The sequence below is a fragment of the Plutella xylostella genome, chromosome 6 (genome assembly GCF_932276165.1).
Source record: "Plutella xylostella chromosome 6, ilPluXylo3.1, whole genome shotgun sequence".
Classification (NCBI taxonomy): domain Eukaryota; kingdom Metazoa; phylum Arthropoda; class Insecta; order Lepidoptera; family Plutellidae; genus Plutella; species Plutella xylostella.
This window is the reverse complement of record NC_063986.1, coordinates 1,132,321-1,679,619: the sequence shown is the minus strand read 5'-3', so window position 1 is coordinate 1,679,619 and position 547,299 is coordinate 1,132,321. Positions and strand designations below refer to the sequence as shown.

The 547,299-nt window shown below is 37.3% G+C and overlaps 23 protein-coding genes and 3 long non-coding RNA genes across 41 annotated transcripts; 16 read left to right on the top strand and 10 right to left on the bottom strand.

The window, feature by feature from the left end:
* The first annotated feature begins 423 nt into the window (after positions 1 to 423).
* LOC105395638 lies at positions 424 to 23,178 on the top strand. The gene is made up of 11 exons (XM_048621800.1): positions 424 to 442; positions 1,152 to 1,261; positions 1,401 to 1,759; positions 1,833 to 1,840; positions 1,965 to 2,148; positions 2,422 to 2,619; positions 3,347 to 3,407; positions 4,741 to 4,876; positions 7,357 to 7,490; positions 22,071 to 22,230; positions 22,822 to 23,178. Exons 1-11 carry the CDS (start codon positions 424 to 426, stop codon positions 22,917 to 22,919), a joined length of 1,467 nt encoding a protein of 488 aa, XP_048477757.1. The 3' UTR covers positions 22,920 to 23,178.
* Positions 23,179 to 23,194: 16 nt separating this feature from the next.
* On the top strand, positions 23,195 to 26,053 carry LOC105395636. Of its 2 annotated transcripts, none has more exons than XR_007266358.1 (5): positions 23,195 to 23,739; positions 24,064 to 24,161; positions 24,379 to 24,583; positions 25,075 to 25,169; positions 25,831 to 26,053. It is a non-coding gene; the product is annotated as an uncharacterized LOC105395636 (long non-coding RNA). The 2 variants fall into 2 exon arrangements; XR_005254762.2 differs by having other exon boundaries at positions 24,379 to 24,742.
* An 820-nt stretch (positions 26,054 to 26,873) lies between these two features.
* On the top strand, positions 26,874 to 30,509 carry LOC125488601. Its single transcript, XR_007266337.1, has 3 exons — positions 26,874 to 27,031; positions 28,823 to 28,917; positions 30,408 to 30,509. It is a non-coding gene; the product is annotated as an uncharacterized LOC125488601 (long non-coding RNA).
* Positions 30,510 to 31,193: 684 nt separating this feature from the next.
* On the top strand, positions 31,194 to 40,661 carry LOC105381907. The gene is made up of 6 exons (XM_048621799.1): positions 31,194 to 31,493; positions 33,726 to 33,835; positions 36,757 to 37,106; positions 38,369 to 38,653; positions 39,107 to 39,259; positions 40,294 to 40,661. Exons 1-6 carry the CDS (start codon positions 31,489 to 31,491, stop codon positions 40,378 to 40,380), a joined length of 990 nt encoding a protein of 329 aa, XP_048477756.1. The 5' UTR covers positions 31,194 to 31,488; the 3' UTR covers positions 40,381 to 40,661.
* Positions 40,662 to 40,893: 232 nt separating this feature from the next.
* LOC105381906 (solute carrier family 46 member 3) lies at positions 40,894 to 67,070 on the bottom strand. The gene is made up of 8 exons (XM_048621575.1): positions 66,701 to 67,070; positions 56,564 to 57,474; positions 54,878 to 55,037; positions 54,038 to 54,139; positions 53,633 to 53,770; positions 53,299 to 53,382; positions 52,786 to 52,942; positions 40,894 to 41,785 (listed from the first exon to the last, which is right to left on the bottom strand). Exons 2-8 carry the CDS (start codon positions 57,461 to 57,463, stop codon positions 41,542 to 41,544), a joined length of 1,785 nt encoding a protein of 594 aa, XP_048477532.1. The 5' UTR covers positions 57,464 to 57,474; positions 66,701 to 67,070; the 3' UTR covers positions 40,894 to 41,541.
* Positions 67,071 to 72,275: 5,205 nt separating this feature from the next.
* LOC105381904 (angiotensin-converting enzyme) lies at positions 72,276 to 78,519 on the bottom strand. Of its 2 annotated transcripts, none has more exons than XM_048621881.1 (11): positions 78,083 to 78,519; positions 77,010 to 77,429; positions 76,619 to 76,780; positions 76,346 to 76,448; positions 75,915 to 76,271; positions 75,387 to 75,633; positions 75,063 to 75,196; positions 74,575 to 74,812; positions 73,960 to 74,058; positions 73,489 to 73,611; positions 72,276 to 72,793 (listed from the first exon to the last, which is right to left on the bottom strand). In XM_048621881.1, exons 1-11 carry the CDS (start codon positions 78,092 to 78,094, stop codon positions 72,415 to 72,417), a joined length of 2,274 nt encoding a protein of 757 aa, XP_048477838.1. In that variant the 5' UTR covers positions 78,095 to 78,519; the 3' UTR covers positions 72,276 to 72,414. The 2 variants fall into 2 exon arrangements, with proteins under 2 accessions (XP_048477838.1, XP_048477839.1); XM_048621882.1 differs by having other exon boundaries at positions 72,277 to 72,793; positions 75,915 to 76,250.
* A 1,203-nt stretch (positions 78,520 to 79,722) lies between these two features.
* LOC105396319 (glutathione S-transferase D7) lies at positions 79,723 to 108,106 on the bottom strand. 5 transcript variants are annotated; one of them, XM_048633655.1, is made up of 7 exons: positions 107,436 to 107,633; positions 83,189 to 83,369; positions 82,494 to 82,552; positions 81,728 to 81,869; positions 81,066 to 81,122; positions 80,575 to 80,679; positions 79,723 to 80,251 (listed from the first exon to the last, which is right to left on the bottom strand). In XM_048633655.1, exons 1-7 carry the CDS (start codon positions 107,519 to 107,521, stop codon positions 80,111 to 80,113), a joined length of 771 nt encoding a protein of 256 aa, XP_048489612.1. In that variant the 5' UTR covers positions 107,522 to 107,633; the 3' UTR covers positions 79,723 to 80,110. The 5 variants fall into 5 exon arrangements, with proteins under 5 accessions (XP_048489612.1, XP_048489611.1, XP_048489614.1 ...); XM_048633654.1 differs by lacking the exon at positions 80,575 to 80,679 and having other exon boundaries at positions 80,961 to 81,122; positions 107,436 to 107,638; XM_048633657.1 differs by lacking the exons at positions 80,575 to 80,679; positions 107,436 to 107,633 and adding an exon at positions 84,776 to 85,049 and having other exon boundaries at positions 80,961 to 81,122.
* Positions 86,368 to 89,728, bottom strand: LOC105381902. Its single transcript, XM_038119594.2, has 3 exons — positions 88,883 to 89,728; positions 88,582 to 88,677; positions 86,368 to 87,987 (listed from the first exon to the last, which is right to left on the bottom strand). The coding sequence occupies exons 1-3, from the start codon at positions 88,985 to 88,987 to the stop codon at positions 87,745 to 87,747; spliced, it is 444 nt and encodes a 147-aa protein (XP_037975522.2). The 5' UTR covers positions 88,988 to 89,728; the 3' UTR covers positions 86,368 to 87,744.
* LOC105381901 lies at positions 87,895 to 90,841 on the top strand. Of its 2 annotated transcripts, XM_038119596.2 has the most exons (5): positions 87,895 to 88,006; positions 89,867 to 89,950; positions 90,065 to 90,123; positions 90,233 to 90,323; positions 90,611 to 90,775. In XM_038119596.2, exons 2-5 carry the CDS (start codon positions 89,867 to 89,869, stop codon positions 90,707 to 90,709), a joined length of 333 nt encoding a protein of 110 aa, XP_037975524.2. In that variant the 5' UTR covers positions 87,895 to 88,006; the 3' UTR covers positions 90,710 to 90,775. The 2 variants fall into 2 exon arrangements, with proteins under 2 accessions (XP_037975524.2, XP_037975523.2); XM_038119595.2 differs by lacking the exon at positions 87,895 to 88,006 and having other exon boundaries at positions 89,769 to 89,950; positions 90,611 to 90,841.
* LOC105381900 lies at positions 92,091 to 93,386 on the bottom strand. The gene is made up of 4 exons (XM_048621535.1): positions 93,191 to 93,386; positions 92,897 to 92,967; positions 92,555 to 92,633; positions 92,091 to 92,407 (listed from the first exon to the last, which is right to left on the bottom strand). Exons 1-4 carry the CDS (start codon positions 93,272 to 93,274, stop codon positions 92,156 to 92,158), a joined length of 486 nt encoding a protein of 161 aa, XP_048477492.1. The 5' UTR covers positions 93,275 to 93,386; the 3' UTR covers positions 92,091 to 92,155.
* A 362-nt stretch (positions 108,107 to 108,468) lies between the features above and the next one.
* LOC105381942 lies at positions 108,469 to 117,567 on the top strand. Its single transcript, XM_048621798.1, has 14 exons — positions 108,469 to 108,606; positions 108,757 to 109,104; positions 109,410 to 109,838; positions 110,325 to 110,658; positions 110,777 to 112,422; positions 112,582 to 112,906; positions 112,999 to 113,075; positions 113,161 to 113,331; positions 113,506 to 113,647; positions 113,775 to 113,971; positions 114,092 to 114,211; positions 114,505 to 114,666; positions 114,828 to 114,881; positions 117,520 to 117,567. The coding sequence occupies exons 1-13, from the start codon at positions 108,517 to 108,519 to the stop codon at positions 114,876 to 114,878; spliced, it is 4,092 nt and encodes a 1,363-aa protein (XP_048477755.1). The 5' UTR covers positions 108,469 to 108,516; the 3' UTR covers positions 114,879 to 114,881; positions 117,520 to 117,567.
* LOC105381896 (chymotrypsin-2) lies at positions 114,895 to 116,763 on the bottom strand. The gene is made up of 5 exons (XM_011551700.3): positions 116,608 to 116,763; positions 116,369 to 116,522; positions 115,884 to 116,130; positions 115,617 to 115,763; positions 114,895 to 115,240 (listed from the first exon to the last, which is right to left on the bottom strand). The coding sequence occupies exons 1-5, from the start codon at positions 116,657 to 116,659 to the stop codon at positions 115,091 to 115,093; spliced, it is 750 nt and encodes a 249-aa protein (XP_011550002.3). The 5' UTR covers positions 116,660 to 116,763; the 3' UTR covers positions 114,895 to 115,090.
* LOC105396320 (pre-mRNA-splicing factor 18) lies at positions 117,522 to 121,239 on the top strand. Its single transcript, XM_048633653.1, has 7 exons — positions 117,522 to 117,653; positions 118,114 to 118,243; positions 118,600 to 118,766; positions 118,996 to 119,076; positions 119,357 to 119,488; positions 120,491 to 120,703; positions 120,972 to 121,239. Exons 1-7 carry the CDS (start codon positions 117,591 to 117,593, stop codon positions 121,209 to 121,211), a joined length of 1,026 nt encoding a protein of 341 aa, XP_048489610.1. The 5' UTR covers positions 117,522 to 117,590; the 3' UTR covers positions 121,212 to 121,239.
* Positions 121,240 to 122,594: 1,355 nt separating this feature from the next.
* On the top strand, positions 122,595 to 125,845 carry LOC105382290 (DNA-directed RNA polymerase I subunit RPA12). Of its 2 annotated transcripts, none has more exons than XM_011552144.3 (4): positions 122,595 to 122,650; positions 122,764 to 122,890; positions 123,391 to 123,598; positions 125,754 to 125,845. In XM_011552144.3, the coding sequence occupies exons 2-4, from the start codon at positions 122,767 to 122,769 to the stop codon at positions 125,776 to 125,778; spliced, it is 357 nt and encodes a 118-aa protein (XP_011550446.3). In that variant the 5' UTR covers positions 122,595 to 122,650; positions 122,764 to 122,766; the 3' UTR covers positions 125,779 to 125,845. The 2 variants fall into 2 exon arrangements, with proteins under 2 accessions (XP_011550446.3, XP_037975496.2); XM_038119568.2 differs by having other exon boundaries at positions 122,621 to 122,650; positions 122,767 to 122,890.
* Positions 125,846 to 126,610: 765 nt separating this feature from the next.
* LOC105382310 lies at positions 126,611 to 191,199 on the top strand. Its single transcript, XM_048621768.1, has 14 exons — positions 126,611 to 127,532; positions 141,759 to 141,919; positions 154,268 to 154,343; positions 167,778 to 167,925; positions 173,008 to 173,106; positions 179,322 to 179,498; positions 180,951 to 181,073; positions 186,909 to 187,017; positions 187,516 to 187,621; positions 187,997 to 188,109; positions 188,712 to 188,964; positions 189,350 to 189,442; positions 189,980 to 190,168; positions 190,900 to 191,199. The coding sequence occupies exons 2-14, from the start codon at positions 141,870 to 141,872 to the stop codon at positions 191,119 to 191,121; spliced, it is 1,758 nt and encodes a 585-aa protein (XP_048477725.1). The 5' UTR covers positions 126,611 to 127,532; positions 141,759 to 141,869; the 3' UTR covers positions 191,122 to 191,199.
* Positions 191,200 to 195,785: 4,586 nt separating this feature from the next.
* On the bottom strand, positions 195,786 to 228,502 carry LOC105392279. The gene is made up of 4 exons (XM_038120186.2): positions 228,345 to 228,502; positions 210,675 to 210,733; positions 202,618 to 202,840; positions 195,786 to 198,386 (listed from the first exon to the last, which is right to left on the bottom strand). Exons 2-4 carry the CDS (start codon positions 210,723 to 210,725, stop codon positions 196,948 to 196,950), a joined length of 1,713 nt encoding a protein of 570 aa, XP_037976114.2. The 5' UTR covers positions 210,726 to 210,733; positions 228,345 to 228,502; the 3' UTR covers positions 195,786 to 196,947.
* A 24,861-nt stretch (positions 228,503 to 253,363) lies between these two features.
* On the top strand, positions 253,364 to 261,800 carry LOC105389244. The gene is made up of 5 exons (XM_048621932.1): positions 253,364 to 253,680; positions 255,427 to 255,535; positions 257,497 to 257,643; positions 258,915 to 259,086; positions 261,441 to 261,800. The coding sequence occupies exons 1-5, from the start codon at positions 253,561 to 253,563 to the stop codon at positions 261,592 to 261,594; spliced, it is 702 nt and encodes a 233-aa protein (XP_048477889.1). The 5' UTR covers positions 253,364 to 253,560; the 3' UTR covers positions 261,595 to 261,800.
* A 3,942-nt stretch (positions 261,801 to 265,742) lies between these two features.
* On the top strand, positions 265,743 to 271,197 carry LOC105389243 (mucin-7-like). Its single transcript, XM_038119607.2, has 3 exons — positions 265,743 to 265,878; positions 269,185 to 269,407; positions 269,699 to 271,197. The coding sequence occupies exons 1-3, from the start codon at positions 265,813 to 265,815 to the stop codon at positions 269,890 to 269,892; spliced, it is 483 nt and encodes a 160-aa protein (XP_037975535.2). The 5' UTR covers positions 265,743 to 265,812; the 3' UTR covers positions 269,893 to 271,197.
* A 3,015-nt stretch (positions 271,198 to 274,212) lies between these two features.
* On the top strand, positions 274,213 to 284,737 carry LOC105389242 (anosmin-1). Its single transcript, XM_048621901.1, has 10 exons — positions 274,213 to 274,867; positions 278,159 to 278,345; positions 278,717 to 278,915; positions 279,544 to 279,734; positions 280,478 to 280,620; positions 281,740 to 281,878; positions 281,968 to 281,969; positions 282,322 to 282,470; positions 283,571 to 283,649; positions 284,174 to 284,737. Exons 1-10 carry the CDS (start codon positions 274,703 to 274,705, stop codon positions 284,351 to 284,353), a joined length of 1,434 nt encoding a protein of 477 aa, XP_048477858.1. The 5' UTR covers positions 274,213 to 274,702; the 3' UTR covers positions 284,354 to 284,737.
* Positions 284,738 to 287,168: 2,431 nt separating this feature from the next.
* On the top strand, positions 287,169 to 297,312 carry LOC125488658 (peripheral plasma membrane protein CASK-like). The gene is made up of 6 exons (XM_048621797.1): positions 287,169 to 287,717; positions 288,228 to 288,340; positions 289,375 to 289,480; positions 290,406 to 290,483; positions 296,787 to 296,841; positions 297,130 to 297,312. Exons 1-6 carry the CDS (start codon positions 287,635 to 287,637, stop codon positions 297,310 to 297,312), a joined length of 618 nt encoding a protein of 205 aa, XP_048477754.1. The 5' UTR covers positions 287,169 to 287,634.
* A 32-nt stretch (positions 297,313 to 297,344) lies between these two features.
* On the top strand, positions 297,345 to 302,650 carry LOC105389254 (peripheral plasma membrane protein CASK-like). Its single transcript, XM_048621796.1, has 5 exons — positions 297,345 to 297,521; positions 297,931 to 297,999; positions 299,203 to 299,378; positions 299,954 to 300,076; positions 302,405 to 302,650. Exons 1-5 carry the CDS (start codon positions 297,347 to 297,349, stop codon positions 302,648 to 302,650), a joined length of 789 nt encoding a protein of 262 aa, XP_048477753.1. The 5' UTR covers positions 297,345 to 297,346.
* A 338-nt stretch (positions 302,651 to 302,988) lies between these two features.
* Positions 302,989 to 518,155, top strand: LOC105393978 (peripheral plasma membrane protein CASK). 7 transcript variants are annotated; one of them, XM_048621581.1, is made up of 15 exons: positions 326,213 to 326,300; positions 333,863 to 334,382; positions 506,582 to 506,773; positions 508,205 to 508,369; positions 508,938 to 509,006; positions 509,632 to 509,661; positions 510,600 to 510,698; positions 511,157 to 511,295; positions 512,242 to 512,244; positions 512,959 to 513,003; positions 514,477 to 514,596; positions 515,078 to 515,188; positions 516,848 to 516,955; positions 517,320 to 517,495; positions 517,858 to 518,155. In XM_048621581.1, exons 2-15 carry the CDS (start codon positions 334,173 to 334,175, stop codon positions 518,035 to 518,037), a joined length of 1,647 nt encoding a protein of 548 aa, XP_048477538.1. In that variant the 5' UTR covers positions 326,213 to 326,300; positions 333,863 to 334,172; the 3' UTR covers positions 518,038 to 518,155. The 7 variants fall into 7 exon arrangements, with proteins under 7 accessions (XP_048477536.1, XP_048477537.1, XP_048477538.1 ...); XM_048621583.1 differs by having other exon boundaries at positions 326,219 to 326,300; positions 333,915 to 334,382; XM_048621584.1 differs by having other exon boundaries at positions 326,238 to 326,300; positions 333,921 to 334,382.
* LOC119692867 lies at positions 435,780 to 440,591 on the bottom strand. The gene is made up of 4 exons (XM_048621586.1): positions 440,191 to 440,591; positions 439,182 to 439,709; positions 438,841 to 439,090; positions 435,780 to 437,139 (listed from the first exon to the last, which is right to left on the bottom strand). The coding sequence occupies exons 1-3, from the start codon at positions 440,366 to 440,368 to the stop codon at positions 438,849 to 438,851; spliced, it is 948 nt and encodes a 315-aa protein (XP_048477543.1). The 5' UTR covers positions 440,369 to 440,591; the 3' UTR covers positions 435,780 to 437,139; positions 438,841 to 438,848.
* A 9,626-nt stretch (positions 518,156 to 527,781) lies between the features above and the next one.
* LOC125488603 lies at positions 527,782 to 528,495 on the bottom strand. The gene has a single exon (XM_048621578.1). It carries the CDS (start codon positions 528,361 to 528,363, stop codon positions 527,824 to 527,826), a length of 540 nt encoding a protein of 179 aa, XP_048477535.1. The 5' UTR covers positions 528,364 to 528,495; the 3' UTR covers positions 527,782 to 527,823.
* Positions 528,496 to 529,095: 600 nt separating this feature from the next.
* LOC125488642 lies at positions 529,096 to 529,915 on the bottom strand. Its single transcript, XR_007266374.1, has 2 exons — positions 529,532 to 529,915; positions 529,096 to 529,219 (listed from the first exon to the last, which is right to left on the bottom strand). It is a non-coding gene; the product is annotated as an uncharacterized LOC125488642 (long non-coding RNA).
* A 1,673-nt stretch (positions 529,916 to 531,588) lies between these two features.
* Positions 531,589 to 540,556, top strand: LOC105393970. 2 transcript variants are annotated; one of them, XM_048621880.1, is made up of 8 exons: positions 531,589 to 531,743; positions 532,796 to 533,023; positions 533,142 to 533,243; positions 537,448 to 537,579; positions 538,092 to 538,256; positions 539,105 to 539,242; positions 539,719 to 539,797; positions 540,321 to 540,555. In XM_048621880.1, the coding sequence occupies exons 1-8, from the start codon at positions 531,741 to 531,743 to the stop codon at positions 540,353 to 540,355; spliced, it is 882 nt and encodes a 293-aa protein (XP_048477837.1). In that variant the 5' UTR covers positions 531,589 to 531,740; the 3' UTR covers positions 540,356 to 540,555. The 2 variants fall into 2 exon arrangements, with proteins under 2 accessions (XP_048477837.1, XP_048477836.1); XM_048621879.1 differs by lacking the exon at positions 531,589 to 531,743 and adding an exon at positions 532,051 to 532,205 and having other exon boundaries at positions 540,321 to 540,556.
* Positions 540,557 to 547,299: the final 6,743 nt, after the last annotated feature.

Below are 547,299 nucleotides of genomic sequence, written 5' to 3'. Positions count from 1 at the left end.
TTAGCCGTGTGTGCCGTGTTTCGCGTTTTTAATTGGTTTGTGTGTTGTGCTGTGCAGTGAATGTTTACGTGGTGAATGTTTAATTCGGTGTGCATCTTTTTCGGTGCTAAGAATGAGGATTTTAGCTGAACTGTGCACTTTGTTTGTTTATTTAAGAGGTAGGTATGTTAATTAAAAGAGTAGTATGCTAATTACAGTATTATGATTTTATATTTTTAGTTTGAAAAGAGTAAAAGTACTATATTGTAGTACAATCTTGAAGTACACATTAGAGTAGTATTTTTTTATATTATCGTCAGTAGGTACATTATATTATGTTAATGCAGTCAACCATTATAATTTATTAAAAAGATAAAATCAATTAGTACTGAGTGACGTATGTTGGTTGATAATCATTATAATTACTACTTACCCTCAAACAAGATGTTGAGCATTTCTGCCAGTATTACTTTCACTTATAAATTTAATTTAACAATAATATTATTATTATCTGGTTTTGTTTTACGAGCTAAAGTTATTTTCTCCGCATGAATAGTTCTATAAAATCATAAATCTTTATGTGCGGAGTGATAAACTGCGTGGTTTTAAAATTTATTGAACTATTTTTGATTCATCAGGGCTGGATGAAATCCTCTAGTTTGTAATGAAAAATCATAGTGATTTTAATAAAAGCAAATGTTTTTCATTTCTTTTATAATATATGGTATAAAAATATTCTGTTAACTGAAATAGCCCGTACAGCGGACAATGTATCCGAATTAAAAAAATCATAGAGTTCAGCTAGCTAGAGCTTCCCTGTGTTGTTTAAGTAGTCTGGCAGAAATTACACCTAGTAATAAGGCCACCAATTACTTAACCATAATATACCAACATTTTGTGTATTTCCTTTCTGTAATTTATGTATGTGTGTGTGTGTGTGTGTGTGTGCTGAAATTACAGGAAGGAAATGTCAGGAATTGATATAAATAATATTCATATAATCTATTCTATAGATCTATCGATAGCGGCCATTGAGGTACTTTCATACGATTTTGACAGAATGCAATTTTTATGTGTCTAAACCGTATGATAGTAACTGCCAGCTATCAATTGATAGAATATTGATACTGGCAGCTATAGTATATCTGTATCTATCTATGTTTTGGTACCAGTATCAATCTCGCTCCGCGTGGTATCGCTGTCGGTGCCGGCGCTGCGCGCGCGCGGCGAGGCGGCCTCGCTCGCCTGCGAGTACGACCTGGCCGGCGGGAGGCTGTACTCCGTCAAGTGGTACCGGGACAATGAGGAGTTTTATAGGTAAGAGAGATGAGAGGCTCTTTAAGACACTTTTGCAATAACCTTTAGCATACTAATGTGGTTTAAGAGTTTTATAGGTAAGCATAAAGCCCCGCTTGTTATAGGTTAACATAAAGGCCCGCTTAGACACTTTTGCAACATTCGATATCCACGTAGTACTAGTATCGATCTTCCTTCTCGTGGTATCATTATCGGTACCGGAATCAATCTCGCTCCACGTGGTATCACTACGGGTACCAGTATCAATCTCGCTCCGCGTGGTATCACTATGGGTACCAGTATCAATCTCGCTCCGCGTGGTATCACTATGGGTACCAGTATCGATCTCGCTCCGCGTGGTATCGCTGTCGGTGCCGGCGCTGCGGGCACGCGGCGAGGCGGCCTCGCTCGCCTGCGAGTACGACCTGGCCGGCGGCAGGCTGTACTCCGTCAAGTGGTACCGGGATAATGAGGAGTTCTATAGGTGAGTAGAAAGGCTTTTTAAGACACTTTTGCAATAACCTTTAGCATACTAATGTGGTTTAAGAGTTTTATAGATTTATAGGTAAGCATAAAGCCCCGCTTGTTATAGGTTAACATAAAGGCCCGCTTAGACACTTTTGCAACATTCGATATCCACGTAGTACTAGTATCGATCTTCCTTCTCGTGGTATCATTATGGGTACCAGTATCAATTTCACTCCGCGTGGTATCACTATGGGTACCAGTATCGATCTCGCTCCGCGTGGTATCGCTGTCGGTGCCGGCGCTGCGCGCGCGCGGCGAGGCGGCCTCGCTCGCCTGCGAGTACGACCTGGCCGGCGGGAGGCTGTACTCCGTCAAGTGGTACCGGGACAATGAGGAGTTTTATAGGTGAGTTAAAAAGGCTTTTTAAGACACTTTTGCAATAACTTTTAGCATACCAATATGATTCAAGTATATATGTCTCTCCACGTAGTATCACTCTGGTTGCGAAGAGTTTTATAGGTAAGCATAAAGCCCCGCTTAGAAAGACACTTTTGCAACACTTGGTAAAGCATCCACATGGTACCAGTATCGATCTTGCTCCGCGTAGTATCAATGTCAGTGCGAAGAGTTATATAGGTAAGGATAAAGCCTCTCAGACACATGAAACACTCGATAGAGCATCCAAGTTGTACCAGTATTGATCTTTGGTGTGGTATCACTATGGGCACTAGTATCAATCTCGCTCCGCGTGGTATCGCTGTCGGTGCCGGCGCTGCGCGCGCGCGGCGAGGCGGCCTCGCTCGCCTGCGAGTACGACCTGGCCGGCGGGAGGCTGTACTCCGTCAAGTGGTACCGGGATAATGAGGAGTTTTATAGGTGAGACGTCTTGTTTAGACACTTTTATGTTATGGTTCCAATATACGGTTCCACCGTTCCAGTATCATGCTCTCACCGTGTGGGACCACTCTCGGTGCGAAGAGTTTTATAGGTTAGCATCAAGCGCCGCTTAGACACTTATGGAACAGTCGATAGAGCATCCACGTGGTACCAGTATCGATCTCGCTCCATGTGGTATCACTCTCAGTGAGATAGGTAGGCATAAAACCCCGCTATGAAACGGTGTTCCTACGCATGGTATCACTGTCGGACCTGGGGAGGCTGCACTCAGTCAAGTATTATTAGGAGAATGAGGAGTTTTTTAGATAAGTTACCTGCTCACACGGGTCTAGTATGAGCATATTATAGGTGTCACTATAGGGAATTCCCACCGCCGCCGTTATATTAATTGAATGAATGAATATACTTTTATTGACAGAAAAGATATGTATAGTATACATAAGTTGAACAAATAAACAAAGAATTTACATTGTTACCTAAACTAGGCTCATCACCTGTGCTTTAGATAACAAGCTCTTCCTTTAAACTTTGGTAGGCACAAAGAGTATTACAAAGGTATTGCAGTGTAGTTCACCATCTGTAGTGTTTGTTGTTGATTTTCTACTTAAAAGTACGAAAGCTAATTTCATAGTCATAACTTCAAATAGATTTATAAAATAATGAGCATGAATAATTTTTGTTACATTTATCGTCATTATAATTACAGGTACATGCCGCGCTTGAGGCCGCCGCAGCACGCGCACGCACTAGATGGAGTTACTGTCGACGTGAGTTGTTTTTTATAATAACACGATTTTTAAGGAAAAAAAATCTAATAAATATGTAATAATTAATTGCCACTGTAGGCACAGTAGGTAAGAAAATGAGCTGATTTCGACTTCTACAAGTTGTAGCCTACAACGGTATTCCATTCTATTCACTGAGATAGAATAGATGCAGAATAGAGACCCAGATGCAGTTGTCAGATATGTATGTAAAAGTATAGAACAACGTGGACTCGGGTTCAATTTTTATACCCACGTAAACGTACACATCAAACTCAACGCAATCATATCAAAATAAACTGATTTACATTGTTACAGCATATTGAGCCCTGACCCCTGCCCTTGACAAAGGAAAATAATTTATTTATGATTAAAAAAACATCAAATGAAAGAATATTTCACCAAATCTCATTTTCAGATGATAAGGCAATTAGGTAGGTACTTACTAGTCGGGTCCACATTACCGTTACTTTGATTTATGTAGATATAATTAGATTGGCAATGAACGTGATATTTCCACGCAGTAATACTCACATTTACACATATATTATAATTACAATTACACTATAATAATATATTTTATATCTTTTTTATCTCAGCATACATATTTGTACCAATTAATAGATACCCTGTTCATCCAGAATTCTCCATGGTTCTGTAAAAGTGGTGCATGGTAAACAAAACTATCCTATGTTCAACATGAATGCAATAAAATATTTGATATTTGAACTATTAGTATAGTTCAAATATCAATAACACATATTTTACAACACCCTGTATGCAATTTACTTTATGAAACGATAACCTTTCACGAAGGTGTATAGTAATTAAATGTACGAACATAAAAAGCGTGTCATTAAATATTAAAATTTGTGATTCGTGTCGTGGGCATTATGTAATGCACAGTCCATTACATTAATTCATCGTAATTAACAACGATCTGTCAATTTCACCTTCATAAATGAATATTATATTAACCAAGCCATTCTGTTTGTGGAGCGAACAGGGATTTCAGTCGTGTTTAAAGCGCAAACGCACAGCTTGTGATAATCCTCTGCAAGACGTTAGCCTCCTTCAAGACTTGAGTGCTTTGATATAATCTGTTCTTACAAATAGAACAAATATGTACCCCATACCTTAAGACATCAGTCAGGGTCACTAACGACTTAATCATCCGATCGCCGATACAAAAGCTCACTTTCCCTTACAGCTTCACAAGTCGAGCACCCACCGTCTACACTAGGAAACAAATTGACTTATGGCCGCTACTGGCTATTGGGCTTCATTGTACTATACCCTTAATTCACAAAGATACAAGGCACACTTCCCCTTACAGTTGCACAAGTCCAGTGCGCGGCGCGTGCACCTCAGGGACCTGACGCTCAAGTCCCGAGGCCTGTACCGCTGCGAGGTGTCTGAGGAGGCACCGTCATTCCACTCCGCTGAGGCTGAGGCCTTCCTTGAGGTCTATTGTAAGTATACAATTACAATTATATACATACAATCCTCTTTATTTGCACCAAAACATAAAGAATACAAAAATAAAAGTTTAAATTAAAAACAGGTCAAAAAGGCGACCTTTAGCATGGTTTTAGCAATCTCTACCAGATAATATTTGGATACTACGATGTATGTAACTGATAGCTCAGTTTTCAGGCGCTCGCTTTTCGAGTCGAGTGGTAGAATTAGTTGTAAAATGGTCACTGTTCTTATTGCGCGCCACTGATTCCAAATGGTTCGTTTATAATGATAAACGAACCATTTGGAATCAGACCTACTGAAACCAAAAGAATATTAACTTTACAGTGAAAAAAGGCCGACTTTAACCCTATTTTTTGGGTCTACATGATGAGGCCAGTTTAAACTTAAAAAAATTGAGCACAATGACCACCCCAAATACTTAGGCATCACACTGGACCGTGCCCTCACCTTTAAATGGAATTGCGTAAGCCTCAAACGGAAGGTGAGCTCACGCAACAACCTACTCAGGAAGCTTACGTCAACCAAGTGGGGAGCATCACCGGATGTACTGAGGACCACAGGACTGGCACTATGCTACTCTGCAGGTGAATTCGCCTGCCCCGTGTGGGCGAGATCTGCGCATTGCAGGGAAGTGGATGTGGCCTTAAACGACACCTGCCGGACAATCACGGGATGCCTTAAGCCGACACCGGTTTGGATGCTGTACTCACTGTGCGGTATCGCCCCCCCCGATGTGCGTAGAGAGGCTGCCTGCTCTCGAGAAAAACACAGACAGGAGACCGACCCGAGGCACCCGCTCTACAACCAAGAACCAGCTCCTTACCGACTTAAAAGCCGCAAAAGCTTCCTTAGGTCTACAGTTGCCTCGCACAAGGATTCATCGAAGGAAAGGATAGACCTATGGCAGGCAAAATACCCGATGGCGAACTCCTTCATCCCCCCTAATGAGTCCCTGCCCCCCGGACACGAACTACCCTGGGCGACATGGAAGTCACTCAACCGACTCAGGACAAACGTGGGCCGATGCGGAGAAAACATGTGCAGGTGGGGTTACCGCGGCCCTGCCTCCAACATCTGCGCATGTGGTGCGTCCCCACAGACCATGGAGCACCTGATGGTGTGCCCTGGATGTCCCAACACCTGCACCCGGGAAGACCTCCTCAAGGCCAACCAGAGGGGTATCGACGTGGCGGCCCACTGGGCCGCGGAAGTGTGACAGTTGCCATCGACACGACAAGAAGAAGAAGAAGAAGAAACTTAAAAGTTTCTAAGATATCTTCTAATATCAAGCTCCCACACTTAATTAATTCACAAAATCTTATACCCTATTCTAGATTCCAGCCGCGCTGGCATTTATTGTAGAATACGACCTAATTCAAGAGCCAGTTCAAGCGAATCCCTGTCTCTTTAGTCTTTATGCTAACCAATTAAGAAGTTAAACTAACAAATTAAATGAGTTTTCTCACACTAGCTTAAAGTTACCTCTTAGTTGTACGACTAATTAAATGCAGTTTATTTATCTTTACCTTAACAGCTTACGCTCTTAGTAGCACTTGTGTCTTACTGTGTTTAATAATAATTTTATTCTGAAAGTTAATTAAGATGCGTTGCATTTATTTTAAAAATAATACTTACTTTGCTGCAGCAGTATAGCCAGAATCGAAACACAATTCGTAATTTTAAAATAGTGAACCAAATCTTCGGTGACAATTGGAAACACCTGAAAATACCTAAATAGGAAACTTAAATGTTATATTTTTCTTGTGATATGAGCAGCTTTTATTTAAGAATTGAAATACAGATTAGAAGTATTCCTAAGAATCTGCAGGTATTCATATTATTTGTGTTATTTTAATCTAGTTTTTAGATACATTTAGGCAATTACCTTTTCAAATCCCGCTCATCTGACATTCATTCCCCGGCATAATAGTTGTATAGAACTATCTTTCAGCGTTGTCTGCAACTGACTACAGAACTCATTAGCCGTTTCTATTAGAAACACAAAACGTGACTTGGGGCTCTAATTAGATGTTCTAATGAGCATTTTTCTTCGTCCGACGTTCACCTGTAGATTGGTACAATAGCTGGGATTGTAGTTATGGATATAGAAGTTAATTGTGTGGTTGCAGAAATAAATCTTGCAAGGTTATTTTTATATTTACTGCCAGTTTCAATAACTCTATCTATCGATAGCTGACAGTTACTTTCACACGATTTTGACAAATTGTAACTTTTAATGTGTCAAAATAGTATGAAAGTAAATACCAGTCATCGCCGGTAGATAGAGTTATTGAAACTGGCATTCTGGTTAAAGTATGCTTATGAGTATGGATGTAATTCATTCATTTTCAGCAAAAGTTAGTTCTACAGTTTTGGTGATTGGAAACAGAAATCATCCTCTCTCTTATCTCTCTCGTACTGAAAAACATTAACAATAACATTTAATTATTTCCATATTGCTATTTCATAGATTTCCCCCGCGAAGCCCCGAAGGTGTCGGGTCACGAGCGGCGGTACGGCAACAACGAGCCGCTCGACGTCAACTGCTCCTCGGCCGAGGCGTTCCCCGCGCCCGACCTGCAGTGGCTCGTCAATGGACAGAAGGTATTGCGATTATGCTGTTTCGCACAAATATATTTATATTCTCATTAGCTGTTCCCGCGAGATTCGCTTCGCTTTAAAACTCTTTTCCGTGGGAATTCCGGGATAAAAAGTAGCCTATGTGTTAATCCAGGGTCTCAGTTAACTCTATACCAAATTTCTTTAAAATCGGTTCAGCAGTAGCAGCAGCGGTGACGTGGAGAATTAACAAACATACATACATACACACACACATACTCACAAACTTTCACATTTATAATATTAGTAGGATATGATTGGAAGACGCTCATATATTCTCATTGATGATGAAGTTTACTCAAGTTCCTTATAGTATTCATTTGTGTAAGTGTGGAAAGTTGGTGACACTGTTACCGCCCCCACACTAGGCCAAGTCTGTTACGTGGGAAAAACATCCCGTCTAAAATTACAAAATGCCAACCAAACTAATGTTAATTGCCATCTTTAGCAACCACAGTGTTAGAGTTAACATCTAAGCATTAGTTTGCATTTACTTAAACGTGCGACCTACTTAGACTTAGCGACAATTGTACCTACATAATCATATTTCAGTGTTCAATATACCGTTCACACATTACGACGTCTTTTCATTATCATACGTCACGCGGCGGTTCGGCACTCACCCTATCAAACTATCAATTATCATTATCAACTATCAAACCCGTTGTTGTGGGCAGCAATCAACCCCAACATCGTTTTGGTCCTTCGAGCCTTCGGAACAGGCGGGATCAGTCGCGAGTGTCGTAAATCTTAGCATTTGTGCTTCGCGAGTGGTTTACCTATTGTTTTGCAAGGATTTATCATTTGGAGACCTGTGGAGTCAGGGAACCATCAAACTATCATCTTCAGCCAGCTTTATCAAGTAAGATCTTTCCTTTTTTTTGCTTGCTCTCAACTTAAAAAATGGAAGTCAAGATGGAAGACATCCTAGCTACGCAACAGCAAATCATTGATGCTATGGAAAGTCTCTATATCAACTTTAAAAAAGATCCAAAGGATCGCAAATCAAAAACTGATTATTTCAAGCGAAAATTAGATGTGCTCAATAGTTATTGGGGCGAATTTCAAAGTAATCATATTAAATTATGTGGATTTGACGACAAATCGCACGAATATTTCGTCAACAACGTCTTTGAGGCAGTACGCGTTCGTTACGAATATATCATGAATCAAATTAAGGAATCAAAATCATCATTATCAGCACCTTTTATGAAACCACCCGTCCTAAAATTGGGAACGGGAACATCACAACAGCATGAGCACGTCGAGGAGGCGTCAAGGATGCAGCAGCCGGCCTCAGCAGCACCTGGAACTAGTCGCGCGACGGATTCGGTACCTGTTGACAGCATGAAAGAGTCAGGAGCCGTACCTCGGGACACTTCAACATTGACCCCGGCACCTATAAAATTCAAAGTGAAGACTAGTTCACACGACGCCGATGACGATCCCTCGGAACAGATGCAGCCTGAGAGATGCTCTGAGAAACTTATCAAACAAAATAGCAATTTTCGAGCTTTAAACAGAACATTATCAAGTATTAATTTAGACGATTTATCAGAGAGATGGGAATTGGAAGATTGTCTTAAAACGCTGCAAATCAGGTGGCGAGCTATTGATTCTCTTCATTGGGAGTTGGATGGAGAATTGAACGGCCAGAATCTGGAGTATGAAGAAGCATTTTCTGAGTACGAGCAGTGTTACAATGAGATGAAACGAGCCATCAATAAGAAAATGTGGAGCACGCAGCATCGTGAGAAGTCTACACCAGTTCTGGACATTCCTCAATTCCATGGAAATTATCACTTATGGACCTCATTCAAAGATCTCTTCATGGAGGCCATACATAACAACTCATCGCTCTCTAATGCGCAGAAGATGCAGTTCCTGAAATCTAAAGTTAAAGGTGAGGCGGAGCGCCTTATACAACACCTCAAAGTAAGCAGCGATAACTACGGAGCGTGCTGGGAAATACTTAACAATAGATATAATAACCGGAAGCTCATCTTCTCAGCTCATATCAATATCATGTTAAATCTACCATCGATGCAAAATCAAGCTTCTATCAACCAGATCAAGCGACTTCATGACGTCACCATCGAGTGCCTGAACGCAGTCAAAAATCTAGGAATCGACACTGCCACTTGGGACCCATTACTAGTCCACATTTTGTCGCAAAAGCTAGATGCGAGTACAAATGAGGCATACATCGATTCTCTCCAAAAACCGTTTGAGTTACCCACCCTTGCGGAATTTTTATCATTTCTGGAAGGCAAATTCAGGAAAATGGAGTCAGCCTCCGGAAAAACTAAAATCGAGGAAAATATCACCCCACAAAAATCTAAAATATCATTTATCAAGCCGAAAAATTTCAACAAAAATTACCAGCAATCATTTATGTCATTAAATAAAAGTAGCGCACGTCCGGTCTACAATAAAAACAACAACTTCGCAAAAAGATGCCCGATTTGCGACACATTCGAACACGCGTTATTCTATTGCCCTCAATTCTTAGAAATGGACAATAAATCAAAATTAAACATCATCAATAAGCATGAGTTATGCAAAAATTGTCTGTATTGTCACTTTGGAAAGCCGTGTATATCAGAAAAACGCTGTCAAAAATGCAATTCAGATCATAACACCATCTTACATGACGCATTTGCGCAAGGCCATCAATATGGCCAAACAGCATCGCGACCGACATCATCGAACATCAAGTTTGAGCCAAATAGGAATAAAAATACTCACGTGTCATTACAACGTGACGTTCCACCCGAAGTACTGTTGGCCACAGCTATGCTAAAAGTAAAATCAGCGGATGGTACATATCATACATTAAGGGCACTTATAGATCAAGGATCACAAACATCATTAATCACAGAAAAGGCAGCGCAGGCATTGAGACTATCGAGAAGCAAATTCCACGGTATCATATCAGGAGTAGGTACTAAGGAAAGTACTTGTAAAGGTATCACCAAAATCTGTTGCTCATCAATGGACAACAATTATCAATTCGAGACCGAGGTTCTTATCATGAAATCTCTTATCAAAAATTTACCCAGTGTCTCATTTAATGAACCAGAATGGTCATTTTTAAATAATATCAAACTTGCTGATCCACAGTTTTATATAAGTCGGCCAGTCGATTTACTGCTCGGCGCTGATATATACTCTATCATTTTGTTGGAAGGAATATGCAAGCAACATGAGAACGTACCTATAGCCCAGCAAACATAGAGCCCGACATCGCCGAGCTCTCCACCGAGTACGTGATTGAATGTTGTGCAGTAGAGGTACCCATGTACAATATTTTAATTGTTGCATTATATAGAGGTGACCGTCAAATAGAAACTTTTTATGAATGTATTAACAAACTTATTGATAAAATTAAATTCAAGGAACAACAATGTCAAATAATTATTACAGGAGATTTTAACATAGATGCATTAATCATGTCGCAAAATACAGTAAAATTAAATCAAATTATGTCATCATGTAACTTAAAAAAGCTTATAACCGAACCGACTCGAGTGACAGCCACTTCTTCTACATGTATTGATTTAGTATTTGCAAACCAAAAGTACGAGATACAAACGCAAGTAAAAGAATTTGGAATATCAGACCATAGAGGTGTAACAATTAAATTAAAACTTCATAATACATTCAATAAAAACCAAAAACTATATACAAACCAACGAATATTTAATGAAAAAAATATACAAAAATTCAAAGCTGACTTAGAGAACATAAATTGGGACAGCATTATAGTTGACACAAAATCTACAAACAAAAATTACGATGATTTCCTCGAACAGCTACAAAATTTATTGAATAAAAATATTCCAGTTACTTTAATAAATATTAATTTAAAACCTAAGAAGACTTGGCTCACGAAAGGACTTAGGGAATCCTGTAAAAATAAAAGACTATTAAGGAGTCATATCAACAGCTGTAATAATACAATTTTAAAAGACTTTTATAAACATTACAATAAAACATTAAAAAGATGCATCATATCCTCAAAAAAAATGTATCATGCAAAAGAATTCGACGAATCAAAAAATAAAATAAAAACTATGTGGAAAATAATTAAACGAGTCACTTCATCAAAATCTCAAACCGGATTTACTGTAAATAATATGAAACTTAAAGTAAACGCTAAAGTAACTGAATCTCCAGAATTAGTGTCCAACTGTTTTAACAAATATTTTATGACTGTGGGAGAGGCCCCGAGCCCGGCGGCGGCGGCGGCGGCGGCGGGCTCGCCTGCACCCCCGCGCGCCCCCGCGCCCCCGCGCGCTGCTTCATCTTCACTACACTCCATGTTCCTACACCCAGTTACCGAAACTGAGATTCTCAAAATAATAAACAGCCTAGGTAATAAAAACACATCTGGTGATGATGAAATTCCGTCCAAACTTCTTAAAAGCTGCGCCGATATTCTGAAATACCCCCTTACACGGTTAATTAACCAATCATTTAAAGAAGGAATTTTCCCTGAAAAATTAAAAATTGCTAAGATCATACCAATACCTAAAAACAAAAGGAGAAAAGATACAGACCCGGATAAATTCAGGCCCATTGCACTTCTCTCAGTCATATCAAAAATTTATGAAAAAGCCATGACTAATAAACTTAATACCTTCCTGGAAAAAAATAATTTGCTACATAAAAATCAACACGGGTTTAGAAAACGTCATTCAACTACACTAGCTGTTTATAAATACATGCAAGAAATATATTACTACTTGAATGAAAAGAAATATGCCATAGGACTTTTGCTAGACCTATCTAAAGCATATGATAAGGTGTCACACAAAATACTACTTAGTAAATTATACGATTCAGGAGTGCGCGGAATAGCCCACGACTGGTTCCGTTCCTATCTCAAAAACCGACAACAATACGTTCAGATACAACATACAGACCTCCACGCCCAACAAATAGCTACAATAAAATCTACTACCGGCATAACCAACTGTTCAATTCCACAAGGAAGTGTCCTAGGATGCATTCTCTTTCTTGTTTACATAAATGACCTACCTAACCATATTAAAACCCATAATATACTGTTTGCTGACGATATATCAATACTACTCCAAAGTTCCACAGAAGATGACTGCAACAAACAATTAAAAGAAATTTTTCACCAAACTAAAAATTGGCTAGACTGTCACAACCTGGAAATTAACATCCTAAAAACAAAAATGATCCAATTTAGGCCATACCAAAAAGCTCCTATAGATCTGCAACTAGCTAATATAGAGAAAGTCAACACATTTAAGTTACTAGGCATACATTTAGATACTCATTTAAACTGGAAATGTCACGTACAAATAATTAAAAGCAAATTGTCCCAATTCATCTATTCTTTAGGTGTACTAAAAGTCAACACCAACATAAACACTGCTCTCACAGCATACTATGCATATGCAAATGCATGGTTAAGTTATGGCGTCATTCTATGGGGTGATAGTGTAGACGTACATGACCTATTTGTTCTACAAAAAAGATGTCTCCGGATCATAGCAAATCTCCAAAACACAACTAGCTGTAAACCATTCTTCATCAAACATAAAATACTTTCACTACCCTCATTATATATCTTCGAAATAGCCAAGTTTGTAAAGAACAATATGCAGTTATTTAAACAGGTAAACGAAGTCCATAAAATTAACACTAGGAACAAAAATCAACTGTCAGTGCCACAATCAAACATGCAAATTTTTAACAATAGCCCATATTTTAAATGCATAAAAATCTATAATAAACTTCCAACCTTCATTAAATCTGAATTAAACTATAATAAATTCATTTCCAAATTAAAAACTCTTCTAACAAAGAAATGCTATTACTCAGTAAATGAATACCTACTTGAAAACTGAAATAACTAACTATAAATACATATATCTTTATTAATTATGAACAAAATATTTCAATAATTCTGTTATAAGTACCCACAATAATAATAATAATTAAGTTCCTACCTTTATGTTAAAGATTATAATATTATAAATGTTAATATTTAATGTAGATTTTATATCTTTATTATGTAAGCAAATACCTTAAAATGTGTTACTTTGTATTACTTAGAATATCATTACCTAGATATAAGAATTAAACTTGCTATGCCCTACAGGGTACTATGTTAAGGACCATGTGTACATAATTTTAAGACCAATGTAAAACTTACATAGTTGCAATAAATATATTACTATTACTATTAAACACAGCTAGGTTGGATTTTATGCGGTCATGTTAAAACATTACAATGCAACGTAACATTATGCGATATTGACTCTTACTAAGAGTGTGACATTAAATATCATCAAGAATACTATAATTCCCACGCCAGACATCGATTCCTTTGAATTTTCACCAGCTTCGCGGGACGAGATCAAAAAGATTATTCTGTCACTGAAATCCAAAGCCGTCGGTCATGATAACATAGGGCGTATTATGGTCACAACACTTCTTGACATCCTTCTTCCTGCAATAACCCACATAGTCAACCATTCCCTTTCCACAGGACAATTTCCTAACCTTTGGCTTAAAGCTTACGTCCTTCCTCTCCCTAAAGTTCCAGCCCCCTCCGCTCCCAACGAGTATCGTCCTATTTCCATATTACCCTTCCTGTCAATAGTACTTGAATCTGTTGTACATCGCCAAATGACTGCATTTCTTACCAAAGGCCGTCTCCTCAATCGTTTCCAGTCTGGGTTCCGTTCGGGACACAGTACGACCACGGCTTTGCTTAAAGTGACAGAAGATATCAGATGTGCCATGGAGGATCGGCGGGTGACAGTTCTGGTGTTGGTCGACTTTAGTAATGCGTTTAACGCAGTCGACCACGACCTGTTACTTGCCGCACTTGAATGCCACAAGATCTCCGTACCTGCTGTTAGCTGGTTCTCCTCCTATCTTCGAGGCCGCCAGCAGGCAATTCGTAACGGGCCTTCTGTTGTATCAGACTGGGCTGACCTGACTGCTGGTGTACCTCAAGGCGGCATTCTCTCCCCCTTACTTTTTTCAACTTTTATAAATTTCGTCACATGTAACCTTCATTGCTCCTACCACTTATATGCTGATGACTTGCAGATTTACAGCCATGCTAAAATTGACGATCTAGATGCTGGCATTGCGGCGGTGAACGGTGATCTCGCTGAGATACTACGGTGGTCGCAGTATTTTGGCATTTCCGTCAACCCCAAAAAGTGCCAGTCAATAATTGTAGGAAGTTCAAGACTACTATCCTGTCTGGACTACACCACTGTTCCACCAGTTCAATTTGACGGTCGTGTGATACCATTCTCTCCAACTGTCAATGATCTTGGTCTGATCATAGATGAGCACTTAAGTTGGGAGCAACAGTTAGACAAAGTGTCCCGCAAAATCTACGCTTCCCTCCACTCTATGCTTCGCCTTAAAAACTTTCTTCCACAACACACCAAACTAGCCTTAGTAAACTCTTTGCTTCTACCTATCTTAGACTATGCGGATGTGTGTTACTTGGATCTGACCGAGGTGTTACTCAATAAGCTTGAACGCTTATTGAATACCTGTATCCGTTTCGTTTTTGGGCTACGTAAATATGATCACGTTTCTCAGTACCGTTCACAGCTAAAATGGCTCCCCATTCGTGATCGTAGGAATTTACGTATCCTATGTCTCCTTTTTTCCGTTCTCCACGAGCCAAATACTCCCCCCTACCTTAAATCCATGTTTGATTTTCTTTCTGACACTCACACTCGTCATCTCCGATCCTCCCATAACAATCTTTTAGCATTGCCCTCTTTCCATTCCGGTTTCATGTCTAACTCTTTCGCTGTCACCGCCGTTCGCCTATGGAATAATCTTCCCGAGAACATTAGAAAAGCCCCTTCTCGCCACATCTTCAAGCGACTAACCCGCGCTCACTATCTCAGCCAATTAAATAGATAGCATTTTCGTGTACCTTTCTGGATATTATATTATTATTTTGTATTTTTATATATTATATGTATACCTATTATAGTTATGTATCCTTTGTATAAATTTATATAAGTATTAGAATGTATTGTTATTATATATATTTAGATAATTATTAAGTGACGTGTTTTTAGTTCTTTCATCTTTCATGTTTTTTTTTTTTTTGGTTTTTTTTTTTTGCACATCTTTGTACCAGTTTTCCTGTACCTCCTGTAGGTTGGCTGGTAGAAAATGCTCTTAGCATTAAGCCCACCTTTTGTACATTTATTTTATATCTGTGCAATAAATAATTAAATAAATAAATAAATAAATAGATATTGACGAAATAAAAAGGTTTTGGGAAATAGAAGATATCACCGACAAATCGCAACTATCATCATCAGAAGAGCAAGTTATCAATTTTTATCAAAAAACAACCCGGAGATTAGAGGACGGCAGGTATGAAGTGAGGATACCAATGAAGGAAAACTTCGAGGACAAACTCGGGACCTCCAAAAATAAAGCTGTTGCTCAATTCCGTCAATTAGAGCGAAAATTCTGTAAAAATAAACAAATGGAATCTGATTACAAAGCATTCATTCATGAGTACCTATCGCTCGGTCACATGAAACTATCAACATATGACGGCAATATGAAACCTACCTTCTTTTTGCCGCATCATAGTGTCACACGCGAAGAATCAACAACTACTAAGACAAGAGTAGTATTTAATGGGTCAGCACCTACCTCAACAGGACATAGCCTTAATGACCTTATGGAATGCGGGCCCAATCTTCAACAAGACCTTCAAACGCTTATCATTAAATGGAGGCAATATCAAATCGCGTTCACAGCCGACATAGAAAAAATGTATAGGCAAATCTGGGTGCATGAAGAAGATCAGAACCTTCAAAAGATCATATGGAGAGATTCACCAGAGCATGTACTCCAGGAATATCAACTAAGATCTGTCACCTATGGACTCCGCTCATCACCGTTCACACTTACCTATATCAACCACATCAGAATCAGAACAAACAGAATTTGACTTTAAGCAAGCAGAAACATCAAAAACTTTAGGGTTAAGTTGGAACCCCATTCAAGACTGTTTCACATTCCAATCAAAAATTGAAATATCATCAGAAGTGGTGACAAAGAGATCATTCCTATCAGACCTTTCGAAGATCTTCGATCCAATCGGATGGCTCTCCCCACTAACTACAAAATTAAAAATTATGTTCCAGCAAGTATTCATGTCACAGATTGGATGGGACGATCAACTACCAAAAGAGTTAACCACAGAGTGGATGGTGCTTAGAGAGGACATCATAAATATCAACTATTATCAAATACAACGATGGCTTGGCACTGTTAACGGCGACGAGATTGAGTTGCACGGCTTCTGCGACGCGTCTCTGAAAGCTTATGCGTGCGTCATCTACTGTAAAATCAAGAGAGGAGACCATGTATCAATCAACCAAGTAACTGGAAAGGCAAGACTAGTTCCTGCTAGCAGCACCAAAGAAGAAAAGGTATCATTACCTAGATTAGAGCTATGTGGCTCTCTTCTACTATCAGTTGTTATGGAGAAAGTCATACAATGTCTATCAGAAGACTATAAAATATCAGTTTACGGATGGTGCGATAGTAAAATAGTGCTAGGATGGCTGCAGGGTGAGCCGGCACGTTGGAAAACTTTCGTGGCCAACAGAGTATCCAAGGTGGTGAAGACCATCCCATCAGACTCATGGAGGTATGTGGCATCAGCAGATAATCCGGCAGACTGTGCTAGCCGAGGACAATCAGCCACAGAACTCAAGAACAACGCCCTCTGGTGGTGCGGGCCGGAATGGCTTCGAGGGTTCGAAAATACAACCGCTCAAAAGGAAACATATCAAACCGTTCAAGAAATCAAAAAGATAAAACAAGTAAACGTCACGCAGCAAGACAACAATGACGTCATCAATAAGGTCATCAAGCATTTCAGCTCCCTGAAAAAAGTTGTACGTTCAATCGCATGGTTGAAGCGTTTCGTGCAATATTTATCAAACAAATATCACAAAAAACAGAAAATTTGGAAACCTTATCTGTCCATCAGCGAACTCAGAATCAGCAAAATCATAATAATCAAGCACACACAGCAGGCTGAGTATAGCAAGGAGATAGATAAATTACAATCAGGCCAGAGTATCAGCGGAAAGAACAAACTGTTGTGTCTTACGCCCTTTTTAGACGAGGAAGGTATCCTCAGGGTAGGGGGTAGATTGAAACACGCTAACATGCACCCCGATATGAAGCACCCGATCATCATACCAGAAAAGTGCACATTATCGGAACTTATCATAGATCAAACACATAAACTCACATTCCACGGTGGACCTAAAATGACTACAGGAGTAATCAGACAAAAGTACTGGATTATTGGTGGTTACCGTGTTGTGAAAAAGCAAATAAGATTGTGTGTTAAGTGCAGAAAGCACTCACCATCAAAACATCAACAACTAATGGGCGACCTACCGGAGCCAAGAATCAACACCGCTCGACCGTTTTATCATACAGGTGTCGATTACACCGGCCATCTTTATGTGAAAGCTAGTAAAGGTCGAGGCACCAAAACATCAAAAGGATATGTTGCGGTATTTGTATGTATGGTGACAAAAGCCGTGCATCTCGAATTAGTTTCGGATTTATCAACATCAGCGATGCTCGCAGCCCTAAAACGCCTATCAGCAAAAAGAGGGACTCCTGGGCACCTGTGCAGCGATTTTGGATCCTACTTTATTGGCGCTGACCGAAAACTGAAAGAAGAATACGAACAGATTAAAGAAACATTCGGTACAGAGTTCATGAGCGAGATAGCAGATATGAATATCGAATGGCATTTCCAAGGACCATCATGGCCATCAGCAGGAGGTTTGTGGGAGAGTCAGGTCAAACAACTGAAACATCACCTAAAGAGAGTTGTCGGCGATCAAAAACTGACATTTGAGGAGTACTCCACGTTACTCGCTCAGCTAGAAGCCTGTTTGAACAGTAGGCCCCTGTGCCCAATCACAGAAGACCCGAATGAGCTAGATTGTTTAACACCTTCGCACTTTTTGGCAAGCGGTCCTTCTCTAAACGTGATTGAAACGGAAGAAGATCATAGAAGTAGATGGTATCATACTCAAAAAATATTCAACGACATCTGGAGGCGATGGAGAAATGAATATCTCACGCAGTTATCCATCAAGGGTAAATGGCGTAGCCCTCAACCAAACTTCAAGGTTGGAGATATAGTTATCATAAATGACGCGAATTTGCCGGCTGGGAAGTGGCCAATGGGCCGAATCTTAGAGGTCCATCCGGGAAAGGACGGATACGTGAGGGTGGTAACTGTCAAAACGAAAAACGGCATAATAAAACGTCCTATCGTTAAATTATCAATACTGCCTGTAGAGCAAAATTATCAAACTATCAACAACCAAGGAGCAGAAAGCGATGACTCATCAAATGCTCAACGCAACTTGCCTCCCATTGAACAAAACAAAAGGCCAAAAAGAACAATCAAAAAGAAGAAACCATTCAACCTATCATTACTCGTATCAGCATTATTGTTCTTCTTCAGCCTAATATCAAACTCCGAATGTGCCTACAACTATACAACGTTTAAAAACAATCAATCAGTCTATTTTGACAAAATATCAAACGCACAATTAATAAGAGATGAGTGGCGGCTTATCGTTTATTATGACATGAACCCATACCGAGACGGCTTGTCGACAATTACAGAGTACTTATATTACATAAACAAAGTATGTACCAAGATAAGAAGTCAGTCACACTGTGAAGAGATCATGTTACAACTTCGACACGAGTTCGGAGAAATAAAGCACTACGATGGTGTACTATCAAATCAACAGACGGTGAGGCGCCGGCGCAGACGAGGCTTAGTCAACCTCGTGGGAAACGTAGCTAATACCTTATTTGGTGTACTAGACAGCCAGTTTGCAGAAAAATATGAGAAAGACATCAACCTCATCAAGCAAAATCAAAATCATTTAGCAATGTTGTGGAAAAACCAGACATCGATAGTGGAAGCAGAGTTTAACTTTATTAAAAGATCTGAGGATATTATGGATAAACATCATAAGGCGATCAACAAGAGACTGTTGAATTTAGAACAGAATCAGAATAATATTCAGAAAGACTTGAACAGCATATCATTAATCAATGACTTCACGATGTCAGCTGCTATAACCAGTAATCTAATTTCTCAAATCAAATCTATGCAAAATGACCTACTCGATACCATTACCAACATCTATCATGGGAAAATAAACTTACATCTAATAACACCTGAACAACTACAACACGAGCTCAATATCATATCATCTCATCTTACCAAGGACCTTACACTGCCTGGTGAAGACTCAAACTTAGCGAAAATTTATCATTTATTAAAAACAAGAGCAAAACTATCAAAAAACTATATCATCATTGAAATAACCATACCCTTAGTCACCAGAGACTACTACGAGATTTTAAAAATAATACCAATTCCCCATCAAATACAAAATCATAAAGTCAGCATAGTTCCAGTATCAAATTACATTGCTATCAACCTAAGAAAGGATACGATGATTCGAGTGTCTCAAAATGAATTACAGTTATGTATGGAGAGGGATCAGTCAACAATCATTTGCAACCTAAGGTCTCCAGTATATTCAATCAAAAGTGATGAAGATGTGTGTCAGAAGAAAAATGGGTCAAGTCTATATAAAACAGCTGTCCAGCTATGCGACAATGAATGGATAGAGCTGAGTCAAATAAATACGTACTTTTATTTCTGTTGCGATAAATGCCCGATTAAATTATTATGCCCAGATCAGATTACATCATTACAATTACAATCAGCTGGCATGTTTGCTGTCGGAACCGATTGTGCTATAAAAAAATCAAAAGAGTTTACATTATATTCACACAATCAGAAATCCAACAAATTAGTACTGCACTCCGAAATAGAACTACCAAAAATGGCTGCTATTAATCACATGTTTAATATAACGCTGCCATTAGAGAATATCACCACAGAATCAATATCAGACCAAGAGCACCAGCAACAATTATCAGAAGTTCAGAGACAACTGGATGACATGAAGCAGAGAGTACCTCTGGAATCAAGCAGTATGAGCAATCATGACATTCATCACTACGTGGCGGTGTACGGGATAGTCGCGACCCTGGCGATCGTCGGCGCGGCGGTGGCGTGGCGGCGAGCGTGCGGCGGCAGGCAGCGCGCCCGGGTGCCGGCGGCCCCGGCAGCCCGCCCAGCGGCCCCCCGCCCGGGCTCTCCGGTCCTGGTGGGCCACTCCAGTGTGTTGTGTAGTGACAACATTCGATTGCAAAATCTCTCTTATGAGTGCAGTGATAGTGGTCATAAAATACCAGTAGTATGTGCGCGTAAAAATAAGTACAATCGATCAATGTGATTGGACAAAATCATTTTCTAAATATCATTAGATTCTATTTACATTCTGTTAAAAAAGATTCATTCTATTAAATATTATAATTTTTGGAATAACTTCTATTTAAGAAATGTATCAATTTCAGATCATTTACTTAGTCATTACCTTATCAGTAGATCATGTATTCAATTTTATCATTTCGTTTCAATATCATTTTCTCTCTTCTCTGAGTGGGGAAGATGTTAGAGTTAACATCTAAGCATTAGTTTGCATTTACTTAAACGTGCGACCTACTTAGACTTAGCGACAATTGTACCTACATAATCATATTTCAGTGTTCAATATACCGTTCACACATTACGACGTCTTTTCATTATCATACGTCACGCGGCGGTTCGGCACTCACCCTATCAAACTATCAATTATCATTATCAACTATCAACCCCGTTGTTGTGGGCAGCAATCAACCCCAACACACAGAAAGTAAAATGTTGGGGTTTAAAAATTATGTAAGAATTTCTTAAGACTGGCGTTAATTGGAAAATTGACATTACACTCATATTACACTCATCAATAAAATTCACCGTATTAGCATTAGCATACACAAATTTAGCAAAACGCAATAAAATTAAGCACCCACCAACAGTGTTGGAAATTATTATGAAATTTCTAATTCCCCTCGTAGCAGCTTGTTCGCTGCATAAAGTTCTGAGCCTATCGGCTTTGCGGTGCAGACTACTAGTTTGGGAACCTTCCAGCTTCATTGTTGTGAAATACTATAGCTGAAGTACTTATAATATATACAGGGTGTTGCATAAGTGGTATGAAATGGGTGGATGCAGCGGGTCAATCTGAATAACTTTTGCTATACGATGTACGACACTTGGAATATACTCAAATCGTTTCTCATTTTAGCTAAGTTTACCCGCATACATCAAATGGATTTTCAAAAATATTATCTTTTTCGACTACATAAGGAAGCCGGCAATCTCCGAGTTGCTTTTCACATTAGGGAAGAATAACGTGGCCTGCTTTAGGACTGACAATAGGAAATATTCAATTAAAAAGGAAAGTTTAAATTAGTTTAAATATACAATTGGCGGATCTAAAATATCTATGAACTACATACTGATATTTTTTACATGCGCAAAAATCTCTCCCACCATTCCAGGTGACCAACCCCAGCTGGCTACTCCCCCTCGCCACCGTCCCCACCCCCGCGGGGCTGCTGGTGTCGCGGCTCGGGCTGCGCGCGCCGGCGCGGGGCCGCATGCGCCTGCGATGCGTCGCCGCCATCGGGACGCAGAAGCGAGAGCGCTCGGTTGTTATAGGTAGCTATAGTAGAGAGAGATAGAGCTATGAGTGTGACAGAGATGAGGCGTCTCATGGCAGGATGCGCCTGCGCTGCGTCGCCGCCATCGGGACGCAGAAGCGAGAGCGCTCCGTCGTTATAGGTATAGTGCCACAAACTTATCTGTTCCGGTGACAGCGAACTAAATTGATCCATATCTCATTACTTACTAATGAATTGTATATTTTAAAACATTAAATGAGTTTATTTACACCGCAAGAGCGAAATAACAATACGAGCAAACTTAAAATCTTATAGAATTAAGAAATATTAGAGATTTATTTGAGCTGTCACCGGAACAGATAAGTTTGTGGCACTATAGCTATGAAAGCCCATTGAAAGCCGCACGGTGAGCAGTCAGTGATTGTCATATAATGTGCCTGCTGCTACTGCACGGGTTTATATCGACGTAGATATACGCCACGATATCGCAAGTCACCATAAATACGATACTGAATTTGGTAAAACGTGCATTAAACGAGTTTATCTATTTCGATAACAGACCCGTGCTGCAGCCTTACCTCTAACTTTTAATAAAATATTCATAATTATTGCTATTTTCATTTTCCAGAAACGAGCAGATCTTGTTGCAACCGACCCATCAGTATTCTAGTGGTATTAGTGATAGTTTCAATATGTAGGAATTACATTATTTGTATGATATCATGATAAAATCTACGTGAATCTTACATTGGTTTAGTATATTCTACCCATTAACCTTATAATAATTTAAGAAAATAATAAAATTAATTGTTCAATAAAATGTAAAAATGTTAATAAGAATAGTTATTTAATTTTAATAAGAACGAACCTATGCTACAGAACTTGCATCCCATAACATCTTTTTGTTACATATTTTTATTATTGTTTAAAGTAAAAGTAGAATTCCATAATAAGGCTAATTCAATCTGCCCAAATTTTCTGATAACGTATTATACATTATACCTGATAATGATAAATTCAAATAAGATTCTATTGTAGTTTGTACAAACTGCATCAAAAGCTATCTTTGTTCTAAGTAGAAAGTCGTTAGATACTGCTACAGCTGCCCGAAACAAATGATTGTAGCTTCCGAGATTCCGTGTGAAATCTTATCCATATCCATGAGACAAAAGCGTAGGCAAGAAACATAAGTACTTCTCTAACGAGAAGGTCTTGTCCGCTCTAACAACACCAGCATCAAAATAATGATATTACGGAAACAGGAAGCAGTTATTATGCTGAGAAATGTTCAGAATGAGAGCGCCATTCTGATTATTCTGTAATAAAACTTCAGCTTGAGTGTGGTTATGTCATTTTCGATTATTTTACAAAGTTAAGTTCATAGTTTTACTTATTTAGATTTTGCAAAATGATTACTGTAAGTCTGTAGGTAATTATTATGTTTACCAATTCTCACAAAAAAAAATGACAATATATTATTTTACATAATATACTGAAATCAATTTTATGCATTTATGAATACTATTTTATAAAAAGTTAGAATGAGGTGAGTGCTACACACCCATTTGATTAATTTAATGTAATTTCACCTCACCACATGATAGGGATGTAGCCTTCAAACTGCTGTTTGCCTACTAGAGCCACAGTTCTACCTACAGCTTGGAATCGTTTGAAGCAAGTATTAACATAGTTCTCTTTGGAAAACATACATGTATACGCTCGTTTACACATGAAAGATTCTTTTTTGAAATCAGACCAGTGGCAGTATGGATTTATGTGTGTCAGGATAGTAGTAGGTACACAGTTGCTTCGATGCTACAACAGACATATAAATAAGATAGTTGATAACATTTTCCTGCTCGTTTTTCAGTTGTGCATGTCTAGCCGACATCCTCTCGTGTATATGTGTCATGGCAATTTTAATGGGCATCATAATCGTCCTCCTGTTAGCTGAAGGATGTCTCAAAAGTATGTATAGTACCTAGCCTAGTTACATACCATACAACTTACGGTTACCTATTCAGTACTCGAAGTCTGTAGACAAAGGTCTTGCCAGTGCATATCCTGTCGGTAATGATAAATAGTGCAAAAACTGATCAACAAAAGTGACTCAGTGTGCTCTAGACAGTTTTCCAAAAGAAAACAACAAGTATTCGTATAAATTACAACTAAAATTTTGTTTCAGTTAAGGCTCCCTCTCCAATAAACGGTTCTATCAACAACTAATGATTTGGTGACTATATTTTACTGGTACTTTTACTGCACGATGTATTAATGACGCAGGGATAAAATATACCAAATTTTAATCCAAGAAGTAAATCCGTTTCGAATGGATTACCAACTGGTTACCAATCTATAAGTAACTATTTGGGAGTTATGCGTGGGTGAAGGTAAACCTCGTTAAGTAACCTGAGTAATTATACAACCTACTACTTAATTTTCATATATCGGAACCCACCATGGTTAGATGAGTAAAGAAAAGGACAGCTGTCTCGCTAGAGTTCTGTGGCGCTTTGGGAGCGGCATATGTGCCTATTTTATACCTGAGTGTGAGTGTTCTATCGTTACGTATACCGTGCCATGAGAAGCAGAAGAAAATAGGCCACATTTAATGTAGCAGAAAAGCAAATCTCTAATAATTATAATAATCGAATGGAAAGAAAAAGTCGATACCATAGATTCGATCTCCTCTTTGGTAAAAATATGGTAAAAATAAAGTATCCAATCAATACCATGCTATTCCTTCCAAAACGTAGTGGTTCTTTTCTCTATGATTCCTTCTCCTGTGTGAATAAAAAAATGTAAATTTCTCTATGAATGTCACTTGCTTGACTGAAATAAAAAATAAAAGCAGAAGTTAAAGCTTATTATTTTATTTCAGGTCCCATCTACAATAATTTAAGCATTCTTTAGCATTAGTATTATTAATTTATTAATAAGTTGGTATTGAGTTCTTCCAATACTGCTCAAAATGAGGTAAGATCTTCGCCATAACTCAACCAGCCTTTATATGTGTAATATGATATTTTTATTGTTTTCAAACGGTTAATAGCCTACTTCGATCATAACGTTCCTTCCAAAATATGCGACTGTTTTTAAATACTAGTAGGTACCTACTAGCGATCACCCATTCCAGATGTATGACCATGGCAATAACGGCTTATTCTGGCGATCGATGCAGATTGCACAGGCATATCGGATTGCACAGGGTGTTAACGAACTCACCTGAAGGGTAACCGAATCATGCAAGTTCAGCACACATCCGTTTCCTTTGAAGAGACTGATCCTCTCGGGGGAATAATTATCTAATATTAATATTACCTACTTAGGTACTTACATAGATCATGACGTTTTGTATTATTTACATTTACAAGCAGTAGTGACTGGTGGCGTAAATGAGACCCTGAGTGCTGACCACGAACTGGCTAAGCCATATAAATAGCCTTTAGTGGCGGGATGAGGACAGCCGAGGACCGTCCTTAGGAGGAGGTCAGCTCTGGACGATTATGGGCTGATGATGATAATGACGTAAATAGCAATAGTTTTCCTCCATGTATTCAGAACTTAGTCGACTCTCCAAAATTCCCTGCGTTCCAGAATCCGACACTAGGTTAAATGAAATATATTTTCTTTTCAGTTGCCAGTTTCTATGGAGCATTATGAGTTGCCTTATATGTGTAATAATTATATTGGTTATCATTGGATTGATACTATGGGCGATAAGAAAAGCATAGTCTGGGTACTTTCTATTTATAATTAGATTAATGAATATAATGTAGGTATCTAAGTACCTAATGTTATTTACTAAAATAAATATGATAAATTTAATCTTAATTTTATAAAATCTGAATTTCATTTTATCCACGCTGCATTTTTAATATTTTTATCCTATCAACATCAAAATAACGAGCGAAGATAGCTCAATAATAAAAAAAGGTTTTATTGTCTAAGTCAGGGATAATGTTGTCGGTTTTACTGCAACACCAGCGGTCATCTAATGCGCTCCACCCACTGCTAGAGTCGAGGCGGCGACGAGGCGGCGTCGAGGCGGCGTCGCAGTGGCATCGCTTCGGCTTTAAGGCGCAGGGAATTGTCTCATTTACAATACAATGTCAAGTTCTCGCCTGCACTTCGCCCGCGCCGTGACTCCGCCTCGACTTCTGCAGTAGGCGTCAACGTAGGCTGGCAATTATAGAAAATATTATAGACACAGTTGTCGTCGCCGCCGCGACGCCGCCGCCGACGCCGCCTTGACTCTCGTGCAGTGAGCGGAGCGCCTAAGGGCACGCAGGGCATGAATGGAGTTCCTCACCACGTAATATTATTCCACACAACCTTACCATACAGAAAATAAACTACCATACCTTACAAATAGGTACTGTTGTGTAATGTGCAGCTCAGAAACCCCAACTGCTGGCAATCTTATAACTTGCGTGTCGTCGGCAAGCCTAGAGCTGGACTATTCTTTGTTCTTGCCTATGTTGTCCACTCTGCGACTGACAATGGGACAAAGGCTTACAGGAGGGGCCTTCTCGTTAGAGCAGTAAACTTATGTTCCTTGGGCGGAGCAAGGAACATATACCTACTTCTCTAGGCGGAAAGCTTTCTCTCAGATCTCGAAAATATTATTTGGAGTTTTCAGTCAGTTTTTCAGGTGTTGTCTGTGATTAGGTAGTTCACGTGTGTGTCATCTGCATTGAATTTTGGCAACATAAAATTCATTTCTGTCTCAGACCAACTACAATTTCTGTTAATTTCTAAATGGACGACGGCTGCTCATGTGGTGGTGGAACTTTTCACTCTTGTAACCAGACGGGTACGCTTTCGATAAATATGTGGTAAGTACGTAGACTCATATTATATAAAAAAATGGGTTCGATGCAATATATATCTTCTATACACACTACTCAATATTTTACATTAAAAAATTTAATTACTGTTGCCAGAACTCAGAGATCAGGGTTCGAATCCCGGCGCTAACGTGTACCAATGAGTTCTTTCAATAATTTAAGTACAATGTATACCTTCGCTCTTACGGTGAAGGAAAACAACGTAAGGAGACCTGCATATTTACATTAAGCATAAGCACTAGATATTATGTGAACCTTCCAACCCGCAGTGGACCTGTGTGGTGGGAAGTGGTCCAACCTTAGGAATGCAGTTTAGACTTTGGGGATATGCACAAAGGTTCCTATCGAAAAAGCCAAGTGCAGGTACTTACACCCCCACGTAGAATAGAATAGCATAGATCCCAGAACTCAGTTAGTCCACAAAGAATTGACTGACTGGCTTATCCAATAATTAGCGCAACCGTCTTGGACCATCCATTTTCTGTTCCCTTTCTCTGTGGGGGTGGATATCCTCTCAAATGGAATATTTGTGCGGTCAGCATTGACTTCATCACGAGCCAATAATCATCCACTGCTGGACATAGGCCTCTCCTAAGGAGCGCCACAACACTCGGTCCTCGGCCTTCCTCATCCAACCACTACCCGTCACCCGCCTAAGGTCGTCAGTCCAGCGGGCAGGAGGGCGTCCCACGCTGCGTTTGCCTGTTCGTGGTCTCCACTCGAGAACTCGTCTACCCCAACGGTTATCGGTTCTTCGGCAGATATGACCAGCCCACTGCCACTTCAGCTTGCATATTTTGACAGCTATGTCGGTAACCTTAGTCCTCTGACGGATAACCTCATTTCTGATACGATCCATCAGAGAAACCCCAAGCATAGCTCTCTCCATAGCACGCTGAGCGACTTTAAATCAGTGGACCAGTCCTACCGTCAGTGTCCACGTCTCTGCACCTTATTGCCTTTAGCCTTGACTTATTGATATTAAAAATAATTTTGGATGAGGATGGTTGACTGACTGCCATGTTGGCTACTGAGTTTCGGTGAAGCTTACTAAGCCCTTCCCACCTATGACTAAGAATATGCGAAATTAGTTCGCATATTCTGTCATACTAGTAAAATTTACCACCGACAAATCATTGACAAAAACTACATGACTCGAAGACCAATCATTTTTATTTAAATAGAGCTTTGGCGGACACCATACACTCCATGTTCTAGGACTTTAGGCGCTCCGTTCACGGCACAAGAGTCGAGGTGGCGGGGATCGCGTTTCAGCAGCGGCGATTCGGCGACAAAGGCCTCTATATTTTCTACTAGATGTTCCCCCGCGCTTCGCTTCGCCTTAAAAAGTTTTCCCGTGGAAATTCCGGGATAAAAAGTAGCCTATGTTCTTTCCCAGGGTCTATACCGTATGTATACCAAATTTCATTAAAATCAGTGCAGTAGTTTTGGCGTGAAAGAGTAACAGACAGACACAGTTACTTTCGCATTTATAATATTAGTTAGGATATTCCAGCCCACGACGACGCTTACTGTAGAAGACGAGATGGAGTCGCGGCAAATTCACGTCGCGGGTAAGGCTAAACTATATTACCTACTCTGTGGGTAAGACGAGAACTTGATATTGTAAGTGAGACATCATTCCCTGCGCCTGAAAGCCGATGCGACGCCACCGCCACGCCACCGCCACGCCACCGCCTCGACTCTAGGAAGCGCCTTAGGAAACTTTCATGATTTAATCACCTACTGTGTCTATTGATGTCATGAAATTTGTTTCAGTCAACTCATATGGAACATATTAACGTGTATTGCGTTCATGCTGATTATATTTGCAATTATACTGCTCATTCTGTGGGCGGCTGGAGTAGTTAAGGGTAAGTGCAATTCAGTAAAATTATCCGCCTTAGATGAAAGCGAATATGAGATCGAAAGATGGCATCGGGTGAGGTCCTTTCAAAGTTGGTATTCAGTGAATAGTTTCATTGTCTGCAATTGCAAAAAAAATCTTCTTTTTTTTGCTTTCGTCTCAAGCAGAATTTATAATTTTATCATCATCATCAGCCAATAATCATCCACTGCTGGACATAGGCCTCTCCCAAGGAGCGCCACAACACTCGGTCCTCGGCCTTCCTCATCCAACCACAACCCGCCACCCGCCTAAGGTCGTCAGTCCAGCGGGCAGGAGGGCGTCCCACGCTGCGTTTGCCTGTTCGTGGTCTCCACTCGAGAACTCGTCTACCCCAACGGTTATCGGTTCTTCGGCAGATATGACTAGCCCACTGCCACTTCAGCTTGCATATTTTGACAGCTATGTCGGTAACCTTAGTCCTCTGACGGATAACCTCATTTCTGATACGATATAATTTTATACACAATATTATATTATACTGAATCGTCCTACAGCATTTATATTAGGTAGTACTCTTAGTATAATGCATAAACTAATATACATCATACTAATAGAAAATATTTGCGAGCATTATACCGGTAATATGTCGGTAGCCTAATAAGTAACTAAAAAGCTACTGAAATATTTCATCAGAATTTCAAAATTCACGAAGAAAAAAAAACATTCTCCATAGTAAAAAGTATAGCATAGATCCCAGACATGACCAACAAAGTTTCTATGGAAAATGATAATTTTTTTTCGCGAATTTTAAAATTCTGATTTTAGTTTCGGGCTGAGATATACCATGCTGCACATGTAGGTTTCGACTTAGTATACCCTTTTTGCAACACTCTGTATAGGCGCGGTTTTAGAGGTGCTTGTTGGTTCTTGTACTATAATATGTACCTATCATCACGACCCATCACGTCCGCACTACTGGGGCACGGGTCTCCTTCCAGTGAAGGAAGGGTTTAGGCCTAGTCCACCACGCTGGCCTAGTGCGGGTTGGTGGACCCCAACACAAGCAAGCTTGTGCTGAGAGAGTTGTCGGGTAAGTGGGCAACCCGACTGTCAGATGTTTTCGAGCTGCGCAAAGGCGTCTGACTAGGCTTAACGACTATATACTGCCGAAGCAGCAACCGGGACCCATCCAATGGCTGACCGTCATCATCATCATCAGCCAATAATCATCCACTGCTGGACATAGGCCTCTCCCAAGGAGCGCCACAACACTCGGTCCTCGGCCTTCCTCATCCAACCACTACCCGCCACCCGCCTAAGGTCGTCAGTCCAGCGGGCAGGAGGGCGTCCCACGCTGCGTTTGCCTGTTCGTGGTCTCCACTCGAGAAGTCGGCTGGCATGGCTGACCGTGCCAGTTGTTAATTAACCTCATTGATCAGTTAAGATTACTGAAGCTAGCTCGACTACGGTCGCTTCTATGTACCTATAACTTATACATATATATTTTTGTTTCAGTTGAAAAGGTGAACAAAACCGATTCTAATTATTAGCATGTAATGTTTATGTAAAGCGTATAGTTATTTTTATTCTGTTAATTAAATAAAGGAGAATACCTATGTCTTAAAAAACACTTTTTTTTACTTTAAAACAGTTAATTTTATGCAATAATTTTCAAATCTACATTAATATGATAGGACCTGCACGAGCCACTGAGAGTTAACTTTGATTCAACTTCACCTATATTATATGTTGTCGTCCTAAGGTACCCCTAGTGGTACAGAGGGCCTTTACGAGAGTGCGCCACGCCGTCCTGTCCTCAGCAACCGCTCTGGCCTCCGTCCAGCTCAAGCCTTGCGCTCGCAGCTCGCCGTCCACTGTGCGCCGCCATGTGTGCACAGGGCGACCGCGTCTCCGCTGCTCTACTGAAGCTAATCTGACTGATAAACCCTAAATTAAGGAGTGAACGAATTTCCCAGGAAAGGTCTCCTTTAGATTCTAGCCCATCAGTCATGTAGCTCACCGACATCGATAGGCTAAAAGAGGAGTCGAAAGGAAATCACACAACACGAATTTCTAAGAAAAGATTCTATCATTTATTCTATGTAATATTATTTAGGTACCTACGATTATTTAAATTCGCATCAATACTAACAAAACCATCGCTATCTGCTAATCAGTAATCAGCTAACACTTTCCACGAAGTGTTTGAAGCCATAAAACCACACTACCCGTCATTGTTACAGCGAAATCAATAAGTTAATCTCTCTTTGTTTACCCGAACGCAGGCATTCTGCTGCACTAAACACGACTCTATCACGTTGGATTAAAGCTATCGATAGTATGGCCAATAAATATTATGGCCAAAAATATCCAAAAAATATACCCAGGAATCTCGGTATCTTATCGCGTTGTCGGAGTAGGTAGGCAGCGGTGACGAATCTTCATAGGTGCAGACAGTATATCAGTATAGCTTCGACTATTGCTTAGTACTTAGGTTGAATAATATTTCATGAATACTTTAGTCTAACCGTGTATAGCGTTCGTAACGTACGGCAAAGTGGCGTGACTTTAAATACAATAAAAATACAAAAACAAAATGTGGTGAGTTGGTTTGAACATATAAATTATATTTAAGTAACTCTTACTATAAATTAAGTGTAGAATTCCTACAGAATATGCAGGGTTTATCATCGTTCTGAAAGTATTCACGAGTCAGATTTAAGCGTCTGCTGTTGATGTTGACTGCCCTGGACGTAAGTATAAAACATATTTATAAAATAAGTTACAGGTGATACGACACTCAACCCTAGCCAGACACCTCGGCTATTCCTACCAATAAGTCTGAAATAAAGGTCTTGAAGCTGTGCGCGGTTAAGATTTATGCGTCAGAAATTTACGTCTGAAACGGTTTGACTGGTCTGCATTTAAATTCTTTCAGAAAGAAGTTTCGGGGTTCTCTAAATCAGAAGTCATTAGAGAACTCAAGTAACCGACATAGATCTTTACGCTGAAGTAGCAATGGGCCTGGCCATAGGTATATGCCGGAAAACCAATGATCGGTGAGCCAAGCGTAGCGTGGGACACCCTAGACAGGTGGTCGGTAGTGGCGGCATGAGGAAGCCTGAGGATAGAGTGTTGTGGAGTTCTTTGGGAAAGGCCTATGTCCAGCAGTGGATGATTTATGGTCTGATGATGAAGATGATAGATACTTTTTCTTTTCTTTTCTATGTCTGTTAAACTGTTTCTGTTTGTGTGCAATAAAGAGTATTTTATCTTTATCTTAGGAAACGCCACACGATGTTTCCTTTCATGCACCTCACTCCGACTACCTAGGTAGTTATAGAAATAAACAAAGGAGAGCTCAATACAAACTCTAAGTAACAGTGATTCATTAATCATTATAGTCAATACTTTTGGGTAAATCCTACTTACCGAACAATTCATTATTAAATTATCTTATCGTTTCCAAAACAAACACAATATTTTAGGCGTAGGTTTGTACTTACTGACCTGTTATCAAATGACACATACCTACCTACTTACCTATCAACTACCGACCTATAGATACGTAAGTATGTATAGGTACTTAAAAGGTAACTAAGCACAGTGTGATAACTCTGATAAGATTACTATGGCTACGATATGGAATACAATAGGAAATGACAATGGGCGTTTTGGGACCTATGTCCAATAAAGATGAGACATACATCGTTGGTTAGCTCTTTTCAAGTAAGCAAAAAACTATTATGACGACAAATCCGTATATGTTGTCCATTTTGAAATATATTCGTCGGAAGGAAGTATTTTTCTATGGCACTGCACTGTCTCTTCTGATGACAGTTAGGGCGTAATACACGTAAACACGTAAGTATTATTGAAATTGGAGAAATTACTTTCAACTGGTTTTATTTACTGAGATAATAAAGAAATATAATATTATATGAAATATGATCATTTCGTTATAAAAATTAAAAATGAATGTGAAAAACTAACAAAAACATTAAAATTACAGAAATAAAATATAAAAACTTTCAAGGTACGATTATTCTTATTGGACAGTATATCAAGACTAGCGCTTCCGTTATTCATATTCTGCAAAAAAAATACCTTTTCAACGACGTATCACTCATTTCTATTGGTGCTGGTCCCAGCTTCCATATATTGGTGCCCATCATCATTTAGACGTCAATTGAGATATTTTTAGAGTGCAATAAGTACTTAAATAACAATGTTCCACAGTTTATTCTTACAATAGAACCATCTTTAAAAATCTACATCAAAAGTTATTCAAAATGACGAGCTGAGTGACCCTTTCGGTTTTCTATACTTACCTACCACTTTAAGACCCTTTATACAAAGACGAGGTTGTTATTGGTACTTTGCCTTATTTACGTACCTGGGGGGTCATTCTATATTTATGACGGAAACCGAAGTTTTGGATCGCTGCTGCTGCGAACATTAAGACACACGGTGATTGCACTGCTCTCGTTCGTTCGCTTTTCGTCAGTATAGAGTAAACCTTGCTTATTGTGATGTTAACACACACACACACACACACACACGCACTCACGCCTTGTACTAATGTACTCCCTTGCGGGGTAGGCAGAGGTGCATTGCTGCACCCACTTTTCGCCAGAGTGTTATGTTAGTCCCAATGTAATAGGGGGCGGGTCTATTGCCATTTTACGGGCACATCCAAGACCCGAGAACAAATATCTGCCCCAGCCCGGAATCGAACCCGGGACCATCAGCTCAGTAGTCAGGGTCACTAACCACTCGGCCGTCTATTATTATGTTAACATACAGTACTAATATTATTGTCCCTTGTTTCAGTCTGGGCTGTGTGTGCAATCTGATGTGCAAGCTGATCAGCTTAGCGATATCCATCCTTTTCATCATAGCAGTAGTGTTGCTTATTCTTTGGGGTGTCGGAGTTATATTCCGTAAGTACTTACTTAAAATATATTTACTTCTTCAATGGTTTCAGCCGAGTTTCACAATAGACGTGGTAATGGTAATACGACTGACCGTGAGTCTCCATGCACGGGTCAAAAGACACTACGTATATAAACTATAAAAATACATAGACAAAGTTACCTAATCCTATTCGTAGACACGTGAGTTATAGAAGAAAGGATGTTCTTAGACAGAATTAGGTAGGCTCTATTTACTTGCGAGCGATCATGAAAACATGGCTTTAGATTTAAGTAGGTACCTACTTTACTATAAGTACCTACTGATTCTGATCTAAAGGTGGCCCTTAAATCTGGGGTCTACTTACAACATCATAATAATATCCTTACCTCGTCTGTGGTTGGAACTAACAAAACACTTAGTGGAATGAGCATGTAAGAATTCGCATTACCTGACTGTATGAAATATGTGACCTGTTTGTACCTCGACTACCTCGCAATGGGGTGAGGTAGAGTGGTTCATTATGCTAACACGAACCTCCTAGGTGCTCGTGTCAATAACCTTTAAAAGGTTATTGGCTGGTGCCTACTTTAATTAATAGCTACAGCAATAATAGTAAAATGAGTAACCGAAACTGATATTATATATTATAGCGTTAATAAGTCCTATGAAATTGCTTACAAACTCCGCTCATGAAATTTATTAAACGATTATTGCCGAACCTGATTTTTTGTTAAACCCATACGATCTCTACCTACTAACTGATCATTTATTTTATTTTACAGAAAAAGAAGGGGAATCGGGCAGCCCAAGATTTTATGAAAATAATAAGTTTCTTACTTCTTAGTTAAGTATTAGTATTAGATTAGTAAGTACCTATAGGTAGTTATAATAATTTATTTTTATATGTAAGTTTGTACCTATGAAATTTATCATAAGTAATTTATTTACTTACTTACTGTCAGTATTTTGAAGATAAATTAAGACTTAATTAAATATATTTTAAGATTAAAATTTAAATTACTTAATTTTACTGTGTTCTTTTTCTTACCTACCCACATAGTTACACAAATCAAATCCACAACTGAACTGCCACTGCTATATAATATACTTTGTTATTCGTTACATGTGGTCAGTAAAAAGTTTTACGGTTTTCTAATAATTTTGTTACCCGGGCCGATGGCCTGGCGATACAGCGATATAGTGTAGTAGGTACCTACCTGCTATTTTACCATATACACTATAGTGGCATTAATTGTGGATACCTTTTATAAATTTCTTGTAAGCATGTGACATTCATTAATTTTAATTAAGTAGGTACATCAGTGTACGGCATTGTTAGTTAAACTTACCTACCTACATATTTTGCACTTTTTGAAATATTTTCATTGAAAAATTATAAAAATTCTGAATAAAACATTTATACTTATGCAAAAATATAAATAAGTACTATACCTAGTTGGTTTTCTACAAAAACATGACAAAAATATTTAAAATATATACCTAATTTAATTTGTGATAACACTTCGCCGTAATCATTTTTGTTTAATAACTTGCTCAATCCTTCGAGGCATGGATTCCACTAAATTTCGTAAATCTCGTAGAAAAATCAAAAACCTGCTATAATATAATGGTCCGATGACATCTGCCAGGTTGCGGAGAAGCAGAGCGGCACAGGGCCGGAAGAATTGGTGTACAAATTAATGGCGTATAATAACAGTGGGCGATAGAAGGCTGATGATGATGATGATGAACTTGAACATTGTGTTTGAGGTTGGAGATGCATAAATCGATTATTATTCTCAGCTTATAAACCATGCAGCGCCTCTAGCGGTCACTTTAATGAAACAAATGACAGGTTTATTTTTATCTCCTAAGCAACAGGGTCTTCTTCTGTCAAATCGTGCGAGCTCTGTTGTTTTTGTTTGGAAATGTTTTAGCAACTGACATTACCTCGGTAAAGGAAAATAGTATTTACTGCCTTGTATTAGGGCCCAATAATAATATCCACGATACTCGATACGTTAAAGTTTTATTTTGTAGTTTCCTCTCTCATGGTTTGAGTAGGTTGAGTGAGTTGCGTGCGCCGTTATAAAATTACGTCGTGCGATGCGATTGGTTTGTGTACGTGTCGTCAGTGTTTCGTCATTTTAATACTATTTATTACTTCAAAACAATAGTTACACTAGTGCCCTGCCTAGCTAACTGTGAAGTGTTAAGAACCTTGCGAAAGTATCAGAAGCAAACAAAAGAAGTCCGTTCTGAAATCTCTCCCGCCTTCCATAAAAACAGCGAAAATGTCTGGATGTAAGTACAGTTTTCTACTTTCATTTGTTTTAGCTGATTGTTTGTAACAGGTAGGCGTTAACGTACCGGCTTTTAGGAGGATAGCCTGTATGTTAGGTAATATGTCTACATATCCTCCCAGTCAATGTACAAAAGAAACCTTAATGAAGTATTTTGTTGCTTATGTGTAGCAGATTTCTTTTCCATAACATAATAAAAGTAAAAGTGGTGTCATTATGCTTTTTAAGATTGAGAACAAGGACTATGATTCATGATCTAATGTTATTTGATGCCTTAGTGGACTTATACATTCATATTGTAACTTTTTAGGAGAACCTAGAACTCAAGTAAGAGGCCAGAAAGAAATTGTACTTATTACAATTACATTGCAATATCAATTGTTTACTTACCTTGGACTTCTTCAGACATGAGCCTTATTTATCATTATCTACTTCAAGATGTTATCAATCATCATGAAGCATACATGCATTGAATAATACCTACATGTGCAACCAGTGCAAAGTAACTGTGCATGTGACAGATTATAAACATAATATTGAAAGTAAATTCTGAAAGCAGACAAAAGTTTTATAAAAGAATAGAATAATACTGCTGATGAAATTGTTATGCAATAATAAGTAAAATCTTTCTGAATACATTTCAGACCCATACGGAGGTAACCCTCAATACCCGCCGCCTCAGAACCAGATCTACCCTCAACTGTACAACCAGCCGACCGCCCCTCCCCCCGGGCACCTCCCACCCGGCCAGCAGCCCCCTATGAACCTGTCATACCCAGCCGCCCAGCAGTACCAGCAGTACGCATACCCCGGGCAGCCCTCGATGCAGCCCGGGTTCGTGTACCAGCCTTACCCCGGCCAGCCTGGACAAGTGATGCCGCCGGGGCAGGCCATGCAGCCCGGGCAGCCGATGCAAGCGGCTCCGCAAGCGCACATGATGCCGTACTACGCTGCTCCCCCGCATCCGCAGTTTGCTGGTAAGTTTGTTACTGACTAATGATATTATGCTTAAGATTGTCTGGCAGAGATGCTTTAAGTGAGACTGCCTTTTGTACCCCTAATTAAGATATAACTTGTAGATTCTATTTTAAAAAAATTGGCGTAGGTACAACTAAAGTGTGTAAAGTGTGTTGTTATGAGTTCTATCTATCTATCTGTTATTTGTGATACAGCTTTTAGTTGTTATGATTCATTTAAAAGTAAAATTCTGCTTTGTAACATTGTAGACACTGTTGATAAGCACCTGAACACTATGAATGCAAAATAAAATTAACATAATAATAGATAGGAATATTAGGTATTGTTAGCATAAAAAAATTAACTAGCAGTACCCATAGAACAACGCGGACCCCTTACCATGCGGACTTTTACCGTTTACCATGTTTATGTCCCATTTGACGACCGAATGGCGTAGTGGTTAGTGACCCTGACTACTGAGCCGAAGGTCCCGGGTTCGATTCCCGGCTGGGGCAGATATTTGTTTAAAGACAGATATTTGTACTCGGGTCTTGGGTGTTGGTATTTATATTTAGTATCTATCTATCTATGTATTTGTGTAGATATATCAGCTGTCCGACACCCATAACACAGGTTCTGCCTAGCTTGGGGTTGGATGGCCGTGTGTGAGATGTCCCCACATATTTATTTATTTATTTATTTTATTTGACATGTCATTATGAGTTTTAATTCCAAGCAATAAGGGTTACATGAAGTGACATTTAATAATGAACAAAGGGTCTTCATTTTTCTTGCCAATGGATGTAATGTGTTATCAATGAATTCGAGAACATGGGTTGAAAATACATATGGGGGTGTATTCTCGATGAAATCACTCGTAGAATACACCCTTAAAATTTGTCGGGTTCGAAAAACAACACATTGTATAGTAAGTAGTTTTTTTGGTTCTACATTTGTACTCACCGTATCGCCGTTTTTGATTTATTTATTTATTTACGGAAAACCAACAGTTACATATAAAAAATAAATCTCCATAGTAAATATCGAAATTTCGTAAATTTATGTTTTTCTCATAAACTAGAAGAGTCCGATAATTATTCTTTTGTATGAAGAATTGTTTATGTGAGTACTTACCCTGTGTGTATATTTTAAAAGATTGTAAAAGGTTTTGAACACGCCTTGTTACTAAAGCTGAGCCTCCGTCGTCTCCAGACCATTCATACTCAATGAGCAGTACCTAATGAATTTTTGATTATTTCACCTTCTTCAACACTGTTACAGACATAATTAATAATCATATTGATTGCACACCATACTATCTTTAATATCACCTTCCTCAATACTACTAATCCCAATCCTTTCACCATTTCAGCTGGAATAGAATGGGTGCCCTCCTCACCCCGAGATGCCCCGTCTCTGTCTGACAGGGCAGTGGTAGCTGGGTATGAGGGGCACGACAACAGTCCACTCTGGGTCATCCGCGGCAAGGTGCAAGGAGACTTGCTGCCGGGCAAGCTTGCTGTGAAACATCATGCGGCATATGTTCCGTGGGATGGGAAGGAGCATGAAGTGCATAATATTGATGTGAGTATCTGAATTCTGAATCATTTATCTTGATTATGTCAAGTAGAGTCTGAGACACTAGATTATGAATTGATCTTTGATCAATTTCATCATAATTCATTTTTTTTTTTTATGTAGTGTCCCACTGCAGGGCAAAGGCCTCCCCATGTTCACTCCACACGTCTCTATTGTCGACCACCTGACGCCAATCCGGCAAAAATCTGTCCATGTCGTCCCGCCATCTCCGCCTAGGTCTACCGTATCATACCGTATCATAATTCATAATTTTCTTATTTCTGTATGATCTACAATAATTCATCAAAAAAAGACCCTCCACGAGTTACGTATCAATTTCCCTGTTTAGTCACTGGCTGACCTTGTCCTTTCATCAGTATATAAAAATACTTGTCTGCGTCTAGTGTTGGTCACCGACAAACTAACAAGACAATTGAAGATAATTTTGTAATTTTTCAGGTGCTATGTGCCCGTCCCGAGTGCATCCGCTGGGTGTCCCACGCCGGCGGCTCCGCTATCCCTCCCAACGCCATCCCGGCCGGGAACACGGCGGCTGGGGAGGCCCTGTATGTGGGCCGCGCCAAGGAACAGGGCTCGCTCACTCCAGGGAAGGTGAGGGTTTCTAGCAATTCGCTCCTATGTATTTTATAATTATGACATATGCTCTAATATGAGCGATGGCATACTTGCGTTATGTAAGGTAGTATAAGGAACGAAAGTAGAAGGTAAGGGTTTCTATGCTGCGTTCATTCTTTCTTTATCAAATATGACCGATGCCATACTTGCGTTGTTCGTGCGTTGCGCTGTATGAAATGAGCGGTGATGCTCCTTTGTTCTACATACAAACCAGGATAATCTGCGTTGAAATGACGAAGCGAGAGCGCAGTAGGTGTTTAATAATATATTGCACATGTGGCATCGTTCTGTAATAAGGAAAGCTGACGGCATTATCATGTAAAATCCACTTATCGCCAAGGAACAGGGCTTGCTCACTCCGGGGAAGGTAAAGCCCACCGTTCACTACACGCACCGCGAGTCGTACCAATCCGTGGACAAATCCGTCTTCGCCCACACACTCGATTGTGAACTTTGTTGAGCCTTGCATCCTAACTATCTGTGTGAAAGGAACTGTGTCTGTCTGTCTGTTACTCTTTCACGCAAAAACTACTGAACGGATTTGAATAAAATTTGGTATACATACGGTCTAGACCCTGGGGGTTTCCCACGGGAAAACCTTTTAAGGCGAAGCGAAGCGCACGGGAACAGCTAGTAAGGAATATAACCAACTTCTCTCGCGGAGCCGCGCCTACCAACACATTCACACACAGATTTGTTGGCGGACTTGTCTGTTAATGGGAGCCTTAAGGGTTTCTTGTGCTCCCATAGCATACGTACTAGATAAGGGTTGTGCATATTATGTACCTTTCATATTATTATGAGCGAGTGTGTGACGCGATCCATCCACAGATAAACTTATCTTCAAAGTTTCCTTATGTGAATAGAAGTTTTTATACCATTGGAAAGTACATTCCAATGTTTTCACAATGCTTCGACAGATGTTGCCTACAACACGTATTGACTAAAGTATCCTGTTAGATAATATAAGTATTAGAAATAAATAAATAAATAAATTTCTATATTTTCAGGTGCACCCCAGTCACAAGGTCCTGTACATCAGCTTCGGAGGCCAAGAAATAGGTCACAAAAAGTATGAAATACTGTGTACTGTTTAGAATACTTCTAAGGTATGTGCTTACGTTCAATTATAAAGTAATTGTTGCCAAACGCAAATGGGTAAACGTGGTATTTTGGAAACTTTTGTATTTTTTTTAAGTTTTTTAAGTAAGTATTATTATTATTATATACTGTTTTACAAAATTGTTACGAAATCTCAAAAAAAATCTCTTTAAAGAAAAATTATGTGGAACATGGAAGTATTAAGTATAATATTATAATTATAATAAGAAATATTATATTACTATGAAATGTGAAAATATAAATTTGTAAACAGATACACTACATTTTTTTGTTAACAACCACATTAGGTATTTATGTGCGGCAAATTCAAAACAAATCATAACTTCTGATACAACTAGCGTTTTCTCATAAAGTGCCTTGTGCTAAGGATGCACAAATAACAAACAAACTTTTTTAATCCTTTATTTTATATTATAAGTACTATCACATAAATACTTAATTTCATTAAAAGTAAACACATAGGTAAGGTATGTTTATTCAACATACAGTTTTATAAAAATACTTTATTAAGAATACCTAACACTAAAGTACTTATTCTTAGATTAAGTACTTAACTAATTCTAATACAAAAATGAGTTAAGACTGCCGCAAGTTCATCTTTATTTATATTATTACTTACGGTAATTTTGTATCAGTTATTATTTAAAGTTTATTTTGTTCTTACCGAAAAAAACGAGCACATTGATATTGATTTTATTTCAAATTTATCACTAATAGATTGCCACCCTGTTTAGGAATAATTATCCTCCATTCTCCATTCATACCATAACAATAAGATAAACCTATAAAAAAATTAATTTAACACACCCTTTGATACATCAATATCACAAAGTCATACTATATTTTAAAATTAAAATAATTTGAATCAATTTAAACTTGTCATTATCACAGTGTCTTACTAATTCGCCATAGTTTTGAAAATCATAAAAAAATGTGTTTTGAGATGGATATGTATTTTTACCTAAGCATTCTAGTTTACAATAATTTTACTATGATTTTTGCATTATCATTCTCATAATATTGAGCTCTGTTATTAAAAATCGTGTCGGCAGCTGAAAACTTAGAGCCTCTCTATACAATTCGAATCCATTAGCCCAAATCTAGCCTCAAAAATTAATATACCTACGCATCCTAATTCATATTTTACCAATACCATGCATAGTTTTAGCAATATCATACTCAGTCTGTCCAGAATACTCTGTGGGCATATGCGAACTAATCATATTTTCCACTTTAGTGTTTCCAACTTCCTTGTTTTCGTTCAGTTCAAAAGCTTTGTTAATTGTTCCATTCTTCTCAGGTTTGTCCAATGTTTTCTCTTGTGAGGTGTCTGTTGAATTGCCGTCGACGTTGTGTTTCTTGTTGGCTAAATATAACCATCTGAAATGGGAAATGAAGAAAATATTTAATATGCTTTGTGGCTTAGTATGGCGTATGGCGACCCTACAGTTCACTTAAATAACGACTTTAGAAAGGTTCGTTGATGGGCAGTTCTTCTTTTTAACCTACATAACTTAGTCTCCATCAGTTGTGAAGAAAAAATCATGAGTTTTTAAAATATTTATTTATTTATTTATATTTCAGCGTGCATTGTACTAAAAACACAACGGCTGTGCACGTTTACAAAAATATAAATTTATATTTTTGTATTTAAAATTACGTTACAGAGTGGTAAATCCGCGTGACAGAGGTGTATTTCATACGAATCTTGGCTGTCTCCCGCCACTTCATCCTGCGCATATTTGATAATGTTACAAAAAATATATATGACGACATAAAATATAAAAATGAATTTAAACTCCAGAAGATATTACCTATTTAGTAAAACAAAATATATATTTTTAAATGATTTCAGAAATATTTAAAAAAAATGTTAAAAATTTGTCTCTTACTACCTAATGTTTTAGTAGTTACATTCTGTCACGTAGGTTGCCATTTAAAATATTTGTTTGAGCCACTCGTCCTTATTGCCATCGATCAGAGTTTAAGGTCTTCTTTTCCCCTTGGTAAGATTTCCCCTTTGAGATCCAGACACCGCGTATCGGCCACCCGCAAAGTGTGACAGGAGGTGCGTGTGTTTATTCGGCGACAGCTTCGTCACGTAGGTAATTGTTAAAATAAAATACAATTAAATTATTATTTTGTTATTTACTCATTGGTAATAACAATTACTTTGCAATCAACATGTGAATATTACACTTTATGTTACTGTTTAAATGCTAATCGACTTTTCAACACATTTTACCCCTCTGTCACACGACAAATCTGTCACATTCTTACAAAACACTCCAACCTGAGGAAATTCATCAAAGAAAAATTGAAGAGAAACTGTACGTTTTGGTTAAAGTAAGAAGCGAAAGGAACGTCCAATACACTTGCGCTGCATTAATAAAAAGTTTCGTTTGTGAAAAAGGTAATTTCGTGCTATTGTTCTCAAGAACAGACGATGAATGTGGTAGACTGTTTAATATGGTGGAGAATGATTTATCGGATGTTTGATGATAACATTAAAGTCCTTCCAGCTTCTAAGGCAATTAAAAAAGGAAAGAGTATTTTTTTCAAGTTCTAAGAGCCACTGCTGTATTTTCGAAATATGGCTGGTTAAAACTTTAACAAATTACGTAATTTTCCATTATGTTACTTAAATTTTAGGTTGCCGAAAATATTATTTGTGCAGATAAACACTATTTTATGTAGTTGGAACAAATTTGTCCTTTAAGTTCCTGAAATACGGATATTTCACTCTCCAGAGGTTCTCAAGTGTGATTTCATTAGTTATACTAATAATAAAGATATCTCCAGTAATTTTTTTGACTAACTTGAAACCATAATGATTTATAAGTAAGTTACTAAATTATTATTTTTAAATAAAACTGTTTTATTCCAAAACACTACCGCATATTTAATAGAATAACAACTATGTCACATCGTTTACCACTCTGTAACGATTGGTGTCTCCTGGTAGTCAACTTATTTTTGGTCGTTTATATTGTCTGTTATAAATAGTGCAACTTTGGAAAAATCATATTAAATATAGTCATTGATGTTAACGTCTATGCTGTTAATTTTTGACTGTAATTAGTAGCGAAAAAATATTTATAGCAAAAACAAGCTTCATTTTAGCTGAAATTGTGACAGAGTGGTAATAACTACTTAATAAATATTTTGTTATTACTAAAAATCCATTCCTTCATATGTTTTCTAAAATGGTATTTTGTTTATTAACGTATCAAAAAAGTTTCATTTTAATCGACGAAGACTCTCTCTCTCTCTCTCTCTCAGCCTTCCGTAGTCCACTGTTGGACATAGGCCTCTCCTAACGATCGCCACCCCAAACGGTCACCCGCCATCTGCATCCAGCGGCTTCCCGCTACCTTCCGCAGATCATCAGACCAACGGGTTGGGGGGCGACCGACACGCCGTTTGCCGACACGGGGTCTCCACTCCAGAACCTTTCTACTCCAGCGGTCGTCGGCTCTGCGGGCTACGTGGCCAGCCCATTGCCACTTCAGCGTGCTAATCCTTTTGGCTATATCGGTAACTTTAGTTCTCCTGCGGATTTCTTCATTACGAATCCTATCTCGCAGGGACACGCCTAACATAGCCCTTTCCATAGCACGCTGAGCAACTCTGAGCTTGTGGATAAGCCCTTTGGTGAAGCACCACGTCTCGGCTCCGTAAGTCATCACTGGCAACACGCACTGATTGAAAACTTTTGTTTTCAGACACTGAGGTATGTTTTCAGTGAAGATGTGTCGTAATTTCCCGAACGCTGCCCATCCGAGTTGGATTCTACGAGCTACCTCTTTATCGAAGTTGGATTTACCTAATCGGATCACTTGTCCTAGGTAGGGATACTGATCAACAACTTCGATGGTGACACCTCCTACAGTTACGGGCGATGATGAAACATGTTCGTTCGACATGACCTTTGTCTTGTCCATGTTCATTTTCAGCCCAACTTGTTTAGAGGCATCATTGAGGTCTGTGAGCATTTCGCCTAACTCCTCCAGCGTTTCCGCCATAATAACTATGTCATCAGCAAATCGTAGATGCGAGATATATTCGCCATTGACGTTAATGCCCAGTCTTTTCCACTCTACAAGCTTAAAAACATCTTCCAGTGCACAGGTGAACAGTTTCGGAGAAATAACATCTCCCTGTCTCACGCCCCTTTGCAACTGGATCGGTTTTGTGCTATGTTCGTGTAATCGAACTGACATTGTGGCAGCATTGTACATACATCTCAACACCTCGATATAGCGATAGTCTATATGGCACCGCTGAAGGGATTGAAGCATCGCCCAGAGCTCAATAGAATCAAAGGCTTTCTCATAGTCCACAAACGCTAGACATAAAGGTAGATTATACTCCTCGGTCTTCTGTATAACCTGCCGAAGCGTGTGTATGTGATCTATGGTACTATAGCCTTTTCGGAACCCGGCTTGTTCGGGTGGCTGGAAGTCGTCGAGTCTTTGCTCGAGACGATTCGTAATAACTCTCGAAAACAGCTTGTACACATGGCTCAGAAGTGCAATGGGTCTATAATTCTTCAATAGGGCTTTGTTGCCTTTCTTGAAGAACAAAGTCACTACACTTCTGCTCCATGCCTCCGGGCTTGTGCCTTCGAGTATGACGGAATTAAACAGCCTCCGAAGTGCTATTAAAATCGGTCTACCGCCGGCTTTCAGAAGTTCTGTCGTTATTCCATCATCTCCCGGAGCTTTGTTGTTTTTTAGCTGTTTGAGAGCTATACTAATCTCGTCTAGACTGACGTCCGGAATATCTTCGGTATAGTGTCGGGTGAGTGGCGCTCGGCTGTCGTGAGCACCGCTGGTAATAGGGTTTTGTGTTGTGGTGTATAACTGTCCGTAGAATCTCTCAATTTCTCCCAGAATTTCGGGCACTGATGAAACGGTGTTGCCAGTGTCGGTCTTCAGTTGGGTCAACAGAGTCTGCCGAACAGATCGATCTCTAGCAAAGACTTTGGAGCCCTTGTTTTGCTCTATTGCGTCTTGAATGCGCTTGCAATTGTAGCGTCTCATATCGCAACGTCTTGCTTTGGCGATCTGTCTGTTTAGACGTCTGTATTCGACCATATCAACTGAAGACTGCAACCTCATTTCTCTCCGTTCTCTTATGAGACTCAGAGTCCCATCTGAGAGTTTTTGAGGTCCTCGGTTGGTTCGGGACGAAAAATATTTCGATCCTACCTCTCGGACAGTTTCCACAAACCTATTATTTAAATCGTCAACTGTAACGCAATTCTCTAAACATATCAGGCGGTCGCAAAGCTCAGACTGAAAGCTTTCGGGATCCTGGATTTGAGCAGGAGTAGGACGGAGCGTGGACTTCATTAGACGGGAGCGTTCTATTTTGCAGTTTATATTCAAAGTGCCTCTTACGAGTCGGTGATCGCTGCCGGTCTTAACCCTACTGATCACTGAGACATCATTGAATATGTGCTTCTTATCCGTCAATATGAAGTCGATCTCGTTTTTAGTCTTCCCATCGGGGCTAATCCACGTCCACTTCCTTTGTGGCTTCTTCTTGTAGAAGGAGTTCATCATATAGAGAGCAGCACTGTGCTCTGACTAAGATCTGTTCCGTAAAGAAAATATTAATTTAATTATTAAAATCATGAATTAGACATCAAAAAGTGAAAAAATACGTTGAGTGTTACATAATTACGCCGTGAAAATGTTATCTCAGTGATAGTGAATGGATTCTTTGAGTAAATGCGAAGTGTTCAACAGATACAAAAACAAGCTTAAATACCAAATAACTTGTACCTAAGAAGAAAATTTTTGTGAGTAACCTGCATGAATTTATTAATCGCAACATAATTCATCCCTATATTTATCTATGGTGATTGGAAAAAGAACTTAAAGACAAATCAGCTTAAAAAAATACGGTGCATTCAAATAATTTATAAACAAACATCAGCTGACCAATCAGCTGTCTTCAAAGGTCGGCTACAGTAACGCCACCTAGAGTTATAACGACCAACTAAGTCAAAGGATCATACACCATTATTGAGTGAAAAAACACTAGTGACATCTATCGGAAATCACCTGAACTGCGTTGCATGCGTTCAATACTACATAGCACAGATGTCTACAAATACCAGCAGTGGCCGCAAGATGGCATCAACAGTCACATGCCAGATATGTAAGAAACGGGTTGATTCGAAAAATACCATGCACTGCTCGGAATGTCATAATTACTATGAATTTGAGTGTTCTGGATATTCACAGAAGTTGTTTCGTTTAAAAGATGCAGATTCTAGGAAACAATGGAAATGTAAAACATGTGAAAATAAAATTATAAAGAATTCTAACGTAACAATGAGAAAGAAATTGTCTCCAGCTAATTTAACAGCAAAAATAACTCATAGTTCATCGCAATCTTCACCTAAGATCCAGTCGTGTGATCTAACGGATTTGCATCTACTTACTCCTGGCAAACTATCAGATTCACCTGAAAAGTTTCTTTCAAGAAGTATGGAACATATACCTACGGAAACTGTACCGATCCATGAAATGAAGGATACTATCGAAATGTTAAAAGCACAACTGGCTAGCTCGCAGAACGAGTTAGACACTACTTTAATGGAAAATTATGACCTGAAAACAGTAGTATCCAAATTGAATAAAGAAAATAATACTCTAAAGCTATTGTGTCAGTCCCCGCTGCCGGAAAATAACTTAAACCTTAGACATCCTATGACTACGGTTATACGTCATCAGAACACAACCTTCACGCCACCTAGACGACAAACTAACTCACTGCATGGCGAATTGGTGGTAAATTTACAACGGAACATTATAGACTTAAAACAAGAATTGAAAGAAGCCCAAGATGAGATAATGAAGCTTAAAGACAAACTTAGCGCATTTGAAAATAAACTGGAATCTTCTTGTGTTTACTCTATATCACAAGAAATCGAATGTAGAGATATTACAAATCCGACATTTTCATCAGAGTATACACAAACTATGCCGGACTCGATACCGAAAACCCCGCTGACATCTCAAATAATGATTCTCAGTAACATCAAACGGAGAGACATTGTAAGTACAGCAAAGTCTTTGTTACCTGAACACCAAATTTGCCATTACCTATATGAAGGTGGCCATATACAACAAATGATTGAGGGATTAGAGAAGAAATTAGAAGCCTTTACACAAACCGATTACTGCATATTAATGATAGGTGAACATGATTTTAAAGTGACAAAGAACTACTCTCTAATTGTAGAGAATATTCGCGAAAAAATATTGTCTGTTCAACATACAAATGTCATTATAATGCTACCAACTTTTAAGTGTTTTGGTTCTGTAACTCTGTACAATAAGCGCCTTGAGAGCTTTAATAACCTGCTCTATTTGGATAACGAAATCTATCAATATGCTTATATAATGGACAGTAACAAAAACTTGTCATACTCGCATAAGATGTTTAGTTATATTACTCATCACATAAATAATTATGCACTAAATGTAATCTTCAGAGACGTGTCAGTATTAATATCACAAATTAAAAGACAGGAACAGGATGCATCATGTGAGTTAGTAAATTCAGAAACGGAAAGATCAAACCATATGTTTTTTCGCTCTTGAGGAACAATGCACCAATGAAATAAAAAAATGTAATCTTAGAATTTTTCATCAAAATATGTGTGGTGTAACAAATAAGAAAGATGATCTAGAATTGTATTTTCAAAATTTAGGAAACAGTAAACCCCATTATTTATGCATAAGTGAACATTTTCTTAATGAATTTAACGTGTCTTTGTTTAACCTGAATAATTATACTCTGCATTCATACAATACAAGAACTCAAAAGAGAAGAGGAGGAACTTTAATACTAGGATTAAATGGACGTCAGTCTGAGGATTTGGATATATGTAAAAAAATGTACAGAGTTAATAATTTTGAAATATGTGGTGTTAGAGACGATGAAACGAATTTGAATATTTTATGTTGTTACAGAATTCCAGGAAAACAGTCATTAGGTCCGTTTCTTGAACGACTAGAACAATTATTAGAGTATTTATTTGACAAGCGTAGCATAATATGTGGAGATTTTAATATTGACGTGTTGACAGATGGAGAGGATTTACAAAACTTCCAGACATTACTTAAATGCTATAACTTCCGATATTTGTACGACTGTGTTACTTTTGTTCGGGGTAGCGCGCAATCTGGACTTGACAACATGATAACGAACCTTAGTAGCGATGATTTCAGGGAACTCTCAACAGACGACAATGGCTTATCCGATGGCCATTTTGCACTTCTTAGTGAAGCAACAGTACCCATTCATAATGTAAACCAACAAACTCATAACGAGTTTACTATGGTACATCGAAGATCTTTTACTGAAAAAAATAATGATGTGTTTAGACAAAAAACTACGGAGATGAATCAGAATGTAGAGACAGTAAATGGCTACCTTGAATTATTCTGTAAAAACTTTAATGAATCATTTGCACTAAAGCCTAAAAAAACGAACCTTAATAAACAACAAAAAATTAAATGGATATCTAAAGGAGTGAGAGTGTCAAGTTTGATGAAGAGATTTTTAAATACTGCTGATAAAAGTTCAAACCATGAGACTATCACAAAATATCGATCTGTTTACTTAAATATCTATCGGAAAGTAGTTCGCCAAGCGAAGGCCAATTCTGTTCAAAAAGAAATAAACAAGTCGGGTGGGTCATCTAAGGCAATATGGAAAATTGCAAATAAGCATAGAAATATTAGTAAAGATACCCTAAAGTCAAAAATATTACTCAAAGTAGAGAACAACTTAGTTAAAGATCCTCAGGAAATAGTGGAAGTTCTATCCAAGCAGTTTAATACACATAACACTACAAATTTGACAAATACAACGGAATCAATACATATTCTCGAGAACTCTACAAATCGAGTGGAAAGAGAGCTTCGTTGGAAATATGTGACAGAACTTGAAATTAAAACAATAGTTAATAGAATGGAACTAAAAAATTCCTGCGGTTATGACGATATACCTATTGTAGTTATTAAACGAAACATAGATATACTCGCAAAGCCCTTTAGTCAATTATTTAATATCTGTCTGACCGAAAACATATTCCCTGACCAACTTAAAATAGCTAAAATTATACCTATACACAAGAAAGGAAGCAAAAATGACCCGAAGAAATACAGACCAATATCCTTACTACCTGTCCTTTCAAAATTGTTGGAAAAACTAATAAAAGCAAGACTGTTAGAGCATCTTAAAGCTTGTAATATACTAAGTAAGAGGCAATTTGGTTACCAACAGGGAGTTGGCACTGTTGAAGCAGTAGACGCCCTCACTTGTGAAGTAGTGACTAATTTGAATAAGAGACTTAAGGTAGCAGGTGTGTTTCTGGACTTAAGCTCCGCCTTTGACTGCGTAGATCATCAAATTTTATTGCAAAAGCTCGAGCACTATGGAGTACGTAATGAACAACTGAATCTTATAAAGAGTTACCTAAGTAATAGAAAACAATATGTAGAGTTGAAAAGCATTAATTATGGTGAAGAATTAACTTTCAATTCAAACTGGGTAGATCTCAAAACCGGAGTTCCGCAAGGCTCAATTTTGGGTCCAATATTTTTTATAGTGTTTATAAATGACCTAATAAACTATATTGGATCCAAGATTCCAGATGTGACTCCAATAATATACGCAGATGACACTAACGCTATAATTTCAGCTAGTAATATTGACGAATTAAATGATAAAATAAATTTGACTCTTCAAGAATTCTCAATATGGTTTATGAATAATAATTTAATAATAAATTCTGATAAAACGAATGTAATGCTATTTCAATCGACATGTGGTAAAAATGAAGTACTAAATGTAAAATTAAATGGACAACATATTGAAACTGTGGATGAAGTCAAGTTCCTAGGCGTAAACATTGACTCTCGTTTAAATTGGAAAAAAGAGCTAGTGAGTGTGACAAATAAAATAAGCTCAGCTTGCTACGTATTGCGAAGTCTTAGAAACGAAGCGACTATATCGCAATTAAAAATGATATATCATTCACTAGTTGAATCTCGCTTGAGATATAGCATTAAACTATGGGGAAACAGCTACAAATACAATATCACAAAAGCTTTTGTTGCACAAAAAAGGGCCATAAGGATAATTTTTAGGATATCTCAACGGGAATCATGCAGAGATTTTTTCATTAAACTTGGAGTCTTGACTGTTCCTTGTCTTTATCTGCTAGTTCTACTTTGCGATATGGCTAAGCATCCTGAGACGGTAGAGACTGACGAAGAAAGACTATTTAGACTGACAACAAGAAGGAAGGACATCCCCAGCAAGGGTGGCGCAGTTCTGCCAATGTTGCAAGTTTATATGCACAGTGCTCAGTACCAGAATACGCGGTTATTTAATAAATTACCCTTACACTTGAAATCTGTCAGCAAATACAATCACTTCAAGACAAATTTAAAAAAATGGTTATTAAAGAAATGTTACTATTCTGTTAATGAATTTATAAATGATAGATCATGTGAATAATTATATTTTAATAATTTACTTTGTTTAATGATTATAATATTATTTAATTGTATTGTAAATGCATGTTAAATTAGTACCTACTTAATTATGTAAATATTCAATGCGATATATGTTGCTCAGAATAAAATAAATTGAAATATAGAGGCCCTCCTTCTCCAAGAAGTCAGCCAGCATTTGCCCACGATGGTTCCGGACTCCAAATCCATGTGACCCCACTTTCGTCTCGCCGCCTTCTTGTTTTCCGAGTTTCGCGTTAAAGTCTCCCATCACCACCGTGAAATGAGTAGTGAACTTACGCAGGGCAGACGATACGTCTTCATACGCAAGTTCGACCTCATCATCGGTGTGCTTAGATGTGGGTGCGTAAACCTGTATGACCTTCATTGAGTATCGTTTAGATATTCTCAGGATGAGGTACGCAACCCGTGTCGACACACTTCCGATTTCAACGATGTTGTTGACGAGGGACTGGTTGACGATGAACCCGACACCCCCTTGGGACAGTTGGTCGCCCTCCCGGTGGTACAGCAAGTTTCCGGACTGGAGAATTTCCGTATCCTCTCCCTCTCGTCGGACTTCGGATAACCCTATAATGTCCCATTTTAACTTGCTGATTTCCTCTTCCAGCTCCTCTATCTTCACGTCTTCCCTCAGTGTCCGTGCGTTATATGTTGCCAGGTGCAAGGGTCGGTTGGGCTGGTAGCCGACTCTCTGCCGGAGATTCTTCGCACCCCCTGCCCCGCCGTTACCGTGACCGCTACCGGAGTCCGGGATAGCGGGGCTGCCGGGGACTGGGGGCCGGGGCTTTGTTTTTTCCATCATTAGGAGGTGTATTTGCCATAATCACCGCGCTTGGCAGGCGTGTTGGTGATTCTCCTTTTTTACGGCGGGAGATCGCCGCCTCTGCTAGGAGAGGAGGTCGGGTCGATTTACCGCCGCCCGACATTCGGCGTTGTCACTCGTTAGCACCACCCAGGGGGCACGTGTAGGGTAACTAGGGTTTGTACCTACGGACGTGAGCGACAAGCCCCCCTCGACGAAGACTATTTCGTTAAAATAAAATAAAAGATTCTGTGACGAAGGTGTAATTTTCTTTGCCTTATCCACGTATTATGTTCTGAAAATCTTGAAAAAATACTTAAACTTCGCGGCCAACCACCTTTTTCGATAGAATAGAAATGTAGCTATCATAAAAATTATTAGAGTTCACCAAAAAGCTAAAGTTATTTTTTTCAAATTCGGGATAATTTTTTATCCATTATGTAGGTTAAAAAGAAGAACTGCCCTGATACAGTTGAAGTCTCAAGTCGTCTCTAGATTATCCGTAGGAATGTTTATTAAGATGCGCTGAATGTTTCGTTATACAACCTACTTATTGCTAAGTAGGTAGGTACTACATTTCATTTGTAAGGCTGTTCTCACGCTGCTACGCATCGCGTTGCCTTTGAAATAACTGAACGTTGCTTGTAAATACCGCACAGGCCAACACACATAAAACGCATCTATGTGCGTTCATGAGTTCATACAATTCACGCTACACGCAGTGTGACGTGCGGGTCAATGTGAGATCCGCCTAATAGTTATAAGCAGTAAGTTCATCATCATCAGCCAATAAATATTTTTTGATTTAATCCTTTATTGCACAAATATATAAATAAGTGTACAAAGGGTGGACTTAATGCTAAAAGCATTTTCTACCAGTCAATAATCATCGTCGTCGGTCAGAAAGATCCCCCTATCCGTCAGAAAAAAATCTATTTATACGAAAAATAACATTTGACTTTGACTTTTGGTCGTCAATCGTAAGTTCATAAGTAAACAATACTTACAAGAATATAACCACAGCGGGTACAGTCAGCCCTCCACCGAGCAGGAAGAAAGCTCCCGGGAAGGTCTTGATAGTGGCGGTATAGACCGTCGTGTACATCGGAGCGTAGACCAGAGGCATCATGGCTTCTGCCACGCCGAATAGGGAGTTCACTTTGCCTGGAAATTAAACAAATCAGTCATAGCTTTGTAAAAGCGTTTCTGAGAAATCTATAGTTTTGCAATCGTTCTGGTGGAGCTAATCGTTTTCGACGAACCGTTCTATGGGCGAATGATTTCTTCGTTAAAGCAACCATCTTCAAACAGTGCTTTCGACGGACCGTGCTATCGGAAAATAGTATTTCGAAAAACGATTCGGAGCTTCTTCTACTGGCAATAAGCACTATCTATAATGTATTTATGCCATCATCTGTCCAGGTCCACTCTGCGTCATTCGGTCGAAAAGCTGTTTTATTCAGTTTAAAGTTTGTTACTGTTATATGTTTAAACGCAATTAATGTATATATAGAACTTACCTAGTTCATCCTTGCACACCAGCTTGGAGACCATAGATCGCATTGCTATAAAAGATGTCCCGTTGAATATCTCTATCAATGGAGCTGGAAAAAGCAAATTTAAATTATATTAGGTTTCTGTATGATTTGCAATCACAAATTAGCATGTAACTGTGATGTAAGTAATTAAGTAAAACCCTGTTTAATATCTATCTTATAGCTTGAACAACCATTTTTGAACAGGTATTCGAAGGGAGGCCATCCGGTCACGAATCATTAAGATGTCCGATAATCTCCTGTCTTGGCAGTTAAATATTTTATCTAGGTTAATATAGTATCTGAATGTGTTACATACCTATGTATATGTGCCAGGTTTTCGTCGAGAATGCGTACATGAAGCCAGATAGAATCTTGCTCATACAGGAAATTACGCCGATGATTGCGTCATCGAATTTCAACAGATGACTGAAGACACCCACCGAGAATAGAGTACCTGAAAATGTAAAAGACATTTTTACAGTAGATATAATATTAATGTGTAAAATATTACAAGATAGGTAGACCTACACGGAAACAATTATTCTTATCGTGTCGCTAACCCTAGTGTTTGTCAACAAGTGTTGAAAGCTCAGGGTGAAAGGATTGGTATGTCAGATTAGCGTCAGTCGTTGAATGTCCAGGGTGCGCCGAACAGATATCAGGAATAGTTGAAACTCCTGAACTAAATTAAGATAATTATACTAATAAAAACGAAACTTACCGACTAAAGAAGTGCACATGGCGTAGGTTGAGAATACGCTGAAATCCACCTCGTTCCAGTTGAAGCGAAACCGAGTGAACAAGTACATCACCGCCATTTCACCTGAAAAAAACCAATAATTATTCAAAACATCAAAGAACGCTAGAATGCCAGAGGTCCGAAACATGCTTGTAATTTTCTAGGAAGTTATTTATGGTCAAGTAGGTAAAAAAATAGTCAACACAGTATGATCGGCAAATTGAATTCACATAACATCACAAACATTGTTTCTAAACCACTAAGGTACACGTGTAAATGATTGCTCATATACCTAGTTACTAGGTTTTCATGATAGGGTTGAAGCTTCAACCTATGGTTTCATATCATTGTCTCTGCAAGGACATCTTGTCACTCACTATCTGATGCATCTACGGGCAACAAAAGAAAATAACTACATTCAGAATTCCCATCCCATTGTTTTGGACGGGTATTGTACATAAATAATAGAGTTCACTCGTAATTGTAGATTCTAAACCTAGTTTCTGCATTCGTTGAATTGAGATGTCATGGCTGAACAATGAATATGGTAGCATCGAAGTATCATCGTCATTTCAGTGAATTTGACTAGATCCACAATAATATTAGACTAGGTGCCTCTAGTCTGAATCTGATGCTATAACAGTGACTGCATGCATACCTATATGGGCTATATTACTGCTATACGTTACAAAACTTTATCCGTTCTAAAGTGAAGCATAATACACAACCATGTACTCAACTTTCCTCATACCCCATCCATCCAAAACCTCACCGTAATCTCGAAAGTACCAGGAGGGCAAAGATCTCAACAGCTATCCTTACCATAGATCGGGCCAATCACAACGCACAGCACAATGACCAGCATGATGACTCGCAGCCGGCGGTTGTTGGGGCCGTTCTTGAACGCAACCAGGACTGTTTCCTTCACGTAGCGAGTGTCGAAGAACATCTTGAGCCATTCCCGCCAGTTTTCTGCCGGTTTCTGAACGAGGAGTTTGGTGATTAGAGTTTATGAGATGTGTTGCTGTAGGTTGGGAATGTAAGGAATGCTGAATGTGGGAAATATGGAGGGGCAAGAACAAATATATAATTATTAAATTAAGTACTGAAAAGTATAATTATAATGATTATTATTATTTATACTTTATTGCACAATTTACAATCGTAATAATGTACAATCAGGTGGACTTAATGCTAAAAGCATTTTCTGCCAGTCAACCTGCAGGAGGTACAAGGATCAAAAGTGATAATGTATTAATAATTATGTAGAGTTAACAAAACTTTTTTTATAATATTCTCTACTCGTGATTCCGAGTCTAAGGATTCCCACTAAAGATAACCCTTCTGAAGACTTGCCTAAGTATATTTTTTAGCATCAGTTACAAATTGAATCCATAATAAAATTTACTGAGTTTAAACGGTAGTAATATTATAAGGTAGGTAAGTAGGTTCTTAAATCATGGTTTAACTAGTTAATTAACAGTAAACAATTTAAGTACTTACTTACTTAATTAAAGATTCTTCATTAAGTTATTTTCCGTTACTATCGCCTGAAATTATAACGCCTATAACTGATTTTAATTTTAGCTGTTCTAACGACATTTTTATGGACTTTACAAAGGGGACTTTTACGTACTTTTTAGCCGTTGCTAGGTTGATGTACTACCTCCTTACACCCAAAAGTTACTCAGTATGTTGGTTACGTATGGGAACGTCACTGATAAAAATGAGTTTGTTTCTTTTGTACTTTTTATCACTTTTATCATAGTAAGGCACATGCAGGTGCATTGAATATTCTATTGTTGTTATTATTAACTATCGTTTATGTTGTTGAAAAATGTGGCCATCACTATCACTGAACTGTGACACTTAACTGGGTCAAGTTGATGGTTTTTCTCGGTTTATGCATCGTTTATTTTTAACTACAAATAAAGTACTAATTGATTACACCGCCGTGACAAATTACAACTAAATACTTATCAATATCTAATGGGTAACCTACCTACCACCGTCGTTAAAATAAAACATCAAACACAGTTTATATCGTAAGCAACTAATAAAATTGCCGTATTTTTTTTTGTTAAGCCTTCTAACTACATATACTTATATGTGTCCAATGATACCAACTGAAATAATAGCAACTACCTAGTTACAATAATAACATTCATAACTAATCACTGGCCATCGGCTATCACTGCTTATTATGTTTGTAAACGCATCGACACCTCTTGAGATTGAGATAAACAGACGAAGGAATAACTGATGCATAGAGAGATAACCAATAGACGAATTAGACCATGATAATTACCTAGGTACTATCGATAGGATAATAATAACACCCGCAAGGTCTATGTTATCTGCAATCGAGTTAAGACCAAGAAGGTCTGCCTATATACAATGATGTTCTAATAATTAAAAAAAACGAGACATAATATATTTAATCTTGGATTTGTTTCTCAATTGTAATGTATCATCGAGCGTAAATAAATAAATCGGAACATAACTCACCGTGCTGCCTTCAGGCCGCTTCACTTCCTTTATCCTGCAGTACCCATACACGAAACTCAATATATACAGCGAGGCACTTAACGAAAACACACCATACAGTCCAATTTTCTTCACTAGAATACCACTCAAGGCAGCGCCCACTGGCACCCCGACTGAATAAAACAGATTCACTATCCCGATCCTTAAAGTCCTTTGCTCCTCCGTCGTGACGTCAGCGATGTAGCTGAAGATTCCAGCGAACATGGTGAACCAGCCGCCTGTGAGGGCTGGGAATATTGCCTCTGTGACCGCAGCCACTTCCACAGACAGCTCGTAGAAAAAGTACGTGTTTATGATTAAACCGACACTCGTCAGGAACTCTCCTATGATTGGCAGTAGCATGCAGATCTTCCTCTGGCCGACTCTATCACTGTAGGCACCGAGGAAGATCAGGATTCCACAGGGTAGAAAAGATTGCAGCACTGTTTTCCACCCAGCAACGTGGGCCACTAGCGTCTGCACCGCTTCCTCTTCAGCCGTGTAATTCGCCGTGTCACGTCTTGTCAATGCGTCACAGATGTGGTCGGAATACCCTAGGTTGACTCTACACGCTTTCTCCAAGTAGAGATTCTGTGTCGCCAGGGCTGATAGAACGGAAGGCATCACGTAGCAAGCCAAGATAGGCTCCACGGTGATCATGTTCATCATGTATCTGACTTTCTGGAAGAACCCCAGTCCACTCCAGCCGGGGTCTTCGAGTTTCTCGTCATCTTTCTTCTCCTGTTTCTCCTGGTCTTTGTGTTTCCCATTATTATATTTATATACATTGAGTTGCTTTTCATTTAAGTCGTTAGGGCCGTGTTCAGTTTTGTTCTTCTTGTTCATTTTTTTAACTTCATCGTTTTTGGTTTCGGCCGCCATCGCTGAGCCTCCTGAAATAGAAGGAATGATTATTTGTTTGCGAATAACAGTTGGTAATTATGTTTCTCCCTCGTCATGTAGTCTGTACCTTTTGTGCCTTTGATGGGTAAATGCGTTAATGTACTGAACGCCGGACGTCGTAATCATTTCATTATTGCCATAGTACTTAGCGTAATCGCAGGCGAGTGCTAGACCGGACTCGGGTTTACCTAGGCAGCCACAATAGTCTTATCAAACACTGGGATCGTTGTTTTTAACTAAGGCACGGAGACTGAGCTATTTTTATTAAGATATCTCGGTGAGCAGTTCTCACAGTGATTCCGTTGGGTATCTAAATAATGCATTATATGTTGTGCACGTGAAGCTAGCCCGTGATAGGACACGGAAGAATCGCTGTTGTCTGGTTGTTGAATGAAGTTTTAATTTAACGGTTCGATTACCGGTACCTTCCGGCTCTGACTGGGCTTTGACAATGCCCCGGTGACCGGCAGATTGTGTGGGCTATTTGAACAAAACATAGCTGTATCTTCAATGTAACAAGTGATTTTGTAAAACGTTAACAGTACCAGCGGATCAAAATTTCGCTATCTATCCTTGTCATCAGCTATGGCCTGAGGCGCGTACTGCTCAACTTTGTGATCTTTAAATGCTCGTTAGGATTTGGCCAAGGGATAAATTATGCCTCCGCTGAAACGTTGATCATAAACACGTAAATTACCAAAAAAAACTGTATAAAACGCCGTGATAAAGCAAACTACATCTCAATAGCATCATTGCAAGATGCTTTAGACGCAAAAAAAAGTCGCAATCATGGCCGCTAGTCTCGTGGTTCCGGGTTCGAATCAAGGCTCACACTAAAAAGGAAGAACATGCAGACGCAAAGGGAACCTCACGAGTCGCATCTCGTATGCTTAATTTAAACATAAGGTCTTGGACAACTTTATAAATAACTGAAGGTTAAGGTAAAGGCTAGCGGTGCATTCGTAAACATTTTATTTGTACATTGCACTGTTTACGATAATTTTACCTCAAAATCTTATCTTATTGCATCTCGCGCTTGTAATTCCTAAAAATGTCTCCAAATACGTATAAAGTACATGCTTATCTATGCTATCCTAAGATTCCTAAGTATAGTCAGGTCATTTAAATTGGTGGTGGTGGCATGAAAAGACTCTCTACCAATACTTTATCTGGCTAATTCTTTTAATAGGTTGACAAACCATAGTCTTCTAGTGTTAAAGAGGAAGATCATTATCACTGACCGTTTCACGTTGACACTGCACGTGACTGTAGTCATCTTTGACCCCTAATTTATGTCCCAAATTTGGCAGTCAATGCTTTTCCTTTGTAGTGACACTTCGTTTATTCAGATCGTGCGAAGATAATTACGCGGGACTGCAAATGCTGGCCAAATAAGGTTGCGGTTTGTGATGGTGAACTTCAATAAGAGACATCGAAAAAGTTTCAAAGTGTATATGAATCCATACTGAAAAATAACGTCACCGAAACGAATTTTGTATGAATTGCTTTTTTTTTTTTAAATTCAAATTATGTTTAAAACAAAAGCTATTCACAAATAAAGACGAGTTGTGTTACCACCTTAGGTACTTATCTATACACACTTTATTGTATACAAAATTAGAAATAATAGGTACAAAAGGCAACCCTTGATTGGTAACCGCAGACACTCCACACCACACGGTATTTAAATGTAGAGTATTCTTCAGGTATTTGACAACATGTGGTTAAAAAGTAACTATATGTAAAATAAAGTAGGTACGTAATAATTCAGCAAAAAGTAACAATTTTATTGTTTCGTCCACGAGACTCATGAGAACTCTGTCGCGACCGGAAATGATGATGGCATTTTCACGTAATGATCACAGAAAAAAGTCACATGGAATATAAATATTATAAATACATAAGTAGTTATATGTATTCATATGTTACCTTTTTAAACTTTAATTTTTGCAATAATAAGTGTGCTTTGTTTGTGTAGGATAACTGTAAAACTATTTTGTTTTAGTGGTTTTCCATCTTCAGATGTGTTTTAAAAGCCCCTTTTTTGATTTCGTCATATCGGCATCGTACCACTATAACATAATTTGGCGGTCTATCTGCTTAGATATTCGACCGATTCTGATGAATCATAGGGCATACCCAAAACACTCTAGAACATTTTTATCAATCTAACAACATAAACCCACATGGAAGATTTCAGTTTTAAAAGGCTATCATAGGTACAATCCACAGATACTGAGTTCAAACTTATAGTACCCCTATTTGGTTTGAGGTTAAACAAAACAAACATTAAAGCGTTGATGCTAACAGGACTACAGGAATGTAACCTGCATACAATCACCATAACTGGATCTAGTTGTCTGGAAGATTTCCAATTTCCATCCGGTTTAGAAAGGAGTTCGGAATCAGTGATCAAGTGCAAATAAACTAATCAGCTAATCACTTTACTTTGACGTCTGTCTGTACTAAATTTACCTACTGATTACATAGAACCAATAATTGTCGGTCGATTTTTTTCACCATCATAGATGATAGTAGGTAGTGTTAGGTGATAGAAGTGATCGACATTTCATAGTAATAAACAAACAAACAAATGACCGATTATTATTCAATTCAAAACCGCTATGCTTTTTACCTACTAACACACAGTATTTGGCATACCTACTCGTAAATTTAATAACTAAAATAATGTTGATGATAGATAGATATATGGGACGCCATCCGGCTAGATGGGGTGACGACTTGCGAAAGGTGGCTGGTTGTGATTGGATGCGGAAAGCTAAAGATCGCATCCAGTGGCGTGCTTTGGGAGAGGCCTACGTCCAGCAGTGGACTGCTATAGGCTGATGATGATGATAACGTCATAGCGCGTAGCGAGTAACACCGACTTTAGCATTTTCACGCCTTATTGGTATTAAGTATAGCCCCTAAACAGTAAGTAAAACCTAGTTAGAATTTTCCGTTGGCATAGTAACTATCGGGTTCCTCTTACTGGTTGAGTCAGTATACAGAACTTATTGTATCATCTAACTAAGTAACTCAACCTACATAATCCTTTCACCACTTCGACAAACCAGATCTAGCATCCTAACTATATATCCTAACTAATAATAGAAATGCGAAAGTAACTGTGTCTTCAGTCTATCAGTTTCTCTTTCACGCCAAAACTACTGAACGGATTTGAATGAAATTTGGTTTAATATGGTCTAGAACCTGAGAAAGAACATAGGCTACTTTTTATCCCGGAATTCCCACGGGAAAACTTTTTAAGGCGAAGCGAAGCTCGCGGGAACAGCTAGTTACTCGTAAATCTGTCCTGTTTATAATATTAGTAAAGTAAAGTACTTATAGTACTTAATTAAATAAAAATAAATGTCCATACAGAACCCTAGCAGTCATACATATAGTTTAGGCACTAGGCACGTAGCTAACCTACAACAGAATACTGTCTGCAGTTGCAATCAAAATACCACGGTTCATGGCTTCACGCGCCGCCGCGACAGCGCTATGTGTATGTTCACTACTACGAAAAAGTCCACGAATGATCACTAGTCACTACCAATCTTTTCGAGCAGGGAGAACCTACTTAATAAATCGCTAGTTAACAGCTGTTACCTAGGTGTTCTTAAAATCTCTTAGAAATGTTTCCCGTGGCCATACTGGGAATTGCATACGGAAAACATGTACAGGGCGGGCCAGTGAAAAGTTTAAATTTTAAAAATTCACAGAAAAAAAACTATAAGAAATATTTCAAAACATATTTTTTTAATATACCTACTTAACGTCAGAAGTCGGGTTTTTTTTAAAATAATAATATTGTTCATATGACCACCGTCGCGACTTTGGCATTCTTCCAAACGAGAATGGAAATTTTGTTGCATAGAGACCTCGGTATTGCCATAGGAAGTGTTACGAGTGTTTCTGTCCCCTAAGCTATAGGAATTTGAGGTTAGAATTCGATAACGTTGTTCCAGCAAGACGAAACCACTTGTTACACGTTAATTGAGTACATGGCGGTAGTTCTAGAAATTTTACCGGAAAAGCTGATTTCACGGAGAGGCGATATCCTGGCCACCCAGGAGCTCTGACCTAACGAAATTTTATTGTTTTAACATCGATCCGTCAAAAGAACTGATTAAAAGTAACAGTTTTTATTTAATTTTAACTTGATTTTAACGTTACTTAAAATGTAGAATGTATTTATTTAAGTTACTATTAATTTATTCACATGTTATTTACATATTTTTTACTGAGATAAGGCACATCCATCTAATACTTAGTTAAAATAGTCCATGCTCTTTGTCAGCTCTTTGTACTTTTGGAAAGCAGTTTTTTTATCAAACTTAAAAGTAAATAATTTATTCACTTACAAAAAAATTTATAAGTCTACAATGTAGGTACAAGATAATTATCGTGACTAGTTATTTTGAACCTGGAAGTGTTTACAAGTTCTATATACATAAGTATTGTAGGTAGGTACCTATTAATACACAAACGAGTATGTTCGCTGTACAAACATTTGCGGTGGTGAAAGTTCAGTCGCGTAACTTTTGGCAAGGACAAACGCTAAACTAACATTAGCGCATATTACCCTTTAAGTACCTGGTCCAAAAACTGCGAACTTGTTTCCGAACATGCGAAAAATGCCCTACTACCAGTTGTATTATTGATGTATATACTATTACTAGGACAGTACATAACCTTTATTGTAATTAGCTGTTTCAAGTACTTAAGTAATCTATTATTGAGCTTTGTTGTATCATAAAGCTATATTTATCATATACTTATTGTAGCTATTATTTACATCGTATTTAACGGTCACAATCATTAGAAGAATATACCTATAGTTGGTACTTATCAGGTCCTATGACTCTGTGGTCAGAAAAGCAATTTTTGTGGAGACGAATCTAATAATTACCCCGACATTGTCATTTTGTGCAAAATTGCCTCATTACATTTAGGAGCATCCGCTACTTGGCTCGATAATGACCGTTGCTAAGAATACAAACGTAGATTAACTCCCTGATCGTATACAGTATGTTGTTTTTCGGACCCGACAAACATTAAGGGTGGATTCTACGAGTAATTTCATCGAGAAAATCCCCCATATGTGGGGGTCTACGTAACTTAAATTTAGATTTTCTTCTTCTTTAAGAAAATCATATCTCGAGATTTTTAAACGCCTTACGGACATGAAATAAAATGCTTTTATCCGCAAAAAGTCATCTCTATCCAATAGAATCCACACTTAAAGTTCGAAACCTTCGTTTACGTTGCATATCGTCAACTGTCACTGTCAAAATGTAAGGCAAATTTGTTAGTTTCAAAAGTGATATTTGTTTTTTTCCATGTTAGGTGGAATTTCACCAAACGCTAAACGTATTTAGTAGCCTGTCATACGTCTGTCAGTGCAAAATTTATTTAAAATTTGATTTAAATACTATTTTATATACGTTTAGCGTTTGGTAAAAGTGACCCTTAGTGTAGTTTCGAAAATGGTATCGAATCCTGTGATCGCACCTCTGCTAATGCTCATTCACAATAAAAACGGGATATTTTGCAACTGCACAGTGATACGATCGTGAACTCTGTCGGTCGCATCTAGGGCCGGCCTTGGCCCGCGTTGCCTAACCACATAGAGCTATAGACTCTACCTTGTCCATAAACGAACGAACGACCGCTTTCATGCAATGAGCACGTTTATTGCAAGGCGATAGAGTCGTGGTTGCGCTCCATAACTTCGTTTGGTCGATAGAGTGACCCCCTGCAATTACAGGCATGGCGATGTGCACTGACGTGACAACCATTGTTTGTTGGTTTGTTGATAAAACATGCTCCGGTTATCGTTTAGCGGAATCATGTAGGTATGAATCTGCACGGTTCTTTTAAGTAAGCGTCCACCTATCGATGTCATACGCAGCGGATTCTTTGTATAAAAATTCACACAAGTGCGTCCACTTCATCGACATATCCGACGACGCCGTTTCACTATACATTTATGAAAATCCGTTTGGTCCGATATCATAGAAAGCAGTAGCGACGTTTAGTTTCGACAGTCGCGTTAATTGTATGCTACAGCTTTGGTGCTTTTTCGGTATTATTTTATGACGATGTACTGGTAACATCGATTTAACCAATGACAGAATATGGATGGAAATGATACCTTCGTTTGCGAAACTTATAATATCTACTATTTATTGACTTATATTTATGAAACTGTTAACTGCTTACATAAAATAAAGTGAACCTTAGATTCTGGTCTCTGTTCATTCAGCATCAATAAGCCCTACACCGATCTACCTTCTAACATATTCCATTGTTAGGTACAAACAGTTCACATACATACGCTATTTATGTTACTGATTTGCAAAATGTACACGTAAATTGAGCATATTGTTTGCAAACGGATAACTAGGCACCTCATTGTGCTACATAAATATTTTGACAATGCTACGTAAACATTGTTGAGGATAACTTTTAAGCATGGTATTTTTTCCGGTATACTATAATTTTGTGTTATTTGTAATTTCTAAAGTAATTTTCCCAGTAGATAAATACTATTATATTTTTATGTAGCCTTTATTTCTGTCCTACTGATAAGCAAATTAAGACCTCTTTATAAACTTTCCGCCGTTCGCGATCATTACTTGTGGTCCCTTCGACCATTGAGCCAAAAACCTACAGAGGTCACCGGCCGTCTCCGTCTATGACTTCCGCGACGCCGAAGTCCATCACTGGGCAACCCTGCTCTATGGTGTATTTGATTTAGGAAGGTCTTCAATACAAGACCTCATTGTCTTAAACACCATAGGCCGCAAGAGCTTTAACCAAATATCGAAAAACCTCGATGGAAATTAATGGGAAAAGGTAATCAGGTAATGGCGACCAGATCCTTTTTTTGGTGACAAAATACTGATTGTGAATGTTTGCTCGTCACTCTTGTATGGCAAGATTAACGCGCCCTTAAGATAATGCCTAATTATCAGCATGTATGTCCTACCTTTGTAGTTTCAAAACCGTTATCCTTGTGCCGAATGTTTCATAGATAGACATAACATAAGCATAAGTATATGATACTCAGACTCTTGATTATATAATAATGATTGCAAGGAAGATAAATATCTATTGTGAATTATGCAGAAACAATAATAACATTGATGGTCTTCAGGATGTTTGAGAAAATGTCTACCTTTACATAAATAAACTTTGAAGTTCCGTTATAACATTAATGTTACACTAAGGGTGGCATACATAATATATGGGTACACTACAGAATTCCGAATTACTTTTTTACGAATATGAAAATAACGATTTTCATAATTACGAATTTCAGAGTTCCGAATAATTCACAATCCCGAATTTTTAGTTTCCGAATAGCGAAAATCACGAATAGTATAATAAACGAAATTTCAAACAACACATTTATTAAAATAACGAAAGTCAATTTTCCGAATATTATTATTTCGATGTTTCCAAAGTACGATTTTTTATTATATCGAATTGTTAAAATTACGAATTCCGAAGTTTTAGTATTCCGAAAATACAAATTCCGCAATGTTTCTTAGTGAATAGTCAGTGTTTATTAACAGCATAATCCGTATACAAACAAAAATAAATAAGCTATATTATATGAAACGCTCCGCTCCGCTTCGCTGCGCTCCGCTTTGTTTTTCGATATCTATGTGCACCTAACACGCTCCTCCTCGCTTTGCTCGTCGTCGCACCTATCTTTAGGTTTAGGTCCTAAGCTTTTTAAGATGAAATACCGTAAAAATCCGAGCAATTGTATTGCTTTGTTCTGTAACTTAACAACAAGTACTAAAAATAGTTTACTATTTAACAAAACTTGACAAACTTTGTTTACTCTATATTTGAAACGCTCCGCTCCGCTTCGCTGCGCTCCGCTTTGTTTTTCGATATCTATGTGCACCTAACACGCTCCTCCTCGCTTTGCTCGTCGTCGCACCTATCTTTAGGTTTAGGTTCTAAAGTTTTAAAGACGTTTATGCGTTTTTGTCAAAATCACGAATTATCATATTTCCGATCGGGATTTTAAATTTTCGTGATTATAATAAATCGGTATTTTATTTTTCGTATATTAAAGTGATCGTATTTTTTAACGTTCGTATATTTAACAATCGTAATAATAAATATTCGTGATTTTAATATTCGAAATTATAATTTTCGTGATTTTTATAATTCGGTATTTTAAAAAATCGGTATTGCAATATTTCGTAAATTACATATTCGGTGTTATCAAATTTGGAAAAAAGTTTTTCGGAATATTTGGGTGTTCCCATAATATATTTTACTGACTGTAAAATTTTTAGAAAGAAGAAAATTAAGTAATTTTAATTATAAAAGTTCCACTTACGGTGAAGGAAAACATCGTGTGGAAACCTGCAAATCTAGATTTAGCACATCTAGATGTATTAACCCACCAACCCGCAGTGGACCAGTGTGGTGGGAAATGGTACAAGCCTATGCACAAGGACATGCACAAAAGGTTCCATTCGACAGAGAATAGAATAGAATAGAATAGAATACATAACTCTACATAGATTTAAAATAAGTACAGCTGAGTACTAACTCTACATTCATAAGAACCCAGCTAAAATATTTATATTACTATTAATATTTGTGAAAATTTTATGCATAATTATTTTAATAAATTATAATTAATGTTTACCTACAACAAACCTAGAGGCACAAATTACTTACTGTAACTAGGTAGAGTTACCTTATAAAATATGCATAGTACCAAATTATAGGACCCCTAATCGTATTGTAGTCATAATTGCTAGTAATTGGGATGTTATTATTTAACTACAAACTCTAGTAATTACTTACAAGTACTTAATTATTTCTTACCACTTCATGAATACTATAATACACAATAAAACACATCAAGTACAGTTAAACAGAATTACTTAATAAATTTTATCAACTTTATAGAAAATAATAAATTTTATCAACTTAATAGAGAGTCTCAATCAATCTACCTATATAATTATGTAGGTAGGTAATATTGTTAAATATATTTTTTATATCTTGCATATTATGCAGTGGGTGTTTGTAGGAATCTATCTATGTATATACTTTCTATGTTTGCAGAAAACTAAAACAAACAGTAGTCAGTATCGCTTTCTCATTTCCATACGCACACCGAACATACATTACAATCATTAGTATTCGTAGGACGATCTCCTTTCTTACCTTTTAAATCCTTATTGATTGATCACAGCATAAGTTTCATCACTTTCACCTTCTTATTGTGTCCTCGAACTTGCTCGCCATTACCCGCTAAAATACTCTATTTAAACTTTATTGCAAACCAGTTAAAAAACTATCAACTAGTTATTTATAGGTATTTATTTTTAATTCGAACGCGTTCTATTTTTAAACCGAGATAATTTTTCAAGAACTGGCGACGGTTGACGCGGAACTTATTCTATTTATTTTTAAAAAAGCGCGCGAACTCTTTGCTGGTACTTGTAGGTACTATAGACACAGTTGATGCGCGCGCGCAACCTTCTCCGCCGATCACAGGTGGGTGATTGCAACGAGCCAAGCACTGCTGGCCACCTCAGCCATAGCAAACTGAAACTCTGACACACTATAGTGACAACACAACATTAACCTCAGAAAAAAATAATGCAAAAAATACCGGCCCTTTACTACGTACGATACGTGTAGCTATGTGCATTAGTACTTATGTATTGTAAATACATTCAACCTTCATGTTGGGTAAAAAGATAGCAATTTTTACAGGGCACTGATAAAATGTGTGCTATTGGGTCTTTAGACTATTTTTAGTGTAAAAGGTTATTGCGAAAGTTGGTCTAGAAAAGTGACCCGATTTGGTTTAACAAAAAGACATACTATAATGAGTAAATCAAAGAAAATCCATTCAGTATTTGTACAGCTTCATTATTTTTAAGTACTGCCAACTTAAACATAATAGGGTAAAACTGCCAGTTATTGGCCAACTAAGCGGATTGGCCACTTCAAAGCTGAATTATTTCATACAGATTAAACCAAAATTGACAGATGGTGTATGAATGTAATCTAGAAAAGCTACTTTTGCCTCGCAGTAAATCAATAATTTATTTAGAAAACTATAACCAATAAAAAAATATATGTTATTGCAAATCTGTGTAAAATTGCAGTTATTGGCCAAAAAAATCACTTACCGGCCATCCATAGGCTGGTTATTGGCCACAGGAAATAATTTTATAAAAAAGCTTTAAACCTCTAAAAAATAGAAATTAATGTTGTCTCCTTTAATAAAAACTTTATTAAAATCAGTTGCAGAATAATATTAACCACGGCTAAACTTCAAAAACAAAAAAAAACAATAAACTTTCTAAGAATAAAATACTAGAAATATAACATTTACAATTACATGTTTTTTGTATACATAATTATATAATTACTTAATAAACACCGTTCCTGCGTACTTTACATACAACCAATCAAGCAAAGTAAGATCTACCGACGCTGTACGTGCGTATTTTATTCATCGTCATAGAATCATCATCAGCCAATACTCATCCACTGCTGGACATAGGCCTCTCCCAAACATAACACTCGGTCCTCGTCCTCGGCCTTCTTCATCCAGCCACTACCAGCTACCCGCCTAAGATCGTCGGTCCAGCGGGCAGGAGGGCGTCCCACGTTGCTTTTGCCTGTTCGTGGTCTCTATACGAGAGCTCGTCTAACCCAACGGTTATCGGTTCTTTGGCAGAATCGGGAGATATGACTGCCATTTTATCTAAGCACATTTTGACAGCTATATGTCGTGTTGGTAACCTTAGTTCTTTGACAGATAACCCTATTTCTGATACGATCTATCAGAGCAACTCCAAGCATATAGCTCTCTCCATAGCATGTGCACTTAAAATCGGTGCACTAGTCTGCACCATACGTCATCACTGTGCAGGATGCAGTGGTTGACTAGACTTTTATCTTCAGGCTTTGAGGGATGCCTAGTATGCCTACAGGTTGGGAAGCAGCATTTAGGCCACTTAGCATCCAGCTGAGTTCCGGCAGACATTCTGCCATATTGACGATGTTGTCTGCGCAGCGGAGGTGTGACATGTGTCCGTTCCAGTCCAACGTCTTAAAGACATCTTCTAATGCATCGGTCTTCAGTTTCTGAGATATCACATCTCCCTGTATCACTCCTAGTTGCCTTTGGATAGGTCTTTTCTTGTGGTCCTGTACTTGGACAGTCAAAGTAGCAGCATTGTATAGACACCTCAACACCCCGATATAGCGACAGTCGATTTAGCATCTCTCCAAGGAGTCCAAAACTGCCCGTCTCGATGGAGACGAAGGCTTTCTCATAGTCCTCAAAGGCTAGACACAGAGGCTGATTATACTCTTCGGTCTTCTGTATAATCTGCCTTGCTGTGTAGATCTATTGTACTAAAGTCTTTTCGAAACCCAGCCTTCTCTGGGGACTGAAACTCGTCGAGCTTTTGGGTAAGACGGTTCGTCGATCGATATGCTTCAATAAAATATTGTTGAATATATGAAAACTATTTTCTATTGTCTTATGTCTTGTCTTGTCTTTTATGAATTTGAAGGCTTTATTTAAGTCATCTGAAGAATTCTGTCTTCATTTAGGTGGCATCCCGTTGCTGATGGTTTGCGCACTGTAACAAAATACATCGGTCGGATATTGGCCACTTCACCACTAAATACTGGCCACCTATGCCAGTAACTGAATTTTATTGATAAAAGTGCGTGATATTTTGCCACACGATACTACAACTTATAAATATTGTGAAAACAGTCGATTTTCATCTAAAAAGAGTACTTGCATTTTTATTTAGTTATTGGCATAGGCGGCCAGTAACAGAAAATTTGCAATATATTGATTCAATTATTGGCCACCTCCAAAAACTCACCTTCCCAAAGGAAATTGCATGAAACTATAATATATTAATAAAACTTACCATTAACACTATACAAATATGCTAAATTAATCACTTAAATTGCGTTCAATCACCAATAATGTCAATTTTGAAGAAATGTGTTTCGTTAAGAAATACGTTACTCTGAAGCGTACACGCGGAAGTCCGACCGCCAACTGTCAGAAAAAGGCGGCATAGTATGGCGCTTTTTTTCATAGTGGCAAAAAAATGTACTAAAATAAAAGTCAGTTAGATAACAAAGTTCTATTAAAAAACACAGATGGCAGGTGATGCTTCATTCCTTATTTTATGATTTTTAAGTTTATAGTGGCCAGTAACTAGCGATGGCCAATAACTGGCAGTTTTACCCTATCTGTTTAAAGACAATTGCAGTTTATTTTGACCCACTCCTCAGTCGATGAAATCATTTCAGAAGGTGCTGCATTTAAACCAGAAACGAATTCACTATCATTATCAACAATCCTTATATGAAATCAGGGGAAAATGGTTCGAAAATCTTTCTACATTCCACTTTTTGCTATTTTTGTTCTATTATCACGATCAGATGATGAAGATAATGAACTTCCTAATGCATCAATAAAATTATGATATTGTCATCCAACTGCAGTCAACTTCTTCTTAGGCCATATTCCAAGGCACACTATGAATAATGCTAATTGACTAAAATAACATTTACTATCTCCGACATTGAAATTCACTTCGCAATTTTAGAAAGGCATCGGCCATTTATAGATTTGTGTTGCAATACTGTCTGGCGTAGATCAAAACAAATGAGGTTGTATACCCGCAGTATAGTGGCAGTAGAAGTCTTGCCTTTTGCATCATTTTTGCATCCTTTTAATGTACTTACTAATAGGTCGGTAGTTGAATTTCTCTGCGTCACTATTTCGTTTATTTTCTATTTTGGTTTTGTCTGAATACGCTCACGTGCAATGAAAACGAAGTGAAAAAGTTGCACTATCCATTGACGTTCCATATTTCGCTGGAACTTTTTCGTTGCTCGTGAGTATACCTATTATACCATTTGGTTGCAAACTGCAATGTCTGTGTGGCTACATATATATTTAAATACATCTTTCTTTATTAAAAGCACCGTTAGCGTTGATTCAGCGACACTTGCCATGCATAGAAATCAGCTGTCTGATATCAATTTCTACAAACCACATTGTTTACATTATAATTTTATTTACATAAATAATATTATTATTGTCGTACAATTCATACATAATAACATAATCTTGTATTTAAAAAAATCTTTGTCTGTGTATTAAATCAATTGTATTTATTTTTAACTATTTTTGAGTTCTTTGTCAATTTTGTATCAGTTCAGTTTATATTATTAATATTTTTAATTTCCTATTCAGAATGTCAGTGACTCGAGTACCTACTAAACTTGTTTAAGTTTACCTCCCGGTATCGAGCGTGGTAACGAAGTATAACTACCAGTTTCAATAACTCTATCTACCAATAGCTGACAGTTACTTTCATACGATTTTGACAGAATGAAACTTTTTATGTGTCAAAGTCGTATGGTAGTAAGTCAGCTATCGATAGATAGAGTAGGTATTGAAACTGAGAGTAAAACGTTATAATAATATGATATCACACCAGCTGTAATCAATAATTTCTGAATTTGCCAAAAAATATTTCATAAATACTTAGGGTGGGTTGCACCATTTAACTTTAACTATTACAAACGTCAAATCCCTTGGCGAGACAGATCAATCTTCAAGAGATTTGACGTCTGTAATAGTTAAAGTTAAATGGTGCAACCCACCCTTAATAGTGTCATTAAAAGTCTTACGGACTTAGTTAAGTTACTAAAGAAACATCCTGTATAGTATACGTATCTATAACAATTTCCTTCTATTTTTGGAATGAAAATTATTACCTATTGTATGTAGGTATTCCGGTAATTTGTAGACTACGGAAGTAACATTAAGTTGTCGAGTGACATTAGTTTTATTATGTTTCCTCAGAGGAAAATTCGAGACATGATAGTTGATAGCATCGCTCGTAAGGTTATATTAATCACGTCACGAATGTAGGAAAAATTGCTAACTATTGCAACATTTGTTCATAATGTAGAGAGATTAATACTTGCTAGTTTGCAGTAATTACTCAATTATTTATCATCGGACAATTGCTTGTTTTTAAAGTCACAAAAAATGATTTCTCTTTAAATAATTCTTGTAAATATATTCTCAATAATTTTATGAGTAAACTTTTGAAATCTATCAAGCGGTTCTGGTTACCTTTTAAGTAAGCTATATTTAATCAACTATTTGCGTCTGTACCAAAAATTTGCACTTAAACGCTAAATATTTCGTAGAGGAATTGTTTATCTAAGTGAAAAATTGTATTTTCCCAATAACACTTTAAAAAATACGTTTGTACTATGTGTGAGTGGGAAAACGGTTATTATCACAATAAGTCATCCCTTGACGAATATAGTTTGTCTCTCCTGGGGTGGATGAAAGGAACCTCTTCGACTTGTACCCGGAATCCTTTTGCCACGTCAAAAAACCCATGGACGTTTCATCTGCCCGCGTATATAATATATATAGTTTTTTGATTCTTTTTTTGTACACCTTATTACCTATTTTTTCCTGTACCTCCTGCGGGTTGACTGGCAGAAAATGCTTTTAGCGTTAAGTCCATCCTTTGTACTTTTATTTGTAATATTTGTACAATAAAGAGTTAAATAATAATAATAATAATAATCGTCCAGTAGACGTACCTGCATGACGTTGACTTATATGACACTCTGTATTATATGACATAACGTCACGTATCAAATTAGTAAGGAGACATCTTAAAGTTCAATAAAACACACTTCATATCATTAATACTATACAAAACTTTAACGCTAATACGAATCTTACGAAGCAGTATCGGTACTTATTTATAATTTTATTGAATCTTCAACAATATATTGTACAACAACAAAATCCTCAACATTCACAAAAACAGCATTTCTATTAGCGTTCAAACCTTATCCTCACAGACTCGTGTTGAATCTAAGTCTTCTTTTTTATTTTGTGGCATATCATGAGTAGCGATATCAAGCGATCCATTCCTTCCGATCCCACACGCTGCAAACGTTCCCAAACACATATTGTATTTCCTAACACAATAAATTATAACTACAGATACAGTCAACACCACAATTCCTATGCCGACAACAATTGATGCTATTTTGCTGAAGTCATATTTATCCACTGGCATCTTCAAGTTTTCTTCGTTCAGGAACTTTTGTAGTGGATCGAAGTATTCAAGGATTCCTTCTGTTGACAGCTCTGTTTGTCCCGTGATAGATTTCAGAACGGATCTCCAGTTTTCACTAGCGCCCAGTGCCATGCCTTCACTGTAAATAAATTATAAAAGTATGAGATAGATAGCTTTTATCTTAGGCGATGGAGAATTTCAGAATTACTGAGGTTTATTCCCTACGATTACAATAAAATACACTATTCAGTTCTTAAGGTGTATGGCTATTGATCATAGTAGCGTTAGCATTTATGTAGATATTACTTTAATTCATTGACCTTATCGTTGTTCGTGAGATTAATATTATGTTAATTATTAGTTATTCTAATTAAATTATATAATATGACTGTGAAATCAGTTTCACACAATTACTTAAAGCAATATTTTGATCTTATCATCATCAGCCTTCTCCATATCTAGAGTTATACAGGCGGTAGGCAGGTAGTTTTAAGTACCATATTTTATCTTAGTCTCGCCTTCCTATAAAGCGACCAGCCTGATCGCAGGATTTTTACAGTAATCTCACATCCTCACTCACGATGTTGTTATTTTATGTATTGATTACATCATACTAATCATACATAATACTCTTTGTTTTGCACCATTAAAGAAAACATTACAATTCACAACTTATATATAAAATAGTACAAAATAGGCGGCCTTATTGCTTAAAGCAATCTCTACCAGACAACCTTTGGATGGAAGAGACAATTTTAACATAATTAATGGGAGTAGAGGTGCAAGGTATACTACTACGTATCATAGGTTTCAAGATGGTTTCAAGTCTGATACCTGAGTTTCCTCCCCGCTTCCCTGTCGCCACGCAAAGAGCACTCGTGCAGAGGCCCGGAGTGGTTTCTCTGCCGGCACAGTGACAGCAGGATCTGGAACTCCAGCACGTGGGACACCAAGTATCTGTGAACAGGGAAAAAATACTTTATTCTTCTCTTCAGTTCAGAGACGTGGATACTGACGGTTGGACTAGTCAATCGGTTTAAGTTAGCTCACTGAAAATATCAGGATACCAACATTACAAACAACGAAACAAACATAGCCTTTAAAATCTGGAGTGGCTGTAGAGCGAGCAGTCATATTATGAATCTACAAAAGAACCGATGGTCGTCGGGGCAGACACAAGTTCTCGAACTCTTGTAAACGAGTAAAACGAGCCTCGACATAACTTATTTCGTATTTTTATGTATCATCATCATCCTAATATACAGGCTACATTTTTACATTAAAGAATGGACATGAATATCTTACGTGATGTACTGGACGTGAGAGACGACGTGGTACTTAGAGGCAGCATCCAAGTCATTCTCATCCCGTGGGACGGGCGCTGATATGCGTGTCTCTTTCATTCTGAAATTTTAACATTACTGAATCACCCAATGCAAAAATAATAGCCCAAGGGAAAGATCATAAATGGACTCATATTTTAAACAATTTTGCAGTGTTTTTTAAAACAACTTACAAGAAAAAAAAACAGTAAAGGAATAAGTAGGTACATAAATTATTGATTGTTTAAATCATTCTATTCTATTCTATTCTCTGTGGGGGTGTTAGTACCTGCACCTAGCTCTCTCGAGTGGAACCTTTGTGCATATCCCCAAGGTCTAAACTGCCTTCCTAAGTTTGGACCATTTCCCACCACGCTGGTCCACTGCGGGTTGGTGGGTTCACATATCTAGATGTGCTAAATCTAGATATGCAGGTTTCCTCACGATGTTTTCCTTCACCGTAAGAGCGATGGTATACATTGTACTTAAGTTAAAAGAACTCATTGGTACATGTCAGCGCCGGGATTCGAACCCGCATCTCTTGCGTGAGAAGCGGGCGCTTACCCGACTGAGCTACCACCGCTCGTTTAAATCATACCTTAGCTCCCACCAATGAGCGTTCCAATCCTTCAAAGAAGAATTGCCAAACACGTCCCAACGCCATCTGTCGAGAACATACGCGAACCCCATCAGAGGCAACTTCTCCAAAGCCTGCCAGAGAAGGTGGTTCATGGTAGCTTCTGGTGAAGCGTCTGTTGTGACGAAGTTCAGCGTTTGAAGGTGTTCTGGAGTCGTCAGCTGGACTGCTACTATGTCTGATATTGCATCGTGGAACCCTGGAAATGAAAGATTCATTCGAATTTGAAATGAAAAGTGTTGAAATGAGTCCAGTATACTCTTATAATTTAAAGGAAATACCTACCTAACTGGGCTAATTAAGAGTGAATAAGAGCTTAAAGTTGTTTTTACTTGTAAAACAATATTTTTTTTGCACCTCAGACATTATAAGCCTTTGTTCCTTAGCCAATTTCCTTTTATATTCGGAACTAGTTTTGTCCAGAACAAATCACTATACCAATATCTCACCTGGAATAGGCCCATCTCGGTACAAGGGGGGCTGGTTCCGGTAATGCTTGAAGTACTGCACGTGTCCGAGCAGCCTCGCCGCGCGAGAGAGCTCCGTCACCACGTCCGACACACCACCGCCGCACCACTTAATCCTGGAATAGTGGAAACGGTACCTGTGAAGAACTAATAATAATATGGAAAATAACAGTGTTGCCGTTGCAAAGGGGTTTATTTAAGGTTTTGGTTAGGATGAATCGGGAAGCAGTGGGGTCGATGAAGTGTGAAAGCTGCAACGTAGACTCTTGTAATGATCGTTAAGATAAGAAATATTATTTAACATACTTGTAATGCACTCCATCACACATGTCATGGCTAGAAGGCAAGCAATTAGCAGTACTCGTTATCTCTTGAATGTCTTCAAACGAATCTTTAGCGCTTTCGAATCCTAGAGAGGTGTGGAACTCATCAATTGCATCAAAAAGATTTTTTGAGGTTATTGTTTCATGGTCCTGTATCTGTGGCCGAGGAAAACCGGGATATGCAACTACTTTTGGATAGATCGCTTGCCAGTCTTGTGCCCAAAGGTTACCTGCAATTTTAAAACGCGACTAATATTTCAACAATGCTACAGTTACTTGTATGTGTTTCTGCTATGTTTAAGTATGTAGGCATTCGTAATGCTGAAATTCTTGCCTTTCATAAATTTAGAGCAACATACTTAATAGCGTTTTTTATAAACATAAAATTACATAAAGCTTTATATTTGGATGTCATTTTTTAATATCTTAATTATTACGCTACGATACGTAGCTACAACTACATGTTTTGTAGTGACACATTTTTCTCTAGGGTAAAACGGTAACATCTTACCTAAAATATGAGCAGGAATATTCCTTTCTCCATTGGACATATCATTTTTATAATGCGTTGCAAGTTTGCCTCTCACATACCGATGTAGTGTATCATACAAGGGCTTTATTTCCGACCATATCCTATCAACGTTCTTAACAAAATTATCGTCTTGAAAAGCGTATTGCCACATATCTGCTGCATCTGTAAAATTTTCATAAATGGCTACGCTGTTCATTCGTGCAACATACTCTTTGAATATTGGTCTGATTTTCTTTCCAGTTACATCTCTGAAGGCTTTCCAGTAGTAAACCAGTTCATCGGTATCATCGCTTGTTTTGAATATTTTGATAACGTCTGCAAAAGAGATATACGGGTCTTAAATTAAGGTTAGTTAGATTAATCTAGATTATCGTACGCATACATATGTATTTTTTCTACAGTAAACTAACCACTCATAGAACGAGCCGAGTCTTCAAGACTGCAAGTGCTGTTGTAGGCACACACTGTCACTCTGCTCCAAATTCTCTGCATTGTTTCTATCTCTTCTCTTAGCTGAAAAATTATGAAGTGGTAAAATATTATGTTTAATAAATAAATAATATTTGTTATGTTTTCGATATTCACTTTATTATTTGAGTAGGTACCTACTTACATAATTACATTTGCTTTTGATACACAGTTTTCTTTAAAAACATTTCAAATGAATAATTATTTTTACTCACTTTACTTTGGGGCATCTGCACATTGATTGCCCTTTCTTTAATAATTCTAATTTTCCTCTGTATAGTGGGGTCATTTAAGGATAGTTCATGTGATACATATCTTTTTTTCAATGTGTTCCAATAATGTTTCTTAATTTCATCTTCTTCAGCAGCTATTTGAATCTAAAGATGTGTTAAGTATTTATTTAGTGTAGTGGTAGTAGGTTCGTAATTAATTGTTAAGGTACGGTCAGCTGCATAAGTAGCTATACTTTTGAATCTTGTCAATCTTACAAACCGCCTATCCATACATTAAAGCATTGACGGTTCCTCAGTTTGACAAGGTACAGAAGTGTATAACAACTTATGCAGCTGACCGTACATTCAAACTGAAGCAAAGTTATTGTCTTACCATTTTGTTCTTCTTTATCTCACTATTAATATTTGTAAGGTATTCCCAAAGAGCAGCTTGTGAAGTTTTACAAACTTCTAAGCTCAATTGATCCATTTCATCCATAAAGGCATTTAATGAGATATTAGCATTATCCAACGTCTTTAACTGATTCTTGAAACTGCTAACAATATCATAGTTACTGTGCGATATTATCGAATTAGGGTCAAGAACTGCCTTCATAGCATCGTCCAAAAACTTTTTCTCTCTTATTTCATCAACAACGTCTATATCTAGCTCTCGACTGCCATCATCAATGTCGGAATTGTTACCATCTCTAGTAGGTATGGATTTTTCTTCGGATAATACTTCTGACATTGCATTTGATGGGAACTGTACTCCTTGTACTATACAGATAATTATAGAGAGACATAGTATAAGCTGCAACAATAGAGTAGTACCTATTGAACAATGGAACTTCTATGCTTCTATGTTAGATTGATTATGTGTTCTGTTACAATCAAATCTCTTCTGGCCTGAATAACATAATAGTACGAGTACATAATATACCTAGGTTTAGATTATGTCCATATTTTAATATAACAGTGCCATGTATCTGGTGCTAACATGTATATAATATAATGATATTACACATGATCATGTTACGAGGGGAAACCACGTGAGTACAATTTAACAATGTAGCTCTGTTCGGATTGGAATAATGACCACATCCTTTAGCTACCAATGACCTTCTAACGCATTCAGCCACATTAACCTAACTAAAGAAGTGCAGTTTACTTTAAATGGCATTTAACAAGTGTGAACTGTTAATTTTAGAAATAGGTATCAGCACTTATATTTTTATCCTCAAATTCAGTAACTTTTAACTCATTGGCAACCAATAATTCACTTTCTTGCTAGTTCTAGTTATAGAAAGGTTGCTATACGTATTTTCAAAACAAATTAAACTCATTGTGCACGTTATCACTACTGCCGAGCCAATTGTACAAACAGTGGTCAGGAGAACAAGCTAAAAATTACTAGCATGCATCGATGCAGAAAAGTTAACAAGTCAAAAGTCATTATTTACAAACCCAAAGCAGCATCGTAAGTCACCAACAAAATCCTCAATGAAAACAATAGCACCGATTGGTAATCCCACACAGAAAACACTACATTTTTATTTATTTACACGGAAAGGCTAGCCGGCCGGTACTTCTAATCCGATTGAGCGTTCCAAGTGTGCGGCAGTGGGAGAATTCAAATATCGAATGCGAATGTTTTCAAATTCAAGACTGGCTGGTTTGTTCGTTTTATGGCGGATTTTTAAAAACTGAAACAATTGGACTTCTGCGTTGTTTTGAAAACGTGTGTTTGAGTTCAAAGCACGCAAGCGGAGTCCCCTCGCCACGACTCTACGTATTTGTGGTATAAACTAAGGAACTAGACACACTGATGTCCTCTTATGCTTTTGTTAGGATATTTTTAGTATCATCCTCCCGAGTGTTATTGTGTCTGTATTTCTTTGCCATCCATTGCCATTAAACTGCCATCGCTTTTCAAATATTCATAATTTTTGTTAAACTTTATTCGGAATACCTATAGTATTCATACTGATGTAAAGCAGCTAATCTACTAGAGGTCTAACTATAGTTTTTAGTGTGGAAGAGGTCTAACTATAGTTTGTCACGGATTTTCTCGTGCGACCGGATATCGAGTATTTGTCACAACTAGTCGCAATCATAACACTATAGGTGTTTATCAATAGGTTGGACAAGTTTACACGAAATACATTAAATATATTCACAAAAACATAATTGGTTACTATGATGTTTTTCAGTCGTATCATGATATAGCTATGTCACACACAATAATGGTATTCGTGGTTTGTTATGTTTTTTTGAATAATGGTTTTTTAATGCTTAGTTTAATACCTATAGCATATGGATGACATGCAATATAATTATGTATTTAAATACGATATCATTAGATAAGTTGTTAGGTACTGTAAGCAAACATTTTATAAATAACATTATTTATTTCTTAATTTACAATAATGAAACTCAAGTTAAAAAATAAATCATTTAATAATGCTTTCTACATCTACTAATACTGGTCTGCTATGTTGTCTTATTGAAATATCTATCACTAATACTTTGAATGGATTTAGCGGAACTACTGATGCCACATTAACCACCTGTTCAGAATGTCTGAATAAGTTATCTGTGGAATACAAGTCATACAAAGAGTGTCAACTCGCTAAAATTATTTTTTACTCCAAAACACATGGTAGAAGTAATAGCAATAGACGTAAAATTAGACAACAACCTTCCTTTCTCATATCCTTAACAAAATATTAATTATTACGGATCGTTTCACACTTGAGAACGCCAAGTTAAGCAGAACTGTAGTATAAAAGCAGCGCTGTGATTAGGTGAATTGTCGTTAAGTTTATGCTTAGATATGATGACGGTCGAATGGCGTAGTGGTTAGTGGCCCTGACTGCTATGCCGAAGGTCCCGGGTTCGATTCCCGGCTGGGGCAGATATTTGTTTAAAGACAGATATTTGTACTCGGGTCTTGGGTGTTGATATTTATAATTAATATGTATCTATCTATGTATTTGTGTAGATATATCAGCTGTCCGATACCCATAACACAGGCTCTGCCTAGCTTGGGGTCGGATGGCCGTGTGTGAGATCCCCACATATTATTATAGTATTATTATTATTATATATTTAGACGCAGGGGGTCACTACACTACTTCAATCTAACAACGAAGGAGAGTTGTCACATAATCCGTAGGGTATGCATAGAGTCATGGTTATCGCAGCCGTTTAGTTTTTCCTGTCTCTGTTGTTTTATTTAGTGCGTATAACATGACAGCTCTCTTTCGTTCGTTTCCTAAATTGTTGTTTTTTTATCTCAGGTAAGTACTAAATTGACCGGTTCTGAATGACTTATCAAGAGTCGATTGTCAGGATTGAGCAGGATTTAGTGTGTGAGATCAAAAAGACAGACTTTAAACATTTCAGTCAATGACATCGCTGCATTCCATACTCAAATTCTCCTTAACTTGTCGTTCTCAGGAATAAAACCGACAGCCACTCAAGTGTGAACCCTCAGTCCTTCTTAATAAAAGAAGCCAGCATCTGCGCGCCAGCCTGGTCGATCTCCTTGTACCCGTGTGGCTCCAGAGCCTTCTTCGTACGCTCGAACCACTTCGACACGTTGTCGTAAGCGCTGAAGTCGTAGCCGAATGCCTGAAAATGTGAGTAGGATGGTATTTGATAGTATTGGTTCAGTAATATTGGTTTTTTAGAGGATATTGCGGAAAGACAAAAAAAAACTTTTTCGAAACGAGAGTATTTGTAAAAAAATTACGTTCATCAGAGAATTTTATATTTGTAAGATGAAGAAAAGTATTTGAATTTTGACTTTGAAGTTTCACGTAAGACTTCTGGGTAAATAAAAAGTTGCCTGTGTGTTATTCAGAATAAGTGTGTTAGAGAAACGTGTAGAAAAAAAACTGCAGCATTCAAGTAAGTAGCAGGACTAGAAGAAGTAGAATGATGATGATGAATACCTCGAGGTTGCTGAACACGACCACGATGGAGATGTCGGCGACGGTGAGGTTGTCTCCGGCGGAGAAGGCGCGGCCCTCGAGCATGGTGTTGAACCAGCCCAGCGCCTCCTTCAACTTGGCTCCGTGACGTCACATTCCACGCAATACTACAGGATAGTGACGTCATGGGAGCTGACTGACCTACCCTTACCGCGGTTGAAACCCGATAAAAGAACCTCAATGGTGATTTAAAGACTGTAGCTATGGTTCCACAGATACATCTTATGTAATAAGCAACAAAAACCAATTTACTTTAAAAAAGCTCCAGAAACCAATTTAGATCTGCCAAATCGACGCTGTTATATCCTGCTTCCTAGGACGCCAGGTACAGTCGCTAAGAGTAATACCTCGAGGTTGCTGAACACGACCACGATGGAGATGTCGGCGACGGAGAGGTTGTCTCCGGCGGAGAAGGCGCGGCCCTCCAGCATGGTGTTGAACCAGCCCAGCGCCTCCTTCAACTTGGCGTCCATTTCGTCGCTGAACGGCTCGCCGTGGAGGACGGGGCTCTGAAATTAATTGAGGTATTTGTAAGTTATAGGTACTAGGGTATAACTATAGAGGAGTGTGTAAGTCGAGGACCCTCTAGGGTGTAAATGTTAAATATCTTGTGTCTCTGGACATCGCATGAAATCGCCAGATCATGTCATATCAGTAGTCTTGCAAGTTTCGCCATCTGCGAGGCACGTTTGGCGTCGCCCGTTGTCTTTGGGAACACGATTCGCTTGACAGATTAAATTAAGGCGTTTAACGGCGATAGCCAAAAATTTAACAGAGCATGTATTTTTGCTAGGATATTTTGCAAACTATAGATTAAATAGGTGTCATATACCTAAATGTAAAAAAAATATTTACATTGGATGGTGAATATTGCTCATACTTAATCTAAAGGAGTGTAAGTATTTTATCTGGTTACCTTTTTGGGGGAAGTAGGTGTATGTATTTAGATAAATAAAAGTAATTTTGGATAACTGAGGCGCACCTCACTAGCCTTATTTACTGCAGAAAAGCAACTCATACGGAATTCATGGTTTATTTTTGAAATTTGCCTTACGAGTATTCTCTGTTTAATAATTGGACCCCAATCATATTCAAATACTACATGTAAACTCACGTAAAGGTTCAAGTATCTGCTGAACAACGTCCCCAGGTCGAAGTTGAGCCGCTGGTCCACCATGGCCCTGAGCCGCGGGTTCTTGGGGTACAGAGCGTCGTCACGACCGTACGCGTTCGCCAGGTACTGGATTATTGCTCGACTGGAACAAATTGCAGGTTTATGAGTAAGTCGGCATTTTATGTGGAAGAAAGGATATGGTCATAGATGGATAAGGAAGGTTGATGACATTTTTGTGGCGTTCTTTAGTAGAGGTTTGTGTCTAGCAGTGGATGGTTATGAGCAAATGGTGATGATGGATAAACGTTAGGGTAGACGAGCTATCTAGTGAAGACTACAAAGAGAAAAACTAAGCGCCGAGCGCCCTTCAGTCTTCAGACATGTAGCCGGTAGGTATGGCTGGATGAGGAAGAAGAAAAGAGTTTTGTGGCGGTTGTCGAGGCTGATGATTAACACACACACTCACGCCTTGTACTAATGTACTCCCTTGCGTTGAAGGCAGAGGTGCATTGCTGCACCCACTTTTCGCCAGAGCGTTACGTTAGTCCCAATGTAATAGGGGGCGGGCCTATTGCCATTTTACGGGCACATCCAAGACCCGAGAATAAATATCTGTGTTTAAACAAATATCTGCCCCAGCCGGGAATCGAACCCGGGACCATCGGCTCAGTAGTCAGGGTCACTAACCACTACGCCATTTGGTCGTCTGATGATTAACATGCTTACTTATTTATTCTTATTAATGTACTGTTTCCCCTCAACTCACCTTTCCCATAGAATGAATCCGTTGTCATCGATAGTCGGTATGGTGTGCTGCGGGTTCATCTGTGAAGAAATACCAAGTCAGACATGATAATTACTTTCAACATGTAAGCATGTAAGTACATCTTTATATTAAATTCCACCCTGAACGTTGATTCTTAGTCCTTGACATTTCAGTGGAAAATACCGTTTCATGATAACTAAGTGGGTGGTTCAGCGGTGCGTCACATCATGAAATATAAACGTGGGAACGTGTGGGGGTGCCTTAACAAGACACGCCCGGCCCGTTTCTTTCTATTATAAGCTAACGACTAGTAATCACTCCCACTAGTAAAGTAGTGAGTAGGTAATTGCCTAGAACAGAAAAAAACATATTATTTAGTCTGCATATCGAATCTGATCAATAAAATTGTTCTGTAAAATTCTGTGTGAAGATAATACTGTCAAAAAGTTATCATCACATAATTATGTAAAGTGCTCTACATAACTCTAGAAACTTTAGAACTCCACACCTTACAGTCTACTTATGTTATTATGGCTTACGCCACGTTAATCTAGACAAACATCCTCTAGTCTGTAACTTTAATTCGATACACTGTCAAAGCAAGCAAGGCAGCTATAGATTGAAGTTCCACCTTCTTAGTTAAAGTCCCTTCGTGCAACTCAGCGAATATCTCAATATCAAGCAGTCAGTCTCACCTTCAAAAACTCTGGCGTCATATGCTCTCCCTCAATGATGTTTGTCAATACCATTTCCAGCTCTATGCCCATGGCTTTAGCGGCCATCATGACGGCGCGGCACGGCGGCGACGGCGGGAAGTAATACAGCTTGATGGGCTCCACCGGCATCTTGCTACTCTTCGACCTGGCTGCTGCATTGCTGGAAAGAGACGGGTAGACGTTTGGGAGGTTGACTTTAAAGTGAAGAGTTATGGTCACAGCATATATGACCGTAACATAAAAGGATTGACGATCATATGTGCGGTGACCATTAATCTTGTTACGAGTAGTATATCTGACCATTGCAGTGATAAAAAGCCTGTTGATTAGGAGGTGCAGTGAAGCATATGCTCCGGATCATTAAATTGGAGACAGAAGTCTAGTGCTATTTTATAATATTACATATATTTTGGAAACTTAAACACATGAATCATAAATACACGTCTTGTACCAAACCTTACAGGTAAAGGTACAAATAGAGACCTTCGGTCTATTATATTTTTGATATGTATTATCTGTGGGTTTATTATAAGTTATTATGTACTCGGCTTAGTATAGTACTACCTTTTTTGTTCCTTGCATCTTAGTCATACTGTGTTGGCCAACTAAATAATCAAACAAGTGCCGTTCGGTGAAAAGCGAGATGACACACAAGAACAACATTGCTCATACTGGATGTTATTAAGGTTATATGATTTTCTGAAACTAATATAATAAATACTTTGAAATAATCACGCCCCCTGACCAGCCACACTGTTATTTACTACGTAACATCTGAATAGAACGAACGAGAGTGCCTATGGGTAGGTACTTACTTGCTGTTATGAGGTTATGACGAATGAAGTTAAGACGATGATTTTGTAGGTAGGTAATGGAATTATATTTTTACGTAAAGGAAATCATCATAAACAGTCAAGTAGGTAGTTAGTTACCTTTGCCAATTTTTTATTTATTGGCTGAACCTGTAAATGTTACATCAACTTTTCTATGATTTCGAAAATCTACTCTTTACATGAGGTGTTGCTGGGATAACTAGTTAACTATCTAATAAGTTTCCAATCACTATTATGCAAATATTAGCTAAGTAAATCATTCATGTAATGAGCATAAATATGACCAGGATGTACAATAATCTTTTTCCATGCGATAGGTGAGTTCATTTTAATTAGATTAGGTCACATCTAGATTTATACGCTTGTTAACAAAATGTCTCATGTCATCAAAAGCTTAAGTTATTAAGCTGTGAGTAACCGAGGTTGCGTCATAAAGGCTGTATCTATCTTAATGATAACGAGTTCAAAGAAAATGATAATCCTAATTTGGAACCCTCCTTGTCTAGTGATAATGAATGACGAATCTTTGGCAAATGATTCAACAAAACACGAATTATGTCTGTTAGTTTAGCCGCCACCAATTCAGGTAGGTATATTTAAAAACTTACCACACAACGGACACAACAAAAACAACAGTGAACATTGACGACTTCATTTTTGAACAAAATAGGATGTAAAATAAAAACGTAATTTAGAAATCCCTCTAAAACCCCCTTTCCCCTTAGAGACTCACTGTGCTGAAACTATTTTCTCCGCAACTGATTTGTCCATACATTGCCCCAGTTTGAAAGCTTAACTTTAACACAGCTAAGCCAAAAACACACTAAACTGTTATGTAAACACTTATTTCGACAAGGTTACAAACAGACTCGCGTAGTCAACGCAACCCTTAGCTTTGTTGATAGAGAGGAACTGAAGTTCAGTATTGATATTTGCTTTTCAAAGCAGAGGACTGATCGGGGGAACGAATGAAAGTGTTATGGGGACAGTAGCCATAGAAACGGTGGTTTATAGACAGAGGAAACATCGCGATTAACTAGAAAAATACTTGTCACTGCGACTGTGGCATACCATACTGCTTATTAGCCTCCAATTATATGAATGGTATCAAATAATGTTACGGTACAGAGGCTATTTCTCTTTATTCACAATATTTTACCCTATATTATATTATTATTATAATTACTTATGTTTTATCGAAAGCTTGAGGTGACTCGTATTTGGAAATAAATCTCTTTTTTCTTGAGTAAAAGATGTTCAGAATGTGCTATATATTATAAAAAAAATTGTCGTTCATGTGAATTTTCAAAAGTCGTAGTGCAATAGTTGTTTATAATGACGAGTTACCCTCCTTTGACTTACCTATCTACTAATAAATCTAACGCTTTTGCAACATTCCGTAATTATCTATCTCGAGAGCTACTCAAGTTAGATTAAAAATATTGGTAATGTACTTATAAATTAGATTTGATGCATCGCTCAGTCATATTATTCTGATATCGAGTTTAATCTACCTACATGAGTTTGATAATGAAATAACAAATGGAAATAAATACATAACCTGCATCATAACATTTTTCTGTAGGTATGTTATATGTTAGTATACTTATATTTAAGTACCAAGTAATTTCTCGCAAGGTCAGAATAAATGTAACTAATAATTTTAGGTATACATACATGTAATAGTAAGGTGCTTAGATACATAGATGATAACTGTAGTTATCTGTCAACAAACCATGAAAGTAGACAGGCTCAATTAAATAATCGCTAACTTTGCAAAAAGTTAAAGATGTGATATATTTTTTCCCATTAACTGGTATAATTTTAATTTAGTTATTAATAAAAGTTTATTTTAAGCCCTAAATGAATTAACAGTAATTTTTAACCGACTTCGAAAAAAGGAGAAGGGTCTCAATTTGTCTGTAAGTAGATATATGTATTTTTATAAAGTTGTATCGGGGTTGGCACTTGTTTCTGTTGCAAAGTTTCATACCTAGCTTACCTACTGCCAAAAAAAAATGTGTTTTCAGGACATTCCATAGGAACCTACTTATTGATTTTACGATTGTTTTATTTTATGAGTAGATGAATTGAAGTGCAGTGATGTGATGACGCACGCAGTGGTTGGTTTCGATAAACTAGCTGGCTATTTTATGAACAATCGTTTAGGGTTCTGCACCACAAAAGATAAAAATGCAACACTTATACTCTCTGTCAGTAAATACTTTTTAACACTCTAACCCACGCGTTGACATTAATATCATATTATTATTAGTATACTATTCAAGTCTATGGTTCCTCGATATTGTAAAGAAACAAGGAATCTATAAAAATATACTTTTATTAATAACTATACTGTTTCACAAAAAACCTCTCAAAATCACATAAAAAAGTTAAACAATATACGAGATTGCTATCACAATATTTATTAGGTACAGCTCTAACCAGTTATTTTGCTTAGATTACAAGTCATCATGCACATTGCACTATGGTCATGTCATCATGATATCACTTTTGATCCAACACTTCTACGGTGGAGGCACTGCTGGCATTGTCATCATCGATGATTCCACCACCAGCTTTCAGGTTTCCGCTGTCATTGGCCGCATCTGGTATGTCAGTTTTCAAAGAGTTTATCCTTTCTCTCGACACCTCTGGTTTCGTATTCTCCGAATTAATCTCAGTCACTCTCATCTTTCTACTTTTAGAATTTCCCATTTTCACTTTTATCCTTTAAACTAGAGGTATGTTGTTTACTTTACACGGCACTTGACAACTGGTTTCGACCAACAGTTTTTTCAGTCTAAAATAGACGCGCAGTTTTAACAAAGAAATGTGTTATTGCATAAATGTATGTATGCAAAATTACAACACTTGTGAACACAAAGTAAGAGACGTACTTCGGTGCTGTATTTTTAATAAGTCACATGTAACTTTCAGCTCGCTTGAGTAGGGAATGTTTGGATCCGAGCGTAAAGATACGGAGCTGATAACAAAGTATGAATCAGTTTTATTGAAATAGCTCCATAGACTGACTGATAAGAACATAAAAAGAGAACAGAGTGAAATTGAGTTCGTAAAGTTTGTTATTAAACAAAAGATAAAAATGACAATGACACAAATTATGCGATGAATGAACTGCAATCTGTGACTTTGAATAAAAAAACAAGTTCATCTCCTATCATTATTTGTTAGCGTCTTTTGTCCACAAAAGAGAAAGAATAACTAGAATAAGAGAGAGTTATTTAAATAAGAGAAAAATACAGCTATATCGGTTGCAAAACGGAGCAAAATTCTGATAACATTTTACATAGGTACGGATAAGTAAAGGTGAATAATTTGTAAACAAGTAATTGAATGAGCGGTTTAATGTTTATGTCCGGACGTTTTATTTTATCATGAATAGGTCTCGGGCAAAGAACGGAAAACGTTTATAAAGTTCTAGACACCTAGGATGTTTATAGTGCAGAACTAGACTTTACCGTGTATCTTCGTAGATAGGTACATTCTGCTGAAAGTACTGAGAGTTAATTACCTCATGTTATAAGCAAACTCTTAACATACTATCTAGGTATTAAAAATGCATTTTAACAAAAGTTTCATACAGATTAAAAAAATTAAAACACGAGATTTTTGTAAATTAAATAATTTATTTTTGAGTTAGGTACCTACCTACGTAAACAGATCTCCGCCAAACAACTCCTACTTAATCTTATTTAACTGAGAATACTTTTCAATGGATTTTTGAACGATTCTGGAAGTGGCATTAATGTTTTCAGGTGTCATTAAGGTCTTGAATCCTTTGAGGCTCGTACACTTGGTCTGAATAGTGGTACATATTGGGGTCAGTTTACAGATAGCGAATACTGATATACTGCCGAATATGAAAGCGGCTACTTTCGATGCCACGTACATTGCCAATTCGTATGCTACGCTCAGCACGCCCTGAAATCAAATTTAACTGGTTAGTAATGAAATCTTACCCATCATCATCACACACAGTATTAACACATACGTAAAAGGAAGCTCCTATTTCTTCATGCGTTTATGAAATTATATTAGCGACTATGACAATACGCTGGTTTCTTTACAGTAGGAATAAAATTAATTATAAGTCCCCTTCACGACGTAAAACTTTAGTTTACTGTTTTTGTAGTCATCTTCGGCATGAAAACTCTGTTCCAATTTTACTTCAATTTACTCATCGGTAGAGCACGTTGTGTGTTTTTGAAGTTATTACAAGAGTTTCGCCAAATCTGTCACACATGAACACGAAACCAAGTTTTGTTTGATGCATAAATATTTATACACCAGAACACGCAATGTTTTGTGTGATCTATGCAATATACATTTTGAGTTATTGGTTGAAGTTATTAACATGATTTTTATATTTTCTCGCTTCATTGGACTAATAGTTATTAAGAACATTATCTAGAATGTAGAGCCACTGATATAAGGCTGCATATTCTCAAAACTTTGACTTGTGCCTTGCCGACTAGATCGGCTTCGACAGATTTTAAAAAAAGAAGAGCTATTTACCTCACTGATGGATATGGAGAAAGAGTCATCATCTTTGTCGTGGCCCTCTATGTATTGCACTTCGCCGTCAGATACTTCGCATGGTATTTGTGGATCCTGAAAGTTTATTTAGCACACTATTATAAAAAATATTATTGTAGATATGTTTATTAACACTTTAAGTACATCACGTGACTCCAAAGCCGAATTTCTATTGTAATGGTGACTTGGTAGAAGGTTGTTTTATTTATTTTGTAGGTAGTTATGTAGATCAAAAGTTAAGCATCTATTACAAAAGTATACCTAAGTATTTTTTATAAACCGGATCAATGGGAGCGTAGATGTTAGTATCTTCAGATACTTCTTTATTTCCGTAGCAAGTCGATATCGATATAGCGACTAATACAACAATTTGCACTCGGAACATCTGAAAGTTTAAATTATTTCTTTATTTAATCCTTTATTGCACAAATATAAAAATAAGTGTACAAAGGGTGGACTTAATGCTACAAGCATTTTCTACCAGTCAACCCACAGGAGGTGCAAGAAAATTTTATTATAAGGTGTGCAAAAAGAAAACAACACTATTTTACTACAAAATTAAATTAAGGAGTTTAAAATAAGTAAACCCGTAAATAATGTGATACTTATAGTTTTTAGGGTTCCGTATTACTTACCTTTGTTCGTATTAATAATTGATTAAGTTACTATTCTCCTACTAACTTTCACTCAACTAAATGCAATGAGGTTGAAGCAAATTAAAGTTCGTTTATATTATAAAGTAACGTGATAAATTTTATTTATAAAAAACCCCATCAACACCAAGGAAATCCAATGACGAGATCAAAGTCATTAGACTTTTTATTAGTCATAATTTCACCTTATTAATAATAATACTTACCCACCTGTTACCTAATTTTTTATTGCAATTAACCATGACGTGACCAAAAACCCCGCCTGTACTTAGTTAATATTTAGAAAATTAGTTGGTGAGTGACAAATGCGTTTTTTATAATAAACACTATTAATTAAGTGATGAGTCTAAATTAAGACAGAAACTTTGCTTAAAATAGGAAACTTCCTCAGTTATACATTAAATGAGGTATTTACTTCCTGGAGTGCTTAACTTTGGTAATACAATCTAACGAAATACAAGGCAAGGTATGTCTATCTACCTATAGGTATGTATATCTAGGTATATCTATATTCTATACTACCCACCTTATTGTGAATTTAAATAATATTTAGGCATTGGAAAACTAGACTACTAGACTAGACTAAATAGAAAAATTTATATATTTTTCAGATGTCGTCTAAACAAATTATTCTTTTGATCGTGGTCGTCAGCATCGCAGCATCCTACGCAACACATCTTCAACAGGATGCCGTTGTAAGTTCTTAAAATAATTTTTCCTTAAAATGGTCAGCTCCAGTATTTATCAACAACACTATAACATGAAGAACTGATGAATGAAATGAGATTAATTCAATTTTTCATTTTCAGAAAACCAGTCCTGAAGACTTCCCATTACTTAAGAGAGAGCCTAGACAGATAAGTGCTTCGTAAGTAAATATAAATATACTTAACGAAATTTAAAAAAAAACATTAGATGAATTTTACTGAAAAATATTTAAGTTCCTACTGAATAAAATGATAATTTTATTGTTTCAGTATTCTGGGCACCGTGTTCCACCTGGCAGCTAAATCAATCAGCTTCGTTCTATCTGCCTCCTCGTCTTGGCTTGGCACTGGGTTGAAAGTGGTAAGACAACTCTTTAAAAAAACACACTTAAAATACACTAAATAGTCCTACAATTACCTACCAACAATAGCACAAAAGTGCCGTTTCGACAAAACAAATACTTTTGTACCTTTTGTGGGACTTTTTTCAATTTGCTTAAGATCTGCTTCTGCTTGGTTCCATCTGGCCATGTAGTCCGGACGTCTAGAAATTTTTCCAGATCCTTGTAATCATCTTGATTGTATTTTTTTCTTAATGTAATAGAAGTACTTATGAACAAAGTACTTATAAAATTTTATATTTTTCAGGCGGCCATCGCTCTAGTAGCAGTCATCGTGAAAGTGAAACTCATCATAGGAGCGGCTCTCTTCTATGGAATTTTCAAAATCATAGGCACATTTCTGTGAAATTTTATTAAGACATCCTAGTTAAGTACTATTTAATGTTAATAAATTATTGTATTTATTAAAATAATAAAAATATAGAAATGAAAACCTACTTTTACTTAATTTTTGATTGGAAAACATTCGACATACATTATGTTTAATTACGTTGCGAAGCCTGATTGTAAGTAAGTAGAACATAATTATGTAAAAATCCGTAAAATACCATAACCATACATAATGGTCACAAACTAAAAAGGCACTACTTTTTGTATTTATGTACCACTGTAAATGTAACACTGATTTCGGCTAAGTGAACAGCATTATTTAACGGACATAATTTAAAAAAAGTAGGTATACGAGGAAGGCAGAGATGCATTGTTATACTATCACCTACAATGTACTACATACACCCTATAAATTACGTAAATCAAATGAACATGCCATCATTATTCAGCTAGTCAAGCTAGGTCCAGAGGTAATATCTACAATTCACATCATCAGTGTCATGCCGCGAACTAACAAACAAATTATAGACACAACCGAACAACATAGGCTTTTAGTATCTAAACTGCACTAATCTAGATAATAGTACTCTAATGAGCGGACATCACATATTTACAATTTACTTAACGTTGACATAGGTAGGAAGTAGATTGTTAAATGTAACGACAATTTCATGAAATTGCTAGCGATGGAAAATTTTCCTCTTTGGCAATTAGTGGAGCGAGCCACAAATCATTTTATTAAGTATCTATTTATAAATGTTTATATTTATTTATAGGTACCATTTTATAAATACTTTAGTATTAGTAGAAGAATTACCTTTTGCTTGTTTTAGTTTTGTAAAATGAAATGCTTTGTATTTCAATCACCCTATAGGTAATCTTTGAGTAAGATTGATCAATTAGATAGCGGACCACCTGCACAAAGTTTTGTTAGATTCAATTACTGAATTCAATTTTACTTTATAGGTCCAAACACGCATATGGGGACGTAAAACTTGTTCATATAAGAAGAGGCTTTTAACCAGGAACTTTGGACGAAATATTTGGAAAGCATGCACTTTGAGTTGAACTTTCTGTAAGAGAACAGTCATTTTGAAAATATGCACATCTAGGTGTGAACCTACTAACCTACAGTGGACCAATATGCTGGAATGGTCCATGTTTAAATGCAGTCCATTCCTTATGCGCATTGTTATGCACCAAGGTTCCATTTGACAGAGCCAGGTACAGGCATTAACACCACAGAGAATACGAGTTGGGAAATAAATACCTACATCTAACTAAAGACCTCTTGCACAGCACACTTGCCATACGCATCAGGTAAAACACAACCAAAGCCCATATTTAAGCAGTCAGGTACCTACCTAATTTAATACAGACAATGAAAAGAATTTATATTATGGCTTGAGAATTTTATTACAATAAATTACAAAAACTAACAATAGAGCTTAGCTTAAAAAACCTATTTCTTAATCGACCTCTTCCTTTCTTCCGCATATTTCTCGACGGCCTTCAAGAAGAATCTTTCTGCAGTTACCAGGCGCTCAGGGGTCACGAGAGATCTGAAGGACGCTACTGGTTCATAGACTTCGTAGTCCAGGGAGCATTTGCCGCTGAGCTTGCAGAAGCCGAGAGTCACGATGCTACCCAATATGACGATGTAGGCGTTGGATACTAGCCAGCTGATTGCGTCGACTGCGAGCGATAACGCTGACTGTGGATGGAAAAAAATGGTTTAGATAAATGCAATGAGGAAGACTGTGACAGTAATCTTCTATCTAGATATCTAAGTAGTAGAGTTTACAGAATATGTAGAGAGTCGTCCTTATTTGTTTAAATTATAATTAATTATTGAACTTACAGTTTTGTACCCGATCAATGACGACAAAGTATGTGCTAAGAGCGAAGAATGCTCTGGCTGTACAATCAAGTCTCCCAAACTGAAACAAACAACAAATTGGTAAATGTAGAGTCATCAAGTGTCGAACTTCGAATATCATGATGAAGCTTGCCAGCCTGCTGTAAGCTAATTTTAGCTGACAGATCTTTCTATGGGCATATAACAATGCGGACTCGGGTGTGTATTCGGGGGTCGGGGGTTAATCTTAGGCATGTAAAAAAGTGTATCTAAGTATCAGAGTAAGACTATGGACAGAGTATTATAGGCTAAATTAGTTGTGTATTTTAAACCTAGTAGACTTACGAATAAGAGTCATCTTCCAGGTATGAGGTAGAATAGTCATTCCCGTAGCTAAACGACGATCGGGCGAGACCCTGCAAATACGAAAATATTTAAATTTATTGATTTCCAAAAAATAATTGGAATCGAGCTGAAAAAAATCGAGAACTTACTTCATAAGGGCTTGTTATAAGATACTTGACGTTACAATAGTTAGGTACAATAAACAACAATAAAATCTACCGCTACTAGCTATAGGATAGCAAAGTAATGAAACTATGAATGTATATGAATGAAATAAAGGCATTAAATACTTACTGCAGGTGGTTGAGGTATCTTCGGCAAAGGGTCAGCGATGGCCAGTCCACACACGACAATCAGGACTAGCAGTTTACAGAACATCTACAAAAATATAATTGATTTACATTAAAATTAATTCATTCCACACGAAACACTTGAAGATAATTTCTGTCAAGATAACTAATGGTATTCTCAGTCTGCATTATCCCTTGATATTTTCATAACAAAATAAGATTAAATAACTGAACTTTACTGAAAAACTTAAAAGAAAATACTTAGGGTAACGTAACGTACCTAGGGACATTTTCGACTACCCCAACTTTGAATGAATCTATCGCAGCGTACAACTAAGATATTAATGTGAAATTTTCTTTATTCGGTAGGATATATAATCTATTATCACTAGTATTTGTGCTAAAGCTTTAGTGTGGCCAGATTTTATTAAATTAAGATAAAAGTAAAAATGCTTGTTTTGACCCAAGGTACGTTACACGTTTGTACCTTGGGACACTGTTTCCTATAGCTTTGTACTATGGAAAATGCAAACTTCTAAATAACGCCTTATATCTCTGTTCTTATTGATTTACTGCATCTCTCTTCTGTCTAGTTTCACTCTGGCACTAATCAGAACAGAGATATAAGGCTTTATTTAGATGTTTGCATTTTCCATAGTACAAAGCCATAGGAAACAGTGTCCCAAGGTACAAATTTAATCGTGTCCCAAGGTACAAAAAAGCAATATTTAACCAAAATTTAAATATCTTTATTTTTAATTTAGGAATCTTTCAGATAATTGCCATGTCATAAAATTAAATAACTGAAAAGTTATACGTGACATACATGTCTTTATTTTGAGCATGCTCAATGAGATAAAGCAACACAAAAAACTATACAAAAGCTACTTTTGACTCCAAAAAACTTCATATTGACTTCACCACACACTCGATGCTGGTATGATCACGAGACTCACTAGTTTTGCCAAGCGAGTAAAATACTATGCCTAGGGTAGAATTTTAATGTGTTTATTTAGCCGGTTTTTAAAATACAATCAATGTCCCGAGGTACAAGCGTCCCAAGGTACGTTACGTTACCCTACTTTAAAATAGATTTGATGTTTACGTTAGAAAATGAAACTTCTTTAATTGTTATACCAAACACGATAAAACAGTTAATGGTAGTACGATATTCGTAACACTGCTATTTATCATGTAAATCTGTGATACTAAAGATGTCATTACGGATTTTAACAGTGGAAAAACGTTAAGTACCTACCATCTTTAATTAGGAACGATGGTAATTAATTATTACGCATTTATTTTAATATTCTTTTTTTGTGTAGGTTCCATTTTAACGCAAAACACCTCTGTTTATGTACCTATTATAAGAATGAACTGTCTTATTGTCTGTTGAATATGGGTGTAAACTCTAAACCATGATCAATAATGACAACATCTCAAGCAATGGAGCTAAATCTCAAGATGAAGAATATAAGTAAGAGGAGGCACATTTACATATATCCAGTAGTGGACTGCTATGGTGGTGGCACTAGGTGTGATTCCTAAAATAAATATAACATCAAGGAACATAAGTCCTTCTCTAACGAGAAGAATTACATTATGTGTGTCTATGATGATACTACCGAGCGATGTATCTCCTTGTAATGCTTAGTTTTCAATTATTTCCAAATTTTCTCTAGAATTCCCACGCTTTTTTTCATTCGTTGCAAATTTTTTGAGGTTTAAATGATTCATAATATCATTAGTTTATACTAGTTACTATACTTAGTAAATTCGAACGGAAATGAATTAATAGGCCAAATGATAATGAGGTTTTTAACCTATCCCTCATTAGGGGTATACATGTGCTAATTACTACAAAATCAAGAAGAATACATAAATTGGTACTGCAACGGTAAAAGATACATTCTTCAGGTAGCATTTATAGTTGAAAGATCAACATAACCATACTGTTCCAGTTTTAAGAATTTTAAAATTACTTATATCTATTTAAGCATTTATACCTACTTATTTAAACCACGCCACGCCAGTAAGCTATTCTGAATCCTGAAGCTGAAAAGTTCGTAACTTACATTTGTACTTTCAACAACTGCCTATTTGTTTTAAAAAAAATATAATTATCAAGTCTAATTGTATTTTTAGATGATGAAGATCCTATTATTTGGAGCTGCTTTGCTGGCTGTAGCCACTGCGCAAGCTAATGAAAATATAGCTGAATTCAAAGATGGCTTCATGGTACCCGTACAGGTAACTACTGTAATTACTACAACATCTAAAGCGTAAAAAAAACCTACACACATCGTCTTAATATCTATCTAACCCTTTGTTTTATTTTTATTTTTCATTCCAATATTTCGCAAATTTCTGTTTTGTGGGGATTAAAATAAATTGAGCTCTACATGGGTTAATATCATTATTTGATTTTGTCTGATAGGAATTTCAGCTTAGACATAGAATAAAATTAATATTTTTTTATGAAAATAGGTCATATCTCATCAAACTCTACATGCCATTTCTGATCCTAACCGTGACATTTCACCTTCAGAGCGGGGCGATTCCCTTCGTCTACCAGAGCGCTCTCCGCAAGAGGTTCGCGGAGGCGGAGCACCGGTCCCTGACGCCGGCTGCGGGGCAAGAAGTCTCTAAACTCAGCCTGGGGTTCGGTGTCGTGTCCGCTGTCACTTCTGTAAGTTTCTCAAGTCTATACAAGCTCTACCATCTACATACATGCAGAGGTGGGCAGGGAGTCACTGCTGTAAGTTTTGTGATGTTACCCCCCAAATTCCAAGAGCTTTGTGACACTTTAAAATTGGTTTAAAATTGTCATTTTCGTATAAAAATAATAAAAGTTACTTTCAAAGAGAATTTTAACCTTACAATACGGTCAATAAATTTCTTGACTTGTTTGTGACAAATACAGAGATAATTTTATTCGCTGATAGCCCAGTGTATTATGTATTTCTATTATTGGGAATAATCTCTATAATTTCACCATGAATTCAGTTTTATGAAAGGGTTAGTTCACCCAAGTGGCAGAAGACAGTATCATTAATAGCTAAAACAATCTTTATTCCTTCCACAGAAAATCTACGCGATCGGGAAATACCTCACATCATTCATCATCAGCAGTCTACCTCAACTGATCCTTGGAGGAGCCATAGCTATTGGCATTTGTAAACTGACCCCTGTTTGTAGCCAGTTAGAGCACATTACGGCAGAAGACGTGAGGTCCCTGGCATCGCCTGAAAGACTTACTAGAGCAGCCAAGTTTGTAGAACAAGCTATTGAAAAGTTTACTGCTATGCAAGATGGTCTTTCCATCACTAGAGACGAAGTTAAATGAGTTGTTTGTTGGTTTTTAAGTACTTATAAGTAAATAAATCGACTGTAGCAATTAACAATGTCGTAACTGACTTTTGGCCATTTTTCAGATTATTGCACTAGAAGGTCATTATATCAATAAGGAAGGTGTTAGGAAAGTTTCAGCTCTTAATTATGAATATTTCCCGATTTTTCTTGTGGAAAAAAGTCGGATCTGTTCATGGCGACCGCTTAACACTGTCGGTAAGTATGTTGCGACACTGTTCCCGGGGCGGGCGAGCGGGGCGGCCGGTCGTATCTACCACTTCCCGCCATGTTAGCGGGATGAGCCCAAGTTGCGTGATACAATTTTATTATGTGGTCTTTAAGACCAATTAATTTATAAAAATAATGAAACTATAATGTCTTGCTCTAAATAATGGCAGACTTAGTGTATCAAGGAACGGGTAAAAATCTCAAAACAATGTATGACAGAAATTAAAGACTTGTGTACAAACATGTTCCATTAAAACGGATGCAATTAAACAAATATATATTTTTATAGCATCTCACATTAACGTGCTTGCTTAATACAATGTATTTTTTTTAACAATTAGTATTTTATTAAAATTTTCGTATGGAAGTTGTATAAACAGTACTGAACAGGTAACATTGTAGCAAACGGCACATCCAACAGTATTAACTGCGCATCATTTTAATTTTGAGTCGGATGTACCACATCCCACATTGTTACTTGCTTGCGTTTCAAGTACTACTGTTGTATATGGTATTACCGACTTTATTATTTGTTCTTCTTTCCCTTGTGATTGTTGGATATGGAAGAACCAACCTCGTTATTTGTACATAATGTTAAACTATTGAGTTGGATGTGGTACACTGTACCATTATTTTCTGTAAACGTTGTAAAATCTCGACCGGCTCTCTATAAAAGTTAGAGCCCAGCCTCACTAGAACCTCATTGACCGCGTTACCAGCAACGTGTCCAAGCTCTAAGTATTGAAATGTATGGTACCTAACTCACTTGGCGACGGTGTGGCATCGTCGCTAATACCATACATTTCCTTAGACTGCTTGGATACGTAGTTGCTGATGTGACCATGGCCTAGTAAGAAAGGCCTCTTACTGTAAATTTACTAGGGGCAGATTTTTCAAAAACAGTTAAAAGCTCTGGAATCTACAAAAATATTTTACTTTAATTTAACACTCACATCTTTCGAAATCCCATACATAATATTCCAGAGTAGGTAATTCTGTATGGTAAACTGAAAAAAATGATAATTTGCGTAGGTATGCCCCTTAGACTTTTTTAGTTGGACTGAAGGAGCACGTGGTTCATGATTTCAGGAGCATTGCTTTTACATTCTGTATGTTTATAGGTACCGATATTTTATTATTTTATTTGTTGTTTTTCGGATAACAACCGTCAGTAGATTCCTAATGGATTTGAAGATGAACTAGTGCAGTCACGTGCACTGTAAGCTGCAGGTTTCTCAGCCTCTTACTGTACAGCTGCAATATATGCTAGATCTTTAGTGATAACAATAATAAATGACATCAGCGTAGGGAACAACACTGTCATGAACATCCAAACGAGCTTTTTGAGACACTTTCTTACTCCTCATAGTCCTCATTACAGAGTTCCAGGCTCCAATAAATTTATCTGATTTCCCACTTTCACTTTCAATATCCCCCTTACATCTCTCGTTAACAGGCTACCCAAACAATACAAACTCATTCTCTTGCTGTGCTCTTTAATTCTCTATCGTGACCTTACACTCAGTCACTGTTTTATCTCTTTCAAACATCATTACTTTTGCCTTTCATTCCCTTCATTTTTAAACAACATACCGGAAAGTTACTTATTGTTGCAGCTGTTCTACCGACGATGATAGTAAGACTTAATTGTCAGCATACAGCGTGCACTTAAGAAGTAACTTTTCGATTAGCAATCCTCTTTATCATCTTTTATATCCCAAACATAACTTTCTTTAAATAGATTAAATAGCCAAGGCGAAGCACACATTAAGCAGGACTTAACACCCCTGTGGATGCTAAACCAGTCAGTGAAGGCTCTATTTATCCTAACGCAAGTCAAAGTTCCTAAAGGGATCCCAGTGGTCGCGTTAATTGGCTGTCCACTCCATAAACGGACATTGTGTCCCACAAAATCATTCCTCCTTACTATAAAAGCCTTCCCTACATCTAAGAAGGCACAGAACTCTGTTAAGCCAGTACCTATCTGTGACATTTCGTAGTGATAAGATCGTAATCCACAAATACCATTCCCTTTCTTTAAATACCATGCCCACACATCCAAGATTTTTTATTCTCTGTCTCCCTATTTACCTTTTAAATCAATATTTTTGCATACAGAATCAATGATACTTAAGAGGCTGATGCCACGGTGAATGTTGCGGACCTGGGGAGAGCCTCTGTCTTTATGCAAAGGAACTATGACCGCTCCGCTCCAGTTACCTGGCACTGTACCGCAACACCAGCACTCATTGAGGAGTTGGTAAATCTCAGTTGCAGCCTCCCGATGAGCGCCACAAGACTCGGTCCTCGGACTTCCTCCTGCAACCACTACCGGCTACCCGCCTACGGCCCAGCGGGCAGGAGGGCGTCCCACCCTGCGTCTGCCTGTTCGTGGTCCCCACTCGAGAACTCGTCTACCCTAACTGTTATCGATTCTTCGGCAGATATGACCAGCCCACTGCCACTTCAGCTTGCATATTTTGACAGCTATGTCGGTAACCTTAGTCCTCTAACGGATAACCTGATTTCTGATACGATCTAACAAAGAAACCCCAAGCATTACTCTCTGCATAGCACGCTGAGCGACTTGAAATCGGTAGACCAGTCCTACCGTCAGTGTCCAGGTCTCTGCACCATACGTCCTCACTGGCAGGACGCACTGGCTGAACACTTTTGTCTTCAGGCTCTGAGGAATGGAGAATATGTGACGAAGTTTCCCGAATTTCCCGTTCTTCGCATGCCTTAAGAAACTGCGACATTCAGTTTTGTGTCGAGAACTATAAGCAGATTATCGTTGCATTATTATAATTGATAACTAAAATTTTTCTTAGGAAATAGAAACAAAATAATGGAAAACTACAATGTTCATAGAAAAACGGATTCAGGAAAGCATCAATCCGACATCGCAAAGAATATAAAGTCCACTTAAAATAGCAGGATTTCCCACTTCCGATAAAATCTAGAGTACTAAGTTCAGTGAACATTGTTGAATCTCCCACTACCAACAAAATTTACAATACTAAGTCCAGTTAACATTGTTGGATCTAACTCTTCCGACAAAGTTAATCTGGGATTTGACGGTTAATAATGTCACATGTGCCTTTTTTCACCTTTCCTATCAAAAATACTAACTTTTTATCTTACTACCTTGTGGCACATTTAAAACTAAGTCACCATGCCGAATTTGGTTAAGATAGATAGAGTAATGTAAATTTTAGAACTATTTTAGTCATATTTAAAACTTAAAACGGCTCTACTGAAAAGTAGCGATTTTTCACTTACGACTATGTTAAATGCTGCAGTCGAAATTATTACTGTTCTGAAATTATTTTCTTTTCATTTCATCCTTTATTTTAATATTACATCTAGGTATTTAAACACCTTTTAGAGTTACTTACTTATTTTCTTAACACATTTTTAAAATGGCATCCAGCAGAAATGATTAGTTAAATATTTGTTAGAAGTAACCGTTTAACGTCGTTAACGCATCATTTAATTTTAAAAGCTAATTGTAACTAAGTCAAGCTTTTCATTCCCAATGGAAATCGTAGATTTTTCAACAGAAAACCGCATTCTATTCTTTTATGACTCGTTTTCATGATTACTTACAAAGCTAAGTGATTTCTTTACATTGTTCGATGTAACCTTTTACGTTTTTAACTATTGTAGTTGTAAACATCTACAAGGACAGAAGAAAATAAAAGTAAGTAGGTATATATGTGTGTTGAATTGTTTATATTGTACCGACTAACGACTATTTATTTAGAAAGAAAAGAAAGAAAGAAAACATTTATTTGACACAATGCACAACAAAAACAGAAAAAAGAAAGAAAAGAATACAACACAAAAATAACAACACAGGAATAATACAACATAGTACAAACAAACTAGGTTGCTGTCCAGAGCGTCAAATCGGCACCAGCTCAGCATTATGATGTGGCCACGGAGGCCACAGCGCTGGTTTTCACCTGGTGACCTCAGTCACGAACCCCTGGTAGGTAGATGTATGTGTGTATAGTAATAATGATGGGTTGTGTTGTGTGTAGGTGTGGTATGTGTGGTATGATTAGGCAGTTAGATAAATATAAAGTAGATATATGCAAGTACATAATACATAATAGTAAAAATATATATTTAACTAACTAATAAGACACAATTACCTATACGTTTATTAATAAATAATACAGCAACAATGCAAAACATAGACTAGAAAAGAGGAGTTAAATAAAAGTACGTTCGGCTCGTTTCTGCTTATATCTATATAAGCAGAAACTAGCCGATATACACCATGCCAAGTCCCTGGTGTCGCGAACACATAGGTATAGGCAAATAAAACGGCACTTTAATTAATACTGTCTTAAAACAGATATTAAAGTAAAAGAAATAGGGTTTTTGGTATTTAAAATTGGCATAGGCACTTTATTCAATAAAGGTAAAGATTAGTAGTCATTTTGGACCTTAATTCACAAGACAAGTACTAGAGTCACAACGAGTGCGACGCCGGCAGCCACCACCAACAGCAGACACACTCCAACTAACACCGGATGAGTTGCGCTGAAAGTATAACAAATTTAACGAAATAACTATTTCTTTTAAATCTTTATAATTATTTTCAGTAGCCTCTCATGACCCACCAATGTGTAAAAAGAGGAGGCTATGCTCAGACGAGAGACGTCGCAATGTTGAGCAAAGGCTTAGCAAATGTATCACATTACATCAAACTCATATTATTAGGATACGATACCTACTTATGATAAGGCAGGTTCACAAATCTCTATCATCATAAATTATTAATTTGATACATATTTTACAGCGTGCAATGAAAGTGGGTATGAATTACTATGAATATCGAAATCATAATAATAGAGGTATAGTATAGATAGACACAACCTTCTGTTTTCAGCTCACACTATCCTAGAAAGCCAATGAGATGACTATTATTAGTAAGGTAAGTAAAATCAGCTTACCACATTGTAAACACAGTAAGTAAACTCAGTTATTCTTTAGCTTTATTGTTAGAACTTATAATTGGAATGATTCACGGAGATTCATCATCAGTTGAAGTTAGTGAAAAGTCTTAGATAGAATTAAATTGTTGTGTTGTTTGAGCTTTGTTTGAGATGTTATTTATTTTAATTTTTGCAAAGTATTTGCAATTGCAAAGGAATGGCAAAGGACGGTGATGATGTATTGCATGTTGACATTTTGTAATGTCACGTAAGTATTTTAGTGATCTGTGTTCCGTACAATATAGGTTCTCATTGTTAGCAACTTCTTTCTATAAAAAAGTGTGGGAATGTAGGATTCCCTCGGTGTGGACTTGGTGTGGTCACGTCCGTTTTGGATCTATCGATTTCTCACAGAGACCTATTCTTATATTCTCTGCGGGGGTGAAAGTACCTGCCCCTGGCTTTCTCGAATGGAACCTTTGTGCATATCCCTAACGTTGAACCGTTTCCCCCCACACTGGTCTACTGTTTGGTAGGTTCGCACATCTAGATGTGCAGGTTTCCTCATGATGTTTTCCTTCATCTGAGCGATGGTATACTTATAAGTCATAACGATAACATGGAATCAATGCAATGCATGTTAATATCACGTTAAGTAAGTACCTATACGAGTAGGTATGTACTTTAAAAAATCTATCAACGAGTAAAGTTCCATTTGCAACTTTATATCACCTTTCTTTGGTTGTTATAGAATAGGATAATACTAATATGATGATAATTGTTAGTAGTTACATATCATTGTTACTACTTTGAAAAAAAAGACAAAAAAAACTTTCTAAATTAGGGTAGTTACCATACATGACGAATGCTGACGTTGGTAATCATCGTTTGCACATTGTTAGTAGTCAACCTTTTTTATGACTTTACCATCGACCATTACGTAACAGGGATACATTAATAAATTAGAGAGTGTTATTATCTAATGAAGTTTTGAATCCTATTTATTTTCATGCTTCTTGTACTAAGGCATCATTCATCTTTCTTGTGTCTTCGATATCATATCAAATATCTAGCAAATCAAAATATTATCTACCAATACTTATACAGGTCAGTATTTAACAGTTTTATCGGCAAATTATATACGTACCTATCATAACCAAATTGGCTTCATAATTATATATTATTTACCAAAGCACTCGATAATAAATATTTAGTATAAAGCTCCCATCATCTAACCGTCTGATTCAAGCAATTAAGGATCCGTCTTAGGTCCCCTGTTAGTCCCCATGTATGTTAGTGTGGCAATTCTTAAAACAAATGTATTGTGTTTGCAGATGGCTGGTCTACCTTCAGTATTTGCGGTGCTACTGCTGTCAGGTCTGGTGGCAGCCGGCCCGCCCTCCTACTTGGTTCCCGTAGAACACAGGGGCATCTCTCCGTACGCATCGTTCGGAAATGTTCAGATACAGCCTATTGAACAGTTGCCGCCGAATACTCTTTACCAGTAAGTGCATAATTGTGATAATAACTACTTTTGTGTCCTTCGTTGAACGTTTCTTGCATTCGTTAAGGATGCTAATAAACCTTTAAAAGTAGTTAAAGTGTAAATATGTAAATAAACTTACTTTTTGTCAAAATTTAGTGTGGTTTGTTTATTTCATAGCATAACTCCCATTTTGCTCTATAGTTTTACCTAATAATCTAACAGTATGTTTCCTTATTTACAGATACACAATCGTGCCAAGAGACGAAGTGGCAGTGGTGGCTGAGGAAAACACGGACCTGTCTCTGATAGCGTTGTGGGATTGTATCCCGAGCTTATCTGTAAGTACATTCTTATAGTACTTTTTTGTATACATCCATGCAAAAATGCTGTTAACACGGGTGGTGTTCATCAATCATCAATACATCAAAGCCAGTTTACAATTTTATGTGAATGTTAAAATTTGAATTGAACGACCATTTCTTCATCAATGTTATATTTACTATTATGAACTCTAAATTAATACTAATTTATTTCATTACAGACGGCTCTAACAGTAGCTGGATCAACAGCGATCGCTATAGGATCATGGGTGCTAGTCAAACTGCCAGTGATTCTCATAGGAGCAGCCCTGGTCATCGGGCTGTGTGCATTCACCCCATACTGCACTCTGACCATTACGAAGCCAGGGTTCCTCAAGGATTGCCAGAATCTGATCCCTGCTGTTCCATCTCTGGACGACATTGAAGATTTTGCGAAACACGCCTTTCATAAGTTCAATGAACTGAATGAGGTTTACAAGAAATAATTGCTAAGTTAGTACTTAGGCTAAGTTAACTTATTCTCCAATAAATTATTGATCAACATTTTAAACTATAGTATTTTTACTAACTTTTCCTATAAGTACATGTACGTACAGGGAACTTTGCAACATCCTGTAGGTAACTTACAAATACTTGTAAAACCAGACAACAATATACAAACAAAGTTGTTAGATTTAAATTATATATTTCATCTGACTAAAAAAAAATCTCTTACAAAAATCCACAAGTGATAAACTAAAACATCATCCAAAAATAGAGCGGCGTTTCCTGTTCACCTCGTTACCAACTTTCTGAATCTTCTGATACTTGTCTATGGCATTCTTCACAAAGCCCGCAGCTGTGCTAATCTTCTCTAGTTTCTCCGGAGTCATAGACATTAAGGACCTCATCTCCTCATGTATGGGCCCGACGCCGTGGAAGTGGATGGAACAGAGGTTGGTGTAGGAACAGACTCCTATAGTGAGGAGAGAGCCGAGGAAGATGACAAACATGCTGTTGATGACCCACGCTATGGTGCGACCGACGAAGCCGACGATCGCCTGGGAAAAGAAATGAAGGGTGAATACAAAGGTAATGTAATTTAAAATGGGAGATTGTTTCAGAGCAGGTAAGTAAAGAAACTAAGATAGAAGATAAATAGGCAATAGGATTACAATAATTCAGTGGAGGAAACAAATTAACAGAAATCATAGGCTAAACTCATCGGCTAAGAAAAGAACAGAGAACGCTAGTGCTATCGTGCAAGATCGTAATCGTAAATCGGGGTTTCAATATGTACACGTACAGTATAAAAAATTAAGAGTAAATAAAAGTATAATCTACCAGCAACACATAGATAGCTCGGTGCGAGAGACTTACTCTGGAGTCGGGCACCTGGCTCCACATCATGCTGAATGCTGAAGTGTCCGGCTCAAGCAAGTAGTTAGTGAGGCCATTGCCGTAGCCGTCGTAGCTGGAATAAATTACAATGTTAGAGAGGTTTGTTCTAGGCTGGCTGAGCTGAAATTAAGGGGATATATACAAAGGTTCCACTCGAGAAGGGAACTTCGCCCCCTCACAGAACAGAATAGAATAGAGGTTAGTTCATAGAATATATATGTATAGATATACCGAAAGGGAAACAATAGAGATTTTTCTCACACATATTTTGATACATGAACGTAATTATTTTTCTAAATACATACACAACTATTACAACAAGTGATAACGATAAACCAATAAAAAATATGGAGATGACTATACAGCATTCTCTCACTACGTTCATTTTTAAATAGGTCTTGCTGATCGCGTGGATTGGTATCCTGGAGTCCTTATTTATAAAATTTAATTCGTATCGAAAAATAATAATGACGGTTGCAAAATGCCGGGTTGAAGTGATTATAAGCCGATCTACGCTTCTAGAAATGCCACTATAGAAGAAGGTATATAAAGTAAGTAGGTATATTTATTTGTGAATTATTTTAACTATTTCTTAGGGGTTGCAAATGCAAAAATTAAAGTACTTACGAGTTGGCAGGGTAGCCGTTGTCGTAGCCATAACCAGGCGCGTAGGGGATGTCCGGGTACGCCACTTCCGTGGGCATAGGCCCGTATGTGTATGATGGGGCGTTGTCCTGTAAATACAAAGTATTGTTTATGATAATAACAGGGTAGGTAGGTACTCGTATCAAGGTATGGAGCGGATGTAGATAGGCCCTTGACATGTTCGGTCACATGTTTAAATGGTTACCCTACGTAGCTCGAAATATTTCACTAAAACGTAGACTAGGTACTTGAATCACCAAATTAAAAGTAAAATAGCAAAAGCTCACTTACAATCCGATTCTCCTGCTTCTGTTCAGGCTGATCCCCCAGCATCTCATGCTTGACAACTGGTCCTTCAGGCTTTACCATCTCGATCCTCGCCCGCCCCTCCCCTCTGAACACCGGGTGTGGTTCATCAGGTCTAGACTCCTTCTTGGACACCGCATGGGTCTCCACTGGTTCAGTCTTTAGGTCAGGGTTGAAGGAAGCATGTTTTTCTAGTAGAGAGTAGGAGTTGGAGATCTCGGCTGCTAACGCCGATGTGAGGGTTAGGAGGAGGAGGAAGGTTTTGATCATCTGGAAATGAATGAAAGATTATAGTATTGTAGCTAGGTGTGGTGTAGTCATCTAGGTTCTTGGTGGAAATTGAAACTGAAATAATACCATTATTAGCTAAAGATAATAATTATTTTAAAACTTACCGTGATGTCCAAAATGTCTCGCACTTATTTTTGTCCCTGACCAACTTCACCCACTGCCTTCAAAAGGAGACTGATGACCATCCCAAAGGACGTCAACTATTTATACAAATGTATTTTTAAAAACACCAGACTTGGCAATACCACTCTTATCTCAGGAGGCATTGTTTCGCGAAATAAAAGACGACCCCCTAATCCTGGGAAGAAAGTGGTGATAACGGTTTGTCAGAGCTTTGGAATGTACAAGAAGTTAATGTCTTTGTGAAAGACAAAAGATAGATGTTTTGTTTACGATACTTCCTGTGTTATTTATTGCTTTGTCGTAGATTATAATGAGTCAGCTATATAACATAACAGGTACCTACCTACTCATCCAATACTGGATACTTAGTCCTTTTTATAGTATCTCTCTCGCATAGCATAGTGTGTCATAGAACTTCTATTCCTACTACCAGAATAAGGGTTCCTAAGTTTATACCTACCATGTTCTCGTGCACTAAAATCGTCATGTCAGCAAATACTCAATGGAAATAAAAATAAAGTTTCCACCGACTGTACAGTAACATGTTACATGTAACTTGTCAGTCTCACCCATGACCCGGTTCAAACGTATCGATTCCGCCATATCGGTCAGTCGTACGGCCCTCCTCATCAATAATACAGTTGGAATCTTCAATGGCTTATTGGCAGGTACCTACTATTTATTATGAAACGATATCTTTTTAACATAAACTGGGGCAGGTACTTAGTATGTACTACTTACCAAAGGTGTCAAAGTAGATTTAGACCTAGACTAGTTATTATTCTGTGACCTCGTTACTTATTACCTTACTGAGTTAAATTTACTTATCATTTTTTTGGGGCTTAGTAACTAACTAGTTATAATAAGTAGGTCCTCAAGTTAATGTACATACTCTAAATTAACTATTTAATAATAATGCTCATAAAATATTTATAAGCTTCTCCATATGCGAAATTTGGCTAGGTAGAATGCTATTATATTACAAGATGAACATAGGTTCGCAAAATTTGGCGTAAGTACCTACTTACGCCTAATTTTGCGGACCTATTATTATAGAAGACCTATAGGATATTTATATCTATACTATACCCATCAGTGGGCGATAGATGGCTGATGATGATGATGGTGATTATTATGGATATACGTAGGTATACCCCTAGATACTCTTACCGTTTGATATACTCCCAGAACATCCTTATTTCTTCTTCTAACCGGTCAGCCATCGTCATTCCTGCAGTATCACCGTACAACTTCATAAATAACCAATATCAAATTAAAAAGGTACAGTTATGTACGGTTACTGTAAATAATTGAAACTTTTTCCCGCCAAACATAAGCTGTCACTGTCACATTTTCTTTTTAAATTACCGCGCTTTTCACGCCTTAGCCCTATGTCCACACTGGTCGAGTTGGGGCCCGCAAACTAACTAGGTTTTCATCAATACACGATTCAGGTTAGCTATGTGTTTACAGAGTTCAAGGTTAATTGTACACAGGCTTAGACATGGCTGAAGGTTTCAATTAAGTAATCCATTAATATTAGTAAGTACCTACCTAACGAGAACGTCTCTTTCTGTAGTAATACCTAGGTAAGTAAGTCAAAAATTTAAAATAGAACGATTTAGTTACTTACATCTAATTTTAATCCAACCTTATGATGGGTTGAGCCTACTTTACCAAGGTAAGTACTAGATCTAGGTTTCCAACAGTGTAATAGAACATTTTATTATGAGGTATAGGTACATACATTGTAGTACTTGCTTCAAAAAATGCATAAGTACTGGATAGGTCTCATAACATAATTTTATTAAAAGTACGTAGAACGTTTTTTACGCAACAGTGCTCTGTCATCTGTTACTTATCTGTCAATTATGTGTCAAACATACGTCATAACATTATTGATTGTACGCAAATTGTACGGTTGTAAACTATTGTAAACCTTATTAGTAAGACACAACGGATTTTTTTCCATGGTAAAATTATAGTTTGCTGCGAGTAGGTAGCTCGAGAATCGAGAAAGAAAGAAAACAAACAATCAAACAAAACAAAAGTTTGAAAAGTTTTAGAACACATCAATAGCATGGCATTCGGTGATTTACGAAAAAGTTTGACTGGAGAAACATTTAAAAACAAGTGAGAATCATAATTTTTGTTTACATCGCACATCGTTACATTGTTGGTATTTGTGATTTCGTATTCGGTACCTACATACAATGCTAATCCCGATGATAAAATCGCTAAAATATCATAAATGACAATGAAATATCTTTCTTCTGCTGTTCAGTCGCGATTCAGTGCATCCTCACGAATACATTCTTTCGAAAAAGCAGTTGAGGAACTGGTAGGTACCTAACCTATCCTTCTCTTAGTACTACGTTAGCGCCCTTAAGATTAGACCAACTAAACTAGCTTAAACCATCTTAAAGCGGGATGAATTAAAAATTTCCTGGTTAAGTACTTCTGAATAAAATATAATTTTTAACATTTTCAGGTTTACAATGCATTGGATGCAAATGCCACTTCCATTGCTATTCGTTTACACATTGAAGAGCATTCAATACAAGTTATAGACAATGGAGATGGTATCTCAAAAGAAGACATGAACCATGTTGGAAAGAGATACATGACCAGCAAAACTGTTGACTTAACAACACTGAAGGCATCACCCCAGTCTTATGGATTTCAAGGGCAGTCCTTGGCTAGTTTAGTTGAAGTATCCCGGGTTGTAAATATTACATCCAAAACTGATCAGTCTGAAGATACTTGGGAGAAGTCATTTCAAAAAGGCAAAGAAAAGGATGTATTGCCTTCTGCTACCAGACCATCAAAGGGTACCACGGTAAGTTATTAATAATTATATTTTATAACTATTGGTATGTAAAATAATCCTAAAGACTTCTTAATATTTATAAGTATTATGCTGAATCTTTAAAATACACAATGTGAATTTGGCCTAGTGTAGATGTAACACAAATCTTTGTTTCCATTAATTAACTATCAAACTTATTTGGCTAAGTAAAACATTATTTATAAATTAAATTACATATTATTTTAATCAAAACATCACATCCTGAGGGATTTTCATTTTACATTGATAATTTGATACCCTTTTGCTCTAAATATAAAATATTTTAAATATTACAGGTAAACATAAAAGGCTTCCTTTACAACCTCAAAATCCAGAAACAGGCAGTGAACTCACTGAGGGAAATACAAAATATTAAAAGTTTCCTGGAGTGCATATCTTTGGTTCACAACAATGTATCAATCAGTTTAAGAGACAACTCAAAAAATGAGATAATATTTCAAGTCAATAAATGCAGAAATATTTATCAAACCTTAGCTACTATTTTCTCATTAGAAAAGGATAAAATACTGGAGTTCAGAGTTGAAAAGAAGTGTTATGGAGTGACAGCCTATATGGGAAAAGTAGTATCTGAAGAGAATGAAAATCATTGGATCTATTTGAATGGCAGGTTTATGCCACAATGTAATTTGCACCATATTCTGGATTCCAATATAGCAAAGTTATTCAATTTGAAGAAGCAAATTAAAACTAAGAAATTATTGAAGGTTGGTATTTTAAAGTTATTATAAGGTTGGTATGTGTGTGTGAGATGTCCCCCACATATTATTATTATTATAAATTTTACTGTATCCTACAGGTACTCTAACTTCATAAAGTATAAGGTATTCTGAGTTGATGTACAAAATTAAAATAAGTTTTTCATTTTCTTGATATAACTAACTACTAACTAACCTACACTGATTGATAAGCCATATTATAGATATGGTCAGTTTCATAAGTACCTAGCTATAAACTTTTATAAATAGCTTGTCCACTACCTACTAACTAACTGTCCATGTTTGTATAAATGAAGAGGCAGTTTACAAATTTAACTATTCACAAAAATGTTTAATTTTTTTTTATTTTCATCTAAAAAATTAGGGAAAATCGGAAAATATTAGGGAAATAGAGGGCTTTTATAATAGTTATGATAGGTGTAGGTAGTTATTTATATATTATAATCAAGCTATATTTATGTTTTATATTTCCAGACAGCATATCCAGAAGACGAAGATGTTTTTAAGAAACATATTCCCTTTTATTATGTTTTCATCACATGCCCATATGATGACTATGACTTCAATACTACATCTAAACAAAACACGGTAGAGTTTAAAAATTGGAATGAAGTAACTAAACTGTTAGAAAAACTTGTCCAATTCTACAGTGGAAATATAACAACTAAAGAAAATAAAATTCAAACTGATCAAATTGGTAACAAAATGGAATCTGACACTCGAGATGAAGTAAAAAAAATAATGGATAGAATACTGAAAAGTAATTCAAGAAAACTGGGCATTTCACAGTTGCAAAATGGAGTGAAAGGTAGGTATTTCGCACCTAGCAATATTGATATGTACCTTTGATAATTGTGTGAGTCACATACTTGTATAAGTACCTATTAATAAAACTGAATAATTATTTGGATGTAAATCTTTTACAGGAAAAATAGTGAAAAGGTGTAAAAAGAAGAATAACAATTCGTCTATGAAAAAAAACATCGATACTAGTAACCAAAACCAAGAAAACTCAGATTTAATAAATACTGCCGACGAAAAAATAGATCCAGACGTGAACGCAATTTTACCAATACCAATAGCAACTTCCAGTAAACTCGTGCAAACAGAGCTTACCCCCAATCTTAAAAGACAGCAATCTAATAAGAAGGGAATAATGAACAAAAGGCGAATCGAAAAAAATATACCAAAAGAAATAGGTCTCAATACTAATATCAAACATCAAATCGCAAAACAAACACCAAAAGCTTTCACCCGACACTCTGATGTTTTGATTAGAGCCTTTCAGCATGCTAATTCTACAATGAAGAAACGTTGCAAGTTACTAAGCAAGAACATTAATAAATTGCAACCATTTAGAAAAACAAGGAAGAATGAAGTATTTAGTCAATACACTATAAAGACAAAGAACCAACATATCACTGTTAGGAAAAGAGTTGGAAAATTTGTTGTTCATAACGTCCCAGCAATGCCCCCAAAATTTGAGGAAATAACTGATGAATTTTTGAAGAAACCTGTTGACAAGAATTTAATTTCATCTAAAGATCTCTTACAGACTATTTTGCCAACCCAAAAACAATCAATGAAAAATGGTAAAGAAGTCGGTACTTACACACCGAAAACTCCGTGCCGAAATCCAGAATTCAAGAAACATAAATATGTCGAAAAAAATAAAGAGACTGCTATCGCACCAATAAAAATAATGGAAGTTAACGAACTAAGTTGCCATGGAGCACAATTAACATATGACAGTCACAGTTATACAAAACATGCCACAGTAGATTCGCATATCGGTAACTCTGTGGATGTCATGTCTGGAATTGTTAATACTCGATTTATAACAAAAACATCAAGAGAAAACTTTATAGGAGAAACTGATAAAAGTAATCTCCTCCAGACTAAATCTAAACGAAATAAATCAAAGAAGAAGCAGGCTGTTAAGTACAATACAGTCAAAGCCTCAGTTATAAATGAATTAAATCAAATGAAAAATTCCTCGTATGCAATAGAATTTTCCAATTGTGATATGGACCAAAGCCACAACCATTACACGAAACATATGGATAAATTTCTCAATTGTAGAGATGGGAGTGACATTTCAAATCTCTTACCAGACCTCTTGCAAAATGGGACTTACAGTTTAAATAGATTTTCAGTTTTTTCGGAACGAATCGAGAAAAGCTGCCGTAGGTTTGAATCTTCTGATTTTGTGGAAAATTCCTATAACGCCACATATACTATTCACCAATATGAGGAAAAACAACACCATGTGCCGGAATCGAACTATCCCCCCATAGAAAGTATCTCGCCGAATACTGAAGAAACCGAAAAAGACGCTATGAATAAAGATAACTATGAACCAAATTCCCAAAATGATGTGAACCCATTAAATATTTGTGAGACCGTACTAAGTTCTTCCTCTATGCATTACGAGGCTCCTGGTTCAATGCTTACTGAAAATGAACTTATAGATTTGTTGAATCATCAGAACACCATCAGCAACATTCAAAATGAATCAAAAAGCGTTGTCCCTAATGAAGATAATTATGTTAAGGATGGAGTAATTGGTGATGTAAGTAGCATCGTTATTAACAATACTAATGCTGATACTATTCGATATATCGTATTAAATACTGATAACGTTTTAGTATTACAGATAGAAATGCACAGTATAATAAATAATAACTATATTAATCAAATACGAATAATGTTTGCCATATTGCCATTCCAGATACTTTCATTGCCATCCGACGCAATGGCTACATGTAATGCTGTTGAAGAAACCTCTCACCATTTTAATGAATCGAAGCATACAATCAATAAATGTGCTTCTGATAAAATAACATATGAAAACGTCGATCAAATTAGAAGCCCTGATTATACAACAAAAACATGTAATGATATGGATGAACCTGGCATCATAAAAACATTTAAGATAGATGGGAACATTTTGCGTATCCATAAAGAAACTGGTATGATTCTTCAAAATGAAGTGGATGATATCCAAAACAATTTCAAAATCAATGTAATAAATAGGCCTCGATTTGTTCCTAAAGGTTTGTATTAGCGTTAAATTTAAATAAAATCTATTGTCCTACAATATACCAACATAACAATTTATTTACCTTTGAATAACGACTCTTTTCAGGTATGTCACAAATACTTGGAAATCGCCGGATAATTCCTGCAATGGATTATTATTTGGACGAAGATTACTTTCATGAAGTAAGTTAAAATACATCCGGTAATTTGTGAACCTATTAAACATTTTATAAAACATCTACTTACCAAGATAACTCCTTTCTTTCAGAATTTATACAATGAATTTAATGAAGCAGTAGAAACAAACACCGAAATATTTGAACCTAACATTGATTACGTCAATAATACCACTACCAAAGATAACGTCAAAGTAAACCAGAAGTTATCGAAGGATAATGCATCATTGAACTTTGATGCAGTCAACTTAAGAGCAGCCGAGGTATTTTTTACTTATCTCTATAACTTGAATAATAAAAGTATAAATTTACAGTCAAAGTTCACCTAATACTGCTTAGTTTGGCGTGTAGGATCAACTGCCAAAAGCCCTTAGTTAAATCAAATGGTCTAAACTTCAATCATTACCTTTAAATAAATTTCCGTGCATCCTTTTCAGTTACAAGGACAAGTAGATGACAAGTTTATCGCAGCTACAATCAAAGGCAAGACGGGTCAATCGGGAGATTTGAGGAAATACCTGGTGCTATTTGACCAACATGCTGTACATGAACGAATTAGACTGGAGAGCAATCTTGCTGGTTAGTATGATTTATATTGTAGTTGGTAAATTCAAATCTTATGCAAATGAGATCTCTAAGATCGAAATACATAATCAAATCAGGAAAAGGTACTAAACCTTGATGGAATGTATTTTTCTCTTTGCAGAATACATGTCAAACAATGAGTGGAAGAGTGTAGATCTGGATGAAATAAGTATTAAATTGAAACCCGATGAAATACATTATCTTCATAACTATAAAGATAAATTCGCCCAACTTGGATTAAAATGGAAGACAGTTGATGAAAGTGAAATAAGTATTACTGGAATACCGCAAGCTATTATTGGAAACAATACTAGACAGGTCAGTGTTACTAAATACTGTGGTGTAACAGAAATATCGTAAAATCTCCATATAACAGAAGACTTTATCTATGTAAAGCTAAACCAATAAAACTAGTTAATAAAAAATGATCGTTTTTAGGTCGATATCATAATGAAATCCGCGAAGAACCTGATTCTAGAAGAAATAGAAGCGATAAAATCACAAAAAGGATCTATTTGCTTGTATCCTAAATCAATCATGAATCTAGTGTTTAGCGAGGTAAGTACCTTCTATTCTATTCTATCATAATTATGTTTTACAAAGTCTGAATATATTTTTTTTAAATTCATATTTTGACCTTCCTGTATCTATGTCTACTTAATTCCTATGTATATTAAGAAAGAAATAGCCTCCCCAATTTACATCAGTTTTGCCTTAAATACCTACACTGCCAGTCTGGCGCATCATAGGCAATTAAAGACTGACAACAGCTGATGTGTCTGACTGAGTTAATCCTCTCTCCAAACCCTGTGTTTGTCACCGACATGCTTCCTTATTTTTTATGTTTCTAGGCCTGCAGATACGCTATAAAGTTTGGGGACAAACTCTCTCAGACAGAATGTACGAAGCTTCTGAGAGACTTGTCGGAATGTAAGACTCCTTTTCAATGCGCCCACGGCAGGCCAGTTATGGCTGTTATAACGGAGTTAAAGAATAGGAAAGCAGAATATAAGGTGAGTTTCACACCTCAAGATAAACAGAAGTTGAGTGTTGGAAGCTACGCTGTGATTGGCTGTATTGTCGTTGACTAACTAACTTTATTTGGATATTTAAAAATCAAGTTCTATATGTATACAAAGTCCTTGTTAAAATATAGTTATTTTAATTCTTTCAGATAAACTTCACTAAAGTTGCAGACTTCAAAAGAAACTTGGGAAAGTTATAAATTGTAAGTAAAAAAATATTTTGTAGTCGGTTTATTTTAAAATAAATTTCTAGCTAACAGTTAGTTTATACACATAGTTACTTACTTTACCTATGGTAAAGTAGTTATCATTGTTATCAAGGGTGTTATACATGGTGTTTAATTAATAATAAATATTTTACATACATATTCTTCCGCTTGAATTCATAGGTGTATGTAGGTGGGTAGTTTCCCTATTTAGCTGGAATGATCTTATCGTGGATCCATGGAATGTAGTGGTTTATCCTGGTGTGAACATCCGGAAATCCTACTGCACATGGGATACCCCACGATATGAGTCCAGCTAGTTGATTGTCCTTTAGAATCGGCCCTCCAGAGTCACCCTGAAATAAAATGGAAAATGTATTTTTCATGATTTTTCATTATAGCAGATTTTGATGAACCTATTTCTCAGAATAATAACCAAAAAACAGTTGCCAGCTTATATGGATTTTGGTAGAAAGTAGATTTTTTTTGTTCATATAAGACTCGTATTTTAAATAAAATTATCTTTTACTTATAAGATTTTTACAAATAAATAACCAATATAAATACGGCGGCCGGATTCATACTATCTCGCCCTATTCGTAGGTAATAGGTATGTTATTACTTTTACTGCCACTTATGTTACGGTCGCCATTTTCATTCTTACTACTGCGAGCAATACTTCTGCCTGCTTTATGATTTCTTTATTCTATCACTTAAATCTAATTTACTTACATGACAAGTGCCGCTGCCTTTTTCCTGAAACGTGCAGAACATAGTATCTGCTACTTCTTTAGTGTACCTCATAGCGTATTTACAGGTTGATTGACTAAAAACTTGCATGTTTAACATGTATAATATCGAGCTTGAGTCACCATGAGGCTGAAAGTTAATATTATAGCTACATAAAATCATATTTTAATAAAGTTTTACGTAGGCACATCTAGTATAATATTATATAGGAAATTTAAATATGAAATGTTTAGGTGTAACAATAAGTACCTCAAATGCTCCAAATCCTGTCAACATCAACGGGTCACCTTCTTGTAGCTCAAGGGGGTAAAGAGGAAGTATATCAGTAAATTTTAAATCAAACGATCCGCTGGACTTGACAATGGCGATGTCATTTAGACGTGATGTCGCATTATAGTATTCGTGTTCTATTATTGAAGATACATTGTATGCTGTCCGTGGTCCTTGCTGAAGATTATTTGTACCAACAATGAGGTAAACATATTCTGGAGATGCACTGTAAATAATATTTCATGCTATAAAATATGTTGTCTAACTACGTACAAAATTGTATGCAGAACGAACCTTAGTGGATTATCAGTAAGCTTTTAAAATAATGGTTCAAAAGACTGTTTATAAACCGTTACATCACCGAAAGGAAGGTTAAAATGACCAGATAGACAAAACGCGTCAGATTTTTTGAACACCAGAAATAATACATTAGCATTTCTCGGTCACTTTATACAATAACTTACTTATGAACACAATGAGCTACTGTTAGCACATGCTGCTCGGTAATAACTGCACCACCACAAACGTGATAGTTTGACAAATTTTGCAATGATGCTTGATATCTTCCATGAGGCTTAGCTGCTTCGTTTCCACCAACTAGTCTTGAAGTTGAAAATGCTAAAATAGATGAATATAATGTCAAGAAGAGATTCAGACTAATATAAAATAAAACGCATGTTTTCAAAAAATCTAAGAAACTTACCTAAGCTTTGTGCAAGTAATACAGAAAAAAATACACTAAAAAAATAAATCATTTTAAGGAATAACAATTGACACAATACTTTTCAGCTTAATTGCTTTGGGTTCAGTGCAATTTAATAGGTACCTACATTATCTTATTGTATTGGTATCAATATATAATTAGGTACTAAAAATGTTGATAGGCAATGTACGATAAGATAAAGAACAAGATTTCAATCATTGTAAGATTATCAAGATAATGAAATTATTTCAATAAATGTACTTAATAGAGTAGAACGAAAAAATCAGCCGGTAGTCGATAGGTCTCACCACTATCTCTAACTGCTAGTTACAATAACTTTTATCTATCGATGACTGGTAGTTACTTACATACTGTTTTGATACATTTAAAGTTACAACCTGTCAAAATCGTATGAAAGTAACTACCAGTCATCAGTAGATAGAGTTATTCACACTGGCAGTAAGTAGGTAGTGCCCAAGCGTCAGATCGATCCCCATGGGCCAACATTTTTACGTGCTTAAAGAGTTATGGAATGACTTAATTACGTGTAACTAAGTAGGTACAATGTTTGGGTTGTTTTGTTTGTGCTACATAATACTATGATGATTTATCATTTACTTATCACATTTTTTTCAGCAAAATTAGTTCAAAATGATTTAAAATCCAACAACCTCAAATATTCTCTTTAGAGTTTTTATTATTACATAGGTATTTAAAAATAATGTTTTTTGCACATATAGTTCAACTATAAAAGTCATTGAGGCAAACAAATAAATCTCTGAGGTAGTTAGTAACAATTTTTAAATGGCAACACTTTTTAGGAGGGCTGTCTGTCAAATTTACCTAATAACTCTGTGGTGTGTATTTTTGTTGATATTTTGATAAATTTGTGGTTATTTTATTTGTTTGTAGACGAGAAACACTTTAACGGAAATTAAAAATCGCCACATTATCGTATCCAAAAAAATATTGCAAATGTTATAATGGATATTCTTAAAGCAGAAATAGCAAGAAAACGGAAGCTTCTTGAAGACAAAAAGATACTCGTAAGTTCATCTGTTACATTCTGTTTTTTGTTTACATAGGTATATTAAAAACATTATGAGTTCCTCATCTCTTCATCAGCTTCCTTAGTTATCGGTTATGTTAGGTTTCCACGAAATTCCTCGGCAGGAAGACTCCTAGAGGAACTATCTAGATCACTATAATGAGAGAACATGTCACTTCATTCCACAGCTACATAATAAATAATGTGGGTTGGGTATATAATCCTAACTAATATTATAAATGCGAAAGTAACTGTGTCTGTCTGTCTGTTACTCTTTCACGCCAAAATTACTGAACGGATTTGAATGAAATTTGGTATACTTACGGTCTAGACCCTGGGAAAGAACATAGGCTACTTTTTATCCCGGTATTCCCACGGGAAAACTTTAGGGCGAAGCGAAGCGCGCGGGAACAGCTAATATACATATATAAGTTAGTAACCATTATATCTTGTTACAGGACCCAAACAAAAAGTATTTCAAGCGAGGTGAATTATTAGCCAAAGAGGAAGAAGAATACCTCGCCAAGTATGGACCTCGCAAACCAGAGCCAGAGGACTCTAAGGAAGAAGAGGAAAAAGCAGAAAAAGGTACCCATATTGTACAAATGCACACAAACAGAGCCCATAAAAATATATATCCTCTGCAGGATATGAGTATGAGCGTCCTCTATAGCCAGATTTTAACTGCCATAGTCTCCATTCTTGTCAGGCAGGTTGGAGATATTACAACAATTATAATTGCTTGGTTTCAATTATTTCTAGCAACTTATACCTTATTGCCAACCCACTATGTATTTGTGTACCTAGAGACCTACACAACAGTGAAGAGACAATGACATGAAATCAATGTTGTTTTTCTTTGTAAACATTTATTTCTATTACTATTAAAATTTCAAGTCATTTACTTCCCAAAACAATAATCATCCACTACAATACTATTCCAGTACGTCAAGAGACCAGAGACTCGGAGCAAGCGGCCATCCTGCCTCGTGCGGAGGTGGTGAAGAGGCTTCGTGAGCGGGGACACCCGATACTGTTGTATGCAGAGAGTGAGGTGCAGGCGTTCCGCAGGCTGCGCAGGATAGAGATACAGGAACCGGAGGCTAATAAAGTAAGTAGGAAGATTACTGGTTACTGAATGTTGTAGTGGTTAAACTCTATTTTTTTAGAACAGACTAGTACCAGTAGTACCAATACTTTTTTACTGCATTGCTCTCTCTCTCTTTTTTACTATATTGGTCTATCCTAACAATGACCAATCTCTCTCTGTCAATATCGAAAATGTAACATTTATTTCTCGTGAATCTCATTGACTAATTATGTTATTTTATCTATTTCAGGGCTTCAGGAATGACTTTCAAGAAGCTATGGACAAAGTGGATCAAGCATACCTGGATGAAATATTGGCATTAGGAACACAGGTTAGTCATTCACAAATAAAATATTGACACAAATTCTACCAGATTATACCAATCTTCAGAGTGAGAATATCATAAGTTTATAATAACCCTGAAAGCAGGCTCAGTATTCTCAAATCAAATTCGTAAAGAACTTTAAACCAAGTAGTGTATTTACGAAGTCTATTTAGTATCAGACTGTGTTGACACATGGCCAACTTCCACTCTGTATTTTTGGTGACATCTAGCTTTGTTTTACAATTTAATAAAGCTAGCACTAATACCACCAATTCTCCCATTCCAGAATGAAGGGGAGAAATCCAAGGAAGAAGATCTAAATGACTGGGTGACGTACGACTCCATCCTGGACATGGCCAAGACCATGGGCCAAGGGGACCGGAACCATGACATGAATGTCATATTGATACTTTTACAGGTAACATTCAAAAAGTTTATCACACAAATATACAATTTGGAGATAATCTACAAGTCGGAAGATTTTTGCATCCAAAGCCAGTCTGAGAAGACTGCGTAACTTTCTACCTACCGCTACTAAAATCTCGCTTGCACAAACTCTTTTACTTCCCATTCTCGACTACGCCGACGCCTGCTATTCAGATATCACCCAGGAGCAACTGAATAAACTTGAGCGCCTTCAAAATCTCTGCATACGGTTCATATTTGGTTTACGCACAAATATGACCACACCACATATCCGAATATCGCAATAAACTCAAGTGGCTCCCAATTCGCCTTCGCCGAAATGTTCATATTCTCTCTTTACTCTACTCTGTGCTGTTCAATCCCTCAACTCCAACGTACCTCAAAGAGCGTTTCATTTTTAAAACCCATCCCGACAACAGACCAATGAGATCCTCACAAATGCGTTTATTAGATTTCCCATCGCATACTACTGAGTTTTACAGTAACTCATTTACTGTGACAGCTATAAGACTGTGGAATGCATTACCTGTAAATATCCGTTTTGCGAAGACAGCTATAGGTTTCAAAAAACAGGTAAAAGAACATTATCTTTCCTCCATCTTGCAATAGTACCTACCTATATTATATAAATCTATATAGTTAACTTTGATTACATTATGTATGTATGTATTTAAGTATGTATTATTAAACATGAATGTTTACTACACTTTGTACACCTTCCTCATTTATTCTTTAAGTCTCTCCTCCACCCAAAGGTTGCCTGGAAGAGATCGCTTTTAGCGATAAGGCCGCCTATTGCGTTATATTGTAAATTGTTATTTCTGAAAATTCTGAGTAAGAATGAGCACCTAAAGGCACCAAAGCGTTATAAAAATGATTTCATCCATGGATCTATTCCGAATTCAGCCCATCTGTGTTACATAGCGGATTAGCGTATTAAACCGGTAGGTAAAAAAATGTACATGACATAACATTTTTTCACTCCATTCCACAGTTTCTACTAAAGATGTGGGGCCAGCAGTTGAACTCGGCCTCAGCTTCAGAGAAGACCGCAGTGAAACACAAGATGCAGCGAGCCACGTACCAACAGACCTGCGTGTATCTGAAGCCACTGACACGGAAACTGAAGAACAAGTCTTTACCAGAGGATATCACCGACAGTCTCATTGAGATTACTAATCATTTGCTGTCCAGGAACTATATTAAGGTTGGAATGTTTAATGTAAAATTTATATTTATTAAAGATCGTTTAGAATCAAATACAAGTTACTCGGTAAATTGGTAACTTGTAATATAAAACTGAGCATTGGTTGAGGTTTAGAAGAGTAGAAGGAAATGTATAAGTAGCCCCATCTATACATAGTGTCTTTCGTATTTGTATGTATATCGGAGATTACGGGACAGGTTCAAGGCCAACAGCTCCCATTAGATAATGATGATATTTACCTCTATTAATAACCCACTAACCTTCACAGGCGAGCGACGCATACCTCCAAATGGCAATCGGCAACGCGCCCTGGCCCATCGGAGTGACCATGGTGGGAATCCACGCGAGAACCGGTCGAGAGAAGATCTTCTCCAAAAACGTAGCTCACGTCATGAACGATGAGACCCAGAGAAAGTACATTCAAGCCCTGAAGAGACTGATGACGAAGTGTCAAGAGTATTTCCCGACTGACCCGTCTAGGTGCGTCGAGTATACTAAGGTTGAGTGATTGTGAATAAAGTTTAGTTTGATTTTTACTTGTGTCTTCTTTTGTTTTTCAAATGTGAGGATGATTATTACCTAAGTCGGGAAAGCGGTTGTGGTAAAGCTCAGTGCTTCTCATGACTGGGTTCAAACTCGGTCGTGACATGTAGGTCTGTAAGGATTCATTGGAATTTATGTAGTTTATGGAGGTAAGTACTAAAGGGCATCTTGAGGGTACATGGTGAGGAGCTTATATTTACAAAGAATAAAGATGTGTGATGTGAACGCACCAACTCGCAGTGGATCACCGTGGTCGGAAAGACAGATTATACTTAGGACATGAGGATATGCATACAGATCCTACCATAGTGTACCCTCCAACTCTTTGCCCACCAGGGGGCAGGTCAAGTCCATGAAAGTAACTTATTACTTCCGTGGTCTTGACTAGAGCGCACAACACAACAACCATTAAACTGGTTTTGTTAATAGTACTGTGTTTTTTTATGTTTAATAAATACAATTTATGTTTTTTTATGTATAATAATACTACCGAATGGCGTAGTGGTTAGTGACCCTGACTACTGAGCCGATGGTCCCGGGTTCGATTCCCGGCTGGGGCAGATATTTGTTTAAATACAGATATTTGTTCTCGGGTCTTGGATGTGCCCGTAAAATGGCAATAGGCTTGCCCCCTATTACATTGGGACTAACATAACACTCTGGCGAAAAGTGGGTGCAGCAATGCACCTCTGCCTACCCCGCAAGGGAGTACATTAGTACAAGGCGTGAGTGCGTGTTTTTTAAATACATTGAACTGAACCACAGAATAATAACTAGTAACTGAACTGAACTGGGTAAAAAACGTTAGAAAAGAGCTCCGTTTTGGTCCGAGTTGCAGTTGGGATTATTATTCTGAGCCTATTTGCAGATATAACATCTCAGAATAATAACAGTATCTCGCTGCGTTTGGATCTTCCATGGAAGTAATGGTTTATGGTTAGGAGTCAAAATATCAAAATATGAACTAATAATCCATCATAAACAAAGCCTACTTTCTATTTCTAAAAGACACTAGTTACCGGTTGTTGGGGCCCATTTTGATTGGGGCCCATCCAGGCTTCTCGTTAGAGAAGTACTTTATGTTCCTTGCATTGCACCCAACCCAGGGCAACCCGTAGAGGTTAAAAACTAAAGATACTTTTTGGAGCCACCCTCATCTTCTATTAAATGATGATAAAATGCCATGTTAAACACGCTTTGTAGTACTATTTTTGTGAGTGTGTAGATATACCATAAATCAATACACATTACACAGACAAAAAAAATGCCTACCTGTGTGTTTATGTTGTGCTGTCAAATTTATATTTGAGGTTATCCCAATGTTTTGCTATTGTTTCATGAGATGATATGATAATTTCACATTAAGTTTTAAATATTTTGCAGACAGTGAAGAGTTATCTGGACGTAAGTCCTAAACCTTATCATTTTTTATAAGTACCTAGCAGAGATTTATACGGAATTCCTACAGTTAATGAAAGTCTTGGTTATGTTATTTACCTTTAATGAAACTTTTTCAGAAGATGTCTGAATCTCTATTTAAGGCTGCCACAGCGTTTTGCACAAAATGTGGCTCTATATTGCCCTTGCTCCAGGAGTTTGGTTCCGTCAAGTGCTACTCTTGCAGTGCTGATTATAATGCCGATAGTAAGTTCCATTTTTAATAACCTCTGGCAATGTAGCACAGGGCGCTATTAAGACGTGACAAGAGTTTTCCATCCCGCTCGCTCTTGAGACTGCGCGAAGTGAGTGAGCGCGATGCAAAACTTTTGTCACGTCTTAAATGCACCCCGTACTAGCCCTTCTGGAAATGTCCATGCTTTTGTTTATTGCCTCAATTTGTTGTTTGTTTGTTGGGGGTCAACCATTCCACACAATTTAAACAATCAATTCAGGGTATCAGCTGTACTTGGGAAGTATCTTTACAAGTCTTTAATATACATATAAAGCCCTTTTGGCCATATTCAAAGTTAGATCAACTTTATCAATCCACTTTATTTATTGTTATATTTGTAACCAAAACAATTATATTTAAACTACCACATTTTCATGGCAGTATGTGACAGTAAAAGTGTTCAGGATACAGCTAATTAAATAGATTTTTCTTTCTCTACATAATATTTTATTATAATTTACTTTACTTCCAGATTTCAACAACATAAAGTTCAACTACACAGTGCACTTCAACACGGTGACTTCAGCAACGTTAGAGAACATTGTTGGTAACGAGCCTGACGGTCCCGTGGTCGAGAGGAAGTGTCCCAAGTGTGGCAACGACCGCATGTCCTACGCTACACTGCAGCTGAGGTCCGCTGATGAAGGGCAGACCGTCTTCTATACATGTACCAAGTGCAAGTAAGTGAATATTATGAATTATTATTAATTAATTATTTATTGCACAAATATTATAAAATAAGAGTTCAAAGGGTGGACTTAACTCTAAAGCATTTCTGCCTGTCAACCCGCAGGAGTCAATTATAGAGATATCTTTCCCACCAACAACACATTAGCAATTAATCTTATCTGTTAAAAATATGTAAGATCAGAAGCCTAACTATCCTAAATTCCTAATATGCAGTGGTGGTAAGTTAGCAATAGTAAGTAGCACAATCTGAAATGGTTTAAAAACTGTGTCAAGTGTCTTTAGTTTAAAATACCTAAATAGGTAGATATTTATAAATCAGCATGGCATAACAACACAATTATAATCATGTCTTATCTTCTTTAGTGGAATGGTTGACATGGCTTTCCTAAAATAATACATATTAGGTAGTTACTTTATTAATTGTAAATAACTTTAATTGCATAGAAGTGCCACAGTTCACCAAAACTGACCGAATCACTGCTACTGACAGCTTTCATATGAAATGCACAATGTCCTTTTGCCTGTGTTATAAATTATAAACTCTCCCACTGAAACAAATAAATAAATGATGTGCTGTGGTAATTATTATTAAAATACAGAATGGAATTCACATAAATCACTGTGATCATTAAGTTACCCAGTCCGAAGTTATATAAAAAAAGTTTTCCAAAAACTCTTTAAATCTGCCTTCTTTTACAAATTGTTGATACATTTTCTTCAAACGAACTTCAGCATTTTTTATCACCGGTACCCAGTCATCTTTGTCTTTGAGGTTTTTAGTGTAATCTTCACTGAAGTATTTGAAATAGTCTTCTTCAGCTTGAAATGTTTGATGGTGCTGTCAAATAGGTACATTAATAATATTTGTATTTTACCACAAGTTCTTTCCAAAAAACCAAATACTGATCTAAGAGTTATTTATTTATTTATTCAGAGGAAAACTTACAGCTAAACATTATACATAAGAAATTACGATTAATAAATTATTAAATTAAATTACGAGTTGCTGTACACTGCAGGTTTCCTCACGATGGTTTCCTTCACCGTAATATACATTATGATATATATTATGATAGCTATAATTGTACGGATTGTACCTACTTAATCCTTAATTACATCAATCCTTATTCCTTAATTACAAATCGGCTATTTTTAACGAACTTCCTTATTTTATACTTTCTCAAATGCGATAAATATGATGCGTAAAAAAATTAAAAAAATACTTACGCTAATCACTAATAATATTACGGTTAAAACAGCTAGCGCACACTTTTCCATATCAAATAAACAGTCAGTCTTCTCTTCGCGAATTAAATAACTAAAATGAAGATACTGGGTGTCATTGTTTTTAAACAATAACAAAACATTCGCATTTATAGTGGAAGTATAAACAAAATATCAAAATAAAAGCATTCATTTTGGGTACATTTTATTTCATTATTCCACTTAGATTGTTGTTATAATATTATTCGGCGTCCCATGTTTTTTCCCCTTCATTATTATTATTTGGCAAACCTACGGTTCACTAGCAAGTGCTAAGCCTTTACTTTATAAAGTAAATTATACATTTTAAAAAGCGCCTGAACGTACCATTACACCAAACCTATTGCTATATCTAGTTATCGAGGCACATTGACTGTCGTAATAATAATATACTACAGTCCGAAGTCTGTGTATTTTGTGAAGAAATAAATAATATCCTCATTACGGTTTCAATTGAACGAAAGTTTGGCAAGAAGAGCAAGCAAGAAATAGTGTGCAAAATAAAATCATTCATCTAAACTTTCTTACGAATAGGTATACGTACTTATACTACTACTTAAACTGATTCGTAATCCATCAGACTACTAATAAAAAACTGATTTGTAACAATTAGTGATTGAGTACTTTGGTTATTCAATTTTCCTTTGATAAATTGGGCGATAATTCTACTATTATGGTGATTTCTTGTTCGCTAACTGCCCGGCAACCATTTTTACTGTTTCTGCTTGACTAACCTATTGATTATGTATGAATTAAATCGATAGATTCATACAAGAGCACTGCACTTAATTGCTCAAATGTACAGACAGTGAAAGTTGATTCAGATTTCGTATGTATATTGCATTTTTGTGAAGAAATTGTGACATGTGATTTTATTTTCAGGTACAAGGAGACCGAAAATTCGTGAAGAGTGTTTTATTTTGTTTGTAGATTAAGTAGTTTTAAGGGGTACTGAATAAACTTTGTTATACTTATTTTTACACATGTTTTCAGAGCACTAATATAAATAGGTACCTGATATTACTTGGTACTAGGTAGAATCGGTAATAAAAGCCATTAATAAGGTCATTCAGAAGCACTTTTTTTCGTTTACGTATTATTAGGTACATATTATTTATTTCCAAAAGTATTTCAATTCCCAATAGCAAAGTTCATTAACAACCATAGATAGTAGGTAACTTTAACGATTGCATATGTAAATTCTTGCCTTCTCTATGGCATTCCTTACACATGCCTGCATATTTTAAAGTGCTGTTTAGGAATTGGGCGAAAGTGCAAAGGCCAAGTTTAAGTAGTACCCTTTTTAATGACTAGTAGTTTGACAAATTAATCATAACGTGTGAGTATGATATGTATATTTTTTATGTGCGTTTGGTAAGTATACATACATATATCGGTATTCATCATTCGGCCGATGAAAACTTTTTTTACATTGGAGACTAAGTTATGTTGAACTAGTATACCTACCTAATGTAGCCCAAAGAAAATACTACTGTAACGAGGATGAAGGAAGGTACTTTTTTTTCAAACATTTCTTTTTTAATGCATTGTTATCAAAAAAAATCTTTTTATAATAATTTATATCTAGTTTACCCACTCAAATGTAGTGCTGCCTGCTAATGTAACATTCTTGGATTCTCATTCATTTTCTCATAGCTACTATCAGAATCCAATAAGATAATAATATTATAAGTAAATAATTCACCGCCCAAACAGACCGCTAAACCAACCACTAGTCCAACACACAAAAGGTCACAAACAATCCCCTCATGTTGATCCTGAAGAAAGCTAACCGCAGCGGCGGCGGCATCCGTCACGTCATCACAGGTGTAGAGAAAACCTCCCGTTTCACATTTGGCACGCGCTACCGTCAAGATTCCAAGCATTTTTTGTCTCCGCACGAAAGAGACAACTATATTTCAACGCGGTTTTTTCTTTAGGCCAGATAGAGATGGACTTTTTTTTTCTTCGGACCGTGGCCACGGCTGTGAGACGAGATGAGGCGGTAATTAATTTGATCAGTCGGTGTACGGTGTGCCTAGTCGGTTAGAGGCGGGTCTTTACGATGGTTTTTGTATCGATATATTTGCTTGGAAACAGAACGAACAGCCGTTCTGGACAAACCTTTTAGCCGCGTCATAGCCGTAGCACTTGACTCGAAACCGTGAGAAAATAAAATCGAACAGGAAATATATGTTTAAAAGTTTCTCTCGAAACACACATTTATTTTCCGCGACTCAAAAGAGCCGTTAAACAATGTCATTGCCCTACCGATTGTTATTGTCTTTGCACAACCCTAACCGGGTTAGTTAATACCTTAAGCGGCCTACCTCACAAGGCGGTCAAGTGAATATCATCCGAATCCGTAGGAGACTGACGCCTCCCATAACCGCAGAGTTTGGTCAAATAAAACTACCGCTTGAAAGTCTCGATATCGCCGGCACCTGCCTCTAGCGGTGGGGGGAGGAGGGGGGGCGGCAGGTGCGCCGCCAGTCCGGTGCCTCCGTCCACGGCGACCCCACGCCGCTGCCGAGACCAAAACAACCCTTGCACGTGACACCAAACGGAAAACACTCGAAACGAGAACCCACCTGAAAAACTCATTCCTCTAACAGTGTAGTGTGTGTACGCAACAGTTCACGAGGACCGATCGTCTAAAGGGTAAGTATGTCGATGCAGAACGGTATTATAAATGTTGTGCGTGTATTTTTATGGGGGTTTAGGATACGTTTTTAGGTTGCTGCCCCACTTCGCTTGCTCGGTTCGCGGAGATGATTGTAAAATGTAAATTGATGTTCTTAATTCCTCGCTAGAATGCATGTGAGTTAAGACTGGTATTTATACTGAGTATTATGTTTATATCTTTACGAAACTACCGTTTAATAAATTATGGTTATGAATTCAATAAGTTTATCTGACATTAAACGGGTGCGATGCTTTTAAAGCACTTCAAACAAGTCCTAGTAGGAATCCAATAAGAAAATTGACTGAGAAAGTACTTAAGTGTTCTGCAGATCGTATCGTAAACACAGCTAGACAGTCGGACGCCTATCAAGTTTCCTACATTAGCTATGGAATTAAGTGTCTTGCATATTAATTTAGTAACATAATCCTCCAGCAATATTTCATACATATGCCGTTACATACCTAGGTAAATTCTCTTTAAAGTTTCACATTACTTTTAACTAATCGGGTATTATTTATTTTAGTATCAGCGATAGAACCTTACTAATTAAAATGTTTATTAAAACAATAAAACACTTAATTAAAAGCTCCGATAGAGATAAGACAAAGCTTACAAAATATAACAGAGCCGCTCTTTTGTTAAGTAAAAAGCTTTCATACAAAAGAGTTCAACGGGAGACCGCGCTTGAAAATGTTTTCAACTTATCATTTATTTATTCATTCACAACATGCTGTCATATTTGAAATTACAATGGGGACTTAATTCTAACTTAATTCTAAAAAATACAATTTTCAAGGGTAATTTACACATGAGATATTAATAATTAACAATAGTAAAAATAATAATAATAATAATAAAACAATAGAAGATAAGTAAATTAATTAATTCAAATTGTAATAAAATAAATTTAATTTTAAACATTATCTAAAAATTAAAATGTCGATTTAAAAAAAAAAAATAAATAATCATGTCAAATAATAATACAATAACTACAAATAAAAATAAAATAAAAATATTAGTCATTTAAAAATTCGTCTATTGTGTAGAAGCACTTTTCCAATAGATGTTTTTGTAATGTATTTTTGAATGAAGCTATTTTATCAATTTGTTTTAGGTGTGAAGGAAGTTTATTATATAAAGTGATTGCCTGGTATCTCGCACTGTGTTTTGCGACTTGCAGAGTTGGGTGCACAGTATCTATGCGTATGTCTTTCCTCCTAGTTTTATTACGCGCAGTTTTATTTTCGGGAGATTCAAATCTCGGTAGGTTCTTTGCTAGCTTGGTAAGCAAGACAAAAATATACAGACATGGAACTGTCAGTATGCCTAACCGAACGAAATGTTCCCGACACGACTCCCATGGTGGAATCCTAACCATTGTACGAATTGCTCGTTTTTGGCAAGTAAAAGCTTTCTTGGTGTTATAATCGTAACTGTGGCCCCAAAACATGATGCTATATCTTAACCGGGATTCCACCAGCGCGTAATATACCATCTTAAGATGATTTAGACTCAGCTCATCCCTCAAACTTCTGAGGGCATAACAAGCTGAGCTTATGGAACCCTCTATTGCTTGAAGTTCATGCTTCCAGTTTAGAAGTGAGTCTATATGGATACCGAGAAACTTCACTTCGTCAACAAGTTCAATTTTATCTCCGTTCAGCTCAATATCAAGTTTATCATTATTTCTTACAGTATTTCTAAACAGTATCGCACTCGTCTTATTTGGATTAAGGACTAGCTTATTTGCACTAAACCACATGTTAAACGCTGACAGAGCTTGGTTAACTGATTGGCTCAATGCATCCATCTCATCGGAATGTAAAATTGCGTTTGTGTCGTCAGCAAAGACTACCAGTTTCATATCAGGGACTTTGTTTGTTATGAAATTGATAAGGTCATTCGTGAAAGTTATAAAGAAGATGGGTCCTAATATTGATCCTTGTGGAACGCCTCTGCTGATCTTAACCGCATCGGATTTTGCTACTCGTTCAACACCATTTTCAACATATTTTATTTCGACGAATTGTGTCCTATTTTGTAGGTAGCTTTGAAATAGTGCGAGAGATCGACCTCTGACCCCATAGTACTCTAACTTTTCTAGCAGGATAGAATGATCAACCATGTCAAAGGCTGCACTTAAATCGAGGAAAAGACCTACTACTTTTTTACGATCGTTAAGATTTTTAACGACGTCATCCACTAATGAGTCAATTGCATCAGTTGTTCCAATGCCCTTCTGGTACCCAAATTGTCTACTACTAAGCACATTATTTTGAATTAGGTGTTGCACAAGCCTATTCTTTAGTAACTTCTCGAATATTTTTGATAAAGTCTATATATAATATTTATCATAAGACTTTTAGGGCCTGTTCCACAATGTCTGGTTAGTGGTTACCTGTCGGATAAAATACATACTGTCACTGTCTAAAAAATAATGACAGAGAGTGACAGCATGTATTTTATCCGACAGGTAGCCACTAACCAGACATTGTGGAACAGGCTCTTAGAATCATTTGTAAGATTTTTTATAAATTTCACACTACTATTATAGAAAGCAAAATAAAATAAGCTTACTAGATATTAGTGAAATTAGATAATTATGTATTAGGTAGGTATATTGGGATAAGTACCGAAGACAATACATAGGTAGGTAGGTTATAATATTATTTATACACCCACGGGCAATAAAAAGGTTCCACTGAGAGAATCACCAAAGTACATCTAAACGGAAAAGGCTAGCTTAATGAAGCCTTCTACAACATTGAAGTAAATTTAACGGAGCATCAGGTTATTACCAACTAAAAACGATAATATTTTGTTGCAATTTTAAATTGAATCTTGGATAAAATTGGGGTCGTTTGGTGTCGGAATTTTGTGAGTGGAACTGTTTCATTGCCCGGGAGTGTATAATCAATAAAAACGAGCCACAGTTAATGTATAAGTCCGTTTAAAATAAATTTAGAAAGTGTAATAATCACTTTGGGGCAGCTAATATTACACGTCTTGTTCACAAACTATCCTTTTAGCACCGATCTATCAAAGATCTTAGTTTTAAACATCCAGCGTTACTTTACCCTGGACGTCCCTTTTATATGACAGTGTGTCGAGGACCCAGTAATTTGGTTCCGCTCGAGGGTAGATCGATTCGTCAACGAGACATGGCAGTAGACTTGCAAATGGAGTCTTGACAGGAACAAATTATATTCATCAAGGTATCTATCATCTGTAAGGGCTCAAAAAGGATAAGGTGGTAAACATAATGCTGAGAAGGAAAACTCAACTTAAGCAACCCGATGCAAAGTGTGCAGAAATTGAACCTATGATAATTTCAGTTTCCAATAAATTTAAACTTCCAAACACATTTTACAATCTCAAAATTAATTGTTTACTTAAACTCCAATGTTCCATAGAGATACCATCAAAGCAAAGGCTAAAGTATCAATTGTTCGTCTAACAGTACAACAAAATGACACAATTATAACTACTACAATTACAAGAGCAATGTGGGTTAACCGTGCGAGTAGTAAGTGGTCTTATCTGTTGACGGTCCATGGATCTTTTCACGCTTCGTACACATCTGACACCGTAAGGAAAATATTGTTAACTTCAAATACTTGTATGCGTAGCGATAATTGGGTAGGTGCGTACTTAGTGGAATCATGTTTCTTGTTATAATTTGGGTAAGTGATTAATTGAAACGGAAGCGGTGGCGTGGGGAAAATAAGCTTTAAAAACTGAGACTATTTTATTACGAGCATTACGACTGCATAGCAAAAGTATAATAATTATAATGATATGCTTACAACTGTAATTCCTGAAGGGTTAGACAGAGGTGACTTGCATATGAGTCACTCGCTTTTCGTAGTAAGTACATTTGTACTCACGTGATCTAGCTAGCTGTATCACCGTTTTGGTATGAGTAAAATGCACTTAGAGTACATTTAGAATTAAGATGTGCAGTTTTCCTCACGATTTTTTCCTCCATCTTACTTCAGTAAGAGCAAAAAGCATAAATTTATCCATGCAATTAATTGGGTACATGTCAGTCCTTATCAGTTACGCCACCACGGCTGAACACCGCAGTGTTTCAGCACGGAGGTCCTAGGTTCGATTCCCCTCTCCTTGCTCCGGCTAAAACTAACAATAGTGATGCGATGGTGTGGCTGTAATTTATTGCACCCACACACCGACACTGCCTAGCATTCCGCCGCACACGACCCATAAATTGTACTTATCTAAATGAATTATTATTGTATCCAATGTGTTTCTTTTAAAATAAATTACTTGGAATTAAATTATGAAGCCGGGCTAATAGTGGTTCTATACAGATATAGTTGTGACTGTATTGGTAATAGGAATGAGAATTTGAATTAAAGGTTCCTATGCTCTCTGCGTAAATAAGGATCCCACGGTAACGTGTCTCTAATAATCTGACCACTGATTATCGGATCAAAAGGAAGTCACCAAATTAAATGAATCGTAACAGAAAAGGATATAATATTAGGTAAATGCCACCGTTAATTTTATAAACCACTGACGGGTGATACTTGTCATGAAAAATAGAGACTAGAATAACCTACAGAGATCATTTTTATAGGTAACTACGTATAAAAAATATATACCTATTATTTGGTTCTTCCATGGGGTGGCGTACAACGTACGCATCTCTTTGGCTGACTGTTCATACCTTTGCCTATTAGTTGACTCTTCGATAAGTGAGGTTAATTTCCGAGCAGACCCCATCGGGGTATCTGCAATCTCTAGGCGAAGTCGTGTGAGATACTACAGTTCTAAATAATTACAAACCTTGTTTGCTGCGACGCCATCCAATTAACACCACCTGAACGAATCAGTTTCATTTGTACAGGAGGGCTACTCTAGATAATCTAGATTTACACAAAACGAAAGAACGAGAGCTGTCCTGTAATCAGCACATTAAATTTACTCCAACGAGACATCGTCGTGTTTAGTCGCAATGGCACTTTGAAACTTTGGGTTTCTTAAGCTAGAGAGATCCCCCGTATGCACTTATTAGGGGGACCACGTTATTCATTTCGTAAGTGACTAGAGGACTGTAACAATTTATGAGCTTTTTGTACAAATCCTTTATTTCAGTTAAGGTAATAAGCTTGTTCATAGTTGCTACATATTAAACTCTATATAATATATATTATTGGGGCAGATATTTGTTTAAAGACAGATATTTGTACTCGGGTCTTGGGTGTTGATATTTATATTTAAGATATTTATATCTATCTATGTATTTGTGTAGATATATCAGCTGTCCGATACTCATAACACAGGTTCTGCCTAGCTTGGGGTCGGATGCCCGTGTGAGATGTCCCAATATATTATTATTATTATAAATGAATACTGTTCACGTAACGTAATCGTGTTTTGTGTGTAGGTTCTGAATAAAGTAGCAGTCTAGTGTTAATAATCTATCATCAGCTAGACTAGACATGCCCAATAACTTGGTGTCATTTATATAAATACATAAATACCAACATAAATATATAAAACTTTAACATCATAAGATCATTAGTACAAGCCCAGCCATGCAGCAGGCAATAACCAAGTCAAAGACTAAGTGACGATAACAATTTATGAAGTCTAGTTACAAAGCCACAGCGTCAGAACTTCCCTCAACCATATACGATAATCTTGCATAGTGATAATCTGAGTGCCGCCACGCGAACGCATCCGAGCATTAACTATGAGCAACGCCGGAGAAAGCCAACTAGCTATGTTCTCGTATACATTAATATATTAATTATGAATGAATCATGCCACTGGAGTGCTGTTCAGAGAAATTGGGTTGCTTACAAGGAGGTATATGTGTGTTTCAACTGGAGTTATTGATAAGAAGTTTGTCCGCGATGTGATGGACCAAAATATCTGTAAAGTTCTGGTCCTATATGTCCCAAATAACATGCAACATGGTACATTTTGTGCATCGTCACATAGGTAATATAGGTCACATGACTTATTAAGTCACATGACTCTTTAAGGTGTTATAAACTTAACGTGAATGTTTGTCTGTGTGTGGCACACGTAGCTTCGAATTGTTACGCTAATTAATTAGTTAATTTTATTTTGTTTCATAGTCTTTAAACAGGGCAACAATAATTTTTCATCAAAATGTGTTCAGCTCATTTCAAAATCATATAGTTTTTCACGTTGGTTATTTGAACAGAATGAACAGTTTAAGTGTGTTCAGCATTTGATGGCTCAGCAAGTTGTGAGTAGGTAATCTTTGCAATAATTCAGATGAGAAAAGATTGTGGCTATAGTATAGGTATAGTTTCATGAATCATAATAATGCACCAAAAGATTTTATGTGATGTAGGTACTATTGCATTATTATGTAAAGTCTGTTTTTTTATCTCATTTAATTAATTGCGGTATCGTTGTATGGGCGGGACAATCGACTGTTGATGAACCGTTCAGAATCTGACAATTTAGTATCTGAGATTAAAAAACAGACATTAGTGGCTTTTATTTTACATTCATGTTGTAGGAGTGCTACTAAAATGTGTAAATGGGGTAATGTCACGATCAAATTGAAGTATTCATTTCATATCAATCAGTGAGACTAATAAATACTAATACACATAATATTGTTAATACTATACATGGTTATACTTACAGGTATATTGCAAGTCAAAAAAAAGTAAGACTATTATTATCTTCAACAAAACACCGAAGAAAATCCATAAAAAATATTCAGTACAGTAACAATTACAGTATAGTGTTTCGTTTTCTACAGCATATAAATAAGCACCCGAGTATATATTAGAAATTATAATTCCATACCTCTCATTGTTTTTATTAAGACTGTAATAATAAGGTTTCAGACTCAATGCTACGTAGTATCTACTATTTTAGTCAGTTTATTCAACAGTTACTGTTTTATGGTCTAGATCCTATAAATTATGAAATGAAATATGGTTTATTTGACGTAGAATTTTACAATTACTTGTCAATAGTCATAATAATAATATGACTTCCACAGAGAATAGAATAGAATAGAATGGATGTTTAAGTCATTATGATTTACCATGGAAGTTATTTTACCATGTGATTTACTCATTGCCTTTATTACTTCTGGTGAAGTCTGGTCTTAAAAAGCACTAAATTAAACTTTCGTTGCTACTTCATCTACCTGGTGGTAATTTATTAAAAAGGTAAACAGCATGTATCACTAACTATAATTATAAAGAATCTAATACAGTTCTCCGCACAAAGCGAAGCGATGCGAGACTCAGAATTAAAAATATAACGGCGGAGGCGCTCCGTACTGACGCATTAATTCAGAGACGGCCCCATTAGAGTCTGCTGTTTATGAAGATGGATAGTGTAGCGGTTAGCAACACTGCTTGTGCCGAAGATACCGGGATCAAGTCCTCACTAGATTTTGGAGGTTACGATATTTTTTTGGATATTTCAAAAAATACAAATTTTAATCACAACTCCAGAACATATTTTGATTCGTCAAACTTAAAATACTCCTCTTTTGTTTTTTGTGGGTATATTAAGTTAAATCAACCGTGGAAACCAAGTATTTTCCTTTAAAAGGCTAAAGGGCAGGCATGCACCAATGGTTTTCTTCCAACAAGCCTTATACAAATTTCCGAAATAATAGCTTGAACGCGGTAGTAGCTTCTTGTAACTAACATGCATTACAAATCATAGACCTGTGGCAGCTAGCCATTCAATTTCTGACTCTATCACCTCGAAACAAAGACGCTCATGTTAAATGTTGAAGATTTCTCGTGGAGATAATAAAAACAATAGTTCAGACACACCATACATCATATTTTACTGTTTAAATGTCAATCGCAAATGTGTTAAACGTTTGGCGTTAGTGACAGTAAGAACCTTAGGCTTTTTGGCGGGGATTGAGTGATGTTACAAGTACGAGTTACTACTCGTACATCGTAGTAGTAATAAGGTATCTACGAAATAAATTCAAAATAAAAATATTAGTTTAAAAAAAACCCTGGCTCCGTATGACATAAAATATAATACCTAATGACATAAAAGAATAAATTTTGTAAATTAAAAGTTACCCAGTAAATTGTGGTATTAATATAACCTAAGTCTTATCAGTTTACTTACAACGGGCTGGGATCTCTAACTGACGCAGAATTCTATGTAGTTATCTACTTATTTGATCCAAATAATTTTCATTAACAATCTTATATCACGTGCCACTAAACGAAATCAAGCTTAACGTTTCTATCGCATGTATGATTCATGAATGAAAAACTAACCGAATGAATTACTGTAATGAATCTGTCATTAAATTAAATTACCTATAGAGTCAACCGTAAATGATTTGATATTAAATCAGACATCTGTAATGATAGCCGTATGACTTCTATTAAGAATGCCCTTGGGTGTTTAGTCGTACACGTAACCAGTACTGTTAGATACTTAATGCAAGGGTACTCTACTTGGTTCTAGTCGTTAGGGAAAGATCTTACTGAGCTGGCGTTGGGATGAGAGGAAAGAAATGTCAATTTGTTGCAATGACAAATAATAAGAAAACAACTATTAGATGGCGGTATCCACTTTCGTAATCTTTTTACCACAAAATACACAATTGTTCTTCTTAAAACATGAAAGACAATATATTCCACACCGTCCTCAGAACTATCCTTGCCACGTAAGTATCATTTGTATTGATTCACATCTTGTACACATCGAACTAATGCGTTCCGTAGCCAATAACCTTAGATTAACAATAAACGAACAAGATGGATTGTCAGTGCTAAAGAAACATTCCACTTCTACTATTGAGCTCATAATTGTGACTTTATTCATTGGCACAATGGTTGTCATTATGTAGAACTTAAAACGGTTTGACAGTAAACTGCGAGCACTTTTTTGCTTTGTTTTTGTATGTGACACAGCACATTATTCGTATACTATTAATCTAAGCCAACAGTTTGCACATAGATCTATTTTTAGAAAGAAAAAAACCCATCACCAGATCATGAGCATTAGAAGCAGTAGTTCCCACATGGTGCCCTCAGGGCGGGCAGCGCACCTGTTCCAAACCAATACTAATGTAATTATACGCGAAGCACGTTGGATATCATAATTATAGAGTAGCGTGGTAATCTGTGAACTGTTTTTGCTACTTATGTCGTAGCTGCCGGGTCGATGGTTTTGGTGACCAGAGTGGTCACTCTATGACGAAAAACATAGTATTGGAGCGTTGCTGCACGATCCACGACTCTATCTCGTTGTATTAAAAGTGCCGATTGCTCGTCCGCTCTCGTTAGTTTGATTTTCGTACCTATAAAGTAACCCTCTTGGTATCATCTTACCTACGGAGGTTTTTTTGGATAAAGGCGTATTGCTTTTAACTATAGCTAACACGCCAAGCAGACAACGCAGTAACTGTTGAGAAGCGTACAGTTGACCTAACTTAATCCGATGTATTTTTGTGAAGTTTGGCTGAATAAATTCTAAGTTTACCATAATAAAAACCTCATTCGATCAGATCATCGATTTGCGAGCTATCGTGGTCATAATACGAAACACAAATAAAATGTAAGTTTATAAAAGCCAAAGCCTGATTGATATATCACCGAACATCCCATGAAACATTAGAAATACTGAGAAAAACAATACAACCTAGTGTTTTGACTTAAAGTAAAGTAAAGTAAAACATGCTTTATTGCCAAAATAAAAATGACCTTAACTACATAACTTATTCTACATTACAACTAATAATGACTAAGTAACAGTTTACTATTTAAGTTAAAACAAGAACTTCAAAGAAATTAAATTTTTCTTTTGGAAAATGTTGTTGTCAGCAGCTCAACATTAGTCGCCACTTGGAAGGGCGACCTAATTTTATTACATTTTATTTGTAATTCACTCATAATATTTATACATAATTATACAGGATAGGATACAAAAAAGAAGCACGTTAATAATTTCTTCATCCAACTAATTAGCGGAATATTTTTGATGATGAGATTCAGTACAAACAGTAGAATACGGAGTTGCTTCGCCCGTGGCGGTATGATTAACTCTCGAAATGTTATTGATATTGTTCTTAATGGTATTTCATTAGGCGCTTTTATCTACATCTGCGGTACTGTTCGTGAGCTTGCTATTAAGATCAGGAATTTCGGGGTCTAATTATGTTTCCGAAATTATAGATATGGAAGTACCATTACCCAAAAGTGAATTAAATAAACGTTTTTTGAGACAAAACTAGGAGCGATAGTCAGGTGTTTTCTGTGGAAACAAAAAAAACCATACTCTATATTTTGCTGCTTGTCCGGGATTGTATAAAGTGGAAATTACTCGTAATTTCCAGTTGCAGCTTGCCCGGGACGGTCTTTGTTTAAAAATTATTGGATATTCGCGAAAAACAATAAACTCTGCAGAAACATTGTTAATCACGAGACTTGAAATGGGAAAATGTTTCTTTTTCGTGAATGTCCTACTTCTTCTTATCGTGTCGACGACAAACGAACAAAGTCGCTAAATAATACATGCCCAGAACTGGGCCACTGTTCCAATGTCCTACTGAAAAGTTGTTACTTATTTTACCTATTTACTAATATTTATATCACGTTTCGTAAACTTTCGTTTGATTCTATAAGACCAACCCATTAAAGTTTCTTCAATGTTTTGATAATATCTCCAAGTATAAGTAGGATCTCATATCTCTAGGCGCGGAATAACGGAATGTCTGTCCAATTATGTCCGAAGATGCGAAATTTACTCAGAAAATGGACGCCGATGCTCTAATGCGATGGCCGCGACTGATAGCTAGCTGTGGGTTTAAAAAGAAACTAATAGCTAGATAAATCACGTGCGTAACTACCTCACTAGTATTATTTGTTTTCTATCCGTTACTTATACTAAAAGTGTAGTACGGGCTTTGCAATTTACGAAAACGAGAAAAAGTTTACCTTTTCTTCTGTCATCTGCATACACTGTCAAAATTTGAATAATACTTTTCAATAAAGGCACCCCTTTGTCTGCGAGAAACGTAAACTTTTATAGTTTTCGACATAAAACCTGTACAGTATAAGTAACGGATAGGAAACAAATAATAGTATAAATGCTGTAGCCACCGATAGCTTACTCCACTTAGGCAAGACACTTACCAGGTAGGTACACTTACCACCCATAGGCATTAATGCCTCAGTGATTGGCAACTTCACTCCGCGTAGGTAAATACATTCATCATCCTACACTTTAAGTAAACAGTTAAATGAAAGGTGGCCACTGATACCTATGGACAGGCAGCTCGATACAAATTATACGACTTGGCCTCTCGGCTCTATTTAAACAGAGATGACGTTTCGTTTTCTCAACTGACTGACACGGTTTGCGAGTTGGAAGGATTTTATTCATTCGAGGAGTAGACCGGTTTTTTAATGAATTATGACGTTTTAGATAAAAGTATTTATACATTTTTGTCGACATATATAATGTATATGTATGTATATAATGTAATGTAATGTAATTTTGTGGGGTAGTATTGTACGCGTTCAATATTTAATAGGTCAATTCTATTATGAGAATGAAAAGGCGGGAATATAAACAAGATGGATGGCCAATTCCCTTACAATTATTAGTCAAACTGATGTAAATTTCCGCCATCTTCTACCAGTTGTAGAGACTTACGATACTTTAAAATTGACACTTATTGTATTGGTGACGGGTAATGTGAGTTTGAGTGTTCAGAAGCTGCGTAATTTATTAGTAGGAAGCTCTGAAGCTAAATGCACGATGGAATTATATCGGCTCGGTGGGGTCACTCTATATGACGAAAAACGAAGTTCATACAGAGCCATGACTCTATCTCGTAGTAAATATTAAACGTGCAGATTGCACGACAGCTCTCGTTGGTCCGTTTTTCGTCAGTATAGAGTAACCCCTCTGTCTCGCACATAGCTCTATTCACTTCGACTATTCACGCGCCAACATGACACGTTGTCATCAGTGGGTCACACTGGGTCACACTCACTACTCAGACTATCAAAAACAGACCCAAATCAAAATCAGAAGACTCCAGAAAAGGCGTAGACGTGTAGAAATTATTCATATTTCAAACGTTACTTATTAATATTTTAAACGTAGGTATATATATATATTATATTTTCTTATTAAAAAGCTCAAATATATAATTATGTTTTAGTATATTAGCAAGTTTTGTAACTTCTGTTCTTGTTTGTGTATAAATCAAGAATATTCTATCTATGTACGAGTACCTATAAGACTTAAGTTTAACGGAGGATTAAGTTAGTAAACCAAGTATTCTATACAAAATAACAAAAGCTCCGTTGTAATTTGAAGCCTAGCGGGTGTTACTTAGTTATGTAGTCATTTTCTTTCAAACTCCGTTTCACATAGGAGATACTTTCGACGCATGTAGCACAGTGAAGTTAAGGGAAGCAAATTTTCGTATGTTTATTTTGTACTTAATCCAATTAGGTGTATATGTAGTAGTCATAATAAACAAAATTATGTATAAACTCTGTTCCTATGCTCTTTCCCATGCTTAGAAGTAAATGCACGTGTTATGTGATATTTAAATAATATCAAATTGTTTTTAAACGGACGACTTATCAATTATTTATACAACCATTATAAAAGTAGGTACATAAATATATCACCAGACAAATTTAGTTCCTAATTGAATGTTAGAAACTATATTTAATAACTTTGGTGTACGATAATTATAGTATGATTTCTCCTTTTCTGCTTTGTAACATGATTCACTATTGTTCGCGCGCGCTCGGGGAGGCTTCACCTATTGTCTGGGGTCATTGTTTGGTCCAAACAGTAACCATGTTAATTGGATATAATTACAGCCAGATATTATCAGCCAAAAACACACGAGCTTACACTCCGTGCCCTCTTTGTAAAACAAAAAGATGATGCTACCATTATTTATTAATTATTAGAGATTACTGGTCGCGATTACCAGTCATTAGAGGAATGTTACAGCCGAAAATATTACGTTATTTTGGGGAACATGGAGGCCGACAATGAAATAAGTTTAATCAGTCTTTGATGTATCATTCAGTATTCAGTATGTTCTGGGTACGTCTAGTACGGGTTTGGTAGTTTGTCGAAAACCATAAAAATTAACATTTTCTCGCATACAAAGTAGCGCCTCTAGTGGAAACTATTATGAAACTTTTCACAAATAATATATACAGATGACAGAAGATAACCTGAACTTTTTTCGTTTTCCTAATTTGCAAAACCCGTACTAGAGGCCCTGTTAAACAAGCAATAGCTATAAAAAACATACTTAGGTAGGTACGTACTAAATTTACTTTTTGAGTGGATCATAAGAGTCGGCATATGTCTGCCGTGCCGTATCTTTAAAAATCTACAGTACCTGTTACCTGCCTACCATTTGACCTTACGTCCAATGTATAAATCATTCGTTTATCATTTCGGTCTCAGATGATCACTTTCTAAAGCCTCCACTGGGAACAGAGTAAAGTAAACAAGCGGTAATACCGATTGTCGATTATTCGAAATCGTGATCGCGGTTTTGATGTCTTTCATCGAATAATGGTCCGTTAACGAAATGAGATGACGCTGTGGAAACTTTAATAGTTCGCTCATTGTTATAAAATTAAGATCCCTAGAATAGAGTCTATAGAGGCTTTAAGGTAATCGTCGACCTATCGGTATCGGACCAAACGGATTGTCATAAATGTATTGAGAATGGGTGTCGGTAATGCTGGAGAAGTGGACGCGCTTGTGTGACAAACAATGCGTCCGTTGTGAGCACTGCTGAAAGGTGGATGCTTACCTTTATGCATCAGTTTAAATTTGTATGGAACAGGATTGTATGTTTATTGATTATGAATATCGAAATATAGAATTATTAAAATAATAAAAGTTACATAACATCATCGTCTAATAAATTCATCGATTTCTCTTCATTATACAGTGTGAACTTTCCAGTTAAAAGTATTTATGGAATATTATGTAAACGCTCTTTTAATTGGGTGTTTAGTAACCCTAACAGAGTTTTACGATATATTTTATTTATAATTTTCCAAACATTAGACAGAGCTTTAATAAGGCTTACCGCATACCAGTATTAGGTTCGGGCTAAGAATTTTTTTTTGTAAATAGTATTATGATCTAAGTTAAATACCGATTTACAACTAAAGTTCCTTATCTCTTTTCAGGTATCCTCGGCGTAGTTTCAAGAGGACTGGTTGTAGTGCAGTGCTTATTACCGGGCCGTAAGGACTATGTGCAGTGACAGGTGACGTGAACTTGTGGGTGACTGTAGCGAGATGTTGCTGTGGAGTGTAAGGAACTCCGGACGGCGGAAACAAATTGGATGGTAAGTGTTTATTTTTTAAAATGACGACAAAACGACGCTTAGTACCAAAACTCTATTTTTGATTACTTTCTGACTTAAAAACTACCGGCATTTTAGGGCTTTCCACGCTACGTTTCTACTTACGCATCTACCCCGACGGTAGACAAAAGTTTGACTATTTTCGAAACTAAAAATCAGATTTTCTTGGAACTTTGCATGCTTAAAATTAATTAAGTATGTATAGGTACCAGAATAAGATGAAAACATAATACCAATAAAAACATAATTCTATTGTGTTTTATAAGTGTTTAATACCGAGAGACAATGTTAATCTTGTACTGTGATATTTTATAATGAAAAGCTATAATTAAAGACTACACTTTACGTACATTATAAACGATGTTCTCATAAATTAAATTTCTCTAGAAAAGCCTATTCATGCATAGTGTTGTCTGACATTTGATATCTACTCGTTCTATGATATTTATTCGCCTTTATGTACATCAATAAATTATTTATTTAGTCCATGATGTGTTCGTAAGTATAGTTCGGAAATTATTGGTGTGCAAATATGGTAAATGAGGCCCTAGGATGGTCAAGTTGTTAAATAAAATACTTTCTAACAATATGATTATATCCATCCGGTTTTTATTTTTTTTACAAAGTATGATTATTTTGTAAAGTAAAAGCTCGTTTAACTTAGTTGTTAAAATTGAGATACTATTTTTTCGATTTCAATTTATTGTCCATCTGATCATGTTTCTAAACTACTATCAATATGTTAAAATTTTAATATAAAATAATAAAAAAACATCAGTGAATTGTCATAAAATTCAAGTTTTTTTTTACTTGTTAATGACGGTCCATACATTAGAGTTAAACGGGCGCACTTAACATGTAAGTTCTAGTTATTGTTTAAATGAAAATAATTAATTGAAAAGATACAATTAATTATTTATAATGCAACAGGAAATCAATACACAAATAAATATAAGAGAAAGAAGCCATGATATAGCAAATTAAATTACTACTGGAAGAGCCGTGCTAGTCCATGTAATCTTGTAAGAGAATCTTTTTGCAGATAATTTGCCATTTCCTTTACATTCATATAAGCTACTTACTTTATGATATGGTTGATTTGATTGATTTTATATGGATAGTAGGTTTATTTCCCGGTTCATTTATTTAAAAGCAAATTATCGTAGGTTTTTCATAATATCAAAGGTGTCTAAATTACGGTGACAGTTGATATATTGCATAGCTGCATAAGTAGCTGTACTCTTTTGTTCCTTGTCAAACTAGCAACATAACAAACTGTCAATGTTTTAATAGGCAGTTTGTGAGTTTAAGAAGGTACAAAAGTGTACAGCTTACTTATGCAGCTGACTGTATGTTGTTGTTGTCAAATTAGTAAATTTAAACCCTCGTAGATGTAAAAAATATTCGTGAATTGAACCTCTAAATTTCAGCAAGTTTGTCAAAGATTGGCAAAGATTAGTCTTGAAAGATATCCGAGTAGATTACATTGTATAGTGCTTGCCCTCAGTAACCTCAGCTATTATTGCTACAATCATGATTCATGACTTAACTGAAAATTTAAATAAATAAATAAATAAATATGTGGGGACATCTCACACACGGCCATCCGACCCCAAGCTAGGCAGAGCCTGTGTTATGGGTGTCGGACAGCTGATATATCTACACAAATACATAGATAGATAGATACTAAATATAAATATCAACACCCAAGACCCGAGTACAAATATCTGTCTTTAAACAAATATCTGCCCCAGCCGGGAATCGAACCCGGGACCTTTGGCTCAGTAGTCAGGGTCACTAACCACTACGCCATTCGGTCGTCTAATTTGATTTACTGTACCTAAAATATTGTTGTATCGTTTGGTTTTAAATGTCGGTTTCTCTCTAATTTTACCAACTATAAATTATGTTATAATAAAGGCTTAGCAAGAAATTCAGAAATTAATTAATTACAAAGTTAGGGTTGGTTTGCAGTTCGCCAATTAATATTTTCTATTTCGATAATCTTTTAAGTACTGAGATATTTGGCTATAACTTTTACTCATACACGTAGAAAGAGATAGGCTAGATAGGTCTGTTGCCTGAACGAAGCACAATTATCAGTGAGCTGTCTGGGTGTCAGAACATACGTCGCCGCGGGGCGCCCTATAGTTATGAACTAGGCCCTTAGATTAACAATACGCGGACAATATGGTGCGTCACATACAAAAACAAAGCATAAAACAGACTGCCTTTACTTTATTGTCAAACCGTTGTAAGTTCGACTATTGTAGCAATGAATAAAGACACAAATCTTCTAAACGAACTACCTATGTATTTCAAAATAACAGCTCAGTGTACCAACTAGGGTGTTATTTGTTGAGACGTTACGTTTGCACTGACACTCCATCTAGTTATTATTAAAATATCGTTGACTGAGCCCCTGTAGTTATGTACTGGGCCCCATAATATTCTACGGAGCATGCTAGCTTTATTAAACCCTTGTTAGTGTGGCGTGTGTGGGTGTAGTGTAGAGTGCTCTCAAGGTGTTCGGATTGAATATTGTATTGTAAGATTAAGAGTAATTGTGGAGAATTTTTTTATCTATGTAGTTATGCAATTTGAGAAAAAATATAATGCCTAACAGAGATGATGAACTCTGTAAGTTGGGAGAGCTGATTTTCATTGTTCACTCATTGTAATAAAAGTACAAAATTATCAATGAATCTGTAATATTTTTCTGACGTTTAAAACGAATCATGTTGTGGGCAATTTCAATTAAACTTGTCTATACGTAGAGTTTTTTTAACGCTAATTTCCATTTATAAATGTTATACCGACTTTATGGGAAAACCTTATGCAGAAACTATAAAATTCAGATGAAAGTCGGTATGATGGTATCATTGGCTAGTTATTTTACATATTTTATTGCGACGACTCAATTAAAGCCTATAAATATTGTGCTACCTGCGGGTCGCCTTTGACTTTAAGGGCTGTTTTACACTACACAGTGTTTTACAGTCCGGGAAATGATCGTTTTAATATTGGACCTATATCATTTTGTCTGTTACAATTATCTTAGAACTTAGATTACTTTACGTATAATACACTCACGGGCAATGAAAAAGTTCCACACACAAAATTACGACACCAAACAACCCTATTTTTTTCAAACATTTCATTTAAAATTTGAACAAAATATTACCGTTGATAGTTTTTAATATTCTGATGTTCTGTTAAATTTACTTCAATGTTGCAGAAGGCGTTATCAAGGTTACCTTTTCCGTTAGAAAAAAATTTAGTGCTTTTCTCAGTGGAACCTTTTCATTGCCCGTGAGTGTACATAAAATTATGTACTTATTAATAATTTACTTCTAGTGAACTCAATTAACGTGCAGAGTCTTTTGTGAGTCTGGCATCCATATGTACCTATTTATAACATACACTCATAACTTTAGCAAAAAGCGTTAATTACACAGAATATAATGTAATTTTTCCACTTTCCCACACTTTCGCAGCTGTCTAACAATCTGCGTACCATTCGTTCTTTAAACACTGTCTCCGGGATCCAGGTCAACGCCATGGCTCCTGCACTTCATACCACGCGAATAGAGGCTATATTTGTTTGTGGTCTGCTATAATAAGGGACTAAACTTAAATTGAACCAGCCAGTGGCTCGGGCCGCGTAAATTTGATTGATGAAACCGACCCACATACCACCAACCTGCTTAATAATTCAAGGAAGACCTGAAAAAATGCTCGAAAGAATGTTTTAATAGCTGGTTCCGTAATCAGGACAGGTATTTTAAAATTTTACTGTTTCTTGTTAGTCGTATGATTATATTTATCTCTTTGGCACACACGTTTCTTGCTAAGAGACTTGCTAAGAGTAAAATATACCATTACACTTCTTTTCAGAAAAGATTATTCCTGTGACGTTTGGAGATTTACAGTTTTAAAGATATTGAAATTCTAACGATTTTGTCAATCGATTTATTGCATGAGTCGTAACCCAATGAAATGTAATTAATAAGTACAGTCAAACTATAAAGTCCTGACATCAAAGAGTGCGATTTTGCTAAGACTTTTTATATTCATTAGTTATTTCCTTACTTTTACATACATTTTAAAAATAAAATACCGATTGATTATAGATTTTTAACGGATTTGTCCATTTATAAATATAACAGGTGGATTAAATACGATTAAATCTTAAACAATTAGTTAGGACTCTCCGTTTTCACGACTTTATAAATTGGACTGTAGACACAGAATTTTCAAATTGTATTTGTGCGTATTTTGGGACAATATGAACTTTCACAGCGATCATCTTAGCTGAAATGAACTATTATGAAATGAACAGTCATTAGACTTAAATTTTGTACAGTAAAGTCTGTTACATAGCCTTACAAAGTTTTTGTGCTGAAAACATGAGTGTTTTCTTATTAAACTGAGGGTCTCTAACTGGCGTTGCTGCGGCGGGTGTCAAAGTGCCCTCGGAACACAGATAAGCTAATGTCGTGACAGAAAAGGTTTTTACAAATATAATTCAAGCGAAATTGCGATCAATTTGGCTGGAGATGGATTTGGCTTGTAAGTTAAATGTGCGGTTTACCGCGATCCCGTGGCAGGAGATGGTTTATAAGAGATAAATAAGAGATATTTTTTTTCCCTTAAATGAATGTCAAAAGATGATTTTTTAATTTTCATAATCTTAATATTAAAATTATTATTATAAATCTTCCAAAAGCTAAACAATAAATGTCCTCAGAAACTTTCAAACTAATTAGAACCATTTCCTTATAAGTTACGACTATAACTACTAAGCAAAGGACATATCTACTCGTAAATATAAATTTTCGCAGACAGACTTGACATATTTAAACCAAATTATCTTCTGCAATGACCACTGCCACTGCGGGGAAACTTAATAGAATCGATACGCAATATTAATTTGCACTTAATGTTACACTGGTGCAGTGCAGTTACAGTCACGGCATAGCCAACACTAACTCAACATCTCCAGTGTTACTTCAAGCATTAGAACTCACAAGAGATATAAATCTCAGAAACGTACGTACGTTTTGTTTCACAAGTACAATGTAGCACTAACGGCAACTATGGTAAAAAAATACACTCGCTCGCGAGCAATGAAAACGTTCCACCTGACATTGACGTTCCTTAAGTCACTGGAACTTTTTCAGTACAGTGCGACAAACTTATCTGTTCCGGTGAGAGCGAACTAAATTGATCCATATCTCATTATTTACTAATGAATTATATATTGATATCTAGATAAGATGGGTTTACTGAAATCACAAGAGTGAATTACCACTACTGGCAAACTTAAAATCTTATAGAATGAAGAAATATTACACATTTACGTGAGCTGTCACCGGAACAGATAAGTTTGTGGCACTATACTCGTGAGTGAAATTGATACTCTGTTCCGCTGGACCAAAGATCTTAGCAAGATAAATTAGGAAGGCCGAAGATCGGAATTTATGTTAAAAATATATTTAATATTTATTATTAGGTACCTATATTGCGTCGATCAGCTAGTAAATTAATAATCTGCTTACATAATTCATAGATAAGATACTCTGTATTTGTACACTAATAAATATTTAACAATTAAAATATATTTTTTATAAACATTACGATTATTAGAAACTATAGTCTTTGACTACTGTGCCTCCGCTACACTCTCGCTCGCGACACAGACACTCGTTCTAGCAAATAATCACATACTTTCGTTTCGTAAAAAAACGCCTCTTCACCGCGTGAACACGCTCACTGGCCGGCATGTCGTGTGCGAGTACAATTGTACTCACGTTCCGTTACTACGAGTACAAACGTACTCACGAGCAATGAAAACGTTCCAGTAAGAAAAGCAACTACATTACTCCTAAACAGAAAAGGCTAGCTTAATGACACCATCTGCGATATTGAAATACATTCATCACTATGAGAGGCATTGTTACTATGAGTCACATTTCTCTGCACATGACCGTACCAACTATTGACGTAAATATTGTGTTAATTTTTTGATTAAATGTTAAAAAATTGAGCCATTTGGTGTTGGTATTTTGTAATACCCCATTTACACTCTCGCACGAGTGGCGAGGGGCGAGGCGCGAGTGTGAACAGACGCTCGTGGCTCGCCTCCTCGCTCGCCTCGCCACTCGCGGCGCTCGCGTCCGGAGCGGTTTTTGGGGCACGAGTCATACCCCATTTACACTCTCGCCTCGGCCCTCGCCTCCTCGCTCGCCTCGTCACTCGTGCGGAGGCGCGAATGTAAACACCCACTCGCGTGTGACGCGAGTGGGTGTTTACACTCTCGTGCAGAGTTCAGTTGTCTTTGAGCTAGCAACGATGGAGGACGTCGAAGTTTTAGCCGCAACAATAAAGAATTTATGTATGATCACCGATTACTTCGCCGTTTATGGACCGATTTTGAAAATTCTTTTTTTTATGTATTGGGTTGAGATCCCATGTGGTCCCATTTTTTTCAAATTTTGATTCCACCTCCAAGGGTGGGTAAAGGGTTAAAAACAGGCTATGAATTTCCATTTTGGGTACCTATTAACCGATTGTAGTTAATGAAATTTAGAAAGTACATAGGTACATACCTACCTATATTTTTAACATTAAAAAAAATATGATGGTGACCTTGAGCTGATCTGATGATGGAAACGGAAGGTAGTCAAGGGAACTCCTCAACGGTAGGTATATAGCAACTACTTCGTGTTTACTACTGACTAGTAGGACTTATAGGTATCATTTGCTTCTTAATTTTGATTGTCAATTATTGCAAATAAACTAAGTATAAATAAGTAATAAAATAAAATAATGATAAAAAAACGACTTCAAAAAACCACTAAAACGTAAGAAATAATTTAAGGTTTAGACATGGTTTAGACCTATTCTATGTGACAGTACTAATATATCTAAGCAGGTAAGTACTGCTTTTATTTCTTACGTTTTAGTGTTTTTTTATTATTATTATTTTATTGAAATATTTACTTATATGAAATTAAATGTTTCGTCTTGCGACCAATCCATTATACAACTGAGGAAAAAACACTACATTATAATTATACGACGACGAACACAACCTGCGCGGCACGATGTAGAAGCCAGAATGAAGCGGACGCGAGAGTGTAAACACCCGCTCGCGTGCGACGCGAGCTCGACGCGAGCTCCTTTGACTCGTGCCCCAAAAACCGCTCCGGACGCGAGCGCCGCGAGTGGCGAGGCGAGCGAGGAGGCGAGCCACGAGCGTCTGTTCACACTCGCGCCTCGCCCCTCGCCTTGTCGCTCGCCTCGCCACTCGTGCGAGAGTGTAAATGGGGTATCAAAGGAGCTCGCGTCGAGCTCGCGTCGCACGCGAGCGGGTGTTTACACTCTCGCTTCCGCTTCATTCTGGCTTCTACATCGTGCCGCGCAGGTTGTGTTCGTCGTCGTATAACGTAGTGTTTTTTCCTCAGTTGTATAATGGATTGGTCGCAAGACGAAACATTTAATTTCATATAAGTAAATATTTCAATAAAATAATAATAATAAAAAAAACACTAAAACGTAAGAAATAAAAGCAGTACTTACCTGCTTAGATATACAATACTGCTGTCACATAGAATAGGTCTAAACCATGTCTAAACCTTAAATTATTTCTTACGTTTTAGTGGTTTTTTGAAGTCGTTTTTATATCATTATTTTATTTTATTACTTATTTATACTTAGTTTATTTGCAATAATTGACAATCAAAATTAAGAAGCAAATGATACCTATAAGTCCTACTAGTCAGTAGTAAACACGAAGTAGTTGCTATATACCTACCTACCGTTGAGGAGTTCCCTTGACTACCTTCCGTTTCCATCATCAGATCAGCTCAAGGTCACCATCATATTTTTTTAATGTTAAAAATATAGGTAAGTACCTATGTACTTTCTAAATTTCATTAACTACAATCGGTTAATAGGTACCCAAAATGGAAATTCATAGCCTGTTTTTAACCCTTTACCCACCCTTGGAGGTGGAATCAAAATTTGAAAAAAATGGGACCACATGGGATCTCAACCCAATACATAAAAAAAAAGAATTTTCAAAATCGGTCCATAAACGGCGAAGTAATCGGTGATCATACATAAATTCTTTATTGTTGCGGCTAAAACTTCGACGTCCTCCATCGTTGCTAGCTCAAAGACAACTGAACTCTGCACGAGAGTGTAAACACCCACTCGCGTCACACGCGAGTGGGTGTTTACATTCGCGCCTCCGCACGAGTGACGAGGCGAGCGAGGAGGCGAGGGCCGAGGCGAGAGTGTAAATGGGGTATAAGTGGAACTTTTGAATTCGTCGCGAGTGTTTGTAAGTACATATTCTTATTTGTCTCAATCAGCCTACACATTTGATAATAGGATATCCGTATACCCTATATTTTACCTACCTACTTACCATACTATACCTACCATGCCTACCATAGGTACTATTCGAACATACAAGATGAAATTCTGTTGAAAAAAATTACCACATACTTACATAATTAACTGGTCAACCTGAACCAATTTCTCCAAAAAACATACCCCCATATATATTTTTAATGTCATAATACTAATATCTATAGTAGATATCTATAAATACAGATATAATTAGGTATAAAATATATATTATACAATATATATTATACAATATTCATGTGTAGTATACCGTTTGTGAATGGTATGCAACATGATGTTTATTTTAATTAAAAGTGCAACGACAGAAAACAGCTTAAAATTTACATTAAATTTACTAACCTAAAGTAAGTTTATGGTTTGTTTTTCAAGTAAATTCCCCGCAACTTTGTACCTACGACAAACTTTACTACCACCAGTGAATGTTTTCAATAACACTTTCGACCGTAACATCAAAGGATGAATGGAACAGATCTTATTACATCGTGCATTAATATGTAACTGATACGCTGCTCCACCAAGTTATGTAAATTTTACAATCAACACCTTTGGATTCGTAGTACAGTGGGGGTTATCGTGAAGTCAAAACGAAGTAACTTTTACGAAGGTAATAAGTGTCAAATTGAATACAATTTGAAACCGCAAATCGTCGTCAAAAAAAGTTCGCGATATTAAAATTAAAGAATTCGTAGGTTTCCACTTATTCAATTTAAATTGAACCAATGAAAGTACTGACTGAACCAAACATGAGTATGCAGCGAGTGTCTCATATCCTCGTCAGATAGCTGCGCTAGGTATATTCCCTCTACAATAAATTATTTAAATTTAAAACATAGCTCGATTGGTACACGCATGTTATTCTTGGTGTCTTAAAGTCGTTAAATGTGAAACCTAATGGTGTGTTGACGTGGTTGCTACATAGTCTTTCAGTACATCTAGTATTAGTTTTGATATTTTATGCTTACAGAAAAGTTTGCGTATTCTTGCATACGATTCAAGTGTAGCGGTAACTATGATGGAACAAATGACAAAAGATGTATGCAGTAGACAGAGGAAACCGCACATAATTTGTGACAATGCGTTTGATGTGACGCTAACGATACTTGATGGTGGTAAATGGTTTAATGCAAAAGAAACCTAATACCTATATTCAGTTTACGTATACAGAGTGTTGCAAAAAGCCGAATGGAGAATGCTTTTTTTTTCGCGTATTTTGAAATTTTGATTTCAGTTTTGGGCTCAGATATACCATGCTACACATGTAGGTTTCGGCTTAGTATACCCTTTTTGCAACACCCTGTAGAAGTCGCGTGTATATCACTGTTATGCAGAGACCGTAGCAGAACAAAGTTCTAAACGATTTACGATGTGATGCTTATGACATTTCCCACGGTGATTAACAGCTATCGAGAAAAAGCAATAACAATGTCATCAGTTCAACAAAAGAAACGAGCCAACATCGCAGACAATCCGCGTAAATTATTCTTCTGAGATCTTCGCAATAGGTCAATGATTGCAAATCGTAAGCGGAGGGAAAGAGTGCCAGCGTATGTGGGGCACTCAGTCATAGTTAATTCCTTTAAACAAAATAGATCACTTGATTATATACCTAGTTATTTTTTACTTTATAATATGACAATGATACATATTATTATCATATTATTATGCGAAACTGATATTGAGTTACCTAGTCCAGTTAATGCAAATATCGGGAAGGCGTTGTGACTTGAAGCTTGTGAATTACAAATTGAATCTGAGGTAATTGTCGATGCCAGTATCTTAAGTCGCGTCATTAAATACTATCGGAAATGGAAATGAAGACGGCAGCGTTGACCATAGACTCGTGAGCTAATCGTTTTCGCGCGCAACGTGAAAGCAAACAGTGGCCATCTTTCAAAATGGCGGATGACAGAAACTGGTTCACAGATTAATATTAAGTCAGACATTTTCACTTATGTAAATACGTATCTAATGCTTGTGGAATATGTACGTCCGGTTAGAAAATAATATTGTTTTCTTATTAGGCCCATTTTGGGGTCGTTGCTTCGAACAGGCTTGAAGGTCGTCAACGTAAAAGTAGTAAAGGTTCTAAGCTAGCAAGTAGCCAGAAGCTGGTATGGAAATAGAACCGTCTTCTTCATTACTTTCATTAGGCAGCCAATTAGCCTGGGTTTTATAGTCCATGAGTATCTTTACAATTATCTATAAATTTAAACAATTATCTATAAATTTAATTAGGAACGAATGATCCATACTGACCCCCACTTGGATACGACACGAGCTGGGATAGCTCATTTAAATTCCAATATTCTTATATCCTCACTGTACCTATCCCTTTTTTACTTATGTAAATTTTTTCAGACAACACCAATTACAAAATAATATAGGTAAAACATTAAAATTAGCTTCATAACGAATTGAGCGACAACAACAAGTAGAACTTTAAAACAAAATGTGCTGTCGCAGATGTGATTTCAAAATTATTGTACCTTTAATTTGTTTACGAATATTAAGTTAAACTGAACCTTTTTTATATAAATCTTCTATGCTTATATTACTTTACTCATCAACGTGTTATAATTCGCTCTATCTCCACTTTATCTTAGTGCAAAGGGGATATTTCCACTTAGAGTATGATAAGCGTGCGGAATCAGTTAATAAGTCAGTTACATTAGCTCGCCATATAAACACAGAAGGGCTAGTACAGGGCGCATTTAAGACGTGACAAAAGTTTTGCATCACCGTCACTCACATCGCTCGGCCTCAAGAGTGAGCGCGACAGAGAACTTTTATCACGTCTTATTAGTGCCCTGTGCTACAGGGCCAGATCGCTCTAGTGGTGATGTCATGTTTTCATGAATTATTTATCTGATTTAAAGTCCTGTTTTAATGCACCTACAGAGTGAGTTGAGAGACGTGAGCAGAAGTAACCCTGAGCCCTGATTCTCATAATACGAGTATGTATAGATATAAGTATTTTTGAAAGATTTAAAAATAAATAAACTTGAAAGATTGACTCAAAAATGCGTCAATGAATAATGGGATTTATGATTTTGTTCGGAAACGTATCCGAATTCTATGTACAATCATAAATATTCAGAAAATCAAAATAAACAGCACAACCCGGGTGCTGGTATAATTTATCTATATAAATATACCTACAAGTACCTACATTGTACATACAGGAAGGACGTAGAGTGTCAAAGCTTCCTTAATGTAACTACCGATGATAATAATAATCGATAGTCGGATCTGTATCGGTAATAAGGGAACCCACTGATAGATATGTTCCGCCCGCCCTAGAAATTTATTACAAAGTAAGCATCTTCCTCATTTAGCACATCTAGATATGTGAACCACCAACCCGCAGTGGACCAGCGTGGTGGGAAATAAATAAAATAATAAATACATAAAAAGACCATCAAAAGCGGGCTATTTTCAAAGTTATTCAAGTAAATGTAAATTTTTGCTGTTTTTTTTGTGAAAAAAACTAGATTAGGTGCGTGTAAATTATTTTATATAACTTTTTAGTAGTTGTGCATATTTTTATTGGATAGAGATAACTTTTTTCGGATAAAATCATTTTATTTCATGTCCGTAAGGCGTTTAAATCTCGAGATATGATTTTTAATGAAAACTAAGTATCTAAAACTTTAAAATGGCCGCTATTTCTAGAATATTGAGATTTGACCCCACATATAGGGGTGTTTTCTCGATGAAATCACTCGTAGAATACACGCTTAAAGTTTGTCGGGTTCGAAAAACAACACATTGTATACCACCTTCTATTTTTTATTTCTACAAGAATACATAAACAAACAAAATCCAATATCTTCTGTCCGTAGGAGGTAACGAAGTCGTTCATGAAATTAATCTTGAATTTTCTCTTTTCAGGTGTAAAATGGCGTCAGACATCACATCACATATGACGCGGACGTCATTTATATGGTTGCTTTTAGCTTTATTAAATGTAAGTACCTACCTTCCAATAATTAACGCTACATAAGCCATCACCCTAAACCTGCACATCTAGATTCTAAGTACCCTAAGTGCATTGTACTCGTTGAAAACGGCGATACGGCTCGCAACCTATTACAATGAGTACAAAATGTAGGTACAGCGAAAAGCGGTGATTTGCTTGCGAGTCACATATCTTTGTATGATTACCTTTTTTTAACTCATAAATTCGATATCTCTTCATCTTATTTTTGTCTCATCTGTTGGGTAAAATCTAGATAAGTCGAATTCGTTTCTCGCACCATCAATAAGTGACTGATTATTGCCGAGTCATCGTCGGAAATCATTAAACATCTGAAATGGCACTATGTACTTTACGACGTTGAAATTGCTTGTTGGGTTTTATCGGCCGAAGAATTATCTATTAATTGCACTCTTGAGATTTCATTATTAACAGCCATATGGTTAAATGTTAGTGGATTGCTAGCTAGTACTTAGTGATGGGGCTTGAACTGAATGTCAGTCAACCTAAGTATGAAGAAAGAAATAAAAAAGAGGAAGTAGGAAGGAGAAAAGTGCTGGATTTTGAAGGAACCGGATCGCAACGGTTTGTATACTGTTCCGTTCCTATACAAGGCAAGTTGGAACGGTTACTGAAATTGAAAAATAAAATAGAAATAAAGTTTTTCTGCCGTGCCCGTTCTTGACCGCCATCGACCTCCGCTTACAAAGAAAACTGTCCTAGAACAGTGTAAGTGTGTTAGGTAAGCAGAAACTAAACGCCGTCCTTGGTGAGGCCGAACAATGTAACCCAACCGGTTTGCGTGTGCCTTCCGCGGCGCAGTCGCCCGCTGCCGCCGCCAGCTCCTACATTTAGCCGGTTGTCCGATGCTCCGCTCCATTTGAGCCGCGTCCGGCTGCACACATAGCCGGCATATCGCACGCTCGAACTGGATCGAGAGAATAAAAACAGAAACGTACAGACCGTAAGTAAAACCGAAGTCTAGGCGGTACCGTTGGCACCGCTGCGCTGGCCGGAAAGAATGCGGGAAAAAGAAGAAAAAATATTTATTTGAAAATACAACGCCTGGAAAATTTTGCGCTCTATTTTCAAATTTATTTTCGAATATAATTTTCTATATTTCTACGAGACACGAATGAAAAGACGATGAAAGGGTGATTAAAGAAAGTTATCAACGTTTTAATTGGATGATAACTGAGCTAATGATATTACGATGAAGGTATTTAGATTCATCTGTTTATCTTTCTCGTTATTAAAAGCCTCTTCAGTTATTAAAGTCGTGGAAAGGTTTACGATAAACGATGCACTGCTATTTATTAAATGATATCGTTAAAAAGTGCTTGTTAAATATTTAATTGAAAGTAATGGGAGGATAAGTGTGTAATTATCTTCAAAGATAATTAGAAAAACTTACTGCGAAATGAACAAAATATTATTTTAACAGATGAATTCTTTGTATGTTATCCGTTAAACTCATCTAGGTTTAATACCTATTGATGATAAAGATTAATGTTGTAAAAGTATTTTCAAAACTAAGAAGTAGTAGTAGTAGTAGAACCTACCTATAAAAAAATTAAATTGATACTCAATTCCTTATATTATGTATACCTATTTGATAAAATATAATAATATTGTTGTAACGTTAATGAAAAACTTAAAGAATATTTTTTTTAATAAAAAGTTCGTCCTATTCGGAGCCACGGTGATATTTTATACTTGCGTTGTAACTTACAACTCCCCTTTTTTCCTTCACGGGTTAGCAACCATAGAGCACGTTCCCTGGCGTTGCGGACGGTACGTAACGGTGTGTCTGTTTAATTACTTTGCAATACATTTCAATGAGATCTGTAGTTTTATGTGCACAGGAACCGTTCGCTTACAGATGCTCGCTCACTGCCTAATGAGGTGTTCCTTTAAAGCTTTAGGCTGCTTAAGGACTATTTAACGCCTCTAAAGGTTGCTGTGTTACTTCAGTTAGTGGCTTACTATTTCATATTGTAGGTATACTTACTGCTTACTATTTCATATTGTGTATTATTACACATGTGGTGTAATCTATATAATGTTTTTGTCCTGTACATAGGTTATGAAAGGCCATTTCATATTATTCGTATAGTTAGTTGTTTTCACTTTTCACTACTTTAGTAAATAAGTAAGTTCTAGTAAAAGCTATAAGTAAATATTAAGGACATTCATCAAAACTATTTCAAGAGTAGGTAGGACCGAAGAGTACCGATCTAAGAAAACACTACATGGACGGTAGTTATGTAGGTTTTCTTACTCTCTGTAGTATTTAAATATTTGTATTGAAATGCATACAGTATTAGTGATTAATTAGCAAATATTAAACAGTTGTCTAGACGTGTTAGTGCTTCCGCGAGCTAACAGGATGTCAGCTTTCTTAGCGGACATTTTTAAGCCATTAGGTTTTAACACAAACTTTCTTACTCGAAATATTGTCAATTATTTAGATTTTATCATCACGCTAAAAGCATTCGCTAGTTGTAATAATAATAAAACGACTAAAACGTTTATTATGTAATATCATTATTTATTATGTAGGTACAGCATACGTATATTATTATTATTAACAATAAAATTCTTTTACATACATAAAATATATACCTTAGTACAATGGTGAACTTAATGCTAGCAGTTAATGTCCTCCTAGCCGAATTTCGACCACGGCGGCCAATCTCAACTGAGATCAGCCATCTACGCAGGAGTAGATTATAGTGCCCAAGTGTGTGCGCAGTACACAGGAGCACTCTCTGTTCCATCACTCTCAGAGCCCAATGGGACGGATTGACCGACACGACTGGAGAGAGCTAGGCGCAGGACCGACTGCTTTACATGCCCATCCGACAGCATGGATCGTTTCACTGTTTCGGACATCAGGTGATCAGCCTTCTATGTCCTAACCAAACTCAGAACCACAATTTAGAAACACAAATTGATGGTCCCACCCGGGAATCGAACCCGGGACCTCTGGGTCATGAAGCGAAGCTTCTACCACTAGACCACAGAGGCAGTTATCTATCAGTTAACGTTAAAGTCATGGACCATCCAGGATATGTGACCATCCACAAAATTGCTTTTTAGCTTCGAGCATCACGAGTCGGTATTATTATGATAATACGACACATTACATACAACTGTTCCTGTGATCTATTGAACTGTGGACGGGGCATTAGGCGGGCAGAATTACAAGTACCTAGTGTAGAGGGCGCCTTAATTCTACCTACTCTATGTCGTTGTTAGGGTTGCCACAAATGAAAACGCATGAGGTGTAAATTATGGCTAATGCCATTGCTTTAACGGCTTGGTCTTTGTCTATGACTGTATTAGCATACTAGATTTTACGCTCGTGAGGTGTTCCCGTGGGAATTACATAGTAAATACATACAACTTATTCCAAGATATAAAGGGCATAATTCTGTATTCCCTATTTAACTTTACTGTTGAATTATCAATAACCTTTAAAACTCAGAATATTCCGAAGACCGGTTCAGATGACGATGATTTAAAATATGACACCGTTACATCATTGACGTTTTCATTTCTACAACACGGACACTCCAAAACTTTCATCCAAATCGTCTCATAGGTGACTTGGCAGTGACTACTTTGTGCTATTCCTTCAGCCCTAAGTCTGATCACGTCTGTAAAATACCGTCCGAGAGTCCCATTCCTGCCAGTAATTTATGCCTTATTTGCAAGCCAAAGTAGTTTCTGTCCCTTCTGATTAAGAGCTAAGTGATCATGCTGATATGTATTCTAGTCCTGCCGGTAAGTATCTAGAAAGCCGTGTGAACATACTTCGACATCCCATTGGTGCATTGTCCGTGCCGCGGCGTCAGGTCAATTACGATTGGCTAATTACTTCTAATAGCCCTTCTTTAAGAGGTGAAAGAATCGCAATGCATGGCTTCCTTTGCGCCACTTCGATGGAAACGAGGTCAGTGGGCATCGCAGTAATGTGTGGTAATTGCAGGCGGCTGCGGTTTGTCTATGAATGAACAGTGGGTGTTCTGCGGCTGCTTAACAAACAGCTCTGGGAAATGAGCGTCAACAATGGCGGCGATTGCATCTACGCTAATAGCTTTTATAAACGCCGCAGGATTGAAAATTCCCTCGTGACGGTAAATGAAAGAGCACGATACGTTATTGGGCATTGAAGGGCGCATGCGTCGTGCATTTTCAATCGTTTCCTCGTATCGAAGGTTAAGGTTTACAGACAATCCGTGAAGAATCCGAATTGCATCTTACAGGCTCCCTTCTAATTTGCGGTGCATCTTCCCATGAATAAAACATAAGTGGCGCGATGCCGGGAACAATAAAAGCATCGACGCTTCCAGAGTCCGTTCACACTGGATGTGGCCTTAAAGAGTTTGTATTACAGTCAAAATTGGAATGCCGAAAGATGCAGCATTGCGTGGCCGCTGCAGAGTAGCATATCCTCTGTATCCTGTCCAGGAGGAGTCATATTCGCGTGGGGGTGTGAGGGCTCAGCGTCAGCGGTTGTTGGTTTACGCAACAAGTCGCGTGATTACGTGAGGAGCATCTGTGAAGTGTAACGGTCGGTTCGTCGGAAATTCGCCTATCTGAGGATTCCGCATTTGATGAATATGCAGATGTCGCGATGACGGCGTGGCGCGGAATGCTAACGGTCGGCTCACTTCAGCTATTGTCGGCTATCGTCGGCGCCCATACACCATCGAAAGTGATATCGTTTTAACTCATCGGGTATCCGTGATCTTGTTTCTAGCTGCCGTGTGACATACGGGACTTTATTACGCGGGTAGCTGTAGATTTGCGACGCGTTTGCTTTTTACGCGTAGAGTTCTATGAAGTTACGAGTTTTATGCTTACGGACAAAACAGCAGTACGTGAGCTATAAATAATTTTACAATCAATTTAAATGGACCACACAGAGCATGTTAAGGTGTTTAACAATGACAAGCACGGAATAAAACATACAGCGTGAAATGGTCACTTTGGCCGGATTTTATGCGCTGAAGTAAAACTTTACGATTAAGCTCCGGTTTACGAGTACACTTGTAAACATGCAGGAGGAAAAGGAAGGAAGCAGATACTGGAATGAGATATGGCATTAAAGTGACAAAAATACGCGTTACAACTGTGTCTGCTTGAAATGAGTAATATTTTATCAGTTGGGAATCACACACACACACATATCGCCTCATCCGTTGATAACATTAGTAAAATAAAAGTAACTTCTGCTTAAATTTCACGGTCTCTATAAAGCCTATAATTTCGGTCTTCGTTTTAATTTCGGGTTCTGTTTTTGCAATATTTATTATGACGCAATCTAGCACTTGATGGAATGGAATTAAAACTATAGTTTGGTATGATATAACATATTCCTACAACTGTCAAAGTAACCAAGAGTTATTCTATTATATTCTGAGAGGATGCAAAGCTTCTGTAGCACTCTCAAAGAAACGGTTATTCCAAATTTTGATGATTAAATTAATAATTATGTAAATGCAAGCATGTCTATCCGAAAGGTCAACAACCATTCACAATCCATAATATCCAGACGGCGAAAAAAGTGACTTGTCAAAGAAATAATAATTACATTTGTCTTTTAATTGAATGCAACGAATTCGCGGCACCGGCTTCCAATTAGAGCACTAGTGGTGAGAATGTGACAGCTATATTTGACAGTTGCTTGTCGACAGTGGAGCCAATAGTAATTATGTTCTCAAGCGGGACCCGATAATTATTACTTGTCCGTGCGCTTTTACAAAATAGACTTCTGCACACGTTTAATCTGTTACCACTTTGTAAGTAGAAAATGTTGGTGTTTACCTCGACGTAAACGGCTGGTTAAAGCAAAATTACCAGGTCAAAACTGTAAAATTTTATAGGAAACAAATGTCAAACACGTATATTACGCTATTTTATGTACATACTAAACGTAATTTTATGTGATGTCACATAATATTATGTAACAAATGACAGTTAAATTTCTATCTAAAAAACAAGTGACAACAATTTCCCATCCTACCGTTCGGAAACAAAACACAACCGCAACATATCGGGCATAGTACAAGGAGTAACACCGTATATGAATGGAGGCAATGAACTTGACCGCCGCAGCCGCCGCCTGTAGTAGCGAGTGGCTTGAGGCGCGTCTGCCAAAAAACTTGAAGTATGTGAGTGGCCAGTGGCTCGCGTCAAACAGTGACCACTGCGTTCAACTTACGTTGTGAGGAATAGAATACACGTTGAGGATGTGGGAGTACTGAGACTTTGTAAATTGTAGAGTCAGTTGAATGGGTCACGTTTTTGGGTTCTGTCTTTTAACGTTAATTTTAATATTTTTTTAAAAAGTTTGATTAATTAAATTTTATTATACCTTCTCTATATTATGTACAATAAAAGCAAAATGTAGATAAATAAGGGCATAGGTATATCAAGTATAAGGAAGAATAAAATTTGAAATAGAAGATTCCTACGACTTATCTCAATTTATTCATGAAAATAAGACACATACAATACCTACATTTGGTTTTAAATATTTATTATTTTTCTAAACAATTCACGATGTAAAAGTAGCATGAATCACACCTATACGAGTATTTCACATAATATGCGATCAAATCAAATGAGTCGAATACATCGATGAGTCAAAAGCGTCGTTGTTAAAAGAAAGTCAAGTTATCTGTGGGCCGGAATTCTTTCACATGAGTAATACTACGCAAATGACAGTGAAAGTGTGTGAATCTTCAATTAGGATAACATTCACAAAAATGTAGAGTGTAGAGGTGTGTATGGTAATGCTACAATGGCTATTGCAAAATAAAATACTTAAACTTATAAAAAATATTACCTACTAGTTATGTTCATGTTACTGTTAATAGGTACTTAAAGTAATCCGTAGCTATGCCTACCTATTCGTATAATAATATAAAATTATTGAAAAGGACGAATCATATACCTAATACCTTCCCGGAAGTGGGTTCATTTGTCTTCGATTCACCTTTTCACCTGATACCTACACAGATAAATGGCCAGCCACACAGTATACTAGTGAATTATTATAAGTTTGATACTAATAGAATAATTTTGCATACAAATTTCAATACCTATACCAGGAAAACCATAGTAAGTAACGTATATTCTTTCTTATATTCGTATATTTAGCATTAAGTCCACCTTTTGTACACTTACCCTAACTTATATTATAAATGCGAAAGTAACTGTGTCTGTCTGTCTGTCTGTCTGTCTGTCTGTCTGTTACGCTTTCACGCCAAAACTACTGAACGGATTTGAATGAAATTTGGTATACATATGGTCTAGACCCTGGGAAAGAACATAGGCTACTTTTTATCCCGGAATTCCCACGGGAAAACTTTTTAAGGCGAAGCGAAGCGCGCGGGAACAGCTAGTATTTCATATTTGTGCAATAAAGTATCAAATAAATAAATAAATAAATACCTATATTCTTGTAAGAAGTTAATGATAGTTATCCTGTAGTTTAATGTCAACATATCAAATTATTCGGTGGTACCAAAGTACTTATGTTCCTTGGTGGTGGCTTATTTCCATAGTTTAGTTTTAATAACTTTTAATCATTATCAGCCAACTTACGAGTAGAGCAATATATGTTTCCTAAAAATAAATTGTAACTCAAAAAGGGCAGTCCTCGTTAAGTTCCATTATACTCTCTATTGTTTGTAAGATGTAACTCACAGCTGACAATAAATTATTTCAAGATACCAGCCAATCAGGAAACGCAGTAACAAGCTGCGGGATAATAAATAAAATTACACGTTCCCAACAACATCTTATGCATCAGTATTCGTATTTTCCCTCAAATTGCCGGCTTCGTAGATACGAGTAACATCTCCAATTACGTTACTAAGTGGACGATATTATTCATCAAGCAAGCACTACATCGTCTAAGTAAACAAACAAGAACTCCATTTGAATAATATGCAGCTCTGCTGAATACAAATGCTGCTCGCGCTAGATGGGTTGAACTTGACCTTGAAGACCTGAGGAATTTAAACATTGTTATGGTAAAAAGAGTAAAATAGTTTTTGTTCTTTACTAAAATAAAATATCTAGGTCGCAAAGCCAGGGAAATTGAAATATAAATTTTTAGTTGAAGTAACGTTTCAGTTAAAGTTTATAATGATGATACTAGAAAATCACACGAGAACCGTACCAATTTCAGTGATACAGCAAAACAAGCAGTGCTGAATGTAAGTGAACCGGCATTCCTCAACATTAGTGCAAATATTATAGAGAAAACTGCTCTGAAAAAAGCGGTGAGAGTTATAGAAGTTTTCTATATCACAGATGACACTGGGGACTATTACTGCAGATTTCCTATACACTAAGAACGTCATTAGAGTAATGGGGCGCACGCGTGGCAAGTCTTCAATGACTGTTTTTTTCATTACTAACTAGCTTTGCGCTGAACTGCTTCAAATAACAGCTCACCTGTTACTTGCAATTCAACTAACGAGCGGTGATTTCTTGTGAGTACGCGAAAGAGCAAAAAACGCAGAAATTTTCGACTCGGCTCATCTGCTTAAGTGATTTTGATTATACACAAACACTTATCTCATAACGAGGTGCAACTAAAATAAGTGGAATCTCAAGTTGAGACTATATAAATGTATATCTCAAATGCACTTTTAACGAGACGTGAAAAAAGCATATACGTCTTATCTGTCACACCCACAGAGATGGCAACGGCAGTGACGGTGATGAAAAAGCTGAGACCAAATCACCTCTTGTCGGTACCATTTTTTTCATTGAAATGAAACAGTTAGTTTTTCTCCCAACACTAATGATCGGTGCGTGCGGCGCGCGACGCAGCTAATAATGGCACTTCGTTGTGGAGCGTCACGCACTACAATTTAACAATTTCTACCTACGAAGCCTTACTTTTGAAAGGCGTTGAAGAAAAAACTGATTCCTCATTAGTCACATCCCACATGTTCAGAATTTATCACATTATACGTCAATGTATTTTTCAGACGCATGGAAAAAAGAAGAGATAATATTATTATTATGATTTAATTTAGATCATAATGTTTTCAAATGTGAACATGCTCCTACGTAGGTCAAACTGATGGCTGCTTTTAAAACGTCTTATGTAGTTGCTACTGTAGTAGCTTTGTTGGAAAAGCTTCTGTTGTTAATAATATTTGTTAGTTATTTGTACGATCTGGCAACTACATAGGTCTATGTTTAGTTTTCAGCTAAAGTTACTTAATATTTTATTTTAAGTTTAAGTAGCTTCGCTTTAAAAGTTGTATACCTATTTAATTTGTCTTGTATCTTTAAATTACATTAGCATTATAATTTGTACAAAGTATTTTTCAACCTTCTCAATTTACTTTCTTATTATAAACCTTTCATGAGTGACTTTCAACGCCTTCACTTATATTCCAAATAAATTTTGTTATACATACCTACCTAATTAGGAGCGTTCATCTTTCCCCATAATTAACTTGAGATAGATCCAGGAAGATATTCCGTTCCCACCGTTTGAAACATTTAAAATTCTTTAAAGATCCCTTATTATTATGCCGCAGTGTATGGTTTGACCTACTTCCGTGAAATGAGATGGGTCGGTGTTCGAATGGTTTGTAATTTAACTATTATCTAGTCAGACCCTTTTGTTGCTTGTCGGATGTTGGATGGTATGCATCATCTTGAACAGGATTGTTATGTGCTTGTTTATAATATTGGATCTTCTTGGTATTTACTGCGTTCTTTATCCATTGTTCTGCACACCACTAGGGCATATTCCGTCACTTTTAGGCAAATGGTCTCTAGTTTTATTCTTGAATAAATAATATAGGGTATCAGCTAAAATTCTCCTCTGCCAAAATTACTTAGGTATTTCTTCGCAAACAGATTTGAACATTCCTACTTGCGTTTAAATCACCCAAAAAGTATCAATACTGCAATAAACGCACAAAATACAGATGTCCAACCAAAAAGATAAACGAAAACTGTTATCGGAACAAAACGGTCGAACACGGCGAAAGACTTTCGGATACAAAAATGTAAATTACAGGCCACCGTCCAAACTCCCGAAAGTGGCGCTGTCTCGTTTTATCTCATTGTGCGTGTGTGATGCTGTCTCGTGCTGCGAATTCTTCGCGCGCGTGGGAACGCAATGCACCTCCGTCGTTCCAGGAAAGCCACTTCGCGATTCATCAAATCATTCACCTGCATCACGGATTGGCCACGGCCGGCCATCGACAAACGCAAATCTCACCATCATAATTGCCATCTCCGTTTTGCGCATCAAGTTTCTTATTGCCCCGTAATTAAATTCAACATTATTAAGATTGAGCGTTTCATTATATGTGTTTTACAGAACTGGATTACTTGGGCAGCCATCCGTTGATGCCCGGCCATGGTTGGTCGTAAAAAATTAACAGTCTATGCTCATATTTAGTCGAAATTAAAGCGTACGAAAGTGAAAATTGGTCCAAGAAACGTAGACGGTAGATGGTTATCGAAAGAGTACTGTATAGTGTAAGCTTTTTTGATTATAGCATGTTCAAAATGTGGTTCTATCTATGGATCTTTACTCTGTGGCGGCAGCGCGTGTTCGGTGAGCCAATCATCCAATTTCTGTTTAAACGCTGAGCTCCAAAACGTTTCTGTGCCCGTTCATTATGTTTACACTATATTATTTTGCCGGAATCTGTCTTTACATTACACAAATTGTCGGCTCCGGGCACTCCGCTCCTTAACAACCTTTTAGTCGATTGGTATGACGAGGAACGTGGAACATGTAGTTTGGACGCTGTTTCGGTGCTTGTGTGCTCAGGTAAACGCGTTTTCTTCGTATGAACACCGTTTTTATTTTGTTTATGGAGGTTTTATTTTTGTACATTGCCTTTTTCTGTTCAAGATGTTTTCGTGGCTGAAACGCGGATCCTTTCAATTGTGTCTGACTTTCCGGAACATACTAAGCAGTTAAAAACATGACTGGACCTTGTTTTAAACAAATTATATGATGTAGTCAGATATATTTTATTTAAATCATTTAGTTAGCATAAAAAATCAATTGAGAAATTATATAAATTGTCAATCTGACAAAACCCACACTCTCAATCTGACTATTCGATTAAAATCGTCATGTCCTCATTCGAATGGGATCCCATAATTCAAAAGCACATAACTCTCAAGCTAAATTAAACTCCAATCAATTCATATTTCTGAGACCGGACTGGGGGTCACTCTATATGACGAAATCCTAATTCCAGAGCGCTGCTACGCGAGCCGCGACTCTATCTCATTGTGTTAAACGTACCAATTGCACGATATCTCACGTTCCTTCGTTTTTCATCAGTATAGAGTAACCCTCCGGTATACACCGGCTACTTCTAACGCAATTAGAGATTAATTGTCCAACATTTATCATTCTTCTTTGAGTACTCGCGAATGACTAATATCTCTGTGTCTCGAATGAGAGCTACAAGCTACAAAATGGAAATATTTATTGTTTAAGTTTTTTCTTTCATTAAAATGTTGTGTTTCGTGAAACATTTGTGAATGTCTTCATTCTCGGTTTCCAAGTTTATTTTTGTTAACATTAATCAAAGTCATTCGCCTTTTCTTAAACGGATGTGATGATTTATTATTACTAGTATTATACCTATCAAGTTTATTTTTAGATTTCGGCATCTCCTATTCGTCTATTCATAGAGAAAGACATGTTTTACAACTTCATCATCATCACGAGACAGTTATATCTAATCATGTTAAATTCCGCCACTTTTCGTTTCCTCATTCATTCAAATACTCCACACGTAAACTTTATTTGAAATACCTCGTTTTCTTCCCGGCCATACCCCGGAGGCGTTGTTTGTTGATTGACACCAGTCGACAAGCACACATTGTAATGGAGGTGGGATCGTGTGGACCACCCTGTATAACGCCAATCCGTGGCTACAAAGTAACGAATCACGTGGGAAAAAGAGGCGTGAATAAAGATTTGGAAGAATATATAAATTTCATAGAATGTTTTTATAATACTGTTTTGTTCATTTAGGTAAACTTTATAGCTACATACTTATATTATTACTTAAACTTTATAACATTTAAAACTTAATTACATTGTATAATACTACTAGCTGTTCCCGCGAGCTTCGCTTCGCCTTAAAAAGTTTTCCCGTGGGAATTCCGGGATAAAAAGTAGCCTATGTTCTTTCTCGGGTCTAGACCATATGTATACCAAATTTCATTCAAATCCGTTCAGTAGTTTTGGCGTGAAAGAGTAACAGACAGACAGACAGACAGACACAGTTACTTTCGCATTTATAATATTATATAAAGTTAGGATTTCTGCGACAATACATAGGACGTGTATGCCGTATGTACTAATTCTGTGCAAATGATTTATTATTCGTTGTCTTCTAAATGAATACATGTGACAAGCCATTTTAAGGCTACCTTTTCATTCATATAAACGATAGTATACTTATACTCAAAAGTACAGAACTTGGTAACTACTTACATAGTACGGTATGTACCTAAGCAAGTACCCATTTTGAGGTGTAAATGTAACAAAAACTTCAGTACCACATATTACTTGTATGGTACCACACGGGGCTAAGTAGCTGTCAATCACTTGTCCACATCGGTATTGCATTGTCCATCTGTCAGTGTAAGAAGCTTAATAATGTTATTGTAGTCCGCATCTTTTGTATGAGAGACAGTGGATACTGTCAGAGATTATGTTGCAATCGTTGGCTTGATTGTTGTCAATTGGTTTTTCTCTCAATCGATTTCTGAATCATTACATAGAACCGCCATGTGTGTCACCAGGGTGTGATCTAAACACTTTCCTTTAACTTTCTTGATGATGACAAATGAGCGCGTATCTTTAGAATGGGTGATTCGATATTCAATAAATAATAATAATATGTTATCAACCACATGTCAATACAATGCAAGGCCTTCTCTACATTAAGACAAGGTCCTTAATTTAGTACAGTTATTTTCTTGATGGTGTCAGCACAAGACATGTAAAAAACTTAATTCTGTTCATTATACAGTCAATTTGAATCAGTGTCTATTGCTTGATAATGATTCAGTATCACAAACAAACTAAGAAAACAATTTATTCCTGCTAGCCTAGTACGGTCATAAAACAGTGCCCGCACAGTGCCCGCGTGGTGGACTTGGCCTAAAAATGTTCCCTGCAAAGAAACCCGTGCCCCAGCAGTGCGGACGTGATGAGTTAGTTGTGATAAAGCTTAGCATCAGACTCAATACGCTCACGTGAAGACGTGATAAAAGTTTTCCGTCGCACTTGCTTTCGAAGTCAGGCGATGTTAAGTCTTTGTTACGTCTTTGTGCTAGACCTTCTGAGGATAGTGATATGATATAATGATCCTCTCCTTTCCCCCCCAGCAGCCAGCATACGCCGGCGAGCTCTGGCCGGTGGCGCGGCCCGACGGCATGCCCGTCATCCAGGCGCTGGAGGTCATGTGCGGCAAGGACCACATGGACGTGCACCTCACCTTCTCGCATCCGTTCGAGGGGATTGTGTCGTCTAAGGGTGAGTTGGTTTGTGTTTTGTTTTATAGAAAGAAAGAAAGAAATATTTAGAAAAAACCGGCCAAGTGCGAGTCGGGCTCGCGCACAAAGGGTTCCGTAGTTAAATCAACCTATCTCAAAAACTATAAGAGATACTTTGATCAAACCAAAAATTGTTGAAAGAGTTAATTAGCATGCATCACCTCTATTTTTTTTAGAATTTTATACCCCGTAGTTATAAAATTGAGGGGGGGGGGACATACTTTTTACGACTTTGAGAGCTGATATCTCAAAAACCGTTCACTTTAAGAAAAATGTTTTTTAGAAAACTTTATATCATTTTAAAAGACCTTTCCATTGATACCCCACACGGGTATGTACATCGAAAAAAAAAATTTCATCCCTCAGTTACATGTATGGGGGGCCCCACCCCCAATTCTTTTTTTTACTATTTAGTGTCATATTTTTGTAGCGGTTCATACAACACATATTCCCATCAAATTTCATCACTGTAGTACTTATAGTTTCCGAGTAAATCGGCTGTGACAGACGGACAGACGGACAGACGGACAGACGGACATGACGAAACTATAAGGGTTCCGTTTTTGCCATTTTGGCTACGGAACGGAAAGCGCGTTGCGAAAAAGGTATACTTAGCCGAAACCTACGTTTGCAGCATATTATCTAAGCACGAAATCAAAATGTCAAAATTCGCGAAAAAAATAATTAATTCTCCATAGTAAAAAGTCACGTCACCAACAAAGTTTCTATGGAAAGACCAAGACCAAGACATGCTGCACACGTAGGTTTCGGCTTAGTATACTTACCCTTTTACAACTAAATTATAAAGACAATTTAGTTCCATTGAAAGCTCACTGTATCCGTTTTCTTCTTATATTTCAACAAGAATACGTACCACACCTGACGATTTAAACCTGCCAATAAAATGCATTTAATAGCACCTTACAGCAAAAACTCACAGGATGTACAAAGTTAAAATTTATTGGTCAATTACATGGTATAATAACTAAATTAATTCCTTCTGTACTCTACCGACAAAGGTTAACATGATATATCTGTGTATGATTATCTTTCTCTACCCTTTTATTTACGAGTCTTATGTCATGAGTCATAAAGCTTATATTCTGTCAAGTAACATTTTTACTCATTTACTGTACCTGAAAACAAAAACGCAACTCTTACGCACATAAACTTAGAGTGCATTTTTTTTCAAAAAAAGCACAGTATTCAGACCAGCACTACTAATTGTACATTTATAATTGTGGTGTGGTTTCACTTACGTTTCACTGGCAATTATGATGGATTCTGTGTGTGAATTATTAGTGGATGTTCTAATAAATGGTCGTTGGGCAAGTGGGCCAGTAGTCAAGTGGGACGCCCTTGCCGCGGGGACCTACACGCCTGCTCGGGGCAAATTTGATAATTTAATACAATTAACAATTAATCCCGGCTGCTGCTTCGGCAGCAGTCGTTAAGCCAAGTCAGAGGCCTTCGGGCGGCTTGAAAACATCTGACAGTCGGGTTGCCCACTTACCCGACAACTCTCTCAGCACAAGCTTGCTTGTGTTGGGGTCCACCAACCCGCACTTGGCCAGCGTGGTGGACTAGGCCTAAACCCTTCCTTCATTGGAAGGAGACCCGTGCCCCAGTAGTGGGGACGTAATGGGTCGTGATGATGATGAACAATTAATATCAACATGTTTTCCTCTTTCTTCGTAACATAGTAGTTACTGTGGTTCTCCTTGGGTCCTGCTAATCCCATGACATACTGGCTGTTTCGTAAATGCTGATCTTCAATCGGATGAACCGCCATTGAAATAAGAAACAGAAAGAACTAAGGCAGTAAAAAAAACTTTATAACAGCTGCGTGTAAAAAAACGGCGCTTAAATTTGTCTCAAAGTAGGCACGTAGTGTTAACTGAGTTTTGTTTCCGCCATGGATAATCAATGATTCATGGTATTTCGTAGAGGTTGTATTCTCTTTGGCATCTACGGCTGTTGCAAACGGAACTGGCTTTCGACGGGTTTTTTTTCTTCACGGTGAATTTAGGTAAGGACCTGTTGAATGGAGGTCGCCTAACTGGCGCTGCGGGGGAAAATTAGGTTACTTTTGTAGTTTTCTCTTTTTAGACAACAATTTGGCTGTGTAATTCTATGTTCCATGTTCAAAAATAATTCAATATCTACCTATAGTAATAGTGTTAAATCTACAGACTACTATTTAAGAAACCCATATCTTTTTTACAAAATATACCTACTAAGTATCCTACAAAACATTACGAACTTACTTGCTAAAAATAAAAATCTCAAAACGACGAAAAAGCAACATTCAACAGTTCTTTACAAGCGAAAAGGCAATAAATTGAAGAGGCAATAATGTGCACTTCTTCACACTTGTTTCCAGCTGTTCAAGCCATTCCGCACTGGACCTGCCGGCTTGGGCCCGCCAATAAATCCACCTCACAAGTGCCTGCAATGTGCTGTCATCTCAGCATTATGCACAAGTGAAGCTGGAATCGCTATAAAATATCAAATTTACGACTCCTTATTACGGGCGTGTTAATTTTCTTTATTTATAAAGGGTAGAGTTACGTATTTGACAAGCGCTTCATTCTGCGTTTTATTATAAAGGTGCCAGTAAATTATTAGTATATTACTGTACATTTATATGGTTTTTATGCGGCAAAGCCAATAACTACATACATATTTTTAAATTGAATCATTTTTATAAATGAATGAAAGATTTTGATGGAAAAAATTATGCTGTTAGACACTAGTATTTACTCTAATTAAATTATTAAATATTAAAAATGGAGTCTTCTAGCTTCTTGTATAGCTACAAGTTAAAATAAAACAACAATACCGCACCGTTTTAAAAAAAAGTATTTAGTTTGATTTAACGCCAGAATTACGTGATCGTACAAAATGCGCACGCGACGGCTCAATGTCAGGGTCCAGAGCGGGCACAGAGGGGGTCACTCTCTAAGTAGACGAACGAACGAACAAGAATTTTCACGCAATCGATCGGCACGCTTAATACAAGAGAATGAGAGAGTGACCCCAGGTCCGATTTGTGCACGCGAAGCCAATTCTAGCCGTTTCCGAAACCGGCTTCTAATTCACACTTACATGTCAGCAGTTTTAAAATTAATTAGCACACGTATATAAATGCTGTATAAAGCTCTCAAGCGTTTGATGGCCATTTGATTCGTAGTCGCTGGACGTGTAGCGATCCGGCGCTAAATACGCCGCCGCTTGGGAATACACCAAATTTGGGTTCTGTCCCACGGTCTGAATACGGATGGATCTTAAGATTTGTGAGGGCACTAGGTATGTTAATTTGCTGAATTGTTTAGGTATTTGTTAACGTCTATAATATATGAACGTGTAATTAGGTATAATCTCAACTGTGGGCCCGAAAAGGTAGATGTATATAATATAATAGGTTAAGAGCCTGTTTTACGATGTCCAGATCCGTAAGCTCTATATAAACGTAAAACATAATTTCAGCGAGTCTCAGCATGACTTTTATCCCACAGATAACCTTTGTCCACATCCAGATATCATAAAATGGGCTCTAAACCTATCCCTCGCTAAAACTCATCATAAAACATAATAATTTTACCAACACATTGCTCTGATGAAGCTTGTGTGGCCGCCGCCAGTCAAATATGATAGATGATAACGATATGTATAATAAATGAAGAGTAGAAGCATCGGTAACATCATTTTAGTAATTTGTAGTTAGAAGCTATGTGCGGGTAATAGAGTTGTTATTAACTACAAATATGTATGATCCAACGGGTTCCGCTCATCTCGCATAATCTTTATTGACCAAAACTCATTTCGCATAACTCGTATGGTCTAAACTTTTTTGGCCGAACCATCACTTTGCCAAGACTTATGTGGCATAAGGCTCGTTTCGTCTAAAACTCTTTAAGCACAATCTTTAAACACCTAAGTTTCGTTTGCTCAAATTTATGTTCGTCTATACCTATGTATAATCTTGTTTCTCGTAATGTTATCTTAATAAATAATATATTAAGTACGTAGTAAATGTACAAATTGTGGTATTTTTCTCCTACATCCCGAAAATCACGATATTGTATGATCAAAAAATCGAAAGTTAACGACCAATATAATTATTACAAACCCCATGAGATCGAAACCTAAAAATAGGTGCGACGACGAGCAAAGCGAGGAGGAGCGTGTTAGGTGCACATGTTCATCAAAACCAAAGCGGAGCGCAGCGAAGCGGAGCGGAGCGTTTTCCAAACAGCGGAAACAATACAAGGCACCAGTTTGCCCTATGTAGGGAGACGCTCCGTCAAAGTTAAAGCCAAACAAATATTATTACTTTGTATAAACCTAATAAACCTATGCCATAGCATTATTAGGCTATTCAAGATTTGGCCATACCATTATTAGGCTAAACAATGTTATGCGAAATAACTTTTTACTAAACGAGATTTATGCCATACGATTTTCGGCGTAACGAGACTTTGACCAAACGTTACTATGCAATACGAGATTAGGCAAATAAATCTTATGCCAAAAAAGGTAGAACCATGATCCAACTTACTTTAGTGAGCTCTTGACCGAAGATGAATGAATCACGTTATTGGCTTATAATCTTTTGGTTATAGGTTCTAGGATATAAAGTACTTGGCGTACGGAGATTTTTTTAAAGAACACTGTTTGGAACTTTCACTTTTGATTTTAGGGCAAAAGCCAATATTTTTCTTCTTATTATCGTGTCGGTTACAAAAACAAGAGTTAACTAGAAAACCAATGAGATATGTATAGTAAACACTGTAATAAGGGTTAGACACTTGAATTTGCGAATGAAAATTAATGAATGATGACTGGAATTTAATGTCATAAGTAGGTATCTACATCTGAACAACTCTGTCAGCACAAGCTTGCTTGTGTTGGGGCCACCAACACGCACTAGGCCATCGTGGTGGACTAGGTCTAAACCCCTTCTTTCTTTAGAAAGAGACCCGAGCCTCTGCAATGAAGACGTGATAGGTGGTGATGATGATGATTATGAGTGTTAATGTAAAATGGTCTCTATTCTCAGGGCAACACGGCGACCCTCGCTGCGTGTACGTGCCGCCGTCGACGGGACAGACCTACTTCTCATTCAGGATCGCGTACGCCAAATGCGGCACCAAGCCAGGTAACTATAGACGCTAAACACACACACACACATACACACACACACACACACAAACACACACACACACATACAAATTAAGTACAATAAACTTTTACAATATTTGGTAAACTATTTGAAAAAAATCGCTATTAGTGATAAGACTGCCATTTTTATACCTCTGTGTTTGTACTATATATGTATTATAAGTTTTGTAACTTCTATTGTCGTGTGTTTACAAAAAAGAATATTCTATATATCTGTAGATATACTGGCCACACATACCTACATACCACATACACCATATCCCCAGCGCAAACAATTTGATCCTAAGACTCATAGATGGAAGATACATAGATAAATGGTAGAAAATGCTTTTAGCAGTAAGTCCACCTTTTGTACACTTATGTTATATTTGTGCAATAAAGTATAAAATAAATCAAATATTACTTTATCGATTATTATAAATTGATTTAGTATTTTATATCAGACGTCAGAGGATCTTAAAAGTTAAGAGTCCGGGGGGATAATAGCATATCTCTTTTTCTGACACACACATACATAAATGTGTATATCTCTCAGTAAGCCAATCTCTGTATGTCAATCCCTGTAAATGTCTTACATCAATTCAGCCTATAAGTATATATTCTGATAATATTTCAGTAAACATCGCTTATGCTGTATTCAAGCTGCAGTTACAATAGTGCAATATAGTTATACATTCAATTGATGTAATGGCAATTGAACTATTGTATTGCTTTATGGCAGTATTACTGAACAGCAGCGTTGAGCAATGAGCACTAATAAAATTGAATAAGTTTATACGAATGTCGAGAACTCCACTATTTTATAGGCAAGTAGGAAGATACAACCAAATCCACTATCCACAATATACCTTCGTCGGCCTTATTCTATTCTTAGGATTCTATTTGAAAATAATATTATCAATGAATGACAGTATATTGTTTTAAGTTGTAACCAATAACCATAGTTCAGCCCTAAGTTCTACACTATTTCATTAAGAATACGGTAAAAATGTAGTCATTCTATGCGTGGGTGAGTGTGTACTGAACTCTTAACTATTTTGGTCAAAGTTAACAGGATGTACAATATGTACTTTGTACATACTTCTCATAAAGTCAACCTTATGTGTCAACTCTCATAAAACCTCTTCACTTAAACAGAGCAGTTAAACTTACTTTAAAGTTAACAAAGTTTACAACTTCACAATGACCAGCAGAGTTTAGTGCCCAGTAGTCTAGAAAGTCTAGATAATATCTAGCTGACGAGTTACAAACTATAAATTTAAACTATAACAGTAGTTTAGTTTGTTTTGTTGATTGAAGGCTGTTTTCGATGAAACACTTACTACACAAAATATATCATATCTCTACATTACACACTTCGACCATTTAATATAATTAAAGATTACCCATAACCATATACACAAAAACATGATTAATTACACAATTATTTCTTGCACTTAACAAATAATATCATTATCGAATATTTTTCCCCTTTCGTGTGAAGAAACTAACACCTGCCACCTGCCTGTATATTTTCGTTCAGGAGTTAATTAAATAAGAAGTGATAATGACATAAAGTTGTGAATTCACTGTCACGTATGGGACAAGCGACAGTAAAAGTAACAGGTTACTGCAATAAAAGAAATAATCAGAGAGAAAAATTACAACATAAAAACAAGCGTTGATGTCTTGACCCTGTTTTTTTTTTTGGGAAATTTCGCAAAATGTACGGAGATGTATTGTTTTTTTAAATGATTATAAGAAATACACATACAGATTACTTTTAACTAGACATAGACAAAGGGTTTTTTTTAATATAAAATTACTTAAATTGAAAATATTTACACACGCAGTTAAATACAGGTGAAATTTTATCAATGAACGGATAAATAGGTTGGTAGTGGTACTCGTAAATATATAAAACGCCTATATATTGAGAAATGTCTTCGGTCAATCAGTAATAAATAAGTAAACAACCCGTTTTTTTTTACTTTTTACAACACTTAATTACCATTAGAAGTGATAATTTTTCATTTTAACATATACTTTTTTACAGTATAAATAGTACAATACAGATACGATGAGAAAATGTAAAGGTGTAGGTATTTATGATTTGTACAAATGTTTAACAATGGACTATAATATACCTACAAATAGTTTTTATTATCAATAAAACGTTTTATTTATGCATCTTTTAACATTGATATTGAATAGTTTTTATTTATGTTTTATATTACTTATTTACTTAATATTGATTGATGCTAAAAGGTCTATCGACGACGCCTGATAGATTTACAGGGTTCTAAAAGATTTTGAATAATTTCATTCACACATTTCTCATAAATTCAATAAAATTCCAAATGATGGATATTAATAACTTAACACTGTCAAATTACAATATTTCAGTGATTGTGCAGTATGCTACAAAGTTAATTTCGTTTATGTATTACAAGTCAAGTAGTTTTCGCTCACTGTACATCAAAGTGGCATGGTGTAGCAAAAAATGAAAAAGACGGTCCAGAATTGCTAAAATTACTTAGTTGCCGCTACGTTAAATGAGGAAGTCCTGTCTAGGTTACCTAGGTGTATAGTCGTGCTCCAAACTGAATGAAAATTGATTTCATCCGGCAAGCGTTTTTACCTTTATACCACTATATTAATAATAATATGGCGGTACAGGTCGTCCGGATTATATGACTACATAAATATTTACACGAGACAAACATAACATAATATGCCACGAACTCTAAATGACCCTAATAAAAAAAATTATAGCCTTTTCCGTTTAGGAGTAATGTGGAGATATGTCCCTGAAACTTTTTCATTTCTCGCTTGTGCATAGTACATTCAGGTTCAATAAACGATACACAAGACGGTAACGAGTGAACAGACGGCCACAAGGGAGCTACGCGTGAAGACATACGTGGAAAGTGGACACAACTATGAAGAAACGTTCTGCGTAGAACAGTTATAATTGCAAACAGACTGTACTGTACAGATCTAGTGAGAAAACCTTGTCTACGGAATACGCCACGACTTCCAACTTTCGCTCTTATCTCTGTCGCCTTAGCGTGTCAGAAAATGCTCTGTGGAAAGGTTTTTACTCTTGGCTCTGGCCTGCGGATGATAAGTGAATTTAATGCTCGTTACCCACCTTCAACAAATGCCTGGGAGATAAGTAAGAGCATTTAGATAGGCGCTTCGTAAGATACTTAGTACCAATAGAGGTTGGAGTTTGATATTATATTTTGATTGTGATTTTTAATTTGAATATATTATGCCCATTTAACATTGCACTGCGGAAAAGTAGGTGCAATATGCATCGCAAAAAAGGAGCCGGCCACTTTTAATTGTACAATAATACTAGGTTTAGATTATGTGTTTTTTGTGAAAACCAAACGGACCAAACGTCTCATTTCTTAACCCAGACTTTCATAATATCAATAGTCTCAGAACGGCGAATCCAGGGAATCCGAACAAAACGCTCATAAATAAACATGGCGGCGACAATCGCGCGATGCGCTGCCGGGTCGATAGGCCTTGCAGGGACCTGGGGGTCACTCTACAGGGTGTTGCAAAAAGGGTATACTAGGCAGAAACCTATTTATAGATTTAGTTTCGGGCTTAGATATACCATACTGCACATGTAGGTTTCTGCTTAGTATACCCTTTTTGCAACATCTGCGCGAGGCACGACTCTATCTCGTAGCATTAACCGTGCCGATGGCACGTTTTTCGTTAGTATAGAGTAACTCTCCTGGCAGTCAGCGGCGGCCGTCGGCTAATTTATGTGACAAATGAATGGACGCGGCCGCGGTGGGCAAATGGGCTGCATTCTTCGTGAGTGCCCGTTTCCGCAACGTACGAACTTACTAGCGTAGTGGAACCAGGAGTAGAGTGCATACACTTTAAAGACTTGCGAGCAATAATATTTTTTTAGTGACCTAGCACCAAATCCTCACTCCTAAACGGAAAAATAGTTTACTTAATGTCGCCGTCATTTAGTACATTTTAACAGCGTATCAGAAGTACTTACCATCTTCTTTTCTGTCTTACTTTGTTGATTTGAGTAAAAGTTCATTCATTATTATAGGTTTCATGGTATAGTCATTCTAATTCCTAACTCCGTGCATCCGTCAGTGGCCTCAGGGAAGAGAAATAAAGCTAGACTTTGTTTTATGTTGCACCGAAAGATATTTACGATTTGTCAGATATGCAAATTGCACCGTTGATGCACTATGCAATCATTTCACTGCACATTTTTCATTTTTAAATGATGACAAAGATCAAAATACGGTTTTTGTATAAGTAGGTACATAATATATTTACTGTTTTTACAAATATTTTTGCGTTCCGATGTGGAGGTTTAAGAGGCCTTTGTTTGCTCCCATTTTCCTCTATATTTATCCCAAATTATCCTTGTTCGAATAGGTAGTAGTCTATTTGAATGATGTTATCTTACAAAGAAGAAAAATATCAGACTGCAAGTCGGAAAACGCGACGATCGATTCCGTAATCCGGCGGCCGATCCGAATCGACTTTCCACAAATCATTATCGGCAATCGTCACCGCCGAGCCAACTGTACTCCTGCAATAAATTACAGCCTGCAACACTGCACTCGCACATCCACGGCCGGATAATTAGGTTAGGTTGGTTTTTCTGGTCGATTCCTAGTCTCGTCGTAACGGCCCCCGGCCTGCGCTTCCCCGAACCAGCAGCCAGCATTGTTTCTCAGAACTGCCACCGACATACTGCATACCCTCGCAGCTACAGCTCACTATCCCTCGACGTACGGACTCCTACCCCGCACAGTTTTCAAACAGTTTCCATAAAATCCACAAGCGAAAAGCCACTGTAACGACATATCGAACGCGCGCAAGCACAGCCCTCATATCCGGCGAACCAATATGGATTTTATAGGAAAAGAGATAGGATTTAGATTCGTTGCCGTCATCGATTGCTTGCACTTTATAATGCGACTCTTAAATGCAAGTAGTGTTTAGAGTAATAAGGTTTACTTTTGATTGGAGGTGAAGTGCCACCGATCCGATCCGCGTTCCTTGAACGGCTATTTTTTGCCGGAGTTCAACAATGTTGGCCTCCGCCGTGGAGATTGATAAATATATGAAGATACACTTTTCTTTTTCAACTAGGCAAACGTAGTGTGGGACGCCCTCCAGCTAGATGGGGTAACGACTTGCGAAAAGTGGCTGGTTACGATTAGATGCAAAAAGCAAAATATCGCGTCCAGTGGCGTGCTTTGGGAGAGGCCTACGTCCAGCAGTGGACGGCTATAGGCTGATGATGATGATGATGATGACACTTTTCTTTTTCAACACCGAGCATTTAAGAAACGAGATGTGGCAATAACTAATAGAAAGCCGAGGAAACTGGTGCGAATAACTCGGGAAAAGTAATAAAATACATAACACGCAACATTTAACATGTTAAACTTTCCTAAACTGCTAATTTACCACACTTAATTGACGAACAAGCATTATTGTAACTGTACGGGTACACAGTTATTATTTTTCTACGAATTTTTTGATTAATAAAAACAAGATAAGAATCGTTTTACTTGGAAAAGTAGACGGAGATCTATATTGATAAACCTACTCTACCTCGTCTACACTGGCTTAAAGACAGACATATTCGTATTAGCTATTTAACTATAACAGATATAACGATAGGTTTGCTGTTTTTAAGTTTTAAAATAACCAAACAAAATCAAAGATTAATCAGTTGCCATAACATCTTTCCCTATCCTGCCTATCTCTTACTACTTGTCTAAAGACTGTATAAGAAAAGTTATAGCTTATTTAGTTCCCTTAGAAGCCATAATACCTAATTCAGTCCAATTTTTTTTTACCTTCAACTTCACCTCATCGCACGGGTCTTCTTCCAATTAAGGAAAGGATTTAGGCCTAGTCCACTTCGCAGGCCTAGTGCAGATCGGTGGACGACATGGAGGGTTACTCTATACTGGCGAAAAACGAATGAAAGGGAGCTATCGCGCAATCGGCACGTTTAATATATGAAATATATAATACAACAATATAGGCTCGCGCAGCAGCGCTCCGAAATTTAGTTTTTCGTCATATAGAGTACTAGAGTATAACTTGCTTAGTATAAAATATATTCTTACTGTGTCAAATAAAGTTTTCTTTCTTTCTTTTTCTTTCTTAATTGAATGTTTTATCCTCAAATTCCAGACCTCCACGGGCAGTTCTACGAGAACACGGTGGTGGTCCAGTACGACAAGGACCTGCTCGAGGTGTGGGACGAAGCCAAGCGCCTGCGCTGCGAGTGGTTCAACGACTATGAGAAGACTGCGTCGAAACCGCCCATGGTCATCGCCGATTTGGATGTAGTGCAGCTTGACTTTAGAGGTGAGTGATTGGTTTTGGATGAGGAGGTTTAGTATGGTATTCTTCATCATTGGTATCAGTCCACAAATTGTCTACTGTTGTAGGTACAGTAAATAGGCTTTTCCTAAGGAGCGCCACATTTCTCTGTAGGTTGTGGCCTTCATCATTCAGCTACTACCAGCTGTCTTATGGCGTCGGTCCAGCGGGTCGAAGGGTGCCTTATGCAAGGCTTGCCTTTTTGTGGTATTAGGACCAATAGCCAAAATTTAAAGTTATTTTTTGTTTGTTTGTATTGGTTGTAACTGTTTTCGATTATATTTTAAAGTTTGTTAATCAAGTTAAATTGATTTTTACCTTAAACAGACGTTCATCTTCCATTAGCGAGACAAATTTGTACACAAATAAGCTTTTTTGCCAATTAATTGGCGATTTCACCTCCAATTAACTTAAAGAGTGGAATCATCGATTCAATGATATCATGAGATAAGTGACACGGTCAGGTTTCGTCACGATTTAATTGGTTCGTTTACTTTGTAGGTATTGGTCATCAGATTTAATTATAAAAAGACATGATATTTCATTCAAAAATATATAACTAAATCGTTTCTTAAGACAAATTTTATAATATTTTTTGTTTTATTTAGGTATATAATGTATTGCATTGTATGCAGGATATGATTATTACGTAACTCTGCCGCCACCACCTGTTTAGAAAGAAAGAAAGAAAGAAAGAAAGAAACATTTATTTGACGCACTGAACAATAAAAACAGAAACAAAAAGAACAAAAGAATACTACAAAAAATATATATGAAAAAACAGAAAATAATACAATATAAACAAACAAGGTTGCTGTCCAGAGCGTCAAAAAGGCACCAGCTCAGCGTGTGCTATGGCCAGAGAGGCCACAGCGCTGGTTTTCAGCTGGCCCTTAGTGTTGTGACCTCAGTCACGAACGCGAGGTAAATTAATTAGGATGGGTTGTGTTGTGTGTATGTGTGTATGTGTGGAATGTGTGTATATTTGAGTAAGATAGGTAGGTGTATACGTAGATATAAGTAAGTAGGTACATTAAGTAAAATATATATATATTTATAAATAATAAGACGCATAATACTAAGTTTATTAATAAACGATAAATAATACAATAGACAATTATTAAACAGACATTTACCTAAACTTAATTCCTACCCCGCAAGGGAGTACAATAGTACAAGGCGTGAGTGTGTGTGTGTGTTAATTCCTGCCCCAAAACAATAACGAAAAACCAAAGCCCAGCTACTTTACGGTCTCACTTGTAAGCCCGAAAGTGATACTACCTATTCAATTATTTACAGATAGCAAACCTATGTACCATGTGAACTTTGGTCTCACTTGTAAACCCGAAAGCTATACCTACTTACTATTCCATCATTATGTAGGTACAGATAGCAAACCTACCATATAAACTAATCTAACCTATACCTCCCCCGCAGGAGACAACGTGGACTGCTGGATGGAAATCCAGGCGGGCAAGGGGCCGTGGGCGCCGCCCGTGTCCGGGATCGTGCCACTTGGCTCCACGCTCACCCTAGTCGTCGCCATCAACGACTACCGAGGTGAGGGTACCAGGCGCACAGAGAGCGAGAGAGACTACACACAACTTGGTTCAGTCACTGTTGAAATGCTAGCGAAACTCCCGCCAAGTTTGTGTGCTGCAACTCTGCGCTTCCACCGCTAGGACTCCCTAGCGGTGGAAGCGCTATGGTCGATTGACGGGACCATTTCACTGTTCGACAGGAGAGGAAAAAATCCACGCAAAAAATATAGGTCTTGCCTTTTTCAGTAGGTATACAATTTTTCTATAAAAAATTTAAGATCCTCGCCACCGTCTATCAGTAAAAATTTTCAATAACTTGTATATTTTATCAATATGTTTAAAGATATCCGCCACATAAGCATATCACCTCTTGATTTATATGACTGCTATAAACAGTGGATTGAACTGGAGAAAATCAAACTAAGTATTAAATAATGCTTCAAATCTAATCGTGTCCAAAAGACGTAAATTTCTGTCAAAATAGCTTATCTAATTCCCACGACGGGATATCATTCCTTACCGTTATTATGTTTATGTCGTTCATTATTATAATAATTTAAATTGTAAATTATTCGCATTTTCATTGACGGTCAAAGTCAGTCCGGTATATCACCGTTAGATTATAAACATTATGAGATGCCTATAAAGTTGTTTGAGATAAAATATATCGTATCGGCAGTGATTGATCCTTCTTTAAATTGATGTTATGGGTGGTAAAATGCCTAATCCATTACGAACGACCATGTTTTTGAATGAAATAAAAGTAGTTTTTGTTCTTAAATACAATAAACTGTTAGTTCAAAGATAGGGAATTGCCCTCTGTGAATAGGTTTTATTTTTTGTTTTTAAAAGGTAATTATCACAAAGGTTCTTTATTCTGTAGCAACTACATAGTGAAATCAATCAAATGAAAATTATATACATTTCATTAAAATTTAGCTTAGATTTTGTTGCGTAATTTTAGGTAAATCTTACGTAATATTTCAACTCCTAAGAAAACAGACCACTTTTGTGGTTTTAATAAAAAAAAACACAAGACCTTTCTCAATTTACTTTGTATATTTTTCCGAACAGGAAGTAATCTAAAAGAGGTTGCGTCCAACGTGCACGTATATTTAATAGGTTAATAATAGTATGTAAACAGTCGGCCTAGCGGGTCGCAGTGGTAAAAACTGATCTCGACAAATACGTCTATCGACGTAACGGTGTCGGTCCGACGACTGGACGGCGGCCGTGAGACGCGGGTAATGTACCAGTTCATATGGTTTATGGTGAATTATGTACTGCTTAGGATGACAAAAATTAATAGCTATAAAATTCATAAAGGTTCTAAAATAGATTATACTTAAATAATTGCATATACACCCAGCAAAAAAACTTTAATTCGCCGTACGAAAGCCATGATCAGTTTTTACGATTTACAAACGGCTTATTTAATTATTATTTTTTTATTATTTTTTTTTTGCTTATTAAAAGTTGACTTAATATAAATAAATCACAATGTTGTCCTCTGATTAGACCCAGTAATCAACAATTGGACATAAGTTCTATTGACGAGTTGCATTATTATTAAGGCGAGACTGAACTTGCTTTTTGGCGCGCGTTGAATTCTTCTGTATCAAAAAAATATTGTGTGAAGTTTTACTTCAATATTGAAATAATTACGGATTACTACCTTCATTAATAGTGTATATGAGGTAATCATAGTGAAAATTAAAATTTAAATGACTTCATTACTAATTTAAATGTTGATGTAAATAAAATAAGGTAGGTATTACATACAAATTTTAGGAATACGTATGTAGGTATGTGCATTTGACTATAAATGCCTATGTGTATTATATTTTTTTGAAATAACATTCGCATAGTTTTAAGATTACGGTCTTAAGAGCTAACCATGGATAATCATATTACAGTATGGAACTAAAGATATAGTAGTAGAGTAAAGTTCCAAGCAGTGTTGTAACTTTTAATAATGAATACCTCGTAGCAAGTTGACAAGAATATGACACACGATATTCCATGCATACCATCATTCCTGTGATGTCATTTGAATATACATGTGTTTATCAGCCAAACACTGGCCAAGCGCAACCTTGTTGTACTCTGGCAAAAATGACACTTCAAACCCTATTGGTGCCGCTGGATGAGAGCCTATCTTCGGTGCAGGACCTTCTTTCTTGACTTTGAACCTCCAATTTGGATCTTGCATATCAATGGTCATCAGACCTGCGAGTCCTTAAACTGACTTGGAAATTACTAATCGGTTGGTTGCACTATGGACAACATGGCTAGATCTCCGATGTACAAACTATACCGTGAGTTGCTTGAGTGGAGCTCCACAACCAATAAACCATCTGACATCCTTCATTTAATAGATTTTAGTCACATAATTTTTCGACAATTCTATTATTTTTGAGGTGTTAGTACCTGAACTTGGCTCACTCTAATACAACCCTTGTATTAGAGGCTAAATGCGAAAAATCAGCTCGCCATGATAAATAGATAGATAAAATGAGTATTTTATAAAAATCTAATCTAATCCTAGGTCTTTTGTGGATTTTATCTGAAGCTCCACCGCTGCCTTTAGCTCACACTGCCCGGCCCCGATCCAACTCAGAATGCACTCGTGCGTCGCCGACTCACGACTCGCGTTATGAGCCATTGTAAATTAAATTATTGTAGAAATATGTGCGCAAGAGCAGGCCTAGTTTCTTTTAGACATATTTGACCGTTTTCTCTGTAGTTTAGATGTTGGGTAGCGTTGTTGTGTTTGTTTGTAGAAGCGTAGTTTTTGGCTGAGCTTTGTTTGTTTGAATTATTATTTTTAAAAAAGCCATGTTTGTGTACATGGAATTATTATGGCAGTTTTTGAACTATATACAATTTTACGGTCTTATTCATAAAAAAACCTTAAAGTAGGTTTACTGAGCTCAATAGTTACGGAACACATTAAGCCTATTTGAGGTTTCGTAAAAATCTCTATTCATAATAGTTCCGTAGACCTTCAATAACTATAGTGATGCTAATAGATTTCACAGACCAAACATTTTGACATTTACCCTATTAAGTTGCCGGTCCGACGAAACCATAAACAAAAATAGCGAAAACTTTCATTCATTTATCAATCTCTATTATCTATGTTAGCCACGGCGCGGCACTTAAAAAAGTTTACGTTGGCTTAAAGGCGCAGTTGGCCAAGCCAAAACCCACAAAAAAAATAATTAAATTTTTACGTTACCATGGCAACTTATTTTCAGCAAATATTAACTCACAACAAATGTCAAATCGTCAATAAATCAGAACAGCTGTTGACCGGCCGCCATGTTTTTGTACAAGAGGAGGTTTACGGAAGGTGTCTAGTAGGGTCCAGCCAACTTTAGCATATCAAGGTTTTACGAATCAGTTGGAGAGTTCTTTAGCGCTATTGATCGTTTATGAATAAAGTTTTTTTGACATTTGCTTATAGCAGGCCTATAGGTCTCCCGTAACTTTTTATGAATAAGACCGTTAGAGTAGACAATAAAAACCACAGTAAAGTAACGAAATAGTTTATAGATCATTCAATATCTACAAATTACAAAATGATTATGAGATTTATGATGTAAGTATGTAAAGAAAATCGGCCACAATAAAACACAAAAATGCATTAATGCATTAATACTGCAAAACAAATAGGTGCAGGTGCAATAAATCAATTTTTAAGACCCCAAATTGCTTGCACTCAAAAACTCATCGCTCTCTTTATTCAACACCCGACTTGAATGGCCGATATATTTACTACATCAATGTCACCAGGTACCGCCCAGCGCGTGTTACATTGTAAACAATATTATATTTATGTTAATGCGATATGTCTGTCTGTTTGTCGAGGCTTCTCCGTTGAAAGGTTTATGGTGAGAGTTTCAACTGTTGTGGCTTTGAGTAGCTTGTTAGTACCATCACTGCGATTTGCATAAATCTTTCATTGATAAGTCTTTCATATATCCACTTACTGGTAGTGAATAGATCTATAACTTCTTTAAAGTCATAAATCTAATGCGCTAGTGGCTGACGAACCAATCTTGATTAAAATATAATTTAAAAATTGTTATCATTATTTATCTTACTTGTATACAGCATTAGATATAACATGCTGCACACGTAGGTTTTGGCTTAGTATACCCTTTTTGCAACACCAGGTATAATGTATACTATGTAAGTATTCCCCATCACTGGCGAGTGCGTATTTATTTCATCGCTCGCTACTTTCTTTTCTCCACAACTGCAGGTGTAAACTGAATAAGTGCGGAGGACGCACTCAATGTGACCAAACACATTATCGACTTCATTGGTCACCGGGTACAAACGTATCTAGTCACTATATGTAGTCTGATTTAACGCCAATAACGTAGGGGATGTTATTGGCGTTAAATCAGACTAAAATAACAGAACGTTTGGTAGCAATGTAGCGAGTCTGAAGGCATAAGATAGAATTTCAGGACTATCAAATTCTAAAATTCCTTGATTGATAACGATTGGTTGTACCTATTTTAAGTGATAATAACCAGATCCAAGAGCAAATTTAAGTTTTGAAAAAATTAAAAGACATGTACATAGGTTATTAAAATTGCCTTCAGAATCGAATAAAACATGTAATCAAAATAACATTATTTTACATCCCATCCAATTTCCCGTTACCGTTCAAACAGAAAGCTTCGTCAATAAATTGTTCATTGGTTTACAAAAATGCAACAAATTTACGATCTCGAACTATTTGAGGCCCACGCATTCTTACAGCTAAATGGACGCGCTACAATGTTGTATGATAATGATAATAGACTTGCACAGTAAAATTGAAAATATAGTGGCTTCATTGCGACTATTTCAATTTTATTGCATGTTTCATAGATTCAATGCTTATAAAATTATTCTTTGGCGGTGCATTTCAATAGCTCTTTCGACAAATGTACGTAACTTTACACTTGGGCGTCTTGCACAACAAAGTTAATCAAAATTAAATAGTTTGTCTCTTGCTCTGACAGTATAATGTCAGAGCAAGAGGTCATAGATTTAATTTTATTTAACTTTGTTATGCAAGACGCCCTTAGAATTGAATGTTTATGAAGCTACAGTAATCTATATTATTATTTTTTAGACACAATATGAGTAGGTAGTTTTTTTGCTGGTTCAAAAAGTTTAAAGTGGTACGTTTATTAATCCAATGTTATCTTTTCAAAGTCTATGTTTAAGTTTACAATGAACGAAATTATTCACAAGATGCCGTGTTTACCTCTTAACTTGTTGGACTGGTTCCATCGTTTATTGATTTTAAACTCAGGAAATGCAAGCTAGAAGCCAGTTTTCAAACAATGCCTTGTAGTTTTAATGAAGTGTCAACAAGAATTTCCTTATAAACACTGATACTTACCCTATTCTATCCTTTTCTTCAAAATGAATAAAAACCAACCAAGTTTTTATTTTTTAGTTTAGTGGTCTTTAATTTAACGAGAACCACTGATTGTAGTTGAATGAAGTCAATAAATATACCTAACAATCTACTCCTGCGATTTGGCTTAGGCAAAATTCAGCGACCTCTTTTACATCTATCTAGTTAAATCCCTATACATCAGGCACAATAAAAAATCTATTGTGTTTCATTTACGGATTTCTCACTGGGATCGATCGAAGGCCCAAACTGAATGAATGAATGAAAAATTATCTGACTAGAGATATCTCTACATGATGTTACAAAATTGGTATAGTAACAACTTTGGTGCTCGCGACCCCCTCAGTCACCCTCTTCTGACTTTACTGTACCATTTTCTCCATCAACCTGTATTAAATATATTAACAATGTGGTGTCTGTTCGCAGGTGAGTTCGACATGCGCGTAAAGTCGTGCGCGGCGTCGGACGGCGCGGGGCACCTCATCCAGCTGTCCGACGAGTACGGCTGCGTGCTGCGGCCCAAGATGATCTCCAGGTCAGATATTACGTCTATAAACAGGTGTTGCAAAAGCGTAAGCTGAGACGGGGTAATTCAGGGGGTGTCTTGAAATTCTTTTGGCGATGACTATTCGAAAGTTGAAAGGGGGCTACTTACTCGGCTTACTATATACCACTTTTGCAACATCCTGTATCGGTACCTGTCATGAAAACTGAAACTGTTAGTAAGACACCTAGCATTTTAAATATGCAAGCTGAAATTGTAGTGGAAGAACTGATAACCAGTGTATAAACGATTCCTCGAGTGAAGAAGATGAAAATCCATGGTAATATCCATTTAAATTTTCCAATCTAGATGAATCTAGATGAGGGCCAAAGGTTGTTGGTATGAAGTAGTACCTACCGTTGCCGAAAAATAGTTTTCTTTTGCTTTCATCTAGGGCGAAAGGGCGCAGTCTTTGTTATTATTATAATGTTATGTCAAAAAATTACTCATATTACAAAGACATTAAAGCCCAATATCCGTTGGTTGCAGGTTCCTGAAGGCGAAGGCAGCGGACGAGCGTGCGACAGTTCTCACATACGCGTTCTTCCACGCGTTCAAGTTCCCCGACGCACTCAGCGTTCACATACGCTGCAAGGTACGATGCGTTTTTGTTTACTTGGAGAATAAGCTGTGGTAGGTTTGATAAGCACGATCTGCAGGATAAGCCGAATGATGATAACTCTAGGATTCATTCTGAGTAATTTACGCTTTACTAATTTTACATTGGAACGGTTATAGAAAATAATATATTTATAATTATTAGTGCAAACTGTTTGTTACAAAAGGGATAAGCCAAAAAAGGAAAATAAATTTTTCTTTCTTGGATTTTCAAAAGTTACTATTAAAAGTTGTGACCTCCAGAGTCATCAACCTTTTTTACCACCTATTATATTTCCTACAACCTCCACACAACCTCCCAATTTTTTAACAACCTGCAATATTCCCTACAACCTCCACCCAACCCCCACAGGTGGAGATCTGCCGGCACGGGTGCCTGGACCACTGCCAACTGGCGGGCGCGGCGCCGCAGGGGCTGCTCGACCGCAAGGATGACCGCGCACACCGCGACCATAACGAGATCAAGTGAGTAGAGTCGTTAAGCCTAGTCAGAGGCCTTCGGGCGGCTTGAAAACATCGGGTTGCCTACTTACCCGACAACTCTCTCAGCACAAGCTTGTTTGTGTTGGGGTCCACCAACCCGCACTAGGCCAGCGTGGTGGACTTGGCCTAAACCCTTCCATCATTGGAAGGAGACCCGTGCCCCAGCAGTGGGGACGTAATGGGTCGTGATGATTATGATGATGTTGATGAGTAGAGTCATGGTGTTTGGTGGCTGGTAGAGTAGAAGAGAATCGACCTGTTAGGGTAGCTGCATACATTGCAGCATAGCATTATTTGGCCTAGTCGAGAGGATAAATCGTATAAGATGCAGCTGAGTATTTTTTGTGGTTACTTTCGCTCGGCCTTATGGTTCTATAAATAACTAGCCATCACATCTTACATACGTGTAAGCAATACGAGTATATGTATTATACTAATCATAAGAAAAAAATGATATTTGAGATGCTGAAAAACTAATTAAAGTAACTTTCCCCCAGAATTTTCCTTTGAAACTCCCTTTCCCAAGTTACACAGTGCATTATGAAATTCTCACCTTTTAAATAACCTTTTAACCTTCCCTCCAGCGACTCATCCCTAGAAGACGACCTCCACGACCACATGGCTTCAGAATCCCAACACCTCCCGCTAGAGGAGGCGTTCGGAGACGAGGTGTCGGGCGACGCGGTCCCCGCCCCCGCGCCCCTGCCGCAGCGAGCGCCCCCTCGCGCGCCCCCTCAGTCAGCGCCCCCAGTACGCGCCCCCGCGCCTGTCAGCGAGTCCAGTGATCACATGTCGGCGGTGGAAGAGTTGGTGGAAGCACTGGCGAGGCCTTTTACTGTGAGTTGGGGTTTTGGAATTGTGGATGGGGAAATTGATGTGAGGGTTTTAGTGATGGTGGATGCACGTTATGATAGGTATTGAAGGATTTCAGAAATAGATATACCTAGCATAAAAATATGCGACACAAACAATTTTTCAGTTTTATCACCTCAAATACCTTGCCTCAATATACCTACCTAATTTAAGGTCGCAGAGTCACAAACTTGCAATGAGAATATTAGGTAACGGAAGACTTTCTCAGCAATTTTCCTTTATTTAAATATTAATTAAAATTTGCTTTAACGTTTTTTTTATACCTTCTTATCTTTTATTACCCAGTAGCATACAAACTAATACGTAAACAACCAACAACGCATTACAAAAACCTTTAACCTTTTTCCAGGATCGCCCATCGGACTTGGGAGAGCGCGAGCGCTTCCCGCACGGCCCGCGCAACCTCAACACCAACAGCAAGCCAGAGCCCTCAGGCGACCAGGTCAGTCAATTAATGAACATAATCTATCGACTGAATAAGGGCATGGGTACCTAAACTAGGCTATGTAACAATGAGGGAAATAGGTAACAATAGGTAAATAAAATAATGGCTACGATGTCACCCTTTATAACATGAAATGGTTTGTTCATACATCATACCTATAGACGGGTCTCAAGACGCACAAGACAAGATGTGGCCAAACTTGTGCATCGCGCTTGCTTACATCGCAGAGAATTGAGAGCGCGACGGTAGTCTTTTTCATTGTCAAGTCTTGTCATGTGTATCTATTGTATTCGTGCTAAGTATGCGTAATGTTATACTTAGTGATGATATAATATAATACTTAATTAGGTACTCTACTTACTCCGATGGCTCAGCGACCCGAAATGGATCTTGGCCTCCGACATTAAAGTGCGCCAATCTTCTCTATTCTGTGCCAATTCTGACCAGTTCGACACTTCCAGCTTTTTCAGGTCTTTGGCGAATTCGTCCTCCGAATATAAATACCTACTATCTAAATTATTTTTATCTCTCCAGGTGGTCCCAGCCAAGCAGCCGGGCCCGGCGGTGGCAGGCCCGCGGTCGCTGAAGCGCCGCAGCGTCCGGGACGCGCGCTCGGCCGACGTGGGCGTGTCCGGGATCTACGACGTCGTGTCTGAAGCGGACCTGCAGTTCGGGCCGACGAAGGAATCCGTGACCGTGTTCAGCGGACGGATTAGGGAGGAGGTGAGATACTTGATTTGATTTTTGAGAGAAAAAAATAGTTTGTTTCTGTGTGTGACCCTGAAGTAGTGATATGAGGATTTATTTTTGTTTGAGAGGTGATATAATAGAGAATGTTTTTGAGCCTGTTTTTGAGAGCGTCAATCAAGAGATGCGGGTTCGAATCCCGGCGCTGACATGTACCAATGAGTTCTTTTCTGAATTTAAGTACAATGTATACCATCGCTCTTACGGTGAAGGAAAACATCGTGAGGAAACCTGCATATCTAGATTTAGCACATCAATCTAGATATGTGAACCCACCAACCCGCATTGGACCAGCGTGGTGGGAAATGGTCCAAGCTTAGGAAGGCAGTTTAGACCTTGGGGATATGCACAAAGGTTCCATTCGAGAGAGCCAGGTGCAGGTACTTACACCCCCACAGAGAATAGAATAGAATAGAATAGAATAGAATAGAGCCTGTTTTTGAGAATGTGTTTATTTCATAGAAATCGGTTCACCACTTTACCGCTTCATACAATAATTCTTGTGACGCTGCTGCTGTAGTTAAAGCGACATCTTTGTTACATGTCGATTTACCCTCATGAATACATTTGAGTCTCTCATTGTTAACTAAAAGCACAGGAGTGCCTTGTCAAAACGAGCCAAGCAAAGCGCAAGAGCTCGAACGAATTAGCATAAGCTTTTCCTACCATTGCCAACATTCCACTAAACCCACCCTCCACCCCCACAGGTAGTCTACGGCGTATGCATGGGCGCGGTAAGTTTCGGCGCGCTATTCGCGTCAGCAGCCGGCGCGGCGGCCGGGGCTGCGCTAGCCGCGGCGGTCATGCTACACCGCCTGCGCTCGCGCCTCGCCGCCCCCGCGCCGCCCCCCGCCCCCGCGGCCCATTCCCTGGCCGCGTGGATGGCGCTACGGCTCCTGGGGTCGCCTCCCCATTCGAGGGATGGCTGATGTGGGAGTTGGGGAGTGTGTGTGTGGTTCTTAGCTGTCTTGAGGTGTTGAATGCGTGGATTTGAGGTTTGCTTTGGTTTATACGGCGTATAGCTGGTTTGTAAGTTAAGTTTGGGGTGGTAGTGAATGAAGGACATTAATAATTTGCTACGAACCACTCTGAGCTGTCGTATTCAGAATAGCTAGATAAAACTGATTTCTACTGCGATATCAAAGTGGTAAATATAAACAATTAGTAATTCAGTGACTTTGCATTTTTAACTTCGAATTCATTATCACTTTGAAATTGCAAAGTTGTCCAGAACTGTACTCCCAAAGCGTGAAGGTACAGAATCTCAAATCCATTTATTCAAACTTTCGAGGCAGCATTCATAGCACTTGTATAGTTTAGTTTAGTATGTCCAGTGTAAGTTTTGATAGTTTACGCAAACGAAAAAGTTTGCGTATAACTATTTCGTTTACTGAAAATCTAAACTTATACTGGACACACTAAGCTGCTTGTTTAGATATACGAATGGTCAGTCACTATACGCTGATGTAGTTAGTTAGTCATTAAATAGTTTTTTTTAAAGGTGCTTTAAGGTCTTTGAGAAAATAAAATTTGTTTCACATAGCTTTGCGCATATATTAATTATTATAATTATGTATGTACATAAATCAGTAAAAAGGAATAAGGAAAGACTTTTGTGTAAAGAAATATTAAAATATCTCTAACTTAATTTATATTGATGTTTACTGAGTCGTATAAGAAATTAAAATACATATTATTTATTATGTACCACATTCATATGAAAAAAGATATTAGAAATCATAAATGAATGTAGTTTTATTCGAATATGAATAGGATTAATTTGTATTGCAAAAGTGGAATAAGTTATACTTAATCCGAAGTGTTCTAGTACTTTTGACAATTTAGTATTCTAGTTCAGCGTACGAAAATACTATTCATATTCTAATTTTAAAAAAATTACTTACTTACACTACTTATATATTTTAAATAGTTCGATAGTATACATTTTATGGGAATTCCGTCTCAACTGAATGGTGCTAAGTCGTGCTACGGACCAAGTCCTAAAACCTGAATAAATTTTCACTTTGTGAATAAACTTTACTCGTTTTTGAATAAATTAATTGTACAGTTAGGTATCTTTTTATATTTAAAACAATAATTTATACGATTGTATCCCCTAATGCGTAGTAATAAGGATCGAGTCATGCCACTAGGTTAGCATTAGTTAATTCGATCGTTCTTAAGAATATTATCAATTTCGGCTCCTATTACCATTTTTGAATTAATTTTCATTCGAACCGTTATATGAGATATGACTTGTCTGCTAAAACAACTGTTTATCTGCTTAAATTATAAATTATTACTTGGTATTCACCTATTTTTAGCTGTTTAACGAATTTAATTCGAATATTGGTAATTTGTAGCATGGAGGCTTTCGTAGTTTTCTTTTAATTTAGTACGTAGTTATACTAGTATTTATATATTTGACTAAATATTAAATTAAGATCATTTATAGATATATGATATGATCCAAATTATTAATACCCTTACATATTATTTTGTTAAAAGTATATTTTAAGCTTATTGGTGCTACCACACTGAGTTCAGGATTCAGTAAGTAAATTAATCTTGAGGACATTTTTATTTACTATAAATTTTATGTAACGAATTGACGATCATTTAAGTGAACGAATGTGGAAGCACCGGTGGATATAGTAAATACATACATGTACTAGAAATGACCAAACATGTTATTTTTCTATGTTTGATGTTAATACGTCACTAAGCATTTCTAAAGCATTTATAATTTATTTACTAGTATATTTATTACCATGGTTAAATAATGTAAAACTCTATGTTTGCTCAAAGTTGCGTTGTTATTGAAAGGTTCATACTAGTTATGTTCGCTTTGCAATATTTAAATTTGTACCTATAGATTTATTTGTAGTAAGTAAGAGAAATGGGAGACCGAAACCAAAGTATAATTTAATTTAAATTCTTATGAAAAAAGTGGCACTATTGTATAATTTAAATTTCCTAAAAATAGCGAGTTTTTTTTTACATTAAAGATAAATTGATTATTTTCAATCTAGGTACCTATTCAAAAATAAACTTGAAATCGGTCTCCCATCCCATACATGCCACCCAAAAACATGCATTTATTAAATAGAACACTTTAATTTTATACAATCTTTACTTTTAAGTTTTATACGTGTTTTAAGTGCAATTTTAATACTTGTATTTAATTAGTTAGAGTAGATTTTTTGCCGCAAACTAGAATTCTATCCCATGTATTTAATATTGTGAGTTGGTATACAATATAAAATACATAATATAATAATATAATATAATATAATACATAATATAAAATATATCGAAGAAAATTCATTGTTACACAAAACATATCTAAATAAAGTTTGATATTGGGGATCCACAGAAAATTGTGTAATTTAGAATCCTCCAGATGGTTAAAATTAAAACTGAGAAAATACGAGTACGAGTGTTTTCGGTATATTTTATCATTATGCTTTCTCACTGTGCTCTGTCGTAACCTAAATCTAATAATGACAGATTTTGTGGATATCCTCTACTAGTCTGCACTTCTGAGGCGTGGTGACAAAGCACTACACCAACTAAAACTTAACAAAGTAACGTCTGTCAACATGTTAGATGTACTACTTAGGTACCTACCTAAGTATACCATAAAAAGGGATTGGCATTTCTTTCTTGAGAAGTTGTAAGGAACAATATATACTAACAAGTAATAAAAAAAATCCAGTGACATTCCACCTCTTAATTTTGAAACAAAAACTGTCATTATTAATTTTAAATCTATTTACCTGTATTTAATAAGGTTTTTTTGATAATCTATTTGGGGTTGGTGCTGTTGGTATAAGTTTTAATTCTTGTGTAAAGCCTTCCTGAGTAGAGAATAAGAACAGTTTATTTATATCGTTGACACATACATAGCTATTTTACAAGTCTTTCTGACGAATGAACTTTAAGTTTTCATATGCCACTGTTAATTTGTTTAATGGAATAAATTTTACGTTGAAACATCTTATTTGCTGTTTTATTACATAATGAAATTTGATAAGATTTATTTAATTTTAATGTTAATAATTCCCATTTTTTGTAGATGGTGTTGCAAAAGTGGTATAATAAGCCGAAAGGAGGTGGCTCAAGGGGTCATTCCGAACAAAATTTGTGCTACGACTTTTGAAAATTCGTGTTTTTTTGTCCATAGAAACTTTGATGGTTAGTTGACTTTTTATAGAGGAAAAAATCCACCTTCCGGTCATGTATTTTATGCCATCCCCGCAATGAATAGCAATAAAGTTCAAATTACTTAACTCTACATTTTTGTTTCACATAGCCTAGAATTGAATTTTTTTCTGGAAGAAGGTAGGTGCTCCCCAAAAAAAATTCAAGGTTATGTGCGACACATTATTTTAGAAAATTTTGTGCATGACCGTGGCCTCATCAATAATCATAGAACACCCATCCTTCCATTCTCTATTCTCTATGGGGTTGAAAGTACCTGCACCTGGCTCTCTCGAATGGCACCTTTGTGCAAATATAGGTCTAAACTACCGTCCTAAGCTTGGACCATTTCCCACCACGCTGGTCCACTTCGGGTTGTTGGGTTGACATATCTAGATGTGCTAAATCTAGATATGCAGATTTCCTCACGATGTTTTCATTGTAATTAAATTCAAAGAACTCATTGGTACATCTCTGGCGTGAGATGCGTGCGCTTACCCGACTGAGCTACCACCGCTCGCTGCCATACAACACCCATAGTGGTACATTGCGACCCGGACGACCAGCTCATAACTGGAAGCGGTCCATAGTCAGCGCGGCCCAACAGAAAGGGCAAGTCTCAGCCAGAGCCCAACTTGCTGGCCACCGACAGAGAAGGATGAAGGCGTTTGGCGTCAGCCCCAGAATTATTTGAGTAGTAGCGAGAATGAAGAAGATTTTTAACAGAGTTATCAAAGGCCTTTTAAAAGGACTCAGTACAAAAAGCTTTTATAAACGAGCTTTAGCTATAGTAGATAGTTTCTTGATAGCACATTTTCAATAATTTTGTGGAAAAAGTAAGTACTTAACTACCACCATAATGAAAACGATAGCCTAGACCGGCATACTTATAATATGCATAAGTAATTATCTATATAAAATCGTGTTTTTTTTAATGTTTTGCATGAGTTTCAACTTAAACATAGACGAGCTGAGTTTTCCTCTTTCAGCTTGAAATACCTATCTATCCTGCATTAATTTGATATGATATCTCTGAAAGGTAATTCCCTGAAGCTAAAATTCCCTTACCGAAAACTGAAACCACGTGATTTCACTAAGAAACATACCCTCGAAAATGTTTTTTTTTTCGATCCTCTATACATTGAGATTTTCCCACAGTAGGTATCTAACTTTGTATGGGAAATCGAAAAATAAAGTTTATTTCCTAAGGTACATTTCTTGGGTAAAGTTGTTCAGTTCGGGAGCATGTCATTTACACCCTGTATAATGAAAGCGAAGCCGAAGTGGAATGTTATTTTCTGATGGAAATTTTTGGATATTTATTATTTTTGTTCCATATTTCGGAATTGCACTAAAACTGTAATTTTGGAATAAACAAAACACGGAAACATTCTTTATACTCTTTTATTTTGTAAATAGTTATCAAATTGACATTTTGATCTTAAAAACATAACAGTTCATATCGGATGTGAGAATTTAAAACCTTTAAACAAAGAAGAATATTTAACTATCTGTATTCGAAGAAGAGGTAGGTACTCAGGTGATGTCACAAATAAATAAATAATTTTATAAATCATGTCTTTATGACTACAATAACGTCTTAACTAAAATAAATAAAATTAACACTAATGACAAGTTACTTTAAATAAATTATGCTAGCGGTTCACCTAAATATTGTTATACCATGTTTATATTTTCCGTTGCCCCTTGCTCAAAAAAATAACAAATATGTATAATTTATCAACCACAGTAGCTCCTTTATCATGTATGGCCTCAAATTCCTTGTCGAAAATACACTTCTTTCAATTTATTTTGTTTCGTAAATAAATAAGAAAATGCTCATTTGTACTACCAATATTATACTGTCATCAATAAATTATTTACAATCTATAAAAATCATGAATATTTAATTAAACATTTATTTTGAGAAGAGGTAACAGAAGATTAGATGTACTTAAATACTATTTTGTGTTCACACTCATTTGTTCGGAAAATTACTTTATTTAAGAACCTTAAGAAAAATAATTAAATAGCAAAAATGGCGAATGAACAGTCTGTATAAGAATAAATGAGGGGCTTCAGGAAAAACTTCATGGGAAATAAGATGATAATGTTGAATATAAAATAATTATATGCTTTTGTCAGCAATAAAATAATTCCATCATAGAATTAATATAGCTAATCTTGTTTCGATCGATATTTAATCTTTTCTAAAAGTATCTTTTAGACCATTAGTCTGTTTTCCGTTTAGCTTGAAGCAAACCTCAATAAATATATTTAAATCTATAAGAAAGTCGAGTTCATAGAACTTACTGGGTCGGAGTAAACAGCGTCGATTCATAAATTGGAGATTTTCAACTGGAGGCAAGTTTCTAAACTACAATTTAATTTTGTACAAACATACAACATTATCTTGTTACCGTCGTCAACTTTCACTCTTTCTAAATTGATCTTACTACACACAGATATTATAATAAATAAATTACTGTCCACGGTTTACACACTTCAGTCTCATGACACTAATATGTACAAAGTTGTTTCAGACATCATTGTTACGAGTAGAAGCGACTTTTGGCTATGATATGCGTAGCGGTGGGGGGCGGCGGCCGGACCACGGTCGCGACTGCCGCCGTCTTCTTCTTCAGAGAGTTTATGGGGCGAAGTTTCAGGAACAGCACAGCTGATAGCGCGCAGGAACAGAATAAAGTGGCTAGTAGAGCGCCGAGTGTAGCGGCGAATCCAGGTGTGGTCATGCAGACGAGGCCAGGGGTCGGGACCATCTTCTGTGCGGAGTTTTCTTCAGGGGCGTCCATGTTGAGGTCGCCGGCGGACACGACGCGGATGACGCGATTGACTCCCACCTCTTGTTCGGGCGCGGCGCGGCGCTGCCGGCGCACGCGGCGCTCGTCGCGGCGCACCTCCACCGACACCGGGTACGAGTCCAGCTGCGGCGGACCGTACTCCGCGTGAGGACCACCGATCACGTTCGGGCTACTGCCGTCAGAGCACTGCTCCGGGCAACGGTATCTGCAAATCTGAATCGTACACTGGAAGTGCACCTCCATCGAATCAGGGAACTTGAACGCCTGGAAGTGCGCGTATGAAAGCACGGAAGCGCTGGCGCCAAAGTTCTTTATCTTCGTGAATCGAGACATAAGTTTCGGTCGGGTAACACAGCCGCGCCTATCGACTAGTTGTATAGGGGCGCGTTGACCGTCGTGAGCGACGCAGTCCCGGACTAGCATGTCGAACTTGGCGTCGTCGTCCTTGATGGCGAGCACCATGGTCATGGTCTGTCCGATCTTGACTAGTCCAGACACCTCTGAGGCCCAGGGTCCCTTGCCGACCTGGATCTGCATCCAGCAGCCCACGTTGTCTCCGGCGAAGTCAGCTCGCACCACGTCCAGCATGTCGACGGGGAAGGGGCGGAAGGTGACCGCCTTCTCGTACTGGTCGTGCCACGTGCAGCGCAGTTTGCGCGCCTGGTCCCACACCTCCTGCACTTGCGGGTCGTACTGGATCACGATCACGTTCTCGAAGTATGTTCCAGCCGCCGCCACGTCGCCTCTGTACCGCGGGTCTCCGCTGCCGGCTGTCCCACACGCGTGGGCTCCTATCTCGAATGACGCTGACGCACGGCCGAGGTTAGGAGGCAAGTGGACGCACTGGTGGTTCGAGTAGTGGCCTTTCGAGAAAACTATACCGAAGAAAGGCTTATCGAAGCTCAGGAACACTCTCATGCCGTTCTTCTCGCACTTCACATCGAGAGAGACAATCTTGGGCATGTCCGGGGCGGGCGCGGGCCACACGTCGCCGGCGCCACTGAACACCTTGTCGCTGGCAGAGGTCTGGGCGTCAGCGGGGGGTGAGGGCGGCGGCGGGGGCGGGCCGCGGAACACCGGGCCCAGGTCGTTCTTGTGGTGCCCCACCGGCGGGCCCACGCCGAACGGCTTCGAGTGGATCGGGTGGTGGTTCGGGATCCGAGGCATACCTGAAATGAACCAAGAATACCATTTTAGCAAGCCGTTATCAATCTCTACAAAGAAAATTATTAGAATGAAAATAATAGCACGTTAATGATAAAGATTCAATAAGTGTATACTAACCTATCTATACCTTTGGGGTGTCGTGGTGTGTTTAGTAGCAGTACCTTTCCAGAATTGCCGGTCGGCTTGCTTTGCTTTGCTTTCCTTCTCTAGGCCTGCTTTGCTTTGTGAGTGGTGGTTGCTGACTGGGCTACAAACCTCCATAATCTCTTCACTAGTGGCTCCAAGTAGCTGTCGTGCACGCAGCGGCCACACCCTGGTAAACCGCGTCGACCCGCGGGCTAAACCTAGTGAAGGGGACTGTGCACACTCCGGTGGACGCAGTTATTTAGGGTGATCCCCCGATTAGTGCATGAAGACTATGTTGGTGTAGGAGGCGGGCACCGTCAGTATGATATACGTTCCGGCTGCTATGGCGATGTAGCGAAGCAACGTGATATGCTCAGGGCGCATGCTGGGATCTATTTAAGTGCATGCGGCCAATCACTGCAACCTCACCTTCCCATCAGTCGTATCGGCTCCCCGATCCACTGGTATCAGGAAGGTGAAGTCGAGAGAGGGGGTTTGCACCAGCGCAAATGCTTGCCCACTAAAAATGTTCACGCGCAGATGACTCTTGCAACACAAAGTGGATTACGAGACTAAAAGTCCTGCGGCGATCGGGTGCTGGTGGTGAGGTAAGGGCCTTGGTGGGTCAGTGCTTTAGCTGGCACTCGGCACGTAGGCGGTCAGACGAGAGTGGTCGCTCCCGAAATCGACTGAGGCGGGAGGACGGGTTCGGCAGCACGTCTGATGACAGAGCAGCCCTATTTAGGATCGCACTGCTCTCCCCAATCCGGGGAGGGGCCTAGAAAAGGTGGCCTATACATTGTCCGTCTCACCTCTGCTCAGATGTCATACCGCGGGCATCTGTCACCAACTCTTATGCGGTCGAAATAAGAAACATGGAAAACAACTAACAATCGGAGCATGGAATGTTCGGACTCTCCTGGATAATGAATCCAACCTATGTCCAGAAAGGAAAACTGCTTTAATTGCAAGAGAGCTGTCCCGGTACAACATTGATATAGCTGCAATTAGTGAAACCCATCTTAACGAAAGTGGAGAGCTGCGCGAAGAACTGGGTGGATATACCTACTACTGGATCGGAAAACCATCTGGGGAGAAGGCAGCAAGTGGAGTAGGATTTGCTATCCGGAACCAGATTGCGAAGTCTCTAGTGGAAGTACCTAAGGGAATTAATCACCGCGTGATGACACTTCGTCTTCAAATCTCATCTTCGAAGCACATGCATCTTGTTAGCGCTTACGCTCCCACTCTCAAGGCCTCAGATGAAGATAAGATTAAATTCTACCAAGATCTACGCCACGTTCTAGAAAGAGTTCCACCACAGGACAAAATAATGCTGCTAGGTGATTTTAATGCTCGTGTCGGCACGGACTATGATGCATGGGAGGGGGTCCTCGGACGGCATGGGGTTGGGAATTGCAACACCAATGGGCTTGATCTCCTGACTCTGTGTATGGAGTTTGACCTCTGTCTCACCAATACATTTTTCCGAATGCAAGACAAATATAAGACAACGTGGATGCACCCTAGATCAAAGCACTGGCACCTCATAGATTATGTCATTGTTCGTAAAAAGGACCTTAAAGATGTTCTGATCACAAGAGCAATGAGAGGCGCACAGGGCTGGACAGATCATCGCCTAATTAGGTCAAAACTTAAACTGTCATACAAACCACCTCGAAGAGCAGCTCACAAAACACCAGCAAGACTAGCATTTACAAGACTCGTTCACAGCAAAGAACTTCAACAAGCGCTTGATACTGATTTCGGTGCCAAGGTGGTCGATATAAACTGCTCGTCTGTAAATGATGGTTGGTCTTCGCTAGCATCGAACCTTCATGGTAGTGCTACAAGAGTCATCGGTAAACCTGAACGGAAACACCAAGATTGGTTCGACAACTCCGACACAGAAATCCGAAAACTCGTGGAAGATTATAGAAAATCGCTCAATAACCGATCAAATAATAACGATCGTCAAGCGGTTCACCGCCAGCTCAAGGCAAAAGTGCGTCAGCTGAAAGACAAATGGTGGACAGATAAAGCCAACGAACTGCAGCTTTTTGCTGATACAAACCAAACAGGTAAATTCTTCGAAGGCCTACAGACTGTCTTCGGTCCTAGATCAAAAAGGACAGCACCGATATTCTCGCAGGATAAGAGTTGCCGACTGACCGAACAAAAAGATATCCTAGCCCGCTGGGTGGAACACTTCAATGAGGTCTTGAACCCTATTGCGCAGACTACTGACATGTCTTATATAGATGCCCTCGAATGTCTACCAACGAGTGAAAATCTTGCTCATCCACCAACCTTTCAAGAGTTCCATCTGGCAACCAAACGTCTCAAAAACGCCAAAGCACCTGGAAATGACAGTCTACCTTCAGAAGTGTTTAAATATGGTGGCCCAAATATTAAAAACAAATTGTTTGAGCTCATAAAGAAAATCTGGGAGTCTGAAGTAGTGCCACAGGACTGGAAAGATGCCTCCATCTGTAAACTTTATAAAGGCAAGGGCGAAATATCTGACTGTGGCTCTTACAGAGGCATCTCCCTTCTCTGTACTGCTGGAAAGGTGCTAGCACATATAATTAATACCCGCCTTAGCAAACTCGCAGAAAAAATACTTCCAGAGACTCAGTGTGGCTTCCGCCCGTATAGGGGTACTGTAGACGGCATATTTGTAGTTAAACAAATACAGGAAAAAAGCCAAGAACAGAACCAACCCCTATATATGTGCTTCGTCGATTTGGAAAAAGCATTCGACCGTGTGCCGCGCAATGCTCTCTGGACCGTACTAAGGAAAGCTGGCTGTCCTGAGAAATTCATTAATATAATCAGACAGTTCCATGATAACATGAATGCCAAGGTCCAACATGAAACCGAATTCTCAGATCCTTTTCCAGTGTCTAGCGGGGTTAAACAGGGTTGTGTTATGGCGCCAACACTATTTGCAATATATTTTGCGGCTGTTATGAACGATGCACTGAAACAATGCAATGACAAAATAGAACTCACTGTTAGGACAGACAAAAGCGTGTTTGATCTCTCTCGATTCAGGGCAAAAACTAAAATTCGGAAGCTCTCTGTCATGGAAGTCCTCTATGCCGACGATGTGTGCCTGATGACAGACTGTCTAGAATCGCTTCAGAGATGCATGGATTCTCTGCACAACTCTTGTTGTAAATTTGGCTTGGTCATAAGCGTCTCAAAGACACAAGTCCTTAAACAACCACCTAGAGGTCTTGACGCCAACCGCTCGTCAGTACAACTGTGCGGAAAACCCCTAAAAGAAGTGACCAAATTTCAATACCTTGGTAGCCAAATCAGAGATGACAACAGCCTCGCGTCGGAAATACCTGGACGCATAGCTAAGGCAGCAGCCACTTTCGGCAAATTAAATAGTCGTGTTTGGAAGTCACATGACCTTAAACTGCAGACGAAACTTTTGGTGTACAAAGCGCTTATTCTTCCCATCTTACTGTACGCTGCAGAAACCTGGTGCCTCTACAAACCAGACATTAGAAAACTGGATACATTCCATATGAGATGTCTGCGCTGTATTCTGCGCATCAAGTGGCAAGACAAGATCCCGAATACCGACATTCTTCGTCGTACTAACATGCCTGGCATGGAGGCCATGTTGATGAAGAGCCAGCTCAGATGGTGTGGACACGTCAGGCGTATGGAAGACTGCAGACTACCTAAAGCCGTGCTCTACTCAGAGCTCAGTCGCGGGAAACGGAACCGTGGCGGGCAGTACCTGCGCTACAAAGACGTGCTCAAGCGTCACCTCGTTGCTTGTGGCATATCACCGGACAGTTGGGAGGAACTAGCTGAGATGAGGCCAGAGTGGCGTAACTCTGTCCACAAAGGCTTAGAGAATTTTGAAAAGTCTCGACTTCAAGACCTTGACGTGAAACGCCACTCTCGGAAGACACGCCCTAAGCCCTCCTACAACTATACATACAACAGGATGGGACAGCTCTACTGTGCTCAGTGTGACAGGGTGTTCAAGACGAAGTTCGGACTTGCCAGCCACATAAGAGCACATAACAGAGTGTAGCAAGAGTCGCTGTTGTCGGATACGACGAAGAGGACATCACTAACCTATCGGATGATGAGGCTGGTGATGCGGCGGGGTCTGCCTGCGGTTGTGCGGGGGCGGCGCGGGGGGCGGGGGCCCGTTGTACGCGTGGCTCGGGGTCTCCCGCTCCGAGGACTCCATGGCGAGCTGGTCGCTGGAGGGTTCCGCCGCCCCCCCTGCCTCGGCCCCCGCCCCGCCGCCGCCGCCGCCGCCCTCGCTCGCCGGCTGCTCACTCAGGGTTCCACTCTGGAATTAGACAAACCTCTTGTTAAAAACGCGAGCATGTCAGCAACACAGTTATGTCGATAAAGGCAATAAAAATAGCAGAATCCGATACAATACAGCTCATATCTATGTTGACACTAATTTTTCATTCTTTAGTAAAGAATTCCAGCTTTCTCTAGTCTGTTATTTTAAGTGGTTTTTTTAACACGGTGACCGGTTGGCGACACCCATGAGGTGACAGGTGCTCGCGTCAACTGGGTCACGGGTGATGCAGCTAGACGATCATCGGATTCCAATTTCCTATGGCAAATGAATGGAATGATCTCGTGAAAGTTGTTCGTGACTTCGCCTCGCGTCCAGATGTAAATCTCCGCTCCGGTTTCGGAAAGCTTTTTTCGATCGCAACCCGTTCTTAACGAACTGCCGAGGTTAATTTAAGGCTTTTATTTATACACGTTTTCGGTGCCATTAATATTGACTTTTATATGATTTAAATGACAACCCGAAGCGAGTTGGTAAATGTTTTCAATATTTTTTGCGTATTGAGTTATTTGGGTGGTCGCCGGCTGGTAAAAGCGAAAGTGGATGTGATTTTTTGCTGGAATTCCTGAAGGCATGTCGCAAGTTGTGCCGAGTGAATAGTCTGTGGGTGTTAACATCAATCTGTGAAGCCGCCATCAACCAGTCGCCAAGTCTTTATAACTCTCATTTGTTTCGCCCCGAGGTAAAAATTAGAAAGTATCCCATACAAGATTTACTTGCAGGCTTTGGGTATCAATAAAGATTTATTACGATACATAAAATCGTCGGCTTGATTTTAAGAGATAGCATCTAGCAATTATGTTACACTGTAGTTTTTTTTTTCTATATGGGCCATTGGGAATCAGGAAGATACTTTCTAGGTATAAATTACATCATAAAGGGAATTGAATAGAAAGTCTTCTTCAGGGCACGAACCTTCGAGAGATCTCACCACAAATTATAGAGCGCACTATAATTATGGGAAAAATATGAAATTGATTTTTATAAGTAACAATACAATATGAGTAATCAATAAATTGAATTCCACTACAAATGAGTACCTTCGTTGAATTCTATTTTTCGTAATTATGATCGAGAACTTCGATAAATTTTAGTAAGTATAAACCTTTTGGAAAATTGGTTATGTAAAAGCTCAAGTTTATTGTAATTGGTTATAATAATTAGTTAGAATGATACCAATAGTATCTGAAAAGAAAAAAATAAGCATTACTGTATCTTTCTGTGTGTGTTTTAACACTTTTAATAACAAACACCTAATTAATATAACTATTAGGAACCCCTGACCTCTCCAAAGTCTCCAATGAGAAGCGACTAGCTACTAAATAAGCCATAACGACGGACCGAGCTGGAATAAACAGTGAATCCGGTAAAACCTGGCGATTATTAATTTAGTTCCCGACGTTGTTCACTCGAATGCGATGGCCAATTAACCCTTTAGACGTCGGAATGCGGTGGCGCAGCTTTTCAACCTGTTTCCTTTGATAATCGCTGTTTTGCCTATTTTCTTATTCGGGACCAGCCAATCGGATGTCAAGATGCTGTCAATTGCCACCGGCTCATTAATTGGTTATTATAATATTATAATTATTAGGTAGAGTAGGTAAATAGCAAAATAAATAACATATAGTACTTATACATTGTGTATAAAAAGACATTGCGAAAGTTTCATATACATAATATTCATCAATTTTCAGTAACTTTCAATCAATGTGTTGTTATTGAAAGGGTAAAAATTTATAAAGAACCTTTTTGATCCGAAATCTCATATAAAATATTTATTACAAAAATTGTGAATGTTTACTACTGTATTTGTACACCTTCCCACCTTATTCTTTAAGTCATTCCTCCACCCAAAGGTTGCCTGGAAGAGATCGCTTTTAGCGATAAGGCCGCCTATTGCTTTAACTCCACTGTATAAATTGTTATTTGTGTTATTTTTAGTCAATAAAGTAGTATTCTATTCTATTCTCTATTCTATAAAATACTAAACACCCCTTGTAGTACTTAAAAACCAGGGTGAGTCCTCCCGTAATCGGCGGAAGGCAGTTTGTAGTTCTCGTTTGTGAAGACAGATGGCGGTGCGCGCTCGCAGTGTGTCAACACGCGGTCGTTGAACTATTTTCCCTTTCATTCAATTACTTGCAGTCTAGATACCGGGTCGACTAAGTTGTGAGCTTGTGGCGATGTTGACGACAGGATGTCAGTGCGTTTGATGGATTATTCCAGACCAAATTGATTTACTGTGGTTCATTCATTGGAATGAGATTTTGAATTAGATTTGAAACATTGATACTTACCTACCTAAATGCACAGAATGAAAAGCACCCATTTTTTTCAATTAAGAACTGTAATTTTTTATGAAATCAAGCTAAGAGCTACATAGTTGAAGGACCTACCTTTCAAATTAATGAATAGGCGTAGCCTATACACATTCTGAATGACCGACAGATACACAGCTAGTGCAGACAATCGTTTGATTTCTACAAGTACTTATAAAATATTATCATCATGTTATAAGTATAAGTAATACAATGGAGAGTCATATAAATATCATACAGATACAAATAAACATCACAAATTGATACGTTTTCTGAGAATAAAGATCGGTAAAAAGACATCAATTTTATTTTATGGCAGTTTTATTAAAATAGACAGTTAACACGTCTCCCTTATAAAGTTTCTCGTATGTAAGTAGGTAGCTGTTAACCTACAAAGAAGAAATATTCCCACCGTAAAGTATCTATCAATAAGCTATGCACATCAATAGATCTGTCATTGGTAAATAATAATTTGTCACAATTTATAGAAAATCTTTGCATGATAGATGAACGCAATCAACATAATATAAAATCTATCAATAACATATTACATTTTATATATGAACAATTTTATAGAGGCATTTCACTTTACACTGAAATGAATAGTTTATTTAGCAACCGTGGGTACTTAACTACTTATTACGATAAATTTTATGAAAGCTTTAATAATTTATGAATATGATTATGTGTCTGAACGAACGTTTGCTTTAGAAAATAATGAACAAATATTGTCTTTATTAAACTTTAAAAACTCGTATGCGTAGCTATGATTATAAAAGTTTTTTTTTTATATTAGAGTGCCGACGATGTAACTTCTTTAGCACTCGTTAATAGGGTGACGGTACTACTAGTCGGCCTGTACAATACCGAGCAGGATCCTCGATGTGTGTCGTCGGTGTAGGTCACTGTGACCGACCGGCGGGAAAGCAAGCTCTTACTCTTTCCACGGCTCCAGTCTATTGTAGTAAATTGCTGGCGACCGTCCAACGATAGCCATTTGTTTAGCCTGCAGCCCCAATTGGTATGTTTACTCTGTCATTCGTCTTTTCAATTATTGTCGTCAACTCAGTCTATAGTGGAATTAGTTGTCAATGACTTATGACTGGTTGCTATACTCGTAATTTTCTATGCATTTGCTAACTAAGTATAATATTATATGTATTATGATCTGTTTGTTGTGACAGTTTGTAAAATAAAGGGCATCAATGATAACTGGATAATTTCTTTGTACACTCAAAACTTTGCATTATGAAATAGACGCAATGCAAATGGACATTTTTTTTGAGAACGCCAATTAGAAGTGCAAAGAGCTCGTACTAAGTTGAACATTTCAGCCTGTTTAATTTGAATTGAAATGAATTTATATGTACCATCAGACCTGAACATTGGACACGACAGTAAAACGCGTTATTAGCATCAAACCCGACATCGTATCCCGCTCATCATCGGTAAAGTAAATACGGAGACGGATATCGGCCCGTCGGCGTCGTCAGCACTCGGTCAGTGGTGCCCATATTAGGGGAGGCTACCTGATGACCGTATTAGATACTATCGCGGTGTTTCCTGCATCTGGACACACCCTGTATATGGCTGCTCGTCCATTTCTAAGCTACGGGGTAAGATGTGCGCAAGGTAAATATTTGCCTATAGATATTTATTGGTGGACGTTTTTGCCGACGTTATATGGGGGATTTTTAGTTTGACAGGTTTTATGTGTTTTGTGTGTTTTGTACGCTTTAGTGAATAATATTTTTGAAATTAGGTTTTAAAAAGCTATTTTAACCCTCCAGCTGACAATATCTTGTATACGGTCCTCATTCAGTATTGACTTCAAAATTGAATTTCAACGATAGTATATTCTTAACTATATTACCAAACTTACATTGTCTCACATCCATATAAATTTCCATTACTATTATCTCTTTATATCAATATTTAATTATTTTGAATTTAAGCTTTATATTTATACAATATACTTTTCTAAGCCAACGTAGCGTAGCTTTGGTGGAACTCAAGACTCATGCACTAGATCCTAGAATGTGTGCGTTTGTTGTTTATGAGTGTAAGTTGTAGTATATGGTTTCTAGTCTAGGAAGGTCTAGTTTAGTCTAGGTGTGTGTTTTTACTGAGCCTTAATGGAGGACAAAAGATTCCTGTGTACTGGTCTTGACAAACATTTTCAGTTTCAAAATGTATTGAGTATGACACGAAATTCTTCGTAAAAAAATATATTTCTTTTTTACAATGAATCTTCTGTAATTTTAATAAATATAACCACCTCAAAACTTCGCTTAAAAGTATTTTATTCATAATTTCATATTGACTTTACAATTTTACTGAAAAATTAACTATTGGCCCGTGAAAACATGTTATGTTTATTTCAATCTCTTCAAAGCACGAAATAACTCTATCAAGTGATATTGATATCGATTCTGAAGGCAGAAATTTTAAATTTAGCGATGTCAAAACCTTAATTTCTTTGTTTAAAATTCGATTCTATGATTGTTTCCGTAAATGTCATTTTATGCTAGCAAATTTTTTAGTTTGACAGCGTTAAAATTAGAATTTCTGCCTTCAGAATCAACATCATTATGTCTTCAAACGAAGGAAAAACAGCTGTGAAATTGGAACAGCTAATGCGTACTGCTGACAGCTTACATTAAAATAAGACATGTTATTTTAATGTAATCAGTCGGAGCTACTAATTTCTTTGCGACCGGCTAGTGATGCCTTAAACGGAAAATATCGATTAAAAATCATTAACTTTCATATATCAGTTATCGATTAAAGTAGAGCGCCACTTCAATCGATGTGATGAACGTTCATTTTATTTCTAACTTACTTGAATAAAAAAAAAACTGAGTTATTAATGTGCAAGCTTCCGTGAAAGCTTAGATAGCTTTATAAAATAAAAAACCTTAAAAAAATATAAAGATGCAAACCTCTCGTAGTTTTACTAACCTTTGCATTTTTTTAACTTAAAATGCAAAGTATTACACGATCTGCTGACTGGTAGAAAATGCTTTTAGCATTAAGTTTACCTAATTGTACATCTACTCTTTGATAAACTGTGCAATAAAAGTATCAATAAATAAAAAAATCGATGCTGAAAAAGAAAACTCTTGTAGCAAACTGGAAAGTGTGTTTGCAGTTCTGTTTGTAGTCGCGAACATCACTACTTGGACATCCCTAGCGGCGACGCGTCGACATAATGTGCCATTTAGCGTCAATCTTGTAAAACCGCTCCGGTGCTTCAGCGAGGAAAGTCACGGTGATTTGCTGTTGATATTGATTTGCTGTTGATATTGATATGCTTTTTGTGCGTGATTCGATTTGTGTAGGCATATTTACTCGTATTGCGAATGCGAAAGTGAATTTTCTGACTGATGATTATATTTTCACGCGTAAAAAGATAAGCATAAGTAAGCTTAGAGGGCTTTTTAGTGCTTAGACATATAAAGCATTATAGAAAACAACTAGGACACCACTTTATGATTAGTATATATATTATGTATTTCACGTGTAGATACTGCGGGAGGCCTTGCCGCTCCCGTATCGGCTTATACATATAGTCACGAAAAATCGTGTTCCAGACACTAACTAAATCGTCTGTCATAGACGTACAAGGCCCATGATGATGATATGTATATAATGTGTATGGATAGAGATTATTTGCCTAATTGATATCAGCATAAGTACAAGTTACTGACCCGTAAAATAAGTAGCTAATGCCGAGTTGCAGAAAGGGACTTTAAGCTAATGTCGACATTCAATATATGTCTGTCTCTTTCTGTCCGTATACTGTCAAAGCAAGGCAATAATACATTTAATGCCGACATTAACTTAAAGATCCTTTCTGCAACTCAGTGAAAGACCATTTATATTTTTTTTTTAAATAAACTAAGAATCTCCGAAGATATTTTAAGAAGAAAGTGTACCGATATCCTCAAGTTAACAATGATTGCAGAAAACACTGCAGTTAGCGATAATCTTTCTAAATCACTTTAGCCTTCACCTTGTATTCTATTTGCCGATAGATACTGACTCTTACTACGAATGGAATAAATAGGGATGGAATTTCTCATGTCGTGGTTCGATGAAGCTTCGTGCACTTGTTACGGTCTGATTGAGCGAAACTCTCGCTGGTTAGTTTTGGATATCATTTGGCTTAAGGGCTTGGGTAACTAATGACTTTATTACTCTAGCCCTGAAATAGTACTCGTAAGTAAGGACTCCGTGAATGGAACCGTAAACTTGTTTGTTAAAACGAAGTTTTGTAGAGCTGTGATGCATTGATACGTTTAATATATGTGAGTTATCCCGCTAGTGCTACCTCACACACTGTTTGATAATATTTCCACTGAAAAATAAGGTAAATATTGCGTTTTCGCAACTAGTTAAGTACTTTTTCTATCTATCTATTTGCTTCATTATCATGAAAAAATTATATAAGTAATATCATCTTTGCATTACATTATGGGAGGGAATTCATTAGGGGAGGCCTATGTTCAGCAGTGGACGTCCTATGGCTGAGATGATGATGATGATGATTACATTAAATTACGCTTTTGATTTCTATGAGAGATAGGTATTTAAAAAAATATAAACACATGTTTTTAGTACGTAATTACTAAAATGACATAAATATAAAATTTCAGTGTTATGCTGACATTTCATCTCATATCACTAACAATATCCGTTACTTTACGAGTATTGATTGGATGTCAGCCATTTGAGTTTCCGATAACCATTAGTATAGATGTTGCATTTAGAAAGAGCGAACGGCATTATTCTAATGACAACCATCACAACTTTCTTTTCAGTATACAATACAGTCGATAAAGTAGGAATAAATAATATACAATACAATAATCATAACCTACCTACGTGACTATAATATGAATTGTGACAGGTGAGTTCCTATTGGTCGGCTACAGTGACTGTTTTGACCAATCACAGTGATGTTTGGACGTGATGAATTTATAATGACTTTTGTTGTTATTTGGTAGGGCCATAGGTGCATAATTATTATGTGCTATGGCCCCTTATCACAATCACTCAAAGGTAATAGCAATTGGTACACTGTCTACCGATAATCCAAGATTCAATTTAGCCTGGGGCGGATTTTCTATGCTACAGATCTATTTGGATATAGATGTTTTTAAAAGGATTTACTCAATACTCAATCATTTATTGCGTCCATAGGTTTTACAGGTGTTCAATACATTAAATTAGGCACTTTATGGACCCGGTCGGCCACCCTTAAGGGCGTTTAAGTGCCATTTTACGCTTTACAGGTGAAGCTCGACAAAAGAAAAACCTTTACTAATTAAAATGCTAAGGTAAAGCCCTAATATTTTTATTTTCACGTCATTTCGACGACGTTTTATTCGACAAGTCGGTCCAATACCTATTATTCTGTTCGCCTTTTTACTTTTAAATCCCTGTAAGTATACTTAAAACGTACACCCAACAAGTAAGTAAAGTGACCTCACCATGTGCAGTATGAGTAGCATCGCCACCGCCAGCGCGCGTCGAGGCCGCATCGCTCCAACTGTGGACAAACACATAACAACACTTAGCGCACTTGTGGTGAGGTTCCGAACACATGTTCAAAATGTAGGGGTTGGGGAGTGACTAAGATGGAATATTATTTGTGGGATTTAAAATGCAATCGTGAGAAGATAAGTGTTTCATAAATTATTTGTAAATCTACGTTATTTATACAGCTAGGCATTCAATCTTGTTCAAGGTTAGGATTATACTTAATTCATATTCTCATTTCATCTAGTTTGTTCGAATGAGCTGATTTTTATGAAGTCTCTTTAAGCTTACAAAAACCAGTTTATTTAGATATCAATACCTTTTTCATTACAATACGATAAACATTGATCATAAAATTAATTGATCTTCAATATCAAACCTTCATACAAATAAATATTTTACAACATTAAACTGGCATTTTACAGAGAGTCCCCGGATCAAGTTCCATACAATGAAAGTTCAAATATTTGTCGACTCCGTTTGTAACACTTTCGACGAAAGCTATACTCGATGCTAGTAACTTGAGAATTCTGTATTTATATTGAAAGTAAATAGTTTTATGTTATATGTTTGACATGTGTAGGTAGTTTGTGTGTTTGTCTGCGTAGTCACGTAGCTCTAAGTCAGTTTTTTTTTATTCGCTTATATTACGAAGAAATCTAGTATTCCATACTAAAGAGCGATTTGAGTAAATTAGATGCCGTGACCAACACCCTCAAACATAATAAACAAATTCGGTTTTAAAACTCTTCTTAATTTATTGCAGGCCTTTTAAAACATTTGATGCTATAAAAGTTGATCCCACGTAATAAAAACTGAAGCATATATAGGTACACGATAACATAAATAGGAGCAATTTTCGTCGTCCAATGAGAAGTCGAGTAAAAACCACTACAATACCAACACAGAGATCATTCTTAGGGCTGTCCCACACTCTTATACTCAGAATTCAACTAGTCCACATACCATTGCAACTTCTTCCAACAATTAACAATGCCATCGCAGTTTATTCTACGAATTAACATAGTAAATTGACTTTATGACTGCTATCATTCAGATCACAGTGCATTATACTTTTGCTTATTATACATACAGTCGTTAAAAGTGTACTTTATTTCTTTGTTTTCGTTTCATTGTCGACTTTATGATGATTTGCATTATTGACGCTAATGACTGTTGCTTGTGATATGAATACGGCAACACACACTAGCATAATTATTCTGTATGTGTGTGTGTCACTTGAAAAAACAAGTTCAAACATTACAATAGTAGACATAAAACAAATGAATGGTGCGTAATAATTATGATTGATGTGAGTGTGCGGGTGAGTGTCTGAAGAGCAAGTTCTAGTTTCCATAAGTCTCGTTTATTTAGCTCAGAGTCCCGCAAACTATTGTCTACGGGTAAGTTCTCTTGGTTATCGTTTAAATACCAGTGTTCGAAGAAAGTTGCATTTTTGTTAGTGTCAGTAGACGTGTTTTGGTAACTCCAGTAAACTACACACATACTTAGTTATGATGTGGTGTTTTTTTTACTGAATTGTAAATCTTTTAAAATTATTGTGTACAGTGTCCGAGGTACAGATAAAATATATGTAGCTTGACTGCCTCAGTGGTCTAGTGGTAGAAGCTTCGCTTCATGACCCAGGGGTCCCGGGTTCGATTCCCGGGTGGAACCATCAATTTGTGTTTCTAAATTGTGGTTCTCAAGTTTGGTTAGGACATAGAAGGCTGATCACCTGATGTCCGAAACAGTGAAACGATCCATGCTGTCGGATGGGCATGTAAAGCAGTCGGTCCTGCGCCTAGCTCTCTCCAGTCGTGTCGGTCAATCCGTCCCATTGGGCTATGAGAGTGATGGAACAGAGAGTGCTCCTGTGTACTGCGCACACACTTGGGCACTATAATCTACTCCTGCGTAGATGGCTGATCTCAATTGAGATTGGCCGCCGTAGTCGAAATTCGGCTAGGAGGACATTATTATTAATGTAGCTTAGTTCTTAAATTTCTAAATAAATTAATCATCATCATCATCAATCCCAAGCCACATTCCTTAATTTCAATGATGAAGACTTCCAACACAAAACTGTCAAAAAATTCAAAACCTTAAAATATAAGAATCTGTTTACAAGAATTAGGATGTGGATACTAAAGTACGGAATTTCTATGACAACCGCACAGAATGCCAATAAAAGCCGTATCGCCAATTATCAAGTTGATAGCTTTAATAACTTTATTTACGATCCAACAAGACACATACGTATACAGTGGCACACATATTAGTCGTACTGAATGCGTGTGGAATGTTGGCCTCAACTAGTCAGAAGCATCTGCATCAATTTTGTAGTCAAATGAATGAAAGGCTGTGGAGGTTGTGGGTATCCGGTTTACGAGTGGTTTCTCACTTCTGTGCAAATAAGTGTACACCGGAGGGGTTAATCATTATGTACATTTTATCCCTTTGTATATGAATTAGAGAGGGTGGTGGAAGGTATTTTTTTCCGAAAATGAGAAGGATGTATTTGTAAAAATCTTCGTGTTCTGAGTTCTGAGAAAGAAATCCAAAAGTATATAATCAAAAATAGCATGGTACATAATTAATTAATTATATATTGTGATAAATACATATGATTTGATTGTCTGTGATTATATCAGAAAATTATCCATTCTATTTTACTAACTTGTATTACACCAGCACAAGTAGTATAGTACTAAAGATAATAAGTAAACAGAAAACCTTATTAGAAACAACATTTGTTTAGAATGTTATGACAGGAAAAGAAAGCGTGTTTTATTTGTCTTTGTAAAGGTTTTTCGAGGTTTGTTTGTAGAGAAAGAATGGGATTTTATCAATAATCTCGTGTAGTCATTTGTTTGGACGCCGAAACGAATCGGACGCTTGAGTTTACTCAATTAATTTAACAGAGATAAGAGGAGGTAAGGAAAGAGTAATGTCGGTCGAAAAACCTTTACTCTTCGCCATGAGAAAGCGTTTTCAACAAACACTAGAAACACAATCGCGGCGATCTTCAACAAGCGATTCTGAATCGCCACCAAAAATAATAATAACTGTTATTTTTAATTTTATTAGCATTCAACATAAACGGCTAAGTGCTCCATCACGGCTTCAGTCGGCGAGTTAATTGGCCTCAACCATGTTGTGTATTCGCGAAAGTAAAGCTGTGGGCACAGCGGTCGTAATCAGCGAATATTTTGGGCGTTCCCGTCGGACGGGATCGCAAGTGTGTCGTGGGACCACCGGGGAAAGTGTCGGAGTGCCGGAACTCTTTGTAGTCTGTCGCATTTTTGCGGACCATTTTAAACGCAAGTATGCGGCGGCGGCTGCGAAATGAAGGGGTGTGGTGTGCCCCTCGCTTTACAGAGACATGCGATGGTAATTGCTACTATTTCTCGGTCGAAAATGATCGCGTTCATTTAGTTGGATAGATTTTTCAGGAAAAAAAACTTTATTATGCTCGTAAAAGCTCTGGAGTAGTAATCGCTATTCTAATATGTATTTACCAAAAAAAAAAAAGTGTATTAGAATTTAGTCAAACCAAAGCGGGTAACCATCGAACCCAATGTGATGGATAACCAACACCACCAGCAGTGCAAATATGTTCTTGTATGTGTGGCCATTCTCATCAACCATAACTGCTTAACATAAGCTGCTCTACAGTATGTCCTTGGTCTTCCTCATCCTATCTGAGATCTGGAGGGCATCCCACGTAGCATCGCACTTTGCCTGTTCGTATAGGTAATAAACGCTGTAAAAGGTTGGCATTCTTCAATGAAAATCAGTGCTTGCAATCTGCGCAGGCAATCTGGAAAGCATGTGAACATTCTGAGGCTCATTTCTGAACGAGAAATGAAAGTGATTAATGCGTAAACACGTCCTGATACGCCTCTTAATAAAATAATTCATGAGATTAAAGTTAAATTATAGTAATTATAAAATAAATATATTAATAAAACATTCGCGTAGACTACGGATGCGAGGATCGGGTTTGTCAGATTGCAATTAATTATATTTTTGTCAAATTCGCAAAATATTATCGCATTTTTGCCTTCTTGTTGATTTTCAAGCACATATTCTAATAAAGGCATTCAGTTAATACTTAATAATAAAGACAATATGATTAAAGTCAATGAATAAATAATTTATATTATAATTTGGAAACTACACGCATATGTCCGTTTCCGCGATTCCACCTGTGCGTTACACTTTTCACTTTCGTTGCGTTGTCGATCCGTCACGGTACTCACGGTCATCTCGTCACTGAGATATTCCGTCACTATCACTGATTTGGTTACGAACGGTCACTAAATTGCATTAAGTACAACGTCTTGATGCAGTTTATTTTGATGACTGATATATACACTTACCAGCAATGAAAAAGTTTTACTCACAAAGTACTCTGCCACTATTTCTTTTAAAATTTGTTTAAAAATGTTAACAAAATATTTACGTTTTAAGTTGGGAATATTCGGATGCATTGTTAGATATACATTCCAGACGGCGTCACTAAGCTTACTTTTTCCGTTTAGGAGTAATTTGGTGCTATGTCTCTGGAACTTTTTCATTGCTTGTGAGTGTAATTAAAGACCATTGTATTTCCGTTATAATTGATCAAGAATAAAACAAAAATGTGTTAATAACAATCTGTTTTTGTAACTTACAAATAAATAAATAAATAAATCACTAAACTATCCCTCTAAAAAAAAAAAAAAAAATGGTCCATACACATTTCAGAAATCACCATAAACCACCACCCCGACTCTCATCAAAGATGAATCGTGCGACTTTCACTGCAACGCTGGCTCGCGATGAGCCCTTTGCATAGAGGTAATTTCCTTTTCGTTCATAGCCTGGGAATGCTGCGATGCTATGCTAGAAGTTTGTAATAGAGGGGAACTAATTTAATGTTTAATATACTTCGGAAACATTCTGGGTAGGGTATCTATTATAAACGTATGGTTATACAGCTAAGTACCTATAGTGTAATACGTAAAAGGGGGATTTGAAAAACACTGGCTCTTTAACTTTGGAAAATTGAGAATATAAATACACTCGGGCTTTTACATTGCTCGTGAGTGTACGTAGTAAGTGTAGATATTATATAAAAACATAAATTATTATTAAATTGACACCTACAAACTAACACCCAAACCAGTTGTCCGAAATCCTCTAACAAGCCTTCTGCACCACTAGCTCGAGAATGTCAAAAGTAAACACAAAATGCGTCGTGACAACCGAAAGTAAAGGTTTGTTTACACTTTCACTGGACACTTAGACCGATTCTGACAAGTGTCAACTGTCAAACGTCACTTTAGGATAAGTGTGGGCCACGTATGGCCGGCGGGCAGTATTGACGTATTGACCTTCAGAGTGTTAACTTTTACTTACATGGAAGAATGTTAGAGTAATAAATGTGTAGGTGTCAAAATCTGCTGAGGAATTTGATTTGATTAGTTTGATGATTTGAGAGGGCGCTGAGTGGGAGCTTCATTTGCATATTCTAGAGGCGGTTTAATGAAGAGCTCTTCATGTACCTACAATGTACGTTTGAATACTCTACATAAGAGTATATAGACTTTTGTACACTCTCGAACAAAGTTATATACTCTTGCATTACTGGCACTACTCTTGTGTGCCATTTACAAGTAAAGTAAAATTTTGTGATATTTTTTTTTCAATTAATATTTAGGCCCTACAACATATTTAAGTAAAGATATTCGTCTAAGTTACTTTGAATTTAAAGCATTAACCTACAAGGTGCACTAACTGAGTAAATTTTACGAAAACTGGAATATTATAACGCTTTCTGCAAAGGGTAATAAAGTGTCGTGTATTTTATAAAAAATCGAAAGAACCATTCCGTAAATTCTGTTACCATTCTCAAGACAGACTTCGCCCGAAGCAAGTTTTTCAACAGATATTGCCCGCCGCTTTTGGGCATAATAAACTTTGAATGGGCTTCCTTGTCATGTGATAAATGACATCTGAATTTAACCGGTTAATAATCGAACGTTGAAAATGAATTTCAGCTAATGATGTAGTACTTTAAAGGGCAATATAATAACATTTAGTTATGCTGATTTTTAATAAATATGACCAGCAATAAATTGATACATGCGAATAAAAAATACTTATAAGAAGATTTGTTTGAGATTCATAAAGTTCATTCTTACTTACATGTAAAAATAGCATGAATGCGAAATAAGAATGATTTGAAATGAAACGTTTAGTCAGACCCTCAGCACAATTTTAATTAATCTGCAGAGGATAGGTGTGTCTAGATGTAAATGTTAGCGCTTGCTGCCAATGCCCTAGATTTTGTACACGAGTAGAGTTCAATGGCACTGCTTTTTACTTTCGTGAGGCAACGTTTGTAGCTTTTAATGATCCGCATTCATGCCCACTGTGTGATGAGGAGTAACACGTTTAGTTTTGTGAATGCTTGATTGACATTTTGTATCGTTATAGCCTTTCGGAACGTAAATAAAAATGATAATTTTAATGAGTTCCTTTTGCTTGCTTGAGATCTGTTAGCGTCGACGTCTGTTAGAGTACTTCTTCTGCTGCGAATTTTCAAGTTATTAAAAAGCACCCGTTATAACTATTTCACGAATCTAAATTCATCAATACACATCACCATGACAGGGACCACACTACCTCAGATCCGTGAGCTAGAGTGAGATGGCAGACACAATTATTCCCCGGGTACGGCATATGGGAGCGAGCCGAGATGTCTACAGTGGAATCGTAAACCTAGATATAACCTGCTGGCACACATAAACACCTCTGTATCTTTGACATCAAAGCAAGGGAAAATAACCTTTAAGCTGAAGCAAACAGGAGTGGTTGTCGAGGATAATTCCGTCGGTTTACTATCAGTCGGTCAGGTCATCTTCTCAACATTAGAAAACTGTTGACAGTTTGAATGTTTCAAGCGGTCTTTTTTTTCGAAACAAAGATATGGTTTTAATTGGATGAGTCGTGTTTCGGTGTTGGATGTGAATGTGATTAATTTGTGAGTTGAGAGATTTGATCTGGCGTTTTCTTTTGATTGCGCTTGATGAAATCGTGACTTGCAGATATGGTACTTACTATCTCAAAGTGTTTACTTAACAACTAGACTTCTCACGATCAGTACTGTATAGAACTTTTGTATCACGGTCGATTATTTATAATTTATGCGAAATATGTTTTGAAAATAATTCTAATTGCCAATAAATGTTATTTACTAAGTCAATAAAATGATAACAACCACCGGTGATTCAAACTTTAAATACATACACCTACACTGATGTAAAATCAGGTTTACTTCTCATCACTACGCGAAGCCAAATAATTTAAAAGCATTGAAATATTTAAATAACCAACCACTGGTCAGGTTAATGGAAAATTATGCATCTTTAGTTACATGTATGTACCTACAAACAGACATTCATTCTAACTGTGTGAAGTTCGTTTTCACTATCAAGTTCAAGTTTGCTTTTTACAACCGGAAATTAATCTCGGCGGAGTGAATGCCACCGATATGATAATTAGCTGCACGACCCACGTCCCACGTGGCTCCGCTGAGATGTGCAGTGAACTTGTTGCAAGCAGTGGTACAGCTGCAGTGAATGAAGCTATATTGATTTTATTTATTTATAGACACTTTATTGCATACCAAAAACAAACACAGACAAAAAAACAAATTAAGAAAATTTTGTACACAAAGGCGGGCTTATTGCCAAAAAGCAATTTCTCAATTCAATTTTAATGTCAAGAAGCTATACAATATATGATACACTATAGTTTGACATAATATAGTAATACAGTCGCGAGCGATGAAAAAGTTCCAGTGATATATGGAACGTCAATGGCAGGTGGAAATTTGTGATTGCTCGCGAGTGTAATAATTTTATGTAGGTATGTTTTCGGAGATTTCGGTGAAATCAGTTGTAATCACCAGCCCGTAATGAGTAGGAACGGCTAGATAGGTAATATTATGCATTTATAATTCTGATAGTTCATTTGATTGATCAGATTTTGTGCTTTTCGATTATTAGTATAATTTAAGTCACAAATTTACTAAAATTGCCAGTAAACTGAAAAAAAACTTACTTTACTTACTTACTTGGTATTATTGATCATGTTATCTCGCGTTTTGTACACAACAGTACTCCTTGCCGTCTCCGGCACAAACTATGTAAGAGATAGTTACAACATAGACTACTGCTTGCAATACATTTACCGTATAATACACGCCCAAAAACGAAAGTCATTCGATATAAAATCGACACCACCGAATCAATTCTGGTCAGTGTGTCGACTTTCACCCGCAGCTAATTAGCGGGGTGTTTACACCAGCTCGAGTTCACTAGGAGATGGAGCCAGATAATTATTCATAACTTAGATAGAGCGGTGGTGGCGTAATGGATAAGGCCTCGTCCTCTCAATCGAGAGGCCGGGTCTAGAAGTCTAGATTCTAGATGTGTATCATAAGTGCATTGTACTTATTCCAAAACGGCGATATGGTTCGCAACCTATCACGTGAGTAAAAATACAAATGTGCTGCGAAAAGCGGGTGGCTCGCTTGTGAGCCACCTCTGACTACCCCTTCGGGAATTACAGTCGTGAGTGCATATGTATAAATTATTAACAATATACCTAAGAATAAGATGGTGAGTCACATACTAAAACAAAGCAAAGAAAAGTCGTACGCAACGGGTGCATCGCATTCAGTTTCTTAGTAGGTATAGAAATTCACACATGCAAGTACGTCCACTTCATCGGCATTGCCGACGCTGTTTCTCCATACAATTATGAAATCCATGTGGTCCGATACGTACGATACTAATAGGTGGACGCTTACATTTAGATTTCATTTTTAACGCATTTATGGCTTATTTTTTATTTATTTTTTTAATTCTTTATTGTACAAATATTACAAATAAAAGTACAAAGGGTGGACTTGCTAAAAGCATTTTCTGCCAGTCAACCCGCAGGAGGTACAGGAAAGCTAATTGATTGAGCATAATTCAATAGAACATCGAGTAGTACACAGAAGGTAGAAAATTTGAATGACAATAGAGCATATTAAGCCAAATAGTCATTCAACTCATTCATTAGCATGACAGGACGATAAAAGTGAATGAAGTGACAGAGACGGGCGGAGTCGGGGTGAATGAGCTGTATAAATATACCCACCTACACTTTGAATAAATAAATACAATATGAACAAAATCTGTATGTCGTTATTTTAGAGTATTTTAAGTTAAAGCTTATTTATATAAAAATATTATACAGGTGTATTATTAATGAAAATAAAAAAATATTTTCCATAGAAACTTTGTTGGTCACGTGACTTTCTACTATGGAGAACGAATATTTTTTTTCGCGAATTTCCAAAACTCGTAGAACAAAAGTTGTTCAGAATGACCCTCTGAGTCGCCCCCTTTCGGCTATACCCTTTTTGCAACACCATGTATAATTCATAAGTTGTTTGATCATAGTAAGATGTTCTAAAGTTTTGTGAACTTTAAATGTAAGTTAAAACAATTATAATACTACTACTATACTACCTACTATACCACCGATAGAATAACCGTAATCAAGAAACACTAAATCATCACAGAAAAAGCGTTGCGTATACGTTTAAAAGTTTAATAAACAATATTTATTTTAAGGTCCGTTACTAAACACGTTTTACTACAACGCCCGCACCCGAGTGAAAGTGTTATTTTAGCATGTTCAAATTTACAAAAAAATTACATAGGCCCGAGTCATACAGAGTTTTTATACTTATAACTCATTGAACTAATATTCTACGCTACTAATACAGTACCACGTCATCATAAACAGCTGTCCGTAATCGTATTAACAGTGCGTATAGAATTTTATTGATTGTAAGTTTTAACTTAATTTCTGACATGATTTGTTATTTTATTATTTGACGGTAAGTACAAGTAAAATGTGGTGTACACATTTTTTAAAATTCTTTACTTGCTAAATGTTTGCAGATATCTTTTCTAACTCTTTAAATAAATTTAAAAATAATGTATTGAACAGCTTTAAAGTAATAGCACTCTTTTTAAGATATCATTCTAATTTTTGTTTATGATACTAATACTAATCACTAAATAGTGTGTAATAGTGTAATAGTCTTGTAAGCAAATGTTGTGCATACCTTTAATTAAGTTATAATGTATACAATGTTACAAGTAAAAAAGATACACTATGTACATATAAATTTATAAGTGATTTTTTTTTAACTAGTAGGTAAGCCTTAAAAAATGGTAATTGTTACGATTTTCGAGACCACCTCTAGCAATGGTGAGTAAAGCCTGCATACACACAAACACATCTTAAGTGAAAGTGCTGAGAGGCACTGAAGGCTCTAATTGACATTAACAAACGATCTTTTGTTTTACTCTTCGCACACGTAAATATTGTAAACAATAATTTTCATTAACATAAAAACCAGGTCATAGGGTTGTCACTAACAAGTAAAAACTGCTTTAGAATCCTTATCATGGTTTTACATGAATGGAATCTAACTACTCGTATAATACCCTTGACGATTCAAAGAAATTAACATGAACAAAAAAGTACCTCTATCAAAATGTACATGCCGAATCTACATCGTTACAGAGCTCTTAAATGCAAATCAAAATCACACTTCAAAACAACATGATAAGAACGGTTACTGTTCAGTGGTCACGTTATTTAAGGTTAATCAAAGAGACTTTATATGTTATTTTCTCTTTTTCTTTAACTGGTTACCGCCTCACGTTACATGTCTTATTAAGATTTCAAGTCGGCGCGCTTAAGAGTTACTTTAGTGTTAAACATGCATTTCCTTGAGTTTTGAATATTGAGTGAGCTGAGCTCTACATTCAGGAAACACGATCACAGACTCTTATCGCATTTTTGTAAATACATATTTGTTTCGCCTATTGCCAAGCGAGCTTGTGTGGACTTTGTAGCAATCAATTCTGCAGTCTAGAGACTCTCTAGAGGGTGATATAAAGCCGAAGCCTAAATATGTGTGTGTATGTGCCTGTGAATTATGCCAAAAACCTATAAATATTAAAGATACAGCAGTAACACGTATGCACATAAATCTATTAACACGAATACTATGCTCAGCCCTCCAGTTCGTCTGTTTGACCTTTGCTCCTACTTTCTCTGGCTGGCTGACTATTTTATGAATAAGATTTGCCTGTTGCCATGTCTGTGCTGCTCAGATTATCAGAATGGCTAGGTTGTGTATTTTGTTCCTTTATGTATTTACCACTAAGTATACAGATTGTTGCAAAAGTAATTGTAGCACATAGCTAACGTAACATCTTTGACATCTTTGATAAAAGCACTGGTAAAATTAAAAAAAATCCTTATAAAATTGTATAATCTTTTGTGTCTAATTTATAACTTTTAGTTCATATCAACTTTTAGTTTATATCAACATAGCATAAAGCTCTGCTTCTATTAAGTTCGTAGTATGTTTGCCTTTTGGGTTAATATCTAGAAAAGTATTTAGAATTAAGCTACATATTTAAAATTGATGTTAACCTGTTGTGTAAACCTTAAAATAAAATAATAATAAAAATAAAAAAACATCCTTGTATGACAGTGAACTCTTATTTTGTACTACGAATGTTTAAGTATCTCAGTTTATTTTGACTGCAATTTAAAATGAAACAAAAAAAATTACCCCACGTTAATTTGGTTCCCCTTATGTAGGTCAGTAAATGTTCAGCTGCTATTAACAGGCTTTACCCTAAATATGTCAGCTTTTGTGGGTTCGAACGAGCGAGTTGGCATGTTTTGTCACAGTCCTGGCGTCGGCACCTGCTTTGTCAACTGTTTTATGTTTGCTTTTACTTTTGGTCTTTTAAAAGTGACATGTGCGAATTTTCAGTATTTTTTTACCGACTTCATAAAAAGGAAGATGTTCTCAATTCGTCGGGATCTTTTTACTAAGTTAATGTAGAACTTATTGGCTGTACGCAGGTATGGGTTTTTTCATATATGATGTTGGATTTTATTTGTCATACCAACTATGAAGAAATTTCGTTGAACCTGTCAACTTTATTAATCTCACTATTTATAAAGTTACATATAAGTTGGTACATACTACATACCACGTATATACCTATTTATAAAACATTATCTTCGAGCTATTTCAACCAGTCCATTTTCTATTTCGTGGGCAGAGACATACTCATCTTAATTAAACATATTTCCCATGTTTTTACAAGCCATTCTCATCGGTCATTGAACAAAAGCGAATTAAACGAAATACTTTTACTCGTACATAGAACAAAAAAGGTTTTTATAGAATTTGCATTGTTATCTTGTAAACTAAGTTACCTCTTTACCTTACAAAAAGGTGTGTATGCAAACACCCACACAGATATACGCTGCTGCATACTTAGTTGGAACTTTCGATGAAAATTATACCGTAAAATATTATTAATCTTTATATTTATTCAGTTATAGAACAAAGATAAATAATGTAGGTACTTCAAAAATATATTGTATGTATACGTAAGTTATAAATATTATTCATATAATTGGCATAAGAGTTGAAATTGATTTTAATAGACAAAAATGCTCATAGAATGAAACCGCTTCCTCCATTACACCTTGTTCCATTTATGAAGTATCATAGCCTGTGCCAAGGTTCTATGAAGAGCTTTATTATGTGAAACAAGGTATTACTGTGGAAAGCTTTGAAGGAAGAAGTGTCACGGACATAGAAAAAAAAACAGGCAGAGGAGCATCAAACATATTATTGACACCGGAAAACCTTTCTTTTGCTCTGAGGCATAAAAAAATAGTGATATAACGCATTTGCGTACATACAGTCATACATTTAAACCAAATCAACATCGGTAGCGGACCTTAGAAGAGGATTTTGTGGAGAGATTGGATGATTACAGGCTACTGATGAAATATCGTACTTAAGATAAATCTATTTATATTAAAAAAAACAAAATATATCATTTTATTAGAAACGAATATAATTTTGTAGTACCTAACTATGCGTTTAATCATATTATAAATAAATGGCACGCAGCACTTTGTTAAAAAACCATTTTCCCATTTACCGAGCGGGGGCCACTTGCTCCACCGCGCGTTAAGTTTCACCGATTAAGTTTAACGATTAAACGGCGATTAAGCGCATGCCGCGGCTCGCTTCCTCCCCGTCATTACTGACTGATGGGCCTCGTTAGTCCGATGTGTTGATTGGTCCGTCACCAATCAAGGATTACACCGATTGGCGGTGAAAGGGTGTTAGCTTTTTATTTGGAGTTCCGTTTTCGAACGCCTTGATTTATCGTCTCACGGATAATTTTATAAAGGTCTGAATAAGTCACTAGTTATTTGCATACTTAAGTATAAAAAAATATGAAACAACTCCGTAATACTATGACTACTAAGGTTGAGTGGTAGAAAGTGCCTAGGTATACCAATAATAAGTGCATCTAAGTACGCTTCTTATTTATGTATACTTACCTAAGTACTAAGTATATACCTATATGTGTGCAATATAAAAAAACATATAAATAAAATCGAATCGTAAATTGAATGAATCACGCCTACGAAGACCACTACTAATGCGTTCATTGATAAATCGAGTCGGTCGATAGTGTTAGTACAACGCAGTACATTGATGTCACCACTCCGGTTGTTCACACTCCATTCATGCTTCACTATCAATGGACGACGATCAACATTTTTGAACAGCCGATGATTGAGTAGCAGAAGTTACAATGGCATTTCTAGGGGTGTTTTGTTTGGGTGAAAGTAGGTGTGAATGAACTATATTTTGTGTGGTGATCTTACTTGTTTATTAAGTAGAAACATAAAATATTTATTGTAATAATATTATAAGTATTAATTTTACAAACTTTAATCATTCGGGTTACTTGTTGATCATATTCCACCTTTTAGTACTTATTAGTAATTTCAACATTATTATGTAACTTTCTTTTCATCTACAACATAAAAATCGTAACGCTTGTCGACTGCGTGTTTGAACTTGAGGAAATTGGGCAATTTAACGCGTCGTTGGTCAAGGTCTTAAACTCGGGTTATACAATGTTAGTTAACTGAGAACGTTGCCCTCTGACTTCTTAGAGTGGGTAAATTAGGGTGTTACAACTTACATACATACATGTATCTGTGTGGGAGTCACGGAACTGTCAATCCACGGTTTCGTGAGTACGCCATGAACCGATTCTAAAGTGATGTTATTTATTAAATTACATTTGTCTTAATAAAAAGTTTTGCAGCTGTGTATGGTATACTGTGTGCTTCTTTCAAGTAGGCCTAGTAAACCTAGGCAGCTCTAAATTGAATTGACTGTTGACCACTATAATTATTTTAATTCATACTTATGTACTTATCTGTATGAAAATGAACAACCACTCATAAAAAAATACCATGTTTATTTAATATCTATAGACACACCTACGAGTAAGACCTATTATTACCCGTAAAATTCAGGAGGGTCACTACACGAAAACACTGTAAGAGAGCCCTAAGACTCCCCTAACCAAAACTCGATCCCGTAGTATTAAACAATATCGATAGCGTTACAGCTGTCCAAAACTTCATATTTCGTAAGGCAAGAGTGGCCCCCTAAGCTCAAGCGATTCATAACCGTCCCAAATAGGGCCCAGTGGGTTCAAGACCTTGACTGTGGCTTTCTAAATCCTCACCCAAGTGAGACATACGGACAAAGGTGTTTTCTCCCGGGTATTTCAAAACTTCGAGAGCCATCACTGACCCTGCGAGGTTTGATAGACGCTGTGTGTTTATAGAAGAATTTATGGTATCCTATTCTATTCTATTCTAATCTGAGAGCTGAAAAATCATCTGGCTACTAGAGCTAGATGATTTTTCAAAATATCCTTAATTTAATTTTCAGCTCAGCCACAATTGCTGCAATTCCGAAGGCATAAATGGAAATTTTGGCCCTTTCGTACCCATAAGTGATGCTACCTACTTTGAGTAGCAGTTTATTTATGATTTAAATACATTATATTTGAAAGTTATTTCTGTTTTGATTAACATTAAGCTGCATTCAATGTATTAGCATTAGCATGTTAATGTTCATGGAAAATAATTCAAATTTCCCAAGCGCAGGATAATTTTCTTCATGGTATTAGCAATTCACTTATCAGTACCTACTAGTAAGCATCTACTAACTAAACAGGTGTGTAGTTCGTAGATATACGTTTTAATGACTTATTTACGATCATAAATTTGAAAGCCACACATTTTACGGTAAAACGTTTCTACAAACCCTGACCGATTGGTAAATATATTAATAAATGCAAAATCATTCGGACTATTTGGCACACATTCTTTTCCACATCATCATTAGACATAACTTTTCCTTTTCGCCAACCAACGTGCCTAAGACAAGATGCAATTAATAACTAGTAGGTTATTGATCATTTGCAGCGGTTACTAACCATAAATTTAAATTATATTTAAATGAATTTGGTTTTGAACGTGATAAATTGTATTTTTCTTTCATTGCCAGGCAGCTCATATATCTCATAACTATACCTGACTCTCGTGTGTTGATGAGTAATATTTGGTGTGCCCGAAAAGAGCTGTTCAAGATGATTCACCTCGGTGACAAACCCTAGTCTAACTCTTGAGTTTAAAAAGAAGTTAAAGAAGAAATTACTAATAATTGCAATAATTGCAATAGAAGAGTTTAAGAAGAAATTATTAATAATTGCAGTGATAGAGTAACCCTCAATTTCATTGCATACTCATTAACGATTTAAATCCTAAGCGGCAAACATTACTAGTTACAAACATACCAATTAACTAAAGCCATGCTGAGTTTATAAGTAGTAGCTACTTAAATAAAATCCGGGACAAATTCGTAATAGCAGCGGAAACACATATGTTTAAGTGGCACACGACACGACGTACCCTGTTCTCTGACCATTATTAATGGTAAACGGTTCTCCCGCTGTGTTCATCACACATACTTATTTTCGTATTATATAGGCTTCATGGGTTATATGTAACAGTATTTACGTGCCTTATAATATGAAAATAATTAAAAATATATTCAATCTTCTTATCATATCTGTGAAAACACAAGAGCTATACAAGGTTTTCAGCGAGGTGAAATGCCATTCAGATTACTGTAAGTTCAGGGTGCCCTGAAGTATACATATAAGAATAGAATAGAATAGAATACTCTTTATTTTGCACCATGAATTAAATATCATCATATAAATCATGTGACGTCACTAAAAGGGTATCATTTTTTCACCCCAATACTAATACATATATTCCATTAGTAATTATATTTAATCACATTAAAACTAAGTAAGTTCCTGTCGACAGATGCTAATAAAATATACTTGGACTTAAATATTCCTGGATGTTCTCGAAGTATGATAAATAAGACCACCCTCAGGACTTTTATACACACTTTACACATCGTGAGTGTTTAGCACCTCTTCCTACAAACATCTAAAGGGATTATAAACCTCACTGTTTCTGTAATAAAGTAGGAATTTCATGTTTATGAAGGCTAGATGAAGTGTGTAACCCGGAGCCTCCCGCTGAGGCGGCGGCGACGGCGGCTGACACACATCGCGGGGGCCACTCCTCTATGGTCACTCAAACTGGTTTCTTTTCACAGCCAGCCAAGAGAAGCCAAGCTCCGAATGTTTAGCTCAAATTAGTTAACGGGTGGGTTTTGGTAATATACATATTATCATATCGGTAAAGTTTGGTTATTTTGTAAGTTATTTAACGTGTGTTCATCGCTGGATCTTGAAAATGTAATTATGATATCATCTATGACAGAGTCATGTATTGAAATTGACGTTCATCAATGAACCTACGATATTGTATCGGATTCTATCCTGTATGTTTTAAAAAATATGGTGTGTAATAGCATCTCGTTATTCTATGGTAATAGTGTGTATTTGCATGTACCTACTCCACTGTGAAGGAGAGTTATGAGAATGTACTTATTGTGACTACTTACTACGTAACTTTATACTTATTTAATAAAAATATACAGATTTGAAGCAATAGGAAGGGTGCCTTTTACAATGAATGGTTAATAGACAAATTAACTTCCTCTGTTGGAAAAATAGTCAATAAACTGTATTTAACAATTAATAATCTTAAATAAGGCAAACTCTGCTTATAACAGAATCTTATTCAGGAATCAAATATTGCACCGGACGGGAACGCGTCGGGTCACGATCCGCTCTGAATACTCTCAGACGATTCCTGTTCTTTTTATTTGATTATATTAAATTTTATCACTTAATTGTGTCTATTTCCGAGACGAAAAAAATAGACATTACTTAGAAGCTTCTAAAAGCTTCCGTGACCTACTTATGCTTTTACTACATTTGTAGTAGGCATGTAGTAAGAGCAAGATTTATGAATGAACTTTTGTACACAAGTCTAAAATAACTCAATTAACACATTACCGTCTTGTATTTAAAATGTTTCATATTTGAACTTGGATGACTAATAAATAACAGTTTAGTTTTGCAGAAGGGGTGGTTTAAACTACCCTTATCCAATCCAACCAATAGCGTAACAAAAACAACAACACTCACCAATCACAGGTTGCAACACAAAAACAAAAGACAACCGCCTCGCGTCCACGGCTACACACACACACGCACAATCCTTTCCACTGTTCTTTTTTCGAAAAAGTTTTTCAGTTTTCGAACACGTAAGTAGGCATATATACGGGCGGTGCGCGCCCGGCCGACTGCTAGCGACAAGTGATAATGCGGCAGGTGCCAGCTTCCCTCTAACAAGGTCACCCCCACTCGCATACCCTCGTTTCTCGCAGAGAAAGTTTACCTACATACATACCAAATTTCTGAACTGATTGGCCTTCGAAATTATAAGAGTGAGATGTTACGGGGGGTCCCGCTTCACGCTGAAACGATTTGGTAATGTTTTGTAATGGCGGTAGTCGGCGGTACCGAGTATCGTCGCGTGCTTTTATTGAATAGCCGCTGATGCTCCGTGCTGAGACAGTCGGCAGGTTAAATAATATGGTTAAGTAAAAGTTATTGGTTATCATCGTATGAAATTTTATCGTTTTTTGGGTAATATTTAATGTGGATGATTAAATTGTGATTGGTTTGACTTTTAACGAAATGTAGAATAGGGGTTTTTAGTGTGGGTGTTTAACCTTTTTGGAATATTGATACATATTAAACATAAATTGCTACCTGAAATTTCATATAATTTTAGTGTATCGTTTTGTTCAACAAAATTATTATCATTCATTGTTATTATATGAGAGAGTAGGTGTAAGAAAAAGTAAAATATTTTAAAATTTATCTATAATATTATATACGAACCAGGATATAAGAGACCAAAGTTTCTTAAACAAATATTTAATAAGGGAGGAGAAATCTGGCTTGGTAAATAATTAAAAAATAAATGCTTATGTCAAATCATGTTACATCGATTGGCTCCAATCGCCGTTATTAATCTGCATGTTTCGTTATCAGTAACGAAATATCTTAACGGCGAGATTAAGATATATTTTTGCTGAATGAATAAAGGTTGGTAATAAAAGTTGACATTTAATTTACTTATCATTACCCTAAAGTACAGATGGAAGATAAATAAAATGTATACAGGGAGTTACATGGAGTTACATGAAGATTGGTGAGATAAATACTTTTCATTGCACACACATATATTTAAATAATTATGAACAAAATAGGACTAGCCCAAAACTGATATTTCTGACAAATATGGTATATTTGTGTAAAAACATGTTACTAGCCATAATTTTTTTTAAATAAAATGTAGGTACCAATACTATAAAACCAATATCTTTAGCACCTTCTATCTTCCTATAATCTAAAAGTCATCAAACAAACTGAAAGTGTTAAAAATATATCTCTGTTGAACATTGATCTCGATTCCCATACAAAAGAGTTCAACGTGCTTACAGAACTTAATTATTATTATCAAGATTAGATAAATGTCGCATTCTGACACAGCTATGTTATCTAGGAAATAAATCACAAGAGATATATCTACTAATTGTAAGTGAAGAAGTAGTAATGACATATGACATTTGGGAATAGTACATCACAATGTATTGGGAACTCTACCTATAATTTGTGGAAGTAAAATAAAACTATTTACATAGATTATGTTAACATTTTCTTAGACAAGCAGATGGAACAGTGACGATAGGAATTGTCCCAAAGTTTAGTTTAGGATGTGATAGACAGATCTGATGGATAGGTTTTATTTACTGTAGTCTAGAATTTACGCTGTTTTGTCAATTAAACCACGTCCATTGTGACATGGTTGTATTTAAAGTGCTCACTTACGTAAATTTTATGAGGAATACGTATGTAAATAATGTACATCTGTGGAAAATTTACTCATTTACTACACGTGTAACAACAAAACAAAAATCACCAATCACTTAGTAACATGTACTTATTTAACAATAAAAATAACGTGATTATAAATCGTGATCATAACATACAAACTGTTATCCCGTCAGCGTCAGAACGTTGCCCCGGAACATTTATAACTTTCACCTTTTGGTTACATCATACAACAATTACCACCACGAAATTGATCGGTGTTCTAATGGCTAAGACAATCCATTTCGGAAGAATGCCGAGTAGGTAGGCAGCTCTAGATAGTTATCTGAGAGATGGGTGCATGATGAAATGAAGAGTCTTTTGAATGCTGTTGTAAAATATTGTATGCTTTGGTTTGTTTGGTAATGGTTAAAAATGAATGGTGGTGGTGGACTAGGGCTAAACCCTTCCTTCATTGGAAGGCGACCTGTGCCTCAGCAGTGGAGATGTAATGGGTCGTGATGATGAAAAAGAAATTAAACATAAAATATTTGAGTTTCTAAGGGTCTTTTTAACCGACTTCAAAAAAAGGAGGAGGTTCTCAATTCGTCGGGATCTTTTTTTTTATGTATGTTCACCGATTACTCCGCCGTTTATGGACCGATTTTGAAAATTCTTTTTTTGTTGTATTGCATTGAGCTCCCAGGTGGTCCCATTTTTTTTCAGAAGTTTAGTTCACCCCCAAGGGTGGGTAAAGGGGTAAAAACAGGGTATGAATTTCCATTTTGGGCACCTAGTAACCGATTCTAATGAAATTTAGAATGTAAATATAGTTCTTATAACAAAAAAATATGATGGTGACCTTGAGCTGATCTGATGATGGAAACGGAAGGCAGTCAGGGGAACTCCTCAACGGTATATAGCAACTACTTCGTGTTTAGGCTTGAATGATTCGTATTGATTAGTAGGACTTTTTGGTATCATTTGCACCTTACTTTTGATTGAAAATTATTGCAAATATACTAAAATATACTAATTCAAAAAACCACTAAAATGTAAGAAATAATTTAAGGTTTACACAAATTCTACTCGTATGTGACAGTACAAATATACCTAAGCAGGAACTGTTCTTTTTTGAAGTTGGTGCCATATTTCTTCAGATTACTTTGTCACCGCACCAACATCAAAAAAGAACAGTTCCTGCTTAGGTATATTTGTACTGTCACATACGAGTAGAATTTGTGTAAACCTTAAATTATTTCTTACATTTTAGTGGTTTTTTGAAGTCGGTTTTTTAATTTTTTTAATTATATATTATTAGTTTTATCGACTAACCAAAAAGATGGCTAAACTTTAAAAGGGGTTTCAAAATGAAATGCAGATAAGAGCTTTAGAGCTGCGATGTCACATACACATAGAAGTATATTGAACTTACAACAACCCTCTACTTCCTCTGAATGTTAAATATTAATATTATAATTTTAAATTGTGAAATAAAATAAGATAAGTGATTTATTAAGTTTTAAGCTTATTGTTACATCGGTGTAATTTGAACTCTAAGCCTGAGATTTGTGCCATTACACGAGTTAGATCTAGTTAATAAAATATAATTAAAAAGGCATTATAAAAAGTGTACCGATAATGCTATCAATATAGTTTTCGATCAGATTTAATGATGATCTCTCGGCTTTATAGATCGTCCATCAAGATTAATAGAGACATGGCATTAATGCCTCCTTGACGTGCCGGGAGCTGGGTGCTAAATATTATGAGTTTAGGTTATTACTAGATATATCAGTAACTTCACTTGGTGGCCAGTGTATTTCATGTGAAATTACCAACTTAAAAAAAATATACAGGGTTATTGGTAAGTAGACCTGATCCTTTCAGAAGGTGATAGAGGAGGCCATTTCCAGTCGATTGAACCCCATAATGCATTATCCTAAACTTAACCATTTCTAAGATATTTATTATTTTAGTTTTTTTTTTTAATTTTGCCAAATTTATGTTTAAAACCGATATTTAAAAAAAACTAGCCATATTTAAATATTTTATTGGCTGTTTGCATTAGTAACACCTTAATAAAGTAATTAAAATAATCAAATGTGCATTATTCGACTTAAATTAGACACCATATCTCAAAATAGATAAATATTTTTTAAAAATATTCAAAACGTAAAAATAAATAAGTTAACTTAAAAAAGAATGTCATATGACAATTTTTGGGGCACTTCAGCTTAAAAACATTGTCGCTTCGTTGTCCTTCGGGTACAACGAAGAACCGATGCCAAATTAAAACAAATAGTTATTTTCCTCAGACGGGTATTGTATCCTTCTTGGTTATAAAAGGCATACTTAATTATTGTAATAAAAATATATATTTGAATACGGATCCTAGCCTCTGATATTTCAAAAAACCAGTTAATATGCATGTCAATAATACGTTAGCCCAGGTGTTTTCACTAGCGAATTTATTTATAACGGAAGTATTAAGTGAAGAGCAATACAAAATGACTATAATATAATTAATATGTACGTAGGGTTCTACCTTTTTTGGCATAAGATTTTTTTGCCTAATCTCGTATTGCATAGTAACGTTTGGTCAAAGTCTCGTTACGCCGAAAATCGTATGGCATAAATCTCGTTTAGTAAAAAGTTATTTCGCATAACATTGTTTAGCCTAATAATGGTATGGCCAAATCTTGAATAGCCTAATAATGTTATGGCATAGTTTTTACAAAGTAATAATATTTGATTGCCTTTACTTTGACGGAGCGTCTCCCTACATAGCGCAAACTGGTGCCTTGTATTGTTTCCGCTGTTTGGAAAACGCTCCGCTCCGCTTCGCTGCGCTCCGCTTCGCTGCGCTCCGCTTTGGTTTTGATGAACATGTGCACCTAACCCGCTCCTCCTCGCTTTGCTCGTCGTCGCACCTATTTTTAGGTTTCGGTCTCATGGGGTTTGTAATAATTATATTGGTCGTTAACTTTCGATTTTTTGATCATACAATATCGTGATTTTCGGGATGTAGGAGAAAAATACCACAATTTGTACATTTACTACATACTTAATATATTATTTATTAAGATAACATTAGGAGAAACAAGATTATACATAGGTATAGACGAACATAAATTTGAGCAAACGAAACTTAGGTGTTTAAAGATTGTGCCTAAAGAGTTTTAGACGAAACGAGCCTTATGCCACATAAGTCTTGGCAAAGTGATGGTTCGGCCAAAAAAGTTTAGACCATACGAGTTATGCGAAATGAGTTTTGGTCAATAAAGATTATGCCAGATGAGCGGAACCCGTACGTAGAAGCTTGCGGTGGTCTTGTGAAACAAGTTTTGCGAGTTCGTAATTGGGCGGATCGGCCTAGTGTTGAGAGTTTGGTTCAACATACTTATATTATGACGACCGAATGGCGTAGTGGTTATATAGTGACCCTGACTACTGAGCCGAAGGTCCCGGGTTCGATTCCCGGCTGGGGCAGATATTTGTTTAAACACAGATATTTGATCTCGGGTCTTGGGTGTTGATATTTATATTTAGTATGTATATATCTATGTATTTGTGTAGATATATCAGCTGTCCGACACCCATAACACAGGTTCTGCCTAGCTTGGGGTCGGATAGCCGTGTCTGAGATGTCCCCACATATTTATTTATTTATTATGTTTTTCTATAGTAGAGTTATTATCTGCAGTAATAAATGTTCTTTTGGGGTTCCCCACAGCACCCAATCCCATATAAATACCAACAGCTTAGGAGTTGATTTTAGTGTCCTCAGTGTCAATTCTCACCACACACTAATCAAACACTTTGGACTGTTCTAAATGCCTTCATCAACTCATATCCAAAAATAAAGGAAAGAAACCATAATTAAAAAAAATAGAAAATAAGAGTTTTTAGGACTACCTAAGCATCATGGGAAATGATATGCCATCAACTGTTTATGCCTATTTGTAATTTTTTATATTATTTATTTTTAAAAACCATTGTTTAAATTTAAAAGGTCAGTAATTGATTTAAACTTACGTGATAAATTACATTTAATTATCACCCTATATACCAAATAACCTTTTAATAAGCCTTAATCATTAATTAACTAAAAATAAGGGTAATTGGAAACCAAATTAAATCCGATTGCAACCTAGAGTGGTCAAGGAAAGAATCTCTGAATAAAATAACAGTTCTTTGACCCCCATACTCTGTATAATTGCTCATTCTTTTAATTAAAAAATGTTTTATAGGACCAATAAGACGCTACTTTTTAATAATAATATACATTATTACATGTATTATCTACTTTATGGTCTATATGACGTTATGGTCTACGGTTTGTGTTATTATTATTTAATTGTAAAACCTTCGTATACAGGGGTGTACGAATGGTCACGTGAAGTCTGTCCCTTATATCGGGAAGTCATCCTTTAGTCACAAATGTAGTGCTTGCTAAAGCTAACAAGATAAAATATTGAATTTTCATAATTAAAGTACTAACACTGTCTAATTATTTTCAAAATTTTCAGATAAATTAACACTACACTCACGTCACGTGCAATGAAAAAGCTCCACCTGCCCTTGACTTTCCATATGACAGTGAAACTTTGTATATGCCCGCCCCGTAAGTGTATAAGTACATAATATATGCTCATGACTGTAACCCCCGAAGGGGTAGTCAGAGGTGACTCGTAAGGCACCCGCTTTTTGCTGTACATTTGTACTCACGTGATAGGTCACGAGCCGTATCGCCATTTTTGAATGAGTACAATGCACTGAAGTTGTCGGGTAAGTGGGCAACCCGACTGTCAGATGTTTTCAAGCTGCCCGAAGGCCTCTGACTAGGCTTATCACGGGATCGGGAAGCACGGAAGCGTCCAGAAAAGGACCACTTGAAATCGGTCACCCATCCAATGGCTGACCGTGCCAGTTCTTGCTTAACCTCAGTGATCAGTTACAATCACTGAAGCCAGCTCCACTACGGACGCTTCCTAGTGTATAAGTAAATGTGTAAAAAAAACATGTGTGACATTAGTAACCACACTGTGTGCTGAGGGAGGTTGTTTGAACCAACAAGTACGTATGTTTCCGGAGAAACTCGTGCTCTCGACTCGAATCCTCGGACTCGAGCAAATCGTGAGAAAGAATCACTTTGAACAAACATTCGATATTAGTGCCTCCTACGCTAACGAGTGTCTATTGAAACTCGGTAACATTTTTTCCAATACACTTTTTATTTACTTTAAGTTACAGTAGAGTACAAAGTTATGTACGTTGAAAAGTATCAAATTCCGTAGTTAAACTTTCATATTATGTACAAATACTTTGTAAGTTAAGGTGTTTAACATTTTTATTAAGTACTTTGTTTTCTCATTATGTATTTTGTTCATATTATTATTTCAGTGTATACTCAGACTATTTGATATGTCTGGTTAATTTCAGTGAATGAAGAGAGTTTACATTAATGTTATAGTTAGTGACTAAAAACTTTAGACTAGCTCTACTAATTATTAAGTTATCGGCTCTCCAAGTGAGTTTCTAAACAACATGCTGAAAAAGAAATTCAGTGGAAGATAATAAATACTCTCCAGCGGATTAAGGAAGGTACATCAAATCATTTGTTTAATTCATTAAAAACTTCAGTTTCTACTATGCCAGTCGTTAAAACCCCAAATATGAACACAAATAACACAGACCTCCAAATATTAATTAAAAGGAAAGGAATTTCTTCCACATCCGAAAACGGAATAAAATCTAAATTAAGAACCAATTCCTTTAACAGCTTCGCCCGTGGGTGGACCAGTGCGTCTTGTAATCCAAGTATGAGATCATAATTATACGCCGGCTGTCATCGTATCAGGTATCGATCAATTTGTAGATAGAAAGGGAAATTAACACCCGGATCTTGGGAGTAGAAGATGTTGGAATTTAATATGTTTGCACCGGCGCAGGGGGTCACTCTTGTGCTTACGAAAAAACAAAGTTTTAGAAGGGCAAGGCTTGCATGTCAAGACATGAAAAAAGTTTTGCATCGCGCTCACTTAGGTAAGTACATTACGTCGTGACTTCGAGAGCGAGTGCGGTAGAAAACTTTTGTCACGTCTTGACGTGCGAGTCTTGCCCCCCGTGCTAGGCGCTGCAGTGCTAACCAGGACACTATCACGTGGTGTCAAACTTACCGATTGCATGAATTCTTTTTGTGAAACTACGTTTAGAGTAACCCTTCTTACTTGTGAGTAGCTGCATACACTAGTGGCGATTTCTGAGCAAACGTTTTCATTTTCATTTATTTACTTATATGAATTTATAGTATGCAGGTAATACGATACTAAGCAGACAGGGTACACATGTCTGTGTCATAGATATAAATAGGGGAGAAATTACTCACACATGAAATTAACAATCATTATTTATTATTTATCAGCCTTCATCTTCTGCTTCTGCTGGACGTAGGCCTCAATACTCAATCCTCATTTATTGCATCCATAAGGTTGTTGGGGATACTTTGCTCTCGCAAAGCACGCCACTTTATGCGGTCCATAGCTTTCGGAATGCAATCAATAGGTGAAATAAAGGTAATGTTCCTCAGATTTATTAATCTAAACGGTGTGAGTTATTACTCACACCGTTTTTACACGTTCTTGATCAGCTCGATGAACCCTAATAGGATCAAATTAGGAAATATGTTTTAGAAATCAGACTAACAGATTCTTATGTTCCTAGCACTTTTTGAAAACAGAAGATATATTTTGGTAGAAGTTGGCATTAGTAACAAGAATAGAACCTTAGCTCCAATTTCTTCTTAGTCGGTTAGATCATAACCAGGGAAAGATTGATCAAATATACGTCATCTCTATATTAAATTCTTGACAGATGTGTCAAAAGTCAAGCAATAATCCCTGGTTATGCTCTAACGCAGTGCACCTCCGAGTGGACACGCGAGATGTGCGCCTACCGCCTTCTCTGCCCGATGCCGATATTACTTGCGTTAATATTTTGTTATCCGAAACACCTCGAAAAAACTTATTACGTGTTTATTGTTGCTACTTTCCCCATACAGTAGACCAAATTAATTCAGAGTTAACATTTTTTGAATTTATTTCCGATTTAGTTATCGAATTTCCCGACGATAAGGTTTTTATTGTTGGTGATTTTAATATTACATATGGTAAATGGCTACCGTCCCATCACAATTCTAATTGTTTTGTCTTAGATAATCCATCCGAGGATTCCCTAACTTACAACATTTCTGCGTTTATGTCTTTTAGTAATTTATTACAACATAACTATATGTTGAATCATAACAACAGAATGCTCGATCTAGTTTTATCTAACATATGCTGCTCGGTGGAGGGTGCGGAGGGCCTGGTGCCGGCGGACGCGCACCACCCGCCGCTGCGCGCGCGCGTGCTGGCCGCGCCTGCGCCCCCCGCGCTGCCGCCCGCCCCGCGCACCGTGCGACGGTTTCATGCTGCAGACTATGATGCTGTTAACACAGCTCTTGCTTCAGTTGACTGGGATCAGCATTTATCTGTAGACTGCATTGAGGCTGCCGTAGATAATTTTTATACTGTCGTTAATAAAATTATAGATAGATTAATTCCTAGTCGTGTCGTTCGTTATGAGATGAAATATCCTAGGTGGTATTCAAAACCGTTAATAAGCTTAATAAATAAAAAAAATAAAGTTCATAAAAAATGGAAAATATACGGCAGGCTATCCGATTATGAAAACTTCTCATCGCTGCGACGAATACAAAAAAAAATGGAAACTGATTGCTTTGACAGATTTATTTCCAACGCAGAAGATAATATAAAGATAAACTCCAAACATTTTTGGTCGTACATAAAATCGAGAAAAAGTATAAATGAAATCCCAGACACAATATACTTGGATGAAAATAATGTTGGTTCGGACGGTCAATCAATAGCAAATATTTTTAACAAATTTTTCCACTCAGTTTTTGAAAAAGAATCCACTGTTAACGATTTAGATGATTATGAAGGTAACTATAATAACACAACATTACTATGCACTGTAGCTATAAATTTTGATACAGTGGAAAAATATTTAAAAAAACTAGATACTTCTAAGGGATGTGGCCCAGATGGTCTTCATCCCCTGTTTCTAAGACGCTGTCATAAAGAACTCGCAATTCCAATCACGGTCTTATTCAGGATGTCTTTAGAGACCTGTATAGTTCCAATTAAGTGGAAACAGTCTCTTGTTACTCCCATTTACAAGGGTGGCGGTGATAAGCATAATGCTAACAACTATAGAGGTATATCTAAGCTTAATGTTATTCCAAAATTATTCGAAAAAATTATATACGACGTTATGTTTCCTTCAGTTAGACCGTACCTGATAAATTCTCAACATGGTTTCATCAATCAGAAATCAACAGAATCAAATTTGTGTGAATACATAGATATTTTATTGGATGCTATGGATAACGGATTTCAGGTGGATGCCGTGTATACCGATTATTCAAAAGCTTTTGATAAAATTCCCCATAATATATTAGTTAAAAAACTCGATTTATTTGGTATACACGGCAACCTACTGAGATGGCTAGATTCTTACTTAAGGAACAGGTCGCAAGCAGTTTCTATTAAGGGATACTTATCATCTTTTATCCCTATTTCTTCTGGTGTCCCCCAGGGCTCTCACTTGGGCCCCCTTCTCTTCAATATTTTTATCAATGATGTAACTAATATTTTAAATAATTCCGACTCTTTATTATACGCTGACGACACGAAAATATTTATGAAGGTGAGTTCTTTAGACGATTGTCATAACTTACAAGCAGATTTAAATAATTTAATACAGTATTGCAATAAAAAAAAAAAAAAATAAAGTTAAACTTAATATCGATAAGTGTTGTGTCATATCTTTCACAAGAAAAAAAAACAAAATTTTATATGACTATAATTTTCAAGATATAAGTTTAAGAAGGGTAACCGAGGTGAGGGACCTGGGAGTCCACCTCGATAGTGAATTATCGTTCCGGAGACACTACGATATAATTACAGCAAAAGCATATAAGATGCTGGGTTTTATTTTTAGACAGAGTAAAGATTTTAAAAGCCCCACCACTCTTATCTTGCTTTTTAACTCTTTTGTTAGGTCCATACTTGAATATGCATCGACGGTATGGAACCCTCAATACCAAAATCACATATACAATATTGAAAGAATACAAAATAAATTCATTAAACGTTTAAAATACAAATTTAAAAATTTCGATACCAACTCTTTTCTTTCACTTGAAACCCGCCGTGACATGAGAGACCAGATGTTTTTGCACAAAATTATCAACAACCATATTGACAGTCCATACCTACTTGGTAAAATGGCTTTGTACTGTAAAGGCAACTCCCGCCATCCAAAGACCTTTGTTATTAAAAACTGTAGTAGTAACTATACTAAAAACCGCTTCGCTATAAGAGCTTGCGAAAGTTACAATAAATCACATCATATAACTGATATATTTAGCGAAAATCTCATTAATTTTAAGAAAAAAATTATTTCTAACTTAAAAATAGCGTAGTAGTAGATTTGTCTGTAAGTAACTTATCATATAAATACATAGTACATGGGTAATATACCTAATTATATAATTATTATATAAGTACCTAATTATATTGTTGATTGTTAACTTCTTAACTTTATGCATCTTAAGCAGTTCAGTGATGTTCTGAGTATTTAGTAAAAAAATAGGTGTGAAAACTTTATTGGCTTGTGTGTAAACCTTATGTTAATTTATAATATGTAATAGTATAAGCTGTTTGTTTTCCAAATAAAGAAAATTAAATTAAATTAAACGCACTATGGCAAAATCGGCACTTAGAATTACACACAGACGACCCTATACTAGCTCACCTGCCGCGATCATAAAAAGAACATTTCTAAACAAATGTCCGTCAGGCTGGCGCGGCCATGTTGTTTTTTTCTGCGTGAATCTGGAGAGGAAGTGAAAACTCGCGCAAGTCGGTCGGCAAGGTCAGCTCGAGGATGTGTGGTGTGTGTGTATACTACGTGCGGGGGACTCATGGGCGGGATCTTCATCTTTTTCTTATCTACAACACAACAAACACCTAAAGTGTTTAAATTTTAGCATTAAATCAGGTAACTAACTGCCCATCAGAGTCAACGTGGATGTCACTCGACAGCAGGTTCCTTTTGTGTACCCAATGCTTTCGTCCACTCAACCGAATCAAGCATATTTTATAGTCCTAATTTATACAATACAAAAAGGCTGCTTTTTTACTATTTTATTGATAATTTGTTATCTTGGAAGATTTTCTGGTGAAAAAATAAAGACTTTAGACTATTGTAGACCATACATTCCGTAATTAAATAGTTCACTGCAGGACATGGAAATATGAAAGGACAAGAATCCTCCAAGACAGGAGGATTCTTGCCATAATATAAATCCTTGGCAGGCGGGCCTTGCAAATATCGGTATTACTGTCAATAATTGTCTGCTGCTAAAATATATATTATGTCTTTCCGACCTACCAACTAGGTACCACTAGGGTAGGTACTGAGGCTGTTTGTCAACCGAAGAAAGTATCCCATGCCACGCTTGCATGATACTTACGCCTGCCAGTGACAAACTCTTGTATAGCTGTAGCGTTTGTCACCAACAAGCAAAGAAGACAATGTTGAAAATACTGCACTTTAATCTATCGTACACACATTGCCAATATCGTCGCGTGCCCGGACGCGGCCCCGCGCTCCCCGGCGGGACGTCACCTCCTACATACCGACCTGTTGCCGACTTGTCACCTGTACTTTACTTTACATACCACATTCAATATATACTTAGGCACATAGGGTAGCGATTAGCTTCAGTGCACCTATCGGTAACTTGTTTTGACAACGATTTCCGGCTTCAAAATGTATTCAATAGACACTAATTTACTTCGTAAATGTTTTTTCGTGTTTTCAGGATAGAGCCCCTGTACCGATGAGTTCTAAAGCAGGGTGCACGTAAGGAGACTCTTCGTAGTACCACTCAAACCAAATTCTTTATTAAAAACAACAGAATTGGCAATGTCTTTAATTAATAAGAAAAAAATCCTCCCAGAATCATAGCAACGAAACTTTTAAAACTCGTCGGCAAAAGCTCAAATACTTATTAATTATATTCAAAGTATTTTAATATCCACAATTAGGCTTAGTCTAGATAAAACTAGGTTTATGACAGGGCGGCCGTGTTGATATTATAGGAGAAACTGCTTGTTCAATATGTTGTAAAGAGCTGAGTCGCGGCTACCTTGTAACTATCAAGCTGTGTCGAAATTAGCCCCCGCACCTCGGGCCGAGTTATGAGGTAGCTAGATAAAGGGGTACAGAATATTCGAGTAGCACTCTTTGATGAGGACCACTTACCATATATCTTATTGACAGCGTTTTGGCACACGTAAATGCCAACGATAGATTTTATTTAAAATAAAAGTCGTTTCTTACCCCACTGTAGATTCGTTACTGTTGATATTGAAAGTTTTGACGTGACTTTGAACGAGTCAATGAAAACAAGACTACGGATTTGTCCCTGGCATATTATAGCCAAGAACAATAAACAAATATACTAAAATATCATTTTTAAACAAACAAACAATGTGTATCTTTATCTTACAAAGTGGGCTAATGCAGCGTGCAGAAGTGCGGACGTTTGTATCGCAAACACTTTTAACCCTTAACTCGTAAATGTTTTAAGTGTGTCCACTCCCTAAAAGCCGGCAGTAAATTTAATGCCTATTGGCAGATGCTGAGATTTATCACCTAACCCCACTAACAACGTCCTATTAGTGACGCGATAAGATTGAGATTCGCTTGTTTTGTCACATTGCGTGTGCTGAAACCACAAATTACTTGGAACAGCTCATTACGCAGTGTCGGTGGTGCCAGCTGGCGGTTGTTGAGTGAAACTGTGAGTGACGCACAAACTAATAGATTGGTCAGTAATAGATAAAATTGTATGTTTGGTTCACGCATTTATGGTAGGATTTATGCCGCATACGATATCTGGCAGTGTATGTCTTTCTAAAAGGGTAACTCTTAAGTTTTGCACGAATTAATGATCTGCCTAAGGCTAGGGAGGGAACACGTGAGCCAATTCATATACCTTCGGTTTTTATTTTTAAAAATCACTTAAAATGGTAATCTATGTAGCCGTATTTGGTGAACCTTTCAGGCAATTTTACCGGATTTTGGTTTTAGTCATGGTAAGTATCTAAACTTGCAGTTATTTTAAAGTTTTCATAATTATACCTCCTGCATAACTGTCACAGCTATCCTTCTTTGATATCGATAATAATAAAAATACTAGATAACCCTATGACTAATGCTTCGCAAGTAATTTCAATATGAGCTTAATCCCGGCGATCAACACCGATATACAACGCTGTTTACACTCTCCAGTTATCTAAAGAACCCACTTATCACCGCCTCAACAACATCTCCGACTTAATACCAACAGAATCTGGAAACCACACCACGGTAGCAATCATAACACATCGTGACTCTTAAGCATATCGATATGAATCTTTCCGGAAAAATACCATTTTTTCCCGTCCTTGCCACAGAGCATCTGGTACGTTACGACGGCTCAAGTTATGTTGGTTGGAGTGTTAAGTAGGCTTAGACGAGGCGGCCGTCAATGAATGTCCAAGCTTAGGATCCGGTTTCCAACGATGCCGGTGTGACCAACTTTTGTTTTAGTAAGAACCTCGTAACCGATATAAAAGATGCTACTTGAGTAAAATGCTTTATACCCCTTTCTGACATCAGAGGAATTACAACTTAAACGACAGGAGCAATAGATTTCCTTGTCGCACAATGTAGATTGAAAATCTTAATGCTCGATTAAAGTACATAAAAGAATGAAAAATATTGAAGACAAAACGAAACTGTATCATAAAGTTGATAAGGTTTCGAGTTGTTTGATCGTCTGCGGAATGATATGAAGGCAGCTTTTGAAAATGACAGAAAATGTTATCCGTTTTGAGCTCTACAAGCAAGATTGCTTAGCCCTCCCGCATCGCTTTTCTTCTAGATTGTTTTGTTATTATTATTGTGATGGATTTAATGGCTAGAATTTCAGAAAGTCATTATTTCGGTTATGGTAGAATTCAAATGCTAAAGATTGAAGTACGTAGTGTACCTAAAGACTATCTAGATACATAATTAGTATTATACGTAACTCTGTAAATTCTAAATTCACCACATACGAGAACAAACACATAAGTGATAAGCAGGATGTTATGAAAATAGTAAAACTATAAGTTATAGTCATAAATAAAAAAAAAACAAAAATCCGAAGGCAAAAGTTATAGCTCTAGGTTTAATTTGTAGGTATAAACTATTTTCCACATACAGTAGAAACACCACCAGATTCTATACTGTTAGTCATCATATACTCATCCCACTTCACATTACCGGTACAAATACCGACATTATGTAAATCCTGTTACTAAAACCACACGGCAGACAGCCATTTATAAAGAAAGAGACCGCAAACAACCAAATAAGTAAACGTAATGATTAAAACAATTTCGCAAGTAACATGGCGAATATTTCTCCCCATCACTTTCATTCATCAGGCGGTAAATTCCTCGCCGGCAAAAAACAAAGCCGCAAATTAAAAAAGACCTTGGAATGTCAGTTTTAATGACCACGGATGCACTTGAGAGAGAAAAAATTCCACAAAAGTTGTCTGTGAACACTCAACCCAAATGTGTCGTATAGGCGATAACACCGCCTACGTCTGATATAACCACGGTACCTATACCATCGCAGTGGACTCTGCTGCTCAGGAAACAGTGGTTATTTTATCTTGTTTCAAACCTTGGCTTGGTAACGCTGGCTGCCGAATCTTGACTACTTTCCATCGTGTCAATACGAGCTTTCGCTATCTGTTCAATGTTTTATTTGCATTATTTGTTTGAGCATACTTATTTTTGAGGCGCACGTTGTGGGTTGTCGTGTGCGGTACTGCGGGCAGTTCATTGACGGTCTTCTTTTCATCTTTTGCGGCGGCAGATTAGACTGATGTTGCATAAACTTGATAACTGCAAGATGATAGAACAAAATTAAAATAGGTTTCATACTGTTCATACTTTAATAATTATGTACCAACTATCTCTATATCTGGGTATACCTAAGGTGCACTTGCAATAAGTATAAAAATAAAAAAACTAGTGTTATTTACGAGTGCACTTCATTGTACTACAAAATATACATGTAGTACATATGTACTTGAATCTGTAAGATCATTGATCAATCTACCAAACCAACTATCTATTTCTGTATACCTAATATTTCTATGCGACTTCAAATATTGATGTTATCAATGTTTTTATTCAAATTCATTTCTCTTCGACTCAGAAATACATAAAAATGCATAATTCATTAAGTTTAAATGTTATTGTGTCGCATTTTCTTATACTTAAAACGGCCAAAGACCTTATTCTATAAATAAAAAACGCATTTGCATAATAATGTTATGGTTATGAACTTTTGAGATAAAATTCTAGAACTAGAACGAGACGATATGAATAGGAAATATTGTGTGAATTTGGTCACTTTGTATTTAAATATTAATGTTTATGTTGCACCCTCTGTCTCGAATGCTAATAATCAACTGTATAGAATATTTATTGCTAATTTTAAATTAATGATTTTAGGATTAAGTTTAACTTTCGCAGTGATATTTATCTTACTTTGTCGTAACCTGTTATCGTGAGATTAATCGAATTGGGATCATATTACACGACTTTTTCAAGACCCGAGCTGTAAAATATTTAGAACATGGATACTTACATACCATTTATATATAACTGAATATAATTATGTATACATAAACACTCACGCGTTACGGGGATATAAGCAAGGGGTATATTTCTGCTGCATGCTGGCATGCCGTATACTAATAGAGGTCGCTTCTATACCCTTTTCAGTGACATTATAGTTTATATAACATGTAAAAACTCACAAGCAACATCTATTTTTGTTAAATAAATATTTGCTCCTTCCGGGAAACAACCCTAAGTGCCAATTTCTCCATAGTGGGTTAGAGCATAACCAGGGATTATGGCTTGACTTTTGACACATCTGTCAAGAATTTAATATGGAGATGACGTATAATTGATCAACCTTTCCCTGGTAACGATCTAACCGACTATGGAGAAATTGGAGCTAAACCTTCGGTTCGGAAACTGACCACTGCACCATCCGGTACTGACATTATTTGACATTTACTTAAATCAATGACATGGGCAGAGCTGGTGGTTGAATGGTTCGAAGAAAAAGAGAGTTGCTATGAAGCTGGGCGGATGGACGTAAGTATATGACACGTGGATGCCATGGACACTCGCTCGAAGCGGAAGGGAGCTCGAGAAATGTATGATGACAAATTTTATGTAGGGTAACGTAACGTACCTAGGGACATTTTCGACTACCCCAACTTTGAATGAAGCTATCGCAGCGTACAACTAAGATATTAATGTGAAATTTTCTTTATTCGGTAGGATATATAATCTATTATCACTAGTATTTGTGCTAAAGCTTTAGTGTGGCCAGATTTGATTAAATTAAGATAAAAGTAAAAATGCTTGTTTTGACCCAAGGTACGTTACACGTTTGTACCTTGGGACACTGTTTCCTATAGCTTTGTACTATGGAAAATGCAAACTTCTAAATAACGCCTTATATCTCTGTTCTTATTGATTTACTGCATCTCTCTTTTGTCTAGTTTCACTCTGGCACTAATAAGAACAGAGATATAAGGCGTTATTTAGATGTTTGCATTTTCCATAGTACAAAGCCATAGGAAACAGTGTCTCAAGGTACAAATTTAATCGTGTCCCAAGGTACAAAAAACCAATATTTAACCAAAATTTAAATATCTTTATTTTTAATTTAGGAATCTTTCAGATAATTGCCATGTCATAAAATTGAATAACTAAAAAGTTATAAGTGACATCCATGTCTTTATTTTGAGCATGCCTCAATGAGATAAAGCAACACAAAAAACTATACAAAAGCTAATTTTGACTCCAAAAAACTTCATATTGTCTTCACCACACACTCGATGCTGGTATGATCACGAGACTCACTAGTTTTGCCAAGCGAGTAAAATACTATGCCTAGGGTAGAATTTTAATGTGTTTATTTAGCCGGTTTTTAAAATACAATCAATGTCCCGAGGTACAAGCGTCCCAAGGTACGTTACGTTACCCTATTGCTTTTAAAAGAGATGAACCTAAGACACAGGTTTGAATAAGATTAAAATATCATGAAGTTATTTAAAAGTAGCTTTTCCTGCGACCTTCGCTTAAAAGCTTTTTTCGCAAAGATTAGTGTACAATTGTATATTTCGCTGCGGGAAAATTTCGGTTCTGGCAAACTGAGCCTATTTACGTACAAACGTTTGGGAGAAAGAAACGTCATGCAACAAATACCCACTGATAGACGAAAGCCCCCATATAAGAGAAACCAGTGGCTACCAAATTCAATATGTAACTGAAAAACAAAACCAAAACTTAATTTCAATATATATTTTTTAACAAAATCATTGGTTTCACCTTTTTATCTAAGTAAACAAAGTAGGTACATCACCAGAATCGCTCCGCTACCCGCTACCCGCCTCCAGTCCCTGGCACTCACGGAAGCCCCCAGCCCCAACACACTAACATACATACTGACCTCGACTTATTTATTTATCCGTCTTTATTTACGCATGCGTAAGGCGTATCTCACCGATTAGTAGTCGGACGAGAAGCGATCGCGACGAAATTGGGATGAATAAACTCTAGAATCGGATGCGCCGCCCTGAATAGGGAATCGATTACTAAGTAATCGGTATGGAAATGAGAGGTGCTTTTGTGGTGATGACCTTAATTAAATTAGGCTTTTGTTTGTGTAAATAAAATGAGAAATAGAGTGTTTGTATAAGTACCAGTGGCGAAAGGTACAACAAGATTGATATCGGCTTCTCTCTTTTGGATTGACTAATTCGATATTTAATTATATTATGTAGGTACTTCATTTAATTATTTCCACACGTAGTAGCTTCCTTTCCAATTAAACCATTCGCTATTGATAAGTACGTACAGTTGTTCTATAAAACTCATAGAAAAACGCGGACTCGGGTGTATCAAACTACAGAATATTACTACGAAAATTTCATCAATTGAAATATTTTGTTCCGCGGTCAATCCTGTATTGTTTATATTTTACCTTGATAGACTCTTTGATATCTTATGGCATTGTTATATATGGTGGATCATTTAAAACGTACATAAACAAAATAAAACAGCTTCAACTCCGCTTTATAAAACTTTTGGTAGATAAAAACATTAAAAGAAAGTTTAGAGATAATTATGAGGGACTATTTATGCATTGTAAAATATTACCAGTAGATAAAAAATACCATTTTGAATTAGCGAAAGAAGAGTATTGGTCAAACATGTATAAAACACAGATTGTAGGAAAGATAAAGACCAGACAAGTAAGCAGGGCGAAGTTTTTTGTACCTAAAGTTAACAATGAGTAAGGTATACGAACAAAGCAATACATAATTCCAAAAAATTTTAACCAAATGAGTGACGCTACTAAAAGTGTAATACCATTTAAGTTTATAAAAATGAAAAAGCTGCTTAAAAGTCATTTTTTAAAACAGTTGTGAACCGTTATTATTACTAAACTATAATGTTTATTTTAACTTATATTGTATTCGCACAATTTACTAAGTTTTAACTTAGATGTTAGATGTTATTTGTAGGCTTTGGTATAATGGCTAGTTATGATATATGATATTTTTTTTTCTAGAGTGTATCTTCCCCGAGAAACAGTACTGCTGTTTGGGGTATAAGGTATAACGTATGTTTTTATTGTATTATTTAATGAATAAACGTTTTTCAAAAAAAAAAAAACATGATGTTTGCTTTGCCATATCGGCCAAGTGACATTGTATTTTGACACACACCCACGCAAAACATCTCTAGTGGAAACAGTGTAAGTAACGGTATATAAAGGAATATTTATTTGCTAAATAATTAATGTAATAAATACAGAAGGACGGGTTATTTTCTAATATATTTTTGGCTTCTTGACTTAATTGATGGGGCGCGGCCTCACAATTTGAATATAAATCATTAAATTCGCGAAAGACATTCTCCACTAAACCGGTGCTACAAAATATGATTTATAGACAGATCTTAGTCGGAATCATAATAATTAAAAAATACTAGGCTATCCAACCACTTGTATTTTATATTGAAAGAGTAAAAAGAAATTCCTAGGCTTGAAATGGGCGCGATATATGGATAGATTTCCTGTTTCCACAGCTACCTAATGATGTATAACTAGAAGACATACGAGATCGACATTGTATATACTGGAAGATTACTTACAAAAGTTTACTAGGTGCTTAGCATGAAGCAGTTTTTGTATCCAATGATTGGACAAGATATACTTATAAGAGAATATATAAGAAAACCAACAATGAGGGATTCGAGTCATACCTACGACCTTAGTTTAAGCATATACTTAGTTAGTAGGTACTTCTACAAGCCAGTATAGAGGTAGAGAGCTAACGCATGAATAAATGTGAAACTGCTACATTTGTCATGCTGAAACCCGACTTTGGCGTTTATCACAAGAATGCTAAGAAAGTGTGCGAGGCCCTACGTGCGCAGGTTACGGCGGAATCGCCACAAAAACGCAACAATTGCGATTCTTAGCGCGAATTACAATTTAGATAAGCCATACTAAGTATAGGTATGACTACATTCTGAGGCGGTTTTAGGATATAGAGCTTGGAAACTGTAGAGTTGTGTGAAGATAGTTGCTAGTTCTTGTGAGTGTCAAAAGATGGCACCTCTTGTAACATTGTGTTTTTTTTTTAAACACATTTTATCATCAACGTAATTTTTAGCCAATTTCATTGTAGGGGATATTACAAGGAGCGCCTTATAAATTACTCTTCCATCAATTATTTTATTTATATGTCTTTGCCATGAGACTTATACGAATGAATTTCCCAAAATAGTTAATAGACTTCTGAAAAGTGAAGTTGTTAATATTTGTTGTTGTACGTATTTTGTTCCGGCGAAAGCGTTTACATTAATGAAACATCAGCTTTTAATTATAACCAAAATGGTGGCTGAACCGAGGCAGGTTCACCTGAAACAACTTGTATAATTTCAAAGGGAGTTTAATTAAACTTACTCAGCAGTTTGAAAGTCAACTTGATGAGTTGAGAATTGTGACAAACTAAGGTAAACTAAGTTAATTCTTATACGTTGTGGGTTGTGGATTTTCAGTTCAGCATGGGGAGTGCGAGTTTTTACATCGTTATAGTAGTAGGGAGTAAAGCGTTTTTGAAGTCCGCGCCATACAAAATTTGCGTTGATTTTCAATGTTCGATCGGTAAAGAGAATCTTACACTTGGCCCTCTGTACAGATATTCTTATTTTACATTATACTTATTTGCCTTATTTCTGTCAGCTGCATACGTGCTTCTTGTTTTATTTGCTTTATTATAGTGACCACTTTCTTGTCTAGCAATTTGTAACTCTATATCTCAATGTATGCAATACGTGCACAAACTGAAGTATCTGTGTAATACACGAAGCCAAAGAACTGATTCTGGAAGAAAATACTATTCTGTGTATAATTTGATAAAATCATTTCGTCATATAATTGAAAATAATTTTCTTCATAGGTATACCTATGTACTTACCTACATATTCATTCTGCTATTTATCGCTAGGTTTTCCCTTTCAGCATATCGCAACATCTTAAAAGGTTTTCCAGTGAAAATATTTTCAGCCACTTCATTTTTAAGTCAGTAAAGTTTCAATATTTTTTAGACCGAAGATTGCGATAGAGTTACGACTCAGAATTGGCTATTAGTTTGTAGTAGAGATAAGCCAAGATGCAGTGAAATCTTAATAAAGATAAAACGCTTTCCTTGAAAATACAGTGTAGATGTAAAATAACATAACAATAATTTTATCATGAACTTTCATATAATATTGTATGATAGGTGGGATGCATAGTGAATTTTTGTTAGTTTACTTATTATGTTTCGGTGACAATCAATAGAGGTAGAGTAGGGTTTTTCACAGTAGTAGTACTGATTTATTGGTCATAGTCGCGGTGAATAAACACATACTAACACCCAAGACCCGAGTATAAATATCTGTCTTTAAACAAATATCTGCCTCGGTCGGGAATGGAACCCGAAACCTTCGTCAGACCAGGACCACTAAGCACTACACCATTCGGTCGTCATTGTATATTTCCTGTGGTATTTTCTGCTCTGTACGCGATACTATCGAGGGTTGTTTGCAAACTGTCAACCTAGTTATATTGTTCAGCCATAATAGTTCCGAGCTTCGCTGAAGGTTCTAGTATACTTGTATAGCTTGTGTAATAAATAATACCTTCCCAACATTTTACACTGTCTGTGAGTTGGTAGTTACTTCTTTCTTAGAAGGAAGAGAGTAGAGTCAATGAAACCTTTTGTGATTTGACTGAAAAATTTACAAAACAGTTTGAATAAAATACTTAGGTACATTCACTGTTTTAAGTATCACTTAGATGCAGTGTAATAGGCCGAGGACAAATTCGAGCCATGAAAGTCTGATGGCTGATGATGATGATGATGAGATATCAACGATGAAAACGATCTTACCAAACTAGTCTTATGTTTATGACCTACCTAGTTTTTCAAATCGAACCAGAGTTACTGGGTGACCAGCATACAGTGGGCCAGTAAAAACAAGTTATAACACTTCTAACGGAATCATTCGCTCACATAAAACTGTGGACATACTTCATGCTGTTTCGGACTATCGTTTTACAAATTTATTGATTCATCGTGAAATTGATATGGCTTCAAGACTAAATTGCGAGTACCTACCTAGTTGTTAAAAAAAATTGCCAGATTTAAATGTTTAGCGTGGTTCAGTTCATGTGAATTATTTCATTATACTTTTCGTAGATTAATTTCAGTGTTTGCTAACTCTGTAAGTCCACTTTAGTATGATTACATACCGAGGTGGACTTACCCGTGTTCCTGAGGAACCCTAAAAAGAAGTAGTATATGGTTAGATTTATCTAGGTCCTAGACAGTCAGTCTAGAAGAAGTGTGTTGAATAATTTACTCCTAGTTGATTTGAATGTTTTCTATTGATGCCAATCTATTTTATTTAACTACTTATTTCATGAATAATTAACCATATTAATACTGTCTATTTCTGAATTAAATTATATTCTGGGAAACTCGTGTTAACACAGTCCTCACCCAACGAACACAAACCTAGACAGTCTCTGCTCTGACCCACAATGTATACTCATACATGACGGTCTACTATTGTCTACTGTCATACTGTCACTGAAATCAAAGTTCTGCTCAATAAATCAAAATGTAATCCGACTAATTAGCATTGACGCTGATGCTTAGTTCTCCTAGCGTCTATAAATAAACTTTTTGAAGACCACTAAAACTTTTTATAGTCTAACTTTAAAAAGATAGAGAACGTAAAGAGTTCTTATCTGAGATTCATACAAAAAATCTTATAATCTGACCAAAAGCTGTATTAAATGCTACTGTAGTAAATGATGTATGTAATTTCCATCTTCCGTTAAGTATGAAAGAAAAACAAATGAACACACTTTTACATAAAATGTTATTAGGTACTTACTTAGATTACTAATATTACGGGTACTATAATTAAATATGGATACCGTGCACGAGTTATAGAATTATAACGAAACGATAACGGTTTCATTAAATATAACACTTCTAACAAATAATAATTACTTACACCCAACTGTACATCTTATAGTTAAAACCCCATAAACAATCATTATTATAACCAAAAATAATTGCACTAAACATAGCAAAAAATGACCTCTTCACTGAAAAAAACTGATCCATCAACTTTTGCTTTTATTTGGATTAATGGCATCTAACAAGTCTTGACAAATTGTTTTGAGTATAATCCGACCAAAATTACTTTGCAGTAAATCGTCTACCCTGCCCCCCGCTAGTAAAGGCGAACTAGACCACGGAGGGGTAAAGAACTTAGGCATTGGAGTTATTTGGCTGTCGAACTTTTTAGTGTTATTAGAAAGTGCTTTTGGTCTAGTAATCAATTTCTTTGATTATCCTTAACCAATTGGATTACGGAGTCGTAGGCAGCGAATGTTTAGTTCTACTGATTGATTGTGACAGACCAATCAAGATTATGTTTTTGTGTGGAAGAAGCGCGTATTGTTTTTATTGCACTTTTATGTATGAAATGGATTTCGGAATGTGCTTTGCCTATTATAATTCATATTCCACTTTCTTTGGAAATGTTTTGGATAGCTTTTTGTTTTATTAATGGAATATAAATTCATAATTATTTTGTTTTTGAATGAATTGACGAGCAATTTAATGTGCTGTTTGTGCTTCCTGGAAACTGCTTATGGTACTTTGTTAATGAGTTCTGGGTATCAAGATCAAGTATAACACATTATTTTATTACGAGGGTTCTCAACGTCTTTTATCTAAGAAGATAATATAAACTGTAGTTTGAAAAACACACCGGTCTAGGTTTAGTAATAATTTAATTGCATCTCGTTTATACAGGGTGTAGCAAAAAGGGTATACTAAGCCGAAACCTACATGTGCAGCATGTTATATCTAAGCACGAAAATAAAATCTGAATTTCAAAATTCGCGAATAAACCTACTAGTAAGTACGATCCTCTGTGATCCATTTTAGGTACTATAGCTACAAATAGAAAATCAAACATATAAATTACGTCACTTTACTGCGGCCATAAACAAGTGTGACATGCGGCGCGCACGGAGCGGGTGAAAAGGGTAAAAATGCTTTCAAATATTTACGAGACAACCCTAGACGATATACGAGGGGGCATTTTAACTGTGATCGGCCCGAAGCAAATTCAACGTAGGTACACCACATAATACCAATTGCATTACTCAATAATTATGTCCTAGAAAGTACCTATAGTACTCCCTACGATAGCATCAGTAGGTACAATGAATTGCTGGCCGGTCAACCACTGATTTTAGTCCACCCTGTATAAGAGGCAGGTTGGTCTCAGTATCATTTATTTACCGACATGGCCTTGTTTTGTCTACCGAATTCCAAACGGCTAGAAAAGCTTCAATGTATGGAATAACAGGACAATATGAGTCAGACTACCTGATAATGGTATGCCAGTCACAACCACATTAGCTGCCGACAAAATGATAACATAATTCCCTTTTCAAATACTTTGTCAGTCCAGCCATCACGGTCTGATCACCAATACGTCGTTGAAATATTTCAAAATTAGAATCGTTTATTTTTAAATCCGATCCTTTTTATACATTTTTCGAATCGTGATCTATTTTGAAAATCGAACAGTAGTTTTTAAAGATTTTTTCTTAATTTAATTCTGCAATGGCCAGTCATTTTGTGTTATTGGGTGTTTTGGTGCTGGCTGCTGGTGCGTTGGGGAAGAACGTTGATAAGAGAAAGTGCCCTGAAGTAAGGGCTGTCCCACATTTTGACTTGTCCCAGGTATGTATTATTTACTGAAGTACATTTTATTTTGCTAGTTGAAGGAAGGTGTGAGTTACAAGATTTTTTTTACTAACAATTATAGTTGAAACCTAGGATGTAGCCTAGGTCTCCTGGAGTGGAACTTATTGTCATGCTAATTTAATACTCCTTGTACCTATGCATAAGTTTGAAAATTGATGGGCATACTTTTTATCAAAAATTCTCATTAATTTCTGCCATTTGTTAATGTTATTGCTCGTAGATCGTGACAAACATAAATTCAAATTAAAAAAAAAGTCTAATATTATATCCATTTGCATAGATTTGCATGTCTAGGATCTTCAAACCAAAGCTCTTGGAGATAGGTACGTAGAGAAAGTAAAAAATATACTTACCGTACTATATAGGTACTAATGCCAAACACAGGCAACCTTACCATCATCATCTACATAAACCTTACCATCATCATCTACTTAAACCTTACCATCATCATATACATAATAATGATGAATCGTCATAAGATATCAATCATAGACTATGTACATATTTGTCTCCTGGGTTGTTGAATTTGTAAGTCATTTACACTAATAAGACAGAGTCCCGAATCATATAGGTATACTATAGAGATACATCTTATACACAAACAGGCTTATCGCTTCTACGCAATGAAAACCTCAAATCTAGCTCTAGTGTTTATTACCGACACACTAAAAAGAGATACAGGTTATTATAGGTCCTCCCCATTTCAATCATTTCCTTGTTCGATTTGTAGAGGTACCTACTACGATTTCTATGAAATGTCGGACGATAATTTTATTTATGACGTTGTTTTTTTGTCACAAGTTTGCAAAATTACAGTTTTGAATAAAAACTATTTAAAACACAAAAGTTGCGATAGCGGGCATTACGCGTAGGTGCCGGACACTGCGGCTGATAATGATAACTCGCTACTTTGTATACAAGCTAGCATTTTAGTTTGTATTTATTTACATCCAATACAAACATTGAATTAGTTAAACATAATTACTTTATAATTACATCACGGAAAACGTGGAGCTTATTGAAAATTTAAACTGTTTGTCTGTATCGCTACAGATAGGGCCTGATATTATAAAACGAGCAATGTTGCATTCCAACACAACGCCTTGGCATTGAGATTATGTTTCTTTCAGAGGCCTTAACTCGTCACCGAATATACATATTTTTATCAATTGTAGACCAATAATTAATACCAATAACTTGCACCTCATTCCACGACATCTTTCGCGTCGTCTTCGCTTTTGTCCAAAACGGAAAACAGTGTGCAAATCACGAATACTTTCGACTCTAGACAATATTAATTCGATAGCTTAATTGGAGTTGGTATGCGTTTAATTAGTTTCTATCGTTACAGACAGAGGCGCTGATTAAGATGTCATACGCATTGCTATCGAATTAAATATCGACTATAGTCAGCAATATTCGTGATTGGCACACAGGTCTTATGTCTTACCTACACCGTGACTAAGGGTGTTTTTAACAACGTGCGGGATTTATCACGCATGCGGGATTGCCCAGCACGCGGTCATACGTATGACAGAATACGAATTACGAATATGCACGCGAGACGCGGGAAAATGGCGGCCATCCCGCGTGCGTGATGTAATCCGCATGCTGCTAAAAACAGCCAAAGTACCTACCTATCTCGCCTGGGCTGAATCGTTTCTGATGCAATTTGTACTAAGTATTTTGCCGTTGCTGAACCGTTTTTCATTGCTATTCCAGTTGCTAGGCGCGTGGTTCGTGGTGGAGTACTACGCGAGCGAGGAGGAGGCGCTCGCCTACAGCTGCATGCGCTCCGAGCTCACCGAGAACGACCACGTCGAGACTAAAGGTGTTATAAGTTTGCTATATTTGTGCTAGATAACACACAGAGAGATGTGGCTCGTTTTCAGAACCGAGAACGACTACGTGGAGAATAAGGGTGAGGTCATGAAAATAGAAAAAAAGAAGGAACGAATATCGCAAACTAAAAAGTTAGGCCATTGCTGTGGCGGCGACATGAGAGTGTGTGGTAAGTGCGAGTGTGACTTACTTTGAGTGTGAATGTGTGTGTCGGGCTCGTCGCAACAATGAAATCGACTTAATTTGGGTCACTTTTTAATTAGCGAGATCCTATGCTACTGCTATTCCAGCTGCTAGGCGCGTGGTACGCTAAGGTGCAGAGAAACCTGACCCCCCCTCAGAAACATTGTTACTATGAGAGGGGGGTCAGGTTTCTCTGCACCTAACCGTACGTGGTGGAGTACTCCGGAGCGAGGAGGAGGCGCTCGCCTACAGCTGCATGCGCGCCGAGCTCACCGAGAACGACCACGTCGAGACTAAAGGTGTTATACGTTTGTTATAGTTGTGTTAGATGACACACAGACTCATGTGGCAGGTTCTCAGAATTCTGGGTGACATGGGTGGTTGACGAAGAATGAAGTGAATGTGATGTGATGTGAGAACGACCACGTGGAGTAAGACTAAGGGTGAGGTGTTATAAGTTGTTTCTCTGTTGGGCGACAAACAGAGAGATGATAGACAGACTGATGTGGCACGTTTTCAGAAAAAGAACGACCACGTGGAGACTACGGGTGAGGTGTTATACGTTCTATTTCTCTATGCTATTGCTATTCCAGCTGCTAGGCGCGTGGTTCGTGGTGGAGTACTACGCGAGCGAAGAGGAGGCGCTCGCCTACAGCTGCATGCGCTCCGAGCTCACTGAGAACGACCACGTCGAGACTAAAGGTGTTATAAGTTTGCTATATTTGTTCTAGATGACACACAGAGAGATGTGGCTCGTTTTCAGCACCGAGAACGACCACGTGGAGACTAAAGGTGAGCTGTTATAAGTTTGTTATGTTTGTGTTACATTACACACAGACTCATGTGCCAGGTTTTCAGAATGATGATGGTTGTGGCTGGTTGATAAGGGCTGAGGTGAATGTGATCTGACGCTCCTTAGGACATGGTGGTCCATGTCCTAAGAATGTCTAATTGCATGCTGATGATCTTTTCAAGAAGTGTTCATCGAGGACGACCACATGGAGACTAAGGGTGAGGTGTTATATGTTGTGTCTATGTTGGGCAACAAACAGACAGATGGGTCAGAATAAGAGCACATAACAGAGTGTAGCAAGAGTCGCTGTTGTAGGATACGACGAAGAGGACATCAATCCTCTATGCTACTGCTATTCCAGTTGCTAGGCGCGTGGTACGGTCAGGTGCAGAGGAACCTGACCCCACTCTCATAGTAACAATGCTTCTGAGGGGGGTCAGGTTTCTCTGCCCCTTACTGTACGTGGTGGAGTACTACGCGAGCGAGGAGGAGGCGCTCGCCTACAGCTGCATGCGCCGAGCTCACCGAGAACGACCACGTCGAGACTAAAGGTGTTATACGTTGTGTCTGTGTTAGATGATACATATACTGATGTGGGAGGTTTTCAGAATGATGACTAAGGTTGCAACTGGTTGATGAAGGCTTAGGTTATATAGCGTTGTAGAACTTCTTGGTTCTTGGGATAGGCGGCAGCATAGGGCAATTATTGATTGCTGAGGATTTATATCCACGGAGTTCTATGTTCACGAGTTACTTCAGCTTCAGGTTTGTTTAAAAAATACCATAAAATTTTGAAATTATAGGTACATTTATAAATGCATCGGTTTTTAGATGCACTTAAAGATTCAGACAAACTAAGAATAGCGACCAGTTGCTTATCCTTAGACTATCCCTTGCAGGTGCCCTCACTATTTCTAATGAACCATAATAATGATCTCACAAAACAACTAACCTCATCTTTTGTCATTGTCCAGATGGCGCAGTGGAATGGACTCAAGGCGTCACAATGAACTTCACGTACCGCTTCCTGGACGACCCGCTCGGGGAGACGCTGCTGGGCAACCTCACGTGGAGGGTGGACCTCGCCGCGCCCGCGCACTGGACGCACGAGGAGAAGGACTGTGAGTGGGGGGGTGTCTTTACTGTTGGCTGATGAAGTGTAGAATAGAATGCTAAAAGAGTGAGAGTGTCAAACGGTATCTTAACTTGTCAGCTGTAGGTACCTTAACTTATCGACTATGGGGTTTTACGCTCGGTGTATTAACACAGCTAGCCTGTCAAATCAGACGTAACTTGTTAGGATCTGACAGGTGTGTGGCAAGTGAGCGATGGTGCGTAGTCGTTGATAGTACGGTAGCTTAGGCGCACCCTGGGTAGTGACTGGGAATGGATCACCCATACAAGCAACGTTAGATCGATTACCAGGAGTGAATAAGACAGAAAGAGATTATTGGAATGGACTCAAGGCCGCTTCCTGGACGACCCGCTCGGGGAGACGCTGCTGGGCAACCTCACGTGGAGGGTGGACCTCGCCGCGCCCGCGCACTGGACGCACGAGGAGAAGGACTGTGAGTGGGGGGGTGTCTTTACTGTTGGCTGATGAAGTGTAGAATAGAATGCTAAAAGAGTGAGAGTGTCAAACGGTATCTTAACTTGTCAGCTGTAGGTACCTTAACTTATCGACTATGGGGTTTTACGCTCGGTGTATTAACACAGCTAGCCTGTCAAATCAGACGTAACTTGTTAGGATCTGACAGGTGTGTGGCAAGTGAGCGATGGTGCGTAGTCGTTGATAGTACGGTAGCTTAGGCGCACCCTGGGTAGTGACTGGGAATGGATCACCCATACAAGCAACGTTAGATCGATTACCAGGAGTGAATAAGACAGAAAGAGATTATTGGAATGGAGTCAAGGCCGCTTCCTGGACGACCCGCTCGGGGAGACGCTGCTGGGCAACCTCACGTGGAGGGTGGACCTCGCCGCGCCCGCGCACTGGACGCACGAGGAGAAGGACTGTGAGTGGCGGTGTGGCTTTGTTGTTGGCTGATGAGGTGCAGAGAACAACTGTACATTAACTTTGACTATAGCTGCTTAAGTTACTGCGGGCAGCTAATCTGAATGGTAAATCGTTTGACTACAGGGAGAAATAGAAAAAAAAAACAATAATTACAGACCACGAAGATTAAAACAATCAATCGATTCGATTCGACCTAGGTATGTAAGATCTATTGCGAGTTGTGGTTGACTGAGGAATGGATGAGGTAGATGCTCAGGAACGAGTTTTGTGGTGAACTTTGATATGTATAAGCTTTGCAGCAGTGAACGACTGTTAATAATACTGCTAAAGCAAATTTTTATCAACTCTTCACTGTAAGAACATAACATCTTGCAGATGACGGCATCTACAACACCTACGTGCTCGACACAGAGTACAAGACCTGGGCTCTTCTGCTGCACTGCGCCGAGCAGAGAGAGGGAGCGCGCTATCTCAGCGCCTTCGTGCTGTCTCGCTCTACCACGCTGCCCAAGAACGTCATGGCTTACTTGAGGGATAAACTGCCCAGGTGAATATTGTACTGAATAATTTGGAAATCATGACTTCTAGACTTCCTTTGGTCTCCAAGACCTTTGTCCAGGTGGACGTGTCGGAAACAAAGGGAGGAATACATGTTATCGAACTACTGTATCAGTCCATTTTTGGACATTAGCCTGCTCCTTGTATACCTAATTATGTACACACGGCAACGTCAAATGGTTGGCAGGGCACACTAACGTAGTGTATGTGTGCACACTAACGTTGTCTATGTGTGCATAAACGCAGAAATCGGTTTTACACACCAGTAACAAACCACACACACACACACACAACAGCACAAACGAGTTTGCGCGTAGGCAAACGCCTGTATACCAGCTGTGACATAAAAATATCAACCGGTATTGTTAGTTAAATAGTTATAAAATTGAACTGAAGCAAAATTTCACTGCTTGTGTCTATACACTTCGTAGCTCATTGGTAGAATATTAGACTTATGAAACATAGGTCGTGAGTTCGAGTCCACTGATGGTTATTTTTATTTTTATTTTACTTAATTCAAAGTTTGCGTTATTTAAACGCTGTTGAGTATAAAATTAATTTATTTGAAACTGACAAATGACTATAAGCTGCATAGCTGTCTACTATTTCTCTTCGCCAAAAATATATGATTCGTTCTTCTTTTGAGAATTAAAACCATTCTACCCTCATACAATATGAATAAACGAAATTTGTTTATAGTTTTAGTGACAATTCACCTCTGCATCTGCATAGTGATTCACTTTGTGATTAATTACTCTTCGCAGTCACTATGAAAAGTCTTAACTTACTTAAACTAAACCATGTTCAAAAAGGCGGAGATAATTGTATTTATATGAACAAAATATTACAATTAGTGAAATCGCAAGACGTTTAACGGTAAGTAACATAGAATTGCAAACATTTTATTTGACTGTTACAATATTTGTATTTGTATATGCTAAGTATTTGTTTTTTTGTTTGCAGAGGAGAACTGTTCAATTATGGGTTCACCGATACGCAGATTCGGGACATGTAGACAGTAGTCGTCTATACGGATGCATCACCACGCCATCGAGAAATCGTAGCTGCACATAGCGCTGATCCGTTCTGCAGCACCCGTTCTACGGCCACAACACATAATCTATCCTCTATTCCTACAATCCGTACGGGTTCACTTGCGTGCTGCTGGGTTGCGGTGTCGGAGGCCGGCGAAGAAAATTTCTCTAACCGATCAGCATCGTCGAAACAGAGTGCGTTTTGCGACTGACTATTTTAAACTTTGATTGGTGCAACAATGTTGTGATATTTAGTGATGAAAAGTCAGACAAGGATGGACGTAAGATATTATGGCGAAAAAGTGGTGAAAATTATAGTTATTGGGGTTAGCTCAGTAATTTTTATTTTTCCATTTGTATAAGATTTTAGTTATTTTGTTAAATACTTATAATTATTTACAATTATGGGTAAGCCAATGTGTTAATGATGTTATTGTTACTGAGGTGAGAATAAGTTATCTTATTTCTAGCTAATTAACATGTTGATTCATATAACTAATGACTTGCCTATTTACTTTAGTGAAACAGCCAGTCCATCCTTGTCTGATGTTTATTATGATTTAAAACTGCAAATTGAAAATTTTCCTTATTAATATAAACTACAACTATGTTTTAAAACGAAAAACAACAAAAACGTAACATCCTTAATGTTTATGTTACGGCAAGAATAAATTTGGTAATTTTAACACTTAATAACTTGTTTCATTTACTTTCTTTGTTGCTTTTATTCGTATATACTACAATACTATTATTAACCATCTTAAAAAATAAATTAAATTTATTAAAAAAACAAAAAAGGAACATTGTAAGTTCAGTGGGATTTGAACCACCATACCGATTCATGTAAGTCTTGTATCATACCAACTGAGCCATTCAATCTATTGCAATTACTTGCAAAATTTTGCTTCATATCATAAAAACAATGAATCATTGTCACTGGCACAACTACATGCTTACAATATCCGTGTGTGGGTTGCCCAGAAGTAAATAATTACGTCAACGTCGCCGACACACACATACACTACCTGCGTTAGTGTGCCCTGCCAACCATTTAACGTTGCCGTGTGTACGTAGATCGGAACGTTGTGCCATAAAACGCTACACTTTAAGTTAGTAGACGTAAACTGGCCGAAGATCACTTTATACATCATGAGAAACTACTGCCGCTGTTACTGATTTTCTGGCTAACATAGGCCCAGATATTCTACCTCTAAACATTAGAACCCAAATTTAAAATTAAATTCAGTAGGTACCTAATCATATTCATCCAACACCACTGCCGTCCTTAAACTTTTACTTTCATTCCCAGATACGACGTAGACGTCAAATACGTGTTCCCGATCTCGCACGAAGCCTGCTCGACGAGGCCTCCGGTGTACGACTACTCGCCTCTGATGGTGGGGCTGGGAGACAAGGCGCCCAAGAAACCTTCCGTTACTTATAATGTGGCTTTCGGGCATTAGGGGTGGATGGTTGAGGGAGGTTTTGGGAAGTGTTGTCGTAACATTGCAATTGGCCATATTTGTAATAACTCGGTATTATCACTGAGTTTATTTACATCAACGTAATATGAAGGATATTGGTATAAGTAACCATAATACGTCATGGAGGTAAATCATATTGTTAAATATAATGGTTATGAAGATAAATATACGTTTTTACTAGTCAATGAATTTATTATTTTGCAATTTAATTTATTTCTTAACTTAACAATACAAATAGTGTACGTAATAATTATAATCAGTAGAGCGTCGAACACTCGACCGCAAAGGTCACACCACATACCACACACTATGTCGAGGTATAGCCACAACACAATTCGGTACATTGCTCGTAAATAGCTTCAGGCACTGCCTGGCTATGGTTACATATTCATATTGATATTCTAATCTAAGGTGAAATTCTATCAGAGAATGTCCAGAATGGATATCGACATTTATAAACTAACTTACCTAAACAATCTCTCTTGAACTGAAATTCGCAAACCCGCTGAACGACTGAATTGTGGCCTTACGGGAGACAGGAAGACTATATCTAAATGTAGAGTATTTAACTCTTGTGGTTTCTTGATGTTATATTTATTGGAATGGGGTAGATTGAATGGTGAATAGTTAAATAAATAAGAACTTATCTCGTTGGTTAAATATATACCTAACGATTTGTTATCTGAGTCATAATAACTACTAATTGATTACTTGCATTATTACATAGGTAAATACTAGTGTTGCCACGAATAGTGAATTGGCCGAATACCGAATACCGAATATTCGGGGACGCTGCCGGCCGAAGCGCCGAATATTCGGCCGCCGAATATTCGGCGCTACAACCTGTTTTTTTTGTTTCTGGAACTGCTTTGAAGAAGTCGCTACAAATTATATGAGAAATGCGAATTATTAGGAGGCAGAATGCTGTGGCAAACGAGTTCAATTTTTATTTGATAATAGTTCGCCTAGATCGGATGGATCGGATGGCCGATCCTTACAAGTGGTGGTCAGCAAACAAAACACAATACCCGAACCTTTTGAAATTTGCAAAAACTTATCTTTCTTCACCTGGAAGTAGCGTTTATAGTGAGAGGTTATTTTCTGAGGATGGTTACAATGAAAAGCGCAATCGTGGGCCACCAAAAAATGCTGAAATGCTCAATTTTATCCAGCACAACTTACTACTGATTATTTTTAAGTAGGTACTAAAACGTTGTGATTTGGAAATACACAATTTTGATTAAAATAACAAGTCATTTTTTACATGATTTACTATTCGGTATTCGGCCCGAATAGTACGCACTATTCGGCCGAATACCGAATACTGAAAAAACTGGCCGAATAGGCCGAATACCGAATAGTTGCCGAATATTCGTGGCATCTCTAGTAAATACCTAGATATAACTGTAAATGAATAATTTGCACACACCACACGCACCTCTACAGTAAAATTTGATACCTAACCTAACTTTAAAAACCTATGCCTACCAAATACTTACCTTTCCTGCTGCATTATAGGTAAATAAGTAAGTATCTAGGAAATAAGGCTGCGTTCCCAGTAGGCGCATGAAAATTGCGTAGAGTATGACTTACCGCAAATCTAGAAAATTCTGCTATTACAGGGAACACAGCCTAAGGCTGCCTATATTAGAGTAGGTATTGTTCCAACTGTATAAAATTAAATTAAGTGTGACTTTTTTATCATAAGAGTTACGAGTATAATGCAGTAAGTGCATGATTCATGAGTAACGTAAAGTAATTTGATTCGGTCTCACACATAATACACGAATGTAAAAAACGACAATGCTTTAACGGCCAATGCCTTAACATCGGCGTCCTCCAATCAATACACTGATAAGACACCTTCATAATTAACTATGCCTCAAACATATTGTCTAATAGCTAAACAATAAAAGTGTTTACACTAAATCAGTGTTTTTCAACCTGTGGGTCGCGACCCCCTGGGGGGTCGCGAAGCTTCTGTAGGGGGGTCGCCAAGGGCGAAAAAACTGGGTACTTTAGTAAAAAACAATAAAGACAATTAAAAACTATTAATTTAATAAGAAAGACTCTTTAAAAATACTTTTACTAAAAATTTTCTTATATGCGAAGGTTGAGCTTGTTTTTTATTAATTAAATTATCCTATCGTGCAAAACAGATGTTTTAGTAAAATAGACCACAGTAAGGCAGATTATACAGAAGACCGAAGAGTATGATCAGCCTCTGTATCTAGCCCTTGTGGACCATGAAAACGCCTTCAACTCCATCGAGATCGAGACCTGGGCAATTTTGGAAGCGTTGCAGGGATTTCAAATCGACTGGCGCTATATTGAGGTGTTGAGGAGTCTGTACGATGCCGCTGGACATGGCATATGTATAAATGGCGAGTACATGTCACACCTCCGCTTCGCGGACGACATCGTTATTATGGCAGAATCTCTGCTGGAACTCAGCTGGATGATGGAAGTGGCCTAAATGCTGCTTTCCAACGTGTAGGCTTGGGGTATAAACTTGGACAAGACGAAAGTCACGCTCATCAATGCTCACATCGAACCGGAGCCAGTGATCGTTGGTGAGGCAATAATCAAAGTTGTGCAAGAATATGTCTAACTCGGGCAGACTATTCGGCTAGGCAGAAGCAACTTCGACAAGGAGGCTGCAAGGCGCATCCAACTGGGTTGGGCTGCATTCGGGAAACTTCGTCAGCACATATTCTCCTTGGCCATCCCTCAGAGCCTGAAGACTAAATATTTCAACCAGTGCGTCCTGCCAGTAATGACGTATGGTGCAGAGACGTGGGCACTGACGGTAGGACTGGTCCACCGATTTAAAGTCGCTCAGCGTGCTAGACAGAGAGCTATGCTTGGGGTTTCTCTGTTAAATCGTATCAGAAATGAGGTTTTCCGTCAGTCAGAGGATTAAGATTACTGACATAGCTGTCAAAATATGCAAGCTGAAGTGCTAGTGTGCTGGTCATATCTGCCGAAGAACCGATAACCGTTGGGGTAAACGAGTTCTTGAGTAGAGACCACGAATATTTGTGCAATAAAGTATTAAATAAATAAATAAATAAATAAAAAGGCAAACGTAGCGAGGGAGGCCTTCCTGCCTGGTTCAAAGACGACGACAACAAGTATTATTTTTTTGTAAAGCCAGGTATTTTGTCTAATTATTTTCATTTCACCCTTGAAAATTTTATTCAAGATATTGAAATGCTCAAAAAAGTCAGAAAGAAAAAGTTTATTTCGATTAAGAAATTCCGAGTCGCAATGGCATTAGTCGTATGTACCTATGTACGTACATGGCCACACGTATCCGATGTTTGTAATTGTAAAATAATGTGTTTTTAAATCCGATAAATAACCTACTACTTCGAATCCTAATCATGGAGACCATAAATACATCGTATGGAATGAATATTGGGAAAACCGTAACATACACATAGTTACATATAGGTACATGATAAAAACGGAAAGGGTCAAGGGGGTCGCGAAATATTTTTTTATACCAGGGGGGTCGCATCATGAAAAAGGTTGAAAAACACTGCACTAAATGACTAAACGTTTGTTAGTTTGACATTCACACTTGACCGTGTCTAAAGCCGCGTGTACAATACCGCGTAAAATTATAACGATCGCAAACGCATTGTTCGTAATTTAAAATTAGTATTTTCACAACGTTTTGCTGAAGGCGAGTGAGGGCATAGAGTATGCGGTTGTACAGATAGAACAGTTGTTTGAAGATAATAATATGTCGATTCATTGGCTTGAAGTAGATAATATGCAAGCAGATAAATCATAATATATGACTACCAATATTCACAGAGGTTTTCAGATGTGTATCAGTGTTTTCATCTACGAGCGTCCCGGGTACAATTTCCATCCGAGGGAGATAGTCCTAAGAACACTATTAATTCACCTCGGATTTTGTGGAGATCGTGAACAGACAAAGTGGGTCACTCCCCTACCCGCTAAACGATGAGGAGGGCCGAGGATAGTGTTGTAGCCTTTTTTCCATATTTCTATGCAAGCCCTACGAAGATGTTGACAAATAATGGTTAATTATACTACAGGTAATACGTACACTGTGTCTCTTCTACAACTGCTTGCTCTTTATTCAGGAAGGCTTGCGCAAAGGCATCGTGTACATAAGTAAGGCGCGCGAGGGAGGCGCGAGTTTCTATAATCCTTACAGCGATGGCCGCGCCGCGCGTTGTGTTGTGCCTGTTCACAGTGTCAGTGCTGGCCGGGACTCATGCCAAGGTTGGTTCTATCCTACTAATATTATAAATGCAAAACTTTGTGAGTATTTGTTACTTCTTCACGTCAAAACGGCCAAACCGATGTTAATTAAATTAGGTATGGAGTTAGTTGACACCCTGCATTAATAAATAGGCTACTTTTTATCGCGGTTTTCCCTCGGGAAAATCTTATAAGGCAAAGCGAAGCTCGCGGGTCAGCTAGTATTGATTACGTCACGAAAGGATTACAGGATGGCGCAGTAGTTGTGCTGAAGGTCCCAAGTTCGATCGCCGGCCGGAGCAAATATTTGTTCTTGGGTCTTGGAAGCTAATATTTGTGTTGTGTTTTAACTCCAATCCCTCGGCTTGCAGATTAGGTAGATGGAAATTCTTCTACTCTTGGAGTAGAAGAATTTCCATCTACTGCATTCGATATGTAAGCAATGCACTGTAGGATGTCCTACAGTGCATTGCTTACATATCGAGTGCAATTCTGATATACATTTAAAAAGTGCTAATTGCGTTTATGATTTTAGTAATAAACTGTGCGTAACACACGCACGTATGTATTTCAACTCTTTTCGTGAAGAGTTCAATTTTTTTATTCCCGTTTAGCACCCTCACATAAACAATCACAATTTACATTATTGAATAACATTTCATCATTCTGTCAATCACCGTAATACTTGCTTACTTTTTTGATCAGTAGGTAATACCTTTTTACTGTTAGTTTGCTGCTTAAATTTAACACTGCATGCTTCTAATATTTTCTTTCGGCGCTATATTATTCAAACAGTTAACTAGTTACATTTACATTTTCTTCAGGCGATTATTTTCACTATAGATACATGATAGCTACGTGCAGTGCAGTAAACAAAGACTTTGGGAAAAACCATGGTAATGGTATTACGAACAGAGAAAAATGTGACATCAATAGGTATATAACATGAAAACTTCATGGTCCATATTCAGCTAAGGTTTCTCCGATAGATGAAGATAAGACACGGTGTGGTTTGGAATAATTTATCGTTAGTTTGAATAAATTTTACCTATTTCTATTAATGTTAGGTACTGTACTACACAGACTGAACAGAACAAATAATGCAATACATAGGTATGAATATAATATTAATCAATAGCACAAACAAAATAATCTCAATCAAATAATATCTATACATATGGGCGTATCAGTTACTTACATGCAACAGCTGAGATACTTAATTAAAATAAGTAATTTATTAGTATGAATGTAGGTCATCCTTTCACCATAAAACTACGAGTGTTATTAATAAACTGTATACAGGGTGATTGGTAAGTCGATGTATTCCTTTAAATGGGTAGTAGTCGAAGGCATTTCCAGTCGATTGAACCCCATAATGCATTATCCGAAAGTCAACCATTTCTGAGTTATTTAAGTTTTAAGTTTTTTAAGAATTTTGCCGAAATTTATGTTTAAAAGCAAAATATTTTAAAAACTAACGAAATATTTTAATACTTTTTTTATTGTTTTGCATTGGTGACACCTTAGTCAACTAATCATTATCATTAATTGCGCAATATTTAACTTACTTTAAACACAGTGCTTCAAAATAGATGAAACATTAAGAAAATGTTACGAAAGATGAAAACAAAAAAACTAATTTAAAAAAGAATTTTATCTGACAATTTTTCAGGCACTACAGCTTAAAAACATAATCAATTTATAAGCTTTAAAATGACATATTCCAATCTAAAATCGATTTCGGTATCACCAAGATATAGCCAAAACAACCGCATCAGGCGGACAAATCTCAGTAGGGAAACAACCAGGATTTTGTTCCAATTTTAAGGTAAAAAGTATTGTAACTGGACTTATCCGAACCGTTTACTAATTATTGTGTTCCTAATTAGTGCGGTTCCTCAAATGCACAGATCTAGGACAAGGTTGCTTCACCGAAATAATGATTGGCCGATAACACGGTTCGGAGCTCTACAAAGTCCAGTTATAAGACATTTTACCTTAAAATTTAAACTAAATCGTGTTCGTTTCCCTACTGATTCATCTATTTTGAAGCACTGTGTCTAAATTAAGTTAAATATTGCGCAATTAATGATTATGATTAGGTGTCACCAATGCAAAACAATCAAAAAAGTATCAAAAAAATATATATGTATACCTACAAAATAAGTAGTATACAGGGTTATTGGTAAGTAGACCTGATACTTTCAGGAGGTGATAGAGGAAGGCATTTCCAGTCGATTATACCCTATAATGTATTATCCGAAACTTAACTATTTCTACGATATTTAATATTTAAAGATTTTTTGAATTTTTGCCAAAATTTCATGTTTAAAACCGAAAATAAAAAAAAAACTAGCCATATTTCAATACTTTTTTTATTTGTTTAGCATTAGTAACATTTTAATAAACTAATTAAAATAATGAAATGTGCAATATTCGACTTAAATTAGAAACAATACCTTAAAATTGATTAATATTTTTTTAAAATATTCAAAACCTAAAAACAAATAAGTTAAATTAAAAAAGAATTTCATAAAACAATTTTTTGTGCACTTCAGCTTAAAAACATTGTCAACTTATAAGCTTTCAAATGAGATATTTCAATATCAAATCGATTTAGGTATCACCAAGATATGGCCAAAACAATCAGAGAAGGCGGACAAAATTCAACAGAAAAACTAACAAAATTAGCGCAATTTAAAGGTAAAAAGTGTAATGGTTTTCAGTCCTGTTCACTTTAGTATGGAAACCCCTGTTGAGCTTTCTAATGCTAAACAAACAAAAATAGTATTGAAATATGACTAGTTTTTTTTATTTTCGGTTTTAAACATGAAATTGTGGCAAAAATTCAAAAAAACTTTAAATATTAAATATCTTAGAAATGGTTAATTTTCGGATAATGCATTATAGGGTATAATCGACTGGAAATGCTTTCCTCTATCACCTCCTGAAAGGATCAGGTCTACTTGCAAATAACCCTGTATATGGTAGTATACATATATCAGCCATATACCTGATACCCATGTACTGATATACCTGACCCATGACCTATAATTTGTATACAGACTGTGCATGCAACCACTTTTAGGGCAGAATTCGACAGTCGATGTCATTTTTTTGCACATCCAAGACAGTACAGATATAAAATCAGTATGAATTTAAATGAATTCTCTATCAAACATCACGGAAAATGCACGGATACACTTACATACATAATAATACCTCTAGTATGACTGTATGATAGAATGGTTAGTTCCCGCTTTTGTAGTCGTGCCGTAGGACTTCAGTTCTAAAACTCTACCTGTTCAACCCTCCCTCAAATTCCAGCCAATGTTCGGCTCCCTAATGTGCGACCTCTTCTGCGAAGACTACGAAGACGGTCTGCCGAGCACCACGACCAGCCTCGAGGACCTCATGGACTTCATGTGGGATCCTTGCGGCAACTGTCCGACGGATAGACCGAGTAGGGTGACCACTACAGCGGCGCCACCGGCTGGGGTGCCCCCGGCTGGGTTGCCGTTCGGCAGGAACCCTTACAGCTTTGTTTTTCGTGAGTTTGTTTTTGTTTTTGGGGGGTTTTTGTTTTCTTTTTTTTAAATCTATCTTCCGCAACTGAAAAAGGGGTGCTATGAAAATACTGAAGGGAAATATTTTGTGATGAATTAAATTTAAAATCACATACTTAATATACAAACACGTACAGGAGACTACGGCAAGCAGACCAGAAACAGGTAGATGTAAACCGCAACCCTACAAGTGCCAAAATATTAACTCTATGTTTGACGATAATCATTTACATATTCCAAAACACCACAACTAAAAACCTTCCACTCCATTCCAGCGCCGTCAGCGATGGGCATGAACATCACAGTGCTGCCCCCTATCGCCCCGAACGGGGGGCAAGTGTTCCAGATCCTGCCCTGGGTGCCGGCCACCCCCGCCCCCGCGCCCGCCCCCGAGGCTACGACTGCCGCCCCCGCCGCCGCCACCACGGCTGCTGGTGCCACGGCTGCCCCTACCACCGCTGCGGCGTAGTACTGGTGACTGATAGGCCCTGGGTAGATGACGAAAAACGAAGTTTCGGAGCGCTGCTGCGCGAACCACAACTCAATCTCGTTGTATTTAACGTGCCGATTGGGACGAGAGCTCTCGTTCATTCGTTTTTCGTCAGTATAGAGTATCCCTTCTGTATTGACGTTATTGCCCGTAACATCTCGGTGAATAGTAGGTATATTCAAGGATATGTTTTGGGTATTTCACTAAGAATATGAATGAGCATGGGACCGAGGCTACTAGGATAATAGAAGTCAGTGTTTGTTCATCTTGCGATATAGTTGTAGAGTAGAGCTCTGTGAATAAAAGTGTGAAAATGATAATTGTTAAAATCTTGTTTGGGGCATTGGACGTGTTGGTGACTCTCAAACATCGTTGTCGGTTTGGCTATGGCTATTAAGTTTGTATTTTTCTTAGAGTCCTTTAAATTACTTGCCACTCCGATTGAAAGTTTACTATCGTAGGTTTATGGTTGGATGATTGTTATTTTCCTGCGTATTGATTTGCAGTTTTCCTGTCAGCCTCTTACCTCTGTTGGGTAAATATAAGTTAATTCCCACTTTTTTTAATGATAGGCAATGTTTTATTATTTTATTCCGCTTATTCTACTTTTGTTTGCTTACCATTACTAACACCCACCCTTTAGATTCAGTTTTCTCTAACCTTGGCATAATTCAACTATTCTAGATATTTATTACGATTATCTGCCAAGTAATTATTTAATGTACAGTTCATCCTTCAATTTATTTAACCAGCAGTTGCATGTGTTGTTTTACATTTATCATTATCTACAATTTGCCTCATTAGATACAGTATTATTAATTAGTTTTTGTACAATGATACAGTGTTCTTGCAGCATACTATGTGACCATGAAAGCCTGAAATTCATGAAAGGCATTTCATATATTATAACTTCTGTCGGAAAGGTAAGGTAGTAGGTACTTGCGTGTGTGAAAACCTATGTTATGCAGTAATCGTAGGTTTCTGTATGAGCTTTGACCACCACTGTATTGTACTTAGTTAGTAATCAATTAGGTAAGTACTTATACTTTTTTCTAAATTAATCATTAGGTACTTACCTAGATCAAAATCATCTATCATAGCAAAATCATATTGATTTTATTACTAATTGCACACTTGATTACATTGTCTTATTTAGTTTTATATAAAGGCACCAAACCAATTGTACATAAACAGCTTTATTTGTATAAAGTACAACAAATAGTTAAATTTTAAGTTAAAAATAATAAAGTGTTATTGTTACAAAATCGTATTGATTGCACCTACCATTTTTTCGTTTCATTCATTTGAAATACAGGATGTTGTGAATAATTTTAAAGGAACTGGGAGCGATCAATGTTCATTAGATCGTTAGCGCTTCAGTAATGAGTTTAACGGACCGAAACAGAACTTGTTGGTGGAGTAAGAAAATGGTGTAATAACAACGCAAAATGAATCATAACAATACATCATAATATTATAAGTAGTATAAATTTTGATAGCATAATAAAATTATGCTTTGAATGAGTGAGCTGAGCTTTTTCATAGTTTAAATACAAATTACAATGTTACATACAATAGGAAAAATCTGTGAAATCTATTTTTCATGTCACGTATCTTCAACCGCTAGTATGCCGTAAAATTAATTGCGCTGGGGTAACTTACATATTTATCTCTTTTGCTGACTGTACATTGTACATAGCTATAACATTACAAGACATTGTAAGTAATCTGGTGTAAGTACCCTGGGGGCCACTCCATATAACGAAAAACAAAGTTTCGCAGCTTAGCTGCGCGAGCCACGACTCTATCTCGTTGTATTAAACGCGCCGATTGAACGACAGCTCTCGTTTGTTCGATTTTCGTCAGTATAGAGTAATCCTCCGACACCTGACCTCTGTCGTCACGCTTGGTGAGACTTGGACTACTTGTATGAGCATTCTGCTGCATAGCTATATGCATTATGCATCTCTTGGCACCTGGTTTAATTATTACACCATAAGCGATAGATAGGTAACCACAAATGTGGCAATGGAAATTTAACTATGAGCCGGAATGAAGAACATTTAGAGATATATAGTTGTAAGTCTGGATAGCAAGGTTTTTATCATAGAAACCAACAATGTATTAAAACGATGAAGTAATAAGATCATATTTTTTTACATACAAGTGATATTATGCCCAGTTCCGGCCACATTTCCTAGAATTGACCAGATCGCTTTTGGACAAAAGACTTTTTTGTACGTCCTCTTTCGATTGAAGTCAAACCAGAATTAGTTGACCCCAAATATCCAACAGTAACTTGTGAGCAGTACGCCAATATCATTGGTCTTGATTACAATGTATAAAATGTTATCATATTCTATTGTTTATGAAGAAGCAATAAGTGACTAATTTGTATGACAACAGCCTAACATTGATTGCAAAAAAGTGGAAGTACTAGATGTCAGAACTTATACCTATAGATTTAATCATCATCATTGGCCACTGCATATTGACAGATGATTGTTACAGCGGCTGTGGGTTTTGAGAGCCACATTTTCTCATGTGGCTGAACAGGCCTATACGGGCCTTACACTGCTTGCCACATCGGTCACAGGCATAATTCGGGTTTGGCGATGCTTCCAGATGTTGGTTAAGCCTCTTAGTTTTTAACTTTTCCAACCATTTCCCATCGTGTTTTGATTTGCCCTGATGCAGCAGTTGTCTCCATACTGGTCTGTTCAGTGCCAGGGACTCCCAGTTATAATCTTATACCTACACTCGCGAGCAATGAAACAGTTCCCGATGGAACTTTCATTTTAGTGTGAGTCAAGAATTGATATCTGAGATAACTTTTGCATGCAAAAATATACGACGACCGAATGGCGTAGTGGTTAGTGACCTGACTACTGAGCCGATGGTCCCGGGTTCGATTCCCGGCTGGGGCAGATATTTGTTTAAAGACAGATATTTGTACTCGGGTCTTGGGTGTTGATATTTATATTTAGTATCTATCTATCTATGTATTTGTGTAGATATATCAGCTGTCCGACACCCATAACACAGGTTCTGCCTAGCTTGGGGTCGGATGGCCGTGTGTGAGATGTCCCCACATATTAAAAAAAAAAAAAAAAAAAATACCTAATGACATAACGCAAAATAACTTTCAAATCAATATCGATAGAAAAAACATAAACACTAGCTTGCATGACTGTCAAGTACTTGCTATTTTTTTGGACAAAAAGTCGTAATGAGGGTATTTCCCGATGCGAAACTCTATTTATTAAGGAAGTGAGCGGTATTTTTCACGAGGTGTGGCAACTATTCGTGAATTCACAGAAAGATAGTAAGTTAAACACATAATTATGTTGGGTTGGGCATTCGGGAACCTTCGTCACATATCTTCCTTGTCCACTCCTCAAATCCTGAAATCTGATCTTCAAAATTATGATACAGTGATTACCGATAACCTAACGTGAATCGGTGACAAGGTGGACTTTATTCATTGCTTCTATTAGAACCTGAAGAATCTAGAAGCTAATCCTGCTTCATCATCACAACCCATCACGTTGCTGGGGCACGGATCTCCTTCCAATGATGAAAGGGTTTCAGGCCTAGTCCAACACGCTGGCCTAGTGCGGATAACACAAGCGTGCTTGTGCTGAGAGAGTTTCCGGGTCAGTTTTCAACTCGACTGTCAGATGTTTTGAAGCTGCCCGAGGCCTCCCCCTGCTTATCTCCTATTATCCTTTAAGAGACCTGATCAATGCTCAAAGTCACTATCATCAACCCAATTACCTAAACTGGAAACAGTAAACAAAACGCATCGCTCAATTCGTACACCTATAATTACAGTCATGCCACTGTCGTTGGAGGAAGAGGTTAGCAATTTTTTAATTAGGAAACCGGCTGTGACAGTGCCACGGTAAAAGCGACCTTCCGTCAAGCGGACTGACAGGAAAGCACTAGCCGTGTGTATTAATGAACTTGAAGTAGTGATGGGAATACGTGATTGGCTGTGACGTCACTGATGCCATCGTTTGCATTCGGTTCAGTGGCTGATAACGATGGTGGTTTATGCAACTCCCTAAACCAGCGTTGGCTTGACATGTCGTAATCTGTATGGCAAAACAGGTTGCTATCATCAGTGTTGTTACCGTTATCTTATCGTTATCTCACAAACTCTTCTGTGACGTAAAACTATATTCAATCAATATGACGTGACTATGACGTGAAGTAGAGTTCATAATAATGAATATGTGGACCAATTTTAAGCTATCAATCAAATTAAATTCAAATTAAGTCTGAGGTAATCACACAGGTAACAGTCCGCCACGACCACGTTCAATTGTTTATTGACCATCTTCAAACAGCACTCCAGCCCCTCACTACCAGTAGCCCCCTGTACTAATGAACGAAGTACCGACGGCACCACAGGCGACGCCTGCGCCGGCCAGTGAGTCCGCGACACCCACACAACACGAACGTACCCAGCGATCCAACAGTCATTTATTTATTTACCCTCCGCCGAGGTCATTGCCACCACCATCCCGAGAACTGCAATCTTTTAATTGTTTAAAAATAGAACGCTTAATTGCTACCAATCCGCGCGACTGCACCGCCCGCCATAAACGGAGCATTCGAAATTTAAAAAGTTGCAACTGGTTGTCGTTACGGCGGTAATCTCGACGACAACACTATCTGAACTACCGTTGCGTTGCTCTCACGCATAAACAATACTCGATAACTTTTAATTACACACGTATTTGGTTGTAAATCGTGCAAAATTACAGTGTACAAGTGTGCAACGATGAGACGGATTCGGTGCAAATGGCTGGTGTTGTTGATGACATTGTGTGTGCTGTTGCCGAGTGTGATGACCAGGATCGGCCGGATGAACCGACAGAAGGATCCGTTGACCAAGGCGCGCTGTGATCTGATCTGCGTACAAGTGGTGCCTGAGGACAGGTCACGAGTGAGTATGACTAGGATGTAGGTACCTACATAGGTACCCAATGAAAAGGGTATCTCTGGAATTCGACAACCACTGTTTTCGGTATAAGCTTCCTATTCACAGTTCTATGTGGCTTACTTCAGGTTTAATAAAATGAAAACTTTATGAATAATGTTTGTTCTGATATTGAAGCTTCTATTTCTACCAGATATAGGTACTCCATTATGTTCTATAACTTTCACAACTGAGGATGTCAAGTTAAACAGGACTTAAGTATAACATGCTATTCTGCGTTTTGATTGACATTGAGCAGGAGTTCATGCTCAGGTACGCTCAGGTAGATTACATCAAATTTAATGAGAAACTGGGCATTTGACGCCCTGTTAGAGATTACAACATCTATAAAAACGAATTGTATACTTATATGAATGAATAACTTTATTGCGAAACATACCTACATGCATTTAAAAATAAAATAATGGTTGATAATCTCTTTTCAGGACCACTTTGTGATTTGATTAATTTCAGTTTTAATCTTATTAATTTTTTTACTTCATACATTCACTGTTACAGTAGTAGGTATCTCTCATTATCTTTTCAGAGAGACGTAAAAGTCGCCAAAGTTTGTGCTCATGACTTGCACATAGAGTTTGTGTAATAAACATAGGTAGGTATACCTACTACAATGTAAAATTACCTGATCAATCATTTTTCCGCCAGTTGAACGTGTCTCACGTACTTAATTAAAGAATAGTACGTCGTGAATTATGAATGAAGACACTGAAAAACAAACATTCATGCAAACAAACTATAATTATTTATACAACTGTTTAGTGTAGACAGTAAACTGTCTCCTCCAGTGAAATTTGCGTGACAAAAAGACATGTTCCGATCCGAATTATATTCTTTTCCTTTTCCGTGACATGCAAGTATGCAGAACGTATACCTAGTAATACCGACTTCCTATTTGTACCATTTTTATAATGTGCCTATGAAAATGTGACTATCGATGCACTGCATGCCAACACTGTTTTAACTTTGGGACACTACGAAAAGTACTTGAATGTAGCGCGGGAAACCCTCCAGATCCTATGACCGACACGACATTAGACTGGCTAGAATAGAAAGAGACTAATTGGTTTCCCAGTGATAATCATTTACCATTTCTAGCATTATGGTAGGTAATAAGGAAAAGCACATAATTATGATAATAATATATTTCACCGGTTTTTTAATTATGGTACATAGGTTTAGGCCCAATTTCTCCATGGTTGGTTATTTATTTAATACTTTATTGCACAAATATAACATAAGTGTACAAAAGGTGGACTTAATGCTAAAAGCATTTTCTACCAGCCAACCTACATGAGGTACAAGAAAACAAGTAGAAAGGTGCAAAAAAAATTAAACAGGAAGAACTAAATATAGTCACTAGATAATTAAATTAATAGAAATACATAAAATATACTTACATATTATACTATAAATCCTAACTAATATTATAAATGCGAAAGTAACTGTGTCTGTCTGTCTGTCTGTCTGTCTGTTACTCTTTCACGCCAAAACTACTGAACGGATTTGAGTGAAATTTGGTATAAGATACATACGGTCTAGACCCTGGGAAAGAACATAGGCTACTTTTTATCCCGGAATTCCCACGGGAAAACTCTTAAGGCGAAGCGAAGCGCGCGGGAACAGCTAGTTATACATAAATATAATACATAATAAAAATATTCAAAGAGGTACACGAGAATGCTATTTATCTAACTTGCTGAGAAAATGAGCACGGGTTAGTCGCTTGAAGACATTGCGAGGAGCTTTCCTAATGTTCTCGGGAAGATTATTCCAAAGGCGCACAGCGGTGACAGCGAAATAGTCTGACATGAAACCTGAATGGAAGGAGGGCAGTGCTAATAGATGATTATGGGAGGAACGGAGATGACGAGTGTGAGTGTCAGAAAGAAAGCTAAACATGGACTTAAGGTAAGGTTATCTAACCGACCAGGGTTTGGTTCATCAATTATACGTCATCTTTATATAAAATTCTTGACAGATGTGTCAAAAGTTAACCACTAATACCTGGATATGCTCTAACCGACTATGGGGAAATTGGCACTTAGAGACTCACTGGGTCATCAATCAATGACAAACACTAGAGCGAGCGTCTAGGGTTTGTCACTGTGGTGGAAAGATTAGCGAGTCAGAATAGCGTTCTTCACTGACTGCCTAATTAAGTCTTATTTAACACCTTAATATATACGTAGGTACTTTCGTGAGAGGTTAAGTTAGGTTAGTACATTTATTCATCATCACGACCCATTACGTCCCCACTGCTGGGGCACGGGTCTCCTTCCAATGAAGGAAGGGTTTAGGCCTAGTCCACCACGCTGGCCAAGTGCGGGTTGGTGGACCCCAGCACAAGCTTGCTTGAGCTGAGAGAGTTGTCGGGTAAGTGGGCAACCCGACTGTCAGATGTTTTCAAGCCGCCCGAAGGCCTCTGACTAGGCTTAACGACTGCTGCCGAAGCAGCAACCGGGACCCACGGCTTAACGTGCCGTCCGAAGCACGGAAGCGTCCAGAAAAGCACCACTTGAAATTGGTCACCCATCCAATGGCTGACCGTGTCAGTTGTTACTTAACCTCAGCGATCAGTTACGATCACTGAGGCCCGCTCGACTACGGACGCTTTATTATGTTTAAGTTAAAATCAGCCGCAGTACGTTGCTAAAATGCTAATATTTTCCTTACATCTAACTATTTATTTTTATGACAGTAATCAACGGCACTAAATAATTTAATAGACCTATTTCATGAGCTGTTTTAACAAAAACACCGAAACATTTAATGTAATATGTTGGTTTGTTAATAGTTATTGCATATTGGTATCGGTAATTTATTTTAGAATTAATTTAACTAATAGGTACGAGTAGGTATCTAAAAAAAATATTATAATACCACTACCTACTACGTATTATAGGTAACTAATAAACTTTATCATCCATGTCTGATGGCAGCGCCAAGCTGCTTTGTCGATTGCTAATGTTCGATGATATTGGGTAGCAACTAGAGAGCTGGTGCGAATTCTATGATTAGAAACGGGATTTGAACATAGGTTCCATATACTCGAGGTGCAGGAACTACAAATAATTTCCCTCTTCGTATATCCCTTAAGAATATACAGCATGCGTGGCAGCAGGAAATCAACCCGTAGTAACTGCTTTCAATCCACAATGGTGGCTTTGCACGAGTTAGAGACGTTAACTGGACATGTTGCCCTCTAGCATCTCAAATTATCCATCAATTTCTCCCCAGTGTCGCAGCGACTGCTACACCGGCGTGCAGAAGCCAGGCACCTGCCCTGCCGCTGACAGCGCGGGCTGGGCGGCCGCGTGCGTGGCGGCCTGTGATAAAGACTCCCAGTGTGACGGGACGAAGAGGTGTTGTCGACATGAGTGCGGCGCGTCGTGTCAGGAGCCCAGTGATCTGACTACTGTGCCTGGTAAGGATGGGTTTTGGTTTTAGGGTTTTCAGTGCTGGAATAGCCAAGTGTCTTATCTTCCTGGATCTTTTAAACAGCCTGGCTATTATTTCGCCAGGTATATTCTTCTCCCAGTGATCACCATACTCCTCTGCTCGACATTGGCCTTTCCCGAGGTACCCACCAAACCACACAACACTGTCGTAGGCCATCCTTATACAATCATTACCGGCTATCTGTATCGAGTTATAATCATGAATCAGTAAATTTCACGGACCATCTCCCACATAAGTAGGGCTTCTTGAGTCTTTGTCAACCCACTGCAGGCTATATGCTTCCTAATAAATATATCGCAAAGTTAGATATATGTTCAACCAATCACCATCTTCCAGGCCTCCCCGGTCTACCAATCATGGGCGAGATCCAGGAGAAGCGTCGCTCGGCCGTGCTGACGTGGTCGGACGGGGTCGGTGACCTCGCCAGGGCCGTCCCGGGCAAGGTCCTGTACATTGTGGAGGAGCAGCATCACCTCGGGCCGAAGTATGAGGAGGAGAGATTGGAGAACTGGAACTTTGTGCTGAGGTCTAATAAGTGAGTATGATTTGAAGCTATTGTGGATGGCGCTTTGTTCTTAGATAGTGTATGCAATAAGTGAAGTTATGGATTTTGATTGACGAAATCAGAGCCTGGTTTCTTATGTGTGTAATTTTTTTAGCAACATTAACTTTTATTACCATGTTACCCCTTTATTTAAATCATTTTATGTACCTAGCTACCTATCTGTACAACCCATCCATCAAACTCTTTAATTTAATCAGGCAGTCCGAAAAATGCGGGTGTCTGACGGTTTAATAAATTGAACCCAACCCGACGGACATTCATAAAGATCCATGAACACAAATTTAGTCTCGAAATCCCGTAACATACGGGCTTACCGTTTACCCAATGACAATTGGTACTTACCCATCAATGTCCATGGGCTCTGACAGTCAGGCGCACCCTGGGCAAATGAAGCTATTCTGACTGGCTAATCCTTTCACCAAGGTCACAAACCCGATAGACGCTCTCTAGGCTTTGTCACCGACACAAAGCTTTTCAGTTAATGCAATCAGCGACTACCCCGAGAGACTAAACGAGACTACCTCTACTTAACTCTACCCCGAAAGAGACTCACAATATGGGTTTTTATAAGTGTAATATTTCATTTCCCCTACCCCAGAACCCGAGTATCAATCCGCGACCTGCTCAAGCCGGGCCGCTGGTACCGCTTCCGAGTGGCCGCGGTCAGCGCCGAGGGTACCCGCGGGTACTCCGCCCCCAGTGCGCCCTTCACCCCGCGCCGGCCCCCGCGGCCCCCGCTGCAGCCGAGGAAGCTGAGGGTTGTGCCGGTTGACGGAGAGAATCAGAATGGTAGGTTCTTTGGGGTTTTGGTGAAGGGAGGTTTCAGTAAAGCTTTTTAGTGAGAGTTTTTTTATACATTACCTACGAGTCTGTGGTTAGCTCAAAATTTATCCGTAAACCGTATTAACTAATCTACCCACAACCCAATTGTCTAATCATAAGTATTTGAACGCAAATTTCCTTCAGTGTGATCCTCCGCTACCCTACTTAATTCCTATACTTATAGATAGATAGATAGATAGACTATACTTATGTACTCGTACCTACCTACCTACAGTTATTTGTATATTATTTTATGTAGAGTATGTTTACGTAGGCTCCTTTGGTAATGATCTTAATATATATTATGATAATATAATATATTATTATGACCGTAAGACAATTTAATTAAAACCCCACACTTCCCTTTCAGCTTCCCATACCATATAAATTTCCTTCCTTATTTACACCGTAAATACCGCTCTGTTAACTACACTCAAGAGCTTTTAAAATGTTTCACTTACTTACAAAATATCGAAACAAATGACCCCATTATTTATCATATTTAATTTAGAATTTGATGAAATTATTTACGATTTCAGTTAGTAATATTCTGATGCGCTGTTCAATGTTATTCACCTGGTCAAATAGCATCATTAAGCAAGTATTTATGTTTAGGGGTAATTTACTAATTTGGTGCTTTTCTCACTGAAACTTTTTCATTGATCATGACTATATTTACACATCTTCACAACCTCACCCATTATCTCCAGGCACAATGACAATCCGTCTGATGTGGGAGGAGCCGCGCTCGGACCTGCCGGTGCTGCGCTACAAGGTGTTCTGGAGTCGAAGGCTTCGAGGCGTGCAGAGCCAGCTCGACTCCGTCGTGGTCAACCATCAGACTGTTGCTAAGGTGTGGTATGGTGGAGATTTTATTTAGGTGGGGTTGGTGAAAGACTATCCGCCGGCGACACTTTCGTATAAGTAATACAATAGTGTATTGACTAAACTTAATGTACAGCTCATACTTAAGTTATTTAGATATAGGTACTTACTTAATTACCTATATGATGTGTTGATGACTTATTCATTGATAAAACATGACCAAAAATGCTCTTGACCAATTTCTCTTAAAAACTCATACGAATGAAACGGTTAGATTACCTACTACTTTAAATCTAACCCCAGGTCCCCAGATACCTACCTAAATAAAACTTCTGGCTAAAGCGCCATAAAAATACTCAATGAATTTAATACAAATTACCTACTTACAAACGAACTTACAAGCAAGCATTTAAAAATTTTACACGTTCGAAGATATAATCTTTGCTGGCTCAACCAACTAAGCGCTTCCCAGTCCTACCCACACTTCCAAATTAGATTTCCTCGGCCAAAGGGTAGCTTTGGCTCAGATAGCGAATACTTATTCTGTGCCAGACACTCGGTTAGATAAGGTAACGTTCCACGACGAGGAAATTTAAAATTATAATTAAAGTATCTAAGTACATACCTATCTATGTAACAAAGTCTCTCAGCGTTCTTTGGAGAGCACTGTGCTTGGGATTTTTCTAATGGGTGATTATCGGAAATTAGTTCCACCGTCAGATAATGTTAGATATAAATACCGTTGTCTCTAGCTTTACATATTGTGACATTTACTAAGTCGATAGTCCTAAATACGACTAATAACTAGGTACATAATATTTACAAAGGTACGTAACTACGTATGTCGTACCTATGTAAACACATCCTCTTATCCAAATATCCGACCCGGCCGGGAATCGGAAACGGAAACGGGATCAGTAGGTAGAGCTACGGTTTTGTGTGCTGGGGGTCACTCTATATGAAGGAAAACGAACAAACGAGTGCTGTCGTGCAATCGGCAAGCTTAATACAACAAGACAGAGCCGTGGCTCGCGCAGCACCGCTCCGAAACTTATTGTTTTTGTCATATAGAGTAACCCCCTGACCCTGCGCTGTTCAGTGTCCACCTTTATTCCTGGTTCACAGTTCTAGTTCGTATTATTTCCAGACTCAAACGTACTACGACATCAAGGATCTAGAGCCGAACTCGATGTACTTCCTGCAAGTACAGACCATCAGCCAGTACGGGCTGACCAAACTACGCAGTGAGAAGGCGGCCATCTTCTTCAACACTACCAATGTTAATGGTAAGGATTATTGTCTGGTAGAGACATACCGACATACCTACTTGGGTAAAATATGGAGCTTTAATTAAAACTCAAACTGTTCACTTTAGAAGTTTTGATGCAATTTGGATAATTTTCAGTTGATAGGGTGAATAATAATTATTAAATGGATGGATACGCTAAAGCGCCTGAACTTTGTAGAACAGCAATGTTGCGCCAACGCGCCAACAATTTTATCATAATATTATTATTAACGTAACATTATTTTAAGAAGTTTTCAAATAAGCATGTAGGGATGTAGGTAAGTATACTAACTAAGGTACGTACGTATAAGTTGGGGACCCTGCACTAATGCTACAGTCAGCTAGAAGCCAAACATAAAGCTTTTCAAACAAATTATTATTTGTTGTTCTTTAAATCTTAACCGTATACCACGAATTCCAGAACACATCGCGAAAAAAAAGAAACCGCATGCTCTGAAGAAGAAGAGCAACAAGAAACACAAGAAGATCAAGGGTCTCAAGCTGAACCGTATCATATGGCAGAGCAACCACATCATGGCCAACCTGACGTGGACCGCCAGTCGGGCCAGGGAGAATGGCACTCCGAGGAGGTTTGTATATTATTATGGTTATTTAAAGGAAAAAAAACTTTTGGAACATCCTAAAATAAAAATTTCAGTAATATCCGTTTGCCGCGTTTGCCTGTTGCCAATAATTAGGTACCTAATCAGTATTTTTCCCCATTAATTGCATAAAGGGTTCTACCTTTATTGGCATAAGATTTATTTGCCTAATCTCGTATTGCATATTAACGTTTGGTCAAAGTCTCGTTACGCCGAAAATCGTATAGCATAAATCTCGTTTAGTAAAAAGTTATTTCGCATAACATTGTTTAGCCTAATAATGGTATGGCCAAATCTTGAAAAGCCTAATAATGCTATGGCATAGGTTTATACAAAGTAATAATATTCGTTTGGTTTTAACTTTGACGGAGCGTCTCCCTACATAGCGCAAACTGGTGCCTTGTATTGTTTCCTCTGTTTGGAAAACGCTCCGCTCCGCTTCGCTGCGCTCCGCTTTGGTTTTGATGAACATGTGCACCTAACACGCTCCTCCTCGCTTTGCTCGTCGTCGCACCTATTTTTAGGTTTCGATCTCATGGGGTTTGTAATAATTATATTGGTCGTTAACTTTCGATTTTTTGATCATACAATATCGTGATTTTCGGGATGTAGGAGAAAAATACCACAATTTGTACATTTACTTCACACTTAATATATTATTTATTAAGATAACATTAGGAGAAACAAGATTATTCATAGGTATAGACGAACATAAATTTGAGCAAACGAAACTTAGGTGTTTAAAGATTGTGCCTAAAGAGTTTTAGACGAAACGAGCCCTATGCCACATAAGTCTTGGCAAAGTGATGGTTCGGCCAAAAAAGTTTAGACCATACGAGTTATGCGAAATGAGTTTTGGTCAATAAAGATTATGCGAGATGAGCGGAACCCTACTTAAGTATATAGTTATGTGTATCGAACGACTTCGAAAGACCCAAAAGAAATTTGCGGCATAGGTAACTTGAGAGATTGCTATGTCCAGCAATAGAAGGCATAAGATTGGTTGCTGATGAATGATGATGATTAATGAAACAAAAATGTTAAGTTGCCTGAAAGGTACATTTACCGACTGTTTTACTTTATTTCAGGTATTACGTCCGATGGCAGAAGGAGGCTTGTACCAACAAGGAGATAAAGGAACCACAACAATTTACAGCTACTACAAAGGTAGGAGTACCTAACACGAATTTCATCAATTAATCTTTTCATATCGTAGTAGGGTAGGGTTGTTATTCGTAGATAAGGTAGGTAATAAGGTAGGTGTAAGTATAGGTTACTACTTCTACTATGGATGGGAGTCCCAACCATAGTTGGGACTCTTTCGTGGGAATCATGAGTAGGTAGGTAGTTAGGCAGTAGGCACTTTACCAAAAAATATTAATTAACTTAACCGGAAAAACATTGCAGGAACTTACATAGGTAGGTAGAGGTAGTACTAGGTACTAGTTACCTACTTCCCTGTAAAGGGACGATTTCCCACTACGAGGGGGAGGGGGAGGTCAAACACGGCATAGAGTAGTATAGAGAAACAAAAAAACTAATCCTCAGAATAACAACTACTTACGTCAACCGGCACATGCGTGAAGCTAGCGGCTTTCTAGTTAAAGTACAACTCTTGTGATACCAGTTGAAAAAATATGTTTTTTCGTGTTTCTGTTTATAAGTACTAAAATAAGTATTTTTTGTTACAGAATGCAACGATCGAAATCGATGACCTCGAGTATAACTGCAGTTATCGAGTATCCATCAACAAATCACCAATTACTAAAAGTCAAAGAAAATTTGACGCAGAATTAGTTTTTAAGGTTCCCGACTGTAAAACTTTTCAACGTAAAGTATCAGGGCCAAATACTGTGAATTGCCAGAGTTAATTCTTAAAAGTAGGTAATGAAATTTCTGTAGAAGCTTTAAAATAAATTGAGAACAACTAGGTATAATAAATCAAAAATTTAAAATAATTATAATGAATCCCTACTTATTTACTTAACAGTTTCAACACTTTGATAGTGTAATAAAAAACATAAAGTTTACATATTATTATGTCCAGGCTAAAGACTGATAAGAGAATGAAAATGTAACCTTATTTTTGTCTTAAAATACCTATTTTTGACATGAATTTGTGCCTAATATCATCAGCTATCCTATAATTTTACTTATGGAAAATAAAAATATTTTAAGATGCGATCTAAGTATTATTAATTTTATTTTATTTAGATAAGTGACCTATTTTAAGTCAGAATAAATGCATAAAAATACGTTGTTTGTTTTTTTAGTTTTTAATTTTATAATAATTATTAAAAATCTTATTTTTGTCTGCGGTTATAATTTATCTGTGTTACCCACAGTAATAGAATCCCAACCCAATGGTTTTCAATATTTATACTAAGCAAAATATTTTTTTTACCTACCTACTTAGAAGAATTAAAATAATATATTATGTATAATTATTTAGCAAAATTTTACAAAGGTATTTCTATGAAAATTATTATGCTTTCCGCAATCCGTTTCGACCAGCTGAGCCATACTTAATTTATTATTATTATTTATTGAATTAAAGGTAATAATACGTTATGCGGCGTTAATGAGATATTAGGTAACATAAATAAAATTATTGGTTTGTGCTTTTTTATACCTATCTAGACCGTATACTATGTTTTTGCAAACATAAATATTATGAGGTTTTCTATTTTTGCTTAGTATTATATCTTTACTCTGTCCATTATACCTATTATTGGTTTTTTGACATTCGAAATCCCATACATATTTGATAACTGCAAAGGAAAACCAACTTTACTTACCAGATATAAGGAAACGTCAAGAATGCAATAACATAGTGGAAGCTCTACAGGTAAGGTCAACCGGGGCCAAGTCGCCTACGGGGCTAATGCCTCAAATCCATTTATCTTCCGAACCACATACTTTAGAACTACTGGAGTCGTCTGCTATCTATCTTTGGAACTCAAACTTTTACCACTGACCAATAGATGTCGTATCCGGGACAATGTTCTTAAATTATCTGCATTTGAATTTTTTGACGACCGAATGGCGTAGTGGTTAGTGACCTGACTACTGAGCCGATGGTCCCGGGTTCGATTCCCGGCTGGGGCAGATATTTGTTTAAACACAGATATTTGTTCTCGGGTCTTGGATGTGCCCGTAAAATGGCAATAGGCCCGCCCCCTATTACATTGGGACTAACATAACACTCTGGCGAAAAGTGGGTGCAGCAATGCACCTCTGCCTACCCCGCAAGGGAGTACATTAGTACAAGGCGTGAGTGCGTGTGTGAATTTTTTCGCCTCTTTTGGCTTCCTCCGGTTTCCCGACACGTTTTTTTGAATCGTTCCAAATGTGTGTTTCTTTAAAAGAATCTATGTTTTCTAACTGTAAACACTGTTATTGTTTTGTTGCTTTACATATTGTTTTGATTATTTTATTGAAATAACGTAAGATTTAGACACAATATGCAATAAAAAAATTGTTGGTTTAGCTTTTTTTTGGGGTAAATGCCTCTGGGCTGATGGGGTTATTGCCTCTATTGCGGCGCAATAGCCCCATTTCCAGAGGTTCTAAACATTTTGTGTTATAATAAAAGTAGTTTATACACTCTCGAGCAATGAAAAAGTTCCAGTGACATTAGCACCAAATTACTCCTACACGAAAAATACTAGGTTAATGAGTCCTTCTGCAATATTGAAGAACATTTAACAGCGTATCAGAATTAACATTCTTAGACTATAGTTGGATTACCAATCCAACTAAAACGTAAATAATTTGAATAATATATTAGACTAATTTTTAAAAAAAATTGGCGTCATTTGGTGTCGACATTATAATGTTGTTAACACGGTATATAGAAAACAAACATATAATTAATAATAAATCATATTAACAGAATGATCCCACTTGTTTTTAAAACTCTAAATAGTTTTGTAATGATTTTCCTTGTAAGATGTGTGATTTTAAAGTTGTGGTTTGATTGCAAATTAGAAAAAATATGCTGTTGTATGCTTTTATACTGTATTTTAATTTGTCATGTAAGTATTTATACTTTTTTAAGTCCAATAAAGTATTCATAATAAAATGTTGAGCACCCCTGGAATCTTGGATGGGGTAAATGCCACTACAAGAAATTAGAGGGCGTAGGCGCCATAGCCCCAAAAATTTTTGATCAAATAATTCTCCTTAACTAAGCGCAGTATTTAGTTTACAAGCTAATAATTAGCTACGTTAATAGTAATTCTATAAATTATATGTACTTAAACTTATAAAAAGCTCTTCCAAGCACACAAAAATAGTGAAAGAGGCATTAGCCCCACTAGGGGCTATTGCGCCAAAAAATCCCATTTTTTGTAGAAACGTCGTTTACACATAGAAGATATTTAAAATTCTACAAAATTGCATCAAAATATGAAATTAGATAAAATTTCCTAATATGTATCACAAGTTATAGCTTAATAGGGCGTTTAGTCTGTTTGTTATGATCAAATGAAAATGAAAGTCAAAGTATTGTGGCGCAATGGCCCCGGTTGACCTTATTATAAAAGCACGGGCCGATCCAACAGAAAAAATCCAACATGATTTCTGGTATTCTTGCTAATGCTGCAATGATAATCAATCGTTGTATTTTTTTTAATCTGGTAACATTTTTCATCGCCTGCTGCTAACTTCACGTGACAGAATCTGCGAGCAACCGACGGGTCGGGCAGAGCTGTCAAATCGCAAAACTAAATCAAATAATTTATAAACTTTAATATTCTAAATTATTCACTTACTCCTTTACCTTTTACTATATTTCTTATTGTGCACGTGAATTTATTGAATCTTTTCTAATTTATTTATTGTTATCTAATCCACTGGACTTTGCGTATGAAATACGGTGAACAAATTGCGGAAAAATGCGCGAAAAATCCTGAAATTTTCCATCCCTTACTTAAAATGAACTGCTACGTTATCGGGATACCCTGTGGCTGTTTCTGAACCTACTATGAACGTGTGTAATGTGTTTCTGTACGGATACAGAGCGGTGTTCATTTAATATTTAGTGTTTTCGTAAGGACGTTACCCAGGGCGTAACCTTCGCAGTGTAAGGTGTGATACGTTCGGAAGTCGGGCAGTGGGCCCGGGATGTTTGTCGCCGGCGTCTGATGCGATGAAATCTGACTCAGTGTCGATCATGGCTGAAGACGAAGTGCTTTTCGACGATGTTTACGAACTGTGCGAGATTATCGGCAAGTAAGTGGAATCTTATTGGAATATTTTGTTTAGATAGGAGTAAAAGTAAGAATTTCATGTTTATATTTTCCAACAAAAATAAAACTATTTACTAGCTAATTAAACTATAAATTTTTATATTTCTACCAGGAAAAAAGTCCCTAAAGTATTATTTATAAAACATTTTCTTATTAAACTTACTGAATATTTAAGAACCAACTCTTCATCTGGTTTATTCACATATCAATTCCATATGCTGACTGTTAAATTACTAACTCTGGATTTTGATATTGCTCCACTGTTCTGAAAACACAAATCTGTGGAATCTAGGTAAGTATTTAATTTAAAGACCAAGGGCCCTTTACAAACAGTATCAGTCTTAGCTAGGGCAATCATGAAGCTGCCGTGCAGGATTGGAGCAGTAGAAATCCCTTCTTCGAGTCCTATGTCCCTGATGAGTGAGGGATGAGATATTTGACTTTGACATAGAAATAAAAGTTTCTGTCCCTGATACCTGTGAACCATTCGCAGGGGTCCATTCAGCTTGGTCCGTCGGTGCGTGCACCGGCAGACGGGCCAGCAGTTTGCCGTGAAAATCGTGGATGTGGCCCGCTTCACCGCCAGCCCCGGACTTAGCACTGCAGGTAATATAGTAGATAAGTTAAATATTATGTATTTGTACACACACAACAACAGAGTTACAAATCTTATAATAAAAATTTGATATTTAATATACTTGCCCTAATTAAGGAATCTAGAGTACACTAGACTAATAGATTTTATAACAGTTCTTAAAATGATAATGCAAAAGAAATAAACTTCAGCACATACATTTTTATTCATGCATTATGCTGTATGAAGTTGTATTGAATATTTATGAAGTTTTAAATATAAAGACACAACAATATTCATTTTACATTGAGTTAAGTACTTAAATGCTATTATTTTCCTATTTGACTGTAACATTGGAGTGTGTGGTTTTAAAGTTTTGAAATTTATGTGCATATTTCGTAATTTTCCATTTTAGTCATTAGAGTACTGAAGTACAAGATACCTGTAATTTAAGCATTTGAAAATGTAAGGCAATGAGAAAAGATGTAAGCTTAAACTGCTAAAAAATAGAAAGTATAGAAAGTAATTAAGTGAGCATATATTTTTATTTTAAATACTTTTTGCAAATAACAACCTTATTCTACCTTTGTCTTCCAAGGCATTGAATAATGGTCTCCTGGCATTGATATAAATGCTAGACTGATCCAATTACAATCAACAGTGGGTTTCTCTTTATTATGAAAGGAATGCAGTGTTTGTACATAGGTACCATCATTATGTACTAAGTAGAAATTCTTCTGAAATTATGTTTACAAGAAACTGATAGTTTTTCTATTTGTTTGTTTTTTCTTGGATAGTATTATGGTAGCCACTAGCCATAGCTATACACCATAATAATAATACTTGCTTTTTAGTTTCCAAGTTTCCCCAGGTTTTCTAGTTTCTCAAAACTCAAGCTTGGCGGCGCATTTCAGATATCACACAAAACAAACACATACCCAATTTACAAAATATAATTACAAATATTTGTCTCAAAGGCAATATCTACCCGGCCAGGGATCAACCTGCTCACTAACTACTCTACCATCTGCCCGTCATATAAAATATACTGTGTGATACATTTCAGACCTGAAGCGGGAGGCCACAATATGCCACATGCTGAAACACCCTCACATTGTGGAACTGCTCGAGACCTACAGCTCCGAGGGCATGCTCTACATGGTGTTCGAATAGTGAGTATGCATGAGCCTAGTGTAGATTGTTCATAGACTATGTGGTGAGAATGTTCTATTGTAAAATAATTTTAGTTATAAGTTTTTAGGGTTCCGTAGCCAAAATGGCAAAAACGGAACCCTTATAGTTTCGTCATGTCCGTCTGTCCGTCTGTCCGTCTGTCACAGCCGATTTACTCGGAAACTATAAGTACTACAGTGATGAAATTTGATGGGAATATGTGTTGTATGAACCGCTACAAAAATATGACACTAAATAGTAAAAAAAAGAATTGGGGGTGGGGCCCCCCCATACATGTAACTGAGGGATGAAATATTTTTTTTCGATGTACATACCCGTGTGGGGTATCAATGGAAAGGTCTTTTAAAATGATATAAAGTTTTCTAAAAAACATTTTTCTTAAAGTGAACGGTTTTTGAGATATCAGCTCTCAAAGTCGTAAAAAGTATGTCCCCCCCCCTCTATTTTTATAACTACGGGGTATAAAATTCTAAAAAAAATAGAGGTGATGCATGCTAATTAACTCTTTCAACGATTTTTGGTTTGATCAAAGTATCTCTTATAGTTTTTGAGATAGGTTGATTTAAGCTACGGAACCCTTTGTGCGCGAGCCCGACTCGCACTTGGCCGGTTTTTATCAATTAATATAAGTACCTAACATGCAATGGAAATTTCGAAATAAATTATTATAGGTACGTGATCTATGTAAATAATATAAAATTATATAAGAACTTAACTAAGCCTACATGTAAATATAAAAACCTATAGATAGCCTCTTCCAAAGAGTGATACAATCAAACTACACTCTTTTAAAATTCATCAACAAATCATTTCCTGATGAATATAGTCTTGAACAGGGACCTGGCAAATCATGTGTTTTTAATTTGTTTAAACTGTACTACAATGTTTTTACTTTATTTTCAGCATGGATGGCTCGGACCTGTGCTTCGAGGTAGTGCGGCGCGCCACGGCCGGCTTCGTCTACAGCGAAGCCGTCGCCTGGTATGTATTCAGTCAAAATATTATTATTATTTGTTGTTGCAGTCCTATAGCACCCCAGAGGTGCAGAGGGTCTCCACTGACGTCCGCCATTTCCGCCTATCTTCGGCTGTACTTTTGGCCTCGCTCCAGCTTAGTCCAGCGGCTCGCAGCTCGTTTTCGACGCTTCGGCACCATGTTTGTACAGGGCGTCTACGGTAGCGCTTGCCATTATTATTTAGTACCTACAATATTTTAGTATCATTGACCGTGGTGGCGGGAAACACACCAACAATAGTAAGGCTCTTAAATTTATGAAGAAGTAGAATAATAATATTATGCATAGCATGGGGTGCAATACAAGATGTGATAAAAGTTACATTGATGCAAATTGCACGATGAAACGGTTCTTAAGTACTTGTAGTGCTTCGAATTGTAATGCTACTATCCTCAAATATAAAACATCCTACGTAAGAATTTTTCGAAGAGTTATTCGTAATCTTAAGAGAAACGCGGTACAGCATGAAATAGAAAAATCATCTAACTCTTCAAAGGCAATCTGGTCAGTGATAAATCGTCATAGAAACAAAGGTGTCCTGAAAATTAAACAGAAGCTCAAATTAAAGACAAATAATCTGATTACTGCTGACCCATTAAAGATTGTTAACGTTTTCTCAGAAAATTTTGATCATGGCAAAGACCTCGTAAATTCTGACACAAAGGTGGCATCTGATCTTTTGGGTAGAAATACTAAAAGAATAGAACACGACATTATTTTTAGAGACGTGAACGACATTGAAATTACGAAACTAGTACAGAAGATGCCTAATAAAAAATCTAGTGGGTATGATGAAATCCCAATTGAAATAATTAAGGAAAACCTTGATATATTAGCTTTGCCCCTTGCAACGTTTTTCAATAATTGTGTAGAAATCGGCCTATTTCCTGAACAATTAAAAATAGCAAAAATAATACCTACCTTCAAAAAGGGTGACAGGACTGACCCAAAAAAGTACCGACCAATTTCTCTACTAACTATTGTGTCTAAAATATATGAAAAAATTATTAAAAGCAGGTTGCTTTTACACCTTAACAGCAATGATGTTTTGAGTCGTTGTCAGTTTGGTTATACTAAGGGTATAGGCACAACTGATGCTGCTGATCAATTAATAGATGATGTGGTTCAGAATCTGAATTTTTTTTTTTTTTTTTTTTATTTTTTTTTATTATTTGGTCTACAAAACTGAACATAATCTACGCAATGTAACTTTAAACAATTAAAAGAACTTAAGATTATATTCTACTAGTTGCAGACACAGCTTGCGTTTCTTAAAATACTTAATAATTTAGGTGGCACATGCTAGCCAAATTACATTAATATTAGGGTTAATCTTGATTACTAGGGAATATGATTATTATTATATTTACAAAATTTTCTTCAGACTACTTTTAAGTGAGGTAATAGAACTACAGAATATATCTATTTCGTCTCTGATGTAGTTAGTGGAGGAGCACATACGATATATAGGTGAGTGTAGACCAAGATTGGACTTCGACTGAGGTAGGCTGAATGTTTTGCGGTTTTGAAGGCGGCTGTTTGAGCGAGGAATAGAGAAATTTACTCTCTGTAGTAATTCAGGACAATTAATATGCCCGTGAATTAATATCAATGATCGTAAGAAAGTAGCTGGGCTATTTTTAGACCTCAGCTCAGCTTTTGATACCGTTGATCATGATATATTATTAAATAAATTAGAATATTATGGAGTCCGGGCTAACATCTTGCTCTTACTAAGAAGCTATTTGCACAACAGAATCCAATTTGTAGAAATTAAAGAAAACGTTGATGGTGTAGAGAAATCTTTCCGTTCAAAGATGGTTAAGATAACTAGGGGTGTTCCCCAAGGGTCTATTTTGGGTCCGATTTTATTTATTTTATTCACAGATGACCTTATCAATTTTATCATAAATCTTATTCCAGACATTAAATTAGTAATATATGCGGACGACACTAATGCAATTTTATCATCAAATACTTTGAATGATCTTCAAGTACAAGTAAATACAGCATTATCTGCCTTCAATTCTTGGTTTACTTGTAACAATTTAAAACTAAACACAAGTAAGACAAATGTCATGCTATTCAAATCTACAGTACGGAACAATGAAACGTTGGACGTTTCAGTTGATGGAAACAAGTTAGTGACTGTAAGTGAAGTAAAATTCCTAGGTATACATATTGATAGTCTACTAAATTGGAAGCTTGAGCTTAACTCTATAGAATGTACCATCAGCTCTGCGTGTTTTGCTCTTAGAAGTCTGCGTGACGAGATAACTATTAAACAATTGAGAACTGTATATTTCGCACTGGTTGAATCTAGACTTCGTTATAGCATAAAGTTATGGGGTAATAGTTACGACTATAATTCGCATAAGGCTTTTGTTTGCCAGAAGAGAGCTATTCGTACTATAGTAAGAATTCCTCAATGGGAATCATGCAGAGAACATTTTGTCGCTCTCGACATACTCACCGTTCCATGTCTTTATATATTCGTCTTGCTTACCGACTTAGCCAAAAATCTTCATAAATTTGAAGATGTGAACAATAAACTTGCCCAAAATGCATCGAGAAGAAAGGAAATAAAAAATGTTCATCCTGTCCCAATTTTGGAAATAGCAAAGCACACATCGAGGTATCAGTCAATTTTGCTGTACAACAAACTGCCGGTAGAGCTAAAGTTAATAGATAACAAAACTAATTTTAAAAACAAACTTAAGTCATTTTTGTTGAAGAAATGTTACTATTCCATTGATGAATACTTATCTAGATCTTAAGTTACAAATTACAAATTAATCTTATTGTATCTAAAGGACATAATATAATTGATTTTATTGTATTTGACTAATTTTATTGTAATACATTTATTATTGTTAGTTAATTATTTCGAAATTTGTTTATGCCTGTTAATTATTTCTCAATGTGTTTATGCCTGTGTATTATTTTTCAATGTGTTTATGCCTGTTAATGATTTTAGCTATTAGAATTTTTCTACACAATGTATATTGTTTTGAAATGAATAAATATGAAAAATATATGAATATGATGATTGCAAGTAGGTATTCCCTTCAAAAATTGGTAGCTAATGTTTTGGATCTACTATGACATTTCAATCTTATAACAGCTCTTTTTAGCTCTTTTTCCGTTGTGGCCTGAATACCTGGGCCCCAAGTCTACTAAATGCATTAGAGTATAATTGTATGTCGATTGTATGTCGACAGCGCAAAATTACACATTTGGCAGTCTTGTATTTTTTAAGACCATAGTGTCAGCTCGATGGAAGTTGGATGGAAGCCACTCATAAATCTCATAATACATTGAACAACACGCTAGTCCACTGACAAGTGCCACACCGATATCGTCTCTCGGGTGACAATTTGCGTAGTCCACTATTTATTGACGTTTCCGTCAGTTGCTTCATTACGGTTTATCTGTCAAAAATTACCATTCTGAGGCCATTGAGCAGATACACCTAATATACACGTATTATTCAGATGTTGTCATAATGGATCGGAATTATAATTTAAATTTGCGGTGGAAAATGCTAAAATTAGCAGACAGAGTGGACAGAGGTCGGCGGGAGTTGAAGGAGCGGCGTCGAAATCGCGCCTTCATGAGCCGGAATGTCGATCCTCTCGTGAGTTTGCCGGACTCGGAGTTTGTGAGGACATTTCGCCTCAGTAAGCATGTGGTGAAGGAGATTGCCGCGGATTTAACTCCCCTGATAGCCAAAGAACGCAGGAAAGATGGTATATCTATGAAGGTTTGGAGCCGTCTATAATTTGGCAAAAAATTGTTCTGAACTGGATGGTAGAAGACTATCTAATACTTAGGTATACTTATTATACGTTTCAGATACTCATTGCATTATTCTCTTAGCCATATTTTTAACATACTCCGAAAAAAGGAGCAGGTTCTCAATAAAGTTTTAAAATCTTGAATCTTATTAATTATAAAATAACTATCATCATATCGAGTTACTATCCCGCATTGTTGTGCAGATCCGTTATGTTCGGAAAGAAAAGGAGGACATATGTTACCAAGTAATAAAACTGTTCTAAAACAGTGGCTTGTGAAATAATTATTATCCGACAATCTCGTGTTTGTGAAAATCATTATAACCAATTTCAGAAAGAACATAATGTAAATATGGATTAGGCATTTAATAAATACAATAAAAATAAAAGAGTTACACACTGATTTAACTTTTATTTATCCTTTCCGTTTAAACACACTGCTATACAAAAAATATAACACATTAGTAATCCACACAATGAATGCTGGTTGAGTTGTTAGTTGAAACTAAATAATGGTAGTATAGTATACTAAGTATTCTATTATTTGTGAGGGTGTCAGTACCTGCACCTAGCTCACTCGAATGGAGCTTTTGTGCATATCGCCTTAAGGTCTAAACTCCACTCCTAAGCTTGGACCATTTCCTACCACGCTGGTCCTCTGCAGGTTTGTGGGTTCGAAAATCTAGATATGCAGGTTTTATCACGATGTTTTCATTCACCGTAAGAGCGATGGTATGTACGGTGGCCTGCGCCTAAAAGTATACAGGCGGAGATTTTAAAATAGCGATCTCAAGCTCACATGCTGCTCAAGCACATCCACATAAACACCACTGCTACACACATCACACACAACACGTCCCCGGATTTATAACAGATGTAGCTGGTCCCTTCATCATCAGGGATCGCTATTTTAAAAACTCCGCCTGTATACTTTTAGGCGCAGGCCACCGTACACTGTGCATAAATTCCAAAGTAGTTACTCATTGGTGACAATATCTAGATCTGGAGTTTAATTTTTAGTGTTCACACTGCTATACAAAGTTTCTGAAGGCCACTCAACAGTATACACTGAATCATTTTGTTGTATGATGCTGTCCTCTACGTTTCCAACCAAGTTACTGTTACGGTCATAGTCTTGGTGTCTGTAAAAAGAAAAAACATAACTGTTATCTAAGCAAACAAGCATACATTTGGTAAAAAATAAGTTTGTAAACAGTAAACAAACTAACCTCCGAATTAGGTGCTCTTTGAGACCGCTTATTTATGCGCCTCTTTTCCTTAATTCAGCTTTCAAAGCGTGCACAACTGCACATTCATCGATAAATAATCCATATTTGCGATAATTTCGCAAAGAGATCACTTTTCAACAGGGAAATGAACGAATTCGTCTGTATGTTTTTTTATCCACAACTAACAGAGAAAACCGAAACAAAACAAAACGATACAATGTTAAAGTTGACATAAGAAACAAAACCATATATATTACCTACTCTGTGTAACAAACAAATCGACACGACAATAGAGTTTTTTTTTTGCCTATGGTCCTAATTATACAGCCAGTTTAATATATGAAAAATATATTTAAATGCCATAACACGTCTTTTATTGATTTTAAAAAGCATCGAATCAGATAAAACAGTTATACTTTTAAATAAATAGTGTGAAAAATCTTCAAATTAAGCCCAAGTCGGACGATCCGTGCATGCTGGCTTTACAATTCTAACAAAAGCGGCAACACTGATAATATGCCAAGATGACGTCACGATCACTCTGTGTCAATAGCATTTATATTTTATCGAGACTGGCCGTGAGTCGTAGGGACTACCGTTTTTGGGCCAATCACAATGGAGTCTCTATTGAGTCTCTATAGGATATCTGCATTGATATTTTTTATAACCAATAGCAGACTTGAGGCCCTGTTCCGCTATTGTCGGCAAGTCTTATCATGAGGTGTTTCATGTCACTGCTCAAAATCAATATGTTATGAAGTCAACCGGCTGTTCTAGGTGACCTAATTTTAGGCTATAAATAGCAGAAATTGCAGCTCCAGACATTTTAACGGCAGGCTGGGCATGCATCTTTCATATTTGATTATTATGCACAGGCTTGTGACCTGAAATCTATTTAGCACCTTCATTATCTAATGAAGTTAATGTTGTAACAAAAAAAATAATATTAATTTTCTATTATTATACCAAATTAATTTTTGTACAATGAAACAATTGGTTTTCATTATCAATATCCCGTTGTACTCCCACTCCCATACATTAGGTACATGCTTTAGATCGCGAAGGTACGCTACTATATTTACTGTGACATAGTAAATCGGTAGGTATTGCCCATTGCGTACTATTCGTGAGAAGAAATAAACAATACCATCATATTTTTTTTAATACCTTTAGCCTCATTCTCCCGACATTATATGGTCCAAATCTAGTTATTCACAATAAGCTCCAATTCTCCCCCTTCCAGTCACTACATGCGTCAGATCCTCGAAGCTCTGCGCTACTGTCACGAGAACGACATAGTTTATTTATTTATTTATTTTATTTATTTATACTTTTATTGCACAATATACAGAAGTAAATATGTACAATGAGGTGGACTTAATGCTAGTTCACCGCGACGTGCGTCCCCACTGCGTACTATTGACGAAATAAAAGACTATCATGCTCCTTTCGTTCTTTGCAATAATCAATCGTAACTGCAAGCCGTCAAATCTTAGCCATCCGTTTGCAACTAGCCCCAATCTCTATGCGTCAAATCTCAATCATTCTCAATTACTTAACAATAAGCTCAATTCTCTCAATTCCAGCCATCTCTATTCCCATTCTCCCATTCCAGTCACTACATGCGCCAGATCCTAGAGGCTCTTCGCTACTGTCACGAGAACGACATCGTTCATCTTGACTTTCGTCCCCACTGCGTCACTAAAAAAGACAAATGTCATCCTTTTGTTATTTGCAATAACCCCACTCTCCATGATTCATATCCTTAAAAATAAGCTCATTTTCCCCCATTCCAGTCACTACATGCGTCAAATCCTCGAAGCGCTACGCTACTGTCACGAGAACGACATCGTACATCGCGACGTGCGCCCCCACTGCGTGCTGTTGGCCGGGAGAGACAACTGTGCGCCGGTGAAGCTTGGCGGGTTTGGAGTGGCTGCCCAGTTGCCGACGCCTACGGCTAATAGGGCGCCTCCTGGTATGTATTTTATTCTTAATTAAAGTAAACATATTTATGTGATTTTCACTGTAAATGGAGATAGGGTATTGGGGATCCTATTATATTTTCAATGTCCTATTGGAAATGAAGGCCTTAGGATAAATTTAATATAAAAAAATAAACCTCAGTTATGAATGTCTAATTTTGATTTACCTCAGCAGTAGCTCAGAACTATACTTTCGACTTTTTGTTATGAACATGCTGTAAGTACTGCGAGTACGTTTTTGAGAAATCTACCTATTTCATACCTATCTACTGAACTCATGGACAACACAATGAAATCTTACTAACTATGCTTAGGAAAAAAAAAAAAACTTTGTTACGGAACAAAGCCAGAATCTAAATAGTATTTATGACGTAATTAGTAACATTGGCTCGTATTACACAGAACTCGTGATGGAAAGCCGTCAGCTAGTCGGCCCTATGGGCTTAGCGTATCTGAAAACTGACGAGTATGGTAAGAAGCATCCGAATTGTGCCCTAACTGCATGGAAATTGAGTACAAATTCCAACAGCACAGATGTTTCATACACATTCGTGTCACAGGCACTTACTAATTAATATGTATGTAATTAAAAACAACATGCAATAAAGTTTCATTTAGCACTGATCCTAATCATTGTGTTTCATTCATTTGTAAGTAACAATTTTGTACATAGACAAAATGTAAGTAAGTAATCAGATAAAACGCTCCGTATATCACCATATACCTAAAATTTGAAAAATTCATACATTTTATCGGTTAAACTTCAAAGCAAAACACTACTTATAATATGAACACTATAGTATGTTTAGCTTCTGTTGTTATTGTTATTCATCATCACAACTTACCACCACCTGAAAATGTTATAAGTACCTACATATAATATGAAACTATAAAGTAACTTTCATTAGTTTTACATTGATTCATTTATTATTACAACAATGACTTTAATGTCTGTAATTTAATAAAAATCGCAAGCTTTAATGTGATATAATCATGCTTCATATTATCTGCTTTAGCAATACGGTTATGGGTACATAATTAATAACACATTCTTACATACAACACAAAGATGCACAGTCTTTTAATAGACCTCGTTTAATGTAGCATTTTCAGATTCTTAGATTTTATGCACAATATCACGTTAGAGCTTGCACTTAACACTCAAGCTACCCACATTAATGTATCTATGTTCTACCTATACATAATTTACTTTTCCCAAAAAATAGCCAGTCATCCAACTCAAAAACACAACATTTCTATGAGAATTGAATTGATATCGAAAAAGGGAGAGTATTTACCATTGCTCCCATTTACACTTCTCCTATCATCATGATATTAATTTTTTACTCAGCCTCTTCCATAGTTCACCAGTTGATGGTATTCATACCATATTCATTCATTCACCTACCAAATATTGTATAGGTACCTATAGAACATCTATAAATCAAAAATCTAAATACCTTCATATAATCCATCTCATAAAATTATTCTCGCTTTAAGAACGCTATAAGGAGGAGGCTCCATTGGTGCCTTGCATCGTCGCTGCCATTATATTTTTATGAAAGTTCCTTTGGGACCATGCGATGCTCCCGCTCTAATGGGGCCTCACCCAGGCCTCACCCTATGGCGTTTCCCTTCAGGTTACAATCAATTTACAACAACAATAATCCCCAGGTCGCATCGGCACCCCTCACTACATGGCTCCAGAGGTGGTGTCCAGCCAGCTGTACGGGAAACCAGTGGATGTCTGGGCTTGCGGCATACTGCTTCATGTGTTGCTGGTCGGGTATCTACCCTTCACTGGCACCAGGGAGAGATTGTTTGAAGCTATTTGCCGTGGACGTTTGAGAGTGAGTTTTGTTTACTGTTAAATGAGGTTTGTATCCGTTTGGATGTAGAACTAGTTTGGGCTAGGCAAACATTGTCGGGCAAAATGCTAATGAAAACTGGGTGCCATTTATGCCCGTGTACCACGACCTCTGACGTTGAGATAAATAAGGAAATTGTAACGTCTCTTGAACGGCCATTTCAACTCGACAACGAATCGGGGCATTATAAATTTGCAGGACTTATAAGTACCTATTCTGTATCTGCACCCGCCTTTTATCATCCAGACACTATAAGCTAACTGTCTAAAGTCGTTGGTACAGCAGGCTGGATGGCGTCCAACTCTACGCTTGTCTATTATATCAAAAGGGAGAGGCATGTGCCCAACAGCAGATGATTATGTTCTGATGATAATCACTTCAATTTCACTTTGTTTCATTCTTTCACTACAATGTATTGAATGTATGAAATGTATCCTGTACTTCTTGTGGGTTGATCGGTAGAAAATGCTTTTAGCATTAAGTGTACCCTTTGTACACTTATTTATATATTTGTACCATAAAGGATTAATTAAATAAATATAATATGACTTCCCCAGTTCGACGCGCCCATGTGGGACGACATCAGCGACTCCGCCAAAGACCTGGTGCAGCGCATGCTGACGGTGGACCACACTCAACGCATCTCCATACAGGACGTGCTCAACCACCGCTGGATCCGGGTGAGTTCTGAGTGACTCGCGAGTGAGTTCAATGTGCCAAGGAGCTGGTGCAGCGCATGCTGACGGTGGACCACACTCAACGCATCTCCATACAGGACGTGCTCAACCACCGCTGGATCCGGGTGAGTTCTGAGTGACTCGCGAGTGAGTTCAATGTGCCAAGGAGCTGGTGCAGCGCATGCTGACGGTGGACCACACTCAACGCATCTCCATACAGGACGTGCTCAACCACCGCTGGATCCGGGTGAGTTCTGAGTGACTCGCGAGTGAGTTCAATGTGCCAAGGAGCTGGTGCAGCGCATGCTGACGGTGGACCACACTCAACGCATCTCCATACAGGACGTGCTCAACCACCGCTGGATCCGGGTGAGTTCTGAGTGATGAGCGAGTGAGTTCAATGTGCCAAGGAGCTGGTGCAGCGCATGCTGACGGTGGACCACACTCAACGCATCTCCATACAGGACGTGCTCAACCACCGCTGGATCCGGGTGAGTTCTGAGCAGTGGCGGCTGGTGCCTCAGATACCCGGTGGTGCACTTTATGGGTTTAGTAAATTTTGGAAGAAAAATAGATTACCTATTACAATTAAGAAGTAAAAAAATATAAGTATATTTTACCTTATTTATATTTTAAATCCATTCTGCGTTCCTTTTTTGACACGAAATTGCTTCTCCGCCGAAACGAAAACAACACACGGAAAACAAAATAAAGCATTTAGTCTCTCACATCCACATAACCATTTCTTTTTATTGTACATTTCACTTTTGAAAATTCAGGTATAAGTTTTATTATTTGTTTTGCACTCCTATTTTAAGATGAGAAAAGGCCGAGGCGGCCCAGCAGATTTAATGTCCAGTCTATTTTTAAATGTCCCATTGCTTTTAATTAAGTCCATATTGTATTTTGCACTCATTTTCACTCACACACACATATACACACTCACGAAATATTTACTACTTTCTTAGTTAATAAGTAATTAGAGTAACAAATTAATTACGTATTCGCGCGCGAAAGGTGAAACTGCGACAATGACATGACAAGTGCATCGTTCGTAGGTCATGCCACCGGTCAAGGCCGCCGCCCGCGCCTCCCGTGGCGTCATTCGTATGATTTCGGCAATTTCCGGTCGCGTGCGGCGCACGTCCACGATCCTAGAACTGCATACAGTTTGTACTGAGCATCTTCCGTCTCACGCGCCAGGCGATTTCCATCCTGTTTCACTACATGTAGGAGCTCGCTCCGTGCGACAATCCGAGCGCACGAGGCAGTTTTTGTTCAAGCAAAAATAAGATCTAAGTCTTTCGCAGTAGAAATCAAAATAGGCCAGCTCGGTTTAATTTAACTCGTAACGTTCGAATGATTTATGTAATTTCTGTTTAGGGTAGGTATTACGGTTGTTATATTGGTATTTTTGTGAAGTTTTCTTTAGACGTACCTAGTACCTACCTAGTCTAGTATGGTATAGGAAGAAGGAAGGTACATATTTAGAAGGTTTTTAAATGGTAGTGCGTTGCACGGGCGCACTTAAGGTGCAGCCGCCACTGGTTCTGAGTGACTCGCGAGTGAGTTCAATGTGCCAAGGAGCTGGTGCAGCGCATGCTGACGGTGGACCACACTCAACGCATCTCCATACAGGACGTGCTCAACCACCGCTGGATTAGGGTGAGTTCTGAGTGATGAGCGAGTGAGTTCAATGAAAATTTGATTTGATGGGTTTGTAGAGTTACTAGATTTCACCTGAGAAATAATAGATGATTTGTTAATGATCTATGTCAAATAAATTGCTCTTTCTCACAGATCCTCTCCATAGTAACTGCCTTTTCTATTCTAATCTAATTCAAGCTGCGTACAGACCGGTGGCCCAACGAACGCCCAACGAGCGCCCGTCAACGAAACCTGGTCAACGAAACCCGTTCGTTGGCGTTCGTTGGGCCGGTTTGTACGCAGCTTAACACGACGGTAAACAGCTAACTGCCAGTTTTAATAACTATTTCTATCGATAGCTAACAGTTACTTTTATACTATTTTATTTATTTATTCATTAAGGAACACCAACAGCATACATATAAAACAACACAAAGGTATTTCTTATTATAAAATACTGATATGTAAGGCTGTAGGCCTCATTATAGGTATCCAAATCATTCTTAAAGGATGCTACAACAGGATAAGTTACGATTTTGATAGAATGCTACTTCAAAATCGAGTCAGCTATCGATAGATAGAGTATTGAAACTGGCAGTAAGAAGCAGCTGTATGTCAATTTATAAAATTTCCATATATTTATTCTTTACGGCACAGATGTTAATAAACAACCTCACCCCCCAGGACCGCGACAAGCAATCCCGCATCCACCTCTCGGGCGCCGTCGAAGAACTCAAGAAGTTCAACAGCCGCCGCCGCCTACGCGCCTCCACGCTGGGCGCGGCCGCCGTGGATGAGGACGAGGACAGTGAGGCCGACCCGAGGACGCAGGCCGTGATGGAGGAGGCTGCCGCCGCTGGTGAGACTGTAGATACTAGATATACAGGGTGTTGCAATAAGGGTATTTCAAGAGAGCCGAAAGAGAGGTAATTCAAGGGGTCATTTGATATACGATTAGTTTTGAAAATCCGCGATAGAATTCAGCTCCTTTCAGCTTACTATACCACTTTTGAAAAGCTCTATAGACACTAGATACAAGTAGGTAGGTAGGTAGAGAACCCGTGAGGACATAGATACTGGAGATAGCTCTCTTTCTACTTATAGACAAGAGAAAGGTCTCTCTGTATAGACACTAGAGATCGGTCTCTTTGTATATATACTAGAGAAAGGTCTCTCTGTATAGACACTGGAAATAGCTATCTCGTATAGAAACTGGAGACACCTCTTTCTGTATAGACACAGGAGCTAGACTAGTACAGGTCAAGTTCAACAGCCGCCGCCTGCGCGCCTCCACTCTAGGGGCGGCCGCCGTGGATGAGGACGAGGACAGTGAGGCCGACCCGAGGACGCAGGCCGTGATGGAGGAGGCCGCCGCCGCTGGTGAGACATGGAGTCTTCTTATAGTGAAGACGACAAACAAAGTCGCTAAATGCCTCTAATATTATACACATACATTCCCAGAACAGGGCAGCGGTCTTGAGGTTGGGGCACTGGCTCTGTACTGAACTGGTGTTGTATGAATCGTTATCGCTGATTTATCTGTGTGATTGAAGAACCATCGCATTAGATGCATTTTGCTCGAGGTTGTCCCCTTATTGACCCATAATTTTAGACTGCTATGATGCTATTCACTGCCTCCCCCTGAGTTCATGACTACCCTAGTCCATGGCTATCCCCACCACTGCTGGTACAAATGTGGTCACTGTAACAAGGTGTCAAAAGACTCATTTTTAGGGCGCTGTGATAGATCTACGAGTATTAGTGGCTACTGGCTACCCCCTTTCAATACTCTAGAACCCTGGTACTCAACTTTTTTTTTTAAGGGCCACAAAAACGTTTAAGTGATGGTTTTGCTGGATAAAAGTAAAAAAATATATGTTTTTTTTAAGTATTATAAAACGATGTAAACTATCGAATAAAATATATAAAAAAACATGCATATTCCCTATTATCTCTCATGGCACGCGTGCCACTGATAAAGGCCCGGCGGGCCGCAGGATGAGTATAGCTGCTCTAGAAGATAAAAACCTGTTACAAGTGCAATGTCTGAAAACTGAAGGTTTTATTTGTTCACAGCTCTGCTAACAGTACATGCACTGAAAACTGAACCTCTTGTTTGTCCACAGCGGTGAGCCTGGTAGTGGAGTCTCTAGACGACGTGGGCGTGTTGCAAGACGGGCCCACGCTCGTGGACCCGGACTTGTTCCACGCCGTGTTGGACGATCTGCAGTTGAGGGCTCTGTTGGAGGTGAGTTGATAGAATAGAATAGAATAGATATTCTTTATTTGTACACAAAAACATGGACAAAAATTACAACAAAAAAAAGTTAATCTAACACATATGCGGCCTTATCGCTTAAAGCGATTTCATCCAGGCAACCTGTGGGTGGAAGGATATGTCGAAGAAAATGTGTCTATGGTCGTCCTCTATGGAGTCTATGGTTACCTCTTTTCACGCGAATAAAAATGGCAGTTCTACAGCAAGTTATCAATGACCTTGTAATACGCCTTTTGCAACGCACTGTCCATTTACCCTGCTGACTAAAATTTTACTGTAGTATGTTAAAATAGTGTTTTTCATATAATTTCCTAATTTATGAATGCGCAATTTCTTACCTCTAACTGTGAACGAATATTTTACTCTTGATATCTCCCACTTTCTTGAATATATTAATCTTACCTCCAAAAATCCACCAAAATATCACTCAGCGCCATCTACATTCCCCCTCCAACACTTCTATCCCCACAGGTGTACGACCGCATCGCGTGCACGGTAGTGGTGAGTTCCGGGCGCGCGCCGCCGGCCGACGCCCGCGAGAGGGCGCTGGCGGTCGCCCCGCGCGGCGCCCCCGCCCCCGCGCGCCCCACCCCCGCGCACCTCCATGATCTGAGGAGGCTGCTGCAGCTGCCGCATATGAAGGTTTGTGATGATAGTTGTAAAGCTACGCACGGACTGCCCGTACATTGGTTGGTACGCGTAGTCGGTTACGCGTGTCCTGGAAAGTGAAACGACTAAGAGCGCCCCCTCTTCCCCCTGAATGTACGCGTAGCTTCTAGTACGGACGGACATGGCGTTCCAAGACACGCGTAAACGACTCCGCGTACCAACCAATGTAGGTACGTACCGTATGCAGCTTAAGGGCTATTGATTTATTTATTTATTTATGGATCACCAACAGATGGTACACATTACATTAAAAAACAGCTTAATTAATTTAACAATAGATGTTTCAGGTCAGGTGACCATCCACTTATAGGTAACCACAGCTTACAAAGATAGCAACATGAAATAATATAAAATATGAAAACAAAGATTAGTTAAGTAGGTATAACAAATTAGTTAAGGTTGGTTAGTTTACAGTTTAATAATTATTAAATATGTTTATCCAAATGTGTGAAATAGGTGATTAGTTTTCGTTTAAACGCATGCAAATGTTCACTAAAAATATCAAAATTACAGTTGATAGTTGTAGTTGGGTTGTTTGAGGTTGGGTTTGGAGTTTGACTGCCATCTAGCGGGTAATTTTGGAACTTTCACTGGCGTGTGTGTAGGTAGAGATGTAGGTTCAAAGTTTATCCGCTAGAGGTAGTCCTACGATTTTACAGCCCTACTTTTTCATTCGTTATGTTATTCGATAAAATAAAATTATTAAAGTGATTGTGAGTAAACGCTTTTTTAATGCCTATGTATAATTTGACCGATTTGGTGAATTCAGTTTTCTAATAAATCTGGCATAATATAAATCAAGGATTTAGCTAAATCCTCCTAATCTAGGCCTCCTAAATAAAAGTCGCATTATAAATACCAATAACAAAATAAATAATTCTATACATTAAAAACTGTTTTTCTGAACGGCTTCATCAATCTCATATAACCATAATCTGTTTCACCAAAACGAACTCACAAACTTTACAACTTAACCATACTTTCGCTCACGGGGGGCGTATGTTGTTTACCTGCCCTTGCAAAAGTTCGGTTCTCGCCATTTCCATGTTACATTAGGGTGACCAGGCGTTTGATGTTGCTCTTGTGTGTACCGGAATTAAACCGGGGTACTGGAAACCGCTGCCAAACTTTTGAACGTGCGAAGGTTATAGGTAGTAAGCATTTGTAGGTATTTGTTTGTTAACATGCGGAAGAGATTTTATGAGAGGTGTGTTGCTTGATGAAATTATGGAGTTTGGAGAGCTGGCATGCAATTTGTATGTATGTAATGCCACTGATGTGTTTCTAGAGTGACCCCTCTGAATCTTGCCAATGTATGGTAAACGTGCATGCTGTACGTATTGCTACGTTGTTAATATTGCAAGAATATCTGTATACCAGGTGACACTACCTCTTGCATAGATTCGTATAGTTATATTGTGTTACACTTCACTGAAAGAAGTAATACGATCCCTTAATATCATTCAAATAATGTAATCGTGAAAGTTTGTATGTATGAATGGATGTTTGATACTCTCTCGCGGAAAAACGGCTGGAGCAATTTTGATGATTTTTTAAATATAGTACGCTGACACTGTTCATTAACATACCAAGCATAAAAGCTAATTTTGACCCCTGAATTTTCGCGGGATTTTTTTCGGTGAAGCGAAGCTCGCGGGAAACAACTAGTAATTAATATTAATTCGTACATAAACAATTCAATCTGTAATTTCGTACTTATTTTTCTAAAATTCGTAACTTAGCATAAGATATTGTACTTCCATTACCCACCTAAAATAAATTAGATACGCATTTACCCTTCCCTAAGCTGTTTGTCTTCAGTGTGTAACTTGTTTGTTTGTATGTAACATACCGACAACTCTGACAAGTCATAATGAGGCACATTATGTAAATATTGTTTCGTACCTACTGAGGGCTGCTTGTGGTGGGATTTGCATGTCAATTTCACGAATATTGTATCTGTACCGTAACTCCGCGTGTCTATTAATGGGAAATGGGTGGGTTAAGATTATGAGAAAATGAATAAGTTATGAGAAATTTAGAGAATTGACAGATACCAGATAAACTCGGCACTCTAACTCAGTCTTCGGCGAACAGTTTTCCTACTGTGAACGTAGCCTTAATTTTGCTTTATGGTGCATTTACTTTAAACCTTATATTTGACGCAATAAACTAGCAAACTGAACACTCTAACTCAGACGACGGCCAACAGTTTTCTTACTGGGAACACAACCTTAACGTAGCTACGATTGAACTACTATCAAAGCGTGGCGTTGAAACAATAAACTATTATATCAACTCATGAAGTCATTCATACATAACGAACGACAGTCAGGAAAAAAATGGCTACATATCCGTAATACATAAGGAGAGGAGTACCTAACGCCTAAATTAGACATCCACCCATTTAATTAAAGTGTGGGTCGGCACTTTCGAATCTTTATGAGAGTAATAAGTGAGCGTGTTATCTTAATGCAGAGAACGAGCTTCTAATATGAGCAAAAAACACGTTATTACATATAAAGGCTCTTATAAGTCGTAATGGAAAGACTTAATGGTTTACTTGCGGAAAATTCGTAGGAAGGTGACGGGTTTTTATGGATTCAGCGGCCATTTTGCTCGTCTTCTGTTTGATAAGGAATGAGAGACGGTTTTCAATTCGCTTGTTAAAAGCTTATAGGTATAATTGAATATTGACATAGATTATCATAACCTAAAACGATCGACATGGGTAATATTTATTATTTTAGTAAATAAAAAAATATACAATTATCTTAATTGTGGGCTCTAGTAATCGTACTAGAACCCATAATTAACGTACGTGACATATTTTTAGTTTGGGGTTTGCATTGATTTCCAGTCAGTAAGGACAAAGATTTTTATAAATATAGATAAAAGTATTGTGCGTCTCTAAAATGTTGTACGTTGTTTACTACTCGAGACTACCTAATTTAAAAACTGATTTATTGGAAGAGTAGCTACTACCATATTTGAAATTCAACACAGGGCGCCAACTTCCCAACAACAAAAGACTTTGGATCCTCTTCAAATTGGGCATTCAGGAGGTCAGCATCCAAAATCCTTAAGAAGCCACGGTTTTATTCAATATGATGAATGGTAGCGAGCCTTAGCAGGCAAACAAACAATATTTTACGGATTTTTGCCGTAAAGAATGAAGATATTATTAATGTTAACATTACAGCTACCCTTAAGTCCTAAAGATACATTTCCTTTTTAACTCGAGAACCCTCCAAACTCGTTCAATGGGATCTGGAGATAAGCGTCCAAACGCTTGAACCCTAATTTTTAAACCAACTTGGTTGGTGTTTGATTAATGGTCACCTAACTTCTGAACCCATGATGCAGGGCCTCAAACCTAATTAGACCTCTCTGTCTCTCGGAGTGCGAGGGAGCAGGACAGACACAGAATTTCAATTTAACCGACAAGCCAGCTGAAACTGCAGGATAAAAGGCAGATTATACGCTAATGACGATAAAATTCACACGTTTTTTAAATCGCGCCCGCTCACTGAAACTCCACCGATGTTCGTTTTTTAATATTCGGGGAAAAGTTGGAACGGGAGCTGGTAGTTTGTGGTTTTTTAAAAGGGAATATTTTTGAAAGTTGGGATTATGGTAGCGTCAGAAAAGCGTGTGTGCATATTCAGGCTATAGGTAGTGAGAGAGAGGCACCGTTCAATCAGGGATGTAGGCTCGATAGCTTGCTGCGTGGTTCGTAGAAGTTATGGGTGGGTTATATGATATACATATAGGTACATTTCACAACATTGAAAAACCCAAGTTGGTAGTCCTCTATAACATGGTTGTATTGTGGTTGTAAAGTACGAATCCAAATGTCTAAAATTTTCGATACAAAACGAAAAGCACACAACACAGGGGCAAATACCGAAGCACTTGCACTCGACACAGTATTACCGGGAATACGAACTCACGTTATGTCAAGACCTGCCGCGTAACTTTACGCTCGTATTTCCGATTTTAGACACATAGGGATGCCAAAATGAAGTTTTTAATATTTTTAAAAATATTTAGAGGTATTAGGGCTCGTAATTGTGATGATATAATTATATTTGAAGGCGTCTAATTGTCTATGTAAGTTTCGCCACGCACCTTCGATACGGAAGGACATAATTGTTATTTTGTGCCATAGAAATATAAAATGAATGCTGCTGAATGATTTCATCCAACATTTATTTATTCCAGTTTGAAGTTATTCTCTATTACCGCAAGTAAGTAGCCCTTTCATATTGGCTTTTATCCAAAAAGTTGATTACTATGTTTCGGTTTAAAACCAAATTTGCGCAACACCTTGTCAACACGGGGCCAGGTTCAGTCAATGCTCTTCCCTAAAACCGTGTATTGCCATCCTAAAGATGCGATTCAATATTTGTTTGTCAATTCCAAGTCGTCCTTGGCTCGAGACAGTTTCCCATTTAACAATTGGCAACAACACGCGTCACCTCAACCGGCACAAAGCGGCCATATTGCGCAGATATTGGTAACCTCGACATGCCATTCAATGCGTGCTTTTTGTTTTACTCGACTGTATTCATCGTAAAGCGGGTTATGTTGTGTTTAATTATGGTAATGTCGGTGGTGAACTGCGGCGAATAAATGGCTTTTTTTTGTTAATACTTACTGTCTGCCGACGCAACTGTTACTGTTATATTCAGGAAAAAAATATTATTCATACTTGATTCGCGAGTCGCCGGTAAAAACAGAACATGGTCATGGTTATAAAAGCTAACACATATAGGTATATCTGCAGAAATAATATTACTATGTAATATTCCTGATCGAATCTTTAATTTAGTTTGCTACGCATGCTACGGGCTGCTACAGCGGTATTAGGATTGCTTTACTACGAGCGCCTACAAAAACGGGTTGCTACGTTTTGCTACGAGTGCCTACGATCGTGGGTTACTTTACTATGTTACGAGCACCTACGGTAGTGAGTTGCTACGCTTGGCTACGAACGCCTACTGCGGCGGTATGCTGCGAGTATCTACGGCAGTTCACTTTTACATAAGGTATATGTATATCTTACTTTCATAATGGAACTATCCAAGTACCTATACAACTCAACAATTTTTAAACTAGCGAGAATTATCAAAGCACACTCTTCTATCTGGCAGCCGAAATAGAAATGATAGGTAGAGCCATAAGCGGGTTACCGATAAAGCAATATTCAGGGACGAAACACCGGCTCCACTCGTGTTGATTAACCGAACAATACGCGAAGTAGGTCGACGCAAACTCGATTTTTAATTTAACCGTATAATCACTAACAGCGTAATTGCATTTCAAGTCGTAATAACATTAGGTTTCGCTAGTTGTAGTTGCTCGTTTTATTTGTGTATTCGCACGGGGCTTATTATACAGGCTTATTCGGACAAAAGATAAACGCTCACGTCTGAATCCCTAACGGGGTAGGCAGAGGCGCAATGCTGCACATTTTTAGTTAATCTCTGTTATTAAATGTAGTATTACTACTAAATGAACTATACTGTTTTGGATAAATTAATTTTAAATAACCCGTGTCTTATCATCATTGAATAAAATTTCCGACATGAAAACGATCCCATGTCTTTACCGTAACCGCCTTTGATATAAATTTTGGTTTTGAAAAGTTTAATACCCGTCATCATTATTTTCCTCATAAGAGTTATGAACACCTACAAAGCATCTACTGCTAGGCATAAGTCTGTCTACATAAAATAAAATTTTATCTCCTATTTGCGCTATTACCTATTTTATTTAAATAAATAAAACATGTCGCACTAGGGTTCCTATTCAGTTTTATCTACCCTACAACAGTTAAGACCACAGTAGCCGACACGCGAAGTGGTGCTATTTTGGCGGCGGAACAAGTACCACTTTATCATTGAGTCTGAAGTGGGGACCGTTCGTTATTGATTCATACCGCTCGTTCAGTGGTCCCGATTGATTTGATATCTTCACGATGCGGTTGCCGTGGGAACGATAGTCTTATTCAATAGATTGAATAGCTCTCTAAATCTTAGTTTCTGAACAGATAAATGTATGGTTAAATTTATTTTAAGGCCTCGTTTCATAATGTCTGGTTAGTGGCTACCTGTGAGATAATATAGATGCTGTCACTCTCTGTTATGATTTTTTTGACAGTGACAGCATGCATTTTATCTCATAGGTAGCCACTAACCAGTCACTGTGAAACAGGGCCTTAATGTATAGTTTGATAAAATGTTCTGATGCGCTGTGATATGAACTTCATTCAATATTGCAGACGGCGTCATTACGCTTTCCGTTTAGAAGTAATTAAGTGCTTTTGCAGGTGGACTTTTTCATTACCTATCCCAGTGGGAATATCAATGACAAAATGTCACCTTGCATTACATTAGTTATTCAAGGGAGCAGATGGACGAATTCAATTAACGATCTCTATAAGCCATCCATTGCCGTGCACACCGGCTGGGCTAGAGCTTACGGCGACAATTATAGGTTAATACATATTATAATTACGATACATTGTCTATCTGATTACGTTTATCGCATTGAACATAAGTAATGATTAGTTTAATAGTACAGTCATCACGAAACTGCCTAGTAATCGTACTCTAACGGAATATAATATATAGTATACTAGCTGTTCCCGCGCGCTTCGCTTCGCCTTAAAAAGTTTTCCCGTGGGGATTCCGGGATAAAAAGTAGCCTATGTTCTTTCCCAGGGTCTATACCATATGTATACCAAATTTCATTCAAATCCGTTCAGTAGTTTTGGCGTGAAAGAGTAACAGACAGACAGACACAGTTACTTTCGCATTTATAATATTAGTTAAGATAATCGTATAGGTACTTAACCTATTTCCCTTATAAAGAATATACAAACATTTTTCGCCGCTAAAACCTCTTTGTTATTTTTTGCGCTTCAAGTGTTAACACAAGTGTTTCCTTCCTTCAAAGGGCATCTTAGTAGTTCACAGCTGGAGATACGACTGTCCTAATACATAATAATGTCTGTGCGACGGGTCACTTGACACCTGCGTCCAGGAGGCATAGCATAGCATGCACTATACATAGGGTTTTGCTATAGTGTTTATTTATTTATTTATTTAACTCTTTATTGTACAAATATTATAGTAGGCCGAGAATGGGTCACCCAGCACGTTATACAGAACAACTTTTGGAAATTCGTGAAAAAAATATGTTTTTTATACCTTGTTGTAAAAAGTCATGTGTAATTTTTTTATGTGAAAACATTTCTTTGATTTTCATGTGTGTTTATTTTAGTGAGGAAAAAGTTTTTTATGAAATTATTTGAGGTTCGTGGAAAATTACGCAATCGTTAGACATCACTTTCGGGGGTGTTTTACTGCGGCGGTTAGATTATTAAAATTATTAATGGAACTAATTAAAAGTTTCTTTTTTATCTTCTGTAAGTTTGGGTTTACTTTGTTGGCATTTATTTAAGTTAAATATTAACTTCCTTTGTAAAAAAAATAAGAAAGTTACGTAATTTTCTGTCAAAATAATAATCTTTACAGAAAATTTAGTTTTTTCCCATAACGAGTTATTACAAGAAATATATTTACCCAAGACTTCTTCTATATGTCGCCAACTTATTATTATATTTCTGTACGATATCTTATTACTTTTCCCATACGTGTGAACTAGTGTGAAGATATCCCATTACCCAGATAATATATTATCTTCTTTTCTTTTACGTGATGGTAAGGTACGTGAAAGTTATTATAGGATGGTATTGATCAAGTATATTATTATTATCGACTTTCCATCAAGGATTTGAAACATTTTATTCAAAAGATATCAAAGCCGAAATTAATAGATATAGTTTACAATTATGTGAAAAAAACGTTGTATCTTGTCGTTTTTATCCGTAGTATCCGCCTACCTAGTTTTAAGTAAACTTATACTTATCTTCTGTAATAGTCATTTAATGTGTATGTAAGAAAGTACATAGAACAAAATTATAACGTAATAAAATCTATCTTTATCTATACTTGGTATGACCTTTATTCCTAAGATAACATTCATCCAGAGATTATTAAGTAGGCGATTAGGTACATGTCCACATTCGTATCTGTGCTAGTCTATTTCAGTGGGAGTTTCTGAGAACTGTAATCACAATGGGTACTTACAAATGACTAGATTTCCTAGAAACATGTTAATAACAGACCATATTTCAGTAGCTAGTCAGAAACGGATACAACTATCCGTTCGCGGAATGAAAAATTAGAGAGATTTCTAGTCATGAAATGTGGAAAGAAAATCTTCTATATGTGTTCTTTTTTGGGTAGGTATATCTGTTAAATTGTTATTCAACCACGAAGTAAAAAAAAAAAACTATAAGGGTAGGTATTTTATCTCTATGAGTGCATGATCGTAGACGGAATACAAACGATCTATGCGTGTAGAGTACCAGAGTAGGTATACGAATGTGTCTAGACTCTAGCTGGAGTATATTGACAGAATTGTAAAAAAAATGCTCCTGAATAAACATTTAAGCTGTGAAAACATTTCGTCCGAATATCTCATAATTTCAGCACTGAGTTAGCTTCCGGCGTCCTCGATGAAAATATTAATATTCCAAGCGAATAAAAATACGCTGATCCAAAAGACGATTTGTTTTTAAGCAGTACGAAAAAGGCTTTACGGAGCAATTAAAATCTATTTTCATGTTTTATAGAATCATTTTCTGTTTCAGGTAAGAGTGGGCGAGGCGATAATGGCGGTGAGTAGGCAGGTACTATAGTTTATTGTATTTGTTTATTAAATATTCGTATCGCTCGGGTAAATTGTTTCCATTCAATATTCCGCGATTGGCGGTCCGTTATTATGCACAATTATACCGCTTTACCGCAAACGTGTGCATCCGAACACATTTAGATAAAAACAAATCTACCCACCGACGGTTTATTGAGTTGTTTTGCTCGCGAAATGAGCGTGTACCAGTACAAGCGAATGATTTTAAAATCAAACCTGTAGGTAGCCGAGGGCGAACTACCATACAAAAGAATTTATACCTAATCCTATCCTAGGTTTAGTGAACTTTGAATTTTAATAGGTATCTTTGGAGTTTTAAATTAAAGAAAAGATTATGGTAATTAAGATATATTAGAGATCAAGTATTTACAATGTTTGGTACAAATAAATTGAGGAACCGATGTTATACGTGCGCGATAATAAAGCCCTCTGATGGTCTCAGCGCGGTAGCGGGGATGCATCGATGTGCTCTGAGGTTGCCACTATAGGCATGAGCGGAGCGATTTTGATCGCGGGCGTGGTGGACACGCCACACATTCCCCCCGGCCAGACCGTAACTACGGTCGATAGTAGTCGGGGAACCGGATTCTTCTTCCAGCGCGCGACCGCTTCTCCTCTACTGGTGGTGCAGGAGGTGCGGGATCAGGAGTCTTGCATGGGACTTCCCTCATCAGGTGAGCTGGCTTCAGCCTGTCGACTGACACGTTCACTGGTTTGCCCTTCACTTCTATGGTGAAGTACTTGGGCTGACGCTCGATGACCTTGTGCGGGCCAGTGTATGGAGGCTGCAGAGGTTTGCGCACCATGTCCTGGCGTAGGAAGACATGGGTGGTCGAGTTGAGGTCTTTCGGGATGTAGAAGGGAGATGAGGTGTGCCATGATGTCGGTCTAGGGGTCAGCTTGGCCATGTGTGAGCGCAGTCGCGCCGCGTACTCCGTCACGTCGCCGGTAGTGTAGTCGTCGCTCGGGCTCAGGAACTGACCAGGTAGTTGAAGGGGCTCGCCGTAGACTAGTTCTGCTGGAGAGGCCTGTATGTCGTCTTTCCAGGCGCTGCGCATGCCGAGTAGTACGAGGGGCAGGGCTTCGAACCACTGTGAGGAGGAGTGGCATCTAATTGCAGCTTTCAGCTGCCGGTGCATGCGTTCGACGAGACCGTTGGCTTGGGGGTGATACGCGGTCGTGGTGAGGTGGCGCGCACCAATCAAGGCGGTCAGGGCCTTGAAGAGGTGGCTCTCGAACTGCCGGCCGCGGTCTGTAGTGACCCGGGCGGGGCACCCGAACCTGGCTATCCAGCCAGACACCAGGGCTGCAGCGCACGCCTCGGCTGTGATCTCCTTCAGCGGGATCGCCTCGGGCCATCTGGTGAATCTGTCGATTATAGTGAGACAGTACCTGTAATCAGAAACCATAGTTAACGGCCCTACGATGTCGAGGTGTATGTGGGAAAATCTGGAGGTAGGTTTGAGGAATGGTGAGAGGGGAGCAATGGTATGGCGGGAAACTTTGTTAGTTTGACAAGCAATGCATTGTCTTGCCCACTCTCTACAGTTTTTCCGTATCCCTGGCCAAACGAATCTTTGTGTCACCAGTCGGACTGTAGCTGTACATCCAGGGTGGTGAAGATTGTGCACGGAGTCGAATGCCTGCTTTCTGAGGCTTGGCGTGATGTATGCTCGTGGAGGTTGAGTGGAGACATCGCAGTAGATGGGAAGATTGCTATCCATCGTGGCTACCTTTTTCAGTTTTAAGGTAGTTCCGAAGCGGAGCAAGTCTTGCAGTTCAGGGTCTTCGTTCTGAAGTCGTGCAAGAACTTGGAAGTCGATGGCAGCGGAGATTTCTTCAACGCGGGACAGGGCGTCGGCCACTACATTGTCTTTTCCAGGTAAGTATCTAATGTCAGTGGTGTATTGAGCAATGTAGTCTAGATAGCGGAACTGTCTTGGTGTGCATTTCTCTTTAGTCAGTGAGAACGCGTAGGTTAGCGGTTTATGGTCCGTGTAGATGGAGAATGTCCTAGCTTCGACCATGTGCCTGAAGTACTTTATGGCTTCATACACTGCTAGGAGTTCTCTGTCATAAGCACTGTACTTCTTCTCTGTATTGGTAAGTTTGTGAGAGTAGAATGCTAGTGGTTGCCATGTTTTATCTATTTTTTGTTGCAGGACAGCACCAACAGCGAGGTCTGAGGCGTCGGAGGCTATGGCGAGTTCAGCAGAAGGATCCGGATGTGCCAGAAGAGCTGCTTGCGATAAGGACGCTTTGCAATCTTCGAATGATTTCAGAAGCTCGGGAGTCATGTGCACTGGATGTGATCCTTTTATTTTAGGTCCTGCGAGTACTTCATTCAAAGGTGCTTGGAGTTGTGCAGCTTTAGGTATGAATCTTCTGTAAAAATTCAATACCCCCAGGAATCGTCGGAGCTCTTTCACCGTTTTCGGTACAGGGAATTCCTGGATAGCTTGTACTTTTTCTTCGAGGGGAGTCGTACCGGCTGCAGAAACTTTGAAGCCCAGAAAAGTGACCTCTGGTTGACCGAAAACGCACTTTCTAGTGTTGACAAGCATTCCATACTTTTTCAGACGCTCGAATACTTGACGAAGGTGGTCTTTGTGCTGCTCTGGGGACCTCGAGAACACCAAAATATCGTCGATGTATCCGAATGTGAAATCTAGACCCATAAGAACCTCATCTATGAACCTTTGGAAGGTTTGAGCAGCGTTTCTTAGTCCGAAGGTCATAAATGGGAACTCAAATAATCCAAAAGGTGTCGTAATCGCAGTTTTCGATATATCATCGCTGTTCACCCTTAATTGGTTATACGCCTTTACTAAATCAATCGTAGAGAACGTCGTACATCCATTCAGTTGACACGTGAAGTCATTAATGTGTCTGATCGGGTAGTTGTCCGGTATGGTCCTCGAGTTAAGCGCGCGGTAATCGCCGCAGGGTCTCCAGCCGTCGTCTTTTTTCTTTGCTAGATGCAGGGGCGATGACCATGGGCTTTCCGAGCGTCTAGCAGTACCATTGATAAGCATATCCTCGAACTCTTTCTTCGCTATTTGCAAGCGGGTTGGATCCAGGCGTCTTGGTTTGCTAGCAACTGGAGGTCCGGGAGTAGTCCGTATGTAGTGCATTGTATTATGCTTAGACGGGGTATTCAGGCCAGCTGGTTTGGTTATTTCAGGGTACTCCTGTAGCAAGGAATGGTACTCCGAGTCACCTGTGACAACTTTTATCGACGAGATGTCTTCAGATGACTCCGACTGCTTGCCGTTGACCTTGAGAGAGGTTATACCATCGATGAGGCGGTTGTTTCTACAGTCTACTAGTAAGTGGTAGTACCGGAGGAAGTCAACTCCGATTATAGGTTTGGAAACATCAGCGATGGTGAAAGTCCAGGAGAAGTCTCTTCTTAACCCGAAGTCCAGGTGTAAGTGAGTGGGTCCGTAAGTATTTATTATTGAGCTGTTGGCCGCTATCAGGTCGTATTTGGTTTTAGTACAAGGTACTTTGACAGCTGACCGTGGGAAGACACACAGGTCTGAGCCAGTGTCCACTAGGAACTGCATCTTGGAGGAACGGTCAGTGATAAATAAACGGCCTGATGATGAAGGGCTGTCGGTGGCCGCTACTTCCGACGGCCCGGACAGTTTTCCGATGTGTCCTTGTGGAAGCTGCACGGTTCCTTGCATTTCTGCGCCTTATCACCGTAGGTGAAGTGGTAGAAGCAATGCGGGTGGTTTGCTGGAGGTTGCCTCGGACGAGACCGACTGCGGGAGCGGCTGCGTGAGAATCTGTGTCTGTTGGAGTATGGGTGTTCGCGATCGTAGCTTCTGTCATTTACCTTGGACGTAAGCATGGCCACCTGCCTGGTAAGTTCGCTTATCTGTCTCGTTAGGTCGTCGTACGCGGTTGGAGGAGCTGAAGAGGTACTTGCCACCTGGGGAGATGATGGGGCTATCTCGTGCACCTTGTCTGCAAGTTCGGCCAGTTTTTCCAATGCAAGCTCACTCTGCGAAGCAACAACGGTTTGAATACTGTGAGGTAAACGACTAGACCATATTGTAGATAAGAAATCCTTTGGTACATCTGGACCTGCCAGGCTTTCCAGGTGTCGGAGGAACTGGGAAGGCTTCCTGTCCCCGAGCTCTTCATGCATCAGCAGCTGTTTGACCCGTTTTTCCTTAGAAGCGGAAAGTCTTTTAATAAGTTCTGTTTTCAGCTTTAGGTACTTATCTTTTTCAGGTGGGTTGGTGATGACGTCCTTGACCTCGGCAGCATATTGATGATCCAGCTGGGCTACGAGGTAACAAAATTTAGTGTCATCCGTAGTTATCCGCGACAAAACGAACTGACTTTCCACTTGAGCGAACCATAAGGTAGGTTCTTCAGGCCAAAATGGCGGTATCTTAACACCAACACGTAATATTTCAGGTTGCTGGATGGCCTGTGGTAACTCTTTATCCGAAACAGACATTATTAATTTCACGGCAAAAGTTGGGATCCGCTCCGCTTATGCCACTATGAACGCAGCGTTAAATAACAAATGAACAACTCGCAAAAGTACCGTCGTACGATTAATAAAAATCTCAGCGGCGATGTTTAGGTAGGCACTTTTTAATGTTTAGCACTATGTTCACTTGCACTTCGCACTTGCACTTGCAGCTTTTATAGGGGTCACCAGTCGTAGGTAGCCGAGGGCGAACTACCATACAAAAGAATTTATACCTAATCCTATCCTAGGTTTAGTGAACTTTGAATTTTAATAGGTATCTTTGGAGTTTTAAATTAAAGAAAAGATTATGGTAATTAAGATATATTAGAGATCAAGTATTTACAATGTTTGGTACAAATAAATTGAGGAACCGATGTTATACGTGCGCGATAATAAAGCCCTCTGATGGTCTCAGCGCGGTAGCGGGGATGCATCGATGTGCTCTGAGGTTGCCACTATAGGCATGAGCGGAGCGATTTTGATCGCGGGCGTGGTGGACACGCCACACATGTGGGGGGAATGTGTGGCGTGTCCACCACGCCCGCGATCAAAATCGCTCCGCTCATGCCTATAGTGGCAACCTCAGAGCACATCGATGCATCCCCGCTACCGCGCTGAGACCATCAGAGGGCTTTATTATCGCGCACGTATAACATCGGTTCCTCAATTTATTTGTACCAAACATTGTAAATACTTGATCTCTAATATATCTTAATTACCATAATCTTTTCTTTAATTTAAATCACGTCGGGGTCACCAGTTGTAGGTAGCGGAGGGCGAACTACCATACAAAAGAATTTATACCTAATCCTATCCTAGGTTTAGTGAACTTTGAATTTTAATAGGTATCTTTGGAGTTTTAAATTAAAGAAAAGATTATGGTAATTAAGATATATTAGAGATCAAGTATTTACAATGTTTGGTACAAATAAATTGAGGAACCGATGTTATACGTGCGCGATAATAAAGCCCTCTGATGGTCTCAGCGCGGTAGCGGGGATGCATCGATGTGCTCTGAGGTTGCCACTATAGGCATGAGCGGAGCGATTTTGATCGCGGGCGTGGTGGACACGCCACACATTCCCCCCGGCCAGACCGTAACTACGGTCGATAGTAATTGAGGAACCGATGTTATACGTGCGCGATAATAAAGCCCTCTGATGGTCTCAGCGCGGTAGCGGGGATGCATCGATGTGCTCTGAGGTTGCCACTATAGGCATGAGCGGAGCGATTTTGATCGCGGGCGTGGTGGACACGCCACAAACCCACGCTTACACAATACACAGTATCAAACATGGCAACCCACGTCATATCTCTCGCGTGACGCGTGAGTCGTGTGACGGTGAATAATTGAGACTGCGAGTAACATCTCGCACACTTCTCATAACAGTAGTAGTCTTTACTAGTGACACTACACAGTGTATAGTCTCTCAGGCTGGCGCTGGCCCGGGGCTCCAGAGGCTCGTGGCAACACACGCCGCCATTCACCAGCTACACACAGCGTATCGATATTCCTTGCGCCTACATTAGAATACGAGCTTTCCTCGCAAAATGAGCCCTTTGTTCTACCCACCCCATTGTTTCCCGCCTCCTTTTAAAATCTTTCCTTTCAAGGATCTCGGCGTTATTGTTACGTACGATTTCTATGTGGCCATTATTATTTCTTCGCGAAAACGGCTCGGAAATAAACAGTTAAAAAACCGGTTCGATCAGTTCGGTTCCATTAGTCATTAGCTTTTTTGCTCTTATCGCTCCGGGGCGTAAAACTAATAGTGGGGGAGCTCCTTGGAGGTTTAATCCTGCTTGGCCTCGGCATGTAAGAACTGTAGAGCCGCCGCCTCGTTACCCCGGTGCGCACGGCGTTATCCCGGATACTCAAACTCACTAAACTGTGTGATTGCGGACCCTCCCTCCCTTAGCGGCAAAAACTCAACAGTAACAAATGAAGCCACTCATACACGGGCGAATATACGAAATAATGCTTTCAACGTGTCAGGTGAGGTGTGGGAGGCTGGAATGTCTTGCGTTTGACATTAATGTATGGCCGGAAGGAGCACATAAATATGATGTGTCCAACAATGTCCTAAACTGCAAATTACGTTTCCTTATCACTGTTTCGCTTCCGGAATGACCCGCTATTCTCCTAAAGATTCAGGATGCGGGGACAACGGTTATTATGTTAAGGGTTAAGTTAAACGTTTTAGATAATCCTTCTTTTACGTTCCATGGAAGAACAAGGGGATGAGGAAGTCGTGTTTCTAAAAAAACAGGGTTTTGATTTGTTACGGATTCTCGGCATTTGTGAATCAAAGGGTTGGCGAGTCGGGGAGATGTTGAGAAATAGTCGCAAGAGCGAGTGGACGCGGAGTGTGACGTAGCTCGCGGCCATATTTCATTCTCTCGGATTTTTGTTTCTCAGAATAAAAGTCTTTGCGAATATAAAAGTCTTTGTCTCTGATATATAAAGATTTATTCCGTTAACTGGATCTGTCTATAAACTACACATAATGGTTTCTCCATTACCATTTTTATGTTGTTTAGTTTTGCAAAAGTATTTAATAGTCATTGCTCTACCCAGTAAGTATACGGTAAGACGTTATTCACTGCATAAGTTTTAACGTCGTTGGCAAGATCTAACCCACATTGTTTGTAGACATTAATACTAGGATGGAACGAGTTTAAACTTTGCAACATCTCCAAGGATTTTCAAGTCCATATCGTAAACTAACTCGGTAAATAACTTAATTATGTTCAGACAAAGACATATCTCAGTGGACAACTATAAATAAGAGTATTGCATTTCCAGCGTGTTCCTATTATATTCATAATGTTAACCTGGTACTTACAGAAGAAGAGGGAGCAAATGACAATACCCTTTGTGAATATAAATTGGTTAAAAGAACGTTGACCGGCCAATTAATGAAGATTAAAGAGATGAAAGTGTCAGCCAAGGCAAGTCAAGTGTAATGACCCCGCGGCGACTAGAACGCTGAGCCCTTCGAGATTGGTGCCCTAATGGAAGATTAAAGGGAATCTTAACGCCTTGATTTAATCTGCAGATAAATGGTGGCGATTTGCTACAACCCACGCCTAATATATCTCCGCACCGTAATGATTTCACACGGAAGAGCAGGAATGTTTTAAACGTTTTTTTATTCCTTGGTTTTCTTCCCCCATTTAGTAGCAGTTCTATTATTGTACGTACTCCTAGTCGAGAGCAAGGTAGTTTCTTGCACAATTTACTGCCGCTAATGTCCTATGTTCAGTCTCGTCCAAGGTTTCACCAGTTTATTTCCAACAATTTAGAAATTTGTTTGTTTATCTCTCAATTTGAAAATTGGTAGCAGGTTTCCCTCCTGTCGTTTGCATAATTTATGTGGCATTGACCCATTAAATCCGGGTCGAGATAAATGTGGATATTTTATTTGGTGGTTTCGATTGCCTGTAAATTTTTAGCTCTTAATGGCCCTACCGCAATGTTACAGTGAAGATATTGTTACTGTGATATGTACCTATTTGTTCAGGTGTGGCTGGAATGAAGTCCCTTACAAGGTCTCATCTCAAGATTTATAACCAATTCTATGAAATTGATTATATTTGGATACCATTTCCGTGACCTTAACAATTACTGTTCATTATACACTCACGGGCAATGAAATAGTTTCACTCACAAAATGCCGACACCGAACAAACCCAATTTTTTCAAATTTTTTTTTTTTTCGAAAATTTCTAAAAAATATTACTGTTTTTTGTTGGTAATACCCTGAACCTTTCTTAAATGGACTTCAATGTTGCAGAAAGCATCATTAAGCTAGCCTTTTCCGTTAAAGAGTAATTTGGTGTTTTTCTCAGTGGAACCTTTTCATTGCCCGTGATTGTAGTATTTACATGATTTTCCTCGCGAGTTTCACTTCACTTGAAGGTTGCCCTATCTCTGTTTAGAGATAAAACACCCACGCGCCATAGTATAATTTAAATGAAGTCGTAATAGTGTTACATAATATAGTAGTACTTTTGGCTAGAATCTCTACTCTACATAAGTAGCCTTTTAGTTCTTATTGAAGTTGGTCCCGACTTACATTGGCTTTTATTAAGTGAGTAAAAATTCAAAGATGAATTGGCTCCATTCAATTCAATCTTGGAATTGGTATTCTTTTGATCTATCAGTTCATTATGAAGGCACTTTTTGTCTGTTACCAGAAAATTTCACTTAACAATTTTATTTTAAAAATAACCGTATTTTTCGACGTCCCATACAGTAATAATTGATCTTTTAAAAATCATTAAACCATCTCAGTTGCCACCCGATATCTTGAAAAGGATTAATATTGTGACGTGATAGATTAAGGAATCTCAACCTCAGATTAAACTCAGCCTAAGTAAGCACATGAATACATTACCTCGCAGTTTATGCCGGGTCTTTACTGGATCGAGGGAAGGTAGGTAGGTATACATTTAATGTATACCAATTTGGTTGCTATGTTATAATTATTATATAATTATCGATTGCAAAAATGATTTTCATCAATTTAATTACCATGATTTAGATATTATTATTATTTGATAAGTTTTTGATTAATTTCATTGGGATTAAGACTTTTTTAAACCGAAAGTTCAAATAGTTACTCCTGACTGAAACAAAATGGTTCACAAAGCTACAGCTCAGAACTGGCATATGCTTTGCCAAAGGAATGCCATGAAAGACTATGAAATCTGCCGAAAAATCTCCCCATTGTTGAATCTTTTGAATCCCACAGTTATTTAATATCATGCGCACTGCAGGGATGCGATAGGCATTTGTATTTGTCATAGCTTCCATGTCAGAGAGAATAAAATACCTAGGAAAGTTTAGATTGTGGGCAATTCTCAACCAGCCGATTTTACATGACGCATTTTGCAATAAATGCCAGTGGCTCCATCTCAAATTTCTGATGTTTTCGCCGATTCAAGTTCTACATTCATCATACCATTGACTCGTACCGAATACTTATTTGTTGTTAGACACATAATGGGTGTTGGGGCGCACTTCTGACGTTTGCCTCTGACGAGGGTCGGACAAAGCGTGGCCACCGCACAACGGATCCGAATGTCGTCCCCCGAACATTCCCCACATATCGTCTCCGCTCTGTGCCACCATTCCGCGATTCATCTTTTATGTATCAGAAAGTAATGGAGTTATATTGGACCATATGCCGTCACCAATATCGGTATAATATATCGAAGCCGTGCAGGTTGTAAAGGCGATTTATAGGGATCGATGAAAATAATTACGGTGATTCGCCGTGACGGCTTGTTTTTTATGTCAACTGCGGAAATTGATGTCCTTTAATGATGGAAGCTTTTCTTTCATGATTCAAGGAAACTGGAAATCCGTTTCGATGTGTAGATATATCAGCTGTCCGATACCCATTTTACAGGCTCTGCCTTAGCTTTGGGTTGGATAGTCGTGTGCGAGATGTCTCCATTTTTATATTTCTTTTCTATTATTTCCCTCTGCCCTTTTAATATCTAATATCGTATGAAGACTGCGTATGCATATTCTATTAGCTATGGTTCGGAGACTCCCTTGGATGTAAAAGGTTTCCCTATGGGAATTCTGGTATATAAATAGAACTTTCTCTTTTATAAAATAAGTGTTATGGATTCTCGTCAGAATGTTGTTAATTCAGCTAGGGTTTGATGGGTTGAATAATTTTGAAAACATCTATCTTACAAATTTATCGCCTGCCATATGGGGCTTGTTATGTTTTTTAGACTTGTTTATGATGGATAATTAAAATTTTGCGACTTTGTTAATTTTATCAGTCACTGTGTCCTAACATGTAGTTAATAGTAGGTAACTGAAATTTACTTCAATTATAAAGTTTATAATTGATTGTGCTCTTTAAATCGTAACAGCATTTCTAAAAGAAATGTGCCTACAGATGATTTTGCAAATCATCATAAAGCTGACCACAGACCACGTTATGTATTCGATATTCAATTTTTACGACAAAACTCAACCTTTGAAGTTTATGATACAGAAAATACAAGCTTGCATCTTTGTGAGACGAAGACACTGTAATGATGTTTCTTGTGCCTCTTCTGCTATATTTCGCATTTTAAATGGCGTTTTCATTGTAGAAAGAATACTTTGTTGGTCTTCTCTGTTGTTGTTACTATCCGATTAAATTGGCTCATAAAATTATGATTGAGCTATAAAGATAGCTGTTCAACACCTAATAATTAATTTGTTTTTGTAGATTATTAAAAATAAAATTTAAATAAGTTTCGTGTTTTTTTTATCATGTTATATTGTATTCTATTTCCATTTTGTTTGATTTTAAATTACTGTGGCTGTTACGGACTGTGTTATTGGATTCGAATATAAATTAAATAATGATTAATATTTTGAATCGAAACAACGGATTTGTAAATTATTAGCATATTTTCCATTTAACTCAATTGTTATGTTTTTATCAGATGATAATTGTTATTATGTATAAAATATTTTAGGTACTTACAGAATAGCGTAGCATATATAATATACTAGGTATCATTATTTTAGCCTGTGTTGTTCCCACTGCTGGGCTAAGGCCTCCTTATACATAAATTGACCACCGCTCCCGATCCTGTGCCTCGGCCATTGAGGTAAAAACCTGTGAGGTCGTCCCGCCATCTCCGTCTGGGTCTTCCGCGACGCCGACGTCCATCACTGGGCACCCACTCGGTGACAATTCTGGCCCACCGGTCCGGGTGCATGTGGCCTGCCCAGGTATCATGTATGTTTATAATATACAGGGTACTTATTTGAATGTTGACATTGCTTTCTGTTTATATACGTTTAATCTACATCTGTTTTATATTCCAACCAACACAGAGTTTTTTATTTTATTTTAAAACCTTATACCTTATCATGATGTCTTTACATTTATACTCTCTGCAAATGTGTTTGCTCAGCAATACAAATACAGAAATATGTTTTTCTTTATCAGCTTATTCAAATGAAAGGCCCCTATATAGCTGTTGGAACGAAATCCATTCAAAATCCTCAATGACCCCCGGCGAATCTTTTAGGTGCCCTTCAGTTTTATGACTGGAGCCTTAGCGTTAAATGTAAACACATTTTCTAAAATATTTGCAAACGATGTTCAATCCATGTTTTTTAAAAAATTTATTCATTGTTATTTAAAATATATCGGTAAAAAGAGATGGTAACCGACTGACTGGTCTATAAACATACAACTAGAACACAAAAAGTTTCTAGCTGAAAGGCATTTAGATATCTATTGCGTCCTAAGCGAAAGCTAATAAATGACTTTCATAATGTCTGAAGCTCACGGCCCAAAGCTACTACAAAGTACCTACTGATATTAAAATATATTTATATCGTAGCGGTGACAAACACAAAGTCTAGTATTTGTCACCTTCGTGATTAACCTGCCTGGTCAGCGGCCGTCGCTGACTGCTCAGGGTACACCGGACGTATATATAAGGAAGATGATACGTCACTCGCTCAGCTCCTTCCGTCCCCCATCAATCCGTTTACGTCAATTATAAGATGCAAAATAAACAGCCGAATATTTTCTTCCACGTGATTGATTACGTCGGTTCTGCCGTGAGAGAGAAGTCGGTGGCCGGTCGAGGTCAGTTCAAGTGAACTGTCCGTATGATGGGTCCCAAAATGCAATTATTTCCAGTTCGCCTCCCACTTTTTGATAGATCTGCTTCGGTATTCCGTTGCTTAACAGTTACCGCGAGGATGCTACAAGGCTGAGGGCAAACTTTTACATTTATATTACCTACCTACAGTAAAAAATATTCACGCCAACTCATTGACGCTCGACTCATACATATCCAACCCAGGATGGCATTTTTATCTCTTCTCAAGCTTGAAATTTGTAAATAGGTATTTCTTTTTTATTGGAAACACTGCTCCCAATTGCCACGAAAATTAAATGCTTTTAACCCTTTCACTTACATTTAATACTCGTCTATTTCCAACAACACCCTTTTATTTCGCCGGTTGAAACTATTATGATTATTCGTCCCTCGCCACTCTGAACCCCAACTGCTATCATCGCAATAGCCTGGCGTCTCAAGCGAGCCGTGTTGCATGGAAACGCGAAACGATAGTGTATCGGGAAAGCGTAATTTCGGGTGGGTTTTTGTTGGCCGCATTAAAAAGTCCGGCTGATTGTAGCTAGGCCTCGGGAGGCTGCGTTGAATGGAGGCGCGGGGGTGCGGGGTGAAGGGTGCGGGGGCGGGGGCGGTGCGCACGGGGCCGCGCCGCCGGCAGTACCCGCCGCAACGAGCGCCCGCACGCTCCACCCCCGCGACAGTCACTTGTCACTCCACGGAGACAAACCCTCGGCGTAAGTAGCCGACCAGTGCGAGTAGCTCACAGCTTGAGCATAGAACTACGACTCAGTGATAAGAGTTGAGTTATACTCGGTGTACATGGACTAGTTAGGTGTTTGACAGGCCTATTGTGTCGTCGCTGTTTGTAGGTGGTTGACATGTCTAGAGGACGTACTCCAGCCCGGTGCCTGTTCCAATCACGTGCTCCCCTTGTGTGCAGGTTTCTGCCAAGACGTGTCTAGATTATCTCGATATTCATCATCTTACCGGCGATCGTTAGTATTGATTTATGTTTGTACATTATTATTCATTTGCCGCCGTCTCCTCTGGGCGTTAAGGCAGTATTTATGGTGGCTGCAGCGGATTGTGGCCAAAATTATTTTCTACTTCAACGATAACTTAACGAGTTGGCAAACGTTCGACATTTGTTGGTCATAATGTAGTTGCACAGAGGGTAGTGCGATATGGCTTTAGCCGTAGCTCTCTTCGGCCTAGCAGCCTAGCAGGGCTTTAGATAGCCTCGGGAAGAAACAACGAATGCTTGTAATTTCTCCAGAGAATAGTGCCTTTGTATTTCTCCAGGGCGCGGAACACAGCCACATACATTTATACAGACGTGGTCCACCGACTTTTTACCGCCCGAAGCGACTATTTGTTTAACTAGCTCCGTTCGTAACAGATCTTAATGGTGGCTTGTTGCCTAAGTCGAGACTCTCGAGCAAAAGAAAATGAGAAATCTCTCTGGTTTTTGCCTTACTGCGGAGTAGGGCTGATGGAGGATTATTAAATAAATTAGCAATATTATTTCAGGTATCTTGATGAGACAGGGGCTCAACTCAGCTTGTTCAGGTCGGCCCTGTTAAGTCTTGGCATTATCTAAGGCCAGCTCTTGTCGTTTCAGCATGTCTTGAATCTCATTTGGTATCAAGGAGCTTAGGACTGACAAAATTTAGTACAAAATGTTTTTAGGCATTTCAAATTATGAGAATCATTGTGTACAAGCTGTTTATGTTCAAGTTTTGAGTATCATAATTATTTGTGGTATACTAACATATTATTATATTTTATTTTATATGTAGCTAAATATGGAACGTCATTGGAGTATGACTGTGTCACTTAAAAAACCGCCGACAGTATAACGACGATAAAGTCACGAAAATAATAATTTATCAATGATGGAAAATCTTGATAACTTTTCGCAACTTCCGCCAATGAAAAGAAAACAAACCGTCTCCCAATCAAAGCGGCGGGCATAATGAAATTTATCGCAGTTATCTCGTTTCGCCGTCCATCTCTTCCGGCTGAGCGAACTTTTATTATTATAATTTCGATGAAGACAACTACAGCTAATTAAAATCCTATTTCGATGCTCCCCTTGATCGGTGTTGGTTTTGTTGGCGCTCTCAACAAGGAACCGTCGGTGGAGAGTTTCCCTTCAAATTGTTGGAATAAAAATTGAAATTTTCTTTGTCGGAGATCCGTTTAAGCGGCGCCCCCGGCCCGCTCGCCGCAAGTGCTACGTCGTCGCGATAAGCGTTTGAGAAATTGAAAAGGGTTTATACGAGAATGTCGCTTGTCGGATTAAATTGGCCCGATTTCTGACATTATTCCAATTATAACACCGAATCTGGGTTACGATTCCGATATTCTGTCGATATTATGTTTCCAATCTACTCGCATCCAGCACATACAGGTACCATCAACTCTACATACATTCACAGTTTGCGCTGTTATATGAGCATTATACAAATAACCCCATTTGAATCAGTTTATATGTATCTGAACAAATAAGCACACAAAGGCTCACACGCCGCCGTACTTTTTTCGACCCCATTTTTATCCTCGAGGAAAATATACAGTATACCTACGTACCCGTAAATCGTAAATGATGTTGTAATCACATGGACAAACCCCTAATGTGATATAAAGGTACCATTTCTTATCAGTTGGCCAGCGTTCACCTACATTAGGTAGAGGTATATGTACAAACGTATATCCAAACCATTTAAGTGATAAAGCTTTTAATCTTACCTTGCTCGGTTATAAAGACACATACAGAATTTTTATTTCATGACTCCCAAAAACCTGTTTATTCAAACATGGAAGGTTTAGTTAAGCACAAGATCTGAATTTTCCAGAGTGTAAGGTTGCAATTTAAAAGGCTGGAGAGCTTTCCTCTTCAAATATAACCTTTGCTGTGGTTTATGACTGTCTGTGACCCTCCACCGTAGAGCTGATATAAAAATTTTCACTTTCGGGCTTTATAAAACTTGAATTTGAAATGAAACGAATTTGAATAAACAAAGCTTTTTTCCTTAATTTGCTCTACCTACCTCGATGTTAATTTAGTCTCGCCAATAAAAGATTTATTGATACAGCTATTAAATTAAAATTTAAAATTGTTATGAGGCATTATTGGTTTCCTTTCATTACGCAATAGTTTTTCCGGTTGCTTCCACTCGTATATCTTGCTTCAATGCCGCGACTGCCAATGAAAAATACATTTCATCGATCAGAATTGATTTTTCACCGGACAATAATCAACAATTCCCCGGACAGTTTAAATACGTATCACTCCGCGTTCCATTAATTACGAGTGGAAGCCGCATTGTAATCAGTACGTTATTCAGTTTACCGTACTGCGTTTATGCCTCATTAATCATGACGATTCTACCCTTGTACAATATTACTGCTCTCTCTTCTTGTTTTCAAGATGAAACTTTTCGTCTTCTTCTTCGCATATCGCTGATAACCAGATTTTCGCCGTAGTGAATGACTAAGCCAGTCAGAATAGTAATCAGTCGCTTTTGGTCGAAGAGGCTTCTTTGGTGCACCCCACCTGTCCTTTTTCTGCTTTCGCTGCTAAAGCGTCAAGGTCCAGCTGCACCTATCTCGCATCAAACAGAGTAATTGAAAAGTCAAGTAATGAACAGTCCAACTCAAACATTGCCTGCATTTGAGTTACAAGGAAAATGCGAAGGTTCCCCACGTCGACCCTGACCCATATATCTGCGTCCCGGCTGACTAGTGCGACCTAGTACGGGGGAGAAGCTACTTTATACATGCCAGTAAACTTTTGCTCCCCCTTAAAGGTTTCGACATGTAATTTACAATTTTATCGACAGCTAAGACGTTCAATTTGTTAGCTTTATGCTGATTCGCGTTTCAGATAAATTATTTTCATTACCTCTGGCAATTAAAGGATTAATGATCCGTCCCTTTTATACACCCCCTCCTGCTGGATCGACGTTTCTTTGAGTAAGCGGTTGTGTTACTGATACTGTATTCTAGTATAAAATTTATCCCCAATAAATATTTGCAATGTTTTATTTGTACTTGTATAAAATTTCGTGTCTTGTGCTAACACCATATTAAATTTGTTAATCATAAAAATCGTGGTCTGATCGATTATAACGTATTAAATACAAGACTACATACAACGTCAATAATTGCGTTCAATTCTGCAAATTCGATGTACCTACTCATCTTCAAAGTATAACGTTTCCATTAAAGCTTGTTGACTTACCCTTGAAGGGAGCAACACACCAGTAAAGTCTGGTTTTACGATGCAAAGACACGCGTCCCCAACTGATTCATTTTCATTATCACGCTCAGCTGTGCCGCCGGCAATACTACCCACAGTACCCCCCTCGGGGAGGGGTTGAAATTAATAACGCCACACTGGCCGGAAAGAATCCGGGGCATCTCTGCGAAACTTTTCCTGTCAAATATCTGTGTCTGGCCGCGACGGGAATTCGGCAATGGCAACTGATGCAGCGCGAGCCAGATAGTCAGATATCTCATTGTATGACAGCAGCACTGATGACCCACTGACCTACATCGCAACTGCAGTCGGCTTTCGTTTACCTTCATATTTGTTTTGGTTGGCAGTGATTCGGGGCCAACTTATCCATATTCATGTCGCCACTCCGCGCCGCAACTTCATCTTCGTTATAATACTCTTGTTAGCACGCTGCGCCACCACCACATTTACAATCAACATTCAAATTTCGAATTTGATACCGCTTGTATACATAAATGGTTTTATGAATGAAGCCCCTGCTTTTGAAGGTAGATTTGATGGGATGGACACAATGGACTTAATTGACTTCATTCTTCACGTTGTCAAACGTTTACAATTAAGAGTTTTCCTCAATTACTTCAATTTTGTTCTTCTGCGTCTCAATTTTCGTTTCTTTTCCTCTGTCAACAGTGTTTATTTGATCTACCTATTCAGTTCACGCTAACGATATTTATTTATTTATGAAAAATGCTTGTTGTTTTATTAACTTCTTAATTAACTGTATTAAATTGGAATGAGAAAGTATGTTATTTTCGCTTGTTATACAACACAATTTAATTTAGAACGCCGCCATTTATTTACTTACATTTTAAAATGAGACAGACACTGGTTGCTCGACATTATCTCCGTGTCTTTAAAAGCTTAAAACTCAACAGCGAATAGCCGCAAGCAGAACGCAATTACATACACATTTTCGTTCCCAAAGCATACAAGATACAGCTGATACTTCGGCTAACACCGAGTAATTTTTTACTTGAATTGCAAATTAATGTATGTGTGCTCACTGGAAGCAAAGTTCCTCGCTTAGCTGTTAGGAACTTGGGTAATCTGGAATTAATTCACTTGAGTCGGGGGTTTTTCAAGGGAGCCGAAGATTTCGCAACTTGCTTGCTGTTTCTTTTTTCTCCTATCTCGGTTGTAAATGTTGCTTTCCGAACCTATTTATTGAGGTTATGGGAAAAACCTAGAAAGTTCCTGCAAAAGTACTTAGATTACCGTGCAGTGACAGCACCTTTTAGCCCCTAAATATGAAATATTTTGTGTTACATTATATAAGTTGCGTCCATTGTTGTAATCCGTCCATGGACCTCATCCAGTTCAGAATCTACATAATTTACATCAACAGAGTTTACATAATATACATCAGCAGAGTTTACGCCCTCATCCGAGGCGAAAACGGCTCTCGCTGGCCACATGTTATGAACCAAGATGGCCGCTGGAAAGATAATAAAAAAACCGTTTCCATTTGCCCATTACCCTCCAGTGGCTCTCTTTATTTGTCATTCGGCAATTGGCATAAGCGAGGCAGTCAAATTTAATGAGACAGTCATTCAGGCCAAGGCTCTCGCTCGATGCTCGTTATTTACCGAAGGTACGAGAAGTCAAGTTTCGCTCTCAAGGGTTGAAATGTTTCCGTAATTCACAGTTTGGTTGGTAATAAAAGTGATATTCCAAACTTATAAAAAACAGCAATGAACATTTGAACATAAATTTAATAAAACCCTAGTCTTTGTACGTCACAGGTTCTGCAGGCTGAAAAACAAAAATGCTCGTAATTTCTTGGATGCGAAAGAAAATAACAGTTGTCAATAAAGGTGTCTTATTTACATCCTATTGCTCTTCGAAGCAGAAACAAATTATGGTAACGAACTTAGCGATAGGAAAAAAACAAAGTCTTCTCAGGACTTGCTTTAGCATCTGCATAAAGGCGAACAGATTTTATGGTGGCTCGGATAATCGAATTGCCCAGCCCCACTAAGTGGTTCGAGTTATGGAAGTGTTGAACTAGTTCCGTTTGCGCTGGCTCTTTAAACTGGTTTTCGAACTGTCATTTGAACTTCACTCCCTTTTGTACCCATGAATAATATATCAGTCGCTCTCCAAGTATCGGAAACTTTATAACTTACTTTAAATCTTGTATTTTCATTTATGTTTAGATCGAAGTTTCAGATGGGAAATGCGGTATAAACTTCTCGTATCTCGGAAAAATACATTGAATATTTAGTGTAAACATTTTGTGAGATAATTTGTTTAACTTGGTTGGCGGAGGCTGCGGGTGGTCATTCATCAAACCCTTAATCTATCGGAAGTGTCAGACACTAACCGCTTATGCATAATTAATTTTCAATTTTAATCAATATCATTTTGTTCGGTGGCTTTTTTCTTTGTATGAATAAATACTTTGTTAGTAAATGAATATTCCTTTTTCCCAGAAATTATATTTTAGCTGGTTAATTACGTCCGAAGGCTGTCACGGTGTGACTTGTTCTGGGAATTAATATTTTAGTGTTGTATTTGGCGTACTTTTTTCAATAATGCAATTATGTAGATCATAATACAGTTATTATGACTGATATAATAGAGTAGCATTCAAATTCACACATAACTACATCGTATAATACCCGTATATCATATATACCTACTATATTACCTAGAATGTAAGTCATTGTTTTATTTCACTTCTATAAAATCAGCACTTCTCCTTAATACACTTGCACACTTGATTGAACAAATACGGATTAATAGTTTTCCATTTCCACGCGCATTCCCAATATTAATAATAGCATTATTTGTCTCAGTATTGGTCCACGTAACATGTTTACGGACAACGCGTGTGTTCCATTATGCCGACGAAATATCGGAAAAAATCGAGCCATTTAATCTTATAGTTGTATGTGCAAGAGCCATGCACGGCACGGCTATGTCGTAAAACATGTTAACCTCAGTCGATTGGCCTGGGATGTCACTATCTATGGCACAACAACATGTATTGAATGCCATCTTCTCTGTGGTCTAGAAGATCTAAGGCCTAACTGCCAAGGCTTACAAGGAACCGAGTTTCGGTTTCCCATTATTCCTGATGCTGCCGGCACGTATCATTATTTATTGGCGAGACCTGATCTCAAAAGAAGCCTTTGTGTGATGGAGATATACTGTTCAGCAATCAGTTTCTTTTGTTGCATTTTTAATAGCGATACTTCCCTTAGATACGGCAAGGCAAAAGCCGTATTGTGGCGTGTTGTGTGAGTTGACTAAACATTTGCTTTAAGATGGAGTGTGGATTATTAAGATTAGCTTTGTGTGGAAGTTAATAGGGCGCTGTAATAATATGTTGCAAGTTAGTGAAGTGTGGATCGCTGTTCGCGGGGGAATAGGCCGAGGCTTGTCTGTCGTAAGTTGGAGTTTGGAGTCATACGCGAGGCTGTTGTTTATCTCTGCGACGTGCGCCAGCCAGGCTGCTCACACAATTGCTAATGTATTTTCAGCACGAAGTTCGTCCGCATTTGTCTGGCTTTGCTTATCATACAGCAACTTTTTTGCCGCTAACTTTCAATCATATTCTCGTGTAAGATTTCCCAGAAGCAAATTCTGGTGGTTAGGCTTCCTTTGTACAAAAGTTCGGCACTGCTGGAATAATTGAATACGCCTTCGGAATGTTACATGCAGCCGCAGCCTGAACTCGGCATTCAGACGAACATTTGTTTCACATTCGGCGATTTGAGATTCCACTGTTCGTGAATAGTTAGTGTTTACATAGAACTTGTGTAAAACTTGATCAAATATTCCGGAATCAGTTTCTCTGCAGCAACTTACTTAGCGCTGCGGTGTTTGTGCCCGGCGTTCCGCGTCTGCGAAACTTTGCTCATTGTCCGTTATTGCTCGGTCATGTACCGAAATGTTATTCATTATTACCTTTCACGCTGTTTATTCCCTCCATCTTTCCACGAGCAACTGATGCAATACCGAAACTTTCCACCGCCTTTAACTTTTCAGTTTTTCACTAGACGCGTAGTTTTAGACGCTCAAGCTGTTATTACTCTCAAAGTTCAAGTGATGGAGTCTCGAAAGTGTTCCTCCGTGCTATTAATTTCAATCCCAAGAACCCGGTTCTAAAAGTGTCTATAAACAAGTGAGTGCGGAAATTTAAACCAGTGTTTGGTGCGGATGAGAGGATGGTCGCGCGGGCGCGTTAGCGCGCGGAGGCAGGGTGTCGGGGCGCGAGCGCGAGCCGTGGGCGCACGACCACCGCCATGTGACGTGCGGGCGGCGCTGCGCCTGCTGCGGGGCGCCGCGATGCGCTGACATGGACGAGGGCTACTGGCGCGGCGCGTGCTCCTCGCTGTCGCTGCACGACGCGCACGGCAGCGCGAGCCAGCTGTGCGCGCGCCACGCCCCCCAGGCCCACGCCCACGCCCACGCGCGTCCACGCGTGCAGCACGTGCACCACCACGCGTGCCCCGTGCACAGCCCGTTCAGACAGCCCACGCCCGAGTACTGCGCCGCACATGCTCAGGTAACACACAGTGCTAGATGGGTCATGATCTTGTTTTTCCACAGTGTTTATGTATTTGTTTAGGTAAGGTACTATGTCAGTTATCCAACACGAATATTGCAAGCTCTGTCTAGTTTCGGGTTGGATGATGTGCGTGAGATTAGCCGAAATATATTAAAAAACCTTATAAGCCTTCAAGGGCACCTATTCTACATTCCAAGTACTAACTTACGAGAAAAAATTAAGTCGTTAATTAGTCACGAGAAGACTTGTCGTGTTCTATTCTACGCTGACATATCAAAGTCATGTTTTGCAGCAATGCTGTGCCAACAACTCATAGCGACTGCGACAGCTGGTTGAATTAATAGCTCTGGAAAGCTGTAAAATTCATGCATGGCATGAGTTCGTACACTTTGAACAGAAATAGTATTTTTTTTACAAACCGTGATACTGTAGCTGATAGGTTGATGCATTCCTGATTGGAAATATCAGTTACAAAGAACTACCAGTAATGCAATCACGTTATTCTTGGTATTCCTGTCATACAACAAAAGCTTCTGCTCTGGAAATTACTGACCGCTACAAAATTGTGCACACGTATTCATGGAGCAACTTTATTCCTCTATGCGATGGTATCGGCGCTGATACTAATAGAGATGTAAGAAAATTGGAGCACATTTTCATCGCCAGACGTCCATTGTTGCTCGCTACATGTTCTTGTTTGAAAGGTCCGCGGGCCGAGCGTGGCTGAATGCCATTGAAAATGCGCTGCAGCCAAGATTGGATTCGTTCGCGTCACCAATTCGCTACATATTCATGAAAATGTAATTTTAAACAAACCGGAGGAGTCTTGCATTCTTGACTTACAGCTCCACTTGCGGACTCACACGAGCCGTGAGTGCCGTAAAAATAGACTTCCTTATTACACCCGCAGTGAGGCTGTTCTAAGTGCCTCAGTAACAGTTCTTTTTTTCCTTATTCAGTACAGAGAGAATCACTACGACTGCTTTATTCCTACCAGCGTTTTCATAAACTATTAAAGTGCCTTCCCGAAAACCTTTTTAAATTCAGCTCGTATGCGGTCCCAAGGAAGTGTGGCCGGCCAGGCTTTATGGCGAGCGCGTGTGCGCTATTTGCCAAGTCGCGCGTGTGGCGCCACCTGCTCCTGATTTATCGCCGGTCGAAAGAGCAGCGAACAGATTCTCAATGATGGCGATTTGCAATTTCCTCCCGCGATTACTTCAAGTCAGAACACTGCGCCATAAAGTGCCTCCGCACGTGAAACTCGCCAGAAATGGAGCCAAAATGCACCTGCACTGTACAGATTTTAAGCCATATTTTCTGTTACTGCGTCCGTGACGGAAATATCAAAGGAAAATTCAGCAAATTTTTGCTTAAAAGTTGCTAGTAAAAAGCTTTGAGAGTCTCTATGCTCAATACATGAAAAGTTAATTTCCTAGATACGGGAGCTTTGACGGAACTTACCACCGATATACCATTAAATCTATCGTATTTCAAAATTGGATTACGTTGGAAGGGTCAGGCTTAAATTCGTGGTCGGGAAAATTCAAGTTTGTTGGAAAAGGATTAATCGATTATTCGGACTGGCTGAGTGACAAACTTACCTTATCTTGAAGTGATCAGTCAGCTATGAGAGATAATATAATATGTAGTAGTAACCATTAGGTAAACAGCAATTAATCATTTTATTAGAATCAAAATTTCTCAACCGTAAAATCTACAGCGTTAAAAATATTTCAATCTTAAGTGATTTCAATTTAAAACTTCTCTAATATAATAATCCAACTGACCTAATAATTTCTATAAAATGTATTAAGTATAAGAAGAAAAAGATATTCTATTTTTAACCGACTTTATCGACTAAGATTTCATTAAGAATAATTTTAAGATATCGTCACCTTAAATCGTAAACCGCCCAACTCCACGCGAGCAAATTTTACAGGAGACAAAAAAAACTGTTTATTTTGTACTTCTACTTAGGATACCCCCTAATATTTTTTTGATACTAGACTAAAAAAGTGGTTGCGCATTCAATGGCGTTATGAATTAATAGTTATTTTTATCGCTTTATACATAAAATGGACTTACGATCTTTTCCCGATCTCTATGTGAATACTATTATTGGAGATAAGTGTTTTTCCTGGAAATACGAGTTTTTCGGACTTTGATTATGAAAAATATTGATCTCTTTGATGGACTTACGCTGTTCAAATATAGATAAATCTACTTACCTTTTCCTTTTACTTGAAATTTATAGTATTATTGATGTACTTAATAAAATGATTATATAATCAGCAGTCATCGTTATAAGCAGTAGAAAACATAAATCAGTACTAGGAGGCCATGGTCCCGCCGTTGCCGTTGAATCCCTGGTAAGCACGCTGTTTCCCAGGGACTAGGAACATCATCACGTTTTCTTTAATGGTGAAAAATAAAGAGTATTCTATTCTATTCTATTCTATCATCTGACGAGCAAGGAGTGACGGATCTAGAGTTGAAACAGAGCGCAAAAGACTGTTCGGTATAACATCGGGACGCGGTCTGGTATTCCATCGGGGCTAGCCCGATGGAATACCAGACCGCGTGTGAGTGCTGGCACTCAAAGCTGGTTTGTACAGAAAGTTTATCTGTCTGTTGAACAGCAGCCAGAGTGCCATTGAGGTGTCCACTGACTGAAACGAGGCCACGTTAAAGCTCCTGAAGAAAGAAAGCAGTCCTGCAGATTCTTTTTCTATGTACAGACCCATCTGCCGGCTGTAAGGGGCTGTCAAGCTTTTTAAATTGGTGACACCCCTGGATGAACGGTCATTACCTTTCGGATTGTCAGTTTGGCTTACGAAATGTACAATCAATAGTGGATACATTACGTATTAGTAGAAGTACTTCTATGTTCGTTCACTGTCGGAGCAGGATGTGAACCGCGGGGATAGTTGCGCTGGGTGTTAGATTAGACCAATGATTAGACATGGTGTACCCGTTCAAATCTATCCCTTGAGGAACCTTCAGGGCCTCTCTTGAATACCATCGGCCGATCCTACCTCCAGCAAATAGTCAGAGGTCCAACTGGTACAATAATTACCCGATAAGAGAGGGTTAATGTTCGCAGAAGGAGGTCAGTTGTGGAGTTCCACAGGGGTCGGTCTTGAACACCTCTGCAATATAACTTGGCATACAATTGACGACCGAATGGCGTAGTGGTTAGTGACCTGACTACTGAGCCGATGGTCCCGGGTTCGATTCCCGGCTGGGGCAGATATTTGTTTAAAGACAGATATTTGTACTCGGGTCTTGGGTGTTGATATTTATATTTAGTATCTGTCTATCTATGTATTTGTGTAGATATATCAGCTGTCCGACACCCATAACACAGGTTCTGCCTAGCTTGGGGTCGGATGGCCGTGTGTGAGATGTCCCCACATATTTATTTATTTATAATACTGTCCTGCAAATGAAGCTCGCAAAAGGCGTTAGCACAATTCATTCTGCTGATCTCCATCTTCAATGTGTGTCACATTGAAGATGGCTGAGAGAGCGTTCATCGAGGATGATTTATCAAAGACGATAGTGGCATGATCCACCGCCTAGGCCTTAAAACAGCGCCCCTCCTGATATCCTACAAACTCCTAATGAGCAGGGAGCCAACAGATCTGTCAGTGCGGGTTAGTGAGGTTCATATTGCTATAGAACGGCACATGTGCTACCTCAGCCGAGTCGTAGATAGTTGCTGGTCATTCAAGGAGCATTGCAAGATGTTAGTTCCTCAGAATCAAAGAGTAGCTGGTGCTCTACACGCCATGCAGTGCACGGGCTACTTTCAAATCTGAGGGCCCTCGCAAATGAGTCCATCGCATCTATACGGGTGCCGTGCAATCTACTGCCCTTCAAGGAGCACCTATCTTGTCAAGTCGAAGAGAATGACTGTGATGAGATCGGTTAGAGGATGGATGGATTCGTCAGCAACGGGTTGCAGCAGCCGTCCTGCCTTGTTTGCAAATCACCTATATTAGTATGTAGTAAAGTGCTGATTCCAACCAAAATATACAAAATATTTTGTTTGTGATATACGCGTAACTTTTAATTTAAGAGCATAATATTGCTAAAAAATAGCAAAATTTAACTATAAATTGATCAATAAGAGTGTTAAGTCAATTAATTTATTTATGTAGTAATAAAAACAAAGCCAAACACATAGTTTTATTGCAAAAATGTACGTTCACTCCCGCCTACATCGCTCGTTGTATGGGAGTAGGAGGAGTTACGAGGTTTTATTGTTTAAAAATCACGACTTAGAGTTAGGAGGAAAACGAAAACTAAATTTTCTCAGAATTCAGATTTTTTATCGATTTACGAGTAATACGAGTAGATGCGCCTTGAAAAAACGCTTCTATTGATACCAAAAAGTCATTTTCGCCAAAAAGTGGAGTTAGGCGGTTTACGATTTAAGGTGACGATATTACTTTGTTTGCCCTGGCGGCTATCAGACTTGCAAGTCTTTATTAAGTCTACTCTGCACTGAGTAAGACAGATCTTTTTAATATCCCTGCCGATATAACAGACGGGGGGTAATCTCTTAATTCTCACAGCTGCTTTTGATAAATGTGTTGCAGCTCGACCCCAGTGCGGCATCCATCTTGTCATGTCCAATCAGTGACCTCGAAACATATGCAGCTGGGGAGTACGTTGTAAGATGCTATTGGTAAATTATCATTTGCTGGGCCCTTATTGGTTGATAAAGTTTTGTAGGTATGCGTTAAGTATTTCTCTTGTTTTTACAAAGTTCTGCCTCATGGCAATACGTGAAGTTGCTGTAATCTTACTGAGTGTTTAAAATAAAGAATGTATGTGAATAGTTAGTAATATTAAACAGATATTTATAAAAATAGAAGCACGGCTATTTATAGCGTCGCGTTAACAAAGATAAAACAAAACTTTAACTTGAGCGGAGAACGCTGATAAGTAAATCTAATTTATTTCTCATTTATAAATTTTAGTAATAACGTCCCTCTCGATTCAGTCTGCTGCCACCGCGGTATAAATTGTCTCTCCAAACTAATTTCAAAGTGAATTATTACAAAATTTTTCTTAAAAGTTTATGTTTATCACGAAATGATCAGCTGAAGTTTTAAAAATTGTTTCATGTTTAACGCGTCCATAACTTAAATGATTCATTCTAGTAGTATAGGGGGGGGGGGCTATCGCGAACTTATTTTGACAACGATTTTCGGATTCAAAACGCATTGAATTTGACACTAATTACATCGTAAACGTTACTTCATTTTGACTTCGCGATAAAACTCAAAATGAAAATGCTACAAAAGGAAACACTGCAAACTTAATATTAAAAGAACTCTGAGTCAGTTACGAGAAGGTACAAGTACTTATGTACCTACCTATGTTTGTAACAAATATTATTTTATGCTACATTTTCCATGAATAAATAAAATAAAATTCTGAAATCCATGAAATACCTATAATATTCTATGATATAACCTGGTATGACCAAGATATTACATAGGATGCCACCGGCTCTCGCCGCGTCTACCTATACATTTTCCTTAGCCTGAAAGGTGGAATTACCATTTGCGGGCGCAGGCAGGTTGCGTGTCGTTTCGATCGCGCGGTCGCCGCGGAGGCAACGTTCAATGAAGAAATTGGATCCGAGATTTGGACTGCCTGTTGCATACATTACGATGCTCGATGGAATATTACTTTCGTATTGAATTTCGTGAACGAGCTTTGTTCGCGGTATCGTTTTCTGACGGTACGCGTTACCGATTCATTTCAATCAACTCTGGAGAATTTTTACCGTCTTCGAAAAAAGGATGAGGTGCTCTTTTCACCCGTATGTATGTTTTAGTCAGTCAAAATCATCCGGTGAGTCACATAGACTTGTCCAAGTATTTATATTTATTAACTTCTGCATTTAATAATCATTTATTTTTCTCTAATTCTATTGTTCATCTTAAATTATGACGAATAAGTCGTCTCAGGAATTAGAGGATTCCTGTAGCAAACTAGAGTATACTTTAATAAGAACTTATGTTATGATTTTTCATCACAAGTTCAGTTCAGCCAATACCACTATAGAACCTATTATTTATAAGAAAAATACCCATAGATCTACGATGCAACAGACACAACTGCCGTTTTTTTTACACCTGCGGTTGAAAATAATCCGTAATGAGTTCCAGTTTCGGTGTAGTAACGCCCCGTGTGTGCACAGCGGGCATGTGACAACCGCTGGGGAAATCAAAACTGCCGGCGCGCTGCTAATGTACTTTTAACCTTATTTTTAATTCGTTTTACGGGATTTGCTGTCGTCGCGTCGGTGTTGTTTGGAATCCCGTTTTGAATGTTTTGCGGCGGGGGTTGTAAAGATTTTTAACCGACTTCGAAAAAGAGGGAGGTACTTTTAGCTTTGAAAATCTTAAAGAATGGGAGCTTTTATGCGATGTTATGATTTTAGTGCAACGATTTATAGAGTCGTGTTAAGGGTAACGGCGCTCAGAAACTTCATTTTCGTTAGTTCGACTGGCTTTTGAATAAATAAGAAGAAAGTTATATCAAGAATATATCATTTTCATATTTTATAAACATTATAAAGATTTGTTGTTTTTTATATCTTACGCTGTTTTCTAGATGGCCTATTTGTAGCAATCCTTGAAATAACATTTTATTGTTTTCACCTTGAATACTAATCCGTCTTAATACTTAGAGTTTCGTAAATTAAATTAAGCTTCAACAGGCTCAGTTTATTTTCAGTATTAGCAATAACGAAAGCTTAGCAGGTTCTGAAAATAATAAACAGATCTGACCTTAAAGTTAAGTAAAAATTATAGTTGTAGCGATGACAATATATTTTTTTAGCAATCAACCTACACTATTATTTTAAAATAGAGTTTTTCTCTTCCTCTGTGGTTATACATCCATTTTTTGAAATATCAAGTTTAATTTTAATTCTGTATCGGTTCCCAATGTGACGTTATCAGCCACAATTTGCAACAGCTATTTAAATGTAATGCTTTTCATTTGTATGCTGCTGTTTTGAATTACACTGTACTGTCAACTTAAATTCATGCATTAATAATTGGTATTATTACAATCTAGTCTGACCTTACTGTACAAAATCAAGCGCACATTCGTATAATTCAGGTTCGTAAGGGGGTTTGGTTTTTCAATACATAACGCACTAAGGTCGCTTTTTGTAAACTTAAATAATTTTACTTCTGTAAATGCTGTCCAGATTTACTTTGTTTACATACTAATCCTAAATAGTATTTACGGACAAACCACAGTGTCCGTTCCTAATTACCCAAGTTCCCCCCTAATGGGGGCTTTTGTCTCCTTCAGGCAGCGACTAAAGTGCAGGCTGAAGCTGAAATCAGAACATATGTAAAATAACTTGTGACCTACATCGGCGAAACGGGCCTATGCCTGCGCCATTAGCGAGTTAAAATCAACTAAAACGAGCTCTGGAAATATTTTATAGGTAGAAATAATAACTTAATGGACTGCCGTCCAAAGAATCTGTAAATTTGGAGTGAACGTTTCTGTTTCCTTTTTAAATGGAATTAGGTTATTTAACTATCTCGGTCCTCAACCTATAAGTAATGTTCAGATAAATTATTGCATTCTTTACACTGAGAAATCAATGTTTGAACAGGTTTGATAGATTGTCGAAAACTATAAAAGTTAACGTTTTAAAAAGAATGATTAAACTTTTGACAGACAATGCATGCAAATGACTGAAGAAAACCTAAACTTTTTTCGTTTTCGTAAATTTCAAAACAGGCTGAGTGCAGGCAGTAAAACTCACCGTCGTGTTTCCAAATTACTTGCAAATTCATAATAATAATGTTTGCAACTACATATTTCCTAACATGATAAATTAGAGTTCAAATAAACATCCACTCCCACATTTGCCTATTAATAAAACCCGTTGCTATTTCTGCATATGGAATTGAATAAATAATATTATTTACGATGATACAGCTACGCAGTTCTTCGTGAAACTAACATTTATTTTCCGCAACCTGATTCTGCTGGCATTCAGTTTTTCTCATTTACATTATTGCTGTACGGCCGCGCTGTACGCAGTACTTCTGTGATATACGACTACATAACATAATCATACCAGAGATAAGTCATGAAAATTATGAAAAATTGCCTAAGACCAAGTTACCAAAAAACTCAGACCTATGTTTATGCCCATTTCAGGTAAGGTTAAGTTATGGGGAGAGATCAAAATAAGACTCCTATTTCATGCTTGTTGTTTTATCATCTCTAGTTTATCTAGTCCTGGTGTTGCCCATGTTTACCTCCTGAGAAAGAAAAATTATATCCTTATTATTATTATGGCCTTAAGAGAAAATGGCTGCGAACTCTAACCTGAAATCTCATAGTCTGCAGTGGTCTGCTCAATGCAGCAGTGACGTAGTTACACAAGCCATGACGGTGCAAACTTCCTTATGAAATAGTGCTGGAACGTGGCATTTTTCTGGCAACCTACAATCTCAATAGCTCAAGTTCAAAATTAAAGAGAGACACTACAACTTGCTGTCAGATAAAATCGCCATGGAACCTTGCCAAGAGTACTCTTCGCCCAACATATTGCCCCGTTATTGTTACAAGCCGCCTCCGTAAATAAACTTCTTAAATCAAAGCGGACGATAAAAGTCAAATTTTAAATTTATTCTCGCCTGAAGTAGCCTTGTTGTTTTAACCCTCTAAAATTATTTCTATCACGTAAACAAGTAATTAATTATTTATGTTGGGCCAAATTAGTCGATTCGGGTCCTAGAATGTTTGCGTCTGTATAATAATTTAATTTGCTTTTATTAACCCGTGCCGCACGGTCTTTTATCTTCATTTCTGAGAATAAATTAAATTGTGCGTCATGTGTTTTACATACTGGAATATATTATTAATTTATTATCTCAAAGCTGCTCGGATTTCCGTCCCATGTGACTGTAGGTTCAAATGTTATATTATAATTTGTTGTGACTGAAAATCTCAGCTACATGCAAACAAGACCATGTATGTACCTATAGGCCTAAAAATAATTACTGCAATCGCTGTCATAATTTTTACGGATTTGAACCTAAGAAGCAGGTGTATTAACACCTTTTATCTTACAGAATCAAATGACACTGATACTATACGGAAAAATGGACAGATGGTACAAAAATACATTATGAAAATCCCATATTTTTATTATCTTCTACTGTGTGATACCTTTTACTCTTCCCTCGTCTTGAAGTAACTTGCGTCTCCACTCGGCTCACAGCCCAAGGACTGTCCTGATACAACTGTCACAATTTGCCACCAAGTTGCCGCTCGCATCTGCATCCATAAATACATCGTCCAGATTTATGCACGTGTACTTCTCAAGCAGACGAGCCGTACGTGGCTTCGTATTCTGTGGTAAGATGTGGTGGTGAAGAGATCGGATCTCGTTTTGGAGTTACGACAGTTTAGTACACACGTTAAGGCCGGTTTGTTAAGGAAAACTTGAATTCTTGATATATATACGTAACTGTCGTAAATATAACAATATGTGTATTTATTGTACACCTTTAGTTTCAATTCCAGCTCAAAGTAAATATTTTTTCATGCAATGGCATTAAAAAAAACTGTGAGTGGCACATTTTTATTTATTACCTGACGCGTGGCAATTAATACTGGTGGTAAATTCTTCTGCTACACCAATAAAATAGCCCTTATTAACTGGAATTTCATATTTTTTTTCGGTAACCTAACTGATATCAAAAGCGCACGTCATTGAACCAAACGTTACATAGACAGTAAAACTTATAGAAGTATCTTTTCCGAGAGAGGTTACAAAAATGGAATTACAGGAGCACTGAATATGGCACCTCTAGTTTCCATCTTGGTAATTAGTGACGTCAGGTTGTACGTAACATGTTACACACACACACTAACACACACACACTAACACACATACACCGTAACTCTGTTTACACGTCACGTCCTGTCACACTCACGCTTCCAACTTGAGGGTCGGATCTTCCAAGATCTTTTGATGTCAATCAAATACCTATTTGAATCAGAACCTCGTCCCAATCAGATATTCAATGTGTTTATCATACGAATAGTCGTTTAATAATTAAATTAATTAATATACTTACATGGTGGTGTAAAAGATAAGGACTCGTCCTCTCAGTAGAAAGGCCATAAGTCCAAAACAAAAGCAAATATTCAACCGGCTGATTTTGACTCTAGATATGTATATCCTTAGAGCAAGAGCACACGATGCGTTGCGGCGGCGGTGCGGCGCCGCAGCGGTGTCGCTGCGTCGTTTTACATAAAAATGTCTGTGGCGTGCACACGATGCACTCCGGCGCCGCACCGGACTTGCAACCACCAAGACGAGGCGGGGAGGGGTGCGTTGCGAAAGCATCGTGTACCTTTGCGCTTAGAGCATTGTACTCATTTCAAACGGCTATGCGGTTCGCTGCTTATCAAGTGAGTACAAATGTACTGCAAAAAGCACCTCTGACTAGCCTTGGGGCTTATTATGTATGTAATTATACCTATGTTCTTACTTAGCTAATTAAATGTTAAACTAAGTAGTCTGTGATAGGTAATGAAATGGTAATATGTAGTGGATATACCTACAACGTGGCTTTCTCTACTAGTTAACTTACTCATTAAACTACACCCACTCACGTCTCTCCTTAATACACAACACACGTTCTAAAATGGGACTAATAAAATTATAGGTTCCTTTCAAAAAGCTGCTCACTAAATCCTGCCTACGTATCTTGTTACCATTATTCCGTCCTGAAATACGAGGTCCTTTGTTTAGTTCGATCAAAAGGCGTCGCTTGTGGCCCGGTGTTTCGCGATGTCGGAAATAAATACATTTGCAATATTTGTGTCGTGACAACGCAACTGTTGATCAATTGATTTTCTTGTTGGCAGCCATTTTTGGTTTGTCTGCGTATTGATTACATTAGCTATGTTTGAACTTCACTACTATATGAAAATTATTTGATGATAAACTTCTTTTACAGGTGCGTTTACAACTATCCTGCTGCCGCTACACGGGTTAGTTATCGATGTCGATAAAGTATTTTTTTAACCGTTCCTCCAAACACAGCGCCGTATTTATGACAAATGGCGATATAGTGACGTTTTTTACGACGATAGCGAACCCGTGTACCGGCAGATGTAGCCATGTCATTAAGTAGCCTGCTGTCAACATGTCATAATAATAGTAACCATGCGTTCATTTTTACATGCGTAGTATAGTAGGGCTACAATCAGAGTTCTATTTAAATGAAATGTATTCAAAGTAATTCCTCAACCGTTACTGCATCGTTCCTCATTACCTCTCAATATGTCGCATATAATATTGTGTCTACGCATAGGAATATTCTATTGTGTGAAAGTGCAATACATCTCGCTAGACTTCGATAAGAACAATAAAAAAAAAAACAAACAATTAATCACAAGAGAAGGTGTGCCTCTTTGGAGAATGTCTAGACCTATGTCTGAAAATTGTATAATTAGAATTTTAAGTTTCCATTTTAATTGATGTAATATCCTTCTAGGAAATAAACTATCATAAACCTTAAACTGCCTTTAAAGATCGTCGGTCCAGTAGTAGAAAGCTCAGCATACGCTGTAGAGGAAACCTAGTATACAGTAAATCCCCATTATGCCTTCCACCCGCGCGTTTAGTACAACTATTTGCACGTATGTCGGCCTACTGTTTATATTCCCATTGTTCTGAGCTACAGCACTGTAGCGAGTCAGATTCTCATTCAGCCATTGTCTTTCAGTGAAACAGAATATTTCAAAATAGATACAGTTTTATGTACAGTTTATTAAAATTGTGTAAGTTAACATTTAGAAAACTTTACTCCTATAAAGTCTTTTACTAAATTAGCCTGCTACTTGCCAAAATACTTTAGCAACTATAGAAATAAAACAAAGTAATACTTGTGAATTTAAGATCTATGGACAAAACCGAATACAAATTCTCATTGGCTGGTGCGTTGCCATGGCAACGACCGATCCTTTGTCCCAGCCTCAAGCTAATTAAATAAAGAAGAAGTGATAGAGTTGCTCTCCAATCCGTTTATTTTAACGATTGCTTAGTTTGGTATCATTCAAATAAAGTTAAATTTCTTTTTCAATAGAAAGAAAGAAAGAAAGAAACATTTATTTGACACACTGAACAATAAAAACAGAAACAAAAAAGAAAAAGATAACTACAAAAAATATATATGAAAAAAACAGAAAATAATACAATATAAACAAACAAGGTTGCTGTCCAGAGCGTCAAAAAGGCACCAGCTCAGCGTGTGCTGTGGCCAGAGAGGCCACAGCGCTGGTTTTCAGCTGGCCCTTACTGTTGTGACCAATAGTGTTGGCATGTTGTAAGTGGAAACTTTTTTTGCTCGTGTGTGTACTATCAGCATCAGTTTTTGTGTCCCTGATGATGGGGTACAAACGGGTCGATGAGGCTATGCTGGCTATGTTTATTTTGTGTTATAAATAAATACTGATTACACTTTCACTTCTCTCCTTTTCTGAAACCGCCTCTTATTGATTAATTACCCAACACGCTTCCTTTGATAAATTATACTGAGGTTTTACTTCGGATCTTTTGTTTTATTACCAACTGTATTGGTAGAGTTCGGAAATTAGTGAATTTATTGCCTCAGTATTTGTATAATGTAGGTATTTAGGTACGTATATTAATTTTAATGAATTACCAACACAATTTTTTTTTCTATATCTTACATAATTATAATTCTATCAATTAGTAAAATAAAACGGATAATGTTTTGTTTTATTTTACTTTTGTAAGTACCTAAGTTCAAATTCCGGCCAAGGCAAGCTTGTTAAAAAAAAGATAAAATGCAGATTTCTTTCTTTTCAAAAATGATCTACTGCACTCTTTGAAATCAATCTCAATATTAATGGAACCCATAAAACTGAAATCCAATTTAACGGTCTCCTGTTTTTGATTGAAAGGCAAGTCTTTCGGAACACAGTGTAAGAGATAATTCTTTCGATGTTTAGGTATACAGGCTGTTGCAAAAAGGGTATACTAAGCCGAAACCTACGTGTGCAGCACGTTATATCTAAGCCCGGAAATCAAATCAGAATGCAAATAAAATCCTTAGAAACTTTGTTGGTCACGTGACCTTTTTATCATATCATGGATCACCTTTTCCTTGGGGCAGTCAGCAACTACCGCTTATCTGACTGCATTCTTATTGGAATCTATTAATCACGGTGACAAAACCTACCTAGCTCTCGTCTTTGTCACAGACACGGTAAAAATAAGATAACAAGTACCTGCTAAAGCACTTTTACCCGCCAACTTATCTTTACATCCGCCACCCGGACATTTTGCGAACTATTTTCCAAACATTTCGGCTTTTTTGTCAACACACACAACACTACAACGCAAGTTATTTCCGACACAGCTCGTCACGGAAATAAATGTACCATTTCGGGCCCCCAAAGAGCCGTTTCACTTTATTTAGGTTACATATTTGACTACGCAACATAGTCTGGTGTTTTTCGCCCGCATAAGAATTTGATGGTCAATATTTGTCTGCGGCTAAACTTTCAGGAAAACAAATTAACTATCAAAGTTAAAATGTCCTGTAATACGGAAGTAGCACTGGATTCATGGAGTAGGTTTATCAAAAACATCAAACTTTTCGATCGATTACGATATCCAAAACTTACGATCATACTTACGTAAAATTTATCGTGTTTGCTTTTCATAGCCACGTAATACCTTAGCGTAGCGTATGACCGCTATTTCATATTATAACATAAAATATACAACAAAGGCCGCATTATTCATCTGTAATCCTAACATATTGTGCTGTAATCGATAAAATATACCTACCAAAATGCCAATCTTACCTCCCAGGCTACTTAGCATAACTTGCTGAACCTAGGATCCCCAGCTTGGGATCAGCATATAGGCATTTTGTGGGTTACGCTTTGATACGCGGGCCTTGAGGGTTTGTGAAGTATGCAAATTCTGCTTCCATACGCTCGGTAACCTGTATAAACCTTATCTTATGAGGTTTTATTCATGTTTTGTGCTAGCGTGTGGGGGGTTTAGCTTTGGCCAAAGTAGGCTTAGCCAAGTTTGGCTGTGCTACTTTTAATCCTTAGTGTGTTAGTTGCAATTTGTTATAACATAATTAAGGGAAGTTGTTATTAACGCAAATCACCTTAACATTTTAACATAGCGTTCCTTGTTATCTCACAAAACTACATATTTATTTATTTAAATATAAGTACGAAAGTTCTCTAATATTAAGGCTACTCAAGAAAACAAATATTTATGTCTCCTATCCATCTATTCGTAATGTGGAAATAAAGGAGTCTATGTAAAAAAAAAACTTTCTACTCTTTGTACAAAAAACAAATTAAAAAACAATTAAAAATAAAAAAAATTAAAAATTGTGGTGCGACGATACGTAACTACCTACATACCACTTCTTTTTATACTTGTCCGCTTTTTTGTTTGTTGCGCGCAACGAGTATGTCATCAACATAGAACGCTTCGCTCCCCTTCATGGCACATTCAACAGGTTTCGAGACCATCGCAGACAATTTAAACGCAATCTCGATGGTCGGAGGACCAATCCTGTTACAATGCCGGCCTCGGCTAACTGCATCATACTCGATAAGCTCACGTGTGATGGAAAAGGTTAGAGTGTTGATGAAAGTAGGGGGGGATAAGGTCGAATTTTCCATGAATTTTTGTTGTTGCCTTTAAGGTTATTTGTGTATAGGTTTTTGGCGGAAACATATCATGGGAAGTAAAAATGGCTATATATTCTTACCCATAAATGCCTAATCATTTAAATCTGTCTCTTAGTTTTTAAGAATCCCATCTACTTAGATATCAATTGGCCTGTTCCTAAAGTCTAAAACCCTAAAATTCGCTTAACAAAACCACGACCTTATGTAAACATTATAATTTTTTTATTTTGAAATTTTAGTTTTAACATTCATTCTCTATCAGGAAACAAATATCAGATCGGAGGCAATATGTAATTGGAACCTTTAGACTTATCCCTGTTTTTGTACCATACACGATGCTCTTGATGCGGCTAAAGGTCTATCACCATGCCGCGCACGTTGCAAGCAAATCCGGACCGAAGCTGAAATTACGACACAGTAATAAGGAGTATGTCCACTGCTGCTACGATCTGCTACGAAACCGTTCGTAGCGTGGCGTAGCGCGGCGTAGCTCATAGCGATTCGTAGCCCGCAGCGCGTAGATGCAATGAAAAATGCATTACTAATCTATCTGACAGCCTTCTCATTTTTACAAAAGCGTTTTATTCATACTATTATTTTCTTAATATTTCCAATGTAAGTTATACCTTAAGACACCTACACTGAAAGTCCATTTTTTATTGAATAATACACTCACGGGCAATGAAAAAGTTCCGTTGGTAAAATCACCAAATTACTTCTGAACGTTACGTTTCTGCAATATTTAACTACATTTTACGGTGAATCACAATATTACCAACTAAAAACATGAATATTTTGTTCAAATATCGTATGAAATGTTTTAAAAAATGGGGACAATTACTTATATATTTTTTTTTACCGTTAGCCATTTACCGGTAGCGGTGGACGCAATCCTACATGACTGCTAGTGTGAAGTGTTGGTCGGCGGATCGTAATTTCCTACCTCCATCCGACGCTAATGAGCGCTGGCCAGTTTGTTTGTTACACAACTATTTTAGGAAAGCACCGATGTGTGCCTTGGTTGGCTTGTTGTATGTGTTTATCGGAAATTATATTAAACTGAGAATTATCCAATGGAAATGTATGATTGCTTTGAAAAATAAAGTGCCTATGAATTCTATACTATACTTACTTCAATATCGGATATGCATGATACATATATATAAGAATTTGGGTGTAATACATTTGATATGTCAACCTAACTTATTACAAAGTTGGAGTTCAATATGAAAAAAAGACAACAGCAACAAAAAGTCTGAGATAAAGTTTTAAATGTAGCCAACAATTTAATTACGTATTATGAGGTTACACGTGTAAAACATTTGTATCATCTAATATGGCTGAACAAAGTTCGCAACTTCAATAATGGAGTATGTTCATTGTTCGGCTCCTGCACTACTGCCATTTACTGCTGTTGAATTGTTACTAGCGTCCTAAACTAAAATGGCACGTGCCATTTAACGGTTATAATATAACCGTGATTATTTTGAGTTGTTTATTGAATAGTGCTGAGTAAAAAAACACAATATTTTGAGTTGAACGTGTTTTGTTGGCTGGGCTACAAAATAGTAAGTGGAACAACTACAAAAACTAATTATCAGGATCAAAACATGATCAAAACACAAGCCTCATAAAACATACTGGATCTTGCTGCATATAAAAAAAACATATATCTGTACAGTAAACTCCTGCAGTGCACAGGGAAATAGTGATCAGGTTTTGGTCTTTGCTGAAAAAAGTGTTTTTTTGAGTTAATACCTCTTTAGATTTGGGTTTGCGATATAATATAATTTCATTGCGCCATCATCAGAGTTATTCAAACGTATAATTGAAATCATTAACTACAAGAACAAATATTTTTATTTAAAATACTAGTATGAAACTAGCAAAAGCAAGTACAAAAATATTTACTTTCAGAGATGTACAGCTGAAAGTTTTGCATAACATAACAAAGCAGTGAGACTGAAGTTTGCAAATTAATTCACGTTTATTTTGCGTTTCGGGGTTGGCGGGCGCGTCAAATTTCATTAACGCAGTATGTAAATTGTTTGAGGGTCACCCCGCGAATGCCTACGGTATAAATCATGAGGCTGGTTCGCGACACAATGTGGGAAAACATTTCACTCGTAAAGAGCCGGTGTCATAATTAATAACCATTTACTATTTGGGGCACTAATTATTTGGAATATTTCATGAACGGGTCCCGAGGAGCAACCCTCCGTTGTGAGGCGTCATAATTTATCTCGAGTGGCGCCCCTGCGTACCTTTGTACAGTCAGCGTAACAATTTTCCCCGCATACTTAACACGTCCAACCTATCTAGAGACATTTTCGTTTCTTAAATGTACGCTAATGTGACAAAACAGATATTCTATAGAACAAAATCGGGTAACAAAGGCTAAAATCGTCGCCGCGGCTGCTGACGGTACGTGTCGTGGAGGGGCTAATCGAGTGTCGCTTGTTATCTCGTGACTCTCGATGGCTCGTCACGTCACGTGTGACGTCACGTGCTGACTCGGCGACGACGGCACTGAGAGGGTACAGGAGTAAAACTCTGCTCAGTGTCTGTAGCTTTTCAAAAACGATGTGTGTTGAATAAAATGTTGGTATTTGTTTTTTTTTATTTATTCAAGAAAACTTACAGCTAACTTTTTTATATGTACAATGCAAAATAGAAATAAAAATCCAATTATTATTCTGATTGTTCTTAGGTCAAGGAATTTGGTTTTCGTTATTTTTTTAAACGACTTGCATATTTTGCTGATTGAGAGAGAGTAAATACAAGTATCATAACACTCTGTATATGCTCGAAGAAAGAGTCATGAATGAGACTTAACTCCTCGACTCTTTCTGTCCATAAGTCTATGCCTCCGTGCTTTTTTGCTCACTTCAAATTCTTACGTGCCTAACCAATGGCTTGAGTGAAGCTTAGTGCACTCTTTATGCCTTCATCCATTGTGTTATCGGACATTTCGACACTTGCCACGTCTAGTACTTACAGGTTTGATAGTTTGTCGAAAACTGTAAAAGTTTACGTTTTCTCGCTGACAAAATGGTGCCTGTAGCGGAAACCCTCATAAAACTTTTGAAAGATACCCAATGTATGCAGATAACAGAACAAAACGTAAACTTTTTTCCTTCTAAACCTGTTCTAGTAGATGCTCAGGTAGATTAGTAATTCTAGTTTCAGACTTCTCACTGAAATAAAAGTTTTACAACTACGTTCTTTATTGCCAGCGTATAAATTCAATCTTAAATTATATGGGAATAGCTATGCGTCAATAGAAAAATGGAAGAAATATCATTATGAAGTCTATGATATATTTGGTTTTTTTATATTTTAACTCTTAACTATTTATATACGAATCCATAGCCTTGTGTAGTCTTTGATCTGGATGAGACATCTACGGTATTCATATATAAGATATTCAAAGGCTGCCAATAAGTCGCTCTGTTTAATTTGATAGATATTATTATTGGCTTCGTGTTTGCCTACGTGCGAATCTCTTATATCAATATCTTGGTAGGTTAATATTTACCAAAACCAATCATTTCAAACTGTTTACCATTTGGATTGGTATTTATGGAAACGTTTCTCTCTGTATATTAATAAATATGAGTATTGCATTTCACAATGTCATGTGGTATTCACTTAAATGATGTAAAGGTACCTAAGTAACAATGATATTAATACCAAACCATAATTAATTCATACCCTACACATCATCTGAAAACATTCAGAAAGTCCCTTCCAAATTCGAAACCCCAACTCGGCAATCCGACTAAGTTCCAACGTGCAAACACAAACGAGCCTGCTACCCAGAACTCAACACATGCAGCTGTCAGCGAAAACTAAACCACATGTGTAATCCCGCCCCCAGAGCACTAGACTCACTGGGTGACTAGTCCACCGTAGCCTGGCCCCGTTTCCACGGCTCAACCACAATGCGGGGACTTACTAATTCATCGCGAAGGACCAACGGGGTTAGTCTGGCTTGACAAAAAACCTACGAAGGCGACCCGCATGTAGTCGTCACGTTTAACATAAAGATATAGAGTCGTGGTTAGCGTAGCAGTGAATTGAAAGTTAGGTTTTGGTAAGGTAAAGTGACCCCGCTGTTTGAACGACCGCCTTCGTGCGGCGACCGGACTTTTTTTTCCTCCTTTCAGGTTTAGGTTCGAAAATGGAACGGTTAATGATGGTTAAATGTTTGCGTTCGGTTCGGGAGCAGTTTTTGGTTCTTTGGAGTGGGTAAATGTATTTAAATGGTACCACTCCAATCATTGGTATAAATATGAAATTGTATACTCTGATACAAGATGTTTCTGTGAGGTTTTATTATTTAAAGTGAGTAAATTGTACCTCCATGACAAAAATACAAAATGATAAGTAAAAACAAAGAGCCAGAACTGTGGATGACACATCAGCTTATAGTAATGTTGCAGCTTTATATGTTGGGAGTTTAAGAAAATTTCGTGATATCTTTTTCTCAATATTAGGCAAATTTGCCTACGCACCCTAACACAGCATATTTCTGGTGAAAACGAGGCCAACATCCCGATCTATCTATCCACGCTGACATGACGTCATCGCGTTGCAATATGTGCGGTGTCAACAGTCGACACTCGCAACCTTGGCTTTATCGATAGCTTCCGGTGTCATCTGACGCTGAACGTATGATCGATATCCTATCTAAACATAACATCAAACATAAACAGCCATCATTGTCACTGGCCTCCCCAAGTGACGTATTAACTGTATACAGATAAGTCCACGTATTGAGGACAGTTAGCAACTAAAAGCTTAATCTGACTGGTTCATCCTTTCACCCCGGTGACTAACTCTAGTCTAGCACTAGTGTCTATTGTGTTAGCCTAAAGCCGCGTACACACCGGGCCAACGAACGCCAACGGTGATCCCAACGATGGATATTATTCATACATAATACAGGGCAGATTGCAGCAACGAAGGTCAACGAAAAACATTCGTTGGCGTTCGTTGGCCCGGTGTGTACGCGGCTTAAGAAGAATTGAGATCATCAACTGATTATTCTTGATGACTTATGAAGCTTGAACGGGAGATGCTGTCATACGCAATGCAGAAAAGTTCCCTACTTGTTGATTGTTATCGGGTTAGTATCGAGAAACACTACCGCCTTCTCCTATTATAAACCCTTGCGAGAGCCAGGGTTGCATTACTGCACCCACGATCTCCTAAACTTTTCTTTTGTTAATCAAAGCTTTTGTTTCCACATACAACAATGTTTCGTAAAAGGAATTATGTTTATTTAGAGAGTCATAAGTTCCGGGCGACACATTTAGTGGCTCACGTATTTTCCTTGGTTTACTTTCCGGATCATAAATTCATGGGTAAGCACCCAAATGTAAGGTTATATCTTACAGACCATAAGGAAGTACGGTTTTCGAATGGAGAAGTTTATTATTTGAATTTTATGCGTAGAATTTATAGGTATGCTAACGTAACTTAATTTAATACAGATGAATGATAGAAGTAGGTATTAGTGAAAATATTGTATAGGACCTATACGTGTCCTATTTTATGTAACTTGCGGATGACCGGGACAGAATATCTTGAAAATCGCCCCTTTAGAAAGACAGTGACCAGCAATGGCAGATTATAATATTACAATGGTGTGACCTTGAAATAATAATAATCTGAAGTCAATCAATGCAATGAAGAAACGACAAGAAACTCCACAAAACGGTCAACAAACGGTCATCCGACCCCAAATTAGTCCCTTGAGTGTCGGGAAAACTGATGGACCTACCTACACAAATACGTAAGAACTATTAGGAACGCACTCTGCAGTCGCCGACACAGTGCCGTCGAGACTCACTGCTGACTCGGTGACCTGCTTCCCCCTCATTAATGTGGCGACGCAACCACCTACCCACCGCGGGGATGTTTTCATACTCTTTGTTGGGTTTTAGTTTTCAGCGGAGTTGCCGCCGTGCCACTAGAAGAGACGCGTGAGGTTTAGGTTCAATTGAATGGTGTAGTGGTTAGTGATCCTGACTGACATGAAGGACCTGGTATAGGTTCCCGGCCGGGACCGATACTTAAAGATACTAAGTAATTTTCACTCGGGTCTTAGGTGTTAATATGTATATTTTACAATATCTATCTATGAAGATATACGTAGGTGGTCTGAAAAGTTTCCGACCTCAACGTGAAGATGGAAGCACACATCAATTTAAAGTCAGGGAATGTAACTGTGCATCTTTTGACAGCAACACTTCAAAGTTTCATCCATTTTTGACGCGTGGTTTTTATTTTACAGTCGTTTGAGTGAGACGATGTTAGCATTTCTGTGAAAATTGAAAAAATCGAGTATCGAGCTGTCTTAAAATATTGGTTTTTAAAAGGGAATACCCCTACGCAAATCAAAGATGAGTTAGATTCTGTGTACGGGGACTCTTTACCGTCATTTACCACTGTAAAATTTTGGGCAGCCGAATTTAAACGTGGCCGTAAGAGCTTCGGAGATGATGAACGTTCGGGACGTCCAAAAACTGCAACTACTGACGATAACATCGCTTAAGTTCTCCAAATGGTGTTAGACGACCGCCGAATTAAAGTGAGAGAGATAGCAGAGGCAATGAAAATGTCCAGAGAACGTTTTGTCACATATTAAATCGAGATTTAGGCATGAGAAGGCTGTCCGCGCGTTTGCTGTCGCGTTTGCTAACGTCAGACCAACGACGTGTTCGAATGAACATTTCCAATGCTCTGTTGGCGCAGTTTAGGCGCAATAAATCCGTGTTTTGGCGCCGCCTAATTACTGTTTGACAGGGTATGTAGAAGAATAAAAATAAATTTTAAGAAAAAAAATCTTGTATCTATGTTAAGTCGGAAACTTTTCAGACCACCCACGTATCTGCTTCCTGATACCCAAATTACAGACTCTGCCTAGCTTGAATTTGGAGGGCCGTGTGTGAGATGCCCCCACATATTATTATTTATTAATTGAATTCCTTATTTAGAAACTAACCGATATAGTATATAGACTAGATGAAACGCACATTCTACCCCATGATTATGTTATTTGTGTCAATTCTGATTGAAGAACTGTATTGTTTTCTTCTTTTTAATGTGCAATGTGTTCATTCCGCATCGTTTCAAGCTGGAGCGTAGAAGAAAGAGGGGATGTTACTGTAACAACACAATGTTGCAGTATGTTACAATCGAATCACGTTATCTTCAGAGTGAGTTAGGGAAGCTTGGAATGTTTTATCTCAAAGTGAAATAGAATTTATTTACTTCACTACGTTGGAAAATACTGAGCCTATTATCATTATTACAAGATTGTCTTGCAATTTATAGACGGCCGAATGGCGTAGTGGTTAGTGACCCTGACTACTGAGCCGATGGTCCCGGGTTCGATTCCCGGCTGGGGCAGATATTTGTTTAAACACAGATATTTGTTCTCGGGTCTTGGATGTGCCCGTTAAATGGCAATAGGCCCGCCCCCTATTAAATTGGGACTAACATAACACTCTGGCGAAAAGTGGGTGCAGCAATGCACCTCTGCCTACCCAGTACAAGGCGTGAGTGAAGAAATATAGCAAAATGTACAAATGTGTCTGTCACTGTGCGAAGACAAATTTTATTAATAACAAGATTAAAGACTCTGCTAACAAATCTAAGGCCATTTGGAATATTATTAATAACGAAACGGGGAAGAATCGAACACGCGAGACTAATTTATCTTTAAAGGTAGGCAATGACATAATAACATCAAATGACGAGGTGGCGAGAGTCTTTGAAGAGTTTTTTACGAACATTCCTTTAGAGACTACTTGCAACCTAGATTCTTCAGCTACATTAGCTGAAACCCTGATGAAGGAGAACGCACGTTCAACCGATAAGGAATTTAAATTCATATATATTAATACATTAACTATTATAAAAAACATTTAAGTCCTTAAATATGAAGAAAACTGAAGACTTGTGGGGAATGTCAGTTAAATTTGTTCTTTCTATTATTAATAAAATCGCCCCAATTTTGGCTAACATTTTTAATAAATGTATCGCTGAAGGTGTGTTCCCAGATCTTATGAAATTGAGTAAAATTATACCTCTGTTCAAGAGTGGGGATATGGAGGACCCTGCAAATTTCAGACCTGTCTCGGTTGTTCCAGTTTTGAGTAAAATATTTGAGAGGGTCATACTCAATCAGATGCTTTTGCATTTCAATGAAGCTCGATTGTTTCATAGCCAGCAGTATGGTTTTACAAAAGGGAAATCAACAACCGATGCCGGTACTGCGTTAATTAAGCACATATTTGACGCCTGGGAAGACCATCACGATGCTATTGGAGTCTTCTGTGATCTGTCGAAGGGGTTTGATTGTGTAGACCATCAGACTTTAATTTCGAAACTGAGATACTATGGAATAGGAGGAAAGGCTTTAGATTTGATAGCTTCATATTTAGACAAGAGGCAACAAAGGGTCGATATTAACAATACTAAATCACATGGGGCTCATGTAAAGATAGGCGTCCCTCAAGGATCTATTCTAGGACCATTTTTATTCCTCATTTATATTAATGACTTGCCTTTTATGGTTGAAAAATTGACTAATATAGTTTTATTTGCTGACGATACTTCTTTGCTTTTTAAAGTTAAAAGAAGTGAAAATAATTGTTATGATTTTTTTTTTTTTTTTTATTCTATTCTATCTGACATACACGATTGGTTTACCGTAAATAATCTTTTATTGAATTCTAAGAAAACGAAATGTATTAAATTTACACTGCCGAATGTTAGACAATGCGATACTAACATTATTCTAGATGGGAATAAATTGGACCTAGTTAATGATACTGTCTTTCTTGGTATGACTATAGATTCAAAGTTGCAGTGGGGACCTCACATTGCCAAATTGGCTGGAAGGTTGAGCTCCGCAGCTTTTGCTGTACGGAAAATTAGACAACTGACCGACGTTGAAACCGCCAGATTAGTTTACTTTAGTTATTTCCACAGCTTATTGTCGTATGGCATTTTGCTTTGGGGTAGAGCCGCTGATATTGAAACTATATTTGTATTACAGAAAAGAGCCATCCGCTCTATATACAAACTTGGTTCCAGGGATTCATTGAGAGAACTATTTAAAGAAATTAACATCCTTACAGTTCCATGTCAGTTCATTTTTTCCAATTTAATGTATGTACGATAGAATATTTCAACTTTTGATACAATTGGCAGTAATCATGACATTAATACTAGGAACAAGCATAAGCTGGCTTTTCCAGCGATGCGTCTGGCGAAAGTTAATAAATCGTTTTTAGGGTACTGTATTAGATTTTATAATAAGCTTCCAACAGAAGTTGCTCAAATGCCAGAGAATAAGTTTAAGTGTTACATTAAGGAGAAACTCAGTAAAAAAGCTTATTATAAAATTGATGATTACTTAGAGGATGTTAATGCATGGCTGTGATAAGTAGTTAGCTCTGCTCATATTATTATAATAATTATTATTAAGCTTATATGTATTGTATACCAACTAGTTTTAAGTCTTTTTTTGAAAAGATGGCTCAGGAGTTTCTTGCCTCCGTTCTTCTCCTTAGACAGAAAGAGCCCCCCCTTATCCGAACGGAGAGTAATTTGTAAAAATTGACGTTCATCAGAAAATTTTATATTTGTACGATGAATAAAAATCTTTGACTTTGACTTTGACTTTGACTTTGAGTGCGTGTTTTTTTTTGTTGTCTTGCAATTTACTTGAGCCATCTTTAAATATTCTTAATACGTGTATAAGAAATTGTTATGTGAATTGGAGATGTTAGGTAAGCAAGCCTTGACTGCAGACATCTCGTTTATATTTAAAACCCATGTAAACTTTCTAGTTAAAAGTGTAGCAGCGTCTCGTTTGTTCCAGAAACTAATTTGCTGCAACTCTAAAAATTCCACTTTGAACTTAATAAATTATGTTGTCAACCGCCGGCGTCGTAGTGGGAACATTTCGGCGAAACGTGAGTGATGAGTCGGTGCTGAGGGGTTTCTCTTGCTTTGGGAGATACGAAGTTTTGGATAATAGATGCCATCGGCACGTTTAATGCAACTACATAGAGTCGGGGTTAGCGCAACAGCGCTTCGTAATATTGTTTTCCTAAGCTATTGTGGCCATACCGCTCTCAACCCAGTCACGTCTTTACTCGTGGCGACGCCGACAGAACAAAACCCCTAATCGAATCCATACACTGTATTCCATTCTCCTTTATCACGGAATTAAACACTGACGACCGAATGGCGTAGTGGTTAGTGACCCTGACTACTGAGCCGATGGTCCCGGGTTCGATTCCCGGCTGGGGCAGATATTTGTTTAAACACAGATATTTGTTCTCGGGTCTTGGATGTGCCCGTAAAATGGCAATAGGCCCGCCCCCTATTACATTGGGACTAACATAACACTCTGGCGAAAAGTGGGTGCAGAAATGCACCTCTGCCTACCCCGCAAGGGAGTACATTAGTACAAGGCGTGAGTGCGTGTGTGTGTGTGTGTAAACACTGCGGTGCGGAGTTGTGGATTGTGGACTGTGTGTTTTCCGTGCAATGTTTTAATAAAATTGTATTATGCTTTATCATATTTTTTAAAGCCGAGAAATCCTACCTTTCAATTAAAATCGTATAAATTATTCTTTACGCCGCCCGTGGCATGAGGCTTAAACTGATTCGTTTGTTTCTGCGTCCGGACTGCTGGCGAGTTAATTGCATCGGGATTCTGTTTTTCGAAGCGAGCGGAGCGCGAAGGTAAAGTTTTCATATGGTCATGTTATGTATTTTATTACTTATGTATAAGTAACACGCTCATAGTTTTGTTTGCGAGCATTGTATCTCGTCAAAATTCATGGAAAGTTTAAATTTATTGGTGTATGAAAGGACCATCCACGTGTCACGAATCAACTGTTCTTTGTATGCGGCGCAGACTGAGCAGTCATGGACTAATCCTTTCACTACGGTATTAATCCCAAGACCACACTTATTTTCCAAAGAATCTTAAATATACCTATCATAAACCGGCAAGCAAAACTTATCAAACCAGTTTTTTTCCCCTAACAGTCATAACACCAAAACCGCTGGAGTTAAAATTATTCAGGAAGAAATTTTGAAAACCGCATTTTTATTATACCGGAACGACGACGAGTGTGAAAACTGAAAATATTTACAGTTCTTTTTGAAATACCACCGCTCGTGTACCAAGTGTAACATTACTTTTATTGTTTGTTTCAGGTAATGGCGCGTAGGATGCCGCGATGTGGTAAATTATGCCGGTGGGTCTAGCACAGGTTTTGATAGTTTAAACCATGTGAGTTTACGTCCTCTCGCATACAAAGTGGGGCATCTAGTGGTAACGTTAATTACGTTATGTGTGTTCATGACGGAATAAAAACTTAACTTACGTTTTTGAAAAGTCACAAGCACAAAGCAGGTCACTCCGAATTCCTGAAGCATTTACTTACTGATTTTTATTTACACAATGAGTAGCAGATGCAAAGTAGCAATATTCATGATTTAAAATCCACAGTGACCCCTCCAATATCGGTAATTTCCACCTCTATGGTCGGTGAACGCTTCCGCAGAGCGGTGATTTACTTCTGTCATACAGAGGTACAATTTATGTGCAATGAGGTGTGTGACTATTGAGACTGGAATATTTATTTTATTGCCGGTTCATTCTTATTAACGCCCATATTTTGTATGTTATAATAGTGTAATATCTCATATCGTTATTTTAGTTTGTGAGACGTCATCGTCAGTGCGATATACGATTTTACTGACCAAGTGATATTTGTACTTATAGCACAATACTTGGCTGATGATAATAATCACGACGCGGCTGTTTGTATAATAATAATAATCTGTTACCACGCTTTTTAACTCATGACACATCGCTCAAATTTTATAAGACGACGACGTAGTGTCTTCGTTCAGTCTACGCAGCATAAACCTCGTGTGACATCGCCCTTACACGGTCAAATACAGTGCTTCTATTCACCATGACGTCATATAGTGTTAGGGTGTGGTCATGCTATTGTTTGGTGTATAAAGTCATTGATCAGATCGTCACTGAACAACATCGGTGTCGGTTCGTTGACAGTTTAACCCGTTTAAGAGATTACAACCATACGATCTGGCTATGTGTGCTATTAATAAAATTGCTGCGCTTATCCGGCAATGTGTTGACTGAATAATCCGCAGTCGAGTGTAAATAATGTACTGTGCTTAAGATTCATCAAATGTAGAACTTCATTTATTTCAATTTACATTTGTTTACAAATCAATATATGCCTGGTTCCTACTTATATTTATAAATTACACACGGGATATTTAACATATTATGCGTAACCCATGAGACACTTTCTTGATAAATGAACTCGAAAACAAAATGTGTTCGTATCTCGCTTATTTATCCAGAGTCTCAACTTTTCTCCTCTGGCGTCACATTTTAAATTAAACACTGAATAATTCTCGTCCGTTAATGTGGAATAAAACGAATACGGCCGAAATAATAACCTCATTTCCCGGTCTTAACGTGTCGAATGCGGCGATGTCCGTGTTGGGCCTCCGTATTGATCCCTGAGGTTCCAGCCAGCGCTGTTGGGGTCCAATAAACATTGCGTATTAAGGGTTAAATTTTATATGTGGACTTCCTGAAGGCTGGGCAATGTACCTAACGTACCTACAGGCAAATTGCTCATAATATTTGGAACAATTTAACTTGATACTTCCGTTTTGATTTAATTTTAAGATGATTAAATACATAATTGCAGTAATGTTAAGGTACATAGGCGAACTTATTGCTAATAGCATTCTCATTCACTTAACCCGGACCATTACAGAAATACCTACTTAAATGACTTTAGTACGGTACAAGTGTGCTATTAATAAAATTATGATAGTTTATCACTTGATCCATGTTAAAAGTTATATTATCATATGGTCATATTATACATTGACACACGTTCTCCAAGATCACTGATAAAACTCCGCTCTATATTCGTAATGTCACAGGTCCCCAGTCGATGTGATGACTTTCTGTTTTATGGACGCATTTACCGAGTGGGAGGGTTTTACGTTCGAGTAATGCGACGTGTCGGAGGTAAATTATCTATATTTATTGCGTTTGCGAATGGATTCTGTTCTGTGTTTGGAATAATTGCTTGTCTTATACCTAATTGTTAGTTCATAATTAGGTATATAGTAATATTAATTAGATACTTAATGGCAGACAAAACATTTTTCTTACGCCACAAATGGAATATAGGTACCTATTTGATTACTGTCAGTTTGTAAAGTAGGATTTAGAAGGCACAAGATTTTACGCTGCGGAATTTTGCTTCATCTAAATATTTACCGTAATCTGTGCAAACCGACCGTAAGGGCACTGAGGTAACCGAAATCTACAAAAATACTCATCTATTACCCAACCACCCACCAATTTGAAGAAATTAATAAAGTTATACATAGAGCCATAAGAAGAGATTTAAGAAAGTTTAACACCAAAATTATAACAGAAACCATAACCCAAAATAGAGGACCCAAAGTATTTAGAAGAAAGTTAAATAAAAATAGGCAGCAAATTTTCAAACTTAAAAACAAATTGGGAATAGTTGTAGCAGATCGGGACCAGGTTTTAGAGATAGTGGAAGACTTTTACGGGGAACTTTACGCAAGTCAATCTGCGGAACCAGATGACCAGGGTGATTCTGACCCACGAGCCAAACCTTCAGAGAGAATATGGGAAGGAGACTTACCCTCAATCAAAGAAGATGAGATAGCTCATGCTCTTGGTCAGATGAAAAGAGGCAAGGCGTCTGGGGATGACGGAATATATGTAGAAATGCTACAAGCTGGTGGCACTCCGTTGTTAGAAGTTCTCGCAAGGCTGTTCAATATTATCCTCAAAACATCCATCACACCTGAGGCTTGGAAAAACGCAGTAGTCACGATCCTACATAAAAAGGGTGACCAAGCAAAACTCGAGAACTACAGACCCATCAGCCTTCTATCGCAGGTATATAAATTGTACGCCAAAGTCATTTGTAACCGACTGTCTCGCTTGTTTGACGAATACCAACCTGTTGAACAAGCTGGCTTCCGGAGCGGATATTCCACCATCGACCACATCCACGCTGTCAAGCAACTGATGGAGAAATGTAGGGAATACAATCGGCCATTATGCTGCGCATTCGTCGACTATGAGAAGGCGTTTGACAGCATCGAGCACTGGGCCGTGTTCCAGTCTCTCCATCGTTGCAACATCGACAAGCGATACATTGACACGCTCCGGGAGTTATATGGATCCGCCACTATGCAGGTGCGCATGCATAACCTTACCAGCCCCGTTCAGATTAAACGGGGTGTTCGCCAAGGAGACACTCTCTCACCCAAGCTCTTCACAAATGTACTGGAAGATGTAATGAAAACTCTTAACTGGGATGAGAGAGGAGTCAACATAAATGGCAGACGCTTGTCGCACCTGCGGTTTGCTGATGACATCATCATTCTGGCTGAAGACGTTTCGGATGTACAGTGTATGCTCGCAGAACTGCATGAAGCATCCCTGAAGGTTGGCCTGAAGATGAATATGTCCAAGACTAAGGTCATGTCCAGCATTCCCACCGAAGTTTCCAACATTACTGTTGGAAACCATAAACTGGAGGTGGTGAATGAATACACTTACCTTGGACATTGTTTATCCTTTGGCCGAGAATCTCAGGTCAAAGAGATCACGAGGCGGATTCAACTGGGATGGGCCGCCTTTTCAAAACTTGATGATGTCCTGAAGTCTAAGATCCCACAATGCCTGAAGACCAAGGTGTTTAACCAATGTGTCTTACCCACACTAACATACGGTGCCGAAACATGGACGCTGACCAAGGAAACTGTGCACCGAATCAGAGTTGCACAGAGAGCTATGGAGCGAGCCATGTTAGGCATTTCGCTTAGAGACCGTATTCCCAACGTGGTGATCCGCAAAAGGACCAAAGTGTTCGACGTCGGTATGCGGGTCGCCGAACTAAAATGGGAGTGGGCGGGACACTTGGCTCGTCGGGAGGACGGAAGGTGGACAAAGGCGGTCACAGAATGGTGGCCTAGAGACGGACGAAGAACGGTTGGCAGACCACCTGCTAGATGGTCCGATGACATCTGCAAGGTTGCAGGGAAGCAGTGGATCAGAGCGGCACAGGACCGGAAGAATTGGCGTACAAATAAGGAGGCCTATACCCAACAGTGGGCGATAGAAGGCTGATGATGATGACCCAACCACCCACCCTCCCACACAAACACACACACACTAATACATTACGTTCCTATCATCGCCTCGAGCCCTCTCGCCCGTGCGGCCGCCACCAATTGTTTTGTGAACGCTCCATTTGTCGGCAATTGTTTTTCTATCGGTAGCTCCATCAACGTCTGGGGTCCACTCTTCTGCGATCCGTCAAGTGGCGTAAGGACGCCATATTGGATAGTGTTTTGTTTTTACTAGCTAGTGTGGGTGAGGATAAATAGCGTTACTAATGGCAGTGGTAGATGTGTGGTTGGTCGCTGAAAAGTTAAAGCTGGTTTTGCCGGGCAATGGTTTGAGTAAATTGAAGTTATTGTGTTACTATATCGCCAATATTGGTTGATGATGATGATGATTAATATAGGATTATCATATAATAATTACATGATTTATATTCTCTGTGTCAAAACTATGGGTCTACTGCACCTATTTAGAAATGTAAAAAGCGAAAGAAAACTTCTTCATTTGTGAGAGTAACAGTCAAGCATGTGTGTACGAAATAAGCTTATCAATACCTAGATTAAATTTACAAATAAATATATTTGAATTTGAATTAGATTTACATGCCGTGTAACCCGGGGTAGTCAGCATGTCGTTTGTGCCAATCTTAAACTACAAATTCAAACAATGTTTAAATAATATTTCATGAATAAAGAAATTGAATTGAATCGAAAATCCATAGACTAGCTCTTGTGTTTGTCATCGACAAAAAGAAAAAGTTCGCTTGGCCAAATTATAGTTTTCCATTTACCTAATATGCGCACGTTTGTGTCTCCGCCAAGCTATGTCGCAGCTTGCTTCCCAATAAGCTACTTATTAAGCAAACTCAATGACGTCAGCAACATGTCTGCGCATTTTATGAATACTGCTCTGGGGGTCACTCTATCTTAAGAAAAACGAAACGCTTACTTCGACTCTATTATAATGGTAATGGTGGTCATGTGCAGAGAAACCTGATCCCCATCTCATAGTAACAATTCTTCTTAGAGGGGTCAGATTTCTCTGCCTTATACCTAATATTCTTAAGTCCTACCTTTACCTAATATTACTTACCTAATATTCTAAGTTTTTTTTTTTAAAGATGGCTCACGAGTTTCTTGCCTCCTTTCTTCTCCTTAGACAGAAAGAGCCCCCCTTATCCGAACGAAGAGTAGTTTGTGAAAATTGACTTTCATCAGAAAATTTTATATTGAGTTTGAGTTTATTAACGGTCATAGGACTGACTTCTTCGACCGTTTTCTGTCAAGATAGAGTAACCCTCCCAGCACATTCCGTCATACCCAAGTATCGTAAAAGGTTATTATTACTTTACTTACATACGGGTATTAGCAGGTTATGGCTTCCTTATGAGTTTCTCTTAACATGCCCCCGTAACGGCTATCGTTGAAACTTTCAAGCGTTTTCATGTAAAAAGCTTGAAATGGGATGTTACGAGTATTTTTATCGAGCCATTTCATGTTATTTTTAATTTAATACTATCGCATAACTAAATGAAACGAACGTATTTAGTACATGACTGTAGCCATGATCAGGCTGATGTGACTTCGTCTGCTATCGTTGTAACACCCTGTATATCTTATAACTTTTTATTACACGAGTTTTTAGAAACTCATAAACAACACATTTACAACCGAACCCATAACGTTACTTGAACCTTCATTTTCTTTTTCTTTTACCTCATATTTCGGCCAATTTTACTCAAACCAAACAACTTTCGGTACTTTGCTGAACAACGATAAGTTTGTGTTACAAACAACGGCACACGAAACCATAAACCAATGTACAGTGGAAGAGCAGTCATGGCACACTGCAGTTCTAATTTCACCCCTAGCACCACCGTGATAAGAATGGACCGAAATTTTCAAGAGTCTTCTATTGTACGTTCTGAAGCGCATTTTCTGCAAAGTCCGAGGTAGCGTCGTCCATTGTCGTATCTCGCCGGCTTGCAGCGGGTCGCCTTTTAATATATTCCGTGTTCTAAGCGTGCGGTTTACTTTCCTTCGATATTCGTTCCCGGGACGACCTCAAATTCCGAAAGGTGGGTCTATTACGTAACGTATCGTGCGTTCAGTGGTGAATATTGCGTCACTCGCAGTTAGGTGGAATTTCACCCAAAGGTAAACGTATTTAGTCGCCTGTCAAACGTAGTTCAAAATGTTGATTGAAATACAATTTTAAATACGTGCAGCATTTGGTAAAAGTCACCGTTAATCTTGTCGATAATGTTCCACTGAAGATTATTAAAATATTTTACTGTTGAATGATAAATACCCTAAACGATTTAATGATTTCAAAAGGAGATACATTTTTGCCAATCTCTATGTTTTTTTTAAATTGGGATACGTAGTTAAATATCGTAAGTATGGAGGAATGTAAATTGTAGGAAATAGTTAAGGGTATGATATTCGCCACTTCGAATGCAACACAAACCTAAATATTTCCCTGAATGACAATGAATAGCTCAGATTAAGGTCCGGATTATGCACGCCGATGAGAAATATAGCGTAGCTCGCGAAGATCTTGCAGATAAATGTACGTAATACGGCTGCGGGCACTTTAAACGATTCCAGCTTGAATCGCGGCACTAATTTCCAGCTCCTCTAGTCCCGTTTAGTTCCCAGATTTATGGTCGCATTCGCTTTACAAACTATTGTCTATTTCTCACTGGAACTCTTGAAATTAGAACTTTAAAGATTAGTACTCGGTCCGCGGAATTAATTGTTTTGCGGAACGATCCTGTTCAATTTCTACCGCAAGGTTTGCTAGTTGACAATTTCATATTTTGTTTCCCACTTTTGTTGTATATTTGCCACTTCTTTCGAATTATATTTAATTCTCATAAATATAATTTAAAACGTGACTGAGCCCGTAAAAATGTTAAAACGCCGATGCAAAAGATAGCCTAAATAATTAAACTAACACAAAATAGCGGCCGCAACTCCTTCCATCATCAAAAATCCCGATATTGCGTCCATGTTGACACGCCACAAATTAAAACAAATATTGTTTTTATGCGGCCGACCCACAGCGGGTAATAAGTGGACTCTAGTTGCCCTGGCGCGGGGCGGGCGGGCGGCGTTCATTAATTATTCTCGACCTCTCGTTGGCGCAGCGAGAAAACGCCTAACGGAGTTAGGCCTCCCCGAAGATTTGTGGCTGCTGCATCGAAAGCCCCGAAACTTATTTACGTGGTCAGGATTTTATTGTCAATTTTGCTTGTCTGTAGCTATAATATATAATATGATATAATATGTGGGGACATCTCACTCACGGCCATCCGACCTCAAGCTAGGCAGAGCATGTGTTATGGGTATCGGACAGCTGACATATTAAATATAAATATGAACACCCAAGACCCGAGTACAAATATCTGTCTTTAAACAAAATATCTGCCCCAGACGGGAATCGAACAAGGGACCTTCGGCATAGCAGTCAGGGTCACTAACCACTACGCCATTCGACCGTCAAGCTCGCTTCAAGAATATCTATTTCTACTTTTTCGTCAACCATGTTCTTAGCGTCGTCGGCGGATCTCGTAAAGTAAAGCTAATCGGTTCAGACTTTCCGTCGTATATTCTTTGAGACTGGAGGCCGTATTGGATTGTATTGTTTTTCGTTCCTTTTCTGCGACGACGTTAAATAGAGAATTTACTGCAACATCTTTGTCTCGTTTATTGGATGAGATTTAATTTAAAATCAGAAAGTAATTTATCTAGTAAGTAACAAATGCAAAATCATAGTTAGTGCGTTATCTCAAAATATTAAACTCTATTCATCAGCTTACATATTCACTTCATGCGAGTAATTCTTAAACAACATTTCAAACATTTCTTCCACGGACCATATTTGCCACTTAAGTTTTAATAAAATCCTCTTACACCAAAGAGTTTCCTCAAAAAATACTCGAGAAAAGACACAAGTATCACAATTTTCACTTACTTCCGCTGCATTGCGAATGCAATTTAGTTGCGCCGAGAAACCGAGATTTCTTCACAAAGTAAATGTGTAAACAGATACTGAGACCAAGTAACTTGTACCTACTTCAGCTGACCCGTTCTGCTATAAGAATGATGTTGCAATGGTGTGTTTATTTCTGGGTGTGTTTTTATAAAAAATGATATTTCATTATTTACTTACTGTACAAAAAGTGTTTCATTTTTGGTTATTTAGAAATTTACTGTCGTAAAATTTAATATCTACAGTAAGCAAAATGTAACTATTACCTATAATTTCAATTTTGGAATATCTCAACTCCCTTCAAAATGTAGCCCACTGTGCATTTATACCAAGAAAATTTTCTAAATTATGCGACAACTACTTATTTTATGAAAACTGATCATCCATTTTGACGATAGATCCTCAGGTAATATTTATTTTTTATATTATCTGCCTAACCATTATTTAATAAAGGTTCCATTTAAACAGTTTTCCTAATTTTCTGTTCAATTTACAACATAAGATTGTTATTAAAATATTTTTTTCTCGAGTTTTTGGTCACTAATAAACGTTATTATTATTGTAACGGTGTCATGGCCAGTGCAGCTGGAATACCGGAACATGGCCGTTCTTGACTTGATTTCCACTCCCTCGAGTGGATTCCTCGCTCGAGTTTAAAATACTCGGCTCCGAGCACCGGTCTGCTCTGTGATGTTTGTATCTGTGCGTAGATTGTGCTATCTGGAGTTGCTTTTTATGGTGAGGAAAATTGCAATCAGATATAAGTGCCTGTATTTATTATTTTAAAATGTAACTCTAAGGTCTTTAGATATCTGTTTCAATCAAAGTTAGTTACTCAAATAGTTTTAGTTTTACTTAGTCTGCACAACGTGAATTAGCTAAGGGGTGAAGTCTTAGGTACTATTAGGTATGCTATATAAATGATTTAATCATCGCTCATTCGTTTTAATGGAATATCATTTTCTAAAAGGTTCCCTTGAGTTCGAAGATAAATGCACTTTATCGGCGTCTGCTCTCATTTAAAATTTAAAACTATCAAAGGATCTTCTTCATAAAATATTCGGAACGTCACTTTTATAACCAACCAGACTCTTTCACTTTGTTTGAAACTGAAATTTTTCAACGCTCAAGAGAGAACGTCTTGAAGGTTTCATCTTTGATGGATGAAATATTTCATGCAGCTAAAGTATTTATGACTAACATTATTGAAAGAAAAATAGTAAATAGTAGAAGACCAAGAGAAAGTTATGTAGACCACCTGAAGAGCAAGGTAAAGATCGTGTCAAGAGAAATAGCTAGCTTGGGACATACCGAATCTACATCGACAAGACCGAAGCTCTTAAGAGGAAGAAAGTATCGATATTAATATTTCCTTCAAGACTTTTCAGCGGCACCGAATTTACTCTGAAAATTGAAACTTACTAAGTGTTCTTTTAATAACGTCAATCTTCGCCGAAACTTCTGTTACGGCATTATTAATTTTCCAAGGAGCTCTCGACACTCACAGACTCCTTGCACTGAAAGAGGAACAGGAGGGTTACTCTATACTGACGAAAAACTAACGAACGAGAGCTGTCGTGCAATCGGCACGTTTAATACAACGAGATAGAGTCGTGGCTCGCGCAGCAGCGCAGTGAAACTTAGGTCTTCGTCATATAGAGTGACCCCCAGTGCAAAGAAGCGGGAAATAACGGCGGGAATAAATTAATTTTTGTTTTGAGTGGCCTGCGCTCCCGGCTAGGCACGTACAGCTCCGAATGCTATCCTTTAATCCCGAATATTATTAGTTGCTAAGTGCCTCTTTTCATGTTTCCTGACGTTTTGTAACCTACCTTCTACATTATATTACATATTGCCACTTTGCTGGAACCACTACAAGACAAATAGATTTTGAAACCATAACCTGTAGCTGAGTCGGTATTTCACTTGTAAGTGTGTCCGTCCCGTCTGATAGAAGTTCAAATTTTTGCTTGTAAGTTTGACGCATCTACTTTATTCCGAATGCTGCTTGAGTTTCAATTCTATTAATTCACATTCACACATCATAATTTGAAAAAAGTCCAACTATGACAACCTTTTGTAGCTTCAAGATACAATACTACAGTTCGCTTATACAGCACAAGAACCGTACATCCGACTACCCCTTCCGCAGGCAGCACAGCAGAGGAACTAATAAAAATATAGCCATATGGAGGCGTGCCAAAGAGATGTTATCCCAACATATGAGAAGATACAGTGAGTCACGCTTACTCTACTGCACTTAGTATCCGTACCGTCCTTAATTCGAACGCTGTAAGAGCTAATTTTCACTACCACTTTAACATTTATAGGCTGTCCAAGACTGTACACAAGTTTGCTCGGTTCGCTAGAGTTTTCGTAGGATTTATGAAAGGGTATAAAGAATACAGAAGATTCTTTGATTCATCGCACTCATCTAGATATATGAGCTCAATATTTCAATTGTAGTGGCTTGATAAAGTGTTTTAAAAATATACTTTCTGGTGAAGGCTGTATCGGTTTGTATATATATGTACGTTTGTATATTTCAGTTTGAATTGAACTTATTAATTTGTTACAAATCTTAATCTACCTCTTGTATTCATGCTTTCAAAAACAATACCTACTTAAGGTTTAGCTTGAAATGTGTAAATAACATATTGTTGTTACACTTCTAATAAGAAGTAGCTAGGTATATTTTTATATTTTCTATGAAAAGTTAATTAAATATGTTTACTTATCTTTTTTGAAATAGTAATAGAAAAGAGCCCTTATCTAGTCTGAAGAACTTTAACCTCTTATAAAATATAACACTTCAAATATGAATAATAAAATCTGTCTATCTCGCGAGCTCGCGCCGTTACGAAATTCTTATTAGCAATTGTCGTTTTGTCTGACGCCGTCATTTTATCTGGAGCAATACGGTCGTATTTCGTGTAGCAATTAAGTTAATTATCCCTGTTGTTGCCATCATCCGGCTGTGATAACGCTTATTAGAGATGCCGACGAAATTTCAGTATGTCTGTCGCTGATGGCAGGTACTGATGGCGTAAAGCTGGCGTTTAAAACAGACTATGAGTCTGAAACGTTTCATCAGTCATGAACTGAACTGGAGCATCACCTTTTCGTTGGATGAAAAGTTCTTTGGGCTAAAGGTAAGCGTCCACCTTTGTGTATCGTACATATCATAACCAAAGTGATTGTCATAAATGTATGAGGAAACGGCGTCGGTGGACGCATTGTGCGAATTTCTATCCTACAAAGAATATTCGATGCGATGCGTCCGTTGCGTACGATGCCTTAAGGTAAATCTTAACAGACATATGGACAAATTAATGATCTTACCATCAATCTTGCAAACGCTAAGAATAATTTTCCAAAATTCTATCATGAACTCATATCACTTTAGTTTGTAACAAGATGTACCTTCCTACTATGCAAGATGTAAGTTATTTGCGCTGGGCCCAGGAAAATTCGTATGCGTCGTCATTTGTCTCCAGAATTCACCGTCGTCTCGTAAAAGACGCTGTGTGTGCAAATGTTATAAGCTTTTCATAATGAATCCTACTTTTGTGTGAGCAAAATACGGTGACTTGGCGTTTCCCAAAACAAAACTATATTTTTTTGCCTTGGATTTGCAAGTGTTATAGTGTTACTACTTTATGTGTTTTGTTTTAATTATAAAATTCATCCCTCTTTCCCGTCCAACCACTACTGGCTAGTCTAGACGGCCTCCCATGCTACGTTTGCCTATTCGACTGTGCTAGGTATGGCACCCTTCCTTCTTTGGCACATTGGGAAGATATGCTCGGCTCACTGCCATTTCAGATTGCAAATTTTATAAGCTATAACCAACACCTAAGTATTCTGACGAATAACCTTCTTAGAAAAACAACCCCTTGAAACTTTTTCTTGACTTTACATAACTAAGTAACTTGGAAAATAGTAAAGATCCGCCCTCATCTCATTACTAACTTAAGAAGTAAAACAATGTAAAGTTTAACTTCTGTACTTCCGCAGAGGCCAAACCGTTGTCGGCAAACGACAATATTGCGTTTAAAATATTCATAGAATGTGTGCACTAAATCCCTTGGACTGGTTTTTTGACCTCACGTATTAATTTCATTCTTCTTCTTCTTCTTGCCGTGTAGATGGCAACTGTCACACTTCCGCGGCCCAGTGGGCCGCCACGTCTATAACCCTCTGGCTGGCCTTGAGGAGGTCTTCCCGGGTGCAGGTGTTGGGACAGCCATTATTAGAATAGAATAGAATAGAAAAGAATACTCTTTATTTTGCACCATTAAAGACAACATTACAATTCACAACTTATATATAAAATAGTACAAAAAAGGCGGCCTTATTGCTTAAAGCAATCTCTACCAGACAACCTTTGGATGGAAGAGACAATTTTAACATAATTAATTTTAACATTATTATTCATTATTAAGTAGTAAATAAAATAAACTCGACTTAAATAATCCCTTTCTGTCCGATCACCGGAAGATACAACCACTAAAAATACAGTCACAAACTATTAACTAAATTACTCCCACTCAATCTTTGCTTTGAACTGAACTCACTAATTGGATAACTTGAGATATAACTTACTCCGGTTCAATCCACAAATTTAATACCTTATCCGAGCCGTAGCCGTATTGTAGCCTAGTTGGAAATGAAATTACGGAAACTAGTAAACTGTTAAAGCGTACGGCTAATACTAATGTTACTTAGTCGGAAACTTAGAACTAGGAAGCGAGGCGGGAGGCGGGAGAAGGCTGACTCTGTAATAGCTTGCTGCTAGATGTCTGACCTTCAATTTGTATAACATGTTTAACCTGCTTCTTGTTCATCATTTCGTTATTTCCGTTTGGTATCAGTTCTTATATCATATCTATGTATATAGGTTCAGATATCTGTAAGATATTAGATTGATTACTTTCCATTCGAAAAAAATGGAACAATAGGACACTAGATCGTTAATTGGTTTGGTTTAGAATTAAAATAAAGCCACTATGTGTTTTCCATGCCGTACCGTTATAAATTAAATAATTACAAATATCCTTCTCAAAAATATCTCGTAGACTAGACTTTTTTCAAATAAATCTTCACTCACTCTCATTCAAGACACTTCTTTTCTATCAGAAAACTTGAGTACAACACATGCACGACGGATGCTCCAATCGGAAACCACTTTAACTTGATCCGGGAACTTAATTCAACAACCGGTGAAACTTCTTTCTCACAAATGTTAAGGGTTAGTACTAGTGGGGTAATGGGAGTACGTTTAATAATACCATACACTCTCTTTCATTAAAAGTTTTTCTGGTAGAGATTGCTATAAGCAAGGATAAGGTGGCCTTTTTATGCTTCTATGTTTTTTCTGCAAATATAGAGTATTTCATTGTATCGTATATATTAATTATATCATTCCATGAATATATTAATTAAATGGACATGGTATTGACCATGGTCTGCTACATATTTGTATTGCTACGTGCCTGTGGGAGTATACATTTTTCTTGTCTTAGTAGTTTCCTATACTTTATATTCTAAACCCATGTTACAGGGTCTGCTTAAATTGGGATCGGATGGCCGTGTGTGAGATGTCCTTTCATACCTATTGTTATCATAATATACTTAAACAGAGGTTTCCCCTTTATTCCGACGACATACGTATAATCAAAGTTCTTTCTAAAATTGCGAAGTTTTGAGCGATTGCAGTAGCTCGTTGCAATCTAGGATGGCTTCGTGAAGTCAGACAATCTCTAAATACGATTATATTATGGCATTTTCTACTACGTTAATCTAAGTTGCTAAAAGTTGGAGAGATGCTTAACCACTCGGAGATTAGTTAGTATTCGTTATAGACGAATAATTGATAATATACCTACTCGTATATATATTTTTTATTAACCTTTTGTAGTCTCGCGCTCGGTAAGTTTCTGAATATACATAGTTAGAAGATACGCCTCAACTCAACCAATATAGAAAACGATATTGAAAAGTCACAGATCAATATGACGCTCTGCTGGCATGGATATTTTCATATTTCCGCATTCGCACACAACTAGGCCAAGGCGAAGTAGAAATTACATCCGAGATTCACAGAGAAAAATAAATCGGCAAAACTATCAGCTCTTCCGAACATTGTTAACCCTAAATACAAGTAAACCTACGGGTAGCATTTCAGTCCGAACTGATTCCATTTAATCCTACAATAATGTCTTGGAATCGAATTGAATAATCGAGTAGTACAATCGAATGAATCTTCCTATTCGAATAGTTCGGAACTTGTACGATCGGAATAGTTCCTAGTGCAAGTTTGCTTTGTAATTGTTTCAATAGCTGAGTTCTAGGGTTGGTTTACACGATCTATTAGAATAATAAATAGCTTATAGTTTATTTATTAACCAGTTTTACCTGCACAATATTATTATGTCATCCATTCTAATAAGAAATAAATACACACACACACACATAAAAATAATGATTGAGATTTTATTGTAAGTAAATTATGTGCATTTCTAGTATGCATATACAAATCATTCCATAACTGCAAGTTAAACATTACCCCTATTTCGATCACTTATATATTTCACCCTATTTTCATACGTAAGTATATATATATATATATATATATATATATATACCGATGTAGTTTATGTGATGATGTTTCCATGAAATGGACCGGTAATTCCTACACGCATCAGCCGGTGCCAGTTTCGAAATTCTATGCATTTGCCCGTCCATGGGAGGGCCGATTAATGAGATTTCCACATAGTATTCTGTCGGCACTCCGTAGTACAGTGTGTAGAGTCCATTAGGATTTTACATATAGATTATTCCAGTTTGAAAAGCTACGTTTTGCATGATTGTTTTCAGAATTTGCGTTTGTTTTTGGCTTTTGTGGGTTCAGTTTGAATGGTAAAAAATTAAATTACAAACACTTTAACAATTATTTACATTTCATCCGATTTCGATATCGATGCTTATATTAGTTTTTTTTTATTAGTTTCGCATCTGTTAACATTTTAATGTGAACCCGTAAGTTTACCGTCATGATTCTATCCAACTAACTTTCAATAGTCGACGTAAGAAATATTTCATAGATCACACACAATAATCTTAATTTCTTTTACAGAAACCATACATTCAAAATTACCATAAATGGAATATCTTAGTGCACCGGTGTGGGTGCAAGTAATCCTCTTGCTAAACACAGTGTACTAAGTGTCTCGTTCATCCGTGGTTCAACTAACTGGTATCCTATTCAAGAACTAAAGTATGTCGGTAGTCTGTGAAGCTAAAATTGCTCAGTTGAAATAGTTACACAGGTTAAATGTTCTATGAGCAGGTTGTACAAAGATTTGCAAAATAGCTTTTGCTGCCGGCTTCGTTTTGTCCTTCCGTACTAAATCTTTTTGGGCATTACAAATTTAATAAATAAATTTTATTTGTGAAGCTTCTGCAGTATGTTTCTCTTGTGCATTGATTACCAAATATATTAGCGCATTTTGCATAACCAACCACGAAACCCAAAGATAAATGACCAGTAGTGATCTATCAAAATACTTACAGAACATTTGCAGAACTAAGCATTTAACAACTCAAACGGCATCGATCGTTTGTCCCGACAGTCATATCCGCTTTGAGATTGCCTCTCGACATTCCACTATGCCCATATACAAACAACAACACATACACACTAGCCGTTACAGTCCACTGGAGAACACGCTTACGTTTTACGGAACTTAAGGTGAAGAGTAAGCTCAACTAGCCCTGCCAATAAAAAAAAAATATAACATCCGTATGAAAGTGTTTTTACAAAAACAAAAACTTAAAATGGAATTGTTTGAACGGACGTAATTTGTTTTACGCCTTCTTCAAGCTAATTCCAATTTTGAGAACCTACCTCCCAATACCTAGTTCCTAGACTGTAGACATATTATGATAAAATACTATACATATTTTTATTCAATAACTCGCTACACTTTTCAGCAAAAAAGTACGTTTAGTTGCGAGTAAAAAAAACTTGAGCAGACCGATATTTAAATAGTCGTTTATCATCTAGAAATCGTCCCGTGATCTCGGTCGGGTTTCATCAAGCATCGCGTCTCGCTTCGTGATCGATCTACGGGTTGATTCTGTAACTATGAATATTAACCTTTTGCGTAGCGAATTCTAGATATTGACCTCCTGACGGCATTAGATTTCTATTGTGTCTGATTTCAAGAGATTCAAGCAGTTAAACTTGGCAAAAACACACATACCATCCATATGCAGCGACTGCAAGAAGAGAAGTATGTCGTGGCCAGAGCTCAACTTGCTGGCCACAGACTGAGCTTAGACTCCTTGGAGGAGAAGAATGTAAAGTTCGCGTATTTTATCGTAAAATACCGCAAGTCTCTCTTGTGAAAAAATATGAGAAATGATCAATTGTAACGGAACATAGTCCGTCCGTAGCAGACATATACATTATTACAATATTTATGTATAGATTGGCGAAATTTTTATTATAAGCAAAATAAGACTATACGCTGGTTGGAAAACACAACCATACCACGATGTAGAAATGCCACACTAGTGCCATCTATTGGGTTAGACTCGATGACGCATTTCCTTATATGGTAATGTTCGGGGGGTGTTGTGTCGTTCGAATCTACAGATACCTAGAATAAGTACAAGTCTTATTGTTGACGCTTAGAGTTTAAAGAGATATCATACTAGATTCGGTTATATTATGTTTCAACCGTTTATACGGCTCTGTTAATTATTGTTTGATTATTGAAATGAATGACGCCATAGTGATAAGTTATTATTATGAGGATCAGATTTGCACAACACTAATTTACGCGACACTTTACGTACTACGCCTCCTTGACGCTCAACTGAGTATCTTTTAGTTCTAATTAATCGAATCAGGACTTAAAATTAGTAAATACTAGTTAAATAATAATAATATTAATTATCAATAATTATAGAACAATAGTTCATCGGTTTATTACCTTAAACATATTTAATAGTTGTGTTATTGTCTAGCTCAGTGGCGCCACCTGTAGTCTAGGAGCTGGAGGGACGGGGGGGAATCGAAAAGTTCGATGGATGAACCGGGAAAAAAAAAAAGGAAAAAAAAGAAAGGGGTCGATGGTCAGGAGAGGCTATAAATAGGGTTCGGGAAGAAAACTCGCCCTTGGTCTTCTCGTGGAGTTTCGGGTGATAGGATGGAGCGTTTGCATATGGGAGTGATAGTGGAAGTGTATTTTATGGCGGGGTGGTTTTGCAGCTTCGACCAGCCGGCGGCGGCACAACAAGGAACCTCAGCTAAGTGTCGATTGGATTTTATAATAACCACTATTTCGAGGTATCACAGCATATTATTATCTATATTCCACTCCATTCATAATATCAAAATATCTATTTATTTTGTTCTGGTTTCAAAATTCGAATATTTTCATAACCTAAAAATCCACTTGTTCCCCATTATTAATTGTTCAGCATCTTGGCCATTTTGAAATTGAAGGCTGCTAGGGTACCTAGGTTTATTAGGAGAGACCCAAGGAAACCACCTTTTACTTCATCAATCAGCCTTAAAGATTCTATCACATAAAACAATCAATTTACAAGCATAAGTACATTCGACTATGGGAAAATTACCCCACTTGTTTCATCAAGCTATGGTTGTTTACCTGGAAGGAATAAACTTAGTTACTTATATCAATATAGTACAGATATTGAATAGTATGTTCTATTGAGATGTTGGCTAATGAGTCAAGTATTTAAGTATGTTACTTTTACTCACAGCAATCTATCTACCTGAAATTGTTTCACCCAGCAGTCTTTGCATACCCAGTAAAGAACAGTAATTAGCATAATACAGACCATTAGGTGTACCTATGTTTCATTGTGGTGGATCATAACCTATGTTCCAACATATTTGGTTTACAAACTTACTAGGCTTGCACAACAATCTGAATAAGTACCTAAGTAATAATAATGGATGATTCATCAGATATATAACATAATTATGTGGAATCCTATTCAGTGATAAGTGATTGCAATTTAAGTAAATCTATTAGGTAACATATTAGATCATTCTGAAATTGTTTAGGTTACAAGAAGATTCATATTCCTAGGTAGTCGGTACTTATTTACTTATCTCCTGAGATACACAATATAAACTTATTTCTACCAACTCCATCTAGTTCTCATGTAAGCATGTACTTATCTATTCAGTCTTGAAACCAGAATGAAGAATATGCTTCAGGTTATTCATATTAAGCTATGAATCTATTTAGCAAAATTATATTCTTATTTGAATCAGCATTTCTATTTAGTACTTAAGTAATTTAAAATCTACAGCTAGCTCAACCTACTTTGATTCTCTAAGAGTGGTTATTATAAACATTACTTATTACTTGTATTCTTAATATTTGAAATGATTTTAAACATTTTTCCACCGGGATGAAAATTGGCCGGACCATATTTTCATAAAATACTATGTTTCTACTTGAATAATTATTGTGTGTACTTGTGTGATTCACTAGTTTAATGATTCTCTATGGTTTTATTATGGGTTTAGCTACACTTGGTAAATTCAGGTATTTGAAGTATTGTTTATCATAAAAGAAAAAACATACTTAACAATTAGGCAGCAACAAAACCAACAAACATTTAAGGGACACCAGTGTTATACTTACTTGCTAGGTACTTGATACTAGGAACATTGTGTAAAATGTGGGTTTGTATAAAATGCATTTCATCTTCAAACCACTTAGATGCTAAGCAGTTAGGTTTAGACTGTGGGAGAGTAGGTTATTGAATTTTAGGGGAAAACAAGCTATCCTTTTGTATCTCATGTGTGGTGAATGTTATTGATGTATGTATGCTTAGTGAATCTAGGCTTCTTACTGATCTACATATGTGATAGGTATGATTGTGGTACTTACTTACCCACCTAAGTATGTAAAGTTTGTTTTATTGGAATTCAATAGGTATTTACTTACTACAATAACTAATTATGTATCAGACAACAGAATAGAATTCATGTAATTATTCCTTTTATTCAATGGTTACATTGGCCATAACTTGTACCTGACTGACTGTGACTAAGACAATTCTTATATATTCAGCAAGTTAATGATAATTTATAATACTTAAAAACCTGCATTATACCCTTTTATTAATATAAATAAACATTGATTTTGCTTGAAAAAGATGTTAAGAATATTAAACAAAATTAATAAATAATAGGGTCAATGAGTCAGTTGCCGACCTAGTTGAGCACCAACTTTACTTTTACTAAAGTTATCTACTTGTATGATTTAAATATAATAAATACCTTCAATTAGGTAATTATACCAGTAGGGTCAATGTGTTGGATGGCGGCCATAGGAGCACTAACACTATTTTAATTTAACTGAAATATTTGGATAAGATAAAATAAATATTTTCAAAGTGAATATTCATGCAATTTTACTTTTGATGGTTAAATGAATATCATTGACTATATATTGTTGACTGTGACCATGACAACTTTTACATATTCAGTGATTAATATTAATTTATTGTACTTATTATTCTACTTTAATTCTGCTAATATAAATATGATTGATTTGGGTTTGGATAAGATGTTGATAATATTAACCAAAACTTATAATTAGGGTCATTGAGGCGATTGGCGGCAATAAGAGTTTCAACTGTATTCTATTCTAAATAAAATTTACTGAGTTTTGAATAAGATAGGGAAATATTTTCATAGTACATGAGTTACTTACTACCGATAAATAAATTGAAATGACTTCTTATCAGCTTGGGTAAAGGAAAGCAGTTGCTGAATTGGATTCTTCTTACAAACTTACCAATATACTATATACAGGAGGAGATGATGACAGTTAGTTATTAATAAGTAATGTTGAGCTTGACTGTGATGAAGTTAATTAGAGGCAGGGAAACCACCTCGAACAACTTGTAGGTACCATGGTAGATACAAGCCAGCATCGATAAAATATTAATTGTCACATAACTCTGAGATCTACAATATAGAGATACATTTGAGTGATTGCTCTTGACACAAGCTGAAATGGGAGATAATAATTATATTTTAATTATGTCCATTATTGGAAAACATTGTACTGTGACGATATACATGAGTAGACTCAGGAAATATCCGTGTCGAAAATACAAGAGTAGGCTCAGGAACTATCCGTGCCGAATTACTATTACACATTATTGATACATAAGTAGACTCAGGAAATATCCGTGTCGAATAAATGTATAAGTAGACTCAGGGAATATCCGTGTCGAAAATACAAGAGTAGGCTCAGGAACTATCCGTGCCGAATAACTATTACATATTATGGATACAGAAGTAGGCTCACGAACTATCCGTGCCGAATTACTATTACACATTATTGATACATAAGTAGACTCAGGAAATATCCGTGTCGAATAAATGTATAAGTAGACTCAGGGAATATCCGTGTCGAAAATACAAGGGTAGGCTCAGGAACTATCCGTGCCGAATAACTATTACATATTATGGATACAGAAGTAGACTCAGGAAATATCCGTGTCGAATAAATGCTTAAGTAGGCTCAGGAGATATCCGTGCCGAATTGTGAAGCTGAATAAAATATTATTAACATCATCTGGATCCCAATCAATAGATCCTTTCCTAGGGACTGACTGACAAAAAAAAACAGTTTGAATAGAGCCAGTGGGCTAGAGAAGGTAGAAGGGTCTGGTGGACAGATCTGGTCGTCCTTCATAGGGTGTGCGAGGCGGGGCGCACCTTCTATTCAAATTAAAACCCCTTTTTTATAAATAATTTCTATATATTTAAATTACTTTTGTTTAATTAAATCATGTATGTTTTAAGAAATAACTATTGCTTGAGCTTTGTTCTGTTGTCCTAACAAATAGATAAACTAGGGATTATGAACTAGGGTTCTAGGGATTAGTGCTAGGGTAGGGATTCTCTCAACCTCCTAAAAGAACTTGAGTTACTTCGGAAATGTAGAGTCCTAACCGCTAGACTAGACGATCACGTATTGGCCAAACGAATAATGCAAAACACGTATACCGTTACAAGACTTCTCTTCAGTTCGTTTCAGTTTAGTTAGGGCGAAAAATATGTCTCAAATAGGTAGGTTAGAGTCCGAAGCGTCACTACAGGGGGGGGTATATTACAATTGATATGCCGTAGACCAGGATAGGGTGATCAGAATTATTAGAAACAGGATCGGGTTATTAGGAACGTTATTTTATTTGTGTTTTGCATTATTCAAAAACTTAAAAGGCTTTTAGCCTACAATTGTTGCCGTGAAACGGAAGGAGATTGAGAGAAAACGTTAATAGAAAAATCATATGTGTAGGCGTACAATAAAATAGGCATTTTAGAGAAAAAAAAAACAAATAAAAATAAAAAAATATATAATGTGTATGTATGTATGTACACTTAGGTAATACCTACATTTTGTTTGAACCATTTAAAAGGTCAATAACTGGTAACTTTAACCTTTACATAAAAAAAAAAAAAACTTAGCATAATATTTGTATACTTGTATACATTTTGCCTGAAACATTTGAAGTGCCGATATGTGGTACTTTTACCCTATTGTATACAAATTTGTTGCATTCAAACTTAGTGTGCTTAAAATACGTGTAGGTTGCCTACAAATGCATTAGTAAAACAATCAAATAGGTTATAGGTAGCGTCCTGTCATTATTATTTTGGTAAAGACATGACATTGTGATTTAGAAGCTGCGCACACTTTACATGGTTCATTTATACCGATCTTACCATGGTGCACTTGAAACTGGTAGGTTTGGCGCATGGATGTTGCGTCATTTTCTGTAATTATTTCATTAAATTAATAAAAGAAAAGGGGTACCTATAGTAAAATAAAGTAGGTACCTACTAAGTAAACGAGAATAAACTAGTAAGGTCAAAGACCGTTCGAAGTTAGCGTGGTAGGTAGCTATAACTAACAGATGTTTTGGTGAATGCAAACTTTAGTAAGTACCTAAGTACTTGTTTACCTATTTAATTTTTTCTACGACTACGATTGTCTAGGGAATAGATTTTTTGTTATTTATACATACATATACACATATTATAGGTAGATAGTAGACACATTTTAATAAGTGTCAGTTTCACAGCGGCGGATGAGATATATCTACTCATGGCAAATTTATTTTGTTTGTGTGAAATTGTGTGCATCCGATTTTAGGTTTAATTCCAAGTGTACTGTCTGTCTACTGTTATTTTATACTTCTACTTACCTTTAAATAAAAGGTAAATAAGGATACAACAGGAAGAAGTTAGCTAGCTGTATTTGATGTTCGAACCTGATTACCTGTAGATATCATCAATGATTAATTGCAGTTCAAGAGTTTTAACACAGGTGGCGCTGGTATACATATTAAAATATTTTGCATTGTATAATTTTCTTACTCATTTATTTAGGTAGTCCGTTATGTGGGTTTAATTAAACCATAAAGGAAGAGTGTTGTTATAGGTTTGGGGTATGTTTATATGCTGATATATTTATACTTTCAACGCTAGAGAAAGGGGTGTAATGAGAATTAGTTATGTATGACAAATACATTTTGCCAGCATAGAAAAGATAGGATTAGTGTTGGGTCTTATGTCAAGGTGACTTTTACCCACGATAGAAGGGGATTGGTGTCATGAATTTGGTATGGATGTAGGTGAGTTCTAGGTACCTGACGTGTAGGTACCTTACGGACAAAGGAAAGGGCTGTTATAAGTTTAGCGAATATTATTGTTATGAGTTTTGTGGATTTTAGTAATAGTATATTCAGATTTCGTGGGGTTAACTGAATATGTATATAGTTACCGCATTCGTGTCGACAAAATTAAAGACTGTTTTGTACAGGTTCAATGACCTTCATGTATGTACCTATTTAATTAGGCAATGATAGGTAATGTTACTTCTTATTATAATGTCAGTGACAAACAGCTGTCCAGCTCCAGTGATTGTCACTAAGGTGTTTGTCACCGTGTTTAAAAGAGTATGTAGAGGGATCAGTTGTCGGTGGCCGATGCCGGAGGCACTGTTCGTGTGTTGGGTACAGTGGATATGTCACTCCTTTCGTTGTACCTACTTCAATGGCATGTATGTAGTAGGTATGCGTTTTGCTAATACGCAGGTATAGGTAATTAGGTGTATAATTGGAACTAGGAGGGGGAAATCGATACCTAGCATGTGGAGAAAGAGAGGTTATGATATTATGATCTTATGTTTCTACATGTATGTAAATACTTAGCTGGCTACACTACCGAATGTTGTGGTGGATAGTGACCTTGACTACTGTCTCGAGTTCGATCCTCGGGTTTTTGGTGTTCAATGTGTGTTGTGGTGTTAAATTTATGTGCATGGAGATTGTGGAGGTGGCTCTCTGTTGTTGGGGAATTGGAGGAAGTTCGTGTCCTGCAGTGTATACCTAAATACAGGCTGCGCGTGAGTGCGTGCTAGCTACATATAGTATAGGTACTGGATTGCTAATTGCGTGTAGGTGCGATTGAGTATGGATTGATATTGTGAATAATGTGGACGACATTAGGGATATTATGAGATAGAGGAATGATAAGATTACGGTGTAAATAAAATGAGCTAGTGAAGGAAACTATGTTCGTATTTACATACTTACTTATATCTGATTTTATCAATGTGTTAAATTAGGGTGGCTTGGGTTCATCATCATCATCGGCCGTAACATCATTAGATTAAAAGTTACACACAAATAGGTATTCATAGGGTTACTTCAATGTCGTCATCACATATAGGGGGTGTTTAGGACTGTTCCCAGGAGAGGAAGCTGGAAGGCATAAGATAGTGGGGGTGAGCCTAGTGAATGTATGTTACAGTTCTTTAAAAATAGCTTGATTAGAATGACAGCTGTCAAATCCAAACATTTTATTTGTCACTTCTTCGCTTTTAAGGGAAACCCAACTTTATTTAGCAGGCATAAGTCAAAGTCAAAGTCAAATGGTTTCATCATCAGCCAATAATCGTCCACTGCTGGACATAGGCCTCTCCCAAGGAGCGCCACAACACTCGGTCCTCGGCCTTCCTCATCCAACCACTACCCGCCACCCGCCTAGGGTCGTCGGTCCGGCGGGCAGGAGGGCGTCCCACGCTGCGTTTGCCTGTTCGTGGTCTCCACTTGAGAACTCGTCTACCCCAACGGTTATCGGTTCTTCGGCAGATATGACCAGCCCACTGCCACTTCAGCTTGCATATTTTGACAGCTATGTCGGTAATCAAATGGTTTAGTCGACGTAAAACTTTACAATTATTTGTCGATAGTCATCTACCAGGAAGATCTGTCAATCAAACGTGGTATATTTTAAAGGGCTCATGCTATATTATATAAACTATAATATGTGTATTAGATTTTAATGATGTGTTAGATTATGATGGCCAAGATTCATAATCATCGGGCGGTTCAATATAATATTAGGTAAATGTCACAGAATAGGTATCCTTAGGGCTGCTCCGATTTTATAATCATCATCATCATCATCAATAGGGGGTGTTTACGAATAGGTGACATAAGAGAGTGGGGGTGTCTCTTAAAGTGAGTAAATATGGGCTGCTCCAATTTTATAATCATCATCATCATCATCAATAGGGGGTGTTTACGAATAGGTGAAATAAGAGAGTGGGGGTGTCTCTTAAAGTGAGTAAATATGGGCTGCTCCAATTTTATAATCATCATCATCATCAGTAGGGTGTGTTTAGGAATATGTGACATAAGAGAGTGGGGGTGTCGCTTAAAGTGAGTAAATATGGACTGCTCCAATTTTATAATAATAATAATCATCATCATCATCATCAGTAGGGTGTGTTTAGGAATAGGTGACATATGAGAGTGGGGGTGTGTCTTAAAATTAGTAAATATGGTTTAAAAATGTAGGAATGTTTATGAATGAGAGTGTAGTGAGGTGATTGAATTGAGTCAATCAATACTATAAAATAGGAAATACGGTTGTGATGTGAATGTGGGTTAAGTATTGTTCTGTTGTTACACACGTGGGGGTGAGAGTATTCATCTACAGAAATAGATAAGAGCTTAGGTTATTTGACAATTTGAATGCATTTTAAATTTGACTGTCTTGGAGTGAACGAATGTGCCTAACTTACCTAAGTATTTCATCAACATAGATAAATATTTTAGAGTTGTTTAATTTTGGGGGTGATACACCATTTAAATCATTGGTACTCAACCTTTTTTATGTAAGGGCCACAAACACGTTTAAGTCATGGTACGCGGGCCGCAGGTTGAGTATAGCTGATTTAAATTCTCATTGCACTCCTTTAAATAACTAATTGATTTTGTAAAGGATTTTGGGTTAAACTAAAAGTTATGGATTGGAATAGGATTATTGTTATTATGATTAGTGATTAGGAGAGTGGATAAATTCTTAAATCAAGGGGGTGTGTTGTGTACTTACACAAGAGGGATAGTAAATAAGTTTCTACTTGGATTTAAGTTTAGGTACAGGTTATCTGAAGGTACAGTGATGATGGTCACACCGTGTAACTGTGTCATTTATTGATTGGCCCTGTAAATTTTATACTTTTGGGCGCCCTAATGTCGGTGACTATACTTTGGTATGGTAATGAAATGGAATGTGGTTTTGGAGTACTTCTTCCTATACTTAATAACTTTACAGTGATAGATCACATTTTATAATATATCGTTTTTTTGTGAAGGTGATAAGTGATGGGTTTTAAATTCATACCTACTGCTGAACAATTCGGATAAACTACTGATAGGCATATAAGACATTTGCCGAGCTTCTATAAGGGGGCTATCAAATGAGTTATCTAGTAGCATTGCTTATTGGATAATGATATCTTTGTCGTTTTTATTGTCTCGACCGACTAAGACTTTCTGCGATGGTCTACAGTGCGGGCTTTCAACGATCTCATATTTGAGAAGGGAATAGTGTGACTTTGGATCTCAACTCAAATATTTTTCATTAATGAGTTATTATTGATTTGCATAAATCACAAAGACATTGAGGAGGAACTAATTTAAATGTCACTCAATGCGCCGATCGTTCTAAGAAAGTACTGTGAGACATATAGAGCGTCTGGTGAGCTTCTATAAGGGGGCTATCAGATGAGTTATTCATTAGGCTAAAAATAAAGCCTCTTGAATAATGATACTTTTGTCGCCTTCGCGGGAGTGCTGGTTTGGTGGGGCGATATTAATCTGCAGTGGGGGATTCGAAGTTGTTCCGTGTTCGAGGTAGCGAAGGGCACAACGACTGTTATCTCGAATACTTTGTTTACGCTTACCACTGGTTACAATTTTAGTGTGCCGTAATTTATTAATTAATATTTACGTAACTAAGCTATAATTAAGAAGTACTTCCAGAGATGCATTTCTTTTCGTTAAAAGTTTCGTTCAGTTATTTGTTTTTCTTATAAACTTTTATCCTGTTGTCACTATAGCTTACAGGTTTACATAAAGCTAGGTAGGTTTAGTAAATGCTGAAGGTGATAAGACCCAGGGATTCTTAAATTTACCTTACAAAATTCTGTTGATAAAAGTGTTGTGAAGGTGTTGAAGTGGAGTTAATTCAAGTAGAAAAGTAAAACGATTCGGATAAACCACTGATAGGCACATAGGGCATTTGGTGAGCTTCTATAAGGGGGCTATCGAATGAGTTGTTCAACAGGACTACTGATAGTGTAAGCCTATTGGATAATGATACCTGTGTCGTAGATGGTGTCTGCTTGACTGGACATTCGGTGAGGATCTACAGTGAGGGCTCTAATCGATCACATATTTGAGAGGGGATATGGGTCTCAACTCAAGTATTTAGTTTAACTTTGTTACTTAGTTTCTTTCCTTAATTGCAAAGACATTGGGAAGAAAACAGTAAGCCATTCACCCAATGCATCGATCGTATGGAGAAATCACTGAGAAACATATAGGGCGTTTGATGAATTCTTATAAGAGAGTTATCAAATGAGTTACCTGATAGGATTGATTATGTGCACGCCTGTCGGGTAATGACACCTTTGTTGTCCTCATTGGGTGCGCTGGCCGAGTGGGTGGCATCTATCTGCAGTAGGGGGCCTCGAACTCGTTGCATATTCGAGATAGCGAAGGGTACAGCGACTGTTATCTCGAATATTCTGGTTTTAATATTACTAAGTGACAATAAAACACTGGTTACAATACTATGAATTAAGTAAATTTAATATGAGAGTATTGGGGTTTATCACCTTCACTAAGATATAGAGTTATCATTGTCTATCAAGTTAAGTAGGTAAATTTTTATCCAATTGCATTTCCTAAAAATTTTGGGGGTGGTTGTAACGAGACTTATTTGTATTGTAAGGTTCTGATATTAGTTTGTTATTTTCATGTACCGTTATTCATGTATAATGTATAAGTCTTAGATAGGTAAATTTTTATCCAATTGCATTTCCTAAAAATTTAGGGGGTGGTTGTAACGGAACATAGTCCGTCCGTAGCAGACATATACATTATTACAATATTTATGTATAGATTGGCGAAATTTTTATTATAAGCAAAATAAGACTATACGCTGGTTGGAAAACACAACCATACCACGATGTAGAAATGCCACACTAGTGCCATCTATTGGGTTAGACTCGATGACGCATTTCCTTATATGGTAATGTTCGGGGGGTGTTGTGTCGTTCGAATCTACAGATACCTAGAATAAGTACAAGTCTTATTGTTGACGCTTAGAGTTTAAAGAGATATCATACTAGATTCGGTTATATTATGTTTCAACCGTTTATACGGCTCTGTTAATTATTGTTTGATTATTGAAATGAATGACGCCATAGTGATAAGTTATTATTATGAGGATCAGATTTGCACAACACTAATTTACGCGACACTTTACGTACTACGCCTCCTTGACGCTCAACTGAGTATCTTTTAGTTCTAATTAATCGAATCAGGACTTAAAATTAGTAAATACTAGTTAAATAATAATAATATTAATTATCAATAATTATAGAACAATAGTTCATCGGTTTATTACCTTAAACATATTTAATAGTTGTGTTATTGTCTAGCTCAGTGGCGCCACCTGTAGTCTAGGAGCTGGAGGGACGGGGGGGAATCGAAAAGTTCGATGGATGAACCGGGAAAAAAAAAAAGGAAAAAAAAGAAAGGGGTCGATGGTCAGGAGAGGCTATAAATAGGGTTCGGGAAGAAAACTCGCCCTTGGTCTTCTCGTGGAGTTTCGGGTGATAGGATGGAGCGTTTGCATATGGGAGTGATAGTGGAAGTGTATTTTATGGCGGGGTGGTTTTGCAGCTTCGACCAGCCGGCGGCGGCACAACAAGGAACCTCAGCTAAGTGTCGATTGGATTTTATAATAACCACTATTTCGAGGTATCACAGCATATTATTATCTATATTCCACTCCATTCATAATATCAAAATATCTATTTATTTTGTTCTGGTTTCAAAATTCGAATATTTTCATAACCTAAAAATCCACTTGTTCCCCATTATTAATTGTTCAGCATCTTGGCCATTTTGAAATTGAAGGCTGCTAGGGTACCTAGGTTTATTAGGAGAGACCCAAGGAAACCACCTTTTACTTCATCAATCAGCCTTAAAGATTCTATCACATAAAACAATCAATTTACAAGCATAAGTACATTCGACTATGGGAAAATTACCCCACTTGTTTCATCAAGCTATGGTTGTTTACCTGGAAGGAATAAACTTAGTTACTTATATCAATATAGTACAGATATTGAATAGTATGTTCTATTGAGATGTTGGCTAATGAGTCAAGTATTTAAGTATGTTACTTTTACTCACAGCAATCTATCTACCTGAAATTGTTTCACCCAGCAGTCTTTGCATACCCAGTAAAGAACAGTAATTAGCATAATACAGACCATTAGGTGTACCTATGTTTCATTGTGGTGGATCATAACCTATGTTCCAACATATTTGGTTTACAAACTTACTAGGCTTGCACAACAATCTGAATAAGTACCTAAGTAATAATAATGGATGATTCATCAGATATATAACATAATTATGTGGAATCCTATTCAGTGATAAGTGATTGCAATTTAAGTAAATCTATTAGGTAACATATTAGATCATTCTGAAATTGTTTAGGTTACAAGAAGATTCATATTCCTAGGTAGTCGGTACTTATTTACTTATCTCCTGAGATACACAATATAAACTTATTTCTACCAACTCCATCTAGTTCTCATGTAAGCATGTACTTATCTATTCAGTCTTGAAACCAGAATGAAGAATATGCTTCAGGTTATTCATATTAAGCTATGAATCTATTTAGCAAAATTATATTCTTATTTGAATCAGCATTTCTATTTAGTACTTAAGTAATTTAAAATCTACAGCTAGCTCAACCTACTTTGATTCTCTAAGAGTGGTTATTATAAACATTACTTATTACTTGTATTCTTAATATTTGAAATGATTTTAAACATTTTTCCACCGGGATGAAAATTGGCCGGACCATATTTTCATAAAATACTATGTTTCTACTTGAATAATTATTGTGTGTACTTGTGTGATTCACTAGTTTAATGATTCTCTATGGTTTTATTATGGGTTTAGCTACACTTGGTAAATTCAGGTATTTGAAGTATTGTTTATCATAAAAGAAAAAACATACTTAACAATTAGGCAGCAACAAAACCAACAAACATTTAAGGGACACCAGTGTTATACTTACTTGCTAGGTACTTGATACTAGGAACATTGTGTAAAATGTGGGTTTGTATAAAATGCATTTCATCTTCAAACCACTTAGATGCTAAGCAGTTAGGTTTAGACTGTGGGAGAGTAGGTTATTGAATTTTAGGGGAAAACAAGCTATCCTTTTGTATCTCATGTGTGGTGAATGTTATTGATGTATGTATGCTTAGTGAATCTAGGCTTCTTACTGATCTACATATGTGATAGGTATGATTGTGGTACTTACTTACCCACCTAAGTATGTAAAGTTTGTTTTATTGGAATTCAATAGGTATTTACTTACTACAATAACTAATTATGTATCAGACAACAGAATAGAATTCATGTAATTATTCCTTTTATTCAATGGTTACATTGGCCATAACTTGTACCTGACTGACTGTGACTAAGACAATTCTTATATATTCAGCAAGTTAATGATAATTTATAATACTTAAAAACCTGCATTATACCCTTTTATTAATATAAATAAACATTGATTTTGCTTGAAAAAGATGTTAAGAATATTAAACAAAATTAATAAATAATAGGGTCAATGAGTCAGTTGCCGACCTAGTTGAGCACCAACTTTACTTTTACTAAAGTTATCTACTTGTATGATTTAAATATAATAAATACCTTCAATTAGGTAATTATACCAGTAGGGTCAATGTGTTGGATGGCGGCCATAGGAGCACTAACACTATTTTAATTTAACTGAAATATTTGGATAAGATAAAATAAATATTTTCAAAGTGAATATTCATGCAATTTTACTTTTGATGGTTAAATGAATATCATTGACTATATATTGTTGACTGTGACCATGACAACTTTTACATATTCAGTGATTAATATTAATTTATTGTACTTATTATTCTACTTTAATTCTGCTAATATAAATATGATTGATTTGGGTTTGGATAAGATGTTGATAATATTAACCAAAACTTATAATTAGGGTCATTGAGGCGATTGGCGGCAATAAGAGTTTCAACTGTATTCTATTCTAAATAAAATTTACTGAGTTTTGAATAAGATAGGGAAATATTTTCATAGTACATGAGTTACTTACTACCGATAAATAAATTGAAATGACTTCTTATCAGCTTGGGTAAAGGAAAGCAGTTGCTGAATTGGATTCTTCTTACAAACTTACCAATATACTATATACAGGAGGAGATGATGACAGTTAGTTATTAATAAGTAATGTTGAGCTTGACTGTGATGAAGTTAATTAGAGGCAGGGAAACCACCTCGAACAACTTGTAGGTACCATGGTAGATACAAGCCAGCATCGATAAAATATTAATTGTCACATAACTCTGAGATCTACAATATAGAGATACATTTGAGTGATTGCTCTTGACACAAGCTGAAATGGGAGATAATAATTATATTTTAATTATGTCCATTATTGGAAAACATTGTACTGTGACGATATACATGAGTAGACTCAGGAAATATCCGTGTCGAAAATACAAGAGTAGGCTCAGGAACTATCCGTGCCGAATTACTATTACACATTATTGATACATAAGTAGACTCAGGAAATATCCGTGTCGAATAAATGTATAAGTAGACTCAGGGAATATCCGTGTCGAAAATACAAGAGTAGGCTCAGGAACTATCCATGCCGAATAACTATTACATATTATGGATACAGAAGTAGGCTCACGAACTATCCGTGCCGAATTACTATTACACATTATTGATACATAAGTAGACTCAGGAAATATCCGTGTCGAATAAATGTATAAGTAGACTCAGGGAATATCCGTGTCGAAAATGCAAGAGTAGGCTCAGGAACTATCCGTGCCGAATAACTATTACATATTATGGATACAGAAGTAGACTCAGGAAATATCCGTGTCGAATAAATGCTTAAGTAGGCTCAGGAGATATCCGTGCCGAATTGTGAAGCTGAATAAAATATTATTAACATCATCTGGATCCCAATCAATAGATCCTTTCCTAGGGACTGACTGACAAAAAAAAACAGTTTGAATAGAGCCAGTGGGCTAGAGAAGGTAGAAGGGTCTGGTGGACAGATCTGGTCGTCCTTCATAGGGTGTGCGAGGCGGGGCGCACCTTCTATTCAAATTAAAAACCCCTTTTTTATAAATAATTTCTATATATTTAAATTACTTTTGTTTAATTAAATCATGTATGTTTTAAGAAATAACTATTGCTTGAGCTTTGTTCTGTTGTCCTAACAAATAGATAAACTAGGGATTATGAACTAGGGTTCTAGGGATTAGTGCTAGGGTAGGGATTCTCTCAACCTCCTAAAAGAACTTGAGTTACTTCGGAAATGTAGAGTCCTAACCGCTAGACTAGACGATCACGTATTGGCCAAACGAATAATGCAAAACACGTATACCGTTACAAGACTTCTCTTCAGTTCGTTTCAGTTTAGTTAGGGCGAAAAATATGTCTCAAATAGGTAGGTTAGAGTCCGAAGCGTCACTACAGGGGGGGGTATATTACACAATTTTCGAGTGTCCCTATAATCCGCGGCAGTTCTTTAAGTTTTCTCACAGAATAAATAAGCTGTATTCACAGAATCACACCAGGATTCTGTGCAATTTCCAGATAATTCCCTTTCAGTTCCTCCAAGGTTGGTAAACAAAATGGTTGAAAATTCTTGGAAGTTTAGCTCATGGATTTCTTTAGCCTGGAATACATGTCGCTAGCCAGTAGGTGCACTTATTGCAACATGACTTTGCACTCTCCTTACATTATAAACGTAGTTAAGTTGGTATTTGTATTGAAAATATCGGTTTATATGATGCTAGCCTTAACGACTGTAAATATATCCTGGAATATGCAAGGTTGTGTTTGAGTTTCTTAGCGTACACTGTCGATAATTTATGTTACTTACCTAACGTTACCAAATATATTTAGTAATATTTACAGTAACAGTATTTTTACCGTCCACACTTAGAACCCGGTCTGTAAATTCAACCCTAGCATTCTTAACTACATTTGAGTGAAGCGAACGGCGAAAAGTTGCTTACACAAAGCACATTTTGACAAACGAAACGTTGGCACAGCATTCATCACCGTCGCAGTCTAGTTAATTCCAGCTTAGACTGCAAATATTGCCAGTTTTCAGGCCATTAACATTTTGTTTCGTTGACTAATGAGATTGTTGCACCGACGGCCGCGGCCGGCGCTAATGAAAACGGCTGACCGACTGCTTTGCTGTACTGTTTGCATTTCAACCTTTAATGAAACTTCGCTTGCACAAGACCTTGTGTTTCTTTGAATAACAGCCCCGCTGTGCGCTGGAACGATTGTCCATTAAATTCGAACGAACTTTAAATTTGATTTTCCTTTTCGTTCGTTTTGTGAAGTCATAAAACGCTAATAGTCTCTTTTTAATGTTGTGAGGAACTCATCAACGTTGAACTTGTACATTATTAAGACTCATTTGCAAACTGATGTATTTCTTTACTTCGCTCTTTCAGTAATGAGTCTTAATCGCTCAACTCTCACGCTTTGCGCAAGTTTAGGGTGTTCTTAGCGCCAAAGATTTGTCGAATGAGTAGGTGAATAATTGGTGAGCTGAATGTGAGTCTCTAACCGCAGCTAATCGGCTTCCCGAGTTAGTTTGACAGTCGGATTACACGACACAGCGTCCCTCTAGAGCTGGCGACTGCAAATGTACTCAGCTAGTTAAATGCCTCTTATGCCTTCGAAAGATTTCCGAGTGATTAGGGTTGCACAATGCGCTACACGGAAACGCCATTGAAGTTCGAAAGGAAAGCCTTTTGGATTATAAAACCATTCGCGCAATTAAAGTGCAGTCTAATTATTTTCATGAATTGTATGCTTTCGTTTTTGTAAAGGTAACTTATTTACAGGAATAGTAAATTGCAAAGGAATTGAATGCAAGGAATCACGTAAACTATGAAAGTTCATGTTTCTGCCATACAACGTGGCGCCTCTGCCTCTAAAATTATAGGAAACTTTTGACAGGAAATGTATGAGATATAAATGTCAGAAGATACCTGATAAAAATAATTGCTGAGAAATTGCTTTAGTAACGCAAAGGCTAACAGGAAAACCAGATAGTTTGGAAACTTCACAATTAATTGATGCAATTTTAGTGAAGTAACTGTTAACTGCGGGCACCTGAGTGTGTTCCTTCATTGGCATAGTGTCACCCGGCGGATACTCTCGCTATACGATTGTTAACGTAATAATGGTCCCACTATAGGATTCCAACTAAAGAACAAGGGCTAGGTGTCTTGTGGTCTCAATAAATGATAGAACTGGCCTTTACATACCGCAGTGGCGGGCACTACACCGACAAGAGAAGAAGAATTTAAGAAGATAGGTAAGTGACCGATCTTCCGCAGTCCACCAATAAAATTATTGTAAAGATACAAATGTGTGTTTTTGTTCCGAAATATATGGAAAAACTGGTTTCCTTTTCGCGATTTCGGAGCTACCATGATGGAAGTTGCGGGATGTGAGGGAAATTGATTTGCATACGAGAAGAATACTGATAAATTTCCACCCTGTCCAAGGCTGTAGTTATAGAAATCTGCCTAGGTATACCTAATCGGGAATTCGGAGTAGGATATCGATGTATGTAGGAGTTGCAGCTTCACTAAGGTAATTTAATATTAGTAAGACGGAAGTTTGCTCAAATCCTGTTATTTGTATGGGTTTCTAGTGGTTCATACGAGAAACGCTTCTACAGGATAATGAATATGATTGTTGGTGTAGGTATATTGTTATCACTTAACTACTACTACTATCTCGATATTCGTTTGATATAAATAAACCTTAACATTGTAGCTAGTTAAGTTAGAGCGTCGCGGAAGGCCGTTTTTAAAAACACAGAATTTTTGATTAATTACGTTTAATCTCGACGGAGTCTCTACAGGAACTGAACTACTTGCTAAGCTTAAATCTAAGAATCGCCTGCGGTGACGCCGTTGCCACCGTGGCTAGTCATAACATCCTCTTGGCTTGTCAGCACTCTTGAATATTATGTGACTGCATTGTAGCATGGGAATGGAATGTGCTATTTATGTTTGGATGGATACTAAGCCATGAGAATGTATAACTCCTCCCTCCTTAAGTTCGAAATCCTCATTTGGGGATGTTTCCGAATGATGATTTCGAATATCCTTCTTATATCTGTAAAGGTAAAGTAATACAATAATAATGATTAAAATTAAGATTACATAAATGATTACTGTTCCGACACTGATGCTTTTCACATTGATAACACTTTCATTGACTTTGTATATCACTTCACTTTCACTTTTCTTCAATAGGTATGACATAAGACGGATATCTGAAAGGTCGATTTCCTCCAGGTTGATGGGGTAGCTTTCCTTTTCAGGTTGTAGGGGTAGAATTTCTGGTAAGCTGAGTAAGGGTAAGTCAGAATACTTAATTTTTTCAAATTGTAGAGTTCGCTTTTTCAGTTTGTACTTTTCTATTTCAATTATACAATTTTCATTCATAGTGAGTATGTATGTTCCTTGAATGTTATGGTGTGTAACCTCGTCCTTACAGACTTGGGTAAGTACAGAGTTGTCCTTGGAATAGAGTATCCAGCGATTAAGTTGTATGGGGGTTAATTTAATATTTTCCAGCTTTACATAAGTTGGTCGGCATGACGTGGCGTTAGGGGTGCGTTTCATCAAGTCTATGACACATGTATCCTCAATGAATGCAGACATCTCGTTTTCATTGCATAGATAGTACTGTTCGTCGATCTTCTTGCAGGGCTGGGAGAGTGACTGAGTTTTCAACCCTTTCATAAGAAGGTAAGGGAATTTAGGAATTATAAGGGTAGTTTGGTTGGACTCGTTGGTGGTAGGAATGGGGAGTATTTTATAATATGTATATATATCTTGTCGATTCTGTACAACATACTGTTTAACCCAGCGTCGCCACCCTACTTAAAAGAGCGATTTCAGTTTCGGGATAGCTCGCACAACCGAACACTCCGGTCTGCCTACAATCTGAGGCTACAAGTGCCACCGCACAAGACTGACTTTTACAGCCACTCCTTCACTGTCAAAGCAGTGGTACTCTGGAACGCTCTTCCCGAGGAAATACGACGAGCACCTTCTGTTGCCTCATTCAAAGATAGGGTCAGGATACACTATTTGAATTCACTGAACAGTTGATTATAAATATAAGTTGTTAGTATTTATTTATGTATTTATGTAAACGAGTTTATGTAATATATAATATGTAAGTTTATTATAGGTAAAGATATATACCTATATATTTTGTATTGTGTTGTTTTATTTATTTATATAGTATGTACAGTGTAAGTAGTATACCTTGCACCTCTACTCCCATTAATTATGTTAAAATTGTCTCTTCCATCCAAAGGTTGTCTGGTAGAGATTGCTTTAAGCAATAAGGCCGCCTTTTTTGTACTATTTTATGTATATAAGTTGTGAATTGTAATGTTTCTTTAATGGTGCAAAATAAAGAGTATTCTATTCTATTCTATTCTATATCTTTTTTAATTAATGGAATTTCTAAAATGAAGGTTATCTGATTTTCCTTAAAATAAGATTTTAATTCTATTGTTTGTTCTATCTTTACTAAATTTGCTTCGTTTACAGGGTATACTAACTTATTATTTTCCTCTATCTTTTTCAGTATTTGTAACAATTCATCTGAATCTAATATTGACTGATGTAGAGTCCTTAATTTACTAAAAGCTATGGTTGTTTCCAACTCATCCAATCTGATAAAAAGTGTTTGAAAGTTATGAAAGAAAAGATTATACACTGATATGATTTGTTCACGTATTTGTACAGATTTAGTTATATTAATTTGTTTACGAAGTTCCCAAATTGCTTTATCTAATTGGATGAAATTGTTCTGTGTACTATTTGCAATATTAACAAAGGACTGCACCATTTCGGTAACCAATGATAGTTTTTTCGCAACGTTTTCCGTGCGTAATTTTGCTTCGCTGATTAAATTATCATACCTAATGGCGTCATCGTTATCTAGATTTCCTGTAAATATCTTAATGAGTGAACCAAGAGGGTTCAAAATACCTCTTTTTATTCTTTTAGATGGGGAAATTTGTCTTAATTTTCCGATGGTTGTATCCTTTATGTAATCTGTTTGCGTTTTTATATTCGCAATTCAAAAAAAATACAAAAAAAAAAAAAAAAAATACAAAAATATTTATTGCAGTACCATAAATTTCAAAAATATGAGTTGGCTGGGGCCTTCTTTTAAGTAAGAAATTCCTACGTCTAATTTTCCTTTAAAATAACTAAGAACATGATTATTCAAGTTCGCGTATCTATTTACGTTAAATTCTAAATCTCTACATAATAAGCTTATATTTAATACCTTAAAAACTATCCACTTATCGGAACTAATAACTGCTTCTCCTTTTCGGACGGGCAGAATTCCAGCGCTATTATTGACTCGCTGAAGTCGAAGGGCCTGGGTCGTGAGGACCACGGCCAGTAGCAGGTGGAGAAACCTGCGGAGGGCGTTTGACATCTTTAATAGGTACCTTGCTAAAGCGGTCCCTTTTCGCGATAACAGGTACGATGTTTCTAGAGATGTCTCCAGCCACTCGTACTTTCTCAAAACGGGGTTTATCCTTACTACGTCGGTTATTTATCCCTTTAACAAAGACTGTGTCACCGCACTCTATATTAAAGTCGGTCTCACCGCCGCGTTTCTGCATAATCTTCTCCTTTTTATTGATCATATGATCTGTTAGGTATTTATATAGGTATTTAGTCCTTTTCGCGTGATCGCTTATTAGTTTTTGGTGATACTGTTGTTCGAATTTCACGTTAAATGTACTATTAGCGTCTGTGTGTCCAAAAACAACCTCGAATGGTGTAAGACCTGTAGTTGAGTGTATGGTTTGGTTGTATGACATCACTGCATACGTCATTACTGTTGCTGCGTCAGTGATTTTGTGTTCGTATTTGGCTAGGCGATATATTTCTAAGATGGTTGAATGAAATCGCTCTATTAAACCCATAGAGGTCGGATTATGAGGTGTCCCTATGTGTAAACGGATTTTGTAAAAGTCTAAGGTCTCACGCATAAGTACATTGTTGAACTCTGATCCAGGATCAGAACTAATTTTTCCGGGTACTCCATATATAGAGAAGTATTTAATAAGCGCTCTTACTACTTCAGGTGTGGATTTGTTAGGTATTTCAAATGCTTGACCAAGTTTGCTGAAGGCGTCTATTATAGTAAGAAATGATTTTCCTTCTATGGAAAACAGGTCGATAAAGATTTCCTCAAAAGGTCGGTTTTGAGTTTGGGTGAGTTGTAATTCGGGTTTAAACGGTTTTCGGTCGTATTTTAATTTTTTACAAGCTTCGCATGCATTAATGATGCTTGCTACCGTTTCATTCATGTTATTCCAGAAATACGTACGACGGAGATGGGTTATGGTTTCTTTAATCCCCCGATGGCAAGTTTTCCCTTGATGGTATTTGAGAACTATTTCGCGTTGTTCATTTTCGTCTTCGACGTAAATTACTCTTTCCGTGCATTCGAATAATTTTACCGTATCTTTTTGGAATAATGATATTGCTGCTTGGGTGAATTGGATGCGATGGTGTTTTTCGTCGAAATAAAGGAAATATTTCTTTTTTGGTTTAATATGTGTTTTCAGGAATTCTTTGATGAGGTTTGGTGCATCTAACGGTAAGTGTACTTCCAAAATCGATTGTTTTTTATTAGATAGGTTTTTCACTGAAATTTCGTTTCTATTCCAGGAATAGACAAGGATTTGGTTTTGTTTTGTATCTACGGCTTCTTTCAGAATGGGAATACCTACGGTGTCTATGTCATCTGCTGAATGGGCTGTAACGGATGCAATTGTCTCTTTACCTTCGCTACCTGTAATTGTGCTGGAAGTGGGTGATGGAATGGAAAATGGAGATCTAGGCCTATTTGTTGGTATGCTTAATGTTTTTTCCGAGTCTGATGATAATTCGATGATAGGTATACTATTTTCCTGATCTAAATTAACATCCATTGAAATGTTGTCTTTATCCAGTACATTTAATTTAATTCTCGATAGCGCGTCAGCGTTTGTGTTTTGACGTCCTTCATTATTAGTGTGTTGTAAACGTCGTTTCAATAAGTTCTGTTTGTCATCTTTTTCTCTAGGAGCTACTTCGTCAATCTCCATCGGTGTGTAGCTGACTAGGCACTCAAATTTTGTGACTTTAATGGGTTCGGTAAACTTTAAATGGACTATTTCATCTGTTGTGTTTTGGATTACAGTATGGGCAAACGAATCAACACATGTAACTAAAGCTGTAGGCATGCGAACGCCTTCACCGAAACAAAGGAAGTCTACGATGGCTGTACCGTTCTGTAAGTTGGTAGGTATTTTAACGCGTGTCTCTGTTCGCGGTTCCAGACATATCTCCTGAGGTGGTGTATATATAATAGGTATACACGTATCGCGCGTCTGTAGCACTTGGTGATCCATGTTAATGGTAGCGCCTAACTGTTTTAACAAATCTGAACCTATGAGGCCGTCATATCTCTTGTCTACATCATAGATAAAGAATTTGTGTCGTAGGGTGCTCCTGAAAGTTTTCAGTAGAGGGATGTATATAGCCTCACTGTGAGTACTACGGGCATGCGTACTGATGACTTCGAAGGGTTCTTCAAATTTATAGTCGGTAAAATATTTTTCTACAAGCTTTGGACTTATGAAAGACCTAGTACTGCCGGTATCTATCATAAATCTAGCCCCTATTTCAGGTAGTACTATGTGTGGTAATTTTAAAATGCTATCGCAGTTTAAATGTATTATTTCTGATTTATTTCCGAGGCTTCTATCTGAAAATCCTGGTTATCATCATTTTGTTCGTAAATTACGTCATCTGATTGTGTAAAATCCGAGTAATAGCCGTACTGTTCATCGTTTTCCAGTGAATAGTAATTTTCCGGTGAACAGTAATTTTCCGAGGAAAGGTGATTTTCCTGCGCGTCTAATTCGTTGGAATAAAAGACGTTATTTTCTTGTAACATGTTTTGTCGAAGGGGTGCAGCTGTGCGCATGGAGACGTCAGTGGTTATTGGTTTATTGTTTTGGTTGTTAGGTGGAATACCGAATTTAAATTTATTTTGGTTTCCGTGTTGCGCGTTAAATTGCTGTTGCATCGGTGGACGCCACTGCTGGTTCGGTATGCCGAACTTGAAGTTATTTTGTTGGTTTGGAATTCCAAAACGGAAGTTTTGCTGTGGGTTATTGGGTCTGAAATTGTTATTTATCTGTTGGTTAGGTATACCAAATTTGAAATTTTGTTGTGGTCTAAATCCTGCATTTTGGTTTAGGCCACCACGGAATTGTTGGTTATTATTATTATTATTAATTCCAAACTTAAATCCAGGGTTTTGCTGTGGAATAACAACATTAGGTGTATTTGAGTGGGGTGAAGTTAATTTGGTGGATTTATTATTTTTCGAGATGTATTGAAATTGGAAATTAATTTCCTCAGTGACGACGCTTAAAGCCGCCTCTAGGGTGGTACATCCCTTTAAACGAACTATTCGTATCATGTCCTCGGGTAGATTATAGAGGAAGACATTTAATGCCGAATTATTATAAATGATCATCTTTGCAGCTTTTACACCTTCGTCTACAATTAAATTAACCTTGGACAGTAATGCGCTCTTTGTTAATTGAATTCTACTACAAAAATCTATATACGATTCGCCAGGTTTGATTTTTAACGATTCTAACGTAATCGCGATGCATTCTTCGGATCTAGGGTCACCGAAATGTTGTAGTAGCAATGCACACAGTTGTTCCCAAGTTGTTATATCTTCTCGTTCGCTGAGCAAAGACGCAGCTTTGCCCTCGAGCCTGCTTGTAATGGCATGAAAAACATACAGGTTTTGAGCTGCATTTCCCTGAATGGAAAAGCTCCTCAAAATGTACTGAGACTTTCTTATATATAGGTTTAGGTGTCCCGGTTCACCATTGAACTTAGGTATCAAACACAAAAGATCTCTCGGGATAATTCTTATTTGCTCTTCTGTATGGTTTTCTTGGGCAGTTGCCATTTTATTATATTTAATCTAATTATCTTAACTAAATTAATCCTAATTTGTGCGATTTTTGTCACAATTTCTAATCTAATTTTGTGCTATGTTTGTCACAATTACTAGCCTACTTTTTGTGCGATTTTTGTCACAATAACTAAACTAATTTTCATAAAACTATAAACTTAATTACATAAAGAGTCGATTTTTGTACTCTAAATGATATTAGATAACTACCGTGCTATTTTTGTCACAATAATTAATCTAATTCACCTAAAACTATAAACTTAACTACATAAAGAGTCGATTTTTGTACTCTAAATGATATCAGATAACTACCAGTTACATAGAGAGTCTATTTTTGTACTCTAAATGAAAATCAGATAACTATCAGATTAGGTTTACCAGCAAAAAGGAATAGATGGGACAAGACAGGATAGTGAAAAGGTTTACTCACACACCGCTCGCCATATCCTCCAGTTGTCAGCTGATGATGTGTCTCAAAAACGTACCCAACGCACTTAACAAATTTATTTGTTTTCTGGTTCTTCTTCACACTCGCGAAAACGTCGCTATTTTCCCCGCGGAAAGACAAAATATAGTCCTCTATACGCGAGAAAAGCGCATGAAAATATCCTACCGGCTGCGCCAGTTAAGTTAGAGCGTCGCGGAAGGCCGTTTTTAAAAACACAGAATTTTTGATTAATTACGTTTAATCTCGACGGAGTCTCTACAGGAACTGAACTACTTGCTAAGCTTAAATCTAAGAATCGCCTGCGGTGACGCCGTTGCCACCGTGGCTAGTCATAACATCCTCTTGGCTTGTCAGCACTCTTGAATATTATGTGACTGCATTGTAGCATGGGAATGGAATGTGCTATTTATGTTTGGATGGATACTAAGCCATGAGAATGTATAACTAGCTACATCAAGAACATGTTTGTTATTATTATTAGCTCAATATATTTCGTTCTTCCATAATTCCCTTTATCATCCCGGTAACTTACTCGGACAATATCGGGGCAAAAAGTGAAAGTTTCCCGCCGATGCGGCGTGATTAATGTACCGTTCGAGATGTGGAGAGATTTTCTGCACACTCGCTTCTTTGCCGGTCACTAATTGCCCGCACTGACCCCATGCTTTCCTGGTACATTTATTACAACTATTTGCATCATTTTGTCATATTTAGGTAAGAATAATATAGTGGATATAACATATATATTTAAGAATAATATAGTGGGTATAACTATCGGAATATGTCGCATTAGAAGTATTATTAAGGGTAACTTAAAAACCAAAGAGCTTGTAGCTTTTATGAAAAAAGGCCAAAATTTTACTTCTCTGATTTTTGAGTTGTGCAACGATAGATGTATACTACGGGAACGATTCGTCTGTAAAGCAAGGTACGTGAGTACTTTGACATTATTTAACGGGTTAAGTGCCCCTAAGTTAAACCCTATTCGTTTGGACCTGATTATCCTTATTGTATACGAGTAGGTAATAAACTATCAAACACCAGTTCAGTATCATTGTAGCCAACAAAAGATAATTATATACGCGCGCTACGCTTGCTACGAATTTGCTATGTGTATTACTAAGCGTGTTACGCTTGCTACGCGAGTTTAATTTATAGTCCTATGATGTCCTAAAATAAGTCAATGGTAGCCAAGGTAGGTATCGGTAAATACTTCTCATGCATGCTTAATAAAGAAGAACAAAGTTTTATTTTAATTTTATCTGAATTAAAAAGATTTAAAACTTTAGTACCTATTCTATTTTTCCTGCAAATAACCGAATTACTTAGTTTTAATGTTAACTTTAAACTTTTAAAAGTCGTAAAATCTTTATTGAGAACAGTTGAACGGTTTCTGAACGAAATTTCACGGTTTTTATGTTTTCAAATAAAATTCTATGGGAAACGTAAATTTCCATCATCTGCTTTGGTGCCGAGAACTTTTTAAGTTTACGTTTTCATTTTCATTTCTATTTACATTATTGACCCACTTACAAACACACAGTTTAAATTAACAAACCTATATAATTTTGTAAAAACAAAGATGAACAATTGGCAGCAATGATACTTGTTACTTCCTCATATTGTTAATTGTTATCATTCAAATCGCCTTACAGGAACAAATTCACAAACTTTTTATGACTAAACAATCGAGTCCCAAAAAATTGAATCAATCATCCATCAGAACAGAATATTGGCGAATAAAACGATTACTCAAAACATTTGTAGAGCCGACCGTCCGGGCAAATTGATTAGTTTCATGGCTGATCCGGGTTTTTACCCGGGTATTGCGGTCAAGTACCTACTCCACCTACCAGCCGGGTGCATTTCAAGATATGCCCGGGTGGCTCGTTTATACATTAGGTATGCTATACGTACTGGAAAAGTTTACACGACATGGGTAGTGTGGTGGTTAGTAGGCCTTTCCATTGATTTTTATTCATTTATTATCACAGTTAGGTATAGTAGATGTCTTACATCCATCTTTAGTATTTTAATGATAAGATTTCCTACCCTGTCGCAAACTTTTTTTAACAACGATTTTAGGATTCAAAATGTATTGAATATGACACTAATTACTTCGTAAAGGTTACTTTGTTTTGACTTCGCAATAGGAACGCTGTCCTATTTCTGTCCGATTCGTTTTCGGATTTCCTCAAGTAATGTACGCAATAAACGTTGTACGTCTGCCTATATAATAAATATATAGCTAGGTCGTGTGTCGGTGAAATGCTTGAGCTATGTGACATAGACAGGTTATTTATTTCACAAGTATCCAGCTCAAACTTGAATTTGCTAAGCGCTAAAGTTAAGAGTCGTAAGTTTTTAATGACCCGCCTTTGATCCCGTTTAATTTGCAACTGAGTGAGATCAACTTTCTTTCAGTCAACAAGTTTACGTCTCAAGTTTGTATAAATAAACTGAAGATGTGATTAAGACATGAAGTATCATCGAGTATTGTTTGCACGACTTGTCAAATTAACGTATGAAATTAACATTATACCTACATAATATTCTCTAGACTGTAATCCCCGAAGGATAGCTGGGAGCCACTAATACGTGAAAATGTTACAAACGACACAACATTATCGAATTTCACAGGGTGTTTTAAATTTAGAAGAAATCCTCAAAACAGCAGTGTATAAGTAGTGAGTCAGCGAAATAACCTCGGCTGGGATTCCAGGAATCCTCAGAATGTAATATGTAAATTCATACGCGACCGCGCTGCGCCCGGAATGCCGACCTCAACTGTTACAGTCTGTATCTACGTACACTACAGTCATCGACAATTGGGCGAAATGAATCACAATCCTCTACAAATTTTATTTGAGACTTGGAAATACCTAAACAACTCTTCATAAATACTAAAAATGTGCAAAATATTACTTATATTTATGGCAGATTCCTTTTCCGTATGACTTGCAATATATATTTTTAAAATATCTCATGCACGTAATAATTATTGTTGTCTACCTGTAATTTCTGTCTCTTATAAGCGCTTGCTAAAAACCGCAGTCTTATTGGCTACAGGACATGCTGAGCTGGTGCCTTTTTGATAGCAACTTTTTAACAGCTTTTATGGTACTCTTTATTTTGTATTTTACTGTTTCCAATATTTTTTGTTGTTTGGTTGCCGGTGTCACATAGAGGTACATGTTTCTTTATTTTCCTTATTATTTTAGTAGGACAATTATACTGTAGGGTATCCTAAGATCCGGTCTGTCTGTTTCTGTTCACCGCACAGCACATACAACATACACGCGCACGCAATCAACCACGGCCGGCGCAGAAATCGAATCACGCGCAACACTGACTTCACTTAGTTTAGGACATCACTGACTGTCCTCATCATATAATAATGTAATAGTTATATGGGGATCTGCATATGGGTCAAACTGCTGAAATTTGAGGTTATATTATTAATTACTTATTTTATTCTAATTATACCTACATATATTTGCGTTGTTGGTTCTGACCGAAATCTCGTGAAATAAATTACCTAAAATCATGAAAAATTCAATCCATAGAGACAAATAAAGAATTGGCATGTAATCAAACTCAATAACATTTTTCTCATCCTCGGATGAAAATCGTCCAAAGTAGTAGAAAAACAAATGGACCAGATGACGGCATAATAAAGTACAGACGAACATCGATCAAGCGATTGCGAAGTTGAGAACAACATCAATCTACCGAGTTATCAAGTGTCTGTCGACCGAGTCTATGGTCTGTGGTACAATCTCCGCTCCTATACGAATAAGAAAACAATGGTAGCTATCTCATCTCATCTATACCATCGGGTCTCCTTGACAGGGGCTTGGTGGACCCTAATACAAGCAATCTTGTGCTGAAATGATAATGGTAGCTATGTGTCACCCGCTATAAAAAAGAAGGTTTTGATTGATGCAATGTTAAACTATCGTCGTATACCAAATATGCTACATCACTAATAAAAACAACATATTCTGTAGATGCTATGTTCCATTTTTCACATTAAAATTTAAAACGGTGTGCTTGTAAAAATATTTAAATCCATAAGCTTTCGTATCCTACCGGCTGCGCCATTTAAATGTTAAAGGAGTCATATCGGTGACACATGCATACCATATTGAATTTTGTATAAGTTTTGGACTTTATAAAATGCAGTATTATGCTCTGAATATCTGAAATACTTATGAATGGTTTTTATTGTTTTGTTAAAAGAGTAATAAAGTAGTTCATACATAATAATATTTAATTTAATGTAATGTACTTCAAATAATAAAGCAACAATACATCCAGCATGTAAGTATATAAATTATTCATGTTATGAAATTGCGAAACCAAAGGTTTCGTTGAAATTTTTCAACCAGATTTAACATTTACATAAGCAGCAGTAAAATTCATAAGAAGGACGATATTCATTATAATCCTGACTACATAAATTGTTGTGAACAATGAGGATTTTAAGATAAAAACTATTTGTATGTTTAGTAGATAAACCAGGATTATGAAAACTTTGTGTATAAATAACAGGTAATTTTTTGTTCACCATCCAAGCACCTGTAACCATTTAATAACATAAATAACTAGTTTTTACCGCACGCGTTAAATTCGTATTTAAAACCTTCTTCTACAATTACTCTATTAAAAAAACCGGCCAAGTGCGAGTCGGGCTCGCGCACAAAGGGTTCCGTAGTAAGCACAATAACTTAACCAAAATTACAGTTAAATCAACCTATCTCAAAAACTATAAGAGATACTTTGATCAAACCAAAAATCGTTGAAAGAGTTAATTAGCATGCATCACCTCTATTTTTTTTAGAATTTTATACCCCGTAGTTATAAAAATAGAGGGGGGGGGACATACTTTTTACGACTTTGAGAGCTGATATCTCAAAAACCGTTCACTTTAAGAAAAATGTTTTTTAGAAAACTTTATATCATTTTAAAAGACCTTTCCATTGATACCCCACACGGCTATGTACATCGAAAAAAAAAAAATCATCCCTCAGTTACATGTATGGGGGGCCCCACCCCCAATTCTTTTTTTTACTATTTAGTGTCATATTTTTGTAGCGGTTCATACAACACATATTCCCATCAAATTTCATCACTGTAGTACTTATAGTTTCCGAGTAAATCGGCTGTGACAGACGGACAGACGGACAGACGGACATGACGAAACTATAAGGGTTCCGTTTTTGCCATTTTGGCTACGGAACCCTAAAAACGCATAAAAATTCTGTGTGTTTTTGTAAAGATCTAAGCATAGATATACATAAAGACAAAAGCGAGAAACGAATTTGCTTTACACAATGTAGTAAAGAGATTTCTTTTAAAATATATTTTAAGGATATCATTAACATTAGCTTTAAAGCTCTTATTTCCAAATATTATTTATTATGAAAAAAAAACAACTTATATCTAATACAAAAAACGGAGTTTCACAAAAACTGAAGCTTTTTTATTTGTTTCCGTTGTACAAAACATACTCGTTCTCAGCTCCAGCTGTCTTCCCCGCCAGCTCGAGTGTCCGTAAAATTTAGTGCCGCAAAATGTACTACATTCTGGTAATCATTTTGTTTGTTTCACACAAGCCACAGGCGCCTGCGGGATACTGTTTTTGCTGTGTCTTGAAACACTGGACACTAAACATGAACTTAACAATAAGAGAGAAAACTATTTTATAGCTTCGATAATTTTATCGATGGGATATAAATATCTAAGGCTTTTCTATCTATACCCGTTTACTTGCTTTCGGTTGGGCAGCTGCCTTACAACCTATCCTGCATACAAAGTTAGACCTTAATACGGGTTGACTTATTTCGGCTTCCCATTGAAAAAGTTGGACAAGCATAACAATACACAATAATCTTGAACCATAATTCCTGTGTTTGTGTCTGTTGGAACGGGGTGGTCACTCTAGTATGACGAAATACAAAGTATCGGAGCGTTGCTGCGCGAGCCACGACTCTATCTCGTTGTATTAAACGTGCCGATTGCACGACAGCTCTTGTTCGTTCATTTCTCGTCAGTATAGAGTAACCCTCCGGCTCGCTACGTACAATTGATAAGGGTTGCCGTAACATCTGCTTTCGAAAGGCCGCGTGGAACGCATGTCTGCCGCAAAAAACATGCTCCCTACATCTGCGGTGTATCGAAATATGCGACCTTCGCAAACAGGAATTAATATGATCTTATTTTTTATGTAATTTATCTAAAAATTTGCCTGCTACAAACGGATTTATATATTTTTTCCCGCGCTTATTAGCTATCACTATCATTATCCACTTACATTCTACGGCCTATCGTATGAAACGTTTTAAATACAGGATGTTGCAAAAAGGGTATACTAAGCTGAAACCTTAGAATTGAATGAACTGAATTTAATTTTCGGGCTTAGCTATACAATGCTGCATATGTTGGTTTCGGCTTAGTATATATACCCTTTTTAAAACACCCTGTATAAAAAAGAGCTTTTCTTCCATATATGTGTCGTCCGCTCGCGTATTTAGCAAAGAGGCTCTAACTGTCAGTGCTGGGCCGGCACTACTGTTAACTTATAGAAGGGTCTATTGTATGAGGACCCTTAGTGAGAAAGCGAAAGGGAATTGAGAATGGAAAAGGTTCCTTTTGAAACTTGTACTTTTCATGACCATTTTCTATTTCTGTACTACCCAAAGACTAACTTTTATTTGATTACCGTTGTGTATTTTGTAAGTCTAGGTACCTATAAGTACTTTTAAGATGTTTTGGGATGTCCGTAATGTAATAAGTGACTAATTTGTACACTAACAAATTTTGGTGTTGCGGTTTATTTTACACGTACATATTTTTATAGCGTTCACTCTTTTTTTCTGTTCAAGTTGATATCATTACCGGCCTACTGTTTATCGCATAAAATCTACCAGTCATGTGACAAGCGGCACTTTTGGCACCGAAAATTTAAATACAGTTACGTCCAGAGCTAACTGACTGAAACACAAAACGGGAAGTTTGCATGTAAAATTACAGTCGGAATAATTTGTTCGATGTCATGTTTCACGGAACTCACTTCAATAATTGGTGGATGTCCGTATCGCACGCGTTTAATATTCAATTACTGTTTTCTGGGTTTCCTGTAATGTCAATCTACTTTTATTATAAATATCATATAAGAGTTATGTGAATTACATCAGCGCATTAAACATAACCGTACCTACATTTATTTATTTTGATTGTTTACAAAAATGTTACATGCGTTTACATTTAATTTACAATTGCATCAGTATCTATCTATCATCTGTTCACTTTTGTCAATAGCAAACATCTTAAATCAGAGTAATAAATTATTTAATTTCACTCTTCTAAAGTGTTGTACCTATAATAGGTACTTTAGCAATAAATTGTAATACCATAGACTAACATACTATTTATTTATTTTGGCCAATTGCAAGCATTATCAAGCAATAAGCGAAAACTTAACAATCGGTGTGAAAACTGTGACTAGTGAACTTAGGCAAAAAACAATAAATCAATCTTCAATCAAATGCCCATACGACACGATACGTAGCTTGATTTGTACCACGTTTTGCAGACAAGGGGTTGTAAAGCCGACAACAGATTAGGCTGTCATTGATTGCATAAAACCAGCAGTTAAATTTTACATGTGAAAAAATAGTTATATTACTCTGACTTACCCATTACCTTTGGCTTGGTAGAGTGGCGTTTAATAACACCGAGGTAATGGTTCATAAGAATAATTTAGTTCTTTTTAGATAGAAAGATACTGGCTACAACCGACGAATATTGACCAATTAATTATTTATCGACAAAACTACACACTATTTTGCATTGTAAACGACTTTTAGTTTATACGTAGCGTGACATATTGTGTCGTGATTGACACGTGGGACGTGTGTGAGCGGAAATTAAGCCATATCCCGCCGACGCACGCGCGCGGGGCGGGGGGGGGTTGGGTAGCTCCCACTACACTCACGAGCAATGAAAAAGTACCAACTAGTGGGACCAACATCACCGACCAAGATTTGACGGCCGTCTGGTGTAGTGGTTAGTGACCCTGACTGCTAAGCCGAAGGTCCCGGGTTCGATTCCCGGCTGGGGCAGATATTTGATTAAATACAGATACTTGTACTCGGGTCTTCGGTGTTGATATTTATGGAGTACACTCACGAGCAATGATAAGGTCCCACTTACAGTTTACAATATTTATGTTTTTAGTTGGTATTATTCTAATACGCTGTCAAGCGTACTTTAATATTGCAGACGTGGTCATTAAGCTAGTCTTTTCCGTTTACTGGAACTTTTGCATTGCTCGTGAGTGTACTCCATATATACTACTTCTTCATCCGTGTGAATGCACTTAGTGATTCCTCCAGTGGTTTCCATCTCGACAGCGTTATCATTAGCCGTGTATATGAATTGGACTGCTAGTTTCACAACTAAGAACGTCAACGCAGAGCTGTGATATCAAATGAATAGTCACTGAATACCTACATTAAATTAAATTTAATAGGGTGTTGAACTTGGCCGTGTGTTTCCTACCTGGTCTATCATACTTTACTGAACTGGCGTTGATAACCCCTAGCTTTAAAGCTTAAACCCCAGAGAATAAGTAAAGTAACAAAGATTAAGTAATTGCAGCAGATGAATTCCCTAATCAGCTCATTAACGCCAGGTCCAGACTGGGGGTCAATCTACCATAAGAAAAACAAAGTTCCGGAGCGCTCATGCGCTATCCACGACTCTATCTCGTAGTTTTAAGCGTACCGAATGCATGTCATATACCTAACTATTGTCCGTTCGTTTTTGTCGTTATAGAGTAGCCCTCCAAAGCTCCGTTCTGACTACTTCTGACATAAGTTCCCTGCAGTAGCTACCCACTAACAATTAGTTCTCTCAAAGAGGTTGAGCCGACGACGGAGGCGAAAATTAATTCAATAGCCTCATAATTACATTATTATTCTTTTTGGCACAGAATTTATCCACAGCATTCCTGACCCTTCTGTATAATTTCCTTTATTCTATTTTTTGAATAATAGCGAGCTGAGCACTGAAACTATTTACATATTTATTTGGCTATTAGAATACCAACATTCCACTGGGATTCCACTGTATGTTAATAGGTACGGGTGTCTGTTGATTCAGATATTGCTTTCTGATTATCCGGTATTCAAACAGCCGCTAGTAGACTGTTGAAAATACCGTATTTTCCAAATTATATTATTATTATAGTCGTACGTATATCAATAATACGATTTTGTTAATGCCGTAGTTGGAAAATACTTTAAGGTATGTTAGATATCGATGAAGAGAAAATGCGTGAACTTTGTTAATATATATATATATGGATTGCCTCTATGATAGTACATACATTTTATACCTACCACAACGGATAGTAACCAGACTTTAAAAATACAGCCACGTGCCTATTGCAATAAAAACCAAATCTGTACTTTGAATCTAAACCTCGATCGATTGTGGATTCAAATTGTATTGAATTTGACACTAATTACTTCGCAAATGAAAACTTAGCGCCCCTGACACACGTTCTTCACGCAACAATTCTAACCACAACGACTGTTCGATTCGTCCACCATTTGATAGAGAAGGTCTAGCTGCTCCGGCGGGGCTTTTAGCGAACAATCGCGCGGATTAGCCCTCTCCACTGCGTCTGGGCTAATGGCGCTTAGCGTGCGTTGCGGAATTGCCCCGCTGGGTCCTGCGTTTACCTACTTAGGTACCTATTTCAGTTTTTTTAGGACTCGTAATACAGGCTCTGTGACGGTGTATCAAAGTAGCGAGAGTGGACAGGACTGAGTATGCTCGAAAATTTTCCTAAGCTTTTTTTCTTACGTAAGTACTACATGCATGCTAATAATAGATTATTCCGATTGAGTATTTCACGCGTGCGTTGTGTTAATATCATGTTTTTTTCATAAACGAATATTTTTTTTTTATCACCTTTATCTTTACCATAATTGACACTCATTCCATACTAACCCTCAAAAATAAAACCACGCTATGACCACAAGCAGATCTTAATTCATTCGAAAATAGCCGGTGCCGATAAATATGCCCCGAATATAAAGTAGGATCAGTGAATAGAAGGTGATGTACGGGCCGCGACGCCGCTCCGGACGGCGGAATGAATGAATGAGTGAACGAAGCCATTGCCGAGTCCCCTGCATGGAATCTAGTATTCTGGTACTTTATGTTCTGACAAATACCGGTAGTAAAAGTTGTTATTTTAGGCATTGGGGGAAACCCTCGGTTTTTATAGTACCTAACTGTGTGCAGTGTTGGTGTGCTTAACAAATATTAATACAGTAATAAATCGACAATAACATTACCACAACGACAGAAAGAGCCCCCCCTTATCCGAACGGAGAGTAGTTTGTAAAAATTTACGTTTATCAGATTTTTTTTTATTTTTGCGATGAATAAAAATATTTCACTTTGACTTAACAAAACAGAAAGTATTTTTTATCGTCCGCCGATATTCATAACCACCCGTACAAACAAAGATAGGTATAGCTAGAGTACAAGTACATAATTAACAGAAACAAAATTAATAGGTACCTAAGCACATATTATAGCTTTATTATTAGCCATATAAGCTTTATTATTTCTGCTGTTAAAGCATAAGGCAGCGTTCCCACTACGCCGGACCGGCAGATCTGCCGCGCCGGTAAATCTGCCGGAAGAGCTAGTGGCAATTTATATGAAGCTATTCACATTATCCCGGGTCCGGCATTTTTGCCGAGCCCGGCATTTCTACCGAACGTTTTGTCACTACGAATTGCCGGTAGAACGACCGGGCCCGGAGTAATGTGAACGAGTTTGTGCCGGTATCTGTCCCCCGCTCGCCCCGCTCGTGCTCCCCTCGCCCCGCCCGTGTTCCACTCACGTCATTCGGCTCGCAGGTTCTGGTAAAAGTAGACGTAGCATGGATATTCAAGCAGAAACTGTCTGAATTTCTTCCGGGATCCGATGTAATGTGAACACTCTGTCCGGTGTCCGGTTTTTGGCAGATCTGCCGGTCCGGCGTAGTGGGAACGCTGCCGTACAATTTATATGAAGCTATTCACATTATCCCGCTTCTGATTAAACTGAGTCAAATGGGATTCGTGCCGAGGTTGTTGAAACTATTCGCCAGCATCTTCAGGGATAGACAACAATTTGTGAAATATGGCCCATATGTCTCGAGACCGTATGGAACTCACTCAGGAATAAGTCAAGGATCAAACTTGGGACCATTCTTGTTTGTCATCTTAATAAACGACCTGCCAGATGTAGTCACCAACTCTAAGGTACTGTTGTTCGCTGACGATGTCAAATTGATGAAGGCAGTTAACTCTCAGGATGATTCTCTAGAGCTACAGCGTGACATAAATGCTTTGCATAAATGGAGTCAAGAGAATAAGTTATACTTCAACCCCAGTAAGTGCGAGATGATGACATTCTCCAGGTCAAAATCACCGTACCAGCACCAGTACACCATGGAGGGTGCTCCTATAGCGAGAGTGTGGCAGGTACGGGACCTAGGCGTTGAATTTGATGCGCAACTAACCTTCCGCCCTCACCTGGAGAAGGTTACGAAAACGGCTTTCCAGCGGCTGGGATTCGTGCTGCGTAACTCAGCCCCTCTCACTTATGCAGCGACGGAAACCATATACAAGTCACTGGTCCGTAGTATCCTGGAAAATGCGGCGGTGGCCTGGAGTCCCCATCAGGACAAATACATTTTAGCGATGGAACAAGTCCAGAAACGATTCTTGAGGTCACTGTACAAGAAAAAGTACACTAACTACCCATTTATGTACCCAACGCGTTTCCTGGAAGGTTACTTAGGGTATGACTCGCTAGAACTCAGAAGAAACATGGCACTGGCAAAGTTTATTCTGAGTATCATAAGGAATAAGGTAGACTGCTTGGACTTGCTCCACAATATCCTAGTGCTTTTTGTACCTAACAATTTTATGAGAGCAAGGAGACACATGCTTTTGGCAGAGGCACCCTCGCGCACCAACTTGTACCGGGAGTCTCCGGTGCCGCGCGGCCGGCGCCTGCTAGCCCGGCTGCTCGCCGCTCAGCCCGGTGTCGACTTGTTTGCCGACTCACTCAACACCGTGTTGAGAGCGTGTAAAAGTATGGCAGAGATCGGAATGAAAGGTTCGTCCATTATGTAAACGTACTTAAGTAATATAGTTAGGTATAGTAAATGATGTTAAGATATAAGTATAATGATAAGTTTACAATTTGTAGTTTGTGTTTTTAGAAATAACCATATGTAACGCCATAGGTCTCTAGCCTGTAATGTTATGTATGATGTGTAAATAAATAAATAAATAAATAAATAAATCCCGGGTCCGGCATTTTTGCCGAGCCCGGCATTTCTACCGAACGTTTTGTCACTACGAATTGCCGGTAGAACGACCGGGCCCGGAGTAATGTGAACGAGTTTGTGCCGGTATCTGTCCCCCGCTCGCCCCGCTCGTGCTCCCCTCGCCCCTGGATGTAAAATGAAAAGAATGGAAAATCTTTCCCGTAAAATAGGGTGTACCCAATGTTTTCTTTTATTTTGCCTTCTATTAAGATACCACCACAACACAACAATTTCGTCGTCCATTGTGCGCGCAGGTCCAAATTCAACTGAGGACTGTCTGAATTTCTTCCGGGATCCGATGTAATGTGAACACTCTGTCCGGTGTCCGGTTTTCGGCAGATCTGCCGGTCCGGCGTAGTGGGAACGCTGCCTAAGATTTAGCGAGATTCTCAGATCACGCTACGGTAACCTAATTTAGTTAGTAACAACGTCATTTTCTCGGAAGTGTTCCCTGAATACGGCAGTCAAGACGCTGGACCTATAATGTCGCGTCCAATCCAATTCGGCTTTAGTGGCAACACTTTGTAATTGATTTTGGCTCTAGCAATTATTCTCCTGAGTGTCGATGTAATGTAGGGTATTCAACTCAATAATGCAGTGGGGAAGCTTGGTATGTTTAGTTCTATGTTATTTCTGACGATACTTACACCTTAACGGCTTTACATAAAAATACAGATACTAAAAATATATTTATTGCTTTCAAATTAAATATGCTATTCCAATACCGTGTTAAGCACCCATGAAAGTTTCAGTTGGTAGTACAGTATAGCTTAAATATTTTATAACCTATCATGTCTTAATAATGTCTCAATAACTTACAATAACATATCTCAGATATCTTACCCGTAATCCAATCCTATTCATATGCTTACAATGTTTTTCGGAAAAACATTTGTTTCCCATCAGATACTTGAAAATGGAGGAATGAATTTCCCAAACAACCAACTTGGAAGTCTGATCGCAGATTAAACTTAAACTTTGCAAATCCAACAGTAAAACAATACAGACTGCTTTTTAAACGGTAATAAATCTGAACACTGTAGCGCAGATGCCGAGTCCTGTTGGACAACTTACTTAGCAATCTTCCACATCGACCCCACGGGAGAAAACAACACTTTCTAGACGTACAACATCAAGAACAGTATTATGCAAAAGATGTGCGAAATAGCGCCATAGAAACAAAAGCTTTATTAAGCAGAAGAGGGGAGGAAAAAATAATAGAATAGTAAAACGAAGCGAGGTGACATTTTTCTAATTTAGCGCAACGCCTGACTCCACGAATCATTAGTCAAAGTCATAAAGCGTCTTTAGGAAAACAAAAGGAGTGCTAATAAGAGATGATATTGAAAACTGGTACCGGGGGCTTTTCTTCAAGATAAATGAGTGCATACTTTGAAAACACAACCCTGAAAACAAAGTTCTTACATAATTTACCGACGTTTAGACCATACATTAAATTATTTATGGCGGAACAGAATGCCCATGAGTCTTCTCACAATGAGGTTGCCTCGCGCAGCTCCCAATAACTCAACAGTTTGCACTCATTAAGTTAATTGCTGCACCGAAGCCAAAACAGAAGGCGGCCTTGGTCAGACTAAAAAGGTCACCGAAATATCAGTTGGCAGGCCAGAGGTCCCCGTTTAGACCAAGTCACGACGGCATATATCAACGCGAAGAGATACTTTTTGTTCAGTTTAATTTCCCAACTCGGGTGAGCGCCAAAACTGACGAAAGTGGCAGCCATCCAAGTCACCTTCTATCCAACAAAATGGATCGGTGCAGGAAGGAATTTCATTACTCTGTGCCATTCCACGTTAGTTACTCCTGCCATCCCGTCTATAGGTGATGTCGCTCCCACGCGACAGGGATATGTAATGGGGACGTAATACGCATGGAAAGATGGTAATGGAGTGACGTGTGTGTCAAATAATTTGTGTGATATTTCCTCGAATTCGGCGAGATTCATCGAGGTATTCCTTCACCTTGTTCGACCGCGTACCTAATTAGGATAAGGCCCCATAATCCGGTTTGGCGAAAGAAGGAAACTCATTCAAAGTTTGCAGTTTCCAAATTAGATTTTGGGAAATGTGAAAGAGCGTTGGGCGTAACAAAAGGAACGATTTGTATGAGAGAGGCGTCCGGCGCGGTAAAGTTTGACCGACTTTTATGGAAGATGACAGTACTCATAAAGCGAAGCCTTTTCACTCGACGGACATTTGTAGAGGTATTAGTGTAATAACGTTAAAAGGCTCGCGACGACGCTCACATATTACACTTTAAATCTACGGCGAGAGATGCCTTATCAAACAGGTTCAGACATCTGAAATTGCGGCATAGATGTGGCCCGCAAAAAGGAGGTTTTGAAACATGAGCCCAATTTCGGCACGGTTAAGATTTGAATTTAAATGGGCGTGTACGTTTTGCACGGAGTTGTCAGCTGCTCAGAGCATAATGGAAATCACTGCGGACTGCCGCGGGGAGGGGAGGGGGGGAGGCGGCACTTAATATAATTGTCATGAATCGCATTAACGTCTTATGCTACCGCAGAGGTGCTTTCAGATGCTGCTACTGTCTACAATATATTATTATACAATGTATGTACCAATTTGTTAATTAAAGAAACATAAAATCTTAAATTATTTAGAAAAAAATTTATGGTGTCATTCTAAACATTCCGGAGTTCAGCTACTCATTTTATTTTACGCAAAAATCTCCAAACTTTTGTAATGTTCTCGAATTTAGTTTAAATAACTTGTAAATTTGTTCTCTCTCAGTATGGAATAAAAAAAATTGTAGCTCCCTAACATGACCCATTTAATAAACCGCCCTTGACCCAGTGCTTATTCCTCAAATAAAGCTTCTTGGAGCTTTGAAGTAAGCTTATCACATAGGTATATTCATGTATCAAATCAAAAATACCTGTGTCATACGGTGGCGCTGGTTTTTATTGATATGTAAAAAAAACTATAAATGTTTCTGATTGGAATTTTAAGTGTCATAAATTAAATGAATCGTGGAACCTAAAAACTGATATTCGTGTGATTACAAGTATAACTTTCTTGAATGAATACATATACAATACATAATACCGATTTGCACCTCATAGTTTACGTAAATAGACAAAAGCGACCAACTAAAAAGTGAATAGTTTGCAATAGGAGATTTATGTGAAAACTTCTTCGAAATTTTAGGATGTCTCGTGCCAAATGTCACAAAGTTTAGTAGGTGAAGGTATGACTACCGATAGGGAAGAAAATGTATCTATTCATTTATGATACAGCCATGTAATCTAGTCTAAATGACGAAATTATTTGTTTATAAGTACGCACTCTGTGAACCTTTAAAAATGTGTTTATTACATAGTTTATTTATGTATCTACCTTTATACAGCTATTTCTCCAGTGATACTTTCCTACCTCTTGAACATTATCTTATAATGTTTTGCACTCTCTTACTTCCTGCTTTCTGAACCACAAGTTATCCGGTAGAAAATGATGTAACCAAGTGTAAATTAATAAATGAGCGTTGATATCTGACACTGATAAATTCCACCCTGCATAATATATTATGTAGGTATTTGCCGCATATATTTTGATGCCGAAGTGCATCGTATTTGGTCGAGTTAGTCCGTGCCACTGCGCCGGCCTCGGGGGGTTCACTCTATATGTCGAAAAACGCCACGACTCTATCTCGTTATATTAAACTTGCCGATTGCACGACAGCTCTCGTTCCTTCATTTGTCGTCAGTATAGAGTAACCCTCAGGTTCCTGGCACCCGTTCCGTGGCAGAGCGCGTTCCGGAATTTTGGAGTTTTTGTTCCGGTGGTTTGGGAAAATTGCCATCTTTTTAAAACTGACTGGCGTTTTGTGGACTTTTGGAAACTGGTGGCGCTGCAAGTTGAACTTGCTGCTATTGCATAATATCATTATACATTAAACGGGGCGTTTGGCTATACATATTTTTTGCTGCAGGTTAGGGGAGAGATAGCAATATAAAGATAGCGAAGCGTGATTCATTATGAACGTATAATTGCGTTTACAAACCTAAATATTTGAACATACTCTTATCTATCAATCTACCTACACAGTAGTTAATCAAAAACTAGCTTTTATTAAAACGCCACTCCAAATCCATGTATCACCTCGCTACACGCACAACGGAGTGCGCTCCATAATTCAAAACTAGCCGGAATAGCTTTAAAATGACCGGCACTATTTACTAACAGCTTGATTAATATGTCCGGATTCCGGCCGGCCGACTACAGGATGTTGCAAAAAGGGTATACTAAGCCGAAACCTACCTGTGCAGCATGGTATACCTTAGCCTGAAACTGAAATCAGAATTTCAAAATTTGCGAAAAATGTGCAACTTTTTTACTATGGAGAATGTTTTTTTTTTTCGAAATTTGAAATTCTGATTTCAGTTTCGGGCTAAGATATACCATGCTGCACATGTAGGTATCGGCTTGGCATACCCTTTTTGCAACACCCTGTATTGGGGTAGGTATATGCCAGTACGCGGCCGCTGCCAATGTTTTGCAGGTGCATTGCAGATGAAGGCTATAACCTGGAGAGGGTCCAGGTGGAATCCAGGTGACCTCCCGTCTAGGAATTCCCGAGTTAATGGTGCCCGATATTTTGTGCAGACGGCAGGAGACAAAAATGTTGTTGTGTTTTTCTGTTGGCTAGACGCAAATGTTACCTAAGTTTAGAAGTCATTGTAAGTTTTATGAATGATCATAAATATTGTATCATTGCCCTTTCTTTACCACTAGTATCAAACGATGTCCTTCGTAGATGAGATCCATATTATATGTAATCCTTATATTTTTATACGATAGATACAAATTTAAACTTTATAAAATTTAAGTAGTATTTTTTATAGGCTTCGTTTCACTACATAATTTATTTCCTAATCTGTCCCGAAAAATACTAATAAGGTACTTTTTATACAAAAACAGCAGCTATTTAGCACTTATAAATGCAAAACAAATTGAAACTTTTTAAAATTTAGTATATTTTTATAGGATTCGGATACACATGGTCATAAAAGAAGTCGATTTATATTCCTGGCAACCCGAAGCTCAGTTTTTACGATGCTGCTTAAATGTAGATGTGACCAGCATTTCTTTAGTTTTACATAAAATGTTAGAGAAGCTGTAAAATTATTCTTGTGTTTTGCATGAGTTGCACCAATGATATGTAAGTCTACGTGTCTCCGTTCCTTTTTTTATAAGATTTTATATAATTAGATATTGTTAATTTTTGCCGACCGAATGGCGTAGTGGTTAGTGACCCTGACTACTGAGCCTAAGGTCCCTGGTTCGATTCCCGGCTGGGGCAAATATTTGTCTAAACACAGATATTTCTCGGGTCTTGGATGTGCCCGTAAAATGGCAATAGGCCCGCCCCCTATACCTAACATTGGGACTAACATAACACTCTGGCGAAAAGTGGGTGCAGCAATGCACCTCTGCCTACCCCGAAAGGGAGTACATTAGTACAAGGCGTGAGTGTGTGTTTTTTTTTTAATTTTAAGACACGTTTCAACCGATAAATAAATAAATTGAACAGCATTAATCTATGTGAATAAACTATGGCAATGCATCGACTTATAATTCGCGCTCCCTTTGACCACAGTTACTAGAGACCTACTCGTATATTTGAAATTAAAGTGTTTAATCATTTCCTTCATTTACTTTACTAATAACCCCAGTTCATGCACTATAAATCTACATTACGTACATCATCATGTGAAGTTCACTTACTCGTCGCTTGTATCGTAATAAAGTGGGAATCCCCCTCGTAAATTTATTTACGTATTCCGTCGCCGTTTGTCGACCATCCTTTTTCGAGGCGAGGTGTTTACAAGACAAATAGACAACATGGCAAGGGCCCGTGGCGCGACACCACCACAAAGGCTTTGCGACTAAAATATTCCACATTCAACATTTCACTTTGACACACTGTCCTGGAAGCGGACTCTTTGAGTGTGAACTGTGGAACATCGCTGGGTGACACAGTGCCACTAGTTTTTTTTCTTCTTTATACTCCTCAGCTGTGCCGCAAATCGCGTGGTCTTTTTTATCGCAGACTTCGCCGCCAGCGACGGTATTTTCATCGTTCACAATGAAGTTTAAACGGTTGCATTTCGATTTCTGTTTGATATAAACGGGGGCGTTTTCGTCCGACTGCACTCGCCAAGATTGAGCATTACTCGCGGACAACTCACAGTATTTGCGTTGCTCGGAAAACGGATCTGACTCGGACTGAGTCTGAACGTTCGATGAAATAGCCCATGCCTTTTTTTATTACTTCCTGTGCGCTTTGGCCTTGGCTATTGGTTGTTTTAAAACGCTATAACTTTAGACCAACTAGCATTACGTTGTTTTTTGCGTTTAAATCTTGGCACGAGCCTCACAACGCAACCGACTTGTTCTGGCTAGCCTTTCAATTATGTCGAGCTGTTTATGTTCGTTCGAACTTTACAGAACTCTGAAATATTTCCAAGTGAATCTCGATGAGTGTTCGGTACTTATTTATGAATATTCCAGCTGGCGATGTCAACAGCAGAGTCTACTGAAGTGAATGCAGCAGAGTGCCTGTGGATCCGAGACTCTTGTGTGAAGTTAGTCGTGGATCGAGAGTGTCCTCCGATAGGAAACTTTTCTGGCAGTTGCGATCGCTTTATTGCATGTAACAAACAACTTTAGATGTTTATGGATATGTAATAGTTAGTAAAACACATGTTTTTGGACGGTGAAATTTATTAATGATAAAGCTTAAAATAAATAAACATTTATTTGACACACTAACAACAAAAAAAGATACTGAAAACAGCAATAATAACAAATAATAACATAAAAGTTTGCTGTCTAGTTCAAAAAAGCACTAGATCAGCATGTGCTGTAGACAGTGTATATACATAGCCCTGGTTATCAGCTTTGATTCTTCATGGACTAAAATACCTGTTATGTATACCTTTGTAAATAAAGACTAATCATGTTGCAGTGGCCATATTCCCTAGAAGATTTCACGATTATAGGTAATCAAATCTTTATTAAATTTCCACCTGGATTTAATTTCCAAAAGCTTGTAGCATAAAACATTGCATTGTTTAAACACAGATATTTGTTCTCGGGTCTTGGATGTGCCCGTAAAATGGCAATAGGCCCGCCCCCTATTACATTGGGACTAACATAACACTCTGGCGAAAAGTGGGTGCAGCAATGCACCTCTGCCTACCCCGCAAGGGAGTACCTACATTAGTACAAGGCGTGAGTGCGTGTGTGTGAGTGCGTGTAGCATAAAAGTGGCCGAGCCGCCAGGAAATTACAATGTCGTCTGTAAGATCCGAACATATATTGAAATTCCGCTCGTCACATTCTGTGCGGGCAAAGTGAAACTTTTGACATCAGCGGAGTGGAGTTGCGAACTCAGCGTAGTACGGATTCTGTAACCCGGCCCCTCCCGGCCCCTATCCAATAAGTACTATGCTTGAGACTTAGGCAGTTTCAATAGCTCTAGATTGTCATTTTTGATATGGTAAATGAGAACAAGTAATTATTACACTATTTACTTTGAATAATATTATTGTTATTTAGGAAATATAAACTTTATAAGTGCAAATAAAAAGTATCTTGAAGACATCTCCATTCGTTGGCAGAGCATCCCCCTTAAAGTTGCCCATATTAAAAACACACTTCGCGAGTCTTAAAAGCCGTCTCAATTATTCAGAACGTTTCTTCGCTGTCACTTAGAAATAAAAACTCCACGACTACTCCTACTGTTTCTTTTGTTTTATTTTCGGCTGTCCCGCGTTCAAATTCAATTACAGGCACTTGCGTTCGCTAATTAGTATTTAACATCGCCATTTAAACTTTTCCGTGTAATTTATTCTGAGCGTCTGCGAATGAGCGTGGTACGCGAGCTGCGTCGTCTGAGTGTTGTAAAGACGAGACAAGACGGCATCTTATTTGAGAATTTCATGAGGTGCTATGTGCATAAGCTTAAATTTGTCAATTGTGCGCTGTTTTAGTATCTGATTTAGTTTTGCGTTACAAACTAGAAGTCACGGAAAAAAAGCATTTTCTTAAAGTTCTCCATTTTACGGGTGAAAGCAACGAATGGTGAAAGCATTAACGTGTCAGTCGCTGACTGTCCAAAGTGCACCTGGCAGGTCAACACGGGTTCGTTATCGACGTCGCTAAACTCGTTTAATGCGCGTTCCACCAATCCTTCGCCGTATTGATGGGGAATCTTGATATAGCGACGTTTATCTACGTTGATAACGAACCCATGTAGCGGCAGCTGACGTATCGCAAAGGTATAAGGAACAGTTGATATGTTATGAGAACACGTCTCGTGAACTCGGGAAGTGGTTGCGGTCGAGAGTGGGTGTTGGCAAACGAGAGTCGAAACGATCGTCCCGCTAACCTCTTGAGGTAGGCTCTGAGTATCAGAGGGCTTCGCGTCTCTTAGTATAAGAAATTATTTTTGACATCTGATGTGAAAGTTCTTCAAAGGCATTATCATAATTGACTTAAGAAATTGCAGATTTTGCTATTATGAAATAGCTCCTCCCTATTGTCTCATTTTCCACATCAACACTCTTTTCTTTTATCATGTGACTGTCAGTGATTTATCTTCTAATGTCCTCCTTTCTTTTTTCAGGTAAGATTTCACAGCCGACTTGCTGAAACAAAAGCCTTGTAAGTAAATAAAGCTTTTCGCAGTTCAAATATCAGAATCCCAGCGGCCCGGGGCTAAATGGTTTGTTTAATCGGCTTTCCACGAAAAATGCGTGGCTCGGTGTGGGGGAAACGATATTTTAAATTATTTATGCATCGGAAAATTATGATAAGCAAATTTAAAATGAAGTGTTTCGCCCGTATTTTATTTTATATAAAAAATCTTTGGACTATGAAATTATTTGTCCAGCGTGTTTGTTAATAAATAAACCTCAATTGTAGTTGCAATTTAAACGGTGTACTTTATGAAAACTAAATGGGTCTTTGCCACGAAATCCTGCAACTTATAGGTGTCGGAAATATAATAAATAGTCGACTAATGGCCGATGTTTTGTATCGAAAGCACCGAGAAGGGTATTAGGAGTGACAAATGGGTGCGGGCGCTTAGTAGGAAATGGGCGGTTACACTAGCTTATACACTATTTGTAGTAACCAGCCAATCGTTCAGTTGTGCGGGTGAAATATTATAGAGTTAGGGTGTCATTACATAAAAGAACAACTCCAAAGACAATTGCAAATGATATTGCAGGTCACTTTGCCATAAGGTATAGATATACAGCATACTATACCATAAACGTAATTATGTATATTCATAATGCGAAATGTATATGTATGTTTGTTTGTCGTTTCACGTCGCAACACAGCGTCACGTAGGAGGTCGGATGATTTGAGTGAAACACAGATCCTACAGCTCCCTCAAAAATTCACACAAAAAAACTTTCGAACCTCGCGGCAAAGCCGTAGTCACAAATTATCTGTGCCTCCCGAAATACTCCGGTTCCTGAAACAGACATGAAAGGACGAATGCATAATTTCACGCCAACTTATTGAATACAAACATGAGTTGTGGTTTTGTAATTTAAAAACGGAGCCGCGACCGCCGCCGCCTCGCGGACGCATTAGCAAATTTCGATTTGAATAAATTCGCCTAAATCCACCGCCCACTGTTAAATGTTTGCCGAAAAATTGAGAAAAAAAACGGAAAGAAATTAATATTAGAGCCTCGTATAGCGCCGGCACCGAGTGCTAGTAGATATCGCTCCTTTGTTTACTTTTCCTCTTTGCTAGTGTTTCTTTGGTCCTAATTGTAAGAGAGCTCTTACACAAATTGTGTCCTTTCAATTCTTAATCAAAATGGGTGTGGGGAAAAAGTGGAGTGCTCTTAAGTGATGGCGACTTACTGACGCGGTATTTAAGAGTAATTTAGAAGTTTTTTTGTAGGGAAATGAAAAAATTGCTACAGAAATTATACGACTGATAGACACAACTAACGATACCATCATCACACCACCATCACACTTACAAAACCCGTATATATTTTTGCTAAGCAACCACAGACGAAATTCTCGGCTTTCACCGCGACCTCAAATTACCTGCCCATACAATATGCTGACAGCCGAACTCAACGTGAGTTTCAAAGAAAACCTTCAGGGAATTTATATAGATAAGAAAAGGTCTCGAATCAGGTTTTATCCCGAGAGATGAGCGGTGTCGTGTCGCTGATAAGGATTGCGTAAGGCGGAGGTGACCTGCTTGTTTAGGCACCCTCTGATAAACATACGGACTTTGGGCTTGATGCAGGCCGGATTTAGTTATCTAAACAGACTATTAATTTTAGATTTCTCTTACTATTGTTTAATATCGTCGGTTGTTACCGAATGTTATTTATTTTTAATTCTTTAATATATTAAAAGCTACTTAAAACATAATTTACATAACAAATATAGTAAGTTTTAGTTAGTAATGCAAATCATTAATAGCCTACCTCCAGAACTTCTCTCGAACGAGGTCGGATAGGTATCTTACGATCGTAGTTGTACCTATAGCTTGCTACACCGCCACACTACTGAAGCATACTTACAGAGCATAATCCCGCGGCTTCACACTTTTGATACACGCCTGGATTCGTAACGATCCGCGTCAGACTCGACCCCCTAAATCCGGATTACGCACGTAATTACTCCACCGGCGAGGCTGGTCACTTGTTCTAGAAACAAATTAGCAGGAATTAGGACTGATATTTACCTTCTCGCGCCGCCTTTGTCTGCGTCTACGTGTTAGAGGGAGACGGATATTGTTTAAGGAGTTGCGGCAACGGGTGCCGTGTTGACGCAGTGATTAAACCAGTTAGCGTTGCTTACACTTCACCCCGGGTCGGGCACACGGTTCGTACGCGTATCGGGAAAATTGGAAACTTAAGCATCGAGCGTTCGATGCTATTCGACGCACGTCAAGCGCATGTGCTTGTTTTGTTTCGAATGAGAACGCTATTAGGTGCAGCGCGATAATGTGAGGCTAAACATATATGGAGGCAAAGCATATAAAGTATTGGTATTATTTTTGAATGATTGAATCGAATACGTTCAAATCTTCACTTTACTACTACGTCCGACGCAATGCAGTTTAGTTTCCACTGATGCATGATGTTCAAAGTGGCATAGCTTGTCTATTCAGACAGCTCGCGTTTCCACTCTTCTGAATCGCTTTGCTGAGTCCCACGTTGGGTGCCACATTAGCACTTTTGTTAAGAAGCCGTAAACAAGGTTGAGGCCAACATTGCAGCTTCCACCTGCGCAGTAAATGAGCGTTTCACAGTTTATGAGCCGCCGGCCTCGTGACGTGGCCGAGGACGTGACTACCTCCCCTTGTGAAGTCTCGTGAAGGTGATTTTTGTCACCGCCCCCGCAATTTTCTTAACACATCCCACCCTTTAAGCAATTTTCGCCGCAATAACCGGGCTTTATAAAACTCACTTGGTCTTTCGTTGAATTGAATTTTTACTGCGCGGATTTTATTTTTATGACGTGACCGTCGCTGTGGGTGTGGGGAAAATTCACTCCGGCTTTACGGGTGTATGTTTTTTGTTTAGCAAACTAATTTTGGAGCGTGCGGATTTAAATAAGCGGTTTATGGCCACTTCAGATTGCACCTGCACCTACTCTGAAATTTGCAGCATAACAGAAGGGTGTTTTCACTGGTTCGGTTTATATCTGAAACCTTGGCAAGTTTTAGTGCAATAGGATGTCCCACGGCAATACCGAAAAGTGTTTCAAATACTACAAAATGTTATATAGTTTACTGAAAGGCAACTTCATGTGGCATGGCCGTAGGTCACCCTGTATAGTTGTATATATACAAACGTACATAGGTATGATGTTATGAACGTAACAATTCATGTTAAATTGTCAATCAAATATTCTGAATCGCTCTATTTATAAATAACTCTGTGTCACAGGTAGAACTTTTATGAGAATTCCTCAATAAGGCTACGCTCCCAGTGGACAAACTTTTGGCGCATATCGCCGCAAATTGCGTATAGTAGCAGAAGGTCACTCTCTACATGGACGAACGAGCGAACAAGAATAATCATAGCACGCTTAATAACGAGATATACATGGTGTTAACGATGCAGTTTTGTTTTTCTGAAGCTTCGAAGCGCTTCGCTAACCACGACTCTATGTTGTTTGCCTACTGGGTAGCGCAGCCTGTCCCGAAAGTCGCCGGCAGTGAACAAATCTGATGCCGGGAGTCGGCAGTGCTTGCAGTTTCCGCGGCGATTCATGAAAAGTTCGACCGCGCGACACCGACCTCTGCGTTGTTCCAAGTCAGGGTTAATTGCCACTTGCCAGTGTTTAACGGAAAATATTTTTATATTGATATATCAATTATGTAAAGAAATGAGTGTAGGTCTTTTTAACCGACTTCAAAAAAAGGAGGAGGTTCTCAATTCTCAAAAAACTAAAGATCCAAAAGATCTAAATGTTTCAGCTTAGAATGTAGGTAGGTATATTCGTTACAATCGAGAACGCGTTAGTCTCTCTATAAATACGTTGTACGAATGGACACTCGACACCATTTTCAGCATTGCAATGGTGGTTCCAGAATTTGAATCATTCTACACGGAAAGAATAGTAGGTAACCGCCAGCCTATCCGGTGGCGAATGAAGGGCCAAAGGTCGGATTGTGGTCGACCGACGGCCGCAGACATCCGTCTCTGGGGGGTCACTCTATATGATGAAATACTAACTTTAGAAGCGCTGTTTCGTGAGCCACGAGTCGATCTCGTTGTATGAAACCTGCCGATTACACGACAGCTCTCGTTTGTTATTTTTTCGTCAGTATAGAGCAACCCCCCTGCCCTTTGAGACGTGTTTCGCGTATCTCGAACGTCAAGCAAAAAGGTTTTTGTTGTATCTTATTTTACAGAAATCCGACCTTTTTCTTTCCCGATTTGAGGAATAGGTGTATTTTGACGCGGTATCGTATTGCTGGTCGAATCAAAATACTAATAAGCTTTTAGGCAGGTATATATATATATATATGACGTTCATAAATACGAAACGTTAGAAAATAAAAATAGAGTTTTTCTAAGACTGTGATGCCTAAAAAAACTATCTGTATTAGAAATTAAATTAACAAGTCCGATATTCCAAAAACGTAAACTTTAAACCACATGTATGTTTTAATGTGCCTACCCCGATTCGACCTTTGGCGGACCTCAAAATGATAATTACTAAGGTTACTTTTACAGTTTACAACTACCATCCGAATCCCATTTGGAAGCAACCTCTATTAGTGCGTAGGTGTATTATTGTAGACTACAGTTGGTTCAGTTCACTGTTTAAACTTTATAATGAGAAACTTCAGGGGTCAGATTTTCACGTAGGTTACGCACATAGCGTGCAATTAAGTGGACCTTTGTGGTTAAAAACAGGGTGTCCACTTGAAAAGTACTTTCAGTAAGTATTTAAGGTACACTTTCCCTTCATGTAGCATTACCATCAGATAACCCGAATACTGAATAACGATATACAGTGTACGTTGTTAATAAAACAATTTGGATCCGATAATAGAGAGAAAAACTCAATTACTTATCGTTTATTGACAGTTAAAATAGAGCATTTTCAGTCGCAAATTGGTTTTATACCAGGAATGTTGAGTGGTCGATCGATTCACGCTACTTCCGCCAAATACTACACTACGGTGCAGATTATTCGTTGAATGCTATTCAATATTTCTTTTAGGGCTGATTTTTCAATATTCAGATAAATGTTATCTGACGAATAAAATTGTTGCTGTCACTGTCTAATACAAACATTCAGTCACGACAGTGTCACAATTATTCCCTAGATAACTATTATCTGGCTATTGAAAAATCAGCCCTTAATCTTACGTTATATTAGATGGCATTGCCAGTTATTGATGGTCCCAGTCCCGAGAAGTCTACTCTAGTTTTTCAAAAAACCAAACGTCAAAGTCGTTCAATCGGTACGTTTAATGCATTGAGGGAACTTAGTTTTTCGTAAGGTAGAGTGACCCCCAGTAAGCTCTTACGTCAAACTTTGCCGTTATAACCGGAACCCATAGCTCCCCTCAAACTCCAAACTTATTTGATTTAAATTCGTTCAGTATTTTTTCCCTTCGAAGATATTCTATATAACTTGGTTGATTTGATCTCAAATTTCATTTCATGGAAGTTTTCGAAAAGTTCTTATTGTACTCACTTATAATGAATTTGGGCTTTACTTTTTTATTTTTGATTGGAAAATTATGTCAAGGCTAGTACATAATTTTTTGGTTCATATATTACTTAAAACTTATTACGATACTTAAAACTTATTATGATTGAGAGTGGTGCCTTCCTTGCACTGCTCACTTGACACAGTCAATATATTGTTTATTTTGTTAATTTTTAAATAACAGCTTAATTAAAATGTCACCGTTTACCCACAGTCAAACCAAAAATATTGGTTTTGTGGGAATTCTTCTGTACCCTATGTATCACTGCAATGTTTATAAATAAAAAATAAACATATACCTACTTGAAATTCAACATATATTTCAACATCATTTGTATCACTTACTTCTTATGCCAAACCCTACTCAAGAAAGCAACTCATCAAATATCTGATTACTTCATCTGACCTTAAAGTTCATCCCAAAGTAACGTATCTTCACATTCATTAGATACTACAGCTAGTATATCCCTTGTGGTGGCATAAAGTAGTTTAAAAACTACACCCCTCATTCGAGAGATCGCGTGTTCGAATCCTAGAATATAAAACCATGAATTATTTTCGTGCTCTAAAGGTACGCAAATAATGGAACGCTACGGATAATTTGCACATCAAGAGTATCCCATATTTGTAAATAATATACGTTATTTATGAATAACCAACTCTAAACACGCATTCTGTTATTAATAATATGAATACTTGCATAGTTCACAATAATATTTCTATCTAACGACCCGGTGACCCGAGAGCTGGAAATGTCAGTGTAAGGTCATGTTGTGTCGTGGCTTTCATTCTTACGTTTTTTACATTCATCAGTTGGCTTAAGGTATGAAATTCAACATTATTATATTTTTTTTGTTTTTTGGTATAAGTATTATTATTCATAGACTCTTAGACATTCTTCTTATGTAGGATAAGAATTAGGTAGGATAATTTTTTTCAATATTTACCATGATCGACTTTCAAAATGTGCACAATACCTAGAGTTATAGTAATACTAGAGTTATAGTACTGCTCCTATGAATTAGCTGATGTATGTATAATGTGTAACTATAAATCTGTCAAGGTGTCCGTAATAAGTTTTCATAAAGGAATCTGGCAAAAACCTTCACTGCCATATTTTAGGCCCCTTCAATTTATGAGGTAATTTTATCTCCTATTTGATAGTTATGCGTGGGTAAGCCAGGGATATGATATTAAGATACTTTAAAAAACGTCTTCCAAAGTGTATTGTAAGTGTATGTAGTGTAAGTATCTTCAGTAAATTTGTTTTTGTATCCTTAATATTTTACAATGGTTCCGTATATTTTAATAAATTGGTGTCAGTTTTCATCTTTACATTTATCTTAGTAAATGAAGGGTAGAGAAGTCTACAGAGATAAATAGCTGTCTATTAATCAATATAATATGCCTCTACTAATAATTGATCGCTTCGAGTAAATCATTTACCGTCATTAACTTACAAATAATCTGGTATCAGATAGTTCCATTGCCATAAATATGACTTGAAGTAAGAACAACGTTCGGTAGAAATAACATTTCGCGTCTACAGAAGCTAATACCTCTTCAAATAATAACGGCACGCCGAAAACGTTTGCCGAGTCGATAATCTTCAATAACTAGAAGCTCCGTGCTTCAGCAGTGAAAGGTCGCATTAACCACCGCCCACAATATTGCCCGAGCGGAGATTTTAAACGAGTGCAATCTTTTAGAATTTGTCGACAGCTGCAGTAGCTCCAAACTGTTTTATCGAGTGCCGGAGTGTTTTACTGCTCAATGGGGACTTGAGAAGTTGCAGCTATTTCATATGTCGTCGCTGCGGTGGCAAATCTCCCGTGGGACGAGATGCTACCTCGACGAGTGTTTAAAATATAAGCTGGTGCTTTGCAGTTTGTAGGATTTTATTTCTATGTACAATTGTATATTTTTCTTAATTGGATGTGATGCTTATTGCGATAAAGATGTTTTATTTAATAAAACTCTAATAAAATTTCGATTTCGACTTTCATTTGTAGGTTCAAATCCAGCTGTGTACCAATGAATTATTAAGAAACAAGGATTTAAGTCAAAACACGCTTAGAAAAAGTAGACGGCAAGAAAAAACCACCATACTCCTTCATTTTAGAGTGCAAATTATAGCTTATTATGTTGTTTGCTCTTTAGATAAAATGTTGGTACGTTTGCTCACTCCATGTTTCTGTAATTACGCCGTAATTCGCTTCAACGTTGAGGATAAGTTGTTAAAATATGATGGTGAATTCCCGAGCATAAACTGAAGCGCAAAACTTAGCGCATCAAGGTAATGTATTCAACATGAACATAGAACGAGTGTGTAAAACAAACTCCAGTGCTGTTCCAGTGATTCTCAAATAGTTTTCGAAAGCGCCGCCACAGGTGCAGTAAGGCCGGAATGGGCTATAAACCAGCGTGATACCAAATGTGGATTCGCTAGCTACTGTCGTTGTCGTCGATAGTGAAATAAACTGTTTTAGAAACTGTTTTCGATCTGGTTTTGGGTTGGTTTTTGAGTCGCTTGTCACGGCTAGTAATTGCTGTGTATTCTTTCCTTTTTAGAATGTGCATAAATATAATTTACGCCTGGCTGATTATTCCTTGTAGACACCACCACGTCGCCATAACTCAGAAAAGTGACAGTATTTATGTCTGTCATATTTACTTGTTAAAGAAACATAATCTCGCAACGTGTTTAAACGCTTAACTCTTAATTATAAAGTATTCTATTTATTGTTAGGTACAATAATTATTGAGTGACATTGCAATTTCTTATTATTATTATTTTTTGCACACCTTTAACATAGTTTCTCCTGTACTTCCTGTGGGTTGACTGGTAGAAAATGCTTTTAGCATTAAGTCCACCCTTTGTACACTTATTTATATATTTGTGCAAAAAATGATTAAATAAAATAAATAAATAAAAAAAAGGAATTTTTATCTAATTAGTTATAATAAAAAAGGTTTTTATTTTTAATTTTCTTTATCGTTGTAGTAAGTAAAAGTAAATTACAGCGGTAAAGGGACAACGTGGGAGGACATTCCATTACGATTGTTTGGTCGCCGCTCCCGTGGGGACCCCTCCGCCTACACGACGGTTAAATAATCATATTATTTATTCGTTGAATCACTTTTAGATTTCAGCCGATTGAGTCCGGTGTTCGCTTTTGTTAATGTTGTTCATGATTGATTTATATTTGATTATTTTTAGGTCTTTATTTGAATAGAATAAATAGGTAAGCAATTTAGCGAGTTAACATTTTATCACGTGAAATAAAGTTGAACACCTGGCGATTGTGCTGATGTCACTGCTGTTGTCACTAACACTTTCTGTTTTATCCTCAACACTAATTTAAGTTGTTCGCACAAACTCGGGGGACATAAAAATACTTAATTAAATGCCCGAGGGTCCCACCCTTTGCCGTTTGGCGTTTGTTGAGAAAAAGAGGCAATTTCTCCGCTTTATTTAAATTGGAAACTGCAAATATTATACGTTTCTGGGTTTCTGTTCTTGGAATTTTAATCATTGTTCTTTGACAGGGTAATTTTGGATAAACCTTGTACTGAATTTGCTTTTGTTTCGTGTGTTTGCTGAAAATATTGGTTAATAGAGTACAATAACGTTGACCTTCTGTTCTTGTTTCATCAAGCTCGAAAAGAGGGTTATATTATTTATTAAGTACAGAGAAACATAACTCCTATTTCATCACACAGATTGTAATTTTTGTCAGCAATGAACAGGTACCGTTGAGGACAGAATGAGGTCTTTTTACACAGACCGGCTTGGAGACGAGAACAGATTCTCATCACATCTTATATTATTCACATCTATACACATATTATATTCATAAAAGAAACTACTTATACTATTTATAACTCAAGAACGGCTGAACCGATTTGGCTTAAATTTAATAGGATGGTACCTAAGAACCAGGTGAAGCCCATAGGTTTTTTTATGCTGGATTTCCCACATGAACTTTTTAAGGCGAAGCGGAGCTCGCGACCAACAGCTAGTTGAAAATAAAACCTTGTTTCATTGCAACCTTCAAGGTTTACTTATGCCTATATTGTCTGTGTGAACGGAACCTAAAAGTCGGAGACAGGGTGAGGTGTGTAATATCGAAGTGCGGCTTGACTAATGACGCGATGCGGAAGATTTATGACAAGGAATATCTGGTTAGCGCGGGACGGCCATCTGTTGAGCGGATAAATTTTGTTATCTGATAATGATGATTTACTATGCGATGGCCATCGTTTCTACTCATATAAGTAGGTACATATACATATAGTTCACTATAATAGAAGTAAATAAGAAGTAGTTCTGAATATATTTTACCGTTATATTATTATGTTTACCTTATCAGAACTGGAATATGTAAAATTAGCTTTTATAGAGCTAATCATAAATTGAGTTTCGAACTATAAATTTTACGGAATGACATTGCTAAATTTATATATTGCGCTTCAGAAACGCTACTATTGTCTGCGACCTTACCTGCTTTAAAGGGAATTTACGATGATGAAGGTGGCTTGCACAGACCTCACATCGATATTAAATCCATTCTTGTCATTCTATAATATAATAAGTAATAAAAAAGTGATGGAGAAAAATAAATCTGTCTGCCATAACGCGTTGTCATCTTTCATATTATTTACATGATGTTCCAGTAGTTTGATTTTAGTTTGTGACCTGAATAATTTCAATGAAGTCCTTGCAAAGTGTAAAAATATTAAGATATAAATAACCGTTTTTTGTTGCTGTTATAAAATTACAAATTATACTTTTGTATTTGGAGCTTCCTCCATGTTTAGTGTTAGTTAAGTTCTTTACTCAAAGTTGTGACTTTCTGAAAAATATACACATTCATAAAGTACGCTTGTCATTTTATTAACGCAGTGAGTATGAGAAGTGTGGTGCCTGAAACATATGGCTTTCAACTTCGGTACTTTATCACATTCTGAAAATATAGTATTACAACAAAATATTACTTTCTCATTTTTTTTTTAGGAGTGACGAAAACTTCAGCGTACTTATATACATTTTAGAAATACCTAAAATATTTATATGATCTTTGAAACGGACATGTGAACAAAGATTTCGAAAAATCGGAGCTTTTACCATACATAACAAACTTGTATCTTATGTACTCATATATGTACTTATACGGCATAATACGTATTGTGTCTGTTAGCGTAATGCGAAAGACTAATAAATTCACTTTTATTATCTCTCCTTTATACTTACTTGCCATCAATAGGTGGAATTGCCAGCTTAGTTGTATTATTTGTGGGATACTGGTCTCGACAGTGAGGATTTTCCCAAATGATCCCATTACAAAGATTAACTACCTACACTTAAAATGCCTTACCATAAGGGCATCTACTTCACATCACGTACGTTATGTTTATTTTTATTTGGTGAAAAGGTAAAACCAACTCATTAAAACGCATGCTATAATAAAAGTACATGCTGGCATTGTGTAAAAGAAAATGAATTCATAAAATACTTTGTAACATACTGACTTTTTTATTCGGTCAACAGACTAAAGAAAATGTTTAGAGCAAACCTAATTTTGAGCTTACAAGCTCTTTACTCGACGGAAACTACCGCGGCACGGAGCTTAGCGAGTGCTCGGAGTGGAAAAGCCCCAATTTCGTACTTTCCTTCATGGCACGACTGGAGGGTTACTCTAAACTGACAAAAAACGAACGAACGAGAGCTGTCGTGCAATCGGCACGTTTAATACAACGATATAGAGTCGTGGCTCGCGCAGCAGCATTCCGAAACTTCGTTTTTCGTCATATAAAGTGACCCCTGGTACAAATTATATCGATATTTATTATCCCGACTTGTATTCTACCGAGGTGGTTAACTCTGTGGTGGATGAAGAGCCAAGCAATTTGTGCTTCTGTAACTAATGTTTTATTTTCGTTTGTTCGGTGGCGCCTTTTGTTTCGGGTTGCGTTGTAATTGAGAAGTTTTGGTGGGGATGTGGGAGAGGGTGGAATATTATATAGGTACTTTGTGGCAAACCATATTATACTGCTGGTATAGAAGATATGTCTTGTCGGTTTCTCATATAACCGAATCTACCAAAGCATGATTGTTGTCATACTTAATTTGTGCTTAACTTGACGTACTCCGTTGTGAATCTAGCCGGTTGACTAGTGAGCGATAGTGATAGTAAATTATTCCTATTACTAATAATCATTACCTTTATATGAGAAACTGCATGTGATTCATAAGATGGATCAGGTTTCTGATGGTAGCTTAGCTAGGCGGAAAGGATAATTTTTAATTATGAGTGTCCCACTATTCCTATTGCATTTTTAAACCGGCTTCTTGAACTCTCTTTAATTCTTGTTTGTAACATTATCCTCATTGTAGTAATTTATTCTTCTATATGCTTGTGTTGGTCCACCAACCCACACTGGGCCCACGTGGTGGCCTAAACCCTTCCTTCATTGGAGGAGTGATAGGTTGTGAATGTTGTGATGATTCTTCTACATGGTGTTGCAAAAAGGGTATACTAAGCCGAAACCTACATGTGCAGCATGGTATATCTAAGCCCGAAACTGAAATCAGAATTTGAAAATTCGCGAAAAAAAAAATCATTTTCCATAGAAACTTTGTTGGTCACGTGACTTTTTACTATGGATTTTTTTTTTTCGCGAATTTCCAAATTTTGATTTCAGTTTCGGGCTTAGATATACATTTGATTATTTGATTATTTACAAAATATCCTGATAGTGTTCACTCAGTTTTATTTGATTAACCTTTAACATTCATCTACCCGTCCAAAGGCGCAGGTTTGCAATTTATCCTTCTTGATTGTTACAAAGCATCCAACACACCTGTCCTTGATAGAAAGATGGTCGCTCATTCATCATTCTGTCTTGAAATTCGTTTGTGTACAAAAAGTTACGGGAGATATTTATATTTAAAAATCAAACGAACTTACCTTACGTGAAGTTTGATGTTAATTATGTGAACTGCATCGTCCGAGAGATTACATAACATGTAGTAGTACGTCTAGTGCTTACCATTGCCACGATATTCATAGACAAAAAAGAAAAAAACTAAATCTTGTCTATGCCCTAGTCGACCGACACTAGCGCCCCCATCCGGAAATACTTCAATAAGTTTAGAGTCCTTTATTTATTTCACTATTTAGGGAGTATCCTGGTTTACCTATCTATACCTAGGATACGTGGGCTTCTAGGGTGGGTTGTAATCTCTCGGACGATGCAGTTCACATAATTAACATCAAACTTCACGTAAGGTAAGTTCGTTTGATTTTTAATTATGTTTCATGCATCGTCCTTCGAGATTACATAACATGTAGGATGTTTAGAGTTACGTGAAATAAATAAAACCAATAAGATTATCATATATGAGATCTTTAATTTGTACCTCTTATTAAAAAATACAAATATAATCCTTGTGTTAAATCTCTAACAAACATACCCTTATAACATTACATATATTTTTACCCTCTTCGGATTTAACATAAAAGTAAGAAAGCCTGGTATAATACTTATGTTATATCTCTTCTACTTTCAGAAATTATAATATAAAACATACTTATGAACACACTGTTCTAGCAAATAGATTACTATAATTATTCAAAAATACAAGTAATAAAACATGGTATATAATACTTATGTTGTATCTTTAACAAACCTACTTTTATAAATTATAACATAAAAAAACATACTTTTATGGAACATACTTATGAACACACTGTTCTAGCAAATAGATTACTATCATTATTTAAGTCTACAACATTTCTGTTATAAAATCTAGCGAACACTTGTGAAGATTGACTCCATCCGGCAGTCTTCCGGATCAGGTCAATGTTTAATCCTAACCTCTTAGCCTTAGATGTAGATGCATGTCTGGTACTATGTGAAGTAAATATACTAACATCTATGCCAGCATTCTGTAATGATAACTTAATCCATCTACTAAGCGTCTGGGTGCCTACCACAGAATGAGGTTTCCTGAAACTTAAAAACAACCTTTCTTCTTCTGACCTTAAATTTTTAGTTTTTGACATATAACATATTAAAGTTTTTGCAGGACATATCTCAGGTTTTTCTACAAAGAAAGGCAGAGTTAAGAGTGGTTGCTGACTATTTGGTCTAGATGTTTTAATTAAGTCTGGAACCTTTATTAATATTTTATCACTTAAAATTTTAATATTTGTACATTTAATCAAACTGAACGTCTGTACTCTGTGTGCCGTTACTAGAGCAAGTAATGTGATGAGTTTCTTAGAAAGTATCTCAAGAGTTAACTTATCATTTGGATATAAGCTACTGAGATAGTCTAATACTGGGTCTGGGTCCCAAGTTAGATCGTACTTAGGGAGAGGGGGTCTGCTTCTGAAAACTCCTTTGAAAAAACGTTTTAAATCTAAGTTATTTCCAATGTCAGAACCCACCAGAAAAGATATAGCTGAGCGGTATGTATTCAGCGAACTATAATTACAGCCTTGTTGATATAGCTTAGTAAGAAATGCAATAACGTTAGCTATAGATGGCTGATAACAATCAAAATTGCAAGATTTACAAAAAAATGAACCATTCCCTTATACAATGACTATACTGTTTATGTGTGTTCTGCGAAAGAGAAGAATATAGGATGTCAAGTGCATCAGAGGGAAATCCCCTCCTCACAAACGCCTCCCTGATAATACACCTGCAATCAGGGACAGGCTCCTGTGGAGTTGATGTTGAAGGCTGGAATGAGACAATAGGAGTTTGTTATTTGGTTTGAATGTTACTGTATCAGATACAAGCAGTTCTTTAAACAAGGGATACCAAGGCTGATTAGGCCAGTTAGGTACAACCACAATGCCCTCTGCCTGGTCATTAACGATTTTTCTTAATGTTTTTAATATTACAGAGAATGGAGGAAAGGCATAAAAATATTCATCTGCCCAACTGATTGTGAATGCATCTATAGCTAAAGCATAGGGGTCGCTATGCCATGAAATATACCTACTGCACTTTGAATTTATTCTATTTGCAAAAAGGTCAATGACTGGAGTGCCAAATCTCCGTTTTATTTTGCTGAAGGCATAATCTGCCAGCTCCCATTCAATATCGGTAGAGACTTTTCTAGATTCAGCATCAGCAATATAGTTTTCTTGCGAAGCAATGTATGATGCGAATACAAAAATACGTCGTTTTTCACACCAAGCCCAGATTTTGTATGTGCTTAGCAAATATCTTTAACCCAAAGTAAGCTGCTTTTAACTCTAAGAAATTGATATGATTATCTAGTTCCTGTTCCGTCCATCTTCCGCTAGCTCTATCGTTACCACAGGCTGCGCCCCAACCCGTTCTAGAAGAATCACTAAATATTTCTAATATGAAGTTATTCCCTCTTATAGGATGAGTTGCAGTGTCAATATTATGCAACCACCAGTAAAGGTCACCCTGAATAGATCTAGGAATATTTAACTTACTGCTATAGTTATCATTCTTCAGTAAGGCTAAATATTTAATTCTTTCGAAGTGTTTTGTGTGGGCCCAACCATAGGAAACTGCAGGACAAGCTGAAGTAATAAGACCAAGGAACCGTGCAAATTCTCGGATTGTACAATGTGAAGTATGAATCATTTTTATTATTTTTGCTTTTATCTTTAATCTCTTTTCTAAGGGTAACTCTACCCTCATTGATTGAGAGTCAATACAAAATCCTAAAAATTTACAGTATGTGCTTGGAGTTAGGTTACTTTTCTGATAGTTAATTATAAACCCTAATGACTGTAAAAGAGACTTAGTTATGTTAAGGTTCGTAAGGCAGTCTTCATATGTGTTGCCTATAAGACACAAATCATCGATATAAATAACAGACATGAAACCAAGCAAACGCAGGTATTTCATCACTGGTTTCAAAAGTTTAGTGAAGATGTATGGAGCAACATTAAGACCAAACGGCAAGACTAAAAACTCATACAAATTAGATTTCCAATTAAACCTTAAGTACTTGCGGTCCTGTGCGGCTATAGGCAGCAAAAAATAAGCGTCCTTTAAGTCTAATGTACACATGAAACAATTAGGATTTACTAATTTGATAACAGTCCTCAAATCTTCTAATTTAAAATGTTTGGTTTCAATAAATTTGTTAAGCCCCTTTAAGTTTAAGATGAACCTCTTTTCACCGTTGGACTTATCAACTAAAAAAGTTGGGGATACATATTGATTGGGTGAAGGAGAACAAATCTGCACAGCACCCTTTCCAATAAGAGACTGTATCTCAGTGTCCATGTAAACTTCATCTGATATGGAAACAATGTTGGCTTTAGAACATGATTGCTGGTGAACCGAGCATGTAAAAGGTATATGTACACCTTGTATCCAAGATAGAATAACAGGATCATTTTTAATGTTGCACCAATCTTTATAAAAGAAACGTAGTCTGCCCCCAATTACCTGTGGGTTTAGTATCTCTGTCGTGTCCGGTTGAATTGATTGCCTCGTCTCGGTGGTCCCTGCTTGAAGTTGAAACTCTGAGGCCTGTACTGCTGGTTGAACTGGTTCTGCCTGCCCACACTCGGCTTCATTTGTGGCCGTGGTGAAGCTTGAGGTGGGCCTCTGAAGTTTCCCGGCCGCTGAGGTAAAGAAATGGTCCGTGCAGGAGCAGGTCGTTGCTGATAAGCCTTCATCTCGGAAGCTGACTTGCCTAAAATACACAATAAAATATATATAAATACCTTGTACATAAACAGTAGTACCCAATGTGTATAAATAATAGAAGTGTTGACAAGTTTTACCTAAGTTCCTATAATTTTTCCATCTCTCGCTAAGGTTTTCACCAAAAAGGTATTCATCCCGTGGGGCATCTTTCAACCCCTCCTTTGTGATTTTATTTAACCCATTCGTTATTAACCTCTGTCTTGATACCGTCTGTTGATGATGGAGGTCACAGAGTAGTCTGCCCGCATCACTCAGTTTTTCTATCATTGTTGGATTCTTGTCCTTCAAGGCTAGGCCCAGGGCCTGTCCCACGGCAGTTAGGGCAATACCCAACTGCTGCTGGTTGGCAGCTAGAATTCTGTCTCTCTTAAGTGCTGGATCGTTCACGGCGATCTTGACCTCTTCATTTAAGATGGGTGCCGCAAGAGCCTTGCAATTGTCCGGCAACAAATATTTTTCTTTAATTTCTTTCTTTAGGGTTTTTAAACCATGCGTGAGGGTGTCATTCCACCGGTTACATAGTTGGAGGTGTAGGTCCTCCCCACGCCTCATATTTGAGGGGTCCTCCCCCAACAGATTGCAGAAATCATTGTGAGGATGGTCCTCTGTAACAAAAAGGACAGTATTTAAAAAAAAAAATAATATGTTTTTAGTGTTATTGCGTCTGAAAGAGCATTTACACCTGAATCCTCGCAAATAGGCTTGATCAGTAGGTGAGCCTTCAAGACTGCACTTGAACTGTCGCCTTAACTGATTAGGACAGTATTTAAAAAACTATGTTTTTAGTGTTATTGCGTCTTAAAGAGCATTTACACCTGAATCCTCGCAAATAGGCTCTATCAGTAGGTGAGCCTTCAAGACTGCACTTGAACTGTCGCCTTAACTGATTAGTAGGCGAGTCTTTCAGACTCACTTGAACTATCATTAATTCATAACATAATAGCATGTTATGCGAGTAAATTAATATTTTTTCATAACCTCAAACTGAGCGCCACATGTGCGAGCATTTAGGAAAAATGAATGTATATTCCCCCTTCATGCTTGGGATTATGCAATCAATCACTGATATCAATATTTAAATAGTACCTGGGGATACGATGTCTTCATTTTCTTGTCCTTTATCATTTATTTCGTCCTCCGACGACGAGTCAAGGACGGGAAAAAACCGGCGTCGATTTTTTGGAATGGGATCTTCCTCGCTTGAAGGTGAATCAGAGCTGGGTAGTCTGCGCCTCTTCAGCCTCTCCGATCTTCTTCCCGGCATTGCTTATCACCTCTATAATTATTTTTTTGCAGGAGTGAAAATTGAGCGTGTGCAATGGCGTCGCACGAAAACGTAAATTGAAGTATTTCCGGATGGGGGCGCTAGTGTCGGTCGACTAGGGCATAGACAAGATTTAGTTTTTTTCTTTTTTGTCTATGAATATCGTGGCAATGGTAAGCACTAGACGTACTACTACATGTTATGTAATCTCGAAGGACGATGCATGAAACATAATTGGTTTTTGATCTAGAAAAGTTGGTGAATGTTACAATAAAAACTAATTAAATTTTGCTTTTAAATAAATGATAAGTCAAGGGTTTTTTTTATATCAAAATCGCAAACTCTAAATTCAGTGCTCAAAAACAACGTTACTTCAATGTAATGTAATGTTAACTCTAGTAAAAAAAATATAATCACATAATATTTTAGCTACCATTCAATAAGTTTTGTAATTAAATATTTCGTTGTATTTGCAAGCGATTTAATTCGTTGTTTGATAAGCATGATTAATATTGTTTACCTTAATAATTTTTAACCTATTAAAATTTCATAGTAATAAAGCTAAAGACCGCTCGGAGATTTGAAGTACTTCTATCCTTAAGGTATAATATAAGCATTTTACAATAAATAATAAAATAAAATAAAAAAGTTTATTTTCCTTAGGAAGTTTGGAATAAAAGTAGCCTATGTGTGAATCCAGAATGTCAGCTTTCTACTTGCCAAATGATGATGGGCACCAATATATGGAAGCTGGGACCAGCACCAATAGAAATGAGTGATACGTCGTTGAAAAGGTATTTTTTTGCAGAATATGAATAACGGAAGCGCTAGTCTTGATTTACTGTCCAATTAGAATAATCGTAGCTTGAAAGTTTTTATATTTTATTTCTGTAATTTTAATGTTTTTGTTAGTTTTTTACATTCATTTTTAATTTTTATAACGAAATGATCATATTTCATATAATATTATATTTGTTTATTATCTCAGTAAATAAAACCAGTTGAAAGTAATTTCTCCAATTTCAATAATACGTGTTTACGTGTATTACGCCCTAACTGTCATCAGGAGAGAGAGTGCAATGCCATAGAAAAATACTTCCTTCCGACGAATATATTTCAAAATGGACAACTTATACGGATTTGTCGTCATAATACTTTTTTGCTCACTTGAAAAGAGCTATCCAACGATGTATGTCTCATCTTTATTGGACATAGGTCCCAAAACGCCCATTGTCATTTCCTATGAACTTCCACGTGTTTTACCGTCAAAGAGTAACAAACATCCATTTATCCATCCATACCTAAAAACTTTCATGTTTATATTATTAGTAGGAAGAATGATATAAAAATTAATTCTTCTTCAGTCTTCGCCGCGCGGCAACCATTTTTATCTGTCGATAGATCGACACGTGTGAATATCGAGAAAGAAAAAAACATTGTTCGTGAATCACTTTATTTAGCATCGACACAAATAGTTACAGATATGAGTTGTTCACTGCCTTTCAAACTGACTTTACTTTATTATTATCTTTTTTATTCGTAAAATATATAGATAGTTTAGTATAAGTTAAGTAGTTAAAATTATTTTATGTGTGTGTACAAATGAACAATAAATTTTCGACTTGTGTGTATATTTTGATAGTAGCGCTATTATAATAGACCCAAACAAGTATTAATTTCTAATATAATACATCTCACTAAGGGAACAGGTGATGGGTGTCTTTTGTCATGAATACGCTGACATCTGACACTGCAATGACTAAACTAAATACGTTTTGACAATTCTAACTCAAATATACCAATTCTGGAGCATTAATTTCATCACTCATAGTACTTACAAAATACTTAGGTATCTATAGACTTTTTATGAAAATACTCAATATCTCAATCCACAGTTTTATATTTACAGCCAGTCGTATATATTTAAGTATGAATATTTTCAGCAGTAGGGCACGGCATAAAAGACTCGATTATTTTGTCGTAAACTGTAGCCGAAAATTGGTTTTTGTTTTTTATTATTCCTAGAAAAAAAAGTTACTTTCATATCATTTTATTCCTACTTGTCTTCAATTATTGGCAATATTAATGACACCTAGTGTGTTACGCAGTTCAATTATTGAAAACTTTCACTATTATGATATTCATAATTATAATTCGCTATAATTTTATTGGTTATGCTGCAACAGTCAAAACATTCACCATTTTGTAACATCGCTCGAATATTTTAAGCCTAAAAAACTCAGGCCGGCATATTTTCGCCGAATTCGCGTTGTCATATACGAAATTGACACACACAGGACGTGTTGTCAGTCAATAAGCACGAAATAGAGATAGAATATGCAAATCACTCTTTAGCCTAGTTTGAGGACATCTGCCTCACTATCGGTTAATATCTGTTAAAACAACGGATTAGAGTGACATGATAGGTGAAATATGGTACAATGTAGTTAATATGCATATCATTGGTGGAATTTGCTGTGTTAGTCACACACGGCATATAGTCACAAATGAAGATTCATTTGTACTTATGGTTTTCATAGTATTACGGGAAAATATTGTGATCAATTGAACTTCTTGAAGTTCGATCAATATTATATGAGTAAGCTTCATTCGAAGATATAAATTAACAATGTAGTCCTTTCAACCTACAAGGCAACTTTCGCACGTGTAAAGAGTACCTAAATCGATTCCAGAATCGATTGTGTGTACCCAGCCTAAATAAAAAAAAAAAGTTATCCTACACGTTCTTTTCTAGCCTATGCCTGTCCCTACAATTCTCTTCATTATTTTTAGAGATGCCGGACAAAACTTATGGGTAACTTACATGGGTGGGTGGGTATTTATATCTTCGAATGAAGCTTACTCATATAATATTGATCGAACTTCAAGAAGTTCAATTGATCACAATATTATATTTCGTAGCTTCATTCTTCAGATATAAATTAACAATGTAGATGTTTAGAGTTTTGTAAGTTTTGTCCTTAGAACGGAAGTTTTCTTGTAATAAAATAAAAATTACATTTATATCAAACTAACGTTTATTCTTATAACTATAATAAGTACAACTGTCATAAGTTAACTTAGGTAAGTAATTAGGCACTTTTGGTTTATGATACATAATCAAAATAATGAACAATCAAAATAATCAACAATTATTGGTCATTTCAATTATTACCTAGGATAGATTTAGCAAAATCACTCTCATCAGAAATAGGGCGCTTTTAAAAGCGAGCAAATGTTTCTGAAGTCTTTGTCCAGCTAGCTGTCCTACGAATAACGTCTAAGGAAATGCCCGCGGAGCTCGCGGCCGACGTGGAGGCGTGCCTCGTGCTGTGCGCACCGAACACCGTCGTGTCCATCCCGCTGTCGGCCAGCACCTGCTTTATCCATCTACTGATAGATTGAGCAGAGGCTGCCCTGTGGGGTCGTTTCCAGGTAAGTATAAGGTTATTTACGTCTGTGGGTCTTAATTCCTTGGTAGATGTTAAGTATTGTTCTACGACAGTGGCTGGACAAATACTTTTATTCTCATTATAATATGGTAAAACTAGTACAGGTTGGTCACGACCAGGAGCTGAAGTCTTTATAAGGTCAGAGATAATAATCTTAATTCCATTGGCATCAGATTTAATGTTATTTAATTTTATTAGTGACAGCGTTTGTACTCTGTGCGCTGTACATAATGCTAATAGAATATCCAACTTCTTGGTTAACTGTTCTAATGAAAGATCTTTATTTGAGGGCCAATTTGATATATTATTTAGCACAACTTGTGGGTCCCACGTTGAGGTATATTTTGGAACAGAAGGTCTTAGTTTAAACGCTCCTTTCAGGAGTCGTTTGATTCTGACGTCTGCACTTACTTCGCCTCCTAATAGGAGGGAGAGTGCCGAACGATGACTATTCAGAGTTCCATACGCGGAACCCTTATCGAATTGTTCCGTTAAGAATAAAATTACATCGGATATAGAAGGTTCGTAACTGTTAAGATTATTATCTCGACAAAATGTCCACCAAAGTTTGAAAGAAACATTATATTGTTTCAACGTGTTCTTGGCCAGTGATGCAATAGTCAGATTTAAGGCAGCCTCCGGAGTTCCTTTTCTAATGAGCGCGAGCCGCAGAGCCTCGCTGCAGCCAGGGTATGCTCCCTGGCCGGTGGACACCGTTGGCTGAAAATGTGTTGAACTTCGTCATTTAATATAATAATCTCTGAACTAAGCATGCTTTTTAGAAGAGGAAACCAGGGCTGAGAAGGCCAGTAAGGGAATACTAAAATGCCACTTGACTTGTCAAACATAATTTTTTGAAGGCATTTAAGGATTAATGAGTATGGTGGAAAAGCATAAAAGAACCACCGATTCCAATTTTGTGTGAATGCATCGACTGAAATTGCATCGGGGTCTGGTTTCCATGAGACGTAAGTATCGCACTTAGCGTTGGTGCGGGAAGCGAATAAATCGATCTCAGGTTGTCCTAATCTGTGAACTATTTTAGTAAAAGCTTCTTCAGATAGTGACATTTCAATATCTGGATTTATTGTTTTACGAGACTCCTCATCTGCATCCTTATTGTCATTTGTGTTTATGTAAGAAGCAAACAGCCAGATTTTTCGCTCCTCGCACCATTGTCAGATCTTTTTAGCTAAATTGTTAAGATGGGGGTACTGAATACCCCCCATGCGATTGATGTAACTAATAGCAGTCGTATTGTCAACTCGTAACAATATTGCACAGTCTGAGCTATTTCGGGCCAAACTTTTAAGGCTTAAGAATATTGCTAATAGCTCCAAATAATTAATATGGAACTGCTGTTCGCCCTCTGTCCAGCCACCATATTATATCATATATTTGGATGCCTATGGTATTGCAAGAAGAATAGATGTGCTGAGCCCACCATTCTAAATCTGGTAAAATATCTGTAGATGGTTTAAATTTCGCGTGAAAAGAATGATATTTCTGTAACGCAAGAAATTTATGTCTCTCCAGTAATTTCGTGTACAACCATCCATAACGCACTGCTGGACAAGCTGCGGTCAAAGTGCCTATTAATTGAGCGAAATCTCTGATTGAACACGAACGTAATGTTTGGAATTTTTTAACCAATTTGGCTATATTGTCTCTTTTTTTTTTTATCAGTGAGGGATATTGTCATATATCTTGAATCGTAGACAAAGCCTAAGAAACAGCAACTTTGTTCGGGTTTCAATGAGCTTTTACTGAAATTAATCACGAATCCCAGGCAGTGTAACAAAGAAATGGTTTCTCTGACGTTCGATAAACATTCTTCACAATTTTCTCCGATGCATAATATATCATCTAAGTAAATAACCGAGGTGAAGCCACGTGATCGAAGATAAGTGGTGACTTCTCTCATGAGTTTCGTAAAAGTTCTTGGGGCTACTGAGAGGCCGTAAGGTAATGCCGAAAACTCAAATAAGGAATCATTTCCATTATCGTCGTTTTGAAATTGAAACCGTAGGTACTTTCTATCAGAGGACGATATAGGTAAAATTAAATAGGCCTCTTTTAAATCAATGGTGGCCATGAAGCCATCTTTAGGTATTAATCTAGCGGCCGTTCTGTAATCCTCCATTTTAAAATGCAATTTAGGGATAAACTTGTTAAGTGGCTTTAGATTTAGGATAAATCTCTTTTCACCGTTGGCCTTAGGGGCTAGAAAAATCTTGGAGATGAACTGTTCGTCGCATGACGTACATTCAGATATAGCTCCTAGCTCCAATAACTTGCTTATAGAAACTGCCATATCTTTTTTCTCCGATAGAGTAAAAACATTTTTAGGAACAGTTTTTTGGAAGACTTTGGTTTCAAAAGGTATAGAAAACCCATCTTTTATCCAGCTCAATACGACAGGATTATTCGTGATTGATAGCCAGCAATCGAAAAAATATTGTAACCTGCCAGCATAACGTACCAAGTTTAGTGGCGTGGAGGAGCACGCTGCTTGTTGTAGCTGCCCTTCGCTTGTGTCGTTCCCCGTGACGGATACGTTGGTCTCTGCGTCGCTGGGGTCTTCTGCGCGCCTCCCCTCCCCCCCCTGTTCGACGACGACGGCTGGAAGCGGGAAGGCGTGGACCAGTTTCCCTGGTAGCGGGATCCGTTAGCCGACTTGGACGTGGACGGCGCAGGAAGTTTCTGGATCGTGACTTTTTTAATTTGGAGTCCTTGTTTCTCGATCATCTGAGATGCTCTGATCTTGTCACCGAGTTTACTTCCAAATAGCGACTCGTCCCTTTCTACATCTTGAATGACAGAAAGGAAAGATTTGTCCAGTCCTGGTAAAATTAAATTTGATCTGGATTCTGATTCTTTATACTGAAGGTCAGATAATATGCGGCATGCATCAGATAAAACCTTAACAGCTTGAACTTTATCCTGCTTATCATCACCGCTGCCAGTAACCAGTGTATTCATGGCTCGGTTGATAGCAGTTATGCCCAGGCCGAGTTGTTGCTGGAGATTCTCGATCTTCTTATCTCTGCCCCTGGCAGCACCGTTTATGGCCGAAATTATTTCTGGGTTGAGTGTCGGCGCTCTCAACAGTTTACAATTTTCGGGAATCCTATATTCCTTTAGTAATGATTCAGCTGCCTCCTTAGGCAAGCCGCGGCGGAGAATAGGCAACCATCTTTGCGCCAATGTCTCGTGAATTTTTTCGCCGTACATAGGCGTTTCCGGAGTTGTATCGCCTAAAGCCGAAAGAAACTCGACATCAATTTCTTCCGACTCGTCCACTTGCGTCAAGGTATCAGTATTGGTTGGCTCAGGCGGAGCATCAATCGTTACCACGGGAGATTGCTCTTCCGGTTGTGGTGACAGGTTTTCGGCCAGCGGCTCGTTGTCTGAAACAACGTAAATTTATTATCAAATTTGTTGATATAAGTGGGTAGTTTTATTTTATAGCTCGTTGTGACTCTCGGCCTACACCCAAGCTTAAGGTTCTTGACTCATGGTGGCTCTCGGCCACCACCTCGGTTAACAAATCCTGTCGTGGCTCGCGGCCAACGCCCAGGGTAAAACAAATCCTGTCGTGGCTCGCGGCCGACACCCAGGATGAAACATATCACTTTAACACACACTGTTCGTAATAAGTAAACTTCTAGACTTACCTGAGTTGTCATCCGTTGATGAATCTGAATAAACTATACATCGTCGGCGCACAGCCGGCGGTGTGGCTTTTTGTTTTTCTTGTAACTTCTGTAATTTTGCTTCATAATACTGAATCTTCGCTTCACTACTGCGCTTTGGCATTTTAATAAAAGTATTCGTGAAAAATTTATAAAAGAAATTAAATTTTAGGTTAACGTGTTACCGTTGCCTCGCACGAAAAAAGAATGAAGAGAATTGTAGGGACAGGCATAGGCTAGAAAAGAACGTGTAGGATAACTTTTTTTTTTTATTTAGGCTGGGTACACACAATCGATTCTGGAATCGATTTAGGTACTCTTTACACGTGCGAAAGTTGCCTTGTAGGTTGAAAGGACTACATTGTTAATTTATATCTGAAGAATGAAGCTACGAAATATAATTATATATTTAAACAGATAAATTTGCTATCAGGTCTTGCATATAAAATGATTGTGTTGTGTATAATATCTTCAACCCTCTTTCCAAACGTGGAGATTATGCCAAAACCCTCCAGTCTAGAAGGAGGCAAGTGCTTTGCAAGGAATTGTTACGGGCTGCATGTTTCTTTGCAAGCAATATTTGGAGGTCTATGATAGGGTTGACTGACTCTTCATCCCCACTTACTTATTAATAGTCCTGTTACTCCCCTGTGGAGCTTAGGGCTACAGACTTTCTTCGCCACGCTTCCCTATCTTGAGCCGCCTCCTTCACTTAGGCCCACGATAGACCTGCTCTCTTCATTTCCGCTTCCACGGACCTTCTCCAGCTCTGTACGGGTCTACCTGGTCTCCTTCTTCCGCCAGGCTACTACTCGAAAGCTCATCCCCACTTGAAATCAGCTAATATCGCAATACAAACGTACATGAACAAAACAAAGCGCGTACGAGTCTGTTTATTCGGCTTTGTCGAGGCTGTAAGTTGAAGACTGGCCATTATGTGCAACCGGATGGGGAGATATGAGCCTCCATTGTATATAGGGGTGCCGCAACGCGGCGGCTATTGTAGGGGCGCCTCGACGCCGCGCCCATTGTTTGTGGCAGCCCTATTGAGTCCGAATGCGATATCTGAGGATCCTGTGCCCCTGGTTATTGGTGGTTCGAATTGTTTTAAAATACCCGTGTATGTGTAGAGTCGGACAACGCTACCGTTGCCACGGAAAAAAGGTGGGAGGTTTTTTTTCTGTGACTGGTAGCCTCATGAATGAAGAGTTAGTGTTAGCAATGCAGATTGTGATTGTTGCCCTAATAAACTCTTTCTGGTGTTGGTAGTTGTTACCGTTGTAAAGTTTGCATTGTCGAACTATATGTGTACAATGAGCTATTTGACTGCTATTTTCTTTTCAAAGATGTATGTAAAGTAAACTTTAAGTGTATCTGAAGCTTAAACGTCTCAGTAGTAGTAGTAGGTAAGAAAGTTTTATTTTACTATACCCATACCCTTTGTATGGGCTGTAAAATTCATGCTGTGATATTTATACCATCGCATACAATCTTCACTGATTCGCAATATAAATCTAAAATTCCAAAAACAATGGCATATACATTTCAGCGTCCCCAACCATTGAAGCGAGGTTACAAAATGCAAAAGGTAAAGTGGCATCATCAATCACAAACCCCGAAAGCAGCCTTGTTTTGCATATAATGTCCAAAACAGGTTTACTTAGCTCTCCAAAGTAACGCATTCGCATTTATATTTAAGAAATATCTTGGGATATAAGAACAATTTTTCCGCATTGTACGAAATAAATGGGATGAGACGCGGCGTCGCGGGGAATGGTGATGAAATATCGCAGTAGTTAAATAGGTACTCGAGTAGAGGAGAGATGTCTTAAACCGTGTAATAAAGTTCCTGTTTCATTTAGTATCTTATTCGAATTGACTTTTTTGAAAATTTCTGGTTTTATGATTAATAAGAGATATTTGCAAGATTTAATATACCTACCTCAATAGAACTAAATAGAGGCTTCTCGACTCACCGATGACGTTTCGTTGTTTTGGTAGGGTGCGTATTGCGACGTATAAAAACGAAATGTATAATTTCACATTAATAACGTTCACAACATATAATGAACGTTACGTATAACAACAAAATCTATATTTTCATAAGGTATAAGATTCAATTGGTATAACGTACATTTTATATAAAATCAAAATATATAATACTTACGAGGACTAATATCAATTCGTATAACATACATTACGTATATCGATTAAAATATATACTATCATTTAGTATAAAGTTCATAATCTGTGTTTAATTACCCAACACCGTCAAACCCCCTAGCACCAAAACCTAAAGATAGGTGCGACGACGAGCAAAGCGAGGAGGAGCGTGTTAGGTGCACATGTTCGTCGAAACCAAAGCGGAGCGCAGCGAAGCGGAGCGGAGCGTCTCCCCACATAGCGCCAATAATAATAATAATGTCAAAACCCCTAGTACCAAAACCTAAAGATAGGTGCGACGACGAGCAAAGCGAGGAGGAGCGTGTTAGGTGCACATGTTCGTCGAAACCAAAGCGGAGCGCAGCGAAGCGGAGCGGAGCGTCTCCCCACATAGCGCCAATAATAATAATAATGTCAAAACCCCTAGTACCAAAACCTAAAGATAGGTGCGACGACGAGCAAAGCGAGGAGGAGCGTGTTAGGTGCACATGTTCGTCGAAACCAAAGCGGAGCGTCTCCCCACAAAGCGCCAATAATAATAATAATGTCAAAACCCCTAGTACCAAAACCTAAAGATAGGTGCGACGACGAGCAAAGCGAGGAGGAGCGTGTTAGGTGCACATGTTCGGCGAAACTAAAGCGGAGCGCAGCGAAGCGGAGCGGAGCGTTCCCCACACATAACGTCAATAATAATGAAAATACGATACGACAATCTTTTATACTTTTTGTGCATTATACATTATGATAATTATATCCGTCGTAGAATATATGTTATAAACGTTATGCATTTTAATCGTTATATCAATTGAAATTATACTTTTTGAACGTTATTCTTAACGAAATTATGTATTTAGTAATTATGCCTTTCGTTTGTTATGCACAGTGATCGTTATACTTAATAAATTTATATCATATGGGCGTATACCTTGTGAATGTTATACCATTCGTTTTTATACCTCGTATTACTTACCCGTTTTGGTACATATATAAATCGGGCCCCGGTCGCAAACTTGTTTTGACAACGATTTTTGGATTCAAATGGTTTTAAAAAACAAACACGCACTCACGCCTTGTACTAATGTACTCCCTTGCGGGGTAGGCAGAGGTGCATTGCTGCACCCACTTTTCGCCAGAGTGTATGATAGTCCCAATGTAATAGGGGGCGGGCCTATTGCCATTTTACGGGCACATCCAAGACCCGAGAACAAATATCTGTGTTTAAACAAATATCTGCCCCAGCCGGGAATCGAACCCGGGACCATCGGCTCAGTAGTCAGGGTCACTAACCACTACGCCATTCGGTCGTCGTGGTTTTAAATTTGACAGTAATTACCACGTAAATGTTACTGCGTTTGACTTCGCGATAGGCCCCCTGTCACGTCAATCGATTCAGAGCCGCGATCACAGGATTCGATACTATTTTCGAAACTACATAATCATATGGAAAAAGAACAGTATCGTCAACTGTCACTGTCAAAATGTAAGGCAAATTTGTTACACCATTTTTCAGAGCCTATGATATGTGGGACGTTTTGAGTTTGACAGTTCTAGAGATGTCCGAGAGTGAAATCCTATCGACTTGAACCTATCGATTTGTATATGTCGTAGGCATCTGGTTAAATCTCCTTTTTGAATGAACCACTAGCCCGTTCATTAAAGTTTCGGGTTAGTGGTTCAATCAAAAGTAAGGCAAATTTGTTACACCATTTTTCAGAGCCTATGATATGTGGGACGTTTTGAGTTTGACAGTTCTAGAGATGTCCGAGAGTGAAATCCTATCGACTTGAACCTATCGATTTGTATATGTCGTAGGCATCTGGTTAAATCTCCTTTTTGAATGAACCACTATGAACCACTAGCCCGTTCATTAAAGTTTCGGGCTAGTGGTTCAATCAAAAAGGTGATTAAACCAGATGCCTGCGACATATATACTCCATAGATTAATATAAATATGAATTTAGAACACTTATCACTGAAAATTAGGTTTGGTTAGTGGCTGCAAAGCGGGTCAGATTTGGGCATCCTCTTTTATAAAAGTGTCAGTATCTCGAAATCTATCGAATTTTTACTAAGGTCATATTACGATATCCTGCCACTCATGAGCTGGCCTATCAGCCTTTTAAGGGATAACTTTGACTTTTCGGACAACCTGTATAATACAATGCGGTAAAAATTCTAATATTGTATAAATTTAAATCGATTTCAGAATGTCGACTTTGATGTGTCGCATCTCTAGTACGTTCCATTTTACCAAAGTGCGTACTCTAGAAATATATAATTATCTGTGGTCATTGTCAATAAAATGACAGATTTTGCAATAGTATTCATGCGTAAAATGGAAAATTTTAAAGTGTCACCCACGTCCTTGCCCCTGGAAAATGGTGTAGTTTCAAAAGTGACATATGTTCGTTCCATATGTTTGTGTAGTTTCAAAAACAGTATCGAATCCTGTGATCGCGGCTCAGTTGACGCAGTGCTAACGAAACGTAAACACAACATCCTATCTCATCTAAAGCGTGAGTGTAGCTAAGCTACCCGTCAAAGGTTGGCACCCCGATAATGTTAATATATCAGCTAGCTGTAGCACGACAAAAATGAAGCGTGGTAACATCTAGTTATCTAGTTAATTTCCGCGAGCAAAATATGCAATATTGAAAGCCCGTCCCGTGCACAAGACTACTCCTATGTAGTGGGGAAGGACGTGTATCCAGCTACAATGTCCACAAAGCTAAGCCATATTCGAGGAATAACGTACTAATATTAAATCGCAAAAGGTTGTAAGTATGATGGATGGATGCATGGATAATTGTAAATTTGTTGTAACAACAATTTGTTCAACAGGCCTTCTCGTGATGCGGCCTGAAAGTAAGCGCCCACCTTTCGGCATATTACGCAACTGACGCATTCAGTATTATTTATAAAGAAACTAGCTGTTCCCGCGCGCTTCGCTTCGCCTTAAAAAGTTTTCCCGTGGGAATTCCGGGATAAAAAGTAACCTATGTTCTTTCCCGGGGTCTAGACCGTATGTGTACCAAATTTCATTCAAATCCGTTCAGTAGTTTTGGCGTGAAAGAGTAACAGACAGACAGACACAGTTATTTTCGGATTTATAATATAAGTTAGGATTAGGATTCACACAAGTGAGTCCGGTCTTCGGCATTTCCGATACCGTTTCTGCATGCATTTATGACAATCCGTTGCGATAAGTACAATACTTATATGTGGTCGTTTTTCTTAAGTCTGTAACTATCGCTGGCTCAGTCTGGTTTCAGATAAACCTCTATCTACTGCCTTAATAATTATAATGAAAATTTTCACCCACATGCATTGCCTCCCATATATTCGTTGGACACACGGCCTATAATGTGAATAGTCTTCGCCGAGGGTGTAATTAATTAAATACCGGCTCTACCTTTCGTCGGAGCCGTCGCGTCGTGTGCAATCGCGCGTCCCTGCTGGTTCAACTAGAACAGTGTGGAATTTGTGTTGTTTTATCACACAATTTTTATGGTAATTTTTGATAAAAAATAGGTTGTCTTCGTAATTAATAAAAATTATAAATTTGTCGGAATAAAACTATCAATAACAGTTTAAATATTTAAATTGCTACAGCTGGCATACAGTAATGTAGAACATAGAGAAAAATTCATAAAATAAACGGTATCGACAATCACTAATGTTTTATCTTCGTCGATTTATCTATAACAAATTGTAGTAGTACCTACTTAGTATAAATTTACAAACGCCCATCTCCATTTAACAAAACATTATAACTTAGCAAAAAGTGCATTTTGTGTTTACACTCTTCTGAAACCAAAAAAGCGGTAGTCACAAAAACTCGTTATATTTTCCGGAACACACCCTCTTATGTCCGCCCATCCAATTGAATGTAATGTTCTTTACGACTGTTCAGTGTGTAATGGCATTCTTTTTGTTCTCAGGTAATGACCCAGTGCTGTCGACATTTTAATGCGTCTCCTTAAATGTAAGTCGAGACTTAATTAAACTAATAAATTGGTGGATTAGAAGACCAATTTATCTTCATATTATACCTTCTTTATATTTTTCCAAGGAAGAAACATGACTACGTATGGGAACTGTACATATAATTGTGTATGGCCCTGCAAATATGAGGCTATGTTATGACTTAAGTTAGGTGTTATACGGAATAATATAATGAATGGCTATTGCCCGTCCATCAATCAATGTATAAACTTTGGAAGTAAGTATATTTATATTCCCTTGAAATATAATTTTCTATAAACATTTCAATATCCAAGTTACGAGTAAATTGCCTTTCAAATCCAAGTATAAATTAAATTATATTCTTGGACCAGTACACGTGCAGGTTTGGTACAGTCAGCTTCAGAAGTAGCTTTACACTTTTGTACCTTGTTAGATTCACAAACTTTTAAACTATTTGTTCACTCAAAGAGGTAGTTTGATCCGTTATAAAAGTGTTGATCTATTTATTATGCAGACAGGAACATTGTAGTTTGCGTTTTCAAAATTTTCAAAATAGGTAGGAAAAAATATATGTACAGATTGTAACACCATTAATTTAATGCTACGGATATTAGTGAGGCATATAATTTATAACCCATGTAAAACATAAGGTTAATGGAGCTACATTGTACCTATATTCAGTTTTTTTTATGAAGAGCTGTGAAAGCTTACATAACAAGTCTGACCGAAGAATTTTCTCAATTAAGTATCGCAATTGAATAAAAAGTAGGAGGTCATTCTTTAAATTTTATTGTTCTTAGCTAAATAAAATTATACCTCCGAATTCAATTTGTATTTTATAATTTAACCAACAAGTAACGCCATCTAGGTTTTACTAAGTGAATGTCTGCAGTGGTGACTCAACTGAAGGTTTCACAGTTGCTACTAAAATGTGGTTGAGTACAGCGCCATCTACTAGTGCTCATTGGAAGTTCACTTTCAGGTTTTCAGTTTAGTAAAATGTTCGCCCGCTTGACGTTTGGTAGTTGTGGTTACCCCAAATAGATGGCGCAACATGTCTGAAAGATATGATTTCATGAAATAAATAAAATACTGAACTGTTTTAAGTTCATATGATTTTCGAAGTAATCAAAAGCAAGCAGTTGGTTTATTTACAAAAAAAAAACAATAAACAGCAAAATACCTATGCATTTAAATATTGTAGGTGTACTCCAAACAAATATTGTACAGCTCAGAAAGGGACCATATCTAGTTAGATACTTAAGAGTATTAATTACATATTAAAAAATATTCTAAAATGCACCTAAATGAGCAAATAGTCTACGTATGGCAATCATATTACCCACATATCAGGCGTTCCTAATTTAAATTAGTAACTAGCGCGTTAAATTTGAAATTAGAACAATATGATTTCACAATATGATATTCAAATCATATCAAATCGACCTCTAGTGCGTTGCGTTGCAATGTTGGTTGAACTATGTAGGTACATTTTTTTTTCAATATTATTATTCTACTGGTAACTTACCAGTGTCGGACTCTATCGTTGCGAGAATTACTATGAATACCTGTAACTACCGAAATTAGCTTTTGAAACTACAAATTTCAATGTGACCTGTAAACACGTGGGCTGTTAACAAGGTTACTTGCAGATTATCGGATCAATTAAAACTTATACCGCCACAGCAATATCGAACACCTAGTTTTAATAACTTACTAATATCATGTTCTTTGTTTACATAAAATCTAGTGTCGAAAGAAGGGAGAAAGTCAGAAACCTGTAAAAAGCTTACTTAGAGTATCAGAATAATGACTGCCGAAACACACATAGCTAAAAATGGGAGAAAGAAAGCCATCAATATTTTTACACTAATGATACAAAATTATACATATAGAGATATTCCCAAATACACATACATACATACCTAGAATAAATCGATCAGTTTATATGAAATTCTAACTAATTGACTAACGATTAAAGAATGACGTATCTTCCCAATAGTTATGATGAGCAAGTCCTTCACTGTACCAGTACCCGCATTCTCGGCACGCGATTGTTTTTGGAGAATCAGGGCATGACGTAATATTTTCTGTCAAAATATATTTACATTTATGGCCCATAAAATTTGCTCACACCTACATCGTCTTTCTTGATTGTATGCCAAGCTACGAAATAAATTAGGCTTGCGATTAAATTGCCCTGCATAAATAAATGGCACAGGGAAAATTCAATTACAAGTTCTAAAAATAAATACCAATAATCTGCATGTTATAATACAGTTTACTGTATGAAACAGAGTGAACAACACATTTAGTGAGTAGGTACCTACCCGTGATATCAAATTAATAACATCGAAATATTCTGGCAAACGTCATCGTGTTATTTGGATAAAGGAGAATGGCCATTTCTCTATGGCGCCATGACCCAGAGCGGCCATTGATGAAACATACACTGATGTGTAGTCCGTGACTACAGCATATACTGGTATTAATTTTATTATTATGAGACATGGGAGAACGAAGATATAGGTGCTGAAAGATCAAGTCTTTCTACTGTACTAGATGTTACCCTCGAGCTAAAAATTGATTTTAAAAGTGTTTCCGTGGGAATTCCTGGCTAAAAAGTATTTTATGTTACTTCGGGATAACGGGAACTTGAATAGAATGAAATAATTTTTGAAATTGGTCTCTTTATAAAAATAGGTTTCTGAGTGTGAAATGTGCAAAAATAATTATGATATTATTTGCATAAATAAAATCATGTAATACATTTTGTGATGCGCTATGAATTGGGAATCCCATGATTTAGATTATAAAACTTATTTGTGCGTGTACCATTCAGCAAATCTTATTTAACGAAAAAAATATATTTAATTAATTTACTTTTGAACCCTAATATCTCAAGAACCCCATGGTTTAGATTTTTTTAAATATTTTTCCCTGATAATAGACATTTTTATCAATAATTTAAAATAGGTTTGGTGAGTGGCTGCTAACTTATGCAAAGCGGGTCAGGTTTCGCCATTCTTCTTTGCACCGATAACTTTATCTAACATTTTACATGTTACATATAACAAGGTATCCAACCAGCCTCTGATAACACCCTTCTTTCTACGCCAAGGATTAAAAACTAGTAATACGAGTAATAAAAACGGCAGCGCGCCTGAAGAAAACTCCGTAATTAGCCTTCCTTAGAGAAGTCCTTTGATAAGTTCGTCATAAGCGATTGCTGGCTCCCTGGCAGTAGCCTGCAGCATCACGGGGGTTACTCTATACTGACGAAAAATGAACGAACGAGAGCTGTCGTGCAATCGGCACATTCTATACAACGAGATAGAGTCGTGGCTCGCGCAGCAGCCATCCGAAACTACGTTTTTCGTAAGATAGAGTGACCCCAGACGCCCTAGCAAGTTTGCAGCCACAACTTCACCAATAAGTCTTAGCAACAGTCCACACGCCGGCACAACTTTGATTAATAATTTCGAGACGCGAAACTGTATTGAAATTCGAAACCGATATAGCTATTAAAATTATCTAGAGATAGATAGGTTCGGGGACAAATGAAGGTTGGATTTCCGATTCATAGATCAAATAGATAAATTGCGACGTATACTTTGGTGGTTGCTGAACGTTGAAAAAATCATATTTCATCATCAGAAGCGAACATAGCTAACCCAGTACAGGTCCCGGATTCTGGCTCCTTCGACAATCAATAGCACTCGACGTAACTCGTACTTAAAGTGAAATATTTTATACAACTTGCGACATTATGTTGCGACCGTGTGTTGAGAGTTTTAGACCACAATGCCGTCCGTGAAGGCATCATAGTAAAAATAAAAGAGGGGGTTTTATGTCTGTGGCTGTGTATTTATCTATGGTAGGATAGCTCCCATACGGCTGAACCGATATTCGATTAGTTTTTTTGGGTTATATAGGTTAATGTTGCAAAGAGTGTTCTTAGTCAATTTTATAAAAAATCGGCTTAGCCTTTCTAAAGTTATGCGACTTTTAGTGTTGAATATCGAAGGTTTTTACCGTTGGCTGGGTTAGGTTATCAAACTAGCACTTAGTTTTAAAATAGCATATCAATAATGTGATCTTAGACACGTTTTCTTAACAAAAGTGATACTCTGAGACACTTTGCCTGCGAAGAGTGGTTTCAGCATGGATCTTTGAGCTTTTGAGTGTTCTTTGAAGATTGCCGGTCGATTGTTTAACGATGTTAGAACCTTGAGGTTGTTTCTTGTTCGACGTTGTGAGTGCGCGGTAATGATCAACTTTAAACACTTGTAACACAACGTGCTATTTTGAGAAAGTTGTTTTTTCTACGTGTGTAACTGGAGGAATTTATGCGGCTCTTTAGTTACTCATATTTATCTGATACATAGAGTTCACGTTCTTCCGTGTTATAGTGTCAAATAAATATTAAAAATTATTATTATATTTGGGTACATCTCACACACGGCCATTTGACCCCATGCTATGCAAAGACTCCAATATGGGTATTAAGGCCCGGGTCTCCTATTTACGCCATAGGGTGCGTCCAGCGTCACGCCGTAGGCCGCGTCACGATGCTCACTACATCTACGCGCCAACGTCGGCGTGTGAGGGAGACCGCATCAGTACATTTCTATAGTGAGCATCGTGACGCGGCCTACGGCGTGACGCTGGACGCACCCTACGGCGTAAATAGGAGACCCGGGCCTAACTCTAAATGCGAACTGGCTGCGTATTGAAGATAAAAACCATCTCACCACATCACCTCACACAGGGTGCTTGGCAATATAACCTGCAGACTTCCCACGGAATGCAATAACACTCCCATTCCTCCCATTGTACAGTTTTTTGCATTTCTGCATTATTTCGACACAAACACGGCCGGATAGGCGACATACGGATTGTTCATTTCATGTCAACTGTGTTCGTGTGTGACTGTGTTTCTCTTGCCTCATTGTTGATCTCGTTCGAAAAATAGAGGTGATTTCAATTTGTCTATCTGTGTGTTTGGTTATTTTCTTCACATAGCTTCAATAGGGATGGACTGCAAACTAATGCGGGTTTATTGAGTAATGACTTTACCGAGAGTAACAATTACTGACCAGGTTGTTACAAAAAATATACAATATATAAAAATAATATAAAAATATACTCATTTGTAGCATAAGAGGGCTTTTTAAATTCGCTTTCACCACGGTGACAAAACCTAGCTATCAAAATACGTTCAAAATTTGTGGAAGTCCAACTAAGAAGAAGACTCCAGTTTGCTTGTTTTTGAGTTGTTTCGTTCCGGGTATAAGACATCTATGTGTTTGGTTCGCAATTATGTCTGCTGACTTTGTGTTTCTCTTGCCCCCATTTTCTTCTGCGTTGACAAAGGGATGGCGCTTTTGAAGTACATAGATATATTATGTACGTGATGTACACTTTATTGTTACAACTATATAAAGGTACAATTGATTGTAATAAATGGGTCAGTGTCACTGTCTAGAAATTCAGTCAGCGATTTAATATTTGTTATGAATGTTATGTCCATCCAAAAAGCCTACAAAATACCCAAACTCACTCTTTTTATTTTATAGCACGTTTTGTTTTACAACTAATAACAACGTTAACGTGCACTTGTATTTAAAGGACGAAACGTATTAAATTATGTGTTGAATCAGTTTTTTTCATAACTTAACTTTACTGGCGAAGTTTTAATGGCTATTTCACATTGTAACTTGGCGAAGCTCTTACACTAAGACCGTCGTTACTGCGAGTTAACATTAACGCGGTAAGTTAATTAACTTTTCAAACTTATATTTGTGAATAGGGAATCTGGAAATCTTATTAAAATTAAAGTTTGCTATTTTATCAAAGCTATAAGTTTCTATCTAGCCTTTTGTCTATTGAAAAGTTACGCTGTAGTTTCAGAATGAAGACTATCCTAATTATTAATGAAAAAACCCGTGACACGTGTACGAAAACTTCTTCATTCATTCTACTGAATATCTACTGATGACTATGACTAAACCTACTACTTACGATATTGATACAAAAAGTTACAATCAACCAGAGGTAGGTATATAATGATAGATCAAAAACAACCCTTTCACTTATACAAAGTCTTAGAAAAAGATAACGTTATTCGATAACGGGTGAATTCTGAAGAACATTCATTAGAAGATTCACAAATTTCCATTTAGGTATTATAAATAAATACATAAAATAACTAGGTATGTTCGTGAAAAGTTTTTTTTTTGTCACTACTAATACACAATGCTACTTTTTGAACGTTCTACTGTAAACAATAACATGTGAAGCTTCTTAGAAACATTTTCCAAAGAAAACTTAGCTAACCCAATATCACTAACCTAGTCAACATTATTTTCCCCTCCGTGTAAGAACTCACTTAGTATTCGCGCGCGGCGTCGCTCGCGGGACGCACCGTGAATTATTCACGCAAATGGGAGATTTTCTTTTGACGTTTAAAAGTTCCAAAATCGACCAATAGATGGCATCCGGCCTATCGTTTTTATGAGCTGCATTCTTCTGAGGGGACGGAAGATGTCATAAATGGTACAAAACTGTCTTAAACTAGTTAACACTTAATATTATGCATGATATATAACTGCTACTAATATATTATTGCATATGGTTGAATTCACATCCATTGAGTTTTGTATTGGCTGAAAGGATTGGAATCCATGCCGGCTAAAAAAATGCAGTGATGTTGAGTATGAAGTTTTACTAGCGCCATCTATAATCGGCTTTTGCCTATGGTTGTTTTCTACGGTTGAAAATCTCCCATTACACTCACGTCGGCCGTGAAACGTTCTTATTTCATAACACACGGCTTTTCAGCTGAAAAACCCGCGCCGCACGTTTTGGCTTAGTTTGGGAGGCTCTACGGGAAAGTAGGTATTATGCATGCAGTACTCAGGTACTTTTTACTGTAGTGGCTTTTTTTTGAAAGAATGCGAAAGTTTAATTCCTTCATTTACTTACATATGTACTTAATGACTTGACATACTGTACTTTGTGCTGACTGGCATAGTGACAAATATTATAACGACTGTTTACGTAGAAACCCGAAAAAAATACTGTATGTAATTAGCATAAAAAAGCGTTAACGTAGGTAAATTACACTTAATTACGGACATAAATTGTATGCCTACAGCCTAACAAAATACACTCTTTAAACTCGAAATCAGATTCGAGTCTTGCGACTGAGTTTTTCCGTAAATTCCGTTTAAACTCTCGCTAGTTGAGCAAATAACGTTGATAAGGAGCGAGCGGGTCCCCGTATATTGCGGACTGAGATCTCACGGCGAGATATCTGCTTTTTAACTGGAAACTTCAATAAAACACTGGATTTAATTGACTGTAGTGAAGTGCTATTCTGTGATTTCGTGACAAATATTTAGAAAGTTGAAATAATTTTAATATTTTGAAGCAGAATTTAAAGTGTATACCGTGCTGCCAGTTTAAACATGGTTTCAACGTATAAGTGCCAATTTCTCCATAGTGGGTTAGAGCATAACCAGGGATTATTGCTTGACTTTTGACACATCTGTCAAGAATTTAATATGGAGATGACGCATAATGGACCGACCTTTCCCTGGTTACGATTTAACCGACTATTGTGAAATTGGAGCTAATGATTGTTGACGGTTGTTTTTTCTAAAAAACTCGCAAGATTTTTCTGTTGAAAAACTCCACAGAAAAAACGAATGCCCCCCAAAAGCGCACATCCAATCAACTTAAACGGTTTATTTTCTGCAACAAACACAAACGGGAAAATAAATCGAGAGCAGTTCTTTCTTTTAATTTACCTCGTCTGGAGCAACCTGTATTTTACGGAGTTGTGAAGTCCAGAGAATGCGAGTCAGCAATTGTGCGGAGTCCACGTCCGCTCACGGCCGCTACGTGACGACATTAAGCACTGCATCGACTGCACATACACTTTATTTGTTGGGAGGAATTCAGTGGACATCTAGATATCTAAATGTTTTAAGTGAGGATTGTGTAGTAGGACTAAGGGTAGGCCGAAAGGTGGCCTGTATTCACTGGTATCACTGGTTATGAGTGAGGATTTCGTAGGACATAGGTCTAACGGCATAATGTAATTTTTGACTAGCTTTTCCCGAGGGTTTCGCTTCCCCTGAATAATAGCATTATCTATGTATTAATCCAGATTGTCAGGTCACTTCACTACATTTCATATTACGCAAAAAATTGTCCAGCCGTTTTCCCGTGAAAGAGGGACAAACATCTATTCATCAATTCTACAAATATTAGTAGAATCTACATATAGTTAACGTTTTATAATACATAATTAAAATGTGCCCTTGACACGTATACGTTTTTATAATAAATTATCAAATGAAGCAATAAACCTTACTGAGCAAAAATTTAAGAATTATGTTAAAGCTACATTATGTAGTAAAGCTTACTATAGTATAAATGATTATTTAAACGACAAAAACGCGTGGTCTTGTCCACCTCAGCTAAGGCTATTGAAAAAATGAAATGGATATAGGTACTTAAGTAAAATTGTAGGTACTAGATGTAAGTAAAAATTGTAATAGATTATAAGGAAAAAGTTGAAAAGATGCTCGAGGAGTTTCTTTCGCCATTTCTTTCCTTCTCAATGACGGGGCCTTTGTGAAATGGTGGTAGATGACTATCGACAAATAATTGTAAAATTTTACGTCGATTAAACCATTTGAATTTGAATTTGAATTTGACAAAAACAATAGGCTCCTTTGTTCGTATTCGTTCGTATGTTCATGGGAAATACAAAAGAAAAGAGTAAGCATTTTAAAGCTACCCCGTTATCTTCAACTATCGAACCCTAGCAGTGGAACTAACAGTAACACGACACAACTAGGTGCAGTTTTGTTGCGAGTTACAAACGGACAGACAGGGCACGGCTGATTAAATACAGGGGGTCACTCTCTCAATCGACGAACGAATGAACGAACGAGATTTTTCAAATAATCGGTACGCTTAATACGACCAGATAGAGTCATGGTTAGAGCTGCAGTTTTGTTTCTCCGAAGCTTTAGAGCGCTGCGCTATCTTGTCGTATTAAGTGTGGCGATCATCATTAGCCTATATAGCAGTCCACTGCTGGACGTAGGCCTCTCCCAAAGCACGCCACTGGATGCGATATTTAGCTTTCCGCATCCAATCATAACCAGCTCACCATAACCAAGTCGTCACCCCATCTAAGTGTGGCGATGGCGTGGCAAATCTCGTTTGTTTTTTGTCAGTATAGAGCGACCCCCATGCTCCTCCGCTGCGAGGCGCATCGGCAGTGTGACAGGAGTCGAGCAATACGTGTAGGGTTGGAATCTTAGAGAATTGTTTTTAAATGTATATTGGTGTTGTGAAAGTTAGCTACGAAATAAATTATGTGTATACAGTCAAGTTATTTTACGATGGACATAACCTAAAATCTGTCATATCATATTCGATTTCATCGTCATCTTTTTGAATTTAATATCGAATTAAGTAACAAAAAAAATTAAAGATTAGGGGCCTTACCACAAAAACTTAGACAGTATTTAACAGGTGTTTAGCGCTGTCAAACGCCAACAAAATCTGTCAAATTTCGTTTTAAACACTAGTTAAACAGTGTTTAAAGTTTTTTGTGGTAGCACAGTTTATGTTTACGAAGATGTTATGTCGATTTTATAATGAAAAATCTATCATTTATGATGTCAATCATATCGAAGACAAAGGAAAATGTCATATATACGCCTGACTGAACGCACAAGTTATCGTCAGTACTCCAAGTTAGAACCTAATTATTACAATTTGCATTGCATAATGCCTCAACATTCCGTATAAACGACTCCTTAGGATTTGTGTGTTTGATATTTTTTGCATCTGTGTTTGTCGTCATTGAAAATGTCAAGAGCAGTCCGCGTGCGACCATTGAGGGTAAAAACAACAAAACAAATGATCTTACTTAACCCGATACCGCTTTTGTTTGTGTTATTTTTTACAAATAGATTGCTGGTAGTACTCCGGGTATACAAATAAGACTCATATTAGATCCTAAGACACTGCTCGTTCCAAAGCGAAAAAAATATAAACATCATCCAAAAAAATATGTAAAAGATACATGGGTTCATTAATTTAATTACTTATTTGTAAGAAGTTACAGTTATTATTCTCTTGTACGGATGTGGAATGATATTGTTAAAAATATACATTACCGGCGTATTCCCAGAACAATTTTATTAGTCTACAAATCTCGTATCCATTAATATATTATACCAACGTAGTCGCAATGACATAACAAAATTATTATGATTTGAATTGTGGTGCTTCTGAATATCATACGTGAGGCCATTGCCTGTTGATCTAAACATGTTTCATGCAAATTAAATTTGGCTTTATAACTTGGCGTCAAATGAAATGACATACATACCTTTTAGATTAGATTAAAATATCTTACAACCACAGAAGTAAATAAAGTAATTAAATGCTTACAACCTAATTCCAGACTTGTACTATGGTGTAGCACGGGGCGCAAGACGCGTACGTGAAGACGTGACTCTGCACTCACATCACATCGCGCGAAGTTAAGAGCTAGAGTAACTGGTTTTTTTTGTCACGTCTTGACTTGCGCGTCTTGGACCCCGTGCTATGCTTTCTAATACACATTGGAGGTTAAAAATATACCGCTAGATTTCGTAACATTAACCTAAACCAAGAATTTTAATTACAAACCACCTTTTTAGCAAAACTGTCGAGTCATAATTTCAAAAGCATAACACATTGCTCTGCGGTTTTATTAGGTAATCTCAGGAAAGGCATAACATTTTGTGAAATCCCTTGTAATCCCTATGTAAGGTGTATTTACGGGTTCCACCGAACTGTTATCTAGATTTATAGAGTTGGCGTGAGGACGTGGATTGCTGCTGGCTCTAATAACTTTACTTTTATCAGATTTTTACTCTGACTGTGTTATTATTAAGAGTGCCTACCTGAAAGATATGATCATGAATAGGTATCACAGGTGTGCGAAAATTAGGATCAGGAACGTAACTGTTACGTATTAATTTTAGGTATATTTCTTGATGTCTTCATGAAATTTTATACGAAACTACGAAAATAATCAAAATATAATTAACAGACAAATATTATTAACTAAAACCTGACTTACTGGAGTAAATGTTAAAGTAAAGTTTTGTTTGAATTGTTAGTAGTTATTTTCAAAATTTACTTCAAATATTTTCATAACTTAATTGCTTTACAGATTAATTTGCGAGCTTCTTGGTAATTATAATAAATTTTAGCACCGCAAATTAAATACAAATAATCTCGTTTTAATTTTATATTTTAGCAGTACGTAATTATGGCCTTTATTTATACTTTATGATGTCTATAGCGATAGGTTTCTGGCTTTCTGCTAATTTGTACTATATGACTTCTACAGAAATACGATATTGTTAATGTTTTAGAAAATCACTGTAAATGTAGATAATTCTTATGTAACTCAACCACACCAACAGACATTTCCCTGTATGAAAACCTACCATGACAGTGACACAACGAATTATTGATTCTCACAACTAATTTCGACAAATCACAAAGCTATAGCGTGGCGAAGAACATCTAAACTAACCGAATTGCTCGTAGCAGTTCTGACCGTAGCGCGTAGCCGCTCGTAGCAACTCGTAGCAACTTGTAGCCCGTAGCTAATCGCATTCAAAATGTTGTAGTGAACAATCTCACTCAACTTTTGCTGAATTTCATTACATTCAAGCTAAATACAAGTTGCAGTAACACTGTAAAGTAATTATTGTAGGGTGTTCAGTGTATGTTGAATTCGAACGCACCTCAGTGCTTCAGTGTCAGTGTGACGTCAGCCGCCGCGAGGGGCGGATGTGTCGTGTATTTCTTTTGCGCGCGAAACTTTTACGATACTTTTCGAACATCTGCATTATTTTCGATGATTTCTCTTGAATTTGTGACACTGTTTTAAGACGTTATGCTGACTAAGATAAAGTGTTATATTTTTTTGGACTAATGTGTTGGTCGAGATGTGACGGATTTGGAATTAAATGTGAAAAATATGAGTTTTACTATGACTGTGTATTTTAAATAATTCGTAAGCGTTACTGTGGTTTTCAACAACATGCTTTGTTATGTAAGTACTCATTATATTTAGTAGGTTATAAATTGATGATGATACATGTAGCTGATTTTTGTTTGATATTTTAAACATAAATATTTATTTAGTAGAGTAATTAATTTATTAGTGGAACTATTTGATCTGATTGTAATATTTATTTGTGTAGGCATAATGCAATGAGTGGTTGGTTTTTATTTACAGTTAAAACCAAACACGGTTTTTGTTTATATTTTACGTTAATTTGAATTGTTAGTGTGCTGAATCATGTGGAAATAAAGCTGTAAGGGGTTGTCTCCACACACTAGGAAATCGGGACGCGATGACTTTCATCATCATCACGACCCATCATGTCCCCACTGCTGGGGCACGGGTTTCCTATCAATGAAGGAAGGGTTTTAGGCCTAGTCAACCACGCCGTGTGAAGACCTTCTATGAGGGTATATAAAAATACGTGGCACTACGATATTATCGAATAATTTGGGTTCAGATGGCCGTGTGTATATCCCCACATAATATTATTTTATTGTAAAAAATCCTTTAACCATGAAAATCCCTTTGTGTATGTAAAATGGAATAAGTTTAGTAGAACAGACTTAATTTAGTGCTCTTTAGTGCTCATAAACTGAGGCGAGTCCGTAATGGGCCATTCTTCCCGTCCTCACTGGACTGGACTTGTTTAGGACAATTAAACTGATTGTCCTCATCTAGGTCTTACCTTGAACGTCTGAAGACTATCGTGAAACGTTTGAATGATAACTATATTTTTTGAAGTTATTCGCAGTTATAATTCAATAAAATTGTTAAGTAACCTATTATTGATTGGCAAATATACTTTTGCCATTAACTGCAGGTTAATTTCCGTCAAAATTGATAAACTTTCTAAATCCAGTTTAAAAGCCATTATTACACCCCTTTCTCCGTATAAGTTTTACAACGTAATCGTTAAGAAGTTTCGAAGGAAATTCGCTATAATGAACGTTGTCCCCTTTTATTACTACTTTACAGGAAAACTTGAAGTAACTCTAAAATACCTATTATAGAATTAAACTACTGTACTTAAACTTAATGTAGTGTTTACTAAAGTTTAATAGAATAGCCACAATTCAAAATACACTCACGGGCAATGAAAAAGTTATGTTATACTTTCTAAGAATAGAGTTTACAACTATACCTTTACCACACTACATAAACTCAGACAATTTTATTACAAAGGGCTTGGTTACTCCAAAATTCATAACATAAAATGTTTTAAGTTCACAACAATGGAAGACCATATTCTCGTAGCTTGATTAAGGGCTAATCTTTAACATGCTTCATATTTCACGCACAAATTCGGCTACATTTTACAGCTATTGATCCATATTGTTTTAGTGAAAATAGGTTATTTATGCTTCATTTAATGCCTGTTTTCGGAAGCTTTGGCCTTCGGGTTTCAGGTCGCATTAGTATCAAGGCCGTTGTGGGCGCTACCGTACCTACTTAATCTTCCATCAATGGCTTAGATCTATAAGCTCAATCTGGTTCATACATTACATTTCATAAAAAAGAACAGAAGAAAAAGACAAAAATCATTTATTTCAAACAGAATCAACACGTATCAGTAAGTCAGACAGAATCAAGTATCAGTTAATAATTAAAGAACATAAATAAATACATGTTTAAAATGTAAGTAATATTTTGTTTTGCTTATGTTGCTCTTCGGTTCAAAACGGGTTCTAGCTCAGCGTGATGTTTTCAGCTAGAATATGGTATGGCACAGGACATCCTTAGCCGTGTATATGAAAATATAACTTTAATCATGGCCTACGAAATATGTAAGTAACTCATATGTAAAGTATTACAACTTTTTTAGAAGACGATAGATACGGGATGTTTCAAAAGTGGCATTGTAAGCCGAAAGGGGATGCCTCATTTTTAACAACAAACAAATTTTATTTACCTATATCGTTACGAGTAAATTACACTAGTTTTACTTAAAATTGTGTAATGTGAAGTAGTGTAAACTTCTACACTCACGGGCAATGAAAAGGTTAAACTGAGAAAATCACATAATTATTCCTAAACGGAAAAAGCTAGGTTTATGACGCCTTCTGCACATTGAAGTACATTTAACGGAGCATCAGGATATTACCAACTAAAAGAAATCATATTTTGTTCCAATATTAAATTAAATGTTGGAAATATTGGGGTCCTTTGATGTCGGCTTTTTGTGAGTGGAACTATTTCATTGCCCGTCAGTGTATTATTATTGTCAGTAGCGAGATCGCTATTGAATAATATTCATTGCGAGTGCGACTTGCACTGTCGCAATATCTGTCCCAGATTGTATTCTCTCCCTAGCTTTAATTAACATAACATAAATACGTATTCACTCGCCTATCCATAAGTATTATCCATAACTTAAATATGTTTATTATTTTACCATTACGCGATGGATGTTAAGGAGCGGGGTCTTCTGGTACAGGTATTTCTTACTTAAAAGAAGGCCCCAGCCAACTCATATTTTTTAAATTTGTGGTACTGAAATAAATATTTTGTATTTTTTTTTGTATCCAAACCTATTATTACTTTTAGTGCAAAGTATGCATGCATATTGTCGCATCCAATTTTGCTCGTTTCACTTTCAGTTACTATGTTGTTTTTTAGCTGTCGATTTACTTATTAGTAGTGGGGTCTTTCAGGGGATTTAATGATGCAAAAATATATTAAATATATAGTGAAGGACATCCTGTAATAGGGTGGGAGTTATTTTGCATAATGTTTCGATGATGTGATTTCATTAGTATCTGACAAGAGCTATAACGTACCTACCTATTAAAATATTTTTGTTATGCCTGAGAAAGTCATTGTTATGAGTTCTTTATAATATTTATATAAGATTTCCTTCCCTTTTTGATAAACTTTGTGATAAATAGCCGCTAGACTAATTACAAAGCTCAGTCTTATCTCAGAGTTGCCCATTGTATGCTCTTCCAAGAAAATCAGCTAAGTTTATCCCACCATTTCGTTCCTGATCCGATCTGAAAATTCCCGGAATTATCTTCGTTTGTTGGATTGCTATTCCAACCCTGCCACATCCATTAAATATGGTTCATATAACCACTTATCTGGCTCGGTAGCTGAAGCAAAAATATCAAATTTCTTCCCTATTCCAAGGGGCACCCATAGTAAAGATTGATGTATGGTGTGCTGGGCCAGATAAGTAGCTTCACTGTACCATAATGTCCTGCCGTAGTCAGATGAAAAACCCAATTCCATCGTTTAGAGCTATCCTTATCTGTGGTTCCCCTGGATATCAACCCAAAAAACTGGTTACCAGAAAGTGGTTGACAACAAACTGTATATTATAAAACAGCAAAACTAGAAGCAGCTAGGTAGCTATTCTAACGATGCCAGCTTTATCTATGGGACTCTTTATATGTTTTTGTCGCATTATTAAACGATGTTTGTGTACCCACGCATACCGGATAGTGGTTGTACAGATCCGTTTTTATTTCATCAGTTTAAGAGCCTTCTTGTGTAGTTCCTTGAATTAGTAAGAGGTCCCACTGTCTCGGCGGTAGGTGGAACTTTTCAGGCATTCTGCTAGATAGCCTGAATCTGTTAATAAAACATTAGTATATTTTCAGTATTTTGCTGGCTGAAGCTCCCGATCGCGAACTTGTTTTGACAACGATTTTCGGATTTAAATTGTCACTAGTTACTTCGTAAATGTTGCTTCGTTTTGAATTCACGACAGGGCTCCTAATTTTAAAATTACCAAATTTATGTTTAGGCATTTTTTTTATATTTTCTATAACATTTATTATATTGTATAGTAAATAATTATACCATTAAATGCTAGTAATGATGCCCTCTTACACCCAATAAACGAATGCTAAAATAAACACTTCGAAACGTAGTATTGTAAAACTTATACCTACTTATAGCTAATTCATACAAATAAAAAGTATAGGGTATAAAATAATTAGACATACAACAATAAAATGGGTTACTTACAGTTATATACGCATACCTACCTACGTATTGAAACAAGCTAAAAGATCAATCGTGTGCGATTTAACATTTCCTTAAGATCTCATCACAGAAATAAAAATTATTTGGCTTTGTGGTTTAGCTTTCCACTCTTATAACAAATACTTTAAGCTCATTTTTGTCCAACAATTGATTTCAGTATGTGTAGCAGAAACATTTGACTTTTCAAATAAATTGGGTTTCGGTTCAATGAATTTGTAACAAACAAAATGTTGTTCTTTGAAGTATACATAAGCTTTATATAGAAACGGTACATTGTTTTTAGACACGAGATCAAAAACTCTTATATTTTAAGCACATAGTAGGCATTTAATAAGTATTGTCAATACTTATTTATTGTAAGATTTTATACCGTGATTTTAACTATGTATCAAAGACAGATCTTAAATACCTACATATTTAAGCATGGGCACATGGCACTACTCGTATATTAAGAACACAATAAAGCTCGACCTTACGTGCTAAGACTTGGTCTGGCCGGAGCATACATCATAAACACATAAGTATTCTTTCACCTTTTCGCTATCGCTAATGGCCACCGTTTAATATAAAAGATATTATCAGAACCCTCATCCATCACTCAGCAAGCTTTGTTTCTGCCAGCGTGTCGTGTGCGGGGCAAACATTTGATTTGCTAACAGTATTGTTTATGTTTAGTCTTCTGACCAGAGCCTATAGTATAGTACGTAAAGGTTTTGCAACATAGGTACGAAGACGTAAAAAGTTTAGGTTTATTCTGTCATCTGTATACATTATATGTCAAAAGTTCCATGATAGTCTCCGCTAGAGGCGCCACTTTGTAAGCGAGAAAACATAAACTTTTATAGTTTTAGACATACTATCTAACCTAGACGTACGTAAAAGATTCTTCTCAGATTTTACGATATTTCTTAATTTAACTGGTAGATACGAGTGTTATACAGGGTGTTGCCAAAAGGGTATACTAAGCCGAAACCTACATGTGCAGCATGTTGAGTTTCGGGCTTAGATATAACATGCTGCACATGTAGGTTTCGGCTTAGTATACCAATTTTGCAACACCCTGTATACAATGCATTTATAAATTACAAAAGAATAAAAAATGTTCAGCACTTAGTTAATTATTAGCTAATAAGTATAGGCAACAACTTTGTTATTTTTTTCTCTCTCAGGTCACATGATCCCCATTAGGTCCAAACATTGATCCCACTTCCACCCCCAATGGAAATAAATCAATGGCAATATCGTTGAAGCACGAACGCCCCTAAAGTAGTCTTTAGTAAATCAACGGCAGTCGTTTATTTGGAACACCGACAAACACTTCGAATAAATAAACAGATCGCGAAGTGAGACAAGAAAAATAGGCCCAATAAATCAGAAAATGCTCAGAGGGGCGTACAATATGGCCAAGCGCGTAACAGGTTCCTTGGCATTTTAACTATTACTTCATTGCTCTTTGATATCCTCTCGGTTTTACATACATACAATCTACTATAACTACTACAATTAGGTACACTAAACGCGATTAAATCAATCATTTGTATCGCTATATATGACTATAATTATGTAGTGAGAACAATGTTCATTGTATATTTTAAAGACGCTCAAAGACTTTGTGTTACGAAAACCTGAAAATTTTGAGTCATCAATGTAATCCACTTAATTTCTAGACTCTAGCCTACTCAAGCCTTTCTTTATGAACAGAACTAAGTAGCAGTAGGAACCCACGGCACCTCTCTGTATGCATTCATTTCCTTTACTTTCTATGTAAAAGACTTTTTAATCTATTAGTTCATTGCTTTGAGTTCAACTCAAGAAACTAGATCCAGATCGTTTTAATTAAATGCGAAGAATGAAGTTTGTCTGATCGTATTGAAGATATTTCATCTTCATCATCATCAGGGCCTCTATTACGGGATTTGCTATTTTTGAAAACTAAAAAGTTTACGTTTTCTCCTGTCATTTGCATACATTATCTGTCAAAAGTTGCATGATAGTTTACGCAAGAGGCGCCACTTAGTATGCGAGAAAATGTAAAATTTTATAGTTTTCACCAAACTATCAAACCTGTACTAGTCACCCCCAGTCATCAGTCAGACATTAAAGGTTGGCTTTCTGTGGCTTCCCATGATGCAATAATAATTAAGAATCAAAATTTTACATTTTAAATCATCTTTGTTTTCAACAAACTAAGAAAGAGATTATATTTATTTATGTATATAATATATTATATATGTATGTATTAACATAGTTAGTCGGTATATATTAAGTAGGTATTTTTTGTCTTTTAGTTTTTTTTTTAAATATGTGTATCTGTATGTATTATTATTATTTAAGTAGGTTAAATAAATAGGCATTAGTCATTCTAATTTATAGGTATATTTTGGACATGTTAGTCTAGTCGTTAGTATAGTTCTATGTCTAGTTTAAATTGTTTTTTATTTTTATTATTGTATAAAAGAGTTTCGTGTGAATATCACTTTAGTTTTCCACCAACCAAGGGTTGGCTGGAAGAAATTGCTTCTTGGCAATAAGCCCGCCTTTGTGTACTTCTTACTTTTTCTGTCTTCATGTTTTTGTCTTTGTTTTGTGTATACAATAAAGTGTCTATAAATAAATAAAATAAATAAATAAAGAGCTAGGTATGATTATTTCAGTATAGTAGCCTTCCACGAACTATCTTTTAGTTGCGGAAGTTTCAAGTAATTGTTTCTCTCGTACCAAAGGACTGTGTACACTACACACTATCTATGTATACGTTTTAAACAACTTTGTAGACCAAGGACTTTAGAGATTCCAAGAAACTTGTATAGAATTTGGTTAGAAAGTCACTTGACATTTAACTTTACATGAGAATATCTGTAAGCGTTATACAGGGTGGCTGATTTTCATAAAAGGGGCAATAAGTGAAGTAATAAAATTAAGATACAATATGAACGTAACGACATCCATTTTATGAGGCCTTAATTCAGATAAATACTAATAATAATAGATAAGTTAGGCAGAGCCTGTTATATGAGTATGTTTACACATACAAACTACACCAACGTGCAAAGAAACAGTTCCACTTTCAAAATGCACAACACCAAATGACCCCAATTTTTTGAACATTTAATAAGAAATATAAAATAAATATTTACGTATTTAGTTGGTAATATTCTGATGCACCGTTAAATGTACAAAAATATTACAAAAGGCCCCATTAAGTTAATTATTTTTCGTTAACTTGTAATAGGTACTTTTCTCACTGGAACTTTATCATTGCCCGTGAGTGTATAAACATAGATAAATACAAACTAACACCCAAGACCCGAGTAAAAATCTGTCATTTAAACAAATATCTGCCCCGGCCGAGGAACAAACCCGAGTCCTTCGGAAAATTTTCTGGTATCCTGTTACACCACCCGGTCAATTCAAAAGCCACCCTTTATAACTACTTCCGAGAACGGCTGAAAACTTTAAGTCAACCATTACGGATGTAAGATGAAAACGGCGGACCATAAATTTCCAGTTCCCTCCAAGGTTGCGTAACTTCTGTACCTAGTGACTGCGGCTCGCGACGACTATTCATCACTGCACATGACACTGTGTCGACACGACGTCGCCACTGTGCCGACACTGTGCCAGGGGGGTTATTCTATGTAACGAAAAAACGAAGTTTCGGTGCGCTGATGCGTGAGACAAGACTCTATCTCGTTTTATTAAACGTGCCGGTTGCATGACAGCTCTCGTTCGTTCGTTTTTAATCAATAGGTTTATAGTAGAGTAACCCTCCAGCTCCAAGCGAAGTAAACTTGCAAAACGTAACGGTACTTGTTCATTTGTAAAATCATATTTTTCTCTTCTGTCGCGAGGAAACAAAACAGAGGGAAAACGTTTGATCAAAATCGGCTCAGCTGTTGAAAGAAGCACTGTTTTCTTGGCATTTATGTTCAGTATCATTTGTATCTGTACTGCATTTTAATATTATTTTCTCAAAATATATCAAAGTCTAGCTGCCGCTACTCGGGTTCGTATCGACATAGATAAAACCGCGCGTCACTACATCGCGATTCTTCGCCATAAAACTGGCGCTGCGATTGGTGGAACACGCATTAAACGATTTCATCCACGTGAAAATGCATAGCCGTTGGTAGACCTTGTTGTAATGTTTATAATGTTTAATATTTACACAGTTACACGTATAGTAGGTGTAGATAATATTTCAAACTGTACCAAACCTATCCCATCCCAGCTAGAGACAATAAATCTGCATTCTCACAGACACGGCCTCGCGCGACGATTGATCAAGTGTGGTGACAGCCGCGAGTCTTGCCGCTCGCCTGTCTACTGTGTGTGTAGCTCTGTGGTGTAAGGGATGGCTTAGGCGAGACAAGTGAAACACGCGACTGTCCAGTAAATACTCATTTATTTAATAATAAGTTGAGACTTATATTAACTCTGTACCCTACGTCACTACCTGAGTACATATCATCCCTACATCCCCATCGGAGGGAAAAAAACAAAACATAATGATTACATATTGTTGTTTTGTTGTATAGTAATACAAATTATAAAATATAGATTAATGCGATTACATAATCGGTTACATAATGCTGAAGATTAAATGAATAACATATAAAAGGTATACATGTAGGTTACAACGTGGTTACAATATTACACAAGTACACATTACTAAAATAAACACATGTTATTTAATTGATATAGAATAACTATACTTAATTACTAGGAAGGTAGGTAATACAATTTCGTTCTGTTTTTGTGAATAATTTCTGGTTTACCATTTTTTAATATCTCAACATTCGGTGACATATCTCTAATAACTTTATAAGGACCTAAATAGATATTCTGTAATTTATTACCTGTCTCGTTTTTTACTAAAATTAAGTCGTTTGGTTTATATTCTATTGGATTTTTGTTAGAATCATATTTCTCTTTTCTTGCTAATTTACTATTAATTAAATTTTTTCTAGCCTCGCTTTGTACCGTTTGTAACCTGAACTTTAACTCTAGAGGATATGAGTCAACATTGTACAGAGGTTCAACTGTGCCATTAGTTAAATTAGATGGCAAACTGCACTTTTTACCAAACACCAACTCGAATGGAGTAAATTTTGTTTCAAAATGTACTGAAGTATTATATGAAAAGCACCAATAAGGAAGCCACGTGCTCCATGCTTCCGGTCTGTTGTCAGTTTGTATGCGTAGATAATTTCCTAAACCTTTGTGTGTATTTTCTAACGCACCAATGCTTTGATGATGGTAGGCAGTAGAGTTTAATTTTTCTATTTTTAAAAGTTTACATACCTCCGTAAATGTTGCTGACATAAATTCGGCCCCTCTGTCGGTTCCGATGGAAATTGGCATCCCGTACTTTAGAAGGAAATTAGTAACAAAACACCTTGCAATCTCCGTCGAACTCTTAGTAATCAAGGGAAAAGCTTCCACATATTTTGTTAATTCACATTGTATGGTTAGTATATATGAATATCCATGGCAATCTTTATCGATAGGACCAACTACATCTAAAAAAACTTTTTCGAATGCCGTGTTTGCAGTTGTTGTAATCTCCATAGGCTCTTTTACATAGTGATTCGAATATTTTTGTTTTTGACATTTGTCACACCTTTTTATGAAATTTTTTATATCATTTTCCATTCCTGTCCAGTAGTAATATTTTCTTATATTATGTAACATTTTCCTTATGCCTGCGTGGCCACTCGTAGGCAGTAGGTGAAAGTCATTAAGAATTACCCTTTTATCATCTTTATCTTGAATTCTCATAATATCTTTTAATATACAAAGTCGTGGTCCGGACCATTTTTTTATACTTTTTATTTCGCGCATTAATTTTTCAACAAATATTTTATTTTCATTATTTCGTAAAAAATATATTTCTTTAATATTCAACTCATCACAAAAATTACTTAGCTCTCTCACAAAAGCGCTTGGCGTCGGTTGTGATCGAGAAGCTAGTTTTATATATATCATATTTTTACTTGAATCATAACATAAATAATTGCTCTCTTTATCTATATTTTTTCTTAATCTCAATTCTCGCAAGTAAGTATTTTCTATAAATCGAAGCTCTACCGAATCCTGCGGTTTATTACACATTTCTACAACTTTCGGTTGATCAGACCGGCAGTCGGTAGGAATAGTAATATCCCGAGAATCCTGAGTTGCTTTCCTGCATTGCGCACGCGTCATCACATTCATAACTTGCTCATTCAACTCTTTTAACTCTTGTGAACTCACACATATCCTGGATAATGCGTCTGCAGCCGCATTATCTGTTCCTTTCACATATACTACCTCGAAATCGTACTCCTCCAAAGTAAGGCGAAACTTGGTCAACCTACTTGAAGGGTCCTTCATACCAAATAAATATACTAGTGGCTTATGATCCGTAAAAATTTTAAACTTTCGCCCATATAAATATGGCCTAAAATGTTTCACAGCCCATACAATGGCCAGCAATTCCTTTTCAATAATTGGGTAATTTTTTTCCGCTTTATTTAGTCCTCTACTAGCGAAAGCTACCGGCCTGTTATCTTTATTCGATAATATCGCTCCGAGAGCGTAATTTGATGCGTCAGTCTGTAGTAAGAACTCATTGTCTTGCGATAAGTCGGGATATTGAAGAATAGGGTGACCAATTATTTTTTCTTTTAACGTTTCGAAAGACTTTTGACAGTTATCATCCCACTCGAATACGGCATTTTTCTTACACATTTTATTTAAGTGATATGCTATTTCCGCGAAATTAGGAATAAATTTTCGATAATAGTTGACGAACGCCACAAATCTCTTTACTTCATCCGTGTTTTTAGGAATTGGGTAGTTTTTTACAACTGTAATTTTATCAGGATCTGGTAAAATTCCATCAGCTGATACAACATGGCCTAAATAAAGTATCTCCTTTTTTAGAAAAGTACATTTTGAAGGGTTTAATTTAAGGTTCACTTTTCGCAGTCTTTCAAAAATTGCCTGTAAATTTTTATTATGGTGTTCTAAATTTTTCCCGAAACAAATTAAATCGTCCAAATATATTAGACATTTTTCGTAAGAAAGACCAGACATAGCTATAGACATCATTCTGGAAAATGAACTGGGACTTGTCTTAAGACCCATGGGCATCCTAGTCATTTGATACTGCCCAGAGTCGAATGCGGTGTACTTACGACTGTTTGGATCTAGCTCAACATTATAATAACTTTGATATAGGTCTAAATGAGAAAAGTATATACTTCCGGATAAAGAATCGAGTATTTCTACAATATTCGGAAGCGGAAATTTATCGTCTTTTATGCAGTTGTTCAATTTTCGGTAATCTATCACCAATCTCCATTTCTTTTCACCATTGACGTCGGTTTTTTTAGGAACCAAAAGTACCGGACTTGACCACTCACTCTGACTGGGTTCAATAATCCCTTGTTTCAGCATTTCGTCAATTTGTTTTTGTTTTTCAGCTTTTTGTGAATATGGTAATCTATACGGCTTAGAATAAACGGTATCAGTGCCCGGTTTCAAGTGAATAGTATGTTTATAAATTGGAGTCGTAGTTAATTTATCGCCATTTAAAAAAAATACGTCCGAATATTTTGCACATAAATTTTCTATGGAGGCTTGTTCCTCTTTATTTAGGTAATTTAATTTTAATGATGAAAATAATTGTTTTACGCGATTTGCATCAATTTTATTTTCATTAAGAATACAAATGTCGTAATCACAAGCCTTTTGTATACGCGGTTTAATTTCATTTAAGGTCAAGTTATTTTCAGTCGTGTTTAAAATTTGGATCGGTATTTGACCGTCAATTGGGGCAACTAGAGAACTAGCAATAAACACCCCTTCCTGAATCTCACTAGCACAAACCAAGCATTCTTCTTTCATATCAATTTTAAGGAAATGTATAGATTCTGACCTAGCTGGAATATTAAAGTTATTTTGAGTTGAAGAATCATTATTCATTATAAGTGGAATGTTGAATATAGTTGAATTATTTTGAAATGAGATGTATTTATCTTTGAAATTTAAAACAGCCTTATACTTATTCAGAAAGTCCTGTCCTATTATGCCGTTAGCCTTACAAGGCAGTGTCTCAAATACATAAAACACATGCGTCAAAACTTGATCATCGATACGCAGCGGTAAGTAAATATATCCCATAGCCTGGACTTTGCCACCTACACCATTTATGACGATGCTACCTTTATGGATTGGAAGATTATGTTCTCTGACATGTTTATATTTTATTGCCGATATGGAGGCGCCTGTATCTAACAGCCAAGTATAAACATAGTTTTGGTTAGTGGATAAATTTATATGACAGTTGTCATTGCATACATATATATGGTGATTAGTCACGAAAAAACTGGTTTTCTGGAATGCATTTGGAATTGTTGTCTGACTCTAAGACATGAATCTGCTCCGGGCGGCGTCCCCTGTTAAAGTAATTATTAGAATTACCTGTGTATCTGCCTCTCCGGGGTCGCATGTAACCTCGTCCCGATGGTGGTCCTCGCCATCCTCTGCCAGATGAGTTATTAGCATAGCCACGACCTCGATTGGAGTACGCACCTCTTTGTTGATAACTCGACGACGAGAATGGAGCACCCCTTTGGTTACGGAATGTCCTGGCTCTGAAATTACGGTTATTATTATTTCTCTGTATGGTAAAAAGTTCAGTTGCCTGTGTCGATGGAGCATCCTCATCAACTGCCGCTTGTATGGCATCCTTTAAAGATGTGTAGTTTCTAGCAGTAATAACAGTACCTAACCTGCGACTACGCAAACCTTCTGCAAATTGTTTTATAGCTTGACGTTCGTTCAGTGGCTTTAAAACATCAAAGCTGTTTGAGTTGTTTTCTGATTGAGAAATTGTTAGATCTACAAACATTTCTGATAGTTTTTTGCCAAACTCATCAATACTTAAATCATTTTGTTTCAAAGTCATCATTTGTTTTTGAATAGCACTTGCGGACTTCTTAGGAAGTAGCCTTTCCTTCATATCTTTCAGTAAATCGGATACAGTATCATAATTCTGTTCCAATTTCAGCTTCGCACTTTGGGAAAGTCGGCTTTTTAGTATAAAAGCAATTAAATTATTTGTTGATTCTTTTTTCAAAACAGAATTATAATATTCTACCCCGTCTATTAACTGTTTTGTGTTAGAAAGTTCGTCTGTCATAACAGGTAATAAATTCAGAGCTACCTTTAAATCAAAATCCATTTTTCCACTTGTTTCGTTTTCTTTTTTACACAATAATATAATTTCTTTATATATTTTTTCAAATTTATCAGTATCCCTATATATATTTCTTAAGGTTTCCTCATCACTTACGACATTTAAGGCACAACTTATTTCATGTAACAAAGCTTCAAACTGCAATTTTAATACATTTGCCTCAGCTAATTTTTTTTCTAAAATTTCTCCTCTCCTTCTAGTTGATCCTATCTTTATTAAATATGTTTTAATTTTTAATAATTCTTCTATGAACTGTTTAATACCTTCCATAACATAATAATACAAAGTAATAAAAATACCTTACCCTTAACAGTTACAATGATACATAGTATTGAGTAATATGATACGCGACGATTATAATTGTCCCGATAGATTTTTATTTTAACGCACTTGGTACTCACTGCACTTTAGAGGCCATATTTTTAATCACTTTTTCTCACTATATCACTGTTTTACGAAGTGCTGCCGCTTGTAGTCGTCATCATCACCAGCGCCCATGCCAGTGCCCGAAGTGGTTCGCCGCAGTCTCATGCTCTGCGCCGCCGCACGCCGCTCTATCTTCTTGTTACAGCTTATATTGATATATCGGCCCAGAAAAAATAAAATCACAACAGCCAGCATCAACAGCAGCAGGAACATATACCAGTTCATGTGATTCAAGTGACCGAGAATATTATTTGATTCTTGGTTCAACGAATTTTTCAGCCCAACTTGTGTCATGAAGTTATTATTTTCCTGGCGCGGAGGGGGCACGGAATTACACATTTTAGTAATTTTTACACAACACCAACAGTTTTAGAGGTCCTTGCGCGCGCGACACGACGATATAATATATTATGCGATGCATTTTGTCACACTTATTTTGCACGCGATACCCGAAACGCTGCCAAACATGGCAGGGTCGCCATGTAAGGGATGGCTTAGGCGAGACAAGTGAAACACGCGACTGTCCAGTAAATACTCATTTATTTAATAATAAGTTGAGACTTATATTAACTCTGTACCCTACGTCACTACCTGAGTACATATCATCCCTACAGTGGTAGTGCTGGTGTTGGAACTTGAGACAACTTTGATTGCTGTTGTTATTACGATATGTCCTTTTATAATTATGAGAATAAGTATGGGGATGATATGGCAAGTAAACTCTATTCTATCCACCTCTTCTTCTTCTTCTTTAAGTTAGTTCCTAAGTTCAATAATGAAGCCTATTATTTTGTAAGAAGCAAAAATATTGTTACTCTGACATACCTATCTTCATAGTAATGATTAGTAGGTTATATGTAAGTACCTCCTACTATTAACTGGATACAAATTATTAACTGGAAAACCCATTTTACAATCCACGTTGATAAAAAAATACAATACATATTCATTATGATGAAATGATAAAATTCAACAAAATGAGCGATCCCCTCATTACCCCCAACACCTCGCATTGGGGGGCCTCTCTAGCATACGAAAAACTAAATTTTGTTACTTCGCTAACCACGACTCTATCTCGTTGTATTAAAAGTGCCGATTCCAAGCTCTCGTTCGTTGCTTTTTTGTCAAGATAGTGTAACCCTCCTGTCCGGCACTTTGCGTTGCGGTTAAACTCCATTACTCTTTGTTAAAATATAAAATGCTTTAAGAGTACATACTCTTGTTTCACTCACTCAGTAACTCATATTTGCACTGCTAATGTGGTCAAGATTTAATGCGCGGGTTGGCCTTCAGCCAAAACACCAGATTACACTGGATACTGTTCTGCTAATATTGTCTTAGAGCGTGTGAACAAAGAGGAAAAAAAACAAAGTCTCAGAATTTTGGCGTCGCTAAGTCAACGGAATTTAAGGTCTCAACTTTTGGCTTGTGTTATGTTTTGGTTTATCAAACAAGCATATAAAATATGTAAAATGTAAAACAGGCAGGTAAAATATATTAAAATTATGCGACTTTAAGTGCCAATTTCTCCATAGTCGGTTAGAGCATAACCAGGGAGTAGTTGACTTTTGACACATCTGTCATGAATTTTATATGGAGATGACGTTTAATTTACAAATTAATCCCTGTCGGTTACATAACCGACTATGGAGAAATTGGCACTAAGTGTTGAATATTGGGGTTTTGGGTTATATGAAGCTAAAGTAACTCTCCTGACCCGTATAACGTCAGTGCACATCAAAATCAACCCTTAGCCGGGGCATTGTTATCTCATCCACAAATTGGTACAATAAACCTCCGCAGTGACATTGTTCGGCTCAGAACTGATCTTCTTATTCAGTTTTCCCCTTCTTCCTAGTTAGTATTTATTAGCTGTCTGCTGGTTCAAATAAGCCCTTATTTTTCCTTGCGATTTTCTTTTACATAGTATTTTATGTTTATATATATGGCTTACTGATACTGTCTTCTTTTCAGATTAGACTTTATTTAATAAACGCTTTTGTTTCCTAAAATTGTTTGCGACTATAATATTTGATTACGTTTAAGCAAAATAATAATATAGAATACCTACCTGCTGATAAATGACAGATCAGCAAATTTAAATTAAGTATATATTTACTGCTACAACATTAATTTATTTCTTGCTTTAATGTTTTAATTGCGGCTAGAATCCCTAAGGCAGCGTTCCCACTACGCCGGACCGGCAGATCTGCCGAAAACCGGACACCGGACAGAGTGTTCACATTACATCGGATCCCGGAAGAAATTCAGACAGTCCTCAGTTGAATTTGGACCTGCGCGCACAATGGACGACGAAATTGTTGTGTTGTGGTGGTATCTTAATAGAAGGCAAAATAAAAGAAAACATATTGGGTACACCCTATTTTACGGGAAAGATTTTCAGGACAGATACCGGCACAAACTCGTTCACATTACTCCGGGCCCGGTCGTTCTACCGGCAATTCGTAGTGACAAAACGTTCGGTAGAAATGCCGGGCTCGGCAAAAATGCCGGACCCGGGATAATGTGAATAGCTTCATATAAATTGTACAGCCACTAGCTCTTCCGGCAGATTTACCGGCGCGGCAGATCTGCCGGTCCGGCGTAGTGGGAACGCTGCCTAACACCGTACTGTGTCCCGAACACATAAATCGGTGCAGATATTGACATACTCGGAGCCTTCGATCCAGTTAACTTTATGTGCCGCAACAGATGTTCGGGACATTTCGGCAAAAGAGACGCCTACCCTTTCCTCTCCTATCCTATTAAAAACCCGAGCCAGGGTCAAAAAGCCTATCACTGCTAACAAATTGGCTTGTCGGGGCATCCCCGAAAACTTTCCAATGGACTTTCGTTGCGGCATTTTTTTATTAAACCTTTTCGCGAGCGGAAAAAATGAAACTTTTCTGTCGTAATCATTGCCGACGTTTAATGACGTTATAAATCTTTGAAAGTTCTCGAATATATCAACGCCATTTCACTTCGGGGTACTTTGAATGCATTAATTCTCATTCTTATAGGTACATTCGTTAATTGTAGAAAAGGATTCAGGACAAATTTGACGCTGAATGTTTTTTTCTATAATTAGTAACAACGATATTCCTGCAGTTTTGATAATGACATAAATCGGTCAAAATTTTGTCTTAAGACTGCATATGAGATATCTACTCTGAGAACTGTAACCTAATATTCACAATACTGTAACTTCTTGAACAGTTTGATTGTACCCGTATATTTTAAACTCAGTATATTAATGTTGTAAGTTTTTAAATGGATCTTGTAATGAAACTGCACTTCACACGATTCCAATGTTGCAAAATGTTTGGTATCCCAATTAACTTATGAATCATATTTCAACAATGACTTCAGAAACTCTGAAGTTTCTAGCTGCCGTTGAATCCGTGACTATAGAACCTTTCCGAATGGGGAATAGCATACTTGACATGATCTTACAATTATCTACCTATATCTAATTATATAATAAAGCATTTATTTCATAGATCATTGTACAGGAACATTGTGTTAGAATTACTTAATCATTAAAATTTAAAATACTACGAATGAAAAAAAAAATACTTAAAAAATACAAACAGCAAAACAAATAAATATCTAGATGTGTTAAATCTAGATATGGAGGTTTCATCACGCATACATTGTACCGACTTAAACTTCGAAGAACTCATTGGTAAATGTCAACGCCGGGATCGAACCCGCGCCTCTGGCGTGAGATGCGACTGAGCTACCACCGATCTTAGGGTGCTTACATAGAGAATCAGGTTACCTGTATCTACCAGTACCGGTAACCTGATTATGCGAAAGCGCTCATGACATTTAAAAATCCGGGAAATGCTCCGTGAGCGAGCGCTTTCGCATAATCAGGTTACCGGTAGGTACAGGTAGATACAGGGAACCTCATTCTCTATGTAAGCACGCTTAGGGGTTATGTTTCTTTGCCCCGACTGTACAGGAAACAAACATGTTTCAAGTCGAGCAATTAACAATTTGATGCCAACAACGTATTGAGTTAGAAGTCTTTGAGGCATGAAATTGGGGTGCAAAATACTTATAGAACTTCAATTACAGTTTGTTGATGTTTCAGGCATTTTGGAACTACGCATACATACACACACAGACTGTTATAATTTAGGTGCCTACTTTCAATAACATTTAAGTAACCTCCTTCCAAGTGTGGAATCGGTTGGATACAAGAAAATTTGATTCGCTTTTACTGGAAAATAACTAATGAACCTCAAACGGCTCAGCAGATCATGACCACAAATGCTTTTAGCATTAAAAAATATATATATATATATAAAACTGTATCTTTATTACACCATGTGTTAACAGAGCAGAGCAGAGTAATCAACAAGTTAAGTTAGTAAATTGTAAATACACTCACGAACAATGAAAAAGTTCCAGTCATAAAATGCCGACATCAAAAGCCCTAAATTTTTTCAAACTATTCATTTTAAACTGAACAAAATATTATCGTTTTTTGGTTGGTAATATCCTGATGCTCTGATAAATGTACTTCAATATTGCAGAAAGCGTTATTAAGCTAGCCTTTTCCGCTTAGGAGTAATTTGGTTATTTTTTCAGTGGAACCTTTTCATTGCCCGTGAGTGTATAATAATGATAGGTCCAGTAAATAGCCTCAGTATTGAATAACTGAAACTCGGTTAAAACTCGCTTTCAGCCGTTGAATTTGATAAATTAAATAAACAAGTGAAAACACAGCTGTGTGCTGATGCTAATTAATTAAAGTGCGCATTTAAATTAAAAACTTTGCAATGGATAACCAACAGCTTTATCTGTTCATTGACTAGCAGGATTCAGGATATTAATGTAATGAAATAAATGTCACTGAATTTAACCCTGTAAAAACCGGAAGTGGAGGTTTCTAATATTATTTAAATAAGCAATAGGTTTGTTTTAATAAAATACTATTAATACACAGTTTCGCGACAAATATTGACAACACACGAACGCTAAAAATATCCGTGCTAACGAAATGACGGGTTTTTTTCTTGTTAATTGAAACCATATCGGTATTCGGCGGTGTAGTCAATGGACGACCACGGCTCGTATTCGATTACTTCATTTTTCTATTTCTACGTGCGATATTTTCGTGCGGCCATTTCTTTTATCATATTTTTAGTTCCAAACTGCTGTATTTACCCATAACAAAACAATTGCCAGCGCCTATACCTTTTACGATACGAAAACATGTACTTTATTTCACATTAAACATATTACCAATGGAAATCACCTGGTCCCGAAATGTGTGTTTCGTAAATAGCACTCCGTCCCGTTTCTTCCCATGGGCACAATAGCGTGATAGAAAGAGTCGGGTATGTTGTTATGAGGTCGTATGTATGCGGAAGCTTACCACTATAGACTGAACACGTTGTTTGTATTCGTTTCAAATGCCGCGACATATTTTCAGGCACATAAAAGGAGTTAAGCGCTGAAATACCGCCTTTTTGTCGCGTCCAAGCCTTTTGTTTTGGGTTTGACAGCGTGTGTGCTGCAGTGTGGACGATACTTGTAAAGTAATGCAAAATGTTAATTTAATTTTCAGGAACAGTTTAAATTCCATCGCTCTGGTCTTTGTGACACCGCCTATTAAAATTTCAAATAGAATGAAATATTATTATAATAATACTAGACGGCACGATGTAACTTTATACCGTACAACACGTGTAAAAAAACTTATATTTTAATTTATTTTGACCTGTATTTGCGATGAAAGCCTTTTTCTGTTAAACGTTATACTGAAAAAATGCTCCACTGCATTCTGATTGGTGTTCGGAACTTGTTTGCAATTTATTTTTTTATTTTTTTACTGTGTAACTCGATTTATTTCGTAACTAAGTATTCTATATTTACAAAAGTACCTACAAATTTAATTGCTTAAAGAGTGAATAACATTTCTCTTTTTCCTATATTCTCTAAGTAAAATCTTATTATATGAGCACATAGTTACTTAATTATCAATAACAGCACCCTTCTTACTTGCTATCAGTAAATTAACCGTCTTACATAAGTAATATTCAACCACATAATAAAAAAATAAAAAAAAAGTTATTTATTATATCAATCATTTGCACTTAATTTACGTAATTATTAAGATAAAGTAACAATTATGTTATAATTGTGCAATGGATTCTAATAAAGTAGTCGCTCTGACATATAGCGAACATAAAACAGAACCTAAAAGTGCGTTATACTGGTGCTAGTGAAGTCAATAGCTATCTTTAGGTTTAATGCCAGGGGTTTTAACGACATTCTATTTGGTTCAAAATGGTGGTTTATGTAATTTTGTTAACAACTATACTGACATTGCAGAATAAACTTTATAATAATTTTGTTAATTATTTAATATTAATGTTAATTATTTGTTTTTAGTTAATCAGTTAGCCACCATTTTAGGCACTTTATGCATTTATTCTAGAACCATAAACTATTATTTAACTGCATTTCAATAAAGTAGCACCATCAGCATCGATTTTTCCCAGCAACATAATACTAGGCGATCATAAACTCCGCAGAGAGGTCAACACAGTTGCCCGCGCCTCATACAGCTTGGCATTTTTCCCGATCGAGACAACGTGTTTCAGTTAGTTTAGTCGCTAAGCGGCTGAACGCTCTGATGCACTCTGATTGGTGGGTTCGTCCCCTACGTTATTTGTATACACACAGATGTAGTCAGTTTCGATGGCGGGCAATATCGAACTGAACTACCGATAAGTCTTCACGAATTACTAGCTGCTGTTTTTCTGCATCGTCATGCAATGTTGGCTGGCGACTTTACTTTTGATTAAAAGTGCCACTGTGAGTGACCGAAGCAACAAAATCTCACAGATCCTTTGTGCGGTTTAACTAAGAATTCTTCGCTACATTGTCAATTTTTACCTGTAGAACTAAAGCACAGACATGAATATTTTATCACCGCATCAAGAACGGATCTCCCGAAGCGAAGTGAGAATTGAATTACGTCCTTCAAATTGTAAATTACCACCTTTTTGCACAACAGAATATTCCAATTTACACCCGCCGCCGTTTGGTTTCATTCATTTGGGCGGTAACAATGGCATTTATGAATCGTAAATTGAAGTTTAAATTACAGGAAGCTGTGAGGCTTTTGGTTTGTTCAGTGCGACTGCAACTTTGCCAAATTATTAAACTATTGTGCTGAATTTGAAAACCTTCGTAGCTGGGAACCTTTGTGCTTCTGTTGTTTCAACCAAACATTTGGTCCTTCGTCGGCCAAAGTAAGCCCACTACTGAATGTAAACCTGTGCCGACGTTACAATACCAGAGGGTTACTCTAGCCTAAAAGAAAAACGAACAAAGAAAAGCTCTCATGCAAACGTACCTACGTTTAATACAACAAGATAGCGAGTTAGCTCAGTAGAGCTCCGAAACTTAATTTTCCGTAATCTAGAGTGACCTTCTCAACCGAGGCAGCACTTACGTTGATACTGCGAGCCACGTTCGCTTGTTCGTGAGCCCCTGCCGAGAACTCCCGTGGCTTGTAGTGCTTTGTGGATAGCAGTCTCGAGATGTTGTTACAATGGCCAATGGCCATGTTGAGTTGGTCTGGATATATATTATGGTCACGTGAGTATGGTAAGATGGGTGATCGGCAAATACATCAATATAGAGAATGTCTTGGCTATCTATTTCACATTTTGAAAACTCTATAGGTAGTCTAGTATTACCTACGAGTTTTTAATATTTTTTTAAGTTCATTTTATCAACTTTTACAGTGATTGTGTCCAAATTATGAGACTAACTTACCACTTCTTCAGAATTTATAAATTAGACTGTAAATTGATGTTCTACAATCTCCATACAAAAGAAGAAATAGGTAGAGTGATATACATACCTAAGTGTGTTTTTAAAAACGGTCGAGGCAGACAAGTACCTATAATATTTTGTCGAGAATATTTTACGAGAGGCGTTCCGCTTATTGGTCACGTAGTATCGAAGTGACATGCTATAAAGAAATGTATTCATCGAAGTAATCGTAAATCGGCTTCTCGTGTCCGCCATCTTGTAAATCTCTTTATTTCAGTTTCTTGTTTATGGTACCTATATAATGTATTATGAGAATAGCCCTTCTGTGTAATGTATTAGGTTTACGGTTATGTAGGTACAGGATGTTTCTCGCCCTTGTACATATCTATTTTTGCCGTACTTAATGATTGTCGAATAATTAATACCTAACACTTCATTATGGATATATCTACCTATATTTTTAGTATAGCAAACACATAGTATAATCATTATCTCAGTAGAAATCTATTAGTGAAAGTGGCCTTTTACTGCTCATTCTATTGTTATACCATAAAATAATGCTGTAAGTTTTTCTACAAATAAATAAAATAAAATTATTACAGTTAGATAGTATCAGATAGATAGTATTTGCCCAGCAGTGGGACACTAGAGGTTAAGAAAAAAAAAGTATCAAGTATTCCAGTTACTATACAAAGGTACAATAACAATGTTGTAACCTCGCTGCTGAGCTACATACATCACCAGCATGAATCCTACCGGCACATCGAAACAGTTCGAACAGTATTTCCTCTGTATGTACCTCAATGCTTTCCTCCCGATCCCTTAATCTTGTGAAGTACGTTACTACATATTGAATTGGCGACGATCCAAACAAAGGCACTATTCTAATCCTCTCAAATTATACGTTCGTGCATACGCATATACCTACATAGTGCAAACTTAGAACAAGTTCCGTTTCGGAGGCTTAGGATTGTTTTGCATTTTAGAATAGGGCTTAGTAATATTTAGCAACGTTTGTGTTGTCGCTATGGTTATTAGAAGTAATATTCAATTAAATTATGCTTTTGAATTTCTGCACCTATTTTTTATGTAGAATCGTCATTCTACATAAAAAATAGGTGCAGAAATTCAAAAGCATAATTTAATTTTCCTGGACATAACATGCAATGTTATGTCCAGGAAATCCCAAAGGAGAGCATGTTGTAGTCAAGCTAGTAAGTACTTTATAGTAGAGGGATACTTTCTTAAGGTACGTATTCAATTTTATGGAGGAAAACCACTGTAATACTTAACAAACACTTGCTAATGGTATGCGTTGGTATGTTTACTAACAGTTTGTATTGAGCTTACTATGTATCAAATCAATAACGCGCTTTTTACAGTCTTTATTTCCACAAATATGATAAATGCATAATGTAAGTTCTCAAGTCTTAGGTCAATCCCGTTTATCGTCAAATGTGACCTAACTTCTCGTGTTCCAGTTTCAAGCAGAATGTTTACTTGCGACACATTTTGCATGCAGACCGTAAAACTGTCCAAATTCTTTCAAATGACACTTAAACAAACGCTGGGTCGGGGCATTGTGCCATATGGGAGAGCAAAACAGTGAATATGCAAAGTATTTTGTAGTCACAAGATGTGTCTCAAGAAATATAAATATCATACCACGACAGTGAAATGAAGGAACATAAAAGGCTAGTTTACATGCAACTGGCGTGCTCTTAATTCATTCATTTATTTCATTGACCTTCTCCTTAATGAGTTTTAACACCCTTTCGTCCTTTTCTTTGAATTCGGCGGAGAGCCAGCCATCGGTATCATTCTCTAGGAAACCGAAAATGCGGGCAATTTTCTTCGCTACAGCCGTGTTTTCTTTTTACGGTCTGTTAATTATTTTCTTTGTCGAAGAAAATTAATGTAGCGTTCGGGAATTGAGCTCTGCAAGTCGCAATATAAAATGGATTCTTATTTTTTCGCGACTCTCTCTCGTCGGAGCGTCGGTGGCTGAGTTGTTTTTGTTTACATCACACTCGGGCACACATTCCGGGTCCAAGCTGAGGGGCGCTCAGCGCTTAGTGCCGGCGCTGAGCGAAACTCTTAAGTGCGTCCATTGTGAGCGCGACACAAAGGTTCCAGTAACAAATGTGCCGAGACTGACGGAGTGAAGGTTTGCGGAGAAACCAGCATAAGTGGTGGCGGAGCGAATGACGCCGCCGGCCAAGTTTAGAAGCAGCGCGCGATCGTCAATTGTTTTTGCTCTACTCCAATCGCATAGAATGCATTCAAACATTAGTCGGTGCTGAAAAATGATTCATAGAGGACTGTCCAAACTTGAAATGAAAGAAGTGTGAAAAGGGTAATGAAATGAAACTATCGCAGAATCTTAAGTTATTCCGGCGGCGGCAACTTGCCCATTTGCATGAGTTATGTACTCACTTTTACATTTCATTCGGAAAGTTTGAATTGAGATGTTGTAATTTATGGCCTCAATAAAATGAGCGTGTCAGCGGAGCGAGTTCTTACGTTTTCTTCGCTTAAATAAAACATAAAAGTGCTCGGAAAATAGAAGTCGTATTGTGGAATGAAACAATTTTGTGAATAAACGCACCGGAACGATGTTGTTATTGTCGATGCGACGACTCTCCGGTGTCAAATAACGCTTCCAAGAAACTTCAGCTATTTCCTTGAACACCAGAACTGTCGCGAGTTTTTTTAGTGTTCTTTTTAAGATATCCGTGGCATGTCGCGTACAAAATTAATTTAATTGAAGTTGTTTCTAGTTGTATTGTAAAACAATTGAACTTAAATTATAATATTTAATCACACAATAGGTTAAATTAATAAAAAGAGTTTATTAAAGTCGTGACAAGAGTATAAAGCCTTTTTATTCTTGTTTGTGGATCGTTCAAAATAATTTTAGGTAGGTATTTGTTCTATTTTACTTACCTTGAATTTGGGGAAAAAAACAGTAATAAAGACTCGCTAGACATCCTTTTCTGTGTTTGAGGCTCTTAATTGTGTATCTCGTCAGGTCAGCCCTAAAATACACCGACACAAAATGACATACTTTACTAGACAAAAGAAATGTCCGACAGCACATACGGAACCCTTTGTTTCCTATCCTGGTTGCACTTAACCTCTTTTTTTCAGTCGCATTTCTTTCGTAGCTACCAGGAGAGCAGACAAACTGCGGAGTAGTTTTGTGTTTGTGGTCGCTCCCTGAGTGCAGACGTGGTCTCCGCTTCTCCGCTTCAATAATATAAAAGTCACTCGGAGTTGTAAATTTCAGCTCGTCTCATATAAACATATTAGACGGGCTCAAATGCAGAACTCTGAGTGACTTATAGAACGACAGACAACGGCTGGTATGGAAAAATATTATGGGTATTATGCGTTGTCTCGGGAAAAAGTTGTACTCGTATATGTACTGATAAGTAGCTAGGCTTATTTAATTACGTACCTACCTAAAATTTTCCTCTTGACTAATCAAATTTGTATATATACATGAACCTACACACTTACTTCATCTACGATGTTATACGGTACGTTTATGTTGCACTAAGCACAGATTGTGTCTTGTTCACTACTTTTAAATAAATTATGTATAGTAGTGTTGCAGTGGGGTGGCAACTACAAGTTTACTCTATGAAAAATTAATAATTCACCTCAAAAGAAGTGTCAGAAGTTTTGTGATTGTTTGTTGGAATTTTGTAAAGTTGTTAAAGGTTGTTGTAATGTTGAGTTGACTCGCAAAGTATTCGCAAGTTTACACTTTGAGTAAGAATAAAAACAGAATGAAATTTGACGAAACTTTGCGACTGACTTAATGACTGCTTACCTTCATTTAGAACTTCACGATTAATTCGAGGTTTGTTTTGAAAGTAAACTTGTAATAAAAGACACATAATTGTTAGTTAATATTATAATAATTCAATCATCATGCTCATAATAGAGTTTTGGGCGATACATTTCATGCGTTTCATTTAGGGCACTCAGTGTTCGATGTAGGTATAAGTACAAAGCACTCACGTAGGTAAATTCTATAAAAGATATTTGAATGAAACTGTCTTACTATAGTTATTAGATTTACTTAGTTTTTTAGCTAGCCCTTATAACATTAATATTAATTTCAGTGTTTAAAACATAAATGTAAACGGAAATGTGACCCGCAGCTGCAAAATAAATAAAAATACCGTTTTTGTTATTTACCCGTGGCATTTTTAATGTTGCGTAGGAATTAAAACAGTTTGTCGTACTCGTTTAAAACTTATTTTTGTGCCTAAAGCAGATAAGCATGCCTTTGTGGTAAAATCCATTACTGTGCTTACATTAAGATATAATTTTCAGTATAAAAAGACAACAAAAATACGTGATTTAATGGTTTAACACGAAACAAAAAAAAAACATTATTATATTATTTACAGTCGAAATACCTTGTGATATTACTCGGAATATCAACTAAATGTACTATGAAATATAGTTGATAACATTGAACCTAAACACTGTTGGCCAACAATTGCAGTCTGAAATGGGAATAATTTAATCTGTCCGCCGACGGTTCCGTCACGAACTGTTCTTATGTTACGACGATGATAACGCGAAATTTGCTTCCAATCTTTATTTATTTATTTATGGATCACCAACAGATGGTACACATTACATTTAAAAAAACAGCCTAATTAATTTAACAACAGAGGTTTCAATTCAGGTCAGGTCCATCCACTTATAGGTAACCACAGCTTACAAGGATAGCAACATCAAGTATTTAATGTAAAATATCGAATCTTTATATCCAAATAAATAAATAAACTTTTGATATCAAGGTCTTTTCACTCGATTTTTAAATCCAGAAAATATCGTGTTATTAGACCGTTAAGGCTCGTAATTTAATTTAAAGAAAAGTGATTTACAAAAACTTTTTTCTAATTAGACCTATTCATTACTTATATATAATGTGTTACTTATAATATCGTCCTCGTCCACCAACCCGCACTTGGCCAGCGTGCTGGACTAGGCCTAAACCCTTCCTTCATTGGAAGGAGACCCGTGCCCCAGCAGTGGGGACGTAATGGGTCGTGATGATGACTTATAATATGATTATTTTCGTAAATCCACACTATCCTGGTATATCCGAAAGGGTTCAATGAGTTAGGTAATTCAATAAAAACTATGTAACTTCAATTGGGAATCGGTAAGTTTGTTAGTGCTTTCGGCGTCTCGATAAGATATCGATTGTCTTACAGCTATTGTACCTAGTTTTGAGTGCGTTACGGCTACTTTGGGTATGGCCTATTACACAAAGTAGTTTGTCCGTGTAGACCTACTAAGTTTTCAATAAACACGTGGATTGCGTTTCACAATCATTCAACAACGATATAGCAATCACATAATCAGAGGACATTATCTGGCTTCAAAGTAGGCTCTTTCTTCAAACATTGTGAAACAGACAGTAGTTTAGGTTGTTGATGTATAAGCGAGTTGTTGTTTTCGCTTCGTAACACATTTCTGCCAGCTGACTACTTACTGGCGGGAAAACACGCGAGTAAATCCTCGGAATAGACTGACGATGGCGGTTTATCAGCAAGCGTCTTTGATTAACAATATACGAACGAAGATGGAGTGTCCGTGCAAAAGAAACGTCTCGACAAATAATACCCCACTTTTACTACTGTACCCGTATCACGAAAATTCGAGGTAACGAATAGAATCGAATGCGAGTGCGACTATTGTCAACTTGACAGCACTTTCGAACACTTTTTACCTTTCGAATGAGTTTCGAAAAGAATGACCACAGAGTACATAATATTATTCTGACAATGACCTATGGAATGATAGCTGTCAAACTTTCGCAAATCTATACACCGCCATTTTGTTGTTGACAGGTTGACAGCACTTTCGAATAGACTATCGAATAGAATGTGCTGCGTTTTTTCCGGATCGCTCTACAGAGCTCTTATTTTTAATTAATTCGGTTAGATGTGTTGTGATTTTACTAATTGGTACAATGGTTGCCAATAAGTTGGACTTAAAACAGTAAACAAAATACGCACAGTTTTTTGGTTTGTTTTTTTTTTATGTGGCTCAACATCTTGTTCGTATATTGTTAATTTAAGGCAAGCGTATATCTTATCTTGCTTACGCAGTTCTCAAGTTTGCGTAATTGGCTGGCTCTTCATCTTAATAATGTTAAGGGAGATCGGTAGTTTTTTCTAGTTGAACAGTTTCTCTGCCTAGACTCACGCAAATATGCTTACTTAGTTGAGGACAATGAAGCTGTTTTCTCCATGTTGGCGTGGCAATTATTTCATACCAAAAAAAATTTACTTTCCCTACTTCTATTTATAACTTTTATGTGCGCTACAAAAACACAGTAAAAATATTAGCTTAATTCCGGCGACCTACGTACTTTACTTATCTCGGGAAACTCATGAAAATATATTACTTACCATGTGTATGTGTAAATTTGTTGGCCCCAAAAAATGCATTGTGTACTTTTAGCAGGATACAAAACTTGTAAAGTTAAAGTTAATACTTTTCAAGTTTGTGAACCTATACATACATATATTCTATTTGCTTATTTTTTAACAAGTAGGTTAAACGTTACCGAAAGGGTAACCCACTTTTCACCATTTTACATTTACAATGCATTTATATTTAACCGTAAGTGGGAAATTGCGTCCAGTGCAGCGGTCAGACAGCAGTGAAAAGTTTAAAATGTAGCAGTTATGTTCCGAGCTACAACTGTCCGAGTGTTTGTTCTGAGCTCCACGCACGACTTTACAGGATTAACGTTTGTTCTGAGCGCGAATACAATTATTTCACTAGTGTGTATGGAATTGTGGATTAAGCAAACGTTGATAAGTCGGTTTTACTCATAACGTTCCTATCGCTAAGATATTATTTTTGTAAATTTCACCTTCTTATGAAAGTTATAAATTTCGTAATATAATGATAAATTTAAAAATAATAATCTTGTAGCCTGCTAACGTTATAATCATTCTATTTCCAGTTCTGCCTTACTGTAACTCTATGCCAGATTAGTGAATCTTGCTCATTTTGCTTTCAACATATTCAGACATAGGTACTTATTAACTTACTCATTCTTCACTTTCTATCGCGAAGGTACAAAAAAGAAATCGACCAGTGCCGAATACAGACAATTTAAGTGCCTACCGGTTAAGAGTTCAATCGAGAACAGTATTTCAGCGGACGTAAGGCTGGTTTAAGAGCTCTGCAGCCGACAGGGTCCACTATCAGGGTGCGGCAGAGGGCGTCCCACTAAATATAGGATGTCTACTAGGTTTATTATCTTGTGAAACCTACGTACTTGGTGTTAGAACGATAAAGTCTTTTGACTTTGGATTTTGTGAGGTCTTCGCTACGTGCCTATTTTACCGTGTCTAGATTACATTTATCAGCGTCCTAAAAAGTGTGCCGTTACAGTTTTATTTAATGTTAATTTCAGAGAGTTATAGCATGATAGCAGCACCTCTCACCCGCTGCCTACCTGTCTTAATTTTAGAATCGGGCTAGCCAATCCTTTCGCCACAGTTATAAACCTAAGTCAGGTTATTATGCTTGTCACCAACATGATAAGAAGAAGATTACGCATGCATATGCAGTACTAATGTTGTGGTTCCTTAATCGGGACAGTAAGTGAAACCTAACTGATCTTCTAAGCTGAGTTCGTCCCAGTTCGCAAAGCCGCGACCAAGATAGCCTAATCGCGGGAAGCTTTGCGGGTGATGAAATCATAGATATACATAGCACAAGTATTGCAATTTACGTATCCTACTAATATAATATTATAATAAATGCGAAAGTAACTGTGTCTTTCTGTCTGTCTGTTACTCTTTCACGCCAAAACTACTGAACGGATTTGAATGAAATTTGGTACACATACGGTCTAAACCTGGGAAAGAAGGCTACTTTTATCCTCGAATTCCCACGGGAAAACTTTTTAAGGCGAAGCGAAGCGCGCGGGAACAGCTAGTATTTAATAAAAGCTAACATTCTTTCTTCTTTGTACTAAGATATGACAGCCCAAATTTTGGGACGGAAAAAAATGTTCACTTTCCACCCCGTACCAGACACGGAATACTTGTACTAACACCAACTCCCACTCTTTTTTTCGCCACATATGAATATATATGTAAGGATTTTTTTTCGTTTAGGTGCTTCTCCAACCTCATCTCTAATGCAAACTAACATAAAGTGACAATAAGGCGTCTGATTCTGTATCTAATTTCGTTACTCTATTCGTCTTCGAAGATTTTGACGTGCGGCGATGTCGGAGGAAGTCTTAATTACCTTCAGTTGAGTCTCTTTAATGAATTGAATAAGACTGATTATGATGAGGGCCGTGATGAATGACAAGGATATAGAATAGGAAACGGAAGGTCATTCTAGATTACAGAAAACTGATGTTTCGGAGCGTGATGCTGGTGCGGCGCTAACCACGTCTCTATCTCGTTGCATTTGATGCTCTGATTGCATGAAAGTTGTTATTAGCTCGTTTTTTTGAGCTAATCTAAGCTAAAGTAACCCTTTTGGAATTCATTCTGGCATTGCGAACGCCAGAGCCTCTTGCTTGCGAAATAAGAAGTTGCGGGCAATCGGTACTTTTAATGCAACGAGATAGAGTCGTGATTAACGTAAAAAAGCTACCGTTGTGTGGTAGTTACTCGTGCATGCGACGTAATATCGTTATTAACCATCAAAATATTATTTTGGGAAATCCGGTAATATCCAATGACTACCTACTTAATAAAATTATTCCCTGAAACACCAATAACAGGTTTGATAGTAGCATAAATAATTATTTTATTCCTCGAAACATCGTGTGATTGTTGGCTAGTTTCGATAATATAATTATTCCTCGAAATATGAACTCTTGGTTTTGCGTGTGTCACACAGGTTTGTCGAGCTAGCTCGGTGACTGAAATTTATTGCCGTATTATCATGTCCGGGGTTGCGCTTTAATTTATTAATTTCCGTTGATTTTAGCCCACATTTGAGTGTGTTTTATGATATGAAATGTGAAAGCTTCCGGTTAGTTCAACTGCTTTGCAATTTTTGATGGCTGATGGGGGACTTATTTGACCTAGGTTTGTTAAATGATGGGCTAGCCACTGACTAATAATGCACTTGGACGTCGAGTTCGCATATAAAATTGAGCATTTTCTTCACTGGCGGGAAAATTTTGACGTCATTCCTGGGTGAAACATAACACAACGCTTGAAATCCCTTTTAAACATAAAATCCCCGTTATGAGCAGTGAAAGTTGCAATTGTTTTCCAACTGTCCAATGGCGGCGGTCGGAGATCCGGCGAGCCCCGTCACCTGCCGAGCCATTCCGGACCGCTGAACTATTGCAACGCGTTTCTGCGATCCTGGTACTCTTTTTTTTTTTTTTTTTTTTTTTTTTTTATGCAGCCTGTATGGTGTCCCACTGCTGGGCAAAGGCCTCCTTATGAATTGACCACCGTTCCCGATCATGTGCTTCCTTCGGCCATTGAGTTAATAAACAACGTATTCTAAGTAGGTACTTAATACCCGCACTTCCATTGTGTTTCTGCGATCCTAGTAAAGACATAGTATAAGTCCCGAATCCTACATCGTTGTCGCAATTTCGCCCAATTTCTATTTTACCCTTCCTCTCAAAAGTCCTCGAACGTCTTGTCTTTGAACAGTTTTCCAGTTTCCTCTCCAACAACGATCTCCTTAATCCTCTCCAATCCGGCTTTCGTCCAGGCCACAGTACTGTTACCGCTCTGATCAAAGTTACTGACGACATTCGCAGCAACATAGATAAACAACACGTTACTGTCCTGGCGTTGCTGGACTTCAGTAACGCATTCAATACAGTCGATTTTGATCTACTCCTTGGAATTTTACGCTCTCTTAATGTATCTCCGGCAGTCACCAGTTGGTTCGAGTCTTATCTCAAGGGACGCAAGCAGTGTGTACGTACCGACAGTGAGAGTTCCACTTGGTGTCCAGTGCTTGCGGGCGTCCCTCAAGGTGGCGTTCTTTCTCCTCTGCTTTTCTCTTTGTTTATAAACATTTTAGCCAATAAACTGACTTCTCTCTACCACCTCTATGCGGATGACCTTCAGCTCTACACTAGTGCACTTCCCGAAAACCTCAACTCTGCTGTTAGCCTCATTAACACCAACCTGGAGATTATCTCCAAGTGGGTGAAATCTTTTGGTTTGCTGCTTAATCCCACGAAGTCTCAAGCGATTGTTTTCGGCAGCTCCAGAATGTTAAACAAAATTAACTTTTCAGCTGTGAGGAAAGTCAGGTACGACCAATCAGACATACCATATGTAGCCTCAGTAAAAAATCTCGGCGTGGTCATGGACAGCACTCTCTCTTGGATCCCGCAAGTTGACGCTGTGAGCAGGAAGCTTTTTGCATCTTTCCACTCCCTTAAACGCTTGCAGTATTTCCTACCGTTTTCCACTAAAATTACGCTGGCACAGTCTCTACTGCTCCCAATTCTCGACTACGCTGACGTAAGCTATCTTGACCTCACTGAAGAGCTACTCAACAGACTCGAACGTCTCCAGAACTTATGTATCCGATTTATTTTTGGATTACGTAAGTATGATCACATTTCAGAGTATCGTGCTCAATTGAAGTGGCTCCCAATTCGCCTTCGCCGGAATACCCACATTCTCAACATGTTATTCAATGTTTTGAATAACCCTACTTCCCCCCAATATCTCCGATCTAAGTTTTCATTCCTATGTTCCCACGGCCGAGCGTTGAGATCTACAGAGAACAAGATGTTGAGTGTGCCTGACCGCAACGCTGCTTCTTACAGTGACTCGTTCGCTGTGAAGGCGGCGTGTTTGTGGAACACCTTGCCCGTAGACGTGCGACTTTCACCTTCACTTGCTACCTTTAAAAAGAGCGTAAAGGATCACTATTATAAAACCTTAGGTTGGTAAATAATATGTATTATATTATATAGTTATATATGTATTTATATAAATATAGCGGATATATATTAAGTCTATTTTGTCATTTAGGTATTATGTGTATTTGTATTATTATTATTTATGTAAGTTAAATAGGTAGTTAGTTTGTATTTTTCGTTTTTATCTTAGATATGTTTTAGTTTAGGTTCTTTCCACATTGTTTTTGTATAGCTTTTTTGTATTAAAGGAGTTTAAAAACTTTAGTTTTCCACCTAACAAAGGTTGGTTGGAAGAAATTGCTTCTTGGCAATAAGCCCGCCTCTGTATATACTTACTACTTTTAAGTCCATTTTTGTAACTGTTTTTATTATTATACAATAAAGTGTTTATAAATAAATAAATAAAAATAAAATACCTATATACTCGTGCCTCCTTGTTACAGAACGCAGTCAGAGGTCAGAGGTGACTCGCACCCGCTTTTGCTTTACATTTGTACTCACGTGGGCCGATAGCCGTGTCGCCCAATTTATAAATGTAATGATGCAGGTATAATCAGATGGTATACCAGTCAAACATTAACCTGTTAGGACAAAAAAACATTATTTTATTTTGGTATAGTACGTACCAGACTTATTGCAAATGTAATGCATCATAAAATCATTTTCCGTTCATTTCGCCCAATGTATTGAAAACAAAAATAAACTAAGCTCAAAGGTATTAAAGTTCTATAAAATTTCTGTGTTCATAACCTCTGACCCGAAATGAGTTTATAATATAAGTTATGGAGCCTGTGTCTGAATATATGGCATGGCAGCTCTGAAACAGCTACTCAAATTGTGAAACTTTAGTTGTGATTCGTTCTCGCTAAACGAAATAATGTTAAAATTTTACCTGAATAATTCATGATTATGTACTCTGTACCATGTACCTTTGTATGGTTATGAGATGAGCCCTCTTATCTTAAGAGTTAACTCATTCAAATGATGGACACTCGCTCTACATACGTACACTCACCGACATATACCTATAGAATGCCAATAGAAGGTGTAACTTTTTCATTTTCCGTGAGTGTAATTATACGTGATCCCTGTTCCTGAATAAGGCGTTTCTTTTGTCCCACAGTTATTAACTCTCAGTTTGTCCGCGTCCGCTTATTGCGTCGCGCCGGATGCACTCGTGACGTTTAGATGACTTGTTCTGTGTTGTTGCTTTTACTTCAAATGGGGATGTTAAATAATTAGGGCGGAAAATTTCTGCAATAAATGAAATCACAATTTCCAATAGTAACCAGTTGCAAACTAGACATAATGAATTATAAGTTTTAACTAGGTTTAACGGGTATTTGAAACGGTGTATGTCAGCGCTAAACATAATACGTGTGTATATTTTTAGTAAGACACAAGACTGTCACACTTACTCATTTTATCAACCCTCTCTGGTAAAATACCAGTTTTGTATTTTTTACCATGCCAGTATGTTACATAATATTATGTTATATTTTGTACCTTCCCAAAGTATGTTTGGCCACCAACAACGCACTCTGCTAACTAAGTTTACGAAACCCTTTTCAACTAACTTTTGAATTACTGTTTTACCGGCTCTATCTCGTAAGTACGTTTGTCTGTAACTGGACTTTTATGTTAGTTTAATCCCCAGTGCTTTTAGCTCAAGTTTAGGGTGCGTCTAGTGTTGAGCACACGCAAGTTGTGGGGCAATGTGTTACTGTAGGTATATTATGCCATACGAGTATTTACAGATTCATGCAGGTTTGTACAAAAATAATTGTTTTGCTTTAGTTCAAAAACGACGACCGAATGGTGTAGTGGTTAGTGACCCTGACTACTGAGCCGATGGTCCCGGGTTCGATTCCCGGCTGGGGCAGATATTTGTTTAAACACAGATATTTGTTCTCGGGTCTTGGATGTACCCGTAAAATGGCAATAGGCTCGCCCCCTATTACATTGGGACTAACATAACACTCTGGCGAAAAGTGGGTGCAGCAATGCACCTCTGCCTACCCCGCAAGGGAGTACATTAGTACAAGGCGTGAGTGCGTGTGTTTTTTTTTTTTTTTTAGTTCAAAAATAAGAAACCTTCTTTTATGAGTATGTTGGAAATACAAAATATTATTGAAACGCAAGCAAAATGCTGATTTGATTAGATACATGGTTTCGGAGCCACCGATACTTAGAAAGCCCTGTTTTTGGGTCGGATCTTCGAAACAAACTTCCCTCTTTCGGCAACCATTAAGATATTCCGCCGATGTCAGGTCAAGTAATAGCTCCGAAAGATATGGCATCAATATTTGCGGAAGAATCAATTCTCGACTATCGACTTACATATCGGGCTTGACAATCTGAAATTGATCTTTCCGAGTCATTAAACAGGCGAGTTGTCCGCAGCTCCGCCGATGACATTTCCATAAATTTTACAACTGCTATCTCGCAAGAAATACGAAAAATGAGTCTTCTAAAATACGATGTTACAACTTGTTCGGGGAGCGATCGTCTCCTTTGAAATTTAATATTCGGGACGTATTTTTATGCTCCAATTTAAAATTTATGTCGCGATGTTTTGCGATTGAATTGGGATTTTGCAATTCTACTAGATAGTCATTATTGTTTATTATTATTACCTATCTCACCTCTAGTAGAACAATGATACAAATAAAATTTATCAAGTATTTAATTACGTCGAATATTTTTTTAACTAAGAGCTTTTATCGCTAAGCAAATTTATATTGCTGCATAAATTATGAACTCTTTTTATTGTCCCCAGACCTCAGTTAGATAAGAACTTCCGGTATATTGAACAGCTTTGGCTGCAGCACCTTAAAAATAGCCTCTATATAATTTGTTTACGTTGCCATTGCAAATAGCACCCAAATTCTCGAATCTTCTTTCACAGTCAATACAACATCGTTTGTCTTCGTACCGTTCTAACCACATTCGTAACTTGGGCTTTTAAATAAATTGATGTTGGTTTCAGTTTTAAATCTAGTTATTTATGGCGACCGTCACTGCAGAGCTATAAAGCTCGAAGCTTTTTGTCACAGTGGGACGCCCTCCTCACAGCCTGTCACCGATAGCTTTAGTCCCTAGCTTTATTTATTTATTACCATTAGACAACTGAATAACCTAGATATTATAAGACTCTAAGAAATGTTGCCCATTTCCTTTGAGCCTTGGTTTTGCGGCTACATAAAATGATAGTAATTAGAGTACATACCTATTGGCAATAAGCCCGCCTTAGTATACACTACTTTTTAAGTCCATCTTTGTAAATGTGTTTTTAGTATACAATAAAGTGTTTAAATTAATAAATAATACCTAGTGTGTAAAAGTATGTAGGTATATCTCAGGTAGGAATGTGTATTCTCTCTTTTGCAACGAATATTCTATATAGGTATTATCAAAGTTAGAAACTAACCAGATATCCTAATCCACACGCGCCATAACTTATTATGAGTAACGAGTGCGGTGTGTTGGCAAATAATGCGAATCAATCATGTTTCTAATTCCAGCCATTCACAACGTTGGCCATTAGTCACCAGCCAGGCATTACGCAACGCGCACCGTTGTTCCAACGTTGTAGCGACTGTTGGATATGTTGCGGGATATTGCATAGCTGCGAGATTACGTGTATGCGGCCCCCTGCGACACTCGTGATACGATGCAGGGGGGTTACTTTATACTGACGAAAACGAACAAAAGAGAGCTGTTGAGCAATCGGCACGTTTGATACAACGAGATAGAGTCGTGGCTCACCCAGCAGCGCTCAGAAACTTAGTTTTTCGTCTTAGAGAGTGACCCCCTAGGGACTCGTTCTCTAGTAGAGAACATTGTGTGGAGCAGTTTGAATTTGATACGAGGTATTATGAAGTGATCCGATGGCGTATTGGTTAGTAACCCTCACTGTTGTGAAGGTCCCGGGTTTATCATCTGGATATGCTTGAGGGAACATTGTTATTAATACATAGGTTTAAACAAATTATGGCATCGCCGTAGGGTGCTCTGAATAAGAAGGGAAAGGCGAATTACAGTGAAGCAGAAGAATCGTAATAAAATAAATCATCCACTACCGACCATACTAACTTTCTCAGAACAGGCTACTTACTAACTGTAACAGACTGAACATTACTTTCATTGGTTTCATATTACGCAAAATTGGCGAAGTTAGTAATGAACATAGTTTATAAATAGACAGAGTTATTTCGTGGCTTAGCTCACTAGGTACCTACTTTCTAAAAAATCTTTTATATAGATGTTATATTATTGATGTAACACTTTGTTTACTATTAAAAATAGATACATACACAGTTTTCTCTTACGCTTTCAACCAATAATATTTCTGAGAGATAATGTATAACTAGAGGAACAGATTTAAACACTGTTGTGCCAGATGCATTTGACTCTGGCGTTATGTCTAGCTTTTGCTATAAGATCGTTATACTAAAAAAGAATTGTATCCATTTCATGCCGTTACGGCTTTATTACATAAACTACCTGTTCAATACTGTTAAATAAAAGTGGTAATACCTACGTTACCGACGATTGTGTATCGATCGAATTGTACAATGTATGTGGAGCTTTTAATATATGAAAGTGTGACATTTCCGGACACCCACAGATCAGTATCACGCGTCCGCCGCTCGGAAATATAACCTGAATCACTCAAGCTTTCGTTTTATATGCTGAATGAATTATGTTTGTTTGAACTGAGACATGATTTTAATACTTACTATATTTCAGAGCTGCTTTTTTTAAGTTTCGACGTTATGTTAGTAAGGAAAAATAGTTATTTTTAAGGAATTCAGTACTTGTCCGTTTTTTCCGCATTCAGCAGGGTAATAACTCACTTTTGAATAAAAGTGATAGCCTTTCCAGCATCGTTATGGTCTTAATTCCTATTGCCAACTGATCGTCTTTTATAGCAAACTCGTTATTCTTAATGGTATCTGTATCACCATAAAAATGCCAATGAAATTAATTCTAACGGAGTCTGAAGATTGCATTTTAATACCAAGGACATGACGTCTAGGGAAATTGAGTTGTGCAGCAGAGAAGGAATATTTGATGAGTATTTAATATTAAAGCTTCAAGTTCTATAGTTGGTGCTGAATGGATTTGAATTCTCAGGAGTCTATTTAGACAAAGCTGCTGGCTAGCGTCCTCGTTTACTCTCTAAGTTGTCTCAACTAATGGTTGCCTGTAAGATATCGCTTCCACAGATAAAGCAGCCTGCTTTATAGTTTTCCCAGCGGTAAATAATGTATTTTATGTCTTTGTGTACAACTGTACAGTATGTAAATAATAATATACGTTGCCAATATTTAATCTTTACAGAAAAAAAAATGTTTGGCGTGGCCAAGTTTATACCATTATTATCTGAAACCCAAACAACATACAAGATACATGCTCAAAGTCTATTTAATTTTCCCGACAAACATCCCGCTAGTTAACATTTGAATCAAAAGAGCATTTCCAAGAAATCTACCTAAACCTACATTTCACAAATCAGACAGCTCTTAGCCTGGGTCGGCTCGGTGGCCTGGCTAGGCTTTCATCCGATGCATGTCAAAACCTAGGCAAACAGAATTTGACGGACGGCCTAGGCTGGGATGCTTTTAAGGCCACTCCATCGCTCCGAATTCAAACAGAGGTGGATCGTGGATCCGATTATACTGTTTGAGTTTAGCAGTGTAAGCTGTGAAGTTACGTGAACGGGTGCGCAATTTAAATGTATTTGGATGAGAAACTTGTTGCCACAAAGGATATTTTCAAATAATACGTGTAGGTTGTATAAAAAGGGAGAATAAAAAAACATTTTCCACAACTGGTTGGAAAAAATCAGTTACCATGGCGGCGAAATTAAACTTAGTCATGTTGTATTATTGTGTTAGTATGACGATTAGGTATATTCAATTCAGCTATATATTTGACTTGTTATTTAGCAAATTTTGGATTCTCCATATCACTAACATATACATATAATACCAACTTCGCGTTCGTGACTGAGGTCAACTCAAGGGCCAGCTGAAAACCAGCGCTGTGGCCTCACTGTCCACAGCATATGCTGAGCTGGTGCCGTTTTGACACTCTGGACAGCATCCTTTATTTGTTTTTTTGTTTGTTCTGTATTAAGTATTCTCGTTATTTTGTTTTCGTTTCTTTTTCTGTCTTATTATTCTGTCCCAGTGTGTCAAATAAATGTATCTTTATTTCTAACAAATATCGCATGGCTTCCATTTTTATTGATTTTAACTTAGAGATAATGCAAACGAATTATCATTTTCCCGTTAATAATGCCAGATATTAACTGAATTACCGTTAGGTCTGTGGTTTCACTACAATGTACTGAAATTCAGGGTGTTTATCAATGTTTCATATAGCCCTGTAATAATCGCTACCACAAACCACAATATCATTAACAGTCCATGAACGAATGTAGGCAATTACAGTTAATAATGTAGATATATGCCTGACCGTATTTTGCACTTATTCATGATGATTATGATGATGATGACAGACAAGCGTTATGTGTCATATTCATTTTGAGTACAAAAGCTTTTACTCCTCAACATTATATCCTTTAAAAAAAAAAAAAGAAATTTGTACAAATACAAACCTACATACATACTGCATACATTTTAACTGCGGGTCGTTATCGGAGCTGTAGCTTTTTCCCGCGTACTTCTCTTCCTATTCCCTTTTTAACATGATATACGATTTACTTTTAGCAACAAAGCTACTTAAAAACATCTATAAAGTAAATTATTTACAGTTGATTTATATAGCTCTCGTGGTCATAATAAATTTACCTTCTGTAAGTACATAAACCAAACTTTGTACAGACGTGAAAGCCTTAAGTGCTCAAAGAACTAATTAGGTGGTCTGGCTTATTGAAGGGAGTTCCAAGTGACCGGTCACAGGTCTCAATGCGACCTTTTTCCATGCTTAGAGAAGCTTAGGCGGGTAAAATTGACCAATAAAGTGAGACAAAAAGTTAATTAGACAAAGCCGAATTGTTATTTTGACACATGGCCCGTTCCGGTGCGGTTGGAACTGTTTCAAATTGAAATAACTGTCTCGTGGGCTGTCCGGTTGTGGGTGGTAGTGTGTGTGTTGAGAGGGTAGTGTGGGGGACACTTTATTGGCAATTTGCGGCCATTGCAGTGGGGGTGGAGGCGCGAGTGAGTCGCTGCCCGAGCCATGGTGGTCGCTTCCGGTTCCGCTGCTATTGTCAACGGTTTCCGCGTTGCCGGTTGCGTTGTGGTTCGGATTCTTGGTGCGAATTTGATGTCCGCTTTGAGTTTGGATTTATTTGGCGACATCGATTGCTGAATGTGTTGCAGTCATCATATTCAAATCCACATATTCTTGTTTAAATATGAACAATATACTAATGGTATAATCTTTAGGGACTATAACCATAATTTTTCTATTTTCTACAAATCTCTAATTCGAATTGCGTAGCGATGATGTCTCATATAACGAGAGCTGAAATACGAAAAATATTACTGTCACAAAAAATGTCCGCGAATTAAAGTATGAGGGCAGTCTGCCAGTTGTGGTGACACTGATAAACGTGAGTCGACCGACCATCTACTTAGCACAATGAGACTAATCCCAGAAGCCCGTTTCTCCACATAACACAGTACATTTATTTCATCGCTGCCACTGACATTAGTTTCATTGTGTAACTGTTATTGCAATGGTAGAACATTTACTGCGGAAATGTGGCTTTGTATAATGGAATCAGGATGTCATAATGATTGTAATAACTAATTTAATAAGCACTTGGGGTGAAGAATTCTTAATTTAGTACGTTTGGCAGGGTTCCCTTGTGTAAGTTGAAGTTGTAAGAAACTATCTTTCCGCATTGCACTTCTTCTTCTTCTTCCTTGCCTTATCCTTATTTAGGGTCGGCTTTGTTGGTCATGTCACGCCATTTTACCCTATCCTCTGTCATATCCTCATTCACTCCACACTCTCTCATATTTTCTTTCACGCAATCAAGCCATTGCACTTGAATGCCCAAATTAGTTACTCAAGTGCGAACGGGTTGATAAAGTCATCTCTGAAATTCAACCGGCTACGTTCTTAACCACGGACAAGGCTAACTGTGCTTTTGTTAATTTTCAAGACAACAGTACCTACAGGAAATAAATAAACACGTTCTAGTAGACTAATAATAAGGCATGTATCTTGTACAAAGACATACTCAGCACATAAACGTCCACTGATGGACATAGGCCCTTCCCAAGCCGCCCAATAACTAGCTACTTATCTGAGGTTTTCGGTCCAGCAGGCGTAGATATGCTAGATAAGACTAGAGATAAGGGAAAGCTTCACAAATCCTAACCAACCCCCATTGTCCCCAGGCCCTACTCCAAGCGCACGACGTGGTCGCGCGCGAAGTGTACGGCGAGGAGTCGCTGCGAGCGTCGCCGCCGCCGGTCAACGGCCGCGGGACCGCGCTGCCGCCCGATGACGAGGAGGAGCCGGAGCCCGAGTTCGAGAACGTGACACGAGTCAGACTCGTGCAGTTCCAGAAGAACACCGATGAGCCCATGGTGAGTTTATGATGGGGATTTCAGGGTTAATCATCATGGTTTCCTGGGAAAAGGTCAGCCAGCATTTTGAATGCCATCGGTTTTTCAAGGAAAATCCGAATACCTGGCTTCAGCCCTCTAAATGCCTCCCAAATTGGGTCTGTATTCGGAAAGAAGCACTCGTCATACCGCTGCCTGTATGCCATCACATGCTATTTGAGACTCACGGTTATACGAGGAGTCTATGGTAAGAGTTATAGCCATTTAAAAGGGATCTTAATAAGGTGAAGATCAGGTCAGAAGGAGATCATAACTGCTAGCGATGACGCAGCGGTTAGCTAGGAAAACTCTGGAAAAGTCTTATTACCTATTATTATTTATGCCTTGTCATTAAACTAGTTTCTAATTCTGAGAAAGTTTCGAACCCGGTAAACACTGGCGAAATCTAGGTTATATGTAATAAGCGTTAGTGCTTATGTCATCTTATTTTTATGATCCAAATAACTTACCCACCCTTTACTCTTGCCTCAAGCAGATGCTACTGTAATATCGTCCATTATTTAGAAGAAACACTGCTGAAATATCCACTGCTGTTAAGCTCCATATTTCGGAGAATATTTTCAACGAAATACGACCGTATTCTAAGTAGGATAATAGCGTAATACTCCCCTTGAATCCCTTGCAAGCCCAACACCCAAGTATGCCGATAAACCACCAAAAATATGGCGGCGAACGCACAAAAATACTGACCCCGAAAAAATATAAGCAAACCTTTTTACCGCAACGATGTTTCCGCATAAAATATCACCAGGACCTGTTGTTTTTTTGGCTTGTGAATTTAAATGTTTGTTTTTTGTATGATATATAATTAGATAATTATGTTTCAACCTTTTTCTAACATAATTATGTACGTAGACGCTCGTTAAGTTTCGACTACATTTTAACACTGAATGAGATTCTTGAAATTGGACAGTGAATAAGAAATGTGGTTCCACATTCTAAAAAGCTTGCGTAGCGTGGGATGTTGTTCTTTTCTATTGAATACGTAACACGATAGATAAAACTCCAAAGATAAATAGAATAAGTAATTCGGCGATCGCCTCTTCTAGGGAAGGTCAACCGAAGGTTCGATTGGTAAAGTAAATTATTCATTATTCTGACCTGAAGTAATTTGTTTTCCATGTTTGATTTCAATACGGTATTGTATCTACAGTCCTACATGCTTGGCATCCCTAGTATCAATTCATAAAGAAAAACCTAGGTATACTAATTCCATACTTATATCTTATCCATTCCAGAGCTTAACATGAAATAATAATAATATTACCATCATAGGCTCAACTCTAAAATTAATAACTCACACGTTTCTCCCTCCTTTTCTTCCAAGGCATACCTATAACCCCAAGAGTCCAAGACTATAACTCATGCGATTCCCCATCCTCCGCCTTCCAGGGCATAACCCTCAAGCTAGCGGACGACGGGCGCTGCATCGTGGCTCGCATCATGCACGGCGGCATGATCCACCGCCAGGCGACCCTGCACGTGGGCGACGAGATCAAGGAGATCAACGGCAGCCCCGTGGCCAATCAGAGCGTCGCGCAGCTGCAACGGATGCTGGTGAGTGAGGATAGTAGAAAAAAAAGTTGTTTAAATTTCGAACATTACATTTAGATTTTTTTTTTCATTTCATTTTATCATTATAGAATAAGAAAGAGGTTACGGTGCAATTTTGTACATCAAGTTTTACGACATGCTGGTGAGTGAGAAAAAGAAGAAGTTGTTTTGAATTTCGAATTTTAGAATAGGAATAAGAAAGAAATAGGTTATGGTGTAATTTTGTGCAATAGCGGCTTACGACATGCTAGTGAGTGGAGAAAATAAATTCTAGAATTTTGGAATAGAGAGGTTAAAAGAAGAAGAAATTGACGTTTTAAATGCAAAAAGAGGATAAAAAGAGCCAATATAGTTGAAAGAGGAAATTATATTGGTAACCACTTATGGTGAAATAGGTTTATGCTACGAGGAATGCACTATACTAGACATTAGCCTCTCCCTAACGACATCTGCATAAAAATATTATATTATGCATGCGATATGTTTTATCAGCGTTAAGGTAATAAAACAACATTGTTTTTTTAATTCATGATATTAGTAATAATAATAATAATTTACTTTAATTTTCCAGCGTGACGCCCGCGGTTCGGTAACCTTCAAGATCGTCCCGTCGTACCGCTCCGCACCGCCCCCTTGCGAGGTAACCCAACCCCCACTGCTTGTTCCATAGACAACTAGAGAGCCTTAAAAAAGGGTTACAGTAAGCCGAGTGGGCTGACTCAGGAGATCATTGTGAACAACCAAAATTATGAGTGAATTTGCGAAAAAATATGATCTGCTCTATCGAAACTTTGTTGCATGACTCTATGTGCAGTAGTAATTTTTTCATGAATTTCCAAAAGTCGTAGCATAAGTTGTTCAGAGTAACGAGCCGAGTCACCCCTTTTCGGCTTAGTTTTGCAACACTCTGTAGACAACACGACGGCTATAAATAACCCCGTAGAGACGTGTGGTTTGACTTTGTGTGAGATGTGCGCTTTGAGATTTAAAACTGTAGTTTAACGTAGAGATACAAAGACTTTGTAGTGTTCCACCTTGGTTTATATTTAGCGAGTTGTGTGGTTCTGAAGATACTGACATGCTAACACACTTGAGTGGTTTTGATTTAACATTTTAACAGTACAAAGTGTAGTTTAAACGGATGACTTGAGTATAAAAAAAAGGTCGACAAGCGCACAAGGGTCTCGTTTACAAATTGCTTGTCCTTTAACCGATCGGTGTAAATAAAACGAGATTAAAATTTTCTGTATTTTTGTTCTAACTAGCTTTTCCGGATTAAGCCTTCGCCGGTGCTAGTAAGTAGCTCGTCCCGACATGCCGCTACTTTATGTTGTCTTGTTTATTTGTTTGTTTACTTGGTTGTTGTTTATTTGTTATTGTTATGGTCACCGGGCATGGCGCGACTCCCCCCTCTCGTATCTGTGCGCTTGTTGTTCTTTGTCATCGCTTCACTCGAACTTTCATTATTACCATTATCATCTTTGTTGTCATTATCAACTTCCTAGGCTTTCTCTGAATGAGGGTCAACTTTAACATTCACTCAACATGCATCATCACAAATCTATTCAAACATCTCATTCACATCTTCAACATCAATACCTTTGTCTACTTCAATGGTTTGTGCTCGTAGTTTGTAATGATTTGTATTTTGAACATTTTATCCTCTCATTATCTTGCGCACCCTGCTAGTCCTTGTATTTATCTGACTGTCTTCAATGTATACTAAGATTCAGGGTGGATTTTTATCAGTGGTCAAGCTCAGAAGGCTCGTTAACCAAGACTAATAATCAATTTGACTCCAGGAAAATGTCCTATATGTAAATTCATTTTAATGTGCCAAGACAAACCATTCCGGTTTAATGGCGCTGTCAAACAAAAATGTAAAATGAATATATGCCTGTTTTTATAAATAAAAAAATATAAAGATGGTTTTCTGTTATGACGTTAATAAATCCAACTTCTATCGTGATTCATAGCGCACTTGTCTTTGACCACTGTAATATATCCACCACGTAAATACAGTTAGATTCACAGTTGACTAAATAAGTATACATCAGTAATGAGCGACTCCATGCTTTATGCTGTATTTTATGACTATACCTACATGTCATAAAGTAGTTTAAAGTACATAATAAAATTTAAGACGGTATTTACTACGGTCAACTCACGTGAATCTCTGTACCTAACGCACCGCCCTCAAACGCTTCAACTAAAAACTTGGCTATTTCCGCAGATATTCGTGCGAGCGCAGTTCGACTTCGATCCACTAGAGGACGATCTGATCCCGTGTGCTCAGGCCGGCATCGCCTTCACTACTGGGGAGATATTGCAGGTATATTACTAAACTTGTAGTCATTCAAAACAGTTGGTGACTTGGTGACCTATCACATGAGTACAAATTTAATGTACAGTAAAAGCGGGTCGCTTGCGAGCCTGATTACGTGATACCTGATGACGTCATCGCTACCCAAGAACAGGAGCCCTATTAAATATTAAATAACTTTGCGATTTATGGTCTAATTTCAAAAATTCAAAAGTAGTGTGCTCAGAATATTATAACACGTGCAATGTAATAGTCCAATTGGATTTTTCCGTTATGTGACTGATCCTCATTGCATATAGGAGTCTTCCAAGGACAGCCAATCTATCCTCGGCCTTCGACATCAAGCCACTACCGTGCTTAATAATAAAATTTATTAGCCAATAAAAAAAATTGATATTTTTAATTTCCTCACAAACATCCCCAATATAATCGTCCTCTTCTTTCATCTTCATGTATTCCTATTCCAGATAATAAGCAAAGACGACTCGCACTGGTGGCAGGCGCGCAAGGACTGCGCGGGCGGTTCAGCCGGCCTTATTCCGAGCCCCGAGCTGCAGGAGTGGAGGGCCGCCTGCATAGCTTCAGACAAGTCCGCCACGGACCAAGGTTACTGGCCGTTACTGTTGCAAGAGGAGTAAAATAAGAAGTGAAACCACGCGGGTTTAGCTGAGTTAGTTCGGGAAAATTTCGCTAGATGGCGTGGTGTTGTTTTTTTGTGATTATAAGGTATTACTAGCGACATCTAGTTGTCGTAAGATGAATAAATCCTTTGGGATTGTGAATGGAAGTATGGGTGGTCTCGCTTCTTGTTTTGATCTCTTATTCATTGTGTATTGGAATAAATATAAGAAATACCTACTAGTGTAACATTTTTCAGCCTCCTTGCAATTTCTCGATGAAATTTTTGCAACATAATTTCATTAAACACTTTATGATATTTATACTAAAACGGCTTGTTTATCGGAAGGTATTTCCTAGACTTTGAATTCTTATATGTTCTAGATCTCTGTGTGATTGAAAGAAAATGCTTTGGGTCTATACATGCAGTGCTAGAATCATAGCTTGACTGGTGACAGTGCCCATTCTGACTATGTTTGATCAAGTTTCCTTTAAAAGCTCTAAGTCAAACCGGAAAAAGCTTATTAACTATGTCAAGTGTTATGGTCATAACAGTTAGATTGTAGCGCTGTATGATAGATTTAAAGATTACATATATTCCTCTATGTGTCCTAGTTTGCATAAATTGATGTCAGTATATTTTACTTTGACGATGTGTCCATATTGTTTGGTTTTCGTTTAGGTTTTGGTTTGTGGTGTTGTCCTTTTCTTCTTTTAGCGCATTTCTATGTGTGTGGGAAGTTGTATCTGTTAGTGTAAGTTTTGTAAGTATTTGAAGATCATCGCTTAGTCGATAACTACTTTAGAGAAACGATTGGCTATTCATTTACATGTTTTCATTTAAAAAGAAGGGTAATAATAATCAAACACTAAAATTAATCTTCAATCATGTTCTGCTTTCATTTTGACGTATCTGGATTATATCGTCATGCAGTGGGTACGTACAGTTTCATTTTATTATTATTGAGTGATACAAGCTCCCTTCACTTCAAACCTTATGACCTGATTGTTAAAGTTCTTAATCCTGTTTCAACTATACTTATGTGTTCCCCTTTTGAGACTCTCATGGCCCTAGAACCAATCATGACCAAATAGTGCCTTTTTACTGAATTAGGGAGTTTGTGTAACCCTATAGCATTTGAGAGGTTGGACTCGTTTTGGTTTTTAAATAACTATTGAGGAGTAAGTTACAACAAAACAATATATATTCCGCTTAAATTTAATGAGAGCATCTTTTACCTAACTGTCTTTATTAACTCTTCATAAACGTAAACGCATTGACCTACTGAAAATTTTCATGCTAACTACACATTTATTATCCTTATTTTAATCTACCCTCGCAAAAATATTTCAACGTAAAGCAAACCTCAGACTAAATACCAAACGATAGGTAGGTTAATAAACATAATATGATGAAGCACTACTAATCGCTGCCATCTGTAGGCATTCTTAGGTTCCTCTTAGCAGGATCTACATAATTATAACTTGTCTTGGAAGCTTACGCGTATCGAAGATAGATGTCGCTAGAACTTAAACAAATAAAGTTAGTTTTGTTTCCTAAACGAGTCCAAGCTCTCTCCCATTATCCGTGTGCGTGTGACTGTGTAGCTCCATACATGTGCATGACCCTGGTTGTATTTCCCGCGGCCAGGAACTGAGGGCTGCGTCTCACACACTGACGGCTGCGAGAATACAGGTAACTTGGCGTTTATGTGTACAGGTATAAGTGTTATTTTTAAAGGAAGCTTTTGAATGAAATCACATTTCGCACAGAAGATTGTGTGGTACGCGAGTTGATTCCATTTAAAAGGCGTATTTAAATTGTTATTTCTAATGCTTGTTTTTGTTGATTGGTTGGTGCCTGAATGACAATAGACGAAATATTGCCACGTGTAGTTTATCCAAAGAAGTCTTTACGATACAATGGGAGATTTTCCAGTAGTTCCAAAATCGGCCAATAGATGGCATTCGGCCTGTCGTTTTTAGTAGTAAGCTACATTCTTCTGAGGAAACGGAGATGACAAATGTCACAGACCTACTACAAAACAAATGTTATGTCATTCGGTTTCTCTTGTAGCTACGCGAATGTCTCCGGTGCTGTGTTTTGTGATAATTTCGACGACTCTGGCTATTCTTTTGGACTTTTGTGACTTCTATACCCGACCGACCTTTGCACTCCCCCTGGACCCTTGCTTGCCATTACGATTTACCCCTGCCTGTACTCCGGACCTTGAAACAATCATGGGAAAAGACTATGGATCATGGTCAACTGTACGCCTGAAGGACGAGCTGCGAAAACGCAAAGCAAAACTTTCTGGAAAGAAAGCAGTGCTTGTCCAGAGGTATTATTATTATTATTAGTTTGCACGTTCTCAACAAATACCAGTTATGCTACGAAATCATTTGTATTTGGCAATATTTGCCTAAAAGGCAACTTGTAGGCAAACTATTTAATCATAGTATTATTCTGTGGAATAAACATGGATTTTTGTATTGGCTGAAAGGACTCGAATCCATGCCGGCTATAAAAAAATATGCAGTCCTGTTCAGTATGAAGATTTACTAGCGCCATCTATTCTCGGGTTTTGTCTATGGACGTTGTCTATGGTTAAAAACCTCCCATTCTAAAGTTTTTTTTTCTACTGAAAGAGATATAGGTAAATGTTTAAACACGTTGTAATATTCGGTCTATAAACTAAATTATTTTTAACGAATAAAATGGAAATGTAGCAAATGTGTAGTTTTTTGATTATTTACCTTATTGTTTTTTAGTTTGTAGTAACAGCTTTTATATTAACAAGTGTAAAAAATTGTACCTACTTACCTAATTCTTTCAGAATAGGTAATAAGTTCTAGCATGGTTTTCACAACTTTTTATTCATGAATATAATTATAATAGTATTAATTAAAAATTGTAATATAACTTAAGAGTATGTTTGTTAAAATCGTATGCTGCAGAATTATTATTTAAACTTACATTTTGGTAAGTAGCTAGGTACTCTAAATGCACTAAGAGCACCAAATGCGATCTTCAATTTAATATTGTTGTTTTCCTAAAATTATGTAGCTTACAGAATTTAAACTTTGACTCACATCTTCTGAAGCTTTTTCACAGCGTTCTCACACCGTGCAAATTATCTGAACTTCTTTTTTCTATATTTTGTTTCAGTAAACTGCTCTATTTTCGGACGTAAGAAGAAACAATCCAAGGACAAATATTTGGCGAAACACAACGCGGTCTTCGACCAGCTTGACGTCGTCACTTACGAGGAAGTCGTCAAACTACCTTGTAAGTCCAAGTACCTTTAATTTTTATAATTAATACCTCTAATAATACCTCTTGTAAGAAACCAACGTCATCCACTGCCGTCTTTCTCATATGCGTAGTGAGCTACACACAATTTCTCCAGTGTAGAAATCCCCACTTCTACTTTGTCCATACAAGAGCTACATAAATGAGCATATATGAGATAAATAGTTAAGTCACGGCAACAGCTCTAACCCGGCTTTACCCACCGGCCATCGGTACTTCAGCATATTTAAGGCCGGCCCAAAGCTAGTGCCAATTGCATATTTTATGAACGTTGTTGACCTTACATGGATTAGTCGGTTACCTGGGCGGACCACTCCAACGGTCAGTTTCGTCGAACCATACTTTTGATGCACTGGTCAAAGACTTTCTTCATCTTATCGTGTCGATGAAAAACCAACAAAGTAGCTAAATAAAGATACCCACATAACTAACTCACCCCTAACCTACTTTATTCCAGCGTTCCAGCGCAAAACCATAGTTCTCCTCGGAGCTCACGGCGTGGGGCGGCGCCACATCAAGAACACGCTCATAGCGAGGCACCCCGACCAGTACGCCTACCCCATACCGCGTGAGTTATTTATTTATTTATTTATATTGTTCATGGAGAGGAGAACCAACAGCATTTGCGTCAACTTATATGGTAACAAAATTATAAAATTCTACAAAACACGGAAATGCCATTAATAGGTTCCCACCTATAGTGACAAAAGTAATGACTTGTAGTTATAATCAAAAATAAAAATAAACTATAATTATTAGGTACATAATAATAAAAGCAGCAAGCGCCACGTCTAAGTACACTGTTTATTGTTAATGAGCCTACTCAAAACTTACAAGCGAAAACGTAAAGTACCTAAGAAAAACACTTAAGATGCTAGGAACTCAGGAATATTAGATTAGATAGTTAATTAGGAGCTACCCACTAAGTAGATGCCGACGACGCCTTAATAAGAACGTCTTTTATTTTAGGTAGACTACTGCAGAACAAATCAACTTCAGAATCTGAGAGAACCCTGAAGTTTACTGAATAATTATGTGTATGAACTTACAGTCAGATGTATAAGCATGGATGATGTCACGGTTCATCAAAATTAGACCAACCAATGAAAGGTTATCCCCTGTTATCCCTCACAGATCAGTTATCTATGTACTTATGTATGTTCTTTTTACACATTTCGCTGTTTTCTATGTGTTAATCTAGGGTGAGCTAACTCCATACCAAATTCCCTCAAAATCGGTTCAGCCGTTTTGACGAAGAAGTAACAAACATACACAATCACAAACTTTCGCATATAGCATAATAAGTATTAAGGAAGTAGGGTGTACGCTGTACGGTCAGCTGCATAAACATGGAGGATGTCGCTGTTCATCAACAGTCGATTAACCAATGAACTATTATCCCACACTAACACAAACTTTCGTCCAACGAATGTTCCACATACAAAGGGGGACCTACGTAGTTTATAGATGAAACGTTCCGTGGAGTAGCAGCTCATGGGTCAATTGATTTTGGATGAAACGATTCAGACTCATAAACATGTTACAGGTAGGTACCAACTTTTAAGTAAAACCAAACTTTACACCTAAGCAATCAATAAATAAATTCAATTTCTCAATTAATACTTTTGAGGATTTAGGCATAGAAATGTAACTTATGTTTATAACCCTGACCGTATTCAACGGCTGAAACGGTCCATAAAATGATTCATATCATAAAAAAGCAGTTCAGGTAAAATGTTATCGGACATCTAAAGTGTCCATAAAATCTTACGCAACGTTTTTCCTCTATCACACTTTGAGCACCTTACGTTAGTTATTACTACGATAATCCTCAGTTACCTTTCACAACAGATCAATCTATAATAATATTGACTATCATAAAAATGCTATCTGAATCCTTACCTATATTGTATTCCTTTAAATGGGAGATAGAAAAAGGCATTTCCAGTCGATTGATCCCTATAATGCCTTATCCAAAACTTAACAATGTCTGATTATTTACTTAAGAGCTTCGCTTCGCCTTAAAAAGCTTTCCCGTGGGAATACCGCGTTGAAAAGAAGCCTATATTTTCGTCCAGGGTCTCAGCTAACTCTATACCAAATTTCGTTAAAATCGGTTCAGCCGTTTTGACGTGAAGAAGTAACAAACATACACACATACTCATAAACTTTCGCATTTTTAATAATTAGTAGTTTTTTTTTTAATTTTATGTTCATAATTTTCCAGACACGACTCGGCCGGCTCGTGCGGATGAAGAGAACGGCAGACACTACTACTTCGTGACCCACGAGGAGATGATGGCCGACATCGCCGCCAACGAATACCTTGAATATGGTGAGGAAACTTTTTATTACCTGCTGAATTTTTTGAGGGTAAATCATGAAGGTTTTGTAATTTTTACTCTTCGTTAAAAACTTTTGCAATAGACACTAACATTTTTGTTGGTGAAAAATGAAGGTTTTATTTGTTTTAACTCTGGGTTTTGCGATAGTAACGCCATCGAGTTCACGTTTTTGTAAGTTTTCCATGATTGAAATCAATCTTTGGGGGCTATAAAACCAAAGCTTGGTTCTGTTGAGACTGAAAATAACAATAGGAGAAGATCTTTAAAATGTTATGTCACCAACTCACCACAGCTCGAAAGCAATCTCTCAACTAGTCAACATTAGTTACCTACCTATTTTTCGTTCACCAACAGGCACCCACGAAGACGCGATGTACGGCACAAAGCTCGAGACAATCCGCCGCATCCACTCGGAGCGGCGCATCGCGATCCTTGACGTGGAGCCGCAAGCTCTGAAGATATTGAGGACTGCTGAGTTCGCGCCCTATGTGGTGTTTATTGCCGCGCCGCCGCTCAATAATGTTGCTGATGTGAGTATTAATGTCAATGTTCTTTGAAATCGAAGCGATATCGAGATGTGGAAAAGTTAAGGCGTATCCGCTATATGGAGCTATAAACAGTAAGGATACCTTATTAAAGTTCCAAAATCCGAAAACATTGACAGTCATTCAGGTAGGTTAGGTAACTACTTATCACATTATTTGTGGATTGATCTCAAATTTTGAACGAGCTACAATTATCTAAATAATAATTCATACTGAATAACCTGGTATAACAGGCTACCGCCTAGTACAAGAGCCCTTGCCATTTTTTTATTCAAATAAATGTATTTTTGACCTTAAACAATTTTATGATTTTATTTCAACTTACAATATCTTTCTCCTAATTCCAGTACGACGGCTCGCTAGAAGTCCTAGTCCGCGAATCCGAGCAACTCCGCCGAACCTACGGCCACTACTTCGACCAGACGATCGTGAACAACGACATCGATGACACTCTGGCGCAACTGGAAGCGTCGCTCGTGCGCCTGCGCAGCGCCGCCCAGTGGGTGCCCGTGTCCTGGGTTTATTGACAGAACCACTATTACTTGTAAACTGGCCACTCTTTGTACGCCTTTTGAACGGATTTCTGGGGTTTGTTGGGGTTTGGGGAATGGAAAAAATGGGTAGTACAGTCAGCTTGGTTTATAAGTAGGTAGGTTTACACTTTTGTAGCTTGTAATACTAACCAACGACGGCCAAAGATTAAATGAATGAAAGGTTATATGAGTTTATAAGGCACAGCAATGTCAAGCTACTTACGTATGAAGCTGATTGTATTACATGTTTATGCTACAAGTTGGTGTTTACCTGTGAAAGTAAAGGTTATGGTTCAAAGTAATGTGGGATCTATAATAATCGTGATTAATTTTAAATATGCGTGTGTAATTCTGTAATGAAATCCGTTGAAAAGATGGTTTAGCCCTAATATAACGATTTACCTTGGTTGCATATTTTAGATGATTGAGTAGCGACATCTATTGGTAGTGTTTGGAAAAAAAGCGTTTCGGAAAAAGCAGAAAATTCATATTTGGTGTTTGCATTAATAACTCCTAGATAAGAAAAGACGACGTTATCATTTCCTTAGCTAGATGTCACTGCTTAAATATACAAGCCATATTTTGATGTACTTACCTAATTAATCCTAACTTCAGCATACTGTGTCTAGTCGTCTAGTCATAAATTATAAAACACGCCGATATTATTGATATATAATTATTCATAAGTTAAAAACGCGACACAGATTTCAAAGCTAAATAGTTACACTATAATTATGTGAAAACATACTAACAGAGAATGGTGAAATTTGGACTTAAATACCACTTCGTAACCACCTAACCTAAGTACCTATGTACCTACCCTTATAATTGTGTGTACCTTTACCATACTAGTACCTAACTTTAGTGTCACTATGAGTAAAATATGACTACTTATAGATGGACCTTCAAAGGATTGCTCTGTCAAAAAGCAACAAAAATACTCGATCTCATACTGAAAGAGGATTTGTCTATCCTTAGAAATATTTTAGTGCTATTCTCCTCAAGGTTGTAAAATTAAAAATAACAGCACTATATAGGTAAGGATACTTTTTTTCAGTTGAAATCTTGGACTATATTTAATGCTTTTTATAATATAAATGTTTATATTAGGTGTGCACTTCTCGCGTACAAAAACCTTACATACTTAATACCAATAAAATTCTATATTGCACTATAATTATGGTAAACCTATACCTATACCTACATATGCATATAAAACAACAAAAATAATAATTACAGCACTCATACTCTACAATTTGATATACTTAATAAATAAATTTAGGTACTTAGCAGTATAAAGTACGCGTATATGTAAAACAAATAAAATATACGACCGATATCCAAAAAAAATCACTAACAGTCAGTCAATAGACTGAAAACATATTGACAAGACAAAAAAGTATGACGAGTGAATATTAATTCATACTGGAAATGACGAAATAGCCTTTGAAGCTACGGACGATAATACACGTAATAATTATAATAATGATTACGAACCATCGGATATCGATTTTAAATATAACTAAGATAAATATTATTAATCATGTTGAGTTGGTTAAATTAATTAAATGTAATAGGTACGAATTTACGGGCTGTGTACTATTTCAAATCAAGGTTTATTTTGTGTTATGTTTAATAGTTAATGAATTATGATGTTATTTGTTACCAGATGCTATTGTGCAGCTACTTTTTTATTGTGAATATTATGCTTTTTATTTAACAAATAATTACTAACAAGGTCATTTAATGATTGATTTTAACTATAGACTTATTTATTTTCTGCTTACTTGTACTTACCTACTTATCTACACTACAGAATTATTTTGCACTCTACATTATATCTATGACCTATTTACTTGTACTAATTTATGTATCTATGTGGAAACAAAAGGGCTTGCAACGTTTTTGGTACATCCTAGCTCAATTTATATAATGTGCCAAAATTACAACCAAATTTTTCGATCGGGGTTTTAAGCCTAAAGTACCATTCTTGAGGATTTTTGGATCAATGTACATAAAGTATACCTAAATATCTACTAAAATACTAAACTTATTTAAAAAATCTATTGATTAGAAAAAAAAAAACGTAGCTCAAAATGTTCACTTGGAGATTTATTAAACTTAAGATCTTATTGTATTCTTACGCAAATTTTAGAATTCACAGGGTTCGTTCGCAAGTATTGGAGAGTATTTTAATTAATCTTTCTAACTAATATATGGTATAATTTTGAGCATAGTTCCTTGCCGTACGCTTTGTTTCACGTTCAGCAGATACTGATCATTTGTGTGTTGCGTAAGCATTTGATGCCTTGAAAAGATTCTAATACTTACTTGTCTAGATTTTTGTAAAAACATGGTAATATCGTTCAAGAATCGCCAATAGATCTAGTATGTACCTAAATATTCCAAGTATTATGTACTGTATTTACTTCATTCGTACCAAAACAATATACAAAATACAAAAACAATAATACAAAAATATTAAATTCAAATATTAGCCAATTGCTTGCTCGTAAAAAGAGTATAAGAATGACTAGGCGTTAAAAAACGAATAATTAAGTAAGTAGTAAGGTACCTACATGTAGAGATACTGTTATATTGCAAAAAATACTCAAGTATACGTTGCAAGGGGCGCGACAAAAGGCAAGTCACAGCTACGTGTCCTGTTCTCTCTAGAATGTTGAATCTTTTAAGGCATCAAAAACCCTACGTGATTGAGAAAATTTACATTCGTAGTAATTTCAAGTTACTTACAGTTTAATTCATAACTGCACTAAACTGAAAGCATTCCTGTACATACCTAGTATATAAAATGTAGTGAATTACTATATATAACTTTCACTATCTCTCACTATTTTAGCTCTAATTTATATTTAAAACACGTTATTGTTAATAACTGTTACAGTAAGCGCTGTTAGAAACAAAATAAGTTGTGCAATCACGCGCTCAGTAAATTTATTAACACTAGCTCTAGATATTATAAGAAAATTAAGAGTAAATTCGTTATAAATTTACATGATTTACTATATTAAGAATCGCTCACTTTGTTTTGAAAACCGGGACGCTCGTTAACACGAATGGAAACATCACACATGATGTGATCCTCTAGGGGAGAATGCGATCAGATAGCTCACTGATATCATCACTTACTGGTAGTCATAGGTAATGTCATAACCAGATATACCTTTGGCACCTAGGTACCTATGCATAATAGGTACATTTAACATCTTTTTCTAAAACGCGAAAAGACAGAATGGAGTTTAAATTTGTCCTAGTCGATTCGATAGCTAGTGGCGCCACCTACCGGTAAAGTTTGAGATGGAAAGCGTATTAGTTTGCTTATTATGTTCTTACCTTACTTAATTTATTAAGACCCTGTTTCACAATGTCTGGTTAGTGGCTACCTGTGAGATAAAATACATGCTGTCACTGTCAAAAAAATAATAACAGAGAGTGACAGCATGTATTTTATCTTACAGGTAGCCACTAACCAGACATTGTGAAACAGGGCCTTAGTGTCTTTCTTTAAATAAATTAATAAGATGACATACCTAAATGTCGGCAGGAATAATTTAAATATATTTTTATGTTTAACCTTATTTTGTTTAAATACATTATGTTATAAGTAATATTTATAAAATTATAAGGTAAGATATTGAATGAAAGTAGAAACAATTATTCATATTAAATATTGAATTAAAATAATGTCGAACTAAGAAATGAAAGAGTTGTGTGCGGGTAGCACTCAGAGGCAACTAGAGTTTTCGTTAGTATTGCCAGATTAAAAAATATATTTACAATGTATTATTTATCATTTTATCAAGTGTTTTATTTAATACGTTATTATAGCTTATTAGTTGATTGACAATGTTTTAAACAGAAATTGGTTAACTGCCAGATTCAATACTCTATCAATCGATAGAAAGTTCCATTCTTTAAAATCAAAATCATATGTAATTGACTGTCAGCTATCAATAGATAGAGTTATTGATACTTCCAGTAAAGGCAGTATATTAATATGTCAATGGCATATTTTACATTCTAGGATTTTATGCTATTGTTAACCAAATTCTGTAAAACGACAGAATGTTTTAAGAAGTAAAAAAATGTTTTGTAAGACGAAAATGTATTTAGTGACTTCAAACAAATTGTAGATAAAATATTTTTCACATAATACCAACCTATACCTAGACAAATTTAATGTTATTTCGTTTTTGTGGTATTATAGTACGACACTGTTTTTGATGTTTGCTGTAAATTTTATTACAAGCTTAGAAGTTTAATTGATTAGATTTTTCAGATGTGCTACTCACTGTGTGGTCGTTTGAAAGAGTTTATCTTAAATGTATTATAGTGTCTATGAGAATATTTTAAATGTGCTAAGAATAACAGAAAGTATCAAAACTACATTCCATTGTTACTTTGTTAATAAATTAGTTTTTTTAAAGAACATAGCTACCTATTTACAATTTAATTGTGATTTTATTTTATTAAGTATACTTTGATTTGTTAAAAGAAATCACATATGTGATTTTAAATGAAGTTTCTAAGATGCTTCTAACTAACCACCTACTGAGATGTTTGATTATGTTCAACATAAACAGTGTTTGTTTTATATTATAGTTGCTGGTAACATATAACTACTAGAACTAATGCATAGTGATGATATAACAATGTTCACATTATGCATTGTCGGTGAAATATTTGGATTGGTATAGATCAATACTCCAGGCTGATTTTCGGCTCTCAAGATGCAACTTATAAAAGCACTTCTTAATCAAATATCTTGGTAGATTCATTGTACTTACTAATTTAGCTATAGTAAGTTTATTTATGTTATATCAAGAGCCATACTTTGGGGGAGTAAAGCGTTAGCAAATTAAATTAATTCTATTTAAACATTTAAGAGGGTATTAAGATGGTGAAGCATAATAATGTTAATATAAGTTAGGTAGTACAAATTCTTTTCATCTATACTACTTTCTTCAGAGTTATACTTGCCTCACTGACAAAATTATATTATAAAATAATCATCAAGTAAATAAATTTGCCCAAAAAAATAATAAAAATGGGTTCACTGTATAATGTTTTCTAATTTGAATATGTTTTGTTATACCTAGAACTTACGTTACTGATGTGTTGTTTATGGTTTTGCAAGAATAGTATGGCAACAGTACCTTTACTTTGATGAACAGCCATTTAAAATAAAATAGTTAATTTTTTTATATGCTAATAGCAATGACTTGCCGGGCATGGAAAACCAGGTGCCCGTGCAAGATAAACCCACTGGTTCGCCAAACAACAACAAAGGATCTCCAAAGAAACTTGTACAACAAGTATTCCACCCAGGCCTTTTCATGAGCAATAAAAAGAATGATAACCCTCCTACTGCTACATCCAGTGTTCCATGGCAGAGAATACCTGAGCAGCGGAAAAGAATTATCTCACCAACATCTCAGACTCCCACTGCAAAAATTCTCAAACAAACAAACAAACGTCAGCCAAACCCAGTAAACAACAGTTACTCCAAAGAGACAACCACAAACAACAGCTTCACAGGATTGGAGATTGATGTGGAGGAACTCAACGGAAATACCTCAAACAATAACACTACACCGCGAATATCAAAGCCGCCACCAATCATCCTGTATGGAATTGAGGATCTGAAAAAACTCACAGAACTTATAGAACAAGCTGTTAGCAAGGATACTTATTCTTACAAAGTCATCTCAAAAAATGAACTCAGAATATCAAGCAGGTCAGTTGAAACATACAAGCTGCTTATTGAACATATTAGAGGTGCCGGGCTGATTGGCCACACTTTCACTAGAAAAGAGGAACGAGCTTACAGAATCGTTATCAAGAACCTGCATCACACTACACCTAAAGAGGCAATTATAGAGAGCATAGAGTCCACAGGAAATAAGGTGCGAGGTGAGATTGTATTTGCCAAGCGCAGAGGCACGAAGGAACCATTGGACACATTCTTTGTCAACATTGAGCCCTCAGTCAACAACAAAAATGTTAAAACTATCAAGTATATCTACAATCAAAAAGTATCAATAGAGGACCCTAGAAAGACAACATCTATCCCCCAATGCATGAGATGTCAACAGTACGGCCATACCAAAAACAACTGTATGAGACCATTCCGCTGTGTGAAATGTGCAGGAGGACATAAAACTTCCGAGTGTACCAAGACTGATAGAAACTCACCGGCCACATGTGCCCTTTGTCTAGGAAACCATCCAGCCAGCTACAGAGGCTGTGGTGTCTATCAAGAAATGCTAGCTAGGAAGAAAAACAAAAAACAATTTGTGACAAAACAAGACAAAGTTAACTACATAAAGTCAAATGATACCCAAACACACACACAACATGATGATCAAGTAACCAAGGGGCAACCTAGTCTGCAAGCGTTCCCTAATAACAATCATGGCCGCATGCTGTACTCCAATGTGCTTAAAAACATCAGATACTCTAATGATGATCATCATCAGCCAACACAATCATACAACAAACCACAAATAAACATAACCCGTGAAGAAACTCCCACCACTAACATTATAGAACGAATGGAATCTCTTATATTAAAGCAATCAGAAGAACTAAGATCAATGTTACAACAGATTGGCAACTTAATAGGCCTAGTCACAATGCTCATTAGTAAAATTCAACCATAACTATAATTTGAGAATAGCCACCTGGAATGTTAATGGGTTGGCAGCTAGAAAACACGAACTAGAACTTATGATAAAATCTAACAAGCTAGATGTATTACTATTATCAGAGACACATTTAACTGATAGTAACAGCTTCAATCTGAATGGATTCTCTTGCTATGTCACTAACCACCCTGATATGACTGGCCACGCTGGGACGGCTGTTATTATCAAGAACAGCATTCAACATCATGAGCTACCAGAATTCAGACGTGACTATCTGCAGGCAACCTCTATTTCCATAGATGACTGGCAAGGTCCGCTTATATTGTCTTCAATCTACTGTCCTCCGAAACATATTATAAAAGAAGATATGTTTGGCCAATATTTCAAAAAGCTGGGAGGCAGATTCATAATGGGAGGTGATCCTAATGCAAAACATACTTCCTGGGGATCCAGAGTCATAGTAACCAGAGGACGTGAACTAAAAAAGTGCATTGAAAACCATCAGTTACGTGCTATTTCAACTGGAGAACCTACATACTGGCCAACCGATATTAACAAACTGCCAGACTTATTAGATTTTTACATTACAAAGGGAATATCAAACCTCTATCACAGTGTAGAGTCATGCTTAGATGGATCATCAGATCATACACCAGTATTGATGACAGTAAGCACCACAATTATTCATAGGCCTATACCATGCACCCTTTACAATAAGAAAACTGATTGGAATGCATTTCAAGATCATATTGAAGACAAGATAAATCTCCGTATCCCGCTTAAAACCGAAGAGGACGTAGACAGAGCATTGGATGACTTTATAAAGCTTGTTCAAGAAGCGGCATGGAAATCAACTCCTAGCTTGCCTAGAGAATCCAAATGTAACCTCTCTGTAGAGCTTCGAAATAAAGTGGAAGAAAAGAGAAGATTGAGAAGAAGGTGGCAGCAAAGCCGGCACCCATCTGACAAGTACCTGTTTTATAAAGCAAAAAAACAACTCAAAAAGTACATCCATGACTTGCAGAATGAAACTCTTCAGGATAGACTAGAAAAAAGTGATGCTAATAGAAATGATGAGCACTCATTATGGAAACTCACTAAATTTCTCAGCCAACCACAAAAACATGTGCCACCCTTAAAACGCCCGGATGCCACATGGGCAAGAAGTGCGAAGGAGAAAGCAGACGTGTTTGCTGATTTTCTACAAAGCGTATTTAAAACAAATGAGTCAAACGACCTGTCAACTGAAGAAGAAATAAAGGAGTTCCTACAGAGCCCGCAACAAATGTCCTTGCCAATAAAACCAGTCTCCCCAAAAGAAGTTGCAAGACAGATCAAAGCCCTAGAAAATCTTAAGGCCCCTGGGTTCGACCTTATTACTGCAGAAATCTTAAAGAAGATAACACCTAAAGGAATAACACTAATAACAATAATATTTAACGCCATGCTAAGATTGCAGTATTTCCCACCATTGTTAAAAGTGTCACAAATCATCCTTGTCCACAAAAATGGAAAACCACCAAATGAAGTCCCATCATACCGGCCAATTAGTCTCCTGCCTATTCTATCGAAACTGTTTGAAAAACTTCTCCTGAGTCGACTTAAACCACTACTATTTCAAGAAAATATCATTCCCGACCACCAATTCGGATTTAGACCTCACCATTCTACCATTGAACAGGTACATAGAGTTGTGCACGAAATAAGACAAACATTCGAAAAGAAAGAGTTTTGCTCCGCTGTGTTTCTGGACATACAACAAGCATTCGATCGTGTCTGGCACGCAGGCCTTCTCTACAAAATTAAGAAGGCACTCCCAAACACAGTCTACATGTTAATCAACTCATACTTGAACAACCGCCTCTTCCAAGTAAAATTTGGCGAGGAATGCTCCGCATTGCGCGAGATTGAAGCTGGCGTCCCACAGGGCTCTGTCCTTGGCCCGGTCCTATACACAATATTCACCGCTGATATTCCGCAGTCTGAAGATATCCTGTGTGCCACCTACGCGGACGATACCGCATGCTTAGCCAGCAGCCCAAATCCTGTCATAGCATCAGAAAAGCTACAAACTCACCTGAATAAAATAGATCAATGGCTGGACAAATGGCGCATCAAAGCAAGCCCAAGCAAATCTGTACACATCACTTTCACACTGCGCAGAGGTGACTGCCCACCTGTGACAATGAAAGGGGAAATCCTGCCACACAAGGCCAGTGTCAAATACTTGGGATGCCATCTGGATCGTGGTCTCTACTGGAAGACGCATATCCTTGCAAAACGAGACGCTCTGAAAATCCGATACAGAAACTTGCACTGGATGCTAAATAGGACCTCAAGACTGTCCCTCTCAAACAAAATTCTTGTCTACAACAGTGTACTCAAGCCAATCTGGACTTATGCAAGCGAACTCTGGGGATCCGCCTGCGCAACTAACATACAAATCATACAAAGATTTCAAAATAAAGTGCTCAGAAACATATGTGCTGCTCCATGGTTTACCAAAAATGAAGAAATCCATGAGTACCTGGAAGTGACAACAGTAAAAGAGGAGATCGAAAATCGCATAAAAAGCTACAAAGGCCGCCTTGAAAGGCACATAAACCCACTGGCAATAGAACTTTTAAACACCGAAAAAGATGTTGTACGCTTGAAGCGTCCTAACTTGCTCAACATAAAGTGATACTCGCATATTTAAAGTGAAGGTGTTGTCAGTGGACAACTCTTCCCCATCGTCATGAAGTCATCACATCTGATAAAGGCTAAACAAGCTGATGGCAGATATGCATTAAGAAAAAAAAAAAAAAAAAAAAAAAAAAAAAATTTTTTATATAACATCATAAAACCCTCTTGATATAAATTTTTGAGAATTCAAACACATCTAAGACCTAATCTTTGTTAAAACTTAATGTCTTAAACCCAATACACATGACTGTATGAAATGAAAGGAAACTAAAGTAGATCAGAGAAAGCTTCTACCACTGGCAGAGTATCTATCAACAAGTAAAGATGACTGAATTAAATACTACTAATAATATGAGAAACAACTGTTAAAATTAAATAAATCGCACAAAATAAATATTCTGTTTTATTTTATATCTAACACAAACTCTTATCTCTTAATGTAATACTTTTCATATAAATATTTTAACTCTTCTAACCAAATGATTTCACTTTGAACCGAAGTTATATTAACTTCATAAGCTGATACCATCCTAGTGTTCTTGATTTCATCAACAAATATGTCACCGATGACCGATACATACTCCCCATCTTTGAATTTAATTGGATCTTGCTTTGTACTTAGAATGGACTTGTGTAGTGTTCTTATAATTGGCAATCTTTCATCGCCAGAGATGTGAGCTATGGTAAAGGAATGGCTCAAGTCTTTCACAACTGTATCACTCATACTTTTCCGACTTTTTGTAGTGTCAAAATATACTTGCACTGATCCAGTAGCATCTGATATTTCAAAGTTTGTAGTGGTCCCGTAGTTGTTGTAGATAGAAGTCACCACTCCGTGGATCATGATATTCTTGAAGGTGAGGCGGAAAAGTTCATAGATGTATTTGTTTTGTTCTGTTCTTTTCGCGCGGAATATGTCCTGGATGTACAACTTTAGGGGATTGGTTTGAAAGTTATCCATTTTCATATCACATACGAGGCAAGCATTATTCGAGCACTGGGTTAAATCAAATAAGTACCTTTATAATATTACTAAAGTTCCTTAAAATATTATTTTGTGTATTTTATCGAACGGTTATGTTGTAAATTGTTGTTATGATTTGAGTTATTGACTTTTTGTTTGACAGTTCTAATGAATTTGACATTGACATTTGTGGCTTTGTCTGTGTATTGTCTATGCCCGTAATCCTTAAAAGCTATTATTCTGAGGTAAGGTCTTCAAAACTGCTGGCCACCATAGAGAAAAGAACACTACGTTTTAAGAGATGGGAGTACAAGGGAAAAAAAAGATAAAATACTTGTATTTTTTTTTTTTATTCACACGTACTAACAGAGGGTACCAACAAAACAAAAATTATGACGTACAAAACTGCCAACATAGCCCCGCTGAAATAGTGATGTGCTTCTTATGGATATTTTTTATCGATAACTAGTCTATGTATTACTTTAATTTCAGTTTTACACAATAGGATTTCAGTGTTACACAATGACACCAACGTTAAGTCTCGGTTCAACGTTATGTTATGTTCCTATTTGAACACAAAAATATAATCCATAAAATAAACACGAGATTTTCCGTTGACGTAAGTGCTATGATATAATGTTGAAATAAAATAAAAGTGGAAAAATATAATTATATATATTTATTATAAAATAAAGTGTCTGCAGTAAGTCCCACACATGGAATTGTTTTTTTTTCAATTGTGTTCTTAAAATGTTGTGGTAGAAAATGATTGCCACAAATTCGTTTAAGTTGATGTAGCTTTTCAATAGGCACATAAACCAGATCCTCCTTACCGGTCATCTTAACCCACTGTTTACATCTGCAAACAACATTTTTATAATTATTATTAAACAATTAAATATTATTTAAGTAGGTATAATAAAAGTCACTGGTAATTTTTGTATGGAGATCCGAATTTGATTTTCGCTAATTTCCAAAACTAGTAGACAAAAGTTGTTCTGATTGATGAGCTGTGCGTACTAATGATAAATAAAAATATCGATATCGATAAAAAAAACATTCATGCACTATTATTGGTTGTGCTGACCCTCCAGTTATTTTATTAGACTTTAACTTTTTTATACATATAAATAATCTAAATCCTACGCTTTAGCCTTTAATTGTAGCTTACCTTTCCTCATCCAGTGGAAATTTGGCCATGAAAATTCTCTTTTGGCCATCTATACGACCGGCTAGCGGCTCTTAAACCACATATTTCACAAGTTTTATAAAACATAATTATTATCAATAATATCAAGCAACACTAATAGTTAGGTACCTCCACACAAACACTGCACTTATCCACAGTAATAATAATATATAAATAACTGTTAAATCTTAATTTATTTATGATTTAAAATTATTTTTCAAACTAAACGATTGACTGACTGACACTGACAGATGACAAAAGCCAAAGATGTCTATGATAGCGTAAAAAGTACTCTGTGAGCGGTGCTCGCCATTATTTTTAGTACGCGTTCCATACTTATTTTTTTCCAGACTGTCTTTCGCCAGACTGCTGGCCACCATGGAAAAATACTTATTATAGCTGAACATAAAAGAGTAGAGAATAATTGAGGGCGCGGCGTGGCAATCTAAGAAAGTGGCCACACTATTATAGTATAGAAAACGGACAAAAGTATCACGATACTTTAGCAGAAAAAATCAAAACGAGAAATGTTTCAAATATTTACTAATTATAAAATGCCACTTTTTGGGGAGGTTTATGTTAAGAGAAGAATTTAGTAGGGGAGAAGGGGTCAGTCTTGAATGAATTTCATTAAATCAAATCAACTGTAAGTTTTATTTCATTGTGTAATTCATAATGTTTTTTTGCACTGAAACACGTGTTGGTTATCCCATTATGTAATTACTATACGAGAAAAGTGATAGTATCATACATCGATATTTTATTACAGTTTTTTCTTGCTCAGAAAAATGTGCCCCGGCAATTCTTCTAAAACTGTGTTTACCGACTTTCCTGCAACAAATTATTTAATTGGTCAGAAAAGCAGTGACTTGCAAATTATTATATCTGGGGAATTTATACCGACTCTTACACTGAGTTGCAGAAAGGATCTTTAAGTTAATGCCGGCATTAAATGTATTGTTGCCTTGCTTTGACAGTATACGGACAGAAAGAGACAGACATAGATTTAATGTCCACATTAGCTTAAAGTCCCTTTCTGCAACTCGGCATTACATATTCTTACACATATTTTTACAATAGGTACTCTAACACGGAGAGACCGACACACATAGACACCTACAGCTGTAAAACTTATCGATACCCTTTTTGAGTCGGGGGTTAGTAAAAAAGTATCTAGACCTGATGTTTTAACAACATTAGCATCAAGACCCTGATGTCATGTAACGTTTGACACTAGTATTTTCTAACCTCTATAAGAATAACAAATACACATTGAAAGGCATTCTATTACATCAAAATAGTACTTTTTTAAAAGAAATATAAGCAATGTATGTTAATGGTTAGAAATTAAGTACCTACTCACCAGTATAAAACGCTGCTCTTTCATAAACATCGTATATATTGACTAATACTTCTCCAGCCTCATTCTCCGCCAAACATCGTAGGTAAACGTGGTAAATCATCTGTCTAGCTTCGCTGCGAATGGTTTTATTCATTTTCACTTCGTGAACAAACTCAACAATCCATCCACAAAACTCCAAAATTAAGCAAAATTCGATTTGTTTATTCAGGAACAGGGCGAGTTTGACATTCAAACCATAGAAACAGACCACAAATCACAAGTTTTTTTTTAATTGCCAGGTTTAAATCTGTTTAGTTCCAAAAACATTAATCTCTACTCTTTTGTGTTCAGCTATACTTCCATGCTGGACACATATTGGATTTCTGAAACGTTGGGTAAACGTCGATGCAGAATGCATAGAAGTGAGATAGAGGTAAGTAATACATAAAATCCGGTCGTCAGCAAGTGCCTATGGCTGGCCACGCAGTCCAGAAGTCTTCATAACTTAACTTCGAAGTAATTCGAATTCGAAGCCGAACCCTTATAAATAATTATAAAATATCTGTCCATAGGTAGGTACCTATATATTTTTTTCTGTAAGTAAGTAAGTACAAAAGTACTACCTGTAGGTAGTTAGGTCCATTTTTGTTGAACGTGGCAGCAAGAAGTGATAGCAACACTGAAACGCGGGAAAGAAAATTGAGATTCCCGCCTCGTTCCGGCTTTCTATTTCTGAACATCATGCGTGTGCTTTCCCAAAATAGATTTCTTCCTTCATGATTCTTGAATCATTAGTTTTCACAGTGCGCTAGTGATATTCGTTAGTAGTTTTGTGACTGAATAATTATTATGGTAAGTTTCTGCTTCCCTTACCTTTATTAGGGTGCCTATTTACCTAACTAACAAAGTACCTACAGCCGAATATTTTTGTGGTAGGTACCTACCTACCTACTTTTTTGTAAAATTATTTACTTAAGTATCTATTATCAATGGAATTTCTTCCATTTGAAAATACTAAGGTGGGTACTGTGTCATACAGTCATGGCATACCTATTCCAAGCATAGAAAAACGCGAATGTGGATTATTACTTCTTTCGAAGCCAAATCATCCAATACCTACTCTGTGTCATCCAACGAACGACGTGGTGTCAAGACTAAAGAGCCAACTGTAAACAAATCTCACTGACCTCGATTAAGTTTTGAAAAGGCAAATAAGTACTTGTTTAGATAGGTACCTACCATTGGGAGTGGGTCATCTTAATTTTTATGATGTGGTCTTCTATGAAAACTATACTCGAACGGCAAACGAATAAAGTTAGTTGCTATTATCTGGCTATTGTTGTATCTACCCTTCTTTTTATACGTACGTCCTGCGCATAGCATGGGGTTAGACCATTTACAAATATAATCAAAGAGCATGGGTACTTACCTATCTACTTGGAAAGTCAGAGAACGACATTATCTGGCTGGATAATCCTATAATATTGGATTATATCAGTCCAGCTCATATCCAAAGTGTTTGTCATCGCCTCGTAGAGAAAATGTTAACTACCATAGCTTAGATGACTAAATAGTACCTACGTATATATACCTGGCCTAGCTATACCCAACAGTGGGCGACAGAAGGTTGATGATGATGATGACTTACCTACTACTTAGCTAGGTACCTACGCAGGTAAATATGCCTACTTTCTCTCTGGACAAGAACGAAAATCAGATGAGATCTAGATGAGTAGGTAGGTTGCATTATGTTGGATAACAACCAAGCTAATTTATAACTAAGATGGTTTGGTTAGTTTCACAAGGTACAGAATTGAACATAGCTACGTACAGTGCGATCTGGAATATACTTAGGTTGTAAGTACTTACCTGCGTTCTTTAAATTACATTTCATTCGTTTACAGGCAGATGAAACTCAACCGCAGATCGGTGGAGGCGAAGGTCTGGCGGAGCCCCCAGTGCCAACTGAGCAGAACGTTACAATTCCACCTGTTGACAAACCAGTAGATGCACCTGTAGATAAAACTGAAGAGAAACCAGTAGAAAGTCCAGTTGAAGTCAAAACGGCAGATAATCCCGCTCCTGCTGCTGAAACCAAGCCTGTTGAAAATAATGTAGAGGCAGATGTAAAGGTGGGTATTTAAATTAAAAAATATTGAAATTCACAATCCGCACCTATCGCTGTCGCGTAATTTGCAAAATATTTTTTTTTTATCGTGAATTTCATGTTTACCTATTTTGAATTTTCAGACCAACTGGCAAGAAAGAGAGGCTGAACTTCTGAAAAAAATAGACGACCTTGAAAATGTAAAGAATCAGGCTGGCATAGAGAAGTTGAAGCTTGAATTGAAGGTAAACTACCCACTACCCCTGACTGTGACTGGAAACTGCCCAGGGGTGCTCTGACGACTGAATAGTGGCGTATGACTAACGTGACCATACGTCCCGCTTTGAGCGGGACAGTCCCGCTTTCAAGCTGTGCGTCCCGCTGTCCCCCGCGAGGCCAAAAATGTCCCGCTTTCTTAAATAGACCAAACGATAATTTAAATTACCTACATTTTGTAACTTCATACCATATTTCCTTTCTTTCTTTTAATCACTTGAGACAAATATTTATCTTCTGATCACTTACTCACATAGACTATAGGGACTAATATGAGTCCGAGTTCCACCGAGACTCCGCGAGTAATTTCGTTCAGTGACGATCATTGACTCGCTCTTGCTCTATCGTGTATATGTCGCAGGCATCTGGTTTAATCTCGTCCAACGTCTTGACTGAACGTTATTCAGCGAAGTCGTTAAATGGGATATAGTATAGCAACTTTGTAATGTCTGGTTAGGGTGAACATGCATGACCAGACAAGAGTTAACAAAAATACTATGTTACAAAGCTCTCATCTCACAAATTAACTAAACAATAACAATAAACGTACCTTGATATTGTTGTTCATAATTATCCAGTTTCAGCACATTTTTTCTTTGAAACTATCCGCCGGCGGTGTAATAATAGGTAAATGCATGTTGCCACACTATTTTAACATAAATAACTCACTTTAAAGCTAATTTATTTGCAAAAAATAACAATACAAGTGCTTTTTGTGTCAGCTGTTCGCTGTTAGACGCCATATTTGTTTTATTCACCACCTGACTGATTTTAAGTCCGCTATCTAGTTGGACGTTTTGTGACGCTTGTACAATCAACGATCGGCCTAGTCATACAACTGAATAGCGTCATCCAATGAACGGGCTAGCGGTTCAATCAAACAGGAGATTAAACCAGATGCCTGCGACATAATATAAATTTATCTCGCTCACCTACCAATTCCTAACAAAGAAGAATAGCGTGGGAGTACATGTTTTCCAAAAAAGTTATCTGTATTAACTTTTATGAATGTGAAAATAAGATAAGATGCAGTATTGATAAGGACTTTAAATTAAACTACTCAAATTATTAAAAAAATCAAAGTATGATGTTTAAGAATTTTGTAGCGTCTGGTATGAGAACACCCAAAAATTCCGTAAAACTTTTTTCCGAATTTGAAACACCGAATATATAAGTACCTAATTTACAAAATATGTATTGTAATAACGATTTTTAAAATATCGATTGATAAAAATATGATAATTCGTGATAATAAAATGAACTTCAAAAACTTTAGAACCAAAACCTAAAGATAGGTGCGATGACGAGCAAAGCGAGGAGGAGCGTGTTCGGTGCACATAGATATTGAAAAACAAAGCGGAGCGTTTCAAATATTGATTAAAAATATTGTTAAATAGAAAACTATTTGTAGTATTTGTTGTTAAGTTACACACCAAAGCAAAACAATTGCTCGGATTTTTACGGTGTTTAACCTTAAAACCTTAGGACCTAAACCTAAAGATAGGTGCGACGACGAGCAAAGCGAGGAGGAGCGTTTAGGTGCACCATGGAAGTAATAATACAACAGGAATGCGCACTGCACCAAAAAAACGAGCCGACAGAGATAGTCAGCACGGAGCCCTCCATCTCTTTCTATTTTTGGTGACCATAATTTTAGGTAATTCATGAGACATCACTTCTAATCTATCATGTCGCGAATAGGTGTCGATGGTCTCAAAGTCACTAATTATTCGAACAATTCGATGTACAGGTAAGTAAATAACTGACAATGATAAAAAGTCTTAGCAAAATCGCAGTCTTTATTGTCAGGACTTTCTTGTCAGGACTTTATAGTTAGTTCGACTGTAACGATAATAAACACTTGCAATGAATCGGGATTTATCATCGGGTTTAAAATGATGAAAATTTGTGGGAATTACTTGGAACCACCTTTGCTATGTTTCTTCATTGGAAGGAAAGCTGAAATTTGGGAAAATATAATTTTAAGTAAATAAAATTAAGTTAGGTGTAGTGTTGACAAGAAATTGTCAAAACAGGTTAACATTAAACGCAACTATGTACCTAAAACGTTGATGAAAATCATTAGATTTCAAAAAAAATATCTCAACCTAAGTGCTTCCGCCGGTTTTAAGCTTGATAAATTATCTTATAATACTCATATCTATCACCAAAAAAATCAACAGCTCATAACTCTTTACCAGCCTTATAAGATAACAGCCACAATAATACCTAATTATACTTAGGTATAAAATAAAACAAAAAGTTGAATGAAACAGGTCCTAATTAATGGAAAGTGATTCAAAAGTACGAATTAATGGTCACCCTAACCATAACGTCTCTCACAACAGTATAAACGTCATCCGTCATATTGACAACTTCGGTCTTGTCGTAAAGTATTTAGAAAAACTACCAATATTTTTTATGAAATTATTATTCATACAAATACCAAATATTTCATTAAAATAACATGTTTATAATGATTTATTATAAATTTGTTTTTGAAAATGATATGATTTACAGTAGTCCATGAGTTAATTTAATAATTTTTTTGCCTAGCTCTCTTCGTACAAAATCTACTAAAGTTTACACAACTAAATCCTGGCAATTGTTAGAAAGAGAGGAAGGGCTCTGTGGTAACCCTCTCTATCGGCTCGCGGCCTCTTTCACTTCAAATATAAATCTTAAGGTGAATTCGTTAGGTATATTTTTGTTTGCATCATTTTGGTGAGTGCGCATTCCTGTTGTATTATTACTTCCATGAGGTGCACATAGATGTTGAAAAACAAAACGGAGCGCAGCGAAGCAAAAAAAATGTTAAATTGTTAACTAAGTTACATTCGGGGATTTGTGTTCTCAGAATATTAAAGCTTCGGGATTAGTTATTTAAACAATAAAATTCGATATAATAAAAAATCGTACATTTAAAACATCGAAATTATAACATCCGAAAAATTTACTTTGGGCATTTTAATAAATCTGTTGTTCGTTTATCAACTTTTCGTTATTCGGAAACTTTACTAGAACTATAAAATTTATAATTAAAAAAATCGTTATTTTCATATTCGTAAAAAAGTAATTGGGATTTATGTAGTGTACCCGTCTGGTATATTTATAAAAACATAGTAAGTAGGTACTTAGGTATCCTAAATATACCAAATTTACAAGATTATTAGATAAATATAAAAAAATGGTCATTTACCATACATGCATCCCTTTCACATTTCACTCTTTCATCGTAGGGATTGCACTTTCAATTGATACACTGAGCAAACTGATCGAAAAGATAAGAAGATAATATATGTATCTTTGAGGGATATGAAATTCCGCAGGAGTCCCGCTTTGACAAAAAAAATTAATGGTCACGTTACGTATGACGTATACAGGCAACTTTTGCCTCCGAATTTTGTGAAATCACTTTTGCAACATTTTGTATAAAGTGCAGTTTATACAGGACTGCTCATTTCGTGCACTCAAGTAAATGAATATGATCCGATTATCCGATCACTATGTAATCATTATAGTCATTTCATGTACTTTGTAGTTCGTACGTTCAGCGTCATAAGTAGAGACCGCATTACCACCGAAGTCCAATAGACGCGGTGCTATCGCACAGTATGAATATGAGTAACTGGTTTAGTTCCTCTATGGCCGTAAGACTTCAATGGTGGCGAGGACTCTATATGAGGCGGATAACACTCTAGTCCGCGCACCGTCGCGGTTGGCGGATTATCATTGTATGCAAAAATTTCAGTTTATATACAGGGTGTTGCAAAAAGGGTATACTAAGCCGAAACCTACATGTGCAGCATGGTATATCTAAGCCCGAAACTGAAATCAGAATTTGAAAATTCGCGAAAAAAAATTTTCACTTTCCATAGAAACTTTGTTGGTCACGTGACTTTTACTATGGGAAAAAAAAAAAATTTCAGTTTCGGGCTTAGATATACCATGCTGCACATGTAGGTTTCGGCTTAGTATACCAATTTTGCAACACCCTGTATAGAAAAACCGTTTTATGAGAAATCCTCAATCCGCGCGGTGAGGCGGTGAAGTGTGTGAACCGCCTACATGTAAAACAAAAACCGTCAAAGAAGTTTCAATTAATGAATATCAGATACCTGAATTTGACAAGGTACAAAAGTGTACTTACCACAGTAAATGTACCATCTGCAGGTACGCACAGACGAGGTGCAACTCCTGAAGGCTCGCGTGGCTCAGCTCGAGACGGAGCTGCAGGCCGCCATCAGCAAGCCGGGGAGTAAGAACCACGAGGTCATTGAGGCCATCAAAGCGCAACATGAGGAGGTAAATTATAGCACAGAATAATAACTACATAGTACCAGCTTATAGTTATACCCGCAGTGTACAGAGTGTTAAATAACCGGCCAAATGCGAGTTGAACGCACGCACTTAGGGTTCCGTGCAAGGTTTCGTACCTGAGATGGGTTTCCTTTTACTTTCGTCATTTATGTACTACATCCGTGAATTAGCACTTTGAAGCTTAGTATATACAAGTATAGTAAGCTGAAAGGAGCTAAATTAGAGGGTTATTCTAAAGAAAAAGTGCTTCTATGTATTAGTTCACCATATAAACTAGACGCGACGCTATGCCTAGACTCTCGTGTAGTGAGCGGAGCGCCTGAACTACAGTTGATACGTCACTCGGCCCTATCCGTGCACCCACTATATTCATGGTCACAACGCTCGATCATCGCAGCTTAGGTCAATTTCGCTCATCTCTTCATATACTTAGCGTGCGTCTGTGCATCTTAAACCTGGCCATCTATACCAGTTTTTTTTATGTTTATTTATTCCAGCTACTAAACAAAGCAAAAGGCATGATTTTTGACAAGAGCAAAATGGTGAAGAACCAGGAACTGCAAATAGAAGCTCTCAACACGCAAGTCCAGTCGCTGAAGGACATCAACATGATCACTAAGGACTTGTTGGAAATGAGGAACTCGGAGGTCAAAGCTATGGAGGTGAGTGTCAGCATTATTATCATTAGTGGAGAGACGGTCCTGAGCCTTCCTTATCCATCCATTTTCTGGTAATAACATGTGGGGACATCTTACACACGGCTTTCCGATCCCAAACTAGGCTGTGATATAGGCATCGAATGTACCCGAGTACAAAAATATCTCTCTTTAAACAAATATCTTTCCCGGCCACTAACTACACAGGGTCACTAACTAGTACACCATTCGGACGTCTATTCGGTAGCCATAAGTGGATGGATGAGGAAGGCTTGAAGATCTATAGTCATTAATATCATCACCGACTAACCCAACAACTATCGTCTAACATTGTATGGTCGTCAGTCCTGTAGGTTAAGGGGTGTCTCACGGAATACTTATTTTCCTGTTTGTATACTCCACTCAAGAACTCGTGAATTTTATTAAATGTATGTTCATTAAATTTCCTTATTCTTCGAGTTTTCGACAAAGTTTTTGGATTCGTTTATTTTCTTGGCCAACTGCAATGAATGACTGAGTACTCACAAGTTCGTATTTTACTTCTACTGGAATGGCTTTAATTAGTATGATGAAATGTTTGAAATGAATTCAATGTGTGTGAGTAACATACTAAGTAGGTACAGCATAGTATTATAAATACTTAGTATTCTTTTGTGTGCATATGTAGAACAAGTAAATAAGAATATCTATAAAAAAATACTTAAAATGTACCGATTCCAAAAGTTATTTCACCATTATAATGCTATATTATCTCTGAATAATATGAATACACTTTTTATTCTGTAACAGTAAGAAGCTCGCGCGGAAAACATAGCATGTACTAAAAATATACCGGTAATTTTTCATATTTTCAGGATCGATTCCAAGCTATGGACGCGCGATTCAAGGCTGAAAAGGACCGATACTCATTAGTGCTGAAGAAAGCTGAAACCAGCACTGGCCTTAATGATGACCTGAAAAAAGAATACATGACACAACTTGGGTTGTTCAAGGTATGCGCTCTTAGATAAACGATATACGAACTAGATGTAGTAGGTATCACATACAAAAATATAGCTAAATGCGGACAGCATTTTGTTTAGTTTCCAACAGTTTTAAGTTCAACCTAGTTAATAACAACTATTGTACCAATGAATAAAGTCACAAATCTTCTAAACGAACTTATCCAAAATAAGAGCGTATTAAAATATCCTTGTATGCGCTCGTAACTATCAATTGATATCCTATTACAATAATAATATAGAGGTACCAACTTTGACTTCCGATTAAAAAGACCGCTTTTAAAAGTTTCACGATGTATTTACGGTGTATGAGTTGTATGACGAAAGGTGGGTGCAGCAATGCACCTCTGCCTACCCCGCAAGGGAGTACATTAGTACAAGGCGTGAGTGCGTGTTTTTTTGTTTTGTATGACCCAGAATTCGTATACCTACATCTCTGAATAGTAATTAGTAATTATTTTTTTCAGGAACTAAGAGAAAAATACGACGAGCGAGTGAAAGCTCTTGTGGCTGAAAATGAAAAGCTGAAAGAAGAAATAAAAGCTGGTAGTTCAAATTCTACATAATTCATACACGTAAACTATCAACAGCCCCTAGGATTAGGATTCCATTCATATTCAACGCAACACAATTCCTAATCCAACAACCTTTCGTCAATTTAACTAACGGCATATTTCATTTAGTTTCTAGTATATATATTAGTTCAGTACTCGTTATATTTAAAACTTCATGTATCCCATGGTACAAATGGGTTGAGATAAGATTTTACAAAATTTCCGCACCAGAAAATACCATTTTTATTGTAAGTAATAAGATTTCTAGGTTTAGACATGACTAAATTTAGAATTTCTTATTTCAGAATCAGCTTCTTACATTATAAGCTAAAGTTGTAGGGAAAAATTTAATGAACCATTTCCTAGTCTTATCACGTAGAACATTGCTTGTAGGAAGTTTAGACTTCACCTAGGTTCAGTTTAGTTTAGACCCTGGTAGAAACGTCCAAATTACATTTTGTACTTATTTATGTAAAAATAGTAGATTACTCATTAAAAATGCATTTGGTTTCCAGATTTAATTTCACTTGAATTGATCGAGAAAAGTTGAGAATTGCAATTTCCATTTGCCACTAATGAGTTTAAAATTATGCAAAAGTTTAGAAAGACTGTTGTTTAATAATATTATACTGATCTATTACTTATTATTATGTAAGTTTGATATTATTTTATTGTAAGTATACTTATTTTCTTTTATATTGTATTATAATTATATCTTCAACTCTAAAGAATACATTTATAAAAATTAAAACACAAAAAATATAGAAAGAGCAATATTTTTATTCGCATTGCCTCACTGTTAATAACCAATAGTAAGTAATAAGTAATTTAATCAATTAACAAACAATTTATTTCCTCTCCTTTACCCCTCTTTTGATTCGTCGCACCGTCAGCCATCTTGTTTCGTTCAGAAATGATAATTTATTGCGTGACGGTGCGTATTTGAGCTGTCGTGTCTAGCGATGCGGAGTATTGTGGGCGACATAACATTTTGCACATCGCAATATGATTAATGATTCATGGGAGATGATTCAGCAACGTTGTATAATGCGTGTGCGGAAGAAAAAAATTTTTTTAGATCGAAAAGTGTTAGTTTGTTGGCTGTCCTTTGTTGGTTAGTCCTTTGTATCTCAATGCATAACGGAAAACAGGGAAAAGCGTGCCACAGTATTTCTAATCCTCGTGGTTTCACTTTAATAGGTACTTTATCTTGTTGCAGTATGTAGAGGGTAAATTACATAAGGAATACCTACCTACTTCTACTTACTTACTTAAATTTTCTTAGCTCTACAAATTCCACTTTTTGAATTGAATTTAATATCTGTACAAAGAATCTTCTACCTGTTAATTAAATTGTAATTCAAGACAAACAGAAGGACTTGTTTCGAGGAAACGTTACCTTTATTTGGCTACCTGCCTCTCATCTAACTCGATAGACAATTGAAAATATTAATTAAATCAGCCAAAGAGGCCCTAAAAAGTAATGAAATATATTTCCCGACCTTTCATCAATGGGGCCACCCGATAACGGCAGGAATCGATTTCGTTTAACAAAGTAGTAACAAGGGAAGATATTGAAACGATTTTTGTGCCCTCTCTTGAGTCCAAGGACTTTGTCAAACTCATTTACGTTCGAGTTGAATCACTCTGATAGGTGACCAAACATACTTAGGTATAGAGGTTGATCAAATAGATCAAAATAATTAAGCTAAAATAACCGCAGGGTCCGTTGAACACAAGATAGCTTGACATAAGTTACCAACATCGAACGTTCTTATCATATTTTATAAGAGCACCTTAAAAAGTAATACATTAAGGTTGATATTTATTAACATTGTAATGCAATTTCAATTAATTTATAGCAATACAAACTCGACTTTATTCGCATACTACTACTTAATTTAGAAAAAAAACATAAACGTAACTTTCTGACCCATCTGTAAAATTTTCTATTTCACAGATTCAATCGCGTGGCGGAACGATTGAGTTAGTTTAGGGCATGTGATTCACAAGCACAGTCTCCGCATCTCCAACTTTGAACCTTACTGCTTCAGCTTTACGAACTTTAATTAAAGCAACTTGAGCTCGTTGGCAAACACTTGAGCAATTTAAACTTAAGAGTGATTGGAGGTTTTAGATTGTGCTTTGATCAAACACGTGTTTGGAAACGATTTCGCTGGCACTTTGTAACCCTGTAAGCTTTCCGGACCTAGAATATTCTAGTGGATTTTATGAGGGTAGCTTGTATAATAGGTGTAGGGAGTGGTTAACTCACTCCCTCTATCGAACTTTTGGGCGTAGGTATATATTCTAAGCTATCTAGGCATCCACACAACTCTTTCTCTGCCACTATTGTCTAGGTTAGCCAAAAAAACAAGGCGGCAGGCCTATTCCCAACTTTGGCCAAATGAAATCATCCCGTTGCCGTTGGTCCATCATCAAATCTGAGACCGTCGTTGGAACTTTTGTACTACCTCTGCACCCTCTTGAGAGTTTGTGAGTTTGAAAGGTATTAAGTACTACTATTTACAGTTTTATTTTAAGTATTATTATTTTTTATTATTATTAAACTTTACTGCAAAGGATGCAGAACAAAGCATTCTGAATAAAAAAAAATTAAAACCTTAAACTATGAGATGAAATGCCGATAGTGATCCTGAAATGAAAATACTTCGTCAACTTTACTATCGAGCTGAATACATTTTAATAGCAAAAGTGTTGGTTAGTTGCTTTATGTAGTTTATGCCAGTAAGTAGGTTACTATTGCACACGTTTGCTTTTGTCTCTATAGATAAAATAATATCCATATTTAAAGTGATCAGTCATATCAGGATCGTGGATCTTCGTAGTCTTTGCCTACCCCTCCTGGAGATAGGCCTGAGAATTATATAAATGTACATAAATATTATATAAGTAATTAGGTATAATATTATTTGTAACATTTCACAATATACCTACAATGTGTATGAAGCTTTACAGCGAACCGGCACTCGAGTTTCCCCACCGCAGGAGCAACTTCGTCGTGTGTGAGCGAATACTCGAGTAAGTAAGTATTGGCCTCTTAGTATCGCTAGGCTATTCTGGCGTAAGATCTTAGGACACCGATAGGTATTGGAAGATTATTTTATAAAAGTAGATTGATAGTTCAGAAATTTAGAAGGACAAATAGGTACCTACAACAATTTTATTTAACATTTTCCGTAATTTGGCCCTATACAAAACCTGAATAGTATTTCAAAATCGCATGAAACAACTTTATCTATCTAAACCAGTGTCCTGTTAGTATTTATAACTTGTTTCAGAACTAATAATATATATTTCTGCCACCTTCACCATGAATCTAAAGTTGTATTCTGAGGAAAGCTTATAGTTATTAAAACAAATGATTGTTTCTTGTTTCTCTCACGGAGAAAGTTTTAATATCGTCTCGGGTCCTAGATGAGGCTTTTACAAACTTTATCGTAGCTATTTTTAGTTGGATCAGGTAGGTTTATTTTAAATGAATTTGCTTGTATTTTTAAGCCAACACAAGTCATTTTTATGATTCTGCAACGGTCTCGGCACGAAAGCCGCTGATTTTGATTTCAGGCGGGTCTGTTTTTTAACCGACTTCAAAAAAAGGAGGAGGTTCTCAATTCGTCGGGATCTTTTTTTTTTTTTTTATATTTTTTTTTATGTATGTTCACCGATTACTCCGCCGTTTATGAACCGATTTTGAAAATTCTTTTTTTGTTGTATTGGGTTGAGCTTCCAGGTGGTCCCATTTTCTTTTCAGAATTTTATCTCACCCCCAAGGGTGGGTAAAGGGGTAAAAACAGGGTATGAATTTCAATTTTGGGCACATATTAACCGATTCTAATGAAATTAAGAACGTAAATATAGTTCTTATAACAAAAAAATATGATGGTGACCTTGAGCTGATCTGATGATGGAAACGGAAGGCAGTCAGGGGAACTCCTCAACGGTATATAGCAACTACTTCGTGTTTAGGCTTGAATGATTCGTATTGATTAGTAGGACATTTTGGTATCATTTGCACCTTACTTTTGATTGAAAATTATTACAAATAAACTTAAAACTATTAAATAAAATAATAATTAAAAAAATTAAAAAACCGACTTCAAAAAACCACTAAAATGTAAGAAATAATTTAAGGTTTACACAAATTCTACTCGTATGAGACAGTACAAATATACCTAAGCAGGAACTGTTCTTTTTTGAAGTTGGTGCCATATTTCTTCAGATTACTTTGTCACCGCACCAACATCAAAAAAGAACAGTTCCTGCTTAGGTATATTTGTACTGTCTCATACGAGTAGAATTTGTGTAAACCTTAAATTATTTCTTACATTTTAGTGGTTTTTTGAAGTCGGTTTTTTAATTTTTTTAATTATTATTTTTGTGTTGGCCAACACATACACCTACAATAGTCTAGTATTCTAGTGTAGAATACCTAATGAAACCTAAACCATAATCTCGGCTGCCTCCACACCCGAGTTCAAATATTTCAGCTGAGATCAACGTGTTATGTGATCGTACTTCAGCTAAACTGGCGAGCCTACTTGCCGAGGCTCATTCCTTTGTCGAAGATAAGAGCTGAATTGAAAGGCGGTTGTCGATAAGGATTCTCTTCGAATCCGGGGTCCTACCGTGACTGTACAAGGCAGAAAAGAAAAAAAAACATATTCATTCATACACACACGGTAACAACACAACACCCTGAAGCGAAGTAAAAACGAAGTAACATTTACGAAGTAGTTAGTGTCAATTTCAATACTATTTGAATCCGAATATCGTTGTCGAAACAAGTTCACGATAGCCAGCCATGTACTTCCACAGATACCTACCTATCCTAGAAATGACTTTTTGACGGCTTTGTGACGAATACACAATATGTGTAATATATTGTGTATGTGTAGGTAACATCAATAACTCATTGTACTATGATATTACATAATTATAATATCCTGCAGACTTCATAACGACACTAACGACGAATCGCAGTATCAAGTTTCAGTAGCACTCCGCAGGCTTTGAAGTCATCTTCTGTTTTAATTACATTGTAATTGGGGCCTACCGGAGACGTAATAAAGCTCCCTTTTGATTAGATTGTGCTGGCTGACAGCCTTCTGACAGCCCGTCGTTAGTTCTAGAAGGTTAGTGTGGTTAACCTACCTACATTTTGTTTTATTTTTCTAGTCGCTTTTTATATAAAATAATATATTTTTATTTTTTAAATAAAAGTTCCAGTTACGTAAGTACTATGGAACGGCAATGACAGGTGAAATTTTACATTGCTGGTGAGTGTAGTTTAGGGATTGTCTACTTATTTATTTCTTCTCTCGTTAACGGAAAAGCTCTAGATTTTGTGCAAAAAAATATGTATTTCTTTGGTCAAAACATAAAGAACAGCACAAAAGAATTATTTTGTCCCTCGGACAGTTTGAAGCAAACCTTATTTCCCCTGTCCTTTGATCGACAAACTTCCTATCCTGTGGGTCGAACCGAGATTGTCACATGAATATCAATGTTATTATGTGTCGTTCATTTCATGTTTTTGTGGCACGGTTGGTTAAATTTAATTATAACAATATTTTTTAATGAGCTGTATTGAAAAATTATGCTTTTTTATGATTTTCGTAAAAGTTTACTTACTTTATTGCGCTCTGTACAAGGAATGTGCTGTAGTAAACTTGTTTTCCGGTAATGATGACTTCACGCCGCTTTGTTTGGACTTGACATGGCCAGTGGCCACCCTATCAAGCAGATAAGTTATATGGATAAGTTATAGTTGATATTTAACCGACTTCGGAAAAATGTGGAGGCTCTCAATTTGTCTATACATATGTATGGTTCTTTCTTTGACTCAGACGCTTCAGAAAAGTGTTCACAAAATCGGAACAAGTACTTACGCAAAACATGCGCTTTTAGACTCACTAAATACTCCCGGTTATTCTGAAATAACTTGAAAACACTCGACAAGTCGTGCTTGAGACGGATTCTGCCCAACAAGCGATTCACAACGATGCTTCAGTCTGAACCTATTTGTCGAGATATTTCCGACCATCACACTTAGGAATAAAGACTATGCCGTCTTAAATAGATGGTTTGCTTTAGGTTCTATTGAAGGAGTCTAATGAAGCAAATTATGCTTACTTGAAACAGTTAGTACCTATTAGAGCAATTAAAAGTGAAATGTTTAAATTTATTATCGAGTTGAATTTAAGTAAGTAACTAGGTAAGTATGTACATATTTCGTCCACCCTCTACCTTCCCTTTTCGGCAATCCTTTACTTGGTAAATCAATAAGGGGTGACAACATATATATTCTTTAGTTCTACGAATTTATGTAATCGTGAAATAACAAATGTTTCTCCATAAAATCTTGGTTGGTACAAGACTAAGCTAGATCATCTAGATCTAGAATAATTAGCACATAATACGTACGTACATCATTCTTTAATTTTGTTACAGCTCATTACATACGTAGGTACCACTGTGGTTTTTTCCTTAGCAGCAAAATTGCTTATTTTCTTTCCCTTCGAGGTAAACTCTCATTTGAGCTAATACCCGATCTCTGTGCGAGCTCTCATTAGGTCCGCTCCGTAAATTATAATTTACTGGGAGCCTGCCCTCTTCATTTGATGGCATGAGGAAAATAATTAGTTAAGTCATGAAAACGGTGAATTCTCTTTTACTTGCAACTACATCTATAATATACTTAACTGCAATTGTTATTTGTGTAAATTGTTTTAAAGTCTATAAAGTAGTATTCTATTCTATTCTATTCTACAAATATAACACAAAGCCCTGGCTGGTTATGGGTATTATTATTTCCAGTAATACGTGGTAATACGACATCAAGATACATTATAAGTAGGTACATTAGTTATTAGTCACCTGGAGCCCCACCTTCTTCTTCTTGAGTCTTCGGACTTCCTTATCCAGCTACTGAAGATGCTGAAACAACAAATACGAGTATACCAATACATAGGACTGGCGCTTAGAAATCGACCCCTGGTTTGAAATCGAACTGAAATAAATATCCGAAGCTTCGCCTGGTAAGACCGGCTCCTAATTTAGTGTTATGAGGCACGGCACGGTTTTATGTCCCAAGTTCGGTGATTCACCAGCACTGACTTTAGACTTGGGCTTACTTTACACCGACTCTTCCTTGCAAATCTCTGGGGCAGCTTTGAACTCAGTATTGGGGTTTATGTAAAACTGGTTACTGGACTTTGGGTCTTTGCAAACGTTTTTAGCCAGCACATGATGAGAATTTTTAGTACCTATTCATCTCGTTACGTAGGTAACGTAGGTAACCTCGTTAAAAAGCTATACCCACACACTTCTTCATGAACTTCATGAAACAACGCGGCTTCGGCATCAACTTCAACTTCAATAGAATAATATCAGGAGTCATAATTATAATACTTAATACCTATATTTATTTACTCAATCAAACCCCCCCCCCCCGTGTCGATCTGGGGTTTA

Excerpts from the sequence above, each read along its gene's own strand:
- LOC105395638 (XM_048621800.1), top strand. Across the intron at positions 4,877-7,356 it reads GGCCTTCCTTGAGGTCTATT|ATTTCCCCCGCGAAGCCCCG; the intron begins GTAAGTATACAA and ends GCTATTTCATAG. Across the intron at positions 22,231-22,821 it reads AGAGCGCTCGGTTGTTATAG|AAACGAGCAGATCTTGTTGC; the intron begins GTAGCTATAGTA and ends TTCATTTTCCAG.
- LOC105381907 (XM_048621799.1), top strand. Across the intron at positions 37,107-38,368 it reads CTGGTAAGTTTGTTACTGAC|TTGATTGCACACCATACTAT; the intron begins TAATGATATTAT and ends TTAATAATCATA. Across the intron at positions 39,260-40,293 it reads GCTCGCTCACTCCAGGGAAG|GTGCACCCCAGTCACAAGGT; the intron begins GTGAGGGTTTCT and ends CTATATTTTCAG.
- LOC105381906 (XM_048621575.1), bottom strand. The coding sequence starts at position 57,463 with ATGGCGGCCGAAACCAAAAACGATGAAGTTAAAAAAATGAACAAGAAG. Across the intron at positions 54,140-54,877 it reads TGTGATTGGCCCGATCTATG|GTGAAATGGCGGTGATGTAC; the intron begins GTAAGGATAGCT and ends GGTTTTTTTCAG. Across the intron at positions 52,943-53,298 it reads GGTGTGCAAGGATGAACTAG|GCAAAGTGAACTCCCTATTC; the intron begins GTAAGTTCTATA and ends TTTAATTTCCAG.
- LOC105381904 (XM_048621881.1), bottom strand. Across the intron at positions 76,272-76,345 it reads CTCGGCTCGTTCTATGAGTG|ACCCGTATATCTCTTTTGCA; the intron begins GTTAGTTTACTG and ends CCTTAATTTAAG. Across the intron at positions 72,794-73,488 it reads GAAGCGGGGAGGAAACTCAG|TGAAGGCATGGCACTGGGCG; the intron begins GTATCAGACTTG and ends ATTTATTTACAG.
- LOC105381902 (XM_038119594.2), bottom strand. The coding sequence starts at position 88,987 with ATGTTCCGAGTGCAAATTGTTGTATTAGTCGCTATATCGATATCGACT. Across the intron at positions 88,678-88,882 it reads TCTACGCTCCCATTGATCCG|GATCCACAAATACCATGCGA; the intron begins GTTTATAAAAAA and ends ATAAACTTTCAG. Across the intron at positions 87,988-88,581 it reads TCTCCATATCCATCAGTGAG|GGCGTGCTGAGCGTAGCATA; the intron begins GTAAATAGCTCT and ends ATTTGATTTCAG.
- LOC105381901 (XM_038119595.2), top strand. The coding sequence starts at position 89,867 with ATGTCGTCTAAACAAATTATTCTTTTGATCGTGGTCGTCAGCATCGCA. Across the intron at positions 90,124-90,232 it reads CCTAGACAGATAAGTGCTTC|TATTCTGGGCACCGTGTTCC; the intron begins GTAAGTAAATAT and ends TTATTGTTTCAG. Across the intron at positions 90,324-90,610 it reads TTGGCACTGGGTTGAAAGTG|GCGGCCATCGCTCTAGTAGC; the intron begins GTAAGACAACTC and ends TATATTTTTCAG.
- LOC105381900 (XM_048621535.1), bottom strand. The coding sequence starts at position 93,274 with ATGTTCTGTAAACTGCTAGTCCTGATTGTCGTGTGTGGACTGGCCATC. Across the intron at positions 92,968-93,190 it reads AGATACCTCAACCACCTGCA|GGTCTCGCCCGATCGTCGTT; the intron begins GTAAGTATTTAA and ends TCGTATTTGCAG. Across the intron at positions 92,634-92,896 it reads CTGGAAGATGACTCTTATTC|TTTGGGAGACTTGATTGTAC; the intron begins GTAAGTCTACTA and ends TGTTTGTTTCAG.
- LOC105396319 (XM_038119590.2), bottom strand. The coding sequence starts at position 106,121 with ATGATCAAAACCTTCCTCCTCCTCCTAACCCTCACATCGGCGTTAGCA. Across the intron at positions 105,635-105,836 it reads AGAAGCAGGAGAATCGGATT|GACAACGCCCCATCATACAC; the intron begins GTAAGTGAGCTT and ends TTGTATTTACAG. Across the intron at positions 104,561-104,879 it reads GCCAGGTGCCCGACTCCAGA|GCGATCGTCGGCTTCGTCGG; the intron begins GTAAGTCTCTCG and ends TTCTTTTCCCAG.
- LOC105381942 (XM_048621798.1), top strand. The coding sequence starts at position 108,517 with ATGACAATGAAATATCTTTCTTCTGCTGTTCAGTCGCGATTCAGTGCA. Across the intron at positions 109,839-110,324 it reads AAACTAAGAAATTATTGAAG|ACAGCATATCCAGAAGACGA; the intron begins GTTGGTATTTTA and ends TTATATTTCCAG. Across the intron at positions 110,659-110,776 it reads GTTGCAAAATGGAGTGAAAG|GAAAAATAGTGAAAAGGTGT; the intron begins GTAGGTATTTCG and ends AATCTTTTACAG.
- LOC105381896 (XM_011551700.3), bottom strand. The coding sequence starts at position 116,659 with ATGATTTATTTTTTTAGTGTATTTTTTTCTGTATTACTTGCACAAAGC. Across the intron at positions 115,764-115,883 it reads CAGGATTTGGAGCATTTGAG|CCTCATGGTGACTCAAGCTC; the intron begins GTACTTATTGTT and ends ATTAACTTTCAG. Across the intron at positions 115,241-115,616 it reads AAGGCAGCGGCACTTGTCAT|GGTGACTCTGGAGGGCCGAT; the intron begins GTAAGTAAATTA and ends ATTTTATTTCAG.
- LOC105396320 (XM_048633653.1), top strand. The coding sequence starts at position 117,591 with ATGGATATTCTTAAAGCAGAAATAGCAAGAAAACGGAAGCTTCTTGAA. Across the intron at positions 117,654-118,113 it reads TTGAAGACAAAAAGATACTC|GACCCAAACAAAAAGTATTT; the intron begins GTAAGTTCATCT and ends ATCTTGTTACAG. Across the intron at positions 118,244-118,599 it reads AGAGGAAAAAGCAGAAAAAG|TACGTCAAGAGACCAGAGAC; the intron begins GTACCCATATTG and ends ATACTATTCCAG.
- LOC105382290 (XM_011552144.3), top strand. The coding sequence starts at position 122,767 with ATGTCTGAATCTCTATTTAAGGCTGCCACAGCGTTTTGCACAAAATGT. Across the intron at positions 122,891-123,390 it reads TGCTGATTATAATGCCGATA|ATTTCAACAACATAAAGTTC; the intron begins GTAAGTTCCATT and ends CTTTACTTCCAG. Across the intron at positions 123,599-125,753 it reads TATACATGTACCAAGTGCAA|GTACAAGGAGACCGAAAATT; the intron begins GTAAGTGAATAT and ends TTTTATTTTCAG.
- LOC105382310 (XM_048621768.1), top strand. The coding sequence starts at position 141,870 with ATGTTGCTGTGGAGTGTAAGGAACTCCGGACGGCGGAAACAAATTGGA. Across the intron at positions 173,107-179,321 it reads CAAATGCGGCACCAAGCCAG|ACCTCCACGGGCAGTTCTAC; the intron begins GTAACTATAGAC and ends CTCAAATTCCAG. Across the intron at positions 189,443-189,979 it reads CAGAGCCCTCAGGCGACCAG|GTGGTCCCAGCCAAGCAGCC; the intron begins GTCAGTCAATTA and ends TTATCTCTCCAG.
- LOC105392279 (XM_038120186.2), bottom strand. The coding sequence starts at position 210,725 with ATGCGGCCTCGACGCGCGCTGGCGGTGGCGATGCTACTCATACTGCAC. Across the intron at positions 202,841-210,674 it reads TGCTACTCATACTGCACATG|AGTGGAACCCTGAGTGAGCA; the intron begins GTGAGGTCACTT and ends GTCTAATTCCAG. Across the intron at positions 198,387-202,617 it reads CCAGCCTCATCATCCGATAG|GTATGCCTCGGATCCCGAAC; the intron begins GTTAGTGATGTC and ends GGTTCATTTCAG.
- LOC105389244 (XM_048621932.1), top strand. The coding sequence starts at position 253,561 with ATGGCCAGTCATTTTGTGTTATTGGGTGTTTTGGTGCTGGCTGCTGGT. Across the intron at positions 255,536-257,496 it reads CGACCACGTCGAGACTAAAG|ATGGCGCAGTGGAATGGACT; the intron begins GTGTTATAAGTT and ends GTCATTGTCCAG. Across the intron at positions 257,644-258,914 it reads GACGCACGAGGAGAAGGACT|ATGACGGCATCTACAACACC; the intron begins GTGAGTGGGGGG and ends AACATCTTGCAG.
- LOC105389243 (XM_038119607.2), top strand. The coding sequence starts at position 265,813 with ATGGCCGCGCCGCGCGTTGTGTTGTGCCTGTTCACAGTGTCAGTGCTG. Across the intron at positions 265,879-269,184 it reads TGGCCGGGACTCATGCCAAG|CCAATGTTCGGCTCCCTAAT; the intron begins GTTGGTTCTATC and ends CTCAAATTCCAG. Across the intron at positions 269,408-269,698 it reads CCCTTACAGCTTTGTTTTTC|CGCCGTCAGCGATGGGCATG; the intron begins GTGAGTTTGTTT and ends ACTCCATTCCAG.
- LOC105389242 (XM_048621901.1), top strand. The coding sequence starts at position 274,703 with ATGAGACGGATTCGGTGCAAATGGCTGGTGTTGTTGATGACATTGTGT. Across the intron at positions 278,916-279,543 it reads TTTGTGCTGAGGTCTAATAA|AACCCGAGTATCAATCCGCG; the intron begins GTGAGTATGATT and ends CCCCTACCCCAG. Across the intron at positions 280,621-281,739 it reads ACCATCAGACTGTTGCTAAG|ACTCAAACGTACTACGACAT; the intron begins GTGTGGTATGGT and ends TATTATTTCCAG.
- LOC125488658 (XM_048621797.1), top strand. The coding sequence starts at position 287,635 with ATGAAATCTGACTCAGTGTCGATCATGGCTGAAGACGAAGTGCTTTTC. Across the intron at positions 287,718-288,227 it reads CTGTGCGAGATTATCGGCAA|GGGTCCATTCAGCTTGGTCC; the intron begins GTAAGTGGAATC and ends AACCATTCGCAG. Across the intron at positions 290,484-296,786 it reads TACAGCGAAGCCGTCGCCTG|TCACTACATGCGTCAGATCC; the intron begins GTATGTATTCAG and ends TCCCCCTTCCAG.
- LOC105389254 (XM_048621796.1), top strand. The coding sequence starts at position 297,347 with ATGCGTCAAATCCTCGAAGCGCTACGCTACTGTCACGAGAACGACATC. Across the intron at positions 297,522-297,930 it reads GGCTAATAGGGCGCCTCCTG|AACTCGTGATGGAAAGCCGT; the intron begins GTATGTATTTTA and ends CGTATTACACAG. Across the intron at positions 300,077-302,404 it reads TCAACCACCGCTGGATCCGG|GACCGCGACAAGCAATCCCG; the intron begins GTGAGTTCTGAG and ends CTCACCCCCCAG.
- LOC105393978 (XM_048621579.1), top strand. The coding sequence starts at position 303,079 with ATGGAGGAGGCCGCCGCCGCTG. Across the intron at positions 509,662-510,599 it reads TTAAGCCTTCGCCGGTGCTA|ATATTCGTGCGAGCGCAGTT; the intron begins GTAAGTAGCTCG and ends CTATTTCCGCAG. Across the intron at positions 516,956-517,319 it reads CAACGAATACCTTGAATATG|GCACCCACGAAGACGCGATG; the intron begins GTGAGGAAACTT and ends GTTCACCAACAG.
- LOC119692867 (XM_048621586.1), bottom strand. The coding sequence starts at position 440,368 with ATGCCGGGAAGAAGATCGGAGAGGCTGAAGAGGCGCAGACTACCCAGC. Across the intron at positions 439,710-440,190 it reads TGAAGACATCGTATCCCCAG|AGGACCATCCTCACAATGAT; the intron begins GTACTATTTAAA and ends TTTTTGTTACAG. Across the intron at positions 439,091-439,181 it reads GAAAAATTATAGGAACTTAG|GCAAGTCAGCTTCCGAGATG; the intron begins GTAAAACTTGTC and ends TGTGTATTTTAG.
- LOC125488603 (XM_048621578.1), bottom strand. The coding sequence starts at position 528,363 with ATGAAAATGGATAACTTTCAAACCAATCCCCTAAAGTTGTACATCCAG.
- LOC105393970 (XM_048621879.1), top strand. The coding sequence starts at position 532,158 with ATGATGTGGTCTTCTATGAAAACTATACTCGAACGGCAAACGAATAAA. Across the intron at positions 533,244-537,447 it reads AGTTGAAGCTTGAATTGAAG|GTACGCACAGACGAGGTGCA; the intron begins GTAAACTACCCA and ends TACCATCTGCAG. Across the intron at positions 537,580-538,091 it reads TCAAAGCGCAACATGAGGAG|CTACTAAACAAAGCAAAAGG; the intron begins GTAAATTATAGC and ends TATTTATTCCAG.